Raw genomic sequence first — 540,146 nt, forward strand, 5'->3', positions numbered from 1 at the left:
TTGAATTTGCCATTACAAGTACGGTACATATAAATGAAGGACTGATCATGGTTTCTCTTTGAATCAATTATATACTGCTGTATGATTGTTTTACATGGAAATGCAACCTATCAGATTGCTGAATATGCAGCAACCAAGTGACTGTTCTAAAACTTTCAGTTTTACTTCATATTATATCCATCTTCAGTGCACTTGCTATCTGCATATATTGTCTCATGGTCAGCATGGCCGGATTATAGCTTGTGGGGGCCCTGGGGCGACTAAGTTGTGGGACCCTCATCAATAAAGTTGACAAAGACCCCCCACTACCACTATTAATAGTATAATAGTAGTAATTATATAGATATCTACATACTACAGATGTTACTTTGGGGAGCAGTGGGGCCAGCAGGGATGGTTGTCCTTTGGCAGCCAGGTGCCACCTTGCAGAGCCAGGATGCCGGCTGGAGCCCCCCATCACAGCCGCTGTCATTGCAATGGGCAGGGGGAGGGCAGAGCACACACAGGATAGGGCCAAGAACCGGGCATCGGTGCATTACTTGTCAGGACCCCAGTGGTCCTGATCTTCCTTCTTCTGGAGCCGCTTTTACCGGCCGTTTACAGAGCAGCAGCCTGGGTCGGGAAAGCAGGGAGCAAGGGCGAGAGACCCGAGCGCTGATCATATCCACACTGGCCGAGCCTGGGAAATAAGCCACCGAACTGGAAGGTAAGGAGGTGGGAGGGGAGGGCTTTTGCAGTTAGAGACAGAGAGACTGCAATGCTGCTGGGAGCTGGGCAGGCCTAGAAGTATGCATTGTGGGCAAGGTAGAAGCAATATGTGGGGGGCCCCAATGTGTGGGGGGCCCTGGAAGACCGCACTGTATGCCCTGCCTATAATTCAGCACTGAAATTCAGTCTGCTGTGTTTAAAAATCTGTAAATCAAGGCATCTAGCCTCTAGAAAGATTTCTTTAGCCAGTGTTTTTCTTGTTACCAGCTTTCCTGCAATCACCCAAGAAGCTCTAATAGCGGTTTTGTTCTGTATGACATAATTTTTCTAACCAGATCTGAAAACATATACTACTGTACATTTAATGCATGTGTATATTTAGGGGCTGAATTGAACACACATCTGTCATAATTATACCCGTATTGCATGTATATAAATGCGAATATTGAACCCTATGAAGAGTTGTATGTATACATCCAAACAGCTCAGGTCCATTATTCTTAGTTTCATAGCCAAAATCATTAATGATGTGCACTTTCACCATCCTTATCCTTGGTACACGAGATCCCCCTGAAACAGGAGAATCTTTTGCATACACTCAACTATGCATAAACCACAATTTCATCTATAGACCCTCAACAAGTCCTCAATTAACTTTGCCTATGCATGAATGCCCCTTTTCCACCCAGTTACTGTACCATCCAGCATTGGCTCCTTAGAGTAGACTTCATTCATATACATGTTACACTACGCTGCAGAATGCTTTAGCAACTACGTATTAATGACACAATTCTCTTAGCCAGGAACTGGATGAGCATGTGTATAGTAACCCCAGAGGTGGGCCTTCTGTATAATGAGGCAGTGGCTGTCTCATGTAGTACAATTGTGAAATTAAAAAATGTTGGGAATCAATTTATAAAATATTAATTTAGTTGCAATTTTGTGATTTATATTTAGTTGACTTTATCAGTAATTGATAACATGAGTCTTTTAGCATGTACACTACATGGTATGCAGTCATGAATTCGACATGGCTAAAATACTGACATTATAAAGGTTGAAATACAGAATATGTTGACATGAACAGAATGCTGACATCTGAAATGTCAAAAACCACAATGTCAACAGTTTTGATGTCGATATGGTTAAAATTATAACATTATAAAGGTTGACACCTGGAAAACGTTGACATATGACATGTTGGCATTGTGAAAATGTTGACATGTGCATTAGGGTTAGCGTTTGGGTTAGCATTAGGGTTAGGTTTAATGTTATGGACTTGCTGAACGCTGACATGGTCAATGTCGATATTATGAACATGTTCAGTGTCAAGATAATGACCATGTTGACACTGTCGTGTAGACCTAGTGAATGCCAACAAAATATACTACAGCCCACTTTACTACTATAAATATTGATGTACAGTAAGCTTGGGCAGGGATAAGATCAGTCAGTTTTCAGGCAGCAGGATGGTTAGGTCCTCACATTGGCATTCCTCTTGAACAGTGTTGCTGTAAATAATAAAAGCTATTTTTATTCCAGTTGAATGAAGGAACCTTGGATTTATGTTCCATGAGTACCTTATGGATGATCTTCTGTATATGGAGATTATTATTTATACAACTGTCCCATCTGAAAACAACTGACTAGTGTTAATCTTGAGTGTTATAGCGTTCTAGTGACATACTACTCCATAATGACACTGTGACATTGTACAGTACTACAAATGACCTCATCAAAGCACTATTGGCTACTAGTAAAAATTGTTGTTATCAGTTGGCCAATATAAAATCAAGCAACAGTATTTTTTTATCTTTAAAAGCAATCCAGAAAAAAAACAATATGCTTATTTTTATATGTTTTCCTTATTTATGGCAAAGGCTAGGCAGAGTCTCACATGTTCCTCCTGACAAATGGTAATGATAAAAGCTGTTCTTTTAAAATAGGCAAGTAATGATTTGCAACAAAAATGGCTAGTGATCTAAAATAATGAAATAATGTGCCGTGTATGCATGAGCATGGTGGGTGGCACATTCTGACGACATTTATGTTAAACTGGGAAAAAAAAAACAGTGAATGTATATGATGATGATTTCTCCATTCTGTGCCGGGTTTCACTGATGACTGTATATTTTATATTAACAACATAAAAAGTTCAGCAGCAGGTTGTCAAGAATATAAATAAAGATGGTAGCTGCCCGCTTTGAGTAATGTAGGAAGTGGGGTGAATTACTATGCAATTCAAAGTGGTTTGTGCAATTTCCCAACCAAATATAATTTATTCCTGTCATGTAATGGAATACAAAATTATTTGTTGTTTAGCTGTAGGACATGTTTCACTGGGATAGCAAATAAATAAGTGAAATAAAATAACATGATGCACTAGCTCGGTAAGGTGACTTCAGTAGAAAAGCACTTATGCATGACAGTAAGATGAACTAGTGTAAGAGAATACTATTTGTGGTGCATCTGGGAATAAAGAAAGGGAACTGAGTTCAGAGGTGAAAGTCATACATTCAAAAGTAATGTTTTTCTTTCATGTGAAAGTATTAACATACAGCTCAGAATGAATGATATGGTTTACAAACATGATTTCTTTATAAGATTGAAAAGTCATACTCAAAATGAGTACATACATATTATCTTTGCATGTTCTGAAAAAAAATGTACATGATGGTTTTTCCTTACATGAATACTAACTACAAGGATACATCTTGATAACGATACAAACCATATTACACATTTTATTTTTAAAAAGTATATACCTACCTTTCATAAAAAATTTGTAAAACTTATTCTTCAATCTCATTTGTTTCTTTGATACTCCTACATACTGCATGCAAATTAGTCTGAGGGGTCTACCTAACCACTTTACTGCCAAGACAGAAAGTTTTATTTTTTTAAACAGAAACCAAAAAGTGTAACATTCACTATAAACCTCTATTGTTTTTTACAACAAAATGTTACAGTATATTGTGTACAACCATTATTAGATCTACACTGTAGAAACCTCCAATTTTCACTTTTGCAGTCAGAAAAAAAAACATTTAATTAAATATTTGCAAAACCTGTGGTCTAAAATCAGAGCCCTAGTTTACTGTGTTAATTGCACACTCCTGGTTAGACCTCACTTTAACTTGTAGTAAATCAAAATTGTTGGTGGATATCATTTCTATTTTGCATATACTGTATTTACTTTAATAAAGCATTTCATACTTGATTAGATTTTTTTCTCTGCAGTTTCTGTGTTGGCTCTGTAATCAGAAAGAGAATTATGTTTGCACCAACTGTACCGCATTCAATATCTCCTAACACCATCCATACACCCAACCCTTTCTCTACAGTCCATCACCTACACAATATGTACTGTTGAAGCCAATACCATTACTTCCTTCAAGGAAGAATTGACAACATACTCTCACAGTCCATTAGACAAGATATATTTCAAATAACTTATCACACCTTTGTTCATGCTCAGTCCTATTCTTCCTAGAATGGGAAACAAGTGTCAAGTGAAAAAGGAAAAAGAGTCATCTTAAATTGATGAAAATGTCACAGTATAGATAGTTTCACCGAAGTAGGCTTATGTACATCAAATGTAAATAAACAGCATGTTAGTGGCATCTACTGAAAGATCAGGTAAGTATTTGATAGGGTGTAAGGTATGAATTATATCATAATGATCACTCTCATTGTGATTTATGCTCACATGATCACTTAGATCCACATGATAATAACAAGAGGTGGCAATCACTCAATAAACAATAAACTACTTACATATTGTACAGAATGATTGACATCTGTCTCCCTTTGTAAACATCCAAGCCTTTTAACTTTATTTGGAAGGTCCCATTCCTTTTCACTTTAGTGCACAGCCATCATCATGCCGCTGCTTAGAGAGGTTCTAGAGCTGACTTTTTATTTGGAACCTGTATACTTGTTAGAATGGACAAATAGAATCCAAGTGTGAGAGGTTTCTTGGTGCCCTTTGAGAGATGAGCAAAAGTTTTGAATCTGATTAATGTAATATTTATCTAATTCCACATTTGGATGAATAATTTGGCACATTTCTCCATTGGAATTTGGCCTTAAGTGTTCTGTGAGTTATTCTCCCTACCTATCATTTTCACTCCATATGGATTTATCTCTTATTATTCCCCATCCATGTCTTATAGCAGAGTAAATTGATATAATCAGTGTCCTATATTTTGCATAGTCTATTAATCAAACATAATGTACAAAGTAGAAGTACAGCTTGAATAATGCATCTCTGCAAACAGCCTGTTACTCCAAAAGTTTTTGTCCTTGTGAAATTCTACCACAACTTCACTAATCGTTTTGCTGCTCATTTTCGAAATGATCAACCACTTAGATTGTAAGCTCCTAGGAGCAGGGTCCTCCTCCCCACTGTCTCACAGCCTTTTTCTCTAGCACTTATATGATAGCCTTCACCTCCAGAGCTGTACTGTGCATGGAGAATTGTGTTGCTAATTGTTACTTGTGTTCTGTTTATATTTCGGTTACTGTATTGTAATGTAATGTTCCGTGCACCCTTTACTGTATGTACGGCGCTGCGGACCACTTGTGGAGCCCTATAAATAAAATATAATAATAATAACCACTTAGAAAATGTATTTCCCAGGACACTGCCAAAAATTAGTGACACCCATAAAGGAAGTAATTTATGAGTACAGGTTGAGTCTCCCATATCTGAAATGCTCGGGACCAGGAGTATTTCGGATTATTACGGTTTTCGGAATACCTGAGGGGGAGCACAGTGGGAGTCATGGGAGGCCTGGTGTGTGCTGTGGGTGGGTCTGGAAGGTGTCGCGCGGGTGCTGTGGATGTTGCGGTGGTCCGGCGGGTGGAGCAGGTGTCGTGAGGGGTCCGGCGAGTGAGGCGGAAGGGTCCAGCGGGTAAGGTGAAAGGGAGCAGCGGGTGCGGCGGGTGTCACTAGGGGACCGGCGGGTGATGCAGAAGGGTCCGGCGGCTGCCACTGGGGGTGCGGTGGGTGCTGCGGGGGGTGGCCTGGCATGTGGACCACGCCCACGCCGCTATTCATTGGCCACTATACTAGTCACATCATGATGTCAGGTCACGTCGTGACGTCACAGATGCCCTGAAATATTCCGGTTTTTTGAATATTTCGGTTTTTGGATTTTCGGATATGGGAGACTCAACCTGTACTTGGTATTGTACATGTGCACTTACAGTAGGTGGCTCACCCAGTGCATTACTCTCTGCTGCCAGAAGAGTACCCTACAAACCAGGGGCGTTTCTAGAGAGGAGGGGGCCCGTGTGCAGTCTCCGACACAGGCCCCCTCCTCTCTGTCCGGTGGCCGGCAGCGCACTGAGCTGTGCGCGGCCAGCGCCGGAGTTATAGACTCTGGGCACTAGAGTGCACCCAGAGTCTATAAAGTATGCACAGGTCACCAAGAAAATGATGGCGGCGGCCATTTTACCTGTACTGAGCATGTGCAAATGACAGGAAAATGGCCACGGTGGCCATTTTCCAGTAGTTTTTAGAGCACCGGACCCCCGCTCCGACGTGGGACTCCGGAGAGGTAAGTATGCTATGGGTGCAGCATGTGCGGCGCGGGGCCACCCTGCACCCATTATAGATATGCCCCTGCCACAAACAGAGGTGTGCCAACATCTGCAAAAAGGTGAAAAAAGAGTTATAAAGTACAAAAGCCATCTACCTACCAGTCTGCAATCAACCATTTAATCCTTCACAGTTGAGGCTTTTTTTACCTCTGTACTGATCCTATTTTGCCATTGATCATATTCCACCATCAATTGGAATGTCAATCAATCAATCATTCAATCAGTGTTTTTTTATTAACAATAGAAATTATTGTTTTGTTTTCTTTTTTCACAAGCTCTTGAATTTTGTGAATTTTCATAAAACAACATTAGATTGCTTATTCCTCCTGAAATGGCAACTAAAATCTACCTATAATGGACAGGAATGTACTGAACTGCCCAGATTGGTTAGAGCAATCAGAGCATTTCAATGTATTCTTACGGCATTTACCGGCAGTGAACAGTAATTTTCAACAGGTGGTATTAATGTGTCTATGTGGCTTTTCTTTGCCAAGATCCTGGGATGCCTACGTGGAATGAAATGGACCTTTTCCATATGAATCCAAGTAATAAGGTGGTGAACAAGGGTTTGTGGAGAAACGTTTATTTATTCACAGTGTGTGTGTCTGTGTGTGTTATGATTTTTAAATATATTTTACAAGTGCACTGCAGGTGCCAGTGGGCCCTGTATGCCAGTTCATGCTGACACTTGTTGTTTTTCAAGTGTGAGCACGCCCTGGCAGCCTTTTTAATTGGACATGACGTGGCTAGCTGGACATTTATTGTACCAGCAAAGAACAATTTTAATTGTAATATGAAACAATAATTATTAACCCCACACAAACCACCCAAGGAGTGTGGAGATTAGCTCATTTGCGGGCCCAACATGTCCACTCCCTACTACAGTGCCAACACCCCTAGCTGGTAAAGCCTAGTGCTTGCTAGTGGAAAAACTGGGTTATTCCACACTTTTTGTAGCACTAATAATTCCACTACTAGCCTAGATTAAAAGGTCTACTGATTATTATGGATAAAAAAAAACTTATTTTAACAAAATAATATATAGAAGTTTGTACAGAGTGTTTTGCACAAATATGACTGTCACACGCAATTCATTTCTTTTTGGGTGGTTTTGTTTTGGTGGGATTGCTAAATCTGGCAGTTTTTATACCTTTAATGGGTGAGAATTGGGATGATATTTCTGTTCTAAGTGTACTGTAGATGCTCTGCATTTTTGTGGCGACTTTCAGTTTAGGAAATAAAAAATATGAAATTCTGCTGGGATTTCAAACCCAATGTTTAGGAAATATCCCCCAATATTTCATGTGATTGTGGTTGCCATTGTATATACTCATATACTTAGCATGGTATATACTCATATACATGTACTTAGCTAGCAAACTGTAAATGAATTCACGCCAGATTGAAAAACAATATGTGTCTTATTACATTAACCTGAATGATGTATGTTAAAAATGTTTAGAATTATCACAGGATTGCAGTTTTAAATACTGCAATAAATAATAAGTCAAACATTTAAAAATATTTTTTTTAAAAAAGGCATTAATGTTTGTGTTCTAATTTTCTTCTTTACAGCAAGCCTATAATTTTAACCTGATTTTAAAACAAGTGGTAGTTACCATTAAACATAAAATGGAATAAAAAAAAAAAGTTCCTCATATATCTACACAATAGAAAATTGTTATTTGAAAAGATATATAAGTTAAATTACTAGTATGGAGAAAAGTAATGAGTGTCCATTCTTCTTTTAGTTGGCTCAGTACAAACCTTACCAGCTTTGTGTAATATAAAATCTGTAAAGTGGATATAAGGATGGTACTTTATGAGGGAAACAATAACACAGAAAACAATAAACTCATAAATTAAGTATTTATTCCAAGTACTTATGTAATGTCTGATTATGGACCGGGCAAATAATTGGTGCTACATGGAATAAACAATATTTGATGACTGCAAAATAGTGTAATAAAAATTACATGCTGATAGCATTTATACAAAGATACAACAACATAGTGAGGTATTATTATTTTGTTCAAAGTAGTTCAGTAAAAGGTTCCCGTAAATCAAGTAGAAGAACCTTAACTCCAGCTACTCCATCCCAAATAGAATCAAGGATCAGTACCACATGGATGAATGTGCTGTATTGAAATGAAGGGATAGAGAAAACATCAAAGAAAGCAATAAGAGATCAAATGTAAGGAGCTTTTAGATGTATTAAATCCTAAAGTTATGCAATTGTGCTAAATCAAGCAGACTTTGAGCAATTTATCAGTCTAGTCAAAACAGACCTGAGTTTTAATATCGCAATGCTTCAGGGGTGGGGTTGTAATCTGTTTCTTTTTGTAACTTTATTGTTACAATATAAAAATTCCAAGTCCTAAAAGCTTCTGATCATTGTCTGTTTCTATTTGTAATAATAAAAATTAATTACATTTCTCAAACTTACAATGTAAAGAACTTTGAAATATATTAGGAATAAAGCACCTAATTTACTATTAAACATAAGGATTTTAGAAATGACTGAAAAGTTCTGTGACAAATTAAAAGTTCTCTGATTAAATAAAAATTAAAAGTCACATGAGGTGATGGAACTACAACAATCATATGTAATCTGGCAAACCATGCTTTTATCCATCTGGATATGGCCACATCGATGTCAAGATCTGCAGCTTCCAGCCTAAAGCACTGCATTAATTACTGCCTGTCTGTGTGCAGTGTCAGATGCATGCTAATAAATGCCCCTGTCTGTGCACAGCTGCACAATGGTCTATTATTAAGGGAGACTTGCTCTGTTTGGGCCTTGTAGCTATTAAATTCCAGCCAGTCCATCACTCCATGCCGGTGATAGAAGTTTTTTCATACTTCCAGTTCCTGTCTCCTGCTTGCCAGTCGAGTTCCTGAGTCAGTCTCGCTGTGTTTCGTGTGTGCCGTTTACTCCATCCAGGCAGCTCCACCTGCATCCCATCCTAACGTGCTGCTTGTACCATCTGGGCAGCACGGAGCACTTTCTATCCCAGAAGCGTCTGTCACTATCCGGTGGACAGTGTCATCCCGGCGGCACTGGTAGCAGCTCTGCGTTCCAGGTGCGCAACTTAGCACACCATCGCCAGTGTCATCCCAGCGGCATTGGTAGCAACTCTGCGTTCCAGGTGTGCAATCTAGCACACCGTCGCCAGTGTCATCCCTGCGACACTGGTAGCCACTCTGCGTTCCAGGTATGCAAATTAGCACACTGTCGCCAGTGTCATCCCGGCGGCACTGGTAGCCACTCTGCGTTCCAGGTATGCAAATTAGCACACTGTCGCCAGTGTCATCCCGGCGGCACTGGTAGCAACTCTGCGTTCCAGGTGCGCAAATTAGCACACTGTCGCCAGTGTCATCCCGGCGGCACTGGTAGCAACTCTGCGTTCCAGGTGCGCTATTAAGCACACCGTCGCCAGTGTCATCCCGGCGGCACTGGTAGCAGCCCCACGTTCTGTTGCATACCTCACCTGAGTGTCATCAGCCCAAAGGCTGCAACGGTCCTGGGGCCCCAGGTCACAATCAGCCCTCAAGGCTGCTGCAACAGCCCAAAGGCTGCTTCACACCATTAGTCCCTTGGTCACGACTATAAAGGCCACAATCAGCCCCCAAGCTTGCTCCATCAGCTCCAAGGTTGCTTCACATCACCAGTCCATTGGCCATGACTATAAAGGCCACAATCAGCCCCCAAGGCTGCTCCTACAGCCCACAGGTTGCATCACACCTCTATCCCTCAGCACAACTAGTACTATACATTCCAGTCCTCAAGGCTGTCATCAGTTGGCTCTACATTTATACCATCGATTCCCTCCAGGAATCATAACAAATGATAGGCAAGTTATGTACTGTAGCACAATTACTGTGCTGTGTCATGAACAGACTATGGGACCCATTAATCATATGAAATGCACTTGTGATCGCTAGGATTCGCAATGCAAAATTTTTAAATATCGCATGAATGTATCAATAATTATTTGGGTGCCGGGACAGAGTTTGCGAGAAGCTCTGTCTCGGTGAATCATCTTTATGCACCTCTACATGTTGGTGATGACTTTCTCATTTGCGGTATTACACTGGGCATGCGCAGCAGCCAGAAAAGCCATACTGCTCTGAGACAACAGTGTCACACTGGGACCGGACAAAGACAGACTTGAGATCACAGCAGCATCAGGACATGCTCTGGTAAGTGGAAGAATATTTTTTTATATTTTATTTGTATTTAGCTGTCTTCAGGGATTGATGAAAAACTGATCTCTGCCGCTCTGATGGGTCTATTTACTAAGCAGTGTTAGGAGACAGAGTGAACAGTGATAAGGTGCCAGGCAATCAGCTCCTAACTGCCATGTTACAGGCTGTGTTTGAAAAATGACAGTTGGGAGCTGATTGGCTGGTGCCTTATCACTTTTCACTCTGGGCCTGATTCAGACCCGATAGCGAGCGTTCGCAAGCGGGTCGATGTTGGGCCAGTGCACATGCGCACGACGGACCCTGCTCCGTCGTGCGCATGCGTGAGACACGGATAGCGACGGGCAAGCCATGGCTATGGGTCTTGCTACAAAGGGGGCGTGTTGTCGATGGTGAGTGACAGCATGCCCCCTTTGGTGGGTGTGCCAGGGGCATGGCTGGCCAGACAGAGGCGTTCCCATGGGAACGCCTACTGTCTGGGGCCAGCCCCACTGACAACAAAAGTGATGTCAGTGGGCGTGCTTTTGGCTCTGATAGAGCCAAAAGTACTCCTGGGCTTGCGGCAGAGGAGACCCTACCACAAGGGTCTCGTCGCAAGCCCGATGGTCGCGATGGTCTTGACCATCGCGACCATCTTTTTGGCCACTCGCTATAGCTGTGTGTGGTCACCCACAGCTATGCAAGCGGCCAGGAGGCCGCTCTAAAAATCAGGAAGGACGGCCCTGATTCAGAGCGAGCGCTCTGTCAGAGCGTCCGGCTCTGAATCAGGGCCTCTGTCTCCTAACACTGCTTAGTAAATAGACCCCTGAGTCAGATACAGTACACTGCAATGGCTGTGCACTCACGGCAGGGGAGAGGGGGAGAATGGAGGAGGGATTTACAAACATCTCTCACCCTCTGTCTAGGACACAGCACCCAGGAGAACAGGGGAGGGATTTGCAAACAGGCCTTTTCCATCTACTGAATGGAAGGAAGAGGGAGGCGTCTAACTGTTTAGTGAGGCTCCCTCACTATGGAGGGAGGCGTCTAACTGTTTAGTGAGGCTCCCTCCGATATTATTTCACAATTTGCAACTGGTAAATCTGGCCTGATCACATTTACTATTAGAGGTAAGGGAAATGCAATCAGGATTCAAATCAGATGCCAATGTGAAAAGAGGGTAAAAACATCTGTTTTCACATTATTTTAGTAAAATAAATTATTGATAAATATGTCCCTATGTCACAAAATTTTTCTATTGATATAGCCAACCAGATGATTGCAACTGGTGTAGAAGTCTGAGTACCAGACATGGGAGTGAAGTAAGCAGCAGCTATAAAATATATTATATTTGGTGCCCTCTGACTCCAATATGTGTCTAATGTAACAATGTATTTAAATTATATTGTAATTATGTTAACAAATATCAGATTTCAAGGTACTTACATCTAGATTCCATCTTGTGTTTGATTAAATGTATACTTGAGCCATGCTAACATTTTGTTGAGGAACCTGAACAACAATAATATCTAAACATAGGTGAAAAACCAAAATGTTGAGAGGCATCTGCAAAACAAATTGTATGGATGGACGATTAAATAAAAACATACATTTCCAACAGTTAGGTTAGAAAACAAATGTACATATATTAGGCATGCTGGAAGAGATGGATTGTAGAGAAAGTACACATGTACACAGGCGACAGAAGATAAAAGTTCAGTCCTGGGGAATGATAGTACAGATTGAGATGGCTAAGAATGGATTGCAATTCTTTGTTGGTACAGGAATACTTGGTGGAAACCTGAGCTACAGTACCATGTTCTTTATTCAGTTTTTTTTATGGTAAACAATGTTTCATTTGAGAGCATTGTAGTTGTGAGAAGAAGGGTCCCAAGAAGGGGCTGAACTACGGGAGACAAAGGGGGCGCCTGCCACCAGGCTCCAGCTCTGAAGGGGGCACCTCCTCCATTGTCCACAACATATTCACCCCACTTAAGGCTGTAACTATGTACCTGGGTCAGGGCCGTTGAGAGCCTAGCCGGGCCCGGGAAATGGAGGGGGCATGGCCTAATTGCAGGAGGTGTGGCGACACCCCCTTGAAAAAAAAAAAGCTATAATGATTGGCACTGCACGCCAGGGAGGGGGGCACTGTAAGCCCCCTAGCCCAGTGCTTAGCAAGGGGTGGGTGCAATCAGTGTGATCACTCCCCCCAACAGCCATAGGAGACTGCTCCAGCTGCTGCAGCAGCCGCGAACAGTCTCACACAGTAGCCCAGTACAAGCTGTGTGCTGAGCTGCTGTGAGGGAGAGGGGGGGCCACGCTGGACCCGGGCCCCACCAGGCCCCTCTAGCAAGCCCGGGCCCGGGTAAACTATACCCACTCCCCCCCCCTCTCGGCGCCCATGCCTGGAGTGTACTGTCATGGCCCTTCACGGCACCTAAGATGCCCACATACACTAGTGGAGAGCTCCATGTCAGACCATCAGCTGCTACCTTCATCTATCCAGGGCTGCCATCAGAAATTGTGGGCCCGGGACTGACAAAATAGGCAGGGCCTCTCCACGCCCCCCCCCCTTCCCACGTTAACTTATTCATAAGAAAAAAACATAGTGTATAAGAATATAAAGGCTGCGCTAATTTGTGAAGGATCACAAATTTAAATGAGTTGATGGTAGTACTTTGGCTGGGTAGAACTACAAAACCTGTATAGGAATGTTACCAGCGCATGTCCCTGTGTGTAAAATAATCCATAACATAATTTTACTTTGTTCATTAAAAATGTATCAATAAGCAATGTAATTATTCTATAAATTGAGGTCTATTAATGGTATACAAGACAAACAACATTTAAAAAAAATATAATTAGTCGAAAATAAAAAAAAATTCTCTTTTCAAAGCATATATCACTTTTGTATGCAAGTTCCAATTTCTGTATTCCTTTTAAAAATCTCCCAGTCTAGCTAGCCATAGTTCCTAGTCCAAAGTATATGTGTCCAATTCAGGTATATACCTGCCACAGGTCCTCCTTGGCAGCTCTCCAAAATGCGGGATATAAACAAATGACACTATTGCCTTGCTCAAGCCCTCCTTCTGCTTCCTGTCCGTGCACCCTATCGCAAAAGGGTCGGATTGGTTTATGGTACCTGCGGTCTGGGCGTTGCTTCTGCAGTCCCGGATTGGTGGTATAGTATCAGCGGTGAGCAGCTGCGTCTACGGCGTAGGTAGGAAGCAGAGCTGGAGGCAGGCCCTGGGCCAGTCACTCTTGTGCAGGGACAGGGGCGGGGATGCCGGCAGGGGAATTAGTAGCGGGTAGCGCGCTGGAGCGGGAACCTGAGCCTGTCACTTTTAACTCAAGGGCCTTGTAGTATCGGGCGCCGGGCGGTAGGAGCGGGCGGGCCCCCGAGTGTCCGGGCCCGGGACTCCAGTCCCGACAGTCCCCCCCTGATGGCGGGCCTGCATCTATCTATAGCCTTTCTGCATGCAAAATGCTACATTACAGTGTCAGCAGCTGTGACGGGGGGTGGCACCAAATTATAACTTGCCTTCGGGCGTCTGGGATGAACTTACGCCACTGGTCCCAAGACTTATTGTATCTAGACTGTGGTAAATGGGCTAGGTTTAGGGATGAAGTAGGAGGAATGGGGACTGTTGATCATTGTTGAGGTTAACGGTGACAACATTTAGATTTATGGAAAAGAGAACGACAAGTTTGACAAGGGACTGACGACTTTAGTGAACTATCTGCAGAATAATTTGTTATTGTTGCAGCCTCAATATGTAGTGTCCAAGGGGAGCAACTGCATTGCATGAATCTATATATATGTTTATGTGTAAATGTCTACAAGAATATGTCAGTATTATTGTGTACACTGAATGGCTACGTTATTAGATACATTTACCTTATATTGTTCCCACATTTATCCTTAAAACAGCCAAAATGTATTGAAGCATGGGCTGCATGGTAATGCATAATGCATCCCAGAGACCACAGGTCATGTTGATTTCAGTGTGTACCATTGTTGTTACAAATTACCTTTTTCCTAAATCTGTGCAACAGATAACTCATCTCATCTAATTCCACAAATGATCTGTTGGATTGATATCTGGTAGTGGGTGAGGTCACTGATGCAACACCATGAAGGACATCCCTTTGGTATAGAACATTATCTTACTTAAAAAAAATATTTTCATTTATTGGACAACCCACTTTTGATGACGGTTTGATCAATATGGCATAATGTGAGAAATGCATGGCACCTCAATAGTCATAATTCTATTTATCTTCCCTATGTAGCAAACCCAGAGTTTCTATATGGTGGGGCTAACTTTCCCTTCAACTCTTGGGCCAGGGACAGTCTTGGGACTATTCGACACTTAACTAATATAAAAACCTTTACCTACAGTGCATAATTTAAGTTTTTACAGGCCCACCATTATACTTCAACATTTCTGGCCTCCTTATCAATCCAAGATGTGTTTAATATCTTGGACTTGGTATTTCAAAGTGAGACTGTTCTCTCCAAGGCTATTTCATATTTTTATACAACTCTGCATATACTGTACCGTTTTATGATAACTGTAGGTGTACAGGTATTCACCAATGATTCTTTCAATTTCCCCATTTAGATGAAAATACACTTATGACTCAATTGCTTTACACAAATAAAACCCTACCAGCAGCGATGTAAAAAAGAAATGTATTTTATAAAGGTTATCTATCTCCTTCCAGATGTAGTTTCATAGCTTTACAATGTCATTCATTCTATCCTAAATGTGCATGTCTGGACACATCACTCTACCACTATCTGAGGGATTGCTCGCTAATTAAATGTTTTGGGTGCAAATTAAAACCTTTGCTACTAATCACCTTCCTAATTATCTCCTGCTGACACCTGAATGGGCCATTCTTGGAGTTATGCCTCCAGGATTTAGATATACTTGGTGTAGTAGGAAGCTCCAGCTCCTTATCTCTGCTGCTGCAAAAAAAATGATTCTTATTGGATTCATCCCAACCCTTCCAGTGTATGCCTTTTCCAGGAGAAGCTGTTCTTCTTATTTAAGATGGATTGTTTGGATGCTTCCCTGTATAATGAGACTAAGGTTAAAAAAAGTTTTGAATTGTGAGAAAGCTATGTGGATTTGCTACCCACAGCCACACAACTGCAAGTTAAAACTTGCTTTCGACACATGGGTTGGTGTGAAACCAGGATGTTATTGGAAGATGACCCTATTCAAGTATAAGTGCTTTGATGTTTTCTGTGTGAGATGACTGCTGCTCCCTTGGCAACCACATTATTCCTCCACCTCCATTATTTCCCCTTTTTGTTTATTACTAGTTTATTTTTATTTCATTTTCTAATTTCTCTCGTATTCATGATAAAAAATAAAAATAAAACAAAAAGATGAAAATACAAGCAGAGACACAGAACAATGTTTTCTCTTTTGCTTTATTAATGTTGAACATATATAAATACTGTTCTTTGTCTTCAATATATATTGGGATTACAGTATAGGTTGAGTCTCCCATATCCAAATATTCAGAAATACGGAATATTCCAAAGTACGGAATATATAGTGACACTTTTGCTTGTTGATGGTTCAATGTACACAAACTTTGTTTAAGGCACAAAATTATTATAATCATTGTATAAAATTACCTTCAGGCTTTGTGTATAAGGTGTATATGAAACATAAATTAATTTCATGTATGTACACAAAGTTTGTTTGAGCCACAAAATTATTGAAAATATTGTATAACATGATCTGAGGCTGTGTGTATTAGGTCGATGTATATAAAACATAAATGCATTCTGTGTTTAGACTCGTGTCCCATTCCGAAGATATCTCATTATGGTATGCAAATATTCTAAAATATGGAATATTCTGATATCCAAAATACCCCTGGTCCGAAGCATTTTGGATATGGGAGACTGTATAAATTGTATTCAACTGGATCTTCTTTCTACCTTTTTTACTTTTCTATATGAATACTGTAATATGTTTGTTCTACCACTATCAACATTGATGACTGTCTTCTTGACTATCACCATATGCTTGTCGAAGCCGGATGATTGGCTGAGACAGAATCTGTTAAAATTAAAATCTGCACAATGCCATTTTGTGAATGGCAACAAGACGCCATTTTGCGAATGGCCGCCCAACACCATTTTAGCAAATCTCACACAATATCAGTACATATGGCAAAGTTATTATTTAGCATTGTGCGTCTCCTGCGCAATAGAACACTATTAAAAGTCCTTACCAAAACTATACGTACATTTATTAATACCCATAACAGGAGCAACCCTGCAAAACACGTACCACGGTGTACTCCACAAACACGTAAACACACAACACTAACTAGCATCTTTTCTTAATATCCTTACACTTACCTATTGCACACTTACATAGAAAGGTTCCCTAGCATTAAGGTTAACATTCAAGGTTATATTCATTATTAATTATGTTATGAATTGACTGTATTTAAGATCTAAGGTTTAGTACATGATAAGCAGACCGTGTTTGGTGCTATTCTGAACCACTGTTTATTTGCAGACTTCAAGTTCCATCGGCAAGGAAATCACAACATGCGTCTGTTAAGTATGAATCATAGAGAGATAGGCATTGAAATGTACTCTGTAATGTAATGTTTATTAGCCAGTTTAGACTTGTTCTTCGGCAGGAAAATGGACACAAAGAGCTGTTGGAGGCTGAACTATTACACTACAAACTGACCTATGAACTGCATCATAACAGAAGAACCAGGAAGAAGAACCAATGGGATTATGCCAGCTAGTTCTATTGTATTGCCTATCTCTGTAAGAGTACATAAGCAAGCACTCTGAATCTGATAGTTAGTCATCTTTCTTTCTGTTGATGGAGGTTTCATAGTTGATGCCGGAAATCTGGATCCAGAGCGCATGCATATGTATTTGACTGTACCTAGTGATTGTATAATTTGTTTGCGCTAATTGTATTTAGATCACACCATGTAACAATATGCTTTTTGGTGAATAATATCCTTTTGTGCTTTGGAACCACAATCAAAGTCTGGAAAGCAATTATTTCTTGTGTGACTTATAACTCTAAATAGCGACATTTAGGGTGTATAGATCAATAGGTATTTGTATGCTCAATAAAAACAAGTGAATAAATAAATAAATACATAAATACATTTGCAGATTGTTGCTATGCTTCAACATTATTCTGATTATTCTGATATCATGTGGAAGCTAAACTTCAATTTTGTATCAAAGTGCTCAATATGTGCTACAAAATCATATCCACATTACTATAATTTAACTTAATGGAATTCAACACAATACAGCCATGGGTAGTTTTCATCATATACTAATCATCATCCAATCAGTATTAAATGGCATGAATTCATCAAACCAGGCATCCCAAGGGCATCAGCAACTCAGATCTTAATAAACATACTGATCATGGTGTAACCAAAAGATATTGCCCTCCCTTTCAAACACTTACATGGGGACCAGGCCATGCAGATGCCAACACCCTTGGTGGCTTATCTCAGTCTTCTTCTTGCATAATGGCAGCAGCGAAGGGTCCTTCAGTGCTGAGGTCAGGCTATTGCTTAATTAAATTAGTTCTTGGAGTAAACCGACTACCTTCCAGACTATTCCCCATGCTGGGCTGCCAGACAGAAGGAGAAGGAGTGCCTTCAAAAGCAATGGTTATTGGCTGGCATAGGGATGTAGGAGCATGCAATGATGTTTCTGCTTGGGCCTTCTCTGGAGAACTTCAGCAGGGGTCTATCAGTTCTTAGCTTATCTCAACGTGTATGTCTCTCATCCTGTTTCTGTCACAGGGGTCTCCCTTGTTGGAAGGCATGCGCTCCAGCATCTGTAGGTAGAGCTGAGCTGGCAGTCACTAAGACTCTGTGCAGCTCAGGAGGAGTCCAAACTCTGAAATACCCTATACCACCACCAATACACAGAGGGGCTTTGGGGCTATCATCCGCCAGTGCACTCACCCAGCTCACACTCAGCACACTACAATGCCCATAATTACCCTAAAGTCCAGGCTGCAATATTCCTCACATTTTGCCTACTGCTTTTACACCTGTGATATCCCTGTGTCTTATGTTACTTGCTCTTCTGCCAGATTACAATAAATCTAAGAACTGATTAAGCATCTGGGGGACTAGCCACCACCAGCTCCAACACCTGCATTACATAACCTATACTGTCAGCATATTGGCCAATACAAGTATATCTAGGTTTGACTCTATATCTGGAGGACTACTGCCCCAAGCACAATCCGCTACACATAATTGTGACAGTACACTCTGCTATTACTATCTGCTGTCACCCTACAGGGGGAGATGCACTAAGTCTTGTAGAGTGATAAAGTGGAGAGAGATAAAGTACCAACTAATCAACTCCTAGCTGCCATTTTTCAAGCACAGCCTGTAAACTAAGTTAGGAGGTGATTGGTTGGTACTTTATCTCTCTCCACTGTATTAGTCTCCAAGGTTTAGAACATCTCTCCACACTCTGTAAAATCCATCTTTCTCAGCTGTCAGCCTCCCTCTCACAGCTAACAATTATCTTTATCAACTCTCAACCTGTCTCTCTCAGCATGTCAGTTATCTCTGTGTCTCTAGCTGCTTCGCTGGACTGTTTATCCTCCAGTGCTCTGCTTATCTTTTACAGCTGCCTCTCTCACAGCTGTTTCTCTCCCAGCTGTCTCTCCATGTCTCAGTCTGTCTCTGTCAGATTGTCTCTTTTTCTTACATCTCAGTCTGTCTCTCTCAGAGTCTCTCTCTCACATCACAGTCTCTCTCTCTCTCTCACAGCAACTGCCTCCCAGTTTGACTCTTTTAACCCTATTTCACTCTCAGCCTTGGTGATTCTCAGCAAGCATTAGCCAGGCATAGCTGGGCAAACATAGAGAAATTGATCAGTCATCAATCCTTCCCCAGACACAAGCAAAAAAATTAAACCTGATGGCTCTGTAATGGATTATAAGATCTGAAGGTCATCTTGCTTCAGCTCACTGTGCCCTCACAGCCTGTCACTGCCCCTGGTGGCCCTATTATGCTATCGGCCCACCAAGAAAAATCCTGGTGAGGTCTATGGACAATCTGCACCTTTCTCTGTAGGGCTATTTGTGTATGTGGAAAATATTTATTTTAAGGAATAACACATTCACTACTGTGAAAAATAAGTATATGGCAAGTAAAACTGAATTTTTGTAATCTGCATATGTACCTTGTGTCTTGTTTTTATGTTATAGTCTTAAAGTCTTAAACATTTATACAGTGAAGACTTTTATTGGTGATCTCTATCATGTTCTCCCAAAACTCCTACTATACTCAGGAGTGATCTTATCTATTCTGTTCATATCTTGAATGTAGCGCTACAGCATCTACTATTTAACTTGTATACACAGTCACTCTCAGAAGAAGTGGAAAAAACATGGTGTAACACATAGCATTGTATTTCAGTTTTTTTCAATTTAGTTATATATCTTATTTACTGATTGCTTATTTTTTATTTTGCTATAGTGTATGTCTGTGTTACCCCATGCCACTTATGGTTGATTAAATAATCCATTTGTACATTCTGTTACTTCTGTAATGCTGGGCATACACTGCCAGATAAAATGTCTGTCAGACCGACAGACATTTTATCTGGCTGCCTGCCAGCCGCAGATGTCGCCGGCATACACTGTGAGAGAAATCCCACAGTGTATAGCCCGACATCCGCGCTCCGCCCCCGGGGGAGGAGACATTTCCCTGTTCCTTCCGTATGCCGCACTGGGCATACACTCCCCGATGCGGCCGACAGTTTCCCGGGTAAATATCGCATCGGACGGGCATGCTGGACAATCCAGCATGCCCGACCGAACAATATTTAACCCTCGGTCGCCCGCATACACGCTGCAATTATCGCTGCGATCCGCCGATATCGGGCGGATCGTCCCGATAATTGCAGAGTGTATGGCCAGCATTAGTAATGTAGAATAATTAATTATTAAGATCTGCTCTCCAGGGTGGTCTGTCACTTGGGGGGGAGGTCGGCGCGGCCCAGCTCCCACTACGCATGTCAGAGTTTGGACAGACCACTGCTGATTATTATATAGATTAGTAGGTAATTATAACCTGAGATTATTGTACCATGTCACTTAAACCAGGCAATACTTGCTTCTAATGACTAATAATATTGTAACTGTAACTGTTAGATCATGTAGTATTTAAATATTAACTTTAAGCATTAGTTAGTTCTACAGTTATAATAATCAGACTTCCATGTAAATCATGTTATGTCTTTAAAAAAATAATTTTAAATGTGGGTTTAAGAGCAGCAAGGCTGGAATATGGTCCATTATTAATACAGTCATTATTTCATGTATTAAAGAATTTATTGCATTTTAGATGTTGCTCTGTGAAATATTTCTTGGCCTGGGCTTCCAGCATCTGATTACTCTAAACTCTAATTCTCAGAATTATTCTTGTTACAATAAAAATCACAACACATTCATTTCAGCATAGAAAATGTGTTAATAATCCTACAAGTTTAAGTAATGAAACACTAATGAATAGCATTTAATCAGTTGTTAGTTTATACTGTTGTTGCTACTGTGCAATGATCCAAACTATAATTTCATTTGATTAGCTGATGAAATGAGATTATTTTTAGAACACCATGATAAGAAGTAGGCAATAAAATGACAGGAAATAGGCACATGTATAGAGAAAACACTTTGCCAGGCCTGCAGGACAGACACTAAAGACAGTGCCTGGCTTTGCTCCACATTCGCCATCCTTTTCTCACTTTGAAGCATTGTATCTGACATGGATAAAAGGAAATTGGAAACATAGTTGACATCTGAATCTCATTAGATTTAGATACTGCACAGCGTGGAAGCACTAAAAGGACTAAATGCTCACTTATCTGGAAATAAGTAGACATTTCACATTTTAATTTGAGTTACATTTGCCCATTTCATATTTTATGAATAAATTGTGCCCTAGTCGTTTCCCCATGTGGAATTGGAGGCACTTTGAAATGTTGTATTGGATCTTACAGCCCTAGTTTTCTTCTGCATTTATTCATCCCGGGCAAAAATTTCAGGTAGCTTTGTAAGTTTTACAGAATATAAATACAGCTTTCCTTCTTTGTAACTTCATTCTTTCTACTTATTTGTTTTCAGCATATACAATTACAGTTACAGTATCAAGTACATTTTCAGAATTTTCAGTTTCATTTTGGCCACTCTACAAGTCAGCGGTACGTGATAACATTTACATTCTACAACAAGGATCCCTTGTCCCCCTCTTCTCATTGGATGGTATCAAAGTGCCACATACAGATGTAGCCACACTCATTGTTGCCGCGATGCATCTGCACGTGCGCATGCATCATGGTGTAGTGCAGCAATCGCCAGGCTGCAAGCACTCGCAGCCGGCGATTACACCATTAAAGTCTATGGTGTGTGCACGCATACACACACACGCCATAGACGCAGGCACACTAGTCGCGCCTTCCATGCTGCGATGTAAGCGGGATAGATGAGCGTGGCTACATCTGTAGCTTAGTAAATTTCACTGTATATGTCCCAGCTCTATATACTGTAGACCAGTGGTTCCCAAATTTTCTTGAATCACGGTGCCCTACAGTATCAGCATTTTTTTCATGGCCAAACGTTTCTTATTGAGAAATTCTTAAATGAAGTAAATTGTGCTTAGCTGTCATCCTTAGGGTCAGTTATACAGTGGTGGACAGGGTTGTGATTCTGTTTATCCATATATTTTATGATAGGCAAAGCCAGTACTGGAGGTTGCCAATCACATGGATTTGAATTGGTCCTTGACCACCAACCTGTGTCACCCCTGCAAGGGCCCCAAGGCACCCCAGGGTGTCACAGCACCCACTTTGGGAACCACCGCTGCAGACATAAATTTACATATATGCTACAGATTGTGGAATACTTCACAGACTGCAAGAGTGGGCCTACTGTACCAAGTGGTTGGCACTGGCTTCCCTGTGTCTAAATGAAAGTCCAGTTGTTAGCTGAGACTTAACAAGTAAAACATGAAGATTGCAGTGACACATCCACAATTTGCAGGTAAATTCCATTAAAAAAAATCAGTGCTGAAGAACTAGAACATGACACAAATATATGGGTATATGGGGAGAATTATCAAACCTACTACACAGGAAAAAAATGAGTGGTTGTCCTTAGCAGCCAATTGTACATTCTAGAAAATAATATGTAGAATCTATTGGCAATTCCTCCAACTTTTAAAAAGTTTGATACATCTGACCCATAGCAGGAAAATTCAGGATAGACAGTAAAGGTTCATTGTCAAAAAAAGATAAAGGTCAGGGCCACAAGCAGACGAGGATCATAAATGGCAGATCAAAACAACATGCGGTTTATCACACAGTGCTGTTTACTGAGAAAACATTTGAACCTGGTGCAAGTTGATATCAGGTGGCATGCAATAAATGTACTCCAATATGGAAATTATCCCTTTATATAGTAGGACTAATAATTTTTTCATGACTCTTAATGCTGAAAATGTTTCATTAAATTATTACAGATGAGACTTTTGTTCACTATGGCTTTGGTATGTGACTACATTGTCACATTTTATTTAATCAGATCAGACAATGTGTTTCAGTCACCTTTGAATGTGTAAAGTTTAGCAAGTGCTTTCAGGCTTGCATTTAATGTCAATATACTTTTAGCAATATGTTTTAAAAAGTAATTATTTTTAATCTTTAATTAAAAATTAAATAATACACCTTTCCAAAAGAAGCTTTTTCTACAAATTCAGATTTTTTTAATCACAAAAACAAAATGGATTTATCCATTTACTTCAAACTGACACAGTAATTATGTAGCCATTACAATCCAAATCACTGGTATTGTGCAGTTTTTACAAACCTTTACAAAACATGACAAACCACCCACAAGTTTAAACAAATTCTATGCTTTTTAAAAAGTTTAAAAAACAAGTAACCCTACAATGCTCTTGCTATATACAGTATGTTGTCTTGAACCAATATTGGAGAAATTGGAAGCTGCCAGCAAAAAATGTGTACGATTTCTCATCAATTAGAAAAATTAAATGAACAATATTTGCAGCAGTATCACTTTTTTGTACAGTATAGCAGAATAATTAATTCGTCATTAATTGAATCTTTAAAAACTTCATATTTATTCATTATATTTATTCACAAAACATTTATACATTGTTAAAAAATGTTTGTGTGTGTGTTTGCAGAAAAAAATATTATTACAACATCAAAATTAATAAAAAAGTATGCTATCAGGGGTGTAGGTTAATTACCGGCAGTCGGGATGCCCGGCACTCAGAATGTTGGCACCGGAATCCCGACACCATTCAGAATCCCGGTGCCTGCATCCCGGCTGCTGGCAACCTGATGGTAAGTAGTTGGGTTAGGGGGAGAGTTAGTGGTTAGGGTTAGGCACTAGAGGGAGGGTTAGGCTGCAGGGGGGAGGTTAGGTTTTGGCACTAGGGGGGAGACTTAGGTTTAGGCTGTGGGTTAGGGTTAGGGGTTGGGGTAAGGTTAGGATACTTATGACAGGTAATTGGGATTCTGACTGCTGGGATCCTGGGCGCCGACATCCCGTACCCAACCCTGCCATCATTATGCCATCATTCCTGAGAGTTCAAGGAGTATCAGCAGTCACAAGGGCATGGATATAGTATGCCGGTTGTCGGGATGCCGGCGCTCACAATGCTGGTGCTGGAATCCCAACACCAGTCAGAATCCAGGTGCCAGCATCCCGACTGCTGACATCCCGATGGTAAGTATTGGGGTTAGGGTTAGGCACTAGGGGGAGGGTTAGGGTTAGGCTACAGCAGGGAGGTTAGGTTTAGGCTGCGGGGGGGGTTAGGTTTCGTTGTAGGGGCAGGATTGGGGTACTTACCAGCAGGTGTCAGTATCCTAACACTGTCAGGATGCCGGTGTTGGGATTCTGACTGCTGGGATTCTGAGCGCCAGCATCTCATAGCCAACTTTTCACAAGATATAGTGATGGCCAATACTTAAATGCCTATTAACCCTTATTGGTGCTTGCAGATATATAAAACACGCCTCCAAAAACACCAATTACAGTTGTGGCTCTTTTTTAAAATTACTTTAAAAGAATCATGTAAAAAATAAAAATTCCCTTTTGTACATTTTGTAAACATTTGTAGAAATAATGTACTTTCAGTAGTCAGTTGCAGCATAACATACTGAGATTCAGGAGGGTGTAATACCACTTTCTGACCAACAGATGTTGCCTTTCCTTAACTACAAGACGTGCAGTATGTCTGAAATAGCCAATGTAGTGAAATGACACAATATATTTTAATAGTGTATGCTGCTTTTTTGTTTCCTTCTCCAATGTTGTGTGAAAATGTACATAAATATACTACTGTAGTTTGGTTGAACTTAAAGGTGTGACCCCACGTTTTTTTATTGTTATAATTATTATTAGTACTTTTATTATCTCTATATTAATGACAATAATAACAATAATCATTTATATTATTGTCCGATACAGTATACAGTGTGTTGTAGTGCATGTGTGACAATTTCTGAGTGACGGAGAATTTGCAGAAACTCTCCATAGGGATAAATGGGGACCTGCGACAATCCACAAAGCAATGTGCAACAATGTCTAACTGATGGTTGAACTCCTTGTGGACACTCCATAGGAATAAATGGGGCCACACTAATTGTTCAGTTTACGGCAGCTCCCACACTCTGACCAATTAGCGTGGCCCCATTCATTTTTATAGTGAGTGTCCCTCACTGCCCTCTCAGTTGTGGCAGGGTCCCAAAAGGGACAAGTTGTGTCATTTTATTTGTTTCTCTTCTTTTGCCAAGACCCCATGGAATGCCTACAGGGAAAGAAGAGGACCTTTCCTTTTGGATTGAGAGCAATAAAGGGGTAAATGTATGTGTCTGAGGGAGAGTCTTTATTTAATAAAATATTTTTCTCTATGGTATGTGTGTTGTCATTTATTATTTTTTACAGGTAAAAATAAATTCCCTGTGATTAACTAATGCACCTGTGTGCTCACCCAGACCAATGGCTATTGACAACCTCCAACTTTAGTCAGTTCTGTGAGCAACCCATGGCCTGAATAACGTGTTCCTACCCAGGATAGTTCTAGGCTCCAGGTTTTCTCCTTGTATCCTGTGATTGTGTTCTCTGTGACTCTATCTGCTACTTCATGGATTCTCACTATTTACCATCTGCCACTGTGTTCGATTACCTGTCAGCGCTGCAGCTTCCATGCTGCATACAGATCTGCTGTCCAACTGACGCTGTGTTCCATTACCTGTCAGCGACGCAACTCCTTCCCTGCATACAGACCTGCTCCAACAACTTCATCTCAGCCTGCAAGTATACTGTCTTCCATCTGCCACTGTGTATCATCACCTGTCAGCGTGGCAGCTTCCATACTGCATACCAAGTTACTGCTCCTCAGTGCAGAGCCCATGAGTACAGCCACGGTCTTCATTCCATCATACCACTGTGACAGTGCATGCAAGTTACCTATTGCGTACTATTGTCTTGGGCTGGTTCATAGAAGGGTGCTGGTTCCAGAGCTAGGGTTCAGTGTGCGGTCTGTACACTGAGGTGCCCAGTAAGCTGTATTACTTATTCTAACTCTCAGTTTCTGAGTTCCTCAATGGTTCGTTCCAGGTCTTGCGTCAGTGCAGTACCATAGTTACAGCTTCCTCAAGTTGTACTCCGATTACATATTCCTGGTATTGCTGGCATTCACAGGTCACTAGGCAAGGGGTCGCCCAGTGAACCTGGTCTGTTCACTCCAGTTCCAGTTCAGTATCCATGCATATCACATGTCTGTGGTTCCTACACTGTCACCAGTTTACCTAAACTCCTGGTTATACTCATGAGCAAGAGTTACATTAAGCCTCCTCATTTCATCTTCAGTCCAAGGATCCCGAACCAGATCTACAGAATACCCAGACCGTGACAAGCAATAATGGTATTGGCATTAGGGCTGATTGGACACAAGAGTGGGGCCTTCATGTTTTTTGAGTGCCCACTCTCCTGGGGAAACCAGTCCTGGTGCCAACTGGCTGGTGTTGGTGGAAAGATGATGGGGGGACCCCCACACTGTGGGTCTCCCCTCTTTGACTGGTCAAGCCTAGTGCTGGTAAAAGAATAATCAGTGAGGATACCACACAATTTATTCCTCAATATGTCTCATAAAAGCTTAGGCAAAAGTGCTAGGGTTGGCTAAGCTTAGAAGGAGTGACCCTACTTTTTTTGTTTGTTTGTTTTTTTATTATTATTATTTAATTTTTATTATTTATTTTCTTATATTTATTGTACATATGGTCCCAGCAAGCCTGCCAAGGCAGTATGGCACATGATGAACCACAAGTGCCAGCATACTCATCTATAGCCCACTGACACCTCTTCTAGAGCCCACTGGCACCTCATCTAGAGCCCACTGGTAGCAGTGATTTGCCAGCCAAGTGGCATCCCTCACCACTTCCCACCAGTCCCCAATCACAGTGCATAGATTACCCAGTGGCTGCAGAGAAAAGCTGCTCTACTCTGCAGCTGCCAGATATACACAGGAGCAGAGCAGCTACTTTCCATACATTACCCTGCTGGCTGCTCTTCTCTGCAGTCAGTGGGTATACACAGGAGCAGAGCGGATCCTTTCAGTTCATTACCCCAGCAGGAACCCTTCATGTTTTATCCCTAAAGGCAGCTCACCTCATTTACATCAAGTAGGAGCAGCACAGGTATCATCTTTGTATATTCATAATTTAATTGTGTGTATTATATTTATATCTTTACATTTTTTCAATCTGACTCAATACAAATTTGTGAATACTGCGGTTGAGAACAGTAGACCTGTCTGTCTCTTCCCATTTCAGGTTTATATTTGTAATGTCAAGAGTATTTACGTTACCTGGCAGCAACCATCTGATTTTTCCTTTGTTAAAGTTTGTGTTGATTATTTGATCAGCACAAGAGGTACAGTTTTTTTACAATAAGAAATGGCAATGACAGATTTTAGTGAACTGAAACTTTTACATTTGCCAACTATTCACTTTATTTTGTCACATAATAATTTTTCTTTAAGCATGAGTTTTTTTTCTACAAACTTTTGGAACTACAATGGGATCCAGGTTTGCTCTGAGCTAAGGTAGTACTGTAGCTTCATATATTTCATAGCCCAATATGTATATGGAACAGTGATATCTGGGTGAACCTTGTTCTCTAGGCATGCTACTGTGTACTTAGATAATTTATTCTTCATTTGAAAATGTGGTGTAGATTATATTAAGAACTTCACCACACATCTTAATCACATCTCACTTGGTTTGAATTTCACTTATAATGTTAATGTGATTAATATCCAGGATATCAGCATCCTTTTGGAAAGAGGTTCTATCCTTTCTTAGACCTACTCTATAGCCATTGATGTGAACACATTTTCACTTTCAAAGTAGCCACAGATGCAGCTAGCTATCCAAAATGGCCAATTAGAAAGATTGGACAGTAATTGTCAGCTAAAACGACATTTAACACACAAGTCACCTCACTTCTGCAGTGTTTTGAAGAGAAATCATATCCAAGAGACCTTGGAGCAAGCTTATTCAAAGTCATTAGACTTAAGTACTAAGTCTCTTGGTACTATACAGGCAAACAAGATAAAACCGAAAACCTTGGAAAATAATTATAATTAGTTCCAGTTTAGGTGTCAATTTTAGATCATAATCCAAAATATTATAATCGACAACTGTGATTCATTCTGAAGGACATTTGACTAATGCTCTGATGAATACAGTGAGATGCTCACTGAAGAGCTGAAGCCTAAAATTGAAACAAAATGCAGAGGACTGCTATTCAAGGGTGTTGTTTGCTGACAATGCATTTCAATGCACGTCCACACACCGCTGTTCATACTGTCAACACTCTCCAAAAACTTTGTTTTGAGGTGTTAAAGCATCTTCCCTATAGTCCTAATCTTGCCCCATCAGACTATATCCTGTTTGGTCCCCTAAAAGAAGCCCTCAAAGGACTAAGATTCACGTCTGATGAAGAGGTGAAGACAGCGGTGTATTCGTGGCTCACAGCTCAGTCTAAAACATTTTTTAATGAGGGAATTATGTCGAAAAATAATGCATTTGTCTTTTCTGAAAGTTGATAATTTTTGACTCACCCTCGTATAAAAGTTGTAAATTTATCTCAATCTGGGGGTTTGGAGATCGACACTCACTATGGGCCTGATTCAGAGGTGGACTCAGAGCAGTAGCAGCTGTCACTTCTTTTGCAGCCACTACTGCGAAATTATGCTAATGCTGTAGCCGATGGGCCATCTATTGAGATGCCCACCAGCTACAGCTCTAATACTCCATGGTGCACACCATTGACCGGCCATTGGTCGCATCATCGGACTACTGGGCAACCCTATGGTTGTCACATTCAATCAACAAAACATTCACAAATGCATCATCAGGTACATCTAAGGAAATCTGAGTCTTAATAAATAGTAAAACCACAGGGCTGGTATGTAGGATTATTTGCAATTGTACCCTGAATTATTTTGGGAACACAATTTAGGACTCAAAATATCATGGTCTCGAATACGGTATGAACATTTTATGAGGCACCCACTGAATATCCCGGTAGCATGATCTCTCCATGTTCAGCATAGGGATGTTTCTTCCTGCCTAAGATTTGTAGCTTTAGAAGAAAGGTAGCGAGAATAAGCAGCTGCTTCCATGGGAGACAGAATGGATCTATTAAATTAACTGTTGTAATCCTGCATGAATGAAAACATCTAGTTAATAACATTCTTTTAATGTTTGAATTATGAGATTCAAACAACTATGGGTAATGTAGATCAATGATATAGCAATTTGTTATGAGTATTGAACATTTGTATATACATAATTTTTGTATTACTGTAGCCTTAGATTCCAAACACTACTATTATTGCCAGTTTTGTTTTTTTGTTTTTTTTTACAAAGTATTTAATTCTTACAGGGCACTGTAGCTGCTAAGACTGCATATAAAGGGATGTAGTTATTATACCAACATGCGGCATCCCAGCTGAAGAAATCCTGGTGCCAGAATGTCACTACCCGACTAGAAGACTGGCGCTGGAATACTGACAGTAGGTGACATCCCGACGACGAAATCCCAATAGCCAGGATGCTGAACATCAGTATAGCAGGGCTGGTTAGGACTTAGCTGCGGAGGGGAGGGTTAGGTTTAGGCATCATGGGGGGGTTAGGGTAAGGGTGGTTAGGGTTAGATACCCCCAGGGGTGGGTTAGGGTTAGGCACCATTGGTGGGGTTAGGTTTATGCAATAAGGGGAGAGGGTTAGGTTTTGACACCAAAGGGGGAGGGTTAAGTTTAGGCACTACTGGAGAGGGTTAGGATGGGGTGGAGAGAGGGTTATTGTTAGGATGTAGAAACAGAGGGTTAGGGTTAGAGTGAGAAAGGGGGAGGGTAAGTATTCTTACCTGATCCTTGTCCGGATCTTGAGCATCGGGATGCTGCTGTTGATATATTGTCAGTAGGCATCCCGACTGCCGGGATTTCATACCCAATCCCATATAACTTGCCTGATAACCAATGGTACTGAGTACAACCTTTATCTAATGTAATGCTATGTAATTCTTACATCAGTGTCAGGATCAGGTAAGCTGTTGATGCCAGTGGGCTGAAGTGACAGTGTATATGATGTCACCATTTAAAACAGTGTTTGAAGGGGCAACAAGTTTGGCCATACAATATGAGGCTGATGCCAATTAGTGGAACATCTTGTAGTGTGCATGCTCAGAATATGGTGGCACATTAGTATGGGTAGTTCAGAGTTGTAAATATTTCGTATCTGCATCTACACCACTTCTAGTGTGAATGTGGACAGCACCATCACAAGGTTAAATGACGCCTGATTTCATGACAACATGCGGAGAGGTCTGCAGTACTGGTAAATGTAGCGCTGATTGGAGCAGCCTATGGATGTTATAATCAGCGGCACAGACTGCAGGGTGCCTGCCAGGGGCATTTAAGGGATGCTCTGGCTTTGCCACTAAAGTGATCCTGGCTGCAGGGGGCCATACCAGGCACTCTGTTAGCCAGAAGCAAGGGGCGTAGGGTGGCGGCACTGATCGCACACTCCTAGTTACAGCCCTGCATGTGAAAGCCAATAAACCAGCTCATGTACATGCTCCCTGGCACCTAACTGGTGTGGCAAGTGGTAAGACTATTCATCACTGCCAGCCAGTGTCACTCAGATGCCCCGGTGACTTTTTTTTAATATAATATTACCTTACGAAAGGGTTTTCTATCACTGCAGTAAGCAGCAATAAAAAGTTATTTTGGATGGGGTCTTAAGAAATAGACCCCATAGACCAGTGGTTCCCAAACCCTGGGGTACCTCAGGACACTTGCAGGGGTGCCTCAAGTAGGTGGTCCAGCATCAAATCACATTTATGGTCAATGTAATGTAAATATGTGGACAAACAGAAGCGCAAACCTGTCTTTCACTACATAACTGAACCTAAGGATGACAGGTAAGCACAATTTACTTCACTTTACTACTTCACTACATTTTTTTCTGAATCTCTCAATAACAAACTTTTGGCTTAGGGGTGCCATGAAAACAATTCTGATGCACTAGGGCGTCGCGATTCAAAAAAGTTTGGGAACCACTGCCATAGACTGAGTTAGCAAAAGTAGTATCAGAATGTAGGACATTGTTACAATAACTGAAAATAAAGTGATTCAGCAAATGGTCGATATCATAACAGAGAGCAGTATTATGTCATTTTAAATATTGTCTCAAGGACTGCCATCATCATTAAAATCATAGGGATTAAAGAAAGTGTACACCCCTGTGTAGCTTAGCATTTAGCTTATACTATGTTCAATACCAAGTACATTTCATACAATTAAAAGTGGCACCAAGCATGTTACACATCAATATTTCAGAAAAGACTGTCAGTCACTACTCTTTATAAATATTTTATTGTAATATTTATATCTTTTTGTTTCTTCTTCTGGGTATTTCTCTACATAGTGAAATTTAAGTTCTAGAATCTCTACAAACTCTACATTTTGTATCTGTACTAATTATTTAATTATGGTTTCCCTCTTGGATTCAGAAGATAACATATTACATTTTGTTAATAATGCATGTACAGTATAATGAGAAGGGAAAAGTCAATGTAAAGCAGAATATCATAATATATATAAATAATGACTGTGGGTTACAGTGCACTAGACTAAAATCTCAATCAAGAGAAAATGTGTTGCCCCAAAATTGGTTTTACTGACAAATAATAGTGTGTGTAACATTAGTAAAGAAGATACTACAATTGAATGACATTTTACAATGAACATTATATTAAGTATAATAGAGGTTATATCAGATACAGAAAATACAGTATTAATTGAATCAGTTTTTGCAATACAATTCCTCAATACAAATGATTCCAAGTTTGTTAAATTGAATGCATCAATTTATTAAGATCCGTTTGTAAGTTTAAAAAAGTGGCAGAAATAGCTCAAATGTACAATATTTTGGTCAATAATACAAAGTTTAGATACACAAAAGGGTCCACCCCATCAGTTCAGACTTTTGGAATGTAAATGTGTCACAATTCCCAAGAGCATCCTCTGTGCGTGTGCATGAAGTACTTGAAATGAGGTTAACACTGCTGCCAGATGTAATTAAATAAGATTTATTTAACATACAACTGTATACTGAGGAATCAGGAAGTGTTTAGGTTTTAACAGAACATTAACTGCAGTAATACTTGAATATGCAAATGCTAGGATATACAGATAGACAATCTCTGGAAATTGACAGAGTTCTGTTTGCTGATGCAGATAAACAGAGTTCTGAATATGTTTAATAACAAGAAGTTCCTGAACACTGTAAGAAGGTATACTGGGTGGACCGGTTGGAACCGGACTGGATACCAACAGCAGGAATAAGTGCAAAAGTCCAAGGTAGCGATACGATAAGTAGGTACTGAATCTTGTAGACTGATGATGTGAGGCAGACGTGGGAAATGCAGATAATAACAGAGTCCAGAGTAACTGATATGCAGTGATAAACCAACCCCTGGAAAGCTGGTGAAATGCAAATAATACTGTCAAAGTATTAATAATATCCCTGATAACTTACACAGGGAAGCACAAGGGGAAACTTGGATGCAGGGAGCCATGACCCAAAAGCAGCAGACAGACAGACAGAGAATAACTGGTAACCTCGAGCACAATCACGGTGGTTGACCTGATGATCTGGCCTTCATTACAAAACTGAGCAGAGATAAATAGCCAGTCCCCCAGGTGCAGCCCACAGCTGCCTGACTAGATGATCAGACTGCAAGTTTTCAGACTAGCTAGGGTTGAATGTGCTAGATAGAGCTCAAGCAGAGAGCGACATCAGGGGAGAAGGATTGTGACAAATTGTAAATAAGAATTGATTAGCGCAACAACATTGGAGTATCTATAATGCGTGCAAGATCTGCAGGACACATGGACCCCTGGGTCCAGGGGGATCCACACCTGCACCCATATAATTTTAGTTATCTCTCTGGAGTCCCACATCAACCTGTGCTGCAGAGAGTGGAAATCACTGGAAAAATGGAGTGGCAGCCTTTTTTCTGGAGATATGCTCATGCGCAGTAGAGAAGTTACAGGGAGCATGGTGTGGGTGCCTTGTTTCCCAATACCTACACATGCACAGTAGACACTGGCACAAAGCTAGAGCTTACTATGCTGCCAGAGTTTAGGGGCCTGCACAGAGCCTACACATACGCCCTCTCCTCTCTTAAACCTCCCCTGTGCAATGACTGCAGGTAATTTGTTTCAAAGAAAACAAAAACAAATGGCATTTAGAGTGCTATTACACATGTTGGACCGGGATGTAGTCTAGAACCTGACTGTCTAAATGCCGACCCCAACTTCCAGACTGCTTTATCCTGACTAGGGACGAATGACAGGCATCTAAATCTAGACGCCTGTCATTTTCCCGACGTCTTGAGACCGGCGCCCTGTATCCCAATCGAGCAGATGCCGGGTGCCGCAGTGGACAGCCGCAGGGGGGAGGGTTAGGTTTAGGGCTCCCAGGGGGGACTTAAAGTTAGGCACCCCCCCCGGGGGAATTAGGTTTAGGTAGTGGGGAAGGGGGGGATAGGTTTAGGCACTTAGAGGGGGGATTAGGGTTAGGCACAGGGGGGGAGGTTAGGGTTAGGCACCCCTAAGGAGGGTTAGGGGGGTTAGGTTAGGTTAGTAAATACTTACCTTTAGGACGATCGGGATTTCCTCCTTTGTCGGGCAGTCGTCGGGAATTGAACCACCGGCCATGCGGCCGGCGGTAATGCATATCACACCCGTTGGACCCTCTCAAACTAGTGGGCACCTTGGTTGCTTACCAATGTCTCCTTTGTGGCAAAGCATAAAGTCTAAAGTCCTGACATTGCTGAATTCCCTCTTCAGCCAGTTCACATAGCCACTCAGCATGGTTCCTTCATTAAATGTAAATCTGTCTGGAAGGTGCTTGATGAGTGGAATCTAAAATGTACAGTACAGACAGATTTAGAGTTGAGAGGAATTTCATACTCAAATTCCACGGTAAAAATAAGGCTGCTACATGCAGAAGTGGACAGTATTTTACCTTCACCAAAAAAAAACAACTGCATGTGCACCCTTTGCATTGTAACACGGCTTTCCTGGCACACATTTAGCTGGATTTTCTCCTAACTTTTACTTCCCAGTAGAGAACAAACATTGTGTTTATGGTAATCTAGGCTCCTGTTATCTAAAGCCGATCATCCCTCATAAGTTTCATGCAATTAGTATGACAACCTGTTGACAAATACCTGTATAGTTTCTTGTAATTCCTACTGGGATCAAACTGGTTAAAAAGATTTGTTGGTAGTGCTCAGGCTCATGTCCTACTGTACATCCCTAAAATTAGACTCACAATAACAGCTCATGAATTCTGGAGACAAGGACATTTTCATTAAAACATTCTCTTTTATTATTTCAAGTAGAAATAATTGTTTTGGATAACTGCAAAATACCTCCTTATTTTCTGCCTACGCAGATTTACATATTTAAAATCTATTAATGTAATGTCAAATGCCACTTAAATGATAATCACTTTACTAAAAAGTGCCTCTAGCAAGTGAAGTTACTTTTAATTGACTTTTGTATTAGACAGTACTTCTTTGTAATTTATCACATAAAAAATTAAACAATTAATTCTTGTTGTGGAACACTAATTAATTATTTAGTACTGGGTTAGTGAAAATGTGACACACATTAACCTTTGCTGGGGGCACAAACGTCCAGCTAATTTATAAACTGCTATGGGTTAAGCAGCATATAATATGATAAGTGTCATTTATTAGACAGTGACAGCTCAGTATGTCCCTATGGTATCTAGATATGTCTTTAATGTACATGTCATATATGAAGTGATTGCTGTCTCTTCACAGGGACCTCATGCTAGTGCTTGGGTGATGACTACAATTTCCTGACTATTATTATTATTTCTATTATTATTTTACCATTCTGAATTGTTTTTAAGTTTAACCATATACTTTACAAACTTTGCAGTTGAAATAAGAAATACTAAAATATTGAAAAACAGTCATTATAGATGTCATAGGTTTAAACTGCAATGAAGAACATGTAAACGTATTAATATAACAAAGGTTGTGTAGTTGTGTATGACTGACCTGAATAATATGACTTAACTTTACATCTATGTATATTTATCCTGTTCTATTTTGTTCCCTGGCTACAGGTTGTAATGTTGATGGGATGGGCTCCTATAATGTCACATACAGTGACTGACAGCTTTGTAGACTGAGAAGTGTACAGTACAAACACAAGTCCAGTTTAACAGGTATATAATAAATATGGCCTTCATTCAGAGGCGGCCGTACGGTCTACGACCGCACGGCCGCCTCGATGTTTGTCAAGTGCGCATGCGCACGAGGGAGCCGGCTCCAACGTGCGCATGCATGAGACCCGCTACGACCGACAGCGCCGGTCGTAGCGGGTCTCTTTCCAAAGGGGGCGAGCTGTCGATGTTGATTGACAGCTCGCCCCGTTTGGAAGGCGGGCCGGGGAGGTGGCAGCCCAAATGGAGGCGTTCCCATGGGAACGCCTACCGTTTGGGGGAGGCCCCACTGACATCACTAGTGATGTCAGTGGAGAGCTTCCGGTTCTGACAGAGCCAGAAGCTCTCCGGGGCTTACGACAAGTGAGACCCTACCCTAGGGTCTCGTCGTAAGCCCCGATGGTCGCGATGGTCTCTGACCATCGCGACCATCACCCTAGCGGTCGTTAGAGCTCTGGGTGTAAACCCACAGCCTAACGACCGAAACAGAGGTGGGCGGTCAGGATGCAAGCGGCCGCCCAGTTTCTGAGCGACCGCTTGCATCCTCCGACCGCCTCTGAATGAGGCTCTATGTGTGTGGACCCCCGTGATTGGTTTGGTTTTGGTAATAATGCATTATCGTATTTTGGTTTTGGTTTAGACAAAACCACCCTTAAGTGTTTTGGTTCGGATTCAGTTTTGGTTGGGTTTTGGTTACCTTAAAAATCAATACAAATTGATAAAACAGCTAAAATCATGTAATTTGGACCTGTTAACATGCAATCCAAAACCTGAGTTCGGTTTTTACTGTAAACCCGAGTTCCAAACTGACTGCTGAAACTAACCGGTACTCGGTTCGACTTGGAATCCCAAATAGATTCAGAACTAGGACTCAATTTAACTTGGAACCCCTAAGTTCAGGTGTGTTCGTATTTCAGGAAAACCGAACCGCACATCTCTAGTATATAAGCATTTTTTATGGTTCACACTGTCACTGTGAATAGGTTGGCAATGAAGTGATTGCTATCACTGCCAACAGTGCCTTTTTTGACATGGCGCATAAGCGGCAGTGTCACTTTCTTTAAAATATTGGAAGATGATGGAGGTTGCAGGACAGGGATCACAAATTCCCTCTCCTGTGAGAATGTCTCCATAGACACAAAGAAGTTAATAGCATCTGAAAAAGGCATTAACCTACTGGGTCAAGCTCCAAAAAGCTATGCTACTGTACATATATGCCAGACCGCAGTTCTCATTGATAATAATGAGGACTGCCATCTGTAGCACTAATTAGCATTTTGCAGGAGATTTATGTGATATCTCTTGCATTACTATAGGTTATTGTTACATAGCCAAGATACTTAAAATTACATGGAAACTGCAATTTCCAAATAATTTACTGCAAGTTAAAAGGGGCTTGACACGTATCCCCCTAGCTCTATAGAAAAGGAATTACTGGATTAATAAAAGGTAAAATGTTATTAAACTATACTTTTTAACATGTTAACAGTTTACTATAGTGCTGATTCAGAGATGGATGGATTTGCAAATACAGAAGGAGGTGTCAGAGGTGGTCACTTAAGAGGTCAGGAATCTGCATCCACCGGCACTGACCCAGACCTCATCCCTCATGGAAAATGGTGTCCTCTTCATCTAGTGAGCTCTTTTGCATAGCCACCACCCACTAGGACTTCAGCCGTCTTCTTTCTTCAGTAGCTCTTGCCATCGGTCTGCCATGGCACTGCCACACGCTGGCTTATATAAGCCAGCCAAGGGTGCGGGGCGATGACATCCTCATGGCAGCCACCTTGAATTTCAAAAATGCAGCTGAGTTGCCATTTTTTAAATTGACACTGCTGCCGAACTCTGCAGAATGGCTGGCAGGGACTGGATCTTCTCGGATCCAAGCCTGCCACTATGGCAGTTACCTCCACCAGATCCTTTCGCTTCCAACGCCCACACTGCCGCCAGGTCCCCGTCGCTGCTAGTGCCCGCTACCTCTGCTGGATCCCACCACTAACGGCTACTACCTCCGCCGGGTACTGCCACCACTAACACCCGCTACCTCCCAGCCATGTTTGTGCACCCAGTTGAAGCCACTGTACCCCCCCTGCAGGAGGAACCTACTGAGCATGCGCAGCAAGTTGAAATTCCATATCTATATAATGCGGCATTTGTGGGCTAATAGTTTAAAAACTGTAACTTTCTCAATTACCTGAACCCCAGCAGCACCTACACTGGAACAAGAGCTACCTAATAAAACAAACCACAAGGGCTAATTCGTCCTATGCCCTTAGTTACGCCTTCCCAAAAATCCCGCATAGACTAAAGTAGAAAAATTATCCTAACTGAAAGTGGCAGAAAAAAACGAGAGTTTAAACTTTAGATTTTCTTACCCAGAAATTTGGCATGAGCGACAGTTCTATCAATCCATGCCAAAAGGCTCTCTTCAAACCACGCTCGGCAAATTTGTATGGGATAATAAAAAACCCTGTATCCGTCGAGATATCCTTTTCAAACGCACATGGGAGGGAGGTTTGGGTCTACCCAATCTACGATGTTATTATAATGCTACCCGAATGAGTCAGCTGGCCTCCTGGCATTCTCCTCGACATATCAAGCGCTGGGTCGACCTGGAGAGTGACCTTGTAGATATCCACTCAATCTCATTCTTGCCATGGTTGCCTCGTAAACATAGACCTAAGCGTCCTCATTTCTATTTCCCACTATCAACTCAACACTTAGTAACTGGGATTCAACAAATAAAAAACTAAATCTTTCCTCGCACCCTTCCCCTTTAACACCCATCTGGAATAACCCCGCATTTCCCCCAGGACTCTCCACTGGCATGGCTCGCTCATGGATCTCGGCAGGCATTACAAGGTTCCACCATATAGTCGGGGCATTTTCCCCCCTGTCCTTTGCAGATATTCAACAAAAACATAGAATCCCTAATACTCTACACTACCAATACTTACAAATCCGCCATTTCGTGACCTCATCTTACTCGACCCGTCCCACACTCAATCCCTCACCCTTTGAAAGACTATGTATTTATAAATTTAACAACAAAGGAGCTATCTCATCTATATACCACACTATTTTGGCGTTGGAGTCTCCCCCACTTGAAACACACGAACGGGCCTGGGAATCATATTTAGGGTTGTCCCTTGGAGAGGAGACCTGGGATAATATCTGTTTAGCTATCTCAAAGTGTTCCATCAGTGTAGCCATAAGAGAAAACTCTTACAAAGTGTTCACCAGGTGGTACTTAGTACCAGAACGTCTTCACCAGATGTATCCTAACTTTTCTAACTTATGTTGGAGAGCTTGCGGTCATGTAGGTACATTTTTCCACACATGGTGGAATTGTCCACTGATCGTCCCATTTTGGAACATGGTTCGCACCTTACTCGCCCAACTCCTCAAAACCCGCATTTTCCCCACTCCTGTTAATCTTCTACTTTGTGCCCCGATCGATAATATCCCCAATACTTCCAATAAACTAGTTCTTCACATATCCTCAGCTGCTGAATATCAAATAGCCCGTAACTGGAAGGTTCCGAACACTCCCAGCCGACAAGAACTTGTGAACAGAATTTGGTTTGTAGCAAAAATGGAATATATAACTAGTTTGAGGAACAATACTGTCCAGAAATTCCAATCTACATGGAATCCTTGGTATTCTCATTAAAATGTACTCCTCCCGGTCTTGGCTAATGCTGCGGTGACCACTTCCACTCCTCTGACTCACTACCCCCCTCACCTTTTCCTCTACTCTACTTTATTTTTAATTTTATTCCCTATTTACCTTTTTTACCTTTTTTTTTTTTTTTTTTTTTTACTCACAATTGTACCCTCACGGTTAATTCTGTTAGCTATTTCTAATTATATTGTATACAATTGGCTACAGTTTTCTTTGCTGATTTAGAATGTTTTATAATGATTTCATATTACCGTCTATTGTATTTTCTCAATGTACTCTCAATTTTATCCAATAAACGAGTATAAAAAAAGCATATCGGTAGCGGCCATTTTTGTTGTTGTGTAACGTTTTTCCTTCCAACAACTTCTAACTATCCATTTCTAATACATCTTCCTTATATTTCTTCATTTTTTTGGCAACATACAGTAACCCTTTAATTTGAAGTGATGTTCCATATACTTAATCTGTTTTTTTACAGACCTCCTTCTTACTTGTTTCAGCCTCAAAAACTGACTTTTAGGTACACTGTTTATGCAGTTTTTGTGATGTTTGCTCATACTGGATATAAATTTATTTGCATCAGTTGGTTTGTTGTAACACTAAGTTTCAAGTTTGCCCTCATCTACTGTATGTACATTGTTAAATCCAAAAAAATATTTTCTTCTTGGCTGATGTTATAGCTCAATGAGATGTTTAAATTGTTGTTGTTCAGGTTTCTACAGAAACTGTCTAACTTTTCCCTGGTATCTGTCCAAAAGAAAATAATGTCATCAATAAAATGGTGCCATCTCAATAACTTTTCAACACTCCAAATTTGTTCCTCTTCCCAGTAGAAAATAAAGAGGTTTTCATAGCTTTTGGCAAATTTAGTGTCCATAGCAGTGCCCATGAGTTGATTGTAATACTGACCCTAAAAATAGAAATATTTGTTTTTTTAGTATAAATTCTATTCCTTGTAAGATAAAAATCCTTCTTGTCTTCTGTATAATCCATTTTGTCTAAATGCCATTTCACAGCTTGAATGCCTTCCTCATGTGGAATGTTTGTATATAATGCAGATAGAACCGCTGTGGCCACAATCATACCCTCCATCCATTGGATAGCTTTCATTTTGCTTAATGTATCTGTCGTGTCTTTCAAGTGAGATTTGGTTTTGGTGACTAGCAGTTGTAGTTGTACATATATACTATATATTCCGACAAATTGGCTGTGAGACTACCCACTCCTGCTACTATGTTTCTGCCTTGGGGTTTTTGGGCATCTTTGTGTATTTTAGGGAGTATATAAATCGTTGGTACTACTGGATTTGTAAAATTAAGAAACTCGAACTCCTGTTTACTGATGGTGCCCTTTCTGAAAAAAGTTTCTAAAAGCTTATACAGATTTGACTATATTCTTCCTGTTGGATCACTTTTTAGTTTGTATAGGTTTTTCCATCCTCCAATTGTCAGTTTATTTATTTTGTGTAATCTTCCCTGTTCATCATTACAACTCCTCCCCCTTTGTCACATGGTTTGATTATTATAATATTAACTTTTTGTAGTTCTTTTAAAGCCATCCGCTACTTCTTATAACCCAGCCCCTCCCCCGCTCTGCCCCCCAAATGCCACAGCATGTCAATCATGCTGTGGCTTGAGGGGGTCTGCAAGCATAATCACAGGACCCATTCTGTACATGCGCAGAATGGGTCCTGCACATGTGCAGACAAAGAAACATCTGAGATGTATGTTCATCATTGGATGAACGTACATCTCTGAATCAGGCCCTATGTTTTATGTATGTCTAAAATTTTGGAGGATTTAGTTGTCCATTACAAATACTATTTAATATGGATATAATCAATATAGCCCCTGATAATTACGTTTATAATTTGCTGCAAGCACCAGAGCAATTCAATATTGGTCCAGTGTGGTGACATTTGATCTGAGGATCAGCTGTCCTCACTAATCCTTTCAAGGCTACTTTAGTAGTCTGACTCAACAGTGCTACAGCCCATGTGTTCACGCATGCGCAACTTCCGTTGGAAGGAGCCGAGCAGTGGCAGAGGGTTTCAAACGGATCTCTCTTCACAACCGGGGCTCCTTCCCATAGGTCAGAAGCAGGGGTGCTGGAACTAATACAATCTGAAGGTGGCAAAGGTTCCCGCAGTCAAGCTCTTAAAGTATTTTCGGAACTTGATGAATTTAGGTAAATTTAGGTCCCCAAACTAGTGTATGAGGACAGTGGGCCAAATCAGCACTGAAAGGTAAGCAGGAGATATCCATGATATCTCCTGCATTACCTGTATAATGAATGACCTTGACAGTTCGTGCTCATTTTCACCTGCATTTGTAGAAAATAAGTGATGATGAATAGACCTCTTAGCGTTAGAAGCAAATTTAGTTAACAGCTATAAATTTGCAACCAGACAAGCCGTGTTCCACTGCTAAGTTTGCAAATGCTTTTTTTTTTGTATGCTGCAATAATGCTTTCTGCCTTTTTTGTATCACACAAATATTGGGCAGCTTTGTTTTCACACTGCAGTGTAAGGATCTTTTTATAAAGCAGTAATGAGCTCCTTTACCAAGAAGATAAACCCAGAGAAATGACAGATCACAACAATGGTAATCTAATTTGTATTGCTTTCGCCTATATGAGTATGGCAAAAGGCTTCTCGCTGATAGCTAGTGGCATCTCAGGGCATTACTTATAGCCTGCAATGGGGACCAACCCGGAAAAAAGCTATTACATTGGCATGGAACTTCATTATTTACAGTATGTACGGTGATACATAATGATAGTTATTGCCTCCCATTGCCCACCGATACTAAATAGAGCCCTTAGACTTGAGCTAGGACAAGGCTCCTTACTAACTTTAAATCTGTCTAGTCATTTTGAATTTGCACACCCTGCAGCGCAACATGGATTTGCCATAATGTCTTGGAAAACATTCTTTTGATCATGTTTCTCCACTTCACAAGGTCTAATTTGTAGCAGAACTATGAAAAGTGAAAATACAGTATATTTGGCATGAACAACTCTCCGTCAAAAATAACTATCCACCTTCTGCAAAATTGCTGACCTTGATATGTTATTCCCTTATGTGCATGAAGAAATAATCAACCAAGGTAATGCAACTTCTGGGTTGAATACTCCAACATTTTCACAATGTATTAGGTTTTAATGAACCAGAACTAGCTTTGTCTGCTGTTAATTCCATGCTGCATTTGATTGTACCTTATTCATATATCACATTGTGTCCTCCTCTGGGAGAATGTAGTGATGCTCAAAGAACATACATAAGAACATACATACTGACTGCAATGTTTTAAATGGATGTCTTTAAAATATAAAAAAAACTGCAGAAAATTATGTATGAACTAGCTCTATATAAAAAAATCATTTTAGTTTTATATTTTCTCTTCTTCTCCTTAAAGTATAAATACAGATGATCTCTGAGTAACCCAGAATTTCATCTACATGCCCATGGCATACTTATGCTATAAGTGAATACCCAGTTGTCTACACAGTTATACCCACTAAGCTGTAAGTGTAGTAACAGCTGAAAGTCATAAGACCCCGAATTGCCCATAGTTGCTCAAATTTGCATATATGTATGAAAGATCACAAACAAAATTTGCATGCAATTCAGGTCCTTAAATGTGGCTCAGTATGCAGCACCCATCATACCAATCATTTCCCTTTACAGATTTAACAGTGGCCTTTTTCTTTAGTATATTTGATTAAAATAAAAATAAGAAGAAAGAAAGAAAGAAAGAAAGAAAGAAAGAAAGAAAGAAAGAAAGAAAGAAAGAAAGAAAGAAAGAAAGAAAGAAAAAAAGAAAGAAAGATTTTGTGTATATCCCTATCATTATGAATTAATTAGCCCATGTTGTAAACCATGTTGGCAATTTGTCATACTGTATCCTATCAATAGACAATACAAAACTTCTTGGTTCAAAGGCTCTGTAGGAGCAGTGTATATAGCTGGAGCCAAAATAAATAGTAAGCAATTTAGAGGAATACTGCAGTAGCAATGTATGTAGCTGAAGAGATACAACAGCAAGGTGGAGCGACTCTGCAGCAATGGAGATTCCAGAATGGAGCTCTGAATCTAGCTGGAAGGGGAGAAGAATCAACTGGAGCCTTTTACAGCAATCCTCAGAGGGATAGATGATATTTAGGCAATGCTAATGCTGTAATGAACAGGAAAGGTTTAAATAGATCACCTATTAATAGATGATAGTTGGTTGGTTAAAGGCTCACATGTGATACAGAAGCCTAAATACAGGTTGGTTGGCTGGAGAAGGAGGTAAGTCCATGATGGCAGCACCATTGCTGCCACATAAAATGTTGAGCCCACTCCACTGCCCAGTCCCAACCAGAGGAAGCTGTCTCCTGGTGAACTGTACAGGAGAGAACAGGTGTGCCAGTCACTGTGAACCCAGTAAGAGAGGACTGTGGTTTGTCACAAGATCGAACACAATAGAACTGATGATAGCATGAGGAATTTAATCTCCTAATAACTAAATGCCCATACCTGATTGGTCAGGTAGAGGCACTTTATTTTGAAGAGATTAATTTCAGTCCATGATGTGTAATGATACCTTCAGATATCCTATTCTCATCAATACCAAACAGGAATACAGAAGAGGGGATTGTCTGAATCTCTATTCCAATCTTTTTTATTACCAGGAAAGAACAAATAAACCTTCCAATGGCTCCAGAGTCCAAGAAAGCAGAAACATCAATATCTCCTGTGGGGAGACAGAGTGTAACAGGTGGTAACACGTGAAAATTATTGCAAAGATGGAGAGTGACAAAGAGAGCCTAGAGTAGCTTTTCCAGGGCTGCCTAGGCTTAAACATATATATTGGGCAACTGGCAACCCTATATCCCAGGGCACCAGAAAATAGGCATAGTTTATCCCTCAAGCAGCTCTCCCATTCTTCTGGAGACAATTTAGATTGATCTAATTCTGTATTTCCCTTCAGCAAACCCACTGATGCAGTAATACGAGGAAATAGAATGACAAACTTAATCCCTTTCTTCAGTTCTCTCTCTGAAGTGGATATTATAATTATTAAACTTTATTAATAGGGCACCACATGTGGATTGCAGCTGCATACAGAGGGTAAACAATAAGACAGCATAGGGTAAGTACAATACAGTACAGTGGACAAGTAACAATTAGCACAACAAATCTCAACACAGCCACTGATGCAAGAGTTGCAATGGAAATATTCAGCAAAAGCTAATACCTGTAGCTATTGCCATGGGTGCATAAAACAGAGCTAGGCTGTAGGAGTGGTGTCCAGGGACAGAGAGCCCAAGAAAGAGGTGTAGAGTATACCTGGTGTGCAAGAGAAGTAGGTAATGAGAACAGGAGAGAGGAGGGCCCTGGTCTTGGAGCTTACAGTGTAAAGGGAAGGGGGAGATGAACGTAAGACATAAGGGGCCAAATGTAGAAGGGTGAGAGTTTAGAAAATGTGAGAGTTTAGCAGTAAACTCTCACACTATTACATTGTTCCAGTTGTATTTTCAAAATGGCAAAACATCTGGATGAGAGTTTAAATCGTGAGAGTTTTTCAAGTTTGAAAAACATGCCAGTTTGCATGTTCTCAGACTCTATTACATTGGCTGCATTTAAAAAGTGTGAGAGTGTATGAGGAACTAAGGGCAGGAGCAGGGGTATGAGAATTGGAGAGTGCAAGAGGATGAGCCACCCCAGGGCACCGCCATAGTAAGATACATACAAGTTTTATATACTATAGTGCAACTTTGGTTCATTTTTGGGGCGTGGGTCTCCCTGGATTGCCTTTGTTGATCTGTTTCAGGGCAACGCATTATAGCACATTTTTCTTTTATAACAAATTTTAACCCTTCACTGTTTGTTTATTATATATGTACCTCACTTTTTATTTTCATTCTTTATATGCAGCAGTAGCTGCTCCTAACTATCTCTTTCACACTGCACTTTTCTTACTATGGCGGTGCCCTGGGGTGGCTTAGCTGGGCTAGTTTGGGGGTGTCCTGCGCTCTGGATTTGAATTGTAGTATGTTAGGGACCTACCCTACAGAGGTTACCTGGATTTGGTGGGTAGGCCCATAACCTTGGCCAAGATTATGCTAAAAACCTCTATTGATTGCAAAATTGTATTGCATTTATATATTATTAATAATTTGGAGTTGTGCACCTGAGATTTGTCTGTTTTTGTGCCTGCAATTTGTCTCATCAGGTAGCACCTCCCATTATATATATATATATTCAGGGTGTGCAGTCCAGAAATCTTTCCCAATTTTCGAGATGTGAACTCATCTTTAATTATTTAATTCAAGCCCTGCCAGAATCCTGATCCACCTCACTCCACCTATTAAACTCTTTTATCTGAGTTTATCTAGAAATCAAAGTGCCCTAGTTAATATCTGCTGCCAGGATTTCTGACAGCCTTAGCAGTTTCCAGTCCTGGCTGTTGCTAGGCAGCAGGGAAGCTGTCAGTATTGTGGAAGCATTCAGCAGCAGCCAGTCTGTAATCAAGTTTTCAGTGTGTGTGCAGCTCAGCTGCAAATTAGTCTCAAATCAAGGAAGCTGGCTTGCATTTGCAATGGTGGGAAGGAACTTGGTGGCAATGGTGGGAAGGAACTTGAATAACCCTGCAGTTCCCACTATTGAAGTCTATGGCGGAAGCGTTTATTGGTCGAGAGAGCCAGGGAAGCACCTCTCCCAGCCAATGAACATTAAGCCAATACATTGTTTTAGGAAATTCAACAGCTGACCCATCATTTGGACGCTGTCCCCTCGGGCTCCACATACTATTTTTTTTTTTTTTTTTTTTACTAAGAAACTGGATACCTACAGGGACTGAAGAGGACCTGAACTAAGGGGTGGGAGAGTATGTTTTTGTTTTTCTTTACAGCTATTGGAGAATCTACTGGACAAAGGGACAGACCTGCACAAGGGACAAGGTAAGTATATATTTTGAGTGCTGGGAAATGCAAGTGAGTAAATGAGTGAGTATATGTATAATAAAATAATACAAGCTACGGTGTGTGTGTGTTTTGTCATTATTTTAAAATGTCTTTTGCATTGGGACTAGAGGTACCAGCGGGTCTTTAATGCCTCACATGCTGGTACTTGTGGTTCTCCAAGTACTGGCATGCGGGGGAGGCTTGCTTGGACCTCTAGTCCTCCTGTAAAAGACAATATTATCTTATATCTATATTTTTGCACAATCAACCCCGCATCAACCAGCCAGGAATGCAGGGATAAGCCCTGGACTTCAGCCCCTGCCTGTGATACCCTAGAGAGGAGGGAACCCTTTATTGGATTCCCAGCCTGGGCTGACTAGTGTGAAGTGCTGAATGCTTTGGGGGACACCGGTGAAGAGTGTCCCCTGGCTTCGGCATTTAAAAAAAAGAGCTTAGTGCTGGTTGATGAAAATATGACCCCTATGCCTTTTTTCCTCTGTATTTTCACAACCAAGACCAGCTCACAAACACGTGTTGGTTGTACTTTAGGGGGGAGGCCCCACATAATTTTTTCAGTTTTTTTCAACAATTGCATCCATTGTAACACAGAGAAGCCTGCAGGAATCTCATTCATCTGTGCTGGCTTCTGCTATACATGCTACTGCTAAGGCTAAACTTGCTAGCCTGAAGCAGGTTATTATTTTGCAAGGTTTTTTACTAGTTTTGAGCGAGTGTTAAACTCACACCTTATTATATTGTGCGAGTTCTATGTTTTACATGGGCAAACATCTGGATGTGACTTTAGACAAGATGAGGAGGGTTGATGCGAGTTTCATGCGAATTTGCATCTTCTTGCACTCTATTACTTCCAGTGAAAGAAAACGCGCATGTTTTTTGCTGCAAATTCGCACATTTTTCAAAGTCGCATTCTATTACATTTCCCCCCCTGGTCTTCAAGTTTTCTGTGAAACCTTAACCACTGCAGCAGGTGGAGACAAACAGTTCCAAGCAGAATATTGACAAGGTAGTTCTGAACAGCAAATAGACGCAGCTGTATGGTAATTCTTGCTTAATACCATGTAATATAATGGGTAAAAGCAGTAACAGATTGGGTCTGGTTCTAAGATCTGGCAGCACAGGTATCCAATATAGAGAGGCAGAAGCATAGGCAGGTCAAAGTCCAGTTCCAAGGGCTGTCCACACAGATATCCAATATACAGGGGCAAAGGCAGGTTAAAGCCTGATTAAAAGGTCTGACCACACAGATATCCAAAAGACAGGGGCAAATGTAGGTTAAAGTCTGGTTCTAAAGTCTGGCAGCACAGGTATACTGTCACGGTTTGGCCTAGGCTCGGCCATTACTAACCACAGTGCCGACTTCCACTGACTTCTCGTGTGGTCAAACATCAGGTGTAGTGACGAGTGACGCGCTGAGGATTATGCCTTAGGTACACTTTGACATCCATGTGTTGCTCCGTGATTGGTCAACGAGGTTGCCATCATGGGCGCAGCCATGACAGTCTTCATCTGACTGACCTTCCATCCAATGAAAGCTTGGTCATTGTCAGCTGACTATGCCCTCCAATGGACTGCTACCTTAGGGTATTTTACTGGGCTCTGGACAACAGGAAGTTGCCTGTGTAACATCGTTACTACTAGTGTTTGCTTGCTGTCACTTTGTTCCAGGTTCCCTTGCTATTCTACTCTTGAGTCATTTCTAGTTACTCTCCTGTGCCAGCGGTGTGTCTGATACCTTGCCCGCGTACTCTGTACATCCTCTGAGTACAACCACAGTGTCACTCTCCTGTGCCAGCGAAGCATCTGGATATCTTGCCTGCATACTCTGTACATCCTCTGAGTACAACCACAGTGTCACTCTCCTGTGCCAGCAGAGTGTCTGATACCTTGCCCACATACTCAGTACATCATAGTACAGAATCCTTACTAGTGATTTTTCAGAAGCACCCTCTCTTGGGTCTTATCGGTGTTATCTACCTCCATTTCCGACCTGTATCGGATACCTGACCAAAGGGCAGCGACCTGCTTGCTGGGTGCAGCTTAAATCCATATCCCACTTGGAGGGGTCACTGGTGAACACCTCCCAGCAGGTTAGACTCCACGCTTTTGGTCAGGTCTCGCCAACATCCGATACTTGTGGATGAGGAGGTCGTACATCTAGGCCCCTCGCCTCCGATTTCTTCCTCAACTCCGGACCTCAGCTTTCAGCTCAGTATATGTCAATTGTGACATATACAATATACAGTGGCAAAGGCACAGACAGGTAAAAGTCTTGTTCCAATGTCTGGCAACATAGCTTTGCCTTTTCCTCTATATATTGGATACCTAACAGGCTTACAGGGGTATTCAATATGGGAGCGATAACATCGTTTTTGCGTTAATATCGGAGGTATGACGTCATTATCGCAGGTTTTACTTTTACACCATATTCAATTTCAAAGACTTATCGCAGTTTTGAAAAGTCTTTGATAAAAAAAACGGGGATAACTTTTCACCATTGAATAGGTGTCGAAAAAAAGTGCAGAATTGGGGTTTAGGGGTGCAGGCTTAAAAAAAATAGCCTGCACCCCTGGGAATGACATTTAAAAAGGAACTGTGTCAAAAAAAGTAAAAGAAAAAAAAATAGGGACACCCCAAAAAATGAATGTAAAAATTGAGGTGAAAAAAAAATTGGGAAAAAATTGTTTAACAATAGGGAAATAGGTTCCGGGCTATTCTGCAAGTATGCGGCAGGTGTTTTGAAGAATAGAATTATAGCGGCAGGTGCACAAATGCAGAATTTTTAAAAACTTACTTTAGGGACTTAAAAATATGCTAGTACCCATTTTCATGTACCCCAAATTTGATGGGACCACTTAAAAAAACGAAAAAAAAATAACCTAAGTGCTCTTCTGCATCACTTCATCAATGTCGGGAAAAAAACACCTGCTGCGGCTATTTAAATCCCCGACTTTCAATTAAAGGCTAAAACGGGGGTACCCATGGTGTTCCCCCATGTTTTTAGAACTTTAAGGGGTCTTACAATTTTTTTAAGGAAAAATTCCTAACTTTACGCAAATCCAACTTCGAAGTTTCCCGTTTTCGTTAATTTTTATATATTTTAATTTTATATTGAATACAGGGTTAAGCGGGAGCGCGCCCGATACTTTAACGCAGGTAAAAACTCTGATATGAAACGTTAACTTCAACAGTGAAGTTAACGTTTCATATTGAATACCCCTCTTAGAGTCAGGAGGCCAGCGTCTGTAAGTAGACCAGTCACCTAACAATTTGTGTTAGGTGAGACACCCTTAAATAGTGCCTGGCAGATTGAAAGTTAGTGCCGCTCTGTGCCAGCTCTACAGTGCAATCACTTCTGGTTGTTGCATTACTCTTAATCAGCACTGCCCTAGTGGCAGTGAATCGTGCATGCAGAGTCCAAGGACAGCTTACAGTGAACAGATCACTGATGCTGACAAAATATGCTTTTCATCATAGGCAAATACACGTCTCACTCAGATGTGTCCATATACCTATCTTAAAAGCCATGAACTTTGTGACAAAGCTGCACCATGCATCCCACCACACACTTTGTTACAAAATATGCATCTTATTCGTATCACTAATGCAACAAAAGGTAAAATGAACGGGTACCCTAGATATTTGCGCTGGCATGCAGTTACTCTGTCCGAGTCAGATGCTAGCCTGGGTAGAAAGTAAAATACTGAGGACTGATATGAGTGAGCCATGCCACGCACCATTGTGCTTTATCTGTAATTTTTATACCAATTCTTGTGACAAAAGTACTATTTCTAAGTACCTAGGACACCATGGGAGTTATGTAATAGGTTCGTATTTTCAGCGAGTTCCCCCCTATATTTAAAGTGGCGACTAGTTATAAGGCTTGACTTAAAAGTAGTTGCCACTTTAAATTTAGCAGGGAACTCGCTGAAAACACAACGCTTCCTTAAATTTGGAACCTATTACATAATCCCCTATAGGCGACTTTGTATGATGCAAATAAGAAGTTACCTTTAACAAAGAGGATTTGCATCTATTGGTGGAGCATGTAAAAAATTGTGCCACGCATCTCATGCCATATGATGCAAAAAGGAAAAGTGTATGAGGACACATATGTATAGATGAAGCCAAGACTTTCTTTGTAGTATAAGTAAAATAAATTGTATTTATTGCTTGACTTTTAACTTCACAAATCTTACCCCCAAGAAAGCTTCTGTTCAGCCGACACATTCTCACAGCACTTTTAATAAACATAGATGTTTACATTCGTTACTAATTCGCTTTCTTTATAATATGAAATAGGTGATGTCCTCCAGTCACTCACCACTGCAAATTATATTAACTCTTATTACCTACCTGATGGACTTGCTATGTATAATTGTATGTCCTAGTCACAAGACTCTCTTTAATCTTACTGTTGCCCAGACCATTGTGAATACATATGCCATTGTTCAAGTACTCATGCCATACTGACTGATGCCTCATCTTTCATGAATTTTACCATTTTAATGAAGAGACAAGATAAAATAAGTTTAAAATTAGTCCACAGATAAAGATATTTATTTGGAAAATATAGTGGTAATATATATCCTTTCTTGTAAATGAAATGCTCTAGTCATGCAATTTAATAAAAGAATATATGTACTAAAACCAGAAAAATGATTGCTGAGAATGTTCTCACTGCTTTTTCCAGAGCATCACTTTTCTGTCAACTAAGTGAAGTATTGCTTCCGATCCCGAAATTATTGTCAAGAAATTTCCTTAAGGCACAAAATGATTGCTTTCTGCCAGTTATCTAAATAGTTGGCATGACATATGTGATGCCTATGCTTCCCAGCTTCATGCCACCCTGACAGTTGGCACCTATTATCACATTGCATCCAATATATCTTATGACACCATTCACCCAATTAATGTGAGATGTGGGCACTCAAATATTCCACATACTAAATACACTATAACATACAGTATACATGTATGAAGATTTTTTTCATGCACATTTTTGGAAAGTTAATGCATTACATAAAGAGTGAAATTAAATAATTCAGCAGAATTTTTTTAGACCCAGTCGATGTTTTTTTCTGATTTGAGATTATGGACTACATGTACCAATGTGGGGTTATTACAGCTTCTCCACTGGTATCACAAGGAGGGTGCGGGGGGTGAGGGCCGCACCGGGTGACACCATCTGAGGGGGTGACACCAAAATAGCAGAACTGCTCTGCTATTTTGGTGTCAGCCCCTCGGATGGTGTCACCGAGCAGCTGCAGCCACAGATGCAAGGGAGAGGCTATTGGCTGTCCAGTAGTTGCTGCTGCGCTGAGCTGGGAAAACTACTCAGCGTAGCAGCACAGCAGCCCCAAGCCTCTCCCCTGCCTATTGATTCAGAGGACGGTGGCGTGACCAAGAATGCAAAACATAAGTGGGCATGGCTTCACGGGACTAAGTCACGCCCTCTTCCTCCCGTGCGCGCACCTCCGCACCTAAATGAAGCATGACCGGCATTTACAAAATGGTAAAATGTCAAGCTTTTGTCACTTGCCCTGTAGCACATACAGATGTATCCCTATATACTTATAGTTTATGCACCACAAAGTGTGTGATGTATGGTAAGTCTTATATGTGCACCATGGCACAACAAAACGCAATTTGGCATATTAAGTCGCTACACAGTGTAATTCCAGTTTTCAGATAGCAGATGACATCTTACTGAAACTGTACTACACTTGCATTCAATTTGCTATTATTAAACAATTGATTTATAAGCCCACCCACAAAAATAAATGCTTTCTGCTACAGTGTTGCGGCTAATTCACAATACTTGTGAACAGTGTAAAACAATAGTATACTATTAGTGCGACAAATGTACAATTTCCTTCTACCACTACAAACTGCAGCTCTAATCAAGCTCTGTCACTAATTAAGTGGGACAAATACACACATGGTCACATAAATGAGTCTTATAATACTGTCTGCATTGTAACTTGTCAGAGTCTTGCCACACCAAACACAGAGCTTCCCCTAACACAGTCACACGATGTGCATCCATGCCACTGACACAATCCCATCTCTGCTACAAATTAATAAACCATTTCACACTGTCTACATGAATATGCTCATTAGAGTGTACAGGATTTATAAATAAGTTACAAGTGCAGGGAAGCAATCGGGAACCCGACTGCCTATATACCGGCAGCCGGCTTCCCGACTGTCTTGTCCCGGCAAGGGTGAAATGCCGGGCGTCTGGATGCAGACGCCCGCATTTCCCCCGACGCCGGGAGACCGGCGCCCGGCATCACGATCATAGTGATGCCGGGTGCCGCGAGCGGACAGCCGCAGGGGAGAGGGTTAGGTTTAGGGCTCCCGGGGGGGACTTAGGGTTAGGCACCCCCCCGGGATGGTTAGGGTTAGGCTAGGGGGAGGGAGGGTTAGGGTTAGGTACCCCCGGGGGGGACTTAGGGTTAGGCACCCCCTCCCCCGGGGGGGACTTAGGTTTAGGCAGCGGGGAAGGGGGTGGTTAGGGTTAGGCACTTGGGGGGGAAGTTAGGGTTAGGCACCCCTAAGGAGGGTTAGGGGGGTTAGGTTAGGTTAGTGGATACTTACCTATCCACGATCGGGATTTCCAGCGCTGTTGGGCGTCCGCTGCATCGCGCTCTGCTACTGTCGGGCTGCCGCTGACGGGAATTGAACCGCCGGCCATGCGGCCGACGGTATATCATACCCATTCCCAAGTGCAGGTTTCTGGTCGTTTTGCCATCATTTTTTAATTTATTTAATCTCCGAATTGCAAATCTGACAGGAAATAGCCCAAAAACACAAAATCGACCTGTAATAAATTTACCACCCATACTCAAAACAAAGGGGTACTTAATTTTTAATATCCCATTACATATTGTTTTACTATAAGGGACCATGATGTCCACTTATTGGTGCTGATTCTGAGTTGCATGCAAGTGACAATACGCCCAGATCTCGTGGGTTTTAGCATATTGTGCATATATCAAACAAAGAAATCAGCTTCTGCGCATGTGACAGATCAGGCACACTGCGTGTGGATACACGCAGAAGGAGATCGCTAGTGTATACGGATTGCTCAATGCACCACATTTTCCATGAAATGGTTGTTTCTGGGTAGTAACTAGGCCGTGACCATGCAGTTGCACAAGACTCTTCTGTCTCATGGGAGGTAAGCTAACTTCCTTGCCCAATCTTAGCATGCAGAGAGATAGGATATCTGTTTAGGCCGGATCTTTTGCACCCAGCATGGAGTTGATGAAAGCAGGGTTGTATCTAGGGATCCGAGCGCCCCTGACAAGGTAATGGACTGACGCCACCTCCCCCCATAATTTCAGGAAGTGCCCCCAGTAGTAGTCCCCTCTATGCAGTGCCCCCAGTAGTAGTCCCCTATATGCAGTGCCCCCAGCAGTAGTCCCCTCTATGCAGTGCCCCCAGTAGTAGTCCATCCTATGCAGTGCCCCAGTAGTAGTCCCCTCTATGCAGTGCCCCCAGTAGTAGTCCATCCTATGCAGTGCCCCCAGTAGTAGTCCCCCTTATGCATTGCTCCCAGTAGTAGTCCCCCCTATACAGTGCCCCCAATAGCGGCCACCCCCCCATAATGTGCCCACAGTAGCGTCCCCCTATTACAATGCCCCCAGTAGCAGCCGCCACCCTCATAACATGCCCCCAGTAGCGGCCACCCTCTATACAGTGCCCCCAGTAGTGGCCACCCCCTATACAGTGCCCCCTAGTAGTCACACTCCCCCCTGTGCTGTGCCAGAAAAAAAAACACACAGAAAAAAAAAAGCAACTTACCTGATCCCCGCTCCTGCTGACGTCTGCCACTGTCCACTCCTCTGGGCCCGCTCTCGCTCTGCACTATGGAATAGGAGAGACGTCATCACATCTCTCCCATTACCCGCTGCAGGGGGAGCCAGAAGGCGGAGCTCAAGAGTGAGCTCCTGATGGCTCCCTCCGCGGATGCAGTGGCCAATGAGAGCCTACCTGACTCTCATTGGCTGGCTGCTATAACAAATACACCACCACCGCTGGCAGCTGTGTGTGTTTGTTACTGTGTAGGGCAGACCGCTCTCACTGTGGTCTAGTGGGGACTAGTGGTGCTAGTTCAAGCCCCTGGGGTAGTCCACCCATTGGCTGCTGGTGGCACTGCCGGACGGCACCGCTCTTTTGGCCGGTGCCACTGACAAGTGCCATCCTGGTCAATGGGTAGATACACCCCTGCCACTCCTATGTGCCATGGACCTAATATAACATAAATATCCTGCTCAGCGTGTTAGTTGTGTGTAACACTTTCCACACAGATTTTTTTAAAACAACATTTTTTGCTTAGTACATGTTCTATACTGCCAAACACCCCCATTCCGGAACAGAGAGAGTGTGTGGGGGTTATACACAAGTCTGTGCCTGAGTGCTTGGTTTGGAGTCTACTTTACAGATAAGTGACATCAATAAATGACCAAGCTTAACTGACATGCTATGCTTTGCTATTAGAGCTCTTTTCCCAATATCAGTGACCCTTCAGTCTAGGGCAGGGGTTCCCAACCACGGTCCTCAAGGCACACTAACAGTCCAGGTTTTAAGGATAGCCACAGTTGAGCACAGGTGACTTAATTAGTACCTTAGTTATTTTGATTTAACCATCTGTGCTTAAGCATGGATATCACCAAAACCAGGGCTGTTAGTGTGCCTTGAGGACCGAGGTTGGGAATCACTGGTCTAGGGGGTCTATTTACTAAGCAGTGTTAGGAGACAGAGTGAAAAGTGATAAGTAAAGGTGCAAACACACAATGATTTTTTGAACGATTATCGATAACGTTATCATTTATCATTCAATCGTTGAAAAGATCGTTCACTTTCTGAGTTAAAACGATGAACGATTATCATTCATGCGCATTTACGTTTGTAGTTTGTAGTTTGTAGCTTGTAGTTCAGTCAGACTGACCAACTCAACGATTTTCTTTTTCCCTTGAAAAAATGAACGAAAATCGTTTACTAAAATCGTTCATTTACCAAATTGTTGTGTATGTATGTGCTTAAGTGATAAGGTGCCAGCCAATTAGCTTCCAACTGTCATTTTTCAAACAGCCTGTAAGATGACAGTTGGGAGCTGATTGGCTGGCACCTTATCACTTTCTTATCACTTTTCACTCTGTCTCCTAACACTGCTTAGTAAATAGACCCCTAAGGCATGGGAATGGGGCCAGGCTGCCACATGTAGGCAAGTTCAAATAGTAAATAAAGAAAGCAATATCAGGACCAGTGTGGAGCTGGGGCATGAAGGGCCCACTGGGAAAATACAATGGTTGAGGCCCATGAGTAGCACAGCTGATGGGATGTGGGTACATTCACATCACATACTGTATGAGCAGCACCCATCTATTATGGTGCATTCAGGTACCATGGATGGTGACATTGTCCTTGTAACCTATGGCTCTCCAGCTTGGCCTCTGACAGAACATGCTGTGCCTTGTAGTTCCCCAACACTAAAGAGCTAGATACATTGAAAAAACTAGCGTCATCGGCTGAAAGCCAACTACCTTGCAGCGTGTATTCTATCTGTAGGGGGACAGCGGAGCCCATCCACGTGGAAGCTGCCATCGCTATAGAAAGGACATGTGAAATGTAATCAGTCTGATATTTTGTCCTCCTACTATAATAAAAAGACACCCTGTAAGAAATGTTATATATATATATATATATATATATATATATATATATATATATATATGCGAGGGTTGTTCAAAAAGTAATGCCTAAATGCTCACAACTCAATTTTTATTTTAGATACAGATTTGAAAATTTGCAGTAAAATATTTTGAAGTCTTAGCAACAGAATGACTCTACTTAAAAAATTCACCATCTGCCCTCAAACATTTTCTCCACCTCTCAACCCAAGCTGTGAATCCACTTTGGAAAACATTCCAGTGGTTGGTGTTTGACCCAGGAACGTATGGCGTTTTTAACAACCTCTATATCTTCAAAATGTTGACCCCGGAGACAGTATTGGAGAGGGCCAAACAGATGAAATTCAGAAGGGGCCAAATCAGGACTGTATGGTGGATGTGGCATTATTGCCCACCCCATTTTGGCAATGTCCGCAGATGTTGCCATCGAAGTGTGAGGTCTGGCATTGTCATGGTGTAAGATGACATTTGACAGTGGAATTGTTGATCATTTTTTGCGGATGGCTTCTTTCAGCTGCTTAAGTGTAATAATTTATCGATCACTTGATTGATTGGTTTGGTTCCAAGTAATCGATGAGAATAACACCTCGGCAATCCCAGAAGAATGTGGCCATGACTTTGTTTATGGATCACTGTGATTTAAACTTTTTTGGCCTAGGTGAACTTTGGTGTTTCCATTGCTTTGATTGGGCCTTTGTTTCTGGGTCATAAAGGAATACCCAGGTCTCATCTCCTGTAATGACATTTTCCAAAAACGTCTCAGGGTTGGCTTCAAAGTTGGTCAAAAGGTCATTGCACACTTCCACCCTCTGGGTAATTGCTTTGGAACCCATTTAGCACACACTTTATGATATGATATCCCAAATCATCGATTAGTGTTTCTACAGTGCCATGGCTACATTCAAGTTCATCACTGATATCTCTGATGGCCACACAACATTTTTTCTGAATCATTACATCGACTTTGTGTCGGTTCTCTGCTGTCACTGCAGTTGATGGTCTGCGAGGTTTGTCGCACACAGGCGATTCTCCCGATTGAAAACGCTTCATCCACCTTCTGACATTGCTATAGTCAATTGTACGCTCACCATACACTTTTTCCAGTCTTCTGTGGATTTCTGTAGCACTGCAGCCTTCTTTTTCCAGAAATTCAATGACGGCTCTTTGTTTCATCTTGGATTCTATGGTATTTCTTGGACTACCTAAACAAAAATACATATATAGCTAGCAGACATATTAAACTACAAACTGACAAAGTCTCAAATAAATGTTGCATATTATTTCAGAGTTATGAGCATTTAGGCATTACATTTTGGACAACCCTCGTGTATATATATATATATAAGACCGTGGGATGGCACTCCTAAAGACTGGTATAACCACCATGGTGCACAGCAAAAAGAGGGTATGTGAAATCCGGACGAGTGGCGCTTACCTTGTTTTATATATATATATATATATATATATATATATATATATATGCAAAAACAGCGGCACTCACAGGACTTTGTAAAGAAGACTCCAGACTCCCATAGGTCAAGTTCAACGTTTCAGTCAAACGACTTTTATCAGGAACCATAGAACAATGAAAAGGTACATACCTATATACCAGCATACATCCCATAGTGACAAAACGTGTAGCCTGCCCAGCGACTCCCGCCTGATGAAATGACGGCATCAAAGCGAGACTCGCCTCCTCTGGATGATGCGGCCACCAGACGCCTTGTTGCCATAGTAATGCTCCATAGCATCGGAGTTTACTACGTGCAAGTGTCAGGCCGATCATGTGACCAACCCCTCAGCTGACCAGCTTACTGTGTGCCAGACGGGGTTGGTGACGGAGGATGTAGCGCATGCAGTAAATAGTAATTCAATGTAACATAGTGAACAGCGCTGCGAACCACAACAGCATGATTAGGTACAATGAAAGTAAACACAATGCATGCTACCCTGTGTTTTTGCATGTATACATTTTGGCCTGTTTTGACCATCAGAGGCACCCAGGCATTTGTATGTTATTTATCCTGTGGAGTGCTGGCTTTATTTCAATATATATATATATATATATATATATATACATCTCCAAAGGCCGGCACTCACTTGTAAATCACATATAATGTGTACTTGCCTATGTGCCCTCCCCGGGTGCTGGCAGCTCCCCGATAGTATAGACCAAAGGTAGAACAGGCAGCACTCACAGGACTCCAAAAAGACGTTTTAAGACTGTTTTTATTCCAACGTTTCAATCTCCTGTATTGGAGATTTTCCTCAGGGATACAATACATACAAACAAACACACATAAATAGGTACCTTAACACACCCAGGTGATTGATTATCTGTTGCAGCTGCCGGAGGGGGTGATCGTCATCCTCAAGCGCTGGTATACAAGCAGCGTGTCCAACCTGCGTCGCGTAGCGGTAACCATAGGAACCTAAAAAGCCGGCATCAGGGGATGATGTCAAGGGAGAACGAGCGTCTCCAAACACCCCTCCCACATAAACACCAGCTGGGTTACCATAGTGACATAACCCCGCACCACAATTTAAAAACAAAGATTCTGAAATTATCCACATAAATGGACAGCGTGAAGCATAGCTAAACAACAATTTAAATATCAAAACAGACTGAAAGGATTGTCATTAAATCGACAATATAGATATTATCACAAAAATAGAAATCAATATTTATCATTAAGGAAACTAAATATATGCTCACTAAAAAATTCAATCTTGCAACAGATCTTCAACCCCAACCAAAAGAACATATAAACATTGATGAAATGCAACATAAATGTATGCATACATATATATCATATTATGAGAACACATCTTCAGAGAAAACAGGAAAGGGACCAATTCTCGTTTAAACCAAATGGAGCTATACAATTAATTCGATGTATCCATTTCGCCGCTAGTCTCAAAAGAGACTTCTCCCTATCACCGCCTCTTATAGAAGGCGGTACTTGATCCACAATTTTGTAACTTAATGTTGCCAATGAATGCTTCATCTCACTAAAGTGGCGAGCAACTGGTTGATCAGACTCTCTACCACTCAAGGCCAATCTGATGGACGAGCGGTGTTGGGCCATCCTTTCACGGAACTGACAGATAGTTTTGCCAATATATATAAGTCCACAAGGACATCTAATGGCATAAATAACAAACGTGCTGGTACAGCCTAAGATATATTTAATAGCAATTCTACGACCAGAATGTGGATGTGTGATATAGTTTCCACGTTCCATATATCTACAGCCTAAGCACCTGTAGCAGCCCAGTTTTTTAGTTAAAAAGTTGCCTTATGTGGCTGCAGACTGGAAACCTGTAATATCGTTTTTTACCAATCGATCTTTTAGATTGGGCCCTCTACGATAGCCTTGCATAACTCTGGTATCCTTTAAACATTTTAGATTTGGATCGGAAGTAACAATTGGCCAATATTTTTTAATGGCTTGGTTGAATTTCTGGCTTGCTGTAGAAAAGGTATTCACAAAGATCATATTTTTTTGATTAACCCCTTCAGACTTTCGAGAGGAACGAAGAGAATCATCTCTTGTAATGGCCATTGCTTTATCCTTGGCTTTGTGTAAATATTTCAACAAATATCCTCTTTGGTGAAATTTATTCAGCATTAGCTCCATTTGTTTATCAGCTTCAGCATCATTGCTGGCTATTCTCCGTATTCTTAGAAAATAAAAATAGTTCCTCCTTAAGGTTAAACTCAAAAGTTCACAAAAAAGATGTATATTAGGTCCCGTATAATGTTCATTTGACAAAAGAAATTCCTGCATGGTAGACAAACCTTCTTGATGCGGAATACTCGTGTATAAATTGGCTACATCAATGGAGCATAGTAACAAAGAAGATGGTAAATTTTCTAATTGTTGTAACATCAAAATCAGAGAAGTAGAATATTTCAGAAATGTAGCTTCCATCTGTATAAGAGGCTGTAAATAATAGTCCAAATATTTTGAAATGGGATTAAATAATGACTCACGAGCTGAAATTATCGGTCTACCCAGGGGGGAGGCAAGATTTTTATGAACCTTGGGGAGTGTATATAACAGAGGAACAGTTGGAAAATCTTGTGTTAATGCCTTCCGTGTCTTTTCCGTAATGTGACCGTCACACACAGCGGTCATTAAAACATCATCTAGTTCCTTCTTGTAAATCGGAGTAGGGTCTTGAGGGAGCTGTTTGTACACCTGTATATCACCAAGTTGTTTATAAATCTCTGAGCAATATGCCGAGGTGTTCTGTAAAACAATTGCCCCGCCTTTATCAGCGGGGTGAATCACAATAGACTTGTCCTCGCTGAGAGATTTTATAGCTAAATGCTGACTCTTAGATAAATTAGGTATCACAGTCTCCATAGGATCCAGCATAGAGATGACATCATGGTCCACCATTCTGGAGAAACATCGGATGGATGGATTGGCAGACTGTGGCTCAAATGAGGACTTTTTATCGGTCCAATGTCCCTATTGGGAGAGTCATTCAATCTAGCCCCATAAAGTTCTTTAAGTTTCACATTTCTGTTAAACTTCCATGAGTCCACTTTCCAATCGAAACTATTAAATGTATTGGTTGGAACAAATGAAAGACCATGGTTCAAAAGTTCTTTCTCAGCTGTGGATAAGATATGGGATGACAGATTGATGACTAGATCCTCCTTTTGTAGGACCTTCTTCCTCTGGGTTTGTCCCCCACGTCGCGTATAATGCCTCTGCCTGTTCCTCGAGCCGCCCTGGTAGTTACCCCTAAAGGGGGTCTTTGTGTTGAGGTACCAGACATAATTTCATGATCACTTTGAGACGTATTATTGTCGCTCGAAAGGTCAGTGTCAAATCTGATGGATTTAGGGACTCTTTTAGTGTAAGTATTACAGTTTCTAGATGGTACATGACCTGTTGCCCAAGTGTATACACTCTGTTCCTCATAGTCGTGGTTTACTTTAAGCAATTTCTCCTTTTTATATTTAATCAAATCTTGTTTATATGATCCAATTTGTGTTCCCAATTTTTCCAACCATTTATTAGATTTATCGTTATTTAATTTATTTAGATGTGCCTCCTCAAAGACTTTGATTTTATCTCTCACGGACTTTAGCTCCCTGGATGATTCCTCTATAACTAGAAGGATTAAATCCAGGGAGCATTTATTTAAAATAGCAACCCATCGGCATCAAAAATCCACATTGTGTTGTCCTATTGTCGGCATATTACGAATTCTAAAGCCTCTTGGGATTTTTCTATCCCTGTGATAGTCGGACAATGTTACACCATGGAGGTGGAAATCCACCTCTCTTTTTTTTAATTTTCAAAAGAGAAAAATATAAATCATCCAAAGAATCTATGCCTGCTGTATCAGATAATGTGTCCTTGAAATATAAACTCTCTGCCTCTGAGTCAGAGAAACTCAGGATTTCACCTATAGGTAGTGCTAGATTCATAAAACCACTTCCTTCTGCCATGATAGCAATAGAATGAAAACAGATGAAGTGGTCACAATATACTTAGACTTAGCACAGATGTTTTATCCCAAAAAAAACAAGGGGTCATAGAGGAGCAGTGTAGTCTCAAATTATTGATATTGGTTAATATATCCACTAAAAAGTTCAAAATGAGGTAAATAGTCCTTAATAGATAAATTTCCAACAGGGCACGTAGTCCATAGTATGTCAAGCAAATGATTTGCAAATTAACATGTATGCGTATTGAACAAATCCTTGCATGCAGATAAATAAACACTGAGGTTTCCAATAATATTTCAAGGGTAGCCTTGCCATAAATCCAATCCTGAATTCATCATATATACATCTCCAAAGGCCGGCACTCACTTGTAAATCACATATAATGTGTACTTGCCTTGGTGCCCTCCCCGGGTGCTGGCAGCTCCCCGATAGTATAGACCAAAGGTAGAACAGGCGGCACTCACAGGACTCCAAAAAGACGTTTTAAGACTGTTTTTATTCCAACGTTTCAATCTCCTGTATTGGAGATTTTCCTCAGGGATACAATACATACAAACAAACACACATAAATAGGTACCTTAACACACCCAGGTGATTGATTATCTGTTGCAGCTGCCGGAGGGGGTGATCGTCATCCTCAAGCGCTGGTATACAAGCAGCGTGTCCAACCTGCGTCGCGTAGCGGTAACCATAGGAACTGCAAAGCCGGCATCAGGGGATGACGTCAAGGGAGAACGAGCGTCTCCAAAACACCCCTCCCACATAAACACCAGCTGGGTTACCATAGTGACATAACCCCGCACCACAATTTAAAAACAAAGATTCTGAAATTATCCACATAAATGGACAGCGTGAAGCATAGCTAAACAACAATTTAAATATCAAAACAGACTGAAAGAATTGTCATTAAATCAAATTTTTTAGTGAGCATATATTTAGTTTCCTTAATGATAAATATTGATTTCTATTTTTGTGATAATATCTATATTGTCGATTTAATGTGTTCTACCTTTGGTCTATATATATATATATATATAAATACAGTAAATTCAGTGCGCAAATCAATCAATCAATGAATGCACAAACACATATAATACTGTGAAGTTTTTTAGAATCCAATAAATAAATGGACTTTAGGAACAAAGTAAATCTGTGTCACAGATGTCAGATATAGCACAGGCCACAGGTACCACACAGGCCGGGGTCTTCCCCACATTAAAACCCGGATCCAAGCGGGTATTGGTTTATCTGGAATTGAGAGCAAGAAAGAAGGGACGCCACATAGTGCATGAAACTGTAAAACAGATTTTATTGCAGACAGCGGACATAAAACTCGTTCAATGAATATGCGTACCACAATCAGCGGTCAGATACCACCGCAAGCAATAAAAATGAAGAAGCCTGAATATCACCTGAATGTCTCCGGGGACTCCGTCGGCTATTCGATCAGTAATGGAAAGCAACGCCAAACCACGCCCCGTCTGCAATAAAATCTCTCAATTCCATATATATATATATATATATATATATATATATATATATATAGAAAACAAAAGGTGAGAACAAGCGCCTATATAGTGTAGCATTAAATAAAAAATATATAGCACACTCTCTCAGAAAATGGCATGCGTACCGTGATCACCCAGAACAATAAGTATTTGTTTGTGAATCCTTTATCAGATGTCGCCAGGTTGGTCCTCTTATGTACCCAAAAACCACTGGTAAAATGCTCCAGAACATAGGGTTAAAAAGAGAGAACACTTTCCATAGTGTAGTATATTTAAAAGAAATTTTAATCCAAAATGCACACACACACATAAAAATGAAGAATTACATTAATGAAAATTCAAGCAAGCTTATCTGATTGTAGCTGGCCACAGAGTCTAGGGGTACACCCACAGTCCTCAACGCGTTTCGTCCTTATTGCGATTATAGCTGGACTTCTTCAGGAGGATTTGTGAAGGAACCTCAAAAGCTGTCTTATATATCTTTAGAAATGATTGCTAGTGTCCATAAACAGTGTTTCCGGTGGGCGCCGCCATTTTGTTGAAGACCGCGCATGCGCGGGATTAGGTAAGATCTCGCGACTCCCCAGGTAGTATGGGACATCATGCGCAAAGTCTCGGCGCCATCTTGTGTTTACCCGCACATGCGCGGTAAGCACTTCGCCGGAGACAGAGCATTGTGATATAATAAAAAGAGCCATTACAGTGAATGGTGCTAGTGGGAGCTAAAATAATTATAACAAATCATGCCCTCATGTCTTTCTTTCTAGGGCTGATTGTGCTTATATATTTAACTCAGGTATTTATCACCTTTACCTAAGAGGCATTGTAGCTAATATAATGCTAAAAGGATGTCCCACCTTCAGTGGCCATTTTGTTGGAGTTCCTGCATGGATATAGACTGCCCTTAAGTTCAATAGTTGGCATAATTCATATATATATATATATATATATATATATATAGTTATGATTACAATTAAAAAATATATATATATAAGAATATATAGCAGCAAGACATTTTCTTAAAAAAACACACTTTTTCTTAAAAAGACACTAGCAGCAAAGAAATAGAAAAATAAAATTGATAATATAGACTAGAATGAGAATGTATATATTAGGGAGGATGTATATTAAGGAGGGAGGATACAATTAATATACAAAACAGATTATATATAAAAAACAAAAATCAGTGCATTGATGTTAAAAAGTACATGTCTTAAAACGGATTATAAATATGATGTTACTAAAATCCATATAATATATATAAGCTTGTTTTGCTAAAAACAGGAATTATAAAAATGGTGCAATCTCGTATGATTCATTAAGACCAAATGGAACCATAGTGTTTAAAGTAAAAACCCAAAACATTTCACGTTGTGACAATTTCTTTTCTCTGTCTCCTCCCCTATCCCCCAGTGAGATATATTCTATGGCTTTGTACTTCAAACCGGCGGGGTCTGCATTATGATATTTGCAGAAATGTTTAGGGACAGAGTGGTTATCAACCCTATTTTTGATTCCTCGTATATGTTCCTGGATTCTTAATTTTACGTTCCTTTTTGCCTTGCCCGCGTATTTCAAATGACATGGGCATTCAATCATGTATATAACCCAATTGCTCATGCAATTCATCAAACTCTTAATTTTAAAAGAAGATGTATTATCGTGATTGGAGAATTGGCTGTTATTGTTGTTTACAAACTTACAGGTATTACAATTAGTGCATTTAAAAAAAACTTTAGTTTGTCTAAACCATTGTGTGGGTTTGGTTTCTAATGGTTTCAAATTGCTGGGAGCAAGGCTATTTTTTAAGTTATTGGCTTCTCTAAAAGTCAATAATGGTTTGTCCGGAAGTGCTTTGCCAAGAATTGGATCAGTCTTTAAAATACTCCAGTGTTTGTTAAAAATTCTTGGTATTTCTTTCTCTTTACTATTATATTGAGTGACGAAAATGGGGTTACTATTTGCAGTGTTCTTAGGTTTATAGACTAGAAGATCTTCACGTTTTATGTTGGTCGCTCTTTCTGAGGCTTGGCATATAATTTCTTCTGGGTATTGTCTTTCCCGAAACCTATTAGAATAGATTCCCATTTGTTCTTTAAAAGTATCCATAGACGTACAATTCCTTCGTAGTCGACAGAATAATCTCCACAAGGCGGCACTCCATGTAAAAAACGACCAAATGTGACAAGATGCTGTCTGCAACGTTTCAGCGCCTTTTATTGGCGCTTTTTTCAAGCATAAACTACATACGGGAGGGCACCCGGCCCAGGACATTGTGGAACACGTGAGTGCCGGTGATCTGGACTTGTATATATGTATATATATATCTCTGCATAGCCCGGCACTCTGGACCCACCGCAGGGTAACTCGCTCCGGTGCCTTCCCAAGGAGGACAGCAGCCCCAACATACTACAACTGTGCAATAGGCGGCACTCGGAGACTTGTAATCCAGTAAAAAAAAGTAGTGTTTGTTTAATTTTTTCGGGGAATGTATCCCCGTCATGTGTATCCTGAGGACAGGGATATGTTCCCCGAAACGTTGAAATAAACACTACTTTTTTTACTGGATTACAAGTCTCCGAGTGCCGCCTATTGCAGAGTTGAGATGTATATATATTATATTGCAGTATAAATAGCACTCAATGGTCTTTACAATAACTGTAAATAAAGGCATTTAGGGTCTGATTCAGCAAGGAATGCAAATGTGCGCACACGCACTCGGCCGCTGCGTGTATATGCTAATCAGCGCCTAGCTCACGCACATGCACTGCATCTTATACGCATGCGCAGAGAGCAAACATTGGCCGGCTGCGTGCGGACGCAGCATTGCGTTCCTTGCTGAATCAATCCCTTAGTACAAAAGTTTCTGCAACGTTTCGAGGTTTAATTCCTCATCTTCAGACAGTATATACAAAATGAAAGCAGAGGCGTCACTAGGGTTGGTGTCACCCGGTGTGGTAGCTCATGGTGTCACCCCCCCCCCACATGGGCCTTGTATCACACCACACAGAATCCTTAGTACTGCTTTTGTACTGTCACTAAATGCAATGGCAATAGTAATAAAATAAACAGCTAACAAAACTAACATTGTACCTTTAAAATACAATATCACAGGTAAAACATTATAACATTTACATAAGTGTTATGCAAACTAAACTCAATGCCTAAATTATTTGACTCAACAGTTTCATGACTTACTGGCCACAAACTTAGACTATAAAATGGTTTTGCATTGCAATGAGGTTTTTCATGTGTTAGGCAGGATTCGGACGGGCAACATAGGGATGAAGACATTAAGAGAAACTCTCAAGAACAGCACGCCAAACCATATAAAATTTATTATATTCAGCAAAGTATATCACACAAAGTATTCATTTGCCTCGATAATTTAATTTGAAGTAATACCATAAAAAAAATATACAGGAACAAATACAAAAGCATTTTAGCACTTAATGAACATCTCCACAAAAATAATCAAAACTTTCCTTTCCTGGCCTTCACAGCTGCAAACTTGTGAATCACTTCATCAAAGTCAATGCCTTTTGCCATCTCACTTTCAACTGATAGAATTGCAAGGTCTGAAAGCCTTGACTGTTCCATGGTAGATCGCAAATAGTTCTTTATAAGTTTCAGCTTTGAAAAGCTCCTCTCACATGAAGCCACAGACACACAGATCGTCAAAAATAATTTTAGACTTTGTGAAAGGTTTGGTAGAGATTCTACAAAGTCCCATTCTGCTATGAATTTCAAAATATCTAATACTACCCAATCTTTGGCTTTTTTCAGATCAATCTTTGCTGCTTTCAGGTGCCTTCTTAGCCTTGGTATTTCAATTAAAAGAGCACTTTCAGATAACTCATCATAGAAAGTGGTCAATTTTGGAACGGACACCTTTAACTGTTCATCAGTGGCAGATATGAGACTCTTCGCTTGAACAGCTTCAAACATGGCTGCTATTTTCTGGATGGCTCTTGATCTGATCTGAAGTTCAGAATGAAAGCGATCAATGCACTCAAGCATCGCCCTCCTATTTTCTTCTTGAGAGAGTCCAGCATCACTTGTTTGTTCCCCTGCCAACCTCTTCTTGACCCTGGCTCTTCTCTGTACTGCAATTCCATATTCTTCTGACTTTGAAAGTGCCTGTTCAATTGCATGCTCCACTAGTTGACTGCGTTCATCATGTAAAAAAAGTTTAAGCGCCTTTAACTTTGTCACCACCTTGTCAAGAGTTAAGCCCTTTGTCTGCAGGTACTGCTGTGTTAGATTAACTTCCTGAAGTACATTACACCAGAAGTATAGGTAGCACAGAAAAGTGAAATCACAGACAGCAGGCAAAAGAGTTTGTGCTGCTCCCCTTGTGTCCAAATTTTCATGTAGATCGCAAAGAGCTTCGATCACCTCCAAAAACTTATCAAACTTCTCCTTAACTGGTGTAACAGCAGCATGATGAGCACTCCAGCGTGTTGTTGTCAGCCTTTTCACTGAGACTCCAGTATGTTCCATTAACACATCCCATCGATGGGTGGAAGCAGCAAAGAAAGAAAACATTCTTTCAAGAGTCCCAAAAAATGTCACACATGATGCATTTTCAGCAAAAGAGTGCTGACCACACAAATTAAGCGAATGGTCCACACATCCACTAAAAATAGCCTTCCTGTTCTTTTTTTAAGAATGGCTTGCACACCTCCATGGATTCCAGCCATAGTGGCAGCATTATCATAGCCTTGAGAGCGGCATATCATTATGTCCAGTCCATCATTTTCCAGTGTTTTAAGAATGTCAGACCTGGGGTCAGCAGCTGTTTTCCCCTTTAAAGGAAAAAATCCAAGAAATACCTCTTTTACTTCAACTTTCATATCATTGATTTTTACATATCTGATCACTTCAGACATCTGGTCAGTATGTGATATGTCAGGTGCGCTGTCAAACATGATCCCAAAACACTATGCACACTTTATGTCAATGACAAGCTTCTCCTTCACATGGTTTGCCAAGGCACGTATAAACTCATTCTGAGTGTTTGGTGCTAGATAAGAGAATGATACTTTAAGTTTACATGTGCTCTGTTTTAATCTCATAAGGTGCTCTTTCAGCACTGGATCATATTTTGACAGCATCTCAACCATCTCAAGAAAGTTCCCTTTATTTAATGAAGTTTCATCTTCCTTGTGGCCATGGAATGCTAGATTCTGCTTGGCAAGAAACATTGTTATATCAAGCAATCTGTGTGCAAGATGTCCCTCCACTTTTTCTTCTCCATTTCCATTAAAGAAATACTTTTGACATCAATAGTTTTGTGCAGCCTAAGTCCTGCTGCTAATGTTTTCCACTTTTCGAGGCAACATAGGTGCTCTTCGGATGTCTCATGGTTATATACTTTAGGGTTCAGTTTCCACCACATCTGAAACCCAGTCACAAATTTGGATGTCGTACTTGTAGTACTAACTGCAAACAGTCGGCAGCAAAAACAGTATAATTTGTTGCTGACAACTGAGTAAATCATCCAAGACCGTAGAATTTTCTCGCCATTTGGCACCATCTTGTATAACCACTCTTTTGAAAGCTGACGTATACCACCCTTTGCTTTTCCATCTGAATCTTGCCTTGCCACTGCACTGAAAGGACCATCTTTGTTCTGGAAATAAGTACTTCCCTTTTTGATGATTTCAACCCGAAAAAGTGATCTGGAACTGGTATTTCCCAGAAAGAAACATCATGGAAAATTTGCAAATCTTTCTCCATAACATCACTCATCTCCGTTGCAGTATCAAGGCTAGAGTCACTTTCAGCACTTTCTTCTGCTTCACATTCTTCCATTTCCACTCCTTGTTTTTCTGCTGTAAATTCTGCAATTTCCACTTCTTGCTCTTCTGTAGAATGCACGCAATCATCAGAAGAATTAATATTATCAATTGGAGACTGACACGGAGGAGCTGTGTCTTTTGATGAACCCTGGCCATCATCCTGTCTTTTGACAAATTGAAGCATTGATCCAGCTTGCGTTTTCAGTGCTTTTTTTCTTGTTTCTTTTGCCTTCCTTTGCTGGCATCCACTTGGCCTCTTTGCTTTATGTACACCATGCAGCATGATTGAATATCACTGCACAATATAAAAATCCATAATAGAATTTTTTTGCAAAATAAAATAAAAATATGTAAAATGTAAATCTATTGTAAATAGTACAGGCAAAGGAAGGAAAACCTTGGACCATGTGATTCTGCTGTTACCCTGCCAGGTTAATTCAGGGCCGGATTAAGCCCTTGGGGGGCCCGGGGCATTTAATACAGAGGGGCCCTCCCCCTCTTCTCAGCACTGCCCCCTGGCTTTGCCTGCTGTGTGCCTCCTCCCCCAAACACTTTCATGAGGCAGCAGCGCAGGCAGGTGCTACCTGCACTGGGGGCAGACTTGGAAACCTCCTCCAGGCTCCATCACCAGCAGCAGCGTGCCATTTTGTCATGTTGCTGCTGGGAGAGCTGCTGCTGGCAGCTGAGGCTGGAGAGGAGTAGAATCGTCCTTGGACCTGTGGCAAACACAGGAAGGGGAGGGTTCTTCCTATAAATTATATATATATATATATATATATATTTATATATACACACACACTGTACATGAAAAGTCATGCACACTGATTGCAGCTAAATAGATTATCTTTTACCTTGTAGCCAATCAGGTCGGTTTTGATGATATTGGAAATTCAGCAGCACATACCTCATTGAGAGACAGGAGAAGACTTATGGAACATATTGTAGGTAGCGCATAATGCTGCAGCCATTACCCTGGAGGGAAATCCGCCTCCCAGACAGACAGTGGAGCATGGTGCCCACACTACTCACCTCCTGAAGTCAATAGCAATGGCATTGTGTAATGTACAGTCTCCCACCGACACTGGCTGCTAACTTGCAGGGGCTGCTGCGTGCGAGTCACAGTCTCTGCAGGGTAGAAAGTTAAACAGAGGAACTGGCATCCGCAGTGGGTTGATAGTAGAATCTATCCAACCTAACCATCAGCGGTGCTCAGGAGCTCGCTGTGATTGGGAGCTGAGTGGAAGGCAGAAAAGTCACATCCAGCCCTGGTTACATGATAGATTCAAGTCAGAGAGCTCTGCTCTGAGGAGCTGCCGCCTGCCACACATGCGCAGCAGTGCCGATCAAGCACCGCAAGCAGCGCAGTGACAGTCCCCAGCCGGTGTGAAAAGGAGTGTGTCCCATCGGACAGCAGTGCAAGTACTCGCTCAAGGTACCTCTGAGTATGGCTGGGAAGGGGGCCCCCTAAGAAAGGGGGGCCCGGGGGTACTAGCCTCCTATGCCCCCCCCTTAATCCGGCTCTGGGTTAATTACAAGTGCAGAACACTGCATGGGGAAGTTAATTTAAATATTTAAATATACCTTGTTAGTCAATGAGAAAAGGTGTGTATTTTACCCCTAAGTCAATATTGAAATCAATGCAGGGTTCAAAAACATGCAAAATTTAGAAATTGCAAACAAAACATTTTGAAAAACAAAAAAAAGTAATGTTAATATACACATACAGATGTGTCCTCATACGCCAGGTCGCTTAAGAATCTTCTAGCATTGGGCATCTTCTTTGCTTGTTTCTAGCTAAAAATGCATCCTAGTTGCAACGTAATGTGACTAGGACGTAAAAGGAGGATTAATTTGATATATGATACTTGGGGCCATAACTAGGGTAGTGCGACCAGTGCCATGGCACAGGGCACCGCAGGGCTGGGGGCGCTACTCGGGCCTGTCAATTTTCTTGTTTATTATCATTCTCACTTGTAGCTTCCTCTTCTTTTATCCCCAGCATCTCCTGGCCTCCCCTATCTCTTCCTTGGCCTTTCCCCAGGAGGCCATGGCCCTTTTTCAGGTGCACTATTTTATGTACCCATTTAAAAAATGGGGGGCACCAATGCTCTCTTATGACACTTTTTTATCTGTGTGCAACTGAGTCTCTGAATCTGTATATAAAGTGCAGTAGTAGCAGCTGCAGCTTTCTTGCAATACAAGCTCTGATCTGTATACTGACACAATATACAAGTGTTATATATCAAATTAATCAACACAGTCTCCTTGTGCGAACTATAATAGTCACATTGCATTGTGACTGAGACTCATTTTTAGCAAACAAAGAGCCCCATATGCTGTACCCCCAGCAGTGCCCCTTACACAGTTCCCCCAGTAGCGCCCCTTATACTTTACCACCAGTAGCGCTCCTTATGCAGTGCCTCAGTAGTGACCCTTATTCAGTGTGCCCAGTATGCAGTGCCCCAGTAATGCCCCTTATGTTGTGCCCTCAGTAGTGCCTCTTATACAGTATCCCCAGTAGTGCATCTTATACAGTGCCCCTTATACAGTACCCCCAGAAGTATGCCTTATACAGTGCCCCCAGTAGCACCCCTTACGCAGTGGCCCAGCAATGCCCCTTGAGCTGTTCCCCCCATAGTGCCCTTATACAGTGCCCCCAGTATTGCATCTCTTATGCAGTGCCCCAGCAATGCCACCTTAAGCTGTGCCCCCAGTAGTGCCTCTTATGCAGTGCCCCAGCAATGCCCCTTAAGCTGTGCCACCAGTAGCGCCTCTTATGCAGTGCCCCAGCAATGCCCCTTAAGGTTTGCCCCCAGTATTGCCTTTCTTATGCAGTGGCAGTGCCCCCAGCAATGCCCTTTAAACTGTGCCCCCAGTAGTGCCCTTATACAGTGCCCCATGGTGCAGTAATGCCCTTATACAGTGTCCCATAGCCCCCAGTAATGCCCTTATATAGTGTCCCATTGCCCCCAGTAGTGCCCTTATACAGTGCCCCATGGCCCAGTAGTACCCTTGTACAGTGTCCCATGGCCCGCCAGTAGTGCCCTTATACAGTGTCTCATGGCCCAGTAGTGCCCTTATGCAGTGTCCCATGGCCCTGTAGCGCCCTTCCATATACAGTGTCCCATAGCCCACAGTAGTGCCCTTATACAGTGTCCCATAGCCCCCAGTAATGCCTTTATATAGTATCCGATTGCCCCCAGTAGTGCCCTTATACAGTGCCCCATGGCCCTGTAGTGCCCTTATACAGTGTCCCTTAGCCCCAGTAGTGCCCTTATACAGTGTCCCATAGCCCCCAGTAGTGCCCTTATACAGTGCCCCATAGCCCCCAGTAATGCCCTTATATAGTGTCCCATGGCCCCCAGTAGTGCCCTTATACAGTGCCCCAGCATGGAACTCCAATGGTGGCCCAGGCCCCCAGTAATCCCCCTTATACTGTGCCCCTCCCTGTGCAGTGACTCAGTACTTACCTCTGGGTGTGTCCGTGTGGGGTGCGCACTGTGCACTTAACTTGAGTCCTGGCTGGTTTTCTTGACACACAGTGCGCTAAGGCCCGTAGTCCCTCCTCCTTCTCCAGCAGGCTGAGCGGCTCCCAGAAGGACAAGTGTAGCCGGTGTGTGTGATGACGTCATCGCGGCCAGCAGCCAGAACCACACACAGGCACAGAGAGATCCTCTGTGCCTGTGTGTGGCTCTGGACGCCGGCCGCGGTGAGAGAATGTGCAGTGCAGGTCACCCCGGCGGCGGCGGGCAGACCAGAGGACCAGCAGGACGGATGTCACGCGGGTCTGCATATACAGTTAGTGTCTTCAGCAGCATAGTCTGTGGTGGTGCCGTGGGTGTGCGGCCCACAGGTGTGACGTGCTGCTCTTCTTGGTGTCACTCTCTTGAAGGGTGACACCTGCTGCGGGCTGCACCCCCCACACCCCCCTAGTGACGCCGCTGAATGTAAGCAACAATAATCTTACCTATATGTAGACACCCCGTGAGTGTTAGACACTGTTCAGCTGCCGGTGTCCTCGGCAGTGGCTGTCGGACTTCCGTCTGGGATCCAGCCCTGCCCCCGCACAGAAATAGTCCCGCTGTTACCATGGCTTCGTGGCATCAACATGGCAGTGACATATCCACCACCAAACAGTTTAAAATCTGGACAAATTAAAAAAATAATGATGTTAAATACTATAGTCACATCTTAACACATATGGATAAGCATCTTATTACCTATATTCTAGAGAAATTATTTCTATATCGAGTCCTAAAGTGACCCATTCAAACTTATAGCTATTCACAGTACAGAAACATCCTAATTGTAATTATTATCACAACATGATATTACAAATCGTATATAAGATGTTGCAGAGATGTTTTAATACTATTATGCTACCAATTAGCAAATATTCACCAAAGCATCTAGTTAAATACTGTATCTAAGTACAAAAAAACATCCAGTCCACGCGATTTCATTGTATCTAAGGTATAATTCCACTTAGTTTTCAGCTTGAGTATTGCCCCTTCTCTTGTCTTCTGGGACGTGGTCTATTATAATGTGTATAAAGCTGGAGAGACTATGGCCCTCAATCAGACCCGGACGCAAGTGGCCGTTCGTACGGTCAGCGTACGTAAAAAAATTTAAATTCAAGCACTCGCTCGTATTTTCGCTCGCAGCCAAACATCCTCCCCAAACTCAAGCGACCCCTCCTCTAACTAACGAGCGTGCCAAATAGCGAGCGTACATCTCCGAAGTGGCTTGAAGGGAACGCACGCACTAGTACTACCCGGAAGTTGGACTGTCAGATTTCGATTAACTGCTCGTTTATTCTGTCTACCTCCCTCAATCGTATCATGCCAATCAATATATCAATTCTCTAAATTGTTTTTTTTTTTTTTTAACACAATGTAATAAACTGTATTCCTGTCCGTGTTTGTGTTTACCCGCAGAATACGTACGGCTTAAACATTCGCTTTTATTTGTCAAAATACATGTTAGCCCCAATTAAATAATTGTTCTATTTGTTTTTCTACCCGCATATTTCCCGGAGTTCATTTCTTTATTTAAATTTGCTTACGCATGTCACTGCATCAAGCCTATCATAAGTCTCAAGAGATTTCTGGCCCTGTCGAACACATGACTCATACACTAACTAATAGAATTGGTCCTGTTAATTACCCAAATACATTAGCCAATCAAAAAATTTTGGGGCACTTTATTAAAAATGATTGTTAGTAAAAACACCATTGCCATCATGAGAGCCTCCGCATTCACCAGGCGCGAGCTGCTGGTGCTAACGGAGGTCATGGATAGGCGGATCACCAGCCAGCCTCCACCCATCACCAACCGCGTAAAGCGTTCCGCATATGCGGAGGTACGGGCCCGCCTGCGCTCCTTTGGCTCATGCCGCCAGATCGGGCAGCTGGAGCGCAGGTGGTCGGACCTGCAACGGCGGACGCCCCGCTTGCTGGCATGCTTTCGCATGCAGATCGCCGAAAGTAACTTTTATGGACTGTGGTTTTCATGTTTTTCTTTGTGGCCCTAACTGCGTGTGCATGTTTTCCCTTAATTTCATATTTATTCATTGTACTCATATCTGCATGGCCATGTTTTCCCTGTATTTCATATTTATTCATTGTACTCATATCTGCATGGCCATGTTTTCCCTGTATTTCATATTTATTCATTGTACTCATATCTGCATGGCCATGTTTTCCCTGTATTTCATATTTATTCATTGTACTCATATCTGCATGGCCATGTTTTCCCTGTATTTCATATTTATTCATTGTAATCATATCTGCATGGCCATGTTTTCCCTGTATTTCATATTTATTCATTGTACTCATATCTGCATGGCCATGTTTTCCCTGTATTTCATATTTATTCATTGTACTCATATCTGCATGGCCATGTTTTCCCTGTATTTCATATTTATTCATTGTACTCATATCTGCATGGCCATGTTTTCCCTGTATTTCATATTTATTCATTGTACTCATATCTGCATGGCCATGTTTTCCCTGTATTTCATATTTATTAATTGTACTCATATCTGCATGGCCATGTTTTCCCTGTATTTCATATTTATTCATTGTACTCATATCTGCATGGCCATGTTTTCCCTGTATTTCATATTTCTTCATTGTACTCATATCTGCATGGCCATGTTTTCCCTGTATTCCATATTTCTTCATTGTACTCATATCTGCATGGCCATGTTTTCCCTGTATTTCATACTTATTCATTGTACTCATATCTGCATGGTCCTTTTTTTGGGGGGGGGGATTCGAAAATGGTGTTTTTCGCGGATTTGTGTTGAAACTAACCACATTTTGTTTCACATCTTTTAGGGGCCCAGCGAAGACTACGCCGTCATCGTCCGGCCAGACGGCTCTCACGGCCACTCTCCCCAACCCCCAGCCAACACTCCACTACCACTAATTCCCCTATTCCCCACTCCTCCCCAGCCTTCCAAGACCCTGTGGCAGAAATTTCGGGGCTCCTTCCCCTCCATCCCAATTCCCCCTCTCCTCCAACCACCCCTCTTAGAATAACCCCCTCCCCGGAGTCGGTAATTACCCCGCCCCGATCTTTGGGGAATGGAGGCACCTCCGAGGAGGACAATGGAGGGCCTTCCGGAGCTGGCGTTGTATCTTCCGGTATGTTTTTCTTTGCGTTTTTTTATCGACACAAACTGTTTGTATGTAATCATGTGTGGTTCCTTTTTTGGGGGGTTTTGGCTACACTTTTGGGGATTTTGCCGATTGCCTTTACCTGTTACTGCTGATTTCAACATACACATATCACACCTGTCGGAATTTGTACATTGGCCTTGTATTTTTGGCCTACACCATTTTTGGTTGATGTGTTTTAATGGTGTAATTATGGTTTTTTTTATTGTTCAAATTTTTGATGGGTTTTGGTTTTGGCTTGTTTTTTAATGTGGTTTCAGTATTGTTTTATTAATCCCCACACTTTTCTCACCCACAGAGGAACAGAGGCGTCGGGCAGAATTATCCGCCTGTGTGGCCCGGATGCGCCACAATATAATCGGTGTGCTGGTGGTCCTTGACCATATGTCGGTCCTCCTTAGGGATTAGTTGTTTTTTTTTGGCCATTTTATAAATAAAGTGTTATTTTCTAAGTAACGTTCTGGCTCATTCGTTTTTTCTAAATCACAGATTGTTTACCCTGACATAAGTAGACTGTTCCTGCAAGGATTACCATTTTTTGACACTAAGATTGTGTGTTGTATTTTTATGTAAAACAGCCACAAGAAACACATAACAGTAACAATCTCATTTCCCTTTTTTGGTGTAGTCCCAATTAGATATTACTACATTTTACAGGTTCCTAGTTGGGGTGCAAGCTGCTTAGGCCAATCTTACGAAGCCAAATGATTGTACAGGCTTCCTTTTGGTGTTGGTTTGGACCCTGAAAACATATTACATTTTAGCTCAACTGGCAGTACTGGATTACCCCTTAGTCAAATGTAACGTGTGTGAACCTGGTTACACTTGCTTGTAACGTTCCAAAAAAGGTACAACATTTCACTCTCAAAACATTTATTCACAACATAACTGAAAAATCAAAGTGGTCACTCACAAACTAAACACACAGTGATAATCACAAATACAACACATACCAACAAAATTAAATAAAAAAACAACAAATCAAGAACTGGTTGACGAAGGACCATGCCAACATGATTCCACAAATATGGTGTTGCAATATGGGTTCCATAATATATCCCCAAAATGTCCACATACAGGTTTTGTAAGGGTAGCAGGAAGTAGTGAGCGTTGGAGTGCCAAAGATTATGTGAAAAAACAGAAGATGGAGAAAATAAAAATAAATAATTAGATGTTCTCAAACAAACCCTACCACATTAGGGATAAACACTGTTGTTTTGTCAATAATTACCTAAAAAATCTGGCCACCACATCATCGCGTATGGCCCCCCCACATACTGACCTCCGACCAACCTCGGGGGGGCCATCCTCAGGTAAGGCATCCTCTGGCTGCATTGGGACACCACTCCTTATGGCGATGTTGTGAAATATCCCACACAGGACCACAATTTTCAAAACCATATCCGGCAAATACATGAGCTCGCCACCAGAGCGGTGGAGGCATCTGAATCGGCCTTTTAAAAGGCCGATACAGCGCTCCACCACTTGCCTGGTGGCTGTAAGTGTGGAATTATACTCACTTTGTGGCCCTGGTGTGGGAGCCAAATAAGGAGTGAGCAGCCAGGGCGTGCAAGGGTAGCCACTGTCTCCTGTGAAAAAGAATAGTCAACATCAGGATCACTCTGTATGAAGCTTAACATTGTTATGTACTAAAGGTCTCCACTTACCCAGAAGCCACGCATCACCAGCTTGTAGGTTGGTTATTTTGTGCCATATCCCTGATTGTCGGATGACGAAGGAGTCATGTGCACTTCCTGGTAATTTTGCATTCAGGGATAGGATCTGGAGGGAGGCATCACATACCACCATTACATTGAGGGAGTGATAGTGTTTCCGGTTTCTAAAGATTGCCTCCAGCCGTACTGGAGGCTGAAGTGGTATGTGAGTACCATCCACAACCCCTATGATGTGTGGGAAGCCAGCTATTTGGTAAAAATTGGCCTGGGCCACACTAAGGGCACCCATATCCAAAGGCATTTGAATAAAATGATGGAGGTGCATGAAAAGGGCCTCCATCACTGCCCTCAGGATCCGGGAAAAGGAGGATTGTGATATGCCCGCCACTATTCCCACCGTTGTTTGGAATGATCCTGAGGCACAGAAATGTAACACCGCCATAAATTGCGTAAGTGGTGGTTTTGCTGTAGGACTGTCAATTTGCCGCTCAAGATCACTCTCTATTAATGAGAGAGTGTCTATGATGATTTTGGGAGGAAGACGGTAGCGTCTTAAAACCTCATCATCGGGCATTCCAAAAAGGGTGACACATGTTCGAAATATCTGGGGCCTTGCATGCCTACGATGCCTACGGCTGGGACGAGTTTGAGGTTGGTCGGCTTCCGGGAGCAGGGCCAGAACAATCCAACCCATATCAACCTGAAATGGCAAGATTGGAATGTCAGGCTTTTTAACCCCCAAAAAAATAAAAAATTTGACCTAGCTTGAAGATACCATCCATTGATGCTTACATGCCGGGGTATTGTCATGATATGTGGAAACTGGAAATAATCACAACATAAATATACATCATTTTATGCTGGCCAATTCTGTTTATAAAATTTAAGCAAGACAAAACATAAAAGGGGAGACACACACATTTGGCCAAAGAGCAAAACAACGTTGCGCACACTACGTCAAATTGAGGCCAAATGTAAGCAACAAATGCTACCGAGAAAACACAAAGAATTTTAAGGGATGAATAAGCATTTCACAAAGCGCTAATTAGTTCACAAATACAAGTCACAATAGTAAGTAGTAAAAATGCGCTAATTAGTTCGCAAATACAAGTCCCAATAGTAAGTAGTAAAAATGCGCTAATTAGTTTGCAAATACAAGTCACAATAGTAAGTAGTAAAAATGCGCTAATTAGTTCGCTAATACAAGTCACAATAGTAAGTAGTAAAAATGCGCTAATTAGTTCGCTAATACAAGTCACAATAGTAAGTAGTAAAAATGCGCTAATTAGTTCGCAAATAAAAGTCACAATAGTAAGTAGTAAAAATGTGCTAATTAGTTCGCAAATAAAAGTCACAATAGTAAGTAGTAAAAATGTGCTAATTAGTTCGCAAATACAAGTCACAATAGTAAGTAGTAAAAATGCGCTAATTAGTTTGCAAATAAAAGTCACAATAGTAAGTAGTAAAAATGCGCTAATTAGTTCGCAAATAAAAGTCACAATAGTAAGTAGTAAAAATGCGCTAATTAGTTCGCAAATACAAGTCACAATAGTAAGTAGTAAAAATGCGCTAATCAGTTTGCAAATACAAGTTATAAAAACGCACCTAAAAACAAAAACAAAAAATAAAAATTTCGGATTTGGAAAATCAAAGGTTACATGTGTAAGGCCAACCAAAGTTGCGTAAAGACAAACAAGAACATTTACAAAACAATTTAACAAATGAACTTACCAAGAGATAATATATAAGAATCCGGATCAAAAGGTCTTTGGGCCAGAGCCAAAAAAAAACCTAAGAGAGATGAAATGACGCCAAAAAACAGTTAGAAAAATCAAAAACAGAAGGAGACACAAATTGAACCAAAGTTTGACTTCCCAAAACTTACCAAAACTGGAAACGGCCAAAAAAAGTAGAAACGAAAAAAAGCGAACGGAACTAAATAAACGAATATATCCTAAAAAAAAACTTCCAAAAACGAAAACTCCTACACCAGCCAACAATCAACTCCAACCAACGTAACCTCCAACATTCCAAAAACGCCACCTCGACTCGAGACGCCCCAAGCCATAAATAGTGTTTAGTTTCCCGCACAAATTAAGGAAGGATCATAGGAACGCACAATCAATGATGCGGCCGAAAAATAAGGTCGCATGTATAAATACGTCACGAGCCAAAACAAACATTCTGGTGTATTTCTTGTTTGGAGCTCAGACATGGCTACAGACCAGGGAAACAATGGACAACAGTCTGGCTGTAAGTATTTCAGGCATTTTGACTCAATGATTAATTAGAAACATAATATTGTGCAAGTTGTGAAGTTGACAATTCTCCAAAATTACACAAATAGGTGAGGAGGATGACATGGAAGAGGCTGCTGGGCCCAGTATTCCGGGCAAAGCAGGGAAAAAGAAAAGGCAGCCACAATTCACAAGAAAGGAGATGGAGGTTTTAATTCAGAAGTGTGTGGACATCCTGCCACAGGCAGACAGGAATATGAGAGCAAGCCAGAAGTGGAGAATGTGGGAAGAGGTAGCCGTGGATGTCAATAGGGTGGGTGATTATGTCCGTCTAGCCCGGGATGTCAAACCAAAACCCATTTTAAACAAAAGGATAATGGTTCCAATTTCATCCCACAGATGGGCCGACTTCAAATATCGCCTGAAGCAAAAACTGGCGGACAGGGCTAGGCATGCAAGGGGGACAGGTGGGGGTCCCACCCCTGTGTCATTGGAGTTGACTGATTTAGAAGAGCTGGCACAGGGGTGTGTGCAGCCTGTGGAGGTGTTTGGCGTGTCCAACATGGATACGGACAGGCCAGACTTTGCGGCTCCTCATGCTGTCCCAGGTAAATATTGTGAGGTCACCAACTCTGAAATGTTATTGTGCCAATATGTAGATTCTAATGTGAGTCTTTTCTCATTTTTCCAACAGAGACACAGGCGGATGACTCTGCTTCAGAGGGGAGCCTTGGCCGCAGAATTTCTGCTGGCTCTGCAGGGGAGGAACCAGTACATCCGGCTGAGGACCCTGCAGAAGCCAGTCCAGGGCAATCCCCCTCGCAGGCAGTGTCCCTTCTCACAGAACTCTATTTTAAATCGGATTTCCATACGGAGATTCTGCAGAGGATGGACACCAGTCTGGTACGGGTGGCTGAGGCCCTGGAGCAAAATGCTGCGGCCAACGTGACCATTGGTCAGGCCCTGGCGGAAAATACCAGGGCCAACATCCGCATCGCCACTGCCCTGGAGCAGCTCGTTCGCCAGCACATGGTGGAGCCGACCTCCCTTCCTGCCGGAACATCAGGATCCTCCACCTCTTGCACAACATCAGCCAATCCTCCAAATGTGCCTAGCCCTGTGCCTAGTCCAGAGGCCACAATATCTGCCTCTGGACAGGCCAGCCCGATGACATTCCGGACCCGGTCTGGCGCCCTCCCTCCCCCTGCCAAACGGGCGAAAAAACGGTGACAGCATTGGCTACTTTTCCCACACTCCTTCTGTGCTTGCCTCATATTCCTTTCTGGCCAAAACTTCCCTCTCCTTTCTTGTGAATTGTTTTTCATTTTTGCATTTACGTTTACCAAAAAATTATTGTTTGCACAATTAATAAATATTGTGGAATGAACACTGCCAAAAATGTTTTTGTTAAATATGTGCATTTATTTTTTGGGGGATACCAATAAATTTACATCAAATGTACGACTTTGTATTCTGACATTATTGTAAAAATGGGTTACATTTAATCCGGGCCCACAAGCCAACAACGTTCAACCTAAAAAATTACACATTGGAAAAAAGGGTTCGTTAAGGAACGTTTAAAACATTACCTAAGGAGGAAAAATCACCTTGCAAACACAAAATGAGGCACCAAACCTAAACATGATGACATTATTGTTACAATAGTCCAAAAACAACACATTGCGGCCAAAATACACCCCCACAAATGTACGCTAATTGATTGTGTAATCCAGACATTAGCAGCTATGATTTCCACCTGCGTTCGGTTTTGTGCTATCCAAAAAAACTGCTTTCCAAACACATACCAAGCCGGTTTTCAATCCAACACTAATTGATTTTCTGACAAGCCGTGATTAATCGATGCAACATCGTGGAGTGCCGGGACGGAGGAGAAGGCCATCGCCAATGTGGTTGAGTTATCCAGCCCCTAAGCTGTGCGAGCATTTTGAAGGGAAAGAGGATCATCCAGTGATGTATGAGTTGGTACGAACACATTTGACGTTCGCATTTGTTAATGTATGTACGCCCAAAAAACGCCTCACCACGCCTGCTTTTTTCCATCTCCTCCCCCGTCAACACCCAAAAACGCCCTGTTCTGTCAATCACATTTGACATGTCACTTCCTGTACGCTATTTGACGAACGAGACAAAAAAAGCTCGCAATCTGCCGTACGCACATGCGCAGTGTAACACCGACGCATGCGCGGTTAGGCAACATCGGAACGCAACGAGCGTACTGCTGTTAACGAGTGGCTCTGAATCAGGGCCTATGACAAGACTCGGCAAAATGTCTCGCTACAGGCTGTTTTGACATTTTGCCACCCAATGCGGCTCCATTGGCCGATCCATGAAGGGCCATAATAGTAAGTAATAATATCAGTCGATTATCAATGATTTTTGTACAATATTATCGCACCTGTGATAATCGGATAAACTGAAGCAGGCGATAAGTTTTCACCATCTCAGAGGAAGTAAAAAATGCAATATCCCTATTTTTGCCTAAAAATGTGGGGATTTCTTTCAGAACCATTTGGACACCCCCTCAATGATAAATTACCCCAAAAGTTCTTTGTAATTTGTGTAATTTGGCCCAAAATGACCTGTCAAGTTTTGGGTGAAAAAAAATAATAATTGACAATGGGTTTAATGTTTTGGGTCTGGTATTTCAGGGCGTTGTATGGATGTAACAGATGTTTTAAAAATTGCTCGGGGCTCCAGCAGGTGTTTTTTGTAACTTTTTTTTTAAAAGTGTGCTTTACAACAGTAAAATATACTTGCACACAATTGACGTGCAGTTCCTGGAAAAAAATTAGCTTATCTATCATTTTTCAAAAATTTTTACATATACGCAAATGACAGCCAACAGATGCAAGTTAAGTACCCTAAATACTTTTATTACAGCCAATAATACACTTCTAAATTGCTTTCCTATGTACGATAGCCATTTTTTGGGGTACAGACCCATTTTCTAGATTGTCCTGACATTTTCACCTGTTTTCGGAGGAGAAATTATCGCACTTACCCGTTTTCACCTGTTTTTTGGTTAATAACGAGAGCGTACATGCCCAGAATTGACGATAATATTGAGCAAAAATCATCAAAATCGGCCAATATCGCTGCAAATATCACTCATAATTGAATACGACCCTATGGGGGTCATTTGGAGTCGGTCGCAAGTGCTAAGCGCTCGCAACCAACTCGATGTTGCCCCACTGGGCATGCGCACAACGTGGTGCGCATGCGCGAGACCCGCCTAGCGACGGACGCTCCGTCGCTAGGGGTCTCGCAGCAGATGGGCGAGCTCTCGATGGTGAGTGACAGCTCGCCCCGTTTGAGGCATTGTACTGAGGCATTCCCGCCGGAATGCTTGCCGTTTGGGGGCGGCCCCACTGACATCATTGCTGATGTCAGTGGGAAGCTTCCTGCTCGATCAGAACAGGAAGCTCCCTGGGGTTTACGAGTGCCCAGACCCAACCTTAGGGTCTGGTCGTAAGCCCCGATGGTCGCGATGGTCCTGACCCATCGCGACCATCACCCATGTCAGTCGCTAGAGCTGTGGGTGTTGACCCATAGCTTAGTGATCGACAAGGAGGCGGCAGTTCAGGATGCAAGCGGCCGCCCTGATTCAGTGCGCCCGCTTGCAACTAACGACCGCCTCTGAATGAGGTCCAATATGTGTAATCTCAGGGGCAGATTGGGAATTAAAAGTGGCCCTATGTGCGCCCCAAAAAAAGTGGACGTGGCCAGGGCCAACGCTACCACTAGGTAAACTTAGGCAGCTGCCTAAGAGCGCCAGCCCTGCAGGGCGGTAGTGTGGACCGCACATAAGTGCAGTCCACACTACACTAATAGGAACAAACACACAACCGCCGGCACCGGCAGCTGTGTGTTTGTTTTAGCAGCCAATGAAAGTCAGACAGACTCTCATCGGCTGCTGTGCCCATTGCCGGAGCCAGGCTGGAGCTCACTCATGAGCTCCATTTTCCGTCTCCCGCAGTGGCTGATGGGAGAGATGTCATGATGTCTCTCCCATCATGCAAAGCAGCCCGCAGGGACTGTTGAAGCCCGGGGGACAGAAGAGCGGATGCCGGAGCTGGGATTAAGGTAAGTGGACTTTTTTCTTTTATGTTTTTCTGGGATTACTGAAGGTGCTGGGGGGAGGCTACTACTGGGGGCACTGCTGGGGGGAGGCTACTACTGGGGGCACTGCTGGGGGGAGGCTACTACTAGGGGCATGATTACTACTGGGAGCACTGCTGGGGGGAGACTACTACTGGGGGAATTGCTGGGAGGAGGCTACTACTGGGGGCATGATTACTACTGGGGGTATTGCTGGGGGGGAGGCTACTACTGGGGGTACTGCTGGGGGAGACTACTACTGGGGGCACTGTACTAGGGGGTAGTACTGGGCGCACTGCATAGGGGGGGACTAGTACTGGGGGCACTATATAAGGGGCACTACACAGGGGGGACTACTAGTGGGGGCATTATATTAGGGGCACTGCATAGGGGAACCACTACCTGGGGCACTATATAAGGCGCACTGCATATGTGGGACTACTACTGGGGGCATTATATAAGGGGTACTGCATAGGGGGACCACTACTGGGAGCACTGCATAGGGGGCCACTACTGGGTGCACTGTATAAGGGGCACTGCATAGAGGGGACCACTGCTGGGGGCACTGTATAAGGGCTTGTTTAGCTATCCAGGGGTGTGCAAGGCTGAAGAAATGCCTAGTGTGCCAAGAAACCTTGCACTGGCCCTGTATGTGGCCTTGTGGCAAGAGGTGTGGCCTCATGTGAAATGCCATGCCTGCAAGTTACTACCCCATTTTCAACATGTTGAGGGCATGCCCACCGCTTGGGGAGGTGATTGGCAAACCCCCAGTCCCTCTCTTCAATGAATAAACACAGTGAGCATGTGAATGAGTATTTTCTTACCTACTGTATATGATTAATCTGCAATGGGCAACCTCTGAAGAAATTTATTCTTTCTGGACAGGCAGTGTTTTCAGTCTGTATTCTCTATTCATGGAGGAGATCACAGGGTCTAGAAGCCGCCTGTTTGTGTAGGAATAAAGCCAATGTTATCAACATGCAACAGTCCACCAACCATCCCCATGTCTCTCAAGCACCATTTACTCTGGGCCAGGGCCGGATTAACAATGAGGCGGGTGGAGCTGCAGCTCCAAGCCTCCCATTGAAAATAGGCCCACATGATACACTGACTGCAGTGCACCCAGGAAAAAAATAAAAAATTCTGTCATCACCAAAAGTCCTGCTCACTCAACTCAAGGCTGCCAGAAGTTTAGCTCATTCTCACCCTCATCCCCTCCCCTCAGCTGGTCGACCCAAAGCCCCACCCACCCCCGGGCAGTCAAAACTCTGCCTCCTGGACAGCCCTTCTTCTCCAAAGCTGTGTCCCCAAGTTGCCTAGCTCAGGAGGGAAGGCAGTCCAGCTTGTCCAGATCAAATTTCCACAAGCCAATGTTATGTCTGGCCTCTGTGCATATATATATATATATATATATATTGTGTATATATATATATATATATATATATAGTGTGTGTGTATGTTCATTTAGGTGAGTATAGGAGCTTATAGATATATATGTATGTGTATATAGAGATATAGAGAGAGAGGTATATATCCGGCACTCAATGCTTCCAAATAAAAGTACTTGGGGGTGCTCTCCGAAGCTGTCAACAAGCAGCTGACTTTACACATAGAAGTAATACAAAAATGTTGTATTGCTTGACAAAAGCGCAATAAAGTGATAAAGTGCTGAAATGTTGATAAAGTACCTAAGTGGTGTGTATACTTTTTTCAAGTACGGAGTGCTGCCGTTTATATACTTCTATGTGTAAAGCCAGCTGCTCGCTATATATATATATATATATATTTATATTTATCCTGCCTGGGATGTCACTCTGTGGTGCTTTTAGCATATACTGGTCTGTATCTTAGCAGTTTGTTGCATCAGTGGAGGGTGCTAGTAGCACCAGAGCAGACAGCATCACCCCAGGCAGGAAAGAGGAATTGCATAGGTTGTGAGAGGTGCAAGGTGCTAGAATGATCACCATATAACACACACAATAACACTTATACATACAGTATATACACACTAGCACGTACATGCTAAAAGTATACATACTTGAAAGTTTAAAGTAGCAGCTGTTTCGGGTTGCTAATAAGGATGAGAACCTCGCATCCTTACGCCTGACCCTGTCGCAACTCTCAGGTAGATAATGGATGCGGCCCATATTAGGGAGTTGGCTAGACCTAAGCCTGAGGCACGGAGTCTAATGTGCCGGCAGTATTCACCAGGGACCCTCGCAAGAAGTTACGGGCTTGGCTGTGTCCGACACACAGGTCGCAGCCCTCAGGATAGGTTCCCTTATACAGATGCTGGTAAACTCTGGATGGAGTGTAGCGGATATTCAGCGTAGTCGACAAGCCGGGTCAGGACCAAACAGACAATACGGTACCAGGGAGCAGACAAGGAGCAGGTCACAGGGAATAGCCGAGATCAGAACCAGATATAATGCAGTACCAAGGATCAGGCAGAATCGGAGTCACAGGCAAGCCAAAGGTCAGGAACATTTTCAGAGGATATACACAGGAATGCTGGAGTAAGCTTATAGAGCCTATACTCTGGCACTGGATTAATCACAGGGACTTCCTTAAATAGGTAAGTGTCCAACCAGCCTCAATTAGTACCATCTACTTCCTATGTCTGCCCCTTTAAATCTATAGCAGAGCAGCGCGCATGTCCCTATGGGAGGCACATCTGCCTGCACACAGAGCCACCAGGGGAGAGACATTGGGGAGCCACCAGGGGAGAGAGAGCGGTGAGTCGCCGGGGAGGAGACAGCAGAGGACAGCGGGTGCCGGGAATACACTGCCCACTGCCCGCACTCCAACGCCACCGGACCCGATAAGTGACAGCTGGTGTCCGGCGCACTGTGACATTACCCCCTCCTCCAAGGGTGGGCACTGAACACCTCACAAATGGTTTGTTGGGAAAACTTTGGTGGAACTTCTGAAGAATACGGGGCGCATGGGTATCTGAGGCCTTGACCCTGCAGCGCTCCTCAGGTCCATACCCCTTCCAGTCCACCAAGAACTGAAAAGCTCCTATAGAAACCCTGGAATCCAGGATCTGTGTCACTTCATACTCCTCCTACTCATCCACTGCAATCGCAGGAGGAGGACTGCCAGGTGCTGAAAAACAGTTAAGGACCAGGGGTTTTAGAAGGGACACATGAAATACATTGGGGATCCTAAGTGTATTAGGAAGCTTCAGACGGAATGCCACTGGATTAATCACCTGAAGAATCGGGAAGGGACCAATGTATCTGGGAGCAAATTTCATCATAGGAACTCTCAATCGCAGATGTTTGGTTGACAGTCAGACTTTATCACCAGGCCTTAATACTGGAACCTTCCTTCTTTTCCTATCTGCACATTTTTTATACCTTGAAGAGGCTTTGCACAGATTCTTCTTCAGCTCCTTTCAGACCTTAAGGAAGCGGCTTACTGTACCATGAACAGCTGGACACGATGCTGATAGAAGACCTGGTAGTTCTGGTAACATGGGATGCAACTCGTATATCACAAAAAATGGAGAGTGCCACGATGCTTCATGATACAAATTATTGTGGGTGAATTCAGCCCATGGTAACAGAGAGACCCAGTCATCTTGATTGGCTGAGACATATATCCGGATGAACTTCTCCAAATCTTGATTTATTCGCTTTGTCTGGCCATTACTCTGAGGATGGTAGGCCGAGGAGAAGCTCAACTTAATGCCAAAGTACCTGCATAATGCTCTCCAGAGTTTAGAAGTAAACTGTACCCCTCGGTCGGAAACAATGGACCTCATTCAGAGTCAATCGCTTGCTGCAAGTGATCACTCTGAATGAGGGCGGCCGCTTACTTTTTTAAGTGCCACCTCCTGGTCAATCGCTAGGCTGTGGGTTACCACCCACAGCTCTTGCAATCAACCAGGGTGATGCTCGCGATGGTCAAAATCATCGCGACCATCGGGGCTTGCGACGAGACCCTAAGGTTGCATAGTTCACAAGATAGTGCATAGTTCACATTATGCCACTCTGTAGTGAATCCAATTCATATTATAGCACATTGTAGTGCCCTAGTTCACATTATGCCACTCTGTAGTGAATCCAGTTCATATAATACCACATTGTAGTGCCCCTAGTTCACATTATACCACACTGTAGTGCATCCAATTCAAAGTATACCACTCTGTAATGCATCCAGTTCAGATTATAACACTGTAGTGCCCCTAGTTCACATTATACCATACTTTAGTGTCCCCTATTCCCCTTATATTTAATGTGCCAATTGTTCAGTATTTTTTTTTTATATGAACCAAAGCACAATACACAATAACTGTGCACAATTCAGCAGAGCTTTGGGCTGAAAAACAAGGAACATACATTGAAATATGCTTCCTGATGTCCTCTCACCTAAGGGTGCCAAAGAAACAAGACTCTTAGGTGTCCCAGCAGCTCTAAATCTCGAATGTAGGTCCATCACATATTTTTTAAAATAAGTAATTTAATTTAGAATAAACACATAAGTATACAGTGGTCTGTCCTATAATAGTAAGACATGTGACTGACACATAACCTTCTATTAATCATCTGTGAACTAGGTGGAGTGTAACATACCCCAGCTAGATTTAAACTCCTATAACTTTTTAAAAATACTATGCGCAAGTTGCGGTTTCATGTAGCTAGAGTTGCGATGTATCCAGGTTGCATAGTGATGGTGGTATAGTGTGGCAAGCGATAGCGTGGCGAGTACATATGTGTAAGGTGCATGTGGGCATCTCATACCCCACCTGCTTTGGCAGCTGCCTTGATGTCAGCCAAGAGTGATCTCAGTAAGACTGAGCTAACTAAGGGCCTGATTCAGACCTGGTCGCTATTTGCGGCCGTTCGCTATGCTAAAAGGGGCCGGATATTTAAATCATATGCTCACACTGCATCGCTTAAAGCCACCCACTAGGTGTTAGCAAGCGGCAGCACTATGCGATCGCACCTGTATAAAGACACCCCTTTGCCACTCGCAACACACGTAATCTCCGGCAGTTGTAGGCAGGCCCGCCATCAGGGGGGGACAGCCAGTACTCATGTACCGGGCCCAGCAGCTGAGGGGGCCCAGCAGCAGGCAGAGACAATTGATAAATTTTTGCACTAATACAAAGCAGTGCAAGCTATTAGTGCTGGCTGGAGTTATATGAATGACTCTTCACAGAGCTAAGCTGTGTGTGATGATCCACTCATTAATCAACTTAAGCCAGCGCTAGCAGCACACCAACTAGTGCTGTTAGAAGGCGGATTCCCCAGCACTGCAGACCTGTGATCAACGCTGGAGCCTGGACTGCCTGGAGGTCAAGTGTATTCTGTTTTGTCAGGCACACACAGGCAGCCCAGCAATAAGAATGTAACAGACATACCACAGTAAGTACTCCCTTGTCACTTCTTGTGTCTGTCAGCTCTATGGCCCTCATTCAGAGGCGCTCGCAAGAAGCGAGCGCTCGTTATGAATGAGGGCGGCCGCTTGTATTTTTAAGTGCGGCCTCCTGCTCACTAGCTAAGCTATGGGTTACCACCCACAGCTTTAGCGACCAACCAGGTTGATAGTCGCAATGGTCAAGACCATCGTGACCATCGGGGCTTGCGACAAGACCCTAAGGTTGGGTCTTGGCAATCACAAGCCCCAGGGAGCTTCCTGCTCTGATCGAGCAGGAAGCTCCCCACTGACATCACTGCTGATGTCAGTGTGGCCACCCACAAAATGGCAGGCGTTCCTTAAGGAACGCCTCCGTTTGTGAAACCACCCCCCCGCCATGCCAGCAAAACGGGCCGAGCTGTCGATCAACATCGACAGTCGGCCCTTTTGTAGTGAGCTCTGGAGCAAGAGAATTTCTCTCTTGCCCCGGGGCTTGCGCACGCGCAGTGTGGCTGCTGCACGTGCGTAGGGCCTCAACATCGACCCGGTTGCGAGTGCTCAGCGCTTGCGACCGGGCCTGAATAAGGACCTATGTTCCCTCCCTATCACCTTGATGTCTGTCTGTCTGTCCCTGTCTCTCTCCCCTGTCTGTACTGTATGTTTCTCTACATTATGTAGCTTAATATGTGTGCTTCTTCCCCTCCCCCCTCTTCCACCCCACCCCATGAGTGCTTCTGCCTCCCATTCCACATCCCATTTCCTCTTTCACACTCCCCATGTGTGCCTTTGCCCCCTTCTACCCCCATATGTGTCTGTGCCTGACACTACACTCCCCATGTGTGCCTCTGCCCCCTTCTACCCCTATGTGTCTGTGCCTGACACTACACTCCCCATGTGTGCCTCTGCCCCCTTCTACCCCTATGTGTCTGTGCCTGACACTACACTACCCATGTGTGGCTCTGTCCCCTTCTACCCCTATGTGTCTTTGCCTGGAACTACACTCCCCATATGTACCTTTGCCCCCTTCTACCCCTATGTGTCTCTGCCTGACACTACACTCCCCATGTGTGCCTCTTCCCCCTTTCTTCCCCTATATGTCTGTGCCTGACCCTACACTCCCCATATGTGCCTTTGCCCCCTTCTACCCCTATGTGTCTTTGCCTGGCACTACACTCCTCATGTGTGCTTCTGCCCCCTTCTACCCCCATGTGTGTCTCTGCCTGACACCACACTCCCCATGTGTACCTATGCACTCTTTCCATACCTTTTGAGTGCCTCTGCCTTTCATCCACTCCACTTATGTGCCTCTGACCCCCATCACTTGCTTTCCTCCTCCGTATCACAATCCAGGCCTGGTCAATTTGTGCCTCTCCAGCTGTTGTGAAACTACAAGTCCCAGCATAACTCCCACTGATCAGCTGATAAAGCATGCTGGGACTTGTAGTTTCACAACAGCTGGATAGTAGCAGGTTGTTCAGGCCTGCATTTTCCCATCTTTCCCCCCACCCCATCTGTTCTCCTCCTTTCTGCCCTCACCATTCACTTTCCTCTTATGCCTCACCTTTCTACCCCTCATCTTCTACTTCTCCACTCTTTGTCTTTCCATCCTAATCTTTTGAATGTACTACATAGAACCATGGCACCTTCCCCTGTTACCACCCACAAATGGCACAATCTGTCACTCAAAATAGCGGCCTGACTATGGGCTACGGGTGAACACTTTCCCATCACACTGACTGGTTCGCACACACGCATTGCGAATTATACGCATGCGAAGATTGAGAAAAATCGATCAATGCAAGCGAGCGCAGCATAGCATCCGGGTCTGAATCAGACCCTAAGTTTTTATAATTATTTCTAATTGTTCATAAGTTTAATTTTTACTAATGATTGTGATTCAAACATGTTCCAAATATCTTTTTCAAAAAAGTTGTTACTAGAAGACTTATAAGTTTAGTTTGCAAAAAAAAAAGTTTTATTTTTGTTTTAAAAGATTTTAAAAGATTAAAGTGTTTATTCCCTAAGCTACATTGCTCCGGGCTCTCCTGATCATTCAGTTATTATTTTCTTCACTTTTCGCTGCCCCGACGCCATCCACCTGTTTCTTCAGCACAGTGATCTCCTGTTGTAGCCCCTCTATATCCTGGTCTTTTTTCTTTAGCTTGGCCACCAATTTGCTAAACTGTTTTATCAGCTTATTGAGACCTTTTGTTGCTGCCTTAGTGATGGTTAGCTCATCCTCCATAACTTGCATCTTCTTGCTATTTTCGGATAGTAATGCTGCCAGCCTTCCCCTCTCTGCTTTCTCCTCCTGTAGGTGTTCTCTCAGCTCCTCTGCTTCTCTCCTGGATGTTTCCTCTGCCTCTCTCATGAGGGTGACCTGCTGGAGGTATTCTCTCCTGCTTTGCAGCATCTGGCTCAGGTCAGTTGTCTCTCTCTGAATGATCTACAAGTCATAAAAAAGTTGTGAATATAACCAAAGAGTGATGCTCATTTCTATAGAATATGGTTCTTTTACCTCTATTTTAAGCACAGTTACCTCCATCTGTTCTTTAGAAGTTATTAATACTGGAACATTACTTGTGTCCAAATGGCTCCTCATATAATTACCTGCATCTGCATGGCACTAAGGGGTGCTGCGTCAGTGCTGGGGCTCTTGGGTGGGTTGGGCGTCTCTCTTCTGAAAAAGTGTTGTAGTCTCTGGAAGATGGCACGGATAGAGGTCCAGAGCCGCCTCCAGCCATCCCTGGTGTTGGGTGTTTGGGCAAAGGGAGCGGATGATGGATGAGTCTGCAATACAGGCACAGAAAGAAGGGGAGGGAGAGAGGACAGATTAGTTATTATGGCCATACAATGAGAGCCATGGGAGAAGTGGCGGTATAGCCTGTCACTGTACACCGGGCCACTTCCACCTCCTGTATATCTATATCCTCACACTGACCAGGTCACTACACTACCCCTGGAGCAGGTGTGTTACATGTAGCTATGGTGATATCGGTGTAACATCTTCCAAAGGATCTCTCTCCGATAGTGGCCACTAGCTCATGTGCATTATTGGGAATATTGGTAAATAGGTCTCCTGGAGATAAATACACTGGCTGCCTATACTGTGTGCAGGGGATGGGCTCATTATCATTATCACTGACCTGATGTTCATCCTGATCCATTGTCGCTGTTTCATCCTTCTCCAGCTGCTGTTCCAGGATGGCGTTCCTCATGGTCACACTAAGAGATAATGTGCAGTTTTATTTTTTATTTTTTCTTAAGCTCACCTCCCAGTCAGCGCACAGGAGCGCCCATCACTTTCCCGCCCCATTTCTAATACCGTCTGTCCCATTGGTAGAAGCACCTTTGTGTATACACTCTGTGTAATGCATGCACTGTAGGGCTAGTCACAATGTTTTGTGCATGAGCATAATCGCTGAGCTACGGAACATCAGCAATACATTATCCTCTGACCCTCTTTACACCTAGATAAATGACTTACTACCAGAGTATATACAGTGTTATATAGTTACACCTAGATAAATGACTTACTACCAGAGTATATACAGTGTTACATAGTTACACCTAGATAAATGACTTACTACCAGAGTATATACAGTGTTACATAGTTACACCTAGTTAAATGACTTACTACCAGAGTATATACAGTGTTACATAGTTACACCTAGGCAAATGACTTACTACCAGAGTATATACAGTGTTACATAGTTACACCTAGATAAATGACTTACTACCAGAGTATATACAGTGTTACATAGTTACACCTAGATAAATGACTTACTACCAGAGTATATAGTTATACAGTGTTACATAGTTACACCTAGGCAAATGACTTACTACAAGAGTATATACAATGTTGCATAATTACACCTACACCAGTGGTTCCCAAACTGTGTGCCATGGCATCCTGGGGTCCCTCAGTGCACATGCAGGGGTATCTCGGAGTGGTGGTCCAGTACCAAATAAAAGAATTTTACTCAGTGTGATAGGTAAAATCAGTGCTAATGGCTGCCAATCAAAGAATATGTGGACAAAAAGAAGCACAGCCCTGTCACCCACCACATACTGTAACTGAACCTAAGGGTGACATAGAAGAAAAATTTACTTTATTTAAATTGTTCTGAATTTCTCAATAAGAAACTTTTGGCCGGGGTACCGTGGAAAATATGCCGATAATCTAGGGTGCTGTGGTTCAAAAAAGTTTGGGAACCGCTGACCTAGACAAATGATTACTACCAGAGTATATACAGTGTTACATGACAGAATATAAATACCATCTGAGTTGGTCACTGAGCACGGATATTATGCTATACAGCTGCTCTGCCTCCGTGCTGTGCTGCTGCCGGAGCTGGGCCAGTTCTTTTTGTAGGTCCTCATTGTCAGTCTGCAAGAAAAGAGAGATGGAAATTCTCAGTATGAACTTCCCAATGGCCCCTAATGTCCAACATAAGTCAGCACCATCCAGCCTGTCACACCTGTGGGATTGCAACATTAAACACTTAAGCTGGGTGTACACTGACAGATACATTGGCCGATCAATTGATCAGCCAATGTATTTGCTGCCAGTTGGGCAGTGTGTACCCGCGATATGTCGGCGAACGTCGGCATTCAACAACATATCGCATTGGCTGTGCTGCACAGCCGATGGACAGATATGTCTGCAAACATATCTGTCCATCGGCAGGTGTGTATATAAATCACATAACCTGTAAATGCTAGCAATTGGTTTTCCTACTTATAGTATGTTAGTGTCTCACTTTAATAATTTATGAACGATTATGCTCTTGCTACCTAAGCAGTTACTAGCTGTATACACCTAATGCAAGGACAGTGCATGACAGAAATCCACATCACTGTCATGTGACTAAGTGTCACCAGCTCATATATAACACCTATGACTTGCCACCACTGGGAACCAGCAATAATAATAATTATAAGTAATACATAACCCCTTAACTTAGTTAGATTTGGGCGCAGACACTTCCCAACATGAACACCTACTAAATTGGGACAAAATACCACTCTCTATGCCCAGAAATGCCCACTTTCAGCTGAGCTCTGCTCCTTCTAAGATCCATTGAAAAATTCTAAATGTGCTAGCAACAAAGTGCAACAAATAACAATAACAGCGCACTTAGGCCCTCATTCAGAGCCACTCGCAAACAGCAGTACGCTCGTTGCGTTCCGATGTTGACTAACCGCGCATGCGTCGGTGTTACACTGCGCATGTGCGTACGGCAGATTGCAAGCTTTTTTTCTCTCGTTCCTAAAATAGCGTACAGGAAGTGACATGTCAAATGTGATTGACAGAACAGGGCGTTTTTGGGTGTTGACGGGGGTGGAGATGGAAAAACGCAGGCGTGGCGAGGCGTTTTTGGGGCGTACATACATTAGCAGATGCGAACGTCAAATGTGTTCGGACCGTCACATACGTCACTGGAACATCCTCTTTCCCTTCAAAATGCTCGCACAGTTTAGGGTCTGGATTACTCGACCACATTGGCGATGGCCTTCTCCTCCGTCCCGGGACTCCATGATGTTGCAGCGATTAATCGCGGGTGGTCACAAAAGCAATTAGTGTTGTATTGAAAACCGGCTTGGTATGTGTTTGGAAAGCAGTTTATTGGGATAGCACAAAACCGTACGCAGGTGGAAATCATACCTGCTAATGTGAGGATTACACAATCAATTGGCGTACATTTTTTTGGGGTTTTTTTGGCCTCAATTTGTTGTTTATGGCCTATTGTGACAATAATGTCATCATGTTTTAATTAGCTCCCCTTTTTTTTTTTTATGTGGAATTTGCATCGTTATGTGTTTTTTTAAACGTTCCTTCAAGAGGCCTTTTTTGTATACAAATGAAATGGTTTTTTGTGTCCTTTTTTGCCTTTAGGGCCAGGATTAAATGTAACCCATTTGTACAATAATGTCACAATACAATGTCAGATTTTTTTCATAAATTTTTTGTTTAAACACAAACCAATTGGCATAATAAGTTGTTTTAATATAGTTTTGGGGTGGGTCAAAAGCCTTACTTTGAAATTTTTGAATTTCAGGTTGATCTGGGCGGATTGTTCTGGCCATGCTCCCGGAAGCCGACCAACCTCAATCTCATCCCAGGCGTAGGCATCGTAGGCATGCAAGGCCCCAGATATTTCGAACACGTGTCACCCTTTTTGAAATGCCCGATGATGAGGTTTTAAGACGCTACCGTCTACCTCCCAAAATCATCATAGACACTCTCTCATTAATAGAAAGTGATCTTGAGCGGCAAATTGACAGTCCAACAGCAATACCACCACTGACGCAATTTATGGCGGTGTTACATTTCTGTGCCTCAGGATCGTTTCAAACAACGGTGGGAATAGTGGCGGGCATCTCCCAATCCTCCTTTTCCCGGATCCTGAGGGCAGTGATGGAGGCACTTTTCAAGCACCTCCATCATTTTATTCAAATGCCTTTGGATATGGGTGCCCTTAGTGTGGCCAAGGCCAATTTTTACCAAATAGCTGGCTTCCCACACATCATAGGGGTTGTGGATGGTACTCACATACCACTTCAGCCTCCAGCACGGCTGGAGGCAATATTTAGAAACAGGAAACACTATCACTCCCTGAATGTAATGGTGGTATGTGATGCCTCCCTCCAGATCCTGTCCCTGAATGCTAAGTTACCAGGAAGTGCACATGACTCCTTCGTCATCCGGCAATCAGGGATATGGCAGAAATTATCCAACCTACAAGCTGGTGATGCGTGGCTTCTGGGTAAGTGGAGACCTTTAGTACATAACAATGTTAAGCTTGATACACAGTGTTCCTGATGTTGTCTCTTATTTTTCACAGGAGACAGTGGATACCCTTGCATGTCCTGGCTGCTCACTCCTTATTTGGCTCCCACACCAGGCCCACAAAGTGAGTATAATTCCGCACTTACAGCCACCAGGCAAGTGGTGGAGTGCTGTATCGGCCTTTTAAAAGGCCGATTCAGATGCCTCCACCGCTCTGGTGGCGAGCTCATGTATTTGCCGGATATGGTGTCGAAAATTGTGGTCCTGTGTGGGATATTTCACAACATCGCCATAAGGAGTGGTGTCCCAATGCAGCCAGAGGATGCCTTACCTGAGGATGGCCCCCCCGAGGTTGGTCGGAGGTCAGTATGTGGGGGGGCCATACGCGATGATGTGGTGGCCAGATTTTTTAGGTAAGTTTGACCCAAACTACAGTGTTTATACCTAATGTGTTTGTGTTTGTTTGCGAACATCTAATTTATTTATTTTTTTTTCACCATCTTCTGTTTGTTCACATAATCTTTGCCACTCCAACGCTCACTACTTCCTGCTACCCTTACCAAACCTGGATCTGGTGATTTTGTCCATATATTCTGGAACCCATATCGCAACGCCATGTTTGGGGAATCATGTTGGCATGGTCCTTCGTCAACCAGTTCTTGATTGTTTTTTTTAATTAAATATTTTATTTGTATGTGTTGTATTTGAGATTATCACTGTTTTTTTTTTTGGGACTGACCACTTTGATTTCTCATTTATGTTGTGAATAAATGTTTGGAGAGTGAAATGGTCTTCCTTTTTTTGGACGTTAACAGCAAGTGTAACCAGGTTAACACACCTTACATTTGACTAAGGGGTAATCCAGTACTGACACCAGTTGATGTAAATTGAAATATGTTTGCAGGTTCCCAACCCACACCAAAAGGAAGCCTGTCCAAACCTTTGGATTTTGAAGATTGGCCTAAGCAGCTTGCACACCAACTAGGAACCTGTAAAATGGCAAAATATCTAATTGACACTACACCCAAAAAGGGAAATGACATTGTTACTGTTATGTGTTTCTTGTGGCTGTTTAACATACAAATACAAAATACAATCTAACTTTTAAAAAAGGGAAATCCTTGCAGGAACAGTCTACTTATGTCAGGGAAAACTATTTTTGTTTTTGAAAAAAAGAATGAGCCAGAACGTATATTAGAACTACAAAATTTATTTACAAAACGAAAATAAACAAAAAAAACTACTGGCGAAGGATGCCAGACAGCCGGTCAAGGGCCACAAGAATGCCAATGACATGTTGGCGCATCTGGCCAACACAATCGTCCACCTCTTGTCCACGCCTCTGTTCCTCTGTGGGTGAGAAAAGTGTGTGGATTAATAAAACAATAGGGAATCCACATTAAAAAAACAAAAACACAACGAAATCACTCCTAAACCGAAAAAAGAAAAACCAAAACAAAAAGGGGGTGCTGCCAAAAATACAAGGCCTATGTACAAATTCACACAGGTGTGATATGTGTATGTTGAAATCAGCAGGAAGAGGTAAAGGCAAACTGCTAAATCACCAAAAGTAAACCAAACAAGCACGAATAAAGGCACGACACATGATTACATACAAACAGTTTGTGGTTAAAAAAAATGAGAAAGAAAAACATACCGGGAGCCAAAACGGGAGCTCCGGAAGTCCCTCCATGTTTCTCCTCGGAGGAGCCTTCATTCCCCAAAGAACGGGGAGGGGTAATGATGGACTCCGGGGAGGGGGTAATTGGAAGAGGGGTGGGTGGAGGAGAGGGGGAAGTGGGACGGAGGGGAAGGAGGCCCGACAGTTCCGGGAGAGGGTCTGGGAAGGCTGGGGAGGAGTGGGGTATAGGGGAAATATTTGGGGTGGAGTGTTGGCTGGGGGTTGGGGATAGTGGCCGGGAACGCCGTCTGGCCGGACGGTGACGGCGTAGTCTTGGCTGTCCTCCTAAAATATGTCAAACAAATTGAGGTTAGTTTCTGGGCAAATCCGGGGCCCAAATAAAAAAAAAAAAAACCAGCAACAAAAAACATGCAAAAAGGAGTAGAATGAAAAAAACAGAAATAGAGGGAAAACAAGCACACGCTGATATGAGGACAAATAATTAATAGGACAGACAGGAAAACATGCACACGCAGATATGAGGACAAATAATTAATAGGACAGACAGGAAAACATGCACACGCAGATATGAGGACAAATAATTAATAGGACAGACAGGAAAACATGCACACGCAGATATGAGGACAAATAATTAATAGGACAGACAGGAAAACATGCACACGCAGATATGAGGACAAATAATTAATAGGACAGACAGGAAAACATGCACACGCAGATATGAGGACAAATAATAAATAGGACAGACAGGAAAACATGCACACGCAGTTTGCCCCACAAACACAAACATGAAAACCACAATACATAACACTTACTTTCAAGGATCTGCATGCGAAAGCATGCCAGCAAGCGGGGCGTTCGCCGTTGCAGGTCTGACCACCTGCGCTCCAGCTGCCCGATGTTGCGGCGTGAACCCAACGACCGCAGGCGGGACCGTACCTCCGCATACGCGGAGCGCTTCTGCCGGTTGGTGATGGGTGGAGGCTGGCTGGTGATCCGCCTATCCATCACCTCCGTAAGCACCAGCAGCTCGCGCCTGGTGAATGCGGAGGCTCTCATGATGGCAATGGAGTTTTTCATACAAAACATTTTTGATAAAGTGTGCCAAAAATTTCTGATTGGCTAATGTATTTTGGAAATTAACAGGAGCAATTTTATTGGTTAGTGTATGAGTCATGTGTTCAACAGGGCCAGAAATCTCTGGAGAGTTATGATAGGCTTGATGCAGTGACATGCGTTTGCAAATTTAAATAAAGAAATGAACCCCGGAAAATATGCGGGGATCCACAGCAATAGAACAATTGTTTAATTGTGGTTCACATGTTTTTTGAACAATAAAAGCGAATGTTCCATCCGTACGTATTCTGCGGGTAAACACAAACACGGACAAGAGTAAAGTTTCTTGCATTGTGTTGAAAAAAAAAAAAAAATTAAGCTAATTGATACATTGATTGGCATGATACGATTGAGGGAGGTAGGCAGAATAAAGGAGCAGGTAATCGACATCTGACAAGGCCACTTCCGGTTTCACTTGTGCGTGCGTTCCCTTCAAGCCATTTCGGGGATGTACGCTCGCTATTTCACACGCTCGTTAGTTAGAGGAGGGGTCGCCTGAGTTTAGGGAGGAATTTTAGATGCAAACGAAAATACGAGCGAGCCATTGAATTTAAATAATTTTGTACGTACGCCTAACGTACGTGCGCTCGCTTGCGAGTGGGTCTGAATGAGGGCCTTACCTTTCTCCTGATGCATGGCCGGTCCATGGCTGCACCCTAACTACTCGCTCTACTCCCTACTCCCTCCTCCCCTACTACTATATACACTAAAATACTAATATACTAAACTAAAGATAATAAAAAATATAATAAAAAGAAAACTGAATAAAACTAACACTAAATAAACTACTATATATACTAATAAAATTATATACTGACTAAATATAACACTAAAACTATACTAAATAAATAAATGCCTAAAACTAACACTAAGAAAATGATAATAAAATAAAAACAAACGTAACTATCACTAACAATACTATAAATATACCACCAGCACCAGACAACACAACAGAATAACCTCTAGTGTTCTGCCCTGGGTTACCACTTATTGTGTAACAATAGGCCATTGTGGTGTCATCACACAGACATTAGCAGCAGCCATACAGGCAAATATTTGTATGAAATAAAGTATCTGACTATGATTAGAGGTACAGCAAAAAAGAAAGGGGGATAAGCAGGTGCACACTATAAGCACTAATAATGATCAAAATATCTATAATAGACTGTAATAATTAACATGGTTTTAAATGTAAGGTATCTTAGTACATGTTTGGCCAAAGATGTTTGCCCACCTGTCATGTCACAGTGAACCTTATATAGGTGGGTCCCTAACATCTCTAATACTGACACACTAATTAATTTATCTAGGTCTTACCTATCATAGGGCCCATTAGATTAGATGTGTGTACTGCAGAGCAAGGACCCACACCAATTAAAATCACCTGGGGCAGGTCTATTATAGATATTTTAATCATTTGTATTCTTAGTGCTTATAGTGTGCACCTGCTCCTCCCCCTTTCTTTTTTGCTGTAGCACTACAGGTCTCAGCATGGTAGCACCTATTATCATGTTTAATATTAGGATGTGCAGCCCAGCCCCTCCCTTTTCCTGTGTGTTTGTATTTAAGGTACATTCTGAAGGTGAGACCCCTTCTCTTGGTCTAGCACTCTTCCTAACTGCCCCAGATGACTTTGGGGTCTATGTACTAAGCAGTGATAAGAGACAGAGTGAAAAGTGATAAGGTGCCAGCCAATCAGCTCCCAACTGTCCTCTCACAGGCTGTGTTTGAAAAATGACAGTTGGGAGCTGACTGGCTGGCACCTTATCACAGACTTATCACTTTTCACTCTGTCTCTTATCACTGCTTAGTACATAGAACCCATAAGTTGGTATGGGTCCTTGCATTGCAGTACACACATCTAATGGGTCCTAATATAGGTAAGTCCTAGATAAATTAATTAGTGTGTCAGTATTAGAGATGTTAGGGACCCACCTATATAAGGGTCGCCATGATGTGGCAGGTGGGCAAACATCTTTGGCCAAACATGTGCTAAGAAACCTTACATTTAAACCATGTTAATTATTGCAGTCTATTATAGATATTTTGATCATTCGTATTCTTAGTGCTTATAGTGTGCAACTGCTCCTCACCCTTCTTTTTTGCTGTAGAACTACAGGTCTCAGCATGGTAGCACCTATTATCATGTTTAATATTAGGATGTGCAGCCCAGCCCCTCCCTTTTCCTATGATTAGAGGTAAGCAGGGACAGGATAGCATACCGCCTATCTGCCCTAAGTTACAAAGCCCAAAAGGGGTAATATTTCAACCAAATTGGTCAGTTTTGCAGATTAGGGAGGGCTTATTTTGTTCTAATGTCACATGTCTGAATGTTGTGCAATGGATCAGGCATTGTCAAGCACCATAGTAAAGTTATAGTAGGGGCCTGATGATGTTGCTCCAGCCTCTTAGGACACACACTGTGCCTCAGAGGGCCAAATCAGGTGCCTCTTCTCATCATGTGCATCACTGTACTGGCAGGGGCACATCTTCTGTCACCTGTGGAAAGACTCTGGGTCTCATTCAGACCCGCTCGCGAGCGCAGGACGCTCGCAAGCGGGTCAGTGGTACCCAAATGCGCATGCCAAGCTATCGCTCCTGGTCTCGCACCAAAGGGGGCGTGCTGTCGATGGTGAGTGACAGCACGCCCCCTTTGGTGGGCATGCCGGGGGCGTGGTTGCCAGCCGGAGGCGTTCCCATGGGTCCGATGGTCTGATAGAGCCAAAATCACTCCAGGGCTTGCGGCAGCGAGACCCTACTGCAGGGTCTCGTCGCAAGCCCGATGGTCGCGATGGTCTTGACCATCACGACCATCATCATGGACGCTCGCATAAGCTGTGGGTGGTAACCCACAGCTATGCGAGCGTCCAAAAGGCCGCTCCAAATTTAACTAGGACGGCCCTGATTCAGAGCGAGCACTCTGGTCAGAGCGTCTGGCTCTGAATCAGGGCCTCAGCCCACATCCGTACAGAAAAATAAATAGCTATAAGAGAGATGCACTATAAAGGCAGTGATAGCTGCCATACAGAGCAGTAACAAAGAGACAGAGTAACAACAGTGCAGCTGAGGCAGTTGCTTAGGGACCCCAACACATGGGAGATCAACACACATAGCTACATTACCAGTGTGGGGTGTATATGTGGCAAACTGTATGTAAACTGGGGATTCTGTGTGGGATAATGGAATCTTGGGGCACTACATTGTGTATAACACATTTGTGGTACTGGGAGTATTTACACATAATAACATCGCCAGTATATCTTACTGACAATTTTATCAGTAGGGGCCCACAAATATTAATCTGGACCTGCAATTACCAGCAATGCATCACTGCTGTGACTACAAGAACAGATAACCCCACATTTGGGCAGTAACATACACCACCAGGGGTGTATCTAGGGATCCAAGTGCCCCTGGAAAGGTAATGGACTGACGCCGCCCTCCCCCCATAATTTCAGAAAATGCCCCCAGTAGTAGTCACCTCTATGCAGTGCCCCCAGTAGTCATCACCTCTATGCAGTGCCCCCAGCAGTAGTCCACTCTATGCAGTGGCCCCAGCAGTAGTTCCCTCTATGCAATGCCCCCAGTAGTAGTCCATCCTATGCAATGCCCCCAGTACTAGTCCCCCTTATGCATTGCTCCCAGTAGCAGCCCCCCCAATATAATGCCCCCAGTAGCAGCTGCCACTCCCATAACCTGCCCCCAGTAGCGGCCTCCCCCTATGCAGTGCCACCAGTAGCAGCCACCCCCTATACAGTGCCCCCAGTAGCGCCCCCCTATACAGTGCCCCCTAGTAGTCACACTCCCCCCCCCTGTGCTGTTGCAGAAAAAAAAACACAGACAAAAAAAGCAACTTACCTGATCCCCGCTCCTGCTGACGTCTGCCATTGTCCACTCCTCTGGGCCCGCCCTCGCTCTGCACTATGGGGTGGGAGAGACATCATCACATCTCTCCCATTACCCGCTGCAGGGGGAGCCAGAAGGCGGAGCTCATGAGTGAGCTCCAGACGGCTCCCTTCGTGGACGCAGCAGCCAATGAGAGCCTGCCTGACTCTCATTGGCTGGCTGCTATAACAAACACACCGCCGCCACTGGCAGCTGTGTGTGTTTGTTACTGTGTAGGGCAGACCACTCTCACTGCAGTCTGCCCTACACTTGTGGGGCCCGGGGGACTAGCGGGGCTAGTTGAAGCCCCTGGGGTAGTCCACCCATTGACTGCTGGTGGCACTGCCGGACGACACCCCCCCTTTGGCCGGCACCCCTGGCGAGTGCCATCCTGGCCAATGGGTAGATACACCCCTGGATGTAAGTCCCGATACTAATGGTGACAGCTGCATATGTAAGAACAGTGGGCAGGAAAGGCTTCCACATGCAGTCACATGGATTTTTGGTATACAAAGGCGGAATGTCGCATTTGCATACACAAGTAAGCAGGCTGCCATGACTATCGGCCGCAGATTCATCAAACTTAGAATCAGGCCCATTATCTATATGGAGCAGGAGATCCTTTGTCTGCCATGTCCTAAATTTTTCCAGTGTATAATACTCCCTATTTAAATATATACTAGGGGTGTGCACCGGCCACTTTTCGTGTTTTGTGTTTTGGTTTTGGATCTGGATCTTTCTTCGTGTTTTGGATCTGGATTGGTTTTGCCAAAACCACCCTTCCGTGTTTTGGGTTCTGGGTTTTGTGTTTTGGATCTGTATTTTTTTGAAAAAAAGCATAAAAACAGCTAAAATCACAGAATTTGTAGGTTTTTCTGCTCCTATGCTATTATTAACCTCAATAACCTTAATTTCCACTCATTTCCAGTCTATTCTGAATACCTCACACCTCACAATAGTGTTTTTATGTCCAAAAGGTTGCACCGAGGTAGCTGGATGACTATACTAAGCGACACGAGTGGGCGGCACAAACACGTGACCCATCTAGGCGTGAAACTGCAGTGGCAGACAGGATGGCATTGAAAAACTAGGCCCCAAACTGTACATAATGCAAAGAAAAAAAAGAGGTGCAAGATGGAATTGTCCTTGGGCCCTCCCACCCACCCTTATGTTGTATAAACAGGACATGCACACTTTAACAAACCAATCATTTCAGCGCCAGGGTCTGCCACACAACTGTGGCTGAAATGATTGGTTCGTTTGGGCCCCCACAAAACAAGCTGGCAATTTATCTGTCCCTGCACAAATTGGCTCTACGGAGGCAAGATGTCATCCTCATCCTCCTCATCCACCGATTCCTCACCCTCTTCAGTGTGTACATCCTCATCCTCACAGAGTATTAATTCATCCCTGCTGGAACCACAGGTCCCTCTGTACGTTCTGGAGGCTGGTCTCCCTGGAAGAGTTGATAATTCATTTTATGAACATCATCTTCTCCACATTTTGTGGAAGCAACCTCCTACGCCTTTCGCTGACAAGGTTCCCGGCTGCACTAAACACTCTTTCGGAGTACACACTGGAGGGGGGGCAACTCAGGTAAAATAGAGCCAGTTTATACAGGGACCTCCAAATTGCTTCTTTTTCCTGCCAGTACAGGTACGGACTGTCTGACATGCCTACTTGGATGCTGTCACCGATGTAATCCTTTAACAGACAGACGCACGCTTGTCGCTGCTGCTTTGAGGATTCAAGTGCGGCTACAGCCCACACAATTCACAAAGACAGAAAAAAAAAAAGAATATTTTTATTGTTTGTGGAGCACACTTTGAGGGTTACACCACCCTTTAACAGACAGACGCACGCTTGTCGCTGCTGCTTTGAGGATGCAAGTGCGGCTACAGCCCACACAATTCACAAAGACAGAAAAAAGAAGAATATTTTTATTGTTTGTGTAGCACACTTTGAGGGTGTCACCACCCTTTAACAGACAGACGCACGCTTGTCGCTGCTGCTTTAAGGATGCAGGTGCGGCTACAGCCCACACATTTCACAAAGACCGAAAAAAAAAGAACAATATTTTAATTGTTTGTGTAGAACACTTTGAGGGTGTCACCACCCTTTAACAGACAGACGCACGCTTGTCGCTGCTGCTTTAAGGATGCAGGTGCTGCTACAGCCCACACAATTCACAAAGACAGAAAAAAGAAGAAGAATATTTTTATTGTTTGTGTAGCACACTTTGAGGGTGTCACCACCCTTTAACAGACAGACGCACGCTTGTCGCTGCTGCTTTGAGGATGCAAGTGCGGCTACATCGCACACAAGTCACAAACACATTAAAAAAATAGTTTTTTATTTTTTGGAGCACTTTGAGAGTTACACCACCCTTTAACAGACAGACGCACGCTTGTCGCTGCTGCTTTAAGGATGCAGGTGCGGCTACAGCCCACACATTTCACAAAGACCGAAAAAAAAAGAACAATATTTTAATTGTTTGTGTAGAACACTTTGAGGTGTCACCACCCTTTAAAAGACAGACGCACGCTTGTCGCTGCTGCTTTAAGGATGCAGGTGCGGCTACAGCCCACACAATTCACAAAGACAGAAAAAAGAAGAAGAATATTTTTATTGTTTGTGTAGCACACTTTGAGGGTGTCACCACCCTTTAACAGACAGACGCACGCTTGTCGCTGCTGCTTTGAGGATGCAAGTGCGGTTACATCGCACACAAGTCACAAACACATTAAAAAAATAGTTTTTTATTTTTTGGAGCACTTTGAGAGTTACACCACCCTTTAACAGACAGACGCACGCTTGTCGCTGCTGCTTTAAGGATGCAGGTGCGGCTACAGCCCACACATTTCACAAAGACCGAAAAAAAAAGAACAATATTTTAATTGTTTGTGTAGCACACTGTGAGGGTGTCACCACCCTTTAACAGACAGACGCACGCTTGTCACTGCTGCTTTAAGGATGCAGGTGCGGCTACAGCCCACACAATTCACAAAGACAGAAAAAAAAAGAACAATATTTTAATTGTTTGTGTAGCACACTTTGAGGGTGTCACCACCCTTTAACAGACAGACGCACGCTTGTCGCTGCTGCTTTGAGGATGCAGGTGGAATCTAGACGGGATTTGGAACCGAGGACACACTACCTCCATCAATTGTCTAAATCCCACTGCACTAATGTCGGATACCGGACGCACGTCTAACACCAACATAGCAGTCAAGGCCTCAGTTATACGTTTTGCTTCATGATGACTGCTGTCGTACTTCATCCTCATCGCTAGGGACTGTTGGAGGGTCAATTGTTTAGTAAAAGTAGTGATGTTCCTACTTCCTCTCTGGGATGATGAACAACTCCCAGCAGCAGCAACAGCACTAGGAGGAAGTGGTTCTTGATCTTTCCCTATTTTATTTTTATCGGAGAAAGTTTGGTCCTCCATTTATGTTATGTTGATATATATACGTGCGGCTAAAGCGCACACAAACACAGAAAATATTTTTTTACTTTTGCTGGAGAGTAGTGCACTTTGTGGGTTACACCACCCTTTAAGAAATGAGCCAGCCGGCTCTTTACTTATGGGACACAGGCGCACGCTTGGCGCTGCTCCTTTGTTGATGCACGTGCAGCCACAGTGCACACAAGTCACAAACACAGAAAATATATATTTTTTTGGTTTGGAGTGTACTTTGGGGGTTACAGAACCCTTTAACGGTCAAGCCAGCCGGCCCTTTACTTATGACACAGGCGCACGCTTGGCACTACTTTGTTGATGCACGTGCGGCTACTGCGCACACAATTCACAAACACAGAAAATAATTTTTTTTTTGGTTTGGACTGGAGTGTACTTTCGGGGGTTACAGCACCCTTTAACGGTCTAGCCAGCCGGCCCTTTACTTATGACACAGGCGCACGCTTGGCACTACTTTGTTGATGCACGTGCGGCTACTGCGCACACAATTCACACACACAGAAAATAATTTTTTTTCTGGTTTGGACTGGACTGTACTTTCGGGGGTTACAGCACACTTTAATGGTCAAGCCAGCCGGCCCTTTACTTATGACACAGGCGCACACTTGGCACTACTTTGTTGATGCACGTGCGGCTACTGTGCACACAATTCACAAACACAGAAAATAATTATTTTTTTGGTTTGGACTGGAGTGTACTTTGGGGGTTACAGCACCCTTTAACGGTCAAGCCAGCCGGCCCTTTACTTATGACACAGGCGCACGCTTGGCACTACTTTGTTGATGCACGTGCGGCTACTGCGCACACAATTCACAAACACAGAAAATAATTTTTTTTTTGGTTTGGACTGGAGTGTACTTTCGGGGGTTACAGCACCCTTAACGGTCAAGCCAGCCGGCCCTTTACTTATGACACAGGCGCACGCTTGGCACTACTTTGTTGATGCACGTGCGGCTACTGCGCACACAATTCACAAACACAGAAAATAATTTTTTTTTTGGTTTGGACTGGAGTGTACTTTGGGGGTTACAGCACCCTTTAACGGTCAAGCCAGCCGGCCCTTTACTTATGACACAGGCGCACGCTTGGCACTACTTTGTTGATGCACATGCGGCTACTGCGCACACAATTCACAAACACAGAAAATAATTTTTTTTTTGGTTTGGACTGGAGTGTACTTTCGGGGGTTACAGCACCCTTAACGGTCAAGCCAGCCGGCCCTTTACTTATGACACAGGCGCACGCTTGGCACTACTTTGTTGATGCACGTGCGGCTACTGCGCACACAATTCACAAACACAGAAAATAATTTTTTTTTTGGTTTGGACTGGAGTGTACTTTCGGGGGTTACAGCACCCTTAACGGTCAAGCCAGCCGGCCCTTTACTTATGACACAGGCGCACGCTTGGCACTACTTTGTTGATGCACGTGCGGCTACTGCGCACACAATTCACAAACGCAGAAAATATATTATTTTTTTAGCACTTGGGGGGAGCACCCCTGATGGACAGAGCACCCCCTGGACAACACTACAGCACCCCTTTAGGACTGGGACACTGCACAGGACTTTGGAGTGGACACAGCCCCTATGGAGAACTGACTGCACAACACAGTCCAGCCAGCCCCTATGGACTTTGAAGTAGTGGACACAGCCCCTATTAACAACAGCAGCACAGCACAACACAGCCAGCCCCTATGGACTTTGAAGTAGTGGACAACAGCAGCACTACACTACACTACACTACACAGCCCTAACTCCCACCCTCCCTCTTCACTGTCCACAGCCGAGTGAGAAAATGGCGCCGACGCGGGTACCTTATATAGGATCCAAAACCCGCGAGACTCGGAAGGCGGGATGATGACGTTTTGCCTCGATTTCAGATCCGAGTCAGGCGGGAAAAGTCGAGCCTGATTCGGATCGGACTCGGATCGGGGGGGCTCGGGAGGGTTCGGATTTCAGAAATCCGAACCCGCTCACCTCTAATATATACCTAATAAAAGTTACATTTTAATTCATAAACACTTATAAGGGTGCCCCTAAAAATGAGTTTTTCTTTATTCTTGATCCCTATCAAGAAACACCTTTTCAGATATTTGTAGGACCACCAACACTAAGGGTAAATGTAATCTTGTCAATTTTATTGTTTTTCAGATAAACATATTAACTGATCAGATCTTTCAGAGTCCTTTGCAAGAGTCATTACTCTTATACTGTATATATAATGTATGTGCTCTGAAAATTTTGTTTTTCTGGTTCTTAAATATCACCAGGTGGGTTCATAGTGCACCACTAGATTCTCTAATTAATTCCATAAAGACCCACTAACACTGCCAACTGGGGCACTCAGGTGACCAGCAGCACCCTAAGAAGTTTTGCTCATGATTTTATGGCACAGGTACCACTAGTGCCCAGCAGGGCTGGAATGGCCATCTGGCACAGTCCAGACTGGACTGAGACCTGGCCGAGCAGCTCTGCCTCTCGGTGCACTGCTAGGCTGGGTTACTGAGAGACAAGGGCGCATGATGAGGCCATGCCCTGATGCAGTGAGCCCACGCTCCAGTGCGGTGAAACCACTTCCTGAGCTCATGTGACTATGGCGCGTTGACAGAGATTAATACCAGGGCTGATCTGGAGCTGCAGTCCATCCCTGGTGGCCGGCCACATGTTGCTGGTCAATCCCAAAGCCTACATTCCCTAAAAAAGACTATAATAGCTTAACTCAGGATATGCACTTACTGCAGGTAATCAGAAGATTTAGAGATAAATTTATTAAGAATTGTGTCTGTCTGAGTTAGTATTCCCATGAGAGGTTCCCCTGATTTTCAGACATGGAGATTTACTAAATGCAAACACGGGAGTAAAGTTACAAACCTATCTGTAAAATATGGCTGAACATACTAATACACCTCAATACACCATCGACCAAACTCACAAGTACTTTCCATAGACAGGAATAGAACATAGGGATTTACCAAGAATCGTGTAGGCAAACACAATTGTAAATGGGGCAAACTCGGCCAAAATAGAAGTTTGAAAGTGATCTGTGCTTGCTTCTGTGTGTTGTAATGTAATAAAAGGGTTAAATTAAAAAGTAAATGGTGTGGGGCTCCCTCCCCCCACAAAAGCATAACCAGCTCTAGACCTCTGAGCCCAGTCTGGTAGAGGAACATCAGGGGAAAACTGATGTGGGGTTACCATAATTTTCATTTATCCAGCATCTGACTGAACCAACCGGATGGCTTACACTACAGCAGGGAGACACAGCATGGAGTCAGCCCAGGGCTTGTAATCCTCAGAAAGTGGGGACCCCCCCAACAAATGGGTTGCCCCCTTACTAACATTAAACTACAGTACAGCGCTAGATGAATGACAGGAAACCCACAATGTTTCCTACACTTCAGCTGATCTTAGCCAAGCAATGGACGGTTACTATGACAATGGCCGCTGATTGGCTAAGAGCAGTCAGACTCTTAATGAATCATGGCTAAGGTACAGGTCACCCACGAGGGTTAACAAGCATCGGGCTGAACCAACCGGGGCGCTTCCACTACAGCAGGGAGACACAGCATGGGGTACCCCTGCCATAATGTAAACAAGCCCGCAAACTGTTCAGCCCAGGGCTGGCAAACCTCAGAAAGTGATGACCCCAAAAAAATGTTTACCCATCAAATCCATCAACCATCTCTGGAATAAAAGCCCAGGGCTCTTCCCCGCATCCCTGGTGTCAATGGATGCAGCGGTAATGGTGTAAATAAAGGATTAATATTGTTTTTCACAGTGGGACTACAGGTACCAGCGTGCCTGCCCTGCGGTACTTGTAGAACTACAAGTGCCAGCAGGCTACTGTCATCAGTACACACACCGAATGTTTTAGTCTTTTATTACACATTCACTCACTCACACTCACACTCACCCCAATCACACTACATACTTACCTACTCCCTGGCGCAGGTTGCTCCTGTTCTCCAATAGGTATCCTCCTGAAAATAAAAAAAAACAGTTACCCAGGCACAAACAGTGCTATACTGTATCTACAGTACAGCACTAGCTGAATGACAGGAAACCTACAAGATTTCTTGCACTTCATCTGATCTTAGCCAATCAGTGGATGGTTACTATTACAATGGTCGCTTATTGGCTAAGAGCAGGTGAACAATCATGACTAAGGTACAGGAAACCCCTGGTGGGTGACTTGGCTAAGAGTCCGACTGCTCTTAGCCAGTCAGCGGTCATTGTCATAGTAACCATCTGCTAACTGGCTAAAATCAATTGAAGTGCAGGAAACCTTGTGTGCTTCTTGTCAATCATCTAATGCTATACTGTAGTTTAATTTGAGGGAGGGGGTAACCCATTTTTTGGGGGTCCTCACTTTCTGAGCCCTGGGCTGACCAGTTGGTTTACATTACGACAGGGGAATAACACACTGTCAGTCCTATTTATCAAAATCCACAATTTAATTGCGGTTATCCACTGATGATAATGCACGTCGGGACACTACTTGCGATACAGTTATGTCCCGGCAGTTACTCACTGCAGGCTTCTCACAGTATTTTTTATAAAATAATACAGTGAGATGTCTGCGTATGCGCCCGCCAGCTAGCGATATTCCCCCACTACCCCCTTGCCCCACCGCTTATACTTACCTGCCCTTTGAGCTCGCTCCTCTGGTCAGCTGGTTTCCAGGCTCCTACACTGTGACTTCGGTCAGCTGATGCTGTAAACTGAGATGCTGGGTTACAGCAAAGTGCAGTGTAGGACCTTTAGACCAGCTGACCGGAGCCCCAGAGGACCTCACCGGAGCACAAATCTCTGGTGTCTGGCATCCGGTAAGTGTTTGTTGGTTTTTAAATATTATTTTTTTCCAGTGATTAGCTTGTGGTCTATCCAGACCACACAGCTGATGACAGAGGCCAGCTCCCGTTTCTGCTCTGCCTGTCAGAGCGGAGCAGGAGTCGGGGGACTGAAGATGGCGTTATTATCACAGGGCTTTCCCACTTTTTTTACAATTTATTTTTAGTAAATCTCAGGCAGATCACATATCCCATTACAAGTATGTTAAATGCGATCTGCATACTAAAAATATGCGAATTAAGGGGCATAGGGGTCAATCAACTCCTAACTGCCATCTCACAAGCAGTGTTTGCAAAATGACAGTTGGGAGCTGATTGGCTGGCACCTTATCACTTTTCACTCTGTCTCCTAACACTGCTTAGTAAATAGACCCTATAGAGTAGTTTTCATGAAAACTATTCTATAGGGTATTCTATTAGAGCTGGAATCTCACTGGGGCTTGCGGCAGACGAGACCCTACCACAAGGGTCTCGTCGCAAGCCCAATGGTCGTGATGATCGCGACCATCACGACCATCATCTGACCGCTTGCTAAAGCTGTGGGTAGTCACCCACAGCTTAGAAAGCGGCCAGGAGGCTGGTTAAAAAAAAAAAAGCAGCCGCCGTGATTCAGAGCAAGCTCTCGCTTTTTGCGAGCGCCTCTGAATCAGGCCCACAGTTCTTAGTAAATATACCTCCTAGAGTCTGTCCAAATATGTATCCCTTTGTTCCCCACTAGGACTAGCCAGACTTACCAGAGCCACTTATAGCGGGGTGCCTTCTGCTAGATGAGGAAGTAGGGGGAGGAATCATTTTCACCTACAGTTGAAGCAAGCAAAATCTAGACAAGTGAAGTATCTAAAGATTGCCCTGCATTAGCCACACCATCCTGGGAATTAAGCTGATCTAAGGGGTGAGTTGGTCTAGGATAATATTGGTTTTTTTTTTTTTGTGGACATACAGTATTCAATAGTTTTTTGGAAGGCTATTTGGTTTGCATCCCTGACGGATCAATTAAACTGTTGTTCTATTCAGGCATGATAGCCGCCGGTGCTGGCATTTCTGCTCACACTCTCGGGAGGGTATGAGCAAAAACGTGCAATAAACTCATGGTTATGGCACCCAAACAGCAGTTTGCCCTAACCAGGACTTTAAATGGGCTTAGCCATTTTACATGGTTAAACCTGGTCTAATAGGGTACAATGACCGCGATAATTAATGGGCGCCCAAAACACCGGGCACCCATTAAGTTTCACTGCCCACAAAACAATTGAATCACCTCTTTTAAGTCTTAGAATGCATTGCTACTTTTTGGAACTGCAAAATATAGGACTACACAGTCACAAACACACCACCGCCGGTGTCGGGTAGTACACTTGTGCTACCCGGCGGCGGTATGCTTACTTTAGCAGCCAATGAGAGTCAGACAGACAGAGGGAGCCGGGCTGGAGCTCACTGATGAGTTCCACCTTCCGGCTCCCACAGTGGGTGATGGGAGAGATGTCATGACATCTTTCCCATAGTGCCAAGCGAGAGGACAAAGGAGCAGACGGTGGTGGGCGCAGGAACTGGGATTCAGGTAAGTAATCTGTGTGTGTCGTGTTATATATGTAAGTGGCACTGGGGGCACTGTATAGGGGGACCACTACTGGGGGCACTGTATAAGGGGACCACTACTGGGGGCACTGTATAAGGGGCACTGCATAGGGGGACCCACTACTGGAGGCACTACATAGGGGGCACTGTATTTGGAGCACTACTAGGGGTACTGTATAAGAGGCACTACATAGGGGGGCACTGTATATGGGGCACTGTATAAGCGGCACTACTAGGGGCACTGCATAGGGGGGGCACTACTGAGGGCACTGTATAAAGGGTACTACTGGGGGCATGGCATAGGGGGACCACTACTGGGGGAACTGTATAAGGGGCACTACTGAGGGCACTGTGTAAGGGGCACAGCATAGAGGGACCAGTACTGGGGGCACTACATAGGGGGACACTACTGAGGGCACTGCATAAGGAGCATTACTGGGAGCACTGTATAAGAGGTACTACTAGGGGCACTGCATAGGGGGACCACTACTGGGGTACTATATAGGGGGCACTGTATATGGGGCACTAATGGGGACACTGTACACAGGGAACTACTGGGGGCACTGCATAGGGGGACCACTACTGGGGGAACTGTATAAGAGGCACCACTGGGTCACTGTATAAGGGGCACTACTGGGGGGAGGGGAGTCATGCTGGCTGTATTTATTTGCCTGCTGCCTTCACATTTTTTAGTGATAGAGGTGTGTGTGTGTCTGTGTCTGTGTCAGTTAGTGTTTGTGTACCCCGTCACAGGCTGAGTGATATATTTTACCATAGTGGTCCTAAATCCTGCGTAAGCTGTTTCTATGTATGTATGTATGTATGTGTGTATATATATATATATATATATATATATATCTGTGAATATATATATATATATATATATATGTATATATTAGGGGTGAGCGGGTTCGGATTTCTGAAATCCGAACCCCCCCGAGCACCCCCGATCCGAGTCCGATCCGAGTCAGGCTCGACTTTTCCCGCCTGACTCGGATCTGAAATCGAGGCAAAACGTCATCATCCCGCCTTCCGAGTCTCGCGGGTTTTGGAACCTATATAAGGTACCCGCGTCGGCGCCATTTTCTCACTCGGCTGTGGACAGTGAAGAGGGAGGGTGGGAGTTAGGGCTGGCTGGGCTGTGTAGTGTAGTGTAGTGTAGTGCTGCTGTTGTCTACTACTTCAAAGTCCATATGGGCTGGCTGTGTTGTGCTGTGCTGCTGTTGTTAATAGGGGCTGTGTCCACTACTTCAAAGTCCATAGGGGCTGGCTGGACTGTGTTGTGCAGTCAGTTCTCCATAGGGGCTGTGTCCACTCCAAAGTCCTGTGCAGTGTCCCAGTCCTAAAGGGGTGCTGTAGTGTTGTCCAGGGGGTGCTCTGTCCATCAGGGGTGCTCCCCCCAAGTGCTAAAAAAATAATATTTTTTCTGTGTTTGTGAATTGTGTGCGCAGTAGCCGCACGTGCATCAACAAAGTAGTGCCAAGCGTGCGCCTGTGTCATAAGTAAAGGGCCGGCTGGCTTGACCGTTAAAGGGTGCTGTAACCCCCAAAGTACACTCCAGTCCAAACCAAAAAAAAAATTATTTTCTGTGTTTGTGAATTGTGTGCGCAGTAGCCGCACGTGCATCAACAAAGTAATGCCAAGCGTGCGCCTGTGTCATAAGTAAAGGACCGGCTGGCTTGACCGTTAAAGGGTGCTGTAACCCCCAAAGTACACTCCAGTCCAAACCAAAAAAAAAATTATTTTCTGTGTGTGTGAATTGTGTGCACAGTAGCCGCACGTGCATCAACAAAGTAGTGCCAAGCGTGCGCCTGTGTCATAAGTAAAGGGCCAGCTGGCTTGACCGTTATAGGGTGCTGTAACCCCCAAAGTAAACTCCAGTCCAAACCAAAAAAAAAATTATTTTCTGTGTTTGTGAATTGTGTGCGCAGTAGCCGCACGTGCATCAACAAAGTAGTGCCAAGCGTGCGCCTGTGTCATAAGTAAAGGGCCGGCTGGCTTGACCGTTAAAGGGTGCTGTAACCCCCAAAGTACACTCCAGTCCAAACCCAAAAAAAAATTATTTTCTGTGTTTGTGAATTGTGTGCGCAGTAGCCGCACGTGCATCAACAAAGTAGTGCCAAGCGTGCGCCTGTGTCATAAGTAAAGGGCCGGCTGGCTTGACCGTTAAAGGGTGCTGTAACCCCCAAAGTACACTCCAGTCCAAACCAAAAAAATATATATTTTCTGTGTTTGCGAATTGTGTGCGCAGTAGCCGCACGTGCATCAACAAAGTAGTGCCACGCGTGCGCCTGTGTCATAAGTAAAGGGCCAGCTGGCTTGACCGTTAAAGGGTGCTGTAACCCCCAAAGTACACTCCAGTCCAAACCAAAAAAAAATTTTTTTCTGTGTTTGTGAATTGTGTGCGCAGTAGCCGCACGTGCATCAACAAAGTAGTGCCAAGCGTGCGCCTGTGTCATAAGTAAAGGGCCGGCTGGCTTGACCGTTAAAGGGTGCTGTAACCCCCAAAGTACACTCCAGTCCAAACCAAAAAAATATATATTTTCTGTCTTTGTGAATTGTGTGTGCAGTAGCCGCACGTGCATCAACAAAGGAGCAGCGCCAAGCGTGCGCCTGTTTCCCATAAGTAAAGAGCCGGCTGGCTCATTTCTTAAAGGCTGGTGTAACCCACAAAGTGCACTACTCTCCAGCAAAAATAAAAAAATATTTTCTGTGTTTAGCCGCACGTATATATCAAATCGATATAACATAAATGGAGGACCAAACTTTCTCCGATAAAAATAAAATAGAGAAAGATCAAGAACCACTTCCTCCTAGTGCTGAAGCTGCTGCCACTAGTCATGACATAGACGATAACATGCCATCAACGTCGTCTGCCAAGGCCGATGCCCAATGTCATAATAGAGGGCACATACAATCCCAAATGACAAAGTTCAGGAAAATGACCTTGAAAAAAACATTTAAATCAGCTGAAGAGAAACGTAAACTTGCCAATATGCCATTTACGACACGGAGTGGCAAGGAATGGCTAAGGTCGATCCCTAGTATGTTCATGACTAGTGGTTCAGCTTCACATGATGATGGAAGCCCTCCTCCCACTAAAAAAATCAAAAGAGTTAAGCTGGCAAAAGCACATCGAAGAACTGTGCTTTCTAAGAAGATATCACAAATCCCCAAGGAGAGTCCAAGTGTGGTGGTGGTTGCGATGCCTGACCTTCCCAGCACTGGACGGGAAGAGGTGGCTCTTTCCACCATTTGCACGCCCCCTGCAAGTGCTGAAAGGAGCACCCACAGTCCACTTGCTGATATGCAAATTGAAGATGTCACTGTTGAAGTACAACAGGATGAGGATACTGGTGTAGCTGGCGCTGAGGAGGAAGTTGGCGAGGAGGATTCTGATGGTGATGGCAATATTTCTATCCAAATCCGGACAACAACTGTCTTGCCATATGTACCTTATGTAAAGGTGGAATAAGTAGGGGTAGGGACGTTAACCACCTAGGAACATCCTCCCCTATACGGCACCTGCAGCGCGTTCATAATAAGTTACTGTCAAGTTCAGAAACTTTGGCTAAGACCATAAGCAGTCCAGGGACACCTAAATCCCGTTGTCCTGTTGTATCCAAGTGCCTGCAAACCACACCGTCAACTCCTTCCTCGTCAATTTCCTCCTTAGTCAGGATCGGAAGTAGTCCTGCAGGACATGTCACTGGCATGACTGGCTCTCCTATCCGGGATTCCTCCGGAGGATCCTGCATTGCTACGCCTCCTGCTGCCGCTGCTGCTGGGAGTCGTTCATCATCCCAGAGAGGAAGTAGGAACACCACTACTTTTACTAAACAATTGACCCTCCAACAGTCCTTAGCGAGGAGGATGAAGTACGACAATAGTCATCCTGAAGCAAAACGTATAACTGAGGCCTTGACTGCTATGTTGGTGTTAGACGTGCGTCCGGTATCCGCCATTAGTGCAGCGGGATTTAGACAATTGCTGGAGGTATTGTGTCCCCGGTTCCAAATCCTGTCTAGATTCCACTTCACTAGGCAGGCGATACCGAGACTGTACAGAAACGTCAGAAAAAGTGTCCTCAGTGTCCTGAAAAATGCCGTTGTACCCAATGTCCACTTAACCACGGACATGTGGACAAGTGGAACAGGGCAGACTAAGGACTATATGACTGTGACAGTCCACTGGGTAGATGTATCACCTTACGCAGCAACAGCGGCAGTGTCACCAGTCGCAGCATCTCAGAAACGCCAGCTCGTTCCAAGGCAGGCTACGCTGTGTATCACCGGTTTCAGTAAGAGGCACACCGCCGACAACCTCTTAGAGAAACTGAAGGAAATCATCGCCCAGTGGCTTACCCCACTTAGACTCTCCTGGGGATTTGTGATATCTGACAACGCCACCAATATTGTGCGGGCATTACATCTGGGCAAATTCCAGCACATCCCATGTTTTGCTCACACAATAAACTTGGTGGTGCAGAATTTTCTGAAAAGCGACAGGGGCGTGCAGGAGACGCTTTGGGTGGCCCGAAAAATTTCAGGCCACTTTCGCCATTCAGCGACTGCGTGCCAAAGACTGGAGCGCCAGCAAACACTCTTGAACCTGCCCCGCCATCACCTGAAGCAAGAGGTTGTGACGCGGTGGAACTCAACCCTCTATATGCTTCAGAGGATGGAGGAGCAGCAAAAGGCCATTCAAGCCTATACATCCACCTATGACATAGGCAAAGGAGGGGGTATGCACCTGACTCAAGCGCAGTGGAGAATGATTTCCGTGTTGTGCAAGGTTCTCCAGCCCTTCGAACTTGCCACACGTGAAGTCAGTTCAGACACTGCCAGCTTGAGTCAGGTCATTCCCCTCATCAGGCTTTTGCAGAAGCAGCTGGAGAAAGTGAAGGAGGAGCTAAGATGGAGCGATTCCGCTCGGCATGTGGGACTTGTGGATGAAGCCCTTCATTCGCTTTGCCAGGATTCCAGGGTGGTCAATCTGTTGAAATCAGACCACTACATTTTGGCCACCGTGCTCGATCCTAGGTTTAAAGCCTATGTGGTGTCTCTCTTTCCGGCCGACACAAGCCTGCAGAGGTGCAAAGACCTGCTGGTGAACACACTGTCAGCTGAAGCGGAACGTGACACGTCAACAGCTCCTTCTTTATTTTCTCCCGCAACTGGGGCTGCCAGGAAAAAACTTAGGTATCCTAAGCAACCCGCTGGCGATGATGCAGGGCAGGCAGGACCAAGTTTGGACATCTGGTCCGGACTGAAGGACCTGGCAACAATTTCTGACATGTCTACTGTCACTGCATATGATACTGTCACCATTGACAGAATGGTGGAGGATTACATCGGTGACAGCATCCAAGTAGGCATGTCAGACAGTCCATACCTGTACTGGCAGGAAAAAGAGGCAATTTGGAGGCCCCTGTACAAACTGGCTCTATTTTACCTGAGTTGCTCCCCCCTCCAGTGTGTACTCCGAAAGAGTGTTTAGTGCAGCCGGGAACCTTGTCAGCGAAAGGCGTAGGAGGTTGCTTCCACAGAATGTGGAGAAGATGATGTTCATCAAAATGAATTATCAGCTCTTCCAGGGAGACCAGCCTCCAGAACGTACAGAGGGACCTGTGGTGGTGGATTCAAGTGGGGACGAGTTAATACTTTGTGAGGATGAGGATGTACACACTGAAGAGGGTGAGGAATCGGTGGATGAGGAGGATGAGGATGACATCTTGCCTCCGTAGAGCCAGTTTGTGCAGGTACACATTAATTGCCAGCTTGTTTTGTGGGGGCCCAAACGAACCAATCATTTCAGCCACAGTTGTGTGGCAGACCCTGGCGCTGAAATGATTGGTTTGTTAAAGTGTGCATGTCCTGTTTATACAACATAAGGGTGGGTGGGAGGGCCCAAGGACAATTCCATCTTGCACCTCTTTTTTTTCTTTGCATTATGTACAGTTTGGGGCCTAGTTTTTCAAACTGCCATCCTGTCTGCCACTGCAGTATCACGCCTAGATGGGTCACGTGTTTGTGCCGCCCACTCGTGTCGCTTAGCATAGTCATCCAGCTACCTCGGTGCAACCTTTTGGACATAAAAACACTATTGTGAGGTGTGAGGTGTTCAGAATAGACTGGAAATGAGTGGAAATTAAGGTTATTGAGGTTAATAATAGCATAGGAGCAGAAAAACCTACAAATTCTGTGATTTTAGCTGTTTTTATGCTTTTTTTCAAAAAAATACAGATCCAAAACACAAAACACGAAAAGTGGCCGGTGCACACCCCTAGTATATATATATATATATATATATATATATACAGTCAGGTCCATAATTATTGGGACATTGACAGAATTTTCATATTTTGGCCTCTATTCACCACCACAATGGCTTTGAAATGAAACAAACAAGATGTGCTTTAACTGCAGACTTTCAGATTTAATTTGAGGGTAATTACATCCAAATCAGGTGAACGGTGTAGGAATTACAACGGTTTCTATATGTGCCTCCCACTTTTTAAGGGACAAAAGTAATGGGACAAACTAAACAAGCCTAAATCTAACTTTCACTTTTTAATACTTTGTTGCAAATCCTTTGCAGGCAATTACAGCCTGAAGTCTGGAACGCATAGACATCACCAGACGCTGGGTTTCATCCCTGGTGATGCTCTGCCAGGCCTCTACTGCAAATGTCTTCAGTTCCTGCTTGTTCTTGTGGCATTTTCCCTTCAGTTTTGTCTTCATCAAGTGAAATGCATGCTCAATCGGATTCAGGTCAGGGGATTGACTTGGCCATTGCATAACATTCCACTTTATAGCCTTAAAAGCTCTTTGGTTGCTTTTGCAGTAAGCTTCGGGTCATTGTCCATCTGCACTGTGAAGCGCCGCCCAATGATTTCTGCAGCATTTGACTAAATATGAGCATATAATATTGCCCAAAACATTTCAGAATTCATTCTGCTGCTTTTGTCAGCAGTCATATCATCAATAAATACAAGGGAACCAGTTCCATTGGCAGCCATACATGCCCACGCCATGACACTACCACCACCATGCTTCAATGATGAGGTGGTATGTTTTGGATCATGAGCAGTTTCTTTCCTTCTGCATACTCTTCTCTTCTCATCACTCTGGTACAAGTTGATCTTTGTCTCATCTGTCCATAGGATGTTGTTCCAGAACTGTAATGGCTTTTTTAGATGTTGTTTGGCAAACTCTAATCTGGTCTTCCTGTTTTTGTGGCTCACCAATGGTTTGCATCTTGTGGTGAACCCTCTATATCCACTCTTGTGAAGTCTTCTCTTGATTGTTGACTTTGACACATATACATCTACCTCCTGGAGAGTGTTCTTGATTTGGCCAACTGTTGTGAAGGGGTTTTTCTTCACCAGCGAAATAATTCTTTTGTCATCCACCACAGTTGTTTTCCGTGGTCTTCCAGGTCTTTTGGTGTTGCTGAGCTCTCCGGTGCGTTCTTTCTTTTTAAGAATGTTCCAAACAGTTGATTTGGCCACACCTAATGTTTTTGCTATCTTTCTGATGGGTTTATTTTGATTTTTCAGCCTAATGATGGCTTGCTTCACTGATAGTGACAGCTCTTTGGATCTCATATTGAGAGTTGACAGCAACTGATTCTAAATGCAAATGTCATACCTAGAATCAACTCCAGACCTTTTACCTGCTTAATTGATAATGAAATAACAAGGGAATAGCCCACACCTGTCCATGAAATGGCTTTTGAGTTGATAGTCCCATTACTTTTGGCCCCTTAAAACGTGGGAGGCACATATTGAAACTGTTGTAATTCCTACACTGTTCACCCGATTTGGATGTAATTACCCTCAAATTAAATCTGAAAGTCTGCAGTTAAAGCACATCTTGTTTGTTTTATTTCAAAACCATTGTGGTGGTGAATAGAGGCTAAAATCTGAAAATTCTGTCAATGTCCCAATATTTATGGACCTGACTGTACATATATATTTATTTATTTATTTATTTATTTGTGGCAAGATGTTTTTTCATTGGTTCGGTAACCAATGATTTGGAAACCCCCTTTCAAAATCCTGCATTTGCCACTGACTGCGATTGCAATATCGATTATGCACGCAGTCTCACTGCGATTGTATGCTAATCCACTGCGATCGCTATGCTGTTGCAGCACAACATAAGGACGCCCACTTTACCTTACACACATCCGTAATTCTTAGCAAGACTGCGAAACCATTGGTAACATTGAGTACCATCGTAGCCTGACCTTACTCAGGAATTGTTAACCTCGTTACACACTGTGAGTACTCAAGCTGCATATGGCATCGCAGTGGATAATTAATACGGCGTTCAAACGCACTGGCATGCCTGTGTTTTGCCAACCACCCCTCCGTCACCTCCCACAAATGGTGCTTCCTGACAATCATTCTGTTATGGGTCTGCCTAGTCACTGCGATCGCAGTCTCGATCGCTGTGGCTGGTTTGCACACACGCACTACGATGCATATGCATGTGCAGAACGATCAGTAATGAATGGTATAGGAGTGAAGTAGCCTGGACATTGAGCAAGTACTCAAGGAAATTGGTGACTATAGTCCCTTCACAGTAGGTTGTTTAGTAGGTTCTTTGTGCTGTGACACCCCTGGGTATGTGTTTTAATATTATATAAAATAAAGTATATTTGTATGGTTGTTTGCCTTAATAGTTATTATCAATCCAGAGGGTGTGCATACTGTCAGTCAGTATGTAAAATTGCCTTTGGGTTGTCCAGCTAGCGCTGAGTGGGCAAATGAGCTACACATACTGTTAAGCTCGCCACACATCTAAAGTTTATCTGTCCAACCAGCCAACTAGTTGATTGGTTGGAATGAAAATCTGGTAACGCATGGGAGTAACTGATGATCAGCAATTTGCTTCCAAACACCGGAAAATGGACAAAAGCTGTTGTTTGAACAAATTGTTTAGATCAAACATTTAACAAACTTGTCTGAATGACCATTTTCATCTGTTTTCTGGCATTTAGGAGCAAATTGCTGATGATCAGTTACTCCCATACGTTTCCAGATTTTCATTCCAACCAATCAACTAGGTGGCTGGTTGGATGAAAGTTGGTCTAGTGTGTGGCCAGCTTTAGGGGTCTATTTACTAAGCAGTGTTAGGAGACAGAGTGAAAAGTGATAAGGTGCTAGCCAATCAGCTCCCAACTGTCATCTCACAGGCTGTGTTTGAAAAATGACAGTTGGGAGCTGATTGGCTGGCACCTTATCACTTTTCACTTTGCCTCCTAACACTGCTTAGTAAATAGACCCCTTAGTCTAGTATCCGTATCCCCTAATAAAGTAAAAGATGAAATGTGCAGTGTGACCTCTCATTTTAAGTTTTGACTAGGACTGTTGCATAACCTTTTGGCAAAAGTATGCAGCTGATAACTATAATTACAATATACCATTAATATTCTATGGAGCTGATTCAGAGTCGCTCGCTAGATACTCTTGCTCCCACGATGTGTATGTAAATTGCATTGGCACAGCCAGTATGTCTTAGAGAGCGATCACATAGTGTATGCAGACACCCACCAGCCTGTCTTAAGACGCCCACTTGTGCATGTCATGTCCAGGAAGTGTATGCAACCATCGGTACATCGGGTAACATCGGATGTGATCGCAGCGCTTGAGGTTGACCATACCCTGCTGCAAGCACTGTGAGAACTTTAGTGTAAAAACAAGCCAGGTGACGTGTACTATGATGCTGTCTTATAATTATGCACACCTCTAAAACGCAGCTGAGATGCTCAGGCACGCCTGTGTTTGCACCTCCACTCCCCCGTTTTACATGGTCAGCCCGTTACCACCTACAAATGGCTTCTCCTGTCACTCACTGTGCTGGGCTGTCTATGCGCAGCGAGCGAATGCATTGTGAACTTTCGCTAAGGTATGCGCACGCGCACTGTTATGCATACACATGCGCACAATACATACACAATGCATACCATCGCCAGCAGTGAGAGTATGCATATTAGCGAGTGGGTCTGAATGGGCTCCTATGTTCCAAGTGTTAACCATACTGTATATAATAATAATAATAATAATAATAATAATAATAATAATAATAATAATAATTAAAACATATTTTACCACACATAAGTGACCCTTGGGCCTTTGTATTATTATCTAAAGGCATAGGTGTATTTATAATAGAGATGAGCGGGTTCGGATTTACTCGGTTCTTTTCGCCTATTTACCGCAAGTTCGGATTAGTTCGGATTTATTTTATTGGCTATCCAAAACACGTGAAAGCCGATAGCCAATAAAATGCCATTTGAGATCCGAGTAAATCCGAGTAAAACCGAGTAAATCCGAACCCACTCATCTCTAATTTATAATGGATGCAGGGTGTGCGGTGCACACAAGCCTCTGGGTCCAGCGGGGCCACTTATTGCACACCCTGCACCCATAGTATACACCTTGTGCTGGCAAGCATGTCCCTCCACTGCGGCATCATCTTTGAGAAGGTAGCACCATGCAGTGAAAGCAAATACTCTGGCACAGAGTAGACTTACCCGGCAAAAGGTAAGATGCAGGGCTTTGGGGGGTGCTGCACAGAAAAAAGGGCCCGCTCGGGTGTTAATATTCCCATCTACGGGTGCATCCTTGTGTACTCTGCTAAATGTAAACCTGTTTTCTCCATACAAAATATTACCACACAGTGGGCTGTCAACCACCAGAGGGAGTACACTCTTCTTACTTTATTCAAAATAAGCAGGTTACAAATTTTAATTAAGCTAGTTACTATTTAGGTTAGATAACAATATATGGGTATAAATTAAGTCACCAGATATGAGTACTAATCCTTTTTCACATTTTTCAAAAGCATGCAATGTTTATTTTATTTTATCACTTAAGATATAGCATTAAAAAAACTGCGCTGGATAGAAACAGCCACCAATTGACACAGTATAATAATTTATTGTAACAATAAAGATATTTTGCTACACAGTAAAACCAACTGACTAGTCACTGCAAAAATGTATGTGTTCAGTCTAGAATATTCATAGAATCAGTGCTGCTGATCATATAATGAACTAGCATCTAAAAATAATAACACATAGGGCCAGTTTCAGACCCGTTCACTAGATGCGTACGCTCGCTCCCAGCGTATGCAAATTCGACTAAGTGACGGCATGGCAGGCGATTGCACGACAAGGGCATAAGCACGCCCTCTATGTCTTGGCGTGCGATCGCTTTGTGTATGTAGACGCCCATCAGAGTGTCTTAAGATGCCCACTAGCGCACGTCATTTCCAGGAAGTGTATACAACCATCGGTACATCGAGAATCATCGGAAGCAAATGCAGCACTTGTGGTTGACTATACCCTACCACAAGAACTGCGAGCACTTCAGTGTAAAATACAACCAAGTGACGTGTACAATGACGCATTTTTGCTAATTATGCACACCCATAAAACTCCGTTTTGATGCCCGGACACACCTGCATTTGCATCACCACTCCCCCGTTCACAAGCACCTTCCCCTGTTACCACCCACAAACGGCGCTATCTGTCACTCAAAGTAGCATCCAGTCTGTGTACTACAAGCGCACAATTCCCGATAGCAGTGACTGGTTCGCGCATGTGTATTTTGCCGCATACGCATGTGCAGACGGGTGACTATTGCCCATAGCGAGCGTCCGCAACTTAGCGAACGGGTCTTAATCAGGCCCATAAACCATACATGCAACATGACATATGAACCATATAAATGGTAGTAAATAAAAGTCCAGCTGGATATATAAATGAGGCAGATGCAATCTATAAGTATATAGCGGATAAGGAGAAAAGGAGGATCATGTAAAATGTAAATGGACTGCTTTATGTCCGTGTGTAACATACAAGAGTTACCTTCCTCTTAGTTTCATAGCACAAGCACCGGCTGCTTTAATAAATTCCTTCCAACACCAAAAGACTTTGGGCCTGATTCAGACCCACTCGCAAGCGGCTGTCCGCTCGCAAGTGGGTCGATGTTGTGCACTGCGCATGCGCACGACGGCGGGAGCTCCGTCGTGCGCATGCGCCAGACGCGACGAGCGAAGGACTTTCCTTCGCTCGTTGTGTCTGATCAAAGGGGGCGTGCTGTCGATGTTGATTGACAGCACGCCCCCTTTGGTGGGCGTGCCGGGGGCGTGCCTCCCAGACGGGGGCGTTCCCAAGGGAACGCCTACCGTTAGAAGCCGGCCCACTGACATCACTAGTGATGTCAGTGGGAGTGATTTTGGCTCTGATAGAGCCAAAATCACTCCGGGCCTTGCGGTTGAAAAACTCAACCGCAGGCTCCGGCTCGCAGTGGCGATGGTCGCGATGGTCAAGACCATCGCGCCCATCAAACTGCACGCTCATATAGGCTGTGGGTGGTCACCCTCAGCTATACGAGCGTCCAGGAGGACGCTCCATAATTATGGAGGACGGCCCTCATTCAGAGCGTGCGCTCTGCTCAGAGCGTACGGCTCTGAATGAGGGCCTTTGTTAGTGTATTGTTGTAGCGTTCTGCGGCAGCTCTCTGTGTTGGATCCATCCCAGACCTCAAATGTCCTGCGGCTCACTCTCACTGCTGGGTCCCGCCGGCTATAGTATTGTGACCAAGTGCAGTAGCAGTTAGCACTAGGGCGTACAGTGTGCCAGGATAAGCAGATACGCCGCGTCTTATTGAATCTCAAACCTCAATTCAGGGTGCTTGGTGAGAAGGAAAGGCTCTTGAGCTCAGTCTGGACAACGTGAAGGTAAGCAAGGCAGCAACTAGTTTCGTCCAACACTTTGAACTTTTTCAACCTAAGCTTAAGATATAGCATGCTACATAACCAATGGTCGCCTATTTGGTTTTATACCAAATTACACATATGGAAATTTAATGTGTGTGTTTTACTGTACACTGTATTTGTACTGTATATAGGATGAACACACACACTAACATCTCCAAATAAGCAGGGTACATGGTTTACACAAATTTCATATTCACCACTAGAAAGATATCCAGCTTGACACCGGCACACCAAAAATGCAGTAAAAAGGCACTTCATTTTACATCATAGAAGAATATATTCTTATAGAAGAATATAAGAGATTACTCATCTGAATCAGGCCCTGATTCAGAGCAGGACGCTCTGACAGAGCACTCGCTCTGAATCAGGGCCGGCCTTCTGAATTTAAGAGCGGCCTCCTGGCCGCTCGCATAACTGTGGGTAACCACCCACAGCAATAGCGAGCGGCCAAAATGATGGTCGCGATGGTCAAGACCATCGCGACCATCGGGCTTGCAACGAGACCCTTGCGGTAGGGTCTCGTTGCCGCAAGCCCTGGAGTGCTTTTGGCTCTATCAGATGTGATGTCAGTGGGGCCGGCCCCAGACGGTAGGCGTTCCCAGCATGCCCACCAAAGAGTGGTGTAACCCCCAAAGTGCAAACATTTTCTTCTGTGTTTGTGAATTGTGGGCCTGATTCAGAGCCAGACGCTCTTTCAGAGCGCTCGCTCTGAATCAGTGCCCTCCCTCTCTTTTTTTAGAGCGGCCTCCTGGCCGCACGCATAGCTGTGGGTGACCACCCACAGCTATAGCGAGCGGCCAAAAAGATGGTTGCGATGGTCAAGACCATCACGACCATCGGGTTTGCGATGTGACCCTTGAGCCTAATTCAGGTGTAGTGTAATTCACATTTTTACACTACACCTAACACTATCAACCCGCCACCCACCGCCCAGGGGTGGTGGGCATAGCCCCGGGCTATCATCCTAGGCCAGGGGTGCCCTGGAGAGGGCTTTATTGGGGGGTTCCCAACTCCCCATGGATCCCTGGCCTTTGCTGACTAACGGTCAGGGCTGATGCTGGGGCTGGGGGGCCCGGTGAAAGGGCACCCCTGGCTGTGGCATCATTCCCCTGTTAGAAAGGGTCCAGGGCTGGTTTTAAATATACGGGGTACTTCACGTCAATTTTTTTCTCCATATATTTAAAACCATATATTTAAAACCAGCTCTGTCCCTGGTGCCTGGTGCTGGTTCTTAAATTACAGTGGAACTCTACACATTTTGTTCCCTGTAATATTAAAAACCAGGACTAGCTGCCAAGTCCAAGGCTGGTTAGTGTTTTGGGGGGTGAACTCAAGTTGGTTTTTTTTTAAATGAACCCTATTTTAACCATTTACAGGAAGAAACATACACAAATCACAATGATTTGTGTATGTTTCTGGCCATCTCGCAGCTCATGGGGTTGAGAGTTTGAAAAGTGATTTTGACAGAGAGTTGCTCCTATCTCTCTGGAGCTTGTCATCCCAATTCTTGGTGTACAGTATGTTTTAGGTGAAAGTACTTCCGATTTGGCCCGATGGTGATTTGATTCGAGATTGCTATCTCACCCCAGTTTTACGAGTGAGATGAGAGAAATCTCTCTCTAACTCACCCGACTTTACATTTAGTAAATTTGCAAGCAGGAAAAAAATGAATAAATCACCTGAGATGGTCATCTCGACCTATCTTGATTCTTAGTAAGCTTACCACATATACTCACTTTGAGAAAGGTGTCCCCTCAAAAAACAAAAACAAACACTGAGAATACATAGCAATCTACAGTATAAAATGATACCACTTGTGCAGCGTACTCGTGACACATATAAAAAAAAAACACTTGTTAAAATCAGTATTACACATTCAAATAAAATGTTAAATAAAGCACCTTACTGTGGGCCTGATTCATTAAGGATCATTATTGCGATCACAGCTCTGTAATCACACACAGGTCTGCTGTAAAAATATGCTTATGATTGCTATCGCAATGCTATCACACTGCCAGCATAGAGACACCCACTACATCTTACTACCGCTATCTCACATCAGTAATAGTTTGCACACCTCCATAAACATCGGTAACATTGAGTACAATTGGCCCCTCATACAGAATTACAGAAGCCCTGACCTTAATCATTGCACGCACTAAGTACTCAAGCTGTGTATGCAATCGCTATGGCTAATTTATGCACGCCCATGCAACGGCATTCAAGCGGTCAGGCAAGCCTGCCATCACTAACCCTAAATGCTCACTACCTGTCAGTTACTCTGCGATGGCTCTGCATGGTCTCATTGATCTCAGGATCTGATTCAGACCCGTTTGCTAGCTGCGATCGCTCGCTCCGAGCGTATGGAAATTTGGCTAAGTGACATCAAGGCAGCAGTTCCAAGGGCAAATAATAAGCAATCACTTTTTGTTAGTAGACGCCCACCAGCCTGTCTAAAGATGCCCACTTGCGTACGTCATCTCCAGGAAGTGCATGAAACCATTGGTACATCGAACACCATCGGATGTGACCGCAGCGCTTGAAGTTGACTAGACCCTGCCGCAAGCACTGCAAGCACTTCAGTGTATATTTCTACCAAGTGACGTGTCCTGTGACGTGTCCTATGACGCTGGCTGTTAATTATACACACCTCTGAAACAGCGTTTAAACACTCAGGCACGCCTGCGTCCACAACTCCACTCCCCCATTACTACTGCCCTGCCCCTGTTACCACTCACAAATGGCCTCTCCTGTCACTCATTCCTCTGGGCTGTCTTTGCAGGGCAAGCGAGCGTATCCCGATCGTTCATACTAGTTTGCGCACGCGCACTGCGAACTATACGCATGCGCACATTTGCAAACTTCGCCAGCAACGAGCGATTACTTGCCAGCGAGCAGGTCTGAGTCATGTCCTCAGTGCAATCACAGTGTTGCCTTGGCGCGCGCACACTGCGATGCATGCGCAGTATGCAACAATCGCCCATCTGCGTACACTTTAGCAATAGCAATATGTAATGAATCAGGTCCTGTATTTTAAAAAAGGAGCACTAAGGTACAGGAAATGCAGGTAGTTGTTTTTCATAACAGAAAAACAATATTTTTATGATAACCTCATTTTTTTTCTTAAGATGACATTTCCTGTGTCTATATTTAGTAAATGATATACGGTAGCTGTATAGTTCAGAATTGTCAGTAGACATGTAAGTATGAGTCACTACACAATTTACTCAGCGATGTTCCTATGAGTCATCAGTGACTGACATACATTTCTCTTGTGAATGAAGTAGGAAAGAAATCATCGCCTACTGTGGTGAAATAGAGATACCAGCTGTCCAGGCACTAGGGTTTTTATAGACTTGGATCAGGGCATTGGGAGCTAACTTTGGTAGGTCAGTATACGCAGCTTGAGGCCTTGATTAAGGCCCTGATTTAGAGTTGAACGCAGAGCCGATGTTTACTCATTTGAGTGATGTTTTGCTACGACACATGCACGAAAAGATTAGAAATTCATTACTGCGCACGCACAAAATCAAGTGTCTAATGTCGTTTGCAATTGCATACGTCATCGCTAATACTAAAAAAGGGGTTTGCAATCCCTGGGCGTTTCAGGGTGGAGACTGGTGACCTAAAGTGATTGCAAAAAGGGGCCAATTCATGAGCCTGACATGGGAGTGTTATAGGCGTGTCTGCGAATGCTTCTGCGTTCTCAATCACAAATCCAGCATAAACGGAGGGATGAGATTAGTATTTGCATATTCCCGTAACCGCCATTGTTAGAGTGACTGTGAATACGGCTTTATTACCAAACAGCTCTGAATCAGGCCCTAAGGGGTAAATTTACTTTTACATTGGTTTTTGCATCGGTTTTTAAACCGGCAGAAACTGACAGCTATAGATGGCGTGTTTGTGCCTAAAAAATGTGTATTTACTATCCATCGGTTTTCAGCGTCATTGGTTTTCACATTTCTGATGAAAATAGACAACAAAACCGACCAGAAAAGATCACAAATAGACCAACACTTCCTGGTGGTTTTCTATGAGGTAAAACATACCACATGCGGAGAAGTTTGGTGAGTGTTACTGCGTCTTCGGGAAGCAGTTTTGTAATTTTCTGTATAGTTTTGTCTAGGGCCTGATTCATTAACGATCGCAACTGCAATCACGCACGCAGTCGGCTGATTGTTGCATTTTGCGCATGCATATGCATTGCAATGCGAATGCGCAAAGATCTCAGTCAGGGCCGGTTCTAGATATTGTGGAGCTCAGGGTGAAAGTTCCCAGTTGCCCCCCCCCCTATTTTATAGATGGTGTTCTCTATGTGCGGCGAAGCCCTGCACGCTTTTCCGGAAAGGGGGCGTGTCCTTGTGGAATACCCCCAATTCATCACACTTTGAGGGCGTGCCCAGTACTTATGGAGGTGCTGGGCTTCCCCCAAGCTCTTCCCTCACAGTGAATAATTGCCGTACGCAGAAATGCACCTTAAACAGTATGTCACACGCAGTAATGCCCTTTATATCACATTATACCACATGCAGTAATGCCCTTTATATCACATTATACCACATGCAGTAATGCCCTTTAGAACACATCATGCCACATGCAGTAATGTCCTTTATAACACATTATGTCACATGCAGTAATGCCCTTTATATCACATTATACTAGGGGTGAGCGGGTTCGGATTTCTGAAATCCAAACCCCCCCGAGCCCCCCCGATCCGAGGCAGATTCGAGTCAGGCTCGACTTTTCCCGCCTGACTCGGATCTGAAATCGAGGCAAAACGTCATCATCCCGCCTTCCGAGTCTCGCGGGTTTTGGATCCTATAGTGTAGTGTAGTGTAGTGCAGAGAAGTGTTGTGCTGTGCTGTGCTGCTGTTGTCCACTACTTCAAAGTCCATAGGGGCTGGCTGTGTTGTGCTGTGCTGCTGTTGTTAATAGGGGCTGTGTCCACTACTTCAAAGTCCATAGGGGCTGGCTGGACTGTGTTGTCCACTCCAAAGTCCTGTGCAGTGTCCCCAGTCCTAAAGGGGTGCTGTAGTGTTGTCCAGGGGGTGCTCTGTCCATCAGGGGTGCTCCCCCCAAATGCTAAAAAAATAATATATTTTCTGTGTTTGTGAATTGTGTGCGCAGTAGCCGCACGTGCACCAACAAAGTAGTGCCAAGCGTGCGCCTGTGTCATAAGTAAAGGGCCGGCTGGCTTGACCGTTAAAGGGTGCTGTAACCCCCAAAGTACACTCCAAACCAAAAAAATAATATTTTCTGTGTTTGTGAATTGTGTGCGCAGTAGCCGCACGTGCATCAACAAAGTAGTGCCAAGCGTGCGCCTGTGTCATAAGTAAAGGGCTGGCTGGCTTGACCATTAAAGGGTTTTGTAACTCCCAAAGTACACTCCAGTCCAAACCAAAAAAAAAATATTTTCTGTGTTAGTGAATTGTGTGCGCAGTAGCCGCACGTGCATCAACAAAGTAGTGCCAAGCGTGCGCCTGTGTCATAAGTAAAGGGCCAGCTGGCTTGACCGTTAAAGGGTGCTGTAACCCCCAAAGTACACTCCAAACCAAATAAAATATTTTTTCTGTGTTTGTGAATTGTGTGCGCAGTAGCCGCACGTGCATCAACAAAGTAGTGCCAAGCGTGCGCCTGTGTCATAAGTAAAGGGCCGGCTGGCTTGACCGTTAAAGGGTGCTGTAACCGCCAAAGTACACTCCAGTCCAAACCAAAAAAAAAATTATTTTCTGTGTTTGTGAATTGTGTGCGCAGTAGCCGCACGTGCATCAACAAAGTAGTGCCAAGCGTGCGCCTGTGTCATAAGTAAAGGGCCGGCTGGCTTGACCGTTAAAGGGTGCTGTAACCCCCAAAGTACACTCCAGTCCAAACCAAAAAAAAAATAATTTTCTGTGTTTGTGAATTGTGTGCGCAGTAGCCGCACGTGCATCAACAAAGTAGTGCCAAGCGTGCGCCTGTGTCATAAGTAAAGGGACGGCTGGCTTGACCGTTAAAGGGTGCTGTAACCTCCAAAGTACACTCCAGTCCAAACCAAAAAAAAAATTATTTTCTGTGTTTGTGAATTGTGTGCGCAGTAGCCGCACGTGCATCAACAAAGTAGTGCCAAGCGTGCGCCTGTGTCATAAGTAAAGGGCAGGCTGGCTTGACCGTTAAAGGGTGCTGTAACCCCCAAAGTACACTCCAAACCAAAAAAATTATTTTCTGTGTTTGTGAATTGTGTGCGCAGTAGCCGCACGTGCATCAACAAAGTAGTGCCAAGCGTGCGCCTGTGTCATAAGTAAAGGGCCGGCTGGCTTGACCGTTAAAGGGTGCTGTAACCCCCAAAGTACACTCCAGTCCAAACCAAAAAAAATATATATTTTCTGTGTTTGTGAATTGTGTGCGCAGTAGCCACACGTGCATCAACAAAGTAGTGCCAAGCGTGCGCCTGTGTCATAAGTAAAGGGCCGGCTGGCTTGACCGTTAAAGGGTGCTGTAACCCCCAAAGTACACTCCAATCCAAACCAAAAAAAAAAATATTTTCTGTGTTTGTGAATTGTGTGCGCAGTAGCCGCACGTGCATCAACAAAGTAGTGCCAAGCGTGCGCCTGTGTCATAAGTAAAGGGACGGCTGGCTTGACCGTTAAAGGGTGCTGTAACCTCCAAAGTACACTCCAGTCCAAACCAAAAAAAAAATTATTTTCTGTGTTTGTGAATTGTGTGCGCAGTAGCCGCACGTGCATCAACAAAGTAGTGCCAAGCGTGCGCCTGTGTCATAAGTAAAGGGCAGGCTGGCTTGACCATTAAAGGGTGCTGTAACCCCCAAAGTAAACTCCAAACCAAAAAAATTATTTTCTGTGTTTGTGAATTGTGTGCGCAGTAGCCGCACGTGCATCAACAAAGTAGTGCCAAGCGTGCGCCTGTGTCATAAGTAAAGGGCCGGCTGGCTTGACCATTAAAGGGTGCTGTAACCCCCAAAGTACACTCCAGTCCAAACCAAAAAAAATATATATTTTCTGTGTTTGTGAATTGTGTGCGCAGTAGCCACACGTGCATCAACAAAGTAGTGCCAAGCGTGCGCCTGTGTCATAAGTAAAGGGCCGGCTGGCTTGACCGTTAAAGGGTGCTGTAACCCCCAAAGTACACTCCAGTCCAAACCAAAAAAAAAAATATTTTCTGTGTTTGTGAATTGTGTGCGCAGTAGCCGCACGTGCATCAACAAAGTAGTGCCAAGCGTGCGCCTGTGTCATAAGTAAAGGGCCAGCTGGCTTGACCGTTAAAGGGTGCTGTAACCCCCAAAGTACACTCCAGTACAAACCAAAAAAAAAAATATTTTCTGTGTTTGTGAATTGTGTGCGCAGTAGCCGCACGTGCATCAACAAAGTAGTGCCAAGCGTGCGCCTGTGTCATAAGTAAAGAGCCGGCTGGCTTGACCGTTAAAGGGTGCTGTAACCCCCAAAGTACACTCCAGTCCAAACCAAAAAAAAAATTATTTTCTGTGTTTGTGAATTGTGTGCGCAGTAGCTGCACGTGCATCAATAAAGGAGCAGCGCCAAGCGTGCGCCTGTGTCCCATAAGTAAAGACCCGGCTGGCTCATTTCTTAAAGGCTGGTGTAACCCACAAAGTGCACTACTCTCCAGCAAAAATAAAAAATATTTTCTGTGTTTAGCCGCACGTATATATCAAATCGATATAACATAAATGGAGGACCAAACTTTCTCCGATAAAAATAAAATAGAGAAAGATCAAGAACCACTTCCTCCTAGTGCTGAAGCTGCTGCCACTAGTCATGACATAGACGATAACATGCCATCAACGTCGTCTGCCAAGGCCGATGCCCAATGTCATAATAGAGGGCACATACAATCCCAAATGACAAAGTTCAGGAAAATGACCTTGAAAAAAACATTTAAATCAGCTGAAGAGAAACGTAAACTTGCCAATATGCCATTTACGACACGGAGTGGCAAGGAACGGCTAAGGTCGATCCCTAGTATGTTCATGACTAGTGGTTCAGCTTCACATGACGATGGAAGCCCTCCTCCCACTAAAAAAATCAAAAGAGTTAAGCTGGCAAAAGCACAGCGAAGAACTGTGCTTTCTAAGAAGATATCACAAATCCCCAAGGAGAGTCCAAGTGTGGTGGTGGTTGCGATGCCTGACCTTCCCAGCACTGGATGGGAAGAGGTGGCTCTTTCCACCATTTGCACGCCCCCTGCAAGTGCTGAAAGGAGCACCCACAGTCCACTTGCTGATATGCAAATTGAAGATGTCACTGTTGAAGTACAACAGGATGAGGATACTGGTGTAGCTGGCGCTGAGGAGGAAGTTGGCGAGGAGGATTCTGATGATAATGTGGTTTGTTTCAATCAGGCTCCGGGGGAGACAGTTGTTGTCCGTGGGATGAAAAAGCCCATCACGGTCATGCCTGGGCAGAAGACCAAACATTCCACCTCTTTGGTCTGGCAATATTTCTATCCAAATCCGGACAACAACTGTCTTGCCATATGTACCTTATGTAAAGGTGGAATAAGTAGGGGTAGGGACGTTAACCACCTAGGAACATCCTCCCTTATACGGCACCTGCAGCGCGTTCATAATAAGTTACTGTCAAGTTCAGAAACTTTGGCTAAGACCATAAGCAGTCCAGGGACACCTAAATCCTGTTGTCCTGTTGTATCCAAGCGCCTGCAAACCACACCGTCAACTCCCTCCTCGTCAATTTCCTCCTTAGTCAGGATCGGAAGTAGTCCTGCAGGCCATGTCACTGGCATGACTGACTCTCCTATCGGGGATTCCTCCGGAGGATCCTGCATTGCTACGCCTCCTGCTGCTGCTGCTGCTGTTGCTGCTGCTGGGAGTCGTTCATCATCCCAGAGAGGAAGTAGGAACACCACTACTTTTACTAAACAATTGACCCTCCAACAGTCCTTAGCGAGGAGGATGAAGTACGACAGCAGTCATCCTGAAGCAAAACGTATAACTGAGGCCTTGACTGCTATGTTGGTGTTAGACGTGCGTCCAGTATCCGCCATTAGTGCAGTGGGATTTAGACAATTGATGGAGGTAGTGTGTCCCCGGTTCCAAATCCCGTCTAGATTCCACTTCACTAGGCAGGCGATACCGAGACTGTACAGAAACGTCAGAAAAAGTGTCCTCAGTGTCCTGAAAAATGCCGTTGTACCCAATGTCCACTTAACCACGGACATGTGGACAAGTGGAACAGGGCAGACTAAGGACTATATGACTGTGACAGCCCACTGGGTAGATGTATCACCTTTCGCAGCAACAGCGGCAGCGTCACCAGTCGCAGCATCTCAGAAACGCCAGCTCGTTCCAAGGCAGGCTACGCTGTGTATCACCGGTTTCAGTAAGAGGCACACCGCCGACAACCTCTTAGAGAAACTGAGGGAAATCATCGCCCAGTGGCTTACCCCACTTAGACTCTCCTGGGGATTTGTGATATCTGACAACGCCACCAATATTGTGCGGGCATTACATCTGGGCAAATTCCAGCACATCCCATGTTTTGCTCACACAGTAAACTTGGTGGTGCAGAATTTTCTGAAAAGTGACAGGGGCGTGCAGGAGACGCTTTGGGTGGCCCGAAAAATTTCTGTCCACTTTTGCCATTCAGCGACTGCGTGCCGAAGACTGGAGCGCCAGCAAACACTCTTGAACCTGCCCCACTATCACCTGAAGCAAGAGGTTGTGACGCGGTGGAACTCAACCCTCTATATGCTTCAGAGGATGGAGGAGCAGCAAAAGGCCATTCAAGCCTATACATCCACCTATGACATAGGCAAAGGAGGGGGTATGCACCTGACTCAAGCGCAGTGGAGAATGATTTCCGTGTTGTGCAAGGTTCTCCAGCCCTTCGAACTTGCCACACGTGAAGTCAGTTCAGACACTGCCAGCTTGAGTCAGGTCATTCCCCTCATCAGGCTTTTGCAGAAGCAGCTGGAGAAAGTGAAGGAGGAGCTAAGATGGAGCGATTCTGCTCGGCATGTGGGACTTGTGGATGAAGCCCTTCATTCGCTTTGCCAGGATTCCAGGGTGGTCAATCTGTTGAAATCAGACCACTACATTTTGGCCACCGTGCTCGATCCTAGGTTTAAAGCCTATGTGGTGTCTCTCTTTCCGGCCGACACAAGCCTGCAGAGGTGCAAAGACCTGCTGGTGAACACACTGTCAGCTGAAGCGGAACGTGACACGTCAACAGCTCCTTCTTCATTTTCTCCCGCAACTGGGGCTGCCAGGAAAAAACTTAGGTATCCTGAGCAACCCGCTGGCGGTGATGCAGGGCAGGCAGGACCAAGTTTGGACATCTGGTCCGGACTGAAGGACCTGGCAACAATTTCTGACATGTCTACTGTCACTGCATATGATACTGTCACCATTGACAGAATGGTGGAGGATTACATCAGTGACAGCATCCAAGTAGGCATGACAGACAGTCCATACCTGTACTGGCAGGAAAAAGAGGCAATTTGGAGGCCCCTGTACAAACTGGCTCTATTTTACCTGAGTTGCCCCCCCCTCCAGTATGTACTCTGAAAGAGTGTTTAGTGCAGCCGGGAACCTTGTCAGCGAAAGGCGTAGGAGGTTGCTTCCACAGAATGTGGAGAAGATGATGTTCATCAAAATGAATTATCAGCTCTTCCAGGGAGACCAGCCTCCAGAACGTACAGAGGGACCTGTGGTGGTGGATTCAAGTGGGGACGAGTTAATACTTTGTGAGGATGAGGATGTACACACTGAAGAGGGTGAGGAATCGGTGGATGAGGAGGATGAGGATGACATCTTGCCTCCGTAGAGCCAGTTTGTGCAGGGACACATTAATTGCCAGCTTGTTTTGTGGGGGCCCAAACGAACCAATCATTTCAGCCACAGTTGTGTGGCAGACCCTGGTGCTGAAATGATTGGTTTGTTAAAGTGTGCATGTCCTGTTTATACAACATAAGGGTGGGTGGGAGGGCCCAAGGACAATTCCATCTTGCACCTCTTTTTTTTCTTTGCATTATGTACAGTTTGGGGCCTAGTTTTTCAAACTGCCATCCTGTCTGCCACTGCAGTATCACGCCTAGATGGGTCACGTGTTTGTGCCGCCCACTCGTGTTGCTTAGCATAGGCATCCAGCTACCTCGGTGCAACCTTTTGGACATAAAAACACTATTGTGAAGTGTGAGGTGTTCAGAATAGACTGGAAATTAGTGGAAATTAAGGTTATTGAGGTTAATAATATCATAGGAGCAGAAAAACCTACAAATTCTGTGATTTTAGCTGTTTTTATGCTTTTTTTCAAAAAAATACAGATCCAAAACACAAAACCCAGAACCCAAAACACGGAAGGGTGGTTTTGGCAAAACCAATCCAGATCCAAAACACGAAGAAAGATCCAGATCCAAAACCAAAACACGAAAAGTGGCCGGTGCACACCCCTACATTATACCACAAGCAGTAATGCCCTTTATAACACATTATACCACACGCAGTAATGCCCTTTAGAACACATCATGCCACATGCATTAATGCCCTTTAGAGCACATCATGCCACATGCAGCAATGCCCTTTATAACACATTAAGTCACACACAGTAATGCCCTTTATATCACATTATACCACAAGCAGTAATTCTCTTTAGAACACATCATGCCACATGCAGTAATGCCCTTTATAACACATTATACCACAAGCAGTAATGCCCTTTATATCACATTACACCACAAGCAGTAATGCCCTTTATATCACATTATGTCACATGCAGTAATGCCCTTTATAACACATCAGGCCACATGCAGTAATGCCCTTCATATCACATTATGTCACACGCAGTAATGCCCTTTATATCACATTATACCACAAGCAGTAATGCCCTTTATATCACATTATGTCACACGCAGTAATGCCCTTTATATCACATTATACCACAAGCAGTAATGCCCTTTAGAACACATCATGCCACATGCAGTAATGTCCTTTATAACACATTATACCACAAGCAGTAATGCCCTTTAGAACACATCATGCCACATGCAGTAATGCCCTTTATATCACATTATACCACAAGCAGTAATGCCCTTTAGAACACATCATGCCACATGCAGTAATGCCCTTTATATCACATTATACCACAAGCAGTAATGCCCTTTAGAACACATCATGCCACATGCAGTAATGCCCTTTAGAACACATTATACCACAAGCAGTAATGTCCTTTATAGCACATTATACCACAAGCAGTAATGCCCTTTAGAACACATCATGCCACATGCAGTAATGCCCTTTATAACACATTATGTCACATGCAGTAATGCCCTTTATAACACATCATGCCACACGCAGTAATGCCCTTTATATCACATTATGTCACACGCAGTAATGCCCTTTATATCACATTATACCACAAGCAGTAATGCCCTTTATATCACATTATACCACAAGCAGTAATACCCTTTAGAACACATCATGCCACATGCAGTAATGCCCTTTATATCACATTATACCACAAGCAGTAAAACCCTTTAGAACACATCATGCCACATGCAGTAATGCCCTTTATAACACATTATGTCACACGCAGTAATGCCCTTTGTAGCACATTATACCACAAGCAGTAATGCCCTTTATATCACATTATACCACAAGCAGTAATGCCCTTTATATCACATTATACCACAAGCAGTAATGCCCTTTAGAACACATCATGCCACATGCAGTAATGTCCTTTATAACACATTATACCACAAGCAGTAATGCCCTTTATATCACATTATACCACAAGCAGTAATGCCCTTTATAACACATCATGCCACACGCAGTAATGCCCTTTATAGCACATTATACCACAAGCAGTAATGCCCTTTATAACACATTATGTCACACGCAGTAATGCCCTTTATAACACATCATGCCACACGCAGTAATGTCCTTTATAGCACATTATACCACAAGCAGTAATGCCCTTTATAACACATTATGTCACACGCAGTAATGCCCTTTATAACACATCATGCCACATGCAGTAATGCCCTTTATATTACATTATGAGACACGCAGTAATGCCCTTTATTTCACAATATACCACAAGCAGTAATGCCCTTTATAACACATCATGCCACACGCAGTAATGCCCTTTATAACACATCATGCCACATGCAGTAATGCTCTTTATAACACAATATACCACAAGCAGTAATGCCCTTTATAATACATCATGCCACACACAGTAATGCCCTTTATATCACATACCACAAGCAGTAATTCCCTTTTTAACACATTATGTCACACGCAGTAATGCCCTTTATATCGCATTATACCACAAGCAGTAATGCCCTGTATAACACATCATGCCACACGCAGTAATGCCCTTTATAACACATTATACCACAAGCAGTAATGCCCTTTATAACACATCATGCCACATGCAGTAATGCCCTTTATATCACATTATACCACAAGCAGTAATGCCCTTTATATCACATTATACCACAAGCAGTAATGCCCTTTATATCGCATTATACCACAAGCAGTAATGCCCTGTATAACACATCATGCCACACACAGTAATGCCCTTTATAACACAATATACCACAAGCAGTTATGCCCTTTATAACACATCATGCCACACGCAGTAATGCCATTTATAACACATTATGTTGCACGCAGTAATGTGCTTTATAACACATTATAACACAAGCAGTAATGCCCTTTAGAACACATCATGCCACATGCATAATGCCCTTTATATCACATTATACCACAAGCAGTAATGCCCTTTATAGCACATTATACCACAAGCAGTAATGCCCTTTAGAACACATCATGCCACATGCAGTAATGCCCTTTATAACACATTATGTCACATGCAGTAATGCCCTTTATAACACATCATGCCACACGCAGTAATGCCCTTTATATCACATTATGTCACACGCAGTAATGCCCTTTATATCACATTATACCACAAGCAGTAAAACCCTTTAGAACACATCATGCCACATGCAGTAATGCCCTTTATAACACATTATGTCACACGCAGTAATGCCCTTTGTAGCACATTATACCACAAGCAGTAATGCCCTTTATATCACATTATACCACAAGCAGTAATGCCCTTTATATCACATTATACCACAAGCAGTAATGCCCTTTAGAACACATCATGCCACATGCAGTAATGTCCTTTATAACACATTATACCACAAGCAGTAATGCCCTTTATATCACATTATACCACAAGCAGTAATGCCCTTTATAACACATCATGCCACACGCAGTAATGCCCTTTATAGCACATTATACCACAAGCAGTAATGCCCTTTATAACACATTATGTCACACGCAGTAATGCCCTTTATAACACATCATGCCACACGCAGTAATGTCCTTTATAGCACATTATACCACAAGCAGTAATGCCCTTTATAACACATTATGTCACACGCAGTAATGCCCTTTATAACACATCATGCCACATGCAGTAATGCCCTTTATATTACATTATGAGACACGCAGTAATGCCCTTTATTTCACAATATACCACAAGCAGTAATGCCCTTTATAACACATCATGCCACATGCAGTAATGCTCTTTATAACACAATATACCACAAGCAGTAATGCCCTTTATAATACATCATGCCACACACAGTAATGCCCTTTATATCACATACCACAAGCAGTAATTCCCTTTTTAACACATTATGTCACACGCAGTAATGCCCTTTATATCGCATTATACCACAAGCAGTAATGCCCTGTATAACACATCATGCCACACGCAGTAATGCCCTTTATAACACATTATACCACAAGCAGTAATGCCCTTTATAACACATCATGCCACATGCAGTAATGCCCTTTATATCACATTATACCACAAGCAGTAATGCCCTTTATATCACATTATACCACAAGCAGTAATGCCCTTTATATCGCATTATACCACAAGCAGTAATGCCCTGTATAACACATCATGCCACACACAGTAATGCCCTTTATAACACAATATACCACAAGCAGTTATGCCCTTTATAACACATCATGCCACACGCAGTAATGCCATTTATAACACATTATGTTGCACGCAGTAATGTGCTTTATAACACATTATAACACAAGCAGTAATGCCCTTTAGAACACATCATGCCACATGCATAATGCCCTTTATATCACATTATACCACAAGCAGTAATGCCCTTTATAGCACATTATACCACAAGCAGTAATGCCCTTTAGAACACATCATGCCACATGCAGTAATGCCCTTTATAACACATTATGTCACATGCAGTAATGCCCTTTATAACACATCATGCCACACGCAGTAATGCCCTTTATATCACATTATGTCACACGCAGTAATGCCCTTTATATCACATTATACCACAAGCAGTAATGCCCTTTATAACACATCATGCATCATGCAGTAATGCCCTGTAAAATTCATTATCCGCAATTCAAATTACGCCACACATTAGTCCCTTATTTATGTTATGACACACAGTAGTGCCCCTTTTGCACAAAGCCCAAATTAGTGCCCCTTATACACAATGCCCACAGTAGTAGTGTCTCTTATACAATGCCCACAGTAGTAGTGTCCCTTATACAATGCCCTCAGCAGTGGTGCCCTTTAAACAAAGTCCTTGGTAGTGGTGCCCCCTATGCAATGCCCCATTAGTAATGCCCCAAGTGGTAATGCCCCCTATAGTAGTGCCCCCAGTAGTAAATGCGCCCATTAGTAGTGCTCTCAGTGGTATTGTCCCCATTAGTAATGCCCCCATTGGTAGTGCCCCTAGTGGTAATGTCCCCTATAGTAGTGCCCCCATTAATAGTGGTCTGAGTGGTAATGCCCCCTATAGTATTGCCCCCATTAATAATGCCCTCTATAGTAGTGCCCCCAGTAGTAGTGCCCACAGTTGTAATGGCCCCTATAGTAGTGCCCTTCGTGATAGTGCCTCTAAAAAAAATACTGTTTTAAATACAAACACAATACTTACCTTAAGCCATGCTCCTGCATCCGCTGCCGTCCAGTCTGACCACTCCTCGGATCTATGGGAGAGACGTCATGACGTCTCTCCCATAGTGCTCACTGGGGGAGTTGGAAGCAGCTCCAGCTTTCGGCTGCCTCTGAAGGGAGATAGCTGGGTGTCCGCTGGTAACAAAATGTCAGTGGGCGCCTGGCAAATGGAGCCTCCAGTGTGGGGACATCCACTAAAAGAAATATAAGGACCGGCCCAGCTTTTTTTATCTTATGGGGACTCAGCAGCGCACTCTAGGGGCCGACGCTCCGGGCAACAGCCCTGTTAGCCCGCCCCTAAAACCGTCCCCGATCACAGTGATTACGCAGACCCATTGCAGAGTGATTGACAGGAACTGACCATTTGGGAGTGGTGACGGGGGGGGGGGTCAGTGAAACGTAGGCATGTCAGTGCGTTTGAACACCATTACAGGGGCGTGTATATAATTAGCCACAGCGATGCCATACACAGTTTGAATACTCACTGCGAGCAATTAAGTTATCAATTTCTAAGTAAGGTCAGGACTGCTGTAATTCTGCTTGAGGCACCAATGGTACTCGATGATACCAATGGTTTCACTATTTTGCTAAATATTATGGATGTGTGTAAGGGGATGTGAGTGCCCTTATGTTAGGCTGTGACTGCATTGCGATTGCAAACATTATCATATTTTCGCAGTGAGATTGTGTGCGATCACGGAGCTACAATCGCAGTAGCGATCCATTCTGAATGAGACCCTGAGTTGGAAGTTTGTATTATTTTTTGTCTGGTGTCAATCATACTTGCCAACTCTCCCTGATTGTCAGGGAGACTCCCTGAAATAGTAGCAATCTCCCTGACTCCCTGAAGAGTCTGGCAATCTCCCTGATTGCTCCTTACCCCCATTATGAAGCTATTATGTATTTTATTTAAAACAGAGATATATATACATGCAAAAGGGATCATTAGCATTGTTTCCCTGCATTGGTTATATAAAGCACAATGATCCCTATGGCTACATGAACTTCTGAAAAGTATCAGTGTGTTTTCATCAACATATAAGATCTTACTAACTGCTTTGGGGCTTGTTTACATGTGGATGTAAGTAAATTTTATTACACACCTCTCAGATGTAGCAGTACATGTCCACTTTACCACCGTGCTCATAGGTGCTGCTTTCACAATCTACCTGAAAAGCTATTTCAAAAGTAGGCATGTATGGTGTCAATTGTAGTTTCCGTCTTGTCAGGTTTATTTGTGTGTGCCTGTGCTGTGTTTGTGAGAAGTGTAGTGTTAGTGTAGTGTTTCTATTTAATTCTATTGTCTTTTCTGTCTTCCTTGCAGTGGCGTAACTAGGGGGGTCGAGTAGGACACGTACCCTGGGCGCCATCGTACCCTGGGCGCTGGCCGCGGTCCAGGACAGTGGTCTTTTGTCAGTGTAGTGCGGACCGCGTGGAGAGCCTGATTCAGCAAGGAAAGCAGTTGCTTATAAGCATGCAATCGGCCGATTGTTGCATTCTCTGCATGCGTATGCATCGCAGTTGTGTGCGCGCACAAGCCACTGCCAATGGGACAGCGATCGCAGAGGCTACACAGACCCATGATTGACAGAAAGTGAATGACAGAAAGTGCCATTTGTGGGTGGTGACGGTGGGGGTGCTCGGGCAAACACACGCGTGCCAGTGCGTTTCAATGGCGTTGCAGGAGCATACATAAATTAGCCAATGCGATACCATATGAGGCCTCATAGCGTGTGCTGAAGTAAGCAATTCCTGAGTGAGCTTTGACCTGCCTTAACTCTGCATATGGGTCCGATGGTACTCGATTGTACCAATGTTTTCGCAGTCTTCTAACCATTACGGATGTGCTTGTAGGTGAAGTGGGCATCCTTATGTAATGCTGCGGTGGCATTGCGATCGCTATGGATTTGCATACTATCGCAGTTGAACTGCGTGCGTACGCTATATTGCGATCCGTAGTGAATCAGGCCAGGAGCGCAGTCCAAACTACACAGTAACAAACACATCGCAGATGGTGCCGGGTAGTACATTCGTACTACCCGGTGGCAGTGTGTTTGTTTTAGCAGCCAATTTGAGTTAGACAGACTCTCATTGACTGCTGCGCCCACCGGCGGAGCTCATGAGCTCCGCCTTCTGGCTCCCGCAGTGGGTGATGGGAGAGACGTCATGACGTCTCTCCCATAGTGCCGAGCAGGAGGACGGAGGAGCAGATGGTGGGGGGTGCAAGAGCAGGGATTCAGGTAAGTGTTGGGGGGTTTTTTGTGTCTGTGTCTTTGTATTATATATGTAAGGGGCACTGCATAGGAGGGCCACCACTGGGGGCACTATATAAGGGGCACTACTGGGGACACTGCATAGGGGGGACTACTACTGGGGGAACTGCATAGGGGGGCACTACTGGGGGCACTGCATAGGTGGTACCACTACTGGGGGCACTGTATAAGGGTGACTACTACTGCAGGCACTGTATAAGGGGCTCTACTGGGGACACTGTATAATCAATACTACTGGGGGCACTGCATAGGGGGGACCACTACTGGGAGCACTGTATAAGAGGCACTGCATAGGGGGGGCTACTACTGGGGGCACTGTATAAGGGGCACTGCATAGAGGGGGCTACGACTGGCGGCACTTTATAAGTGCCACTTTATAAGGGGCACTACTGGGGCACTGTATAGGGGGCACTGCATAGGGTGGACCACTACTGGGGGCAATGTACAAGGGGCAATACTGGGGGCACTGTATAAGGGGCACTGCATAAGGGGCACTGTATAAGGGTGCACTACTGGGGGCACTGCATAAGGGGCACTGTATAAGGGTGCACTACTGGAGCCACTGTATAAGGGGCACTGCATAAGAGGCACTACTGGGGGCACTGTATAAGGGTGCACTATTGGGGGCACTGCATAAGGGACACTACTGGGTGCACTGTATGAGGGTGTACTAGTGGGGGCACTGTACAAGGGGCACTGCATACAGGGCACTTTATATGGGGGTACTGTATAAGGGGCACTACTGGGTGAACTGTATAAGGGTGCACTGTATCAGGGGATGTAGTCTTCTCGACATTGAAATCCCGGTGTATCTTTATATTTTACTGGGACATTAGTATAATCCTCGAGCACTGTGACTCCTAATAAAGGATTTAACTACACATATAAAAACCGACTAGTGTTATTTGTATTGCCTATCTAGAAATACCAGCAAAGTTTGTTAATTGCGCATTCACCTAATTTTACCAGGCACAGATTGTATTTGTTGTATTCAATATATATATTATATTATACTTATGGATAACATTTGGAATATTACAGATGAATAGATATGGATATAGTGATAGTAGGGACAGAGCACAGGTATAGTCTATAGATGTACTGAATAGAGTGCCGGACGCACAATGAACACAGTTTTTAATTACTGCAGATCTCAGAGTGGTAATATAGCAGAGGCAGGCTGGAGATGATATGCAAAAAAGTGCCTGTAGTACTTGTAGCAGCCTGTAGATGGTGTAGACACATAGATCACTGCAGTGGTTCCCAAACTGTGCACCACGGCACCCTGGCGTGCCCTCGGGACACTTGCAGGGGTGCCTCAGGTTGGTGGTCCAGCACCAAATCAAATTATTTATGGTCAATGTTATGTAAATATGTGGACAAACAGAAGTGCAAACCTGTCCCCATCACATAACTGAAATGTTTCTAAATCTTGGTTAACTCTTTCAGTCTGGCCATTGGACTGTGGGTGGTATGTTGAAGAAAATTTGAGTTTGATCTGAAGAGCCTTGTACAATGATCGCCAGAATTTGGCAAGAAACTGAACTCCATGGTCTGGTACAATTTCAACTGGGCACCCATAGAGTCTGAATATTTCTTTGATAAACAATTGAGCCAGTATTGGAGTTGATGGAAGCACTTGGAGAGGAATGAAGTGAGCCATTTTTTTAGAAGTTGACCTGAAGGAGCTTGTCCAGAGATTTTGTGCTGAGCATATTTAGAGCAGGAACTGTTTTACAGCCTGTGAAAGAGTGGCCACCAGTAAACCTAGAGAATAAATTCATGGGTCTTACCAAAACCTGCCTGTCCTGTGAATCTTGAGCAATGAGCCCACTGGAGCAATTGTTTGGAATGAAAGTTTTCTCCTTAGGAGGTGTGATAACTGGAATAGTAGCTGCAATACACAAAGAACTTATGATGGGATGTTTCTCGCATACTGAAGTACTTTCATTTTCCATCATACATCATGATAAGGCCTAACCTTTAGATTCTTAGAACCCGGACGGAATGTCATTGGATGTGAACTCTAGAAAAGGACAAAGCCCATTAAGCTTTACGTGGTTTCATACTGTACATTGAGCCAAGATATTATAAATTTTTATGGTATGTGTAAATATTAATATACTAATGAGTGCCTTCTAGAAAGTGTCTCCACTGTTCAAGTGCCAGTTTTATAGCAAGCCGTTCTTTGTCTCCAATAGCATAATTATGTTTTCGGGAGAAAAATTCATACGGATGCAACTGCCAATTTGTGAGAGAACCTCCCCAACTCTATAAGATGAAGCATCCACCTCAAGAATGAAGAGCAGGGAAATGTCTGGCTGGTTGAGAACGCGCAAAAATAATACACATGTGATATACAAATTTTTATTCAATTAAAAATAATATACTAGACACGCAATAATACACATATAAAATATTCATACAGGATATAGCGACATTTACATAAGTTGAGATGTTAAATATATTGAAAAAGTAATTATCTTAAATTTTAATCCACATACAGTATGTGCATAAGGATGTGTAAATAGGCTTCCGTTCCGGTAATTAATATACTTAAAAGTACAGTATTAAGACAGAGCTGATCAGGCTCTTATTTAAAACAAAGTTGCAAAAATTAGAAGAAAATAAGTAAAAATTAAAAATCACAGAAGTCCAACGATTCCTCTTAGTTAAGGTGCATACACACGTTAACGATTTTGTAACCAATGATTTTCTGTCAGATTTTCCCTTGAAAACTGAATGATTTTTTGAAGTGTAATGAACGATTTTTACAACGATGAATAAAAAATGTTCCTTCCCTTAATGAAAATCCTTATGTTGGTCAGTCTGAAATGAACTACAAACGGGAGCGCGCTTTAACGATTTTCGTTCATTGTTATAACTCAGGAACTGAACGATTTTTTGAACGATAACGACGTCGTTGTAGTTAAATCGTTCAAAAAATCGTTATGAGTGTATACACCTTTAGAAATAGAATTTGGCATTATTAACATAGTCTTCAAATTGGAGCTTTATTTTGAGCACAGAGCTGACACATGTGTAATCGATGTCTAATCAGGGCAACTCCTTTTGGTTACTGGGGATTCACTTAATAGAGTATAGTGACAGATAATTAATAGTATAAAATCTCCCCTTTACTTCTAGCTTCCTAGGGATGTTATATAATGTCAATATCCAATTCTCTTTGGACACCCACTAGTTATCCAACATATAGGAGAGCAAACACACTAGACCTCTCCCTATCCAAGCAGCGGGTTACGTCACCTTATCCACTGCGGAGGTTCTAGTTCTATGCTAACAGTCCTTATCACTAGGGTCACTTTTAGGATCATACTTGCCAACTCTCCCTGACTCCCTGAAGCATCTATCAATCTCCCTGATTGCAATTTACTCCCATTATGCAGGGCTGTCTTAACAGCAGTGCAGGCCCCTGGGCAAAGCAATGCACTGGTGCCCCTATTAAACAATCCTCTGCCGGAGATTGGACGCTATCGGTGGAGGCAGTGCTGGGGGAGGGGGGTTGTGTATGTTGGCTATCGGCAGAAAAACAGAAGTCATTTACAGGAAAAAAACATAAGTCACAGTCTGAACATGTACAGTACAACAAATTTCCTATGCAGTGCCCTCAGTAGTGCCCCTTATACGGTGCCCCCAGAAGTGTTCCTCTCTACGCAGTGCCCCCAGTAGTAGTCCCCCCTATGCAGTGCCCTCAGTAGTAATCCCCCTATGCAGTGTCCCCAGTAGTAGTCCCCCTATGCATTGCCCCCAGTAGTAGTCCCCCTTATGCAGTGCCCCCAGTAGTAGTCCTCCCTATGCAGTGGCCCCAGTAGTAGCCCCCCCTATGCAGTGTCCCCAGTAGTAATCCCCCTATGCTTTGCCCCCAGTAGTAGTCCCCCCTATACAGTGCACGCAGTAGTAGTCCCCCCTATGCAGTGGCCCCAGTAGTAATCCCCCTATTCATTGCCCCCAGTAGTAGTCCCCCCTATGCAGTGGCCCCAGTAGTAGTCCCCCTTATGCATTGCCCCCAGTAGTAATCCCCTTATGCATTGCCCCCAGTAGTAATCCCCCCGATGCAGTGCCGCCAGTAGTAGTCCCCCCCATACAGTGCCCCCAGTAGCGGCCACCCTCCCCCTATTCATTGCCCCCAGTAGTAGTCCCCCCTATGCAGTGGCCCCAGTAGTAGTCCCCCTTATGCATTGCCCCCAGTAGTAATCCCCTTATGCATTGCCCCCAGTAGTAATCCCCCCGATGCAGTGCCGCCAGTAGTAGTCCCCCCCATACAGTGCCCCCAGTAGCGGCCACCCTCCCCATACAGTGCCCCCAGTAGTACCCCCCTATACAGTGCCCCTAGTAGAGCCTTCCTCTATACAATACCCCAGTAGTGGCCACCATCCCCATACAGTGCCCCCAGAAGTGTCCCCCCTATATATTGTCCCCAGTAGCACTATAAGCACCTATGCTCTGCGAGTCCCCGTGCTCCCTTACACACACACACACAAAAAAGCAACTTACCTGATCCCCGCTCCTGCCAACGACCGCCGCTGTCCACTCCTCCAGGTGCGCTCTCGCTCTGCACTATGGTATGGGAGGGACGTCATGACGTCTCTCCCATCACCCGCTGTGGGAGGAGCTAGAAGGCGGAGCTCATGAGTGAGCTCCAGTCGACTCCCTCCGTGGACGACACAGCAGCAAATGAGAGTGTGTCTGACTCTCATTGGCTGCTATAACAAACACACAGCCACTGCTGGCAGCTGTGTGTTTGTAAACTGTGTAGGGCAGACCACTCTCACAGTGGTCTGCCCTACACTTGCAATGCACCAGCTGCACTGCCACTAGTTTACCCCCTGAGCCTGTACCCGCCTCTGCCTCCTCCCCATATAGGACTATCAGCGGTGGCAGCTATGCGATAGGGGGTAAGGGTGCTATCAGCCACGGGCCCTTGGAATCATGGGGCCCTTGGGCAACTGCCCATTTAGCCTATAGGTAGAGATGGCCCTGCCATTATGTAGCTATTATATACTTGGAAAAAAAGAAATAAGGTATATATACATTCATGGGATCATCAGTGCTATTTCCCTGCATTGGTTATAAGGTACAATTATGAATCAGTGTGTTTTCATCAGCAAGTAAATTTTACTGAGCAACAGCTGCTGCTTTGGGCGTGTCAGTTTTATGACACGCCTCTCAGATGTAGCAGTACACGCCCACTTTACCAACGCGCCCATAGGTTCTGCTTTCTGAAATGCTTTTTCAAAAGTAGGCAATTATGGGCGCACACCCACTTGCCAATTTCTATGTGCGAATGAACGATAATGATATCGTTATCGTTCAATCCCACATGAATCGTGCATGAATAAGGCACTTTACATTTCTGACATCAATCATCGGCCAAACATGCTGTACAACCTGACGATAACGTCAGGTTCAGCATGGCAAGGGATGATTGATGTGCCTACAGTGAAAGACTGAACGTTCAGTCTAGGCACAGCACAGACTGTGAAACGACTGCACGATTACAATGTTGTAATCGTGCAGTCGTTTTTTGGTCTGCTAATGGATGTGCCCCTTATGTTCTAGGAATCAGAATGGCAGTACTGTTTAGAAGCAGAATTATCATTACATTTTTGTGTCTTGGGCTATTGAAACCTAAAGGAAAACTAAGTAAAAAATCTTTATATGAAATAGTAGTCCGGATGACTGAGAAATTAATCCACCAGAGATCCAAGATACAACCACTAATAACTACAACCATCCACAGGCAACAACTGCATATGTATTACCACTATTTAAAATATAATTACTTATAATTATAAATATGATGCAGAAAACACATTTTAAAGGGAGAAATGAAAACTGGAAGTAATCTGCAAATTTGGCAAACTTTCTATTCAAAGTAGTTGGAAAATGTGCAAAAGGGTCACGCAGCTTAAGTATTGAATTAATTATAAATTAGTGTTATGAAGCTAATTGAATTAAATGATCTTAAACTTTGCTTTTAGCTATTAGTGCCCAGTTTTAATGAGTGTTTAGGGAACCAAATTTCCCTGTACCCTTTACTAAGGAACCAATCTCTAAGCTGATTATTTTGTATATATAATTCTCTTGCCTGCCCTAAAGTGAATTTCACTCAAATAGCAGGTCTGTTTATGTACTCTTAATCAATTTAATTGCCTGGGGATTTAATAAGTTTTGCTTTCTTTTCATCTCTGCTAAGAGATGCTCTGCTAAGAGTTCAATTTTCCTATTTCAAAATAGAACAAGTAGAAATATCAATGAAACAAGTGGATGTACACATGATTCTGTCACAGGAATATTGAATGCATTGCAAAACAATAGAACAGTGTACATTGGGCCTGATTCAGCAAGGAATGCACAGGAGAGAACACACGCACTCCTCCGCTGCGAGGATATGCTAATCAATGCATACGCACGGAGACAGCAGCACAAGATGCAGATCCCCAGCCGTATATTAAGCCGTCCATCTCCCTTTATCAGGAACCATCGACCACAGTTGCATAATAGTTGGTTGACCAGACCTCACGCAGGATTTTGGCAACTTCCTGTGTGCACGGAGTCTCATCACTGCGTCTGTCGCCGCACTGGCTTAATTATGGATGCCTCTAAAATGGCGTTCCAACGCACAGGCATGCCTGCATTCGCCCGACCACCCCCCTTCATCATCCACAAACGGCACTTCCTGTTAATCAATATCAGAAGGTGTCTGCGTGCACGTTGCATGTAGTCTGCGTATGCTTACCCGATCGCACTGGCTAGTTTGCACACGCACTGTGTAATGCATAAGCATGTACAGTACAAAAACATCGGCCAAGTGTGTGCATTCTCTACTTTGCGTTGCTTGCTGAATCAGGCCCATTGTGCAAAGCTAAAGGATGTGATTGACATTTTTTATATTATTGTGGCTGTATTTATTTGTTTACAGCCAATTGTCGGGACCAGATAGCATGTGAGCTAGTGCTGGAGGCAAATAGGCTGCACCATAGCAGTTGGTGACAACAAGTAACACCAGTGCTTTTTTTGTTGTGGTACTCAGGGTACACACAACTTTGTGGCCTAATTTTTAGTTCTTATCTCTAGTTCCAGAAACAGGAAAAAAAATCAATGAAATGATTTCAGGAATGAATAAAATAAACACCTGCACACTTATCCAGAGTGTGACAGCTACTATAAATCTTGTATCAACTTGTAACTTTAGGTGAGTACCGTCACCTGCGCTAATTAAAGTTGGGTACACACTATACAAACTGTCTTAAGATATATTGTTCCAACGCGGATTGGAATGCTATAACGTTTGGAATCGTATAGTGTGTACGCTCCATTGCATGTGCACAACGGTTGTTCATCGCATTGTCACATCTGCTTTGCTACACAGCAGATTGGACAATGCAATTAATGATGCCGTGCTGCTAAATGCAGCATGTCACGATATATCACGCATTCGTACACAGTATATTGTAGTGCGTACAGCTGGCGAGATATATCATTCCGTCGTGTTGTACTGTTGCTGTGTACACACATCGTATAGTATGTACCCAGCTTAACACTGTTAGAATAGTACAACAAATATGATATATTTGGCAGAGGACTCCCCCAGAGATTGTCCCTGTTACTGGGGTTGTGCCCAACCTATGATTAAGCTTCACTAACGAAACGCGCATCAGGACGCCGCAGGACAAGTGTTATTAGCCGTGACCTGTGAGCTATTTTAAATGTGTTGTCCGCTGTATATAACTATATGAATATACCGGAGATTGTCTCTGTGAATTGATCGGGACACGCCGCTGTAGTTAAGCCGCACTGTAGGTTTTATGAGTTACAGGCGATGTGATCCCATTGTATATACTCTCTCATATGAGCTCTAATTTATGCGATCCCAGCATACTTACCAGGACGCTGGAGTACACGTTTTGTGTGCCGCGACCTGTGTGGTATTTTGACATTGAATTACCTGCTGAACATGTTTTGAGGTGCTATGTATTAAAGATTACCTCCGTGAAACATTTGAGACACACCGCTGCATGAGAGCCGTACTTAAGGCTAATAAACTATATGTGGTGTGAAATTACTAAATATATAATTCTATATGTGAGAATATACTAATGTGGTAATATTAACAATGCTTTTTGTGGAATGAATGCAATACATTGCTAATAGAGCCACACTTGATGGCCAGTATTTAAGCTATATGCTGTGTAAATTCCAATACATTCATTATTATATGTGATTTAAATGTCAGGAGAAGGACGCAGCATAATATGCAGTGCCTGTCATAATGACTGCAATCATAGCAGCATAATGGATTCAGCCTGATACTATGCCACTATGTATCCAACAGGCAATTGATGTGTTGATGACCTTAGAAACCATTGTGTCAACCCTGTTGCTGAACAGAAACTCTAGATTGAATAAAATGGTACTGAGTTTCTTGTCTAGTAACAGGTTCATAATTTCTCAGGCTTTATTATTATTTGTCACCCATCTGTTTATATTTGGTGTGATAATAATGATGGTGTCCACTACCTGACACCCACAAATGAACAATTATTACATCACATTTAATATTTATTTTGGTATTGATTAATAGCATTTATTTAATTATCACATTAGATTCTAGAATATATCTCATACATCAGATAAAATTTTCTTTTTCTTTAAATGGGATACAAGGCTACCAGATAATCGATTATTTATCATTGATAATTATCAATAATTCATTTACATTGACTTTCTGTTTATGACATTATTCATAACAGAGTCTATATAGTCAAATAGTGATTATATGTTCCATTAGTGTGACAACACTGGTTTTTATCCACATTTTTTTATTAAAAAATGAAAATATAAAAAGAATATTTCGCTGAATTGGTCTTAATAATGAAATAAAAGTTATGTTTTACTTTATTATTTTTTCTAGCAGGGGTCATTTTTTGATTTAAGAATATTTCAAGATCGGTCCATAAGTGCCCCTTATTGGGAATATCTTTCTCTTTTTCTGTGTTTATCAATACTTATTTTTATTCCCGGGTGCACCTCCCCTACATAATATTATTGGATATATATGATTGATTGGGGAAGGACAATAGTTATATAAGGTCTGTGCGGACTTTCATGTGCTTCTCCTAAGAGTAGAGCAGGAGTCAGTGAAATCTGGCAAAGCACTAATAACACCATCTCCAGGTGGAATTACTATATTAACACAGGGCTCCCCCCGGTATTTATTTTACAATTGAATTTTGGTCAATTTGAAGCAGATCGCATTTCCCATTACAAGTATGCTCCCCCTGCATTTCCTTTACAAGTATGGGAAATGCGATCTGCTTACTAAAAATATGTTAATCTAAGGGTTTGGATTAGTTTTTCATGAAAACTGCTCCAAAAGCCCTTTAATATATTTATGTGATACTAAAATAACGTGGAAAGGGTGTGAAACCATCTGTTGTCACATTATTTTAGTAAAAATAATATTTATAGGGCCCGTAGACTAAAACGTTTCTTCTGAATGCACCTTTATGTGAGTAGCTGTCTCCAGGTGTCTAACACGATCACAAATTTTTCTACGTACTTGCTACTGCTTACTACTTTCTATTACTGATTGATATCTGAAATAAACATGAGGTTTATAGTGCCCATTGTAATACTACTGTGAATAACCATCAACTAAAACAAGATTACCTCATTCAGGGGTTTATTTACTAAGCTTTGTTATGAGATAAAGTGAACTAAGGGAAGGTACCAGCCAATCAGCTCCTAACTGTCATGTCATAGGTTTGAAAAATGGCAGTTAGGAGCTGATTGGGTGGTACTTAATCTCCGTTCACTTTATCTCCTAGTCCTAACAAAGCTTAGTAAATAGACCCCTCAGACAGGCCCATTCACAGTTTAAACTGCCATTTTTATTACAGATGGGCGTGGATCCCCATGTTTTCGTAAAACCACCCTCAAATGTTTTGGCAAAACCATCTAAGTGTTTTTGTTTTTGTTTGGTTTTTTATTTCTTTAAAATGATAAAAACTGCTAAATTTGTATCATTTGGACTTGGTTGGACATGGGTATATGCAATCCAAATCCGAGATTCGGTTTTTAAATCTGAGGACCAAATTTATAGCAGACCTGAACAGGGCCTCGGTTCTACGCGGAACCCCAAAAGGGATCCAAGCTGGGACTCGATTCGACTCAGAACCCTTAAGTTCAGATGTGTTTGTTTTTCAGGAAAAACAAACTGCACATCTCTAGTTTGTATGTCCAATTTTAAAAATATAGAACTCAAAGGTATTTAAAGGCCAAACTGCCCATAAAATTGCATGCTTTTAAACCTTGGTTTGAAAATGGCATCCTAATGTTTTTCAAATGGCATCTACACACAACTTTCATTAAAGAATGTGTTGTTTGCAAAAACACATATCAATATCAACCTGCCAGAAAAATAGCATATTTTGTTTTTACATTTATGTTGATGGAGACATTTTGTCTGTGTGAATATGTGCCCTGTGCCTGCCTCATCCCCTATACCCGTGAAGCTATGATGCCATACCTGGGCTGGGGCAACTGGCTTCAAAGACACTCTGGGCAGCTCCTCAGGCTGCAGGAGTGTCCCTTGGATGCCGCGGGCAGCCCTGCAGTAGCGCTATTGGCTCTGGGTTGCCGTTCCAGGCACCCTGCAAGCCACAGGCAGGTGCCATGGGTAAGCAACGGTGCCTGCACTCTGTGCGATGACTGCTTGCACATCCCTAGTTCCAGCCCTTACTGGAGTTACCAGTGAAAGTGAGGTGCAGGGAAGTCCCCGCATTTTTCATACACCAGGAGCCGCGTTCTGCTGGGTGAGTTCAGGATATGCAATGTGACAGCATGCTCACTGTCACTATTCCTGTCACTAAAGTCAGTGGCGTCACAAGGGGGGAACAGGGGGTGCGGGCCGCACACGGGTGTCACCCGCCGAGGGGTGACACCAAGGTGCAGACTGACACTTCCCCACAGTGACAGGAGCCGGATGCTCCACTGTAGTATTAAGTGCAGCACCCGGCTCCTGACACTGTGAGGGAGCCGGCACTGCAACACAATGCAGTTAGCACCCCCTGCACCCCCTCCCAGTAATATTAAAAAAATGGGGCGAGAGGGATCGGGCCGCGAGGCCACGCCCCTGTCCCGCGAGGCCACGCCACCTTTTTGTGGTGCACGCTGCTGCACCGCGCTCACAACGTCCCTCCCCGCACCAGGTGACACCGCAGGGAGGGACACCACTGACTAAACCTCACCCTGACTGTGACCCTCAATGTTGTCATCACTCAGTGACACCGTTTTTCTATGACACTCCTGAGGTTTTCCTACAGTTTGAGACTGGTATGTTTCTTAGGGGTTGTTGCTCATCATGTCGGCATTGACCATGTCGACATGTTCAGAATATCAAGAAGACAAGAAGAGAAAGAAAAGTCAGTGTAATTTCTGTGTACTCATATACCTATAATAGCAGCATACAAAATCAAATTGTATTTGGTATATTTAAAATTTCTTATGGTGTCATACTTTTTATAACAATAATACATTTTTACAAAAATTACATCTGTATATATTTATTCGTGCAAACATACACAAAAGTAAATTTCCATACAGGGTTAAAGCAAGCAAAGTATTAAAAGTTATAAATAAGAATGTGAAAGAAAAGAAAGTGTGTGATTTAAAATATTGGCTGTGCACTGTTGTTCCAAGTAATCAATTTGTTCCTAGTATCTAGGCTTTGCTTCAGTAAATAAGACCTCTATTTCATGTTCCTACTTTTGATGAACCACTTGAATATTCTGCAAATTATGTAACAGGGAGGAGGTGCCTAAATGGTTAGCATCCCTACCTATACTAACTTTGTCATCACAGAGGATACAAATGCCTTAACAAATGTTGTCTGCTTAGGGTAAAATAATTCCACACACAAGAGGTGAACTTTTTTGTCTTTTACCCATGCATGATAATGCACTTATCATAGGATAAGGTGGTACCACCAGTGGCATCACAAGGGGGGTGCTGGTTGTGCAGGCTGCACCTGGGTGTCACCCGCCGAGGGGTGATACCAAGGTGCAGACTCCCCCTCAGTGACAGGAGCCAGATGCTGCATTGTAGTATTAAGTACAGCACTCGGCTTCTGACACTGTGAAGGAGCCGGCACTGCACACAGGGCAGTCTGCACCTCCTGCACCCCCCCTGGGAGTTGGGACTATGGAGTTTGGGCCACGGGGCCCTGCCCCCTTCCCACATGACCACACCCCTGTCTGCAAGGCCACATCCCCTTTTAGGCGGCGCACGGCTATGCTGTGAGCACAGCATCCCTCCTCACACCAGGTGACACTGCAGGGAGGGACGCCACTGGGTACCACTGGTGACTATCTTACCTGGGCACAAGCAACATCATTCTCATTATCTTCTTCAACTTCATTGCATTCATTGTCATTTTCCTAATTAGTGACAGAGCCACATTTATCCCTCTTATCCTGTTAAGGTGCCTATACACGGTACGATATTTTAAATGATATTGCCGTTGTCGACCAATTGTAACGACAAATCATTTAAAATCTGCTGTGTGTATGCACAGTAATGATGACGATGTGCACTCCCGCTGGTCATGGTCTGTGATCTTTTGAACAAATACAGAAAAATCATGACCTGCCTTTCACGATGTGTCACACATCGTTCCGTGTGTACGCACGATGAACGATTTCATGGACGATGAACGACTTGTCATCACTTTTCCTGGCCACTCCCCTCCACCATTTTGTGCCAGACGCTGACAAGAGAGACAGCAGCGTTGGATTGTCTTGGTTTCCCTGATTCATTATGTGAGTAGACACACCAATGTTTATTTCTCAAAGCGCCAATGTCTTCATTTTGCCGACCAATGTTATGCCACTGCCCACCGTTATTCCACTGCCCACCAATGTTGATTACACTGCCAACCAATGTTATTATTTTCCAACCTCCACCAATGTTTATCTTGCCCACCAATGTTACACCACTGCCTACCAATATTGATTACACTGCCCACAATGTTATGCCACTGCCCACCAATGTTATTATTTTTCAATGCCAATGTTTACCTTGCCCACCAATGGTATGCCACTACCCCCCAATGTTATTCCACTGCCCACCAATGCTGATTACACTACCAACCAATGTTATTATTTTCCAATGCCCACCAATGTTTACCTTGTCCACCAATGTTATGCCACTGCCCACAATGTTATTCTTCTGCCCACCAATGTTGATTATACTGCCCACCAATGTTATGCCACTGCCCACCAATGTTAATTTCATTCACACAGAGGTCAGTTTTTTTTTTAGTGAGCTTTTTTTAAGAAACAAGACCTTTGTGTGAATTAATTTTTTATTTTCTCTCTTTATGTTTTCTTTTCCCTTATTAAACATTAAAATGCAATGCAAAACATTAAACACAATTATATGAATTTTAATGGATTAAAAAAACATAACAAACAATAAATAGGTCAACATTTTAACATTTTAAAACATTAGAACAGTAAAAAAAAATTTTAAAACAGTAAAAACATTAAAATAGCAAGTATATATAAAAACTTTTTTTCCTTTTTTTAACAGAGATATGGCAAGTGAAATGAAGTGGGAATTTCTAACAGGCTTCCTGGAATTTACCATGAGCATGTGGAAAGTCAAGTCCCGTGACTACAGCAACAAGCAAAAGAAGGCCTCAGCCATTCAGGAGCTTGTTGAATACGGAAGCGTGTCCTAAATGGGTACAGGACAAGATCCAGAATGTCCACACAGTCTATTTAAAAGAATATAAAAAGATGCAGGACTCGCGGGTTTCTGGAGCAGGGGCCAGGGCCGTAGAGAGCCTGGCCGAGCCCGGGTAAAGGAGGGGGCGTGGCCTAATTACGGGAGGCGTGGCCACACCCTCTTGAAAAAAAATAAAAACGTATCACTTTTTCAGCGCCGGGGAGGGGGGCGCTGTAAGCCCCCCAGCCCGGTGCTAAGCAGGGGGGATGCGCAATCAGTGTGATCGCTCCCCCCAACAGCCATAGGAGACTGCTCCGGCTGCTGCAGCAGCCATGAGCAGTCTCATACAGCAGCCCAGTGCAAGCTGTGTGCTGAGCTGCTGTGAGGGGGGGAAGCGAAGCCAGACCCGGGCCCCACCGGGACCCTCTAGCGAGCTCGGGCCCTGGTAAACTGTACCCGCCCCCCCCTCTCGGTGCCCATGGCAGGGGCACAGGACATCTACCACACTTCCTTATGGTACTAGGACCTTCTCCATTTCATCCATGAACAAGACCCTGAAAGACCATCCCAATGTCTGTTGGTGGAGAACGTGGCAGGAGAGGAAACAGAAGGAGTGGGTGACCCGTCTTCTTTGGATTGTGGTAAGTACAGACACACATACACACCATGCCAAATGTTTTTAAAGTACAAAACTGATAAAACAGTTCCCAATTGTCCGCAATGGTTCATTGGAGACAGTCTTCCTGCCATGGCACTGCCCCCACTCCATTAAAATAGGCCAGGTACTGCTCCCTGACCTCTTTAATCAGCACAGTCCACGTCATTTACAGAACTCCAGGTGCTGACACAGAGGGCAATTGAACTATCTCCTCTGGTCTGGGTTGTCTGGCATAGCTGTGCCTGATAGCTGTGCTCTCGTGGCTTCCCCATTTTTGGGCGTGCCCAGCACTCTCCGAGATGCTGGGCAGCCACCAGGCAGTACATACACAAGAGAACAGATGCCGTGCACATGTGCACAGCATCTGTTCTTCTCCTGCACACCCGCTGCTCTGCTATGCTATCATCACCACCAGAGGAGCACACACAGGGGGTTTCTGAGTTCCCAGAAGCCCCTCTGATGGATCAATTTTTTTCTGACCCAGGGAAGTGTCTGACTCCGTCTCTGCTATGAGAAAATTAAAAAGAAATACTGCGCTGGTGTGTCTCTGTCAGAAAATACCAATCAATTGTGTCAATATGAGATCACACATAAATTTATTAAGAATAGATACAAATACATACATATAACATTAGACAATAACAATGAATGAACCTCAAAGTGCCTAAAGGGTATAAGGCTGGTACATTGACATTAATAATTGTGTGTACCATAAAATTATCCAATGAAGGTAATAAAGTAACAATGTCCCATGTGTATACAATTAATAAACCCGGATTAATAGCCGTGATAATGAAGGAAATCCAGCACTTGATGAAATAGATGAATCATAAATTGAAACAGTACTGGCCCGCAAATAATAAAGGAAAAAAGGAGATCGGAATAGCACCTGTTCGAATGGTTATGACCCACTTGATATTAATAAATGGAGCCCCAGGCAGGGGATTTAACTCACGGAGCGTCTCTGGCTCAATGCTTCACATATAGTAGGTGAAGTGGCAGGCTGAGTCTCCTTCGAGTGCCTGCAGCGGTCTCACCCTCTCACTCTCTCACTCCGCCAGCGGAGGGGAAACGAGCGGCCTCCGTGCTGAGCCAAATTATGCAAGTCGGAAGTCTCCACGTGATCCGCCGCACCAGCAGCTGTGATGGCAATCAGGTTAGTGTGGAAGACAGCATCCGGTCTCAGTAATGGCTCAATAGTGGCTAGCAGGACTTGTGTTGTAAAAAATCCAAACGATCTCCAATACTTCCAATAGCAGGTATCAAGATGCTGGATATAGTAAATTCAACGAGGTAAGCAGCAACGCGTTTCGGCAATGGCCTTTATCAAGCTGGATAATTCCTCATCATATGGATACGGTTTAAATAGAAGAGTCATCTCTTTCATTGGTTAATCAAAATTAACCCTTTCAACCTATAACCATTTCATGCATCCTACTAGTTTCATTTAACCTTTTGTAACCACATCAGTTTATCGCAGCCTATAATTAGTTCAGATCATAATTAATATATTTATACATAAAATGAACATTCTGATACAAAAAATTTATTAATTAATAAAAATACAAATAGTTGATATCCTGACAAAAATATGACGGAGAATAAAAATATATTAATAATAATAAAAATATGTAAATAATCTTAAACCTAAAAATATTAATTCGTAAATTCATATTAATAGGATATTACTCCATGGATATTTATGGAACAATCATCCCTATATATCAAAAACATATATATATATATATATATATATATATATGTATGTATACACACCTGCATACATACATACATTTACTACCCATGTGTATAACTAGTGAAGAGATTAATTAACATATAATTTTATTGAAATCAATTAACATTAAGTCATTAGAATCAATTATATCTATCAACACCATAAATGACAACCTACAAGTTCAAAATAAATTAAATTGAATAAACACTGAATAGTGTACCTTGATATAAGAGAGTACATGAGCTACAAATTGAGGGAAGGTCCCACAAAAAACAACAACAACAACAATATCAGAGGAGAATCAACAAAGTGAGGACTACAGGTGCAAGGTATATTATATACCCCATTGACGCTGTAGATAAATACTGAATAGTGTACCTTGATATATAAAAGAACATAAGCTACAAAGTGAGGAAAGGTCCCACAAAAAACAACAACAACAACAGTATCAGAGGAGAATCAATAGAGTGAGGACTACAGGTGCAAGGCATATTATGTACCCCATTGACCACTCAGTACATATGGGGCACAAACAACCTGCACCCATGTCGTCACTCTATGAATTCCAAAGCTTCATTAAGTCCATCTGGTGCTAGTGTCTGTAGCTTAAAGATCCACCTCGATTCAGCGTGGCATAAATTTCTAAATCTATCACCTCCCCTAGGGGTCTTACATACACTTTCCACTCCCAAAAGTTTAAGACCACTAGGGTCTTTTGAATGAACCTCAAAGAAATGTTGAGAAACACTGTGTGTACATAATCCTTTCAAAATATTTAGTCTATGCTCCCTAAATCTTTCTTTAAGGGATCTCGTGGTCCGTCCTACATACTGTTTTTGACATGGACAACACAGAACATAGTTGATTCACAATTAATAAATTGTTTAATTTCATATTGGGTCCCCAAATTTGTGAATACAATAGTTTTCTTTCTGTTCTCAATGAACCCACATGTCAGGCATCTTGTATGGTTACATCTATAGCAACCAACTAGGCATTCTGGCAACCAAGTACTTCTAGTTGTATCTGTTTGTTTAGTACTTCTTAACATGCTGGGTGCAAGGAAACTTTTTAGATTCCTATTCTTTTTAAAAACCACCTGGGGTTTTGAATCAATTATTTGAGAAAGAATAGGATCATTATGTAATAACTTATAATTCCTATTAATATAGACTTCACTTTATTAGCCCCATTATTGAACTGGGTCACAAATAATAAAGCATGATATTTTTTATTATTATAAGTTCCAACCTTCTCTCTCTTTAATTCCAAATCAGACATTGCCAAGTTCCCATGACTATTGGCAATATCTGATTTAGTATCCTCTGCATGTTTCTTTGCCTTCTCCACCAATTCCTCAGGATACCCCCTTTCCAGAAAGCTAGCCTTTAGCCTATCTGCATAAAAACAAAAATCTATATCTTCAGTGCAGTTTCGACGGACCCTGCCCATTTGACTCTTGGGTATATTATTCACCCATGGGCGATAATGTCCGCTTTTATAATGCAGATTTGTATTGCAGTCTACTGTTTTTGAAAAAAATGTTGATTTAATCTTATTGTCTGACACAGATAAAGTGACATCCAAATAATCAACTGAAACTAAACTATATTGTGACGTAAAGTGTAGATTCATAGTGTTCTGATTAAGAAAATTTGTGAACTCTGTGCCTGAACTCTGATCCTCATCCCAAATCATAATCAAATCGTCAATATAGCGGCCATAGAACACCAGATTCGCTCCAGCCGGACCATTCAATATATATCGATCTTCGAATTGGCCCATATAGATATTCGCATAGCTCGGAGCGAATCTGGTGCCCATGGCCGTACCGTGAATTTGTAAATAATGGGTGGAGTCAAATATAAAATTATTATGTGTCAAAATAAATCGAATAGACTCAGTGATAAAAGCTCGTTGTTTCTCAGAAGTATCCACATCATTCACAAGAGTGTTTTGTATGGCTAAAATGCCAGTTTCATGAGGAATATTCGTATATAATGCCTGCACATCCAGGGTAAGAAAACTATAACCTGGACACCAGGTAATATGTTTTAGTTTCTCCAATAAATGTATGGCGTCCCAGATGTGGGACCTCTGAGAAACAACGTGCTTCTGCAAAAAGTGATCTACATAAAATGATAAATTACAAGTGAGTGACCCTATTCCCGAAATAATAGGTCGCCCTGGTGGGGAAATCAAAGATTTGTGAATTTTTGGTAAATAATAAAAAAACGGAATAACTGGGTAATTCGTGAATAAAAAACCAAATTCATCTTTATTGATAATCCCATCACCAAGTGCTTTCTCCAACAGTAGTCTCAATTCATTCTGAAAATTTGGAGTGGGGTCCTGATTAATCACACAATAAAAGGCCTGATCCTGAAGTTGTCTTAGGGATTCACTGATATAATCCACCCTATCCAGAACGACCACTCCACCACCCTTGTCTGCTGATTTAATTACCCGCGAATCCGGCTGTGTACAGGCGGGATTCGTCATGGCAGCATACTGACAGGCTCTTCTAGTGGCAGATTTTCTATACTACACACCGGCTCCCTGGAGGTGAGCGCTCAGGTACTTTTCATACTACACTTTCTTTAGCGCACTGAGTGGCTTTATTTAACAGAAACAAGTTTGTGACCCTGCAATACCGTTAGGGCAACAGAGCTCCACTTGTCCTGTACTAGCCATAGTGCAGCTACACTCATACTCTTTCTTCCTATCACTGCATATGCGATCTGGGTTTCCCACCACTCACCACTACCTTTGGTATATGACTGGCAGCAGCACAGATCGCAAACCTATGCTGTGTTATTTCATTACGATAACTATTGTCTCTATGAGTACTCTCATTGGGGTGCGCCTATTAGAGGTTCCTGCAATGTTTACACCAGGACCTTCTTTTTAACGCAGTCCAACAGCAGATACTCATTGTACTTATTCCCTACCCTGGGAGTACCTTTATAGTACGCTCACATGCCATTCAATGGTTATACAATGGCATGCAGCAGCTGCTATTTTGTAAACTCCACATAAAGGAGTAGCTTTACGTTTTCCTATAACCTTACTGTCTACAAGTACCTGGGTGGCATCACAGGCGACCTACGTGTGATCTGCCTCTCATTACAACCTGTGATTTACTTATATTCATTTTGATATTTGCAGGGTCAGCTATTATTTCATCTGACCCCCTTATCATTTTATTTCTCTGATTACTGTTCAGTGTTATTGTGCTGTGATATCTCACGTAACCTGTATTGAATATTGTATGGTTATTATCACATTCTTTTCTAGAAGATTTCCTTGTATGCTTCTGCCGTAATTCTGATTAGCCATTGTGCTATGACGACATTATGAGGTCATTGAACTAGTATATGTTTTATATAGGTCTCAATATTGTATGAGACAGAGAATTATAGACCTATTTGTAATATTTCACTTAGCTTCACATAAGTGTGATAAGTATTGTATTATATGTTGTCTTATGTTCTATGTATGTTCGTGTTCTGCTTGTGATAATTTATAGCTGTTATTCCAACAGTAATGCCAATAAGTAACAGGCTCAGACTTGTTTTTGGTATTTTAAAATATATCTAATAAAAGTTATTTTTTATATATTATTCTTATTATAACCTTTACATTCGAGTGCCCCCAACAAGAGAGTTTTCTTCTTCTCCCCCATACTACGTTTATCTATACTCTCATGGGGAGCACCTCCACACTTTACAATATTTTTGCTTGACACCTATACTAGGGTTTGATATTTATAATTGTGGATTTTCATTATTCTTTTGACTAATTATATCCAATATATTATATCCTGTGCTCAAACTATATCCCCCTATTCCCCCCTTCCCTGGTCATTTATGTTTAATTATGATGGAGTCATCATCCTGGAGCAACCTCAAAGTGGCTCTTTCCCCATGGGATAAGTTCAATTTACCCAGATCTGCATTGGGATGTTTAGAACATAAATTTTGAAAGTCTCTCAAGGTATTTTTATAGAATAACTGTATAGATGCACTTTTTTGAGATAGAGGGTAGAAATTGGATTTCTTTTTAAACTTAGTCCTATCTAATGATGACAGCTGTGGCTTAATGTCAAAAATCAGATCTTTCTGTACATTTCCTCCACTTTCTTCTTGTAATAATTCTAGAGTGGCCAAACAGGCTTGATCATCAACATCCAATATAATAGGACTTATGTCGTCACCTAATTTAGCTAATTGTTTATTAAAAAAATATCTCTCTGCACAGTGATCGAACATACCTATTAAGTTCTGTAAAAAGATTATACATATTTGGATTAGTACTAGCGGCATAATTCAGACCCTTAGAGAGTAGTTGTATTTCCATATATTAGTTAATTTCCTTTTTGAGAGATTAAAGACCCATGGTTCGTCATTTGACCCTGGGTCATCTTAGATCTTGCTCCTCCCAATCCTCTATTTCCTCTGGATCTCTTAATCTTTTTGGGGTCTTTACTTGCAGTGGTTGATACCGATTGTGATGTAATGGTATCCGCCACTCCCTCCCTCTTTTTTGAAAACCCCATATATGTTGAGGATGGGTGTTTTTTGGTCTTGCACCTAAATTGGATTTAGGGGAATCTATCCTACGATCGAACGTTCCAGTCTTAATATATTTCATAGATTGACCATCATGTTCCCTATTTTCTCCTTGTGTGGTGGAATTCCCTACATTATAGAGATTAGGGGGATTTCTATCATGATGTGTATTAGGTCTAGACCTCGATCTAGAATGAGACCATACAAATGTAGAAGAGGATTCTTCATTGTCCCTAAAAAGTTTTCTCTTTTTCTTCACTATTAATTCTTTTTCAGATTTCAAGATTTTAACATTCAACTCATCCTCTTTCTTTTTAAAATCTGGATCATTCTTAAATACCAGAAGATCTTTTTGTGTATGTTCAATCTCTTTCGTTATTTTTTCAATCTTTCTCCCTCTATAGCTAATTAATAATTGGATTAATGAAATAGAACATTTTTTAAGGGCTAGGTCCCATTCTTTTATTAGTTCCGGATCATCACTGATAGACAGATGTTTATTAACCTGTAGTCCCTTGGGGATCTTATTTAAATCTATATATTTTTGTAAAAAGATACTGTCCCACCAGTGTCTATTCTCTGCAAGTAACAGGGACTCTAACTCTAAAAAGCCTTGATTCATATCCAATTCAGCATTAGTCAAATTCTCATCTGTATCAAATATAGACAAATATTTCTCTCTTCTACTAGTCCTCTCATGGACCCAATTAAACTCCATCATATTCAATTTTCCAGAAACACACTATTCCAGGAGCAGCAATAAAAAGCACAATAAGAAGTATAAAAATTACTGGACCTGTGTGGATCTGTTAAATTGGAGACACCCTGCAGCAGTAAAAGAGGTATGCCAGACCTCTAAAACACAAGAAAATTAAAAAGAAATATTGCGCTGGTGTGTCTCTGTCAGAAAACACCAATCAACTGTGTCAATATGAGATCACACATAAATTTATTAAAAATAGATACAAATACATACATATAACATTAGACAATAACAATGAATGAACCTCAAAGTGCCTAAACTGTATAAGGCTGATACATTGACATTAATAATTGTGTGTACCATAAAATTATCCAATGAAGGTAATAAAGTAGCAATGTCCCATGTGTATAGAATTAATAAACCCGGATTAATAGCCGTGATAATGAAGGAAATCCAGCACTTGATGAAATAGATGAATCATAAATTGAAACAGTACTGGCCCGCAAATAATAAAGGAAAAAAGGAGATCGGAATAGCACCTGTTCGAATGGTTATGACCCACTTGATATTAATAAATGGAGCCCCAGGCAAGGGATTTAACTCACGGAGCGTCTCTGGCTCAATGCTTCACATATAGTAGGTGAAGTGGCAGACTGAGTCTCCTTCGAGTGCCTGCAGCGTTCTCACCCTCTCACTCTCTCCGCTGGTGGAGGGGAAACGAGCGGCCTCCGTGCTGAGCCAAACTATGCAAGTCGGAAGTCTCCACGTGATCCGCCGCACCAGCAGCTGTGATGGCAATCAGGTTAGTGTGGAAGACAGCATCCGGTCTCAGTAGTGGCTCAATAGTGGCTAGGAGGACTTGTGTTGTAAAAAATCCAAACGATCTCCAATACTTCCAATAGCAGGTATCAAGATGCTGGATATAGTAAATTCAATGAGGTAAGCAGCAACGCGTTTCGGCAATGGCCTTTATCTAGCTGGATAATTCCTCATCATATGGATACGGTTTAAGTAGAAGGATCATCTCTTTCATTGGTTAATCAAAATTAACCCTTTCAACCTATAACCATTTCATGCATCCTACTAGTTTCATTTAACCTTTTGTAACCACATCAGTTTATCGCAGCCTATAATTAGTTCAGATCATAATTAATATATTTATACATAAAATGAACATTCTGATACAAAAAATCAATTAATTAATAAAAATACAAATAGTTGATATTCTGACAAAAATATAACGGAGAATAAAAATATATTAATAATAATAAAAATATGTAAATAATCTTAAACCTAAAAATATTAATTCGTAAATTCATATTAATAGGATATTACTCCATGGATATTTATGGAACAATCCTCCCTATATATCAAAAACATATATATATATATATATATATATATATATATATATATGTATACATACCTGCATACATACATACATATACACATTTACTACTCATGTGTATAACTAATGAAGAGATTAATTAACATATAATTTTATTGAAATCAATTAACATTAAGTCATTAAAATCAATTATATCTATCAACACCATAAATGACAACCGACAAGTTCACTCTCTCCGCCGGCGGAGAGAGTGAGAGAGTGAGAACGCTGCAGGCACTCGAAGGAGACTCAGCCTGCCACTTCACCTACTATATGTGAAGCATTGAGCCAGAGACGCTCCGTGAGTTAAATCCCCTGCCTGGGGCTCCATTTATTAATATCAAGTGGGTCATAACCATTCGAACAGGTGCTATTCCGATCTCCCTTTTTCCTTTATTATTTGCGGGCCAGTACTGTTTCAATTTATGATTCATCTATTTCATCAAGTGCTGGATTTCCTTCATTATCACGGCTATTAATCCGGGTTTATTAATTGTATACACATGGGACATTGCTACTTTATTACCTTCATTGGATCATTTTATGGTACACACAATTATTAATGTCAATGTATCAGCCTTATACAGTTTAGGCACTTTGAGGTTCATTCAATGTTATTGTCTAATGTTATATGTATGTATTTGTATCTATTTTTAATAAATTTATGTGTGATCTCATATTGACACAATTGATTGGTGTTTTCTGACAGAGAAACACCAGCGCAGTATTTCTTTTTAATTTTCTTGTGTTTTAGAGGTCTGGCATACCTCTTTTACTGCTGCAGGGTGTCTCCAATTTAACAGATCCAAACAGGTCCAGTAATTTTTATCCATCTCTGCTATGGCCTGTGTTCAAATCACACAATGACTGATATCTCACAAGTTAAGAGTATGAATATGGTATAGGAGGTTTGGTCTTCAAATCATTTGATTGGAGTGTTCTGAAAGTATGTGGAAGTGTGGTGTGTGTGTGTGTGTGTGTGTGTGTGTGTGTGTGTGTGTGTGTGTGTGTGTGTGTGTGTGTGTGTGTGTGATTCTCACTCCTGCCACTGGTTCTTACCACAGCCCCCTGTTTTGCACCACAGGCCTCTGCATCTCACCACAACCCCCTGCTTCTCACTCCTGCCACCTGCATCTCATTAGTGTCACCATAACCCCCACTGCTGCCCTGCAGCTGGCTGGGGCCCAGCCACTGGGATGTGCTGGGAAGGGCAGAAGAATCATGGATGAGATATTTGTATTGCAGTTAATGTAAGCAAGATCAGCAGCATGTCTCCAGGGCTGGGGCTCCTGTGCATATTTCCGCATCCTGCATGCACACCCCTCCCCGGCTGTCGAACATGGCGATGAGCAATGTCCTCTTTGCACAATGTACCCTGGGCATCCTGTTTAGCTTCCTCGCCATTGTGCCCCTGTCCGAGAACAGTGCTGACTTCCATGTGAGGTGCCTCCTGTTCATTGAGGGCATGTAGCTAAACAGGAACATCACACTGGAGAGGGAGCACTTCACAGTGGAGTAGTGGTGGCTGGAGTCCGCCTGCAGGTTCAATGTAGAGATGGACATCAGAATTGAATCTGATGGTTACTAACCATTGATGTTTTTGTTCCGATGGTAGTGTTTTTACCATTTGATAGTGGCGGTCCGATGTTTGCCACAATCAAATGGAAATCATTTGATAGTGTTCTGATGGTTGTTTTTTGTTTTACATAATATCTGAAAGCTATGCCTCCCCTGGATCCTTCCTGACTACTGTATCTACATCAGGGAATTTTCATGGGTTCGTTGGAGGCTGTCTCTCACTCTCTGCCTCAGACATGACCCTGCTCTGTCCCTGTCTACCTACCCTCTCTAGGCTTCTGCTAAGCAACAGGGCACATTGCTATCTCTGATTGGCTCAGTTTCAGATGCTCACTTGCTGTTTCGGCACCATGGCCAGCTCTATTACAGCAGCTTTGTGCAAGTTTTTTCCGTGACTTACTTCACTAAACCCGTGACTGCTCGGCTCCCTTTTGTCATAGATGAATGGTTCATACACCTAAACTTTCCTCGACCATGGCTGTATAGCTGTATAGAATAGTGAAAACCCCATCAAAATCCATATAGTGGTTCAAGAGATTAGCCTGAATGAACAGGCAGACCCCCTAAACTGGGGACTGTATTTTATATATAGAGAGATATATGCAAGAGGGGTTTCTGTATATATGCGTATATGTGTGTATATATATATATATATATATATATATATATAGGGAGGATTCAATATATGTGTACATCTATATTATTATTATGCTTTATTTATATGGCGCCACAAGGGTTTCGCAGTGCCTTACACAGTACATAGACAAATAAGCACACAAGGAAACAGAAATTAACAGTACAAACAATACAGGACAGATACATGATTTATACATTGCTGCATAATACTTAGATAAGCAGCATAGTGTCTGTAACCAAGGGTTGGGTGCTGTTGTAAATTAGAGTATAATTAAGTGAAGGAAAAGCACATGAGGGAAGAGGGCCCTGCTTGTGAGAGCTTACATTCTAAAGGGGAGGGGGCAGACAAACATGGGTGACACAGATGGGCTGGATACAAGGGTCACAGTAATCTAACATCTATGGAAAGGTTAGTCTAAACTTAAGAGGAAAAAAAAAAAACAATGTGTACAGCAAACTTGCACCAAGCCTCATGATTTGGGGGCCACAGCCAAGGACCATTTGAGAGGTAATCTTGCTGCGTGGATTGGTAAGGTATAGTTGGAGTATATAAATATATGCAGACTGGCGGCACTAAGAACAGACAGGAAACAGTGGCTTAAAGATACAAACGTTCCAATGCATAAAGAGTATTTTGCTCACCATTCTGTCGATAAGCTAAACTACATGCCAACAGACAGACAACTCAATAACACTGCAACACCACAATTCACACTGTAATACCCCTTTGCTACTGCCACAAAAACTCAGGTTATTGCCGCATCTACCCAAGTCACAGCTCAGTGTAAAAGGGTCCCTGAAGAAAAACCCAGGTCGTGTGACACAACACAAATGCCAGTAGTGGAATGGAACAGGTATTGAACATACACTATGCAAACTGCAAGGGACAGGGGGTCTCATTCAGACCCGGTCGCAAGCGCTTGCAACCGGGTCGATGGTCCCCACAGAGCATGCGCACGACGGAGCCGGCTCCGTCATGTGCATGCGCGAGACCCAGCTAGCGACAGGCGCTCCGTCGCTAGGGGTCACGTAGCAGACCCATTTGATGGGCGGGCCGGGGGCGTGCCCGGCCAAACGGAGGCATTCCAGTCGGAATGCTTGCCGTTTGGGGGTGGCCCCACTGACATCATTGATGATGTCAGTGGGGAACTTCCTGCTCAAACAGAGCAGGAAGTTCCCTGGGGCTTACGAATGCCCAGACCCGACCTTAGGGTCTGGTCGTAAGCCCCGATGGTCGCGATGGTGATGACCATCACAACCATCACCCTGATCGCAAGCTAAGCTGTGGGTGGTAACCCACAGCTTAGCTAGTGACCTGGAGGCAGCAATTCAAAGCAAGAAGTGCCCGCCCTCATTCAGAGTGAGCGATTGCTTCTTGTGATCGACTCTGAATGAGGGCCAGTGTCACTCATACCTCCAACTTGAACATTTTGCACTACCAGGGAGTAGCGATACTGCCCGGCCAGGTATGCCTATCTCCTGGTGCTCCCCAATTCCCAGCAGAAGTGGGCGTTCCAGAGGTTGATTGATGCAATTTGCAATTTGAATTCATCATCCTAGCCCCACAACCACTGTACAATGCTGTGAATTGCAGCTATAAACAATAGGAGGCAGGCCACGATAAGGACAATGCAGTGCAACACCCCTGCCTGTCAGAGTGGGTTGCCCCACACAGGACTCTTCCTGAGTGGATTGGGTTTAAAGACAGTCAGCACACTATAGTATCCCATAAATAAAATAGGGGGTACTTTCACAAATAATTACATATTACAGCATTTTATGACTCCCTTCAATATCATTTCTGAAAACAATAACCTTCATTAAAGAAGAAAACTTTTGGGGCACAATCACCCCATTAGCTACATTACTAAACACTTCATTGCAGTGACATCACTTTAGAAGAAGGGCCATTGCTTATTGGTCGGTTGTTATAGCAACACCAAATGCATTGCTGTTAATTAGACAGTTCAATTTGGACGGATAATTCTGTACATAGAATGAAATAACTAAAATCATGACACTACAGTAGAATCATAACAATACTTTATCTCATGAACACGTTGCAGATGTTATCATCTCATGTACAAGCAGTATCAGACACTCCTCCTTTAGACGGCATGTTGTCTCCTCTACATCATACAAGCCGGCCTTGGCAGCTCAGTGCGCAGGCACAAGGATGATAATACGTGGTGTGTGAGGCTAGGGAAGAACAGACAGAGGGATGGGACCGGAACGAGGAGAGATCTGCAGCTAGCTGCACCGCTCAGCCGGCAAAGCAGGCAAACGGGAAAGGTAAAGAATCGCCTGTATAACGCGAATAGGATGACATATTTGGTATTTTGCTGATGCTATGGACCCATATGCAGTAAGGCACTCATCAGGAAAGGCATGCACAGCCGAATGCACACAGACCATGCATGGGCAAGCTGAGAACAAGAGAAATGATTAGCCCTCACATTCATATAATATTTTATTTAAATGGGTGAAAGAAACTACGTATGTGATAACTACAGAAAATTGCATGTATTTGAAACATACATTTAATATAATTTATATTTGCAGAAATACTCGGTAATGTTGGGGTATCTGGTACATTAAACGATAAAGTACATATTGCATGTTTATAAGTTATATGTACATACTTTGGGAAATCATCCTATTTTTTTATAGTACCATAAAACATGAATCCGTATATTAATCCGTATGGCTGCATGTAGCATGGAAACTCTGCCTCATTATACAGTTTGTCCTTAGTGAGCTTCGCACACTGAGGAAATTGTGGATGAGCAGATGGTGAGAAGCGGCGTCATGAGTTACGTGGTCTGAGGTTTGGAATCGATTTCAGCACCATGGAGAACGCTGTGTGGAGCAACAGGACGCCAGTGAAGGACACAGGGAAAAGGACATTTCCTCCCACACACTCACAGATGTGCTTAGTAGCAGCCGCTGTATACTGTAATCACTGTATTCATGCATTTATTGGATATGACTAGTAGCAGTGGCTTTCCGAGTATCCTTTATACGTTTAACAGCTGATGCTGATATTGTAGAATAAAATCTAGAATCCAGAGCTATAATCTGTAATATGTAGTTTATTCTACAGTATCACTTCCACCCAGAGGTGTGTTACTAATTATGTTATTAATAGTTAAGTGATATGTGATAAATAGCACAGTGATGTGTGATTAATAGTTCAGTGATAGTTTATATATATATATATATATATATATATATAATACATACTTGCATACATACACTCATACGTGTGTGCACACTCCATATTGATCCTATGAACTAGGAAAAACATACAGATGATTGTACTTCTATGCCAAATAAAAATGATTGTAAGTGCAATGCCGTTCTATGTGGATATTTTTATTCATGTCAGCCAGTGTATTTTTAAAATGTGTGTGGTGTGATTTGCACATAAATGGCAAAACCTGATGTCACAGAACCACATAGTATTGTAGAGAAAAATGTGATCTGGCAATTGTCATTTTTTTGCAAGGAATACTGATTTCTGTGCTAACCTTATTTGACTGCTTAATTTTGATGCTTATTAGCCTGCCCAGCTTACAGTTCCTAGTTGCTAAGGAGCAGAATGATTAGTAATAAACCTATATGGATAGTCGTATGACTGAATGCTGGGGGAGGAGTGACACAAATGCTAGTTTTCCTCCCACCACTTCCTCTTGGAAAGTCTGATTTTGACTCACTCTCTCAATCACCATCTGTCTGTCTCTCTCACTCACTTTCTCACTCTCGTTTGCACTTTCATCACTATTTCTAAATAACACAATATCATAACATTTTGTGAAGATATGTAATTTTACACAATGTTGTAGACAACAGTAAATAATCTCATGGGCACAGTTAGAGATTTTGTCAGCTGCTGATCCATACAGTGTAGTGTGCCATTGTAACAGAGCCACTTTGATAATGAAAAGGTCCAATAGAATATCATACAAGCTATACGGTTGCTTTCTGTTTTTCAAATTATCTACCATAATACATTTACAGTATATTCCAGCTATTGTCTGTGATATTAGATGAAGTGGAAATGTGATCAGGGTATGTTTTCAAATTACAGATTGGCTGCATCAGTTCATCTAGTTTTGCACCAAATTGTAAAATAAAAGTGGCATTGGTGACATACAGTAAGTGCAGTTAAAGAGAGTCCCCACTTGTAGACTCATAGCATTTTTAAAGGATTTTCCCCCCACTCAGAGGTAGTGTAAGCCATGCCTTATCTTATACCTTTCAGTTTGGTGGAAAAGCACATATCGACCTTGAGATACATAACAATGACATGCAATGCAGACAGTCCTCTTATGATTGCTTTAAGATAGAATACATTAAATAGTATGTCAGGATACAAACTTAACAGGTATACAGAATAAATTACCAGTAGGTTGGATCTTGTGGTAAAAATTTTTGACTATTTCCATCATGCTCCAGAGTTTCAACAAACCCACATATGTAGGTGCATCATCCTTTAACAGGAGGAGATCCCATAGGCAAGGAAGGAGGCATATACATTAAGATGTCTTATCTAACTAGTTTTCTTGATTTTTCTTTATACTAACTTTTTTTTTACCTATGACTTATTTTTAAAATAATATACATTCCCCTCTACAATACTTTGATGGAGGTCCCCATCTGTGCACAAAAGTGACAACGCTAATATAATTGTTATTTCTCACCCCTTTATGTTGAGTTCTTCTTTCCTATCTGTGAGCTACAGTATTGTTTTATTGGATTACTATTGCTGAGTTTTACAATTCTAGCATGTACAGTACTATATAATAAACAAATATCTGTATCCTGATTATTGCACATTACACTAACAATTTATGACTACTATTCTGCAATGGGCAATCGTAGGCCAAATACAGTAAGACCATGTTTAATGTAGTAGCCATGGATGCAGATGCATTTATTAGGAATTGTACCTCTTGTGGTGCTGGTGCAACTCTATAAAATGATGAGGGTGAGGATGAACAACAGCACTAGCTAGCTAGTTCTGATTGTCAGATATGGGATTGAGCTCTCCAGCTGATAGTACTTAAACCATTAGTGTAGCTGCTATAATTATATTCAAATTTCAGCCTTCAAATTGCATTTCTTAATTAATATTTCCATTTGGAACACTCCCATTTGATTTAAAAAGGGAAAACATATTTACTTAAATAAATTTGAAGTGGAAATATGTCCTTATGAAAATTATTTAACAACATGGTGCAGAGATGTTCTACCTGTGGGTCAGGGTGGCAAAAATGGTCCAGGAACCTCTTTCTGGCATAACCTTATTGGCAGATATGCAGTATATCCTATTCGGTATGGCCTCTTCAGGGCCCATAACAATGGTACACTGAAACCTGGGTCTCTCTCAGATCCATAGCAGACTGACAGACTGATGGAACATCAGATATAAAAAGACTGCGCAATGCTTACATGGTACATACTTGCCTTCTCTCTTCTCTCTACTAATGAACCTGTGGTAATTCTTCTAGACTAATGAGAGAGCTGGCTACCCTCCCACATCCTGCCCACTTCATTAAAGTAGTGGGTAGAGACGGAGCTTTATTATACGAATCATGACTCCATGGCCCAGCGTCATGGCAGTAGGTGGGTCCTTTGTGATGCAAATCACACCACCACACAACCTGTAAATTGACCGCTGGAAATCCACCTCAGAATCCCCTGAAGGAGAGGCCACAGATTCAGCAAGTAAGACATAGTAACACGGTGGCACAGTGGTTATCTTTGCTGCTTTACAGCACTGGGTTCATGAGTTAAATTTCTGACAGGGCCATATCAGTGTGGAGTTTGTATGTTTACCCTGTGTTTCACTGGCTACACTCCATAACACATACTGGTAGGTTAATTGGCTGCTGACTAAAAAGTTCTACTAGTTTGACATTTGGTAATACATAAATAAGCGATTATAATAAAATAATGCTTTAGTGTACACAAATGACACATAACACAAACCATTCAAATAGTTGGTATCATTTTCTAAATGTTACCTTATTTGTTGCTATAGGTTACAGCATATTTGTGCAATTTGCACTATTTTATTTACTACTACAGGTACTGTCAAAATGTTCAATAATGTATTGGGTTTTACATTTTGGGCTCAATGTACAGTTTAGCATACAGTAGACACATCATTTTGTACTGTGCATGCAAATAAAAAAATTGTATGCATCTGCCCCGTATATATTTTTGCTAATTTTGCAGACTTATTTTAAAAGATGGACCAGATGATGGAGGTGCATGGAAGCTGAAACCAAGTACATTAAGAGCACATGCAGACCACAACAAAAATGCATATGTACCTGTCAGTAGTTATAAGTGGCAATAAAGTAAATCTTCTTTTAAAGGAAAAGACAATGGAAGTTTTTATTTAATCAACCTTAATTAGTTCTTTAAAGTTGCATATGCATCTGTATTTAAATGTATCTAACATGGTAAATGCAAATTATGATTTTTCAATAACACTGTCCAAAAATATGTTTGTAATTTGGAGATTTGGAATCTCTTATGGTAATCCTTCACTAGTGAACTAAGGGCCTGATTCAGAGCCGGACGCTATTTGCGCTCGCTCGTTCAGAAAATAGGGGTGGCTATTCAAATGAACCGTTCGCTCTTTGCGGTCTGTTCACACCTCTATGTCTGAACGAGCGAACACAACTTGCGGTAATTTTTTTAAATAATACGCCCCCTGGCCGCTCGCATCCTACGTCATGTCCGCTATTTATTAGATTAATCGAGTACATCGACCAGGGTATGAACTGCTCGCTATTCTTGTGGTTGGTTTTTGCTACCACAATTTTGCGAGCAGTTCTGGCTATAAAATAACCGAGTGACGTGGTCAATGACGCTGCTGTATTATGCACACCCATAAAACGCCCGTTTTGACCATTAAGCAAGCCTGCGTTCGGATCTCCACTCCCCGTTTTCAAGCACCTTCCCCTGTTACCACCCACATACGCCTCCTCCTGTCACTCAAAATAGCAGGCATTCGCTATTTAGCGAACAAACGATTTTCGGCCGCACTGACTGGTTCGCGCATGCGTATTACGATCCATATGCATGCGCAGTTGGGCAAACATCGCTTGGAACGAACGAGCGGCCGCTTACGAGTGGCTCTGAATCAGGCCCTAAGCTTTGAAATGGCAACAATAAATAGTAAGAAACATTTAGTTTTTGTATGCAGTTAGCCCTGGGAGACAGCTAACAGATTCATGTAATTAAAACATATTTAAATAGTTAACTTTCTTCTTTATCCCGTTAATGTTTATTGTGCTGAAAGCGGCCCTTGAGGATACAGCTTCTATACTACAAACGTAGTGCTTAATTAAGCCATAGAAACATACTGTAGGGAGTTTAAATAAAAAATAATAAAAAAGTCAATGTTCTTTGGGCCTTATTCAGGTTGGATAACAAGGCTGCATTCGCACGCAGCTGGGCGATGTTTGTGCTCTGCGAATACTTGGGCATAGCAGTGCGCGAACCTTCTGCTGCGATCGGGAAGCGATCGCAGTGAGCATGCAGTCTCATCGCATAGTGATTGACATGAAGTGACCGTTTGGGGGTGGAGAGGGAGGGTTGTCGGAGGAACATAGATGTGCCTGTGCATTTGAACGCAGTTACAGGGGAGTGCATAATTAAAATTAAGCCCCTGCGATAGCATACACTGGCAGAGGTCTAGATGGTGACAGGAAGTTTTGCAGTTTGTGCGGGAGATCATGGTCAACCACAACTCTGCGATTGGCTGCCGGTTCACGAGCTGTGATTGGCTTGCGGCCAGCGCCATAGTTGAAATGCAGTTGGCGATGTATAGCTAGTCTTTCTGCCATCCCTGGCTGCCGCTGCCACCTGGGCCCGCATATCTTCTACCTGTGCCAGCAAAAGAAAGAAAGGTACTCCTTGACCTTGCCATGTGCTCCCCCCTAGTCCAGCCTCTCCTTCCCTGCCCCTGCTCCAGCCAACCTTCCATGCCCTATGCCTCGCCCCCGTATTCCAGCCAGCCTTCCAAGTCTCTCCATAGTACAGCGAGCCTTCCCTTCCTAGTCGTCCCCCCCCCCCCCGGCCCAGCCAGCCTTCTCTGCCCTGTGCCTTCTCCCCCTAGTACAGCCAGCTTCCACCCCCCCACCAAGTCCAGCCAGTGTTCCCTGCCCCCCCCCCAAGTCCAGGCAGCATTCCCTGTCCCCCCCAGTCAAGCCAGCATTCCCTGTCCCCCACAATCCAGCCTGCCTTTCCTGTCATCATCCCCCCCAGTCCATCTAGCCTTCCATGCCCTGTCCCACCTCCCCCCTGGTCCAGCCAAAATAGCACATACTGTATCTGCAAAGTTATTTCTCCATAATACTGTAATGCTACACTGTGATTATATGAATATAAATGTGGGTATTTATTACACAAGCAACATAGCAATGGCAAGAACAAGATTACATATATAGAAATATACTGTATTAAAACATTGTGTCTATAAATCAGGGAATCTCAAAACTCTTACACGCTGGTAGGTGTATTCCAGTTAATGGGAAGTATTCATACTGAGTATCTCCCAATACTAAGATCCTATTTCTGAGGTGGAAGAAAGGCAAAAAGAGCAAGTAACTGAGCACCTTGGCAAAGCCATGTTGCACTGCAGGTGGGACAGATTTAAAATGTGCAGAGAGATCTTGATTTGAGAGTATATAAATCTAATACAGCATAGAAAATAAATGCCATAATGCCAGGTGCAATAATACTAGATTTTGTGGAATGAACTTGAATAATAGTACTCTAGCCATCAGTTCTAGTCACCTCTTAGAAAAACCAGATAGTTTTCCAGAGAGCATTTATGGTGGGAGCAGTTTGGGGTTTCCAGACAGCAGCAAGGAGACAGGTAGCAGCACTCATAATGTGCTGTATAAGCTTGTTGGGGTACTTCGGAATGTCTGCAAGTGGTAGGGATAAAAGGAAGTGTTTGAGATAGAACATTAACACCAATGGATGTAATGTGAGACTGGACCTCAGACCAGAACATCTGCAGGACTGGCCAGTTCTACCAAATAGGGAGAAAAATGCTTGCCATTTGGCAGTTCCCCTAACAAATAGAAGAACAAATATATTTTAAGCAGCTTGGTAGATAGTAGATGTAAGCAAAAAAGAAGCTTATATGTAGGCTTTTAATTGCAGATGAAGATTTTGCAACCGCTTACCAAATAACATCAAATTATTCAGGTCCAGTTCCTCATCCATGACAGATACTTACTACACTCTCATCTTTTATTCCTAAAGCCCTTGCATCCCAGTAAGTTTCATAAACAGCTTTTTATTAATAAAACTTTAGTTGATCAATCTATGAATTTCTTGTTAACAAAAATTTAATCAAATGAGAATATCGATATGGTTGTTTTTTCCTAGTGGGTACCTTCTAATTTGTTCTTTATTGTAACTAATTGACAGGAGGCAAAAATGAAGGCAACTAACCAGTTAAGGCAAAAAATAGAGCACAACATTTCTGTTAAACCATATAAGCAGTAAGAACGAGCAGTAAGATTCATTAGAACACACTTTATATTTATTAAAGAAGAATCCATTACATAACCATTCTGCTCATTTGCAACTTCTACCTGTATTACCGGTTTTCCTATACTAAGATACTATTTAATAAACAACCATTGTTGAGCTACAGTATCTATGAAATACAGACATGCGGTCATTGTGTTTAAGTGCTTTCTACTGCCAGACCTCATTATTAGAGAATTATGATACGCTGTCCATTGTCCACAGTAAGAAATGAGATACAACTAACTATTAAAATGTGCATGCAGTCAGGTTTATTTGTGAATCACTCATCCTAATACGATTGCAAGTCTACTCATAATATGATAGAAAATCTGGCCATGTGCTTCAATACAAAAGACGAGACAAATTGATAAAAAAGGAAAATAACCTAAAAAAAATATGTCTCATACTGATAGAGAATTTTCCATATTGATCATGAACATACAATATGGCTAAATTATCAGGGCTCTGCATCTTAAAGTTTTCCAGTGCTAGTTAATATCAGCTGAAGCCTTATAACGTATTAGTGGTGCAGGGGCCGGTGCAAGGTGTCTGGGCGCCCTAGGCAAAATTTCACCAACCTCCCCTGCTCCCTCCAATTCATAATATGCCATGCATCAGTTTCCCCAGTTAAATAACTTGCCACACAGCAGTGTCCCAAATTCATAATATACCATATAGAATATTAGGCTCAGCAGAGCACCAAAATCATAATGTACCTCATAACACTGCCACAAATACATAATATAATACATATAAAGAGTCACATTCGGCTCTGTCAGATAGTAAAAAGGAAGGTCTCTTACATCTGTATTAATCCAAAATGAAGAACAAGTCCAGAGTGATACCTATTAGAATTTATTCTGTTCTACTTTTAGATGAATCTTTTCTTCTCTTCTTTCTATAATATTGCTCACAAAGGATGTAAAAGAACAGGAAATAGTGCAAATATTGTTTGGTAAAAATAAACAACAATTTATTAAAGTATTGCACTCACATTCCAAATAAAACAACAGGCGTATACCATCGCCAATATGATACACACTTGGGTCAGTTATGTATGGGATACCGATGAATTCCTAGTTGGAAAAAGGTGGGGGGTATTACAGGGTTTCCAGATACCTGCAACCTCCTCACGATGGACACGGTTCCCCAAATCACAGCGATCCCAAAGTGTCATGTCCCACTTGCTTAACGCGTTTCAGATCCACCGATCCTTCATAATAAATTGTTGTTTATTTTTACCAAACAATATTTGAACTATTTCCTGTTCTTTTACATCCTTTGTGAGCAATATTATAGAAAGAAGAGAAGAAAAGATTAATCTAAAAGTGGAACAGAATAAATACTAATATGAATCACTCTGGACTTGTTGTTCATTTTGGATTAATACAGATGTAAGAGACCTTCCATTTTACTATCTAACAGCGCCGAATGTGACTCTTTATATGTATTATGTGTTCTATATGAGAGATTAGTAAGGAGCTTCTCGAGATTTCATTGGCTGCAGTCTGTTTGCACAGATTCAGAATTTGTTTGTGCGTATAGTTATAACAAATTCATAATATGCCACACAGCTGTGCCACAAATTCATTATATGTCACTCAGCCATGAATTAAGCCATTCATTTTTTTTCTTTGTGCACTCAGTGGCGCCCTCTAGTGGCCAGCGCCCTTAGGCAGATGCCTAAGGTTGCCTAACGGTAGTACTGGCCTTGCGTGGTGCTCTACATAGCAGATGTGAGACTTATGCCATGCTTTTTGTGGAAAGAAGCCAGAGTTAATTTTGTAATGAATTATCCTTCCAATAAGGAGCAACAAAACATATTTATCTATGCACACAGGGAATTTTATGCTCAGGTGGGTGTACACCTGCTTGTTTTATGCGTACATAAAAGCCATAAGTCTAGGTCTGTTTGCAGATTTGGTACCAGCACAGCCTTATGCTTGGAAAGGGTGAGGGATATGTGACATTCAGCTGTCATATATCGGGACTTCTTGCCCTTCAAAGGCAAAAGTGGCCATGGCCTCGTGCCTGCTAGGCCACATCCCCTGGTGTGTGCCGTTTTGGGGTCATGACCACATATAATACTCCAGTTTCTCATCACGCTGCGGGCGAGCCCAGCACTCCTGCAACTGCTGGGCAATGCCCAGCCTCTCCCGGCACTGAATGGATGGCACGCTCAGGTTGAAAGAAGCGATTAAATTTAGGTACGTTTGTAAAGTTGCTTGTATGAGGCAGGATGGCTGTGCATACACAGGAATTAGCACCTACAGTGCATGAGTATTGCTTATTTAAGGGCTAATGTAGGGTTAGATGCATTGTCCATCAAAAACGCACGTGCAATATGGGCCACAAAATGCGTAGATTGCAGAGCATCTCTGCAAGGGTAGCATATGTGCCAGTTTTACACTAGGAGGAAATAGTACAGTAAATGTGCCAGGTTAACACTAGCTTAAAAAAGTAGTGTACCTGATTTGCAGTTGGAGCTGTGACTTGCCAGCATTAGTATTAAATGCTAAAGTTACAATAACTAATTTGTACACAATATAGTACTTTAATTAAGTATCATATTCATAAGACAATCTATCTGTGTCTGGACCATGTAAAATACAATTAAATACAGACTTAAAAACAAAATAAAAGCGTTCAAATAAATGCAAACATCCATTGTGTTACCCATTAAAAATTCAAGTGGTGATCTTCTTCCCTGCCAAAAGTAGAATGCAAAAAGACCTAAATTAAATACTGCAAATAGACTGCATAAGCCACACTAAGGGGTATATATACTAAAGTGCGGGTTTTCAGAAGCAGAGATGTTGCCCATAGTAACCAATCAGATTCTACTTAACATTTATCTAGCACCTTTTAGAAGATAATAGCTAGAATCTGATTGGTTGCTATGGGCAACTTCTGCATTTCTGAAAACACTCACTTTAGTAAATATATCCCTAATAATGTTAATAGAAATAGTGACCGGGAACACCACCTGATTTTTGGGAGCTTCCCGTCTGTTCCAGGAGAGTAGACAAGTATGGCATGCACAGTACAGAAATGCATATTTTAAGCAAGAAAGGGAAGCATAAATCATAACATTACATCAGACCCTTAATACTTCATTATTTCACCATGGTTACATAAATACAAGTATGTGGACAGTCTAATAATCTCAGTTATGAAATATTTCCTAAATATGTGTAATTTCAGATCATAAGGATGAGTTCATGTGCTGACATCTGTGGGTCCAAGCAATCACAAAGTACTCCTGAAGGAGGGTACCATCGCTATGGAGTTCGGTCCTACCTGCACCAATTCTATGAGGACTGTACAGCTTCAATATGGGAATATGATGATGATTTTCAGATACAGAGATCGCCCAGTAGGTGGAGCTCTATTTTCTGGAAGGTAAATAAACCTTATTTCCTACCAAACCCTTATTTAAAAAATATGGTAGACCTTTTCTTTAATGTAATTTACAACACAGTACTTTTTACTGCTGGCATAGCACCAGTGGTCACAGGGTCACAGTGCAATGGAGCCCCTTACCACTATAGGTGTGTGCAACTTAATTATCCCCAACTGTCATTCATTGACTGCCATGAAATAGGATAATTTTATTTCAAATATGCACATTCTGTAATAGATAACAATGAAAATCGAGCGCTAAGTGTCTAAGAGGTCTATTTATCAAGCAGTGAAAAGTGTGGGGAAGTGAACCAGTGGAGGAGTTGCCCATAGTAACCAATCAGCTTTCAAGTAGCATTTATCAAGTACAAACAGGGTAGATGGTGGGTCTCTTAGTGCACAACCTAGAGCAGCTTAATCACTGTAAAAAGGGGTATACCTTACCCCAGGGTGGAAAATGCAAAATTGGAATTTAAAGTGACACTGGCGCTAAAGGTAGACGCGAATTATATTTTATTCTATAAAATATTTCATGAGTAACATAGTGTATACAAGATAAACTCATATATCACACAGTAAAAAATTGCATAGAACACATTTAAATAAAACTACAATAAAAATAAAGTGCATGTTGTATAGCAGCAATATTAACACTAATTAAAGTGCATATGAGTATAAAGCTGCAACGTACATAGGGTGATGAATACAATTGTTCCAATATGTTAATCATGGGACTCTAGTACCATGGGAAAATACAATTACTGTGTTCTGATCGTTCTTTTAGGATAAAAAAAACACAATAGTCCATACCATATGTAGGAGGTGAGTGTCTCTTTGGGTAAGGAAACAGGGGTTCCGGACAGCACCCTGGTCCAGACACTCACAGGCTCAGAAGTTGGTGATGTCCTGCACACCAGCGCCTAGTACAGTCTATAAAATAATAGGTAGGAGCTGATTGGTTGCTGTGGGCAACTTCTCCACTGGTTCACTTCTCCACACTTTTCACTGCTTGATAAATAGACCCCTAGGTGTTATTATAAAATGTTACTATTAGTTACACATTACACATGCATCCTTTAAAACGTAAAAATATTGTTAAAACTGCCTTTAATTGCGGCGAGATTTATAAAACATATTAAAACCACATCTTTGATGTTTATAGCCTGCCTGGTATTCCGTATACCTAGGTGTGACATCACTGCTCTGGAATTGTTCCTTAGGGGTCTATTTACTAAGCTGTGTTAGGAGATAAAGAGAACAGCTATAAGGTACCACCCAATCAGCTCCTAACTGTCATTTTTCAAACAGCCTGTGAGATGGCAGTTAGGAGCTGATTGGCTGCTACCTTACCTCCGTTCACTTTATCTCCTAACACAGCTTAGTAAATAGACCCCTTAGTGTTATAGTCAGCTCACTGTTCCTGTGTTCTACGCGTTTCATACCTTCAAGGTACTTTATTAAGAAGAATGTGGTTGTAATATGTTTTATATATCTTACCACAATTAAAAGCAGTTTTAAAAATATTTTTACGTTTCAAAGGATGCATGTGCAATGCGTAACTAATAGTAACATTTTATATTAACACTTAGACACGCTCAGTTTTCATTGTTATCTATTGTGAATTTACTTTGAGCTGCTCTACACTGCATAGCGTGAGTCTATCCCTGTTTTTTCCCCTTAGTCTTATGCACATTATGTAATAATAATAATAATAATAATAATAATAAAAACAATTAAAAAACGTTCAGTCTTCTTGAACTGGAAAGAGATAGGAAGCCTGATGAAGTGTTTATTATGTGTCTAATCAGTGTGTAATGTATGTGTCTACTCTTTACAGTAATTATTTTGGGGTATTGTCTGTATTTTGTGTGTGTAATGTATGTCTATAGTGGGTATGAGTCACAGCCATACAATATTTGCCTACTATTCCAAAATTTCTGAGAGACTTTTGAATTTGGGCGAGTTCTCTCGGATCACAGGAGAGTAGACAACCCTTCTACATTTGGAGAAGGGGCAGAGTAACCGATGAAGTGATTCTCTATGAATTACGATATTAATTTGCAAGGGGGAGGGCAGGGCTGTGGTAATGTAATCTGCCATGATGCACCTCAGCCCCTTCCTACCTAGACCTCCCCGCATCTCCCAGAGGCTTGGTAGAAAAAGGTGGTAAGTATGATACAATTTGTGAATGTGTATTCTGTGTGGTATTGTATTTGTGTATAAAACATGTTTTAAAAGTGTGTATGTGTGGAATCTACTAATGTGTGTAATGTGTGTAAAATGTGTTCATAATATGCCTATACCTGACCCTATATAGTGTAACTGTCATGTCTCATATTCCCACCATGACACTCATCGTTAGGGATCGTCTCATTCAGTCAGGGTGAAGGGGAAGTTCCACATGTTGAAATGTTGTTTTTTTCTTTGTGGGAGGAGGGAGAGGGCAGTTGGTCTATTTCCCAAGCCAAGTCTTCTGAAATGGGGCCCCTATGTACCCAATGCTCTATTTTCAAGTAAGCAAAGGCAAAATTGGGAAAGGATGGACAAATACTATCACCACTGCTCCAGAGGACCAGTTTGGGTCAGTAAGGGTAAGTAGTGTCTGAATCATGGAAGAGTGACAGAAGACTAAATTATTGTATCTCCTATGTCTCCATACACTATGTGGGAGCATATGGAACTATATGGGCATATTGGGCATTGGCTGTGAGGGGGCATATTGGCTATCTTAGCATTTTCACTGTTCAGTCATTTTGGCTACATAAGTATATAAGCTTTGTGGCTTGATGCATGTAAGGCTATATTGGGGCACTTTGGCTAATATGGGCATATTGTTGCATGTGAAGCTAGAAGAAGGTATAGACTATGTGGTGGAATATTGGCTATATGAGAGTTCATGGTCAGCGCATGCACTGTGAAGTCTTATTCACTTCCTCACTACACATGCAGAGAGGAGGCGCTATTGCATATGCACTGCTTCCCCTTACCTCTGTGCTAGATCCATAGGAAACTGCACCTGCCAACCTACCCACAACAGGCAGGCTTGTAGGGCTCCCCAGTCGTAGCATGCAGGACACCCTACTGTCATGCTTATAAAGCTCCCACATCCTGGATGCTATATGGAAACAGTTGCATTACCATGCACATAAAATGTGTACAGTGTCATCCAATATAATTTTATAACTTTGCATGCATGCTAAATACTGACATCTACAGTATGTGGCAAACTATGCATGTCAGGTACTGTGCATATCTCATAACATATAATATTCATTTTTGCTGTAATAGCATGCTGATTTAAAATTTCTGCAAAGTATCTTGCATGTCATACTAATGCTTTACCTTTGTCATTTGCAGTGCACTACTTTTCATCCTTACCCTAAGGGTATATTAATATTACAATTTGCCACACCAAGTAAATTTTTACCTCTTACATTTTAATTCTTACTCAGCCTTACTGCTTTCCCAAAAATCTCACATATATAACAATTCAAGTTGACAGGTCTGTCTGTATATATTTATTTTTTTGTATGTTTGGCATGTGGTATATATTTTACTACGTTTAATCCCCCTATTATGCGTTGGGTGTTTTTAATTGAGCATGTGTTTGCTTTCTGAAGGACTATAGTGTGCTTACAGGGATGTAGTCAATATAACGACGGCCGGGAAGCCGTCTGACTAAATCCCGGTGTCGAAAAACCCGACAGACAGCTTCCTGAATGAAGGTATGCCAGCTACTGTTAGCTCTTAGCCGCAGGGAGGGGAGGATTAGGTTTAGACACCCCTGGGGGGACTTAGGGTTATGCAACCCCGGGGAGGTTTAGGGTTAGGCTTTGGAGAGGGGGGGTTAGGCTTTGGAGAGGGGGGTTAGGGTTAGGCACCACTGGAGGGAGGTCAGGGTTAGGGAGATGCATTTATTTGATGTAATCTTTACAGTACTAAAAGGCCACCCACCTGAATCTTGCTTCTCTAGCTTAAGAAGTGGATGAGGACTTGTTTGACGTGACCATACTATGCCCCAGTTGATTGATGAATCACATCATGTGCTGCAGGAGACAAGGTCATGATGGTGCAGATTTACATATCTGCAAGGAACCCAGGGAGCGGTGGTCCAAAGAGTAGGTAAATAAGGCTTAAGTTTAATTTAAGTTCTATTAAAAAAGTACATTTTCTAACTTTTAAAAAATGCCAAGCAGGCAAAACATCCAGGGCCAAATGTAACAGGGTGAGAGAACAAATCAACAAGGCAAACTCGCATGTTTTTCAGACTCAAAAAACTCTCACGATTTAAAACGTCATCCAGATAATTTCCCATTTTAAAGATAAAATTCGACCAATGTGAGAGTTTACTGCTAAACTCTCACATTTTCTAAATTCTCACCCTATTACATTTGGCACCCAGACTATTTAATATAACAATTTACACTATTATGCTTTCTTCTTTCGTTAGGCTTATTTCAGGCATAGGACTGTATGTGGCTAGTTATATTCAGCTGACAATAGGCCTGATTCAGAGTTGTTCCCAATGTCGATGTTTTCACAGCTGAGCGATAATCAGCAATCTGCACGTGACTAAGCTAGCATAGGGTACATTACCATAGTCGCTCACAGCGACTATTTATTCGCAGTTTGGGGGAGGCAACAGGGAGTAGAGGCAAAGAACGGAGGCTTGTCTTGACCGTTTCAGGAAATATGGCTCCGGAGTTTCAGTTAGCATGGCCATTCTGTGGGAACATAGGCTTACTAAGGACTGTAACCCGCGAATCATCTGCAACCGATGCTGTGCATTATATGCAGATGCTGCAACATCAGGTGCTCAGATTTGCAAAGCCACAAGTGGGCATCTCAGTACGTCTCCTGGTGGCTGCAATATTTGCATATTTTCGTATTGCAGCTGCATACACATAAACAGCAGCAACGGCATTAGCTTACAACACTGCATCAGGCCGTATGTGCATCACTACAGTACAAGGCTAGCAGGGGTAACAGCTGCTGTGGTACCTAGCAGTTGTATGGTCCTGGCAAGTCACTTCAGCTGCTGAACTCCATGTAGCTGGCAGCCTTGCCACTTCGGGGCCCTGCTGACTGCAGAGACTGTAATAGAGGTAAGCTTAATGAGCACCCAGCAGGGGAAATCGCAGGATTTCTAAAGGGGGGTTTTCAAATGATTGACTTCAAAGCAAGTATGGCCAGTCCATGAAGAGGGCACCATCAGCACTTAACTAGCTATAATATACGTCATACGAAGTATAGTGTATGTAATAATTCTGACATATACAGGACCTGCAAACACAATAAGCCATTATATGCGGAAGTAGGGCCATCCTGTCTGAGATGAATATTTTTATTTCCGATGTGGGCACCATTCCAGATCCTTTGAGCAAGTTCAGGAATCTGAGGGAGCAGCAAAAGAATCTTGCACTACCCTGGACATATATGTACAGATTGGTCTCCTTATGCCCTGCATAGTGTAAGAATATGCAGTAAAAAATAAAAGTGACCCTATAGATGGTCTATATCAGTGGACCCCTTTCAACAGAACAGGTTGTGCTAATTATGTAATTTGTGACCCGGGGGCCCGTGTGGCCCGCACCCATTATAGATGCACCACTGGACTCCAATATCGCTTAGAGGCAAGGGAAACTAGTATGTTCCCTTCGGCTCTGAGAAGAAAGTATAGCAGTAGTACAGTCAAGGGGGTCGACTCAAGCATACAAAGAGAGGGGTGGAGAGGGTGTCATGAGGAATTTTGTGGGCCCTTTAAAAATGTTTCTTTTGGACCTAAGTATTTGATTTTGCTCCTGCTACTGACATGTAATTGCTGTGGTGGCTGCTGCTGGCTTGCTGTGGGGAGGATGTACATAGTGGGCAATGAATGTGAAAGAAAAACAATTATACTTTTTTGTGTCAAATATTCAGAGCACACTGAGTTGTCACTTTCTTAGTAACATCTCCTTTACATAGTAGCGGGTTACATTACTATTGTGACATTTAAACATTATTATGCTACTCTTACCAAGGGGCCACATGAGTGCACTCACCACAGCATCATCACTCCCACCCTGCATTGTTAACAGTCTTCTTGGTGGATGCCTGAGCTTATGGATCCAAATTGTAATTCATATTTGAATGTGTACTCTGTATTTCCATGTGCTAAATAGGGCACTAAGAGGAAAAATATCATCTATTATATCTTATGTCCATGATGAAATAAATGTTACTGTAATCGCAATATACTGTAACCACCATCTTGTTGTTGCTGAATCACGTAATGTTCACCATACAGTATCTTCTTCCCTACATTTCTTAGGATACAAATGTACAGTATGGGGCATATTCAGGTGAGGGCAAGGTTTAGCGAGGTAAAAAACCTCACACCATATTTTGGATTACCGCAGGTATGCATGCTCCCTATACCCAAGGTATCCAATTAAAAAAGAGCGGTCAGCTCTGAAAACCCGCGACGCATTAAAAAAAAAGAAAAATATATACTCACCGGTTCGGGGTTCTCCGGTGGTCTCCGCGGCTCCCGGTGGCCTCCCCTTCGTCTTGTCACTGGGGAGGGGGCTGCTGGGTGGCGCGAGGGCTGCTGGGAGATGTAGTTCTCCCAGTGCCGGCTACAGAGGGGGAATACACTTACACGGGGGGGTCACACACACCAGGGGTTACTCACACACACAATCATGCACACACACTCATCCATACACACTTACAAACACTTACACTCACCGCTTAGGAAGATGAGTAATTAAGGACTAATTAAGCTAATTGGAAACTTCCAATTGCATAATTAGTCATTAGGAGGGGTTCTTCCGGGGTCCCAGAGCATACCCGACCATTTTTCCTAAAAATATGTATTTTAGGAAAAATTTGTCGTGCTCTGGAGGTGCTAAAAAAAATCTCCCAGTGCTCAAAAACTGAAAAAACCTGCACCTAATTGAACAGCAAAAATCCCACACCTGCAGGAAAAACCCCACAGATGCGGGATTTTTGCTATGCTCGCTCCTGATTGAATAACCCTAACTGTTTATTTTTTCCAAGCTCTGATTTGGGTCTGTGTCTTCCTTAGAACACTTTACCACCATTTTTGTTTAGCTTTTGTTGCCAGGAGTGAAACTGAAATGAGTTGTCAGCAACCACCTTTAACTCTGCTGTCATGATAACCTCTGTCAGCCTTTTTATTTAATTGTTTGTTTAATTCTGTTGGTTTGATATTATTTAGGAGGAGGACCATTGTATATACATATGAACCCAGCCATAACTGACATCCCCTCATTAGTGTTTCTAACCAGTCATGTGCGTTCAGGTGAGGCAGGTTAGCAGAGCCTTTCCTGTAATATTTAGGTATACTCCAAAGTTTTAACTATAAAAATAAGAAAAAATTCAAGAAAATATTATAAAGATCTTCTTTGTATTACTCTAATCATTTTTATAGTCAAAACTCTGGAGTAAAAAGTGTATGGCAGGTGAGGCACTGCCTCCCCTGTCTACCTCTTCCGCACATCCCTGATCAAAACACACAAAATGTCCAGCACTATATACTGCTGCACCTTTGTATAATGCCCACATGAACCCTCAGGTTCATACTGTATATGTATGTGTAAATCTTGCTCTGATACTAGCCACTGCCTCCCCAGGCATTTACCTCATCGCACGTCACTGTTTCTAACTGTATTAGACTTACTGTATGCTAATATGTCCAGTTCTGTGCTTAAACTACAGTAGGGTTGAACCAAATCCATGTTACAGCTCAACTGAATATAAAATCCTAATACAAAACATTTAGCTAAAACTAAATTCAAACCCTAATCTGCAAAATGGGCGTGGTACAGTATAATAGATCGACAATATTTAGATCAACAGTCAATAGGTCAACACCAGACAGTCGACAGGTAATAAGTTGACAGGATCAAACGGTCAACATACAAATGATCGACAACTTTTTTCCTTTTTTTAAAATTTAACCCTAATCCTAACTCTCCCCATAGTGATTAACCCTAACCCTCCCACTGGTGCCTAACCCTAACCCTCCCCCTAGTGCCTAAATCTAACCTATTCCTAACCCTCCCCATGGGCCTAATCATCCCCTCCGGCAGCCTAACCTTAACCCTCCCCCTAGTGCCTAACCCTTACCCTAACCCTCCCCATAGTGCCTAACCATCCCCTCCGGCAGCCTAACCGTAACCTTCCCCCAAGTGCCTAACCCTTACCCTAACCTTAAAAATTGTGAAAAACCATGATTAACCATATGTCGACTATTTGTGTGTCAACCATTTCATTGTGGCGACCTTTTAACCATGTCGACCTTTTGCACTGTTGATCATTTGCCCATCAATCTTTTGTTCCTGTTGACCTTTTGACCATATCGACTGATTACCTGTCGACCATCTGGTGCTGCCCTATTAAATGTCAATCTAAATATTGTCAATCTTCCGTCCGGATAACCTGCAAAATAAAATAAATAAGAAAGACCTGGAAATTGCAAGTTGCAATGATAACATAACAGATCTGAGTAAAATCAGTATTTGGAATAGATGTTTAGACTTGGCCAAACCCTGGGGGGCAGTTACTGTATGGAGTCAAGACCTTGGAGACAGGTGTACAGTTTAAGCTTTATTACACCCAATGGAGGAACACAAAGCACAGCAACACAGGAGCAGCGAGGAGAATGAAGAATGGGAAAGAATGGACTATATACTGTACAGTATAAACAATATCCACACAGGCAGAGGATAACCACTAGGGTTCAAAATATGACACTATTCCTTTCTTCCTTTTAATACTCTACTCTCTGCTGGGATTGTAGGGCCATATGAAAGGCATAGGCACCCTCGGTGTTAGGTGGAACTATCCCATGATTTGGGAGACGATAACCCCTTCCTCACATATGACAAACACTCACCCTGCCACACATACTTACAATCCTTAAAATTCAGCCAGAATCTGCATTGGGTCATGGATTTACCTTTTTTGACGTTACATGTATTGTTTGCACCTCTCAGACACACACACCATACTTTAGGACCATACCTGCCTACTCTCCTGGAATGTCATGAAGATTGACAAATTTGGGGGAATTCTCCTGCGCTCCTATGAGAGTAGATGATACAATTCACAGCACCTGGCACCTACCACCTGGAAGAAACCATTAAAAATCTAACAAAAGTCAACACGTACAGACACGCATACCTAGTATAGCCTATAATAGCTTTGATTGCATTGATTTAATTGACAGATCAGTGAATTACATGGTAAGGACTAAATAAAGTGTCCACTTAATAGTAAGTGTGGATTTGTACATGTTAACTGTTTAATTGTAAGAATTGAACTGTAAGTCAGATTCACAGAAGCAGTTTTTGTATATAAAGGTGTACTTATTTCATGTGCAGTATATTGTTTCCTAATGGACCCACCAGCACTCTGGGTTACTGGATGAGGCTCTGCATACAGCACCTTGCTAAAGTCTAGGTTGGCCTCACCATACTGTAAAAATGTTTTTTTCTTATTAACATTGAATCTGTCTGGAGTTTTTGCATCACAGACATGTATTTCTGTTCTGATGACAAAATTCCTTTCATACTGTATGTTACAGTATAATGTGTCCCTTATATGCATTTAGCGTAATATTCTATATATATAGTTTATATTAAATTGAGTACATGTTTAAAGGACATACTTAGGGGCATATTCATGATGTTAATTATTGGGGTCCGAATGGACCCCAATAATTAACATTCTAACTCACCGCGGATTCCGGAGCAATTCATCATTGCTCCAGCGCAGTGACAGCTGTTGCAAAATCAGCTGACCTTGCGAGTAGCTTCACTGCTCCTTTTCGGAGCAGTGAAAGCAGTGCGCATGTGTGACCTACGGGCCACGCATGAGCACAAGAACCCTGATGTCCCATGGAAGGAACCGGACAGGGGCGGAGGGTTTCCGAAAGGATCCCTCTTCACAACCCGGAGCTCCTTTCCATAGGGAAGGAGCAGGTTGCGATCCACAAGCGGGAGCATTCGCCATCTGAAGATGGCGAATGCTCCCGCAGTCAAGCTTTGAAAATATTGTATTTTTGGAGCTTGATTAATTCTGTCCCCATACTAGTGTATAGGGACAGCGGGACATTACGCATAGGAAGGTAAGTAGGAGATATCTGTGATATCTCCTGCTTTACCTTATTGATGAATGCCCCGATAACTAAGTTTTACAATTGCAGGTGAAAATGCTAATTTTAACCTGCTTTTGTAAAAATTAAGTGATGATGAGTAGGCCCCATAGTCACAATAAAAAAATCTAAGATGAGCACACAGAGTAAAGTACATTGATTATTTTTATGTAATGCCTGTACAAACTTACTATTATAAATTACTACAAAATGAGAAACAGCAATGCTAAAGGTAGAGATTGCTCATTTAACCATACCACCCAAACTTCCTGATTAAAAAATCAATACAAAATATTGCACTCCGCAATCTGCGTAACACATGAAGCCATCACCCTTATTTTGAATGCCAAAAATGGAAACTATTGTACACTATTGCTCACTTGTGTTAAAGTGTTTCAAATAACTGTGACACAGATATAAGTCTAAAGCCACAGGGATGATATTAGAATGTAAGGTCTGGCCACACAGGTCCATATAAGAGTTGTCCACACACAAGAGAATGGATGGCCACAGCACATTCCTAACTATCAGATTCATTCCTTCCATTACAAATCAATAAATATGAACACATGCCCAAACTAAAGAATCGAAGAGTAGAATGTGACAGTCTTGCTTACATGATAACTGTTACATTCCTACATTAGAGATTCCCTAAAACGGGACACTGCCACGCCTCCTCTGATGTGTCACATTAGTGATATGTCCACATCGCAATGGTGTCGCTATGAATCGCGGCGTCCCAAAAACTCCTCTCCTTTAGAAACACCCTTGAATTGCCTCATGCGCCAGTGTCAAGTGTATTATTTTGTAATACATTTTAACAATACTTATTTGATGGTAAGGTGCATATGTATTAAAGTCAGAATTTAAGTTACATTTCTCCTGTAGACTCATGTGAAGAACTATATTCCTACATGTCATGAAAACAAGTGCACAGAGCATGACATTTATATTATCTGTTTCTCTTCCTTTCCAATTTTGTTTTCAAACGTGGTTGGAGTCAATACACAGGTATACTTTGCATCTATTTACAATCCTCCAAAGAGCACGTAATCCTGCCTGCATTTCACAGTGCAATTAGCTCATCAAGCCAGGCACAAGCTGTTACTGTACTTCCTATTCACTGTAAATGAATGAAATAGAGATGGAATGCATTTACAAATGAATGTTTGAATGCGCTCTTCTACATATGCTCTTCATTATTGAAATAACTTATACTGTTTAATTGACCATGCCATCTTTCCTTACAGGTCGGACTCATATCTGGCATTGTGCTCATGCTGACAGGTATAACTGTACTTGCTGTTGGGTTTCTGGTGTCACCTAAAATTGAAGCCTTTGGAGAAGATGATTTTGTTGTTGTGGATAGTCATGCTGTCCAATTTAATGGAGCACTTGATATTTGTAAATTATCAGGTGCGATTATGTTTTGCATTGGGGGAACTACATTGGCAGCATGTCTTTTAATGTCTGCTTTTGCTAAAAGTTACTCCAAAGAAGAAAAGTACCTTCAACAAAAATTTAAAGAGAGAATAGCAGACCTTAAGGCTCATGTGCACCCTGTGATGAAGGCCCCAGCTCCTGGAGAATCGAAGATACCTGTCACTCTGTCCAAAGTTCAAAATGTCCAACCTTCATCTGAAACCTGACATTTACCCATCATTGTAAATGTAATGAAATTGAAAAGGTCAGCTTTTGTGAGTGTCACAGTAAAAAGTCTTACTTTGCAGTACAGTCTAACTGTACGTGGCTGGAAAATATACAAATAGGCCAATAATAGCAACACGTGAAAAGACCCTCAGTTTTTGTGTGTTATTGTGGGAAGCTTACCGTACGTAATGGTAAACCTTCTGATTTGAACACAACTGGTAACATTCACTATATCCCATCAAAAGACCCCAGTGATAGGAGCAAACAACTATTTGTGTTGTGGTTTTCTTCTCACTCTCGCTTTGAAAATGTATTTTAAGTATATATATATAAATATATATATATATTTATGATCTTGGGAAGAGATGTCTGGAGTTCTTGGACACATTAATTTTAACAAACACACAATTCAGTTTCTTTGTCACTTGTTTCTGCTTGTTTTATTGTCAGTTCGCATTGTGTGCAGTATTGTACCATGCTGTTTAGTTTCAATGGATAGTACACCCTTTAGTAACCTTCTACTGCAAACACTTTCCACTAGACTATCATTAATGTTATTAATATTAATATTCAGTAACTAAACAAGCGAGCTGGGCATTGTGCCGTCTATCCATGGCACACACAGTGGTGGGAATGTATATGGATATCAACAAAAATGTTGAGTGTTTGGCCACAGAAAGGGGACAAAAGCATAGCCTCTAACAGTAATAGTAGAAAACAAACATAACAAAGAATTCATACAGGTACCGCCATTGCATTAGCAACATTCTTACAAACATTCCCGATGCATGCTATGTTAGGGTACAGATTCCATAGAAGTTCAATTAAAACATAATTTTCTCCTAGAGAATACTATATTTGGTAAACAAACCTTAGTGTTCTGTGTTTACTTCATCAAGAAAGATGGCTTTGTAAGGTCTAATGTTCATTAGGAAGCAATGAAGTACAGTAATCAAGCATAAAGGTAATTTATGTTGAGAGTATCTCATTAGTGGCAATTCTCCTACCAGAGGTCAGGGAAGAAATGTTTTTACTATACATTTTTTGAAAAGGCAAAAAATTAAGCCTTATAAATCACAATTATGCAGCAACATAACAAAATTCGAAAAGAAAGCCTACACAAATACAGCTATAATGTGTGTGATTTGTCCAATAAATATTTCTGCTCTTTTACCCATTTTAAAACGCACACTACTTTTGTATCATTGTTATCACTTTTCATGTAACCTAAGCAGATGTTATACTCTTCATTGTGCACTGATCTGCAAAAACATTTGAAGCACGTTGCCCTTTGACTCCTGTACATGTCTAAGTGGTGAAAAAGGAGGCATCAAAAACAGCTAATGCACTGTTAATGTCTCGAGTTTGAACACTGCCGTGATAGCAGTTCTGCATTGCTCGGCTAAAAATGTTCTTTCATTCTACTACTCATAGCTCCCACAAGGGCAAAGTGACCTTAAATTATATTTATTATGCTGTAACTGATTTTCCAGAACAAAAAATTAAGAACAGGAATAAGCAAAAAGAAATATATTTAAATACTACAAACTATAGTTCCTGAGTATTGATGATCTGCCTTTAATCCTTATTTATCTGTTGTCCAAGAAATTATTTTATACATATCCCAAGTCATCAAAATGGGACATAAGAGGCCATCTATTGATTTACAGATATGAAAGTAATGGGATCTAGTCAAAATCCCAACAGTTGAGATGCCGGCGTTTAGAATGACGGCGCCGGAATCCCGACACCTGTCAGAATCCTGGCACGGCATCCTGATGGTAGGGGAGGAGGGGGTGGTTAGGGGTTAGGGTTAGGCACTAGGGGGGTTAGGGTTAGGCACTAAGGGGGAGGGGTAGGTTTAGGGTGCGGGGAGGGGGAGGTTAGGTTTAAACACCAGGGTGGGAGGGTTAATGGTAGGGAGTGGTGGAGGGTTAGGATACTGACCGACAAGTGTCGGTATCATAAACCTGTTGGGATCCCAAGCATCGACATCCCGTACCCAACCCAAAAATAAGTCAGTTCAGCAAACATCTTCTAACCTTGAAAACTTGATGAAAGTCTAATTCTGTTATGATACATATCTCATTAGTGCCAAAAAAAGCCAACTTGGTCTGCACACAGGGATAATAAGAAGTCAAAGGATGTAATTTTTTGTTTAAACATAGTGAATTCACAGTCTCTTTCCCAGGTGGTCATTAATAACGGGCAGGTTCGATGACAACAGTAATGTCATTTGTCAATGCCATACATCGTAATCACTATCATTTAAGAAGGAAAAAATATGGCTCCTCAAAATGCTGAAAGGATTTTTTCAGCTCTTTTAGTTAATGAAACGTTGTTTGGCATTTGCATAGTAATTTCAACAAATAATGCTTCCCGCTAATGAGTATCATGCACAGTGCAGCATGACCTGACAACGGAAAGACCCAGGTCTACAGTATCTTTAGTGTGCAATGCTATAATATAATTGTTTTATGCAACATCCTGCAGTTGGTATATATTTTTTGTATTATTTAAAAAGCTGTCCAACTCTTATTACAATATTATGTACAGAGCCGTAACTAGACTTTTTGGTGCCCCGTGCCAGAGAGAGCATTGGCGACCCCCCCCCATTTTTTAAATAGGGACATGAAAGAGTGCACCTGAAAAAGGGCCATGGCCTCATGGGGAAGGGTCAGGGAAGAGATAGGGGAGGCCAGGAGATGCTGGGGGTAAATGAAGAGGAAGCTACAAGTGAGAATGATAATAAACAGGAAACTTGGCAGGCCCAAACAGCGTCCCCTGCCCTGTGTGCCCTGTGCCAAGGCACTGGTTGCACTACCCTAGTTACGGCCCTGATTATGTACGAAACATATACTGTATTTATGTCTTTAAAAATGCTAAGTAATGTATACTGATAGCGATGTCATTCATTTCTGTTTTGGGACTAGGTACAACTTTAGCAAATTAAAATATATTGTAAAGGGGTTCTACACAAAAATGTGTACTTCTGATGAGCAGCACATCATGACGTATATATAAACATATGGGTTTATGTAACCCACATTCGTAGGGATCAGGGAGTCCATTTCAAATTAAAAGCAAGCAGAGAGCTAGCTAAACAATAGCAATGCACTGTGAGACAAGCTGCATTATCATTGGAATGTGGGTAGACTAGGGTGGTGCGTAATTGTACCATACTATGCATTCCATCCAGACAGTAATAAATATATTCTGACCCTAGTAACAGGCCCATACATCTGCGCCTGATTGCCACAATTCCCCAATCCCTCGACGCCTGGATCTGGGCATTGGGGAAATCCAACATGCTGGTTTCCCCTGATTTGCCGATCCCGACCAAAAAATTATCAGGATAGTCAAATCGTGGTATTTTAAATGCAGAATTTCCCTGATTCCTCCTACGGATAGCCAGTCGTCAATGCCTATAGATCTGCGGCTTTGATCTCCGATCACCGGATCGTATCGTCATCGGGGAATTGTGGCGTTGGTGTATGGCCTTCTTCACATTCATTGATTTAAATATATATACACATACAGTATATAAATATATAAACAGAAAAATAGAAGTTACTGTTAACAGTAATTTAATTAATCTGAGTCAGCAACTCAGAATGTGGACAGACTTCCTCTAAATATGGCAACTTGCAAAAACAACCTAAAATATTTTTAGAATAAACAGCTGTTCTAAAATTAAAGAAAGGAAAGGCAGCACAATTTGTTTCCTTGCTACATCATATCAATTCAGTAAATATATTTTTAAGTTTAGCTGCTCTTTTAAGGGATTTTCATGAAATGTTCATATCATTTATTTGAAATGTGATTTTAAATGATACTTTAGCAAGTAAGGGTCTATTTACTAACAAATTGCAAAATCTTAAACACGCAGTGAGCCGTAACAACTAATTAGACACTGACTTTTGTTACCTAACTTGCCCTTGAGCAATAAAAGCTAGTTGCTAATTGGTTGCTATGTATTACAGCCAATTTGCATATTATTAATAAATAGCATATACTGTCTACTCAGCAAAAACATCTGCCAATCTGGCTCCATTAATATCCATGCAGATCACAAATTTGTTTTCTACATTGTGGAAAATGGAGACGGGTGTGGAATATATAGCAGCAAATAATAATATGCAAACGTTTAAATCCTTATGTATATTCCTGAAAACACATGTTGTCATATGTGAATTATGTGTATAAGAATAAGTAATAATATATGTTTTTGTACCGATCTTTGACTTCTCCTTAGCACTGGTAAAGTAAGGTCGGCAAATACTGTAATGCTTATGTTTACCAATCAACAAGAGAAATATATAAATGTAACTCTTCTATTTTTTTAAAGCCAGTGACAAATGCTTTCACAAAATATTTGTTTATTCCTTATACGATCACACTTAATTTTTCTTGAATTGAGAGAGAAGCTAATCAGGATATATGTTATCATTTTGTCTCCACTCATATACTTCAAGCTTCTATTGAATACAGATATGCATTTCTTCTTTCTAACATAGGGCTTGATTCACTACCATTTGCAACTGCAATTACGCATGCAATCGGCCGATTGTTTTATTCTGCACATGCGCACGCATCGCAGTGCGTGCGCGTTGCGCGTGAACCAGCCACTGCAATCGCTGTGACTACACAGACCCATTGCAGAGTGCTTGACAGGAAGTGCCATTTGTGGGTGGTGACGGGGGGTGGCCAACGAAACGCAGGCATGCCAGTGCGTTTGAACGCCGTTGGAGGGTTCGTGCATAAATTAGCCACTGCGATTCTCTACGCAGCCTGAGGTCTCATAGTGTGCGATGGAGTTAGCAATTCCTGAGTAAGGTCAGAGCTTGTGCAAGTGTGCATGACGATGTGATTGTACTCTATTGTACCGATGGTTTCACAGTCTTGCTAAACATTATGGATGTGTGTAAGGTAAAGTGGACGTCCTTATGTAGTACTGCGATGGCATTGCGATCGCAATGGATTAGCATACTATCGCAGTTAAACTGCGTGCGTAATCGCTATTGCATTCGCAGTTACGATCCGTACTGAATCAAGTCCTTAATTCAGCACTGCTTTAAATTTGTGTTTTCCTGCACAACTTGGTTATTTCTTAGTACATCAGCTCTTGTCATTCTTGCTAGTTCAGAAAATAGGCCACACAGCAGAAGGAGCTGGTCACATACAGTTGTCCTTCAAGCAACACAAGATATAATTACCAATTGACAATATCAGTTGTAAAAGGAGAGAGCTACAGTAGATTGTTGTTGTTAACATTAATAACAAAGACAATATGAAAACCAAATTAAATGTAAAAAAAATAATTATCAGGTTGTAAAATGGCCTCAATGCAAGTCTGCCAGGACCAGCATATGATTCCTTGGCCGTATAAAGAGTGAAAGTCATCTTAAATGTTTTGCTGTTGAGTTTCACATAAGCAGTCATGTTCATTTTTCACTGTCTGAAAATAAAAGATCATTGAGCAAAGAGAAACTGTTTGAAATGTGTCAAATCACTATATAAAGTATTGACCTGAGGCCTTTTCTTCGTGTTTATCTCCAGACAAAGATATTATTCTCAGAATTTGTTTCTCCTTCAAATCATTATCTCCTTTTCAAATAGTATTTCTGTATCTTACACACACACAGTGGGGTAGATGTATCATAGCGGCACACATCATGCTGTTATAATGATTCCAGATTTGCCTCTTTACTGAGGCGAAGCAGACAGCACTACCGATGAGATGTGTTAACATCTCATCTGCCGGGGTGCGGGTGTGAAAACTCCCCCTCTGGTGATCCCTGCCTGAGCACACAGTGCATCAACCTACTGCTGTTGTGCTATGTCTCCGTTCCTGACCAGCTCCACTGGGCATGCATGAGATCTCGCAAGCATCGCATGCAACCTGGAGCCGGCAGCTGGGCAGCAGGGTGATAGGGCAACGACAGCTACAGTTGTCAGAACGGTCAGTACCGCTGAACTTTCATACAGTGCCCTGTACATCGGTGCCCCTGTCATTTAACACCAAACCCCACAATAATACATGGGGGAGAAGTGGTATCAGCGTACATAAAATGCGCCTATACCACTTCTTCCCCATATCGCCCATTCATACATCTCCCCCAGTGTCACAGATCTCCAATGTCATGTAATGGCAAAAAAGGAGGGGAGTATTTTACAGTGAACAGTAGAGATTGCTCACTATGGGGCTGATGCAGAGTTGTATGCAAATTCGTCATGCGGATGGATCTTGTAATTTTTAGTACTGCACATGCTCCATAGCTGAGCGTACGCATCTACCAGTGATTCTGAGTTGTACACATCTCAGTCACACCTATACTTGCGGATGGATGGGCATAACTGGGTGGCACCAGGGTGTTCACATGTCTTCTACGTTTAGTGAGGGTGTGTCGTGGTCTGAGTCTGGGACAGTGCCAACAGTGCCGAAAGTGTGCGGCTTAAAATGCACAGTCAATTTGTAATTCAGAGACCTCTCTTTAACTCAGACCCCACTGCTAGTTTCTAAGTCATGAAATCACTACAGTAGCTAAGTCTGGGATGTACTGTGTGTCACTCCCGACTGGCTCCACTGGGCATGCACAGTACTATGAGACTCCATAAGCCACAGAATTGCACAACTAGTATTTAAGTAATGAAATCAGTACAGTACAGTGTATGAGCGCAGCAGCCGCGACAGCGCCAAATGTGCCAACAGTGCCACAAGTGTGCAGCATAAAATGCAGTCAGTTTCGCTACCCAGACCTCACTACCACAGTAGTTTCTCTGCAATACTCTACTCTACATTACTGTTCTGTTGTACTGTATTTAGTGCCTTAATGTAGTTTTAATCAGTGGAGCACTGGCCACCCAGGGGTGAAGCTGTGTATTGCATGCCGTGGATATTGTCAAGTCTCACTGTGCCTTAACGCGCCACACCGCGCTAATCTCATGCCGCGACTTACAGGCCTATATGGTGCGCTATGAGCAACAATGTAACTGGATGCATCTGTAGATGGAATATGCAGTACTCCATCTGATTTCTGAAGGATGTCTTGCAGGTGTTTATAATGATGACTGCTTTTTGACCAGGCATGAAGATATGGGAGGTGGGGTCACATAGATATGTATAACTTGGCAATAGGCATCGGAACAAGGGGGCGGCTCACCCCAAAAAAACTTTTGAGAGGCACCAGTGGAGCTGTTTTTTATAGCAATAGGTTGCACAGCCCCTGCACTGCATAGAGGAGGAGGAGGTGTAATGTGCACAATTTAAGTTAAAAGACCGCGCATTGTACCTCTTCCTCCGTGCAGTGCAGGGGCTGTGGCGGTGCAGCCTATTGCTATAATGTGCACAGTCCGTGCCTCATGCCTACTCCTCGCCGATGGTCCCACCCTATCCTTCTTCCGTGGTGCCAGCCTCCTTCTCCTTCATGCTACCGACCAGCAACAGGAGGGAGAGGGAGGGGTGGGGGCGCTGAAATTAAATCTCTTGCTCCTCCCAACATAAAATCATTGTGACGCCCCTGTCCTTGGGATATAAAAATGCACACTTATTTGAATCACCCCCTTCAAGTTTAGTAAGAAAGTGCAAGTGATTATAATTATAATTTGTTTGTATGCTACCAATATCAGCTGCCGAGCTGTTTCAATTAAGAAAAAAAAGTGAGCACAATAATAACAAACATTTGCATGCTCACTACAGCTTACAATCTAAAGAGGACAACACAAACCTGTACTGATTTTATAAAGTGTCCCAACCACATGTATAATTTGTCTGTCTTATCCCAACAAGTATTGTTTTATAGCAAATATACAAGCTTACATTAACTGACTATGCAATGTTACTGATTTACTAGGTAGTGATATTATTTCTTCATGTCCAGCCGCATTCCAAATCCTAATTGCAACTGTGTTTTTCAGAGTTTTATGATGTCACTGTATATTTTATTTATTTATTAACAGTTTCTTATATAGCGCAGCATATTCCATTGCGCTTTACAATTGGAAACATAAATAGAACAAAACTGGGTTGTAAGTAACACACAGCTATATAGCTAGGAAGGCCCTGCTCGTAAAGTTACAATCTATAGGGATTAAACAGACATTTACAGATACCCTAAAGCTTAATGTAAGGAATATCTACAAATCTGTCCCCAATGTGTGAAAGCTATAAGAAGAAACTTAATCAGATTTGTAACTCCCTTATAATGTGATAAAACCTTCACTGACATTTTTCCATAACATTTAAAATATTGCACCAGGTCCAGTCCAATATCAATTCCAGTAAGTACAGCACTGGTTTATTAAAAAATGGAACTCTGAAGACAAGATCAGAGGACATAATAATTGGAACCTTAGGCAGTCAACAACATACCTGGTGAAGGTCACTGCTTGATTAACAATGCCACCTACAGCTCCTATCAATAGTGTGTTATCACATGGATGGCCTGCTTATTATATGACTCATGCTTTGCTTGCTGTGATGTTGAAAAAAATCACTCTTTTTTTCCACACGTATTTCCTATATTTATGTGGTATAAAGGCACAGTAAGATTGGAGAAAGAAGTACACACTGAACTGTGATAGTGTTTTCATCACTCTGTAATGAGATCAAAATATATGTGAATGCCAAGATCATCAAGAAATCCGCAGGCTTCAAAATGAGAGTGAAATACCACAGTGTCAGTGTGGGAGTTATGAAGTCAAATCATGTTTTGATTAGAGATTGTGTAGAAAGGATTTCTCCTGCTATGGCAATATATAAGGGACAAAATAATCAGGAGATATACTTCTGCCTGAGCAATACACTGCATTACTTGGCCATAGAGTACAGTAATGATGGAGTATTGTCACGGTCTGTCCAGATAAAAGAGAAATAAGTTTATAGATCAAAGTGTTATGCTAATTGCATGTATTCAGTAATTGCATGTATGTGATTTCTCATGTACCTTTTTTCAATTTAAAATTTCTAGAAGCAATAGTCAACCATTTGTTTCAGCGGTGGCTAAATGATGGAAATTATGCAAATACTGTATAGAAAGAATTGTGTCTTGTAAAATGACATTGTTCTCAATGTAAGGTTTTAAGGTTTGTTATGACTTCCCTATTGATAGCATGTGGGTCAGATGTGGCTTGTAATTGGGCCTTCAGGCGGCATTCTCACAGCTGGTGTACTTCTTGAGTGACAGAAAAGCCCATCCAATATTTCCCTTTACTGTTATGTGTCACAATAGGAGCTGCACAATGCCTCACTTTTCTGACTACTGTGACACTAGCCTTTCTCCTTGGACATCTGCAGAACATGCTTCAAATGCACATTGTAATATATTGAAGAGAGCATCTTATTCTACTCCATGTGGAAACATAAAATAATGAAGTCTTACAGCCTGATAGGAAAGTGCCATGCAATATTGAAGGTGTAATAACCTTTATTAGTTTATGACTGAAGACTAATGATATTAACACACAAATCTACTTCTCCTCCCCAGACCTCTTCCTTCCACTCTTCCTTACATCTTCAACTGCCTTTTTTCCATCTTATACTGGATGTCACAGCACTTTCTCAAATTCAAGATATCTAAAAAATGACACAACACCATGTGACAGTTTCTTTCCCATCTCTCTTACTGTTGCCAAAGTTTTCTCTCCTGTCCTTTAAGTTCACTGCACTCAACTCCTCCCTCTCCCTTATCACCCACATTCATGCTATCTCTCATTCCTGCAACTTCCACCTAGGAAACATCTGACCCTTCCTCAATTTTAAATCTGTGAAATCTCTTATTCATGCCTTTGTCATCACCTGCCTGGACGACTGTGGATCCTATTCTCTGGTCTTCCTTTGTACCACCCTTCTTACATCTATAAGATATACATTGGTTTGTTGCTTCTAACCCTTAACAACATTGTCTAACTTACTTAACTTAAACTAATAAATAACGACACAGACAACAAGAGCTTGGCTAAAAGGTCACAGCTTTTATTTATAATTAATTAACCTAACCAGGGTGGCAAAGAGATGCTGCAGGCTCAGTTCCAGCTTTCACTTCGCTCAAATACTCGGGGAATGACTGAAACGTCCCCCATCTAGATGCACTAACGCTGCGAGGGTCCCACTTCCCTCCTGGGCCAATCTGAGACGCTTCCGTACAAAAGCACCTGGGTCCCCCCGCACGGAGAAGGACAAATTCGCCAGGTTCATCGAGGGCAAGTGCCCCCACAAAGTTATCTTGCACCACATAAAGCCACTGAGCTGCAGCGTACTTATGCCATGCTGCGCCTCTCCTAAATTGGGAAAAGAAAAGGCTAGTGTGACACAACAAAAACCAATAACGGGTGGGATGGTGGGTTTCAAAGATCCAGTAAAAGAGGCTGTCTACATGCAAACAAGCCAATATATACTGATCATCTGACCACTCCCTCAAGCAATATCATTGGTTCTACCAACCAGCTGACAAGACAGCACCAAAAACTGCCCAGCAACAAGGCTGTCATAAACAGCCATACAGCAAAAAACACCAGTATTATTACATATTCTCAAGTTTATCCAGCTTTTGCCTACTATAAGATATACATTGGTTTATTGCTTCTAACCCTTAACAACCTTGTCTAACTTACTTGAGTTAAACTAGTAAATAATGACACAGACAACAAGAGCTTGGCTAAAAAGTCACAGCTTTTATTTATAATTAATTAATTTATTAACCTAACCAGGGTTGCAAAGAGACCCTGCAGGCTCAATTCCAGCTTTCACTTCGCTCAAATACTTGGGGAACAACTGAATCGTCCCCCCTCTAGACTCACTAATGCTGCAAGGGTCCCACTGGGCCAATCCGAGATGCATCCATACAAAAGCGCCCCGGTCCCCGCGCATGGAGGAAAAATTTGCCAGGTTCATTGAGGCAAGTGCCCCCACAAAGTTATCTTGCGCCACATAAAGCCACTGAGCTGCAGCATACTCCCGCCAAAGCCAGACTCCAAAGGAAACTGGCCCACCACCCAACATGACCTAGTCCCAGAACAACAAATCCTTAATAAGCACACAGACCCAAGCCATCTGTCAGGATGGAAAATACAGAGTTAAATCACCAACTAAAAGCTACGACTCACAACCAAGCCACCCAGCGACACAGCATGACTGGCTTCTGATACATTCACCTTCCTCCTCGCCCTATCCAATGCACCATGCTTACGCACTGCTCTCCAAGTCAAACTAGGTACCATTACAGATCACACAATCCTCCCATCCGGCCTTTATCCCAACAAAAGCCTCTCACCACGAACGATCAACTCCACACCTTTCAGTTGCACCATGTCATTGCTCCTGACAGGCAACATCCCCTAGTCAGGCACACCCTATTTAGCCACCGAGGACACAAGCAAATCAAGCACGAAACTCTACACCAAACCTCGCATACCCTTCTACTACCTGTTGCCCACCAAACAACAAAACCGCCGCGTAGCCAGACCATGCCGCTCCACCCCAAAAAATGTAGGCGTAGCCCACAAGCCAAACCAGACTGTTATCCGCTGCAAACCCAGTGAGTAACAAAAAGTTCCGTACCATGAGTACCTCACCAAACCCAACCATCCCGACACAACTTTGAGAAGAACACATAGCAACTAACTAGAAGGGATGCATAAGAGGGGAAACAAGTAACCCGAGTGAAGAGGAAAAACTAAAAAACCTACCCGTGAACCAAATTGGGTCAGATCAAGGTTCCTGGGAGGAAAAATGTAAAAATCCCTTCACTGTCACAACGTATAAGTCTCATAGGCAGATGACTTTCAACGCCCCATACTCTGCATGTACGCGGAAGATGCCCCCGCAATTGCTGCGCCAATAGCTGCCCCAATTTGAAGAAATGAGCACCATAAGTTGAAGCATACAAACCTAACCCAACCAAACCCCATCCAAAACAGCAGCGAACTGAAATTTGGTTAACAGGGTTAGCTCGGCATGTAAACCACCATTGTGCCCTAACAGCAAGGCGTCACCTCTATAATGCACCGCAAAGCGTACCGGGCAAATAAACCGCAGGATGTTGAGAAAAGAAAACTATCTACCCCAAACTGTTTGGTCTCTTCCGACCACCGAAGCTTGCAAAGCACCGCTGATCTTCTAAAAACAATGGGCCTGATTCAGAGCTGGACGCTCTGACCAGAGCGCTCGCTCTGAATCAGGGCCCACCTCCATAAATATGGAGCGTCCTCCTGGACGCTCGTATAGCTGTGGGTCACCACCCACAGCCTATACGAGCGTGCAGGATGATGGTCGCGAAGGTCTTGACCATCGCGACCATCGCCAGTACGAGCAGAAGCCTGCGGTTGAGTTTCTCAACCGCAAGGCCAGGAGTGATTTTCAGAGCCAAAATCACTCCCACTGACATCACTAGTGATGTCAGTGGGGCCGGCTTCTGACGGTAGGCGTTCCCTTGGGAACGCCTCCGTCTGGCAGGCACGCCCCCGGCACGCCCACCAAAGGGGGCGTGCTGTCAATCAACATCGACAGCACGCCCCCTTTGATTAGACACTACGAGCGAAGGAAAGTCCTTCGCTCGTCGCGTCTCGCGCATGCGCACGACGGAGCTCCCTCCGACGTGTGCTTGCGCAGTGCACACCATCGACTCACTTGCCAGCGGACAGCCGCTCGCGAGTGGGTCTGAATCAGGCCCAATATCTTTAAACAAAAGCCCTGACTTATTCACCAACTCAGATCCCATCTCACTGAACAAGATCATACAGTGAATCCCACAAAACAACACCCTAGTACCGATTAATATTCGATTATATATGAGAGTCTAAATGGGAAAAGAATGAATACATAATACATAATCCATATAGTAATTATATATTAACTACATCAAGAATATATGGTACATGTGTATACAGAAAAATATCGAATCAATATGCAGATACTTGTAATGGTATGAAATGATATGAATAATAGCTTTAAGAAAAATATAAATATATATTCTGATTAATATTATCCAGATACTGATCAACAGAAAAGTGACAATATATAGCCCTACTCAATCAGCTAAAATAAACTAAACAGTAAGGGGACAAATAGGGATGTTTTATCAAAACGATCGTGGATAACACGTACGAAGAGATCCATATAGTGTGGATACCAAAAATATGGTGGCTGGCTATAAAGAGACACATTTCTGAGCTCATATATTATAAATAATCACCAGCAAAATGGTTGCCGGAGACAGCGCATGTGCTATATAGATATGGGGACTCCAATGCACACTATAGCGCCAGGAACATTATTAGTACAAGCCAGCTGTGACACACTCGCAAACCCGGAAGTGCTGGTAAAGCGAACACCGTCGATCAGGACATGACTAATTGCTAACCATATATAAAGGACAAATGGAGAAGGGTGGGCACCCTTGAAAGAGTCCACACCATTGGATGAAACGCATTGGGCCATGCCCCTGATAGACAGGATCTATTAAGAGACTTCATGTGCGCTTAGTGCACTTTGGAACTTTTCTATAGTTCTGTTATGTCCTTTAATTAGGGTGATTTTTAATACCAGACTCTGTTGAGTCATAGTGTAGTACTTGCAGCAATAAATATATTTTATCAGACTGGAGTCTGTAGTTATATTATATAGCAACATTTATTGCACACCTGTACAAATATCCTCATCACTACCTGTGCGAGCACTGGGACTAGGAGAACCAGCAGGAACAAAACACCAATGTGGTAAGTACATGCCATTCTTACCTACCTTCATTATCGTCCCTGATACTGTGCCAATGTATTGTATTTGAGGTGGAGAGAAGAAAGAGGAGGTTCACGTTATTCTCAGGTTGCAATACCAGCACACCCATCCTACAGACACCACGGGATTCATATTCTGGGACTGTCCAATAATCTTTTCTCCATATGAGCTCAGTAGGATTTTGGACATAATTACAGACATTTCCTGATCAGGGACAAGGATTATATACAGACTTTACAGCTATCTTTCAAAGAACACCCTACCTACAGATTTAAAATATGAATTTCATGTGTATAACAATCACAGGACAGTACACGCCTAAGATTAACTGAGACACACATAAGAAACTACATAACAAATTATATCAATACCAACAAGACCCTAGGATTGTCCCAAAGCGCACCACTATTATTTTATTATTTCATATCTCCAAAGAGGTCAGGATACCTCTACCAGTGGAGAAGCTAGGGACATTCCCCAGATAGGACCAAGAGCGCTGTAATTCTTTGCCTGACTATGAAGATACCTTATTGGCAACCACTAACTCTCTCAACCTAAACACCCCAAAAAATGCAGCCAAAAAGGGCAAATGAAAAAGAGAGGCCTCAAAACCTGTCAGAAGCCACCTGACCCATAACCACAAGCAACGCCTTCAAAAGCTGCACGTCAATAGGCCGCCAGGAGATGATGCGAGTGGGGAACCCCTTCACCCAACTTGTAATAGCTCAGCAAAAATAAATGACTGGGTTGGGTCATGAATACCTGCAATCTTACAATAGAATGAGATCCCCGCTAGTGCCGCCACCACAGGGGCCTTGTACTGACCCTGCTACTAATGGTTCCAAACAAAGGAGTAAAGCAAATATTCAAAGACTTAACCATCATAGATGGCTGAACACCATAAACCCGTAAAACCTGCCAAGCAGATGCTTACATCCGGAGTGTCATTGGGACGAGAGACCGCAGCGCCAAACTGAATGTTCAAAATCTAAAAATCTGATACCTAAACGCACAAAACTAAATGATGCAGCAAACGCAAAATGAAAAGCAAAGACGAGCTTTGGTTGTTGATGGCATTAACTAAACCCAATTTTGTTGCACCAGAAATTAACTAGTCGAAAACTCAGTCGCACGGACCAGAGTTCTATGGCCACGACAATTGGGAACAGCTCCAACAGCAACAAATTACTCGTAAGACCTACCTCGCACCAAACCCAGGACCAAGGAGCCGCGCAGAAATCCCCATAAAAAAGGATCCAAAAACCCGGATGAGCCAGCCACATTGGTGAAAAGTTTCCGCGACAAATTGCCACTGAAGGCCAAGGTCAAATGCGTCTGCCATTAAATTGAACCAGAAACCTGGCCCAACTACAGAGTGCGTCATTACTCTCCGCCGACAAGTGAACAATGTGATGAGGCTGGCTCTCCCTGGCAGTGGCTCGAACCACTTCCTGGAGACAACTCGATCAGTGGGAATGATATAGAAAGCAAAGTTAAAGGAGCCAATCAACTAACTAACCCACGCTCACTCTAACTATGTCAACTGTTAAGCAACACGCAATGTGAGCAAGCAACTTACAAACCTAGTCACTTGGCAAACGACCACAACCTGCTATCGCGACTATCTCGATCCCCAAAATGAAAAACAGGAAACATGACCTGTCATGTGTAACTGGAACCTCCCAAAACACGAAAAAGGTGCCTGCACAGAAAAGAGGAGGTCCGAACAAACGTCAATCATTCCTGAACCTATGAAGAGAAAGTTGACCAGATAATGTGCTACACCAACCTGTCCAGTGCCGGCATGAACACACCATTGCAAAAGAAACTGAATTTCTCGAAATAGGCACAGGAAACCGCACAGCTCGTAGACAAGCATTTATTTACCAAAAACATCTGATACCCCTTGAAACCCCATGAATTGCACGGCCTCTGAGTGCAAGACAACAAACGAAAAGCCAACCCAGAATCAAACGTAACCAGCAAGGCGCCGTAACCCAAACTGCACACTAAAACCAAACACTCATCAAAATGGAGAAACTGCTCTGAAGGACCTACGGGGATGGCATAATTAACGGAACTCCAAAATGTATAGGATAAATGCTGCACTAATCGAAACTAGCCCGCCACCTGCGTGGGAACCACCCCACCGGAGAAATAAAGAGATCCTACAAGGGGGAACGAGGAAAAGGAACCTCCATCCGCCCCTGCAACACATCTGCCCCAACCTTGGCCCGCAAAACCTCAGTAATAAAACCTTGACAGAACACAAGCTACGGGGTGTCCTGACAAGCACAGGCTATACCAACGTTCAACGAAAGCAGAATGAAAAACCCTGCAACAGCAACAAAAATTCTACCTACCAGGTTAGCTATAACCACAGAGAATAAGCAGCCAAACAAAATAGCAACTGAGCATTAACTAGCTCCCTTGGAGCTGACCCCTAAGTTGGGAGCTAAACCCTCCGATTCACGTCAGCAATCCTTGGCCAGGAGCTCACCTCCGCAGAGGCGGCAGGAGAAGCTAAATGACAGCCCAACCAGCGTCGTAGCTAGACGGCAGTGCGCCCTGTGCAGCACTGCCGTCCCTCTCCACCCCCTCCTCCCCCCCCTGAGCTCTTACCCTAACTTCCGAAAGGAGGAGGGAGGGCGGGATCTTGCGCCGATTTTCAGTGACCACTGTCTGGCGCGCACCACTGCCGGAGGTCTCTATCTGCAGACCTCCGGCACAGAGAAGTATGTGGCCGGTGCCGCTGGAGGATGGCGCCCGGTGCACATGACCCCTCAGCCCCCCCCTAGTTACGGCCCTGGCCCAACCCCCGAGAGCATTGGGAATCATAACAGGTGAAACACCTGCCTTCCGCCACCTCCGTCAAACCAGGCTTACCAGCAGAAGAGGTTCTGCGGGGCGGCCCCATAACCAAGGGGGGGTCGACGCTGCTGCGACACCTCTAACCAAACCTAAACATCTTTAACCCACAAAAGGCATAACCACCCTACCGTCATGGTTCCACCCGAACTGGGCATCAAACTCACCACATGACAAATTTCTGGACCAGACAAACATGTTAAGCACCAAACAGATGTATTAATAAAATACCCATGCTCTTCAGCCCTCTCACCAAATAGCACACAGCGAAGATGAGCATGCCCTTCAACCAATTATTATAGTCACAAAATTGCATCTCACCCACGACACTCACCTTCATAGCATGATTCCACCCTAATACATCTCATCAGTGAGCAAGAAAAATCCATAAATTACCTCTGCGGATCTTTACTGGCTGTAGCGCAAAACACGCAGAAATGCTGTATTCGCACAATGTACAGTATCCTTGTTTCCTAACCCCTATAACCTACATCATCAGCCGTCCTAGAATTATCCCCTGACCTCTTGGCTAAATGCTGCGCAACCCTCCTGTCAATCTTACGCGGGCGCTCCAGGCAAATGGAATATGAGAGGCAGAACTGGAGTCATAGCAAAAATTGTGAAACAATACATACTCACCAGAACCAGGTGGTCCCAGAACCTTCTCTTCAATGTTTTCACGCGGTGGAGCCGCCGGCTTGACCGCCAGGGCCGCCTCGATGCACACAGGATCATCAGCTGCATGAGCCACAAGTCTTCTCCCAAAACTTATCCCACAACCACGGAATCCTGCAACGACAGGAGACAGGTAAGGAAAAAGAAAAGACGAAAGGAGGCACTGCTGCGGGAGCAGAGAGGTATGGGGGAGTGTGTGGCCGGGAAATGGGTGGTAGAGCTGGAACGCCACACCCAGGTTGCGTGGGCAAACCAAGTGTAAACCAGGAGCTGCCAGTAGAGGTGTGACCTAAGGGATAATGCACCCAAAGGGATGGGGGACAATTGTGAAGGAGGAATTCAGTGGTAATGGAGTGGGGTAAGAAAAAAGGGCGGGGAGTGAGGAGCAAAATGATGAGAGGAAAAAAAATGATAAATGGGGGGTATGGTGAACTGGGGTGCAAACTCGGAGCTCCCTGGCACCTGACCAGGAAGGTCCAGACACAGGAACCCCTTGTGCAAGATTACCAGTGAAGTAGACACAGGCAGCCGAGTAACAGGGCGAGGCATGCAGAAAACTGCATTGCCCACTGACACTGTGGCAATTAACCTGAATACAAGGGGGCCTTTTGGCCATTCAGGGGATGGCAGCCTGACTGTCCTGACAAGACAGCGCTGAAGGAGTACCGCCGAAAATGGCCACCAGGATATTAAGATGGCCAACCACAGCTAAGGGGGGCCAGTGTTGCATGATCCAGGGGCTGCGTGACAGCGGTAACTGCCGGAGGGGGAAAGGTGAGTATTGCAGAGTGACCAGCAGGAGCCGCGGAAGCGGGTGCTCCCGCTGGTGCAGCGGAGGCAAGCGTGCTGCCGGGGCCTGCACAGGCAGGAGACCCCGCAGCACAGGGGAAGCCCAAGCAGGAGGGGGGTAGCCCTTGCAGTAGCCGCGTATAACGTGTGGGCAAACTAAGCCTGCAGGCAGAGGGGGGCAGAAAAGCATGGACGGGGTATAGTGGGATAAAGGATGGCATCAGTGGAAAAGAAATACAAAATGGGGGAGCAAGGAATGGCACATGAAACTGGGAACACAAAGTTAGAGAGAATATACAAAAGGAGCAAAGCTGCTCAGCCTGATCCTGTTTCAAAGATACATGCAAACAAGCCAATATATACTGATCATCTGACCACTCCCTCAAGCAATATCATTAGCTCTACCAACCAGCTGACAAGACAGCACCAAAAACTGCTCAGCAACAAGGCTGTCATAAGCAGCCATACAGCAAAAAACACCAGTATTCTTACATATTCTCAAGCTTATCCAGCTTTCGCCTACTATTCTCAGTGCTACTGCTCATATAATCTTCCTACTGTATCTCATCACTCTGTTTCGGTCCCTCCTGCAACTCATTCACTGGCTCCTCTTCCGCTACATCCAGTTTAAGCTACAGTACTCTTTATAACATTAAAGTACTTCATCTCTCCTAATCCACCACCTTCTCCTCCTCCTTCTCCTCCCACATCTCTGGCCTCCTCTCAATCCACACTACTTATCAGACAGTCTACCAAGCTGCATTTCAAATGTGCCCTGAAAATGCATCTTTTTATTGAATTCACCACCATTTTTTTTACTCATGCCCTCTGCCCTCCCTTATCATCTCTTCCCAGTACACCACTCATCCTCTACTCTTTACTCATGAGCAGGACCTTCCACCATCTTTTTCTCTCCCTGCATTACCGGTGTCCAGTGTGCTGCCACTAACGGTTAGCAAATATGTTCTGTCTATCCTTCCCAGGACACTAAGGCACTGATTCAGAGGCACTCGCTATTTGCGAGCGCTCGCTCTGAATCACCGGCCTCCAGGCCACTTGCTAAACTGCGGGTGACCACCCACAGCTTTAGCGGGCGGCCTGGCAACAGTCGCGATTATCGCAACCATTGGGCTTGCGACGAGACCCTTGTGGTAAGGTCTCGTCCACCGCAAGCCCCAGTGAACTTCCTGCTCTAATAGAGCAGGAAGTTCACTACTGACATAACTGGTGATGTCAGTAGAGCCGCCCACAAATGGCAGGCGTTCCTTCAGGAACGCCTCCGTTTGTCCAGCCACTCCCCCTGCACGCCTACAAAACGGGGCGAGCTGTCAATCACAATTGACAGCCACCCCGTCTTGTAGTGAGACCCGCAGCAAGTGAAAATTCACTCGCTATGGGGCTCGCGAGTGCGCACTGCCCAGCCGTCGACCTGCTTACGAGCGATATGCCTTCGCAAACGGGTCTTAATCAGGCCCTAAGCCATTGAGTGCTATTGTTTTTAACTAACAGTAACACTCACTTTGTTGTCTTGTCATTTCACTGGTTGATTTATCCCTACTGTCTGTTTCAACCATATATGAATAGTTTATTGAATAATAGTATCACAACTAGAGACATAGGCCCTCATTCAGAGCCGCACGTTAACAACAGTACGCTCGTTGCGTTCCGATGTTGACTAACCGCGCATGCGTCGGTGTTACACTGCGCATGTGCGTACGGCAGATTGCGTTTTTTTTTTCTCTCGTTCCTAAAATAGCGTACAGGAAGTGACATGTCAAATGTGATTGACAGAACAGGGCGTTTTTGGGTGTTGACGGGGGTGGAGATGAAAAAACGCAGGCGTGGCGAGGCGTTTTTGGGGCGTACATACATTAGCAGATGCGAACGTCAAATGTGTTCGGACCGTCTCATACGTCACTGGAACATCCGCTTTCCCTTCAAAATGCTCGCACAGCTTAGGGTCAGGATTACTCGACCACATTGGCGATGGCCTTCTCCTCCGTCCCGGGACTCAACGATGGTGCTGCGATTAATCGCGGCTGGTCAGTAAAGTAATTAGTGTTGGATTGAAAACCGGCTTGGTATGTGTTTGGAAAGCAGTTTATTGGGATAGCACAAAAGCGTACGCAGGTGGAAATCAGAGCTGCTAATGTCATGATTACACAATCAATTAGCGTACATTTTGGGAGTTTTATTTTGGCCACAATTTGTTGGTTATGGCCTATTGTAACAATAATGTCATCATGTTTTATAGCTCCCCTTTTTTTTGGTTTACTGTGGAATTTGCATCGCTATGTGATTTTTTAAACGTTCCTTAAAGAGGCCTTTTTTTTTTTTTTTAAGAGGGTCAGTTTTTGCCTTTAGGGCCAGGATTAAATGTAACCCATTTGTACAATAATGTCACAATACAATGTCAGTTTTTTGTTTTAAATTTATTGTTTAAACACAAACAAATTGGCCTAATATTTTTTGGCCTTTTTTTTGTGGCAAAGATATTTGTTAAAAAAAAAAAAAAAGCCATAACTGGTAACATAAACGTAAATACCAAATTTTAAAAAATTTCACAAGAAAGGAGAGGGAAGTTTTGACCAGAAAGGAATATGAGCCAAGCACAGAAGGAGTGTGGGAAAAGTCGCCATTGCTGTCACCGTTTTCTCGCCCGTTTGGCTGGGTGAGGGTGGGCGCCAGACCGGGTCCGGGATGCCATCGGGCTGGCCTGTCCAGAGGCAGATGTTGTGGCCTCTGGACTAGGCACAGGGCTAGGCACATTTGGAGGATTGGCTGATGTTGTGCCAGAGGTGGAGGATCCGGATGTTCCGGCAGGAAGGGAGGTCGGCTCCACCATGTGCTGGCGAACGAGCTGCTCCAGGGCATCGGCGATGCGGATGTTGGCCCTGGTATTTTCCGCCAGGGCCTGAGCAATGGTCACGTTGGCCGCAGCATTTTGCTCCAGGGCCTCAGCCACCCGTATCAGACTGGCGTCCATCCTCTGCAGAATCTCCGTATGGAAATCCGATTTAAAATTGAGTTCTGTGAGGAGGCCCACTGCCTGCGAGGGGGCACGCCCTGGACTGGCTTCTGCAGGGTCCTCAGCCGGATGTACTGGTTCCTCCCCTGCAGAGCCAGCAGAAATTCTGCGGCCAAGGCTCCCCTCTGGAGCAGACTCATCCGCCTCTGTCTCTGTTAGGAAAAATGCGCAAAGACTCACATTAGAATCTACATATTGGCACAATAGCATTTCAGAGTTGGTGACATCACAAGACTTACCTTGGCTAACATGAGGAGCCGCAAAGTCGGGCATGTCCGTATCCATGTTGGACACGCCAAACACCTCCACAGCCTGCACACACCCCTGTGCCAGCTCTTCTAAGTCTGTCAACTCCAATGACACAGGGGTGGGACCCCCACCTGTCCCCCTTGCATGCCTAGCCCTGTCGGCAAGTTTTTGCTTGAGACGATATTTGAAGTCTGCCCATCTGTGGAATGAAATTGGAACCATTATCCTTTGTTTTACAATGGGGTTTGTTTATAGGATGGGAAAGTGTTTACTTACCGCCGTTTGACATCCCGGGCTAGACGGACATAATCACCCACCCTATTGACAGCAACGGCGACCTCCTCCCACATTCTCCACTTCTGGCTTTGGCTCATATTCCTGGCTGCCTGGGGCAGGATGTCAACGCACTTCTGGATCAAAACCTCCATCTCCTTGCTTGTGAAATGTGGCTGCCTTTTTTTTTTGGCAGCTTTGGCGGGTTGACTGGGGCCAGCAGTCTCTTCCATGTCATCCTCCTCACCTATTTGGGTAAATATGCAGATTTAGCCACTTCACAACTTGCACAATATTATGTTTTAAAAGAATCATTGAGACAAAATGCATGAAGGCCTTACCGCCGGATTTTTGGCCATTGTTTCCCTGGTCTGAAGCCATGTCTCTGCTTCCAGAATGAAATCAACCAGAAATTAAATGTGATTTCGTGACGTATTTATACATGCGTCCTTAGTTTGCGGCCGCATCATTGATTGTGCGTCCCTATGATTCATCCTTAATTTGTGCGGGAAAATAAACACTATTTATGGCTTGGTGTGTGTGGAGTCGAGGTTGCGTTGTTGGATTGTTGGCGGTTAAGTTGGTTGGATTTGGTTGTTTGCGGTTGGAGGATTTGGCGGAGTTTTTTTTTTTTTGTTTTGCTACAGTTGTTTTGGTTGTCCGTTCGCATTTTTTTGGTTTATTTTTTTCCATCGTTTCCTGATTTGGTAAGTTTTGTGCAGTCTAATTTGTGGCCAATTGGTGTCTACTTCTGGTTTTTGGTTTTATATATTTTTTTTTACACTAATTTCATCTATTTTAGTTTGTTTTGGCTTTCGGACCCAAAGACCTTTTTGTTGGAAATCTTATATATTTGAGTTTGGTAAGTCCATTATTTTTCTTGCATTTGCGAACTAATTAACGCATTTTTGACTGTTGGTGTAGTGACTTGCATTTGCGAACTAATTAACGCATTTTTGACTGTTGGTGTAGTGACTTGCATTTGCGAACTAATTAACGCATTTTTGACTGTTGGTGTAGTGACTTGCATTTGCGAACTAAATAACGCATTTTTGACTGTTGGTGTAGTGACTTGCATTTGCGAACTAATTAACGCATTTTTGACTGTTGGTGTAGTGACTTGCATTTGCGAACTAATTAACGCATTTTTCGAGGCTTATTCATCATGTAAACCAGTTTTGCTTTTCCCTTTTCCATTTTTGGGGTCCATTTGACCCCTATTTGACGTACGGTGTGCAATGTCGTTTTCATCGATGGCCAAATGTGTGTTTCGCCTATTTTATGTGTTGGCTTGCACCAATTTGACAAACATAAAATCACCCTCTAAATTTTTGATGTCTCATTTTTGGCTTTTTTACAGTTTATACGTATCATGACAATACCCCGGCATGTAAGCAGCTATGGATGGTATCATAAAGCTAAGTTGTTTTATGTTACTTTTGGGGTGGCTCAAAAGCCTTACATTGTAAACTTTGAATTTCAGGTAGATCTGGGGCGAATTGTTCTGGCCCTGCTCCCGGAAGACGACCAACCTCAAACTCGTACCAGGCGTAGGCATCGTAGGCATGCAAGGCCCCAGATATTTCGAACACGTGTCACCCTTTTTGGAATGCCCGATGATAAGGTTTTAAGACGCTACCGTCTACCTCCCAAAATCATCATAGACACTCTCTCATTAATAGAAAGTGATCTGGAGCGGCAAATTGACAGTCCAACAGTAATACCACCACTGACGCAATTTATGGCGGTGTTACATTTCTGTGCCTCAGGATCGTTTCAAACAACGGTGGGAATAGTGGCGGGCATCTCCCAATCCTCCTTTTCCCGGATCCTGATGGCAGTGATGGAGGCACTTTTCAAGCACCTCCATCATTTTATTAAAATGCCTTTGGATATGGGTGCCCTTAGTGTGGCCAAGGCCAATTTTTACCAAATAGCTGGCTTCCCACACATCATAGGGGTTGTGGATGGTACTCACATACCACTTCAGCCTCCAGCACGGCTGGAGGCAATATTTAGAAACAGGAAACACTATCACTCCCTGAATGTAATGGTGGTATGTGATGCCTCCCTCCAGATCCTGTCCCTGAATGCTAAATTACCAGGAAGTGCTCATGACTCCTTTGTCATCCGGCAATCAGGGATATGGCAGAAATTAACCAACCTACAAGCTGGTGATGCGTGGCTTCTGGGTAAGTGGAGACCTTTAGTACATAACAATGTTAAGCTTGATACACAGTGTTCCTGATGTTGTCTATTTTTTTTATAATTCCGCACTTACAGCCACCAGGCAAGTGGTGGAGCGCTGTATCGGCCTTTTAAAAGGCCGATTCAGATGCCTCCACCGCTCTGGTGGCGAGCTCATGTATGTGCCGGATATGGTGTCTAAAATTGTGGTCCTGTGTGGGATATTTCACAACATTGCCATAAGGAGTGGTGTCCCAATGCAGCCAGAGGATGCCTTACCTGAGGATGGCCCCCCCGAGGTTGGTCGGAGGTCAGTATGTGGGGGGGCCATACGCGATGATGTGGTGGCCAGATTTTTTAGGTAAGTTGTAACAAAACTACAGTGTTTATACCTAATGTGTTTGTGTGCGAACATCTAATTTTGTGTTTTTTTTCGCACCATCTTCTGTTTGTTCACATAATCTTTGGCACTCCAACGCTCACTACTTCCTGCTACCCTTACCAAACCTGGATCTGGTCCTTTTGGGCATATATTCTGGAACCCATATCGCAACGCCATGTTTGTGGAATCATGTTGCCATGGTCCTTCGTCAACCAGTTCTTGATTTTTAGTTTTTATTTAATTATTTCTTGGTATGTGTTGTATTTGAATTTATCACTGTGTTCTTTTTTTGGGAGTGACCACTTTGTTTTCTCTGTTATGTTGTGAATAAATGTTTGGAGAGTGAAATGGTCTTCCTTTTTTGGGACGTTAACAGCAAGTGTAACCAGGTTAACACAAGTTACATTTGACTAAGGGGTAATCCAGTACTGACGCCAGTTGAGCTAAACTGAAATATGTTTTCAGCTTCCCAAACCACACCAAAAGGAAGCCTGGCCCAACATTGGGATTTGTAAGATTGGCCTAAGCAGCTTGCGCACCAACTAGGAACCTGTAAAATGTAGAAATATGTAATTGACACTACAGCCAAAAAGGGAAATGACATTGTTACTGTTATGTGTTTCTTGTGTCTGTTTGACATACAAAGACAAAACACAATCTAACTTTTAAAAAAGGGAAATCCTTGCAGGAACAGTCTACTTATGTCATGCTAAACTATCTTGGTTTTGGATGTAAAAAATGAGCCAGAACGTATATTTGTCTGAAAAAATTTATTTGGAAACGTTAACAAAAATAAAAAAACTACTGGCGAAGGAGGCCAGACAGCCGGTCGAGGCCCACCAGAATGCCAATTACATGTTGGCGCATCTGGCCCACACAATCCGCCACCTCTTGCCGACGCCTCTGTTCCTCTGTGGGTGAGAAAAGTGTGTGGGTTAATACAACAATAGGGAATCCACATTAAAAAAAAAAAAAAAACAACGAAATCACTCCTAAACCTAAAAAAAAAAAAAAAAAAAAGGGGGGGCTGCCAAAAATACAAGGCCTATGTACAAATTCCCACAGGTGTGATATGTGTATGTTGAAATCACCAGGAAGAGGTAAAGGCAAACTGCAAAATCACCAAAAGTCAAGCCACAAAAACACGAAGAAAGGCACGACACATGATTACATACAAACAGTTTGTGCTTTAAAAAAAAACAAAATAAAAACATACCGGGAGCCAAAACGGGAGCTCCGGAAATGCCTCCATGATCCTCCTCGGAGGATCCGTCATTCCCCAAAGAATGGGGAGGAGTTATGATGGACTCCGGGGAGGGGGTAATTGGAAGAGGGGTGGGTGGAGGAGAGGGGGAAGTGGGACGGAGGGGAAGGAGGCCCGACATTTCCGGGAGAGGGTCTGGGAAGGATGGGGAGGAGTGGGGAATAGGGGAAAGATTTGGGGTGGAGTGTTGGCTGGGGGTTGGGGATAGTGTCCGGGAACGCCGTCTGGACGGACGGTGACGGCGGAGTCTTGGCTGTCCCCCTAAAATATGTCAACGAAATTGCGGTTAGTTTATGGACAAATCCGGGGACCAAAACTAAAAAAAAAAAAAAACCAAAAAAATAAGCCAAATAGGAGTAGAATGAATAAATCAGAAAGAGAGGGAAAACATGCACACGCAGATATGAGTACAAATAATAAATAGGACAGACAGGAAAACATGCACACGCAGATATGAGTACAAATAAGAAATAGGACAGACAGGAAAACATGCACACGCAGATATGAGTACAAATAATAAATAGGACAGACAGGAAAACATGCACACGCAGATATGAGTACAAATAAGAAATAGGACAGACAGGAAAACATGCACACGCAGATATGAGTACAAATAAGAAATAGGACAGACAGGAAAACATGCACACGCAGATATGAGTACAAATAAGAAATAGGACAGACAGGAAAACATGCACACGCAGATATGAGTACAAATAAGAAATAGGACAGACAGGAAAACATGCACACGCAGATATGAGTACAAATAAGAAATAGGACAGAGAGGAAAACATGCACACGCAGTTTGACCCACAAACACAAACATTAAAACCACAATACATAACACTTACTTTCCAGGATCTGCATGCGAAAGCATGCCAGCAAGCGGGGCGTTCGCCGTTGCAGGTCGGACCACCTGCGCTCCAGCTGCCCGATGTTGCGGCGTGAGCCGAAGGACCGCAGGCGGGACCGTGCCTCCGCATACGCGGAGCGCTTCTGCCGGTTGGTCATGGGTTGAGGTTGGCTGGTGATCCGGCGATCCATGACCTCCGTAAGCACCAGCAGCTCGCGCCTGGTGAATGCGGAGGCTCTCATGATGGCAATGGTGTTTTTCTTAAAAAACATTTTTGATAAAGTGTGTAAAAATTTTCTGATTGGCTAATGTATTTTGGAAATTAACAGGAGCAATTTTATTGGTTAGTGTATGAGTCATGTGTTCGACAGGGCCAGAAATCTCTGGAGAGTTATGATAGGCTTGATGCAGTGACATGCGTAAGCAAATTTAAATAAAGAAATGAACCCAGAGAAATATGCGGGGATCCACAGCAATAGAACAATTGTTTAATTGTGGTTCACATGTTTTTTGAACAATAAAAGCGAATGTTTCATCCGTACGTATTCTGCGGGTAAACACAAACACGGACAAGAGTAAAGTTTCTTGCATTGTGTTGAAAAAAAACAAACAATTAAGCTAATTGATACATTGATTGGCATGATACGATTGATGGAGGTAGGCAGAATAAAGGAGCAGGTAATCGACATCTGACAAGGCCACTTCCTGTTTATACTTGTGCGTGCGTTCCTTTCAAGCCATTTCGGGGATGTACGCTCGCTATTTCGTACGCTTGTTAGTTAGAGGAGGGGTCGTCAGAGTTTAGGGAGGAATTTTAGATGCGAACGAAAATACGAGCGAGCCATTGAATTTAAATATTTTTGTACGTACGCCTAACGTACGTGCGCCCGCTTGCGAGTGGGTCTGAATGAGGGCCTTAGACAGAATAATAGTATCACAACTATAGATGTAGACAGAATAATAGTATCACAAATGAAACATACATATCGAATAAATGTAAATGGATAAAGAAAACAATATTTTATACCAGCATGAAAAAGACCAAAACTGTCATTCTTACAAGGAAGAGAGTTGTATAAATACATGTAACATATATTAGAATTTATGCCATTTATGTGCAGAGTATACATTTCTCACAACTTTTCCAGGGGTGCATATGACTTTAGAACAAAAAAGACTGAACTGCATGCAGTGGCTCATAGCTCCTCAAGAACTTTAATCATATGAATAATGGCATTGACTTGTTTAACCAGTAAACCCACCAAATGTGTGCAATCAGGTTTACCCAGTTCTTTCTTCAGAGGCATGGCATTTTAAGAGAGTTAGTGACTAAGGACCCGATTCTGAAACAGATGCAAGTAGAAATGCGGATGAATCTCCTGAATGTCTGAAAATAGCACATACACTGTAGAAAGCGACTGCCCACTGCACACATCAAACATACGCACATGGATGGAGATTGAAAGAGTGAACGGATTGATCCATCCATTGACAGACCATTCTTTTCATGAAATAGGTGTTTCTGGTCAGTAACCACCTGAATGCAAGGAACTGATCCATCTTGTGGAAGTATCATGGTAGTGTCATGGATGTGCAAGCTGACTTCCATGCAGATGGGATGCTTATTTTAGATGGATTAATAACTATGATTTTTCCCTAAAACAGATTTTGAACAAAATGGATGTGAGGATATGGGAAAATAACCTATTCATGTGTATTCTGGTAGAATGTTTATTTTATTAATAAAAGTTAAAAAATATTCTGACCTACAAATAATGTAACAAAGAACCATTTTACAATGCTTCTTACAAGTCCTTTCACTTTCTTCTTCTTTTACCTTCAAAGCTTAATTTGGTAATAATTCTTCAATACACTACCTGTGGATCTTCTCTGTGCAACCTCCAACAATAGTCTCCCATAATTTTGATGTTCCATCTTTCCTGGTACAGTTGTTACATCTCCTTTATATCTTGGTGGAAACTTTATGGTTATTCCTAATGGCTCTAAGGTTTTCAGGAAAGTTTTCCATGTGATCATTCAGAAAGTGCACTTTCAAACTTATCAACATCCTAATTAATTTTTCTAGCATTCCAAGCCTCCCTTTCAACAGTTAATTTTTTTTTCAAACTCATTGGGGGAGATGTATGGGTTTGGCAGCAAACGACAGGGGCGCTATGCATCCCTGTCATTATCGGCGCTGCTATCTACAAGATAGCAGCGCCGATAGCCTGGGCAATGTATGAATGGTCAGCTTGCCTGACCATTCCACCCGCTGCAGCTATCGCTATCGACAGCTACAGCCTGGTGATACCCTATTCCCACAGCAACATTGTGATTGGTTGCTATAGGCAACATCTCCACTTCTAAAAACTCTAACTTTAGTAAATATACCCCTAATAATGGTGTACTTTAACAGTAAATTTTTCAAAAGAAACTAAATTCCGTAAGCAAAGGGGCTACAATTAATATAATACTAGGTCTATATGTATGAATAGACAAATAAATGGATAGTAAAATACAATTTTCATACAATGGAAAAATGGTACGTAATGGAGTTATTTCTTAGTATTTTTTTTTTATTTTTACTGAAATCAGCACCCAAAAAATGATGGAACAAATTTCTCAAATAATTTTTCCATCGCATACCTGTGTAATATTCTAACTGAGCTGACATGCAGGTCCAATGACAGCAGAAGAAGTACAAATCCAGATCTTGGCCCCCTTTTACATGGCTTGAGCAGCAGAATTATGCAATTAGTGAAGGGATTTTGTTGCACATACAGATGTGACCACATACAGTACACAGAGAAGTAGCATGGAAACATGGCACCCGGAGAAAATGCATGTCATAGCGCCCCCTTTTCCCTGTACTGAACTGTGCCAGTGGGGTATGGCCAGCCTGTGGGGGAATACTGAAGTGAAGAGGCTAACAGTGGCAGTATCACGCTGGGTTTTGAGGTCCCATTGGGGGAATAGAATGCTTTGGTGATGCTCTATCTGACATTAAGTGGTAGCTCCTTTGGCACTGCTTTATCTATGTATAGCACCTAGGATCTCACTTTTAGCTCCTTTGAATCATCGTTATTAGTCAATAGAGGAGTTTGTATTATATATTCTGATCATTTAACTTAAATTGACAGAATACATGTGCTAGAGTGAAATTCCTCAGGGTGCACAGCTTATTACTGCAATTACTGCCCCAAGCAGCTATCACTGGAGTGGGAACACCTATGGGAAGCTCCATTCTCAGCTATGCTCCTACTTTGCAAGTATACATTGCACCTATATTAATGTGAGTACTACTTGCCATGTCATGTTCTTTCTACCATTATTATTATTATTTCAGGTCTCCTAATATTTTACTTTCAAATAGACCTTCAAATAACACTGTATGGTCAAGCCAAAACACCTTCATTACTTTAAATAGCAAAACAGTGACTCTTTTTAAACTCATACCTTATATGTGAAGTTTAGGATTTTACCTCAGATGTGTAACTATTATGTCCATTGAAGCACAATGAATGAATGAATGAATGAATGAATGAAGAGAGAAGGAGGGAGGGGATCAAAGAGGTGAGGGGAGAGGAAAGTGCTGATCAGAGAGCGGAAACAACAGAGGTCAATAAGAAAGGAGAGGGGAGGGGCAAAGAGCTGAGAGGGGAATGTAATCAACCTGGCAGGAAAGGGGAGGTGACAGTAGATGATCACAGAGGCGGGAGACGAGACAATCTGGGCAGTTGAGGGAACATGAAATGTTGAAACGGATCTCAGATCTGTAACTTATTTAGGATATAGAGCAAACAAACCGAGATAAAACTAACAGGTGGCCGTCATACTGTGCAGCGCACCATGAATTCTGGAACCCTGGATGGTGCCCTCCGTCCATTTTGGCGCCCAGAGCACTTGCTTCACTGTAACCACCCTCACTACACCCCTATCCTCAAATTGGGCCAAATAGCCCTTATATATGGTCAGGGGCGGACTTCACCCGGACTTTTCCAGATGGGCCGGACCATGTTGGGGGTCACTAAAATCTAATTTTTTTGTTTTATTTATTTTTTAAAAACAGTGTCCCAGCCAGCTAATCGGAAGGCGGCCAAGCCTCCAACCAGTTCAGCAGCCTCTCAGTGGTGTGGTTGCCTGAGACTGATGGCACAACAGTCCTACCCAACTGGGCTGCATTGCACCTCACCGCTACACCACGCCACTGTCAACCTGGCTCCTGGACCATCCTCAGCTCCTGCCTCCCAGATCCCAGCAGCAGCAGCCGAAGCTGAAGTGCTGCTGCTCTGGAGGCTGCTGTGGCTTTGGACGCTGCTCCACAGAGTGTACGGGGGCATGGAACAACCCCAGGTAAGTGCTCCCATCCTTGTGTCTCCCCCTTACTCATCCCAGTATCCCTCAAACCCCCACCATCTCAATGTCCCCCTTCCCCATCCCAGTGTATCCCCCTTCCCTCCACAAACAGCCCCCTTCTCACTGCCTCACCTCTTAAAAAAACCAAGCCAGCTCAGTAACAGTGCCCACCCCATTGAGCCTAGTTTCCCCTTCCCATCCAGGCCAGTACACCCCATCTCACTGTCCCTTCATCTAGCCCCCTCCCCCATCCAGGCCAGTGTTCTCCCTTTCTGTGAACAATGCAGCTACCACTTTAAATTAGGGGGGTGCACCGGCCACTTTTCGTGATTTGTGTTTTGGTTTTGGATCTAGATCTTTCTTTGCATTTTGGATCTGGATTGGTTTTGCCAAAAGCCACCCTTCCGTGTTTTGGGTCCGGGTTCTGGGTTTTATGTTTTCGATCTGCATTTTTTTTTAAAAAAAGCATAAAAACAGCTAAAATCACAGAATTTGTGGGTTTTTCTGCTCCTATGCTATTATTAACCTCAATAACCTTAATTTCCACTCATTTCCAGTCTATTCTGAACACCTCACAATAGTGTTTTTATGTCCAAAAGGTTGCACCGAGGTAGCTGGATGACTATGCTAAGCGACATGAGTGGGCAGCACAAACACGTGGCCCATCTAGGACTGACACTGCAGTGGCAGACAGGATGGCAGTTTGAAAAACTAGGCCCCAAACAGTACATAATGCAAAGAAATAAAAGAGGTGTAAGATGGAATTGTCCTTGGGCCCTCTCACCCACCCTTATGTTGTATAGACAGGACATGCACACTTTAACAAACCAATCATTTCAGCGCCAGGGTCTGCCACACAACTGTGGCTGAAATGATTGGTTCGTTTGGGCCCCCACAAAACAAGCTGGCAATTAATCTGTCCCTGCACAAACTGGCTCTACGGAGGCAAGATGTCGTCCTCATCCTCCTCATCCACCGATTCCTCACTCTCCTCAGTGTTGTGTACATCCTCATCCTCACAGAGTATTAATTCGTCCCCCCTGGAATCCACCACCACAGGTCCCTCTGTACGTTCTGGAGGCTGGTCTCCCTTGAAGAGTTGATAATTAATTTTTATGAACATCATCTTCTCCACATTTTGTGGAAGCAACCTCCTACGCCTTTCGCTGACAAGGTTCCCGGCTGCACAAAACACTCTTTCGGAGTACACACTGGAGGGGGGGCAACTCAGGTAAAATAGAGCCAGTTTGTACAGGGCCTCCAAATTGCCTCTTTTCCTGCCAGTACAGGTACGGACTGTCTGAAATGCCTACTTGGATGCTGTCACCGATGTAATCCTCCACCATTCTGTCAATGGTGACAGTATCATATGCAGTGACAGTAGACATGTCAGAAATTGTTGGCACGTCCTTCAGTCCGGACCAGATGTCCAAACCGGCCCTTGACTTATGACACAGGCGCACGCTTGGCGCTGCTGCTGTGTTGATGCACGTGCGGCTACTGCGCATACATTTTGCACACAAATACAGAAAAAAAATAATTGTTTATTTTTTGTGGAGTGCACTTTGGGGGTTACACCACCCTTTAACAGACTTATGGGACACAGGCGCACGCTTGGCACTGCTCCTTTGTTGATGCACGTACAGTGCACACAGGGCCTGATTCAGACCCGCTCGCGAGTGCTGAGCGCTCGCAAGCGGGTCGATGTTGGCCAAGTGCGCATGCGCACGAGGTACCGGCTCCATCATGCGCATGCGCAAGGCCCGCATAGCGATGGGCAAGCCATCGCTATGGGTCTCGCTACAAAGGGGGCGTGCTGTCGATGTTGAGTGACAGCACTCCCCCTTTGGTGGGCGTGCCGGGGGCGTTGCTGTCCAGACGGAGGCGTTCCCATGGGAACGCCTACCATCTGGGGCTGGCCCCACTGACATCACAAATGATGTCAGTGGGACTGCTTTTGGCTCTGATAGAGCCAAAAGAACTCCAGGGCTTGCGGCAGACGAGACCCTACCACAAGGGTCTCGTCGCAAGCCCGATGGTCGCGATGGTCTTGACCATCGTGACCAACTTTTTGGCCGCTCGCTATAGCTGTGGGTGGTCACCCACAGCTATGCGAGCGGCCAGGAGGCCGCTCTAAAAAAAGAGAGGGAGGGCACTGATTCAGAGCGAGTGCTCTGAAAGAGCGTCCGGCTCTGAATCAGGCCCACAATTCACAAACACAGAAGAAAATGTTTTATTTTTTGTGGAGCGCACTTTGAGGGTTACACCACCCTTTAACAGACAGACGCACGCTTGTCGCTGCTGCTTTGAGGATGCAGGTGTGGCTACAGCCCACACAATTCACAAAGACAGAAAAGAAAAGAAGAATTTTTTTTTTTTTTGGAGTGCACTTTGAGGGTTACACCACCCTTTAACAGACAGATGCACGCTTGTCACTGCTGCTTTGAGGATGCAGGTGCGGCTACAGCTCACACAATTCACAAAGACAGAAAAGAAAAGAAGAATTTTTTTTTTTTTTGGAGTGCACTTTGGGGGTTACAGCACCCTTTAACGGACAAGCCATCCGGCCCTTTACTTATGACACAGGTGCATGCTTGACGCTGCTCCTTTGTTGATGCACGTGCAGCCACAGTGCACACAATTCACAAACACAGAAAATAATTCCTCCACCAATCTGTCAGTGGTGATAGTATCATATACAGTGACAGTAGACATGGCAGAAATTGACATTGTTGGCACATCCTTCAGTCCGGACCAGATGTCCAAACCGGCCCTTGACTTATGACATAGGCGCACGATTGGCGCTGCTGCTGTGTTGATGCACGTGCGGCTACTGCGCATACATTTCGCACACAAACAGAAAAAAAAAGAATTGTTTATTTTTTGTGGAGTTCACTTTGGGGGTTACACCACCCTTTAACAGACTTATGGGACAAAGGCGCACGCTTGGCGCTGCTCCTTTGTTGATGCACATGCAGCCACAGTGCACACAATTCACAAACACAGAAAATATTTTTTTATTTTGTTTGGAGTGCACTTTGGGGGTTACACCACCCTTTAATAGACGAGCCAGCCGGCCCTTTACTTATGACACAGGCGCACGCTTGGCGCTACTTTGTTGATGCACCTGCGGCCACAGTGCACACAATTCACAAACACAGAAAATATTTTTTTATTCTGTTTGGAGTGCACTTTGGGGGTTACAGCTTGACGTTACTTTGTTGATGCACGTGCGGCTACTGCGCACACAATTCACACTTCACAATTCACACTCTGGGGGAGCACCCCTGATGCACAGATCACCCCCTGGACAACACTACAGCACCCCTCTATGACTACAGCCTTTATGGGACACTGCACAACACAGTCCAGCCAGCCCCTATAGACTTTGGAGTGGACACAGCCCCTATGACTGCAACTGACTGCACAACACAGCCTAGTCAGCCCCTATGGACTGAGTGGTCACAGCCCCTATGGACAACAGCAGCACAACACAGCCCAGCCAGCCCTAGCTCCCACCCTCCCTCTTCACTGTCCACAGCCGGAGTGAGAAATGGCACCGACGCGGGGACCTTTTATAGAATCCAAAACCCGCGAGATCCAGAAGGCGGGATGATGACGTTTTGCCTCGATTTCAGTTCCGAGTCAGGTGGGAAAAGTCGAGCCTGATTTGGATACGATTCGGATCGAGGGGGCTCAGATTTCAGAAATCCGAACCCGCTCATCCCTACTTTAAATCCCCCCATCATTAGGACCACTGGGTTGGGTACAGGATGACAGTGCTCAGGAGCCCGGCGGTCAAAATCCCGATGCAGTCATCCCAACAGGGTTAGGATATCGACACCTGTTGGTCAGTATCATAAATCCCCCCTTTCCTTACCCTTAACCCACCGTTTCTGGTGCATAAACCTAACCTCCCGCCTAGTGCCTAACCTAACCTCCCCCTACCCGCACCCTAAAACTAACCTTCCCCCTTTGTGCCTAACCTAACCACTAAACCTCCCCCTAACCCCACTACTTACATTCAGGATTCCAGCAGCCGGGATTCTGACAGGTGTGGGGATTCCGGCGGGGGCATTTTGACCGCTGGAATGCTCGAGGTCGGTATTATGACCTCATCTCGGACCGCTGGTAAAATTAGAAGAAAAGGCTGGGGGACAGTAAACTTCAATAAAACACCAATTGTAGAAACCATAATATTGATACAAATGGTACCAAATTAGCAAATATATTTTATTAATATAATATTGTTAGATCAGAAAAACTCACATTTTGCCCTGCCCCAAAACTTCTGTTACTATGTATTATCTGGTGAACCTCTAATGCATGGTGATGACGTTGGCTTTATTCTAGGCAATCAGGCGGCTTCCGGACCATGTGATCTCCTGCATGAATAGTGAATACCGACACTGCCTGTCCAGGAAGGATCAATTTCTTCAGAGGTTCCCCATTGCAGAGAAACCAAAAGGTGTATTTTTATTTAGTACACACAAAAAATAGTATAGATTTTTTTTTTTTAGACATTTTGCTCTACTTGGTCTAGGCCCTTGACTTGCATGACAGGCAGCTTACTGACGTCTGTCATAGGAAGCAATGTGGCCCGCGAAGGATCTCTTAACATCGCAAGATGAGACCATCCTTGTCTTGTGAGACAGATCTCCCCTTGTGTTGAAGGTAGGCTGGGAAGCCCCCTGTCACCCACTGAATAGATACTGTGCACATGTGCAGGGTGTCTATTCACTGAAGACAGAGAGACTGGGGACATGCCCAGCAGCTCCTGGAGTGCTGGGCATGCCCCAAGTGTGACGGAAACAAAGGGAGTGGCTCGCAGCCACGGTATTTCACATGACACGTCCCTTCTCATAAGGACACGCCCCTTTTTTGGCGCGCACCAAAGTCCTTGTGTTGCTCTTTCAGTTAGCCAACGTGGGCCACTTTCTGAAATTTTTACAGGACCACTTTAAATTCCCAATCCGCCCCTGTATATGATAAACAAGTTATAGGCAACCTGATACACTTCAAGGCTGTATGGGGAAACCCTCTAACTGTAAATAGGGCTGTATATTAACCTTGAGTTTAGAAATAAGTTGAAACAATATATGTAATATATGTAACAACATATCAGCTGTCATTCTAAACAAGTGTTTCAAGGAACTGCATTACAAACATATCTAATAATAAAGCACAAAAGATTTGGGTCTGCAATGCTTGGAGGGCTGCATCGAAAACTAGTGCTGTCTGTTGTCCATCACTGAACTAAACCAATATTCATGAGAATACAGCATGTCCATGTACTGGCAGGGTTGCAAAGAGGTAAGAGGGCAAACAAATATAATATAATTGAGTCTGTGCATGCTAGAGAGGAGCAACCATGTCCATTTCAGCATTGGTGGGTAGCATTTGGATGGAGCCATAAAATTCCCAATGCGGAATGGTGACAACTAAACATTGTGGTCCTGTCCCCTCATTGTACAGGGGTCCAACATTTCTAATGGTTAACGGTCTGCCCCATTTTTTATTCATTCAGAATCCTCCCTCACCACCCACTCCCTATCCACACACCCCCACCCCGTTAGCAACATCACTGTACCATATTGATTTGATACAATATACTGTTTGAACCATATTCCTTGCTCTCTTTTCCTTGCTCATTACAACACACATATGCATCTATACCTCAAACACTCGCTACACTACAACAATTTGCATGGTAAACACAGGTGCAGTGCTTTGTTACACCCTATACACACACAAACAAACACACACACACACATTTTTGCTATTTCTAATGGTGGCCATGTTCACTGGGAACCAGAGACTCATGAATGGTTGATCAAGAAACATCTGAGCTATGGTTCTAGTCAACATACAGATTGCATTCCCATGAACACTGACTCTAGAGCGAACATTCTGTATTATTTGAAAGATCATGAAACTATTTTAGAAGTCATTTTGTCACCATGTAGATCCTAAAATCATCAGAAAAAGTTGAATTAATCTGTCTGATGATATAAAAATGTATTGATTTTGTTTATCTCCATCACATTTTGTTGTATAATATCCGAATACTTTTGATGATTTGTGATAAGCTGAAGTCACAGTTCTTAAAAGTGATTCCAAGAATATCAAACGTTTTAACATCGGAACAAAATGCCTGGCGTGTTTATGTGAAAGGTGCACTTTATGTCTGTAATTCCTGAGATAAAATTGTAGGAATTAGATGTAACAGTCTTACATTGCTTCAATTAATATTTAACAAAATAGGATTGTTTGTGTTGGCACTGTAAGAGGCTATTTGATATTTTAAGTGAATACGAAATATTTACCCCAGTTACTGATTACATATAAGGACTCACAACATGACCTAATTTCTTTTTTGCTGTACAGTATTTCTTTAAATACTCCTCTTTTATAAATACATTATGTAAGCCTCAGTGATAAAATGCCTAGACATTATAATACAACTATATAACTCTGAACATAAAATACACTGTATTTCACTTTATCTATCTTAATGTACCAGATTATTTTTTGGGTCAATTTAAGAGAGACAATTGTGTACTTATTGATAAAACATAAGAATAATATTTGTAATTTCCAGTGATGAAAACACAAGTTTAATTCAATATAAATTCAATAGGTCTATTGATGTTTCATTTGGATCCTGTTTGAGAGGTCTCTTGATTAGATGGATTAAAATAAAGCACATAAAATATGATTTAAAGCAAATAGCTGTTTATTTGTGACACAAATATGCTTTTTTTCTAATAATTGCTTACATTCTGTTGCATATATCAGTTTGCAGTTTTAGAATCTCTTTGCGGAATGTATGGAAAAATAACAACCTATATTATGTGTTACACAAGGTTATAATACACCAGCTCTACAGAGTAATGCAATTTGTAAATATGTATGATATATAAATATAAATATATATATATATATATATATATATATGTATATATATATATAAATATATATATATATATATACACACACAGTTTATGAATAAATATATGCATATATATATATATATATATATATATATATACACACAGATATATATATATAGATATGTATAGATAGATATATATTGCTGTTTTGCTTTCAATTCATTGTTGCTACACCAGTAATTCCTATAGAAAACATACTTGGATGCATGCCCCTAGCAAATAGAGGAATAATCTGTAAATTGTGCATGCCTAAAAACTATTCATATCCCTCGAGCTCTCAGCCATTAACAAAATGGGTCAGATTATATCCGCCCAGATGGATGCAAATTGTTTCCTTTGTATTCACATTGAGGTCCCTGAATTATCTGTCCAACTGCATTATCTCCATTTTATCATGAGTGCTGTAGTTTCTAACTTTCAGCAAACTTATCTAATAATTAAATGTTTCTTTTAAGATCTAATATCACTCAAGTCTGTTTGATAAGTCCAACATTTGTGTTGCTTAGACAGCAGTGTGTGTGGAGGGATTACTGTTTAATGAGTATGACATTTTACACTTTACAAGGACACGCTAAGTAAATGTTAGTGCATTTCAAGCTGGTAATCACAGTAAACCCGCAGAATGGGACACAGGTCATTATTTCTAAATTGTTGTCGATATTCCCCTGTGTATGTGTTCAGTAGCAGACATCACTGTCTATTAAACAGAGCCCATAAAATCTTTATATGTGCAGTGTAAATTACTGTGAATGATGGCCACATGGTACTAGATAATGCACACTGCAGTAATATTTGAGATGTTTTGCAATTAGCTCTAGACTTGTGTGCAAGAACAACTATAAAGAATGAATCTAGCAAGACCACCAGAAACAGGAGTTAATGTATGTACAGATGTGTCATTGCAGTAGTTGTGCCAAATAGCCCTTCTTGGTGCGCCAAGCCCCATGCAACTCGGCTTGTGTAGAGTTTTCTTTTTGCATTTGTGTGTGACTGAGTTTGAATCTATATACGTAGTTTTATAATGCAGTGGCCGTGGCTTTTTTTCATGCCATGTTTCGTTGTACTGATCCAAACTCAGTCGTACACAATTGTCGCATATCAAATGAATCAGTACTGCCTCATGAAGCAGTTTTCTAACATCGCATTGCAACTAACAGGGGTATTCAATATGGAGCGAAAAGTCATTTTTTGCGATAATTTCGCACCGATGACGTAATTTTCGCTGGTTTTGGTTTTACACCGTATTCAATTTCAAAGACTTTTCGCAGGTTTGAAAAGTCTTTGAAAAAAAACGGGGATAACTTTTCACCACTGAATAGGTGGCGAAAAAAAGTGCAGAATTGGGGTTTAGGGGTGCAGGCTTAAAAAAAATAGCCTGCACCCCTGGGAATGTCATTTTAAAATAAACAGTGTAAAAAAAAAAAAAATAGGGACACCCAAAAAAAAATTATTTTAAATTTGGGGTGAAAAAAAAAAATGGGAATAAAAGTGTTTAAAAATAGGGAAATAGGTTCAGGGCTATTCTGCAAGTATGCGGCAGGTGGTTTCTAGAATAGGCTATTAGCGGCATGTGCATATTTGCAGAATTTTCAAATAAAGACTTTAGGGACTTAAAAATATACTAGTACCCATTTTCATGCACCCCAAATTTAACCTAAGTGCTCTTCTGCATCACTTCTTCAATGTTAGGAAAAAAACACCTGCAGCCGCTATTTAAATCCCCGACTTTCATTTGCAGGCTAAAACGGGGGTACCCATAGTGATACCCCATGTTTTTACAGTTTTAGAGGGGTCCTACAATTTATTCCAGAAACATTTCGTATTTTTTCGCAGATCCCACTTCGCAGGTCCCGTTTTCGTAGCTTTTATATTGATTACAGGGATAAAGCAGGCGCGCCCCCGATACTTTATCCCTGGAAAATCTCCGATGTGGAGCGAAAAGTCCAGCACGGACTTTTCGCTCCCATATTGAATACCCCTCTAAGACGCACATTCCAGCAAAAGATGCATCAAAGATGCAATGCCGCTTGGCGTATTGAGGCTAGGTGTAGGAAGACACATCTATAGTAACATCTCTCAAAGAAATGTTTGCTATTGCACTGTGCCATTATAAGTATGTCATATAAAATATAAATAAGCTTAAAATTAGATATTTATTAAATCAGGTGCACAGGCAACTATGAAAAAGGTTGAGAGGGTAAAGTTATGCCCAAGATGATGTGGCACAGCTTCTTCAGAGGGAACCAGGATTCACACCTGCCCCCCACGCTTGGCCACATCCATCTCTAGTGCTGATCTCTTGGTGGCTCTGGCATTTGGTTTCCCAATGGTTTAGAAAATGAGAGGAATCATCAGACCAGTAGCTGCAGGTTACAGCACCATTTTAGTTATACAATTAAATGATCACAAGATTTAATAAAAAACCCTAATAGGGAAATGTATTAAATCTTCTAAAGAGGACAAGTGGATGTGTTAATTATAGCAACCAATCAGATTCTAGCTGTAATTTTATAGAATGCAATAGATAAGTGATAGCTAGGATCAGGGGCGGATCTAGACCCTTGCTTTATGGACGCAGTGTGAGGATAGATCGATAGATCGATAGATATGTATATATATATATATATATATATATATATATATATATACACATACAGTATATATCTATAGATATATACACACATATATATATAAACACACGCACACATACATATATATATATACATATATATATATATATATATATATTTATATATAGATAGATAGATAGATATATAAAGATTTATATTTTTATATATATATAAAACTTCCAATGGGTAGCACTCCCGTCTAATGATACTGATACTGCCAGGTGCCCTCCTAGGAATCCCTCAGTGAGGATCCAACATACTGTAATATGTACTGAAGGCGGCAGTCCGATCAAAAATACCAACACACAGCTGGTAAGAGCTTTCTAACCAGCTGTGTGTTGGTATGTTTGTTCGGAGGGCTGGCTTCAGTGCATTGTGTATCTATATCTATCTATATGTATATATATATAAATATATAATATATATATATATATATATATATATATATATATAAATAATGGTAGATGACCGGCACTCCATATAAAATAAACCTTAAACCTGGGTGCCCTCCCGGGAATTATTCAGACTCCAACAGTACAAAACTTCCAACACATGGCGGCAACGTTTTAGATGTATATTCACATCTATCGTCTATCCTGACGATAGATGTGAAAATACATCTAAGACTATGATGATACAGTTGGTGTTTGTTTGAACTTTTTTAAAATCCGGGGAGTGCTGCCCTATGTTGGAAGTTTTATATATATATATATATATATATATATATATATGTACTTTATATACACACATATATATGTATATGCACACTTATGGATATATATATAGTATATCCATGATGACAGCATGCCCCCGTACTCCACCAGTTATCAATCTCAGTCCCTCCTCCCACACTTATACCCCAGCAACTTACTTGTCCCTGTTACCAGGGCTGTGGAGACTGAGAGCTGGCTCGGGTTTGAGGGGAGGGGGTGTGGCCTAATCATGGGAGGCGTGGCCACACCCGCTTAGGGGGGAAATAAACACCATTTTCGCAGCATGTCCCCAGGCCCCGAGCTGTGATTGAGGTAATCTGAGCAGATCACTCAATCCATTTTTAGCAGTGTGTTACGGGGGCGATCTCCTTGATCGCCCCCCCTGGATCCGCCACTGGCTAGGATCTGACTGGTTGTTATGGACAGCACTGCCATATCCTTTTTAGAAGGTTTGAGAATTCTCCCTCTAAATAACTTCTATAAGGACTTACAGGTGAAAACAATAAACAGTAAGTCTATACAGTAGAATGGAGAAAAATAGTGCAATGCTTATGGGATCAGCTCTTAATGTAATATGGCTTAACAAAATACATTTCCAAGTTATAATTACAAAACATCTGACAGTATAAAAAGTACCCTAATAAATAGATAGGAACAACATTCTTGATAAAAAATAAACCACTTTAGAAACAGTGCATATGTTTGTGTGTTTAATATAAGGGAATGTACACATATACACACTACAAACATATACATACTCCTCCATGCAGTAGTTTTGTAATGATACAATAAACCTGCAGATTCAAGTATCAAGGTAGCATTGTAGTAGGTCATGTCTTCCATAGGTCAGGCAACAGCAACATATTCCTTCTTCTCACTGTCACTTGGGGTGGAAATCTTCTCTAGAAGTCTTGAAGAAGTTGGTCTTGGGAGTGAATATTCAGCCTAAGGAAAAAAAAATCACAATATGAAGAAATTAAAGTTAAGTAATAAAATAAGCAGACATAATCAAATACAATAAAAAACAAAAACTATTCAGCATGGGGCTCAGCCATGTAGGGCAGGTTAACAAATGATACCCAGGGTCTTAAATAATAATGATTGTTGCTACTCAAAATACTAATGATTGACCCTATTCAAAGTACTAATGATCATTGGGCCTGATTCAGACCCACTCGCAAGCGGCTGTCCGCTCGCAAGTGGGTCGATGTTCTGCACTGAGCATGCGCACGACGGAGGGAGCTCCGTTGTGCGCATGCGCCAGACGCGACGAGCGAAGGAAAGTCCTTCGCTCGTTGTGTCTGATCAAAGGGGGCGTGCTGTCGATGTTGATTGACAGCACGCCCCCTTTGGTGGGCGTGCCTCCCTGACCGGGGCGTTCCTAAGGGAACGCCTCCCGTCAGAAGCCGGCCCACTGACATCACTAGTGATGTCAATGGGAGTGATTTTGGCTCTGATAGAGCCAAAATCACTCCGGGCCTTGCGGTTGAAAACCTCAACCGCAGGCTCCGGCTCGCAGTTCGATGGTCGCGATGGTCAAGACCATCGCGGCCATCAAACTGCACGCTCGTATAGGCTGTGGGTGGTGACCCACAGCTATACGAGCGTCCAGGAGGACGCTCCATAATTATGGAGGACGGCTCTCATTCAGAGCGTGCGCTCTGCTCAGAGCGTACGGCTCTGAATGAGGGCTATTGTTTCCTTTCAAAATAATAATAATAATGGCTGCCCCAGTTCTAAAGAATAATAATGATTGCCCCCATTCAAAATACTAATGATAATTTCTTCTGTTCAAAATACTACGGATGATCACCGCTATTCAAATTAATAATATTGGCTAATATAAGTTCATTAAAGGAACAATAATTGTGATTGGCTGAATGGTGCAATATATCGCTCTTTATGGTCTGTTCATTCAAAGGGTTTATTTTTTTTGTTTTTTTTACATTTCTCCTTATGTATTACAAGATTCCTGTTGAGTTACATCAGATCAAGAAAGAAGCATTATTGGTAAGTATATAATAGGCTACCAATATATAATTTATCAGTGTGGAGCCAACAATTCATTATTTTGAACAGGGGCAATCATGTTTAAATGAATAGTGGCAATATTAGCATTTTGAATGGGGATAATCAGTATTTAAGAAAAGAGACATTTATTAATTTGCAACAAGTGCACCAAGGGCAATCATAAGGTAAATGCTGTGTTATGGGGCCTATCCATTAGCAGATCTTTCTAAAAGACAAAAGATTTATCTTTTGAAAATTCCTGGGGCTGCTGTGACAGATACCTGTCATGTACATGACAGATTTTTGCAAACGACGAACGACGAACGATATTGCATGACATCATTCTGGGAGTGGATTTTTTTCTCTGTTTCTATTAATTTTCATTAAAAAATCGTTCGTCGTTTACTGCGACAGATATTTCTAATATCTGTCAGCGATAAATGAAAATTGACCAACATGTTGGAGAGACAAAAGACCCAATTTGTCTGCCGCGGGAGTGCGCATTTTTATCATTCAGAGCCTATCCATTAGCAGATAAATTGAACGACTGAATGATAAATCGTTCATCGTTCAAATATATCTGCTAATGGATAGGCCCCTTTAGAGTTACTAAGAATAACTCCACGTAAAAAATGACGTCTCCCAATAAAAATTTGCCTTCCTTACCAACAGCTGTAGCTATGGAAACAATGCATTTCACTGATTGTTTCCGTGGTTACAGATATTGCAAGGAAAGATAAGTAGTCACAATATATTTGTCAAATAGCAGCATCAGTATGTTCTGAAATTTCAAAAAGGCAGGAGTTCTCTTAAAGGAGTTATCCCAGTAAATTTTAGTAAGCAGAATAATGAAGTTAAAAATTCAAAGCAATTTTGTGTTAAAGTTGTTTACACTTGGTTCTGGAGCATGGGTCATATGAAAACACGCAAGATATCTCTCCATGAGCCCCAGTGTCCCTGGCATGTGAGCACAAGGTAATGTGGTCTTGACCTCTGTCTCGTCAAAATGGTCCTCCTCCAGGAACACAGTCTTACTCATTACATTCTAGTTATCTCTATTTTACTTTCTTGTCCTTATTCCACTCATCCCACTAGTTTTACAATTGTACTTATTTTTTATATTTCACAATCATAGTACTGCAGAAGAGTAATTGGGGCAAAATCATCAAATGCTAGATGTATTAATTATCTGACATTCAATTCTCCTGTTGCATCCTGCTGTATCTAATTAATGTGTTAATATAATGCACCAGTACAAAATATTATTCAAAGTTGGGAAAATGAATAGTTATTTCTGAAACATGGACTATAAAATATATAAGTATGTAATTAGATAATATCTTTTTTCTCTCCAACATGATGTATACGAATACTGGGTTTTATATCATATCCCCAAAATTGCTCTTTATCTAAAAGGACTTCATTATGTCCTAAGTTTTAAGATCTATCACATATTTGAATAATATGCATACAAGCACAAAGTAAATTTAATTAAAGATACAGTATATTGTATTAGGATATTAGAATTTGCCAATTTATTTTTATTTATTTTTTAATTGCATGAAAGCCACATGTATGTGTAACTATCAAATGGCTCCAAAAACATGGGGCCTGATTCAGAGCCGTTCGCTATTTGCGGTCGTTCGTTTAAAAACAAGGGGTGGCTATTCAAATGAACCGTACGCACATTGCAGTCTGTTCACACCTCTAAGTCTGAACGAGCGAGCAAAACATACGCTCGTTTATTTGTTAAAAACGCCCCCTGGCCGCTCGCACCATACGTCATGTCCGCTATTTATTAGATTAATCGAGTACATCGACCAGTGTATGAACTGCTCGCTATTCTTGTGGTTGGTGTTTGCTACCACAAATTTGCGAGCAGTTCTGGCTCTAAAATAACCCTGTGACGTGGTCACTGACGCTGCTGTTTTAAATATACACACCCATAAAACGCCCGTTTTGACCTTTAAACACGCCTGCGTTCGGATCTCCACTCCCCATTTTCAAGCACCTTCCCCTGTTACCACCCACATACGCCTCATTCTGTCACTCAAAATAGCAGGCACTCGCTATATAGCGTACAAACGATTTTCGGCCGCACTGACTGGTTCGCGCATGCGTACTAAAAACCGTACGCATGCGCAGATGTGCAAACATCGCTCGGAACGAGCGTACTGCCGCTAACGAGCGGCTCTGAATGAGGGCCATGGTTCCTAAGTTTAATATAAAATGATCCATGGTATATACTTGGCAACGTGTAAAGCTTTCTTAGCTTTGCATGGTATTCTGAACTGAGGCAGAGCAATGAAGTAATACGCATCAAGCACCAACACTGGTCTACCAAAGAGGCCACTAATGGGTGAGGAGTTGCTAGACTTCCATGAGGATCCATCACTCTGCCAAAGAGACCACCCATGGGTTGTAAATTTTCCGGGCCTCCATGATGGTCTATCACTCTGCCAAAGAGGCCAGTGATGGGTGAGAAGTTGCTAAGGATTCCATGAGGATCCATCACTCTGTCAAAGAGGCCACTAATGGGTGAGAAGTTGCTTAGGCTTCCATGAGGATCCATCACTCTGCTAAAGAGGTCACTGATGGGTGGGAATTTGCTAAGGCTTCCATGAGGATCCATCACTCTGCCAAATAAGCCACTAATGAGTGAGAAGTTGCTTAGGCTTCCATGAGGATCCATCACTCTGCCAAAGAGGTCACTGATGGGTGAGAATTTGCCTAAGCTTCCATGAGGATCCATCACTCTATTAAAGAGGCTACTAATGGGTGGAGTGTATGTAGAGAGATGTATCTATTGTATCTAATATATAGTAGGTGCAAGTACACGCTGATGATGATGACATATAGTAAACCAAGCGCATACTGTATGTTGATGATACAGAAGCATCAGCCCCAATGTCTGCTACAAATAGCTGCTTGTTACCGAATGAACACCGGTCAGGAATTTTAAAACAAAAACTTTAACATGGAAAGTCCTTCTGACTGGTCAAAGACAGCTCATACGTACTTCACACACATTAGGAGTATACCTACCTTACAATTAGCTCTCTTTTAGAAAAAAATAATGATATTTTTACATACACTGAGTCAAAGGATTGACTCAGTGTATGTAAAAAAAGCAACTAGTTCCTTTTCAGTTATTGCAAGGAAACATGGCATGAAGGAAACATGGCATGCAATGGACAGAGCAACAATTGTAAATGTAGGGTAGGACTAACTGGAATATCTCTTTTACTGACAGTTTTATAAAAATGTGCCACCATTCATTATATGTGATTTTAATATGTATCAACAAATGAAATAATAGCATTGATGGCAAATCATGTCTGTGTACCCCCGTGAGGCCTAAACATATGGTGAATGCTATTCTAAAGCCAGGTACACACTATGCGATCGATTGAAACGATCTATCTTTCTGACGCGGATCGGAACAACAGACCCTGCGGATCGCAGAGTGTCTATGGACTATCTGCGCGATACTGCGGTTGCATGCGATATAGTCCGGAAGGCCGTGCTGCACAGCCAACCTGATGATAACGCATGCGGCACCATTGCAGATAATGATGGATCGTTCCGTCCCTCATTACATCACTCAATGAGTACCCGCAGTATAAGTTTAGTACTTAAGAGTTGCCAATCTCTTTTTTTTTTCTTTTTACTATCACAGGGCGGTATCCAATTTGGCCCGAACGTAGTTCGGGCGCTAATGGATAGCCGCGTCAGCAAAAAACGGGGATTGAGTGCGGTCAGCGCTACACATTTGCACAGGACCGGCGCTAGGCTTCCAGCGCCGGTCCTGTGCTGCACGCCTGAGCCCGTTCCCTCCCCCTGAGCGCTTGCCCAATAGCGCCAGGAGGCGGGCTCAGGCTGTGCATAACACACGCATCGCCGCCAGCGCTGGCGGCGATGCGTGTGTTAAACAGTAGCCAATGAGAGTCAGATAGACTGTCATTGACTGCTGCAGCACCCACTGCAAGAGCCGGACTTCCATCCGCCTCCTGCAGTGGGTAATGGGACTGACGTCATGACGTCAGTCCCATAATGCTGAGCGCGCCAGCCCGGGCGGACTGGAGGGCGGGAGCGGCATCGCGGACAGGAGCAGCGTGGAATCAGGTAAGTATATTTTATATATATTTATTTATTTTTAAACCTATCTGCACAACGGGGAGAGGGGTTGGCTACTACTGGGGGGGACATCTACTGGGGGTGCCATTGGGAGGACCTCTACTGGGGGGGGCTACTCTACTGGGGACAACTACTTGCGGGGGGGGGGACTACCACTGGGGGCATTCTAAAAGGGGCCTAGTATTACTAGAGGCACTGCACTCGGGGGACCACTACTGGGGGCAATAATAGGAAGGGCCACTACAGGGACCACTGGATAGGGGGGGGGGTCACAACTGGGAGCCTGCATCAGGGGGACCACTACTGGGGGCACTGCATGGGAGGGGGGGACACTACTGCTGGGGGCACTATATAAGGGGCTTACTGCTAGGGGCACTGCGGGGACCACTACAGGGGGCACTAGATAGGGGGGATCACTACAGGGTGCCTGCATAAGGGGACCACTACTGGGAAAACTGCATGGGGGAGACTACTGCTGGGGGCACTATATAAAAGGGCACTGCATAAGGGGATACCGCTACTGGGCACACTGCATTGTGGGGACTGCTACTGGGGGCACTGCATAAGGGGGAACACTACGTGGGGCACTGCATTTGGGGGGGCCACTACTGGGGGTACTGAGTAAGGGGAACTAATTGGGGGCTGTATAAGAGGGACCACTACTGGAGATACTGTATAAGGGGCACTACTATGGGCCTGCATGAGAGGGACCACAACTGCATACTGGGGGTACTGTATAAGGGGTACTACTGGGGTTAAGGTGCATATGGATAGAAATGTTGTTTGAAAATAAAGGGGTGTGTCATGTTGATACGCCCCATTTTTAAGTGACCACGCCCATTTTTTGCCACGCGTGCCTTCGCCGCACGCACATGGGGGGGGGCTCCCTTTTCAAATTTGCCCTGGGCTCCAAATACCCTAGTTACGCCACTGCCTATCCTTCACCATTTAGGTGGTGAAAAAATGGCACATATCATGGATTATTTTTCGGGACACATCAGGTCCGAAAAATATCCACGATAAGTGATGGCGTCGGGCGGCACTTCTGGGCTAATAGGATATCCCTGCTGCGATCAATTAGCAGCACTACTTTAGCGCTGCTAATTGGATACCCTTCCACAGACTATTTCTTACTGTTTGGTTGTAGTACTCTTTTCTCACAGTTGCAACCATCATTGTGACTAGCATTGAGGTTCAAACAGAGGGGGTCATTCAGACCCGTTCGCGAGCAAAGGATGCTCGCAAACGGGTCGATGTTGCCCCACTGCGCATGCGCACGATGGAGGGAGCTCCGTCGTGCGCATGCGCGAGACCCGGATAGCGACGGGCTCTCCATCGCTCCGGGTCTCGCACCAAAGGGGGCGTGCTGTCGATGTTGATTGACAGCACGCCCCCTTTGGTGGGCGTGCCGGGGACGTGACTGCCAGACGGAGGCGTTCCCATGGGAACGCCTACCGTCGGAGTCCGGCCCCACTGACATCAGTAATGATGTCAGTGGGAGTGATTTTGGCTCTGATAGAGCCAAAATCACTCCTGGGCTTGCGGAAGCGAGACCCTACCGCAGGGTCTCGTCGCAGCCCGATGGTCGCGATGGTCTTTGACCATCGCGACCATCTTTTTGGCCGCTCGCATAAGCTGTGGGTGGTCATCCACAGCTATGCGAGGGGCCAGTAGGCCGCTCCAAATTTAGCTGGGACAGCCCTGATTCAGAGCGAGCGCTCTGGTCAGAGCGTTCAGCTCTGAATCAGGCCTAGTATTTGAAATGCACCTTCCTCTTAGTCGGTATGACTGATTCAAATATTTTATTTCTCGAAAAATAACACCCCTTAATTATATCAGAACTTAACAAGAACTTGTTAGAGGGGAAATGATTCCAAGCTGTGATTATCTCGGAAGTAATCCCCATGTTACAGTATTAAAATGAATTATAAACCCAAAATGTGTACATGAGGCTCTTACTTTCCGCTTATTTCCTGCAGAACTTCTAATCTGAGCTCTAGGTAAGGTTCAATTATGTCACAACAAGCACCTCAGTAGCACATTAGCATGGCTGCCAGCAGATGCAAGGGGCATGCTAATTCACCTTCATGAATATTGGATACTGGCCTACCAATTGTGTCTTGTCATTGAAATGTGCATATAAGATAAAAAAAACTATTCAGTTTTGTTACAAAAGGATACGTAAAACTGTCTAGGTGTGTTTGTTCAAATATCTAATTTGTGGGTGTGCAGTGAACATTGTTACTATAATTTATTGAGTATCATAAAAATAAAACACAATAAATATCCTGAGTAAATAGCTCATTATTTCATCCTTGCAGCTGTCTTTTGGTGCCACGTTCTAATAGACTCTTTATTTAACTCTGTTTAATAAATGAGTTAATATAATTAAAATATACAACCAAACTCAGACAAATATACATTTCTTTTGCACTTGTGACACCTACTGGCTCATAGCGATGTCACATTTTACTATTATTTACTTTTATTTTGTCTCTTTGTTTTACACTATGGGTGAAAGATTCCATACACAACTTAGATGTTGCGCTTCAAGTAACGACTCCTGTACTTTAAGTACTTTTTCCTAAAATTTCACTGGTCCTGTTGGGTCCTCCTTAATGCTGGGTACACACTAGACGATATATAGTTTGTACAGCCGATGAACGATATATCGTACTGACCACCTGCAAGTGTGTACACACAATATATCTGTGAACAACGTCTTTCATAGATAAATTGCATCGGCCATGCCGCACAGCAGATGCAATATATCATACAGATATATCGATCACATCTTATTGTGTGCACAGAGGATCAAACAACTGCACAATATGTTTGCCGTTGGAAACATTGAAAGTAACATCACAACTGTGCGGGAATATTCTGTCCAGATATATAGTGCGGCCGATTGGTAAGTGTGTATGCGCAGTATGGTTTTGTGCATCCTTGCCAAAATCGTAACATCGGTAGGTTGTTAGATCCATCTTTCAAGTGTGTACCCCACATAATTCTCTGATCTCCGCTACAGTGGAAGAAGCCGTTACAATAATGCAGGTTATGTCCCTTCTTTATGGACTTCTCATTTGTATAAATGGGACATGTATGACGGGGATGATCGACAACGCTAGTGCCTATTCTAGACCAGTAAGCAGCGGTATCAGTGAGCAGTGCTGCATTACTGGAGTCTATGGGGAGTGGGCACTGCTTCACAGCTAAGCAGAACTGTGCCTTTTACAGTACCATAGCTTGATAAAAAGAAATTATTGTAATTGCCTGTATCGGAAATTATGGTTCATTTCCAAAACATGAGAAGAACTCATGGATAGGGTTAAGGATATGTTTTTCCAAATAAATATCCTCTGCTCTTTTGCCTAAATAGACATTTTCTCCAGTGCCTTATTTACAGAATAATATACACTATACTATAAATTTACCAGATAGACTGAAAAATCAAAGACGCTTGATGCATATTTCAAAGTCACTGATTGCAAACTGATTACATTTGAAATGTATGCCTCCTAACACAGCCCTGTTGTAGGTATTTATAACATTTGTCCCAGATTATTCACATGATCTGATAAATGTAACCTACAGCAAACCCCTCCCCGCCCGCTGGACACTGCAGCCCACGGGTGGCACAGTGCCAGAAAAGCAGGACTATTCCACTGAAATCGGGACAGTTGGGAGGTATGCCAGTAGTTTATCTTCCTCTGAATCAGGCCTTCTTTGCATTAAAGTAGTACAGGGCTGAATGTATTTACTACAGTACAGTGTCTCAAACTTAGGGCCTGATTCAGACCCGCTCGTGAGCGCTTCGCGCTCTCAAGTGGGTCGATGTTGCCCAAGTGCGCATGCGCACGATGGAGGCGGCTCCATCGTGCGCATGCGCAAGACCCGAATAACGACGGCCAAGCCGTCGTTATGGGTCTCGCATCAAAGGGGGCGTGCTGTCGATGGTGGAACGCCTACCGTCTGGGGCTGGCCCCACTGACATCACTAGTGATGTCAGTGGGAGTGCTTTTGGCTCTGATAGAGCCAATACCACTCCAGGGCTTGCGGCAGCGAGACCCTACCGCAAGGGTCTCGTCGCAAGCCCGATGGTCGCGATGGTCGCGATGGTCTTGACCATCGCGACCATCATTTTGGCCGCTCGCTATAGCTGTGGGTGGTCACCCATAGCTATGCGAGCGGCCAGGAGGCCGCTCCAACAGGTAGGAGGGACGGCCCTGATTCAGAGCGAGCGCTCTGCCAGAGCGTCCGGCTCTGAATCAGGGCCTTAGTCCACAAGACCACTAACAGTTCACATTTTCCAGATCTCCTAGCTGGCACATAGGTGTATTTATTACAAGAAGTGTAGGGTTGGCTGTCTGCATGATGCCATTGCCCAGGGCACAGGGCCCTGGGGCAGTGGCGTCACAAGGGGGGTGCGGGCCGCACCTGGGTGTCACCTACCCAGGGGTGACACCAAAGTGCCGACTCCTCCTCAGTGACAGGAGCCGGGTCCTGACACAGTGAGGGAGCCGACACTGCACACATACTGTCCACATATCCGGGACCCATGAAATGACTAAAATGTGGGTTCAAGCTGCAAGGCCATGCTCCCTAGCCAGGAGACCATGCCTCCTAAAAACGGGGTGGTGTCCAGAACCCCCGTTCATGTGCAATTATATCTGCAATTATTCCCCCATATTCATGTGCAATTATATCTGTTGTTATATGTGTTTATACTCAGTGCATTTTATTATTATATTTTCCATGATACCTGCCGGTACATGGTAATTTGCATTTACTACCTACCTATTTGCACTTTTGCTATCTACCACTATATGCACTTTATTCTCCAAGATATTTCCAATTGCATGTTTTTGATATATTGCTGCTATACTATATACACTTTTGAAAAGCTACGGTTTATGCAGCTTAGAAACTAAGGTTTTTCTTTTTAATTGTTACTGTGTTTTTAATAAATTGATTTGGACAAAGACCAATAGAAACCATTTTAGTGTATTCTTCCATCAGCACTAGTGTCACTAAACCCAAACTTCTATACTTCACTTCCCGGGTTCAGGGATACCCCTAGTTAGTGACTACCAGCTGCTCTTGGAGGTGTGCTCAGGGATTTACCACCCATATTTATTTATATAAAAAACGCAACCTTTTGTCTGTATCGACCATTTAACCCTGTCCACTTAAATACATGTCTACAGAATGATGGTTGGCCTAATGACAATATTCACCTTTATATTGTCAACCTATTATACCACATCTGGCTCACCAATATGCATCATTTCCTAGTGAATTGGTTCAGCGTACAAAATGGATATATCACTGTATGTAGGCAACATGCACACACAGGGGCAGAACTATGGGAGACAATGGAGGCGCCTACCGCCGGGCTCCAGCTATGAAGGGGGCACCTCCTCCACTGTCCACAACATATTCACCCCACTTAGGGCTGTAACTGTGTACCCGGAGTGTACAGTCACAGCCGCCCAATACATGGCACCCCTTCCCGGCACCTGAGAAGCCACCATACACTAGTGGAGAGCTCCATGTCAGACCATCAGCTGCTGCCTTCGTCTTTCTATAGTCTGTCTGCATGAGAATTGCTACATTACAGTGTCAGAGGCTGTGATGGGGGGCACCAAATTATAACTTGCCTCCGGGCGTCTGGGATGAACTTACGCCACTGTGCACACACAATATGCCTCAGAAAGGAATTCTATGAGTTTAGTTACCGATACCTTGTTATTTATATTGCCACAGTTAATATATAATGGAGTTAATTGGCAATAAAGTTACAGAAATGAAAAAAAAATTTCCACTAATGTATCCTGTCTGTTAGATAGTGTATCATTTTTGGCCATTTTTTATAGATTTACCTGGCTTCGGTCATCTGTGTTTCCATTAGGTTCTTCATCATCTTCTTCTTTCACAAAAATATCACCATTAATTTTCACCAAGCATTCACCATTTGTTTCTACTGAATTCAAATGTTGATCTTCTTCTGGATGTTCAGCTTCATCATCATTAATCACATCTTCTGAATAACTGTTCATCTTCTGATGATTTGTTCCCACTTCATGACTTACCATGCTATGCTCCTCGTTTTCACTTGTTTCATCTTCGTTGGTATGATCTGGTGGGCTGTTATCCTGCTCACCTTCATCTTCCTCCACTCCTCCTTCTTCCTCATCATCATCATCTTTACCATCATGAACTGCATTGTTCATTATTTCCTCCTCAACCGTTTCTGCTACTCTCTGCAACAACAAATAAACCACAAACTCAACAATTACGTGGCGATGAGATACTTAGTAATTACACACATATGTTGATGTATAATAAATGGATCACACCACCTTCAATGTCACTACTGTCTTTAAATTAAATACTGATGTATAATCACTGTGCTTGAGTACATTTGTTTCAGAAAAAAATTGATGTGGTATTCTTTTCTGTTTTACAATATTTTTACATGTAATGTGGGGTACACATTAGGCAATATGGTGGGCGATTTGTCTTCCACATCACATAGGACCTGATTCAGACCTGCTCGCTAGATACGGCCGCTCGCTCCCAGCGTATGGAAATTCAGCTAAGTGACGTTAAGGCATCCGCTCGCACAGAAAGACATAAGCACGCCCAATATGTTTCGGCGAGCGATCACTTTGTGTTTATAGATGCCCACCAGCCTGTCTTTAGCCGCCAACTTGCGTACGTCATCTCAAGTATATACAAGCATCGAAACATCGGGAACCATTGTATCTGACCGCAGCGCTTGTGGTTTACTGTACCCTACCGCAAGTACTGCGAGCAGTTCAGTGTAAAAATCAACCAGGTGACGTGTACTGTGACGCTGCCTGTTAATTATGCACGCCTCTGAAACGACGTTGAAACGACGTTGGCACGCCTGCGTCCGCAACTCCACTCCCCTTTACTACTGCCCTGCCCCTGTTACAACCCACAAACGGCCTCTCCTGTTACTAATTCCACTGGACAGTCATGGCAGGGGAGCGAGCACATTCCGATCGCTCGTACTAGTTTGCGAACGTGCACTGCGAACTACACGCATGCGCACATTAGCAAACATCATCTGCAACGAGCGGCCGCTTGCTAGCGAGCGGCTCTGAATCAGGCCCATAGTGTGTACAGGTATGCTCAATCGCTCAATCACGTTTGTCGTTCACGCATCATCACATCTGATGTGCTGCACGTCAAGACGCCAAGATGTCATGGACGATGTGGTGCACATAGTGCAGTGTGTTAGGGTTAGGGTTAGGCACTAGGCAGCGGGTTAGGGCTAGGCTGCAGGACGGGAGGGTTAAGGTTATGCTGCGGGAATGGTGGGTTAGGGTAAGGGGGAGGGTTAGGGGTAAGGGTTAGGGTTACTTACCACATACTGTCAGGATTCTAACTGTCAGGATGCTGCTGTCGGTATTCTGACTGTCGGCATCCTGACTGGCAGGATCCTGTACCCAACCCCCCAGTATGATGGTCAAGATAATAAACAGCACAAAAAGTTTAACATTTCATTTATTTTAGCTTTCCAATAAAAAGAACCATTTGTTTTTCATGGAAAGAGATTTACCAAGAATATATGGTGTATTAAACTACAAAAGAGACCGAAAAAATAAACTCACAATATGTCTGTAAATCTTTTTCAAAATGCTATTTTTTCTTGGAAAAAATAATGTCAGTTTAGAAAATGTAAAAGGATCATATAGCATTACATACAATATTGGGTCAAATAAAAAATGTGTTGCCATAAAACATGACAACATGAAGATAGGAAAGACAGAAGGGAGGGACATAAAGAAACCAAGCGAGACAGGGGAAACCAAATAGAAGAGGAAGATTTATGATTGGCCTCAATCTACAAAGCATTCACATCTCCTTTTTATATTTTAAAGCAAGTGATTTGTATTAAACATACTTTACATTTAACTTAATTAAGATTGAGATCTGATCCTCAACTTACAAAAGGCTGTTGTGGCACCAATTACTTTCTTTACACATTTACGTCATGGCATAGTACATTGCTGAGGATATTGTTGTTTTATAGTCACACTATGGTAAGGTAGGTCAGTTCACTGCCCTACATTACTTTTTAGGTTTGGTGCCTCTATAAGTATAATTTTCTGAAAATGTGCCTGACATTTTATCTTTCAAACAAAAAATATAATTTTCAGTAAGACTAAGGTCTATTTATATAGGAGGTACTTTGCCAAGCATATACAGTATAACTAACACATGCATCAGAGCAAATCTACAGAAAGTGACACGAAGCTTTCAACAAAAGTGCGCGTCTTTCACCCTCTCATACAAAAACCAACTGCCATGGTTTTTGTTTTTCCAAGATAGTGTATAAAAGAAAAAACAACAATCTCAAGTAGGAGGTGGTTAAAAGAAAAAGTACATTGAAAACATTTATAGAAAATTGCACGGCTGCGGTTTTGTGCCTTGTAATTTATAATGAAAACCGGTATGAAGTGTGGGCTACATTTTATATAAAAGATGAGAACTCTTCTTAGTGAAAACTTGTATTTGGATCAGAAGTCTGTTTGCATACATTATAAGGAATGTAGTCAGAATGTAGACATTTAACATACTGACATTCAGTAATTAAACTGTGTCGAAGCTGGATTACTGGCTGAGACAAGATCAGTTTAAAATTGAATCGCAGCGACACCATCTTGCGACTGGCCGCAAGACGCCATTTTGCGAAATGGCCGCCTAAGCGCCATTTTAGATAAACTCACATTTTAGTACATGTGGCGATAATACCATTAGCATCATGCGAATGCATCTGTGACCATTACCATAGGTTACGGCGATTCACTAAAAGCCTATTTCATTACTTTACGTATTATAAGGGATATATTCCAGAAATGGCTTTGCAGTATTACATTAAGCAAGTGGCCAGGTGACAACTGGCTTGTGTAGATAAGCTTCCTGCATAGTGTTTGCCCACAACGGGTGGTCTGGCTAGAATAAATAAGCAAGCTTCCTGCAATGACACAGGAAAGGTGGTAGGGCCTGCTGACAGGACATGTAGAACTATCTGGCCCAGCATGCTAAAATGTTAGAGACAAATGCACTAATCTTCATACACACATTAACTAGCGTCCTTATACCAAACCCTGAACACCCACACATTTCATATTCACTCATAAGGTTCAATAAGCATCAAATGTATGATTTAAGTTGGTTTAGTTAGTTTAAATGCTGAGAAATAAAGGTTTTTGATAACTAAGGTATTATACATGATAAGCAAGGTGTGTTTGGTCTTGTTCTGATGCATACGTTTTTTACAGCATTCCGGTATTATCGGTGGAGAGATCGCATCATGCAAACTCAAGTTATGGATCGCAGAACCTACAAGCAACAAAATGTTTAAACTGTTGGAATGTACAGAAGGCGTTACTAGAAAGATTTCCCTGCTGTTAGAGGCAGGGAGAGTCAATTTGAACCAGCCTGTTAAATGTACTGTAACATATGCTTCTCCTCTGGGAACCAAAGATATCAGCAAGAAACTTTCCCTTTGTCCTGTATTAGTCTGAGGGGGATAAATATGTGTCCTTGTATACTGGTTTTTTAGTCCATGCTGAAGGTTGTATGAACTGAGGGTCTCTAGTCTGAGGTCTATCTCTGGGTCCGGAGGCGCAGCGTATGTATACTGTACTTGGGTCTGTAATATTTCCTTTTACGCCTAAATTGTGTATGTATCAATTGCGTGTAACTGACTGTACTTTTACCTGAATAATACTTGTGCGTTGGAACCACAGATTCCACTCCTGTCTATATTTGCGGTCAGACTGCATACGCAAATTAGCGTTATTCTTAGAGGTTTATAGGAAGGATATTTAGAAGGTATAGGCAGGGGTATATAAAGGTTCTGATCCATTTTCGTTAGTTGGGGGCTCGTAAAGAAGTCACTTACCTGCTCACACGGTACATACGGTCATCGATATTTCAGCAAAGGGTGGAGTGGCCACATGCAGGGTTTTGCCTGCAACCGCTTTGTGCTGAAAGATCGCTATCCGTCTCCGTGTGAACTAAGGAAGCTGACTAGAATCCAGGGACAAGAGAGGAAAAAGTTTGTTTTCCTCTGTTGATAGAACCTTGCGTTTAGAGGGGTGCCGCAGTATTGAGTACGCGGCTAAAACGCATTTTTGCATACGCAGTTAAAAAGTCATTATACGGTTGTGTGGTAGTCGCATAATTGTGTATGCGGCTGGTCGCACAATAGCGGATACACACTTCCGGTTCTGCTGCCACGTGTTTGAACAAAGCCATTGAGGTTTACATTTTTTTTTTATTACCAATATCTGGGTTAAAGGTGTATTTTTCTGCGCAGGAAAAAAGTGTGTAACAGTGAATACTTGTTGAACAAAGTTAAGGGTATCGTATGATCCTTAAGGGCTAGGTGCAAGGGTTAGCCTAGCTGCTCGGTAAGCAGCTTTACCGTTCTATACACAGTAGCAGGTGTACATGTTGTCTTTGTTGTATAGAGGTGCGTGAGAGTGGCCGACATATAAACTCTCATAGGTCTGGAAGTTACCTTACTAAAGCTTATCCGGGTGTGGAAGTTGCCTGTTTCAAATCTTATCCAGGTGTGGAAGTTGCCTTACTAAATCTTATCCAGGTGTGTGGGCGCCGCCGACTTAAAATCGTCCACAGGTAAGTTAAAGTATCTTGATTGTCTTTCACCAGTTTAAATTTTTATTGAAAAGCGTAGGAGTTGTCTCAGAATGGGAGCCACGCAAACAGTAGAGATGTTAGGCAATGATGTGCTGCTAATGGAGGCTCCGATTGGATCGGCCCGTCGTATTATGCATACTAAGTACGGTACTTATGCAATAAGGTATTGTGATTTATGGTTTAATATGACGAGGAAGAGTGTTAGACCGTTTCCCAGAATTGGTAGTTTTGACAAAAGTGTGTTAGACAATGTCCAGGATCACATCAGTATGGTGCGATCCCGAGAGAAAAAGATTAAGTATTTTGAATGTTTAAAACTATGGCAGCATGAAGGGGAGGCTTGGCTTAAGAATGTGCAAACAACACAAACTAGCGTTGCGAGCGCATTGCCAGAAAATACGTCCGAGACGCTGAGTTGCAATATGGGCGAGCCGCAAATTGGCGCGCATGTGCGGCAAGGTAGCGTCGTGGAGAGTATTGCCAGCAGTTCACACTCACCTCCCCCACCTTATGTGGATGGAGGTGCAAGTACAGTTACCAAAAATACCCATAAAAATTTAACAAGTAATTTGTACCCCCTCTTAAGTAACCATAAAGAAAATGTTTATGATGTAGATGATGAGCCTATTGTAATGTCTGCCATTTCCCATGCTGTGCAAATGATAGATGCTGCATCACCACAATCACGGGTGGTGCCGCCATCTCCATCGGTAACAGCAAGGGAAGTGTTAATACACTCTGCACCCATTGAGGAAGTTGTTAATACCATACGTAGCAGCAGCAGATTAAACCCCCAGCCAGGTAACCAGGTCAGAGGTAGCAACGCTGCCGGTCTGCATCCCATTCGGACAATAACTGTTCCGAATGGAAATGCGGATGCAAACGGTGTAGTGCCCACGAGGGAAGTAGTAATGCATTGTCCATGGACAAGGGCAGAACTAAATTCCATCATAAATGTTTTCCCTGATAAAAAAAGGAATTAGCCAAATGTCAAAGATTTTTGAGAAATTTGGGTAGTTCTCATGAGCCCACTAATAAAGATTGGCGTGTGGTGTTAAGGGCCTGTCTACCACGCAATACCGACGTGACAAAATTTATCACGGATTGTGTATTGGATGGCGACGTTCCCTTAACAGACCAAGTAAACCAAGGTAACATTTCCCGCATTGTGACTCAATTGGGTGTATATTTTCCAGTAGTAGTTAACAGGAACAAAATCTTCACAATCAAACAAAAGGAGAGTGAAACTGCAGAAGACTATTGCGACAGGGCTCTGCAGGCTATTGCCCAGTACACTGGGATAGAAGATATTAAAGATAGCATTCACCACAGGGGAATGATAGTCACGATATTGATGGACGGTTTAAAAGAGAATTTTAAAACTCGGGTTCAGACCTCACAGCCTGGCTGGATGGGACTTACAATAGATAACCTCATAGAGTCTGCCATAGAACATGACAAAAACATCTCAAAAAAGAGGGAGACCCAGAGCGAAAAATTAATGGCTGTCAGTATACAAGCTCTGGAGGGAATGACGGTAACATCACAGCCAACAGACACGCTTGCACTTGCACACACACTCATGTCAGAACAAGCTGCTCTCACTAACCCCACTCAACAACAAACACAACTCTATCCCACTAACCCAATGCAACCACAGGTCCCAGGACAGGATATCCACCTACTTCTTATCCCCCACAATACCCTTACCCTCCCTATCCTTACCCATATCCACCATATCCACCACCTTTACCCTCTGCTCAAACTTCACAACAACACATGCTTTCACCTGAATCACGTACATGTTTTAATTGCAAACAAACAGGACACTTAAGTAGAAACTGCACAGTAAAAAGAGTATGGACCCCACATCAGGGCAAACCTAGATATCCCCATAAGGGATATGCACAGAGGCCAGCAAATGTTCAGCAAGCACCAGCTACATTTGTAGCCGTAAATGCTTTATTGGAGAATGGTAGCCAACGCTAGGGGTCAGGTCATACCTGTAGTCTACAGATAGTCAGGTTAACGGGAAGTACTAGGGAAGAACCGGTCTTGATGGTTGATGTAGCTGGTACTGAAAATCCTTTTCTTGTAGACACAGGGGCGACCAAGTCAGTGATGAAATCTCACGTTAATTTACAGGTGACCAACGAGACAATACCAACAATGGGTGTGACAGGTAAAGTGGAACGTTATCCTTTAACAAAGTCAGCAGAGGTTAGTATTGGGCCGTTGCATACCAGACATTCTTTTCTCCTGGCTGCCGCAGCTCCTACTAACCTGCTGGGCAGAGACTTGTTATGTAAAATGGGATGTGTCATATATTGCACCCCTGATGGTGTATATTTGGATATCCCAGAGAGAATGGTATAAGAGGGGCGGGATATGTTAGACACTCCTCAAAGGATAATGTATTACTCTACCATTTTAAAAGAAAATCCATCACAAGTAGATGAAATGTTGTCCCAAATTCCAGATTCCCTTTGGACAAAAGATGGACAGGACACTGGATTAATGGCAAACGTAAGCCCAGTAATGGTAAACTTAAAAGGCGGTAGGCAAGCTCCAAAAATTCCCCAGTACCCACTAAAACAGGAAGTAGAACTAGGGGTGTTTCCAATAATTGAGCGATTATTGCAACAGGGAATTTTAGTTCGTACAGCTAGTATAGCCAACAGTCCCATCTTTCCAGTAAAGAAGAGTGGTGGGAGGGGTTATAGACTGGTGCAAGACCTTAGAGGTGTTAATAAGGTAGTAGAGAGACAATTCCCTGTAGTGCCAAATCCAGCTGTCATCCTGATGCAGATCACACCAAATGCAACCCATTTCACTGTCATTGACCTCTGTTCTGCTTTCTTCTCTGTGCCTCTCCATCCTGACTGTTGGTATCTATTCGCATTCACATACAGAGGTGTGCAATATACATGGACACGATTGACCCAAGGTTTCATAGACAGCCCCAGTATTTTCTCCCAGGCATTGCATGACTGTTTACAAGCTTTTCAACCTGCCAATGGATCGGTTCTAATTCAGTATGTGGACGATTTATTGCTATGTTCTGACTCTTTTATGTCATGTGTGAATGATACTAAACTTTTGTTACTTCATCTCTCGCATACAGGACACAAAGTGGCTAAGGACAAGTTATAGCCGTGCCAGCCCAGAGTAAAATATATGGGACACTGCCTAACCCAGGGGTTACGACATCTCACAAATGATAGAATCCAGGCCATACAAAACATGACACTGCCGCAGAATCAACAGCAAATTCGTACCTTCTTGAGAATGTGTGGATATTGCCGAATGTGGATCCCAGGATTTTCTATTTTGGCCTTGCCTTTACAGGAACTAGTCTCTTTCTCAAAGCCCGATCGCGTCATACACACTGAGGAATCAGAACAGGCTTTTCTTAATCTTAAGGATAGTCTGACAAAAGCTCCTGCATTGGGAATACCCGATTATGAAAAACCATTTCATTTATATTGTACGGAAGCCGATGGTTGTGCTGCAGGTGTCCTTACACAAAAACATGGTGATGCCAGTAGGCCCGTAGTATACTACAGTGCCCAATTGGACATGGTAGCAAGATCACTCCCCACCTGTTTGAGAAGTGTAGCAGCCACCGCTTTATTGGTGAGTAAAAGTGAGGACATAGTATTGGGCCATGATATGATTGTCTACACTCCCCATGCTGTATCTGCTCTGTTGAACTCAGCTCAAACCAGACACGTCTCCTCGGCTAGGTTCACCAAAGGGGACTTAGCACTAATCGCTCCTGCAAATATTACTGTCAAACGTTGCAGTACGCTGAATCCAGCAACATACCTACCATATGTACAACATTATGTACAAAGCGTGGAAGGAGAAGAGTTGCTGGCGGGAGGTGAGTTCGGCAGACATGATGATACTGACGACTGTATATCAAATACATGATGATACTCACGACATATCTGAATCAGACCTTTACTGCTAGACCTGACATACATGACACACCTTTAGAGAATGTGGATGTAACTTTCTATACGGATGGGAGTTGTCACAGACAAACAGACACAGGTGAATTATGTACAGGTTATGCTGTTGTAAATGACACAGACATCATGGAAGCTAAACCTCTCGGTCCTCCTCACTCAGCCCAGGTGGCAGAGTTAGTAGCACTGACTAGAGCATGTGAACTGGCAGCAGGCAAATCTGTTAACATTTACACTGACTCGAGGTAGGCGTTCGGGGTGGTGCACGATTTTGGGGCTCTATGGCATCTGAGAAATTTAATGACAGCAGCAGGCACACCAGTTACACATTCCCGACACATAAAGCATCTCTTAGAAGCAATCCAACTGCCCAAAGCAGTGGCAGTAATTAAATGCAAAGCCCACACATGTGAGGATGACCCGGTGTCACTGGGCAACAACACAGCCGATGAAGCTGCAAAATGGGCAGCAGGGTCAAAAATGTCTTCCCCAATTGAAACAATTATGTCATTCCAAACCATTGATATGCTGAAATTAATTGAGATGCAAAATTTGTGTTCAATTCTGGAAAAATCCATTTGGAAGTCCAAGGGGTGTGGGCAAGAGTCCTCTGGGCTCTGGAGGGACGGACATGGTAAGCCAGTAGCCCCCAAGGCATATTACCCCAGCCTGGCTGAGGCAGCACACGGTCTAACTCACCTGGGCAAACAGGGTATGTGCAAGTTGGTGAGGGCATACTGGTGTGCACCAGGTTTTTCTTCACAAGCAGAGAAGATAGCAATGTCCTCTCTGACCTGCTTGAGAAAGAACATAGGGAAAGCGATCCCTACCGAACCGTCCCACATTCCACCGACTGATGGACCTTTCCAGGTGATACAAATTGATTTCATCCAATTACCACCCTGCAGGAACCTTAAGTATGTATTAGTGTGCACAGACGTATTTTCCATTTGGGTTGAGGCCTACCCAGCGGCCACTAATACTGCTGCACTTACTGCCAAGAAAATAGTTCAGGAATTTGTATGCAGGTACGGTATCCCTAGAATCATCGAGAGTGATAGGGGTACCCATTTCACAGGTGATGTTTTTCAAAATATGTGTAAGCTGATGGGTATTAATAGCCGACTTCATACCCACTACCGACCGCAATCCAGTGCCAAGGTGGAGAGAATGAACGGGACTATTAAAAATAAATTAAGTAAAATTATGGCAGAAACTGGACTAGGATGGCCAGATGCGTTACCTTTGGTCCTACATAGCATAAGGACCACTCCTAGACCCCCTCTGAATCTGTCCCCATTTGAAATACTATTCGGCAGACAACCTCATTAGATTATAAGTCCCCAGGAAGACTTGAATGTTAACAACGAGGTAACTGTAAAGTATCTTATATCAATGAGTAGGCAGTTAAAGCAACAGCAGCAGAAACTGAAATTGTTGTCTAATGATATGCCTGAAACTAACTGTCATGATGTTGAACCAGGAGAATATGTAATGATCAGAGATTTCTTGCGTTCAGGTTGTTTGACTGATCGGTGGGACGGTCCATACCAGGTGCTGCTGACTAGTACTACATCTTTGAAGGTGGCCGAGAGAGATACCTGGGTCCATTCCACTCACTGCAAAAAGGTCAATCAACCGGTGGAGAAACAAGGCGGAGACAAGGCTGATAGGGTGGACCTGTCGCTCGCGAGCTTGTTCCGGGAGGATTGAAAAGGTCGTAGTGAGATACCTGAACCGAGAGAAATTTTTGCAGGACCTGTTGTTAAAATGGACGGGCCTGCTGTGTTCATTCTCATATTCTCTTTTAGAGTGTTCACCATCCTGGTCGGTTCTGGAATATCCAGTTTCTATGATGGGGGACCGATTGAGGAAACGGGAGCTGATGGCAGTGCTGATGGAGTGGAGAAAGGAGGAGTGCAATGCCAATCAGGGGAGTGTCTTTCCAATCTTAGTACTGTTATTGTTAAAAGAGCTGTCATTCCGGATACTCGGGGAAGGTGTGGAGGGTTATCGTCTGAAGATTCCTGTATTTGTGAGGTTTGTGGGTCCCTAGTTGATGAGAACTGTATCCAACGGTGCCAACCTAAATATAATCCGTACCGGGGTGGGTATCCTCTAGAGGATTATCATAGCATGGTAGGCAAAGTGTTAAATCAAACTGATTGCTGGGTGTGTTCACATGTGCCACAGGGACAGCATAATGTAGGGTTGGTGCCATTTCCGCTGAATACCACGGAAATTTTAGAATTACAAAAAGGGAAAACATTGGATGGAAAATTTCTCTCATCCAAACCACCTCATTTCAAACTCTATCAATTCCAAATAGATAGATCACTTTCGTGTTTAAACATAACCAACCCCAATAAACCCGGAGGTTGGGAAGTGACGGGGAATAATCAGACGATGACCTTCTCACAAAGAGCTGATAATGAGTCCATAAACTATGATCTGTTACGCTCAATCAAGTGGGAAACATTTTAGGTACCGGTATACATTGAGTTCCACCAAAGAAATGATTGGTAAAGTACCAGATGGTTATTGTGCTAAAATAATACAACCAGAAACTTGCATATACCAGATGGAAGAGCCTGAGATAGGATTGTTTGCAAGAGAAATGCGTTTAATGATAATGATGCATACCATTCCTTATGTTCTCCCTGATAATGTATATTTTATATGTGGAAGAAAAGCGTATAAATGGCTCTCCCCGAGTTCCGAAGGTTTGTGTTATCTGGGAAGAGTAGTCCCAGTAGTTATGACCCTCACACATGTTGAAATGTTGGGAATACATAAAAACACACCGTCACCATATCTTCACACACAATATGAACACAGAGGCAAGAGAAATATGATACCTGGTGATATGCATAAAGCCGCTCAGTTAATCAGTGAGACAACTGGCTTCCAAGTTTTAGTCGCCCTGGATCCCACCAGAATTGCTAGGGGTACATTAAATTTTAGATATATCCAGGAACTTGCTAAATTAATAGATAATATCACCGAGATGTACGATGACACATTGAGGTACACAGGGAGAGAATTGCAAGCGTACAAGAAAGAACTAGTGCAACACAGGCTAGTGTTGAATTATTTAACTGCTGTTACTGGAGGGTATCGCGTAACGTTAGCCACCCAATTTGGAGTAAAATGTTGCACTTATGTCACCAATGATACCAGCGACCCTAAGGAGGTGATAGACCAGAAGATGGATGAGATTCTGCAGCTAAAGTGGGAATTTCGTAAGAATCATAACGCATCAGTGGCTGAAGCAGGGGAAAAGATAGAAGGATGGGTGTCATGGCTGAACCCAGTGAAATGGTTCTCAGGTCTAGGGGAATGGGTCCAGGAAGTGATCGCCAGCATAGGCAAATTCTTGATCCTTATACTGATTGTCATCATAGTAATTGGCATATGCGTCCGGTGTGTTCCTATTGTGTTGAAGTGTGGAAAATGTAAAAACAGAGTGAAACGAAAGAATGAAACTATGATGGTGGTCAGAAATGATAATATGTATAATGAGGTACATACAGAACTGCATTACAACCCTGAGCTAGGAAGTACCATCATTAAAATGTATAATATTTAGACATGCATAGAATATATTATTGAAATGTTATTTATAGAACACCTCAGATAATGTAAAGTCTCAAATTCTCCTTCAAGACTGCTGTTATAAGACTAGTGCATTCCCACACCTGTCACATGATCTTCCAAGATCCGCGGTGTGCGTATAATAGTAGTTTTATGTCCCCACCTAGAGACACATTATTGATGGATTAAGAACCACCTTGTGCTATCCCATAATAACACTAAATAATATGTAAATGTAAGCCTAAATCAAATTTTAATAGCAGAGTGTAATAGCATGTTGTTCGCTATCAAAGGGTGGACTGTCAAAGCTGGATTACTGGCTGAGACAAGATCAGTTTAAAATTGAATCGCAGCAACACCATCTTGTGACTGGCCGCAAGACGCCATTTTGCGAAATGGCCGCCTAAGCGCCATTTTAGATAAACTCACATTTTAGTACATGTGGCGATAATACCATTAGCATCATGCGAATGCATCTGTGACCATTACCATAGGTTACGGCGATTCACTAAAAGCCTATTTCATTACTTTACGTATTATAAGGGATATATTCCAGAAATGGCTTTGCAGTATTACATTAAGCAAGTGGCCAGGTGACAACTGGCTTGTGTAGATAAGCTTCCTGCATAGTGTTTGCCCACAACGGGTGGTCTGGCTAGAATAAATAAGCAAGCTTCCTGCAATGACACAGGAAAGGTGGTAGGGCTGCTGACAGGACATGTAGACAAATGCACTCATCTTCATACACACATTAACTAGCGTCCTTATACCAAACCCTGAACACCCACACATTTCATATTCACTCATAAGGTTCAATAAGCATCAAATGTATGATTCAAGTTGGTTTAGTTAGTTTAAATGCTGAGAAATAAAGGTTTTTGATAACTAAGGTATTATACAAGATAAGCAAGGTGTGTTTGGTCTTGTTCTGATGCGTACGTTTTTTACAGCATTCCGGTATTATCGGTGGAGAGATCGCATCATGCAAACTCAAGTTATGGATCGCAGAACCTACAAGCAACAAAATGTTTAAACTGTTGGAATGTACAGAAGGCGTTACTAGAAAGATTTCCCTGCTGTTAGAGGCAGGGAGAGTCAATTTGAACCAGCCTGTTAAATGTACTGTAACATATGCTTCTCCTCTGGGAACCAATGATATCAGCAAGAAACTTTCCCTTTGTCCTGTATTAGTCTGAGGGGGATAAATATGTGTGCTTGTATACTGGTTTTTTAGTCCATGCTGAAGGTTGTATGAACTGAGGGTCTCTAGTCTGAGGTCTATCTCTGGGTCCGGAGGCGCAGCGTATGTATACTGTACTTGGGTCTGTAATATTTCCTTTTACGCCTAAATTGTGTATGTATCAATTGCGTGTAACTGACTGTACTTTTACCTGAATAATACTTGTGCGTTGGAACCACAGATTCCACTCCTGTCTTTATTTGCGGTCAGACTGCGTACGCAAATTAGCGTTATTCTTAGAGGTTTATAGGAAGGATATTTAGAAGGTATAGGCAGGGGTATATAAAGATTATGATCCAGTTTCGTTAACTGCAATTAGGGTTAGGTTAGAGTTTGAAGGCAGCCTACGCCTGCCCTTATTCATACTTGCCAACTCTCCCGGAAGTTGTGGGAGGCTCATGATGTTTTGGGTAGCCCCCCGCACATCCAGGAAGAGTGACCGCATCTCCCGCATCCCACCCACTTCCTAATGTAGTGGCAGAACGGGGGAGATAAAAATGGGAATAACAGGTCCGTATGGAAAGGCCAGGGCTAAAATGATGTAAAAATGCGTAATTTAGCCTCAGATCTATTCACTGACCTATGAATCGTGGCATTTTGTCACAACAGGCCTAATGACATCAGAGTCCGACCTCGCACTCCTAAGTAGCAAGATGCATCTCTTCTCTGGGCTTCTCCAGGAGAGATGAAAAAAGTAGGTAGGTATGCTGTAATTGCAGCTTACATCTAACCCTATTTAATGTTATGACATTCTAAGGGGTAAATTTACCAAGAATCGAGATAGGTCAAGATGACCATCTCGGGTGATTTCAGAGCAATGTGCCAGAAAGAGCATTGGCACTCCCCTCATTTTTCAAAGGGACATAATGCACCCAAAAAAAGGGCCATGGCTTCATGGGGAAGGGCCAGAAAAGAGATAGGAGAGGCCAAGGGATGCAGGGGATGAAATAAGATGAAGCTACAAGCAAGAATGACAATAAAAAGAAATCAGACAGGCCCAAAGAGTGCCCCCTGACCTGTGGTGTCCTGTGCGATGGCACCGGCCGCACCACCCTAGCTACGGCCCTGGGTGATTTATTCATTTTTTCCTGCTTGCAAATTTACTAAAGGCTGGGAAGCCTAGTGCCGGTCCTGTGTAAATGTGTAGCACTGACCGCACTCACTGCGGTCGGCATTACACTCGGCAACTAGGACGGGCCGGCATCATGGCCGGCGGCACCCCCCGCACCGCCGGTCCCACGGCCCCCAGGGCACGTGCCCTGCTGGCCCTGCCCTAGTTACGCCACTGCAAAAGACTCATTCACATGCGCGCAGCTTCTGTTCACTGGCGGGAGAGACTGGTAGCATGCCCCCAGAGTGAAGAAAACAGGGGGGATTGGCTCGCAGGCATTTCATTTCATGTGAGGCCACGTCCCCTTTTTCGGGTACACACAGATGTCCCATTCTCCACTACAATAAAACGTGCACAGTGTACAATATAGCGCAGCTCCTCTATTAGGTTCATATATGTGTGTAAATCTGGCTCTGATACTAGCCAGTGCCTCCCCAGCCACTGACCTCACCGCACATCACTGATCATACCCAACCCGAGCAGCAGACATGCATGCACATGGATGCACATAATTTGCAAGGTAGATCGTTTTATTGCAGATTTTCGATTTTTACTTTGTGATTTCTTATTGACACACTTATTGGACTTATTTATTTTCACTATATTTACTATCCATTTGTTTATTTCGGTTTGAATGTTATGTGTTATGTTTGAAGAATTTTATACTTATTCTAGATTTTTTCAATGTATATCCGTATTGTGGGCCTGATTCAGAGATGGAAAGAACTGCAGAGCCGCACACAAGCAGCTGTGCAATTCCGTCCATCTAAAATGCAAATGCAGCAGGTGGTGTCTGTAGGAAATAGGCTGCATCTGCAATCCCAGCGCTGCAACCGAGGTTGCAGCCTCGGATCATCAAGGCGACCATCGGTCGCGATGGTTGCCCTTTGGCAAGGCTGTGGTAGCTGAAGCTTAATGCAGCCTGACCGGGTCCTGGCAGCTTGTGAGGCCAGGGGTCCACCGGCGCAAACCCTGACCTCGTCTTTCCCAGAAAACTGGGGTGTTACGCACCCATTACCAGGAACATTGACCAGGAAAGCCCCCACTCCGCCTCCCAAACGGCGCAGCCTGTCAATCAGATGGAGAGCTGCACATGTGAGGTACACATACAGTGCATGCACAGTCCTCTAACAATCAGAGATGTGCACTAACCATGGGGTCAGCAAACATATCTGAATTAGGACCTGTGTATTGTGTTATTCCTATCTGCATCTACTTATTTGTCTTGAAATGTAATCAGTACCTAATCACTTTGTACTGCATAAGGAAATATGTACAATTTCACATTAGAATGTGTGGACATTTTCAACTCATATCTTCTACTTAGAAATTCCCAGTGAGTCCCTGCCCTAGAGTTAGTTATTTATAAAAGAGAAAATGAAATAATTAGTCATGGTCAGAGAATGATGAGGGCCAGCTTCAAACATAGCTTTCTTTTTGGATGTTGCATGCATTATTGGTATTCCCTTTAATGTCTGGCTGGCACTTCCTAAACTGTGTGACCCTGTACTAATTTGCTTACTTGAAAATCATCTCACAGAGCGTTAATTGTACGGCAACATACTGAATGTAATGCAAGTTAACGAGCTAATTACAACAGAAACTGGAACGGCTATCTGCTGCTATATTGCCAACCAGAAAACATGACATCATGTCTTAGCATTATCTTTTAACCCTTTGGAGTGCACCATGTGGACATCCATAATAAGCAAGCAGCTATAATAATCACAATAATTATGTTAGACCATGGCATTTACACATGACATGGGCAGTGACCAAAATGAATTAAGATTGCCCTTATCCAGTTAGAAGTTTAATAGTACTTCATTGGAAAGTACTTCCAGTAATGTTAGCAGAGAAACAAATGTGTAATAAAATGTCATCCATTCCCTACACATCAGGGGCGTATCTATAATGGTTGTAGGCTGTGCGGCCCGCACCGCACACCCTGCACCCATATTATCTAATACTTACCTCTCCGAGGTCCTGCGTCGGGTGTCTCAGCCCTGCACTAAACGCTGGAAAATGGCCACTGCAGCCATTAGTCCAGTGTTTTGCGCCTGCGCAGTGAGGAAATCGCAGGGAAAATGGCGGCTGCACCATTTTCCCGGTGATCTGCGCATGCGCAATAGACTCTGGGCACAGACTAGTGCCCAGAGTCTACTGATGCTGCGGTCACCAGTCAGTCTGCTGCCGGCCGCCGGGGAGAGAGGAGGGGGCACCGGATGGGGAATGCACACAGGCCCCCCCCTTCTCTTAATACGCCCCTGCTACAAAATGTACATGGAAACTTGATTGCTCACACCCATAAATAAATACATATGGCGCTCACACCCATATAAATGAATCCCTGCCACTTATTACAGTTATTAATGAGATGCAACATGCACAGACTAAACACAGCACTACAAGTAAGTATACATAGCTACAAGGAATCATAATGAATTTAGAGCACCGACTGTTTTTCTATTTTATTTACTGTAAAATCCCGGAGGAAAATTTAACAACTCCAGGTGTCATATGTGGTGCGATAGTGAATTCAAAAAAGGGTGCCTTCAAAGCACTCAATGGTCCAATTAGTGCAGCATACATAATCATAAATTCAGGAGGTATTTGAAAAAAAGCTATAAGACGTGTACCAGGGGAGTTATAAAGATCAGCTTAGTTGTAATCTTACCGATTCTAGATACCTACTTTGAACACAGCAGTCGCTCCTAAGGCTATACTTATAAAAGGTTACCTAGAGCAAAGTAACCTTATGCAAATTGTCCTGTAAAAATAGTAAGATTTACTAATTTATAACTCTTAAAAAAATGGCCTCGAAATGCTTTGAATGTTTCAAATTAAAAGCACTCATCTGCATTTCAACTTTAATTAGCTGCTGGAATATGAGGTTTAAAATGAGTCCTTTATAGCTTTACAGCCTCAGCTGAGAGTGTTGAACGGGCAAACAATTTGTATTATTTTTCTTTTTCTCATTACCAGTTGATGGCTTAAAAGCTCTATGGCAAATTACCTGATCAACCGGAACCTCCACTTTCGTGTTTTCATCTTCCTGAACTTCTGATGCCCCCCACATTTCTGATCTGTCTTCACCAGCTTTGAAAATGCCATCCTCTGCACACAAAAAGCAACAGAAGGAATAATGTTACTGAAATATGGCTCAATTCTGGCCCTCTGTGGTGGAAAAACACAACTACATGTGCTGTACTGACGACTCAGCAAAATAAATAGTTGTGTGTCCATTTCTCTCCTTATACTGTGATCTAAACAATATGCACATGAACATTTTATAAACACTTTGTAACTTGCAGGATGTAAAAATCATTAAATACTCAGCTGAAAATGTATGTATCAAGTACAGTGATTGAAATACACAAATGGCAACAATATAATACTACACAAAAGGGTTTTTTTTTTTAATTTTTGCAAATGCCAACAAATAGAGACACTCTTTTTTGGGGGGCACACTTGAGTCTATGTATATATATTATAGTGTTTAGGTGTATAGGTTATACGTTTTAAAATACAAAACTGTATTATATCATATATTTAAAATAAAGGTGGGAGGAACTAAACCCTATAAGTGAGTAAACAGTGTTCCTCACTGTGTTTACCACATATAAATATATAGACAAATACAAAAAAAATGTTAAAATATATATAGAGTTGATAATTACTGATTTCTTAGTTTATAATGATTATTGCTAATCTGCAAATAGGTTATTAATTAAGTCAATACTAAAAATTGCTGGTTCAGGATATTACCAGGACGCTTTATGAATAACTACTTGAATGATTATCTTAAGAGCTAACTTGTACAGGATTTTCTCCACTTTTGTGTTAATGATCTAATTCTGTAAGTTAGTCAACTAAGGAAAAACTCTTGTGACACACAAATTTAATTGTAAATTCATATGTAACATTAGATTATCTTGCTGAGTTTTTAGGGCCTCTATATGGTCTCACTCTATCTCACCTGAGTGGGTTATTGAAGGCTGATAGTACATTGTGTTGTCTCACTCAAGAGATTACAGATCACAATTTGTTTTGAGAGAAAAGCTCAACAGTCACACTTTAAGTAAAAGAACATTTATAGTTATAATTATGCCAAAGAAGAAGCAGATCTTAAAAGGTAATTATTACTTTGTTTTTCTTTTCATATTTGTTTTTTAATACATTTTAACCACCACAAATTGAAGAAAGGAGGCTGTCATTATGCATGATACTTAACCGTTCAGTAAGCTGCCGGGGCCTGTGAAGCTACGTATAAAGACGCAGTCGCTGGCCGCAACACACCCACAAAATGACTGCAACACTCCCATTTGGCTAGCCACCTCCCTTTATCACCCATAAACACACTGTCCAAAAACTCACTATGACCGCCATCTGCCATCCAACGTGACACATGTGCAGTGTGACTCAGATGCATGCACAGTACAGAACACATAGGCCAAGTGTGCAAACACCAGCGTAGCTTCCCCTAAATCAGGCCCAACTTATCTATGGTGCTTGTCTGACCCAAAAACAGAGCACTGGGGCCTACATACATTGTCACATTTTATTTACTCATTGTACGCTGTGGGTGTGCACACGCCTACACACTAGTACCGGCCATACATTATGCAATTATCAACCTGATCCGCAGAAATCTTCCAACATGCCGATCATTGCACTGCCATGGCCAACAGCCCGACATTTCTCCTGTTCCTTCACAGGAGAGGAATGGGGAAATGTTTCCTCCCTAGGGGAGGAACACAGATAAAGTGGCCATATACACTGTGACATATCTCACAGACATCTGATGGGCTCAGGCATCTCAGATAAATGTCCTTCAGTCTAACACACATTTTATCTGACAATGTATGCCCAGCATAAGGGCCTCATTCTGAGATGCAGACAATCCACTTCTTGCAGTCAGTCCCATGAGAAGATCTACCTGTATTCAGAAATGGACGGATCTTTGTAACCACATTTCCCACAGCCTTCCGCTTGTGAGAGGAGCCACCAACCCTAGTATCAATATTTGCTCCAGGCTTACCTTAGTGCAGGAGATCTGACATAATCTGAAGGATCTCTGCATAAGCTTGCTATGATATGATGCAATTCTGTGTACAAATTTATTCTACATGCAAAGGCCTCATTATTATTACCCCATTGCCATCCAGTTATGCCCACCCAGTTGAAAGTGAGTAGTAACAGAGATGTGTATGACTCAGAGTCACTTGTACATATTTAATGATGCATATACAGCCCACAATGCATGCACAGTTTGCCTGCAACTCAGAGTTTTTGTCCTTGTCTTTTTCGCAGGATAATCAGTATATCAGCACCGAAAATAGGACCATGCTAACTTTTTAGTGGTCAATTCAAAATAACCTCAAGTATCTTTCCCCAAGTTAATTTCTCTCCTTGACCGCAGATACTTTTGGGGGTATAGTAAATCAAATGTGAATCAGATTCTCCAAACATCATCATGACTGGTTTTACTTCTGCAGTCTATCTTCCACCTAAATATTATAACAAATGCTTGATGTACTTTGGAAATGTAAGGTGAAGCGGGTGCAGGTACACTGCTCCGTGCAGCTTTCACTTCCCTGTTGCCTGGCTGCCATGACGCTTCTGTGTGGCTGGGCAGATGATGTCATCAACTGCTAAGGGGCTCAACTTTTAGGGAAGTCATTAATTGGATACCTGCACCCTTATAGTGCGAGCCTGCATCCAATATTTTATAGCTGCTAGTAGCCTGGCTCTTGTTGCTGCTAAATTTGTGTCTGTTCTGCTAATTATTTTTACCTTTGCCTGAAAACTGACTATTTTTGGTTTGCTGTCTGCCCTGAGTTTTGCCCGTTACTTGACTATTTTTGGATTACCGCCTGCCTTGACCTCTGCTTTCTACCTAATATTCTTAGATGTTACCTGACTCTTTTATTCTGTCTTGTATACTTCTTGTCTCAAATATCTCCTCTGACTATCTCAAATATCTCCTCTGACTATGCTCCTGTTACTAAGCGTATAAGTCGTGGGGAAAACTTAGTACCTACAGCACAAGTAGCTCTAAGAAAACAGGGCACTGCAATAGGGGAACACCATGATTATCATGTTCCACTGACTTACTCAGTATTATTGGTGGAGGACATTACAGTTTTTAACTTTTGGTCTCTCAAAGCACAATTGGGGAGATTAATATACAAATGCACAAAACACATTTACAAAGCATAACAAAAGACTGTTGTGAAGTATCAGTATAGTATTTTAAATTGGACACAAATGTGGAACAATGGATTGCTCCATGTAGAGTTCAGTATTACAGATATCTTGACAATACAGGAAAGAATGAGGTCACTGTAGAAGCACAGAGATTACTCTGGAGCAGATTAATACATTAATTGGTAATTCCAGAAAACATGGCAAAATATACTATACCACATCTTGGGAGCAACATTTTCAACACTATTTTTTGAAGGGTGTCAGTAACACCATAATGGCTCAACCACGCAACCAATTTACTAAATAAATCACTTTTATAGAACTGGAAAATTGGAATTTTAATGAAAAGGCTTAGTAGGACACAGGACAATAAATCAGCTTCATAGTAGTAGGTCCAGCATTATTCCAGGACAATTAATAAAATAAAACAATGGTCAAGGTAGTGGACAATAAAAAAAGAAAAAACAAACATTTGCTCAGTGTGTTGGTCCCAAATGACAGCACTACCATATCAAATATTAATGGGGACATAGGCATCAGCTCTGTGGGTGCTTGGGTTGCCACTACCACTAATGATGTTTATGGATGCTATTTTCAATCAGATTGGTGGGTGGGAGTAACTTGCGCAACCCCAATAATTAAAAAAGTTCTTATAGAAGTATAGAAGCATGGACAGTCGTTTATGAGCTGTCAATCACTGCTAGTTTTACTATTGTTCGAGGTCTATTAGTAGAGATCAGATTGGAAAATAGCACTTGAAAGATAGCTGAACACTCCCTCACATCACTATGAATAGGAGAGTCCTCCCTAATAATCAAAATTCAATGTGTTGCAGGAAAATGCACAGTGTCAAATATTTCCCATTGGGAATGAAAATGACCCATGCTCAAAAGAGATTCAAAACTTTAGGACACATTATGGAATAATTGGCACCTACTGTACCAAATAGAACTAGAGTATGATAATGCTGCATTAGATGTGGTTTGTCAGTGTGTGATTGTGACATCATTGATTTATTTTGACACGTTTTGCATCACTGAAATATGTCTCCAGCTCTTACATAAAACAAATAGTAAAAACACCAACCCGTTCTGGATGTACTAAACAAAATAGTAACAATCATAAACTCTGTAAGCAAATCCATTCAGAAAAAAACATTGGTTCCTCTCAGCAGGAAACACAAAGTTTGAATTAAGTACAGTATCTGGTAAAATATATTGATTAAAGCAGATTGATACATCAAAAAAAAAATGTAACTCGCTCAACTGGAGAAAATATAATATCTGACAAGACTAAAGCGGCAAATATGAATATAAATTGAACACGCACTATGACTAGACAGCCTTAATTATTTCCTTGGTCTCAACACACATGCATATGCATGCAAACATGTCTTACACAATCAATGACAGAACAATTTATCACAGATAACAGTACAACATATGGTGAAAATGGTGTCTAGCTGAATTAGAAAAATATTGTGCTGTTTCTAGTTTTTAGTAGTCAGCCTCAAATATCAGCAGCAATTAAAACACCCCAGTATGACTTTCTGCTGTTTCCATTTATATGTAAAAATAAAAAAAATGTAGAGGGCCTTGAGCTAAATGTTATATTGCAATATATCTGAGCCAGTCTCCCCTTTGTAATCTAAACACGTGCAAGTCCTTTGGTATCCTGGATAATATATTCATGCGCCTTTGTAGTTAGGTAGCTGAATACAATAAAGTTGGAGGAACTATTGTGTTTTGTAAAAAAAAAAAAAATGTACATTCAGGCATTACATCATCTTTATCTGAATTTCTGAGAACACAGCAACTGTACCTAATCCTTTTTATAAAAGGGAGTAAAATATTTCTATAGTATGAATACAACCATCTGCAGAAACAGGAATATCATGACTGGTCCACAGCAATTCTGTTCTATGTTTCTTTTATATCTTTTATTTCACAACAAATGCTCCAGGCTGTAATTATATCATGTGTGATTTCATTGTATATACACATAGCTGACAACATTTTCCAAGGACACTTCACTGCTGTGCCGATGCATCCACCCAACTCTGACTACAGTGTCTCAGTGGACAATGGAACATTGCAATCCCTATCATGTAATGTTTGCAGAATGTGATAATGGTCTACTTATTACATTTTAAATACTCCCTTATAAAACATAAAGAGTAAGACTATATGGTAAGAATTGAATTTAACATTTAGAACAATGGGAAATATTAAATATTAAAAAACATCAACAAATCTTTAAAATCTGGGACTGTCTCTGGAAAGGACAGCTGGCAATATTGTATAAATTGCATTAATCAAATATAACTGTATACACATATATGGTTTACAATAAGGATAATCCTTAAGGACTATTGTGACCTGATAATGACAGCTGTAATGGGGTATATTATGTTACCAGTCAAAGTGGTATATAAGAATCGTGTCTGTCCAAGTTAGCATTCCTGTGAGAGGATCCCCTGATTTTCAGACATGTAGATTTACCAAATACAAACACAGGAGTTATAAATCTATACACCTCAATACACCATTGGCCAAGCTTGCAAGTACTTTCCATAGACAGAAATAGAATACGGGAATTTATCAAGAATCGTGCAAGCTAACATGATCGTAAATGGAGCAAAATAGAAATTCTGTGCTTCTGTGTTTTTAAAGCAGAGGTTCCCGAATGCGGTCCTCAAGGCACCTCAAAGGTTCAGGTTTGAGAGATATCCATAGTTGAGCACAGGTGCTTAAATCAAATTGACTGAGGTACTAATTAAGTCACCTGTGGTCAAGCATAGATATCCTTCAAACCTGGACTGTTAGGGTACCTTGAGGACAGAGTTTGGGAACCTCTGTTATAATGTAATAAAAGGGTTAAGTTAAATAAAAAATAAAAAAACAACAACATGGCCCCCCCCAACCCTAAAAGCATAACCAGTGAGCGTGGTCTGGTAGAGGAAAATCGAGGGAAAAGCCCAACACTGGCCTGAACCAGCTGGGGGCTTACCTACAGCAGGAAGACACACAATGTGGGATTCACCTCCCGTAATGTAAACCAGCCCCAAACTGGTCAACCCAGTGTAGTCAACATTTGGAAAGTGTGGACACAAACCCCCGCCCCCCCAAAAAATGTGGTTCCTCCTCCCAACCAATAATCAGCCCTGGGCTCTTCCTTGCGCCTCGGGAGGCACTTCATCTGTTCTTACTATGACAGCGGTTACTATGACAATGGACACTGACTGGCTAAGAGCTGCCAGACTCTTAGCCAATCATGGCTAAGGTACAGGAAATGCACGTGGGTTAAGATCAGCAGAAGTGCAGGAAACCTTGTGGGTTCCCTGTCATTCAGTTGGCGCTATTCTGTATAGCGCTGTTTGTGGTTCAGGTCACTAGTTTTTTTTCTTTTCAGAAGACCGGATACCTACTGGAGAAGAGGACAGACCTGTGCCAGGGAGTAGGTAAGTATGTATTATGAGTGCGAGTGCGGGTGACTGAGTGAGTGTGTGAGTGATTGTGTAATAATACACTAAAACCTTCATTGTGTGTCTTGTCATTTTTGGGATATTTTTTCCACAGTGAGGGTACCGGTATCAGTGGCATGCTGGCACTTGTAGTAGTCCAAAGAAATTGTATATCCGCACAGACAAAAAATATCTAATATATTGTGTAAGTCCTTCCTTATTCCTATATAAAAGTTAAACTGAAGGAGGCACCCAGGAATATAAGTAATTAGCAAAAGAAAAAGACAGCGGACAGTATTCCTATATAGGTGCACCCACAAGACTAAACTCTTCCATAACAAGTTGTTTATCTCCAGTACTGTGTAAAAAATTTAGACAGTGTGGAAAAAAATGCTGCAAAGTAAGAATGCTTTCAAAAATAGAAGTGTTAGTTTATTTTTTATCAATTAACAAAATGCTATTAAGTGAATGAACAGAAAAGAAATCTAAATCAAATCAATATTTGGTGTGACCACCCTTTGCAATCAAACAGCATAAATTCTTCAATACTTCTAGGTACACTTGTACACAGTTTTTGAAGGAACTCGGCAGGGAGGTTGTTCCAAACATCTTGGAGAACTAACCACAGATCTTCTGTGAGTGTAGGCTTGAAATCCTAAGAATGCTTTCAAAACTGTTAATAGTTTATCTTTTAGAAATTAACAAATTGCAAAGTGAATAAACAGAGGAGAAATCTAAATCAAATCAATATTTGGTGTGACCAAGGGAGGTTGATCCAAACATCTTGGAGAACTTCTGTGGATGTAGGCTTGCTCATATTCTTCTGTCTCTTCATGTAATCCCAAACAGACTCGATGATGTTGAGCTAAGGGCTCTGTGGGGGCCATATCAGGACTTCCAGGACTCCTTGTCCTTCTTTACGCTGAAGATAGTTCTTAATGACATTGGCTGTATGTTTGGGGTCATTATCCTGCTGTAGAATAAATTTGGAGCCAATCAGACGCCTCCCTGATGGTATTGCATGATGGATAAGTACCTGTCAGCATTGGGGTCACCATTGATCCTGACCAAATCCCCAACTCCATTTGCTGAAATGCAGCCCCAAACTTGAAAGGAATCTCCACCATGCTCACTGTTGCCTGTAGATACTTATTATTGTACCGCTCTCCAGCGTTTTGACAAGCAAATTGCCTTCTGTTACAGCCAAATATTTAAAATGTTGACTCATCAGTCCAGAGCACCTGCTGCCATTTTCCTGCACCTCAGTTCCTATATTTTCATGCATAGTTGAGTCACTTGGCCTTGTTTTCACATTGAAGGTATGGCTTTTGGCTGCAATTCTTCCATGAAGACCACTTCTGGCCAGACTTCTTCGAACAGTAGATGGTTATAACTGGGTCCCACTGCTTTCTGCCAGTTCTGAGCCAAAACTCTTTAGTTCATTAAAAGTATACACTTTAGTTAAGGGTCAATATTTATAGAATGAAGGGAGTGATGCACATTTTCCTCTAGAATCTGGTATGTGAGAGATCATATTATACACTATCTTGTGATTAAGTCAAAGGACACCAACTATATGACCATGACAAATTTTGCAAGTGATTCAATTATTTAGCCTGGAGAAAGTTTATTCCATTCAGGTCATCTTCTAATAATCACATAATATAATAAGTGCTATAAATTATATTAACAACATATGGGGGTAAATTTACTAAAGGTCAATTTGCCATTTTGAGTGATTTGAGGTGCGATTTTCATTCGATTTGAATTCGATTTTGGTTTTGAGTATTTACTAAAGGCCAAATCACATGTAAAATCGGACTTCAAATCGACTTTGGACTCAAATCGTCCTTAAATCGACCATCGGAAAAACATTGATACTTTTATATAGCCCAACACACAAAACCCTTATTTACTATCATTCGATTTGAAATCATCCTCAAAATCGGACTTCAAATCACTCTTCAAATCCCCAATACAATAGACCTGCTTCATGCTTTCGATTTGAGCATGAGCAGGTCTGATTGACACAGATACATGCAGACATCAGTGAGATGCCTGCATGTATCTTACTGCAAAAAGCAATTAAAGAGTTAAATTAAGAAAAAAATTGATGTGAGGTCACCCCCCAAAACACAACCAGCCCCGGACTTTGCCAACCCTGTTCTGGTTGACTAAGTTGACTAAAAATGGCGTAGGGTCTCCCTGTACTTCCTACAACCAGCACTGGGTTATGGGAAGCAGAGCTGGTTCTGTATTTACAGGGAAACATTTGCGTAGGGTTCCCCTGTAAGATCCAGAACCAGCCCTGGATCCTTTATAACGGGGGATTGATGCCACAGCCAGGGGAGCCCTATCACCCGGCCCCCCAGCCGCAGCATCAGCCCTGGCCGTTAGTCAGCCCAGGCCAGGGATCCCTGGGGAGTTGGAGAAAAAAAAGGGGTCTCCCTCTCCAAGGCACCCCTAGCCTGGGCTGATAGCCCGGGGTTATCCCCGCCACCCCTGGACGGTGGGTGGCGGGTTGATTGTGTAGGTGTGGTGTAAAAATAGATATAATAAACATTGTCTTTCCAGTAGAACTGCAGGTCCCAGCAAGCCTCCCCCGCATGCTGGTACTTGGAGAACCACAAGTACCAGCATGCTGGGCATTAAGGGCCCACTGGGACTTGTAGTTCACCTGTAAAGAAATGTCCCAAGAAAAACACATATACCTTACAAAGTATAACTTTGATACATACATACACTCACTCACACAATACTCACCTATCTTATCTCCAGTGGTCCCCTTCTCCAGTAGGTATCCATGGGTTAAAATAATAAAACGGAAAACCGAACCCTCTCTTTTCACACACACCTACACAATCAACCCACCGACCATGGGTGGCGGGGATAGCCCCGGGCTATCAGCTTAGGCTAGGGGTGCCCTAGAGAGGGAGACCCCTTTTTTTGAAGGGGTCTCTAACTCCCCAGGTCCCTGGCCTGGACTGACTAACGGTCAGGGCTCATGCTGCGGCTGGGGGGCCCGGTGATAGGGCTCCCCTGGCTATGGCATCAGTCCCCCGTTAGAAAGGGTCCAGGGCTGGTTCTGGATCTTACAGGGGAACCCTACGCAAATTTTTCCCTGTAAATCCAGAACCAGATCTGCTTCCCATGGAGACCCTACATCATTTTTTCCCTGTACTTAGTCAACCAGAACTGGGTTTCAGTAGTCCGGGGCTGGTTCTGATTTAGGGGGTGACCTCACATTTTAGTTTTTTTTAAAATTTAACTCTTTACATGACTTTTTACAGGCAGATACATGCAGGCATCTCACTGTATCTGTGTGACAACGAACTGCTCATGCTGAAAGTGAAAGCATGAAGCAGTTCGTCAGTTCGTTGTGTCGGGGATTTGCAGTTCGTTTTGAAGGGTGATTTGCCGTTCGATTTGGACATGACCTTGCCAAATCGAACAGCAAATCACTCTTCAAAACCGACTCAAATCTAATTTGTTTTGCAAATCGCAAAACAAATCGACTCATAGTAAATGCAGTGAAAAAACGGTTTTCATTGCATGCGATTTGAGTCGATTTGAGAAGTGCTAAATCACTCTGCAAATCGTGCTGCAAATCGACCAATAGTAAATTTACCCCATAGTCTTTATTCAGTGATACATATATCATTCTCATTCTATGTTTGTCTATGATCCAATGCAAGTTATATTTTACTTACATTTGGACCTTTGGTTCTCATTGAATTCCAGATATATAAACAATTACAAAATGTTATTGAAGAGTTTAGTCCTGTGAGTGCCCCTATATAGGAATACTGACCCCTTTCTTTTTCTTTTACTTGTAGTAGTCCTGCTGTGAAAAACAATATTAAGCCTTTTTTTACACCATTACCCCTGCAGCCACTCCTCCAAGGATGCAGGGAATAGCCCTGGTTAATGCTCGGGAGGGGGTTACCTCATTTTGTGGGGGGTACCATTTTCCGAGAATTGCCAGCCCTGGGCTGACCAGTTTGGGACTGGTTTACATTACGGCAGGGGGACCCCACATTGTGTGTCTCCCTGCTGTAGTGTAAGACCCCCGGCTGGTTCAACCCAGTGCTGGTTAAAGGAAAATAGGGGGAACCCCACATCAGTTTTCCTCCCGATTTTCCACTACCAGACCAGGTTCAGAGATCCAGGGCTTGTTACACTTGTTTTTGGAAGGGCGGAAGGGGGGGTACGCCATTTTTTTAAAATGAACCCTTTCATGACTTTATTACACTCAGAAGACTGCTCAGATCACAGTGATCTATGCATCGTTTCTGTTAAACACGCTGTCGACAGGCAGGTCTATTGTTTTTAGTCCAAAACTCACTCGTGTCCATGCAATGCCAAGCATGTTTAATATGGGGCCAGACAAGATTCTTAGTAAATATACCACAACATGTCTACATTCATTAGGTTTATATGATGATGTTGACATGGTCATTATGTCAACATTACACATGTCGATGTGTTCATAATGTTTATTCAGCATGTCAACACTGATGTAATGTTGACATTGTTGTAATGCTGACAGTGTCCTTTTACTGTCACTCTATCCCTAACACTAATCCACAAGTCGACATTTTCACATAATCCTAACCCTACTGCCGATTTTAACAATATCAACATTTTATATGTACCATTCTGTCCATGTCGTCGTTTTCCATGTGTCGACATATATGATGTCAACATTTTAACCATGTAGACATCATAACTGTCGACATCAGAATGAACTTACCGACTATCTCGACTATATACCCTGGACTGAAATAACTGGCTGTTGTTTTGAACTACACTACATGTCAGGCAGAAACTACGGTTTTTGCGCTATTTACAGTGGGCCCCGCTGCTCAACTTGAAGGTCTGCTATCCTATTTAATAAACTATTTACCATCAATTTCTAAAATGTTTGTATTGTACAAGTACTCAATTTACTCATTATTTTATTTAACAGTAATATACCTAGGTACCTATTTATCATTTAATATTTGCAGCATATCTTCAAAAACACCATTTTTCAGGGGATACCCGCAAATATTAATTATCACCTCAATGTACCATGGAGAGATCCATATCTGCCTCGTCCCTCCATTTCCAACAGCAGCTGCAGCTCCCCCATAAGTTTCTATGGGAGCTGCAAAGCTGTCAGATTTACCATATGGGCTACATTTCTCAAAACTTACTGGGAGAGGGTCCCCCCCAGCAATGGCTGTCGCACATGAGTGGTTAGTGAACCACTGATGCGCAATAGCACTGCAAGGGTCCCGACAGAGGAATGAAGTGACTGCTAATGCAATCACCATTCCAAACACATTGCAGGGACGGGCCTGACCCTGCGTGTGAATTTTGATACATTCGAGTGGTATATAATTTTTATTTTTTAATTGCCACAAATAGTGTTGATAAGAAATTACAATTATTGGATCTAAAGTTCCATATATATAATAAATATGCCCCCTAATGTCCCCTAATGTGTACTGGTAAAGAAGCTAAAAAGAACATTACTAACTAAACTAAGCTATGGTTCACAAAGCTGATTCACACACATACAAAGGGACCCATTAAAGAGCAGGTCAAGATGCCCTGCCCTAGGCAACAATAATTAAATAACCATCCTGTAAACTATAGATGCCGTAATGTGAAAATGTAAATTAGTATTGCCCTATTATACATAAATATTATTGAGAGCAGATGTGTGCTGGATAAATGTCCCAGACTCCCTGCCCCCACTACCACCAAATGTGCAGTGATACAAGAAATGACAGCAACATGGTTTAATTATAATGTACAGTACATTCTATTTGTAATAATGGTCATTTTGCTCTCTCATATCTTGAGCCATCCTAAACTGTTCTGTGAAACTATAGTTTTTATCTAAGGCATTTTATTTTACTCTCTGAAATCATGCAAGATATCAGATGCAGAGATAAGCTTAAACTAAACAATGTGTGTACCCAGTGATGTGACTGACGACCCCCTCTCCGCTCAGCGGTGTAACAATAGCCCCCGCAGACCCCGCGGTGGCTTGGGGGTGTGGTGGCTTGGGGGGAGTGATGGCTTGGGGGCAGTGTTTATGTAGATTCCATGTGGTCTAGCAGTCCGCATAGAATCTGCTGAAAATGTCCCTCCAAAAATGGCCACTGCCTAGGAGATCACAGATGCTAGAGGTTCTACTTAACCTCTAGCATCTGTCAGGGAAGCACAGTGTGCATAGCGTTACCCGGGTGTGCTGGGGCCGCTGGGAGAAGATGCAGAAACCCCTGACAATGAGCATGAGACCCCTGGCAACAAGCAGGTAATTTAAAAGTAATTAGAAGCCTTACTGTGGGGCATAAAATGGTGTCAGGGGCATAACTGTATTTGGCATAATGTGTAAAGGGCATTACAGTGTGTGGCATAATGTGTAATGGACATTACGGTGTTTTGCATTATGTGTACGGGACATTATGGTGTGTGGCATTATGTGTAAGGTGTATTAGTATAAGGAGAAAACATGACAAATCATGTAAATTGTTTTATCTGGCGGCCGGTACATATTAGATATTCCGGTGCCTGACCACCCAATATGTCGGCGTCTGCCGCATCCCGCTGCATGGGGTCGTCAGCCGCATCATTAGGTTGAGCTGCATGTGGGTCCAACCTGACGATACGGCTGACGACCCCTCGAGAGCACAACTGCCCAACATAGGGCCGTATTCAATTTGAGGCGTTAAGTCCGGATTCTAGGTAATTTACCACCGATGACGTCATTATCGCCTGTTTTAGTTTTCCTCAGTATTCAATTTGAAAGACTTTCCACCTAGGCGTTAAGTCAATGCAATGCAATAGGCGGTAAAGTATCGCCTATGAATGCCAGGCGTTAAAAAGTGCAGAATTGGGGTTTTGGGGTGCAACAATTTGGGAACCCCCGTGCAGCCTTCAGACAGTCCCCCAAAGGTAATCTGTGCCAAAAAAAAAAAAAAAAAATTAAGGGTACCCCAAAAATTGACTTTGAAAAAGGGGGGGGGGGGGAGTTGGGGTACAAACTTAAAAAACAGCGAACTTTACTCTGGTGGGGTCCCCAAGTATGCCCCAAGTGTTTTTTTTGATTGCAGGTGTTTGCGGCAGGAGGGTTTTTCACGATTTTTTAAAGTCACTTTAGCAACTTTAAAATATGCTGAATCCCATTTTCAAGTACCCCAAATTTGATGCCCATAGTTGTTTTGCCCTAAAAAAACTTCTAAATGCTCTTCTGCATCACCTTATTCAAAGCCGCTTTTATGCACCTGCCGCGGCTATTAGAAACCCCGACTTCCTTCAGTAGTTAAAATGGGGGTACCCATAGTGATCCCTCATGTCTACACATCTTTAGGGGGGTCCCTAGAATATTTCCCGAAAATTCCCGTTTTTTTTAACCTGTATAAAAAATTAGTAAAAATTGTGTTGCCACACATACTCATAGCTCCCGAATGCCAGCTGACGGCACATGCACGGAGCTGGCACTCCCGAGAGCCAATCAGCGGCCGTGCTGACTGTAGAGCGGCTGCTGATTGGCTCCGGGTACTGACAGTTCCCACGTGGGCGACTCACACCAAATGGGAACTGTCAGTACCCGGAGCCAATCAGCGGCCGCTCTACAGTCAGTGCAGCCGCTGATTGGCGCTCTGGGCTGCCAGCTCCGTGGATGTGCCGTCAGCTGGCATTCGGGAGCTGTGAGTATGTGTGGCAACACACATACTCATAGCTGTTGTGTGGATCATGTATTTGTTTTTCTTTTTTGCCAAGTACGTGGATTACTGCGGAGACCAGCGCAAGGATATAGGTGAGTATGATTTTTTATTTGCAGGGCCATGTTTTTGGGATATTCTACGTGGAGAAGGGGACAGATTCATCTTGTATAGGTAAGTATGTGTGAATGAGTAGGTGTGTGTAATAAAGTTATACTGTCACGGTGTGTGTGTTTTGTCTTTTTTTAACTATTTATTTTACAGTGAAAATACAGGTGCCGCATGTCTGCTGGCACTTGTAGTTCCACAAGTGCAAAATGGCAGGCATGCTGGCACTTGTAGGTCCACTGTAAAGTACAATAGTGTTACATTATTTGGCCCCCCTATTACCCCCATACCCACCGCTCCAGGGGTATGGGTATGAGCCCCAGGCTTCAGCGTAAGCCTGTGGTGCTCGGGAGAGGGGGGACCCTTTTTTGGGGGTACCCGACTCCCCCGAGATCACCGGCTTGCGCTGCCCGACTTGGGGTGTAATGCTTTGGACCTGGAGCCCCGGTGATTGGGTCTCGGGGCTGTGGCATTACACCCCGGTCGGTTGGGTCTGGTGCTGGTCTTAAATATAGGGGGTACCCCACGTCTTTTTTGCCCCCTATGTTTAAAACCAGCACATTTTTTTCCCCGTATTTTTGGAAACCTCCACTGGCTGGCAAACCTGGGGCTGGTTTGGCTTTTGGGGGGGGACCTTATGTCATTTTTTTTTTACATTTTTACAAATTTTTTTTACAGCTTAAAAAAAATGGGAATTTTCGGGAAATATTCTAGGGACCCCCCTAAAGATGTGTAGACATGGGGGATCACTATGGGTACCCCCATTTTTAACTACTGAAGGAAGTCGGGGTTTCTAATAGCCGTGGCAGGGAAAAAGACCTGGCAAAGCTATTTAAAAACCCGACTTTCTTTTGCAGACAAAAACAGGGGTGCCCATAGTGATCCCCCATGTCTGGACATTTTTAGGGGTGTCCCAGGCATAGTTCCTGAAAATTCCCATTTTTTTTCGTAAATGGGGTCAAGGGTCATTTTTCAAAAACAGGGATAATTTTTTAATTAACAACAGCAAGTGAAATAAAGTTTAGATTTGGGGTTTAGGGGTGCAGGCTTATAAAAATTAGCCTGTACTTTTGGGAATGCTCCCTTAAAATGAAATGTTGCAAAAAAAAAAAAAATCGGGACACCCCAAAAAAAAAAAAAATAATTTTGGGGTGACAAAAAAAAAATTTCAAACAAAAAGCCAATCTAACTAAATTAATACTGGTGGGGTCCCCAAGTATGTGGCAGGTGTTTTTTTTATTGCGCAGAGTAGCGGCAGGTGTATTTTTGCAAAATTTTTAAAATTACCTTTAGGGGCTTAAAAAATATGCTAGTACCCTAATTCATGTACCCCAAATTTGATGGGACCACTTTTAAAAACAAACAAAAAAGCTAAATGCTTTTCTGCATCACTTCTTCAATGTCAGGAAAAAAAACATCAGCCGCGGCAATTTAAAAACCCCCGACTTTCTTCTGCAGGCAAAAACGGGGGTACCCATAGTGATCCCCGAGGTCTTGACATCTTTAGGGGGGTCCTACAATTATGTCCCAAAAATTCCCGTTTGTTTTTGCCGATCCAAGTATCGCCAGGTCCCGTTTTCGCCTACTTTCAAATTGAATACAGGGATAAGCGGGCACGCGCGCGATACTTTAACGCCTGGAAAACAGGCGAAGCCAGCGTTAAGTCCGGGTCGCGTTAAGTTAATGCGGCTCGGCTCAAATTGAATACGGGCCATAGTGGGTACACATTTGACGATTTGAATGATTTCTTGTTCTGATCCGTCAGAATCAGGCAAATCATTAAAATTTCGCTAAGTGTGTACCCAGCTTTAATACAAGACTTTTCTAGTGTATGTAATTTTTATACATCAAAAGCCAAAATCACTGTGATTTATTTTCCCAGGATATTATTATTATTATTATTATTATTATTATTATTATTATTAATCATAATAATAATAATAATACAAAACTAGCCGTTAAAATGGTTCATTATGAATTTGGGAACAAAACTCATTTATATTCAATAAATGAACAATGAAATAGATAGCAAAGTGCATTTCTTTTCATAGGGCTTTTAGTCGAATAGGTGGAAAACTGGAATAGGAAAACTGTCAAGAGAGCTCATTATTTCATGGTACCATCACCAAAATCCTTTTGTACACTCTGATAAACAAGAAAATTACATGCATTCATTGAATAGAAAATGAGTTGTAAATTCAAATAACTAGTACAAAATCAATATATTTTAAATAATTAAGCATGACAATTAATACCTTTTGCCCGAGCTTCCTTCCTCACCATTGGCAACTATAAAAAATGTATTGCTGAACAAATTATAACATTACACACAGCCATTTAATGCATTTCAAATCTAAAACTGATTGAAGTTTAGCAGTAGGGATAAAAATATCATTGTAATAATGGCCTGTTCTGAATATTTTATGGAAATCAGAGCCATTTATTAACTGTAAGCTCTGTATGTAAGCAAGAAAGTTAATGCGACCATAAACATTTTTAATGTGATTTACCACGGAGGCTGCCTCATAAAAATGCAAAATCAAATTAAAAATAAAATGTAAAAATCTTTGCCTCATTAAATCCCATGGATTGCTGTGAGGGATGGAGCAGGACACATAAGTTTATGATTTGCTGTCGATAATATAATTTGCTGGAAAGAAAAAAGAAAGGCAAAATGCTGATGATATTAAGGAAGGTATATTTCAATAAAAAAATTAAGAAGACAAATAACAATCTCAGTTTAATAAAAAATCTATAACGTCAGTAGTATCTGCCATGACTAATGCTTCTACATAAAAATGCAAACTAATTTCCACTGTTTTCATTTACAGGCCTTTTGTAACTTGTGCGGATATTAGTTATTAGTGCAACAAACTCATAATCCTCACGGTTAGCTCGTAGCTCTACTGCATGACAAACTTATTATATATAGTACTGTAGGTGATGTTGCACTGTAATCTACAGTATATGTGCGTTATACAATAGCATTTGTAGAAGGAAGATCGTGGAGAAAAATGATCTGAATAGATTAACTATTCAGACATTGTTCCTGGTATCTGGCAGATATTGCTAATTTATGGAACCTGATATTTATACATACTGCAAGAGATGTCTCTAGTAAATAGAGTGTCTTTAATCACCGCTATCGATTTCTGGTTTTAAAAAAAAACAGCTTTTCTAAATATTAGTTAGATAACGGAAACATATCCAGCTAATATTACCAGAAATAAAACTTTCTTACCATATAATTAGAGGTTGATATGGCATATGCACAGTGGCGGGCTGGGCCGAGGGGCAGGGTGCCATGTGCCCCCCGGGCCGCAGCATCATGCGGGCCGCGGTGCACACTGTGTCACTGTGACACAGACTGCACCACGTGTGTAGCGCTGACCGGACGGAGATGGGTCAGCGCTACACAGCACAAACACACAGCCGCCGGTGCTGGCAGCTGTGTGTTTGCTTTAGCAGCTGATGAGAGTCAGACTCTCTGCTGCTCCCACTGCCAGAGCCGTACATCTTCCGGCTCCCGCAGTGGGTAATGGGAGTGACGAGTCACTCCCATAATGCAAAGCGGCGGACGGAGGAGCTGATCTCGGCGGCAGGACCAGGAGCGGGTGTCAGGTAAGTGTGTTTTTTTTATTTTTTTATTATGTCTCTACTGCGGGGGGGGATACTGGGAGCACTACAAGGGGGGAACTACTGGGAGCACTACAGGGGGGGAATACTACTGGGGGCACTACAAGGGGGGGACTCCTGGGAGCACTACAAGGGGGGGAATACTACTGGGGGCACTACAAGGGGGGGACTACTGGGAGCACTACAAGGGGGGGGACTACTGGGAGCACTACAGGGGGGAATACTACTGGGGGCACTACAAGGGGGGGACTCCTGGGAGCACTACAGGGGGGGAATACTACTGGGGGCACTACAAGGGGGGGAATACTACTGGGGGCACTACAAGGGGGGGACTCCTGGGAGCACTACAGGGGGGGACTCCTGGGAGCACTACAGGGGGGGGAATACTACTGGGGGCACTACAAGGGGGGGATACTACTACTGGGGGCACTACAAGGGGGGACTACTACTACTGGGGGCACTACAAGGGGGGGACTACTACTACTGGGGGCACTACAAGGGGGGGGACTACTACTACTGGGGGCACTACAAGGGGGGGACTACTACTACTGGGGGCACTACAAGGGGGGGACTACTACTACTGGGGGCACTACAAGGGCAGGACTACTACTACTGGGGGCACTACAAGGGGGGACTACTACTAGGGGCACTACAAGGGGAGGGGACTACTACTAGGGGCATTGCATAGGGGGAGGGGACTACTACTAGGGGCACTACATAGGGGGGAGGGGACTACCACTGGGGGCACTGCATCGAGGGACCACTGCTGGGGGCTCTATATAAAAGGCAATAGTGGGGGTACTGCATAGGGGGAAGATTACAACTGGAGACACTATTTAAGGGGCACTGCATAAGGGTTACCACTACTGGGGGCACTATATAAGGGGCTTACTACTGGGGGCACAAGGGGCACTGCATAGGGGGGATCACTACTGGGGGCACTACTCGAGGCCTGCATAAGGGTGTCCTCCTGTGGCACAGGGTGGCACTGCATATGGGCACTACGACAGGGGGCTGCCCCTAATCTTTATTTTTACCTTACATTAATCCCATATGGACCCGCCTCCTCCCTAGAACACTTGAGGGGGGGGGGCGCCGTAGCACGCACGTTCTTTCGGGCACTCTGGCTACACGCTACTCCTCTGCCAGGGCCGCCTGCATGCATTTGCCCCTCAGGCTAAAAGTTGCCAGCCAGCCCCTGCATATGCACTTCTTTAAGACCACAGTGCTTTTGCCTTCAGATATACTGTATCACACATGACAAGTGGTAGGACATATGTGTGGAGATGTGTCCCAAAAAGGTGAAGGTGGCCGTTGTTGGAGAGGTCTAAGGACTGGAGCTTTGACCATGACGTTGAGCCCCTATGAGGAAGAAGACCTTAACTGGACGTCGCTGAAGATACAATTAGATCCATCCTGGGAGAAGAGTACATCTCAAGTAGTCAGCAATGCTGAAGCCCCAGTTTTTAAGTGGTCCATAGAATCTGAAATCATTCACTACTGTCCAACCACAGGCCAAGGGGAGATGTATCAAACCTTTAAAAGAGATAAAGTGGAGAAGTTGCCAACAACAACCAATCAGCTTCTGTCATACAGACTGGGCTAAATAAATGAAAGAAGCTAATTATTTGGTATAGGAAACTCCTGCACTTTATCTCTCTCAAAGGTTTGCTATATCAACCCTAGAGTGATCTAATACACCTATGGGTGTTTAAGAAAAAGAATAAAGCCAAATATTATCGGTGCTATGTCTTACTCCCTTATTCCTAGGGGCACTTTTGTGCCAAGGTGGAAGGAGTGGACATGAGTGATCATTGGTTGTAAAAGCAAGTGGAAACATTGCTGTAAGTGAACCACAATATTTGCAGGGCAATTCAATTTGGAGCGAAAAGTCAGTTTTTGCGATAATTTCGCACCGATTACATCATTTTTGCTGGTTTTGGTTTTATACCGTATTCAATTTCAAAGACTTTTCGCAGGTTCAAAAAGTCTTTGAAAAATAACGGGTATAACTTTTCACCACTGAATAGGTGGCGAAAAAAAGTGCAGAATTGGGGTTTAGGGGTGCAGGCTTAAAAAAAATAGCCTGCATCCCTGGGAATGTCATATTAAAATAAACTGTGTCAAAAAAAGTTTTAAAAAAAAATAGGGACACCCCAAAAAAATTATTGAAAATTTGGGGTGAAAAAAAAAAATGGGAAAAAACTGTTTAAAAATATGGAAATAGGTTCAGGGCTATTCTGCAAGTATGCGGCAGGTGTATTCTAGAATAGGCTATTAGCAGCAGGTGCATATTTGCTGAATTTTTAAATAAAGACTTTAGGGACTTAAAAATACGCTAGTACTCATTTTCATGTACCCCAGATTGGATGGGACCACTTAAAAAAATGAAAAAAAACAAAAACCTAAGTGCTCTTCTGCAACACTTCTTCAATGTCGGGAAAAAAACACCTGAAGCTATTTAAATCCCCGACTTTCATTTGCAGGCTAAAACGGGGGTACCCATAGTGATCCCCCATGTTTTTACAGTTTTTGGGGGGGTCCTACAATTTATTCCAGGTAAATTTCGTTTTTTTTCACGATCCTACTTCGCCGGGTCCCGTTTTCACGCGCTCAATACTTTATCCCAGGAAAATCTCCGATGTGGAGCGAAAAGTCCATCACGGACTTTTCGCTCCCATATTGAATACCGCTCTTAGTGTGGATTTCACCAGGATTTTTAGCAACAAGATATTTGAAATCACTAAAATGCCATTTACCAAAGTGAGAAACATACGTCTCCAGCGCATATGCCTTTTACAGTCCAAGCTAACAGCATTTGCAAGGATGCTAACTTTAGCATATTCTGAGTTGAGCTGATTCCTTACTGATTGCATGCTAGACACATGAATGCACCTAGTTATACAATCACATGAAACAATTACATTTCAATGTATGTGACTGGATTATTTCATGTGACAATGAAGAGGTTTTTCTGTATTTACCAAGAGGCAACAGGTTTTAGTTCTCCTTAGCCAAAGGAAGATGGGGGGAACCATGCACTCACTGGGATGCCTTTTGTACACTTAAAATTATATTGGAAAGTGCATTTCTAAGAACATTTAAAGCCTATAAATAAATAGTATACAAAAGTGAAGCATATAATAAAGACAACCCCTATGTCCCTTCACTTATGAGCACTTTTCAATACAGGGGACATAAACCATACCTGTCCACTTTTGAAAATTACTTTAAAGGAGATTGCAGATGGCTGTAGAATGCAGCGTTCCGTTGTGGGGGTCGTGGTCTGCTCCACCCAAAGGGCATGTCTAGCTCCACCTATGGGCGTATATATTCCTAAAAGCTGACACTCTAGCTCCCCCACTGTCATTAATATATATCTGCCCTGCCACATTAATATTAATAGATCCCCACACTAATAGATCCCCCCAAACACACATTTACATTAATAGATTCACACACACATTCACATTAATAGATTCCTGCACACATTTACATTAATAGATTCCCTCCATACACATAGATTCCTACTCACACACAGTCTCACACACATCACCTGAATAGATTCACACACACACAGTCTCACACACATACATCACATGAATAGATTCCCACAGTCACACACACATCACATTAATAGATTCCCCCACACACAGTCACACTCATCACATGAATAGATTCCCACACACACACACAGTCACACACTCACACACACATCACATCCCACACACACACAGTCTCACACATATACATCACATGAATAGATTCCCACAGTCACACACACATCACATGAATAGATTCCCCCACACACACACACAGTCACACAGTCACACACACACATCACATGAATAGATTCACACACACAAACACACATTAATTGATGACCACACACATTAATAGATTACCACACACACATCACATTAATAGATTACCACACACACATTAATAGATGCCCACACACACATTAATAGATGCCCACACACACACATCACAATAGACACACACACACACATTAATAGATGCCCACACACACATTAATAGATGCACACACACACTCACACATTAATAGATACACACACACATTAAGATGCCCACACACACACACATTAACAGATGCACACACACACACACACACACACACATTAATAGATCTCCCTCCCACCCCTCTTGTCCCCCATGGCACTGACAGGAGTAGATGTGGCAGGAGCTACAGTCTCACAGTCTCATGCAGCTCCTCTGTCTCCGTCTTTATTCCTCCGGTGTTGGCTCCTTCCCCCCTCCATCCTCTGTTATCACTGGCTGGCCAGGGAATGTTGGGACCATCAGTCTCTCCCAGCAGTCTGTGTGCAGGGGAAGGCATGCCCAGGAGACCAGTAGCAGCCACACTTCTGACTCCCTGCACCCGGTGAGTACGCCCCTGCGTCTTGACACAGTGAAGCTCATGCCCGCCCCTTTGCCCCCAGCCTACTTTGCGGGGTGGCGGGAGCTCCCACCTTAATTCGGGAGACTCCCGCGAAATGCGGGAGGGTAGGCAACTCTGACGTAAACCGATGAATAAAACAGAAAAATAGAATGAATGAAGGTGTATAGGCCAAATTATGAAGCAATGTTTTACTGTTTCCACAATGCACATTTTGCAGTCAGACCCGCATATCAGCATCAGTAAGAGCAGACTAATTTGCGGAAGGCGGGGTGCAGTACCCAGAATCAGTGGGCGTGCAGCTACAAATGCACTAAACTCTGCATGCTTACCTTTAGACTTTCATAAATGAGTTTTATTGTAAAATTTATGGGAACAGCCTACTCTGTCTAATCCCTGTGTGGCCACCTACCTTTATTTAGACACACAGTCTGCTACCTACACTTGCTTATCTGCGACAAGTGCTATCAGTGCACCTCTTTTCTCTCTATATGGTGATAAAACCCAAACCTCCCACTTACAGCTGTGATCAGAGGAGAGCTGTGATTGCCAGGTGCCAGTTTGTTTCTGCATGGTGAACATACTGCATGATACACTGTGAGATCATTTTGTGAGAGGGCGTCTGCATCCTAGAAGCTGGAAATCATCCTGGTCTCTGAAGAAGCTACCTTTGTGTCTCCCAGACCAACACTACAGAATGTCACTGTATATAACCGTTTTTCTTGTGTATCTTGTTTTTTAGTGTATGTGTGTATATGAGGCAGGGTATGTGTGTGGCTTAAATAACATATATATATAGTGCCTTGCAAAAGTATTCACCCCCCTTGGGTTTTTACCTTTTTTTGTTACATTACAACCTGTAATTTATTTATTTTTTTAATCTGAATTTTATGTGATGGATCTGCACAAAATAGTCTCATTTGGTGAAGTGAAATGAGAAAAATATATATAAAAACGAATCTTTATAAATAAAATTCTGAAAATTGGCATGTGCATATGTAATCACCCCCTTTGCTATGAAACCCCTCAAAAGTTCTGGTGCAACCAATTACCATCAGAAGTCACATAATTAGTGAAATTAAATCCACCTGTGTGAAATCTAAGTGTCACATGATCTCTCAGTATAAACACACCTTTTCTGAAAGGCCCCAGAACACCACTAAGAGGCATCACACCATGAAGACCAAAGAGTTCTCCAAACAAGTCAGGGAAATAGTTGTTGAGAAGTACAATTTTGGGTTGGGTTATAAAAAAATATCCAAATCTTTGATGATCCCCCGAAGCACCATCAAAAACATTATCATCAAATGGAAAGAACATTGTACCACAACAAATCTGCCAAGAGAGAGCCACTCACCAAAACTCACAGACCAGGCAAGGAGGGTATTAATCAGAGAGGCAGCACAGAGACCAAAAGGTAACCCTGAAGGAGCTGCAGAGTTCTACAACAGAGACTGTTGTATCTGTGCAAGTGACCACAATAAGCCGTACACTCCATAGCAGGGCCGGCTCCAGGGGTCGGAGCACCCTGTGCCGGCCCCCTCCAGCGTGCCCTCGCTTCATGCGTGGCCGAAAATGGGGGCATGGCCTAATTACCATAGGTCACGTCCCCTACGTATCCCCTTCCAAATATCGTCAGGCTGGGGGGGAGCCTCACTAGCTGGGCTTCCCCCAACCCTCTCCCGTCACTGAATGGATGCTGCACGCATCAGCTGCAGCAGTGGGGGGTCCCCAACCTCCCGATTTAACCACCCGCGGGCCACTTCGGCCCACGGGTGGAACAGCGGGACAGTAATGTCCCACTGAAATCAGAATGTTGGGGAGGGGTGCGCCCTCTATGGGTGGCACCCCTGTGCGACTGCTCAGGTCGAACACCCCTAGAGCCGGCCCTGCTCCATAGAGCTGGGCTTTATGGAAGAGTGGTCAGAAAAAAAGCCATTACTTAGTGATAAAACTAAGAAGACACAATTTGAGTTTGCCATAAGGCATGTGGGCGACTCCCCAAATGTATGGAGAAAGGTGCTCTGGTCAGATGAGTCTAAAATTTTACTTTTCGGCCACCAACGAATGTCTGGCGCAAACCCAACACATCCCATCACCCCAAGAGCCCCATCCCCACAGTGAAACATGGTGGTGGCAGCATCATGCTGTGGGGATGTTTTTCAGCAGCAGGGACTGGGAAACTGTCACGGCTGCCGACACTTAAGACTCCTGGAAGGAGTCAGGCCTACTGGGCACTATAAACTGAGGTGGTTTTTTGGAATGACCTGTTCATGGAATCTCAGTAACACAGATAAAAGTAAATAGAATTTATTCACAGGCAAAATATATAGCAACGTTTCACATAAAGTCTCAATAACACAGAAGTTCAGATATGCAGTAATCAATATAGGAGTAAACCCCTATATGTAAATAAAGTCTCTGATACTCATGTGGTAGAGAACCCCGAGTCCAATATGAGGCCAAGACCTCAGGATGGTATAATGGACCTTACTAGGGTTGAGCCCTGTAGTGTGATGAAAATCCGGAAAAGGGTTGAGCCCTGCAATGTAGTGAAGATCCGGAGCAGAGTTGAGCCCTGCGATGTAGTGGAGATCCGGGACAGGGTCGAGCCCTGCAATGCGGTGAAGGTCCAGAGCAGGGTTGAGCTCTGCAGCGTGACGAGGATCCGGAGCGGGGTTGAGCCCCACGATATAGTGAGGGTCCAAAGCAGGGTTGAGCCCTGCGGAATGATGGGGATCAGGATCGGGATTCAGCCCCGTGATGCATTAAGGGCCCGGCGACGATAAATGTAACGGTGCAGTTGACAACTGTAGTAAAGGTGAGTTCAATGTCCACGGAAGTAGAAGACAACAGGCAGAGTACATAGTCCAACAGGGGATGCAACCACAGTGATGGAGCAGGATAACAATACTTAGGCAATGGCAATGCTGTGCTCTGTAGTGCGGCTCGTAACCAGTATCAGAAGGTTAACTGGAACATGGGCAGAGATATAGCAAAGTCCACAGCAAACCACAGGCACAGCAGGGATCTGGCAGGAGTCCAAGAAAGACCTGAAAGTAACGTTGCACAGACACTGAGACACAGTTAGTAACAGGCTTTATACTATAGGTCTGTGATCCATAGGAAGTTCAGAACATGTCACCCAAATGGAATCAGGTGTGAAATAATAAGCAATCAGAAACCCACAACCTGACAGCACCTTTGAGACAGATGATCATTTTAACTCTCTATCCCCTGTATGTGGAGAACACCAGCAACCAGGGTAGCTCCTCCAACGACCACAATGGAACTTTGGCAAATGTAGTTTATCTTTACGTACTGAAATAGTCACAGTCCTGACAGAAACTGAGTAGAGGGAAAGATGGATGGTGCTAAATACAGGGATATTCTTGAGCAAAACCTGTTTCAGTCTGCCTGTGATTTGAGACTGGGACGGAGGTTCACCTTCCAGCAGGACAATGACCCGAAGCATACTGCTAAAGCAACGCTCGAGTGGTTTAAGGGAAAACATTTAAATGTGTTGGAATGGCCTAGTCAAAGCCCATATCTCAATGCAATTGAGAATCTGTGGTCAGACTTGAAGATTGCTGTTCACAAGAGGAAACCATCCAACATGAAGGAGCTGGAGCAGTTTTGCCTTGAGGAATGGGCAAAAATCCCAGGGGCAAGATGTGGCAAGCTCAGTGGAAACAGCCGGAGATTACGGGCTGAGAAACGCGTTAGGTTTATTTACCCCCACACGCTGGTGCACCCGGGACTATCATCTACATCCCACTGAATCTTCAGCTGACCGCGGCTCCACCACAGGATGAGACTGCCGATTTCCTAGCCAGCACGCAGCATGCACTACAGCAGTCTGTGAACTCCACCGCTGCACCACAGTCGGCGTCTCTTTACACATGTCAGGCACTGAGGATTCTTTTGCTGGATGCTTTTAGGAGAGGCCTCTCCCACGATCTATGCTGGAAAGCAGCAATACGGTACCAGTTTATTGGTTACACAGAGACTGTGTTAGTCACGATTTAGTGGTTTCAGCAATATATCCCCAGACGTGACTCATATTAATGTTCACTCCCACTACAAATTGATTTTAATTTCGTGGAATAAGCCCATCATTCGGTGGCTGTGCACACTGATTTTATTTTTTATTATTTAAGTCAAATTCAACAGACTTTTTGATTCATTTCCATACAATCCTGGATAAAGAGACAAAAAGATAAAAAGAAAAAACTCACATATCTATACTAACATTTATTCATTGGGAAATATCCCCGTTTTTTTATGCATACCAATTTTTTTGTCTGTTTTTCTGTGGCCATAGTGGTTCCTTTCATATTTTTTGATTTCATTTATTTTTATTTATTTTTTATTTCCTTTTGTCATCTATAGATTTGATTGAAGGTCTATTCAATATGTGAATTTTATTATATGTATTTTTGTGATTTCATATAATCTACAGGGAGCCTGTCCTTCACGTTTGCTGTGGGGCCGGCAATGTATGCCCCTGGCTGGAATGTTGGCTTTCTAAAACTTTTCAATGCAATGTCCTTGTAACTATCAGACGCACACAATGAGCATAGAAGGAAGTATAAGCACAACATGTACTGTATGGCTTTTGAGGCACAACATAATTTCTTCAGGCATTTCCTTGTTTGTCCACTTAACCCATTTCCATGCTTTAATCTCTAGTGAAATGCTTGGGTCTATGGTCACTAGCTGATGCACATACTTAATTGGTTGTGACTGAAAAAAAAAATGACACATGATAGAAAGTGAATGTTCCGGCATCAACATGCACAGTCCCCTCCAGCAACTTGTAACCTTTCCCTGCCTCTTGCATCAAACATAGATGATATAGCGCCACACTGAAATGGCCACTGCAGACTTTAATTCAGTTATCTGCAGGAAATAAAGTAGAACAATATTTTTTATGAACAGCGAGGTGCCCTAAATCATCAGCTACTACATGCAATATTCTGGTAATGTTTTAGGGGGATTTCTGGAAATATATATTGGCTTGCTGAGTATGCATAACTTTCAGTGACACATTACAATCAGTAAAAATAGAGCTGCAATATAAATGGAGAGCAATTTAATATTACTGTAAAATGAACTGTGGTTTCAATGAGCATTTTTCACTGCAAAATTAAAGAGTGCTCTTAAGTTCCATTAAGCAATCCAAAAGAAATCCTTTTAGAATTCAAAGAAGGTCCTGCTATCATTTATCATGGCAGGCCAGGCATGTGTGTGCTGTATGTGACCCACGGCATAGCAGCAGCAATTTACATTTTCAAATTAACAGGCTATTATAGGAAGAAAAGCAGAGGCAGCAACTTGGAGGACATCATTTATCAAGCACACTTAGGGGTATAATGCAGAATTGAATGTACGCCCGTTGTGGAGCGTAACTTGCGTGTTTTTTGCAATGAGTATGCTCCAGAACCAGGCATGCACAAGTACAGGTAAGGCATAATTGTACACAATTCAGTCACTAGTGGATATAAGACTGAATTGCCTATGACTATGCATCGCCAATATTCATCTCCACTTGTGACTAAAGGGGAGTAACTGGGCCATACTTGTCGACTTTCAGGTCGGCGATCCACGGAGCGTCACACAGCCAACTGGGTGGTGTGTGGGATATGATGGCGTGATTGCGGAATCATGCCTCAGCCCCCACTGCTATACAATGCAGCAATTACTGGCATTATAAAGCAGGGGACGTGGTCACAATCACGCGTTTCAGTGTGAATTACATCATCAAGCAGCCCAGACCTCCATCTTCACTCAGGAATATATTCCGCAGCGATTTACAGAGGATAGTTGGCCATTCACATCAGTCCCTGCCCCAGTGGAGCTTACAATCTATATTCCCTATCACACACATACACACTAGGGTTAATTTGTGTGGGGAGCCAATTAACCTACCAGTATATTTTTGGAGTGTGTGAGGAAACCCACGCAAGCACAGGGAGAATATAAAAACTCCAAACAGGTAAGGCCATGGTGGGAATCGAAACCCACGACCTCACTGCTGTGAGGCAGTAATGCCAACCATTACACCGTCTGTGCTGCACATTGATGCACATCCTACTTTGCATCAATTGACCAAAGAAATCTACATTGAGGGAGCATTGTTTTCAAACCTGCCCGATCCACCTGACCATCGTTCAGTCAACTGACTGGGAATGGAGACCTCCTTGTGTAGTGTATAGAGGCATTCTGATTATCGGACAGCCGTTACTGTTCTCATCCCTGTCATCTGTACTGTTGTCAGCTTTATGCAAGATATAAATAAAGCAGTATTTCAGGAAAAAAAGAAACTGTAAATACAGTAGCTACTTATGGGGTAAGTCCCAAATTTTAAGTAGGCAGAGCTTTGAAAGGATTTTTTACTTTTTCTAACATACACAATTTTATAATATATGCAAAAAATCACCCCAAGAATCTAAATGGAAACCCATTAAAAAAAAATAATGAATCATTTTTGGTTTGTGCTCCTGTATTATCGTCAAATAGGTAACTTGTGCAAAGCATTCTGCTCTGCCGTCCAATTTTTTCCTGCTTTGTAAATGACCCTATTCGACATTAATTTATTAACTAAACTTACAGAATTCAGCAAATGTCCCTATATTCTACATGGCAAATGATTTTCACAAGTAAGTAACTCTATTACAGCTGAATGTAACGCCCCATTTCAATATATATCATTAGTGGCATTCTTGATGTTGCTACTTACTGGACTAGAACAGATCAAATCACATCAGAGAACTGAGGACTGATGTTGATTTATGGTAAGAAAATACTCATTACTAATGTTCTGAGAGTGAAGGTTTCTTGTTTACACCACATTGAGCTTACAGTATTTATAGGATGAGCTGCTTTCCCTATGAACAATATACACAGTTTTATCAGACTGATTTAGAATACAGAATGTGCATTTGCCTCCTTCATACCTCCTCTATACAGACAAATAGATTTCCCTAACAATATACACTGAATGCAATAGCAACATTTTATCTTTTATCTTTATTTCCTTTCCATGACACCAATTTTGATCCCAAAAAAGCAAATTTTAAAAGCAATGGTGGTAGACAATTTATGTTACAGCAATAATCATCCAATAAAGCTCCAAATCCGTGCTACTCAGAATAACTTGTGCATACACAAAGATAGGTATGCATGCTGCATACGCAGAATGCAAAAAAAAAAAACAACTCTCCTCAATCCGCCAGCATTCAGAGCTACATGCAACTCTCAATCAGACCATAAATGTGCAGAAATACTTCATGTTTCAGATTATACCCTGCAGAGGGTACAATTTATACAATTTACAAGTACTTCCTAAACAAAACACACACAGACACACACACCGGAAAATGCTGCATCCCACTCAGGACCTGCTCCAGTCTGGCCTGTGCAGAGTCCACAGACACTAAATGAGTTTCCAGTAGTATCAGGGGCGAGTTGGGATGGAAAACCAGCCCGGTAAATTTATAGAAGCAGCCCTAATAGGGGTGGGGGTCTGTTGATGGGGCAGGGTATGTCAAGGGGACGGTATCTCTCTTCATAGGGCCTGATTCTGAGTTGGACACAGTTGCAGCCTTCCTTGCATTTTTTGCTGCAGTGGCATCTGCGAGTTTATGCTAATGCAGCTACTATGCCCTTCCCTGGTGTACATCTGTGCTTCCAAATATGCAAGGACTGCCCACTTTCAGTGTCTACAGACGCTGCAATCATGCTACATGTATGTGCATCATCATCAGTCGCACCATTGAAACTTTCACCAGCCTTATGCTAGGAGCAGATCATCTGAGTATGGCCTCCAATGTGAGTAATTCAGCATCTTTATATGCAACCATTTTCAGCAACACTAATACCCCTTTTACACCACAGCAAAAACCTGAGTTTTTGCTGGGTCTACCCAGGTCGCAGCCCAGTGTAAAAGGGTCCCTGAAAAATAACCCGGGTCAAGTGACTCGGCAATCCAACCCAGGTACCTACCAGGTCGGACCCAGGATGGACCTGGGTAATGATGCAGTGTAAATGGCGCAAACCGGGTTATCCGACCTGGGTCATGCCTAAAATGAGCTGATTGGTGGCTGTGGAGCAGTCACCTCCCACCTCTCACTTATGATGTCACAAGTGTAGCAGGGCAGACCCAGGATCAATGTGAATGGGGCTGACCTGAGAATCACCCAAATAGATGGAGCTGTGTAAACGGTGTCTGACCTGGGTTGGAACCATGTCTGAAGCCCAGGTAGGACCCGGGTTTTTGGTTGAAAAGAGGTATTAGTTACATCTCAGTCTGATTAGCCAACCCCCTTTGACCACCCAGTACAACATTTTTAATACACTTTGTGGTGTGTGCGTTTGAATTTGTACTGCAACTCTGTATGATCACCATCGGGATGTATGCGCAGTGCAACTCAGATGCAAGTGCAGATGAAAAACATAGCACAAGAAGAAAATAAAACACATTAGCCCCCACAGGAAAAAAAGAACACACATTGGCCTCAATAGGAAAAAAAACACAATGGCCCCCGACAGGAAAAAATAAAAAACAATGGCCCCCACTGCAAAAAAACAAACACAATGGCTCCACAGGGAAAAAAAAAACACATTAGCCCCAAAGAAAAAATAAATAAAACATACATAATTGCCCCATCCACTCACAGAAGACTGACCTTTCTGTAGTACTAGCTGACATGCTTGGCTCCACCCTCGAAAGCGATGTGTATTCGGCTGTTTAGCTCCTGGCACAAGAGCTGTCGGGAGGTATAGTTTATTGTGATCACTGAGGTGCCCAGGCTGGCAACAGTACGAACACAGTTGCTGCAGCAAGAATCGGTGGAATGGGTATGAAATACCGGTGGCTGAACAGAATCAGATCCCGACCCCGGAAACCTGACAGATGAAGATCCCAATGGAGGGTGGAAAGCACCCTATCCCCCCCCCACTTCCCCTCCCTAACCATCCCTTGGTGGTGCCTAAACGTAACCCTAACCTCCCCCCTGGTGGTGTCTAACCAGGGGCGTATCTATAATGGGTGCAGGGTGTGCAGGGCACATGGGCCCCCGGGTCCAGGGGGGCCCCGCACACCCTGCACCCATATTATCTAAAACTTACCTGTCCGTGGTCCCGCTTCGGGTGTCAGCGCTGCACAGAACCGCGGCCAAATCTCTGGCTTTCTGCGCATGCGCAGTAGACTCTGGGCACGCTCTAGTGCCCAGAGTCTACTGCTTCTGCGGTGGCCGGCCAGCCACATCAGTCGGCTGCCGGCCGCCGGGGAGAGAGGTGGGGGGCCCTGCACGGAAAATGCACACGGACCCCCTCCTCTCTTAAGACGCCCCTGTGTCTAACCTTAACCCCCCTTCCAGCACCCTACACCTAACCGTCCCGGGGGGGTGCCTAACCCTAACCTCCCCCCAATGGTGCCTAACCCCCTGTCCCCACAGCCTAACCCTCCCGGGAGGGTGCCTAACCTGAACTTTTCCTCGGGGGTGCCTAAACCTAACACCCCCTTTCCCCGGGGAAATGGACAATACTTACCCGTCCGGGAGATCAGTATTGCGGCGGTTCAGTATGCAGACACAAGTATCCTGTTCTCCTTCAGGATATAGGTGTGGGCATTATGCCGGGATCCCGTCCGCCGGCAATATAACTACATCCCGAATCGGCCAGACCCAATTGCCTTGTGGGCCACAACTGCGGTGATTTATACTTTATGGGCTTGGGGAGCAGATAGTGTATGTCCTTTGGGGTGGTAGTGTATGTTCAAGACACATTGGGGCAGGGTGTGTAGTTTATATCCATGGGTTTGGGGGTGACCTGTATGTATCGGGGCCAGGGGGTAGGGTGTTTAATTTATGTCACTGGGGCTGAGGAGGGAGGTAGGGCAGGTAGTGTATGTCCCTGTGGCTAAGGGGTGTAGAGTGGGCTGAGAGAGGTCAAGTGGGCAGTGTATGTCCCTGGGGCCAACGGGGGCAGGCCGGGTAGGTGTGGATTGAAAGATCTACAGTAATATTTTAAAGTGGCAGTCATTTTAAAGGCATAACCAGGCTGGTATCAGTTTAGTGTTAGCAATGAACTCACTAACAATGTACACTGGATCTAACTACGGAGACTTATTCAGATTCTTCACCGCCCTCTGTTTTCATTAATTAACTTGTGTTTGTGGTATGGATTTCGTGATTAATGAATGGGATAATAATTTCTATTCCTAAAGACTAAACAATGAGTGCAGAGTCTCTGCCTGTAGCTAAATAATGGGCCACTGAGAGCACAGTGTTACCAAGGGGTCTATTTATCGAGATAACCATATATGAAGCCTTATCATATCATATTGATTTTACAGAATGTTATGGACAGTAGACTTTCCCTTGCCACGGGAGCATCTGAAATCACAGCCGCCTAGCGAAGCGCTTAAGTATTGTGGCATGAAAATGACTGCGATATTTGATATTTGGTTGCAGTATGCCAGTGTTTTTGCCTCCTAGAATTGAATAGAGAATAAATTACAACCAGCACATCCTTTGGTATAATGCAAAAAGGGAATTGTATATGTCAAAAAGTGCAAAGAAGAAGGTAATATAAATGCAGGAATGAGTTAAAAAAAGACATACATTAATGAGGTAGTATGGGTGGTCATATTTATCCTGCACCAGTCTTTGAGCACATAAATAAGTATATACACACACACACACAGACAGACAACACGAACACACAAAGATACACATACACACACACACATACAAAAAAATACATATGTATACATACAAATATATTAAGAAAGAAAGGTTTAAGAAAAAAGGTTTAAGAAGACATGCGCCTTATAGTGTAGTATTATAACAAAATAATACCCGGTGCTCGTAAAAATAAATGTGCGTACCAAAAAGAAAATCTTTAAAGCTTATCTGAGGTCCAGAAATAAGTGGTCCACACTGGATGGGTTAAATGGGATGTAGGGCCTGATTCAGACCCACTCGCGAGCGGCTGTCCGCTCACAAGTGGGTCGATGTTATGGACTGAGCATGCGCACGACGGAGGGAGCTCCGTCGTGCGCATGCGCCAGACGCGACGAGTCCTTCGCTCATTGTGTCCGATCAAAGGGGGCGTGCTGTCAATGTTGATTGACAGCACGCCCCCTTTGGTGGGCGTGCCAGGGGCGTGCCTCCCTGACGGGGGCGTTCCCACGGGAACGCCTCCCGTCAAAAGGAGTGGGAGTGATTTTGGCTCTGATAGAGCCAAAATCACTCCGGAGCTTGCGGTTGAAAACCTCAACCGCAGGCTCCGGCTCGCAAATTCGATGGTCGCGATGGTCACGACCATCACAATGCACGCTCGTATAGCCTGTGGGTGGTGACAGCTATACGAGCGTCCAGGAGGACGCTCCATGAAAATGGAGCCCAGCCCTCATTCAGAGCGTGCGCTCTGCTCAGAGCGTATGGCTCTGAATGAGGGCCGTAATCCTCTGGATCACCTTTTAAAAGCTTATACATGCTCAGGAAGAGAGAGTATATATAGTGTAGTATTTCCTTAAAATCAGTAAAGTGATTATATATAGAGGCTGCGTACCAGATAATGCTAATTTAATAGCCTGTAGTTTGTCATCCTCCACGTATCTCCTAGTACCCTTTTTCAGTCCCTCTCTGGAATGTATATGTTCAGTGTATGCGAGCCTCCATGTGCCTCATTATATGTTTAAACATTATATATATATATATATATATATATATATATATATATATATATATATATATATATATATACATATACAGCCTGATTTATACAGCCCTCAGAAAAATATAATAAACATACAAATAAAATATGCTTTCTCTCTCTCTCTCCATATAAACAGCAAATGTTCTATAAGAGACAGCAGATGGTCAGTACATAATTAGTGGGTACATCTCTTGCCAGAACCGGCCCTAGGCATAAGCAAACTAGGCAAGTGCCTAGGGCAGTTGTTCCCAAACTTTTTTGAATCACAGCACACTATGGGTATCAGCATTGTTTTCACGACACCCCTAAATTTAAGTTTGTTATTGAGAAATTCAGAAAAAAATGACGTAGTAAAGTGAAGTTATTGTGCTTAACTGTCATCCTTAGGTTCAGTTATGTGGTGGTGGACAGGTATGCACTTCTGTTTGCCCACATATTTACATTACACTGACCATAAATAATTAGATTTGGTGCTGGACCACCAACCTGAGGCACCCCTGCAAGTTTCCCGAGGCACCCCAAGGTATCACGGCGCACAGTTTGGGAACCACTGGCCTAGGGCATTTGGAATGCCTAGGTGCATGCCTAGGGCCAAATCCAGCGGAGGTTTGGGGCATGCCGGGGGGATCTGCTGGATGTGGCTGGCTGGGAGACTCTCTGCTCTGGCAGTCGCGGCTACCTTACCAGCGGATACTGCGATCGGAGATCTCAGCTCCGATAGGGCAGCTCAAACTGGTCATGGAGCAGAGATGGTCAGTGGGGTCAGTGGGTAACAAAAAAATGGCTGCTGAAGAAGGGCTGCTGCACATGCCCAGCTGCAACTCCTCCTGCCTTGGGCCTTTGTGGAGTCCAGCAGGCAGAGCGCTTGGATTGACTGCTCTCCATGCAGCCTGTCAGTGCCAGCCACCCCCACAAAGTGCAGCTCTGGGTAGATGCACTACACAGCCAGCCAGGTGATGGGTGCTGTGCTGGGTGAGGGCTTTTGGGTGCTGTGCTGTACTTGAAGAACAGTGCTGGATGAGGGGTACTGTGCTGGGAGAGGGATGCTGTGCTGGGTGATTGGTGCAGTGCTGGGAAAGGGGTGCTGTGAGAAGGGTGATGGGTGCTGTGCTTGGAAAGGGGGGCTGGATGAGGGATGCTGTGCTGGGAGAGGGCTGCTGGATGAGGAGTGGTGGCTGCTATGCTGGGACAGGGGTGTGGGATGAGGGGTGCTGTGCTGGGAGAGGGGTGATAGATGAGGGGTGCTGTGCTTGAAGAGGAGTGCTGGATGAGGGGTGCTGTGCTGGGAGAGGAGTGCTCTGTGCTGGTTAAGGAGTGATGGGTGATGTGCTGTGAGAGGGGTGCTGTGCAGTGATGGGAGAGGGGTGCTATGCTGGGTGAAGGGTGATGGGGACTTTGCAGTGAGAGTAGAGGAGTTCAGTGAGGGAAAAGCCTGGCATGCTGTGAGGGGAAAGCAGTAGTCTTAATCTACATTAAATTAATTTATATTTAAATTGGTTGGGTTTGTAAGGACATATTAAAGCACTCATTGGAGTGCAAATTTTCATATTGAATGCAACATTAAGCTTAATGGTGGAATTATCTGATACAGGGCACCAGCCAAAATCTTGCCTAGGGCACCACATTGGTTAGGGCCAGCTCTGTCTTTGGCATACAAACAAATCACCAGGCATATTGTTGTCACTGCCAACGTTTCAGGGCTCCCATGCCCTTTCATCAGGACTGCATTATATAGATCAGCAAGTAAACTATACACATATATTTTTGGCACTAAATTAGCCTCTGCTAAAGTATCCAAGGACTGTTAACCTAAAAACAGAGGAGAAAGCAGGAAGCTTGCCTCATCTGGAAGCTTTTCTCCGATTACTTTTCAATTTTCAGGCAGAACACCATCCAGATATGGTGAAAATGTTTCTGTACATTTTGCAGAAAATAAAGCTTTCCATATCTATATGAATATCAAGCCTGTCCCTGACCTATTTGTTAAGAGAGGTCTTGCGATACATGTAGGAAGAGTGACAACCGTGGAAACACTCTTTATGAATAACATGAATTAGAGAAAAACCCTTATAACACAGCACATAGTTGATAAAGAGGTTTTCACTGCTCTATAAATAGACCCCCAAGAACACGGTGACTGGGATAATAACTAGTATTCTAATTACTAAATGTTTTGGTGCCAAATCTCTACTTGTATCAAAATAATTCTACTGATTGACATGATCATTGAGTCTTTTTGCTCGGAGGCGGTGGAGTATATCTTGTTGAAATGTAGGCCGTTCTATCTGCTTAGAGAATTCACGGCAGTTATAATAATGCCCGTTTATATCCCCCCACAGGCAAATAGGGGCTGTGCGTCATACTTATTATACAACGCCGTGGCCAAATTGCTATCAGTGTATATGGAAGGGGCGTTTGTTGTGGCCGGGGACTTTAATGAAGTGGACTTAAAATCTGTACTACCTAAATTTTATAAGAATATTGTAGTGCCGACTAGTGGAGCGAATGTCCTGGGTCAAGTTTATATGAACTTTAAGCTTGGATATGAGACTGTGTGCGCCAATATAGGAAAATCTGACCATGTGTCTTTTTCTTGTTCCTACGTATGTACCTATTGTTAGGTGTACTAAACTGACTAGGAAAAACATTCAGGTTTGGCCTGATATGGCTGTTGAGCGCTTGCAGGACAGCTTGGAATTAAAAAATTGGGATTTCTTTTTAGAGGAATCAGTGGTTAATGGCTCAGTTGATTTGAACTTTTTTACCTCTATGGTTATAGGGTATATAAACTGCTGTGTGGAGAGTGTAATGACTAGGAGAAGCTATAAGGTATTCCCAATTGAGAAATCTTGGCTCAATGGGGAAGTCCGTTCCTTACTTAAGATTACGAGATAGGACCTTCAGGTCTGGCAATCAGGACAGGTATCGTGCTGCTAGGGCAGATCTTCGTGGGGGAATTAGACGGCCTAATGTGGCCTATTCAGCAAAAATGGAAGAGAATGTCAACTTAAATAGTGATCCAATGAGTATGTGGCAATGCTTGCAAAGGCTTACTGATTATAAAGTCAAATCAATTGATGCTAGGGGTTAATTTACCAAGATTCGAGTTTGGTCGAGTTTTTTAGTTTTTAAACTCACTTTGCTTCACCAAAACTCGGGTGACTTTTTCCTTATCAAACTCACAAATTTACTAAGAAGTGAGTTTAGCTGAAAGTGAGTTTTTCGATGGTGAAGCAGATTGAGTTTTTTCTTCCAAATTGCAAGTTTAGAGGAGAGTTTAGAGGTGAGTTTACGGTGAGCTGAAGGAGAGTTTAGGTGAGATTACTCACCAGAGATTGCAGTGTTTTCTCTCTTCCAAGCAGCCTGCACATATTAGTGAGATATGTTTAAGCTGCTTCTGTGTTTAGACCTTTAAAAAAACGGGTTAATTTTTTTTTAAAAATGACATAAGGTCCCCCCCCTAAAGCTTAACAAACCCCAGACTTGCCAGCCTGTCCTGGTACCTAAAATTATGAGGAACAAAACGAGTAGGGTTCCACCGTAAATTAGGTACCAGCACCAGGCTGCAGGGCCAGTCCTGGTTTTAATTAAAAGTGGTAAAAAATTTGCGTAATGGGGTACACCTAAAATTAAAACCAGCACTGGACACCCTTTCTAGCGGGGGGCTGATGCCACAGCCAGGGGTGCCCTTTCACCGGGCCCCCCAGCCGCAGCATCAGCCTTGACTGCTAGTCAGCCCAGGTCAGGGATCCCTGGGCAGTTGGGGACCTCTCCAATAAAAGGGGGCAGATTTGGCCTGCCAGATTTAGACAGACAATAACATTTAATGCAAAACAAGTCTGATTTGCATTTGCTATTATTGCCTTTTTCCGTACTGTTGGCCCCTTAAAAAGTGGGAGGTACATATAGAAACCGTTGTAATTCCTACAGAGTTCACCTGATTTGGATGTAATTACCCTCAAATTAAATCTGAAAGTCTGCAGTTAAATCACATCTTGTTTGTTTCATTTCAAAGCCATTGTGGTGGTGAATAGAGGCCAAAAATATTCTGTCAATGTCCCAATATTTATGGACCTGACTATATATATATATATATATATATATATATATATATTTTGTTATTGGGTAAAGTGTTGGCAAGATGTCATACTGCAATCACTTTCCGTACTGTTAGAACATATATACCATTCCCCTGGCTTGGAGAGGAAATGAAGATGATTAGTCATCAGTCCGCAGACCGCGTGTGTGATGAGATGTGCAATATACAGCCTACATCAGTTTGCAAGAAATACATCAGATGGACATATCACTGTTATGTCAGAATAATACATGACTATTAAAGAAGAAAGGGTTCTGGCACTTTCATATAGAAATTACATTTAATCTTTTCTTATGTGGTGTACAAAGTATGCCTCATTCAGCAGTACTATGCCTGCTGTCTTTCATTGCCCTCTGTTAAAGCAATCATAACAAATACAATGATTCTCGTACTGCTTTTGGTAAAGGACGGAGAGCAAAATTTCTATATCTGTGCTGTAGCTCACACGTTATTCCTGCTAAAGGACTGCATGCTGGTAGAGAAAAATGCATAACATCTTAACTATCACAGGTTGTGTACAGTGCAGGTTAATAAAAAGAAAAGCGTTCCGAAACGTCAAGTCAGAATTATTTCTGCTGCTAGTTCATAGCGTAGTCTATCACAGCATTCCATCCAAAAAGCAGACATGCCTAATAGTGCCAGGCTTTAATTAAGCGCATACAATAGAAAACAATGGGCCTGATTCAGAGCCGTTCGCTATTTGCGGTCGTTCGTTCAAAAACAAGGGGTGGCTATTCAAATGATCCGTTCGCAAATTGCAGTCTGTTCACACCTCTAAGTCTGAACGAGCGAGCAAAACATACGCTCGTTTATTTGTTAAAAACGCCCCCTGGCCGCTCGCACCATACGTCATGTCCGCTATTTATTAGATTAATCGAGTACATCGACCAGCGTATGAACTGCTCGCTATTCTTGTGGTTGGTTTTTGCTACCACAATCTTGCGAGCAGTTCTGGCTATAAAATAACCCAGTGACGTGGTCAATGACGCTGCTGTATTAATTATGCACACCCATAAAACGCCCGTTTTGACCTTTAAGCACGCCTGCGTTCTGATCTCCACTCCCCGTTTTCAAGCACCTTCCCCTGTTACCACCCACATACGCCTCATTCTGTCACTCAAAATAGCAGGCATTCGCTATATTGCGAGCACATGAATTTCGGCCGCACTGACTGGTTCGCGCATGCGTATAACGATCCGTACGCATGCGCAGATGTGCGAACATCGCTCGGAACGAGCGTACTGCCGCTAGCAAGTGGCTCTGAATGAGGGCCAATATCATGATAACATCACTTAAAGAGACATTTGTTCACCCTTCTGGGCATAGGCCTGTTGGTAAATGAAATAGTTCTCTTTATTTTTCACTGAGACAAGTTATAAAGTAAGAGATAACAGAAGTGTGCTTCTACAAACAAAAAGTGTACGTATCAAGGCAAGTATAGCTGCTGAGCCTGCAAGAATTACATTGGATGGTACTTTACAGTTTGATCTATCCTCCCAGCCAAGGCTGCTTGATTGAGATAAGTCAATTGTTATTTTATTAAGGATATTGGATGGAAAAAATGAGCAGGTGGAGTTAGGGGGAGATGCAAGAAGGGGTGGTAAGTGTCAAATGTGCTATAACCAGCGCTATTTGACACTTAGGGGTAAATTTACTAAGATTCGGGTTTGGTTGAGTTAGCAATCTCTGGAGAGTTTGGGCATTTTTTGCACTCGCAAATTTACTAATGACAAACTCGGGAGAGAAATTTCCTTTGCTACGGGAAAATACTGGAGAGTTAGCAAACTCTCTTCACTTTACCATCGGCGAAACTCGAGTAACTTTTCACTAGTGAAGATAGGATTCGGGCATTTATCAAGATGAGAGATTATAAACTATGAGAATGGACAACACTCCTGTAAAAATTTGTGAAATCAATTCACCTGCCTGTGAGCTGCGAGTTTGGCAGAAATATACACAGATCATATGTATGTTTCTGCCTGTATATAGTAAAAAAAATGGTTACATTTTAAAAAAAATTGACGTAGGGTCCTGGGGTTTCAGGAGAGGGGGTACCCCTTCTTGAGGGGGTCCCCACCTCCAATGAGATCCACGGCTTGGGCTGACCAACTTGGGGTGCAAATGCTTTGGCCATGGAGACCTGGAGATGGGGTCTCCTGGCTGTGGCATTACACCCCGGTGGGTTTAGGTCCGGTGCTGGTTTTAAATATAGGGGGACCCCTACGCATTTATTTTCCCCCTATATTTAAAACCAGGACAGGCCCTGCAGCCAGGTGCTGGTTCCTAAATTACGGGGGAACCCTACATGTTTGTTCCCCATAATTTTAGGAACCAGGACTGGCTGTGCAGTCTGGGGCTAATTATGCCTTTGGGGGGGGACCCTATGTAATTTTTTTTTTTTTACATTTAACCTGTTTTTTACAGCTACAACACACAAGCAGCCTTCACATATCTCACTGATATGTGCAGGCTGCTTGCACAGGAGAGTTTTGCAGAGAGAGAACACTGCAATAAGGGGCGACTAATCTCCTTCAAAACTTGCTACTCGGGGGAGATATCTCAATCTGCTTCACCATCGGCCAACTCACTCTCAGCTAAACTCCCTTCTTTGTAAATTTGTGAGCTTCAGGAGCCTCAAATCACCCGAGTTTCGGCGATGCTAATCGAGTTGAAAAAAAAAAAAAACTTGATCAAACTAGATTTTTAGTAAATTTACCCCTTACAATGAACATCGGTATGTATGACAGGAGATAACATAGATTAAATCACTATTTTCTACGTTATACCAAACTTCTATCGATTTCACAGAAAATCATTCAGATGTTATTAAAAAACATAAAGCACACTTTTGTGGCTTATCATTTTTTCACTCATCGGCAGGACAGCCTGCTGGTATGTGTTCAAACATGCAGAGGCTTCTGTGGGATTCCGGCTGTGCACCCGATCTTGTGTTTGCTCATTATTTGCAAGATCTAGCACATGTGCAGTGGGGCTGGCCAGGAGGTAAGACACAGTGCACTAGGCTGATGCGCTGTAAGTCTTGTACGAATCCCACCATAGTGGGCACTTATCTCTACCTTAGCTACTATAATACAGCGTGCTTTTTTATAATGTAAAAATAAAGAACAAGAAAGGCACGGTAATTCTATTTACTTTCTATATGTAATTGTCTAATATAAATATCAGGAGATGAAGGTATTGTGACTTTTTTGAAGAAGAACTTTATCTACAGACGTGTCCTCATACACTGCTGCGCAAGTTGTGGCAAATAGCCCCTCACAACACACCAGCTTCCCGTGCAACTCAGACACACCGAGTGTCATTCTCGCTGAAAATGTGCGCCTTATTTGCATAAATAAAACAACTGGAAGCAACAAAACAACTTTGTTAGATTACACTGATTAATTTGATGGGCGACATTTACATTTAGCTGTGTGTGGATAAGTGGGACTCTTTGTAAGACGTGCTACAATGGAGCAGCCGTGGCATTTTTGTCATGCCAAGTAACAATGTGCTTCATCTGCAACTTTGTACGTGTTTAAAACTAATACATGTGCAGTAAAGGTCACAGCCTAGTGTATCTTGTAGACTTAGGGGCATAGTCAATTGGATGTGAGAATAGCAAAAAACCCGCACCTGTGAGGTTTTTCCTGCAGGTGCGGGTTTTTTGCTATTCAAATAAGTGCAAATTTTTCTTTGATTATGCACCCGAAGGTTTTAATTCTCGCACCTCCCGAGCAAGTGTGAAAAATCACTGGGACTTGTTCTGGCACGCGGGCGAAATCCCCCCTGTGGACTAATTAAGCAATTGGAAGTTTCCAATTAGCTTAATTAGTCAGTAATTACTCACCTTCCGAAGTGCAGTCTTCTTCATCCAGCGTTGGGTCCCGGACTACTGCAGCAGCGGTGAGTATGTCAGTGTGTTTGAGTGTGTATGAGTGAGTATGAGTGATTGTGTGTGTGCATGAGTGTGTGTTTGTGACCCCCGGTGTGTGTGTGTATCACCCCCCATTGTATGTGTGGCCTCAAGGGATGGACGCTTGGAGAACTACATCTCCCAACAGCCATTGCCCCTCCTACCTGCCCCTGGAGCATCCCAGCAGCCCCTGGGACTCCCAGCAGCCCCCTCTCCAGTAAGAAGATAGAGGGGAGACCACCGGGAGCCGCGCAGACCACCCGAGACCCCCGGCCAGGTAAGTGAAGAATTGTATTTAATTTTTTACGCGGCGCTGGGTTATCAGAGCTGAAAACCGAGCGACCACTTTTAAATGGATACTGAGGGTATCGGGAGCGCCCATACCCACGGTATTCCAAAATTGGCACAAGGTATTTTACCTCGCTAAACCTTGCGCCCAATTGAATCTGCCCTTTAGAGTGGTGTTTTGCTTCATCTGCAATGCTAATAAGATACAAAATGTAAAGAAAAATACGGTGAGCTACACCTCTCAGAGAATCTCAGTTGTGCCGGGCGCATCGTGCCGTATGACTTATAGATGCTAGGTGTATAAGGACACATCTGTTGCTTCTGCCAAGGTGTAATTAAGTTTCCTGACAGAGTAACATTATAATTTTGTCTTTTCATAATTGTGTTCAAACCCCCGTAGTCCCACCTCTACTTAGCGTTAATTTAAAGGGCAGTCAGACAATAGCTGATTGGCCAGAGACACAAAAATATAAAAGGCCCATGCAATAATGTGGGCAGCAAAAAAAGCTAAAATATACCAAAATTTACAAGAATCTACATTAGGGAATGAAACACATGGTGAAATTTATGATGCAATGCAAATTCCGACAACTGGCTACACGTGTTGCTATTTGTGTAGTACATCAGCCTGATGAAAGAAAAGAAAACTAAACAAAAACTGTCATTCCATATTTTGAAATGTAGACATCCATGCAAGCTCAATCCAAAAAGCCCTAAGCATCATTTTGTAAAAAATAGCAACAGTCCCGAATAAAAGAGGGCACTCAATCTGTCAGTGGGAGTCACAAGTCAGTGTCTAGCAGAGAGTATGTGGGCCGCTGCCTTGCACATTCTAGTTGCATCCCTTGTCAATGGTGTGCTACTGACAATACATTATTAAACTGGTAAATAGAGGAAAGGATCTGACACCTCTTTATATTGCTGTCAATTCATCGCCACCCGCTTGCTGGGAATAGAACACCAGTGACATCTATTTTGTTAAATATAAGACCTGAACAGAAAAGTGCAGTAAGCTATATTGGTATCTAATACTGCACACTAGCGGGACTTGTGACTTAGAAAAAAACACTAGACAATGATCACATTTTAGATTTTCATACAGTGCAGTTATTCGCTGCATAGACTGAGTGTATAGATTCTAAGGGGTAAATTTACTAAGAATCGAGATGGTCCCGATTTGTAAAGAGATTAATCTCGCTGGAACTCACTTTTATCTCTCTTTTACTCTACATGTAGCGGCCGCTCATTGGCTGGGACCCACGTGGCACCAGCCAATGAGCGGTCGCTACATGTAAAGCGTGCCGCTGATTGGCTAGCGGCCCATGAGATATTACAGATGATTTTGGTCATCTGTCATTTCGCGAGTTGTACGTATATGTAACAGCATATACTTACACCTGTTCGGCTTGGTTCGGGTAAATAATTTTTTTTGTTTTAACAAGACCCTGGATGCTACAGAGAGCAGCGCCAGGATGGAGGTGCATATACAATCTTTTTTGCAGGTCATTCCACACGGATATCTACAGGTAAGTATGTCTGATTGATGTATGTGTGTAATAAACTTGTACTATCTAAGGTGTGTGTTATATCTTTATTTAACTATTTATTTTACAGTGGAGGTACGGGTGCCGGCTGCCTGCTGGCACTTGTAGTTCCACAAGTGCCAATGGGCAGGCATGCTGGCACCTGTAGTTCCACTGCAAAATACAATAGTTTACTTTGATTTTACACATTATTACCCCTGTACCCACAGCCCAGGGATGCGGGGAAGAGCCCCGGGCTTCAGACCAAGCCTGGGGTTTTGGGAGAGGGGGGAACCCTTTTTTGGGGGGTCCCCACCTTCCCTGAGATCCTCGGCTTGGCCTGACCGACTTGGGATGAGAATGCTTTGGCCCTGGAGACCCGGTAATATGGTCTCCTGGCTGTGGCATTACACCTCGGTCGGTTTGGGTCCGGTGCTGGTTTTCAATATAGGGGGACCCCTACGCAATTTTTTCCCCCTATATTTAAAACCAGGACTGGCGCTGAAGCCTGGTGCTAGTACCTAAATTACGGTGGAACCCTACTCGTTTTGTTCCCTGTAATTTTAGATACCAGGACAGGCTGACAAGTCTGGGGCTGGTTAGGCTTTTGGGTGGGGGACCCTATGTCATTTTTTGAAAAAATTAACCCTATTTTGTAAATTTACAGCAAGAAACATACACAAATCGATCGAGATATCTCACACGAGATGGACATTAGTAAATTTGCAAGCAGGAAAAAAAGGACTAAATCAACCGAGATTGTCATCTCGAGCAATCTCGATTGTTAGTAAATTTACCCCTAAGTGTTAAATTTATTAAAGTCGATTTTAATCAATTAAAAATTTATCTAAATAGATCAACATCAATGTGATTCAGGGGCTAAATCACACATTTACTAACAGATTTTTATATTGATTGTAAAGTTATAGTAAATTTGCGATTTAGCCCCTGAAACACAACATTGATTTAGGTCAATTTGAAATCTATTAATATCGGCCTTTAGTAAATTTACTACTAAGTGTAAAGATCAAAGTGTAATAAGATTTTCATTGCATAATTTAGAGTTATACTGAGATCATATTAACTATATTTACACCAGGCAAAGAGGGACTGCAAAGTGACTGCTGTCAATATGCACATTTTTGTTAGCCATACTCAGTGCTTAAAGTGGTCCTAGAGAAGTGGTGGAACTCACAGCCCTTCGTGGTGCTTTCCAATAAAGGGATAGGGTTCGCTGCAAAAAGGGGTGTGGTCTCAAAAGAAAGGGGCGTGGTAACACAATAGTATTTAAAATTATGCCACACAGTAGCACAATCTTGATTCACATTATACCAGCAGTAGTGTCCTTTATTCATGTATAACACACAGCAGTGCCCCTTTTACACAATATGTGCCTCTTATACACAATGCCCACAGTAGTAGTGTTCCTTATACAATGCCCGCAGCAGTAGTGCCCATTAAACATAATGCCAACTGTAGTGGTGCCCTTTATGCAATGCCCCACAGTAGTGGTAGTGCCCCTTATACAGTGCCCTCAGTAGCGGTGCCCCTTATGCAGTGTCCACAGTGGTAGTGCCCCTTATGCAGAGCCCACATGTCACAATTGGTGCCTGCGAGTTACCTGTCTCAGGTGGTGATCGGGTTTCAACGGAGGCCGGCATGACTGGAATCACAGATAATGTAGATAGCTCTATTATAAGACTTGTGTAGCAGTGAAAACTGCCTTTGATGATAAATGACAGGAACTGGAGGGACCGGACTGGGACCGGCAGGAAGACTTGTTGAATTGAACTGATGAACTAAGAACTTGACTCTGGACTGGAACAACGTGGATAGAACTGATGAGCTTGGAACTTGACTCTGGACTGGAATGTGACAATGGCTGAAAGGAAGTCAGGTAATGTGGAGATGAGGGCTAAACAGGGTAATCTGGAAATGCTGTAACAAGGTTGGAACTCAGGTGCAGGCTGGATAGGATAATTGGGAAAAACAGGTTTCAGGAAGGAATGGGTAGGTTTGGGAATTTTAGGTTCAGGGAGGGAGTAAGTAGGTAAAAGGGGCAGGAGTTGATCCACAGCAGGAAGCAAGGCAGGGTGACACGATGCAGGTTTACAGAGTGCCAGGGACCAACCAGGAGTAGGACTAACAGCAGAGCACAGGCCAGGTATGCTGTAACAGGACGTCTGGATGCCAGGTATTACTGTAGCAGGTTTTCGGGATGCACCAGGGGTTGCTGTCAGCAGGCTTACTGGATTGCCAGGTTTGGCTGTAACAGGTTTTCTGGAAGCACCGGGGGTTGCTGCCAGCAGATTTACTGAATTGCCAGGTACAGCTGAAACAGGTTTTCTGGATAGCGCCAGGGATTGCTGTAGCAGGTTTCAGGGATATACTAGAACACAGAAACAGCATGAACCATACACCACGGGAAGACGAGATGTTCAGGCCTAGAATGCTCTCAGGAGTGGATATATATACCATGGGTCTGGCAGCAATTGGTGGATACGATCAGGTGGTCTGGTAGTAGCATTCTGAGTGGTGGAAGGCACAACATGCAGAGGGAGTATTCATCTCTGCAGCTCTGAGAATCAGAACCACACCTGTGATTCCAATCAGGGCTAGCAGTGCTCACAGACAGAGGAGAGGCCAGGTGCAATAATCAGAGCAAATCCTCCAGGCAAATTACACACACAGAGCCATGGGGGAGCTGACAGGGGTAAGTCCCAAGGCAAAAAGGTGACAACTAGACAGGGTCGTGACACCACAGTGGTAGTGCCCCTTATGCAGAGCCCTCCTTATGCAATAGTAATATCCCCTGAGTAATGTCCCAGTAGTAGTTCCCCCTGAGTAATGCCCCCAGTAGTAGTGCCCCTTGAGTAATGCCCCAGTAGTAGTGCCCCCTGAGTAATGCCCCAGGTAGTAGTGCCCCATAAGTAATGCCCCCAGTAGTAGTGCACCCTGTAGTAGTAACCCGAATATACTGTACATATATACAGTACTGTGCAAAAGTTTTATGCCGGCCATACATTGGTTGGAATGAAAATCTGGTAATGTATGGGAACAAATCACAATCAGCAATTTGCTCCCAAACACCAGAAAACAGACGAAAGCTGTTATTCAGACAAGTTTTTTTTTTTTTTTTTTTTTTAATCAAACAGATTTAACCAACTTCCCTGAACAATCTTTTTCAAGTTTTCTGGTGTTTGGGAGCAAATTGCTGATTGTCATTTGCTCCCATACATTACCGTATTTTAATTCCAACTAACCAAATAGTTGGATGGTTGGAGGAAAGTTGGTCTGGTGTATGTCAGCTTTAGGCATGTGTGGAAAAAATGCTGCAAAGTAAGAATGCTTTCAAAACTGTTAATAGTTTATCTTTTAGAAATTAACAAATTGCAAAGTGAATAAACAGAGGAGAAATCTAAATCAAATCAATATTTGGTGTGACCACACTTTGCCTTAAAATCAGCATCAATTCTTCTAGGTACACTTGCACACACTTTTTGAAGGAACTCGGCAGGGAGGTTGATCCAAACATCTTGGAGAACTTCTGTGGATGTAGGCTTGCTCATATTCTTCTGTCTCTTCATGTAATCCCAGACAGACTTGATGATGTTGAGATCAGGGCTCTGTGGGGGCCATATCATCACTTCCAGGTTCTTCTTTATGCTGAAGATAGTTCTTAATGACATTGGCTGTGTTTGGGGTCGTTGTCCTGCTGCAGAATAAATTTGGAGCCAATTAGACACCACCCTGATGGTATTGCATGATTGAAAAGTACCTGCCTGTATTTCTCAGCATTGAGGACAACATTAATCCTGACCAAATCCCCAACTCCATTTGCTGGAATGCAGCCCCAAACTTGCAAGGAACCTCCACCATGCTTCACTGTTGCCTGTAGATATTCATTATTGTACCTCTCTTCAGTACTTCGACAAACAAACTGCCTTCTGTTACAGCCAAATATTTTAAATTTTGACTCATCAGTCCAGAGCACCTGCTGTCCTTTTTCTGGCAGTTCCTATTTTTTTGTGCATAGTTGTATCACTTGGCATTGTGTCCATGTCAAAAGGTATGGATTTTTGGCTGCAATTCTTCCATGAAGACCACTTCTGGCCAGACTTCTCTGAACAGTATATTAGTATACCTGCATCCCACTGGTTTCTGCCAGTTCTGATTTAGAAGGGAAGTAAGCATGATGTGTCTTTCATCTGGTGCACTAAGTGTCCATGGCCGAACACTGCGCCTACGGTCCTCACCGTTGCCTGTTTATTTGTGCTTCTTCAGAAGAGCTTGAAAAGCAAATCTTGAAACCCCAGTCTGCTTTGAAATCTTTGCCTGGGAGAGATCTTGCTGATGCAGTATAACTACCTTGTGTCTTGTTGTTGTGCTCAGTCTTGCCATGGTATATGACCTGTGATGTGAAACTGTCTTCCACAATCTCACCTTTGTAGCAGAGTTTGGCTGTTCCTCACCCAGTTTTAAGCCTCCTACACAGCTGTTTCTGTTTCACTTAATGACTGTGATTCAACCTACATATGACAATGATGATATCATTATCACCTGTTTGGTAGGATTGGTTAATCATACACCTGACTATAATCCTACAAAATCCCTGACTTTGTGCAAGTGTACCTAGAAGAATTGATGCTGCTTTGAAGGCAAAGGATGGTCACACCAAATATTGATTTTAGATTTCTCTTATGTTCATTTACTTTGCATTTTGTTAATTGATAAAAATAAACTTTGTAACACTTCTATTTTTGAAAGTATTCTCATTTTGCTGATTTTTTTCCACACCTACTTAAAACTTTTGCACAGTATTGTATATATATATAATTTAGATAGATAATGTATTTTAACACAAGTTGAGGATTATTGTTAGTGTAATATAATCTCATACATCATGTGACTACTAAACCCTCCTTTCTGTGATCTTTCCTTCATTTTAAAAAGAAAAAACAGAGTGAACAAGCCAAGTATATTGTGCCTGCAGCTCTAAAGTAGAAATATGCAGCACAAGGTTGAAACAGATTAAATAAGTAGTATTTCTAAAGCCTGACATATGATGTTTGAGCAGTATATGATGTGATGACCTTTTATATGTCAAACTCGTTATTTATGGGGTTTTTTTGTTCTTTCTTTTATCTGACAACATTGCTAACCTTACATCTTCTTGAAATCCATCTATCCCTGCTCTTGAGTTCCATGGAGCACAACAGTACTATATAGTAACTTAGTAAGCCATCTCCTAAACTTGCTCTCTGTCAGTATAAATAGAGAGCCTGCTGGCCCTCTTTGTGTATTAAGTATGAATGACCGCCAGACTTTAGCCCGGCGGTTCAAGTCCCGACTGCTGAAGCCCGATGGTTGGAAATCCCGACACCGCAGGTAAGTCTGCTATCCCTTCCCCTCTCCCCCCTAACCCTCCCTTAGGGGTGCCTAACCCTAACCTCCCCTGGTGCTTAACCCTAACCCCCCTCCCCGCACCCTAAATCTAACCCTCCCAGGGTGGTGCCTAACCCTAACCTCCTCAAGTGCCTAAACCTATCCCCACCCCACTTTCCCTAGCCTAACCTTAACCTTCCCCGGGGGGTGCCTAACCCTAAGTCCCCCCGGGGCTGTGCAGAACCAAACCCCCCCCCCCATCCCCAGCTAAGTGTATACTTAGCCCGGCTGAGGACGATCGGTCCGGCGTCCTCTCGGGGGTTCCTTCGGGATTAACATTAGCGTCGGTATTTCGACGCCTATGTTAAATCCCTTGCTGGGATTTCCTTGTCAGGATTGAGACCAGCGGCCGCATCCCCTCTTTGCAGCTAGACAAGCTTTACTACATGATTCTGAAACTACTCAGAGACATTGTAGCCTCATAGCAAAAAGTATCTTTACAAGTTTGGTAGTTACCAATTAGGTATACATATTGAATGAGTAGCGAATGGAAAATCCTGAAATATGGTCATTCAGGATTGGAAAACATTACTGTACATTACAGAATATAACTTAAACATTGTTTATTATTTACAACAAATATTATATTGCCTTGGTAAAAGACAACTAAGCATTTAATGGGAATTTATAGTTATATTCAGGGAGAACTGGGGCTACTGAGCAGCCCTGGCAGTCCCAATGTGTGCGCACCAGCAAAAGGGGCATGGTCTCACCTCAAAAGGGGCATGGTCTCACCTCACGGGGGCATGCTGCGAGGCACGGGGGCCTGGCCTCCTGTTTTGCAGTATCCCGGCTGAGCAGAACGCCGGGAGACGGAGCTGCTCTATCAGGGTTTGACAGAAGTGCCAGGTGGGCAGTCCGGCCCTGGGTATATTCATGAGGATAAGAAAAGTTATTTTTCTTGCGTCATCACTGCATAAAGGACTTATTTCAGCTTATCTCAATTTAACAGAAGGTTTACACCAGGGAAATCAGAAATTCTCCTGTGCAAGCCTATGTTAGGTATGACACAGCTGTGACACTGTACCGTAGCGCTCCGCATACAGTTACACCCGCAGTTGCACACCACTGTGTGAATAAGATGCATTTGAAGGTAAAAAGTCACACGAAAATATGCTTGGCGCTACCAAGTCACGCCACGGCATGGCACGACTAGAAGGGCTGTTTAACGTGCAAAGAGGCTAGATGTATGTGGACACATCTCTACATAGGTATTGTATTTATATCAATGTACATCACATTTACTGTATTCATAGCTTCTCTCCCAACTTTTTACCCTGCGAATACAGGATTACCATGCCAAGAAAATTGGACTTTTTGGGCTATGTGTAAGCGCTACTTCCTTATACTGATTATTATTCCACTGTTTTTCTAGACTGTCTGTTTTCATGTTATGATTAGATCATATTTCAAATGTGAAGCTTTTTCATTTCATCGATCTTGCATAAGAGCCGCCATACTGTTTTAATCTTGGAATCATTTTCCTATATTACAGACTTGCAGTTATCATCTCTGTATTGTTCTCTAGCAGTCTGTCTCTTCTCTTTTCACTGTTAGTCATATTTATTTTTTATGGTATATTAAATTTGCCATTTTGCAATACTCAATCTAAAGTTGCTCTCAAGGCTCTAGACCGGGAGAAATCATGTCTCATTTATCCCACTGACCATTGGCAATGAGCACTAACTGGTATAAGGTGGCATGGGTGAGCTGAGGATTGGACCCATACAGCTGCATTATGCTGGGTAAATATTTAGCAAATTAAGGAATTGCCTTAAGATGGGCAAAGCCCCATTAATTTCTAGTTATAACATTGTTTGTAAGGGCAAACTCACAGCATAAATCAGCATAAATCATTTACCATCTGCTACAAAGGGAAATGTAATAATGCAACTGGGGATGACACTGGATGGCAATATCCAGTTGTACCATTTGTTATGTTAACCACTAACTGATAAGGAGAGCAGAACAAGGAATATCTTAATGATATCTGCATGGGATGGATACTGTTATATTAGTGAAAAGCAAGTTGGGAGAAGTACAACGATTTAGGTAATAACTCACCGTGGACAATTATTATTACTCTTCCAGATTGCAACTCTGCCTCTACTGGGAAGTGAGTCAGAAGATGCATCCAGAACTCTGGAGTGTGATTATTCTCCACAGCTATTGGCTAATTGGAGCTCTCATTCTTTTTCCTTCTCCAAGGAACACATTTTTTATTTATTATTATTATTGAAGAGCTATGATGTGTCTTCTGGGATGAGCTGGCACATTCTGAATAAACCAAGCAGATTTTTTAAAGACAGATCCAAACAGTGACAAATTGATTCTATCAAAGTATTTTCCAAGACTGGTGTTTAAGCCAAACATAAATCTGAGCCAAAATTAGAATTCTGGACTCCTGTAATTACACCCGCCCTGGGGACAAGCTTTTGTTTGAGCAGAACACCTGTAAAATGGAGCCTAAATAAACTGGGAAAAGATAAAAATTGGATAGTGACAATCTGTATTTAACCACTTTAGCCATTTAATTATTAAGATAGATTAAAAATAAAGGTGTAATTAAGCTAAAGCAGTTCTTTTCTAGAAAACATTGATTTACAAGAGTAATGTTCTCTTTTTTTCATAGACTGAACTCATTATTCAGATAGAAAAATGTGACCAGGGGTGGCCCCCATTTAAAACATTATGTTATGCCCACAGACCATCAGACAGCAGTGTCGGACTGGGGCATGAAGGGCCCACCAGGAAAATGCAGTGTAGGGGCCCATGCTAAAGGGGTATGGCCAGCCACTAGAGGGGGTGTAGCTAGCTACCACAGACACTTGGCTAACCAATAGGGAAATCTTTGTATAGTTTCTATAGAAAGGACCCAAGCACCCACGTTGATCAGTGGTATTACTCAACCAGGTAACTGACCATCTAATAGAGTAACAATGTATGATTTGAGGTCTGGAACCTGAAACCTAGAGGACAGGGGTGGGCCCTCAGGCAGTGGGGTCCACCGGGGATTTTCCCTGTACCCCTGTGGGCCAGTCCAACCCTGTCAGACAGCATAGAGTAGTGTTATGTTTAGCACATCTACTGTAGCCCAAGATATTTTCAGGAGTTTCTATATTCACAGATCTTTAGTTCCATGGGTTCCTTGGATATGACACAGAATTGTGCTGTGGATACATTTAAAGCTAGTGCTCAGAGCATAGATGATCTGTGTTGTATCCAAGATTAATAGGAATAAATAAGACTGTAGGTATTGGGGTGAAAAGCACAAAAGGAAATCAGAACCAAAGTAATATTTTAGTAGCAGTTAGATAAAGATTGTACAAGTAAATACATTTGTACAAGTTAATAAGTTGTTTGAAGGTGGAGAATCCATTTAATATGATTCAACCACAATATAGTGGATATATACTAATTCATATAACATTTCCAAAAATATTATTGTGGTAAAAGATAAAATTGCAATGGCATTGGACTGAATCATAAAAACAAGACACATAGCTGACTGGACATTCATTACAGGTATAAAAGTATAAATAGTAATAAAAAAAAGTCGGATCCTTCTAAAATATATTCTAGTCAATAAATATATATGGAGATCTCTTCCCTGAACACAGTGTGTAAAAGCATTTGAGGGACTAACCTGGCACATAAGTCATCAACTGAATAACCATGAATTTGAAAAATCTATGTTTAGAAAAATATTAAAAATCAAGTTATATTTTTTGAAATTGCAGCCATCTAGTTCAGTCGTTCCTGTGTAGTGGATGTGTATATAACACACATAATTCCCCAAGCAAAATTTGTTTGATGGCTGAAGAGAGCTATAAGTACACTTTCATAAGTACTTTCCAATACTGGGATCATTTGCAGGTCACATCAACATTTCAATCATTTCTGCACCATTTCTATTGCAGATGAAATAGCACACGCATGCAAAGTTCTACGTTTGTCACTGATGTGGGTTATGAACACAAAGTTAAAGGAGAAATCACACACTGGATTACCAAAGTGCTTTGGATTACTTGCAAAGCACAAGGATAAATACACACAGAGTAGCTATCAAGGCTCATCTGCATTTATGCATTAATCCACATCTTCATTGACTGTTACTTTGGAAATTTCTATATGCAGAAAATTGCTACTAAACATGTGATACTAAAGAGATAATTTCATACAAGCTGTTGTGACAAGCATCAAAGATTTATGGGAACAAGGATGTAAATATTTATAGGAATAAACAATGTATTCAACTACATTTATTGTTTGTTTTCACCATAAATTGAGTAGAAAAAGCCTATAAATCTAAAAATGTATTTCATACTCACATAACAAGAAGAATGGAGGATGAGAGCTTCTAAACAATATTTGTATTTTATAATATTACACATTATAAACTCATACATTAATTATACAGATGTGTCCTCATACACCTAGCCTTAATACTCTGTGTGACGCGAGATATCTGTCGTGAGTGAGACGCGCTGTAGCGTAGTGACTTTTACTTTAAATTTGCGTCTTAGTTGCACCGCAGACGCAGCGAAACCCCACTCTACCTGTATCAGAGATGCTCAGCTGCCACTTTAATTGCACAAGAATTATTTTTAAACATGTACAAAGTTGCAGATGAAGAACAATAAAATGGCGTGAAAACGCCGTGGCCGCTGCATCGTAGCACTTCGCATACAGACTCATTCGCACACAGATGTACGTGTTACATTTCAAATTAATCAGTGCAGTCTGTCTTATCCCATTGCGACTAATGTGCACATTCCAGTGAAAAAGAGGCTCAGGGCAAGCTGAGCCGCACGGGACGGGCTGTTTGGCAATAGTGTATAAGGACACATCTGTAGTCAGACATTACAAAAATAAGTATACACACAACACTTACTATAAACATGTACATGGGGCGGATCAAGAGACGGGAGGGCCCATGTACAGCCTCTGGTCAATGTAAAATGTAAAGGTAAGTATTCTGAATGGGGACAGAGTGTGCAGTGCATGGCACACCCTGCATCCATTATGGATACGCCCATGTCCTGTACATTCTACACATACAGTATACTGGGGCATACTATGTGCAAATATTCTACACACTGATGGAGAGATGAATATGTGCCTATTTGTGTAGCCTATCTTAAGTAAATTTGCACTGCGCATGCACAGAAAATGACGCAACTCATATGCATTCTGGTCACCTATAGACATACAACTGGAGTGGGAAGGGGCATTCTCAAGTAAGCAAAGCTGGGAAGGATGAAACACAAAAATGCTTCTTATTCAGACCAGCACATAAGTGCATAGATACTTGTTAGGAGGTGTATATTATGAACCTAGTATAGTGTAAGGTGTAAGCACATGCTTATATTGATGTTTGGAAAGAAACCAGAGACATATGTCACCCAAGTAGAGGTGGGTGCATAGCGAGATGCGTACAGTGCTAATACAGATGCTGGGCATACACTATACAATTTTTTTGCTGATCTGACAGATATCGGCGGATCGCCCCGATAATTGTACTGTGTGTGCGGCCGAGGCTAAAATATCGATCTGTCGGTCATGCCAGTTCATCCTGCATGCCGTCCGATGCTATATCTTGTAAGTTAAATGTCGGCCGCATCAGGCAGTGTATGCCCAGCCACGGCCAACCAACAGACATTTCACAGGGAAGGAACAGGGAAATGTCTCTACTCTTGTGGAGGAGCGAAGATATCGGGTCAAATACATTGTGAGATATCTCACAATGTATGCTTATGATATCGGCAGGGTGTCAGGCTGCCAGGGGTTCTGGACTATAGATAGACAGTAAAAAGATTAACAATGTCTAGATAACACGCTGGCACCTGTAGTTCCACTGTCAAAAATAATAGTTTATATCTATTTTCACCACTATTGCTCCCGAACCAACAGCCCAGGGGTGCGGGGAAGAGCCCCGTGCTTCATAGTAAGCCTGGGGTGCTCAGGAGAGGGGGACCCCTTTATTGAAGTGGTCCACACTTCCCCTGAGATCCCCAGCTTGGGCTAACCACCTTGGGGTGATAATACTTTGGCCTGGGAGTCCCGGTGAAAAGGTCCCCTAGCTGTGGCATTACACCCCGGCCAGATTTGAGCCCAGCGCTGGTTTTAAAAATAGGGGGACCCCTAAGCAAATATTTCCCCTCTACTTTTAAAACCAGGACTAGCTCAGCAGCCCAGTGCTGATTCCTAAAATATGGGGGAACCCTACTTGTTTTTTTCCCCGTATTTTAAGGAACCAGGACTGGATGAGCAGCCCGGTGCTGGTTATGCTTCTTTTTTTTTTTTTTGGGGGGGGGGGGAAGCTACATCATTTTTTTTAAACATTTAACCCTTTTTTTATATTATAAACACACAAGCAGCCTTCACATATCTCAGTGATATGTGCAGGCTGCTTGTTCGGGAGACTTTGGCTGCGGTCAGACACTTGCAAATCAGGTGAGAAATCTCTCTGACAGACAATTGGAAAACCCGATCTCAGCTTCTTGGTTAATTTGAGAGTTTCAGAAGCCTCAAATCCCCAGAGTTTCAGAGATGCAAATCAAGTTTGAGAAAAAAAAAACTCGGTCAGACATGATTTACCCCTTACAATCACCAATAGTGTTTGTTATATATTTTAGCAGATTTGTATGATAAAGGAAGAACCGTGCCAGGCATTCCAAATTGTAGGTGCTGAATCTAATTTGATTCCAGTCCTAATATGTAATTTGTTTTACTTTATGGTAGTTAAACAGATAAACTCTCATTCTGCCAGTGCTCAATCTTGAACTGTAACATGATCCACTTGGTTATTATTGTCCAGGCATTACTTACTTAATTACAGATCCCTTCTTCCCAGAAGAAAAGGCTCTGCTCCTGTACACATTACTGCCACAACAGGTAATGAATTAGTTGATGCGTGTAATCACACTCCTCATCAATCAGCTAATTCAGCCCAGGTTACTGCAATAGGAAATTAGGTGGGAATTTTGGAAGAAATAGCTCTCATTCCTTAAATGCTTGATGGATTGCCAGTATCCCAATTTAACCACTTACTACAATTATGCAATGACCCGGAATAATGTTGTAAACAGAATCAAATTATAAAGCAGAGGGTTATGGATAGAGGTTACTTACATGAATCGTTAGTAAAAATATGAAAATTCCTACTCTATGGGATCAGACAAAAATCACCTACTGTAGTAACTGACCCTTGATGTTGTTTTAATTTTCAAAGCTCCCCGCATGTTGTTTACAGAAATAAAAATTCTTTGAAATACATTTAGTGAACTCTGTTATAAAACCTGATGTTGTAAGCCCTGCCAAGGATGCCGCTGTACCTCCCCAACGCAAGCCAGACCCCCACGCAGTGAAAAAATCCCATATCCGAAATGCTCCTGGTCCTGAGCATTTTGGATATGGGAAACTCTCCACCTGTGCATATATACATATATGTGTGTGTATTTATATATATATATATATATATATATATATATATATATATATACACACACAGTACCAGTCAAAAGTTTGGACACACCTTCTCATTCAATGGTTTTTGTTTATTTCAATTATTTTCATCATAGTAGATTAATACTGAAGACATCAAAACTATGAAAGTACACATATGGAATTATGTTGTAAACAAAAAAGTGTTAAGCAAATCAAAATATGTTTTATATTTTAGATTCCTCAAAGTAGCCCCCTTTTGCTTGGATGACAGCTTTGCACACTCTTGGCATTCTCTCAATCAGCTTCATGAGGTAGTCTCCTGAAATAGTTTTGAATTAACAGGTGTGATTTGTCTAGAGTCAATCTGTGGAATTACTTGCCTTCTTAATGTGTTTGAGACCATGAGTTGTGTTGTGCAGAGGTAGGGTTAGTATACAGTGGACACTACTATTTGACTACTGTTGTAATCCATATTATGGCACCAACCACTGAACTCAGTAAAGAGAAACGACAGTCCATCATTACTTTAAGACATGAAGGTCAGTCGATACAGAAATTTTCAAGAACTTTGAATGTATCCTCAAGTGCAGTTTCACCATGGTAACCACGGAACTCCCAATAGCCAGTGACGCTGTGTGAGCAATATGTTGTATAGTCGGCACTAACGGCGACTTAAAGAACGAGCATTTGAGTTATTCTTTTAGTCGCCGTGAGTGCCGACTAAACATACTGCTTTAATATTCCTCTCCCTGCAAGGGGAGGTAAAGAGGAGGGCACTGGGCGCCAGTATTCATCATATTGAATGCAGCATGGCCACTGCTGTCGCTCCCGGGATCGGCAAGTGTTTACGCACTTGCCGATGCCAACACTCCACCAGGTCCCATCACTAACGAGGTTGGTACACACACCTTTAGACAAAATAAAAATAGTTGCCCATAGTTCATTTGAATACTAGTATAATGGACCCATATGCACGGTCGGGATGTAGTTATGAGACCGGTGGCTGCGATGCCGCCGGTCTCAGCCCTGACAGGGGAAGCCCGACAAGGGAATTAAGATAAGTGTTGAAAAACAGACACTTATCTTAATCCTGACACTGGAACACAGAAGGACGGCAGCTGAACGCTGTAAGTCCGGGGCGCCCTCAGTGTTAGCCACGAAGGGAAGGGGGGATAGGTTTAGGTAACGTAGCGGGGTTATCATTAGGTTTTGGTCAGAGGTTTGGGTTAGGCACCCCTAAGGGGGAGAGTTAGGGTTAGGTTTAGGCACGAAGGGGGGAGACTTAGGTTTAGGCACTAATAGGGAGAATTAGCATGCAGGGTGGGGAGGGTTAGGGTTAGGCTACAGGAAGGGTGAGTTAAGGGGAGGAGGGGGGAGTAAGTATACTTACCCGACCCCTGTTGGGATACCAACCATCGGGATGCTGCTGTCTGTATTTTTACAGGAGGCATCCCGACAGCCGTCATTACATACCGATTCCTGCTGGGTCACCTCAGTCTCCGGCCCTCACTCTGGCCAGCCCCACCCCATCTGTCCTGTCCCCATCACCACCCCGCTCTCCATCAGTGCTGCGTCCCAACCACCCCTTCTTCGCTCAGTCGCCACTCATCCCAAAACCAACCTCACATGTGTAGCTCTGTCCTGACACCCACATTCTGTTTCTTTATCCTACTCTCTCCGGAGTCTGTCCCAAAAAACAATGGGCCTGATTCAGAAAGGATCGCAACTGCGATTATGCATGCAATAGGCCGATTGTTGCGTACTGTGTATGCATAAGCATCACAGTGCACGTTCGCAAAGACTCCACTGCGATCAGGACTGCGATCGCAATGGCTACACAGACCCATTGTAGAGTGATCGACATGAAGTACCGTTTGGAGGTGGTGACGGGGGGGAATGAGATCATCTCCAAGCGGAAGCTCCACATGTGATGGCGATTGTGTCATCGGTTCAGCCCGTCTGGCTGTATGGGTTCGCAGTAGGGTCGCGTCCGGAGTGAACGCGTGAACATAATCCCGGGTGCGACCTGGCATTCTAATGGAAAAGAGGTATAAGCTAGGGGCACCGGGCAGACCTAACAATCTCTGCAAATCCCTAGGGAACCCCTGCGGCCCTTATCCAGCTAGTGTCAAAGTGTTGTATATTGCACAACACAGAACTCTTACCAATATGATAATCCGTACATAGCATAGTTACCACTGTTGTTTTAGAGCCTGATTCTGAGTTGTGAGCAAAGCAAAAAAGACCAAGTAACTGTGGGCCTGATTCAGCAAGGATCGCAATTGCAAAGCTGCACGCAGGCAGCTTTGCAATGCGATCCTTGCAATAATGCAAATGCAGCAGGAGGTATATGACACCCCCTACTCTACTGCATTTGCGATCCCAGCACTGCAACGGAGGTCGCAGGCTGGGATCACCATCACGACCATCGGTGGTCGATGGGCGCAATGGTGGATGGCGCCAGGCGGCCGGCTAGCTGAGTAAGCCTCAGCTTACTCAGGCTGGCTGGCTTCCGAGCCCAGCAGACAGTGTATTGTATGTCTCTGAAGTCGTTTCCGGGAATGTCAGCCGACCCCGCCCTCGCACCGCCCCTTAAATGTCTCTGCCTGTCAAATGGGCAGAGACATTCAAGGGCTAGCGTGCGATAAAGCAAGACCCATTCTGCACACTTGCAGAATGGGTCCTGTGCACGTGCAGATTCTCGATAGTCAGGAATCTGCGTTCAGCAGTGCACGCAACTGAATTAGCCCCTGTGCACATGGACAAAGCATGTTGCTAGACAAGAGGTTCAAATACATTTTTTGCATGCAGGGTAAATACTGGTTGATTTTGCATGTAGCCCACAAATGTTGGACAGCATTATTTTTACACAGTAATTTAGATTTGAATTTGGACATAGCCCTTTCAAATCTAAATCTCTGCACATTTTAAATCTGTCCCACCTGCAGTGTAACATGGTTTGCCAAGCTGCACAGTTACTTTTTTGCTTTACTCCCAACTCAGAATCAAATCCTTAGATGGATCAACCATCTACAAAGTTTTAAAAGCACCATGAAACACCATGGCAAATGCCAATTGAAGCAAATGAACCTCATACTCAGACGCTGCAATATTAGAAACTGTCACCAGCAACGGAAGTAAAAGATCACCATCAAAGATGACCAAGCTCAATACTTTAGAGTCCTACTGCTACTACCACTGTCACTGCTGTTAACTGTTACCAAATAAACCCACCATCCTGTTTAAGGACATCTGTGTGGACTAACATCAACTGTAGTTCACATTCTGCTGACACTTACTGTAACCTAACAGGTTCTACCAATAGGTTACGGGCCCAGTATCATGAGTGTGAAGAATACTGAGAAGTCCTTCATTTATATCAAGACAGAAAATTCACAATGCAGTAGCCAGCATGAGCTTGGTAAAACTGCGAGGCTCAGAGAATTACACCACATGGAAACTCGCCATAGAGATGCAGCTAAAGCAAGAAAAGTTGAGGAAGATCACAAATGATTCAGGTGACAATCCAAAGCCTGATGAAGTGGATAGAGCCATGGAAACCATTGGCCTGACATGTGTATGCAATAATTCACAGAAAAGTGTCAACACATGACATGTGGATAGCCCTGCAGGCAGCGTATGAGGATAAAGGACTGATGAGGCAGACAAACCTGCAGTGTACACTGTATGGTACCAAACTGAGAGCATGCATACAGTAGACATGAATGAGTACATTGACAAGACGTTGTCCTTATCTCAGCAACTAACATCTAGCAGTTGAGACAAATGCTTTTCTGCTTTACTCAAGGATACTAAGACCAAAAGGCTGAAGTACAATTGTTTCATATGTCACAAAGTAGGACATATAGCCTTTGAAAGCAGATTGAAAGACTCAAGTGGATCGCAAAAGAAGCCTGAAAACAGAAAAAAGTCTGCTTTAAATGTCACAGTCACAGGAAGGATTGCTGGTACATGGATTCAGAAGTCTCAATTCACTTCAGCTGCAATCAAGAATGTTTTACATCATTGAGCACATGCAGTGTCATCAGTGAGGTCGGTGACACCCAGTGCAACAAATAGGGGCCAAGGCCTCACAGCACACCCTGTTAAATCTCTCTGGGTGCATGCCCAGCACTTGTTGAAATAACAATACAGTGCAGTGCCCAGCTCTTGGTCACTCGGGAGGAGCCCAAAATTTGGTGACACCCACTTGGAGGGCAACACCCACTGTGGTCTGCACCCCACGCACATATCAGTAAAAAGAGGGACTGTAATAGTAACAGTAACCCAGTGCCAGCAACAATATATCCTAGACATGAAGGATTGTTATACGATGCCGGCCTCTGATTCGAGCCAGTCTATGTAGCTGTGGCATAGGCGACTAGGCTACCTCGGGCATGATAATGTCCAAAAACTCCTTGATGGAATGGTGACAGAAATAGGTATGAACAATTCAGACAGATCAACATGTGAGATCTGTTAGGGACTGTGTTTGTTGTGGACCCAGGTGGAAACAGGAGCAGACACCAGAACAGGTTTAAACTAGGGGTGAGCGGGTTCGGTTTTACTCTGATCTTTTTATTGGCTATCGCCGAACACGTGTTTTGGATAGCGAATAAAATCGAGCCGAATTTGCGGTAAAGTGGCGATAAGAACCGAGTAAAACCGAACCCGCTCACCCCTAGTTTAAACTGAAAGGTGGGTTGTTTAATGTGAATGTTGGTAGACATTAACAATAAGATAAACTATAGTCTAGTAATAAACAAACTGAGATATGTGGCTGAAGGGAACTGTAGTGAATTGGAGTAAACAAATGTCCAGATCAGTGACAAGAGATGAATCCAGATAGACTGTGAGAGTGAAGTGGATATCCTGGTGTGCCGAATAGTGGCTGAAGGGGATATCCGGTAATGCTGTGATGATGGCTGAAAGGGAAATCCAGAAATGCTGTGATGATGGCTGAAAGGGAAATCCGGAAATGCTGTGATGATGGCCGAAAGGGAAATATGGAAATGCTGTGATAATGGGTGCGCAGGAATAGGTTAACTGAGGAGACAGATTCAGGCAGGAGTGGGTCTGTTGGAAGGTGCAGGGCTGATCTCCAGAGGAGAGCAAGGCAAGGCAGAGTGGTGCAGGCTATGCAGGGAGCCAGAGGCCGACAAGGAGCTAAGGTAAGCACTGGAGCACAAGTCTAGGGTACAGGAGCGCAGAGAACTCTCTCTCACAGCTACGCTGTGAACACATTGCACTGGAAACTATAGGGAGCTCCAAACACCCTTAAGTACCCAGTAGCAGAACGTGATAGGCCAGAGAGAGCAGGTGACCTACAGACGATTGGCCAAAGACAACATGGTGGCACCCAGACACCTGTGACGCATAGACGCCGCTAGACCTACCCTTGCCAGGATGGCCCAATGCTGGCAGACCTCTGCGTACAGCCAGTGCTGTACGCAGAGCTCCCCCGACAGAAGGACCGTGCCACAATGCCCTCACCGGCAAAGACTGCAAGCCTCCACGCCGCTAAACCCTGGGCGTGACAAGATTTGTACAATGGGTAAGCAAACCAGTTGTGCCTTTATTTAGTCAGCAACCAGAGCTGAGGCACCACTAGCATTGATGCATATAGACATGTGTGGGCCAATGGAGGTAGAACCAATAAGTGGATAATGCTATTTCCTGACATTCATCAACAACTTCACAAGAATGACACACGATTATTTCATTAAAGATAAAAGTTAAGTAATAAAGAAAATTGACAATGGCGGGGAATATGAGAACAAAAGTGTAGTCTTCATCTTGAAGTAATATGGCATAAAGCACCAGCTAACCACTGCATACACGCCAGAACAGAATGGTGTCAGTGAGCGGGCCAATTGCACAATTGTGGAGAGAGCGCTGATTATGCTGAGTTAAAGAAGCATGATCTAGAACAGTGGTGTCAAACTCGGGCCCTCTAGTGGCTGTGGGACTACATATACCAGCATGCACTGCCACAGTTTAGCATGCCCTAATAGCAAAACTGTGGCAGTGCCTGCTGGGATCTGTAGTTCCACTGCAGCTGGAGGGCCCGAGTTTGACACCACTGATCTAGAAGAAAACCAAGCATTAATCATCTCCAAGTCTTTGAGTGCAGAGCATATGCACACATCCCTAAGGAGAGGAGGCGTAAACTGAATCCCAAATCAGTTGAGTATATCACACTTGGATACTGCCAAGATGGTAAAGGATACAGACTATGGGAGATTACAAACAAAAAGCTTATAAAATATAGTGCCACCTAAGGAGAAGCTGGAACAAGATCCACAGCACAAGTTTCTTATGAAAATGCCGACGGCTGGAACCGTGTCTGAGTTAGAGACTACCAATGTGAATATCCAATTACAGAGCAGGATTTCTATGAGATGCAATAAAGGAAACACCCATAGAGATATTATGAAGAGTTTGCAAATATCGCTTTCTGTGAACCCCAAAATATCCAAGAGGCAAAGTCAAGCAAAAAGGAGGAATATAAATCAGAAATCGATATAGAACTGGGATCATTGGATGGCAGCGATACATGGATTGTTAACAGGCCGGGCCACAGCCAGACAGTCTAGAACAAGTGGATCTTTTGTAAAAAGCTAAATACAGACGTAATTATTGCCTGTTATAAAGCTCGCTTGTGGCTAAAGGATATACAAAAAAAACGGTATTAACTACGAGGAAATCTCACCTGTTGCAAACACCATAGACAGTCCAATCACATTGCTATTAGACATCACTTTATCTATGAATTAGTGGAGAAAAGGTCTATCAGAGTAACCTATGTAGCAAGCAAAGATAATGCCACTGATATGCTAACGAAGGAACTGACATCACAATTGCAAAATGTGTTTCTGAGAACGTGTGGACTGGAATATATATCAATGTTAATATGTTTCACTGTTTGTTGTTTACTGTATAACCCTGAATGTCTTTGGTTACAGGTGGACTTTGCTAATGCTGGCCATACACGCTACAATTATCGGGACGATCCGCCCGATATCGGCGGATCGCCGCGATAATTGTAGCGTGTGGGGGGGCGACCGAGGGTTAAATATTGCTCGGTCGGGCATGCTGGATTGTCCAGCATGCCCGTCCGATTTGTGATATTTAGCGGGTAAACTGTCGGCCGCATCGGGCAGTGTATGCCCAGCGCAGCCGACAGACAGACATTTCCTGTGTTCCTTCCTACGGAAGGAACAGGGAAATGTCTCCTAACCCGGGGGCCGAGCGCGGATGTTGGGCTATACACTGTGAGATTTCTCTCACAGTGTATGCCGGCAACTTCTGCGGCTGGCAGGCTGCCAGATAAAATGTCTGTCGGTCTGACAGGCATTTTATCTGGTAGTGTATGCCCAACATAACAAATGCTTAAGTAATGTGTAATTTTTTCATGTGACTGCAGACATCCTTGAGCAGGGGGCAGGGGGTGTTGGAGAGGAATGTGCTACTGCTCTGTCTTCTCCCATACAATGAGGAACCAGCGGATGACATCACTGCCATGCTAGTCAGCATATGCAAACTCTGTTCATGCCACTGTATAGAGTGCCAAACTTATTCATGGACGTGCAGTATTTAGCTCTCCTGTAGAGACCTGCTGCTGTTACCACTAACTACCACCATTACTTGTTACCGTTGTTAACCCTTAGCATACTGCTACTACCACTGTCAGCAATCTTAACTCTGTGTGCACCGCTGTTACCAAATAAACCCACCATCTAATCATTAAGGACATCTGTGTGGGCTAACAATCATTTCACATTCCGCTGACACCTATTGTAACCAAACACTTTCTATCAACAGGTTACACCAATTGATAAGTTAGCTATACACTAGTGCCACAAACAGAATTGCATTGAAATGGAGCTATAAAGTCAAAGAGAAAGAGTTAAACATCACTACAATAGACTAGAATTGTAAAATAGCTATAATCAGAGCTGGAGAAACATGAGGAAAGCATGGGGAAGCCTAGGTAAGAAGGAATGTGGCAGTTGGGTCGTTTTTGCACATTGTATGTATTTTATATACATTCTTTAGGATTTGTTATATATCCTGCCCTGGTAAAAGCATCTGCCTATTCCTATGACAAAACATTAGCATTAATAAAGATACATATATAATTGCAAATGACTAGTGCCAAACTATCTGTTTTGCTTATCAGTATGAAGTGTTATCAGCCATCCATGGTTCCAGCACCTGGAGAACAAGTGCATAAGGTGAGCCTCGTTGCAGATATGAGCTGGGCATTTATGCTTTAAAGACACTAATTTTGTGGCAGTAACAGATCAACTTTAAAAATTAATCACGTTATAAAAATATTAATTGGAACCATGTTCAACACAAACTGTTAGTCGTTTTGGAGGTTTCAGCTTTGGTAACTGTAGAGAGCAATAACATAAATCACAATGAAATATAACATACTTTCCATGTCTAAAATCTTCCTCAATTTGCTGAACAATATAATGAAGAAGTGAGATGTAATCCCCTTAATATTCGGAGCTAATAGAGCACATATTTTGCCATTGATATGACATGTGAAGGTGGCGAACACCGGTGATTAATTAGAGTAATTAGTGATAAAGCTATAGAAGTAGCTGATGGTTGCAGTATCATAGTTATGCATCACTGATTACACCTTTGTTGTCCAAGGTTCACAAAGCTGCATTGTAACATCCCATGAATGTCTGTTCAGTTCAAGTACAGGGGTTATTCCATATTCACAAAATAATCACAAAATATGAAACGTAGTATCTAGACTGGTTTATGCAATGTTAAATTCTTAGTAAATACAATGGAAATGTCAACATTAAAAATACGGTGATATAATGCAGGTATATTGTAAATGAAAATAAATTGCTTTATTCAATCACTTTATCAATACCATTTCCTGTCTATCAAAAATATTTTCACTCACCTTCAGCCTTTCCATTCCTATCTTATTGTGTGCTTTCCTATTAGCCACAACAGTTTGCAGTAGGTTTGTATGGGAGGGGGGCAGAAGTATTTGGGGGAATGGTTAGAGATGCTAATACACTCTGCAAAACGATTGTTTCTCTCAGTTACGGGGAGGCTGATATATTTAAATGATTCAACAATAGTGGTTTGTACACAAGGGTATTCAAATTAGATTTTCAACACACTTTGTTAACAACTGCTTATCGCCCTTAAAAAGTTTACTATCCAAAAATGAATGGTAGAAAATAGGCCAGCATGCAGATGTTTTGCGGCAATTTCATTGTCTAAAATGTTCACATATATTAATGCATGGTACATATTACAATATAATGTAGTTCTATGAGTACCGCCCGCTCCTACCACCATACACACTACCTCCAGAATTTAAAAGTGGGTGGGCTGCTGCTACCGCCTGCCAGCCCACACCTGCTCCAACCTGAGAGCCCGTTCCCCCCTCCGACGGACCAATTCAATTCCCCTCTTCAGTATCGCAATGTGGTGGACCAATGCAGCAAGCCCCGCCCTTGTACGCCCGTGAATCACGTCATCAAGGAGGGGGCCTAATGATGCAAGGTGCCTGCAGGCTGCCACCATTACAAGGCTGCTGTTGCTTCAGAATCAGAAGTGTAAGTTACAAGTATGTACTGTATGTGTTATTGTGTATGTATGTGTCTGTATGTGTTAGTGTGTATATACTGTATGTGTTGGTGTGTATGTGCAAGTGTGTATGTATGTGTTAGTGTGTATGTGCTAGTAGTGTTTGTATATGTGTATGTATGTTAGTGTGTATACATATTAGTGTATATGTGTATGCATGTGGTAGTGTGTATGTATCTGCTAGTGTGCATATATGTGTATGTATGTGCTAGTGTGTATATATGTTAATGTGTATATGTGTTAGTGTGCCTATACTGTTTATGTGTTAGTGTGTGTACACTGTAAATGTATGTATTTATGTGTTAATGTGGGGATGTAGTCGGCGTCCCGGCGTGCGGGATGCCGATGGTCTTAATACCGGTGCCGAAATCCTGACAGGTCGGGATCCTGGCACAAGTATCCCTACCATCGGCATTCCGAAGGTACGTATTGGGGTGCAGGGGAATGGTAGCGTTAGCTAGTGGGGTTAGGCACTAGGGGGAGGGTTAGGGTTAGGCATCGAGAAGGGAGGATTAGGATGCAGGGAGGGGCAGGGTAGGTTAGGTTTAGGCACTAGGTGGTAGGTTAGGTTTAGGCACTGGGGAGGGGGTGTTAGGTTTAAGGTGCGGGGAGAGTGGGTTGGGTTTAGGCACTACGGGGGGGTGGGTTAGGCACTGCAGAGGGTGGGTTAGGTTTAGGGTAGGAGTTAGAAAACTACCTATCATAGCATCCTATGGGTGTCAGCATTCAGGCTGTTGGGATGCCAATGTCGGTATTACGACCAGTGGCATCCCGACAGCCGGGATTTTATACCCAACCCTTTAATGTGTATATATGTGTGTTATATATAATATATACATGTTTGCTATATACTGTATATATTATATATATATATGTGTGTGTGTGTGTATATGCTGTATATTAGAACCCCCTCCCCAGAAAATCCATAGTTTGCCCCTGCTCTTGTTCAATAATTTTTTTTTTCCTTTCGGGTCAGCGTGTGACTTCATGACGTCACTCCATGGAAGGAAGAGGTCAGAGGAGCCGCGGCGTGTGAGGCGCAGCGCCAGCCAGACCTAGAGGAGAAGAAGCCAGAAGAAAGGAGTATTCTTCAAGGCGATAATGTAAGTCATGATTAATGAGATGTAGCAGGGGGAGGGGGGCCCAGGGGCCCTGCCAATTTTGTCAGTCCAGGGCCCCAATATTTCTGATGGTAGCCCTGCAGGGAGCATTAGAGGACATGGTTTGATCAGGCATTGTGTTTTTCATGTGTTCAGAACCTAAAATACCTGAAAAGCAAATAACAATGGGCCTGATTCACCGATGTAGGCAATGCCAATAATTAGGCAGTTGAGCGATCAGTGGTTGTGCATGTGTCTGAGTTGCACTATGCATGCGTCTGAGTTACACTATGCATGCATCTGAGTTGCCCTATGCATGCGTCTCAGTTGCCCTATGCATGCGTCTGTTGCACTATGCATGCGTCTCAGTTGCCCTATGCATGTGTCTCAGTTGCCCTATGCATGCGTCTCAGTTGCCCTATGCATGCGTCTCAGTTGTCCTATGCATGCATCTCAGTTGCACTATGCATGCGTCTCAGTTGCCCTATGCATGCGTCTCAGTTGCCCTATGCATGCGTCTAAGTTGCCCTATGCATGCGTCTGAGTTGCACTATGCATGCGTCTGAGTTGCACTATGCATGCGTCTGAGTTGCACTATGCATGCGTCTGAGTTGCACTATGCATGCGTCTAAGTTGCACTATGCATGCGTCTGAGTTGCACTATGCATGCGTAGTGCAATTTTCGTTGTCACTTGCTGTGAGGATTTATTTGCAAAGTAAATGAATGGCAGGGATCGTTTGTGGTTGGTAACGGGGAAATGGCAATTTAAACGCAGGCGTGTCACAACCGTTTTCAGGGTGTGTCTCAGCCTGCGACTGTGATCCCATATGCAGTCAAAATGGCTCCTGTGCTGAGTACAAATATGCAGCTGCGGCATCATTACCGTACATCTCTGAATTAGGCCAACTTCCCCTCAGCAGAGCCGTAACTAGACTTTTTGGTGCCCCCTCCTCCCTATTTTTTAAATAGGGACATAAGATAGTGCACCTTAAATAGAGCCATGGCCTCATGGGGAAGGGCCAGGGAAGAAATAGGGGATGCTGGGGATAAAAGAAGAGGAAGCTACAAGTGAAAATGATAATAAACAGGAAAAGTGACAGGCCCAAACAGCGCCCCCTGCCCTGCGGTGCCCTGTGCCATGGCACTGGTCGCACTACCTAGTTACGGCCCTATACTTGAGCAGATCTGGTCACACAGCAAGTTTGCTTTACAGCACTAAGCTTTCCAGCTACAATGAAAATGTGGTAAAAGTTAGACATAAGTGCTTCTGAAGATGGAAAAATGTCCGTGTGACATCACCCAATCTGTTCTTGATTTAGAATGTGAAAAGTTCTTCTTCACTAAAACTGCAATTTAAACAAAATTTCTGTAGCATTATAATTTCACTGGAACTGTTTTTGAGTTATGACAAGGGATCATGAGGTGTCAATCCTACAGAAGGATAGATTCTAAATCCCAATTATTATCTATAGATTCTGGTGTAAAAATCTTTTACCTCATTAACAAAACATCCATGAAGAAAGCCAGACCCACTTATGAATAATAAAGTTTTATCTTTCAAAATGTACATATCTGCCACTACACGTATGTAATCCACCAGGACTTTCTAAATCCCAGATGAAGTGATGAACTTTCACTTTTCTATATGAAATAGCTAAAACAGAAATGATAATGATAATGTTATTTATATAGCGCTTTTCTCCTAAAGAACTCAAAGTGCTTTACATTTGCCTTTACAGCACAAAATACAAAACAAGCTTAACAACGGACATTAGTGAAATGCTTGGGTGTATAGGTGAGTCTTAAGTCTATTTCTGAAAGAGTGGAGGCCTCTCGAATTGTGCGGGGAAGTGATTTCCATAGAGTCGGAGCCACAAAGCTGAAAGCTTGACCCCCAGACGAATTCCAGGAGATTCTAGGTACTGTTAATAGTCCATCATCTATGGATTGCAGTAATCGAATGGGACAGTAAGGAATCAGAAGCTGCTTCAGGTACCTTGGGCCCTGGTCATGTAGGGCTTTGTAAGTTAGTAATCCAATCTTGAAAAACAATTCGCCATCTGACAGGCAGTCAGTGAAGGGAGTAGAGAATGGGTGTTATGTGGCTGGAATGGGGCTGGTTGGTTAGTAGCCTGGCAGCTGCATTTTGTACCATCTGCAAGCGGTGCAATTCTTTTGTTGGGAGACCAAGATAGAGGGCATTGCAGTAGTCTAGGTGTGATGATATAAATGCATGTATGACTTTAGGCAGATCTTTTGAGTGAATTAAGGGCCTGATTCAGCTTTGGGAATAGAGTGAGAAAGAGCACGTAATTGTGAACCAGGACAAACCATATTGCAATGTATGGGGTGCAAATACATACATTTTATTTTGCATGTAGGGTAAATACTGGCTGCTTTTGCATGTAGCCCACAAATACTGCACAGATTTGTTTTGACACTGCAATTTAGATGTCAGTTTGGACACACTCCTCCCAAAACTAAATCTCTCTGCACATTTTACATCTACCCTACCTGCAGTGCAGCATGGTTTCAGCAAGATGATCAGTTAAGTGCTGTTTCTCACTCTATTCCCAAAGCTGAATCAGGCCCTAATTGCTTTATTCTGGCTATGTTCCTCAGATGAAAGAATAAGGATTTGATTGTGGCTGATGCCTGATGTTTAAGTGTCAAGCCACTATCCAGGACAACACCAAGATTCCGCACAAGTTCAGTGTTTGGTAACTCTGAGCCCCCAAGTGTAAGTCCTGTTGGTTGGCTATGCTCTAGCCTTGTCCTGTGACCGATCATAAGGACCTCTGTTTTATCAGGGTTCAGTTGCAGCCAACTGGCACTCATCCACTCCTGGAGCTCAGCTAGGCAGCCATTTAGGGTTGCAATGGGGTTCTTAGTACCGGGAGCAAAGGACATGTACAGTTGTGTATCATCTGTATAGCAGTGGTGGACCAGGCCACGACGTCTGATTATTTCACCCAATTGTAGATGTATACTGCAAAAAGCATGGGAGCTAGTATAGAACCATGTGGGACACCACATGGAAGTGGCACTGGTGATGAAGAGTTTACTCCAGAAGAAACTCTCTTTGACCTGTCAGTGAGAAATGATTTGAACCAGCTAAGGACTGGGCCATCCAGTCCACAGAAATTTTTCAGGTACTTAATTAGAATCCCATGGTCCACGGTATCAAATGATGCAGAGAGATCCAGGAGGATTAAGATTGAACAATCACCTCTGTCTCTTGCCATCAGAAGCTCATTTAGCACACATACCAGGGCTGTTTCAGTGCTATGTCTTCTCCTGAATCCTGACTGGAATGGATCATAAATATCATGGGTAGACAGGCGGGTTTCCAGTTGTATTGCCACCCAGTGTCGGACTGGGACATGAAGGGCCCAACAGGGAAATGCAATGATAAGGGCCCGTACTTAAGGGGTGTGGTCATCCACCAGAGGTGGAGTGGCCAGCCATCACAGATGTTTGGCTAACAATTAGGCAAATCTAGGTGAACTTTCTATAGAAGCGAACAAAGCACCATGTTGATCAAAGGTGCAGCTCCACTAGGTAACTGACTACCTAATAGAGTAACAATGTATAATACAGAGGAGGGTGGTCGGCCCTCAGGCACTGATGTAATAAAATTTAATGTTATACATGAGGGTACAATGTATGGTGTTGTGTTCATTTGGATACCAGAGCGTCTGTTTATTCAGAAAATCATTCACAAATTACCCACTGCATGCTGCCATATTTTTGTAAGATTCCACCCCAGGCAGCACCACAACCCCCCCCCCACACACACACACACAAACACACTCTACCACTCTGAGAATTATCATCATCACAGGCCTCAGACAGCAGACGCTGAGGTTAATATTTCAGATTTAGGTTCTGTTTTCACATTGACAATTTATTTATTTTACACTTAGGAATTGACATCCCTTCCATGAATTTGGGGAATAAGTGGTGCTCTGATCTATTAATACTCTGAGAATTGTGTTTACAAAGTGACCAAAGGGGCTACTGATCCAACTTCAAATAATCCAAGACATTGTACATTACATTATCCCAGCAATTAGATCAGGGATGTAATAGTCACTCTTTCATTATATTTTAGTGGATAATATTAAATATTACCATCACTGAGTTACATAGTGTTTATTTATAAAAATGTCCAGGAGTAATGTTAGGCAGCACCAACTATTCACTATTGATTAATTAAACAATTGCCAATAAATCATTCAAAAGTGGAATTATTCATTTTACAGTATGGATCCCTAAACTCCAACCATCTGAATTATCCATATTCATCTTCTGAGTCCGCTATACAAATAATTTGCGGATTCTGGGTTTATCTATCTCCCTCTCTCTTTTAAGTGAGATTTGCAAAACATTAATATAACAGGGAACTCTATCCCTGTACAAAATTCCATTCCCCTCTTGTTACTGTGACTTGTACCTCTGTACAGGGGTGTAACTAGGTATTTCAAGGCCCCATAGCAAAAGTTTGTAAGGACCCCTATGTATCACCCAATGGTGAAAAATGTATATAACACATGTAAGTTTGACAAAGAAGGTGGGCCCCGCTCAGCTCTGGGCCCCATAGCAGCTGCACCTATGGTAGATAAGCCATTGCCTCTGTAGATGATGGTTGCTATGCCCTATTTGACTTTGGGTAGATCTGATACAGATATATTGCATTATCCTCACTCAGGGGCGTATCTACTCCTTGGCCAGGACGGCACTCGCCGGGGGTGCAATCCAAGGGGGGCGCCGCCCGGCGGTGCCACCTGCAGCCAGGAGGTAGAATCAAGATGGGACTTCCAGCACTAGAGTCCTGTGTATGCCCCTGGCTCCTAGCTGTCTAGGGCCAGGCACCCAGGTACATAAAACTAAAAGTTTGGGGGGGGGGTGGGTTGAGACAAGGCACGCGTGACATCATCACATCACACGTGCTGCATTGCTGCATGAGGAGCCAGCAGAGACAGCCAGAAAATACAGAAGATGGAAAGTATTTGTGGGCTGCAGGAACTGGATGTGGGGGGCCAGGGGCTGGAGCTGTGGATACAGAAGGGGAATGGCTGGTGAGACAGAGAGAGGATGGCTGGAGATACAGAAGGGGGATGGCTGGGGAGACAGAATGGGTGCTGCCTAAAGGTGCTGGTTGATGAAACATGGGGGACTGGTTGGGGGGACAGAGTGTAATTATTAAAAATATGGGGGGAGGGATGCGCCAGTCCATTACTTTGCCAGGGGCGCTCGGATGCCTAGATACACCCCTGTCCTCACTATCTCACTTATACAATGTTACCCTGTTATAATGTGGTCCTACAAACAGGCAAATTCTAGTCCATGCACAGTTATTTTGTGGCTTAATCCAGCAATTCTTACTTAATGTAGTGTCAGTAACAGGAGTTGTTCTCTCTCTTGCAAAAAACTTCTGATACTGGAAGATAGAATTTCATGATAAGTCTAATTTTAGTGGCAAAGCTCTGCAGCAGTTGCACCGTGCAAGGGCTGCCTGGGGTTCTGCAATGTGCTGCTGCTGTCTGTGTGAATGGGTGCCCAGAAAATATTCCAAATAAACACAGCTTGGTTCAACTTGGGTGGGCAGTCTTACCAATAGGCTACTTTCCCAAACAAATGGGGTGAGCAGCAGGACCCCATTAGCTGGTACCAGAGAGACATGTGGTGAGAACTTCCAGATATTACTTTATTTTATTGGTTATGCAATGAAATTGGAATTAATGTTGATGGGCTGGGAATAGGAGGACTGTTTATCATAGACAATTTGTTTTCCAGTGCTAAGTCAATATAAAATAACAAACTTCCATCAATTATTTAATATTTTTAAACTATGAATAAGGGACAGAGAGCAGGCTGCGGAAGGCTGAGTGGTGGGACTACAGATTCCCCCTTCCCCTCTGTTGCCAAAGCTGTCAGGATGAGCTACATCTACAGCAACAGCAGACACTTACCTCAAAGGCCACCCATAGAAGCTGCCTACAAGAGGTCCATCAATGCTGCAGCGGACGACTTCTCCATAGAGGAGGAAGGTGGCTCTGCAGGACCCCGCTGACAGTGCGTGACGTCACCGGCACAGTTGTGCTGGTCCAGACAGTGCAGAGACTGCCGCCTGCGGGACACACTAACCCGCCGACAGCCGCACACACTAACCGCTGAAAGCACCCAGTCCACTGGAAACCAAGCCGCCGGTGACCAGTGCTAGGCCACGCCCTCCTGTAATAGAGGGCGTGGCTATGAGAGGAGGAAGGTGGCTCTGCAGATCCCCGCTGACAGCTCGTGACGTCACCGGCACCACTGATTACAGAATATGGAATCAGTTGTGCTGGTCCAGACAGTGCAGACACCTGCCACACACACTATACTGCCGAGCAGCGCATACACTAACCCACCGACCGCCGAATGCACCCACTGGAAACCAAGCCGCCGGTGACCAGCGCTAGGCCACACCCTCCTGTGATAGAGGGCGTGGCTATGAAGCAGCGGGGCCCACCGGGGAATTCCCCGAATCCCCGGTGGCCCAGTCCGAGCCTGTTGCCACCACTTTCTCAATGACCTTTCCTAGAAAAGGAAGGTTTGATACCGGTCTGTAGTTGGTCATGCAGTCAGAGTCTACATTAGTTTTTTTAAGAAGTGGTCTAACAATTGCTTCCTTTAGCGGTTCTGGAAAAATTCCTGTCTGCAAAGAGCATTGAACTATTTTTGCAATTACAGGGCCAAACAAGTACATACACCCAATGAGAAGTTTGGTTGATGCAGGGTCCAGATCACAGGTGGTGGGTCGCAAAATAATAATTTTAGCAATGTCTTTTACATCCATTATGTCAAAGCTGTCCCATGAAGACAGATGGCTTACCTTGGCAGGCTTGGTAGTTTGGCACTCCTTTGATGGCACTGTGGGGATTCCAGCCCAGATGGAGGATACTTTATCTGAAAAGAATTTTGCAAACTCATTGCATCTTAACTGGGAGAGGGTTTCATCAAGCTGCAGGCATGCTGGTTTGCAAAGCATCTCCACTATACAGAAAAGCTGAGCTGGTCTATTGTTTGCTGCCTTGATCTCATTTGAAAGGAACTCTGGGCCTGATTCAGAGCCGGACGCTCTGACCAGAGCGCTCTCTCTGAATCAGGGCCCTCCTACATGAAAATTTAGCGTCCTCTTGGACGCTCGCATAGCTGTGGGTGACCACTCACAGCTTATGCGAGCGTCCATGATGATGGTCGTGATGGTCAAGACATCGTGACCATCGGGCTTGCGACAGAGACCCTGCGGTAGGGTCTCGCTGCCGCAAGCCCTGGAGTGATTTTGGCTCTATCAGAGCCAAAATCACTCCCACTGACATCACTACTGATGTCAGTGGGGCCGGCTTCAGACTGTAGGCGTTCCCATGGGAACGCCTCCGTCTGGCAGCCACGCCCCCGGCACGCCCACCAAAGGGGGCGTGCTGTCAATCAACATCGACAGCACGCCCCCTTTGGTGAGAGACCCGGAGCGACGGCTACCCCGTCGCTAGCCGGGTCTCGCGCATGCGCACGACGGAACTCCCTCCGTCGTGCGCATGCGCAGTGGGGTAACATCGACCCGCTTGCGAGCGTCCTGCACTCGTGAGCGGGTCTGAGTGACCCCCACTGTTTTCTTACAGATGATTGTTGATTGATATTCTCCGATATGTTTGATTAGTGTTACCTTATCCTCTACCAGGTTCGTCTTCCTCCATCGTCTTTCAAGTCTACAACCCCTTTTCTTGAGTTCACTAACACTACTGTCAAACCAAGGAGCCTGACAGTGTGGTAAGCGGGGTCGTATATGCACAGGGGCGATAATATCCATTGCAGCTGTCACATCCCTGTTATAGTAATGGACTAGGGAAGTAGGATCTTCACAGGCTCCCATTACTGCTGAGAGATCCAGGTTTGCTGCAAGAGCCTGGGGGGGTCATGCCTCTCCTTGGACGATACGAAGTACTATATGTTATATCATATGTTTCATGTCATCTAACGGATGCCCATATGTGTGATATAAATTGTCCTCACTTTATTAGTAAACAACAAACACCACATAGTGTTTAAATAACCATTTTGTAAGTAATTTAGGGCTGGATTGTTCAAAAACATCAGAAGCAGAAATTGTATAGCATCTGTATTTGCAGGTAAAGTTGTATTTTTGAATTTCCCTACAATGCGCCCAACGCCTGACTTCTCACTTACTACTCCCTCTTCTATGATTGTTATTACATTACATGTACTGGGGCAGGGGCGGCAAGAACCAGCATTGGGCAAGAAGTGGTGACCCCATATCTCACAATGATAAGCTGGGTAAATATAGACATTTATCATGAAATGTAATAATTCATTGTTTATATGCCTAGAGGGTGAGTCTGTTGATTCCAAACAATCAGGTTAGGAAACAATATAAAAAAAAGCGTGTCTACTGTATGTATGTATATATATATATATATATATAAATACAGTAAATTCAGTGCGCAAATCAATCAATCAGTGCATAAACACATATAATACTGTGAAAAGTTTTTTAGAATCCAATAAATAGATGGATTTTTGGAACAAAGTAAATCTGTGTCACAGACGCCAGATATAGCACAGGCCACAGGTACCACACAGGCCGGCGTCTTCCCCACGTTAAAACCCGGATCCAAGCGGGTATTGGTTTATCTGGAATTGAGAGCAAGAAAGAAGGGGCGCCACATAGTGCATGAAACTATAAAACAGATTTTATTGCAGACAGCGGACATAAAACTCGTTCAATGAATATGCGTACCACAATCAGCGGTCAGATACCATCGCAAGTAATAAAAATGAAGAAGCCTGAATATCACCCGAACGTCTCCGGGGACTCCGTCGGCTATTCGACCAGTAATGGAAAGCAACGCCAAACCACGCCCCAACGCGTTTCATCATCGACTTCGTCAGGAGGCTGGTTTGGCGTGAATAACAGGCATGCTCTTATACTAGTCATCCCATCTACTTCCACAAGTGTTTTATAATTAGATACTTAAACTAATCAGTATTGGAAACACTATAGGGAAATATAACTTTGAATACTTTGCAACCTAATGGGTTAAATGAGGGATATGATATCACACCTTTTTTAAGAGACTAATTGCCCTGCTGTTGTAGATCTATTGCTTATCTTTTGCTGTTTATCTCTTGTTTTTTATTCCATATTCCTTTATATCCCAGTATTTCTTATTTTAATTTTAACTCATGAATTTTATCTCATGCATTTTGCACATATTTATTGTACTATTATGTTTGTATTTTTAAGGAAAAGCATTTCATTATGTTTACAATTTATTTTTTGTATTTTTTACATTTATTTAAATTCTGACTTTTTAATTTATTATGTTTAATTATAAATGTTATGCAATATGCAATGTATGCATTAGGATTTAAAGTACCCACATTGTAACATCTGCTACTATTTCCCTATAGTGTTTCCAATACTGATTAGTTTAAGTATCTAATTATAAATTATAAATTAATAAAACACTTGTGGAAGTAGATGGGATGACTAGTATAAGAGCATGCCTGTTATTCACGCCAAACCAGCCTCCTGACGAAGTCGATGACGAAACGCGTTGGGGCGTGGTTTGGCGTTGCTTTCCATTACTGGTCGAATAGCCGACGGAGTCCCCGGAGACGTTCGGGTGATATTCAGGCTTCTTCATTTTTATTACTTGCGATGGTATCTGACCGCTGACTGTGGTACGCATATTCATTGAACGAGTTTTATGTCCGCTGTCTGCAATAAAATCTGTTTTATAGTTTCATGCACTATGTGGCGCCCCTTCTTTCTTGCTCTCAATTCCAGATATATATATATATATATATATATATATATATATTTTACATGTACTCCCAAAGGTGTAAATAAACATCAGATGCAGTTAGCATTATTTTCATTTGGGGCTGGGTCGCCATCAGGGGGGGACTGCCAGGACTGGTATCCTGGGCCCGAACAGAGAGGGGGGTCCGCCCGTAATCCATCCTGCTGCTCACAATAAAGCGCAAGACGTCATGACCTCACGCCATGCCGCTGAAAGAGAGGAGCCACAATGTGTGAGGAGCAACAAGAAGTAAGTGCTGGCTGTAACTGGTGACAAGAGTTGGCCAAAGCAGGGTTGGGCACACAAGAAGGGGGGCTGGCAGGAGAACCAGGAGGGGGTATGGCAGGAAACACAGAAGGGGGACTGGCTGAACAGATAGAAGGGGGGATGGCTAAAGAAACAGAAGGGGGCTTGCTGTGGAGACAGAAGGGAGCTGGCTGGAACTGGAGAGACACTGCAGGGCTGGAGTTGCAGAAACACGGGAAAGGGGACTGTCTATTTTGACAGTTCCGGACCCCACAATTTCTGATGGCAGCCCTGATTTTGGGTGCAAGCTATATTAATATTTAGGGCTCCAAACCTTACATTTATTAATTTATTCATATTGAACCTTATTTGCCATGTTGCCCTAGAAGGCATCTTGTAGATACACTACTAAACTACATATTGAGCTCAACATAGTCTATGGTGTTCATTTAGTACTGGAAAAATATTAGAGTGCTCATAAGATAAAGAGAGTGCTTCTTGCAAGTCACAGAGAGTAGCATTTGTGCCAACTGTACCAGTGTATCAGGGGCGCAATAACACCCGAGGGGCCCGTGTGCAGAGGACCCCATCCTCTAAGCAGTACCCCCTTCCTCCTCAGGCCACATATACTTACCTATTGCCGGCAAGCAGGTCCTCCTCCGCCGCGGCACCATCTTACCAGTGATATTCGGAAAGATGGTGTATGCGCACAAGAGAGCCAAGACTCTGCCATATTACCAGAGTCTTTGCTTTCACTGCGCAGCGCCATTTTCCAGAAGATGTCACTGGAAAGATGGTGCCGCGAAGGAGGGACCTGCTTCCCGGCACAAGGTAAGTATAACTCTGGGTGCAGGGTGTGCCGTGCAGGGCCCCCTGGACCCATTGTAAATGTGCCTATGCAGTATGTGTATGTAAGTCTGAGTGAGGCGCAGCTTACGCAAATGTTAGGTGTATGTGTTAGTACTCATACAAAAGTAGCATTACAATATTTAAAACTCAACTAATTATTTTAAATAAAACATGATTTATTAACTTATTATAGTTTTTACAAGTAGGATAATGAGCAGTGGCGTATTTATAATGAGTGCAGGGTGTGCACCAATGAGGCCTTAGAGGACAGGCATTTATCTCACCTATAAAATGGGAGTGATCTCTAGCCATGGTGCTTGAAATGACCACCTCTAAAAATAATGTACATTTTGAAATGGAAAATATTATATTATTATTATTATTATTATTATTATTATCATTATTATTGTTGTGGTAACCAGGGGCATCAGAATGATTTTATGTTGGGGGGGGCACATAAAATCGTTCCGGTGCCCTCTCTTTTCTCCTCCTCCTTACCTAAGCGGCGACCGCGGACTCTCAGGAGCTGTGCTTTATAGTAATAGGCTGTGCAGCCCCTGCACCGCACGGAGTAGGAAGTGTAATGTGCGGTGTTTTAACTTAAAAGCTGCACAGCCCTGACAGTCTGCGGCCACCGTGCCTTTCAAATGTTTTGGGGGGGGGCAGGCCAGCCGCCCCCTTGAAGTACCGACACCCATGGTGGTGATTAGTTCTGAATATTGGTGGAGTATTATGTATTTGTTCTTGATATCTAATATTTCTGCATTACATGCAAACTGTTTTAGATATTTAATATTTCTATGTACAGCAGTTCAAAAAACATCTGAACCTCATGGCTAGCACTGACTTAGAACATTACTTACTCATAGTAAGCATTTCTATATGCTCTCTGAATATGGTCTTTCAGCCAGTGTTTAACTAATACAACAACTGATTAATAGATACAGTCTGGTCAAAGACATTTGCAAAACTGTAAGAGAAAAAAGACTAAAGACCTTGAGGTTTAGCATATTTAAACAGTCTAGAGTCTAAGCATAAGGCTTTCTCTGTATGAAAGAGATTACATTGTCCCAGGAGTGTTTTGTAAGTAGCATCTAATATACTGTCCTTGAGAAAAGGATTTATGACTGTGCAAGTCCACAGACCAGTTGGCATTCTTTTTACAGTACCTGCAAGTTGTATCCCACAGAGATTCATTCAATATGTTATGTTATTGAGTCAAACGGAGAACTGGCAAACATGGGATCAACTAAAGTGGTTGTCTGCTTTCAGCTTCAATGTACATGTCCATATGGTAATTCCACTAAGGGCCTGATTCATTACGGATCGCAACTGCGATTGCAATAGCGATAGTATGCTAATCCACTGCGATCGCTATGCCGTTACAGCACTACATAAGGATGCCAACTTTACCTTAGACACATCCGAAATTTTTAGCAAGACTGCAAAACCATTGTTAGGATCTGGTACCATCGCATCCTCATGCAAACTTGCACAAGCTCTGACCTTACCCAGAAATTGCTAACCTCGTCACACACAGTGAGTAGACACGCTGTGCATGGCATTGCAGTGGATAATTTATGCACGCCCATGCAACGGCGTTCAGACATACTGCCACGCCTGCATTTCTCCGACCACCCCCCGTCACCACCCCCAAACGGCACTTCCTGTCAATCACTCTGCGATCTGTCTGCGTAGTCACTGTGATCGCAGTCCTGATCGCAGTGCCTGGTTTGCGCACTGCAATGCACACGCATGCGCAGAACGCAACAATCGGCCGATAGCGTGTGTAGTCGCAGTTGCGATTGGTAGTGAATCAGGCCCTAAATACCTTGCTTTATCTTTGTGGCTTGCTTTTGTGCTTTTTGGACATGTATATCAACTACACATGGTTATATTTGTGGCCCTTGGACCGAAAATAGAGCAGCTTTGTTTGTTTGTTTTAGCTCTCAAGGTTTAATTCTAAATACTATTGTACTGATCATAAAAAGTTTCTGAGAGTCTTTTATGAACCAGAAAATAATTAGTACTTCATTTTGTGCAAAACCACCTACTTGTCCATCTTGCACTTAAGTACAGGTACTCACCCACATTGTAGTGTAATCAGTACTGTACATTTAAAGAACTGCAGACCAGATGGGAATTCACATACTGTACTGGAGTAAAAAGCCAGACACCATAGTTGTGCTTATAATCACCTAAGAAACCCCTTTATTCATTTAATATCTTCTTTTGCCCTCTAAAATACTTCTTATACTAGCCCGTGATATGTCATAGGGGGATGTAGTCAGCATCCCGAAAGTGAGGATGCCAGCGGTCACAATACCGACAGTGCAGTAGCATCACAAGGCAGTGCGGGCCGCAACCCGGGTATCACCCGCCAAGGGATGACACCAAAGTGCCGATTCCTCATCAGTGACAGAAGCCGGGTGTTACACTGTAGCATTACGTACAGCACTTATCTCCTGACACAGTGAGGGAGCCGGCACTTTGAAACAGACTTGTACCTGGGGGCAGCCCGCATCCCTGGAGTGACTAAAACGGGGGTTTGGTCCGTGAAGCCACTCCCCATTTACTGTGAAGCCACACCCCATGTCCAGCAAGGGCACGCCCCCTTTTGCAGGCGAGCAGCCTCGCCATGCAAAACAACATTCCCCCCAACATTCCCCCTACCCCTACCCGCACCTGGTGTCACCTCAATGAGGGACGCCACTGCAACAGCGGCATCTCAACTGTCAGAATACCGTCAGATTGCGGAGGTGTTAGGGTTAGGGGGTGGTTTAGGGTTAGGGTCCGGGCACTAGGGGGAGGTTTAGCGTTAGGTTGCAGCAGGGAAGTGTTAGGTTTAGGCTGCTGGACAGGAGGTTTAGGGCTAGGCTGCGGGAGGGGTGGGTTAAGGTTTGGAGGGGGTTGGGATAAGGGTTATAATACTTACAGATATCTTTCGGGATTCTGACTGTAGGGATGATGCTGTCATGTATTCTGACCCAGCACGTCATAGGGAACCTATTTTTATTGAATATTTGAACGTTCTTATTACATTGGAAGAAATGCACTTATAAATTAGAATTTCAATATAAGGTGTGTGTGGAAGCGGAAAAGGACATGCCATGTAAGGTGGAGTCTGTGTGTGCCTAACATGTATCAAACACACACCCCTGCCAGGCTTGTAAGCAGAGCTTATTAGAGAGAGGCACAGAAGCAAGTCGGTAAGATAAAGCAATGTATGCAATGAAAGTGGCAGGAGGTAATGTACAATACATTTAAACATTCACAAGGTGGACAGTCCCCTTAAAGTTGTATTCATTTATATCATTATAATATAATAAAATATATCACAGTAAGGAAAGAATATCAATTGCTGAGAAAACTGCAACTGTTAGTATATATTAGTCAACAACTGCCAAAGTCTACTCACAGAAAACTGTCAAGGGCCAGGATGTAAATATATAATGTGAAGGTTGGTAGAGGGGGAGTACTTTTACACAAGACAGCACCAAGACGGCTAAGCTCCTCCAATGAATTGATAAGGAAATCTAATATATAAATAAAATAAATATTTTCTCCCCCAGATCATGTATCAATAATTAATATTAAACATGCGCAGCTGCAGTCTGGGCTGGGGCTGCTGCTCTGAGTGGCTGAGAGAGTCTGTCAGAAGACACAAAGAACCTCCTGGTGTCTTCGAATATCGATGCCCATCCCTACATAGGCCTGAGGGTCTGCATTCAATGTCGGACGCAGCGGAACGATCTTTTTCTTCTGTGCATGCGCAAAGCTGCAATGCGCAGGTGCAGCGATTGGTTAGCAACGACAAGCCCTAGTGAGCCACTGCAAGTTCGTATGCAGCTGCAGAGGCCCTGGCGTCTTAGGTGAGACAGACATTCTGAGACAGCAAAGGATTGCTCAGAGGTTCGATGTGTGACCAATGTTTCAGATGTTTTCGCTTTTGTACATAAGAGGCGAATGTGAGACGCTGGCAGTGAACATTTCTGTGCACAAGACAAGGGATGAGTCTTTTGCATATTTTCACAAGTTCTCTCCGTACGGGATCATAGCAGTGATTGGCATTGCATGCATCTCTGAACTGTGCAGGAAGCCTGAAATTACAGTATGCTCTACTGTATATAGCAGTAAGTTAAATAAATGTAGCACACAGATCAGCTATAAACAGTGGCCAGGTCACTGAATATCTCCTTTTGTAATTATAACATAGCTATTACTAATTCCCTCATTGCAAATACTTGTATCACTCATTTATGATGTTTCTATAATAAGCTGAGAATATATCTCCACAACTCTACCTCACAGTCAGTAAGTTTTGCTAATTGGATTGTAGATGCTTTTGAATTATTAAGTGACAGTAATGATAAATAGGGATGCATTTTCTCTGTTGTGCAGTGTCTCTAACAGTGCTATATCCAAAAAACACTACATCTGCTGCGCACATTTACAGATTATATATTCTTACATTGAATAGTGGTTAGTGAAAACATGAGTGACTCATGACTCATGAAAAAAAGATTGTTTAGCAGAGGCAGAATGAAACATACACTAGGAAATACTAAAGCAATTGGCCCCTGCTCAATATATATTCAACAGTCCCAACAGTCGCTGGGCCGACTGTACATCATCCTCTACCTCCTCAGGTCTTATGCGTTTGAATAAGCCAAGTGTAGGTGACCCTCTTTTAGGTGAATTCTCACAGCCAAATGATGACATGACAGTTGTCCCTTGCATGTTCATCACGAAAACATTGATAGTAATTTATTAAAAGTAATATTGAGGAGACCTGTGTATAGTGATCAGTGTTTATCAGGTGTGTGATATGGGATGTAGTTACAATCCCGGCGGTCAATATGCCGGTGTTCAGAATGCCGGTGCCGGACTTCTGACAGCAGTCGGAATCCCGACGCCAGAACCCGACCACCAGCTGCATCCCGACTGCTGGCATCCCGTACCCAACCCGTGTGATATCGGGTTTGATCTGTATGTAGCGATCAGTTTGTATCATGCAGGTTATATTAGTGTGACCTGTGTATAGTTATCAGTGTGTATCAGGTGTGTGATATCAGTGTGACCTCTGTATAGTGATCAGTGCGTATAAGGTGTGAAATGTTAAATGAAAATGAACATATGTAATATACTGCATGCATAAATGGGATGAATAAAGCATAAGCTTTCTAAAATAATTAGCAATGTATGTAATGGTAACTGATCATGTAGACAATACTTGACTTCATATACATTTGTGAATACAAATGACAAATGTTTAACACTGGTAGAAAAAAAAGAAGAAACCATCAGCGCTAAGACATGGCAAAACTAAAGACAGAAGTCATATTTATATCTATGTTATATATTGTTTATGCCTTCATATACTAACATCAGGGCTCCACATCGTAACCGCTATGAGACAAAAGAAATGTTGTCAGTTGTAAATGTGGTATACAGTACAGTAGAAGAAATATTTTACATTAGCACAAATCAATTTACATGAAAATAGCAATGTAGATATTTGCCACATGCTCACACACTTGGCCACAATTTGGTGTGGTATATGTTGTCACCATTCACCACGTTGACATTCATTATGTCAGCATGAGGATGTCCACATGGTTATAATATTGATATGCAGCATGTCGTCATTATGTAGACACTGATAAAATGTCGACATGACTAGAATTTCGACATGCTCTAGTGTTGAATTACCTGGGACGGAGGGTCCGATGGCCCAAGCGGTGTCTTCCGAGTCCGACAGTGATGTCCTGACGTCTTCCAGCTCATTATGCTGCACTTCTGGCCGTAAATACATCCCTAACCGGGTTGGGTAGGGGATGCCGATGCTCGCAATATGCCAGCATCCCTACAGGGTTAAGATACCAACACCTGTCGGGTAAGTATCCTACCCCTAACCCTCCCTCCCCACACCCTAAACCAACCCCCCCCCCTAGTGCCTAAACCTAATCCTCCCCTACTGGTGCCTAAATCTAACACTCTGCTCCCAGTGCCTAACCCTAACCCTCCCCCTAGTGCCTACCGCTAACACTAACCCTCACGCTAACCCCACTACTTACTGTCAGGATGCTGGTGTTGGGATTCTGACTGATGTTGGGATTCTGGTGCCTGCATTCTGAGAGCGGGCATCCCCGGATTTCAACTACATAACCCTTAACCATCCCCTTAGTGTCTAACCCTATCCTCCCCTCCTTCACGCTAACCCTAATACCCCCCTCCCAGCCTCAACCCTAACCCTCCTCTCCCATAACTTAACCCTAACCCTCAGCTGCAGTAGCCGAACCCTAACCCTATGCTCCTTGAAGAATGTTGACACTTCACGTGTTGGGATCTGCTAAGTACTGGCTACACAACAGCCCTAATTACTCCTGACCATATATTAAATGGAAAAATGAATGTATGGTAGTAAAAGTGTACTTATAATAATACATATGGAAATTGTACATTTATTATTTACTGCTACATAACATTGTGTACAGAAGTGTATCCAGATCTCACTATTACTTAACAAAGTACTTTTGGAACAATGTACATATAACTGTATATATAGCAGGATAATACTTACTGTATCAACTTATGAGAGTTATGTGATATGGCCTCATATTTATGTGATATAGTTATGAATATTACAGGTTTAGATGGACCAAACAAATTGCACATATTCAACTCACATATGTGAACCAGGCTTATTTCATGAAATAGTTAGTAAGAATCAAATAAAGTAAAGAGAGCAGTAAGGAGGTCATAATGAAAGGATAAACTACAGAACACCTAACTCTGGGGATAGATATACATGCAAAGGAAGCTGAAAGTACGGAAGCCAAAATGAAGATATGGAGGTCTGGGAGCTCCTGCATATGACATCACCTAAGCCACAGGGAGAGGTAGATAAGAAAGTGCTGTACTCCTGACAGCCATAATCATCACCATATCCTTCTAGTCTCTGCTGCAGGAAGGTGCTTGTATCAGGATGCTAACTCCAATGCCTGCAAATTCTCTAAAATCCTCTCTCGGGAACACAAATAAGAAACATAATAAAAGGCTGAACTCTGTATAGCTCCAAGGCCTCCCATCAGTGTGAGCGTATAAGTAACACAGAGGTTGAATTATTATGGTATCAGGCACATTGATAATCCACTAAATGCTTTGTGATACACTTACAATACAGTGTGTTTCGTGCATTTAAATGTTACTTTGGATTTTCTTTATAACACTGGTTACACAGATACAGTATCCTGTGTAACCAGTGCTATAAAACCCAAAAATTCCAAAGAAACATATTTTCTGTTTTTTCAATTTGGACTCATTAGAGGTCACTTACATAAGCACTCCTGATGCACAGCATAAACCTCCTTACACGTGGCCTAGCACACCTTGAGGTGCACGTCTACCTCTTAGGATATGTCTGTGCACATTAGAAGTGAGGACGTGGAAAAGTCTGAAGTAGTGCACTGTGCACAGTTATACCGTCTACCACTTTGGTACCACTACTTTCGACTAAAATACTGTTTGCTCCAGCAAACACTGATGGCATGAAGAAATCATGTGTAAAGTCTCATCAGAGCTGTCTTTATTACACAATGCAAATGTGTGTGTGCTAAACGTTTGTGACATTGTTTAAGGCATTCCTCCCAACATTATGTAAATAGGAATTGGGAAATACACCCACGCACGCACCTCCCTGTATGCCTTCTGTACTCACCACACACCCCCACACACACACACACACTCTTTTTCTTCTGTACTCCCCCCCCCACACCTATTTTAAAAATGAATGACATATTTATTTTTATTAATAATGCACCCTCTCCACTTGTGTATCGCATTACAAAATTCTCTCTCTTAGAAAAATGATATCTTGTTTCAGGATTTAGTAATATTGCCGGTGGACGGGATGCCGGGTGTCATTATACCAACGCCCGAATCCCGCAGCACGGCAATATGCCGACGCCGATATCCTGAAGGTGAACAGGATACCGACATCGGCAGTTCGAACCGCTGAAATCCTGATCGTCCAGACAGGTAAGTAACTAGCTCTCTCTCTGGGAAGGGGGGAGATTAGGGTTAGGCTCTCCCCGGAAGGCTTAGGTTTAGGGTGCGGGAAGGGGGAGGTTATGGTTAGGCACCCCCTAGGGAAGTTAGCGTTAGGCACCACCAAGGGAGGGTTTGGGTTAAGCGGGGGAAGGGGGAGGTTAGGATATTTACCCACCACTGTCAGGATTCTACACCATGCGGGCTTCCACTGTCGGGAGTTCAGCCGCTGGCATATCATACCGATTCCCTTGTTTCTGTACTGCTCTGCTCTGCTGCTTCTAGATTTGTCTTCACTAGGAATGCTGCTCCTCTGCAAACCACCATCATCTTGCCTCAAAACTGTATGCTGCACAGGGGTTATCTATCTATAGCTGATACGGTACATTCAGCTGGCACTCCTTAGAACACTTGGCTAGGGTGCACTGGCCCACTGCACTTGCTTCCACTTCAACCATTAAATCATGAAGAACAAGTGCACTATCACCAGCATAGCCTTAGTGCAGGGAGTTGCACATTTCTCCATTAAGACTCTGAGTCCCAGGCAAAATGTCTGTAGTTGCAGGCAGTCGTGGAAACCTGCTCTACTACCTTATGCTAATGCGGGAATCCGTAGGACTAATGCAAGGATCCTTGCATCTGCAAGCAGATTTGCCCACCGATTTTACACCAACCGTCGCAATCGTCATCATTAGCATCGGCACTTCCATCAGACCCATGCTAGGTGCAAAAGATATAGCTTCCCTGTTAAATATGCGCGACTTAAAATTGCACAGAGCTTTGGATACAATCCCATGGCACTCCCACAAGTCAGGGCGGTTCTGCATGCTCGCATTGTCACTGCCCAGTTCCTTACCCGAAAACCCTTATTTCACTGAAATACAGATCCAGACAAGTTTTGTCTCACTCAGAATGGTACAAACATATGCAAGAATGTGTAAATACGCTGCTGTGCATGAGCTGTACGCTAAAACTGCGTGCGTGCGAAGAGATCCTTCTGATTCAGAATCAGGCCCTTTGTTTCTGCTTTATTTCTGCTTCAGTTAATGCCATAGTGTGTGTTTACTGCTCAATTCAAAGCATCTGTCACAGTGTCTGAGCACTGCTGTCATCTAATAGGGAATAAAATAACTACCAGATCAATGAAACACAACTAGATATTGAGATCAGGAAGAAAAGCTACAGTGATAACAACTGCATTATTACAGTACAATGTAGGAGCAATTATTCCAGCTGTCAAACTGCTATCACCGCTCATAAGTAACATCTTTATTCATGGCAGGAGCATGACATTCATCTGCACTTAGGAGAACAGAAAACCAGCTAAGTGTGTATTGGACAATTTAGAAGCTGTTTTGAGCCACATGAGTACAATGTCTTCACAAAGGATCCTCATGGTCCAAAATAACTGCCAATTGTTGTGTCATTTCCCCCACAGACACTTGTCCCTGCGTGAAAATGCAGTTTGAAGTGTTGTGGATACATCTGTAAAAGCTGAGTATCACTCTGGCATCATCTTATTTTATTTTTGATAGAGTTCTCCTTGTTGTGATCACTGCATTATCTGTAGAGGACACATGAAAGTACCTGAAAGCTACTGTAGGCTAAATATATACATTATTGAAAGCAGACACTGAATCAGATGCATAGCTAAACAGTACTGGATCTAATGGCTATTTTTATAAACAAAAAAATAAATCTGTATGACCATAGTACATATACTGTACAAATAAATGTGAATTGTAATACAGATTCTGTATTTTGCATGGGCATATACACTCCAAGATACTCCATAATTATGCTGTGTTCATTCACACTGGTCCACAGATAACTGATGTATCCATTGCCATCCCCAATACTGTAACACTCATTTTTAGCATTTGCTGGCTGTGCTCTATAAGCATTATTTTTCTCCTGGATACACTGGTAGGGTCCTTCATATTACATACTGCTCCGTCTTCAGACACCCTAAACTGTCAGACCCACCATGGTCTCTTTAAATTCTCTATTCAATCTAAAAATATGCTGAATGTAGCAGGACTCCAGTTTACAAGACTGTAAAAAGTTAGGTCTGTCTCTACATCAAATTTACAATTTACATGCCCCCATTAATATTAACAACATTTCTTAGATTTGATGTCTCTGCATAGCATATAGCCAAAGGTATGCATTTATTTTATTCCCTTGCTTAATATAGTAACATATCTCTAGAAACTGCACCAAAGCATATGAGACAAGCATCTCATCTGATGCTCAAATAGATGTAAAAATGTAATTCACATCCAACTTTATCTATTGCTGCCATATCTCACATTGTATCTTGGGTGCCAAGTGAAAATAGGATCTGTTTCCCTGAAGAAATAGCTCATTGCTTTTTCTATCTTCATTACTTGCTTATAGTATTATATTGATGTTGCACTGCCATCTAGTGATAGATGCTAGGTATCTTCCATACTGTCACTGTAGCATTTTGTTACAACTCCAAATGAGCATTTTGTAACAACTCATTACATTGTGTACAATTTTACAATACCTAATGTATTTCACCCACCTTTAATATGTGCTTTTAATTTTTTATATAGATATATATATATATATATATATATTAAACAAATAGCGCAATGAATTAGCAAAGTGTCAAAAACAGTGAAACAAAAATAACTGATTATATGTGTATATATGAAAAAATACAAGAATAAAGTCTTAATTTGTGAATACTCTCCCTCCTAATTTGTGGTGGCTTCTGGATTCTTTAATTATGATTATATTAAATAAAGCAACAGAAATAATGGTGAAAAATTATATTTAAATGCAACCTACTTGCAGCAGTAAGGATAAAAAGTTATGGGAGTAAGATAATAAAAGAAAAAAATAGAAGATAAAAGCAGAGGAGGCTCCTGGCGCTTGGGGAGCGGGTCCGCAGAGTTAAGCAGCGTGCACACAGTGAAGGAAGCAACAAAGAGAGAGTGAGAGAGAGAGAGAGAGAGAGAGAGAGAGAGAGAGAGAAAGAGCAGGTTGCTACATCCAGATTACGTACCTAAAGATAGATTAGCTGAAAGAGGGGAAAAGATCCCACTACTGTACAGCCAGGGGTGTAGCGAGGGTGGTTCCAGTGGAGCATGAGCTCCGGGCGCTAAAAAATGGATAGAGAGCGCCATCCAGGGTTCCGAAATTCATGGGGCGCTGCACAGTATGACGGCCGCCTGTTAGTTTTATCTCGGTTTGTTTGCTCTATAGCCTAAATAACTTACGGATCTGAGATCCATTTTAACATTTCATCTCTCCTCTGATCATCTTCTGTCACCTCCCCTTTCCTGCCAGATTGATTACATTCCCTTTTCACCTCTTTAATTCCCTCCCCTCTACCCTGTGATTGGCTCTTTGCCCCCCCCTCCCCTTCTCCTTTCTTATTGGCCTCTGTCACCTCCCCTCTCTGATCAGCACTTTCCTCTCCCCTCTCCTCCTTCTCTCCTCATTCATTCATTGTGCTTCAATGGACTTAATAGTTACACATTTGAGGTAAAATCCTAACCTTCAATTATAATGTATTTAAAAATTGTCACTGCTTTGCTATTTAAAGTAATGGAGGTGTCCCAGGAATGGCCATACAGTGTTATTTGTAGGTCTATTTGAAAGTAAAATATTGAAAGTAAAATATTAGGAGGCCTGAAATAATAATTACGGTGCTAGACAGAACATGACATAATAAGTAGTACTCACATTAATATACACTGTAGGTGCAATGTACAGTAAGTTTGCAAATTAGGAGCATATTTTAGAAGGGAACTTCCCATAGGTATTATTATAGAACAATTACAGTTCCTAGAATATACAGAAATCAGTTACTGATTTAGGCAACGGTTGTAAACTGCAAGAAGTGAGCCCCTGGATGAAGAGATGGAGTTGTTAGAAAGCTGTCATCTATGTGTGACTGCGGAATCACTGCCCCAGCCAATAATCTGTTATGTAATCTGATATAACACTGCTGTGATCAATTACTGTGCAGGTGAGGCAAGGAGATTGTGCTTTTAAAATCAAGCATTTGTCATCTGCTAAATAATTATGCATGCACCCACTAGGATTTGTGCAGGAGGAGATGGCATTGTGTAACTGTCTGATATACTGCAGCCATTAAGAGATGTGCTGGATGAGAAATACCGTAGATTAAATAAAATATGTTAGTTTTGTGTTCTGATATGGTTTGGCACACTACTCTGTACCACCTTCGCACTGTACTGGAATTTTTTTTTTGCTGGTTTTTATGTGTAAAATACTACCTAGGCAGCGCTTACACATCTGTAGGTTCAATATCTTCTCCGGTTGTTGTCCAGACACATAAAATGGACATCGGTAACCAGCATGACAGGTGCTTCTTGAGTTACAGTGGAGATACCACTAACAAAAATGTATGGGAATCGGTATTTAATGCCGGCAGCTGAATAGCCGCCGATTTAAATACCGACAGCGGATCCCCCACAGACCTAATTTCCGTCTGGGGCTGGTAAGTAACCTAACCCTTTCCCCCCCTAACCCTAACCTTCTCTTAGTGGTGCCTATCCCTAACCTCCCCCCTACGTGCCTAACCTCCCCCCGTTAGTGCCTAAACCTAACCCCCACTCCCCGCACCCTAACCCTCCCGAGGGTGTGCCTAACCCTAACCCCCCCTTTCCCTACCCTAACCCTCCCAGGGGGTGCATAAACCCAAGTGCCCCCGGGGGTCCCTAAATCTAACCCTCCCCCTACCCCACGGCTAGGCGCTAAGACACCTGGCTTACCTTCGTTCGGTATGCCAGGTGATGGTATTTTGTAGTGGGGCTAATGATAGGCGTTGGGATTTCGATGTCTATCTTTAGTCCCCTGTTGGGCTGTCAGAGTCGGGATAGCGCCCGCCGGTATCCTGACTGTATCCCCATGTATGCACCTGTGGACTCTTATTATTCCTATCGCCTATCATCCAATGCACAGAATTGTGACAGGTTCCCTATTCACAGGATTCATAATTTGTCTACTGTGAAAGACACTGACCAGCACATTATTAAGAGGGTCAAATGTGGGGCAAGAGGGCAGGGCTGGTGGAACTACCACTAAGAAAATCTAGGGCACCAAGATATAGGTGGACTTAAAACACTGAATGACTGACTTAATGTCACTGATTCAGTGTTTTTACTTACTATGTGGTGCCCTCACACTGAACAATGGCACTGAGTTATGATATCAGAGCCCAGCACCACACTAACAGTCTGAGGGGTAGAAGATTTCGAGAGGCTCTATAGTGACTGAATTTGCTGCTGCCCAAGGGATTGAAGGCATTGTGGCCCCTGTGCAATTGCCCCATTTACACTGGTAGAACATGGCCCAGATTGTTTAGAGGCAAAGTTAGTTGAATCATTCTGGCAACTATAATAAAGTAAAAATAATGGTTTCAGGATGATTTTGAAATTTTTACTGAAAAGACAAGTGACTGAAAAATAATAAACATTTCAAAGCAAGAACTGCTGGCAATGGCTAGAGCAGTGAGTTAATATGTCATAAAGTTCATTAGCCACTTAACTGGCTAATTGTCGTTCCCCCCAACTGCTCGTAAATTGACTGATTTTTTTTAGTTTAGTTACATTTAGAATGTATTTTTAAAAAATGTTTTATTGAAAAACAATATTCCTGGGGAATATGTCTTGCCCCCTTTCCATCTCCATAGGCTACCGTTGTAATTGTACCTCCCACCCCCGAGCGTTAACAGATCCCCCAGGGGCAATGGTTCCCCACCCACTAGTGGTAATAGATCCCCAGTGGCAGAGCCTTCCACCCACCAGTGAACATGAAAACCCGCCCTGTAAGTAACCGCCCCATGTTTCACATACTGTACAGGGTCCAGTCTTCTGGGGTAAACAGTTGTACTTGTCATGCAGCAGCCAAGTAGTAGTACACCAGTCCAGGGCCTTGGAACAAGTAATTGCATCTAGTTTTATTAGCAGCACAAAAATAAGCAAAACATAAAAGTAAATCTTGGCCCGTTAGGCTCTAACTAAACATATTGATTCCCCCTCTAAAGTGGATGCAACTAACATTCCTCTCACAAACCGAAGTCTTAGCACAGCAATTACATTCTCTCAACAGGCCGCTGACCTGTTCTCCAGGCAGTGAGAGACAGTCTACAGAGACTGACACGCCCTTTATCAGCCTCTCACAGGTAGCCTGGCAATTATATATATATATATATATCCCACCTGGTCCCCAGCACTCCTGTCACATCACCCGGAATCCTCGCTCTGGTGCCTTCCTAGAGGGTATGCGTACCCAAATTATATCCAGAGAAGACAAGGCGGCACTCAGACATTATCAAATGGTGAAAACTCCACACTTGGTGTTTATTAAAAAGTCTACGTTTCAGGGAACGTATCCACTTCCTCAGGACAGAAAATACACAGTGTCACAATCAAACATTTAAATAGTGTAAGAAACTTACCCAGGACCAAGGAAACCCACTGTAAACCACCAATAACATAAAATCAACAAACCGCTGTGTATATAACACATCATTATTATAAGTGTCCTGTATATACATAAATATATCCGATACAAACAAAATAAAACAGGGGGGTGGCAATTGGTCTGGGATGCCTAATGGAGTGGTTGGGGACCCGGACGGACCTCATGGCAGAGTGCACAACTTCTAGAAGATAATAGCTAGAATCTGATTAGTTGCTATGGGCAACATCTTAACTTCTTAAAAACTCTCACTTTAGTAAATATACCCCCTGATCTCTGTTTGCTTTGGGAATGTGTAAGAGAGTTTGTATAAATAAAAAAATTGGGGGGCCACACTCCATACAGGTAATGCCCCCTCAATGTAGCTATGGGCAACATCTCCACTTCTAAAAATCCGCACTTCAGTAAATATACCTCTTAGTATCATAAATATACCTATCAAGTGACAGCACAATTTCCCTTATTTTACAACTACACAGTACATGCACTACAACTTCTAAGAAGGAGATGTTACCAATCAGATTCTAGGGGGTATATTTACTATATTTACTGGCAATCAAGTACATTCTATAAAATGATAGCTAGAATCTGATTGGTTGAGCAACACATAATTTTTTTCCTTTTATTAGTCTCCTAATTTGGAGTGCTAAATGTATTCATGTTTGTATACAACTGTATTATGATCACATCCAGTGGTCAAGTTGTATTGTGTCTTATATGAGGCTTGGTACATCATATAAATAAAGGCATATGCCAAAGTAACATGTATTTTGGGGCAAAAATTGGTGGCTGTAATTCCAACAACATAATGTGTCTGATCAAACTGCTGGAACTCATGTGAACATATGAACTAGATGAAAATGTAATTTTTCTATCCTCATATCTACCAGGTAACGTATGTGAACAGTTAATTACTTGCTTAATTAAACAATTTATCATCTGGTTATGCATCATAAAAATAGATTCACTGCAATAACATATGTGAAATTTATTGAATTTTAATTAAAAGCTTTAAATGGGGTCACTGATACTCTGTATAATGAATGTATGACCCATCACAGACGTAAGGAGACAACTGTCAATGTCAACACTAACACCCTGAAAAAAAGGAAAAGGTCAAACAAGATTTTAAGAGAAAATAAAGGTCATCTGTCTAGTAATATTATACAAGTCTATCTCGATTTGCTTGTGCATTAGTATTATAGAGAACTTAATACCTACACATAGTGAGCAGTCATTTTTAGGGCCTTATAAATATTTATGAGGATCCAATCTATCAAATCCATTAGGAACCAGAAAAATGAGTGAGACATCTCTTGGCCAGGCATACATCAGGCACTTTTTACAGGCTACCTAGATCCATCTTGACCACTTTATAAGAGTCAAATTATTTGTTTTGATAGAGAGTCAATATGCCTAACTTACCATGCACTTATATTCAGATTCTTAACCAATATTTCAGACAGTTGACACTTTCAGACCTGAATCTAGAAAACAAGGGAGCTGAAAGGAAGGAAAGCAATGGTTTATGGGCAGAATCTCTAGTTTCAATAGTGCTATTGAATGGAAGTATTGGATGAGACTAATATTTGACTTTTATTATCGAATTTATGGGAATAAAGAAGGTAAGATCCGACATTGTGTGCCGTACAAGAACATACCTAAAATAAATTGTCTTTCACCTGTCACTGTGCCATTGCCTTTTCTATCTTCCATGAATGCACCATCTTGGGGACATATCACATGAAAGATGGTGCTGCCTTTGGTAGGAGCCTAGCATTTGTACACCAAAAGGACAAGCACAAAAAAGTTTACTAACATGTGTATGATGCAGCGGTTTTCAACCGCTGTGCCGTGGCACACTAGTGTGCCACGAGCAGTTGTCAAGTGTGCAGCGGGGTCAGCGCGGTCAGAGCCGGCAGTCAGAGCTGCCGGTCAGGACCACCTTTACAGTACTGCGGACCGGGCAGCGCTGAGCTCTTCTGGAAGGTCCAGGCGCGCCCAGGCCACGACCTACACAGATGTGGCGGCATGATATCACAGGTAACGCATGCCGCATTGCCCGCCAGCCCACTCTGTAAGCCCCACCTGCTAGTCAGCCAGTCTGCCAGCCCCCATGCCAGCACACTGCTGACAGCTCTGCACCATGTGCACCCCCAGCCGATGAGGGACAGGTAGGGGCAGAAAAATGTAAATACATTTTTTATGTGGGAGCCACTGTGATATGTTTTTGGGGGGAGCAATGTGGGTTTTTTGTTTTGTTTGGGGGCCAGTGAATGGTTTTATTTTTTGTGGGGAGCAATGTGGTTTTGAGGCCAATGCATGTGTGTTTTATTCCTGCGGGGGCCAATGTATGTGTGTTTTATTCCTGTGGAGGCCAGTGTATGTATGTTTTATTCCTGTGGGGGCCAATATATGTGTGTTTTGTTCCTGTGGAGGCCAATGTAGTGTGTTTTATTCCTGTGGAGGCCAATTTAGTGTGTTTTGTTCCTGTGTAGACCAATGTAGTGTGTTTTGTTCCTGTGTAGGCCAATGTAGTGTGTTTTGTTCCTGTGTAGACCAATGTATGTGTTTTATTCCTGTGTAGGCCAATATAGTGTGTTTTGTTCCTGTGTAGGCCAATGTAGTGTGTTTTATTCCTATGGAGACCAATGTAGTGTGTTTTGTTCCTGTGGAGGCCAATGTAGTGTGTTTTGTTCCTGTGTAGGCCAATGTAGTGTGTTTTGTTCCTGTGGAGGCCAATGTAGTGTGTTTTGTTCCTGTGGAGGCCAATGTAGTGTGTTTTGTTCCTGTGTAGACCAATGTAGTGTGTTTTGTTCCTGTGTAGGCCAATGTAGTGTGTTTTGTTCCTGTGTAGGCCAATGTAGTGTGTTTTGTTCCTGTGTAGGCCAATGTAGTGTGTTTTGTTCCTGTGTAGGCCAATGTAGTGTGTTTTGTTCCTGTGTAGACCAATGTATGTGTGTTTTATTCCTGTGGAGACCAATGTAGTGTGTTTTGTTCCTGTGTAGGCCAATGTAGTGTGTTTTGTTCCTGTGTAGGCCAATGTAGTGTATTTTGTTCCTGTGTAGACCAATGTATGTGTGTTTTATTCCTATGTTGACCAATGTAGTGTGTTTTGTTCCTGTGGAGGCCAATGTAGTGTGTTTTGTTCCTGTGGAGGCCAATGTAGTGTGTTTTGTTCCTGTGTAGACCAATGTAGTGTGTTTTGTTCCTGTGTAGGCCAATGTAGTGTGTTTTGTTCCTGTGGAGGCCAATGTAGTGTGTTTTGTTCCTGTGGAGGCCAATGTAGTGTGTTTTGTTCCTGTGTAGGCCAATGTAGTGTGTTTTATTCCTGTGGAGACCAATGTAGTGTGTTTTGTTCCTGTGGAGGCCAATGTAGTGTGTTTTGTTCCTGTGTAGGCCAATGTAGTGTGTTTTGTTCCTGTGTAGACCAATGTAGTGTGTTTTATTCCTGTGTAGGCCAATATAGTGTGTTTTGTTCCCGTGTAGACCAATGTATGTGTGTTTTATTCCTGTGGACGCCAATGTAGTGTGTTTTGTTCCTGTGTAGGCCAATGTAGTGTGTTTTATTCCTGTGGAGGCCAATGTAGTGTGTTTTGTTCCTGTGGAGGCCAATGTAGTGTGTTTTATTTCTGTGGAGGCCAATGTGTGTGTCTTTTCATAGGTCGCGCACGCCACATCGCCGTATGGTGTGCCTTGGCAATTTTAAAATCTTGCATAGTGTGCCTCGAGTTAAAAAAGCTTGAAAATCACTGGTCTGATGTATCTTAAGCTGCGTCAAACTTAAAAGTAGTATTTGAGCCTGGTGTATGCCAGGCATACAAGTGTGAAATCTATTGATAACAGAGATGTGGCTTTGCAGTGTTCATAGCAAACTTAATATTTGGAGGTAGAAATGACACATAAGTAATGCAAATAGACAGCTGCAATTTGACTTACTGTAATATAGCCGCAATACTAGTGAATTAAGAAGGATCATCTGGAGAGACCAATACACAAAAAGCCAATCAGAAGAGGCTAACTAGTACGGCTGATGGCCATCACTGTAAGGCGGCCCATACACGGTAAGATTTTTTACACAATGTGCACGATTTAGATCAATCGCAACGATCAATCGTGCATATCGTGTGTGGTTTGGCATGCTGTATGACGGCAATGCGCGTCCCCGCCGTTGTACATCGGCATCGGAGATCTTATGGAAACACCATAAGATCCGCGATCCGTCATGCTGTTAAATAGGTAAACGAAGCACCTTGTAAAGATGCATCGTTTACCATTCGCGGCAGCATGAGATGCATCGGGCTGAATTATTTGAAAACGTACCGAGGTGTCGTACATTTTCAAATTGCCCCGTGTATGGCCCGCATAACTTTGCACCAGCATTGGCAAGAGATATGCTATCTAAGAGGTGTTTATGGGTATGTATCCACTTGTAATTAATACGTATGTTGCATTTGCATGGAACTGTCCTATTATGCTCATTTTGCCTGCCCCTGCCTGACCCCACACAAAGAATTTGCTCAATCTGGGGTCTAGTTACTAAGCAGTGTTAGGAGACACAGTGAAAAGTGCCAGCCAATCCGCTCCTAACTGCCATCTCACAGGCTTTTGAAAAATGACAGTTGGGAGCTAATTGGCTGGTACCTTATCACTTTTCACTGTCTCCTAACACTGCTTAGTAACTAGACCCCTTTATCCCAAATATACCACAGCAGACTTAAACACATTTGGATTTGCAAGTGTAGGCCAAATTCCAAGGTATATCCCATTTCTTCAGCTTTTTTATTTGTACACTCTTTATTTTTGATCAGACACAAGTTATAAGTACAAACAGCGTTAAATCAATAGAGACTTAGGGGTCTATTTATCAAGCAGTGAAAAGTGTGGAGAAGTGAACCAGTGGAGAAGTTGCCCATAGCAACCAATCAGCTCCTACCTATTATTTTATAGACTGTACTGGATAAATGCTACTTGAAAGCTGATTGGTTGCTATGAGCAACTTCTTCACTGGTTCACTACTCCACACTTTTCACTGCTTAATAAATAGACCCCTAAATACACAGGCCTGCTTTTGCATATGAGAACAAACACAAATTTATAAACAAACAAATAAACAATAAAGAAAATTGGTGGGAAGAAAAAAAGGGGGTGTAAGAGGAAGGAGGTCATGGACAGAACACAAGTTAAAAAAAAGGAGGGATAGGTTAGGGGCTACAGGGGAATCTAATTACACAGAGGGCATGCGTTCCAGTCCCTCCTGAAAAAGCAAGGATGTGCAAACAAAGTATTTCAAAGAGAAGGAGTGGGTGATAAACGTCAGGGGGAGGGAGTTGGCAAAATGTCTGACCTTGAAACACTCAAATAGTTTCAATCCCAGCAGTGGATACTTTTGTTGAAGAGGGTCCATATCATACTTGCCTACCCTCCCGATTTGGTCGGGAGCCTCCTGATAATCGGGTGCCGCTCCCGACCTCCCGGGAAGGCAGGCAAGTCTCCCGGCAGCTGCTGACCCCTCCTGCCCCCCACCGCTATTACAAGAAAATCACAAGCAGCGGGGGGCCTGTGATGCGATTCACGCCGAATCGCGTCATTTTGGCTCCGCCCCCTGCTTCACACTGCCCCGTTTGCTGGCCACGCCCCCCCAGTCAAGCCGATCTGGCTGCTCCCTCCCGGAAGTCGGCAAGTATGGTCCATATATGGCAGTTAAGAGATGTAATTTAGGTGAGCACACGTCCTATACTTTTTAAAGCAAATCAAAGAGTAGGTAGCACAGTGAGGCTAATAGGATTGCAAGGTTTGGGAATTCCCCAAGTGAGCTGTGGGATGTGATGCAATAGCTTTAGTTTCAATATCTCCCCAAGGGGTCTATTTACTAAGCAGTGTTAGGAGACATTTTTCAAACACAGCCTGTGAGATGACAGTTGGGAGCTGATTGGCTGGCACCTTATCACTTTCTTATCACTTTTCACTCTCTCCTAACACTGCTTAGTAAATATCTCCGCAAGCGTTCATACCTAGAGGAGCAAAGGCTGCTGCAATTTGTTCTAAATGTGTAGCCCAGTAGTAAAGTATGGAGTAAAGAAACTCGCTATCTCCAGCTGGGATAAGCTTTTTAAGGATTATTTTTGGGGGTTTTACATTAAAAATTTAGAGAATTTGGTATATTTATCCTCTGATGGAAAATATAATCTTATTTACAGTATTACATAACTAACTTACTGTAAGTGAAGACAGGCCTTGAGGAAGCTATTACAATGCTGCATCTTTCCTCCTATTGTTGCAGAGCTCCATGGCCCAACCATCACTAAGTTGCATGTGTGTAAAATAAATAAATGCATTCAATCAGTATTTAGCAATGATTATTGTTTTTCGTTTATTCCGATGGACATGCGTTCCATAATGCACTTACTACCATTATGTAATTAGTATGTCGACATTCAGAATGTTAACACCAGAACGTCATCATGGTTATTATGTCACCAGTCACAATGTCAACAGTGCATGTCAATGTAACCCTAGGCCAGAACTTATGTCATTCTGTAACAAATCCAGTGCACATATTCAGAAGAATAGATGTTTGAGACTTGGGGGAAAAAAGATGTAGTATTTAACATCAGCAGAATAAAATTGCAGTACTGTAGAAACACGTCAAACAGTAGCAGCAGTAGAGCTTAATGCTATAAAAAAAGCTTTTCTACGATAAAATGAAATGTTACCCTATATGAGCTTTCACCACTGGATATAAGACACTGAAAAATGATAAGAGGAACATCATACACTACATATACAGATGTGACCTCATATGCCTATCTTTGCCATATGAAGTGCGATGCCTGGTACGACACTCGGTGCGATTTAGACGCTCCGCCACAGTCAGCGATTCCCATGCTTGAGTACTTTTTCATGAATTTTGCAACTTAATTCACTAATGGAGCACTAAGTTGCTAATCGTGTATTCATAGGCGTGCGCTGACGTCAGCACAGGGGGTGTCCCTTTGGCACTTCCCCCTCTGCCGGGTTATGGACTACCCTGTCTCCTCTCTTTCCGGGACATACACCTCACCTGGCCGTCCAGGTGAGTAGTCTATGTCCCGTTAGGAGGTGTGAACGGGGTTGTCCATAACCCAGCAGAGAAGGAAGTGCCGAAGGGATACCCCCTGTGCCGACGTCAGCGCACGCCTATGAGTGTACTAAATACTGTACTTAGGGGCCCATTTATTATTAAATATTTGCGGCTTATTCCCCAAAAACACCCGTTTTCAGGGGGTAACCGCAAATATTTAGTATCACCCCCATGTATGCAGGAGGGACCGCAGCAGATATCTCCAATACCTCCTGGGATCCCTCCATTCCCGTCAGCAGCCACAGCCCCCATAGGTTTCTATGGAGAATGCAATGCTGCCAGATTTACCAACTTCCGGAATGCAAAGTATTGGCACCCTCAGCTAACGCCATCTTCAAATGGCCAGTTCTTCGCATAATTATCTGGGTTCCCCCAGAACCCTCCCCGGCAATGGCAGTCACACATGTGCAGTCATCAGGACTCCTGTCCCTGCGTGTGCTGGATAATACATTCCAGCGCTATGATCGCATCTTGCATTCGGATCATAGGCGGTTATATCATGTTCAGATCGCATTGCAAATGCAATCATTAAGAAATGGGCCCCTAAGTGTTAGTATCTTTTGCCTTTTTACCCACATTATGCACTTTTTAGAATTTTTTATTGCAAAGGTGTTGGTATAAACTAAGTAGCAGATTAACACACAGATTTTAAGAAAAAGATGCACGGTGCGGCTAAGTCACAAAGTCCATGGCGTGCCACATGGGCAGAGCCGGCCCTAGGCATAGGCATTCTAAGCAAATGCCTAGGGCGACTGGAATGCCCTAGGGGCATTCCAGGGCTCTGCCGCTTCCCCTTCTCTCTGCAATGCTGGCCCCCCTCCGCAATGCTGCCCCCCCCCCTCAGTGCTGGATTAAGGGAGGAGCGCTTGTGGTAAGTACCCCCGGGCTCCCCCGCCACAGATCGGATCTCTTACTGATCCGATCTGCAGCGCGGCGCACGCGCACCACGCTGACAGCTATGACAGCCGTCACGGCCGCCAGCGCCGCAGAGAAGTGCTGGGCAGCTGAGCGACGACTCAGCTGTCGAATAGCATGTGAAGCTGCTCAGTGACTGGCTGGTGCACAGGCTGCAGGGAAGGAGGAGGCGGGAGGGAGGAAGGACACAGCCACAGCCCAGCCTCAACATGGAGGAACCTGCAGAGTCTGGCAGGTAGGAAAAGTAAAACAGTCAGTACAGTTATTTTTTAATTAATTCAATTTGAATCAGAAGGCACTGGGTCCTATGTGTATATATTAGGGGTGTGCACCGGCCACTTTTCGTGTTTTGGTTTTGGATCTGGATCTTTCTTCGTGTTTTGGATCTGGATTGGTTTTGCCAAAACCACCCTTCCGTTTTTTGGGTTCTGGGTTTTGTGTTTTGGATCTGGATTTTTTCTTAAAAAATAAAAAAAAACGCTAAAATCACATAAAATGGGCCTTTTTTTGTTCCTACGCTATTAATAACCCCAATAACATTAATTTCCACTCATTTCCACTCTATTCTGAACACCTCACACCTCACAATATTGTTTTTAGGCCAAAAGGTTGCACCGAGGTAGCTGGATGACTATGCTAAGCGACACAAGTGGGCGGCACAAACACGTGGACCATCTAGGAGTGGCACTGCAGTGGCAGACAGGAAGCCAATCAGCGTTATGGTGCCCATTTGCATGTAGCACGAACCCGGGAGATCCGTGCTACATGCATCTGTGTGATTGGCACAGAGCAATGACAGGTCCGTGAGACCCGTCTGTGCTGCTGTGGTAAAAAAAAAAAAAAAAACCTGTGTAAAAAAAGAAAAAAATGGCGTGCACCCCCCCAAAAAAGAGCAACCAGCCCCGGGCATTAGTAACCCAGTGCTGGGTGTGCTTAAATACAGGGGACAAAAGACGTAGGGGTCCCCTGTACTTAAGCACAACCAGCACCGGGCTAGTCAGAACCAGCGCTGGTTGCCAAAATACGGGGGACAAACGACGTAGGGGTCCCCCGTATTCTGCGCAACCAGCTCTGGGCTCTGATCCGGTCCTGGTTCTGGAAATACAGGGGAAAAAAAATAGTACGGTTCCCCTGTATGTTCCAGAACCAGCACTGGACTTTTTCTAGCGGGGGGCTGATGCCACAGCCAGGGGAAACCCCGCTGCTAAGCGTTCATTGGCTGAGAGAGGTCATCTCCCGTCTCTCAGCCAATGAACTGCTCCCTCCATTGTAGTCAATGGTGGGAGCCGCAGGGTAAACTTTAATAACCTTGCGGCTCCCACCATTGACTACAATGGAGGGAGCCGTTCATTGGCTGAGAGACGGGAGATGACCTCTCTCAGCCAATGAACGCTTAGCAGCGGGGTTTCCATGGTGATACCCCGCCGCTAAGCTCTCATTCGGAAAGTACCGTTCTATAGAACGGTACTAAGTTCGTGGATCGCGTTTTCGTTTTTTTTTTTTGCCTAGTCCGGGGATGCCTACTTTGGAACGAAGAGGACAGAACCTCGCATAGGAGATGGTGAGTATGTTTTTTTTCACAGGTCCCCTATGGATACTTTACCGGACAAGTGGACCGATGCTACAGGTTACATAGGTGAGTATGTGTACATGTGTGTGTGTGTGTGTATGTATGTTTAATAAACTTATACTGTCACGGTGTGTGTGTCCTGTGTTTTTTTTAAACATTTTTTTACAGGTGAACTACAGGTACTAGTGGGCCCTTAATGCCCTGCATGCTGGTACTTGTGGTTCTCCAAGTACCAGCATGCGGGGCAGGCTTGCTGGGACTTGCAGTTCTACTTGTAAAGACAATGTTTGATATTCTTTATTTACACCACACCACACAATCAACCCGCCACCCACCGCCACCAGGGGTGGCGGGGATAGCCCCGGGCTATCAGCCTGGGCCTGGGGTGCCCTGGAGAGGGTGACCCCTTTATTGGGGGGGTCCCCAGCTCTCCAGGGATCCCCGGCCTGGGCTGACTAGCGGTCAGGGCTGATGCTGCGGCTGCGGGGCCCGGTGAAAGGGCTCCCCTGGCTGTGGCATCAGCCCCCCGCTAGAAAAAGTCCAGTGCTGGTTCTGGAACATACAGGGGAACCCTACTAATTTTTATCCCCTGTATTTCCAGAACCAGGACCGGATCAGAGCCCAGAGCTGGTTGCGCAGAATACGGGGGAACCCTACGTCGTTTGTCCCCCGTATTTTGGCAACCAGCGCTGGTTCTGACTAGCCCGGTGCTGGTTGTGCTTAAGTACAGGGGACCCCTATGTCGTTTGTCCCCTGTATTTAAGCACACCCAGCAATGGGTCACTAATGCCCGGGGCTGGTTGCTCTTTTTTGGGGGGGGGGCACGCCATTTTTTTCTTTTTTTACACAGGTTTTTTTTTTTTTTTTACCACAGCAGCACAGACGGGTCTCACGGACCCTTCAGTGCTCTGTGACAATGACACAGATGCAAGTAGCATGGATCTCCTGGTCCGTGCATGCATCTGTGTCATTGAAATACACAGCAGCACAGACGGGTCTCACTGATCCATCTGTGCTCTGTGTCACTGTCAGTCACACAGATGCATGTAGCACGGATCTCACGAGTCCGTGCTACATGCAAATGAGCACCATAATGCTGATTGGCTGAGAGCCGTGACAGACGGCTCTGTCAGCCAATCAGCACTTTGCCCATTAAAGGCAAAGGCATTTTTTTTAAAATGGCCGCTCGAGGCAAAACCTCGAGATCCGACAGCAGATCTCGAGGTTTTGCCTCGGGAGAGGGATCCGGGGCAGACAGGGAGATCCGAGCTTGGGCTCAGATCGCCCCGGATCCTCGAAGTTCGGGTGGGTTAGGTTCTCAGGGAACCGAACCCGCTCATCCCTAGTATATATATATATATATATATATATATATGTGTGTGTGTGTGTATTATATATATATATATATATATATATATGTATGTGTCTATATATAAATATATATATTTTATATGTATGTATATGTGTAATATATATATATATATATGTGTGTGTGTATGTGTGTATATATGTGTCTAATAATATTATATTACATTAATAATATTAATAATATTATATTATAATATTATTAATAATAATATGTACACACACATATATATATGTATAGCTGCAGTAAATGGCATCACAGTGTCTCCAGTGGAAGAAGTTACTATTTGTTACCAACGCTTTCAGGCACCTGCCTGTTATCAAGGATAATAAACAGTAACTTATATCACTGGAGACGCTAAGTGCCGCCATTCACTGCAACTTGTTGTTGGTGCTACATGCTCCTCGGAGGGCGTGTGAACAAATAGAATAGTTATTGACATGAGTGCCAGGGACTTGGACATTTTGATATATATATATATATATATATATATTTATTTCTTTATTTAAGAATTCTCTATGTCGTGGCTTGCTACTTACTTCTAACCCTCGCCAGTCACTCTGCATTGGTGTCTTCTGGTTATTTTTTTATTTTGTCTTTACTCTTCAATAATGCCCAGCACTTCCTTGATTCAAATTATGCAGCATGCCCAGGTGCCTTTACTATAAAATGAAAGTAAGGTGTAAAATTGGATGGCACTCATTGGAACCCCCAGTTAAAAGAGGACACACTCTAAAACACTGATGCAAGTAGCTGAGTCAGCGTTCTTATTGCTGGGGGTTCCTCAGTGCCATCTGATTTTGCACACACACACACACACACACATATATATATATATATATATATATATATACATATATATATACATTGAGATCGGTATGTTATGGTACTATAAGAACCCAAACCTCCACCCCCCACAACCCTAAACCTCCCTTGGTGGTGCCTAACCCTAACTTTCCCCAGTGGTGCCTAACCCTAATCCCCCCTTCCCACACCCTAAACCTATCCCTCCTGGGGGGGTGCCTACCCCTATCCTCCCCCCCAGTGGTGCCTAACCCTAACCCTCCCTTCCCGTAGCCTAACCATAATCCTCCCTGGGGGTTGCCTATCCCCAATCTCCCCCCGGGGGTGTCTAAACCTAACCGCCCCGGGGAAACTAACATACTTACCCAGGTCTGGATGTTCGGGAGTCCTGCGTTCTGGATGCCAACACCAGCATACTGATCTCCTTCGGAATATCGGTGTCGGCATTATGCTGGGCGGCGGGATTCTGGCGTCGGTATATCGACGGCCGACATCCCTTCTGCCGCCAATATAACTACATCTGCGTATAAACACTTAGATTGCTGGTGGGATTATCTGCTAGGGGGCACCAGTCAATATTTTGCCTTGGGCACCAAATTGGCTAGGCCGGCTCTGCACATGGGGCTATTTGGAGTGATTTGAGCATAGGTGAGTGTGGCCATATCTGTTCACACAAATCTAGGTCTAAATTTATAATCAGACATAATACAAAAGTATATTTAGCCAACTTCTGACAACTCTTATTAATATTCATGGGCGTTCGAAATGGGGGGGCAAGGGAGGGCTCTCACTCCCCAAACATTTCAAATGAGCGGCGGCCGTGGACTGTCAGGGGCTGTGCTTTATAGTAATAGGCTGCACAGTGCACAGCCCCTACACCACATGGAGGCAGAGGTGTAATGTGCCGGTCTTTAAGTTAAAACACTGCACATTACACTTCCTCCTCCGTGAGGTGCACGGGCTGTGCAGCCCGTGACCGCCGCTTAGGTAAGGGTAGTGGATAGATCACCTTCCATAGCCTTAGGCAAGAGAGAGGGGAGGGGAAGAGAGGGGAAAGGGAGGGCAGAGGCAGAACTATTTCATGTTGCTCCCCCCCCCCAAACATAAAATCGTTCTGGCTCCCCTGTTAATATTATTAAATACTTTCGCTTCTCAGAAATAATGTAATGGAAACCAAACATATAGAATTTGTGAAAAAAAAAAATAACATACTCACATACTGTCAGGAACAATTACAAAGTGAAAAGAGAAGAGACATTGAGGGGTGCAGATTTAGGACCTCAATCAGGCCCGCTCGCAAGCGCCTGAGTGCTCGCAAACGGGTCGATGTTTGGCTGTGTGCAATTGCAGTGGCCGCACTGCGCGTGCGCAAGCCCCGGAGCGAGAGAGAAATTCTCTCGCTCCGGAGTTCACTACAAAAGGGGCGGCTGTCGATGTTGATCGACAGCTCGCCCCGTTTTGTAGGCGTGGTAGGGGGGTGGTTTCACAAACGGAGCCGTTCCCAAGCGAACGCTTGCCGTTTGTGGGCGGCCCCACTGACATCACCAGTGATGTCAGTGGGAGAGCTTCCGGCTCTATTAGAGCCGAAAGCTCTCTGGGGCTTGCGGCAGACGAGACCCTACCTCAAGGGTCTCATCGCAAGCCCCGATAGTCGCGATGGTCTCGATCATCGCGACCATCAACCTGATCACTCGATAAGGCTGTGGGTGGTAACCCACAGCCTAGCGAGCGGCCAGGAGGCCGTATCATTTTTGACATGCGGCCGCCCTCATTCAGAGCGAGCGCTCGCATTTTACGAGCGGCTCTGAATGAGGTCCTTAGTGTTATGAATACTCCCATGTGCACTGCAACAGACACTACAAAAATGACTTCTAGTAGATGGAATAAAATGTTTAGGCTGACAATATATATCAGGGATATGTAAGGTTACAACACAAGAGCTTAAGTAGATAAAATATACTAACAAAGAAGAAATGTGAGTTCTAAAAAATGGCTTTGAATTTATTCAGGTGTCCAGAGAGACAGCTGCGAACAAACAAACTCAATTTCTTACAATTGTAGACGTAAGCGCTAGAACTTAAAATGATTAACAAATACTATTTTACCCTTGTGACCAACACAAAACACTTTATTCTTTATAATTATTCATTCTGATATTAAAGGAGATAGCATTTTTTTTTTTGTCATAGGATATTGGCCCTCATTCAGAGCCACTCGCTAGCGGCAGTACGCTCGTTCCGAGCGATGTTCGCACATCTGCGCATGGGTACGGATCGTTATACGCATGCGCGAACCAGTCAGTGCGGCCGAAATTCATGTGCTCGCAATATAGCGAATGCCTGCTATTTTGAGTGACAGAATGAGGCGTATGTGGGTGGTAACAGGGGAAGGTGCTTGAAAATGGGGAGTGGAGATCCGAACGCAGGCGTGCTTAAAGGTCAAAACGGGCGTTTTATGGGTGTGCATAATTAATACAGCAGCGTCATTGACCACGTCACTGGGTTATTTTATAGCCAGAACTGCTCGCAAGATTGTGGTAGCAAAAACCAACCACAAGAATAGCGAGCAGTTCATACGCTGGTCAATGTACTCGATTAATCTAATAAATAGCGGACAAGACGTATGGTGCGTGCGGCCAGGGGGCGTTTTTAACAAATAAACGAGCGTATGTTTTGCTCGCTCATTCAGACTTAGAGGTGTGAACAGACTGCAATTTGCGAACTGATCATTTGAATAGCCACCCCTTGTTTTTGAACGAACGACCGCAAATAGCGAACGGCTCTGAATCAGGCCCATTGTTCTTTAAAGAATAAGATTATTTTTTTTAAAAGTATATAAAATAGCATCATACCGCAAAATAATTAAATAATCAAATGGTAAAAGTATAGAAATAAAGCTAGGCCATTAGACAAGCAGTCTTTTTATTTTGTTTTTTGTTTTATATTTATTATAGCTGAAATGGCTCCAGGCAGCAGTCACTTTCTTTTATTTGTGTCAAACTCACATTGTACACAGACTAATTGCCCAACACAGTAAAGAGTTTCGGTAACAAGTCAGTGTGCTAATGAGCAGGGTTTATTTTTTATTGTTATTTTCTGCCTACTGCAATTAAAGTTTTAAAGCAGGTTTGTCTCCATGTGATTTAATCACGCCCTTTAGAGATACTCGTCGTGTCTAAGGTAGAGCTTCAGGGACCGATGATACACCATAAAATGTAGTGCCTTTAATTAGTCAGAAAGAAATAAAATATCTAAACAAACAAACAACAACAACAAAAAAACCATTCAGTTGATGCAAAATTTGAAAAGTTTTTTTTTGTTGGAAGGGGAGCGTATTGCTCTGTGGCACTTCGTTACAAGCCGGGCACTTTCGGAGATGCGTCACTGCTAAATCCCAAGTGCACTACTGAGAATGTGCAGTGTCTCTGCAAGACTTCTGTCTGTTCTCCATAGTAAGAGGGGGATACATTATTTGTATCTAGGTTAGTGATCCTTTAAGGAAATTGATTGATGCTGTCAAACTGCACAAAAATGTTTTAATTTGAAATATGTATAACAATAAAGAGTTGTAATCCTATTTAATATTCAATTCCCTACCATTTTCCAAATGATTGAGCAGTCCTGAATGGTGATGACCTACCCCTAGTCCTAAATGAATGACAACTTGGTTGGAAGAAATGGGACTTGTTGCTATGCAGTAATTACATGATAATCTACAACAACCAATTGAATAATTGCTTTACTTTCTAAACTGCACTATAAAATAGTTCTTAAAAATGAATTAGTTGCAGTGGGTTACAGGAACTGCCTATTGTGCATTAGTTTACATATCATGGGGTCATCTACAGTATAAAAAACAACCATTTTAGTTTTATATTTAATATTACTCTGTGTCAAACTGGACTTTTCACAATTTTTAATTATATTTACATTCTTGAAAGCTGCATTGTATCTAAAAATGTAGTTTATAGTAGATGGAATACAAAAGGCATTAGAGTACTTGGCAAGCCTACAGACCAGTGGGCAGCCCAGTTTTAGTAGATGCCACATAAGAAAACATACCAGTAAAAAACACCATTACGAATCTTTATCATGAATATTAATACACAGTTTAAACATTTAAGGGTCAATCCAGTATGGAAATGATGTAATTCAACGGAGTTAATTACTCACCAGTCTCATGGTAGATGATGTTGTTGTTCATTTTTCTTGTCTGTATCACTCGGAGAGGTTTAGTAATTATTTGAGACTCTGTCGTTTTCTTTCCCTTCGGTGGTTGAGGAGATATGAGATTATCTACAGCATCAGTGGAACCTCCAGTAGATTTAGTGTGTCGTTCATGTCTCTGTTAGCAAAACCACAGCATTACTATAGAATGTTTATATACTGGTATTGTCAGACACATACATACGCCTGTTTATACAAAAAATATCAGGCTCAATGAGTAAAGCAGCAAGTGATAATCACTGAACATCAACAACCTAAACTGTTGCATCATTTAATATGTAATGTATCATGTAATTTACAGAGCAAAACTGATGTAACCAAAACAGACACATTTTTATAATGACCATATTTGGAAAATACATGCCATATACATGCTAGAGAAGTCCATTACAGAATGCAAAGAGATTGAATAAACCAAACATTCAAAAAAAATTGTCGTATAGATCCCGACCGCTAATCTAGAAGTAATAGTACAATCTCAGCAGGAGGCAGGGGATCCAATCGCCGCCTAAAATACCTGGAGCGCTGTCACTAGATAATGAATGCAAGCTGCTAGGAGAACTCTTACTGGTGCCTGGAGTTAATTGGAAAAAAGTAACTATATGGCATCAGATTTTAATGGAGGCTACAAGCTATTGACATGGGCATGCTGGATAAGAATGTACATGGGGCTATACTGTATGCTGCTAAGAAGCAATGGAGCACCATACAACATAGTATAGTTCCTTCAATCATCTTTTTGTTACCTATTAAGTGCTTATTAATACAAATAAATGATCACATTTTAGTATTACCATATTATTACTATTATTATTACTACTATGTGTTTTGCCAGCTACAATATGACTTTTGTCCACTTTTGGTTGATTTATATGCTGCTATGCTCTGAATAAACACTAGAAGATTTTAAGATGATATGGTGAGTGCATCCCTCGTTTGTTCTACATTGCAGATATATATATATATATATATATATATATATATACACAAGCATTCCCTTTATACACTTACTTTCAGTTACTGCCCTGTATATGTGCTGGTTATAAAATGCTCAGCTAATGTCTTGTTTACAGTACACTGCAAACTGGTATTTAAGTGCCTTTATTCCCCAATGTGTAACCTACAGTTCCTAGGGAGCTGAAATGCCTAAAGGGAATGTGTACTTGCAGCTGTGGTGTAAGTTTCCCTAGTAGCAGAAAACATCACATCTCTAGTCTTAACTACAACGACCTTCCTAATTACCTCCCATTATTTGGTGGATAAAACAAGTCCCTGGGATATTGCAGTTCCTCTGGTAACCATATAAATAAATACATTCCAGAAGATTATCTAGACTGAGAAACTAAAATCAGACCTTGCAATCAAATAAGGTCAATGGAACGTGTACTGGCACAATTACAATTTCAGTCACTGTAACTTGTGTACACACGGTGGTCCTTCATGGTTTATCTAAGATGAAAAGAATTATAACACTATTATTAAGGCTATGTGATTTCATTATACTAATACATAATGGTCATTGTATGTGCCGTTCATTTTGCAGTTTAGCAATCAGGGTTATCAGATTACTTAGACTACTCTATGATATCTATGACATAATAGGGACATTTTAAATACAATGGCCCTCATTCAGAGCCGTACGCTCTGAGCAGAGCGCACGCTCTGAATGAGGGCCGGGCTCCATTTTCATGGAGCGTCCTCCTGGACGCTCGTATAGCTGTGGGTCACCACCCACAGGCTATACGAGCGTGCATTGTGATGGTCGCGATGGTCGAGACCATCGCGACCATCGAATTTGCGAGCCGGAGCCTGCGGTTGAGGTTTTCAACCGCAAGCTCCGGAGTGATTTTGGCTCTATCAGAGCCAAAATCACTCCCACTGACATCACTAGTGATGTCAGTGGGCCGGCTTCTGACGGGAGGCGTTCCCGTGGGAACGCCCCCGTCAGGGAGGCACGCCCCCGGCACGCCCACCAAAGGGGGCGTGCTGTCAATCAACATTGACAGCACGCCCCCTTTGATCGGACACAACGAGCGAAGGACTTTCCTTCGCTCGTCGCGTCTGGCGCATGCGCACGACGGAGCTCCCTCCGTCGTGCGCATGCTCAGTCCATAACATCGACCCACTTGCGAGCGGACAGCCGCTCGCGAGTGGGTCTGAATCAGGCCCAATGTTTGTAATGATCAATGTAATTGCTTTTAATTGACTTAACCCAGAGTAACACAATAATTATGTGCTTTGTTTATTATGAAACATAGGTAAAGACAATATTTTCAAATAATATTATTGCAAAGTATATAATGTATAGAGGGCCTGATTCAGAGCTGGACGCTATTTGCGCTCGCTCGTTCAGAAAAAGGGGCCAGCTATTTAAATTGAGCGCTCGCTCTTTGTGGTCTGTTGACGCCTCTATGTCTGAGCGAGCGAACGAAACATGCACTCGCTAGTTTGTAAAGACGCCCCCTGGCCGTTCGCATCATACGTCATCTCCGCTATTTATTAGATTAATCGAGTACATCGAAAGGCGTCTGAACTGCTCGCAGTGCTTGTGGTTGGGTTTTCCTACCGCAATCATGCAAACAGTTCAGGCTAAGAGACAACCAAGTGACGTGGCCGATGACGCTACTTTGTTAAGTATGCACACCCTTAAAACGCCCATTTTGACCGTTTGGCACGCCTGCGTTCGGATCACCACTCCCCGTTTTCAAGCACCTTCCCCTGTTACCACCCACAAACGCCTCATCCTGTCACTCAAATTAGCAGGCACTCGCTATTTTGAGAACACACGATTTCCGACTGCACTGACTGGTTGGCGCATGCGCATTATGACCCATACGCATGCGCAGATGTGCGAACATCGCTCGGAACGAACGAGCGGCCGCTTACGAGCGGTTCTGAATCAGGCCCAGATTTCCTACAGTAAACTTTTTTTTAAAGTGTACTAAAATGCAAATTCACATGCGTAGCAACATGTACCATCATTAGAAACATAAAAGCTAATGGTTCCTTGTTGTCAGAGTCTGTATTTGTTGTGGACCCTGGGTGGAAGCAGGAGCAGATACAGGTTTAAACTGAAAGGTGGGTTGTTTAATGTGACTGTTAGAAGACATGAATAATGATGAACTAAAGTCCAGTAATAAGCAAGCTGATATATGTGGCTGAAGGGAGCTTTAGTAAATGGGAGTAACGAATGTCCAGATCAGTGACAGAGATGAATCCAGATAAACTGTGAGAGTGAAGTGGGATTTCTGGTTTGCTGAATAGTGGCTGAAGGGGATATCCAGTTATGAGGTGATGCAGGCTGAAATGGAAATCCGGAAATGCTGTGATGGGTTGACTGAGGAAACAAGTTCAGGCAGGAGTGAGTCTGGTGGAAGGTGCAGGGCTGATCTCAGCAGTAAGCAAGGCAGAGTGGTGCGGGCTATGCAGGGAGCCAGAGGCCGACAAGGAGCTGGAGCTAGCACCGGAACACAAGTCTAGGTCTCAGGAGCGTAGAGAAGTCTCTCTCACAGCTACGCTGTGAACGCGTTGCACTGACAACTACAGGGAGCTCCAAACACCCTTAAGTACCCAGTAGCAGAACGTGATAGGCCAGAGAGAACAGGTGACCTACAGACAATTAGCCTGCTATGTCACATGGCCAAAGACAACATGGCGGTGCCCAGACACCTGTGACACAGAGATGACGCTAGACTTACCCATGCCAGGACCTCTGCGTACAGCCAATGCCAGTCTCCACATGCTAGCTCCCCCAACAGAAGGACCGCGCCACAGTGCCCTCACCGGTAAGGACCGCAAACCTCTACGCCGCGAAACCCTGGTCATGACAGTACCCCCCTCCTTATGGGTGGCCTCAGGATACCTTCCAGGCTTTTCAGGATGAGCCAAGTGGAATTTGCTGATGAGTTTGGGAGCGTGGATGTCCTCAGCTCTGGTCCAACAACGCTCTTCCAGACCATACCGTCTCCAATCAAGCAGGTATTGCAGATGACCATGACGGATACAAGAACCCAGAATCTGAGACACCTCAAATTCCACCCCTTTTTCAGTTTGGATCCTGTGGGGAACAGGGAGAATGCTGAGAAATTTATTCAGAACCAATGGCCTGAGGAGAGATATATGAAATGAATTAGGAATTTTCAAATAATACGGGAGCTGAAGATGATAGGAGACTGGATTGATTATTTCTGTAATGGAGTATGGTCCAATAAACCAGGGGGCGAACTTCATGGATGGTACCCTGAGGCGAAGGTTGCGGGTAGAAAGCCATACTTGATCCCCGGCCCGCATCTGAGGAACTTTTCTTCATTTCCTATCAGCCTGGTCCTTGTACCGCACAGAAGTTTTCATGAGAGCATCTCGCACCTGAGCCCAAACTGAAGCAAAGTTCTGTATAGTGGCATCCACAGCTGGTACATCAAAGGCGGGTAAACTTCGGAACTCAGGGACCCTGGGATGAAGACCATACACAATGAAGAAAGGAGTTTGGTTCATAGAAGAATGGTATGATGCGTTGTGCGCAAATTCAGCACAGGGAAGGGACTCAGACCAGTTGTCCTGAGATGGTGACATAAAGATTCTCATGAAAGTCTCGAAGTCCTGGATCACCCTCTCAGTGGACCCATTACTTTGAGGGTGATAGGCTGTGGAAAAGTTAAGTTTCACTTGTAGGACAGAGCAGAGAGCTCTCCAGAATTTTGCCATGAATTGGACACCCCGGTCTGAGACAATTTCTGAAGGGAGTCCATGAAGGCGAAATATATGGTGGACAAACAAGTGAGCCAAATTGGGTACCGAGGGTAACTTCTCTAGCGGAATGTAATGTACCATCTTGGAGAAACGATCCACTACAACCCAGATGGTGGCATATCCATTAGAATTTGGCAGGTCTGTCACAAAATCCATGGACAGATGTGTCCACGGACGAGATGGTATGGGAAGGGGCACCAATTCACCAGCTGGAGACTGTCGAGGAGACTTATGCTGGGCACACTGGGTACAAGATGAGATAAACTCGGTTACCTCAGTTTTCATCGATGGCCACCAGTAGGTTCTCTCTAGGAACTCCAAAGTCTTACGAATGCCTGAATGACCAGCAAAACGAGATGAGTGGGCCCACGTCAGCAACGGTTTCCTCAACTCCGGGGCCACAAAGATCTTTCCAACAGGTGGTTGCAGTTGTATAGTGGCGAACACCTTTGACTCTAGCACGGGTGTATTCCGCAGAGTTTCTGGACCACTATCAGTAGACAGTGACTGTGACAAGGCATCAGCCTTCTGATTGAGAGCCCCAGAGCGATACGACAGGGTAAAATGAAAACGGGCAAAAAATATCGCCCACCGGGCAAAGCGAGGACTTACACATTGAATATTTTTCAGAAAAAGAAGATTCCTGTGGTCTGTAAAAACGGTAAAAGGGAACTTAGCGCCCTCTAGGAGGTACCGCCATTCCTCTAAGGCCAGTTTAACAGCTAATAGCTCCTGTTCGCCTATGGCATAATTTCTTTGAGTAGAAACCACACGGGTGAATCCGGTTATCCTCAAAACGCTGGGACAAGACAGCTCCCACTGCCTCAGACAAAGCATCCACCTCCAGAAAAAAGGGCCTATTGGTATCCAGTTGTCTCAAACCTGGAGCTGTTATAAAGGCTTGCTTGAGAAGTTGAAAAGTTGTCTCCGCCTCTGGGGGCCACAGAGCAGGGTTGGCACCTTTACGAGTTAGGGATGTGATTGGAGCCATCAAAAGAAGAGAATCCCTTGATAAAAACACGATAGTAATTTGAGAAACCAAGAAGTCTCTGGATGGCTTTCAAAGACGTGGGTCGGGACCAATCGAGTATTGCTTGGACTTTTTTGGGGTCCATTTCTAAACCCAATCCTGAAATTATATATCCAAGAAATGGAATACTTGGTACACCAAACAGACATTTTTCCAATTTACAATACAGTTGGTTCTTCCTCAGACGAGACAAGACTTCTTTTATATGATTATGGTGTTCCTCAGGAGAAGACGAAAAAATCAAAATGTCTTCTAAGTAGACAACAACTGAGACATATAAGAGATCCCTAAAAATCTCATTGACAAATCCTTGAATAACAGCAGGTGCATTACACAGCCCAAAAGGCATGACCAAGTATTCAAAGTGACCGTCCCTCGTGATGAATGCTGTTTTCCACTCTTCACCTGCTCGCATACGGATGAGGTTGTATGCACCTTGGAGATCTAATTTAGAAAATATAGTGGATCCCTTGACTCTGTCAAATAATTCGATGATCAATGGTAGAGGCTATCTGTTTTTTACTGTGATATCATTCAGGCCTCTATAATCTATACACGGCCTCAGGTCTCCATCTTTTTTAGAAACAAAGAAGAATCCCGCTCCAGCAGGTGATGAAGATGGTCGGATAAATCCCTTTTTTAAGTTCTCTCGGATGTATTCTGACATGGTGTCGGTTTCTGGTAGGGACAGCGGATAAGTCCGACCACGGGGAGGCGTCTTCCCAGGCAACAAGTCGATAGGACAATCCCATTCTCTATGAGTGGGTAATATGTTGGCTAGTTTTTCAGAGAAAACATCGGTAAACGATTGATATTCTTTGGGTATAGATGGGGCCTCTGACGTTTGAATTTTCCTCACAGGTCGAATCTTCAGAAGACAAGACCCCTGGCATTCCTCACTGCATGACAGAACCTGCATAGTGTTCCAATCTATTCTGGGATTGTGTTTACGCAGCCACGGGTATCCGAGTATAATCTCATGGGAAGCCTTGGGTATGACTAAGAAGCTGATAAGTTCAACATGGAGGGCTCCAATACGAACTCCAATAGATTGGGTTCTTTTAGACACAGTTCCATTAGAAATAGGTCTACCATCGATAGAGGTCAAGGAGATAGCAGGCTCCAAGGTGATGCAAGGAATTTGTAATTTATCTGCCAAATGAGCGGACATGAAATTTTCTGCTGCCCCCGAATCCAGGAGGGCAGATACGAATGCAGGACTAGACTTAATGTCTAGAGCTATGGACAAGACAGAGTTATTTTGCTTTGGGGACGGTAGTATTACTTCTAACTGAGTGTCCCCGGGACTAGTTAGGAATGGGCGTTTCCCAACTTGCAGTTACAGGAAGCCACCAGGTGACTCATGTCTCCACAGTATAGAAAAAGGTTCTATTGAATGCGTCTCTGTCGTTCTTCTTTAGGAAGATGGGTATGATAAACCTGCATGGGTTCTTCATCTGTAAGCGAGGGAGGAGAACGGGTAGGGGGAGGTTGAGGATGAGGCCTAAAACGAGCTGTTCTGTGCTTCTCAGCTTGGCGCTCTCTAAAGTGTATGTCAACCTTGTTGCTGAGGGAAATTAGATCATTAAGACTAGAGGGTAAATCATGAGTGGCTAGGTCATTCTTTATACGATCCGATAGTCCGTGCCAGAAGGCCGATGTTAAGGCTTCTTCGTTCCATCTGAGCTCTGATGCCAACGTCTGGAACTGAATGATGTACTGACTGACAGGATGGATACCTTGTTTCAGATTCATAATACTGAATAAAGCAGAAGTGGTTCTTCCAGGCTCATCAAAAATCCTCCTGAATGATGTTAAGATCGCTCCCAGAGTGGAGAAACACAATCTAAGGCTGAGCCGGACAGCAGCGACACAATATAGGCCACTTTGGTTTTAGGAGTAGGGAAATTGGAGGGTTGCAAAGTAAAATGTACATCACACTGGTTTAGAAATCCACGACACAAACTTGCCAGGTGTAGGTAAATACAACTGAGGAGAAGCTCCAGAGGCAGATACCAGGGAAGTGAAAGCAGCAGTAACTGCAGGCATACTTGGGGAAGCTAGTATAGCTTGTAAATTATCCTGATGGCGTGCCATTTCTTGCACATACTGTGCTAATTGCTGTTGCATGGTTCCCAATCCTTCCAGGCGAGAAGCCATGCCGTGAATTAAATCTGTTCTGGACTCCTGTCCAGTAGCCGAATCCATTTGGTCAGTGCAAACTGTCAGAGTCTGTATTTGTTGTGGACCCAGGGTGGAAGCAGGAGCAGACACAGGCAGGGGCTGGCTGGCAACTTTCAACCTGGGGGGCAAACACAAGCAAGTGGCCCCGGCTTTTAGCACTGTCTAGACCACCTTCTCTCTCACATGCCCAACTGTTCAATTGCATGGTCCACCTACCCTCAAAATGCTATATGACCCACATGACCCCAGGTACCCCCTTACATGCCCCCTCTACAGCCGGCTATTTCCCACCTGTTTGCCCGAGCATCTACCACTCTCCAGCGCCATGTTCGTAACATGCCCCCAAGTTCCAAAAATGTCTGACATGCTACACTTCGTGTACTGAATAACCGTTAGCATCTGCTCCCCAGCAGCGTTATCCCCACATGCCCCCTGTTGCCACAATTGCTCATAGTGTCTATCTGTTTCACCCCCAGCAGTATCTGCAGCACATGCCCCCTGTGGCCAAAATGCTCCCAGCTGTGCCCCCCAACAGCATGTTTCAGATATGTCCCATGCCCTAAATGCCCCATTAGCATTTTCCCTACATGCTTCCTTGTGACCCAAATTTTCTGACATGCCCCATCCACATTAGTCACTTTGTGACCCTAATGCCCCCATCTTCTGCCATCCCCCAGCTGCATGCTCCCCACATGCCTCCTGTGTGCCCCCCACCTCTCCCTGACATGTTCCATTTGCCTATCAGCTTCTTACCTTCATTGTGATGAACTTGCAAGCAGCCAGCTGCCCGCAAAAACTATGCTACTGCAAGACCTGGGGACACTGTAACATGGATCGGTCACATGGGCTGATCATATGATCAGAACTCATAACAACATCAGGGGATATATTTCCTGCTGGTGATCCATCCTTTACCAGCCCCATAGGATCCGGCACCCGACCTGCTGCATCATCGCATCCCTCACTGTCCTCCTGTGACCAGGGCCGGCAACAGAAATCCTGGGGTCAGGCACACTCATTTTTTGGGGGCCCCCTATCCCCTCCCAGTATGTATATGCAGGTCAGCTATTGGCTCATCCCCTGTGTTTCAATCTCTCAGTTTAATCATCCCCCAGCCCCTCTGTCTCTCATCTTAACCATTCCGCAGCCCCTGTCCATATAATCATTACCCTGCCCTTCAGTTTAATCATCACCCAGCCCAGTCTCATTTCCCAGTCCCTTTGTGTCTCAGGGCCTGATTCAGAGCCGGACGCTATTTGCGCTCACTCGTTCAGAAAAAGGGGCCGGATATTTAATTGAGCGCTCGATCTTTGCGGTCCGTTGACGCCTCTATGTCTGAGCGAGCGAACGAAACATGTGCTCGCTATTTTGTAAAGACGCCCCCTGGCCGTTCGCATCATACGTCATCTCCGCTATTTATTAGATTGATCGAGTACATAGAAAGGCATCTGAACTGCTCGCAGTGCTTGTGGTAGGATTTTCCTACCGCAATCATGCGAACAGTTCAGGCTAAGAAACAACCAAGTGACGTGGTCGATGACGCTGCTTTGTTAATTAGGCACACATTTAAAATGCCCGTTTTGACAGTTTGGCACGCCTGCGTTCGGATCACCACTCCCCGTTTTCAAGCACCTTCCCCTGTTACCACCCACAAACGCCTCATCCTGTCACTCAAATTAGCAGGCACTCGCTATTTTGCGAGCGCTCGATTTCCGACCGCAATGACTGGTTGGCGCATGCGCATTATGACTCATACGCATGCGCAGATGTGCGAACATCACTCGGAGCTTACAAGCGGCTCTGAATCAGGCCCTCAGTCCAATTCCCTAAGCTCCATCTCCCCACCCCATCATGTGCATACCTCCATCTCCCCCCCATCATGTGCATACCTCCATCTCCCCACTATCATGTGCATACCTCCATATCCCCCCATCATGTGCATATCTCCATATCCCCCCCATCATGTGCATACCTCCATCTCCCCACCCCATCATGTGCATACCTCCATCTCCCCACCCCATCATCTGCATACCTCCATCTCCCCACCCCATCATCTGCATACCTCCATCTCCCCACCCCATCATCTGCATACCTCCATCTCCCCCCCATCATCTGCATACCTCCATCTCCCCCCCATCATCTGCATACCTCCATCTCCCCCCATCATCTGCATACCTCCATCTCCCCACATCATCTGCATACCTCCATCTCCCCCCCATCAACTGCATACCTCCATCTCCCCCCCATCAACTGCATACCTCCACCTCCCCCCCTCCATTAACTGCATACCTCCACCGCCCGCAATTCTCTAGCCCAGCCCACACTTACCAGATGTGGCTGGCTGGCAACTTTCAGCCTGGGGGGCAAACACAAGCCAGTGGCCCCGACTTTTCTTTCAGCATATTGTGAAGCATTTAGAAGCTTGGCCCTGGAAGGGTAATGTCTGAACGCACCATCACGGAAAACCCCGCCCCCACCCTCCCACTGGCGTTACTGGATACACACATACGTGCAATATTAGTGACCAGAAATTATAATTATCGGGAATAGGAACCGATAATTAATATAACTGCTGCTTTGGGGCACCATGTTAATGCATATATAAATACAAACATTATATATACTCCTCACACAGCTCCACCCCTACAGCTCTCGCCCCTCATTCAGATCTTTCCTCTCATATAGCTCTCCCCTCCTCACACAGATCCCACCCTCTTATAGCTCTCCCTCACACACAGACCCACCACATCACATCTCTCTCCACTTACTCATATCCCCCCATACAGCTCTCTGCCCACTCACTCAGCTTCCCCGATAACACACACAGCCTCCACCTCTCAGACCCCCCACACACAGCTCTACTCACTCAGGACCCCCACAGCATTCCACCCCCCCCCCCCCCTCACATGGCGCTTCACCCACACATAGATCCCCGGGCCCCGGCCCCTAACACAGAACACACAGGGGGAGATCACCTGCTGATCCTGCATTACATTGAGAGATCAGTGCATTGGGTGTGGGTGAGGCAGGAGCAGCGAGTGCCACTCTGCCCACACCCAGGGGTGTATCTAGGGGTCAGAGCACCCCTGACAAAGAGGATGGCGCCCCCTCCCCCCCCATTATAGTCTAAATACAGTGCATTACAAAAATAAAGGTTTGTAGCCTCATGGGGACATGGTGTGGCCACAAATTAGTGCCAATTCAAATTATGCCACACAGTAGTTAACCTCATTCACATTACCACACTGTAGTCCCCTTAATCACGTTATGAGGCTACCACACAGTAGTATCCCTTATTCATGTTACACCACTTATTCACCATATGCCACACAGTTGTATCCCTTATAGAACTATTTACCTCCCAATGCATGGGTGCAGCTAGAACATGGTAGGGTAGTAGGTATTACACAGAGCAGAGTCTTTGCCTCACTTTTTGTTTTTTTATAGAATAGCATCCACCTATTTAGCTATGTAGTTATTATGCTAGGACTACAGATGCCACATAATGCTAAACTACACAGACATACAGCAGAATATACTGAAAGTGTGTCTGTGTGTGCAGAGAACGTGCTGTATTAGGGAGGGCATTAGCAGAGAAAAGAGCAAAAACAGACACACTCTCACTCACTGGCCACGTCCCCTACAGAAACAAATTGTCACACAGCAGCCAATTAGCACATCAGGTCTAGTGCATTACACACTTCACTTCTGCCAGGACTAGAGCCTAATTAAGGCTCCGAGGGGCCCCGGGGCACTTAAGACAAGGGGAAGGGGGCCCCTATGGACTAAAATAAAGTAACTGCAGTCCTTGGCAGTCAGCCCCTGGGTGGGAACAGACAGCCCCGCCAGCCCTCCACCAGGTGTCTGGAACCTGTATATTATATCTTAAGAATATATATATATATATATATATATATATATATATTCCTAAAGCACATACATTAACCTCCCAGGATACAAATTCAAGTAAGGGAAAGGGGGGGGGGTTGGACAAAGACAGATGGGGAAACAGAGGGGAGGTTTAGGACATAGCACAGGACCACAAACAGGGGCACAGATGCCCATAAACCCCAGGGAGGACAGAGACAGAGGGTGAGAATAATACACACTGGGAGAGGGGTTTACTAACACTACTAACACTTACCTACCTATTCAATGACAGCAGCACTGGGAGGAGGTGGAGTAGAAATCCAGGAAGTGCTAAACTAGGCAGCTGCTGCAAAGATCCTGACAGCATGCAGCCACATGAATCCCATGGGGCGTGGCTAGCTGACTCGCAGGCAGCTGGTGCCTGGAAGGAATGTTTACATTTTCATTACATTTTCATTGCAATTCTTCTGTCCTCTGGCCCGGAAAGTGAAGCACCCAGCTAGCCAGCAGAGGAGAGGTCAGGGGGAGTGGCATGCGCGAGTTATGCATACTTGCCTACTTTTGAAAAAGAATTTCAGGGAGATTGTGAAAGCAGCACCTATGAGCGCGTGTTACAGTGGGTGTGTACTGATAAATCTGAGAGGCGTGTCCTAAACCTGACTTACATCCAAATGTAAACCAGCCCAAAAGCAGTTAGTAAGATCTGTTTGTTGATGAAAACACACTAATACTTTTCAGAAATTCATAGGGATCATTGTGCCTTATAATAACCAATGCAAGGAAATTGCACTAATGATCTCATTGGAATGTATATATCTCTGTTTTTTAATATAACAGCTTCATAATGGGGGTAAGGATGAAATGAGGGAGATTGCTACACTCTTCAGGGAGACAGGGAGATTGCTACTATTTCAGGGAGTCTCCCTGACAATGAGGGAGAGTTGGCAAGTATGGAGTTATGTGACGCCCACCAGAAGAGCTGTGGCTGTGCAAGTTGGTATATTTCTGTTCCCCCTGGAAAAAAAAATGCAGTGACCACATATTCCCTCTATGGGAACAAGTAGTATGTCCTGTCCATCATCTCCTCTCTCAGTGCGGATGCCGTGGCCAGTGCATATTAGGTTTTTTTTTTGTTTTGTTTTTTAAGGCATCTGCACTTGCCGCCGGCAGCGATTGACAGATGGGCCCCAGGTGGTCCCCTAACCCCAGCCCGTACCCTCCATTCTTCTGGCAGATAGCCTGCACATAGTCAGCAGCACATACCTCCGGGGGCTGGAGCAATGGAGGAGGGAGCCTCCATTGTATACCGTAGTTCTGCCCCTGACCGCACCGCCCGGCCTTACACACGCAGAGGGAGAAGGCAGAGCTGAACAGCCTCCAGGCAGCTTCAGGATTCAGCACACTTTGTAAATGCTGCGGGTGGTGGGGTGCACCCCCTAGCCACACTCCGTAGTTTCCCCAGTGCATGTCAGTGTCTGCCAGCCCCTTCACTACTTGCACTGCTGCTGCCTTACAGTGACAGCCGGGAGGCAGGCATAGGAACCTCCCCGGCTGTCCCTGATATATTCTTACAGAGCGCAGCGGCGGCCCCTAGTGCTGGACAATTGTACCGGCTCGGGGGGCAGATGGCACCCTGCCCCCCGGCCCAGCCCACCACTGATCAGTAATGAGGTGCAGGCTGAAATGGAAAGCCGGAAATGCTGTGATGGGTTGACTGAGGAAACAGGTTCAGGCAGGAGTGAGTCTGGTGGAAGGTGCAGGGCTGATCTCAGCAGTAAGCAAGGCAGAGTGGTGCGAGCTATGCAGGGAGCCAGAGGCCGACAAAGAGCTGGAGCTAGCACCGGAACACAAGTCTAGGTCTCAGGAGCGTAGAGAAGTCTCTCTCACAGCTACACTGTGAACACGTTGCACTGACAACTAAAGGGAGCTCCAAACACCCTTAAGTACCCAGTAGCAGAACGTGATAGGCCAGAGAGAACAGGTGACCTACAGATGATTAGCCTGCTATGTCACATGGCCAAAGACAACATGGCGGCGCCCAGACACCTGTGACACAGAGATGCCGCTAGACTTACCCTTGCCAGGACCTCTGCGTACAGCCAATGCCTGTCTCCACATGTCAGCTCCCCCGACAGAAGGACCGCGCCACAGTGCCCTCACCAGTAAGGACCGCAAACCTCCACGCCACGAAACCCTGGTCGTGACACTTATAAAATATTTTCTTTGTTTTATTTTTAAGTTCTTAAATCTTTTTTTTACTGGACTACGCTGGAGATTTGGCACAGGAAGGTTCTCTGTTCTCTGTTCTTGGAGGATTGAGTTTAATAGCTGTTGGTGGACTACAATAACATTCCAGAAAGAGGACCAAGGGCTTGTTTGGTGCTATGCATTATCAGCCGCTGCTTTCTATGGTGATCAGCCTGAGAAAAGCTTGTTCCAGAGCAGTTGGTTTTGCAGATTTATGAACCTCCAGTCCGTTTTACAATACTACAGATGTGTCCTCATACACTTAGCCTCAATACATCAAGTGGCGCGGGATGCCTGGCGGAAGTGAGATGCCAAGTGTCTTTTTCACCGATTCATGAGACTGCACTGATTCATTTCATTATACGAAACACAACGAAACATGGCGTGAAAAAAACCCATGATAGCTGTATCGTAGCACTTTGTATACAGATTCTGATATACAAGTGTCGCACATCAAATGAATCAGTGCAGTTTTGATTAAGATGCATTTTCTGGCGAAAAAACGCTTGGCGCAAGTACAGTCGCACAGGAGCTGGCACTGAGTAGGGCTGTTTGGCTCAACTGCAGCAATAGTATATGAGGACACATCTATAAATTTTGGATCCTTACTGTTAATAACATAAAGGGGCCTATTCATCATCACTTAATTTATACAAAAGCAGGTGATAAATAAAGTTATCACCTAATTTTGTTAAATTTAACTGTCAGCCTCATTCATCAATCATGTAACACAGGATATATCAGAGATATCTCCTAATTACAATTGCGCCTCGATAATTTCCACAATCCCCATATTTTGGTATGGGGATGTGGAAATTGTGTAATTCATCAAGTTCCGAAAAAGTTTTTTTTCCTGAACTTGACTGAGAAATTGTATGCCACCCTGAGATGGAGTACAGCATCCAAGAGTCTTCACAGGCTGCTGTTTACAGGGCAGCCTGTGAAGAAATACATGCCAGCCACAGCAGAGGGATCTATTAAGATCCCTCTCTGCTGTGTGTGCACTGCAGTGAGAGTGTGACGGAGGGGGGGAGAGGATGCGGCGGCCGGAGGTGATTGGCAGAGGGGGGTCATTCCCTCCCGGCCAGCCAAAAAGACAGCAGACACCTGACAGCCTGGCAGACCCGACGGGGGACATCCAGGGCTCCAGAAATTACCAGTGGGGGAGCTCCGGCTGCAAAAATCACCAGGGTAGGGTGAGTGAGCGGGGGGGAGAGAGAATCAGAGTCAGACAGTGGCGCCAGGTTACGGGGAAAGGGGGTCAGACACTGGCAGCCATTGGATAGCAGACCGGCGGCTGTGCAGGAGAAGGGGGGGCGGGACTGACACCCGTCAGCGGGACCAGGGGGCAGAGAGGACCTGGCAGCTTTTGGTGGGATCACCACAGAAGGACCTGACAGCGAGGACCCAGCAGCGGTAGGTGGATGAGACCTGGGGCAGAAAGGACCTGGAAGTCAGTAGGGGTGGACAGTGGACAATATCAGCGTATAGAGGACCCGGCAGCGAGGTGTGAACAGGACTGGCCAGCGCAGGGGGGAGACAGTACATAGGAGAGATGCCAGAAGGGTGCAGAGACAGCGCAGTTGAATGGGGAAAATCTATCACTTTTCCAAAAAGATGTCTTCGCAGAAATAGCATCTTTTCGGAAGTGAGTCTTTAGTAATGCAAGGATGATGAATTGGACTAAACTTAACATTGAACTCATGGCGAGTTCAAACTAAAGTATCACACATGAAATGTTTATCATGATGAATAGACCCCCAAGTCAGTAAAGTCCAGTGGAGCGCATGGAGGGCATTTGAGCTTATCGCAATGCCCTTATGGTTAGGGGCTGGGGGCTATTTTATATGTGACTCAGCTCACTCTCTGCACACAGTGCTAGTTTACCTACAAAATAAAATGGATACTGACATTTTGCTGATCCATGAACCTTCTCTTCAATTTTGGGAATGTGCAGCACAGATGGTGTAATGGTTAGCGTTACTACCTCACAGCACTGAGGTCGTTGGTTCGATTCCCACTATGGCCCTAACTGTGTGGAGTTTCTATATTCTCCCTGTACTTGCGTGGGTTTACTCCGGGTGCTCCGGTTTCCTCCCACACTCCAAAAATATACTGGTAGGTCAATTGGCTCCCCACAAAATTGACAAAAGTGTGTATATTTGTGAGCATGTGATAGGGAATATAGATTGTAAGCTCCACTGGGGCAGGGACTGATGTGAATGGTAAGATATTCTCTGTAAAGCGCTGCGGAATATGTGTGCGCTATATAAATAACTGGTAATAAATAAATAAATTTTGATTAAAAGGTCAAATAAAGCAAGGGAGTTGTTCCTGCTATATTAGGTTGCTTTTTGCAGCCGTATTGATACCTAATATTGAAGAGAAATGGTTTGCAACATGAGCAAAAATTAGAAATAAGGTTCTGGGACGTGAGTCTGGCTAAAAACAGACGTATATGCTGCAGTTGAGAACAGGAAAACCTGCATGTGGGCGTAAAATAAATACACTAGTGTGCGCTTATTCCTAGAGTAACTTACGCCCAATGTGCAACTAACGTTGCATCAATCCCTGGATGTGGCATGTGGATTTCTCACTTATTTTATCTATTAAGCCAGAGAAGGTTTACATAGGCATTTACATATCTTCTGTAGTATGTAACATTATGCAATATTTACAAAACTTATAGGAAGCGATAACATCTTATTATCCCTAAACTAATATTATTCATTTCTTTCACAAACATATCAGTAGCACAAATAATCTCTAGTTAATAACATAATACACAATCACACCTAAAACTACAAGGCCTGCATGTATTGTGTAGATATATCACTTCTATATTAAACACAAATTCAGGCTGATGTTTGTTTTATTTATGAAGAACAGTGATGATGACTTATTAAGATGTGCAACCAACTGCAGGGAGCTCTGTTGACTACGCGCTCTCCATGCTGACTCACAACATTGGTAATGCCCACCTGCAGCAGTAATAGTCTAGTTTTGTCCAGTCGTTTCTAACCATGCTCTTTGTTTAGTTATGTCATGTGTGTCATTGAAAAAATATTAATAGCTAAGTCACCCCCCTCCCCCAAATAGATTATGCCTTCTAGATGGCATTGTTTTTTGTTTGTTTCTTTGTAATAAAATTATTGAGAATAAAAGATGAAGGAGGAGAAACCAGTATTTTAAATTAGACTAAAATGTTTAAAACAAAGTGTTATTTTAATATTTGTTAAATTTAGAACAATTTTAAATTGAAAGTATTCCCAAGGGCAATTTTCCTAATGTTGTGCTTTCTGGTGATAGCAGATAGGTGGGGTCCCTCCCTTGGGACTCTTATCATTAGCTTGACATGTTGTTTTACTACTGTTAATGTAATGTTTCTTGGATAACAAGAATAAAATAGATGGTGGCACCTGATTGGATGGTAGTATTCCAGGTGGGTACACACTAGACAATATGTCGTCCGATCCCCCGGATTGGAGCGACATATCAGATATAGCATCTAGTGTGTTTCCATAATATGCGCGCTCCCGTGGGCCTTTAACAACATTGCCCTTTGGCCCTGCTGCAGCACTGACAGGGGATGTCACTAATGATGTCATGCTGCAGAATACAGCATTACATGTCCCTCTCCCCAGTCGGATGCACTTGCCGATGCGGGTCCCATCGCCAGCGATATCGCGCTGGGTACACATTGGCTGATGTTAGAGCCGACCCTATGCATTGGCATTATAAGCAAATGCCTAGGGGCGACTCAGAATGCTAGGGGCATTCCAGGGCTCTGCTCCCAGCCTCCCACCTCTACAGCGATGCTGGTGCTGCTACCCGCACCCGTGCTCCCTCCCAGCACCCACGCTCCCTCCCAGTGCGCTGCCACGATCGGAGCTCTCCGATTGGGCAGCACAGCGGATGGCAGGCCGGTCATGTCACTTGTGACCGGGATCCGCATCCGCCCGGCCCTTAGTCAGAATGAGCTTCTGCATAGAAGCTCATTCTGTTTACAGGAGAAACCAAGATGGCCACGGGAGGGCATGCTGCACATGCCCTGCTGCTGCCACACCTCCCATGGGCCTTTGCGGAGCAGAGCCGTGAGTAACAAATCACGGCAGCTCCGCCTCCATCTAATAGATGCCTAGGCTCCCAGCCAGCCATTGCGAAGAATCACTGCAGCATAGTTGCCTACCCTCCTGCATTCCGCGGGAGTCTCCCGCTATAAGCTGGGAACTCCCGCTACCCCGGAAAGTATAACGGATCCCCCGATTTTCCCCACTGTGCTGTTACAATTCCGCACTGCGCATGCGCTAATTGGTTGAGCCTGGACTTGAGGACGTCATGACGCGGCCACCACGGGGTTGTGGGTAGCAGTGGCTGCTCAGCCCCAGCATGCAGTCTAATTGATGCCTTCCTCCGGGGCCGCTCAGAGCGGAGAATGTCTGATGGCACTAGAGGCGGCAGCATCCTCTCCTCCTCCCCGGTGGCCTCCCCCAGCATACAGACTCACAGTCACTGCCTTCCGCGGAGCGGAGTATGCCTGATGCAGTGACAGGAAGCGGCAGCGTCCTCTCCTTCTTCCCGGGCGGCTTCATCCAGCATGCAGTGTCACAGTCACTGTCTTCTGCCTTCCCCGGAGTGGAATTTGTCTGATGGCAGTGACTGGAAGCGGAAGCGTCCTCTCCTCCCCGGCAGCTGGCCCAAGTCCAAGAAGACCAAGTGACTACAAACACAATGCACTATCCCACCTGCCCACCACCTTAGTAAAAATAAATGTAAGTAGAGAGAGACATTTTGGTGCAGAATGTATCTGTAGGAATTTGCAGTTGGAGTTGCTCACCCTGCATTTCCCTGTAATTCCTTCCAGTCATTACATACAATGTTGACCACAAAATGTTATATCCCATTTTTTCTTTGCATATTAACACTGGTTCCCTGAGTGCTTTCATAGTACTCCTTTTCACTGCTTCTATGTCTAATATATGTATTGGCTCCCTTGCCTGATATATTATTGCCATCAAGTCCTCTAGTGGAAAACTTTCTCCAATTATGTAGATCCTGACACTGGTGCACACTTGGAACCCTTACTACTGTCCCTATAGTCCACTAGGCTTTCACTGCAAGACAAACCCCTGAGTGGCAATAGATATGCCCATACGTGGAGCTAGAAATGCCTTTTTCGTGGAACTGGCCACGTCCCCTCAGCAGCCTTAGAATCTCCCTGAAACTAGTTTTCAAAAGTAGGCAAATATGCACTGCAGGCCACAGGTAAGACCCTGTAATAACAACACACAGCACAGCATCATTAAATTTAGCTGTGCTCTGCCACAGCGCCAGCAGCATAATTAAAAAAAAAAAGGAGGCAGCCTTTTTCACTCTCTCACTCCGACTCTAGCTATATTAGAGTGGTTTTGTCAGTGCTGCGTCTGACAGTTACTGACTATGAGAGGAGGTGGTGTAATCTCATCTGTATGTTATATACTGTATGTGTGTATGTATATATATATATATATATATATGTATATAATATATATACATACACACATATATATAATATATGTGTGTGTGTATTTATATATATATATATTACATATAGATATATATAGATAGATGTGTATATATTTATATATGCATACATCTATATATATGTGTGTATGTGTATATATATGTGTGTATACATTATATACATATACAGTCAGGTGCATAAATATTGGGACATTGACAGAATTATCATATTTTGGCCTCTATTCACCACCACAATGGCTTTGAAATGAAACAAACAAGATGTGCTTTAACTGCAGACTTCAGATTTAATTTGAGGGTAATTACATCCAAATTAGGTGAACGGTGTAGAAATTACAACAGTTTCTATATGTGCCTCCCACTTTTTAAGGGGCCAAAAGTAATGGGACTATCAACTCAAAAGCTATTTCATGGACAGGTGTTGGCTATTCCCTCGTTATTTCATTTTCAATTAAGCAGGTAAAAGGTCTCGAGTTGTCTGGAGTGCATATGGAATCAGTTGCTGTCGACTCTCAATATGAGATCCAAAGAGCTGTCACTATCAGTGAAGCAAGCTATCATTGGGCTGAAAAATCAAAACAAACCCATCAGAGAGATAGCAAAAACATTAGGTGTGGCCAAATCAACTGTTTGGAACATTCTTAAAAAGAAAGAACGCACCGGAGAGCTCAGCAACACCAAAAGACCTGGGAAGACCACGGAAAACAACTGTGGTGGATGACAGAAGAATTATTTCCCTGGTGAAGAAAAACCCCTTCACAACAGTTGGCCAAATCAAGAACACTCTCCAGGAGGTAGGTGTATATGTGTCTAAGTCAACAATCAAGAGAAGACTTCACAAGAGTGAATATAGAGGGTTCACCACAAGATGTAAACCATTGGTGAGCCTCAAAAACAGGAAGACCAGATTAGAGTTTGCCAAACAACATCTAAAAAAGCCATTACAGTTCTGGAACAACATCCTATGGACAGATGAGACAAAGATCAACTTGTACCAGAGTGATGGGAAGAGAAGAGTATGGAAAAGGAAAGGAACTGCTCATGATCCAAAACATACCACCTCATCAATGAAGCATGGTGGTGGTAGTGTCATGGCGTGGGCATGTATGGCTGCCAATGGAACTGGTTCCCTTGTATTTATTGATGATGTGACTGCTGACAAAAGCAGCAGAATGAATTCTGAAGTGTTTCGGGCAATATTATATGCTCATATTCAGTCAAATGCTTCAGAACTCATTGGACGGCGCTTCACAGTGCAGATGGACAATGACCCAAAGCATACTGCAAAAGCAACCAAAGAGTTTTTTAAGACTAAAAAGTGGAATGTTATGCAATGGCCAAGTCAATCCCCTGACCTGAGAGCCTGATTCAGAGCCGCTCGTAAGCGGCCGCTCGTTCGCTCCGAGCGATGTTCGCACATCTGCGCATGCGTATGGGTCGTAATGTGCATGCGCCAACCAGTCATTGCGGGCGGAAATCGAGCGCTCGCAAAATAGCGAGTGCCTGCTAATTTGAGTGACAGGATGAGGCGTTTGTGGGTGGTAACAGGGGAAGGTGCTTGAAAACGGGGAGTGGAGATCCGAACGCAGGCGTGCCAAATGGTCAAAACGGGCGTTTTAAGGGTGTGCATAATTAACAATCGGCCACGTCACTTGGTTGTCTCTTAGCCTGAACTGTTTTCATGATTGCGGTAGGAAAATCCAACCACAAGCACTGCGAGCAGTTCAGACGCCTTTCGATGTACTCGATTAATCTAATAAATAGCGGAGATGAAGTATGATGCGAGCGGCCAGGGGGCGTCTTTACAAAATAGCGAGCGCATGTTTCGTTCGCTCGCTCAGACATAGAGGCGTCAACAGACCGCAAAGTGCGAGCGCTCAATTTAAATAGCCGGCCACTTTTTCTGAACGAGCGAGCGCAAATAGCGTCCGGCTCTGAATCAGGCCCTGAATCCGATTGAGCATGCATTTCACTTGGTGAAGACAAAACTGAAGGGAAAATGCCCCAAGAACAAGCAGGAACTGAAGACATTTGCATTAAAGGCCTGGCAGAGCATCACCAGGGATGAAATCCAGCATCTGGTGATGTCTATGCATTCCAGACTTCAGGCTGTAATTGCCTGCAAAGGATTTGCAACAAAGTATTAAAAAGTAAAAGTTAGATTTAGGATTGTTTAGTTTGTCCCATAACTTTTACATTATCAGTTGTAATTCCTACACCGTTCACCTGATTTGGATGTAATTACCCTCAAATTAAATCTGAAAGTCTGCAGTTAAAGCACATCTTGTTTGTTTCATTTCAAAGCCATTGTGGTGGTGAATAGAGGCCAATATATGAAAATTCTGTCAATGTCCCAATATTTATGCACCTGACTGTATATATATATATATATATATATATATATATATATATATATATACACATATAGTGCTCCAGATACTTTAATAAAACACACACCGCTATACCATGGCTAATGACAATTTTTTTGCTTTCTCACTCCAAATCTGGGTGTGTTAGATGCGTTAAAAAAATGAATGTGTAGCTGGCTAGCTGGGAGAAAGGTGGGCACCCATGACTGGGGCTGGGGGCAAAGAGTGGTTTTAAACCAATGTGTTATATTTGGCGTCCGCGGAAAAACAAAAAGATTGGTGGTGGAATTATCTGCTAGGGGGCACCAGTCAAAATTTTGCCTAGGGCACCAAATTGGCTAGGGCCGGCTCTGGCTGATGTGTACCCAGCTTCACTGTCCAATCCGTTGCCCCCAATCCACAAAACAGTTGCATGACAGCTCGTGTCAGAAACAGAAACAAATCAATGGTCTGAATGTGAAGGGTGGGTTCCTCAAATGAAAAGCAGTATATGAGACAAAAATATTGTATGAGATGAGTTTGGTTTTGGCTCGGATCTTCCAGTCAAGTTCGGATCTCAGAACGAGGCAAAATGTCATCTTTCACAGACATCTGTACTGATCTGAGTCAAAACCGAACTGCTCATCTCTAATTTGTGATCGGACCTACCAATTTAAATGTATTATTTTAAACCAGATTATGTTTGCCCTAATGAACCTAAACTTTTTTTTTTCACAGATCACATTTCTAAATCATTTTTGCAATATTTGGTTTCATTTTTAATTAAGCATCTATTTTAAGAATTTTGCTTTTCTGTTGTATACAAGGTAAAGAGCAACTGGTCTATAATTTAGAAGTTTTTTTATATGTGTAAAATAGCTATGTTGCAACCACTGTTATTTATTAAAAATAAATATATCAGTCCTTAAATTTAACCCAGTCATAGGCCTAAAGTTGAAACTAGGTATAGATATAATTGTAACACTAATTGTATCAATCAATTGGCTCTAAAGCTGGGTACACATTATGCGATATGTAGATGATATTTCGTCCGATCTGGTGATTGGCCAGTGTGTACGCACTACTAACGACCAAGCGCGCTCCAATTTGGTCGTCAGTCGCATTGACAGATCGTCCCTACATGCAGCTCAATCTGACAATCCGGCTGACGACCTCATGTGGCGGGATGCACCTGGTGCCGACATATCGGGCAATCGGGCACTGGATCGTGTAATGTGTACCGGCCGCCCGATATATCGGCCCGTTGGCCGTGCAGTCATCCATCGCATTGCTGGGTTCACACATAGTTAATTGTGTACCCAGCTTTAGATGCATGCTTCCAAGAGTATAGTTACAGTTAGTAATGTGTCTGTCTTTTTTACCCAGTCATGTTTTTTACTTGTTTGTTTATATTTGGAAAGCACAACAGAATATGCTGGCACTATATACTGTAAATAAATGTTAACAATATTAATAATCAGGAAATTGTTCAGTATACTGAACCTGTGTTCACAAAAGACAAGCTGCCTCGTCACCTTTTCATGTGCTTCCATTACTCTCACCCCTCCGCAAGTTGAATGAAGACCGAACCATAACACACAAGACTGACGAAACCAGAAGTGACATCATAATTGTTTCCTGATTAGCCCTGTTTCCTGATTAGTCCTATAAAGTCTGAACTGCCCCACAAGACAGAATCCCCTTGATGAAGTCCAAAGAGTCACGAAACGCGTTGGTGCTGAAACTTACCTGCCATGATGAACTTTACTCTATAAGATCCAAGATAAGCTTTTTTATAACTATTTATATATCTTATCTGGTCATCGATATATTTTTTATAATATTGAATTTTTATTGTCAATATTAATTATACCACATCATGCTTTTTATCTACTTTTATTTTTTCTCTTTTTGAATTGAATCAGTTATCTTTGATTTTATTTTTCTTATGTCTTAAAATAAATCTATATTTTTATATACATTTAGTCGCCATTTCATTGGGAACCCTTATCTAGCATTAGCACTAAGTACTTTAATGCAAACTGAATTAAGTTTGGAACATCTCTAGAATATATGATTAATTGAGACCATAATCACTGCACAAGCATTCAGCCCTTTCAATTAACTGTTATTTTTGTGAACAGTTTACTTATTTCTCATACCTTTATTCTACCAGTTGCACAGTCACTTAGCACTTTATTCCAAATATATGAATTTAGATAAATATTCACGTTTTATTTTATTTTTTCATTAAACTTATTTATACACTCATGTACACGTTTTAGGTGCTACTTTCCAAGTTCACTGTTTTACTATGTAGATTAGTACAACTCACCTGTCTTAGTAAGATAGTGGGATAGTCGGAAACCATCAAGGGAGAGCTTGATGTGTGTATGTGTTCTAGCATCAGCAGTGGCATGCAAGTTGATTGCACAAATCGAGCTCTAAATCTCTTGTGTAGGCCCTAGTCTTACTATTATAATAAACAACTCACTTGGTTACTTAATTAAATATTTTACTTACATTCTCATTAGACTTTCGGTACCCATGTATCGGAGGCAAGGAGGAGGCTTTGGAACTAATGAATTTATATTTAAATGGAGAGATGACAAAAAGAAAAACAAATAAGATAATTGAAAGAAACAGACTGAACTTTTAATAATGTAATAATAGCAGACAAGAAAAAACTAAAGTAGGAAATTGCACATTGTTGTGTAATTACAGCAATCAACTAAGGAAGATTGAATTATTGTTACATACAGTCATTTGATGTTTCTATAGCTGCAAGGTAAAATAATTTTAGCTCATTAATTATAATATACAATATAATATTGGTTACAAAGTATATTCAATAATAATTATTTCCATTAGTATATTTCTTATGGAAAGGAAAAATATACCAGTATATAGGAAGGACTAATATTGTTTTAATATTTAGATTTAATATAATTAATTACAAAACTACACAATTAAAATATTTTTTTTTACAATGCGCCCCTTGCAAATCACACATTTAAGCTAACATATAGTAAAATATAACATGCAGAAAAGATTTGTACACAGTACAAGGACAAGTACATCACAGTATGGTAGTGCACAGTATTGCTCTATTGAACAGGTAAAAATTACAAATAACAAGGAAATAGAGGCTTACAAACAGTACTTGAGGCATTTAAATGAATGCTTGAATTATTCATATAGAAACTAGGATCATGCTTTGGTAGAGTCAGTACATTATCAAGAGACCATGGGAAACAGCTGCACTAATAACTAGAGATGAGCAGTTTGGTTCTACTCGATTATGTTAGGATCTGAAAAATTGCATTTTATTGTCTTTTTGGCTATCTGGCACTCGCGTGTTTTGGATAGCCAATAGGATAAATGTGAACTTGCGCTAATTTGGCGAAAATAACCAAGTGGAGGTGTAAATGATGTGGAACAGGCATGTGGTGGTGTAAATGAGGTTGGACAGGTATGTGGTGGTGTAAATGAGGTTGGACAGGTATGTGGAGGTGTAAATGATGTGGGACAGGTATGTGGTGGTGTAAATGAGGTTGGACAGGTATCTGGAGGTGTAAATGATATGGGACAGATATGTGGAGGTGTAAATGATGTGGAACAGGCATGTGGTGGTGTAAATGCTGTGGGACAGGTATGTGGAGGTTGAAATTATGCAGTATGGGTATGTGGATGTGGAAATGAGGTGGGACAGGTATGTGTGGAGGTGTAAATGATGTGGAACAGGTATGTGGTGGTGTAAATGAGGTTGGACAGGTATGTGGAGGTGTAAATGATATGGGACAGATATGTGGAGGTGTAAATGATGTGGAACAGGCATGTGGTGGTGTAAATGCTGTGGGACAGGTATGTGGAGGTGTAAATGATGTGGGACAGATATGTGGAGGTGTAAATGATGTGGGACAGGTATGTGGAGGTGTAAATGATGTGGGACATGTATGTGGAGGTGTAAATGATGTGGGACAGGTATGTGGTGGTGTAAATGAGGTTGGACAGGTATGTGGAGGTGTAAATGAGGTTGGACAGGTATGTGGAGGTGTAAATGATGTGGGACAGGTATGTGGAGGTGTAAATGATGTGGGACATGTATGTGGAGGTGTAAATGATGTGGGACAGGTATGTGGTGGTGTAAATGAGGTTGGACAGGTATGTGGAGGTGTAAATGAGGTTGGACAGGTATGTGGAGGTGTAAATGAGGTTGGACAGGTATGTGGAGGTGTAAATGATATGGGACAGATATGTGGAGGTGTAAATGATGTGGAACAGGCATGTGGTGGTGTAAATGCTGTGGGACAGGTATGTGGAGGTTGAAATTATGTAGTATGGGTATGTGGATGTGGAAATGAGGTGGGACAGGTATGTGTGGAGGTGTAAATGATGTGGGACAGGTAGATGGAGGTGTAAATGATGTGGGACAGGTATGTGGCGGTGCAAATGATACAGCTATGTGGAGGTTTAAAAGCCTCCACTACTTTTCTTATGGACACTAACATCATTTTATATGGCCCTGCTATCTCAGTTGTCACTTTTTGGGGGTCAAGGATGCTTTCCCCACTTTTTTATGCACTTCTCCCAGGTTGCATTTTGTAGAAAGGACAGATACAACCTCACCGAGACTACTGCAAATTGGCATTTCTAATTGAATCTTGTATTTCTCGGGTCAGCGCATTCATGCGATGTATGCAAATTTCATGATACAAACTCGGTCCTAATTAAATTGACCCCCTAAGAGACATTACTTTTGTGACAATATTTAAACAATATATATAGTTACAGTCAGTGTTGGATTTTACCTAGGGTAAAATCCACCACCTCAGTAAAATCCACCACCTGCAGGCACTGCCTAGGCTAGCAGCAGTGGTAGCGACTTCTCATTCAGGAAGTCCCAGGGGGAGGTGTTTCCTCCCCCTGGGACTTTCAGTCCGGACTGCAATAGCTGAGAGAGGGCTTCCCATGGGAAGCTATTCCCCTGCTATAACGGGAGCCCTATCTGGCTCATAAGGACTGCAGCTAATGCAGCCCCTAAAAGCCAGCCTGTCTGCTAGCCTAGCAGCAAGCCCGTACTTAAGCCATGCCCCCTGATTTAGGCCATGCCCCCGCGACCGCAGGACTTAAGCCCCGCATCCCGGTGACATCGCCTGTCAATCACCAGGGTGGCAAGGGAGGAGAGGGAGGATGTGCAATGCAGCCCCCCAGGCAGACAGGTAAGGAGCCGCTGCTGGTTACAGTAGTTGTTGTTCTTTTGAAACAGTAACTTGTAAGGTTATATTGTTTAAATGGTCCTATATTGTAACAGACATTTTAATAAAGTCTCTACTTTGGAAATGTCTCATACATTCCCCCATACACTTGAAATCAAGTCCCTTTTTTCCGTCCCTTACATCTTTTCTTTCATTCAGTTCTGATGCACAGAAATGTATGAACAACTATAAAGAAGTTGGCACCTACACTGTATCTTTGGACATATGCTAGTGATTTCAATTAGATCAGTGGATCTCATCTCTAAGTGAGTGCTAGTCAGTCACCAAGCTGATCTATATTTCAGTGATGCCAGAGGAAGGAAGAGATGTTCCTACTGAGAAGCGGGTCGTTCTAAAATCTCATTACTGCATCATTAGTCATATGTTTGTGGTTGCTATGGAAATTACATGACACTGAGCAAACTGTAATTCTTTAATAGCAATTTTAATCATAACTCAAATGATAAATTAACAAATTGATCTTTTTTTCTTGCAGGAAACTCCATAAATGTCACTTTGTTTGCTTTTGGTTGCAAAGTCAATAAAGCATTATATCTCCATTGCTTCAAGCTCAGTTAAACTAAAGTTCATTAAGATTCTGAATTCTACAAAAATAAACAAAATTATGGCAGCTCTAGAAAAATGTCAAATACGAGAGTCATTGGTATAGGCATATAGATTGAAACAGTATTTTATGGCCTCGGGTAGCCTTTGTGACACCTAGACCCAAAGTCCTACAGTGAACCAGGGATGCAATAAAATTATCTGTAACACAACGTATACAGCAGATGTGACATTGGATTAAGCTTACCCATGTGTTCTTCTCACTGAAGACTTTGAGAATAACAAATCACCATATGGCAACTTTTTGAACTTGTCCCTGCCAACTGCAACATAAAACTGTCCATTCTCTAATTCAGAGCCATCTTGAACAGGCGATCCTTCTAATGTGTACAATCTAATCAGAAATAAAAATTTATAAAATTAGTTTTTGTTTGTATTCATTAAATCAAAGGTAACATTGTTTTTATTAAATATTTCAAAGCACATATGGTGAAAATGGCAGGCAAGGTGCAGTATCAGCTAACAAGCATTGAGTAATTAGTTTTGTTCTAATGAGTGTAAGTTAGTCAACAACATCAAATTTATAATTTGATGTTATAGATGTGGCCATCTGCAGTTTTGAACTTTGGTAATAAATTGTCCCCAATGACTTAAACAATTTCCAAACTTCTACAATTTTTTTAAATTTAGAAGATAAACAGCATAAATAGAAGGGCTTCTCACCACAAAATAAAAATTGCAATATATAGAGAGAATTTTCTATTTTTAAATTCTATTATCTTATACTGAAGGTGTTTTTAGATATCTTACAAAAACAAAAAAAAGTTTCATAATACTCATAATCAATAAATGTTTTATGATAGTTTATTCCTATTTGTCTGATTATTTTGAATGTCTATGATAGAGGTTTATCACCATTTTTACACTGGTGCCAAGGTTAGGTCGGGCAGTCAATGTTTAAATCCACTGTTCTGTTATGAATTAAGTTATACTCTATCAGGGGCAAATTCATGATTTCTAGAGGAAGGTTTCCAAATGCTTGTTTTTAGAGCAAGTGTGGTCAGCCCATGATGTGGGCATTATTAGCTCTAAACCAGCTATAGGCTGCCTCATAGAAAGTACAGTGTACATAATAAAATCCAATATAAACGGTTGAAATCTCTGCCAAAAAAACAGGAGCAGCTCACGCTGTAAGTGGTATCACTAGTCCTCCAGTCGTCTTAAAATATAGGCACACAAATACGTTGTCTGAACAAGAAATTTATAAAACTAAATCCTAGGCTTCCTGTATTCTATATACTTCAAAAGACCCACAAAGATATCAAAAACCACCAAGGACACCCTATAGTGGCTGGAACAGAATCCGTTACATCGAAGCTATAACAATATGTAGATCACCTCACCTACAATTAGAAGTAACTTAAATTAAAACTTATCTTAAAGATACAGTGGATGTAATTCAAAAAATTTATAAAATAAAATGGAAAGATTATATTTAAGTCATGGCAGACGTTACCTCTCTTTACACGATTATTAATCATGATATAGGGTTAGAGGCAGTATATCATTTTCTAAAAGAAAGCATTAAATTTATTTTAGAGAACAAATTATTTTGGTTTAAAGATACATTTTATATACAAAAGAGGGGTACTGCAATGGGGACATGTTTTGCCCCAGCATACACTAACATGTTTATGGGTTTATGGGAAGACATATGGAGTAATAATGCAATTTCAGAAAATATAATAGATTGAGTAAGATATATAGATCATATTTTGTTTATATGGCTGGGTACAGTGAAAGATCTTGCAGAATTTTTTGAGTCCCTTAACCAGAGCTCTTAGAACACTAACTTTTAACATAAGCCAAGAAGATATTATTTTTTTGGACCATACGCTCTGTAGTGTCGAAGTTGAATAATTGAGTGAGACAAGTTCAGTTTAAAATTTAATCGCAGCGACGCCATCTTGCGAATGGCCGCAATACTCCATTTTGGAAATGAGATCGCAAGACACCATTTTGTGTGGTCAGCATTAATTCAAGTTATAACCCAGGAGCTAAGAACAGATGGCAATGTTTTAGTTAACCTACCAAGGGCAACGGGAAAAACCAGCTTTTTAAGTAGAAGTAAATAAGAAGAGACAATGGGTATTTTTACATACAAATGGGAATCCCTGGATGCAGATAAAGTATAGTTGTGGCAATTGTAATATAATATCTACACAATTGGATTTGCCTGAATCCTAGACAAGATGGCTCCAAATCCCACAGTTTGAGGTGATAATACATTTGCACTTCACACAAGAGTCTGTGAGAACAAAAGAGGTTTTGTTTTCCTTTGAACACAGCAGGTGGGGGCCTGCTGACAGAGGGCATGTAGAATTACAACCCTCAGCCATCCACACTGCTGGATGTTCACTTCGTGTATGAGAGATTATGCACTTAAATCTCACCCATTAATAACTAGCGTCCTTATATCAAACCCCGAATACCCACACACTACATATTCGCACATAAGGTTCCATAAGCATCAAAATGTATGATTCAAGTTGGTTAAGTTAGTTTAAATGCTAAGAAATAGAGGTTTTTGATATCTAAGGTATTATACATGATAAGCAAGGTATGTTTGGTCTCGTTCTGATGCGTACGCTTTTTACAGAATCCCGGTGTTATCGGTGGAGAGATCGCATCATGCAAACTCAAGTTACGGATCGCAGAACTTATAAGCAACAAAATGTTTTAGTTGATGGAATGTTACAGGAGGCGTTACCAGAAAGACCCCGGCTGTTAGAGGCAGGGAAAGTCTATTTGAAACAACCTTTTAAATGTGTCATTACATATGCTCCTCCTCTGGGAACCAATGAGATCAGCAGGAAGTTTCCCCTTTGTCCTGTTTCAGTCTGGGGGGGAATAAATACATGTGTCCAAACACTGGTTTGCGAGTTCATGCTGAATTTTGGGTGAACTGAGGATATCTAGTCAGAAGTCTATCTCTGGGTCCGGAGGAGCAGCGTATGTATAACCGTACTTGGTCTGTATTATTTCCTTTTTACGCCTAAATTATGTATGTATAGATTGCGTGTAACTGACTGTACTTTTACCTGAATAATACTTGTGCATTGGAAACACAGATTCCACTCCTGTCTTTATTTGCGGTTAAACTGCGTACGCAATTAGCGTTCTGTTTAGAGGTTTTAGGCAGGGTTTTGTCTTAGAGGTTCTAGGCAGGTGAATCTTAGAGGTTTATAGGCAGATTTTGTCTTAGAGGTTCTAGGCAGGTGAATCTTAGAGGTTTATAGGCAGGAATGTATTAAAAGGTTTATTAACAAATTTAACAGTGGGGGCTCATCGGTTTATCACACTATCTGATACACGATAACACTCCGTCAGTCCTCTCTCAGCAAAAGGGTGGAGGCGCCTTTTGAAAGACGCATTAGTCTTTCATTACCACAGTGTTGCTGAGAGCGTACTGCTGGTTATTGTGTAGAGGAAGCGCTGATTAGAATCCAGGGACAAGAGAGGAAAAAGTTTGTTTTCCTCTGTTGATAGAACCTTGTGTTTAGAGGGGTGCCGCAGTATTGAGTATGCGGCTGAGATGCATTTCTGCGTACGCAGTTAAAAAGTCATTATACGCTTGTGTGGTAGTCGCATAATTGTGTATGCGGCCGGTCGCACAATAAGCGTATACGCACTTCCGGTTCTGCTGCCACGTGTGTGAACAAAGCCATTAAGGTTTACATTTTTTTCTATCTACCAATATCCGGGTTAAACGTTTATTTTCTGCGCAGAGAAAAAGTGTGTAACAGTGAGTATGTGTTGGACAGTTAAGGGTATCATATGATCCTTAAGGGCTAGGTGCAAGGGTTAGCCTAGCCGCTCGGTAAGCAGCTTACCGTTCAGTACACAGAGCAGGTGTATGGTTTGTTATTTTTGTTAGGGACCGGCTCTCAGTGTGACTGCAGTGTTCAATAAAATTTGAGCATTGTAGTTGAGCCGCACTAGGTGTGATTGTGAGCTGAGAGATAATAGGTGAGCATGGCGCATCTAGAAATTTCGTCCGTAGGTGAGCGTGGCGCATCTAGAAATTTCGTCCGTAGGTGAGCGTGGCGCATCTAGAAATTTCGTCCGTAGGTGAGCGTGGCGCATCTAGAAATTTCGTCCGTAGGTAAGTGAAAGTATCTTGATTGTCTTTCACCAGTTTACATTTTTATTGAAAAGCGTAGGAGTTGTCTCAAAATGGGAGCCACGCAAACGATAGAAATGTTAAGCAATGATGTGCTGCTAATGGAGGCTCCAATTGGATCAGCCCGTCGTATTATGCATACTAAGTACGGTACTTATGCAATAAGGTATTGTGATATATGGTTTAATATGACGAGAAAGAGTGTTAGACCGTTTCCCAGACTTGGTAGTTTTGATAAAAATGTGTTAGACAATGTCCAGGATCACATCAGTATGGTGCGATCCCGAGAGAAAAAGATTAAGTATTTTGAATGTTTAAAAATATGGCAGCATGAAGGGGATGCTTGGCTTAAAAATGTGCAAACGACGCAAACTAGCGTTGCGAACGCATTGCCAGAAAATATATCCACGACGCTGAGATGCAATACGGACGAGCCGCAAATTGGCGCGCACGTGCGGCAAAGTAGCGTCGTGGAGAGTATTGCCAGCAGTTCACGCTCACCTCCCCCACCTTATGTGGATGGAGGTGCAAGTACGGTTACCAAAAATACCAATAAAAATGTAACAAGCAACTTGTACCCTCTCTTAAGCAACCATAAAGAAAGTGTTTATGATATGGATGATGAGCCTATTGTAATGTCTGCCATTTCCCATGCTGTGCAAATGATAGATGCTGCATCACCACAATCACGGGTGGTGCCGCCATCTCCATCGGTAACAGCAAGGGAAGTGTTAACACACTCTGCACCCATAGAGGAAGTTGTTAATACCATACGTAGCAGCAGCAGATTAAACCCCCAGCCAGGTAACCAGGTCAGAGGTAGCAACGCTGCCGGTCTGCATCCCATTCGGACAATAACTGTTCCGAATGGAAATGCAGATGCAAACGGTGTAGTGCCCACGAGGGAAGTAGTAATGCATTGTCCATGGACAAGAGCAGAACTGAATTCCATCATAAATGATTTCCCCAATCCCAAAAAGGAACTAGCCAAATGTCAAAGATTTGTGAGAAATTTGGGTAGTTCTCATGAGCCCACTAATAAAGATTGGCGTGTAGTGTTAAGGGCCTGCCTGCCACACAATACCGACGTGACAAAATTTATCATGGACTGTGTATTGGATGGAGACGTTCCCTTAACAGACCAAGTAAACCAAGGTAACATTTCCCGCATTGTAACTCAATTGGGTGTATATTTTCCAGTAGTAGTTAACTGGAACAAAATCTTCACAATTAAGCAAAAGGAGAGTGAAACTGCAGAAGACTATTGCGACCGGGCTCTGCAGGCTATCACCCAGTACACTGGGATAGAAGATATTAAAGATAGCACTCACCACAGGGGAATGATAGTCACGGTACTCATGGACGGTCTGAAAGACGATTTAAAGATTCGGGTTCAGACCTCACAACCTGGCTGGAGGGGACTTACAATAGATAACCTCATAGAGTCTGCCATAGAACATGATAAAAACATCTCCAAAAAGCGAAAAACTAATGGCTGTCAGTGTACAAGCTCTGGAAGGAATGACAATAACATCACAGCCAACCGACACACCTGCACCCACACATACACCTGCACCTGAACAATTACACGTCCTCATCAATCCCACACCACAGCAAACACATCCTTACCCCACATATCATACACAACCACAGGTCCCATACTCATATCCCCCGCAATATCCTTACCCTCCCTATCCTTACCCATACCCACTACCTTTCCCTCTTGCTCAAATCCCACAACAATCTTTTCATCCACCCCGTTCAAAATAATGTTTTAACTGTCACCAAGTGGGACACATAAGTAAGTACTGCAAAGCAAAGAACACCACGCAGGAACACGAGTTTCCCATGAGTTCATAGGTAACCCCAGTATCTTCTCCCAGGCCTTATATGACTGTTTATAATTTTTTTCAACCTATCAATGGATCTGTTCTAATGTAAAATGTGGATGATTTATTGTTGTATTTTGGGTCATGTTTAAATGATATTAAACTGTTGTGCTTTATCTCCCACTCATAGGACACAAGGTTGCTAAGGATAAACGGCAGCCATGCCAGGCTGAGGTCGACTACTCGGAAAACTATCCAACCCAGCGGCACAGGCATTATTTAGAGCAGTAGCTATTAATAACAATATTTAATTGCAGGAACCTGTATGCAGATACTATATCCCTAGAATTATTAAAAGTGATAGGGGGACTTATTTTACAGGTGACGTTTTCAAGAACATGCGTAAGATGATGGGTAACAACACTAAGATTATCCCAGACTGTCTTTTCCTTTATTTGCCCCCCTTTGAGATACTGTCCAAACAGGCAGCCTCATGTGAAAAATTGATAATGAGGTTACTGTGCAGGGTCTCACGAAGATGAATGAGAATAACCGAAATTGGAAGTGTTATTAACTAACATGTCTAATGCAACCTGTCATGATGTCAAATCTGGAAGAATTTGTTATGATCCAAAATTTTTTTAGCTCAGGTTGTTTGACTGATCGGTGGAAAGGTCCGTATCTGACGATACAGCATCCTCAAAGGGTGGCCAGGGAAGATACGTGGATCCATTCCGCTCACTATAGGGAGGTTAACCAACCGGTGGAGATACAAGGCAGAGACAAGGCCGATAACGTGGACCTGTCAATTGCGAGCTTGTGCCGGAAGGATTAAAAAGGTGATGGTGAGATATCTGAGCTAAAGAAATGTGTAGATCAGTGCTTCAAGCAATGGAGTGGTCTGCTGTGGTCATCCTAGTTCTTTTTTTTTCCAGAGTTTTATTTTTTTTTTTGTCATGATGATCTGTTTGGGGATGCTCGGTGTCTGTGATGGGGGACCAATAAAGGAGATGTGAGCTGATGGCGGAGCTGATGGAGTGGAGTCAGGAGGAGGAGTGCTATACCAAATCAGGGGAGTGCCGGTCCAATTTCAGTACAGTAAATTGTTGTGAAAATGTGAATAATAATAATAAGGAAGAACTGTATTTCAATCCTGAGTTATGATGTAGTGTATAACAATGTAGCCTGAGTTTGAGTGGTCGTGCATGGATATAACGTTTATGTTGTTTTAAGTCATCTTAGGTAATGCAGTCCCAACCCCTTCCAAGGCACTCCTTATAGGATAGGTGCATCCCCACATCTTTCCCGCGGTGTGCGTATAAGGGCAGTTTTATGTCCCTCCCGGAGACGCATTATCTGAATGGTTCAAATGACCATACTGTGTCATACCATAATAACATTGAACGGTATATTCTCATGCATGGCTAAACAGATTCAAATAGCAGATTGTGATAGCATGTTGTTTGCTATCAAAGGGTGGACTGTCGAAGTTGAATAATTGAGTGAGACAAGTTCAGTTTAAAATTTAATCGCAGCGACGCCATCTTGCGAATGGCCGCAATACTCCCTTTTGGAAATTAGATCGCAAGACACCATTTTGTGTGGTCAGCATTAATTCAAGTTATAACCCAGGAGCTAAGAACAGATGGCAATGTTTTTGTTAACCTACCAAGGGCAAAGGGAAAAACCAGCTTTCTAAGTAGAAGTAAATAAGAAGAGACAATGGGTATTTTTACATACAAATTGGGAATCCCTGGATGCAGATAAAGTATAGTTGTGGCAATTGTAATATAATATCTACACAATTGGATTTGCCTGAATCCTAGACAAGATGGCTCGAAATCCCACAGTTTGAGGTGATAATACATTTGCACTTCACACAAGAGTCTGTGAGAACAAAAGAGGTTTTGTTTTCCTTTGAACACAGCAGGTGGGGGCCTGCTGACAGAGGGCATGTAGAATTACAACCCTCAGCCATCCACACTGCTGGATGTTCACTTCATGTATGAGAGATTATGCACTTAAATCTCACCCATTAATAACTAGCGTCCTTATATCAAACCCCGAATACCCACACACTACATATTCGCACATAAGGTTCCATAAGCATCAAAATGTATGATTCAAGTTGGTTAAGTTAGTTTAAATGCTAAGAAATAGAGGTTTTTGATATCTAAGGTATTATACATGATAAGCAAGGTATGTTTGGTCTCGTTCTGATGCGTACGCTTTTTACAGAATCCCGGTGTTATCGGTGGAGAGATCGCATCATGCAAACTCAAGTTACGGATCGCAGAACTTATAAGCAACAAAATGTTTTAGTTGATGGAATGTTACAGGAGGCGTTACCAGAAAGACCCCGGCTGTTAGAGGCAGGGAAAGTCTATTTGAAACAACCTGTTAAATGTGTCGTTACATATGCTCCTCCTCTGGGAACCAATGAGATCAGCAGGAAGTTTCCCCTTTGTCCTGTTTCAGTCTGGGGGGGAATAAATACATGTGTCCAAACACTGGTTTGCGAGTTCATGCTGAATTTTGGGTGAACTGAGGATATCTAGTCAGAAGTCTATCTCTGGGTCCGGAGGCGCAGCGTATGTATAACCGTACTTGGTCTGTATTATTTCCTTTTTACGCCTAAATTATGTATGTATAGATTGCGTGTAACTGACTGTACTTTTACCTGAATAATACTTGTGCGTTGGAAACACAGATTCCACTCCTGTCTTTATTTGCGGTTAAAATGCGTACGCAATTAGCGTTCTGTTTAGAGGTTTTAGGCAGGGTTTTGTCTTAGAGGTTCTAGGCAGGTGAATCTTAGAGGTTTATAGGCAGGTTTTGTCTTAGAGGTTCTAGGCAGGTGAATCTTAGAGGTTTATAGGCAGGAATGTATTAAAAGGTTTATTAACAAATTTAACAGTAGCAAAGACAATTCCTTACAAATGAGGAATTACTACATACCTACAGATAGCAATTCCTACATTAATACCAATATCAATCAATCATTATCCATCACGCTTAAACATGTTACAAGAGGCCAGATTAGATGGATCCGTAAAAATTGCTCCAATGTTGAAATCTTCCAACATCAAGTAGGTGAACTTAACAATAACTTTATAGCAAAAGGCTATTCCCTGCTATTGTTGACACAATTATAGAGGACATTACAATATAATAGAGAAGAATTACTGAACTACAATAAATGTGCAGAAAAAAAGAAAGAAATTTGTGTGCATTTTATATAGAAGTTTACCGGCCAGTATAGGCAAATAGTGCACATAATACAGAAAAAACTGGTATATTCTAACTCAAGCTCCAATAAAAAAAAAAGATTACCTGATAAACCCCAATTTGTGTATAGAAGAGCAGACAATTTAAAAAAAAAAACTGGTAAAGAGTGCGATACAAGAAAGGTGGACAGGAAGAATTAAGACTACAGGTTTTCATAGATAATAAATACCATTAAAGAATGTATTACTTGCAGTACTAAAAACTGCATATATTTAGTGGAGTGTAAATGTGGTCTACCATATATTGGTAGAACCTCTAGAATACTTAAAGAAAGATGGACGAAACACCTCAGAAATATTAAGAAAGATTTTTTTTTTTTTTTTTTAATATTTTAATTTATTGCCATGGTTTGAAATTTTACCAGATGAAATAGTATTTTTTTTATATATGTTACAGTTTTTGTATATTTGGATGTTTTGTATTCCCATTTTTATTATACAGTATGTATTCCTATGTTAATCAAATCAAACAGTAAGGGCTAGATATGCCATTATAAAAGATGGCCCACCCAGGAGGAATCATTAGAGTCACACATGGGCTGGACATTTCTATAGCTACATAAATTGAGTGCTCCCTTATCCACCAGCTACTAAAATAATTAGCATTAGAGAGAATCACATTATGTGGCAGGTTCAATCAGTGACATGGCTGGGGAGGCACACATGTATAAAAACACAGTTTTTATAATCAAAACTCTGGAGCATGACAGGGAGTATGATAGGGGGGAGACTCTGCCTCCCCTGCCTACCCTGACTGCGCGTCCCTGGATTCAATTAAACCCTGTGTCTAATTGTCAGCCAGGACCTATGCAATCAGGTGCTGCATTCTAATGCGTTAAGTCCCAGAGGATGCACTTAAAGTGTATTTATACTTGCAGACTCATGAAACCCATAGATTCCCATGGGGCAAACGCAGGATTTTTACAGGGGGCTTTCCACACACACACATATATATTGCATACATGCCTACCCTCCCGATTTGGCCGGGAGCCTCCCGGAAGTCGGGAGCCAATCCCGGCCCCCGAAAAGGCAGGCAAGCCCCCCCCCTGCACTAACAAGAGAAACCCTGCAGCGTCATTTTGGCCCCACCTCATGCTTCACTATGATGGTAATCTCTGCATTGTGTAGCGTGGGCAGGGCAAAAATTATGCGAGTGCGTGGTCACTCCCCTTGCCACGCCCACAAATGTCAGTAAGATGTCCAGCCCTGCCCCCTTGTGCCAGCCACACCCCCTGCCATGCCGATCTGGATGCTCCCTCCCTGAAAAGGCAACAAGAATGTCGGCAACCCTGATATACTGTATATATATAATACATACACACACATACACATATATATATATACACACACATATATGTCACACATTCCTTACACACACACCTACTGTATGTCACATATATATTACTCACACACTTACCTTGCAGCAGCTGCGGGTTGTAGACCTGATAAGGATGAGACCTGGCAGGTCTCCACCTAGCGACAAAATCGGGAGCGGGCGAAACCGAATAATGCGATTCTAATGGAATCACATCATATTAGCTCCGTCTCCTCCCGACTGATCCGCGAATCACAGAATTTTGTCACGAGGGGGCGGGGCCTAAGAAGATGGTGCCTGCTCTACAGTCTGTTAGGGGGGGTTTCTGGGTACTCAGAAACCCCCCCTGCGTGCGCTAGTGCATAGATTCCAGCACTTAATGCAGAATCTATGGGTTAGCACATTGTACTTGTGTGTTTGCCATACAGGAAATATGCAGAATAACTGAGTAGCTTCGGGCGGTAAACCCGGATCTTTATCCATGCAGTAAACATCACGGGTAATTGAATCTGCCCCTATAAGTAGTGTTAAACCTTTATTATTTCTCGTTGACGGTGGCTAAAATGAATATGCAGAGGGTTATCTCGCGGCATCTAAAGCTGGAAAGCAGCTACTACTTCCGCTCAAACAGATCTCGGCAGCCCACACACTCATACGCCGTCATCTAGAATACCGGCGTATGTGCAGTATGTTGCAAACACCAAGAAGCCGAGCCAGGCAGGAACAAAAAAAAATTCTGTATGATTCCATTATTATGGATAACAGACATCTGTATGTTATCCAAGCATTCCGTTAGACACTGAATGAAGTGCAACATTATTCACCATACATAAAATATTAAATAAGGTAAAATCTGAGGGCATTTCAGGTGCCTTTCATTACAGATGAATGCAGCAATAGTTCATCTAGAGATGTGTTAAAAAGCTGGCTGTTACTGTATTAGTCCCTGTTTAAATTTGATTGTAATACTGCAAAAAAAACTATTTATTATACAGTAATATATCATTTGAACTCTACTATGACCCTTAACTTAACTCAAAATACAGATCTCTTAGTGCAAAAAATAAAAATATGTAAAGAATTTAGTTTGCTTGAATCTACCCAAGCATGCCTAGCTGATCTAATATTAGCTAACTAATTATTCCACATTTCCACATTCATCATTAACATATATATGACTTTCAACATACTTCACAGTGTAGAAAGGTGCTTGTCTAGATGCAAATTAGAGTGACTATGAGATACACGCACCTGTGCACAGCTCCACTCCGGAGTTTCACTTTGTCAGTAACCATGGCAAGAACAAGCTCCCACTGATCCAGTATTTTCCTGGGTATCAGCAAACGCACCACTGGGTTCATGATATCTCCATTAGCAATTAGGCTGTCAGATGAAAAGAAAAACTGGGTGAAATTGGACTTCCTTCAGACGATACAGAAAGATGACATGTTTGCCTCAAGAAATGAGTCTACTCACAACACAGTACATGGCTCCTGCAGGTTTTTTCGAAAACGTGCCGATACATTGATTCGGCTGTGAGACACAGGTTTCACCTGTAAAATACCACCAATAACAAAATATTACAATGATGTTACAGATGCCATTTTTTCATGGCTCAATGTCCAGATGGGCATTAGAATCGCATTGACAAGATATTCTAGAAGCATCTATTGAGTGTTTCTGGACATACCCAAATAGGACCCAAGCATCTACGGTTCCAATTCCCCGTTCTACCGAGCCGACCTGATCCAACTTGATCCGAACAGATCCACCGGCCGATCAAGGAAATTGAATATGCAAAAAAAATGCTCACTCGCCGAATTCCGACTACTTTTGGGTCTGGCCGGGGAGTCGAGATTTTTCAACATGTTGAAAATGCCCAATTCACAAACCCCACCGTTGGCAGAACAGGGAATTGCGGCAGTCAGTCGCAGATGTAGGGGCCCCATAAAACTTTTTTAAACAAGTTGCTCCTACGAAATAAATATGATATACTAGATAATTTTTACATAGTGGTCTATGTGCCAGGTTTTGCAATTATTCAAAGCAATGAATCATGAGTACATCATATAGTAACATGTTTCTGGATGTGAGCAAAATGGTCAGGGACAAACTAGTACTCACATATCAACCAGAGACACAATTAATCAAATAATTTACCAGTGATCTGCCAATTGGCCTAGTGTTATGTAAAACAAGGTAGGGTATCTCTGATTGTCCACGTATAGAGGTCACTTGCCTATAAACAGTGTTGACCTTACACACACCAAAGTGAGTGATCTCTTGCACCTATGTAACATTATGTGAGTGGGAAGGGTTATTCTGTCTTACTAAGGGGGAGATCAAGTCAATTTCCTAAAGAGGACAAGAAATGGTATTGCCCATAGCAACCAATCAGCTTCTAGCTATGATTTATCTATTACATTCTATAAAATTCTAGCTATAGTAGCACCTGTTTGGTTGCTATGGGCAGTACCCTCACTTGTCTTTTTTAGAAAGTCTGACAAATCTCCTCCTAATTGCTATGACATGAGATTACAAGTCCAGTCTATTTGTTCCTACATATTCACGTGATTTATACAATAGGATGCAAATGGCAAAAAGTTCAACCTAGTGAAGAGCAAAACAAAATAAGGTAAGTACATTGTGAGCCCGCAGGGAATACTACAATGTGACAAATGCAAGAGTTGGCTAAAATAATCTGCTCAGTGGAACATAGTTATCATTCATTTACAGTTAAGTGAAAGTTACAGTATTAGTTATGAGAATGGCTGCCCTACAAGGGACTTAAACTAGGCGTCAAAATACTGACACCTATCTTAATCCTGACGCCGGAACACAGAAGGACAGCAGCCCGAACGAGATAAGTCCGGGGCGCCCTTAGTGTTAGCCGCGGGGGGAGGGAGAGTTAGGTTTAGGTAGCGTAGCGGAGATAGCGTTAGGTTTTGGGCACCCCTAGGGGGGAGAGTTAGGGTTAGGCACCTCTGGGACGGGGGGTAGGGTTAGGCACTAAGGGGGGAAGGTTAGGTTTAAGCAAGAAGGGGGGTTTCAGCACTAACGGGGAGGTTTAGGGTTAGGGTGAGGGGTGGGGAGGGTTGGGGTTAGGCTACAAGAAGGGAGGGTTAGGGGGAGAAGGGGGGAGGATAAGTATACTTACCCGACCCCTGTCGTGATACCAACCATTGGGTTGCCGCTGTCGGTATTTTGACAAAAGGCATCACGACAGCCGGCATTACATACCGATTCCTGTTTGTCTCCCCAACAACCAGCCGCCTTACACTAAGGAGAGGGTGCAGTGAGATAACACTAAAGCCTGGGAGTATTCTTCACTCTTCAGCATCAGTACTGTAGTGTCAGTGGTCTGGAAAGAGCTGAAAGTGCTGGAATAATGGCAGAATTCACCTCTGGAAGACAGAGCACTGTCCAATGCATTTCTCAAATAATCAGAATAATTCCTTAATTAATAACTAAAATGTTTATCCACAGTTAAACAAGTACACTATAAAGCAATGCAACATAATCAGTTAAATGTGCATTTAATATATCTATTTCAATTTTATATATTTTAATGCAAATTTATAATTTTAACATTATTTTTTATTAAAACCAAGGTGTAAATTTATATGTACTGTAAATATATTAAAGTCATATTGGTTGAATCAGGCCTGGGACTAATTATTTCATATCATATGTTAACAGATGAGCAGTCCTTATGGAAGCCACTAATAATTAAATAAATTGGCTAATAGCTATGACTTACTAAACAATATGAATTCAAATCTGCTCAATCTGTACAATTATATAATCTCCATCTGTTTGCTAATTTATATCAATCCAATATCAGTTTAATTGAACTGATATCTCTACTTGTCTATATCTATATAATAAAGATGACCTCTGATTAAAAATAGGTAATCGTGCTGGTTGTCCATGCTTGCATGTCAAACCTTGCGTATATGGTATGCCACTGTCACTGGTCACCTGCCGGGCATGCCTCCATCCAGTCACCTGCGGAGAGTCATCAGCCAGGTGAGTGCACGCTGTAACTAATGTGCACCCCTTGTTGATGGCGCTCATCTGGTGACTGGATGAAAGCATAGTGGAGGAGGACTGGAAGTGAAGGTAAGTGGAAGAGAAACAGAGGGGAGACAGAGGCTGAGAATGTAGGAGAGAAATACGCTGGGAGGGCAGGTGACAAAGATGTTGAGGGGTCAGCCGAGAAAGATACTGAGAGGGCAGGCAAAAAAGATGTTTAGGAGGTAGGAAAGACATTGAGGGGGCAAGTAAAAAAAAGGCTGAGGGAGGAGGCGAGAAAGAGGCTGAGGGGGCAGGAAAGAAAGACTGAGGGGGCAGGAGAGAAAGAGGTTTAGGGGGCAGGAAAGAAAGACTGAGGGGGCAGGAGAGAAAGGGGTTTAGGTAGCATGTGAGAAAGAGGCTGAGGGGACAGGCAAGAAATAAGCTTAGGGGATAGGAGAGAAAGATGATGAGGGAGCAGGTGAGAAAGGGGGAACAGGCGACAAGGTGGCTTAGGGGGCAGGAAAGAAAGATGCTAAGGAGGCAGGAAAGAAAGAGGCTGAGGGGGCAAGAGAGAAAGAAGCTGAGGGGGCAAGAGAGAAAGGGGTTTAGGTGGCATGTGAGAAAGAGGCTGAGGGGACAGACAAGAAATAAGCTTAGGGGATAGGAGAGAAAGATGATGAGGGAGCAGGTGAGAAAGGGGGAACAGGTGACAAGGTGGCTTAGGGGGCAGGAAAGAAAGATGCTAAGGGGGCAGGAAAGAAAGAGGCTGAGGGGGCAAGAGAGAAAGAAGCTGAGGGGGCAAGAGAGAAAGAAGCTGAGGGGGCAGGCAAGAAATAGGCTTAGGGGGTAGGAAAGAAAGATGATGAGGGAGCAGGTGAGAAAGGGGGAACAGGCGAGAAGGTGGCTTAGGGGGCAGGAAAGAAAGATGTTGAGGGGGCAGGAGAGAAAGAGACTTAGTGGTTAAAAGAGAAAGGCTGAAGGGGCAGATGAGAAAGAGGCTGAGGAGGTAGGAGAGAAAGAGGCTGAGGGAGCAGGCGAGAAGGTGGCTTAGGGGGCAGGAAAGAAAGATGTTGAGGGGGCAGGAGAGAAAGAGACTTAGTGGTTAAAAGAGAAAGGCTGAGGGGGCAGATGAGAAAAAGGCTGAGGAGGTAGGAGAGAAAGAGGCTGAGGGAGCAGGGGAGAAGGAGGCTTAGGGGGGGCAGGAAAGAAAGATGCTGAGGGGGCAGGAGCGAAAGAGACTTATGGGGCAAGAGAAAAAGTCTGAGGGGGCAAAAGAGAAAGAGCCTGAGAGGGCAGATGATAAAGAGGCTGAGGATGTAGGAGAGAAAGAGGCTGAGGGGACAGGCGGGCAAGAGAGGTGCAGACACAGGGAAAGGGATACACAGGAGGGATTAGAGGGGGAAAACAAGACAATACAGAGAACAACCACTAGTATATATTATTTCTGTGACCTTCAGGCCATTAAACTCTTTACAGAAAGACTTAGGAGAGCAAATTTAGATGCTCTAATTCTGATGCTCATGTGAGCAAAATATGTCTTCACTAAATAGGTTGTAGAAGAATGTACATTTTTAAATGTGTCCTCATGTGTAATAAATAATAGAACACAATGAAATGTTGTTTTAAAGAGGATAAAGTAAATGCAAGTTTGTTCTTATAAAACTGATGTTAGCATTTCAACACTTGTGGTGCAGGAAATAGAAAATGTTGCTGGATGTTTGGTGAATGAGATGCAAAATACAAAAAAAATAAAAAACACTTTTGGGGGCATATTCAAATTTGCATGATGGCCGGGCAGTGCATCTGGAACGGTTGTGCCAAGCCATTTCGTGGCTAGTAACACTGCTAATATTCCATTGCTCCAAACAGAGGTGTGTGGCAGCACATCACACTAAACTGGTCATTGGTCACAGTGGGGGATATTTAACAACATTGTTATGTTGGGACAGTGGCTTTGATAAGAGCTCCTCCAGGTGAAGTGAAAAAAGTATATTGATAGGTTATGCTATCACTTAACTCAGGGATGGGGAACCTGCTGCCCAGGGGCCGTTATAAGGCCCTCGGAATCATTTGGTCTGGCCCTCTGAGTTTTTTTCTGCTAACCTCATCTGGCTAACAGGGTGCCTAGAATGGCACACTGTAGGCAGAATCTATGTAGCAGTGCCGCCTATTTAGGGCACTTCAGATGCTCACATTGCTGCCCTAACAGCTCCCTGGAGCATAAAGGGATGCTCTGGGCATTGCTGTAATCATTGGTGATGGTGGCCCCGTCCCCACGTGACATCATGTGGAGGAGGCATGGCCTGCACCAGGCCCGCTAATACAGTAGTTTTATATATATAAAATGGCCCTTGGCAGGAAGGTTTCCCACCCCTAACTTAACTGATGAGTTTGGACCCTGCTTACCTACTAAATGCAAGTGTAGGCTGCCAGGCAAGTGGGGGGGATCGGAAGACCCAAAATAATTGCAATAAAGTAGCCTTAAGGCTATGATGCGGTAAAATTCTGGAAAGCTTGCTTTTCAAAGCTTGATAAATTGAAGACCACGGTCCCCATTGACAGTTAAGTGGACTGCAGTATAATGAGTTACTTATCTGAACGTAGGCAATATCTTCTGTGTTCAGACTTTAGTAAATTGCACAAATATTTAAATCATGTTAAAAATTGCTGTTTTCGCATGACTTAAGAGGCTGGAAAGCTTAATGAATAGACCCCTGAGTGCAGAGCCGTAACTAGACTTTTTTTGCACCCTGGGCCAGAAAGAGCATTATTCAAATAGGGGCTTAAAACATGCACCTGTACGATGATGAAGGGCAGGGGCAGAACTATGGGAGACAATGGAGGCGCCTGCCGCCGGGCTCCAGCTCTGATGGGGCAACTCCTCCATTGTCCACAACATATTCATCCCATTTAGGGCTGTAACTATGTACCTGGAGTGTACAGTCATGGCCGCCCAATACATGGCACCTATTCCCGGCACCTGAGAAGCCATCATACACTAGTGGAGAGCTCCATGTCAGACCATCAGCTGCTGCCTTTGTCTATCTATAGCCTGTCTGCATGCACATTGCTACATTACAGTGTCAGCGGCTGTGACGGGGCGGGGCACCAAATTATAACTTGCCTCGGGCGTCTGGGATGAATTTACGCCACTGATGAAGGGGTACCAATCCCATTGTACTACTGTTATCCAGGTGTCACTGCCAAATACAGCGTGAATCTAATAGCTGCAGTGATGATACACAATATTTATGCAGTATAACTCACCAGCTCTAGATGTAGGAGTGCACTGGTGAAGCTGCACCTGCAGCAGGATTGTCCATCAGAACAGCCATGCACTAGCCTTGAGCTGGCAGTGTAGATCACCGACTGAAGATGTAGAAAGAGCTCTACTTGTGGTGTATAAGCAGCAAATAACAGCAGCTGTGAAATCCGTGTATGTACCCTGCGCCACCAGCTGAACTCACCGGCAAAGGTACTCGAGATATGCTGGTAACACCAGGGTTGAGAATCAGTGGCTGTGTTCAGGGATGCCATCAGAACTTGTGGGACAGATAGCTCCATCTGTAAGGTATCTGACTGCCATGTGAGAGGTGATAGGTTTGAGTCCCGGGGCCAAGTATTACTGTATTTTGAAATGTGTGTGTTCAAAAAAAGAGGATGTGACTGGGATGCTTGGGGATGTGGCCAGATGGAGGGGGAGTCGGGCAGGGAGGAGATAAGGGCAGCAAAAAGAAGAGGAAGCTACAAGTGACAATGATTATTAACAGAAAATTGACAGGCCTGAACAGCGCCCCCTGCTGTGCGGTGCCCTGTGCCATGGCATAGGGTCACACCACCCTAGTAACGGCCCTGCCTGAGTGTACAATCGTGTTGCCAGTCAAACCATTATGTGTTATCATACCTCCCAACATTAAGGAATCCTGGGGAGGGACATGTCACGCGCGCCAGAAAAGGGTGCGGGGCTGCTGTAAAAGGGGGTGGAGTTTATGGAAAACGGGACTGGGCCTTGCGGCTTTCCCTGTTTACGTCACTTTGGGGGCAGCCCCCAAGCTCTCCGTACACAAATGAACAGATGCCGTGGACGTGCACGGCATCTGTTCTCCTCCTGCACACCCGCAGCTCTGCTATGCTGTGCTCCCCCCACCGCAGGACACTGCGGCCGCGGGTGGGACAGCGGGACAGTCCCAGAAATATGGGACTGTCCCAGTGGATGTGGGACAGTTGGGAGGTATGTGTTATTGCGTATATATGTCAGTGCATGTATACAGTGTATGTGTGTGTGAGTGTGTATGTATGTGTTATTGTGTATATGTGTTATAGTTGCTTGCTTGCCTACCATCCCGCATTCCTCGGGAGCCTCCCACATTCCGCGGGGAGTCTACCACTATAAGCTGGGAGCTCCTACTACCCCGGAAAGCATGTGGGAATCCCCCGGTTTTCCCATTGCCCCGTCTAAACTCAAAAGTTGAACTGCGCATGCTTAGGTTGGTTGGGGGGCGGGACCTGGAGTCAAGGTCATTAAGACGCATAACATCATTTCGCCGGCCACCGCGAGTTGTGGGTAGCGGTGTTCGTCTAGACCCAATCCAGCTCAAAGTCTCAGTCACTGCGTTACATGGAGGAATATGTCCCCCGCACCTGGCTCCTTATCTAAGCATTCGGGCTGGCCCGGCAGCCTGGAAGCACTTGTTGCACCTGTGCAACCCCATCATTTAAACCTCTCCTCAGTGTCGGACTCTGTGGGCAGTCGCGTTTACTCTAAACCCCGCCCTCTACCACGGGAGGACAGGACCCAGTAATGTGGCCAGATCTAATCAGGGCTGACCCCAGCAATTGGTTGCCATCCGGGGATCAAGAGTGCGGCGCCACTTCCTGCACAGCAGCTCCCCAACGCAGTGACAGTGTGTGAGCTACTGTATCCAGCCACCCATGTTATCCATTTAAACTGGGACACTCCTGAAATACACAGGTTCTGTGGCTAATTAAAACCAGGTGAAATGCAGACTTTAAGTCAGCCAGCCAAAGAACCTGTGTACTTCATGAGTGTCCCAGTTTTAAGGGATAAATATTTCCTTTAGATGGGTACGCACTATATAATACATCGTACAATATATCGCCCTAAACCTAACCCACCTGCAGCCTAACCCTAACCCTTTCCTCCTAGTGCCTAACCTTAACTCCCCCCCTAACCCCACTACTTACTGTTGCCATGCCGGTCAGGATGCTGGCGACGGGAATCTAATGTCGGGATTTTGTCGCCAGCATTATGAACGCCGAAATTTAATCTACATCCTCTTAGAACATAGGGTTTATTTGTCACTGCTTTTTATCTCTAATACATAAATTTCATACACAAATCTGCTCTAACATGCTGCTTTTAGTACTATACATTTAAACTTCCACTGCAGGACTTACCCCTGAGTGGCAATAGATACCCATAGATGGAGGTAGACACGCCCCTTAGGTGGAGCTGGTCACGCCCCCTCGATGTATATGTAAATGGCTAGGTTGAGGATTTTGGGGGGAACAGGGATGGTAGAATGAAGTTTTGCCTAGGACGCCTAGAAACCTTGCACCGGCCCTGGGCACATTCAGTGAAATCTTAATATTTGCAGGTATCCCACAAATATTATTTGACACATAGGCCCCATATAGAATTAAATAACAGTATTATAAAATAAAGGCTTATAAGATTTCTAAGAGCACGTCTCACGGTCCATGAAGATAATAATTCTTCTACAGTTTAGAACATTAAAGAAAATGTCTGATTACCTGTTAATAGTAATACCCATGCCACCTTTTTTAAAACATTTAACCATAGAACTGTTTTTGCAGTTCCCAGGATATTATCGTATTATACTATTATACACAATTCTGCATTACCTGTTTTTCAATGTACATTTTAGACATATATATATATAAATACTTAACCAACGTTTCGGGGCACAGTCGTCCCTTTGTCAAGAAGTATCTGTTCCCCGAAACATTGGTTATGTACTCGGTGTGAATACACGATTCTAAAATTGAAAAAGCCTCCGAGTGCCGCTGCCTGTTTGTATCAACTTTTTACATACTTATTCCAGAGGGCACCAGAGCCAACTACAATATATGAGAAGAGTGCCGGTCCGTTTCTGACATTATATATATATAATCATATCTGCCATGCTTCTATCAATGGTGCATTGCAGAAGAAAATACTTATAGATATCCATCTACCACCATTACGACTTTAGTTCATGCAGATCCTATGATTAGGGATAATTACAAATATGTCCTATAAGTTTGCTTAATTCAAAATGATAGCAATCAGAAAATAATTTTGGTGATTTTGAATAAACTGATTTGGCCAATGGTGAAATATGTAAATAAGGATTCATAACAATCAATATAGTTAAACATCCAGTCTAATAATGCATGGTACATATTAGAAAAAGGCTATCCCTAATTATAGGAAATATTTGTATATTATTGCATTGCCAATTCTAAAGCGTTTATACTTACATCCTCTGTTGGTGACTATTGACAAATAATAAAATAAAGATTTCTATTAGTATACTCAACATTTCATTATCATCTTTACACTACAAAATAACCATACCTGTCCGGCATTAACCATAACACTGTTAAACATTATAATGAATCTTAAAGTGTTTATCATGGAAGTTGATGGAACAGTTTTTTTCTGTTAAGATAAAATGCATAGTTCTGAATACATAAATAATTCTTCTAAGTTACGAAGGGGGAAACAAAAACAAAATCTTCAGTATATGATCACTAAACTAATGTCAATTAATTAAATTGTACTTGCAAACGTCGGGAATAAGAGGTAAGCACAAGCACTGAAAAAAAATAATAATAATTATAAACACAAACTTTCTAGTGCAACATTTACAATAATTAGACCCCTAACCACTGTGCTGCAGAGAATGAGTGAAATCCATCCTCCACATATACTTAAAACTGCAGAGGAGAAGATCCACTTGTTCTCCCCGAATACAGGAAAATAAATGACCTTACCCCCACCAGTCCTGAGGGATGGGTGTCCAGGGCGTCAAATCAGAAAGGGATGACGTCACATTATGCGTATGCACAACATCAATTTTGTGAAAAAAATATATAGAAATAATTGGAGTAGAACAGAGTAGGAATTAAACCAATCAGCTTCTGTCATTTTTTCAAACACAGCCTGTAACATGACAGTTAGGAGCTGATTGGTTGGTACTTTATCTCTCTCCACTTTATCTCTGTCCAAGGTTTGATATATGTCCCCCTTTAAGGGGTCTAAGTACTAAGCCTTGGAATGAGATAAAGTGGATGGAAATAAAGTACCAGCCAATCAGCTCCTAACTGTCATGTTACAGGCTGTGTTTGAAAAATTAAAGTTAGGAGCTGATTGGTTGGTACTTTTATCTCCATCCACGGGCCTTATATCTCCCTCACCATAGTACGTAGAAAGATGGAGGCACTCTCATTTGAAAGATGGGACTGTCCACATAGACAATATTGCCTGGTGATCAGTGTGATCACCAGGGATTAACCACTATATTACAGCAAAATCATGGAGACCAGGGATTGCTGAAAGATCTCAACCAGTCTTGGTTCCATAACTTTAGAGATCAACTCGATGTGCTGTTCCGGAACATGACATAGCGATCTGCCAGCATCGCCAGTTTTCCCTTGCACTCCATAGAGATGCGAGGGGAAACTTGCGATGTCGGCACTACCGTAAGTATCTGATGTGTGCACAACTGGGTGCGGCATATCAAGCGGAATTTAATTCCCCCCATTGTCTGGTGATGACTTATGATTACCAGTCAATATTGCACTGCACTACGGATATACACATTTTCCATATAAGGACAGACAGGCACAATGTGCCCTATCATCACCATGATGACAACTGCAACCGTGGGGGGCACTCACTTTTTAAAAAGGGAGCCCCTTTTATTAAATATTGAATTTTTTTTTTTTAATTGAGTGTTATTTATTGAATTTTTACATTTTACACACAACACATACATACAAAATTATAAGAAGGCACAGCACTTACAACAGCATAGAATCGCATAATATAGAAAAATAAAAATATTAGAATAGTAATAAACAGTGATGTTGTGAACATACATTGAAAGGACATGTTACCCAATGTTGGGAGATCTCATGGCTAAAACCGAGACCAACATACAGTACATCTAACCAAAATTATAACAACATACTAGGAATAAATCCAATAATATAAGTTATAAAACAAAAATAGAAAAAAAATATCTGAAAAAGTGTGCAAACACCCATGGCCCATGGCACTAACAAAGCAGAGAATTACGAATAATAATAAGGCGAGGGCCCGAAGGCGCCATTCTAGCCCATGCCACTCAACCTGGGTCCAGGATACATCAAAAAATACCAGTGGCACACAGGAGGGTCACAACTAGAAATGATACCCTAAAGTAACTCCGGGAACATGTGGGAAAGGTCTAATAACCCACCCCAAAAAGGGTTACAATATTTGAGGCAAACATACAGCCTCAGGGTACATATATAACCTAAAACCTAATACACCTAGTATTGTATAACTAATGTACCATAAACAAAAAAATCAAATAAACCCAATATAGAAAAAACATACATAACAACTGAACTAAATATTGAAGAAATTGTTTGGAAATCACCAGTGATTACCTGACAGAGGGGGAAATTTATCAAACCTTCTATAGCGTGAAGTGGACGAATGGAGATGCTTCCCATTGCATCCAATTAGCTTCTAGCTACAATTTATCAAGTATAGTCTATAAAATGATAGGTAGAAGCTAGGGGTGTGCACCGGCCACTTTTCGTGTTTTGTGTTTTGGTTTTGGATCTGGATCTTTCTTCGTGTTTTGGATCTGGATTGGTTTTGCCAAAACCACCCTTCCGTGTTTTGGGTTCTGGGTTTTGTGTTTTGGATCTGTATTTTTTTGAAAAAAAGCATAAAAACAGCTAAAATCACAGAATTTGTAGGTTTTTCTGCTCCTATGCTATTATTAACCTCAATAACCTTAATTTCCACTCATTTCCAGTCTATTCTGAACACCTCACACCTCACAATAGTGTTTTTATGTCCAAAAGGTTGCACCGAGGTAGCTGGATGACTATGCTAAGCGACACGAGTGGGCGGCACAAACACGTGACCCATCTAGGCGTGATACTGCAGTGGCAGACAGGATGGCAGTTTGAAAAACTAGGCCCCAAACTGTACATAATGCAAAGAAAAAAAAGAGGTGCAAGATGGAATTGTCCTTGGGCCCTCCAACCCACCCTTATGTTGTATAAACAGGACATGCACACTTTAACAAACCAATCAGTTCAGCGCCAGGGTCTGCCACACGACTGTGGCTGAAATGATTGGTTCGTTTGGGCCCCCACAAAACAAGCTGGCAATTAATCTGTCCCTGCACAAACTGGCTCTACGGAGGCAAGATGTCATCCTCATCCTCCTCATCCACCGATTCCTCATCCTCACAAAGTATTAACTCGTCCCCACTTGAATCCACCACCACAGGTCCCTCTGTACGTTCTGGAGGCTGGTCTCCCTGGAAGAGCTGATAATTCATTTTGATGAACATCATCTTCTCCACATTCTGTGGAAGCAACCTCCTACGCCTTTCGCTGACAAGGTTCCCGGCTGCACTAAACACTCTTTCGGAGTACACACTGGAGGGGGGGCAACTCAGGTAAAATAGAGCCAGTTTGTACAGGGGCCTCCAAATTGCCTCTTTTTCCTGCCAGTACAGGTATGGACTGTCTGACATGCCTACGTGGATGCTATCACCGATGTAATCCTCCACCATTCTGTCAATGGTGACAGTATCATATGCAGTGACAGTAGACATGTCAGAAATTGTTGCCAGGTCCTTCAGTCCGGACCAGATGTCCAAACTTGGTCCTGCCTGCCCTGCATCACCGCCAGCGGGTTGCTTAGGATACCTAAGTTTTTTCCTGGCAGCCCCAGTTGCGGGAGAAAATGAAGAAGGAGCTGTTGACGTGTCACGTTCAGCTTCAGCTGACAGTGTGTTCACCAGCAGGTCTTTGCACCTCTGCAGGCTTGTGTCGGCCGGAAAGAGAGACACCACATAGGCTTTAAACCTAGGATCGAGCACGGTGGCCAAAATGTAGTGGTCTGATTTCAACAGATTGACCACCCTGGAATCCTGGCAAAGCGAATGAAGGGCTTCATCCACAAGTCCCACATGCCGAGCGGAATCGCTCCGTCTTAGCTCCTCCTTCACTTTCTCCAGCTGCTTCTGCAAAAGCCTGATGAGGGGAATGACCTGACTCAAGCTGGCAGTGTTTGAACTGACTTCACATGTGGCAAGTTCGAAGGGCTGGAGAACCTTGCACAACATGGAAATCATTCTCCACTGCGCTTGAGTCAGGTGCATACCCCCTCCTTTGCCTATGTCATAGGTGGATGTATAGGCTTGAATGGCCTTTTGCTGCTCCTCCATCCTCTGAAGCATATAGAGGGTTGAGTTCCACCGCGTCACAACCTCTTGCTTCAGGTGATGGCGGGGCAGGTTCAAGAGTGTTTGCTGGCGCTCCAGTCTTCGGCACGCAGTCGCTGAATGGCGAAAGTGGCCAGAAATTTTTCGGGCCACCCAAAGCGTCTCCTGCACGCCCCTGTCGCTTTTCAGAAAATTCTGCACCACCAAGTTTATTGTGTGAGCAAAACATGGGACGTGCTGGAATTTGCCCAGATGTAATGCCCGCACAATATTGGTGGCATTGTCAGATATCACAAATCCCCAGGAGAGTCTAAGTGGGGTAAGCCACTGGGCGATGATTTCCCTCAGTTTCTCTAAGAGGTTGTCGGCGGTGTGCCTCTTACTGAAACCGGTGATACACAGCGTAGCCTGCCTTGGAACGAGCTGGCATTTCTGAGATGCTGCGACTGGTGACGCTGCTGCTGTTGCTGCGTAAGGTGATACATCTACCCAGTGGGCTGTCACAGTAGTCCTTAGTCTGCCCTGTTCCACTTGACCACATGTCCGTGGTTAAGTGGACATTGTGTACAACGGCATTTTTCAGGACACTGAGGACACTTTTTCTGATGTTTCTGTACAGTCTCGGTATCGCCTGCCTAGTGAAGTGGAATCTAGATGGGATTTGGAACCGGGGACACACTACCTCCATCAATTGTCTAAATCCCACTGCACTAATGGCGGATACCGGACGCACGTCTAACACCAACATAGCAGTCAAGGCCTCAGTTATACGTTTTGCTTCAGGATGACTGCTGTCGTACTTCATCCTCCTCGCTATGGACTGTTGGAGGGTCAATTGTTTAGTAAAAGTAGTGGTGTTCCTACTTCCTCTCTGGGATGATGAACGACTCCCAGCAGCAGCAACAGCAGCAGCGGCAGCAGGAGGCGTAGCAATGCAGGATCCTCCGGAGGAATCCGGGATAGGAGAGTCAGTCATGCCAGTGACATGGCCTGCAGGACTACTTCCGATCCTGACTAAGGAGGAAATTGACGAGGAGGGAGTTGACGGTGTGGTTTGCAGGCGCTTGGATACAACAGGACAACAGGATTTAGGTGTCCCTGGACTGCTTACGGTCTTAGCCAAAGTTTCTGAACTTGACAGTAACTTATTATGAACGCGCTGCAGGTGCCGTATAAGGGAGGATGTTCCTAGGTGGTTAACGTCCCTACCCCTACTTATTCCACCTTTAAATAAGGTACATATGGCAAGACAGTTGTTGTCCGGATTTGGATAGAAATATTGCCAGACCAAAGAGGTGGAATGTTTGGTCTTCTGCCCAGGCATGACCGTGATGGGCTTTTTCATCCCACGGACAACAACTGTCTCCCCCGGAGCCTGATTTAAACAAACCACATCACCATCAGAATCCTCCTCGCCAACTTCCTCCTCAGCGCCAGCTACACCAGTATCCTCATCCTGTTGTACTTCAACAGTGACATCTTCAATTTGCATATCAGCAAGTGGACTGTGGGTGCTCCTTTCAGCACTTGCAGGGGGCGTGCAAATGGTGGAAAGAGCCACCTCTTCCCGTCCACTGCTGGGAAGGTCAGGCATCGCAACCACCACCACACTTGGGCTCTCCTTGGGGATTTGTGATATCTTCTTAGAAAGCACAGTTCTTCGCTGTGCTTTTGCCAGCTTAACTCTTTTGATTTTTTTAGTGGGAGGAGGGCTTCCATCATCATGTGAAGCTGAACCACTAGTCATGAACATACTAGGGATCGACCTTAGCCGTTCCTTGCCACTCCGTGTCGTAAATGGCATATTGGCAAGTTTACGTTTCTCTTCAGCTGATTTAAATGTTTTTTTCAAGGTCATTTTCCTGAACTTTGTCATTTGGGATTGTATGTGCCCTCTATTATGACATTGGGCATCGGCCTTGGCAGACGACGTTGATGGCATGTTATCGTCTATGTCATGACTAGTGGCAGCAGCTTCAGCACTAGGAGGAAGTGGTTCTTGATCTTTCTCTATTTTATTTTTATCGGAGAAAGTTTGGTCCTCCATTTATGTTATATCGATTTGATATATACGTGCGGATAAACACAGAAAATATTTTTTTATTTTTGCTGGAGAGTAGTGCACTTTGTGGGTTACACCAGCCTTTAAGAAATGAGCCAGCCGGCTCTTTACTTATGGGACACAGGCGCACGCTTGGCGCTGCTCCTTTGTTGATGCACGTGCGGCTACTGCGCACACAATTCACAAACACAGAATATATATATATTTTTGGTTTGGAGTGTACTTTGGGGGTTACAGCACCCTTTAACGGTCAAGCCAGCCGGCCCTTTACTTATGACACAGGCGCACGCTTGGCACTACTTTGTTGATGCACGTGCGGCTACTGCGCACACAATTCACAAACACACAAAATAATTTTTTTTTTGGTTTGGACTGGAGTGTACTTTGGGGGTTACAGCACCCTTTAACGGTCAAGCCAGCCGGCCCTTTACTTATGACACAGGCGCACGCTTGGCACTACTTTGTTGATGCACGTGCGGCTACTGCGCACACAATTCACAAACACAGAAAATATATATTTTTTTGGTTTGGAGTGTACTTTGGGGGTTACAGCACCCTTTAACGGTCAAGCCAGCCGGCCCTTTACTTATGACACAGGCGCACGCTTGGCACTACTTTGTTGATGCACGTGCGGCTACTGCGCACACAATTCACAAACACACAAAAAATATTATTTTTTTAGCACTTGGGGGGAGCACCCCTGATGGACAGAGCACCCCTGGACAACACTACAGCACCCCTTTAGGACTGGGACACTGCACAGGACTTTGGAGTGGACACAGCCCCTATGGAGAACTGACTGCACAACACAGTCCAGCCAGCCCCTATGGACTTTGAAGTAGTGGACACAGCCCCTATTAACAACAGCAGCACAGCACAACACAGCCAGCCCCTATGGACTTTGAAGTAGTGGACAACAGCAGCACAGCGCAGCACAGCACAGCACAACACTACTCTGCACTACACTACACTACACTACACAGCCCAGCCAGCCCTAACTCCCACCCTCCTTCTTCACTGTCCACAGCCGAGTGAGAAAATGGCGCCGACGCGGGTACCTTATATAGGTTCCAAAACCCGCGAGACTCGGAAGGCGGGATGATGACGTTTTGCCTCGATTTCAGATCCGAGTCAGGCGGGAAAAGTCGAGCCTGACTCGGATCTGACTCGGATCGGGGGGCTCGGGGGGGTTCGGATTTCAGAAATCCGAACCCGCTCACCCCTAGTAGAAACTGATTGGTTGGTATGGGCAACTTCTCCAATGTTTAGATTTAGGTTGTGGTACATAACTCCTAATATGACTCTCTGGATTGGGTATGAAATCCCAGCGGCTGTATAGCTGCCGGGTGAAATGCCAACGCTGGAAGGCCGAAGCCGCAGACTCCAGACGGGGCAGGTAAATAGGCTAGCCCTACCCCCCCCAAAACTGTAACCCTCCCTTGGGGGTGCCTAGCCCTAATACTCCCGGAGTGGTGCCTTACCCCAAATCCCCCCAGGGGGGCCTAAACCTAACCGCCCCTCCCGCACCCTAAACCTAACCATCCGGGAAGGGGGGGGCGTGCCTAACCCTCCCCCTTCCCCAAATAATTCTAACCCTCCCTGGGGGATGCCTAGCCCTAAGTCCCCCCGGGGGGGTGCCTAAACCTAATCCTCCCCACCCTGCGGCTAACTTCTAACATTCCCCGCTTACCTTCGTTCGGGAAGCCATCTGTCAGGATTCCAGCATCAGGCTAAAGATAGGCATTGGTATTTAGACACCTATCTTTAGTCCCAACTCAGGATTTAGATGCCAGGATTTTGTCAGACGGCTTCCCAAGCGTCGGTACATATGTTTCAGTAATGACAACTGCACATGTCGGGACACCCATATTTGAAAGAGGGGAGTCCCCAGGCTATATAATCCTGCACTATGGAAAAATTACATTCTCAATATATGGTCTTGAACACTGAATTTGTTCTATCTCACCCGTACTGGCCAGAACACTTATGGAGATACCCTTATATGAAAGAGAGAAGTCCCCTCTTTCAGACAATGTGCTCCAATAGTAGTTATTGGGGCCTATTCATCAACACTAAAATAACGGTTTTAAGGACAGTAATTAAAGGTTTTTTTAGTATTCATTAACACACTTAACACAGGAGATATCACTGATATCTCTTGGTTAAGTCCGTCTGTGTTAATTTCCACACTCCCTATACATTAGTATGGGGATGTAGAAATTAGGCTATTCATCAAATTCCGAAAATTAAGTATTTTAAGAATTTGATGGCGTTACTATACGCCACTCTCAGGTGGCGTACAGCGGGTTATACTTACCTCCTCGGCTCCCTCCGTCGCTCCCTGGTCCCTCCTCCGGCTCCGGCTGCTGCTCTGACTGTGTTCTCCCGGCAGACCACAGTACAGTTAAAAAAAACGAAACAATAACGTTTATAATAAAATAAAATAAAAATACTCAAATGGGAGGTCAGGGTCCGCGGCTGCAGCCTGTAACAGACAGCCAGGAAGGTGGGATAGGGGAGCGGAGGGGGGAGGGGGGTTGGGGGACACACAGAATTACCGCAGCTGTAATCAGTGCTGCGCATGCACCACTTTTGCAAATGTAACGGCGCATGCGCAGCCTGATTAACCCTAGGCAAAACTTCCTATGAAACCATGAAAAGAATATTGTATAATTCATTGAGAAATTGTTATTTTTTTTTAAATATTTTAATAAGTTTAGAACATATTTTATAATAAATACTTAAATATGCACATCGTTCCCATTTATGGTTTGGAAAATTAGATAACTGAGGTGGCGGAAGCACTGCATCATAATCTGTTTATGTGCCAAACATTTCACATGGAAAAGTTGTTTTTAATAATATTGTGATTATATGTCCACACTTTTCTTATGTGAGATTCTATTACTGTATGTTACATGCCCCGCTTTCTCAAGTTCTTCAAAATACTGTTGTATCATTATGATCACTGTATTAATTCTTACATGTTGTAAGCGATATACTGTACTTGTCAAGTACTTTGTCTGATGCATATGATTCAATAAAAACAATTTAAAAAAATACGCCTTGGGGGTGTCTCGTACCCACCTTCCCCCACTGTGTCCATAGGCCCCATTACAAAATTACCTTGCACCCCCCAGTGTCAATTAATTCTCTAGCAGCAGATCCCCATTAGCATTACTCCCCTAGTGATGATATATCCCAATGGAACAAACTTACCCACCCACAAGTGTTCATAAGCCCACCTGCATCGGCAACCCCCCTCCATGTGTCACTAAATAAATGTATAACTGTCTTCCCCTAGTGTAAATAAAAAAATTTTGGGAGTAGAACCCCTCTCCCACTCCCCTCAGTGGCAAAGGATGACCCTCTGTTACCAACCCCCCTTCCCTCCCACCCAGCAATGCACCTTCCTTCTAAAACAGAGCGCAGTGGAGCGTGTGTCTGGGAGGACTGATCATCAGTAATCTAATTTCCTAACCCCTACAAGGTCTAAATACAAAATATCAATTCATTATTTACACTTTAGCCAATCAAACAAATCAGTTCTAATTGGATAGTTGATGACAGACCTCCAGGCTGTTGGAGAAGAGCGCTCTGGGCTGTCTCCTCTGAGCTGCCGGAACCCCGCACTGCCAGAGTCGAATCACAGCCAAACCTCTAACCTGGCCAGCATGAATGCGCTACTGGCAACAGCGGTGGAACTTCCGGAGACAATGGAGTCACATGCCGCAGGGCGCCAGCCCTGAAAAGGGGCACCTGACTCCATTGTCACCCGGCCATCCCGGGCACTTCTGAGGTGGAGCTGCATGGAGAAGGAGCGCGGCGCTCCACCTCCATGATTTGCTGCTGCCGGAGGTCGCAAACGTCACGTAGCATGTGACCGCCGCGACCCGCCTGAGCACCCGACACGCATTCAGGGGGTGTTTCTGAGTAAACAGAAACCCCCCCTGCCCTCCGATCAGTAACAAACACATCGCCAGTGGCGCCACCAGTGATGTGTTTGTTTTAGCAGCCAATGAGAGTCAGATAGACTCTCATTAGCCTATTTATCCACGGAGGGAGCCGTGAGCTCATGAGCTCCGCCTTCCGGCTCCCGCAGTGGTGATGGGAGAGACGTCATGACGTTTCTCCCATAGTTCCGCGTTGGAGAGGACAGAGGAGCAGACGTGGTGGGCGCAGTAACTGGGATTCAGGTAAGTAAGGGGCACTGCATAGAGGGGACCAACTGCTGGGGACATTACATAATGGGGCACTGCATAGGGGGGGACACTACTGGGGGCACTGCATAATGGGGCACTGCATAGGGGGACCAACTACTGGGGGCATTACATAACGGGGCACTGTATAGGGGGGACCAACTAATGGAGGTCACTACATAACGGGGCACTGCATAGGGGGGGACCAACTACTGGGGGCATTACATAATGGGGCACTGTATAAGGGGAATTGCATAGGAAGGGCCACTACTGAGGGCACTGCATGGGGAACCACTACTGGGGGCACTGCTGGAGGCACTTCATAGGGGGACCACTACTGAAGGCACTGTATAAAGGGCAATACTAGAGGCACTGAATAGGGGGACCATTACTGAGGGAACTGTATAAAGGGCACTACTAGAGGCACTGCATAGGGGGACCATTACTGGGGGGCACTGTATAAGGGGCACTGCATAGGGGGACCACTACTGAGGGCACTGTATACAGGGCACTACTAGAAGCACTGCATAGGGGGATCACTACTGAGGGCACTGTATAAAGGGCACTACTAGAGGCACTGCATAGGGGGACCATTACTGGGGGGCACTGTATAAGGGGCACTGCATAGGGGGACCACTACTGGGGGAACTGCATAGGGGACCACTACTGGGGGCACTGCATAGGGGGACCACTACTGTGGCACTGCATAGGGGGATCACTACTGGGGGCTCTGCATAGGGGGACCATTACTGGAGGGCACTACATAGGTGGGCACTGAATAAAGGGCCTGCATAAGGGGACCACTACGGTGGGCACTGTATAAAGGAACTGCATAGGGAAGTGGTGGCAGCTGGGGCTGGCATAGGTGCTGGGGAGTTGGTAAATTTTAATTTGGGGGGGGCACCAACATTTATCTTGCCTCCGGGCACTTGGGATGAAGTTACGCCACTGGCTACTGCGCATGTGTGGAGTGTCCGCAAGTCTTCCAGCTCTGTCCTTTATGAGAGAAGGATGTGCCACTGAGTGTCTCCTGAACGAAAACTGTGAGAGAGACTGCAAATACAGCTGTGTCACCACAGTTACACTACATACTCCACTGCTATCAGAATGTTATTGTTATGTTAAAGGCAAAACCAAGTTACATTTTTCCCAAAGTATCAAGAATAACCCCCGGTGAGAACCTTTGTATTTGTACCGTCTCTTTGTGTCTTTCTTGTTTTCTGGGTGGACAGTGGGTATTTCGCTCCGGTGCAAGGTCGAGATTTCATCTGGTGCCAGTGGCGTAACTACTGCCCCCGCAGCCCCCGCGGTGGCTTGGATGCGCCGGGTAGCTTGGGGGCGACGGAGGCAGTGGTTACGCCACTGCAACTGTGAGCGCTGGCCTCTGAAGTGATCGGAGGCTAAGGAAGCCTCCGATCACTTCAGAGGCCAGCGTTCCCAGTAATGCAGTGTGCGGTGACGTCATGACGTCACCCGCGACCTGGGGAACCTGCGCAGCCGCGTCTCCTGGATCTATTTAGATCCAGTCGTGTGGCAGCGGGAGAGACAGCCCGGATGACAGCGTGCAGAGTCAGGTAAGTACGGGTGGGGGAGAGGTTTGGAGAGGCCACAACTACAGGGGGCACCACTTGAGGGGCACAACTACAGCGAGCACTACTAAAAGGGGCACAACTACAGGGGCACTACTAAAAGGGGCACAACTACAGAGGGCACTACTAGAAGGGGCACTACTTGAAGGGGCACAACTACAGGGGGCACTACTAGAAGGGGCACTATTAGAAGGGGCACAACTACAGGGGGCACTACTAAAAGGGGCACAACTACAGGGGGCACTACTAAAAGGGACACAACTACAGGGGGCACTACTAAAAGAGGCATAACTACAGGGGGCACTACTAAAAGGGGCACAACTATGGGGGCACTACTAAAAGATGCACAACCACAGAGGGCACTACTAAAAGGGGCACTATTAGAAGGGGCACAACTACAGGGGGCACTACAAAAAGTGGCACAACTACAGGGGGCACTACTAAAAGGGGGCACTGCATATGGGCACAACTACAGGGGGCACTACTTTAATGGGCACAATTACAGGGGGCCCTGCATAATGGGCACTACTACAGGGGGCATTGTATAAGGGGCACTAGTATAGGGGGCATTGCATATGGGGCACAACTACAGGGGGCACTACTTTAATGGGCACAACCACAGGGGGCCCTTCATAATGGGCACTACTACAGGGGGCATTGCATAAGGGGCACTTTTACAGGGGGCATTGCGTAAGGGGCACTAGTATAGGGGACATTGCATTTTGGGGAACAACTACGGGGGGCACTGTATAAGGGGCATTAACTTGATACACGCAGTTTACAGGTTATAAACTATGTTCCCAATAATCTGGTTCTACACGGACATAAAAACTGTGCAACCTGTTTTGAGCTGAGGTGACAGACTGGCAGGAGCAGAGAGGAGGGTGGGTGAAGTAGATCTGTCAGGGTGGGATGTAATGGGCATTACTGTTTGGCATAATGTGTATTTGACATTACTGTGTGCACAATGTGCTATTAGGGACATTACTGTGTGGCATAATGTGTAAGGGGCATTACTGTGTGGCATAATGTGTTGTATTTGGCATTACTGTATGGCATAATGTGTTGTATGTGGCATTACAGTGTGGCATAATGTGAAATAGGGGCATTACAGCATGGCATAAATTTGTTATAAGGGCATTACTGTATGTCATTATGTGTTATACGTGGCATTATTGTGTGGCATGTGTAAGGGGCACTGCTGTGTGGTATAATGTGTTGTAATGGGCATTCCAGTGTGGCATAATGTGTTGTAAGGGGCATTCCGGTGTGGCACACTGTGTTATAAGTGGCATTACTTAGTATGTCATAATGTGTAAGGCACGTTACTGTATCATGTAACCACACACCTTAAACATCGTCTTTGGGTGTGTTTGATCTTTGGGAGGGGGGTGCCTGAAACTTTTTTGGCATGGGGGAGCAAAATTTATAGTTACGCCATTGTCTGGTGCGTAAGTACCCAGATGTGAAACTCGGGATCTGAGGCCAAAGGTGCCAGGGATGATTTCCATTTAATCCTGAAATCCCTATTTTGTATAGTTTCAGGCCGGTAGGCCATTGCATTTGACACAGGGGTGAGATAGCACTCACTCACTGTTCTTCTGTGTCCGGCCTGCATATCAGGGCTGTCTGTTACACATACGGTTGAAGTTGAGAGGGTGCGTCGCATAGTAGGCTGCTGACTACACCTGCACGGAAGCAGATTTACACCTCTCCCACATCCCTCTAACACTTACACACTAAGAATTAAGTTGTTCATGTATTAAGATAACTATTAATTTAATCTCAAAGACAGAAAACAGAAAATATAACAGAGAACCAGCACACAATGAAAGTAAGTGGACATTTTGTTTGTTATTAAATATTAAAGTCATAAACATCTTGACAACCCGTAAGTTACAAACACTCTTGTATAGAAAGAAAAGACATTTTGATACTGTATTACTCATTTTGCAGATATGAAAGTTAAATGCATGAATTCACAGTTATGTCTGAGAATCAGGATAAATGTTGTAGCTACAATTGGCAGCTATCACTGTGAGGTGCCAGATCTGATAATTAATCTATGGAATGTGCAAAGTAAAAAAAAGTAGCCATTCTTAAAATGAAAGTCATAGTTAATAATTAATCTACCAATGTTAAAAACAAACTTAACTTTGTTTTCCCAGAACTCTTATGGAGGTCGACAATGCGTTATTTGCTTATAACTATGATGATGTAGTTTAGTGAGACTACGGGAATGCCGTGACCTGAGGTCAGTAATGTGTGGGCATCGGTATGATTGTACATACAGGAAATGTGTCTGCATGATTTCGAGTTACTGTTTAAGCCTGAAAGCCAAGTGGGGCACCATCAGTCATTTGTGTTCAAAGACTTAGTTAAAATACGAAAGCTAACACTTTCTAATCCGAAACATGCCTGGTAGCACAGAGAGAGAACATTGCAGCTTTTGTTCAAACATAGACGTTTTAGATGAGCAATTGCAATTTATTGTATATAGTGAAATTTCCACCCATTACAACCCTAAGTAGTGTGTACTTTTTAAAATTTTGACTGGTCTGTATAACAGTGACTAGAATCATGTTAAACCCTATAATGTCCAACACAGCGGTGCAAATATGGCAGCACGACGTACCATTAAGAAATTTGTGGCCGGTACGCTACCCCATTACTGTGGGCGGGACACAGTTTGCTGAACAAACTGCACAGAGAGGAGGCAAGGCCGGAACAGCAGCAGCCGCCTGTACTCAACACAAAAAAAATTTTTGTCTACAGATGTAGCAGTGTCGGACACCCGCAAGGGGGGGAGGGGTTATCGAGACACTGGAGGAATCAGCCGGGGCAGTGAGGGGGAGACATGACACGGGGAGAAGATGCAGCCAGTGAGAGGAGAGATGCGATGAGCAAGTGCCGGCAGGAGCAGGGAGAGTGGAGAAACCGGGGACAGGTTACGGGCAGGGGCGCTCAGAGAGAGGAGACATTGGGGGAGAGGAGGGAGTCAGAGGCGGCGGGTTGGGAGAGGGGAGATAATGGGCAGAGGCAGCCGGCTGGGAACGGAGACAGCACAGATAAATGGGAAAAGTATCACTTTCTGAAAGGTTGACTCCGCAAAAAGAGCAGCTTTTCGGAAGTGATACTTTTGTTAGAGAGGCATGATGAATGCCTACAAAACATTCTTTTAAACTCGCAGCGAGTTTAAAACATAATTAGCACTAGTGATAATTATGTAATGATGAATAGGCCCCTTCAATTCTGGATTATAACCTCCGGGAACAAGTCCGGCTAAGTAAAGTACCCTAGATTACAAATAACTGACTTTTCATATATTCATTCATTATTCCTTTGAACTCAGGGCCTGATTCAGAGGCGCTCGCAAAAAGCGAGTGCTCTGAATCAGGGCGGGTGCTGTTTTTTTTAGTTGCGGCCTCCTGGCCACTCACATAGCTGTGGGTTACCACCCACAGCTATTGCGAGCGGCCAGGATGATGGTCGCGATGGTCAAGACCATCGCGACCATCGGGCTTGCGACGAGACCCTTGTGGTAGGATCTCATGGCCGCAAGCCCCAGAGAGGATCTGGCTCTAATAGAGCCAGAGGCTCTCTCACTGACATCACTGGGGCCGCCCACAAACGGCAGGCGTTCGCCTGGGAACGCCTCCATTTGTGAAGCCACCCCCCAGCCACGCCTACAAAACGGGGCGAGCTGTCAATCAACATCGACAGCCGCCCCTTTTGTAGTGAGCCATGGAGCGAGTGCTTTTTGTGCTCGCTCTGAGGCTCGTGCATGTGCAGGGTGCACGCCGCGCGTGCGCTCTGGGCCACCATCAACCCTGTTTGCGAGCCTCAGTGTGGGACCATTGCTAATTAAGGACAACCTTGAGATTTCATATCAGCCGGTAATTCCACCATTTTCTCTTTGTGGGACATTTACCATTCAAAGACTCATGTGTGGTGCTTGGATTTTATTCATACTATATTTGATGCCTATTTGGTGTAAATACATGCATGCCTTTTCAGGATTCATCCGTTGTTGTTTGAATATATGCTTACAACTCATTTTATTGTAATTGTTTTATTTTTATTATTTTTCATGTGATTTGTAGAATTAAATGTTTACACACTTTTCTGAAGTGCTGCCTTTATCTTTTGTTACACATTTCGTGCAGATTAAATACCTCTGTTCTGCAGCTGCTTGGGGCAGCAACTTGTCACAGCGCCCTTTACTATATTTATTTATAGTCTTTTTGCCATTGCATATAAAAACATGCTGATGATAGATAGACAGATAGATATACTAGCTACCTGCCCTAGCTTTGCATGGGAGCAATTTCATCTTGCCACAGTCCCCGGCATCTCATAACAACCTACACCATGTCACCTCAGTCCCCTGCATCTCATCACAACCTCCTGCTTTTCACTCCTGCCCCCTTCATCTCCCCAGTGTCACCACAAACCCTACTGCTGCTGCCCTGCAGCTGGCTGAGGCCCAGCCGCTGGGATGTGCAGGGAAGGGCAGGAGGATCATTGATGAGAGATTTATACCATAACCATTATCAGCAGCATGTCCCCGAGGGTGGGGCACCTGTGCATATTTCCGTAGCCTCCATATGCACCCTTCCCCAGCTGCAGAACATGGCAATTAGCAATGTCCTGTTTGCACAATGTACCCTGTATTTCCTTGGCTTCCTCTTGAGCTTCCTCGCTGTGGTGCCCCTGTAGTGTTTTTTCACTACTTCCATTGTTCTTGATAAAAGTCGTGTAGACTGAAACGATGATACTGTACTGTCTGGAACCTTCATTTAAAGGATCTGTGAGTGTTAAAAATTAATTTATTGTTTCATAGTTACAATAACCACCACAAACCACCTTCAGTACCTTCATGTATGATCATTAGCACTGATCATGATACAAATTGGTATTGAATCCAGCTAGTGACGGTTTTAACTATGGAACAATAAATCAGTTTTTCATGTTTTCATTTGTGGTATAACCATCTGAACTTCCAAATCCTCGGCTATCCAACTTGTTCCTCCCTGATCAAATTAGTGTCATAATAATGTGAGTACAAGCTTTCACACTACATTAATTTCCCATGATATGGTTGATTGAACACTGTAATGCTTTTTTGTGCTCTCCACTAAACTTGGATATAAAAAGCCAATAAGCACACATATCTGGTCAAAATTAGTTAAATAAATGCTTGGGGATATTTACAGGGTTGGACTGAATATGTGAACATCCAAAAGGGCATAATTAGGCATAATTAGAAGTACAATCTGTGTTATTTCCTTATCCATTTCATACAAAGTAAAATAACGATATAGATATATATATATATATATATATATATATATATATATATAATTATACATATATTCTACTACACTGTAAGAAAACCTCTGTTTATCAGATAAAAAGAATCTCTACGTTGATGTAAGATACTTATATTTTACGTATCTTTTTAGTAGTTGCCGTTATGGACTTTTTATGGTCTGCATGAAACGTTACCATGCATGATCATGGGACTGTATTTGCATTACTTAAAGTCGAGTTGGGTACAGGAGGGCCCGGTGGTCGGGATGCCGGCGGTCAGAATACAGGCAGCGGCATCCCGATAGTCAGAATCCCGACCCAATTAGGTAACTGTCCTAACCCTAATTAACCTTTCCTGCAGCCTAACCCGCACCCCTTGCAGCCTAATCCTAACTATCCCCCCCGCATCCTAACCCTAACCCTGGTGGCTAATTCTAGCCCCTAACCATTAACCTCCCTTTAACCCTAATACTTACAGTCGGGATTCTGGTGCCAGGATTCTGACTGCTGTTGGGACTCTGGCACCGGTATACTGAGCGCCCGACCAGCGGGTTGGTAACCACATCCCGTTAAAGTCATATACTGGTACTCCAAGCCTGACAGCCAAATGACCATTATAGGTTTTGCTTCCTGAACTGTGTACAGTTGTCTTATTGGTTAATGTCGCTGACATTTCCTATATTCCTGACCATTATTCTTTGCTGTCTGCCCTGCCTGACTTAAATAGTTTCCCTGCTGAATTTGAACCACTTTAGGATGTTTCTCTATGACTCAGTCTATCTGAATTCTCTTGCCCTTTCACTTGTCACTAAGTAACCATACTTGTCAGCGTCTATACTAGTAATGTGCACCAGACCTGTGGGCAACATTCAATTCTGGTAAAGGTGAAGGCCACAACTAGCTTGCCTATAGCAGCTGAGCTACTGGTGTTGCTGGTGGCCAGTACAGTATAACAGTCCCATACATTTATATCTTGTAACTCAGTCTAGCTTTTCCCAGACCAATATCAAGTTCTGACCCAGGTCATCCAGAATCTTTCAGACTTACTTCTCAAAATTTTGATGGGGGGACTCGGGACTTTGCGCATACGCCAAAGGTGCCCACATGAAAATGGGTTCATGGCTGCTCGACACGCCCCCATTGCACATCTTGTCCAGTGCTTCTCCAGCTGATGGGCTGCCGCCAGCCTCTTTCTATGGTGTTCAGAAGACACACACATGTGCATGGCATCCTTTCACCTCTGGTGTGCGGTGTGGGCCCCCCTGTACCCAGGGTCCTGCTTGCACCTCACACCCTGCACCCATTATAGATACGCCAGTGCTTACGTCACCTAAGAAATGTTACAAAAATCAAGGAATACTGCTTGTTGTAAACCTGTTCAAGGTTCAATACACCATTTGTTATTGAATCTGCGACTTTATGCTAATGTTAGTATTAGTCCTTCCTCTGTCGCAACCATCAGAAGCTCCATACAACAGAAGGGGAGATGTATCCAGCCTTGGAGAGAGATCTCTCTGATGCGGCCAATCAGAAGCACCTAGTGGGCAGCTGCTTAAAGATAATCTTCCAGCAGCCATCAGTCTCAGAGGGACCTCACGGCCCCTCTGCACATTCGACTCCTCCCCCAGTATCCTCCCTCGGCCGGCCAGGGAAATGCAGTGAAAGGAGCACCCTGCACCAGTGTATACCCACCCTGGTGGCTGCAGAGAGGAGCAATATGTAGAAATGTACAGTCGCGATGGATGTTAAATAGATATTCTTTAACTAATTCAACCAAAGAAAACTGGCCATTTCTGAGCTGTTTTTTGGAAAAAATATTAGCCAGTTAAGTGGTTAAGGGGCCCATTTATCAAAGTATATTTGAGGTATAATCCCTGGGGGGTTTACCGCAAATATTAAGTATCCCCCAGATGTATTAAGGAGGGACCGCAGCCGGTATCTCCGATACCTGCTGTGATCCCTCTATTACCGCTGGCAGACGCCTCCCCCATAGATGTTGCCAAATTTACCAATATCCGGAATGTGATACATTCCAGATATTGGCCACCGCAGCTAACGTCATCTGAAGATGGCGTTAGCCGCTGTAGCCTATGGGCTACACTGTGCATAATTAGCCGGTGGAGGGATCCACGGGAACCCTCCCCGGCAATGGCAGCCGTGCATGTGCAGTCCGCGGGACTGCACATGCGCAGCACCCCCTGCACTGGCCGTCAGCTCTCCGGAGACATCGCAAGGACGGCTCCTTTCGGAGTCCGTGTCCCTGCATGCCCCGGATGATACATCCGGACACTATGAACCCATTTAGCAATGCGATCATGGGCGCTACTGACATGCCCTGATCGCATTGCAAAAAAGGCCTAAATGCTAGTCATACACACTACGCTATAGCAATTACTGTAGCAACCAATATTGGACATTTGGTTGATATTGAAATGTGTATGGACCAAAAATGACTAATGCTCCATTTTGATAGGATTACTATTGCACATAAATGCAAATAGCAGATTATCATACTTTAGTTTAGCTGGCTCCTCATATCCACTGACCAATGTGTGCTTGGTAACAGGCCCAATAATGGGATGGGTTTGATATACTGGCGGCTGAATAGCCGCCGGGTGAAATACCAATGCCGGAAGCCTGATGAGCCGAGATCCCAACAGGAGAAGTTAATTAGGCTACACCTACCCCTGTCCCCCCCTAACCCTAACCCTCCCTTGGTGGTGCCTAACCCTAAAACTCCCAGGATGGTGCCTAACCCTAAAACTCTCCGGGGTGGTGCATAACCCTAAGTCGCCCCTGGGGGTGCCTAAACCCAACCACCCCTCCCCGCACCCTAAACCTAGCCCTCCCAGGGGGTCCCTAACTCCCCCTACCCTCAACCTAACCTTCCCTTGGTGGTGCCTAACTCTAAAACCCTCTGGGGTGGTGCATACCCCTAAGTCCCCCCTGTGGGTGCCTCAACCTAGCCCTCCCGGGGGATCCCTAACCCTAACTCCCCCTACCCTCAACCTAACCCTAACACTCCCGGGAGGGTGCTTGACCCTAATCCCCCCCGGGGGTTCCTAAATCTAACCCTCCCCCTACACGGCTAACGCTTACCTTCGTTCAGGATGGCGGCTGTCGGGCTTTCAGTGTCAGGCTAAAGATAGGCGTCGGTATTTGGACGCCTATCTTTAATCCCATATCGGGCTTTCTACGTCGGGATTCCGATGGCAAGGATCATCCTGGCCGTCGGTATATTAACTACATCCCCCAATAATACCACCTATATATGTTTTGCCAAACTTATTAAAAAAGGAAATACAAAAATGTGTAAGGTGTACATCATTAGCATAATTACAAATAATGTGGATTACTTTTACACTGAAATTACATGTGAACATTTTGGAATGGTGAAATACATTTAGTTCATTCATTTGTACAATATGGTACTATTTTTACACACTACAGAGCAGTAGTAGTTAGATGGCTTGTTGTGTTAATTATGTTACTAGGCTACAGTCAACCAAAACATAACAGTTTTAACCAGGCTACCTGTTGCCTTAGAGCTTTTGTGAGAAAAGAGTGTAGTGTGTTGTGGTATTGCGTAATTATGATTAACTTTGGCTGCTTGCTAATTAAATATAAAGGAGGCATCCACTGTTCTGTGTTTTTTCTTTTTATTATTATCCCAATAATTATAATAAGGCAATGTACAAACATTAAGGTTAATTTGAATTTAGTGCAAAAGAGCAGTGCAATGCAGTTTTCTGACTTCATGCACTTACTTTTGCCTAATGCACCTGTATAGTATATGCCAGGGTGCAGAGTTTTGCATTGGCCGCTGGGAGAAGGTCGGCAGTTTTGGCTCTATTCATAAAGATTCATATGTGGATATGAAATCTTGCCACTTCTATCGCCTATTTCCTTTGCAAAAATCACATAATTTTTTAAGTTATTCAGGAACACAGACTCCCTCCAGCAATCTGAAACATAAAAAAAAAACAGGTCCTCAGCGATTCCTGTTCTTCTTTCTGCAACCTGCTTCACAGTACTGCGATTTAATGTGTTCAGTACTGTGTATGCTCAGTAGAACAGTTCACTGTACTGGCAGAGAACTGTTGGCTCAATTGTAGGGGTGGCCATCAGAGCCAGATTTAGACCTCAGGAGGCCCTAGGCAAGATACCGCTTTGCGGCCCCCTCCTTCAAACAATCCATAGCACTATATTTTCACTCCGCTTTTACTATCCATGTGGACTTGGAGTGGGAATAGTAACCTGTGGCGAGCGAAGCAAGCCTGCGAGGGTACACTCTAGGCCCCATGTTCTAAACCTTGCTCCCCCCCCTTGTTGTCACGGGTCACAGATCCTGCAGCCCACTTCATTTTAGACCTAAACTCCCCTCACACAGACCCCCTCCCCTCAAAGCACAGACCCCCCTCCCCTAAAGCACAGACCCATCTACCCTCACAGCCCAGACCCCCCACCCATCACAGCACAGACCTCAGACCTCCCCTCACAGACCCCTCTCAGCATGAACCCTCACAGCAGAGATCCACCCTTTCCTTTCAGCGCAGACCCCCCTGCCCTCACAGACCCCTCTTACCATATACTGTAGACTCCCTCTCCTCACAGAATAGACCCCTCTCAGCATAGACCCTCATAGCACAGACCTACCCTTCCCTTTCAGCACAGACCCCTCTTAGCATATGGATTCTCTCTCCTCGCAGAACAGAAATTTCTCAGCTTAGACCCCCCCCCACCGTTCAGCGCCTTTCTCCCCACGCCGCCAGCTCCAGCAAACTTACCTGTCCATCATACCGCAGACCTGCATGGTTCATCGAGTAGCTCCAGCAGTCCAGCCTCCTTAATAGCGGCACAGTGGGGGACCAAGTAAGTAACAGTGAGTCACTGTCACTGACTGCCAGTGGCGCCCTCCTCACCATGGCGATCCATTCATCACGGGCAGCATCCCCATCCTGCCTAACGATAGGTCCGGCCCTGGCTTTCAACTACGCCTCCTCCTCCCCCAGGGGCAGGGTCTTGGACGTGTTGCTACAACTACACTTGCTGTATGTTTGTCCTTGACTCCTCTCTCCCCGGCTGGTGCTAGTAGCAGGTGACATCACAGACAGTGCAGGAGGTTCTCCAGGACCGAATTTTGAGCCGGGCCCCTTGGGACCCGCTGAGCCCTAGGCAGCCACATAGGTTGCATACCGGTAAATTCAGCCCTGGTGGCCATCGACCATCAATGGTTTACAACCACATCACAGCCAGCGGCACTCCCAGGCCATAACACACTCATTGATCGGACTACTTTTGTATTAATTTCTAGTCACCTCCCAGGAGTGCTCATCACTTTGCACAGCATTTCTGATACTGTCTATCCCGATCACAACAGCACCTTTGTGCGTACACTCTGGGGACTATTCAATTAGGTGCGAGTTGGGACCTGTGAGCCGTTCTCATGACAAACTCGCACCACAAATTCCATTTGCAATCAAGTACAAACTCTCATTGCTTTTTCAGGGGAAATTTGCTTTTTTTGTGTGTGCAACCCCCTGAGAAAGTGAATGATAGGGATAATCTTTACTTTAAAGGTAAAAAAGTAAAAACACAATGCAGAACCTATGGAAAAACCCCTAATGAATAATCATGCACTTGGAGGGGTTTAAATAGCATAATTTGGCCGATTAAGTTTTCAGGTGACTATCTCCAAAAAGCTAAATAATGGGTTAAATGATGTGGGACTGATACTGTATGTGGAGGTGGAACAGGTACATGGAGGTGTAAATTATGTGGGACAGGTACATGAAGGTGTAAATGATGTGGGACAGGTATGTGTGGAGGTGTAAATGATGTAGGACTGGTATGTGGAGGTGTAAATGATGTGGGACAGGTATGTTTGGAGGTGTAAATGATGTAGGACTAGTATGTGGAGGTGTATATGATGTAGGACAGGTATGTGGAGGTGTAAATGATGTGGGACAGGTATGTGTGGAGGTGTAAATGATGTAGGACTAGTATGTGGAGATGTAAATGATGTAGGACTAGTATGTGGAGGTGTAAATGATGTAGGACATGTATGTGGAGGTGTAATTGATGTGGGACAGGTATATGGAGGTGTAAATGATTTGAGACTGATATGTGGTGGTGTAAATGATGTGGGACAGGTACGTGGAGGTGTAAATTATTTGGGACAGGTATATGAAGGTGTAAATGATGTGGGACAGGTACATGGAGGTGTAAATTATTTGGGACAGGTACATGAAGGTGTAAATTATGTGAGACAGGTACATGAAGGTGTAATTGATGTGGTGCAGGAATGTAGGGTGTAAATTAGGAATGAGCGGTTCGGAAAGTGTGGAATCCAAACCGCTCCGAACAGCGGGCATCCGAGTCCACCCGAGCCGCTGCTAGGGTGTTCCCGCCTGACTCGGATCCCACTTCGAGGCCGAATGTTATCCTCCCGTTCGTCGGAATTCTCGCGAGACTTGGATGACGTTCGGCCTCTATATAAGGTGCCGCGCCCGGGACTCGGCGCCATTTGTTGATCAGCACGCACGCTGCGCAGAACTCTGCAAAGTTGTCAAAAGACTCCAGAGACTCCATTGGCTGTGCTGTTAAGTGATTGTAGGGTAGGGGGAAGACTGCACGCTAATGTATACTGTGCTACTCTGCTTAACGTGGCTGTAGTAGCCTGTGGCCAGACTCCATTGGCTGTGCTGATGTATGCTGCTGATTAAAGTACTGCCCATCTGCTCCAGAGTAAAAAAATAATAATATATTTTTTTTAAGTATAAAAAATTTTTTTTTTAAATTAATATAAGTTAAAATTATTTTTTTTTGTATGGGTGCTGTATCCCACTGTGTACTGTTACTGTATACAAGCACCGTGACTCTTTGGGCAGTAGCCATCTGTGTGTATAAGCACCGTGACTCCTTGGGTAGTGTATAATGTGAAGAAATGTTAGGAGAAAAGAATGGGGCTGCAAGCAGACTTCAGCCAAGCTACACCAAGAAGACCTATCCCTCTAGGTCTGTTGGAAAATCAAATAGCATACGGTAGGTGTGAATTAAGGTCTCTGTTTGTGTAACAAGGGAAATGTTCAAGGAAAAATACTCATCTTCTGACGTTTTAGATAGTGGTTTTCCTTGTATTGTTGTGATTCTACTTGATGTCTTTCTTAATGTTCATCCAACCTGGGTAGTTCATACATATATAAAAATGAACATAATAAAAAATGCGTTGTTTCTTCCATATAGAAAAAACTATCTATTTATTAAGACAGATACTTCAGGGGAGAATGTAAACTCTATTGTGCCCCTGGGGAGTAGGCGTATAAGATGCATAGATATTATTCACTCCAAGAGGAAAGGAGCGATTAGATACAGTATATCCACCACTGGTGGTACAGGACGCACCTCACTTACACACAGAAGGTGCGAGCCCAAGCCTGTGACGGAGGAAATGCTCATATATAACCTAAGGAATCTTCTAAGTGTCAAAAATCACACACCTGACTTACATACTGTAGATAAGGTGCAGGTGAAAGTTTGTAAAGGTTTCTTTGTACTCTTATAGGTAGTATTTCTAAAACAGAGGAAAGGACTTCATGTAAAGCCTCATTTACATATGTACATAAACCCAATGAATTATATACATATCTAATGGTGGGGCATCTGCGCATGCACAGGACTTGTTCTGCACATGTGCAATTTGGGTCCTGCCATCACGGTCACAGTGGCTATGAGCCACAGTCCGATTGGCAGGCTGCGACCATTTGGGAATGTTGCCTCCATTTTGTGGGGGCTGCCCACGGTCTACATCTGATACAGACTTCCTGTACCTGGCAGAGGGGTTAGGACAGCCAGGCTGAGTAAGCTTCGACTTACGTAGCCTGGTCAAGGGCAGCGATGGTGATGCAAAGCAGCGTACTCGGATCACAGATGCATACTCAGAATAGTGGGGAGCGATTAAGGAAATACTGCTTTATTAGTAAAATAATCTTTTACTAATTGATTATTTGTTATTTTTTGTTTTGTTGTTGTTTATTGAATCCAAAACTGCATTACACATGCATGATCTGGCAATGGTAGGTCACGCATGTGCAGAAGAGACCTCTAGTGACAGGCGATGCAATCATTTCTTACTGCTGCCAGCAAGACTCAATAAAGACATGAGTATCCAGTTATTCAATAACCACTATTCCTATCACATTATTTTTTACCTGGAAAAGAATAGACTTAGCTAATGGTGGTGCTCACTAGAGTTAGAGTCACTGGTGAGAAAAAGCAAGGAGAGGTTCACGGAGGAGAACAAGCCCCGGTGAAACGCGCTTCGGCAGGACAGGTGCCCGTGGCTGCGCAGCACGGGACACCCCAACACCAAGTTTGTATTTTATGCATGCATACCTTTAAGCTTACACATTGAGGTGTAGCTCCGTGTTGACGGCATGCTGCTGCATTGTGCACACGTGAATTTACTATTTACTCTCAGTAGCCGTGTGAAGTACATTCAACACTATATGCACAGGCACTTCCCCCTTCTTTTACTTGCTGTTATTATATGTTTGCAGAACTCTGCAGGGATTACATTGAAAAAGCACTTGCACTTTATAATATCATCGTACTGTCACACAGAAGCTCATGCATTAGAGCTAACTAATTTCTATGTATTTTTATGATAATTAATAAGCTCGTATTATACCATACTTGCCTACTTTTGAAAAAGCATTCCAGGGAGATTGTGAAAGCAGCAACTATGAGCGTGTTGGTAAAGTGGGCGTGTACTGTTACATCTGAGAGGCGTGTACTGCTACATCTGAGGGGAGTGTACTGCTACATCTGAGAGGCGTGTACTGTTACATCTGAGGGGCGTGTACTGCTACATCTGAGGGGCGTGTACTGCTACATCTGAGGGGCGTGTACTGCTACATCTGAGGGGCGTGTACTGTTACATCTGAGAGGCGTGTACTGCTACATCTGAGGGGCGTGTACTGCTACATCTGAGGGGCGTGTACTGCTACATCTGAGGGGCGTGTACTGCTACATCTGAGAGGCGTGTACTGTTACATCTGAGGGGCGTGTACTGTTACATCTGAGGGGCGTGTACTGCTACATCTGAGAGGCGTGTACTGCTACATCTGAGGGGCGTGTACTGTTACATCTGAGGGGCGTGTACTGCTACATCTAAGGGGCGTGTACTGCTACATCTGAGAGGCGTGTACTGCTACATCTGAGGGGCGTGTACTGTTACATCTGAGGGGCGTGTACTGCTACATCTGAGGGGCGTGTACTGCTACATCTGAGAGGCGTGTACTGCTACATCTGAGGGGCGTGTACTGTTACATCTGAGGGGCGTGTACTGCTACATCTGAGAGGCGTGTACTGCTACATCTGAGGGGCGTGTACTGCTACATCTGAGAGGCGTGTACTGCTACATCTGAGGGGCGTGTACTGCTACATCTGAGAGGCGTGTACTGCTACATCTGAGAGGTGTGTACTGCTACATCTGAGGGGTGTGTACTGCTACATCTGAGGGGCGTGTATTGCTACATCTGAGGGGCGTGTACTGCTACATCTGAGAGGCGTGTACTGCTACATCTGAGGGGCGTGTACTGTTACATCTGAGGGGCGTGTACTGCTACATCTGAGAGGCGTGTACTGCTACATCTGAGGGGCGTGTACTGCTACATCTGAGAGGCGTGTACTGCTACATCTGAGGGGCGTGTACTGTTACATCTGAGAGGCGTGTACTGCTACATCTGAGAGGCGTGTACTGCTACATCTGAGGGGCGTGTACTGCTACATCTGAGAGGCGTGTACTGCTACATCTGAGGGGCGTGTACTGCTACATCTGAGGGGCGTGTACTGCTACATCTGAGGGGCGTGTACTGCTACATCTGAGGGGCGTGTACTGCTACATCTGAGGGGTGTGTACTGTTACATCTGAGGGGCGTGTACTGCTACATCTGAGGGGCGTGTACTGCTACATCTGAGAGGCGTGTACTGCTACATCTGAGGGGCGTGTACTGCTACATCTGAGAGGCGTGTACTGCTACATCTGAGGAGCGTGTACTGCTACATCTGAGGGGCGTGTACTGCTACATCTGAGGGGCGTGTACTGCTACATCTGAGGGGCGTGTACTGCTACATCTGAGAGGCGTGTACTGCTACATCTGAGAGGCGTGTACTGCTACATCTGAGAGGCGTGTACTGCTACATCTGAGGGGCGTGTACTGCTACATCTGAGGGGCGTGTACTGCTACATCTGAGAGGCGTGTCATAAAACTGATTTATATCCAAATGTAAACGAGACCCAAAGCAGTTAGTGTGTTTTCATCAACATATAGATCTTACTGATACTGAAAATACATGTAGCCATAGGGATCATTCTGCCTTATACCCAATGCAGAGAAATTATACTAATGATCCCATTTGAAAGTATATATCTCTGGTTTTTTTTATATATGTAACAGCTTCATAATGGGAGTGAGATGCAATCAGGGAGATTGCCAGACTCTTCAGGGAGATTGCTGCTATTTCAGGGAATCTCTCTGACAATCAGGGAGAGTTGGCAAGTATGTATTATATGCATTAAATAGCTTTTTTGGTAACATCAGGTTTATCTCATGAATTGGATTACTTGTGATCACTTAATTTAATTTATGCACAGGCACTTTATTTCTTGCTGTTAATGCTGGGGATACACTATACAATAATCTGTCAGATATTTGTCCAATCTGGCTGGTTGGAATGAAAAGCTGGTAATGAATGGGAGCAAATGAGATTCGACCATATGGTCCAAAAACACATGAAATTGACAAAACGATTGTTCATATTGGTTAAATATGTTTGATTTAACTAAGTTGTCTAAACAACCATTTTTGTCTGTTTTCCAGTGTTCATGAGCAAATGGTCAATTATCATTTGCTCCCATACACTACCAGGTTTTCATTCCAACCAGCCAGATTGGACAGATATCTGACAGATAATTGTATAGTGTATCCCCAGCATTAGTGAAGCTGTTGTGATATGGTGTGCAAATAGATTGGATGCCACAATCAGCACATGTAGTTTATAAAAACCCTGTATTATCATGTTGCTATTAGATACAATATCCTTGAATTGTTATGATACTTATGTGTGCCCCTCATATGGATATTGGGGTTTTAGGAGGTTATCCGGAATTTTCTACAGTCTAGCATTAATTCTATGGGGCCTATTCATCAACACTAAAATAACGGTTTTAAGGACATTTTCTTTAATCACCGTTATATTAGTATTCATTAACACAGGAGATATCACTGATATCTCCTGGTTAAGTCCGCCTGCGTTAATTTCCACCCTCCCCAGTACATTAGTATGGGGATGTAGAATTTAGGCTATTCATCAAATTCCGAAAATTATTTATTTTCGGAATTTGATGGTGTTACTATACGCCACTCTCAGGTGGCGTATAGCGGGTGACACTTACCTGCTTTCAGCGTGAGCAGGTCCTCCTCGGCTCGTTACGTCACTCCCTCGTCCCCCCTCCGGCTCCTGCTCCGACTGTGTTCTCCTGGCAGAACACAGTAAAGTTTAAAAGAAATTATCATTATTATTTTTTTAAAAAAAACTTTAGTTTTCTCCTCTTCAGACGGGAAGTCGGGGTCCGCGGCTGCAGCGGCCAGTAGGTGGGGGACAGGGAGGTGATCAGAGGGGAGGAGGGGAACAGTTGAAACAGAATTACCACAGCTGTAGGCAGTGCTGAGCATGCGCCGATTTTGTGAACGCAACGGCGCATGCTCAGCACTGATTACAGCCGCGGTAAGGTAGTGTAGATAGGGAAAAGTATCTATTTCCTAAAAAGCTGTCATCGCAAAAATGACAGCTTTTCGGAATAGATACTTATGGAGAGGGGGAATGATGAATTCCTCCGGTAATTAGGTAGAACTCCATGAGAGTTCTAAACCTAATTACCTCCATCGATTTCTTAGTTATGATGAATAGGCCCCTATATCTCTAATTGAGTGGCAACTATCTCAGGTAAGTAATACACTCATTGGATGTCCAATGCGTAACAGTAAGACATCCAAAAGCAGAAGCAGATACAAAAACCTGAGTAACGTGACAGTCACTCTGTTGTTTCTAAGGGTAAACTGCTCTCAATCATTCCTTCACCCCTCATAGATGGCCGTGTGACCAAGTGAGGTGTAGTAGAGTTGAGAGTAGCAGTTCTGTCTCCCTGTCCATCTTGATACTTCTCTTTTACAAGTAATCTAATTGTTTAATGTGCAATATTGAATATACAAACTGGGTACATCGCATATGATGCTATTGAAGCTTGCAATATGAAATTAATGTCACATAATATTTTGCCTTATGATCATGGCTTAGGAGGTACTTATGCCTCATACCTCTAAGGATTCGTTTTTTCTAAATTTCCGTTATCAAAGACCTTTGTATATGTTTTGGTATGTTTGTTTATTGGATGTCATAAGGAATCTATTTTAAGTTAATAATATTAAAGGTTATGTTTTAAATTATTTTCATTTCTCAATTACAAGAGTGCTCACAACACAGAGTTCTTTCCTCTCCTTGCTTTTTCTCACCATCCATAAGATAAATAATAAATAGGCCCCTTAGGATTTAGGGCCTGATTCAGCATGGATCTCAATTGCAACCGCGTACACAGATCGGCCAATTGTTGCGTACTGCGCATTCATATGCACTGCATTGTGCGTTTGCCATGAGCGTTTGGGGGTGGTGACAAGGGAGTGGTTTGAGAAACACAGGCGTGCATGTCCGTTTGAACACCGTTGCATGGGCGTACATAAATTAGCCACTGCGATTGCCTATGCAGCTTGAGTACTCACTGCATGTGACAAGATTTGCAGTTTCTGAGACAGGTCAGACATGCTGTAATTGTGTATGAAGGGAGGTATTACGCATGTGAGAATGCAGCAGTGGGCGTCTCTATGCTGGCTGAGTGGTGGCCGACATTAACATATTTTCGCAGCTGCATTGCTTGCGACTACGGCGCTGCGATCACAAATGCAATAGAAATAAGTCATGTGGCCCTTAGTCCACATGATTTGTTACCGCATTTGTCCAAGCAATGCCTCACACTTTTCTGGGTAAAAATAGTACACTCCTGTATTATTCTTCTTAACAAAAAAATAAATAGGTATCACATTGGATAGACTATTGTCTATGGAAAAGCTCTTTCACAATAGACTACTACTCTACTAAATTAACTGCTACACTTTATTATACAAACTATGTCAAACGTTCTGCCATGTCAAGTGTTCTGATGAGTTAAGGAACAACTCCAAGGCACAGCAAGAAACAGGAAAGGAAGAAGGTATCTCAGCCATAATAGAGCAATAGAGCAACATATACTTTGAATTCACCAAACCATAATTAACTAATCCAGTGAACCGTAACTCTTCTCCAATATCCTTTACGGTGAATGGACAGTTCACCCATTGTTGTAAGTCAATGATCACCGACCAGTCCTGTTATTTACTTAAGTGTAATATAATGCTGCAGATTTTATTTTACAATGGCATACAAAAAAGCCTGCCAAATGGAACATGCTCCTAATATTCATTACAAGAATATATTATCAAAGGGCCTTGACCGAGATGTACGTAAACCTGATGGTTTATGCACAACTCGGATGTTTAATGATTGGCGCAGGTGCAGAATCTGTACTGCACATATGATGATCCCTGACTGCGATGGTGGTCGCAGTCCCCCTAAACCGCAGCATGATTGAAATGCTACGGCCGTTTGAAGACGGGTAAGGGACGGTGACAGCCATTGTTTTTGAAAACGGGGCTGTGTCTGCCCCATTTTCAAGGTGTGCCAAGGCAATGGACTGCATCTCCCGATGTAGATTTCCTGGCCCTGGCAGCGTGAAAACGCCGGCCATCCTACGCAACCTGAGAGTTACTCAGACAGTTGATATGTTCGCAGATGATCCCATGATGCGTTCTCGGACGCTGCAGCGTATAACAGAAGCTTGTGGGAAGCGTTAATTAACACAATGCAGCATTAGCATATTTACACACAGCAGCTGCGTCCTTGGATGACTGCATCCACCCTCTGAATCAGGCCCAATGTCTGTAACCAAATAAGAAAGACAAAATAGATTCCACTAGCTTAAGAATTTAGCAACACAGTAATCAGGTTATCTGTACTATATTCTGTTCTATATTACTGTATAAATGTCCCATATTTTTGCCGATTTTTCCTGCAGGTCTTCAGTTTTATTTAAGCACTTTTGAAGTACTTTTTCCTTTGCAAAATGTTCACTGTACTTCCGGGTTCTGGCCCAAATGCACATCAGGCCACACATGTATGGAGCACAATCCCTGTGATGGGCATCATTATGAACAGGGCCAGCCCACCGTGGAGGGATCAGAAGATCTCTCTCCAGCCAGGTGCCCCCATAAAGGTCAGCAGATTAATGCCATATTCAGGTTATGTCAGCTAATGGAGACAAGCTCTAAAAAAAACAAAATTTTTGAAGCTTAAGCCCAGTAAACTATGGGGACTGCTGCCATGAGCGCTTTTGATCAGAAAACATTATTAATATGTTCAATATCTCCAACTGTCTACCCATCACAAATAGCTGTGTACTTAGGGCCTGATTCAGAGCCGGACGCTATTTGCGCTCGCTCGTTCTGAAAAAGGGGCTGGCTATTTAAATTGAGCGCTCGCTCTTTGCGGTCTGTTGACGCCTCTATGTCTGAGCGAGCGAACAAAACATGCACTCGCTATTTTGTAAAGACGCCCCTTGGCCGCTCGCATCATACGTCATCTCCGCTATTTATTAGATTAATCGAGTACATCGAAAGGCGTATGAACTGCTCGCTATTCTTGTGGTAGCATTTTCCTACCGCAATCATGCGAACAGTTCAGGCTAAAAGACAACCAAGTGACGTGGTCGATGACGCTGCTTTGTTAATTATGCACTCCCATTAAACGCCCGTTTTGACCGTTTGGCACGCCTGCGTTCGGATCTCCACTCCCCGTTTTCAAGCACCTTACCCTGTTACCACCCACAAACGCCTCATTCTGTCACTCAAATTAGCAGGCATTCGCTATTTTGCGAGCACACGATTTCCGACCACACTGACTGGTTGGCGCATGCGCATTACAACCCATACGCATGCACAGATGTGCGAACATCGCTCGGAGCGAACGAGCGGCTCTGAATTTAGGCCCTTAATTCTGTCATAAACATGCAGAAACTACCAGAATTCATTTTATAAACAAGTCCCTGAATCATTGATCCCTGTGGAGAGATGCCAGCGCAGCAAATGGAACTACAGTATGTTCTGCTTTCTCTGGTCCCTGTGGCGTAATCCATCCTTCCTGTATACATATAGGGCCTGGTTCAGAGATGTACGATAACCCGATGGTTAGTGCACATTTCCGATGTTTGGAGGATTGCGCATGCGCAGCAGGTGTACTGCGCATGTGTTGCCCCCTCGCAGTGTGTCCCGGCCGCAGCCTGATTGCCAGGTTGCGGTGTTTGGTAGGTGGAGTGGGGGCATTCCCTGGCATCGTTCCCATAAACAGGGGCGTGTCGCCCCCATTTTCCGGGTGGGATGAGGCCAGGGTCTGTGTGGGTGCACACAGACTTCCTGGTCTCGCAAGCTGACAGGACCCGGCCAGGCTGCGGGAAGGTTTAGCTCCTGCAGCCTGGCCAATGGAACATCGACAGCAATTGCGACCGATGGTCGCGACTGTTTTCGATGGTGACCCCAGCCTGTGACCTGGGTCGCAGCGCTGGGCTCATGCAAATGCAGTAAGGAGGTGTGTGACACTTCCTTCTGCATTTGCATTTTAAATGGACGGAAATGCACAAGCTTGTGTACAGCTGTGCAATTCCATCCATCTCTGAATTAGGCCCACAGTCAATCACATACCTCCCAAGTCTTCAGATTTAGGTGGGACGTTCCCATTTTGAGGGGTCTGTTCATCCTCCCGATCACGCTGGAAAGCATACTTACCAACTCTCCATCATTGTCAGAGAAACTCCAAGAAATAGTAGCAATCTCCCTGTCTCCCCGAACAGTCTGACAATCTCCCTGCTGGCACCTTACCCCCATTATGAAATTGTTATATTAAAAAAAAAGATATATACATTCAAATGGGATCATTAGTATCATTTCCCTGCATTGGTTATAAGGCACAATGAACCCTATGGCTATATGCATTTTCTGAAAAGTATCAATGTGTTTTCATAAACAAATAGATCTTACTAACTGCTTTTGGGCTCTTTTACATTTGGATGTAAGTCAGGTTTATGACACGCCCCTCAGATATAGCAGAACACGCCCCTCAGATGTAACAGTACACGCCCACTTTACCTCCACGCTCATAGGTGCTGCTTTCACAATCTCCCTGAAAAGCTTTTTCAAAAGTAGGCAAGTATGTGGAAGGTTGGGAGGTACCTTTCAATACTGCTCTACATAGCAGAGCCAGTGGTGAACAGGTGCAACGCCATGGTGTGCGCAGCAGTTAAAGGATGCTTACAGAGGCCGGGAATGAGTCCAGTGCACCGGAAGTGCTGAAACCCAGAGGGAGGGTGTCCAGCACATGATGCTAAATTCCTCAAACTAAAAAGTTGTATCCCTATTGCTAACTCAGCTGGCTCATGAATTCCTAAGTAAAACATTTGCATAATGGACTGTAGATAATAGTTGCAGCATAGAGTCTGCATGACTTTAACTAGTTTTTTCTACAGCTTCCATTATCTGAAAAAGCTATTTTTTAGAGGCACAATGATTATAAAGTTAGACTGCATGAGTGCTATGTTTGTCATGACATTCTCACTTATATTTGTAAAATAAAAATAATTGGGGCTATTCATTAAACAGGTAATGCGGGAGATATCACTGATATCTGCTGCTTACTGTACTTTGCAACCCGATACTGTCCACAGTCCCCATACACTAGTATGGGGACCTTCATTCATCAAGCTCCATAAGCTTTTAGTTTTACAGCAGGACCTACTCCATCTTCAGATGATATTAGTTCCTGAAGCCTATCTCCTTCCTATGGGAAGGAGATCCTGGTTGCCAAGGAATTCCCTCTGCCCATGCTGGCCCTCTGTGTGCGAATGTGTGAAAGTCTCAGGTCTCCCATGCCCAATAACACTGGCGGTCGGATACCAAACCATCGGGGGGCAGATGGGGCAGATTAATGAATATGCCCCAAACACATACTTGCCTACTCTCCCAATACGACCGGGAGCCTCCCAAAAATCGGGTGGCGCTACCGCCCCCCCCCCCGAAAAGCAGGTACCCCCCCCCGTAACTCCCACACAAACCCCCACAGCCTAAATGCCCCCCTGCTCAGCTCTTAATGCCGGGTAATATCCCCGGCCGTGCCCCCCTATGCCGCCCGGAGGGGACAGCCAGAATGTCGGCATGCATGCCCCAAACAGTGTTTTCATATTCATAATTAACACTAATGTGATGTAGTTTGATGGAGAGGAGCATATCTATCAAATAAAATTTGCGGGATATCCCTCGAAAACATCCATGTTAGGGGATACCCGCAAATTGTAAGTATCCCCAGGATGTATGAATGAAGGAACATTCGCAGATATCTGTCCTCCATTTTTATTGCACGTGCAGGAATGGCTGATATCAGAGCTCCTGTTTGTGCATGTGAGTTTTGTTATATGTTGGTGATCATTCATTTCTCATTGCCATAATAAGTGGTTACATTAAATTATGATTATAGGGACCAAGCCCTCACAATTAATAAATATGCCCCATAACCATTTCGATGTGTTCTATGGGTCTCATTCAGACCCGCTCGCAAGCACAGGACGCTCGCAATTGGGTCGATGGTACCCAAATGCGCATGCGCACGACGGAGGCTGCTCCGTCATGCGCATGCGCGAGACCCGGCGAGTGACGGGGAAGCCGTCGCTTGGGGTCTCGCACCAAAGGGGGCGTGCTGTCGATGGTGAGTGATAGCGCGTCCCCTTTGGTGGGCGTGCCGGGGCGTGGCTGCCCAGACGGAGGCGTTCCCATGGGAACGCCTACCGTCTGGGTCCGGCCCCACTGACATCACTAGTGATGTCAGTGGGAGTGATTTTGGCTCTGATAGAGCCAAAATCACTCCAGGGCTTGCGGCAGCGAGACCCTACCACAGGGTCTCGTCGCAAGCCCGATGGTCGCGATGGTCTTGACCATCGCGACCATCATCATGGACGCTCGCATAAGCTGGACGCTCGCATATTCCTAAATATATCTACACAAGACTAGAAGTAGATGTTATAGGGCAGATACATCAATGTAACTTATCTATATCACAAGTAGATATCCTATAAGCTCGTGGACAGTCCTCAGCATTGTGTAGTGATTGTTGCCATCTCCTAATTCCCACTGGCCTAATTGCCTTGAAGTTTGAACAACAATCTAATGCTTTATGTACACAGCTACCTTTGGGGATAGTTTGAAATTGTTGTGCCAAAAATAATTGTGTTTGTTCACCAACTATGCCAGGTGTATTCCTCATGGTCAAGTTGTGACTAATGTCTATGGAGAAGACTCTGGAGAAACTCATGTAAACACTATGGGCCTGATTCAGAGCCGCTCGCAAAAAGCGAGCGCTCACTCTGAATCAGGGCGGCCGCATGTTTTTTTAAATCCGGCCTCCTGGCCGCTCGCACAGCTGTGGGTGACCACCCATAGCTTTTGCGAGCAGCCAGGTGATGGTCGCGATGCTCGCGACCATCGCGACAAACGGGCTTGCAACGAGATCCTTGTGGTAGGGTCTTTTTCCCACAAGCCCCTGTGAGCTTCCGGCTCTAATAGAGCCGGAAGCTCACCACTGACATCACTCGTGATGTCAGTGGGGCTGTCGCCAAACGGCAGGTGTTCCTTTGGGAACGCCTACGTTTGGCAAGCCCCCCTGACCCGCCTACCAAACAGGGTGAGCTGTCGATCAACATCGACAGCCGTACCCTTTGGATGCGAGCGCCGGAGCGAGTGATTTCCCACTCGCTTCAGAGCTCGCGCGTGCGCACTGCCTAACAATAGACCCACTTGCGAGCGCATAGCGCTTGCGAGCAGGTCTGATTCAGGCCCTATATTTGTCCAACCCCAAAACCCCTTTTACAATAGACAGACATGAGCAATTTTGATATCGTAAGAACAGCCCATATATACATTTTAATAGCACACACGAGATTTAAAATGTGCAAAGAGATTTAGGGGTATATTTACTTAGTGTCATGTCTGTAATCCCAATGGTTTAGTGGTGGTTTACTGGCGGGATTGCATCTTGCAGATTTACTAAGCTCAAACCCATTACAAAACAGCAGATAAACCACAATATAGAATGGAATAGAACATTGAATGACAATGTTTTTAACATTAACATTTAACATAAAAAAGGAAACTCCAGATTTATTATGTGGCAGGTTTCAAACAACACAAATGCGCCAAAATAAATGACCTGCCTTTGAAATTTGCAGGTTTGCAAGCACTACACAGATCCCTAAGATCTGTGCAGACTTGTAAAGTGTTTGTTTTGCCAAGATTCAGGGATGCTACTTGGAACGAAGAGGACGTGATTCTTTTGATTAGTGAGTAATAAAGTGGTGATCGAGTGGTGAGGGCATGTATTTATTCAATAAAATATTACAAAATTCAGTGTGTATCTTGGCTCTTGTTTAATATTTTTTTTACAGGTGTACTAAAGATGCCAGCGGGTCCTTGATGCCCGAGTATGTGGGGACTTTAGGTTCTCCAAGTGCCATCATGCCTTGGCCAGTAGTCCACCTGAAAAGCACAATATTAATATTAATCAATAGTTATTTTCATACCCAGGGGTATGGAGAAGCCTAATCTTCACATTTCTTGAGAAACAAACTTGTTGCCAAAGAGCAAGCATTCTTGCCTACTCTCCTGAAAGTTGCCAGAGGCTCCCGATTTTTTTGGGTAGCCCCCCATACCCACAAAAGAGCAGACAGAATGGGGAGAGTTTACGGGAAATTTGCGGGTCCCTGGGGAGGGGGCGGGGCTAAATGACGCAAATCGTGTCATTTAGCCCTGCCCACTCATTGCAAACCCACAAATCGCCTAATGATGGCTTCAGTCTGGCCCCGCCCCCAACCTCCTCTCCGGGCTGTTCCCAGAGAGGATTTGTAAAAAGTCGGTAGGTATGCTTTTAAGGCATCATCCTGGACTAATAAGGCTTCACGGCAAGTATTTCACTATTTTATACGTGTCTCTTGCTGGTGTCCTTGCGTGCTTCCCATAGATAATGGTACTCTTACCCCAGATGTGGCTGTAGGAAAGGTCTTAATGGCAGTTCACCTTTAATATCAAGACAGCAGATCCCTCAGGAAAATATCTAAAACATAGCCAGTACTTTGGCGCAGGGCCCCAAAATTCACAATGGAGTGTGGCCTATCCTTCACATGCTATGCCACATCCCGTGAATGCCAGTCCCTGCGCTGCTCTAGGGGATGTGGTCAAACCACTTTGAGGGGTGGGGCTGTGCCTCCCTGGCAAGCCTGTGCGCAATACTAGCCTCTAGAACATCCTGGCTTGGATCATTTTAACCCTACCCCACACTCAGCGCTACTGCTAGCCAGAGGACAGTGCATTGTCTGAGTAATAATAGCCCAGGTGCCATATTAAAAGAGTTTAAATAAATGTCAGAAAAGCAGAAGAAATATAACGTCACAATCTCACTATCTTAAGAAGGAAAACCAATAAACACACATGCCCCCAAAACAACAGCATCATTATTATGAAGTTACCACTCCCTCATGCATCATTACCGCACTACCACTCCCAGCATACAGCATCACTACTCTATTATACACAGCATGAACTCAGGGCCGCTGAGAGTGTCCACGGACCAGGTACTGGGGGGGAGTGACCAAATACAGAGAGGCGTGGCCACACCCCTTAAAAAAAAAAAAAGCAAACATCGGTGACAGGGGGCACAAGCAGTTGCACAGTGTTTTACATTGGTATAACATACTATACCTTGTATAGGAGGCAATACAATGCACTCTATGGGGGTTATGTAATAGGTCCAGAGTTTAAGGAACCGGTGTGTTTTCAGTGAGTTGCCACTAAATTTATAGCGGCGATTAGTTATAAACCAAAACCAGCCTTATAACTAATTGTTGCTTTAAATTTAGCAGCGACCTCACTGAAAACACACCGGTTCCTTACACTCAGGAACTACTGCATAACCCCCTTTATCATACAGGGGACACAATAATGCTATCTGTACTATGCAGATGACACTAGCAAGGCCTGCGGATGCCCGGCCTAGGCTAATACACATGTAGGTCCCCCTGTAACACCACTAAACACAGAGCACAGTACGTATGCTGACTCAGGAAATCACCATTCATACTACACATGTGCAGGTAACGAAGGTTATTCAATTGACAAATTTAATCTTGGCATCTAAAAAAGACTCTAAAGATAATTGCATGCAGCTCTCCAACCAACACTGATGGCGCTCTAGCACAATGTATTAAAGTAAAAGTTTTAGCAGTAAGTTACATCAGCACAGCTATCTGGTAGTTACTTTAAGAACTTTATCCTGGGGAATGGTGGGAACACTACTTCAGTATGGCAGGATAACTATCAATCTTCTTAAATTAAGTTCTGCGGCTGCCTCAAGCACAGAATGAATAAGGTCTTAATTTAATTCTCCATTTGACACCGGTGTGGTATCAGCCCACAATTCCTGATGCCAGAGGCGGAGTAAGGGGACATTCCAACCCTAGGTACAATATTAATGGACGCACTCATCCCCATAGGCAAACACAAGGGGGTTTCTGGTTGCCTGGAATCCCCCCTCCCTAGCCCACACCATGATGACCATAATAGAAATAGCATATAATTCTAAAGTTGCAAGTTTTTAAGATGCCCTCAGTGTCACAAATGAAATAATTAGCACCACCTGTTGATCTTTTAAAATGTGTAAGCCAGTAATGAATATACTTGTGCACCAACTTGGAGACCTGGTAAGCATGCACTGTTAGGGAAGCACTGATATAGACCATCTATAGGGTCAGTATAATAATACACTATCCAGTACATAAGGAGACCAATCTGTACATAATCTCCAGGACAGTGCAAGGTTCTTTTTCTGATTAAACCCCTCCCCACCCCCACCACCCATAAGATCCAGGACGTGCTCAAATGAACTGGAATGGAGCCTACTTCAGCATATAATGGCAAACTGTGATTGCTGGTCCTGTATATGTCAGAATTATTACATACACTATACTTTGTATGACATATATTATAGCTGGTTAAGTGCTGATTATGCCCTCTTCATTGACTGGCCACACTTGCTTTAAAATCAAGCATTTGGAAACCCCTCTCTAGAAATCCTGCGTTTCCCACTGCCCCCACCCCCAACTTTGCCCCCCTAAAGCTACCTGTTTTTTTTCCCCTTCTGCAGGCTAAGAACTCTTCTGGGCTAAGGACTGCACATGTCAACCCTCCCAGACACTCCCTAATATGAACCTTATCTTTCAAGCTCCTGGAGTACTATGATTCATTATGGGGGCCTGTAGTATTTGTTCCAAATAGCTGTGCTGCCCCCAGGTAGTGGTGCCCCTAGGCACATGCCTCAAGTGCCTAGTGGGAAATCCAGCACTGCCTGGCTGCCTTGGCTGCAGCCTAATCAGTCTAATGGTTAATCAGGCACTGGGCACTAGAATGTTTTCTGTATTGTACAGAGGTTACTAGAATTGTGTTGGTATTGTGCAGTCGTCACTAGAATGTTCTATTTATTTTACAGGGGTCATTAGATTTGTTACTGTATATATTTTAATAGCTTGCTCTCTGTATTATACAGGAATCATTAGATTGATCTCTGTTTTGTACTGGGGGTCACTAAATGTTTTCTGTATTGTACTGATGTCACTATTATGTTATCTGCACTTCTCAAGTGTCACTAGAACTCTCTATATTGTATAGTTGACAATAAGGCATACTGTATATTGTTATGACACATAGGATGCATGTCCCATTTCACTTTGCTCTGCCTTTAAATGGGTCATTACAATTGTGCAAACAGAATTGACAGTGATTTTAAAGAGGAAATGTCTGGAGGTTGAATTCTCTAGCTATTTCATGACAAAATCAATTCTTTATATTATTAATAAAAACGAAAAACAGAAACAACAACCAATATTTAAGCAGAATACTAAGTAGACTTGATGTGTCAATGTTTTTACATAGTAAACATAACAATTGTAACAGTATCCACAGAGAATGCTGTAACTATATCCTAAAGACATTAACAATAAAAGGATTGTATTACTTTGTCACAGTGTGGTATGTGTGTTCCTCGGTTACAGAGTGAAGTTTAGGAATGAAGCGAGGACATCAGAAGACAAAACAATGTAAAGGGTCTACATCTAGAAGAAGTTATGTTAGCTGAATAAAGTGTTTCACCACGTAAAACCAACCCTGCACCTAGCAGGAAAATCCCTTACAATTAGACTCAAATTACTTTATTACTAATGCCTGACACTATTTTGCTAAAAATAAATATATTTTTCAACATTTCGAATGACTAAATTGGTACAGTTACAATTATATTAAATTAATTAAAGTAAATATGTGGACTTTGCTAGTGTGTGTATGTGTGTACATGTGGCAGTGGATATAGATTGTAAGCTTCATTGGGACAGGGACTGATGTGAATGGCCAAATATTCTCTGTAAAGTACTGCGGAATATGTGTGGCCGCCATATAAATAACTGGTAATAGGAACACCGCTCAAATATTTATTATATCATGCATTCAAATCTGTACTACGATTCTGTATTTACAAAATCAGGAAGCATGCACTATGCGATTCAGGCGCATGTGCAGAAGAAAAAACATCGGCCATGAATATCGGAATAGCGTCCAACTCAGAATCAGGCCCTACTGTATATGTGACCATCTGCTGCAGTAAAATAGCTGGAGATACTGTAACAACTACAGATTTACCATATGCCGATGTTTAGGGTTTAGTCCAATGCCAGGCTTTCAGTGTCGGGATTCTGGCGGTCGGCATTTCGACCACCGGCATCCTGACTATATCTCGATGTTTACTCCAACAGCGAACAATAAAACTTATACCTTTGTTCAAATTTATATCAACTGACAACAGACAGCAACTGTACCATGCTTATAGGCTGGTACTATGTAAAACTGAAAATTCACTTTTCGCTTGATTTTTATAAATGTAACATTATTTCAGAATGTTTGTTAACCAGGGTCCACCATTCCAACTATTTAGGTGAGTCCCCCAATGTCTGCTGAGATCGAATGTAGCTTGACTTATACACAATACCTGCATAAGAAGAGCCCATCTAGACAGGAGCAAGGAATGCATCCATGGATCCCAATGGGGGACTCTATCCTCCTCTAGTTCTCTATGTACTGACACAATCCACGCTCGCTGCTGATTCCTATGATGGCCTTCCCTCTCCAAATAGCAGCTAGCCTGGAATTGCCAAGTGCCCAGAAATGGTACCCTTGTTTAGGAGGCAAAAAGCCTGCCCAATATCTTTCTAAGAATTATGATGCACAATATATAATATTACAACTGTGGGACTCACACACTACAGTATGCTACAAAGAGCCAGTTTCACTTTACCATATCATTCTTTAAAACCGTAAGCAATGACTGAGAAATAGGAGTACAAACAACAACCAAACTAACTAGCTATTTAAATAAGATAAATGGCCTAGGAGCCTTTTAGGCCTAAAGGTTCCCTATTACGTAAAGCCAGGTACACACAATAAGATTATCTGTCCAATCTGGCTGCTTGGAACAAAAATCTGGTAATGTATGGAAGAAAATGACAATCGACTATTTATTCCCAAATAGCAAAAAACTGATAGAAAAGGTTGTTCAGACAAATTGGTTAAATGAAACGGATTTAACACTGTTATCCAGTGTTTGGGTCAAATAGTCGATTGTCATTTGCTCCCATACATTACCAGATTTTCCAATCAGCCAGACTGGACAGAAAACCTATATAGGGCCGTATTCTATTAGGTGCGAAAAGCCGTTTTCTGCGGAAAAGTATCACGAGTGACATCATTTCGCCATGTGCAAAGTTTCCTCCGTAATCAATTCAGGAGACTTTTTTGCCGGTGAGGAAACTCAATGCAATGGAACCGCCGAAAAAGTTTTGCCTATGAATAGGTGTCGGAAAAAAGTGCAGAATTGGGGTTTTGGGGTGTAAACCTCGGAAAACCCTCTGCACCCTTGGGACAGTCCCTCAAAGGTAAACAGCATCAAAAAAAGTTTAAAATATACTTTAGATCACCCCACAAAAGTACTTTCATTTTGGGGGTGAAAAAGTCCAAAGTTGGGGTACAAACTTAAAAACTAGCGAAATAGACTCCAGGGGGGTCCCCAAGTATGCCCCAGGTGTTTTTAAGTTTGCAGGTGGATGCGGCAGGTGAATTTTTTACATTTTTAAAAGTTCACTTTAGCACTTTAAAAATATGCTAGCACCCATTTTCATGTACCCCAAATTTCCTGGGAGTACTTATTTTCACCAAAAAACACTGCTAAATGCTATTCTTTACCACTTCTGCAAAGACGCTAAATAGCAGCTATTGAGATCATTTAAGTACCTCAAATACCTTCAGCAGACCTATTTGGGGGTATCTATAGTGATCCCCAATGTCAGTGCATCTTTTGGTGGGTGTCAGGCTGATTTCCCCAAATCTGACTGGACCTTTCGTATATGTTACAGTTTCGCCGTGTCCTGTTTTTGCTGATTTGTAATTGAATACGGATATAAGTGGGGACGCGCGTGATACTTTTTCGCATGGAAAACCAGTGATGTCGACGAAAAGTCCGGCATGCGAAAAGTACGGGACTTTTCAAGTCTAATTGAATATGCCCCATTGTGGGTACCTAGATAAGAGAACAACTGTACCCAATCAACCAACCTTGACTAGTGACATGACTGCCACAGACTACAATGTACCTTTCATAAACATGCTCGTAACTTTTAGTGCATCTACATCAAATCACCTATTTTATCAAATCTGATGCATTGCCAGTCTCTATGCAGGATTAATATAAGCACAAAATACTGTAATAATATTTAGAATATTTAACAAAAATTATAAATACAGAAAATAAAATGATATTACCTGACTTAAAGGATCCAGTGTCTTCTTCTTATTCTCCCCTATATGTTGGTAGCTAGATCATGCAAAAAAAAAAAAAGACTATATATTATTTAACCACTTAACTGGTAACAAAAAATTCCAAAAAACGGCTCTGAAATTGTTTTTTCTTATGACTGAATTAGGTCAAGAACATTTATTTTATACTTATACATCACAATTTTGTAAACATTTAACATACAACGATTTTTAGTATATCAGTTATCAATATTTAAGGCTATCGACAACACCACGACCATCACGACTTTGCTTTCTGCAGCAGCTGCTCTCCTAAGCAGCTGCCAAGTACACACTGGGGGGCTGCAGGGGCATTAAATTACATTTCACCGGTGGCTGCTCCTCTCCGCAGCTGCCAGTTGGGGGGGTCCTGTCGTGATGACCAATTAGCAGTGATCGGCAGTACGGCAGTCACTTGGGGAGAGTGCAGGGATGCTGAGGGGCCGGGAGGTCCCTCTGCTATTAGCGGTTGCTGGAAGATTGTCTTCCTGCAGCCGCCCACTGTGCGTTTCTGACAGATTGCATTGTTTTCATATATGTCAGTTAAAGCACTGCCTAGTGTGGTCACAAACGATGCAACCATGCCAGGCAAGAGGTTAAACATTGTTGAATATGCCATATTTCTGTAACATTACCTCAAATAGAAGTTTATCCAAAGTGTAAAATGCAAATTGGTATCTAAGGGCTCAAACCTATTAGTTGTGAGTTGGGTCCTGAGAGCTGCACTATCCATGAACTCACACTGCAGATTACATTTGCACTCCAATTCCAAACTCATTGATTTTCAGAGGAAATTTTGCGGTTTTTAATGTGCACCCCCCTTAGCGGTGAAAAGGTAGGAAAATCTTTCATTTAAGGTAAAAATGTTGGGATACGGTGCATAACCTCTAGGACACTACTCCAAATGAAGAATCATGCAGTTGGAGGGGTTTAAATAGCATAATTTGGCCAATAAAGGCATGTCAGTTTTCAGGTGAATACCGCCAAAAAGCTCAATAACTGGGTTAAATGATGTGGGGGAGGCGTATTAATAATGGGTGCAGGGTGTGCGGTCCACACCGCACACCCTGCACCCATTTTTAGTAATACTTACCTTTCCACAGATTCCGGTGTCCTGCTCTGCAGCGCTGGACCAGCGCTCCAGAGCAGCAAAAAGTCACAGGGAAAATGGCGGCAGACATTTTCCCGGTGATTCACGCATTCACAGAAAAGATGTCCCCGGGAAAAAGGCCAGAGACCTAAGCATGCACAGTAGATATTGGCATGAAGCCAGAATCTACTGTGCTGAGAGAGAGGAGGGGCAAAAATGGAGGCTGCTCTCTTAAAACGCCCCTGGATGTGGGACAGGTATGTGGTGGTATAAATTATGTGGGACAGATATGTGGAGGTGTAAATAATGTGGGACAGGTGTGTGGAGGTGTAAATGAGGTTGGATCGGTATGTGGAGGTGTAAATGATGTGGGACAGATATGTGGAGGTGTAAATGATGTGGGACAGGTATGTGGAGGTGTAAATTATGTGGGACAGGTATGCGGAGGTGTAAATGATGTGGGACAGGTATGCGGAGGTGTAAATGATGTGGGACAGGTATGCGGAGGTGTAAATGATGTGGGACAGGTATGTGGAGGTGTAAATTATGTGGGACAGGTATGCGGAGGTGTAAATGATGTGGGACATGTATGCAGAGGTGTAAATTATGTGGGACAAGTATGCAGGGGTGCCGAGAGGGGGGGGGGAGCGGGTAGATTACCGGGGCCCGGGCTTCCTGAGGGGCACGGCGGGGGCCCGGGTCCGGCCCTGCTCCCCCTCCCTCACAGCAGCCCAGCACACAGCGTGTGCTGAGCAGCAGTGGAGACTGCTCGTGGCTGCTGAGCAGCAGCCACAGCAGTCTCCTATGCCTGTGGGGGGGAGCGATCACACTGATCGCGCCCCCCTGGCTTTGAGCAGGACTGAGGGGGCCCAGAGCGCCCCTCTCAGTAGCGCACAGCACCGCTTCTCGGCGCTGCAATTTTTTTGGGGGGGAAGGGGGCGTGGCCACACCACCCGCGGTAAGGCCACGGCCACTATTACCCGGGCCCGCCGCGGCTCTCAGCGGGCCTGCAAGTATGTGGAGGTGTAAATGATGTGAGACAGGTACGTGGAGGTGTATTGATGGGAGAGGGGTTTTTGAACTTGCAGATGAGAAGTAAAAGTGTTTATTCCAACTTTTTACAAACTTTTATGAAAACACTGAAGCTGGCTACACACCTAAAGATGTTGTGTCCAACCATCCAACTAGTTGATTGGTTGGAATGAAAATCTGGTAAGTTATGAAAGCAAATGACAATCAGCAATTTGCTCCTAAACGCCGATAAAATGGACAAAAACTGTTGTTTGAACAAATTGTTTAGATCACACATTTAACAAACTTGTCTGACGACCATTTTCTGGCATTTAGGAGCAAATTGCTGATCATCATTTACTCCCATATGTTACCAGATTTTCATTCCAACCAATCAACTAGTTGGATGATTGGACAGGAAATCTTTAGGTGTGTACTATACATACATTTTTCTGTAGCCCAAAATGCTGGAAAAACTGTAATTTGCTGAAAACACTTGCTGGCATTTTTACACCAAAAAAGTGCAAAAAGCATCCATTTGTCACCTTTTAAGAACCTCCAGTGCTTTCCTTATGACTACTAACAGCTTTCTATATGGTCCTGCTATCGCAGTTGTCACTTTTTTGGTGTCCAGGATGGTTTTCCCACTTTTCATAAACTTCTCCCAGGTCGCTTTTAGTAGAAAAGTCAAAGACCCGCGCTGCAACTAATTGCATTTCGATTGGATCTCACATGTACCCGTTGCGCACATACTGTACATGCGATATATGCTAGTTTCATAAAACAAACTTGTATTCGCAAACCCGCACCTAATAGTATTGAGCCTTAAATGTTTTTAAACTGTGACAGAAGATAAAATTACTTGTTATATGATAAGTTTCCACTTATACATAGTATCAAATATCCACCTCAAATAATGTTATTACAATGTAACATTTTTCGTGTAGAAATTAGCCATTGCGATTTTCTTTGCAGCATGAGAACTCAGCGGGAGGAGGGGAGGGGAGATTGAGGTGACCCAGCATAATAATGTGCATGATAATAGCTCATCAGGGCAGACAAATATAGTGCAGCAGGTCAAATGAGATGACAGATCCGACAAGTTTTTAAACAATATTTGGCCCTGGGTGCTGCATACACACTGCAATAATCTGACCAAGCACCCAAAAATCAGCTATTCATGCCAATTATTACATAGTGTACAGCTAGCTTAAGATATTTTGTTTTAAAAAAAAAAAAAAACACAAACAATTGCTTTAACAATGTTTATAAATGGGCTTTCCATTAAAAGTTTATAAAGGATAGCTTATGTTATACCACATTACTGTGAACAGAATTAAACGCTTTTATACCGGACACACATAAATACATTCTGAAGAGGTGCTTTGTGTGGTCAGATCTGAGGAGTGGATACTTTAGGTAGTTGCATGGAATTGAAAAGGTTTCTATTTAGATCAATATTTGTTTAAACATTAAATTAGCTATTGACTATGTCAGTATGCAATTATTGTTTCATAAGGCAAACAACTTATAGGCTTATGCTGGGTACACACTATGTGATATATCGTTCTTACAACCGACGAGCGATATATCATTCATTGTGAACCGGTTTCTGCGTACTCACAATATATCTCTGAATGACATAGTTCACAGATATATTGTGTCGGGCATGCAGATACAGATGTGCCACATGCATCTTAATTCTTTGCACGTTAAACAGCACGTTACACAGCCCTACTAGTCACGCCATGCCGTGGCAAGACACGGTAGCGCCAAGCGTATTTTTGTGTGACATTTTTACCTTCAAATGCATCTTACTCAAAAAGTGATGCGAAAAGTATGCACAGGCATCTTCTGCTGATTAAAATGATATATGGCATGCCTATATTGTGTGTATGCTCACCAAATCGGTCACTCGGAGTCGGTTGGTAGGGCGGTCAGTCGGCTGCTGGGTCAGCCAGGTTTGTTCCCAACTTTATGGTAAGAGTTGTGAGCAAGGGCGTAGAGAGCCGTTCTGGGCCTGAGGAAGAAGGCGTGGCCTTATCGAGGGAGGCGTGGCCATGCCCCATTAGGATAAAAAAATAAAAGTCCTTTTTGCAGTGCTGCGCACTGGGGAGAGGGGAGCTTTGAGCCCCTCAGCCCAGCGCAAAGCCAGGGGCGGCGCAATCAGTGTGATCCCTTCCCATTGCAGCACAACACACAAAAGCGTGTGCTGTGCTGCTGTGAGGTAAGAGGGAGGGGGGGCGGCGGCAGACCTGGGCCCCCACCGAGCCCTTCCAACGACCCCAAGGCCGGGTAATTAGTACCTGCCGCCCCCCCTTTCGACGCCCCAGGATGGGAGTTGAATATAAGTAGTATAAAACCTGTTTCCTTTTAATATAGTCAACTATTGCAAAAGTGTAAAGCATAAACGGTTAAGTCTAACTGGTGAAGTAAAAATCTTCTAGATCACTGAACACTTTGAGTGGCAGGATGAATTTGGAGTTTAATTGCAAAGAACAGGGTATCCCAGAATTACCTGGGTTGATTGAGCTCAACCCTTATGTAGTGCCCAATTATTAGTAATGTGTATCAGAAAAAGTTAAAGCTTATGTATTGAATAATAATTCATTTTAATGGAGCAACTGCTTATTAATGTCCGCATGGGCTTAACTGTTCAAAATTGAGTCAGTTAGTATAACTCATCTCCCACATAGTGGGTACACATGATTCTGCCTTAGTTTTAACATTTAATATTTATTTATTATTTGTTGTATATGCCTATCACTTATTGTTGTATCATTTGATTCCTGTATCATACATCACAATCTGTTACAGTAAAGTGAATCTTGTATCCAATACATAAAATGTAACTTTTTCTGATACACATTACTAATAATTGGGCACTACATAAGGGTTGAGCTCAATCAACCCAGGTAATTCTGGGATACCCTGTTCTTTGCATTTATAGTTACAGAAGGGGACAAACCTCTGAGATTTGAAGCTCACACGCACATGACCTCGCGCAAGTGTCAATATATAGTTTACATGAATTTGGAGTTTGAAATACACTATTTGCTACTTAATGCTATACATTGGAGCAGACTCAATTACCCGCCGGGTTTATGTATTGTAAATATATTGTCTTCAGGCTCAGCAGTATTCTCCAGCAGCTCAAGAGGCAGGGCAGGTGGGCAGAGGAGATAGAGAGCCTTATTCTTAGATGGACGGTAATGCGATCGCAGCTGTGATTCTGTATGCATCGCAGCTGCGAAAATATGCTAATGGTTTCAAAGATCACCCGAGCATACGTACTCCGACTCATGCATATGTCGTCGCTTACCTGCGTAAAAATCGGTAACATTGAAACACATTGAGTAGCCATCTCGCCCTTGCGGAAGGTCTGACCACTCGCAAACACTGCAGCTCTCCTCGCACGCTGAGAGCTCTCATGCTGAAAATACATTGGCTAATTTATGCAAGTCCACGGAACGGCGTTCATACGGTCAGACACGCCTACGTTTTTGTGAGCATTCCCTCCTTTGCCACCCCCAAATGCTGACTACCTGTCACTCACTTTGCAAGTGGATCCTCTGTGCAAAAGTAATCGCAAAGCAATCACGGAGCGTGCGCATTGTGACTTAGACGCATGCGCACTTATACATGTGCTCATTAAATAATTGCAGCAATAAGAATTTAAGTTTCCCCGAATGTATAATAAAGGGACTAGGGCCCTGATAGGAGCCTATCCCAGTGATGTGTAAGAAGTAAAATAGTAGAGATGTGCAGGCTTGGATCGTTTTTCCCACCAAGTTCAGATTTTTCCTGCCAAAATCGGGTCTCAGAAAGGGGCAAAACGTCATCTTTCATGGACAAACATCATCTTTCATGGAGACGATGTTTGTCCATGAAAGATGACATTTTGCCTCTTTCTGAGACCCGATTTTTGGCAGGAAAAATCTGAATTTGGTGGAAAAATCCTAAACGAACCGAGCCTGCACATCTCTATAAAATAGGGTGGGCATCGAAGATTAATCTACTGAAAGAATTGATCTCCATGTCTGATACATTACAATTTTTTTAGCATTTATTTATTTATATAAATATATATTTATTTGATCGATCCTGGAATCATGGTGTATTGACAAAAACAATATAGAAATCACAATGGTGGTGGTGATGCTTTAGGGATTGCCAGTCTGAGCTCCCGTATCGAACTTCATATGAGATTTCTGATTGGCCAGCCCTAATAATCACTGATGTGATCATTTTACTTCCGGCCCGCGTTTGGACCCTGGCCACACTACAGCACATAAGTGGTTATCATTAGATCATATATATGCTGCAGTCACCCCTTCTTAAATCACTTACATTTTGCGAGAATCTTCTAAAAACTGCTCTTTTTTCCCACAAAATAATTTTAGTAAATATGCCCTCCAAATACTGAAAAGATAACTAAATATCGGGAGCACGACTGCAGCGAGCATCATAATATACTGCCAATATTTGTGTCATTGTGGTAATTCTTTAGCATTATGCTCAATTAGATAAATAAATTGTCCAGCTACTCAAAGCATGATTATTAAGTGCTTTTTGTGTCAATTTCATCACACTTAAGGCACACATCCACTTAAAGACATGAAAACGATTGCACGATTACAACATTGCAATCGTGCAGTCGTTTGTCACTCTGTGATGTGCCTACACTATAGATAGGCCAGGGGTGTATGTATAAAAGGTGCAGGGGGGCACCACACACCCTGCACCCATAATATACTTACCTCTCCGGAGTCCCACGTCGGCGCGGGGATCCGGCGCTGTAAAATTATCTGAAAAATGGCCGCGGGCGCCATTTTCCCATCGTTTGTGCTTGCGCAGTACAGGGAAAATGGCCGCCGTGGCCATTTTCCCAGTGACCTGCGCTATAGACTCTAGGCACACTCTAGTGCCCAGAGCCTATAACTCCGGTGCTGGCCGCGCACAGCTCAGTGCGCTGCCGGCTGCCGAACGTAGAGGAGTGGGCCGTGACGGAGTCTGCGCACGGGCGCCGTCCTCACTAGAAATGCCCCTGGTGTAGGCACATCAATCATCTGCAAACATTCTGAACCTGTAGTTATCCTCATGTTGTCCAGCATGTTTGCCCGCGCATCGCTGGTCATTTCAGAAATTGTTTTAAACGATGTGCAAACGATTTGCATTCGATTATTGAATGATTGCCAGATGAAGATATCGTTATCGTTCAATCGCTCAATTTAATCGTCTAGTGGATGTGTGCCTTTAGGGGTACATTTACTATAGTGCAGGTTTTTATAAGTGGAAATAAAAGCAACCAATCAGATTCTAGCTATAATTTTCTAGAAGGTGCTAGATAAATAAGTAGAATCTGATTGGTTGCTATGGGCAACATTTCCACTTCTAAAAACTCTCACTTTAGTAAATATAACCCTTAGTATGCAAACAAAAATTAGGACAAAGCACGTTATGCTTCCCGCCAGCTTATGCCTTACTTTCTTATTACTAAAATATATTCAGGGATTGTTTAAAATACTTTAGAAATAAAAAGTTTTGTGGACACAGGAACAAGTGTTATGAGCATATGACATTCTAATTTTACTTTAAGGGAGCTTAATAATAATTGATAACACTCAAGTATTGTGGCAAATTGTAATGTGTCAACAAAATGTAATATTAAGAATAATTGAGTCTAGATACAGTAGGTGTACTTAGAAATAACCTAATCCTTCTTAATCCATTCATCCTTAAACAGAAAATATTCATTTGTAAATTATGGCAAATTGACACAAAACACTAAGCAACGCATAAGCAATCAGATGGCATCATAACATAGGGAAGTCTCTATTTGTGCTATACTGCAAATGTTTTGGTATTGTAACTAAAGAGTCTATTCATTTCTACAAAAGCAGGTGAAAATGAAAATTTTTACCTGCTTTTGTAGAAATTAAGTTTTGGGCCCATTCATCAAAAAGGTAATGCAGGAGATATCACAGATACTGTATCTCCTGCTTACCTTTCTCTTCTATGTGGTCTGCTGTCTCCATACACTGGTATGGGGACCTAAATTCATCAAGCTCCGAAAATACAATTTTGATCTTCAGATGGCGTTTGCTCCCACACACCCGCTCCTTCCCTATGGGAAGGAGTCTCGGGTTGTGAAGAGGGATCCTTTCGGATTCCTCCGCCCCTGTCAGGCTCCTTCCACCAGACGCTGGGGCTTTGTGCACATGCATGAACTCTAGTTCACGCCGGCGCACTAGCACAACCGAGTCAAAATCGACAAAGCTAAGCAGAGCCGTAACTAGACATTTTGGTGCCCTGTGCCAGAAAGAGCTTTGGTGCCCCCCACCCCACATTGTAAACAGGGACAGTGCGCGCCTCAGGCACACGGGCCAAAATAAAGGGCATGGTCTCATAGAGGAAGGGTGTGGCCACACTATAGTACCCCCAATTCACATTACACCACACGGTAGTACCCCTTATTTACATTACACTACATACCTGTAGTAGTGTCCCTTATACGCATTACGCTAAATTGTAGAAGTGCCCCTTACACATTACGCCCCAGTAATAATGCCCCTTATGCCACATAGTACAATTCTCCCATTACACCACACAGTTCAAATACCTTCCCATTACACATTACACCACACAGTGCAAATACCTCCCCATTACACATTACACCGCACAGTACAACTCCCCCCCTCCCTCTTTACACATGATGCCACACAGTGCAACTTCCATCCTCTCTCTTACACGTGATGCCACACAGTACAACTTCCATCCTCTCCCTTACATATTATGTCACACAGCACAACTTCCACCCTCTCCCTTACACATTATGCCACACAGTACAACTTCCACCCTCTCCCTTACACATTATGCCACACAGTACAACTCCCCCCTCTCCTTACACATTATGCCACACAGTACTACTCCCCCCTTACACATTATGCCACACAGTACATCCCCCCTCTCCCTTACACATTATGCCACAGAGTACAACTCCCCCCTCTCCCTTACACATTATGCCACATAGTACATCCCACCTTCTCTCTTACACATTATACCACACAGTACAACTCCCCCCCTTCTCCCTTACACATTATTCCACACAGTACATCCCCCCTCTCCCTTACACATTATGCCACATAGTACATCCCACCTTCTCCCTTACACATTATACCACACAGTACAACCCCCCCCCTTCTCCCTTACACATTATTCCACACAGTACAACCCCCCCTCTCCCTTACACATTATGCCACGAAGGACAACCCCCCTCTCCCTTAAAATTATTCCACACAGCACAACCCCCCCTTCTCCCATATACATTATTCCACACAGTACAACCCCCTCTCCCTTACACATTATGCCATACAGTACATCTCTCCCCTCTCCCTTACACATTATGCCACATAGTACATCCCCCCTCTCCCTTACACATTATGCCACACAGTACAACTCCCCCCTCTCCCTTACACATTATGCCACATAGTACATCCCACCTTCTCCCTTACACATTATACCACACAGTACAACTCCCCCCCTTCTCCCTTACATATTATTCCACACAGTACATCCCCCCTTCTCCCTTACACATTATGCCACATAGTACATCCCACCTTCTCCCTTACACATTATACCACACAGTACAACTCCCTCCCTTCTCCCTTACACATTATTCCACACAGTACAACCCCCCCTCTCCCTTACACATTATGCCACACAGTACAACTCCCCCCTCTCCTTACACATTATGCCACACAGTACAATCCCTCCCTTCTCCCTTACACATGACAAATTTATATTGCTAAATGGGCCCCTATATCTCTTGCTACAATGTGTCTACAAATCTCATTGATCACCTAAAGTAGCCCACACTTGCCGACTTTCGCTCAATGCCAGGGAGACTCCATGTTTGCATAAACTATGGGGTAGATTTGCTAACCAGCAGGTTATCAAAGCTGCCGATTATCAGCAACTTTGAGGGACAGATTTAGGGGCATATTCAATTAGGTGCGAAAAGTACTTTTTGCATGCTGGACTCTTTGCCGACATCGCTGGTTTTCCATGCGAAAAAGTATCGCGAGCGTCCCCGCTTATCCCCGTATTCAATTAGAAAACGGCACCCAGCGAAACGCAAACAGGCGAAAAGTGCTGTCAGATTTGGGGAAATCAGCCTGACACCCTCCAAAAGATGCACTGACATTGGAGATCACTATAGATACCCCCGAATAGGCCTGCTGAAGGTATTTGGGGTACTTAAATGATCTCAATAGCTGCTAGTTAGCGTCTTTGCACAAGTGGTGAAGAATAGCATTTAGCACTTTTTTTTGTTGAAAATAACTAGTCCCAGCAAATTTGGGGTACATGAAAATCGGTGCCAGCATGGTTAAAAAATTTGAAAAACGCACCCTCAGCGAGCACCTGCAATCAAAAATAAACCTCCCCTATACTTGCAGACTCCCCCAAAGTCTATTTCGCTACTTTTTAAGTTTGTACCCCAACTTTGTACTTTTTCACCCCCATTTTCTAAGTAAATTTTTGGGGTGTTCTTTTCAATTCTTTAGGATTTTTTTATGCAGTTTACCTTTGGGGACCTGTGGTTTCCCCACCTTTGCATCCCAAAACCGCAATTCTGCACTTTTTTTCGACAGCTATTCATAGGTGAAACTTTTCCGCCGGGTACACTGCATTGTGTTTCCGCACCGGCGAAAAGTCGCCACAATTAAATACGGGGATAAGTTTTCGCCTGGTGAAATGACGTCACCGGCAATACTTTTTCGCAGAAACTGAGTTTTCGCACCTAATTGAATACCCCCTTTAAAATTGCAATAGAAATATATTGTAAGCAAACCTGATTTAGCCTTAAATTTTTATGCCATTTTAAATCTATTGGTCAATGCTGATGATAATTGGCAGCTTTGAAAACCTGCTGGTTAGTAAATATCCCCCAGTTAGTTCAGTTAGTAGCATATGTGGCAAATACTAATTTCTACATCATTAATATAATAGATGGCTGGATATAGAGATTTATGACATATTTAGATATTTAGTGATTGTTTATACAGTATATCTAAGTTACTGTAGATGCTCATTAGAACTCAGAGTGTATTTGTATACTCAATTCAGGGTCATAAATACATATAAATGTAGAATAGTGGCGCATGAACAGTTTTGAAATCCCCTTTCACACATGATTACATTAGTTTAAAACAGTAATAAAGATACATTAAGTACTAAGTAGTGTTAAGAAAAAAGCTGAAATTAATAAAGGGGATAAGCCTAAAGTGATAATAGGTAGTAATTTAGTTAAAAATGTTTCTATTCTTCCTACCAGCATTTCAAACTGGACCTGCAACCCTGACAACAGTAGGTGATGGGTGATTTTTTGGAAGTACAGATGTGTCCTTATACACACGCTCCAAATAGCCCCTCCTTATACACTGTGGCTCCAAATATCCCCTCTCGGCATGCCAGGTCCCATGCAACTTGTCTTATTTGCTCAAAATGTGCATAATTAAAATAACTACAGGATGCTCAAAAAGTTATGCAACCGTACAGGGAAACGCATGTACTTGTTTTCTTCTTTTCCAGGTGGTGAAGGACATTGAAAACCGGAACTGTTAACAGAGGAAAAGTTGACGAAGTGTGAGCTGCATATGTTGTGAGTCCCTGGAAGTCCATGGGACGCCTTTCAAGTTAATCAGGGCTCTCCGTCGGCAGTGCACCATACTCGCCTACCCTTCCGGAAGTCGCGGGAGGCTCCCGATTTTTCGAGTAACCCCCCGCACCCCCAGCAGGGTAGGCACTTCTCCCGCATTGTGCCCACTTTCTAGTGAAATGGGCAGACTGGGGAGAATATTACGGGGGCGGGGCCCAATAACGCGATTCTATGAAAATGAATGAGTACTATGCTTGAGTACTCAAATTTAGCATCTTAGGGGCCCATTTATTAATGATCGCATTTTGCAATGCGCATGCAGTACCGCCCATGATCGCATTGCAAAATGCGATCATAGTGGCCGAATGTATGATCCGCCACATGCATCCTGCGATGTAGCCGTAGGCTGCTGCGCATGCACAGACCCGCGGACTGCACATGACCGGCGCCCATTGCCGGCGGAGGGATCTGAGAGATCCCTCCACCGGCTGCCATGCGGTAAGTCTCCATAGGCTGCAGCGGCTAACGCTATCGCATTCTGGATATTGGTACATTTGGCAGCATCACATCCCCCATAGAAACCTATGGGGGAGGCGGCTGGCAGCGGCAATGGAGGGATTGCTGCATTTCCCTCCTTCATACATCCGGGGGATACTTAGTATTAGAGGTAAACCCCCGAAAACAGGTGTTTTCGGGGAATTTACCTCAAATTCCCTTTGATATATGGGCCCCTTAGTGTACTAAGTAGCTAATAGTGACCTAAGGACCTGATTTACTACTACGGATCGCTATTGCGATCGCAGCTGCAATTGTGCACGGAGGTCTGCTGCGAAAATATGCAATTGCAAAGCCGTTGCACAGCCAACATATAGACGCCCACTGCCTCCCACTCCCTCTATCTCACTTGCAGTCCTGCGCATACATCGGTAACATCGAGCAACATCGGCCTTTCACACAGAATTACAACAGGTCTGACCTTACTCAGAAATTGCTGACCTCATCGCACACAGTGAGTACACAAGCTGCATATGTCGTCGCAGTGGCTAATTTATGCACGCCCATGCAACAGCGTTCAAACGGATAGGAACGCCTGCTTTTCTCCGACCGCTCCCCCGTCACTAGCCCCAAATGCTGACGTCCCGTCACTCACTCTGCGGTGGCTTTCTTTCTGCGTGAGTGATCACAGAGCGATAGCTATGTAACTCACGCACACGCACTGCGATGCATACGCATGCACAGTACGCACCATCGACCGATCTGCGTACGCTGTTGTAGTTGCGATCCGTGATGAATCAGGCCTTAAGTACTTAGGATTAGTGTTTTTGTTGCAAAGGAATTGGTATAAAGTAGCAGATTAAAAATAACTAAGCATGTCACAAGTCGCAGAGAACTTCCGTCTTTTTACCCAGTTTACCTACGTTTTCTGAATTTTGCATCTTAATTTGCTAATATTGTACTAAGTATATAAATCCTATATTTTTTAAGCAAAATCTATGGCACGCCAAATGGGGCTATTTGGAGTGATATGAGGATAGGTGTATGTGGACACATCTGTATAACACTAGTTTTAACAAACCACTATACTGTATAATACATGCTTGTCTGCTCTCCTAGAAACTCCAGGAGACTCACAAATATCAGGGACAACCCTCCTGTATCCCATAAATCTCTGCAGGGAAGTGGGCAGGGCCATGATGACATGACACACCCGGAATCGCACCGTCTTTGCAAGGCAAAATGGTGAGAGATGCGGCATTTGGCAGCGAGGGTGCCACACACACCTCAGTTTATTCTAGGTAGGATCTCACCTTCCAGGAGGGGAATTCCACCAACTCGGCAACTATGCACTAATATTACCAGCATGACAGTAATTTATATATACATAATAACAGGACCTGATTCAGATTTGTACACAAATGCCAATGTTTATGCAGACTGAGCGATCATTAGCCATTGCGCATGCGTGTAATTAGCCACTGTGCATGCGCAGCGATTGTATTGCTATTATGCTCGCACAGAGGATTCATTCACAAAATGAGGGACAAGTAGTCAGCATTTGGGGTATATAATGGGGGGTGGCCAGAGAAATGCAGGTGTGTCAGGACCGTTTAAACACAGTTTTCTGGGTATCCATAAATTACCCATTGCGTTTTTACTTGCAGCAGAAGAGTCCACTTTATCAGGGCCATAACTAGCTATGGGAGGCTGGTGCCGCCGCACAGAGGGCCTGATTCAGATCCGCTCGCAAGCGGGTCGATGTTGCCCAAGTGCGCATGCGCACGACGGAGGCAGCTCCGTCGTGCGCATGCAAGAGACCCGAATAACGACGTTATGGGTCTCGCACCAAAGGGGTCATGCTGTCGATGGTGATTGACAGCATGCCCCCTTTGGTGGGCGTGCCGGGGGCGTGGCTGCCCAGATGGAGGCATTCCCATGGGAACGCCTACCGTCTGGGGCCGGCCCCACTGACATCACAAGTGATGTCAGTGGGAGTGCTTTTGGCTCTGATAGAGCCAAAAGCACTCCAGGTCTTGCGGCAGCGAGACCCTACCGCAAGGGTCTCGTCACAAGCCCGATCACGACCATCATTTTGGCCGCTCGCTATAGCTGTGGGTGGTCACCCACAGCTATGCGAGCGGCCAGGAGGCCGCTCCAAAAAGGAGGAGGGACGGCCCTGATTCAGAGCGAGCGCTCTGTCAGAGCGTCCGGCTCTGAATCAGGGCCAGAGCTCTGTGGGTGGCACCGCAGTCCATCCACGGTCCCTGTACCTGGCTAGCAGAGTGTCTGGAATGGCTCAGTGCTGCCCGGAGTGTGTTTCGGACACTTCAAACGGCAGACCGGCCTGAGAATGCTTCGGGCGCCGAGACCGGGTACTGTAACTTGAAAGTTATGGCGCTGCTCTGCGTGTCTGGAGATCCCACTATGACTGTGGCAGCTTAGACTTACTGAGAAGGCTGATGGCTGCCTGATCTGCGTCCTATGTTTTCAGTTGAGTGCGTGAGCGGCAGATGTGAGATACTTTCAGTAGGCGTCTCTATACATTGAATAGTGGGTGAGTCACTAGCATATTTTCGCAAATGCGATACGTGAAAGATCGCAACTGCAAATAGATTAGCGTCCATCTCTGAATCAGGCCCCAAGTTAACGTAATATTTTTTAATTTTATGGATGGAGCTTTGGGCCTGATTCAGACCCACTCGCAAGCGGCTGTCGATGTTGTGCACTGCGCATGCGCACGACGGCGGGAGCTCCGTCGTGCGCATGTGCCAGACGCGACGAGCTAAGGACTTTCCTTCGCTCGTTGTGTCTGATCAAAGGGGGCGTGCTGTCGATGTTGACTGACAGCACGCCCCCTTTGGAGGGCATGCCGGGGGCGTGCCTCCCTGACGGGGGCGTTCCCAAGGGAACGCCTACCGTCAGGAGGTGGGCCCACTGACATCACTAGTGATGTCAGTGGGAGTGATTTTGGCTCTGATAGAGCCAAAATCACTCTGGGCCTTGCGGTTGAAAAACTCAACCGCAGGCTCCGGCTCGCAGTGGCGATGGTCAAGACCATCGCGGCCATCAAACTGCACGCTCGTATAGGCTGTGGGTGGTGACCCACAGCTATACGAGCGTCCAGGAGGACGCTCCATAATTATGGAGGGCGGCCCTCATTCAGAGCCTGCGCTCTGCTCAGAGCGTACGGGTCTGAATGAGGGCCTTTAGCTCTTATGTCTTTAGAACTAAAAGGGTAACTGCTAATAATTGATAAGTATGGTCCTCATTTTAGAGATCAGCCATTAACCATTCTTATAACTGTATATTAAGATCAAACTCATTTATTTAGCCAGCACTTCTGAGTTGACACCAAAACGTATGTATGTATAGAAAATTTTGCACCAAATATAGCAAAATAACATTTTCTGCTAGCAGCTATGTACTAAAGTTGTGTCCACAGCATGCATACGCCAGCATTGACAAATACCTCTGTAAGCACATTTGCTTGGTAAAAACACTTTGAGGCTGCCCTATTCAAATATTGGCAATGCAAGACTTTAAATCACCATGTTCATGGGTGTTAAGTTTTGTGAGTAAAGCATTCTTTAGAGTTACTGACCCTTTGTGAGGTTATCTGTTAACTTTAGATGTCTCTGTGCATTTTGGGGCTAATAATTAACATTGTCAGAGAGGAGGGTAAAACACTTTTACTACTAGGAAACTTTCATATCTTAAATTCATTTGAAAACAGACTTATGAATACTTTCATCATATGTAAACATTGGCCCTCATTCAGAGCCACTCGCTAGCGGCAGTACGCTCGTTCCGAGCGATGTTCGCACATCTGCGCATGCGTACGGTTTTTAGTACGCATGCGCGATCCAGTCAGTGCGGTCGAAAATCGTTGGTACGCAATATAGCGAGGGCCTGCTATTTTGAGCGACAGAATGAGGCATATGTGGGTGGTAACAGGGGAAGGTGCTTGAAAACGGGGAGTGGTGATCCGAACGCAGGCGTGCTTAAAGGTCAAAACGGGCGTTTTAAGGGAGTGCATAATTAATACAGCAGCGTCATTGACCACGTCACTTGTTTTTTTTTAACTCAGAACTGCTCGCAAAATAGCGGTTGAAAACACCAACCACAAGAATAGCGAGCAGTTCATACGCTGTACGATGTACTCGATTAATCTAATAAATAGCGGACATGACATATGGTGCGTGCGGCCAGGGGGCGTTTTTATCAAAAAAACGAGCGTATGTTTTGCTCGCTCGTTCAGATTTAGAGGTGGGAACAGACTGCAATTTGCGAACGGATCATTTGAATAGCCACCCCTTGTTTTTGAACGAACGACCACAAATAGCGAACGGCTCTGAATCAGGCCCATTGTGTGCTATCACAAAATTGAAAATATATTTCTGTTACACAGTATAAATAATAGTTACAGTTGATTTTTAAATCTTCAAATTTCACATCTTTTCTCTAGAATAAAAAATTATTTGCAGTTTTACAAAGCTGTCTCTCACCGCACACTCAGCCTACCTTTAATACACTATCTTGCTGAGCTGGGCAATTATGGGAGTGGCCAAATTAAATGTATATTCACCACAATGGAAACAGATGGAAAAATACATCCAGCCAATTCAGACAGGGGACGGGATGTACTATGTATCACATTTTGGATGTGGTACATCCCGCCACTTATCGGGTACGTACCGTGGTTAATAATGCTGGTATGTACTTAGAATTGTGATTAAAATCACAAAGGACAGCTCTTCTGAAAAGAGCTGTCCTTTGTAATCAGAAGACTTGCGGGTTTATTACCCAGGAGTCCTTCTATGCATGTGCCGGATGGCGAGCATACCGAGGGGGACATTAGGAGGGTTCCGATTGGATCCCTCTCAGGAAAGAATGTGAAGAGAAGCGTATAGGCTTCTGTTAGGCAACGCAATCTGGATCGGTATGAAATACCACCGGACGCATGTCCGGATGGTTCAAATCCCAATACCAGAAGACCGGCGGTGAAGATTCCGACAGGTAAGTATTTAAATTATTACTAACCTAACCCCCCCCTAACCCTAACCCTCCCTTGGGAGTGCCTAACCCTAACCTCCCCCCAAGTACCTAACCCTAACCCCCCCTGTAAGTGCCTAAACTTAACCCCCCTTCCCCACAGCCTACACCTAAGTCTCCCGGGGGGGTGCCTAACCCTAACCTCCCCCCGGGCAGGGGCAGAACTATGGGGGACAATGGAGGCGCCTGCCGCCGGGCTCCAGCTCTGAAGGGGCACCTCCTCCATTGTCCACAACATATTCACCCCACTTAGGGCTGTAACTATGCACCCAGAGTGTACCGTAATGGCTGCCCAATACATGGCACCTCTTCCCAGCACGTGAGAAGCCACCATACACTAGTGGAGAGCTCTGTATTATACCATCAGCTGCTGCCTTCCTCTATCTATAGCCTGTCTGCATGCAATTGCTACATTAGCGGCTGTGACGGGGGGGGAGGCACCAAATTATAACTTGTCTCCGGGCGTCTGGGATGAACTTACGCCACTGTCCCCGAGGGTGCCTAACTATAAACCCCCCTTACCCTAGCCTAACCCTAACCCTACCGGGGGGTGCCTAACCCTAAGTCCCCCTCGAGAGCCCCTAACCTAAACGGTTCTCCGCGCCTGGCTTACCTTCATTCGGTATGCCAGGCGTCGGGATTTCGACGCCTGTCATTAGACCCCTGCCGGGATTAGACAGTCGGGAAGCCGGCGGTCGGCATTTTGACTGTCGGCTTCCTGACTGCATCCCATGCAATCTATGAGTGGCAGTTTCCACAGTTTGGGCCGCATTTTCCCTTTAGTACATCGCGCCCAGGAGTCATTCCAGTTGTGAAATCTGGATTGTTCTACCTTTCAAATCTTTATCACACAACTTTAGTTCTTTAGCAAATGAACAACAAAGCCGTATTATTCCAAAGAACATTATTAATTAAATAAATTGTGTTCTTTGCTTTTAAATAAAGCTACATAGGTTCTAAATTAGTGTGTAAATCTATCACACTCACTTGATGTTATTTGTCTGTAGTTGTGCATGCACGCCCACTGTGATAATGTAACTATTTTCAGCACAATGGAAAGTGACAAGCTATTGGGGCTGAGTGAGGAAAGCAAGATGTAACAGTTCTGTCATGTACAGGGATTATTTATTCCAGTAAAATAACATGATAACAATGACAGGTAAGGGCACTTCTATATAATCATAATTTAATGCATCGCATGTTTTAGAAGACAATTTGTAAAGGATATTAGTGATGTCAGTATAATTATACAGAGCCCTTGAAGATCTAGATTATAAAATTTGGTTATTCACTAAGTGCACAGAAAGAGTACTCTTCATTTTTCCCAAATTATACAATAGGTGGGGATGTGCTTACACAGCATAAACTAAGGATAGCAAAGAACAGTTTATGAACAACACACCTGCCAATCCAACTCCTTTTCGCAGTGTAATAATGATCTAGTTCTGTGGTTTCCAAATTGGGTGCCGTAGGGCACTTGCAGGGGTTCCACTGGTTGTCTTCCAGGTGTTAGACAGGGTTGTGCTTTTCCTTGTCTATATATTTTATAATTATAATAAATAATTATTTATGGTCAATGTGATAGGTAAACCAGTGCTAGTTGCTGCCAATCATAAAATATGTAGCCAAGCAGAAACACAACCCTGTAAAACAATACATAACTGAACCTAAGGATGACAGGTAGGTACACTTTACTTAATTTAATACTTTTTTTTTTTTTAATTCTCAATAAGAAACTTTTAGCCTTGGGGTACTGTAAAAAAAAAAATACTTATACTCTAGGGCGCTGTGATTTAAATAATATTGGGAACCTTTGGTGTAGACCATTATTCGGGATGCGGTCTATATCCTCACTGCAGAGATTCCGGCGCTTAGAATACTCGGTGCCGGAATCCTGACACTTGTCAGAATCCTGGCCCCGGCATCCCGACCGCCGGAATGTAAATAGTGGTATTGAGGGGAGGATTAGTGTTAGGGTTAGGCACTAGGGGGAGGGTTAGGGTTAGGCACTAAGGGAGGAGGTTTAGGGTGCGGGGAGGGGGATGTTAGGTTTAGGCCCTAGGGGGGAGGTTAGGGGTAGGCAGCGGGGAGGTTGGGGTCAGAATAGGAAGAGGGGGAGGGTTAGAATACTAACCAACAACTGTCGGTATTCTAACCCTGTCGGGATGTCGGCATCGGGATTCAGACCGCTTGGTGCAGTTTAATGAAGGGGGTGGAACGAGATATAGGGGTCTATTTACTAAGCAGTGTTAGGAGACAGAGTTAAAAGTGGTAAGAAAGTGATAAAGTGCCAGCCAATCAGCTGCCAACAGTCATCTCACAGGCTGTGTTTGAAAAATGACAGTTGGGAGCTGATTGGCTGGCACCTTAACACTTTTCATTCTGTCTCCTAACACTGCTTAGTAAATAGACCCCATATAGTTCTGTCATTCATTAAATTGCACAGTGTGTACGGGCAATCACAGATGGCCCGGGATGAGGGAAATTCGTCCAGACCGTTGTCCCGACTGCCTGTTGTTTTAGGCTGTACCCATCCTTAATGTGCGCAGCCCAACAAAGTGACAGATTTTCAGCATCACATCGCTAGGAACCAAATATGCCTCAGGGTACTGCAACAAATGCTTGTACACAAAGAGGAGACATTTCATACAGAGGGAAAGAAAACTAACTAATGGCTTCACTCTTCATTTGACTAGCAAAATCAACTAAATTGTATTGGTGCCTTTACACAATGCATTTGGAATATTGTGGTAAAATGAATTAAAACAAATTGACATTTTGTCCATAAGGAAGAAATCACACTTTCACCATAAATACACACACAAAGACAACAGCCTAGGTACAGTATGTGATGTTATTACTTTAGCATTGAATACATATTATACTGTATCTCCATGCACAATAACACTGGGAACGCTGACACATATTCAGTCATGTAGTTAGGTAAAAAAAAACAACAAAGTCGTTTTTGTTGTCACATAAAAAACATTGAACTAACCATACATACCGGTCTACTACATAGTTCATACCATAGCGAAGAACATACTATTAACATCTAATATTATTATACAACATTATGAATATTTGTTTTACCAGAACCAGAATACTTTGTGACAATTAATATATCTGCTTAGTTGTGGTATTATTCCTGTATGCTGTGATATATGGCACCGTGAGTGAGCATTACTGTACACTAATATGGTCTTGTACTTTGAGGGGGTTCTGATATATTAAATATACTTAAATATTTTACTACTCTGTGTGTACAGGTATCCTGTAACACTTCATAACCGGTCTTTGCATAGTGCATGTCAGTTGTTGCTGCCCATTACCACTGGGTGAAATACCCTATAGAAGACCCCTACAAAAAAAAAGAGTGGGATCATTTATATTTACTGTAGTACTTACTCCAACTTTTTGAAACTTTCCCTTCCGGCTGCCACATAGTATTCTCCAGGCTGTAGTTCGTCCAAAGAAGTGACCCTGTGCCCATATCTGGGAGTGTAAATGTTCCTTACTGCTCCGAAGGGGGCTTGTACCCCACCTGTCACATCCTTCAGGAAGACATCAAATGTGCCCACTCGCTTCTCATGGATCAGCATGCGGCGGCCGCGGTAGAAGGGGTCTCCGTTCCTGTAAACGTGCACGGTTTTGACAGCGGGTTGTTGGGCGAGGGGGGCTAGTGATCGCCCCCCGCTGCCTGCGGCTGCTGCTGGCTGCATACTATGAATGGGGAAGCTGCCTGCGTCCACTGAGTGACAGAGCAGCCGGGCTCAGCTTAGGTGTCTGTTCTCTGTTGTCCTCTGCAAGGTATAATTACCCCCTCGGTGTGCTGAGCATGCTAACTAGGAGCCCGAACCCCCACAACAAATGCCACGAATGTAAACGGTATGCACAACAAGGAACAACAGTACGTGGTGACTCCTCTTCTAGATATGTGGCTGCTGCAATCACTTATACACCAATCTGTCCATTGTATCAGCACCTCCTCGTCTGTTACCACTGGTGTGACAGCTCACACACCTCTCTCTGCGCTGCTGTCTCTGTTATCAGGGTGATGCCTGCAAGTGGCAGTGAGACACCTGCTGCTGCTGCTGCCCCGTGTGCCCGCCCTGCTGTCCTCCTCCAGCCCGCAGGCCACACCTGCTAACTGTTCCGTACACTGGCACCTGCTTCTGCTTCCATCTATAATGCAGGAGCTCCAGCACCAGGAATAATGTACCCTCCTCCCAGCGCCAGGCTAGCTGGAATCTCAGTGCAATGCCACTTCATCAGATCTATTCATGTATTATTATAACGGAATAAACTCATTTATGTTATTGATGCAGCACAGGGCAGCCATGGCAACCAACAAACACTGTCACGTGACGTACAGCTTTCCTTGCCACGTGCCTGGGCTGCCTGCATCCATCGCTACATGATCTATAAGCCAGCCCTCATATTTTGGCAGAACTTAAGATATGTCATTGTATTAGTTTTTCCTTTTCAGACATTTGCGCTTTTTATTATGGTTTCCAGTGGCAAACGCAGGATTTCTAGAGGGGGGTTTCCAAATGTTTGATTTTAGAGTGCAGCCAGTCCATGAAGAGGGCAGAATTTTTAGAATGTAAGCTCTTATGAGCAGGGCCCTCTACCCTCTTGTACTTCTACCTACTTTAGGTTCATCTACTTCTTACTCACCACTAGGGCACCTAACACTTGGTTGCTTATGCTCTGTTGCTTATCTGGGTGTTATGGTCACTAATGTAGCAATATATATTATCCATGTCCTGGTCCTGTATTGTATTGTTCTGTAAGTCGCTTGTCTACAACTTGTTTATGTGCTTTGTAAGGCGCTGCAGAACATTTGTGACGCCATATAAATAAATGATAATAATAATAATTAGTACTTAACCAGCTATAATAAGCGTCATAAAAAGTGTATTGTGTGTCATAATTCCAGCATATAGAGGACCAGCGACCACAGTAAGCCATTATATGCGGCAGTAGGGCCATACTGTCTGAGCAGAATGTATTTATTTTAGATGTGGGCACCATTCCAGACTATTGGAGCAAGTCCGGGAACCTGGAGGAGCAGCAGAGGAACCTAGTACTGCCCTGGACATATATATATACATATTGGGCTCTATAGCAGTACATCCCTAAGTGTATGTTTTCCAGATCTCCTAGTTGGTGCACAGGTTATTTATTACTGGCTGATACCTGTTAAAAGATCCACAGATGGTACTAATTATTTCATTTGTGATACTGAGAAGAACATGCAGCAATGATAAAATTATATTATATTACTATTTCTATTGTGGTCATGGGGAGGCGGGTTTTCAGGCAGACGGAAACCCCCCTGCGTTAGCCTATGGTTTCATCAACTAAAAAGCACAAATAGCTTATAAGAATCATTAGCGACAATTTATACTGTACATTTGCTTTTCACGGTCTAATTTACACTAGGTAAGTCTTTGCTGATTGGTTGTAATAGGTTGCTATACACTTCCACCTTGTTAATAAATAACCCTCATGTCAGTAACTTTCCTGACCAAAAATGAGATTATTATTTATACAGTGATATTTAATTATTACCAGTTTTTTATTTAGCACACACATATACCGCAGCGCTTTACCAGTGGCATAACTAGGGTCTTTGGCGCCCAGAGCAAGATGAAAAATGGCATCCCCTAACTGTGTGCGCAAACCCAAAAAAAGTCTGTGTCCACTGAAAAATGGGGGCATCAACATGACACGCCACCGTTTCTCATCACTCTGGGTACATTCTATTCCATATGTACCTTAAATCCCCCCAGTAGTAGTGCTCCTTATGCAATGCCCACTATAGTGCCCCATATGCGGTGCCCCCAGTAGTGCTCTTTAAACAGAGTCCCCAGTATTGTACCTTATACAGTGCCCCCAGTAGTGCCCCTTATGCAGCACCCCCAGTAGTAGTGCCCCTTACACATAAAAGACACAGACACACACACAACACTACACTTACCTCAATCCCCACTCCTGCGCCCGCCGCCGTCCTACTGCTCCTCCCGTTCCTCACGCTCGGCATTATGGGAGAGATGTCATGACGTTTCTCCCTTCACCCACTGCGGGAGGCAGAAGGCGGAGCTCAGGCGTGAACACCAGTCTCATGCTGCCACTGCAGAGAAGGAGCTGCCAGATGCCTGCTGGTAAAATCTCAGCGGCCAAATGGAATAGGCAGCCGCGGCGCTTCTCCAGCCTGGTGCCGGCCCTGTGTGCAGCAGCCAATAAGAATCTGCCTGACACTTTTTGGCTGCTGCTGTGACCTGGACGGCAGCAAATATCAGCGGCAAGGAGATCCGTGTATGTACCCTGCGCCGGCAGCTGAACTCACTGGCAAAGGTACTCGAGGTGTGCTGGTAACAACTGGGTTGGGAATTGGTGGCTGTGTCCAGGGATGCTATCAGAAATTGTGAGGCAGATAGCTCCATGTGTGAGGTGTCTGACTGCCATGTGAGAAGTGAGAGGTTTGAGTCCCCTGGTATGACAGTATTTTAAGATGTGTGCGTTAAATAAAAGAGGATGTGGGAGGTGGCCAGATGGAGAGGGAGTTGGCCAGGGAAGAGATAGGGGCGGCCAAGAGATGTCGGGGATAAAAGGAAAGGAAGCTACAAGTGAGAATCGTTCTAAATAAAAAAATTGACAGGTCCGAGCAGCGCCCCCTGCCCTGCGGTGTCCTGTCCCGTGGCACATGTCACACCACCCTAGTTACGGCCCTGACTGACCAGTTCAGTTAGGGTTGGGATTAGGGTTAGCCTTTGGATACTTACAGAAAATTGATAGCATTTTCACCATCGGAATTCTGCTGCTGGCATTCCGACCGTCGAGATTTTGACCGTAGCGATTGCCGTACCCAACCCGACAAAAAACACAGTAAGATATGTGGGGGAAGAATAATTAATTGAGCCTGCTTATAAATTGTTGGTTTTTTTTCAAGAGTATCTATTGATCACCGAAGAACAGAACTTATATTTATACGTATATATATATATATATATATTTTTTTTTTTTTTTTTTTTAAGTCGGAATTAAACATACAGTATTGTGAATCAATTGATAGTTAGGAGGTATTAATCAACAAAAAGGAGGATTGGCATGGGGTACTTATTACTTTTATTTTCTATCCATGTTTGCAAAATCATGCATACTAATAATTGATATGCTACTATCTCTCCCTAATTAAGTCCAAATTTTGGCCCAACATAACAAATACATTGAACAGACCCAGATGAAAGCATTTAGTTGATGCGTTAAATGTCGACAGTTTAGTTATCATGTTGTTGTAAACAGATGTGGTATTAACGTCCAAAACCTTGGCAGTACATATTAGAGGTTAAATTAACACAAATTCAGATTACTGACAGCAATAAGAATAGTGGATTTTGTGCAAGCCGACAAATGTTATGTATTCATTTTTAATAATGCATATCAATTGGTAACGTGCTAGTATACTGGCATACATTTGTCATTGTCACTGTACCGAATATGCATTTATTTGCTATTTTTTAGCCCTATCAGCTATTTGCACAAGAAAAGTGTACAATAAAATAAAGATTAAATGTATGTTACTGTTAAAAAGTCTGGGCCTCATTTGAATACAAAAAAAACCCAATATGTATATTAATCATAATGTAGGCAATGCATGAGTTCTTCATTTTATTGCCATATGTATAGCATTAAATAGTGGTAAAGAGAAATTAATCAAGATGAAGGGGAGAAGGAGGAGCATTGGAATTACAAGGAGTGGGCATTTATCTAGAAAAAAAATATATTGGTGCCAATAGTGTCTTATATATTTATTTATTAATATTTAAATAGCACACACATATTCCACAGCACTTTACAGAGAATATTTCAGTCATTCACAAAGCGACGTGAATAGTGCCGGCCAGGGCCGGATTAACAATGGGGCAGGTGGAGCTGCAGCTCCAGGCCCTCCCATGAAAATAGGCCCACACCACCAAGGAGGATCCGCTGGAGACAGGAACAATTTTTTTTTCCTGTCGGAACAAGCGGCCGGCCGACGTCCTGCCCTTCCACACCACCCGGGAAATCCTAGTCCTGGCTGCCTTACAAAAATGTATAGAGCGGCGGAGTAGAAGGCTCTGCTTCACAATCCCTGCCTGCGCCGCGTAGTGTGCCTCAGCTCCTCCTCTCCTCTTTGCAATGTGATGTCACGCTGCGTGACGTCACATAAGCGCCGCCGCGACGGGTCTCATGGATGTGTGCTGCCATTGACACAATGGTGGAATAAGGAGGAGACGCACCGCACCTGACACCAACAGCACCTGACCTTCCTGTCAGTGCAGTGCCAGTGGGGAGAAGACCCTTGGAAGCCGAAGGTGTAAGCTTGGAAGAGGAGCCGAGGCAGAGGAACAGACAAGAGAGAAGAAGGTAAGTGAACTATGGGGGAGGGGAGTGCAGAGAGGGGGGAGGGGAGGAAGCAGATGGGTGCAGAGATGGGGGAGGAACACCATAATGGAAACAGAGAGGGGTTCATACTAATGGATACAGAGGGAGGAAGGACATAATGCAGACAGATAGGGGGACATAATGATAAACACAGAAGGGGGCATAGTAATGGATACTGGGAGGCACATGAAAATGATTACGGGGGTGGCACATACTAATGGACAGGTAAGGCATTATAAAGAACATAGAGGGGGAACATAATTATGGACATGAGGGGGGTGGTACATAGTAATGGACACAGAGGGGGAAAGGACATAATAATGCACACAGATGGGGACATAATAGATACAGGGGGGCATAATAATGGACACAGGGGACACACATAATAACGGATACAGAGGAGGTGAAGCACATATTAATGGACACTGGGGGGGCATAATAAAGAACACAGGAGGGAACATAATAATGAACACAGAGGGGGGTTGGGGCATACTAATGGCCACAGAGGGGGAAGGACATAATAATGCACACAGATGGGAGGCATAATAACGGACACAGGGGGATGGCACATACTAATGTACACAGATGGGGGAATAATAAATAACAGAGGGGACATAATAATGGACACAGGGGGGCATAATAATGGACACAGAGGAGGATGGCACATACTAATGAACATAGAGGGGGAATAATAAATAATATAGGGGTGGACATAATAATGGACACAGGGAGGCATAATAATGGACACGGGGTGATGGCACATACTAATGGACACAGAAGGGGGAATAACACAGAGGGGGAACATAATGGATATAGGGGGAGGGCATAATAATAGACACAGAGGGGGTATGGCACATGCAAATGGACACAGATTGGGGGCATAATAATGGACACAGGTAGCACAACACGGGACATACAGATGAGGGGGTAGCACAACACAGGACATACAGATGAGGGGGTAGCACAACACAGGACATACAGATGAATGGGAAGCACAACACAGAACATACAGATGAGGGGGTAGTACAACACAGGACAAACAGATGAGGAGGTAGCACAACACAGAACATACAGATGAGGGGGTAGCACAACACAGGACATACAGATGAGGGGGTAGCACAACACAGGACATACAGATGAGGGGGTAGCACAACACAGAACATACAGATGAGGGGGTAGCACAACACAGGACATACAGAGGAGGGGGTAGCACAACACAGGACATACAGAGGAGGGGGTAGCACAACACAGAACATACAGATGAGGGGGTAGCACAACACAGGACATACAGATGAGGGGGTAGCACAACACAGGACATACAGATGAGGGTTTAGCACAACACAGGACATACAGATGAGGGGGTAGCACAACACAGGACATACAGATGAGGGGGTAGCACAACACAGAACATACAGATGAGGGGGTAGCACAACACAGAACATACAGATGAGGGAGTAGCACAACACAGGACATACAGGTAAGGTGGGAAGCTTAGTGCAACACATACAGGTATGGGAGGTGGGGGCAAATAATACAGAACATAAAGACCTAGAGGGGTACAAGCAGACATATCAAAGGACAGAGGACAACACAAAGAAAAAAGTTAAGGATGGAAAGAATAATCTAAATAAAATGTACATTATGACTGCAATAGTAATATTAGAATAAAGGCTGTCTATCCTATATAAACTCTGAGAAGGAAAATTGGGGCTTACATTTTGTGAACCACCTCTAAAACCACCTGTATCCCAGGTCAGTGATAGAAAAACAGCTTCTGCGGGAAGAGGTGTGAATAACAACGGGCCCACTGAGAGGTAGGACAATTTCATTTAAGAAATGAGAATGTTATAAAAAAATTTTTTGGTGTTTTTCTTTTTATGGCAGACTTTGAAAACAGTATTTCTGTCTGTAATGTGGTGAGGGAATGATGTGAGTGAGGGGTATTTGTGTGTCTGTAATGTGGTGAGGGAATGATGTGAGTGAGGGGTATTTGTGTCTGTAATGTGGTGAGGGAATGATGTGAGTGAGGGGTATATGTGTGTCTGTAATGTGGTGAGGGAATGATGTGAGTGAGGGGTATTTGTGTGTCTGTAATGTGAGGGAATGATGTGAGTGAGGGGTATTTGTGTGTCTGTAATGTGGTGAGGGAATGATGTGAGTGAGGGGTATTTGTGTGTCTGTAATGTGGTGAGGGAATGATGTGAGTGAGGGGTATATGTGTGTCTGTAATGTGGTGAGGGAATGATGTGAGTGAGGGGTATTTGTGTGTCTGTAATGTGGTGAGGGAATGATGTGAGTGAGGGGTATTTGTGTGTCTGTAATGTGGTGAGGGAATGATGTGAGTGAGGGGTATTTGTGTCTGTAATGTGGTGAGGGAATGATGTGAGTGAGGGGTATATGTGTGTCTGTAATGTGGTGAGGGAATGATGTGAGTGAGGGGTATTTGTGTCTGTAATGTGGTGAGGGAATGCTGTGAGTGAGGGGTATATGTGTGCCTGTAATGTGGTGAGGGAATGATGTGAGTGAGGGGTATTTGTGTCTGTAATGTGGTGAGGGAATGATGTGAGTGAGGGGTATATGTGTGCCTGTAATGTGGTGAGGGAATGATGTGAGTGAGGGGTATTTGTGTCTGTAATGTGGTGAGGGAATGATGTGAGTGAGGGGTATATGTGTGCCTGTAATGTGGTGAGGGAATGATGTGAGTGAGGGGTATTTGTGTCTGTAATGTGGTGAGGGAATGATGTGAGTGAGGGGCATATGTGTGCCTGTAATGTGGTGAGGGAATGATGTGAGTGAGGAGTATTTGTGTCTGTAATGTGGTGAGGGAATGATGTGAGTGAGGGGTATATGTGTGTCTGTAATGTGGTGAGGGTATGATGTGAGTGAGGGGTATTTGTGAGTCTGTTATGAGAGGTATATCAGTGTGTCAGCATCGGGGTCAGGGAGTGGTGGTGAGAGGGATCACAGATGGTGAAATATGGGGTCAGTGAGCGATAGTGAATGATGGGTACTTCAGTGTTTGCGGGATGGTCTCCCGCAAGAGGTAGTGGGTAAGAGGTTTGGTGTTTATAGCATTGATTGATGGGCAAAATGTATTCAGTGGGTGGTGGGCAAGGTAGTGTAGTACAGGCAGCAATAATTACACCTGTGCCTACAGAAAGGTTGTGTGAGAGGTGACAACTATCGGCCTACCAAAATGTATGTGGTGGGGGCACAAATATATATGCAAAGTGGGGAGGGTCATTGGGGTGGTTGAAGGTAGGCGCTAGACCACTCCACAACATACTGGCCACGCCCCCCGCATCGTTGGTCACACCCCTGCGGCAGCATACAATAGGCCCTTCATAAATTTCAGCTCCAGGCCCATCTGGACCTTAATCTGGCACTGGTGCCGGCAAGGTGTACCCAAAGCTATAAAATTGTGTCCCCTGTGCCCGGCACTTAGTCAGGAGATGCCAGTTAGCGCACCTTCAGCTGGGTGTTTAGTCATGCTAACTGGCGTTTTCCGACTTAAGTGCCAGCCGCGATGTTGTTAGCGCTGTGCTAAGCTGAAAAACAGCATCACGGCCAGCACTTTAGTTGGATTTCTGCTCGCACCCTCGGACAGTTAACAGCGCAGTGAATTGAATAGTGCCGGGAACTCCTTTCTGGGGCTATTCAGCATCGCGCTGAATTGAATCGCCCCCTATGTTCCCTATCACATGAACACACAAATACTAGGATAATTTTTGTCAGAAACCAATTAACATCACAGTCGGCTATAATTAAGAAGTGCAGCTTTTGCAAGTCGCTGCTTCTCAGCGGGTTGCAGATGAAAATTTAACTCACATTAAGGCTGGGTACACACTTAACGATATTTCAAATGATTTGCCCGATTCCAACGGATCAGAACAACAAAACGTTCATGTACCTACTATGTCGGGCATTGTGCGCTCCCGCAGGGTCATCAGCATTGTCAGGTCGGCCCTACATGCAGCTCGAACTGATGATGCGACTGATAGCCCCATGCAGTGGGATGCAGCAAGGGCCGACATATCGGGCACCACATCATCTAATGTGTTTCGGCCGCCCGATATGTCGGTGGGGAGAGTCGTTAGTTGCACCGCTGGGTACACACATTGTTTAGTGTGTACCCAGCTTTAGAATGAAGCACACCGAATGTGAGTGGTGCTTTACATTTTTAGCTCCAACTCACCGACAATCAGCGAAAATCCTTAAATTTAGCTCAGTATGTTTTTTTAATGTGGGAGGAAACTGGAGCACCCCTGAGGAAACCCATGCAAACACAGTGAGAACATACAAACCCCACACAGATGGACCATGACTGGTGCTGTGAAACAGTAATTCTAAACACTAACCAATCCGTGCTGTCCAATCTGTACAATATTTTTGACTTTAAGAGCTCTGTATTTTTTCCAGACAACTGTAATACATTTTTAGAGATGTTAAAAGGTTCAATCGTTCACTGATTAGCAACACTGCAGCTTTAGCTCATTGGCATAAGAAGTTTTACATTTACTAAGGTTTGTAAGCAGACTAATTTCATGCCAAAATCATGTGGAAATGGTGTTACCAGTACAAGCCTACAAGACATACTAGCCTACCCTCCCGATTCGGCCGAGAGCCTCCCGAAAATCGGGTGCTGCTCTCGGCTCCCTGGAAAGACACAACGCCGTTAATCTCTGCATTATGAAGAGGGGGCGAGGCCATGATGACTTGGTCACTCCCCAAGCTCCGCCCCCTTTTGAAAAACAAATTATAAATGTGTTCCGCCATCATTATTACAGTATATTATGCTAGATACAGGTATCAGCAAGATAACACCTCATTTTAGAAAAGTCAGTGCCAGTCCGTGCAACATTGTTCTGCAGTGATGTGCGGCACTCACACAGTGATAACATGCCTTAGAAAAGAATAGTTGGGGGTATGTAGTCAAGAAGCCGGCAGTCGAAATCCCAACCGCCGGCTTCCCGACTGTGGAATCCCGGCATGGGACTAATAGGCGTCGATATCCCGACGCCTATCATTATCCACCCGCCGGGGGGAAGGTTAGGTTTAGGGGCTCCCGGGAGTGACTTAGGGTTAGGCACCCCCCCCAGAAGGGTTAGGTTAGGGGAAGGGGGGTTAGGCCCCTCCTGGGGGAGGTTAGGGTTAGGCACCCCCCGAGAGGGTTAGGTTTAGGCACCCCTGGGGGGAGGTTAGGGTTAGGCACTAGGGGTGGAGGGTAGGGCTAGGCACCCTTAAGGGAGGGTTAGGGGGGGGAGAAGGGTAGGGATAGCGTACTTACCTGCCCTGTCGGGATGTGCACTTTTCGGGCTTCCAACGTTGGGATTTCATCCGCTAGGCTGATGTCCAGCGGTCATTCATACCCATCCCCAGTTCGGTGTGAAGGGCACTGTATAAAACCATCACTGAACTACAAGTCTCAGCCCAAATAGAGGTGTATCTGGATTACAAACTGTGTGTTTTATGCAGCACACTAGCGGCAATGTCAGCACTGTTGTGCTACTGAGAGCTTGTACAACATGTCGCTAATCAGTACACATCAGTAAGTGCCTTCACTGCGGCACTTGAACTTGCATGTTTTTTTAGACTTAAAAAACTCTCAAGATTTAAAATCTCATTCAGATGTTTTCCCATTTTGAAGATAAAACTCAACCAATGTGAGAGATTACTGCTAAACTCTCACATTTTCTAAACTCTCACCCTATTACATTTGGCCCTCTGTCTTGAAATCAACTAAAAAAAAAAGTGAAATCAGTTTAATCCAGTAGGTTATCTAGTTTTTACAATGTTTTTAAAATGGAGATGTGTCGCTGCTGTTGGGGGGGTGGGAGGAGGTCAGGTTCTCTGGGTCTCATTCAGACCCGCTCGCGAGCGCAGAATGCTCGCAAGCGGGTCGATGGTACCCAAATGCGCATGCGCACGACGGAGGGAAAAAATTGTTTAACAATAGGGAAATAGGTTCAGGGCTATTCTGCAAGTATGCGGCAGATGTTTTCTAGAATAGAATTATAGCGGCAGGTGCACAAATGCAGAATTTTTAAAAACTTACTTTAGGGACTTAAAATTATGCTAGTACCCATTTTCATGTACCCCAAATTTGATGGGACCACTTAAAAAAACGAAAAAAATAACCTAAGTGCTCTTCTGCATCACTTATTCAATGTCGGGAAAAAAACACCTGCTGCGGCTATTTAAATCCCCGACTTTCAATGAAAGGCTAAAATGGGGGTACCCATAGTGATCCCCCATGTTTTTACAACTTTAGGGGGGTCTTACAATTATTTTAAGGAAAAATTCGTAACTTTACGCAAATCCAACTTCGGAGTTTCCCGTTTTCGTAAATTTTATATTGAATACGGGGATAAGCGGGAGCGCGCCCGATACTTTAACGCAGGTGAAAACTCCGATATGAAATGTTAACTTCGACAGTGAAGTTAACGTTTCATATTGAATACCCCTCAAAGTCTTTTGGAAAAAAACAAGGTATAATATGTGTGGGTACTGGGTAATAAAATCAGTGATATTAGTATTGGAAAGTGACAAGCACTAATGTCAGAAAATGGCCTCAGCACAGAGGTGAGAAAACTGGCAGCAGCGAAGGGGTTAATATTCCTTTGACAAATGTGAAGATATAACCATTTGGATACTAATTTTATTTCACAGTCCAATTAACATTTGAGTTTTTAACATGTATATATATATCTTTTACCAACAAGAATTTGCACTTTGTAACAGTTTCTGGAGTGACTTCAAAACACATAAAGATCTGTCCAGCAGACCAAAGGACTTCTCTAGATTACAGCATATGTGCCCCCCACTGAGTTTAATAACAGATGGTTAATCATTAAAAGGGACATGATTATAACCTGACATTCCCCTGTAATGTGCAGTCTGTGTTAGCAATTTAGAAAAATTATTAAAATATTCATTCTTGTAGTCTAGTTCATATAATGTCTGTTTACATATTATAAAATCTACATGTTATTATAGTCAAAGTTTTATTAAAATGATGGAAACCAATAAATACTTAACTGAGCAACAAGGTGTGTTATTTAATAACGATGTTCAATAACCCATAACATTTGAGTAGACATTCAGATAAAGCTCACACCCCTTCTGGCACGTGATAAAATATAGCTACACACACATATAAGCGTAAAAAGCACAATTTTTCTATGCTTGATTCTTTTGAGTAATGTACACTCATTTTACTTACAAATCTGCAAAGTGTCTGGGAGGAAATTATGAAAATAATGAAAAAACTAAACGACCAAAATAACACAGTCTGTGGGCGAGATGTATTATTGTTTTAACGCAGCCTTAAACAGCGCTTACCGCAATGATGGCGTGTATCGCGTATGTATTAATAAAGTTTTCGGAAAAAAAACTTGTTGTCATCGCAAGCATGAAATCCCGCTGGAATATCGCGACGTTTCGTTCTGCCATTGTCAGACGTGGAGGCTTCCGGGAGGTTGTGTGTATCATCAGAGATAGCGCTTATTAAACAACGCCTCATTTTGGTCGCGATATTTTCTGCATAATATTAATTTTGAGGTGTTATTTGTACTAATTTAATGCCCCTGCTCCTAGCACACTACACAGCACTGCACCCACTACCAGCACACACTACACTACACTGCACCCGTTCCCAGCACACACTACACTACACTGTACCCGCTCCCAGCACACACTACACTACACTGCACCCGCTCCCAGCACACACTACACTACACTGCACCCGCTCCCAGTACACACTACACTACACTACACTGCACCAGCTCCCAGCACACACTACACTACACTGCACCTGCTCCCAGCACACACAACACTACATTGCACCCGCTCCCAGCACACACTACACTACTCTGCACCCACTCCCAGCACAAACTACACTACACTGCACCCGTTCCCAGCACACACTACACTACTCTGTACCCGCTCCCAGCACACACTACACTACACTGCACCCGCTCCCAGCACACACTACACTACACTGCACCCGCTCCCAGCACACACTACACTACACTGCACCTGCTCCCAGCACACACTACACTACACTGCACCCGCTCCCAGCACACACTACACTACTCTGTACCCGCTTCCAGCACACACTACACTACACTGCACCCACTCCCAGCACACACTACACTACAGTGCACCCGCTCCCAGCACACACTACACTACACTGCTCACGTTCCCAGCACACACTACACTACACTGCACCCGCTCCCAGCACACACTACACTACACTGCACCCGTTCCCAGCACACACTACACTACTCTGTACCCGCTCCCAGCACACACTACACTACACTGCACCCGCTCCCAGCACACACTACACTACACTGCACCCGCTCCCAGCACACACTACACTACACTGCACCCGCTCCCAGCACACACTACACTACACTGCACTCGCTTCCAGCACACACTACACTACACTGCACCCGCTCCCAGCACATACTACACTACACTGCACCCGCTCCCAGCACACACTACACTACAGTGCACTCGCTCCCAGCACACACTACACTACACTGCTCACGTTCCCAGCACACACTACACTACTCTGTACCCGCTCCCAGCACCAGTGGCGTAACTAGGGCAGGGCGAGCGGGGTGCGTGCACTGGGCGCCGTGGGACCGGCGGCGTGGTGGGCGCCGCCGGCCACGGTACTGGCCCGCCCTAGTTAGCCAGTGTAGCGCCGACCGCAGTGAGTGCGGTCAGCACTACACATTTACACAGGACCGGCGCTAGGCTTCCAGCATCGGTCCTGTGCTGCACAGCTGAGCCCCTTCCCTGCCCCCGAGCGCTTGCCCAATAGCGCCAGGAGGAGGGTGGCAGGCGGGCTCAAACTGTGCATAACACACACATTGCCGCCAGCACTGGTGGTGATGTGTGTGTGAATCAGCAGCCAATGAGAATCAGATAGACTCTCATTGGCTGCTGCTGCTGCACACACATCACTGCCGAGCGGCAGCAATGTGTGTGTGAATCAGCAGCCAATGAGAGTCAGATAGACTCTCATTGACTGCTGCGCGCCCACTGCAAGAGCCGGGCTTCCGTCCGGCTCCTGCAGTAGTAATGGGAGAGACGTCATGATGTCATGACCTCTCTCCCATAATGCAGAGCGGCCCGGCCCGGGAGGATGGACGTGCGGACGGCGGCGGGAGCAGGAGCGTGGATACAGGTATTTTTATTTTTTTGAATTTTAGTGTGTATTTCGGGGGGGTGCGCTCTATTACAAAGAAGGGGACTACTACTGGGGGCACTACAGGGGGGGATACTACTGTGGGCACTGCTTCAGGTGGGGGAGACCAGTACTGGGGACTACTACTGGGTGGGGGATACTACTGGGGGCACTGCTTCGGGGGGGGAGGGACCACTACCGGGGGGATACTACTGGGTGGGGGACCACTACTAGGGACAACTACTGGGGGGGATACTACTGGGGCACTGCCTCGGGGGGGACCACTACTGGGGGGGATACTACTGAGGGCACTGCTTCAAGGGGGGACCACTACTGGGGGGGATACTACTGTGGGCACTGCATCATGGGGAGCCACTACTGGGGACTATCACTGGGGGGGGGATACTACTGTAGGCACTGCATTGTTGGGGACCACTACTGGGGACACTGCATCAAGGGGGACTCCTACTGGGGGAACTATATAAAGGGCACTGTATAGGAGGGACTACTACTGGGGGCACTATATAAGGGGCTCACTACTGGGGGCACTGCACAGGGGGGTCCACTACAGGGGGCACTGAAAAGGGAGAACCACTACAGGGGGCACTGCATAAGGGGGACAACTACTGGGGGCACTGTATAAGAGGCACTGTATATGGGGGATCACTACTGGGGGCCTGCATATGAGGGATCACTACTGGGGGCACTGTATAAGGGGAACTAATGGGGGGCTGCATAAGGGGGACCACTACAGGGGGCACTGTGTAAGGGGCACTGCATATGGGGGACCATTACTGGGGGCCTGTATAAGGGGAACTAATTGGGGCCTGCATAAGGGGGACCACTACTAGGTGCACTGCATAGGGGGGGGACTGTATAAGGGGCACTGCATTAAGGTGCAAATGGAAAGAAATGTTCCCAGTGACAAGAAAGGGGTGTGTGTGATGTTGACATGCCCCATTTTTCAGTGGCCACGCCCATTTTTCACCGCGTGCACGCATAGGTGGGGGGGCTCCATTTTCAAATTTGCCCTGGGCTCCAAATACCCTAGTTACGCCACTGCCCAGCACACACTACACTGCACCCACTCCCAGCACACACTACACTATACTGCACCTGCTCCCAGTACATACTATACTACTGCGAATGCCAACGTGAAAAGACAACGGTGCGCATACGACATTGCATTGACATCCTGTCATCGCAACGGTAAATCCTTGTTAAAATAATAATACATTACAGCGAAGTTCTAGACATGGATTAACCTTTTCGCTGCGAACTATATGCGGAAAAAATAAACTTTTTTAGCGATCAATAATAGATCTCACCCTCCATATCAAACACAGTTTTAAAAATAATAATTATAATAGGAATTATAATAATTGTATTTATATAGAGCTTTTCTCCTAGTAGGGGGTATATTAGCTAGACTCTGATTGGTTGCTATGGGCAACATCTCCACTTCTAAAAACCCTCACTTTAGTAAATATACCCCTAGGACTCAACAAACTTAGGGCATTATTCAGAGCAGCTTTGCAATACCATCCAACAAGCAGGAGGTGTCTGAAGGAAACAGACAACTCTATGCTGCATCTGAGAGATCCAAATGCAGCATCCGTAAACACAGCCTTGGATTACTATCGCAACCAATGGTTGCCCCAGTCTGGCCTGTTCCTGGCCACTGGCAAGGCCAGGAAATCTGCGCAGACCCTGGCTTCATCCCACCTGTAAAACGTAGGCGACACGTCCCCATTTCCGGAAACACTAGCCAGGAACGCCCACGCTCCGCCTCCCAAATGCTGCAGCCTGTCATTCAGGATGCGGCTGGGAGACACTGCGAGCAGACCCACAAATGGAGGGATGCACATGCACAGTACACATCTTGTGCATACCTAGTCCTCCAGCAATCAGAGATGTGCACTAACCAGAAAAGTGCTAAATATTTGCTTTTTGTTGTTTAAAGGGGCATTAATGAAATGTTTCAGTAAACAGGCGTCTTGGGTCTGTTTTTGAGGGTTGGGTACAATTGGTCGACAGTTAACATGCTCAGCATGTCAACAGTGACCATGTTGACAATCATCATGTCTACATGGATGATATGTCGACATGATGAACTGCCAACAAATGGTCCCTGTTGGTGTCTTACCTTTTCCCGGGTGCTGCAGCAGCTCCAGTGTCTTTTTCTGGTTCCCAGCGGGCACGTGTGGATCAGTTCAGTATTTCTCAACAGTGGAGTTTCCATATTTTTCCCACTATCCCTTATCCTAATCCTATCCCTAACCCCCCTTAGTGCCTCACCCTAAACCACACACCCCACCTGCCACAGCCTAAACCTAAACTCCCCACCCAGCATAACCCTAACCCCACCCGCCACAGCTGACACCTAAACCTAACAATCGGCATTCTCAGACTGTCGACATTTCAATGTCGACATTGTGTACATGTCAACATTCTGAGGATGTATACATGGTGCCTGCTGACAGTTTCACCCATGTCAACATTGTACTGTCAATATTATGAATGTCGACACGGTTACTGTAGACCTTCTGACTGAGGGCCTGATTCAGAGCCGCACGCTTTTTGCGCTCGCTCGGTCACAAAAAGGGGCCGGCTATTTAAATTGAGCGCTCGCTCTTTGCGGTCTGTTGACGCCTCTATGTCTGAGCGAGCGAACGAAACATGCGCTCGCTATTTTGTAAAAACGCACCCTTGTTGCTCGCATCCTACGTCATTTCCGCTATTTATTTGATTAATCGAATACATCGAAAGGCATCTGAACTGCTCGCAGTGCTTGTGGTAGGTTTATCCTACCGCAATCATGCGAACAGTTCAGGCTAAGAGACAACCAAGTGACGTGGTCGATGACGCTGCTTTGTTAATTATGCACACCCTTAAAACGCCCGTTTTGACCGTTTGGCACGCCTGTGTTCGGATCTCCACTCCCCGTTTTCAAGCACCTTCCCCTGTTACCACCCACAAACGCCTCATCCTGTCACTCAAATTAGCAGGCACTCGCTATTTGGCGAGCGTTCGATTTCCGATCGCACTGACTGGTTGGCGCATGCGCATTATGACCCATACGCATGTGCAGTTGTGCGTACATCGCTCGGAGCGAACGAGCGGCCACTTACGAGCGGCTCTGAATCAGGCCCTGAATACGGTTTTTGAAGATCTCTAGAGTGTAGACTTGCGAACTGAGGGCCTGATTCACTACTGTACGCAACTGAGAATACGCACGCAATGTGCAGATTGTTTTGTACTGCGCATGCATACGCAGTGCGTGTGTGCGAACCAGCTGCTGCGATGGGGACTGCAGTGACTACACAGACCCATCGCAGAGTGATTGACAGGAAGTGCCATTTGTGGGTGGCGACGGGGGAAGTTGTTGGGGAAAAGCAGTCGTGCCAGTTCGCACGCCGTTGCAGCAGCACGCATAAATTATCCACTGCTATGCCATACACAGTTTGAGGTCTCATAGCGTGCATGGTTGTTAGCAATTTCTGAGTAAGGTCAGAGCTCGTGCAAGTGTGCACAGAGTGTCCAGCAGTGGTGAGGGAGTGGAGAAGAGATCAAGAAGATCATCAGGAAGAAGAGACGCCACAGAAGGGAGAAGACCCAGCAGGAAGAAGATAGAAGACGACGGAAAACAAAAGAGGTTAAAATATGCTAGAAATAAGGAAGAAGATGCCGGGTCAAGCCTGAAGACTCCTAAATGCCTAAATCCTGGTGGCAAGGTGGATCTTGCAAAAGAGATTATACCGGCCCCCTTACTGTCCAGGTCAACTCTAGTGAGAGTTAAACAGGTCGATTTTAATTAATTTAAAATCAATCAAAATTTAATCAACATCAATGTTGTGTTTCTGGGGTTAAATTGAGGAGTGGCATTGCCCCCTGCTGGGAAGGTCCAGCTCAGAGAGTGCCATTCCCTTATACACTGGTCCACCAGGGGTACAGGTCGGGGACTAGTCCCGAGGGCATCGCAGGTAGGGCACTAAGCCCATACTGATACAGTTAGGTCAGCATCAGGGGATGTAGTCTGGATGCCGACGGTCTAAAAGCCGACCGCCGGCTTCCAGACTTTCTAATCCCGGCGTGGTACTAATGACAGGTGTCGAAAACTCAACACCTGTCATTAACCGTATGCCGGAAGACCGACGCCCAGCATACCAAACGAAGGTAAGCCGGGCGCGGACAGCCGTGGGGGGGGAGGGTTAGGTTTAGGGCACCTGGGGGGACTTAGGGTTAGGCACCCCCCCGGAAGGGTTAGGTTTAGGCTGCGGGGAAGCGGGGGTTAGGTTTAGGCACTTAGATGGGGGAATTAGGGTTAGGCAACCTTAAGAGAGGGTTAGGGGGGGAATTAGGTTAGCGATACTTACCTTTTGGGACGATCGGGATCTTCACCCTTGTCGGGCTGCCGCTGTCAGGATTTGAACCGCCAGCCATGCAGCCAACGGTAATACCTACTACACCCAGCATTAGGACCATGGGCACAATAGTAGGTTGGGCAGTAGGCCTGTAGGCATAAGATAGGGCCAGGAAGAAAGACGCCAGAGGGACTTCTGAGTCATAGACCCGGAAGTCCCTCATTTGCAAAGGATAGCTCTTACCGAGAGAGCTGTCCTTTGTGATTTTCTACATGCATACCGCAGGGCCGGCTCTAAGGGTGTTCGACCAGTACGGTCGAACAGGGGCTCCACCCAAAGAGGGCGCATCCCTCCCCAATATCCTGATTTCAGCGGGACAGTACTGTCCCGCTCCTCCACCCGTGGGCCGAAGTGGCCAGTGGGCGGTCAATTCGGGAGGTTGGGGACCCCCACCGCCGCAGCTGTGCGGCGGTTGCGGAACCCGGAGTCTGAATGGATGCTGCACGCATGCACGCTGTATCCATTCAGTGACAGGAGAGGGCTGGGGGAAGCCCAGCTAGGGAGGCTCCCCCCCTGCCTGACGTTATTTGGAGGCAGGCACGCCCCCAAATACCATCACGTAGGGGGCGTGGTCTATGATAATTAGGTCACACCTCCATTTTCGGTCAACGATGTTGGGGTGCACTGTAGAAAGCCGGCACAGGGTGCTCCAACCCTTGGAGCCAGCCCTGGCATACCGGTGTAATTAATGCCAGCATGTATGTGAAGAGTGGCGGGATGCATCGCATGCAAATTGTGATGCGTCATGCATCCCACCATGGAGTGAGCTACAGATGTGTCCACATGCATCTTACTTCTTTGCACGTTAAACAGCCCTTCTAGTCACGCCATGCCGTGGCGTGGCGAGACTCGGTACTGCAAGCACCTTTTGTGATATGCAGCATGCCTATATTCTGTGTGCAACTGTGGGTGTATCTTCATGTGAAATGCTGCGTTATAGTGTCACAGCCACTGACACTGTAATGCAGCATTTTGCGTGCAGATACAACCGCAGTCACACATAGAACATAGGCATGCCACATAAAATTTTAATCAGCAGAAGCTGCCTGTGCGTCCTATTTGCATCGCTTTGCAAATAAGATGCATTTGAAGGTAAAAACTCGCACGAAAAGATGCATGGTGCTACCGAATCGCACAGCGCTCACATGTTATTTTTAACGCGACTTGTAGTGCACAAAGGTAAGATGTATGTGGACACATCTGTACAAAAAAATGTATATAACAATTGGCTTAAATCCACGCTACTTAACCATTGGTGTGGTTCTGTCTCTTTAAGCCAGTACACATCACCCAATGTCCATCTGCGTTTCCCTCACATGCCACCCTCTGCCATCCTGCTTTACCCTCACACCCCACACTCTGCCCTCCTACTTTTCCCCACCTTCTGCCCATCAACTTTTCTTTAATGCTATGGGGTAAAGGGCAGTGAGGACTGTATATGGATGCAGGGCAGTGATGACAAAACAGGATGCAAGGCAGTGAAGAAATGATATGGTAGATCATGCCAGTGATACTGGGATATGAGGTGTGCAGGGCAGGGATAACAGGGTATTGGGATGCAGGACAGTAATAACAAGATATGGGAGTATAGGGTAGCAATGGAAGGATATAGGGGTTCAGGGCAGCGATGGCAGGATATGGGAGATCATATCTATAATGACAGGACATGGGGTGTGCAGCACATTGACGACAGGACATGGGAGATGCATAACATGATGACAGGAGATGGGGAGTGCAGAACGGGATGACAGGACATTGGGTCACACATTAGTGACACCAATTCATAATATGCCACACAGCAGAAGCCAAAATTCATACTGTGCCTCATAACACTGCCCCCAATTCATAATATGTCATACATCTGTGCCACAAATTAATTATATGCCACACAGCTGTATCCCCAATTCATAATTATACTACACATCAATGCCTCCAATACATAATATGCCACGCGTTTGTGGCCCTAATACATAATATGCAACACATTGTGGCCCCAATACATAATATGCCACACATTTGTGGCCCTAATACATAATATGCCACATGTTTGTGGCCCAAATACATAATATGCCACACGTTTGTGGCCCAAATACATAATATGCCACACGTTTGTGCCTCCAATACATAATATGCCACACGTTTGTGGCCCTAATACATAATATGCCACACGTTTGTGGCCTTATACATAATATGCCACACGTTTGTGCCTCCAATGCATAATATGCCACATGTTTGTGGCCCTAATACATAACATGCCACACATTTGTGCCTCCAATACATAATATGCCACACGTTTGTGGCCCTAATACACAATATGCCACACGTTTGTGGCCCTAATACATAATATACCACACGTTTGTGCCTCCTATACATAATATGCCACACGTTTGTGGCCCTAATACATAATATGCCACACGTTTGTGGCTCCAATACATAATATGCCACACGTTTGTGGCCCTAATACATAATATGCACACGTTTGTTCCTCCAATACATAATATGCCACGCGTTTGTGGCCCTAATACATAATATGCCACACATTTGTGGCCTTAATACATAATATGCCACATGTTTGTGGCCCTATTACATAATATGCCACACGTTTGTGGCCCTAATACATAATATGCCACAAGTTTGTGCCTCCAATACATAATATGCCACACGTTTGTGGCCCTAATACATAATATGCCACACGTTTGTGGTCCTAGGCCCTGATTCAGAGCCGGACGCAAGTCGCTGCTCGTTCGCTCCGAGCGATGTTTGCCCAACTGCGCATGCGTACGGATCATTATACGCATGCGCGAACAACTCAGTGCGGCCGAAATTCATGTGCTCGCAAAATAGCGAATGCCTGATAATTTGAGTGACAGAAAGAGGCGTATGTGGGTGGTAACAGGGGAAGGTGCTTGAAAACGGGGAGTGGAGATCCGATCGCAGGCGTGCTTAAAGGTCAAAACGGGCGTTTTATGGGTGTGCATATTTAAAACAGCAGCGTCATTGACCACGTCACTGGGTTATTTTAGAGCCAGAACTGCTCGCAAAATTGTGGTAGCAAACACCAGCCCCAAGAATAGCGAGCAGTTCATACCCTGGTCGATGTACTCGATTAATCTAATAAATAGCGGACATGACGTAGGATGCGAGCGGCCAGGGGGCGTATTTTTTCAAAAAACGAACGCAAGTTTTGTTCGCTCGTTCAGACATAGAGGCGTGAACAGACCGCAAACAGCGAACGGTTCATTTGAATAGCCACCCCTTGTTTTAGAACGAACGACCGCAAATAGCGAGTGGCTCTGAATGAGGGCCCTAGTACATAATATGCCACACATTTGTGGCCCTAATACATAATATGCCACAAGTTTGTGCCTCCAATCCTTAATATGCCACACATTTGTGGTCCTAGTATATAATATGCCACACGTTTGTGCCTCCAATACATATGTCATACATCTGTGCCACAAATTAATTATATGCCACACAGCTGTATCCCCAATTCATAATTATACTACACATCAATGCCTCCAATACATAATATGCCACACAAATTTTATCCCAATACATACTATGCCACACATTTCTGCCCCAATACATAATATGCCACAAATTTGTGTCCCAGTACATAATATGCCAGACGTTTGTGGCCCCAATATATAATATGCCACACGTTTGTGGCCCTAATACATAATATGCCACACGTTTGTGCCTCCAATACATAATATGCCACACGTCTGTGCCTCCAATACATATGCCATACAGCTGTGCAGCAAATTTATTGTATATTGTGAATCTCACATGTAATATTTACCATGTGTATTTTATAATCTCACCCCTACCCCTCACTTTCTCTACCATATAACCTGACCATGGCTTGGCCAGGCCTACTACTAGTCTATAAATACCATCATAGTAACCAGAAACCTTGCATTAGAAGAAAAGTCATTACATCAGATTTATCAGACCAGAGATTACTACAGTTACCTTTTTTTGCTGGATTTAGTACAGGTGCTCCAACCACTTGTCCTGTATGCTCCAAGCATGACACTTCATCTACCACTGAGGAGCTAAGTGCAGGTGGGGAGGTTATACAGGCAGGTACTATGATGATATGCATCATTATGACATCACTTACCCTTAACATTCCAGATCAAACCGGAAATCAGTCACTGCAGTATATTGATGATCTATCCAAAATATACTCTATTGTGTTAGATCTGCACCCAAAGAAAACCTCTTTGTTTTGAGTCTTTTCCTTTTATAAAAACAAATAAAAAATTCCATAGTGTGTTTTCCAGTGTCATCTATAGTGTGCTGTGGTATCCCCCCATCATCTGCACCAAAGCCGGATTATCCACAAGGCGGTAGAGGTGGCTGCCTAGGGCCCGGAGAGCCCTAGGGGGGCCGCTTCTCACCACCAGCAGAATGTATTTTAAATTAACTATGGCACCATATGGCAGCCTTGTGGGAGGGCGCAGGTGAGAGGTGTGTTACTGATCACCCAATGAATTATGTTGACACCATGGTGATTGGTGCCAGTATGTGGAGGCATGCTGTGGGTGGAGCGAGAACGGCAAGTGCTGACAGGGAGTTGGGGCGGGCGCTACCAGTGATGGATTGCCCTGCCCGCCCCTCATCTTTTTCCCCAATGCTGCTGCCTATTAGCATGGTGGGACAGGCTAAACAACTCAAAACTGATGGGGGGGCACCAACGGAGGGGTCCCCATTCAGCACTCACAAGTAAGTGGCCGCATTCTGCAATGGAGCACCCTGATCTCTATTCCCATATGTGGCGCAGCTCTTCCTGTGCACAGGATGCGCCCCCTGTGCTGAGCTGCTTTTCTTTGTGCTCTGTCCTGCTTCCTCCTGTGTATGTCTCCCTGTCACTCCCCCCAAGGTCTAGTGTGTATATCACCATGCACCCCCGACCCCAGTTTGAGTATCACTATGTCCCCCCCTGATTCCAGTATATGTGTCACCATATGCCCTCAGGACCCAGTATGAATTGAATGTCACCATGTCCCCCCCCCAGGGGCATAGCGAGGGTGGTTCCAGTGGAGCTCACCTGCTGCTGAGCTGAGCCTGAAGCACATAAAGAGTTCAGTGCCTCCAGACAGGGGGCATGGTGTGGGTGGAGCGGCGTGTGTGTGAATGGAGGGGAGCCATGTTAAGGGGAAGAGCTTTGTGTGTATGAGTGTGTGGTGGTCATCTGTGTGAGGAAGGGAGGTGTGTGTGTGTGTGTGTGTGTGTGTGTGTGTGTGTGTGTGTGAGAGACAGAGAAGGGGGGATCTGAGTGAGGGGAGAGAGAGGTGTGTGTGGGGATCTCAGTGATTGGGGAAAGTTGTGTGTGTGAGCAGGTGACTGAGTGAGTGGGGAAAGCTGTGTGAGGCATGGTCATGCAGTCAGGGTCTGCCTCTCCTGTCATACTCCTGAGATTTGATATAAAAATTATTAGAATAATACAAAGAAGATATTTAGAACTTATAAGGCGTCCATAAATTTATTGCAATTAAAAACAATATAAAACAACATACAACTAACTTATACTAAAATAAAGACACGGACACAGACTGCTTTGGTTAAAAGGTCATAACTTGCTTTTATTGAAGGTTTGACCCTGAGCTTTTCATTTACTTTTGGGAGGCAAAGAAGGATGCTACAAACACTCAGCTCCAGCCATATGTTACATAACCAATATTAGGGAGCTACTGAAACCCCCCCCCCTGTGGTCATTGTAATCCAAGCATTACATAACCAATATTAGAGAGCGACTGAAATGCCCCCCCCTGTGGTTATTGTAAGCTGAGCGTTATATAACCAATATTAGGGAGCGACTGAAACGCCCCCCCTGTGGTCATTGTAAGCTGAGCTGTGAAGACTCACAACCCCTATAATAGTGCACAGTATGAGCGTGTCCGTAGAGACGAACGACCAAAGTCCTCCCGCAGAGGTAGCCCATACTATGACCCTTCAAAGGAAATGTGCTCCACAGCTTTTTCTTACACCTTACGTGGCCACTGGTTTGTAGCACCTTCCCGCCAACGCCAGGTTCAAAGAACCGCAGCCTGCCACCCAAACCAAAACACTAGCCCGCATCCAAAAGAAACAACAGCACCCAAAAACACACCTACCATAACTCTGACAAATGCACCCCATCAGAGCGGGAAACTTGAGTTGTTCCAGCCCCAAACTTGGGTGCCACCAGACCCGGAAGCAAAACGAGAAACAGTCCTATTAAACTTCCGGCGAGCTGTATCCAAGGCCAAAAGGTCTCTAGAAACTGTTCATACATGGTGAGGGACAATATCCGACCACACCAAGCACACCTGAGAGAGGGCCATCCTTTTTACCATCCCATGCTCCTCAGCCCAAGAAATAAATGAATGGCCCACAAGCCACACTTGCTCAGAAGACACAGGCAACGCTGTAAAAGAACAACCAGAACTAAAACACTGCAGTAATAGAACATATATAAGAAAAGGATAGAGAGATAATATAGATGGAGAATGTTAGTAGCAATACCCAAGCGAAGTAGAAAATCTAAAAAAACGCCCGGAAGCCATGATTAATAAGCCAATTGCATTTCGGCCCTTGTTGGAGGAAAAATTAATAAATCTCTTCACACCCCCAAAACTGGCTGGTAAACAACGTTTCTTGGTGGAAAGAACACAACTTAAAGCTTATCACATCTAAAATATGACTGAAAGATGGATGACCTCCATCTACCAATAGCTTGAATGACATATGGAGGTAACCCGCTACCCACTGCGCAAGCAGCTGCGCCAATAGGGAAAGCGTGAGTACCATACTGTGTAGCATGAAAATCCAACTGTCCCAAACAGCGCTTACACACAGCAGCAAACTGGAACTTAGCCCCAGGGGAGGAGTCCGCATGCAATAACCATTACGGGCCGGCTGACGGGCGTAGACCCTCATAACCAGCCAAGCACAAAGAGCAAAACTCAGTAATAGTAAAAGGTTCTATGGTAACCCAATGCCCGCGCCCTAACTAATCAGTATTAGAATGGGGTATTTTGCACAGGATAGTTCTAGCCTAAAGTACCACATGCTTAAGTAATAGATTGAAATATGCTAAAGTATGACCGTGCAAATGAAGTCAGAAAAAGAAATTAATGAAATCACCCCTACCAGACGTAGCAGCAGTGCCACATCAATGGGGCGGCAAGAATCACCCACCAGGGGGTTTTCTTTAGCCCAACCCTAAAGGGCCTTAGCACAAATGACTGTGGGGTTGTGAAAGCCATGGCCGTCTCAGATCGGCCCCTCTAATAATGACCCCACACAAACCCAACCAAGTGCTGATCTAAACACTTACCAGCAGAAGGATACCTACCAGATAAGTGTCCCAGTCGCGCCATGCTGCATCGCAAAGCAGACGGATCCAGGGACCTCTGAGCCAGGCCGACTAACCCAATTAGACAATCTGCCATACAGAAGACAGACAAGTCTTCCCAATCGAATTAGCCTCAGGGGCCAACATCCGAAACCAAAGTGAAATGGGGCAGGGAATCCCTATCCCACTTTCAATGACCGGCACGTGTCGCTCCCTAAAAACAATAATCGCATGCCAACACTTCAAAACCAAGAACCTCAACAGATGCAGCGCCATAGGAGAAGAAAAATGTAGATTATTAACAGCGTGCACCACTCTCAGCTTGCCACACCAAAAATTATATTCCATTTAGACAATTTATCATCCCACAAATCCACAGCCACTATAACTGGAAAAATCCCAATAACCGCAGGCTGGCCCGAAACCACATAATTTCCATGACACAGGCCATGGAGCAGTGCACTAGTCCCATCAAAAGAACGCTCCGAAGTCAGTTGAACCAACAGCTTCGGTGAACAAATGTAACTCAGCATTGTCAACCGGCTGCTAGGGCCAAATCAACTCCAAAATTGAAATTCCCCAAAATGAAGCCAAAACCTGAAGTCATTCAGGATTTTCCTGTAAAGTCAGACACAGAAAAGCGGATTGGAGACCCCCGCAATAGCACACTTTATCCTACTGCAAACACCCACCCCATCCGTATAATCCAGCAAGCAAAATAAATTAACAGAGGACCGCCTGCACCTGACGCAACCATAACCTGCCGATAAGTCAAACAACACTGAATCTGCACTAGCAACCGCTGCACCTTATCAGCCGGAAACTGGCAGCACCAGCAAATGCATCCGCTCTAATTTCAAGGTAAGACAAGCAGGAAATCAGGCCTTCCGCCTAGTCCAAGGCAACTGCAACACCAAGCACCCGAAAAAAGGAGGCCTGCACAGAAAGCAAAAACCTCACCACAAATTGCTGATGAGCCAGTGAACAAAATCATCCAACTAATGCACTATTCCTGCATGGCCCAAACTAAACTTTTCAAATATATGCACACGAGGTAGCGCAGCCCATGGAAAGCACCTGTCAACAAAAATGGACCGTCCAATTTAAAACCCATAAAACATAGGGACTGAGGGCCCTATATCAATAGCTCTAAAACTCAGCCCCCAGGACCCCACACAGGTCACGCCCTCCAGGTCATCCCGGAGTACACAGGTGCATACATCACTCACTGGCAAAATGGTTCCACAGGTGGAGCTAATTATTTCAATTGCATTACTGTGAGGAGACCTGGAAAACATGCACTGCCCGGGATCCCATGGACCAAGCCCGATAACGTGAGCCCTATATCAATGCGAGCGCCACATCGAACAACTGGTAGTGAAATTGGCAAAGCAAGTGAGGGATTGCATCGTTCACAGAGCCCCCATGAGGACACGACAAATGCTGAATCAAATGATATTTACTCTGTACCTGCTTCAGCATGACACAGAGATGGGAAATGTACATGTACGGCAAAGGTGGAAAGGTAAAGGCCTGGACATATGGCCCAAAGCCACTTCAGCGAAACACTCTCTGTCATGCCACATGGGGAAGCTCTCTGGCCGAACACAAATTCAGGAGGAGGGGCAACCACATGCAATGCGCTAGCTACCGGTAACGCGCACTAAAAACCCTCCAGCAAACTTGGGGGATCTGCTCCAGCTCCTTCATGTTGGATGGTTTCCGCTTGTGAACAGCAATCTTCATGTCTGACCACAGATTCTCAATTGGATTGAGATCTGGGCTTTGACTAGGCCATTCCAACACATTTAAATGTTTCCCCTTATACCACTCGAGTGTTGCTTTAGCAGTATGCTTTGGGTCATTGTCCTGCTGGAAGGTGAACCTCCGTCCCAGTCTCAAATCACAGGCAGATAAACAGGTTTTGCTCAAGAATATCCCTGTATTTAGCACCATCCATCTTTCCCTCGACTCGAATCAGTTTCCCAGTCCCTGCTGCTGAAAAACATCCCCACAGCATGATGCTACCACCATGTTTCCCTGTGGGGATGGTGTTCTTGGGGTGATGGGATGTGTTGGGTTTGCGCCAGACATAGCATTTTCCTTGGTGGTTGAAAGTTCAATTTTAGTCTCATCTGACCAGAGCACCTTCCTCCATACATTTGGGGAGTCGCCCACATGCCTTTTGGCAAACTCAAATCGTGTTTTCTTAGTTTTATCACTAAGTAATGGCTTTTTTTCTGGCCACGCTTCCATAAAGCCCAGCTCTATGGCGTGTACAGCTTATTGTGGTCACATGCACAGATACACCAGTCTCTGCTGTGGAACTCTGCAGCTCCTTCAGGGTTACCTTTGGTCTCTGCGCTGCCTCTCTGATTAATGCCCTCCTTGCATAGTCTGTGAGTTTTGGTGGGCGGCCCTCTCTTGGCAGGTTTGTTGTGGTACCAAGTTCTTTCCATTGGAAGATGATGAATTTGATGGTGCTCCGGGGGATCATCAAAGATTTGGATATTTTTTTATAACTTAACCCAGAATTGTACTACTCAACAACTTTGTCCCTGACTTGTTTTTGAGAACTCTTTGGTCTTCATGGTGTGATGCCTCTTGCTTAGTGGTGTTACAGCCTCTGGGTCTTTTCAGAAAAGGTGTGTTTATACTGACAGATCATGTGACACTTAGATTTCACACAGGTGGACTTCATTTCACTAATTATGTGACTTCTGAAGGTAATTGGTTGCACCAGAACTTTTGAGGGGCTTCATAACAAAGGGGGTGATTACATATGCACATGCCAATTTACAGAATTTTATTTAGAAAGATTCTTTTTTATATATTTTTTCTCATTTCACTTCATCAAAGTAAACTATTTTGTGCAGATCCATCACATAAATTTCAGATGAAAAAAATAAATAACAGATTGTAATGTAACAAAGAAAAGGAAAAAGCCAAGGGGGGTGAATACTTTTGCAAGGCACTATATATCTATATCTATCTTTCTACTTCAGGGTCCATAGGGTATCCACAGGATACCGTGGGGTTATAGGTGTGACGTCAGTCATCGGGCACCAAAGAGTTAAGCTTTTCAGCCTCCCAGGATGCACTAGGGTCCCCCTCCTATACCCCGCCCCCGAGCCAAGGCACCTCAGTTTAGTTTGGTGCCCGGCCGGAGTCGGGTGCACCTGTCGGAGTGGGGGCTAGAAGAGCCCCTGAAGCTTTCTTCTATGCAGCTGTGGCTGCACATCTGGATGTACAGCATGGACAGTCAGTCCTGACGTCCATGCTGTCTTCCCTACACCCCCACCAGTACCAGAATGCTGGTACCGATCCGGGGATGCTGGTGAGCATCTGGGGTCACAGCTAGCGGTGACCCCAGATGTTCCGGACCATGGCCGGATTCAAGGGGGACAAAGGTAAGCAGCGGGGTCCCGCGGTGGGGCCCCGCTGGTCACATGGTCCTAAGTCCCCAGGCAGGGGGCTCCCTGGGGACTGGCTGCAGTGTGGAGCCAGGCGACCAACCTGCGCTTCCACTACCCCCTGGGACAGCGGACCGCAGCAGAGCGGTAGCGCTGCGGCGTCCCAGGGGTTAAATGCATGCCAGGGGAGCGCGCCTTCCCGGTCTCACAGCAGGCGCCTCCCCCGCTGCACACAGCCCTCTCTGCACGCTGCCGACTGGTCCTGTGGCAGCGCTCCTCACCCAGGCCAGCCTCCTCTCTGCTCCTTGGCGGCCATCTTCTCTGAACGCATAGTGAACGCTGCTGGAAGCCTGGACGGAAGCATCGTGGTCTGGGTCCCCCCGCATACCTCTCCTCCGATTTGGGTCAGGTTTGTGTATGCTGCGCTGTGTCCTACCAGGCCCTGTGTCTGTGTAGTTGAGTGATCAGCGCTGTTAGTGCAGGAATTGATATTTCTTTGCATTGTATGTGACTGTGCTAGCGCTGCTGCCTGTAACTTTTCTTCTAACTGTCAGCTTTATTACTGTCCCTGTTCTTTCTGCTAAGCCCTTGCAGTGCGGTGCTGCAGGGTGGTCTCTCGCCTATTTAATATATAATTGGTGAGAGGGGTCACATACGTGGTGCCATCATGTCTGAAAGTGATTTTCCCCTCCGGCTACAGTGTACTACGTGTAAAGTACCGTTAGCGGAGGGGGAGGGTAGCGCGGAGGGCCTCTGTCGGCAGTGTTTGTCCATGGCGCGGCCTCTTACGGTTACAGCACCGGTACAGGAGCCGCCCTGGGCTTGTTTCGCTCAGGCGCTTACAGCCTTAGTGGGCCAGTTAGCTCCGCAGCCCGCGTTTACACCGATGGGTTTGTCCCAGCAGTCAGTGGTGTCGTCACCCATGCAGGGTTTCCCACGACAATTGGTGGTACCCCACAGTCTCCCTATTTCCCCGCTCCCGGTTTCTCAGGAGCCAGCGTGGGTTAACTCCCTGACGAGTTCTGTACAGCACTTGTCGGATGTGTTGCAAGGAGAGTCTGTGATGCGGCCACATAAACGGCCGGTGGCGTCTCTGTCGGCTCCTTATGAGGATGACGAGGGGACGTCTGATGATGGGGAGATTCTGGATCCTTACGATCAGGAACCCCTCCATACTAAGGACGCTGATGCTAAGTCCAAAGTATATATTCCTGGACTTATTCGGGCGGTCCGCACAGCCTTGGTGATTGAGGACGAAGTTCCCCCAGCGGCTAAATCTAAGTATGCCTTTTTCAAGGATGTGAAGGGCGATGCCACAGTCTTTCCTCTTTTGGGTCAGTTAGTGGACCATTTAGAGGAGGCGTGGAAACAGCCTGGCAAAAGATACCAGCCGCAGAGGCGCCTGGCGGTGGCTTATCCGTTCGCGGATAATTATTTTGCAAAGTGGGAATCCCCTCCACAAATGGATTCTCACGTGACCCGTCTTGTCCGTAGTGCCACATTGCCGATGCCATCCATGTCCTCCCTTAATGATGCTACGGACCGCAAGGTGGAGATCTGCCTGAAGTCCGCTTATTCCCTTGCGGGGGGGGGCAGCACGGCCGGCTATGGCCATTTGCTGGGTTGCCAGAGCGATGGAGCGCTGGGCGGATTCATTAGAGGCATCTTTTGATTCCGACTGTCCGGCCGAACAGGCGGAGTTGATTAGTAATCTCCGTGATTCGGCCACTTATATCAACGAGGCGGCCTTAGACATTAGTACTCTGGTGTCTAGAATTTCTTCAGCAGCGGTGGCTGCTCGTCGCACCTTGTGGCTGCGATCCTGGAAGGCGGACGCAGATTCCAAAAAGGGTCTGGAGGCGTTGCCATTTACCGGAGAAGTTCTCTTCGGTCCGGATCTGGATAAGATTGTGGCCACACTGGCGGCAGCCAAATCGGCTTGTCTCCCGTCGGCCGCTGCTCCTTCTGGTTCTGGACCATCGTCCTTTCGGTCATCTAGGGCCCAGGGCAGGCCCAAACCACAGTCGTTTCCTCGACAGGCTGGCCCTAAGAATCGGCCAAGCCCCGGAAGCAGGCATGGAGTACCAGACGTCCGGCCCCCAAGCCAGATGACAAGCCTGCGGCCTGACGGTCCGGGCCTCCCTTTGGGGGATCCCAAGATGGGAGGCCGCCTGCTGCAGTTCGCCCAGTGTTGGTCGGCCACTACGACAGACACTTGGGTTCTCGAGGTGGTCTCCCACGGGTACGCCCTCTCCTTCCGGCACAGACCCCCGGTTCGATTCTTCACCATGGGTCTACCATCAGACCGGAACAAGGCTATGGAGCTGCGGAAGGTATTGCACACTATGCTCCAGGCTGGAGTTATAGTGCCTGTTCCATTCTCCCAGAGGGGCCAGGGTTTCTATTCAAATCTTTTTTTGGTACAGAAACCCAATGGGTCATATCGTCCGATTCTCAACCTCAAAGCTCTCAACAGGTCTTTGCGGGTTCCAAAGTTTCGGATGGAGACCCTACGGTCCATCATTCTGGCACTGGAACCTGGGGCTACATGGTGTCATTGGACATACAGGACGCTTACCTGCATGTCCCTATTCTTTTGCGCCATCAACAGTTCCTCAGGTTTGCAATCCGCAGCGACCACTTCCAGTTTCGGGCATTACCTTTTGGCCTGGCGACAGCACCACGTGTTTTCACCAAGGTGATGGCGGTCATGGCGGCTTCTCTGCGGCTGCAGGGAGTCCGCATGTTGCCGTACTTGGACGACCTTTTATTGGTGGCAGGATCTCCAGAGCTCCTTCTACGCCACTTGGACCTGACCATTGCACTACTGCAACAGCACGGCTGGATAATTAACTGGCAGAAGTCCACTCTAATCCCGTCTCGGAGGATTCTGCACCTCGGAGCCTTATTGGACTCGGAACAGCAGAGGATCTTCGTGACGGAGGAAAAGATCTCTGCTTTACAGTCGAGGGTGCGCAGTTGTCTGCTCAGCCGCCGGGTGTCTCTACACTCGGCGATGAGGTTACTGGGCTCCATGGTGTCGGTGTTCGACATGGTGGAATATGCCCAGTTTCACTCCAGACCTCTGCAGCACCTGATTCTCTCCAAGTGGAACGGGCTGCCTCAGTCTCTGAAGTCCCAGACGATTGTGATCACCCCGGAGGTTCGCCTGTCCCTTGCCTGGTGGTTACAGACGACCCATCTCAGCGGGGGACGTCCATTCTGGGTTCCAAATTGGGTCCTGTTGACAACGGACGCCAGTCTTCGGGGCTGGGGAGCAGTTTCGGGTCCACACTTGTTCCAGGGCAGGTGGACGCCGACAGAAGCGGAGCTTCCAATCAATATCTTGGAACTCCGTGCGGTCTTCAATGCTCTCCAGCAGGCACATCAGGTTCTCCAGGGTCGTCCGGTACAGGTCCAGTCGGACAACGCTACCACCGTGGCCTACATAAACAGGCAAGGAGGAACCCGAAGTCGGGCAGCTCTCGTGGAGGTCTCTCGGATCCTGGTATGGGCGGAGCGCAATCTTCCGGCCATATCAGCGGTCTTCATCCTGGCAGTGCTAAATTGGGAGGCGGACTTTCTAAGTCGCCAGGACGTTCATCCGGGGGAATGGTCCCTGCACCCGGACGTTTTTCAACTGCTGGTGGACAGATGGGGTCTTCCAGAGATCGACCTCATGGCGTCCCGGCACAACAACAAGTTGCCGGTGTACGGGTCTCGCACAAGAGACGAAGGGGCATCTCTGGTGGATGCTCTGTCCGTCCGGTGGACGTTCCGATTCGCATACCTGTTCCCTCCGGTCTCCCTTCTTCCACGGGTAAGCCGGAAATTCAAACAGGAAGGAGGGACGCTCCTGTTGATAGCTCCCGCGTGGCCCAGACGGCACTGGTTCTCAGACCTTCAGGGTCTGTCCGTGGACAGTCCTCTGCGGTTACCGCTACGACCGGACCTTCTGTCACAGGGTCCTTGTCTTCACCCGGACCTGACTCGGCTGTCTTTGACGACGTGGCTGTTGAGACGGCCATGCTGAGGTCCCGGGGGTTTTCCAGCTCTGTGGTGCGGTACATGCTGCGAGCTCGGAAACCGGCTTCAGCGAGGATATACCATCGCGTGTGGCATACGTTCTTCCAGTGGTGTCGACCGAGAGGTTATGCACCGCGGGAGTTTCGTCTGTCTCGGATTCTCGCCTTCCTGCAAGCGGGACTAGATCATGGGCTTCGCCTTGCTTCTTTGAAGGTACAGGTTTCGGCCCTGTCTGTCTGGTTTCACCGTAGGATTGCTACAATCCCGGATGTGCACACCTTTATGCAAGGTGTTCTCCGCATTCAGCCGGCCCTTTGTTCCACCTGTGGCGCCTTGGGATTTGGCTGTGGTCCTGAGGGCTCTCCAAGGACCGCCGTTTGAACCACTGGGCTCAGTGGATCTTAAATGGCTAACAGCTAAGACTGTTTTCCTTCTGGCTATTGCTTCGGCCAGAAGTGTTTCTAATTTAGGGGCTCTTTCTTGTAGACCCCCTTTCTTGGTTTTTCATGGGAACAGGGCAGTGCTCCGCACTCGGCCCGAGTTTCTTCCCAAGGTTGTTTCCCAGTTTCATGTTAACGAGGAAATCGTTGTTCCGGCCTTTAACTCACCGGGTCTTTCCGTGGGTGAGGCCTCTTTGGATGTTGTGCGGGCATTAAGGACTTATGTTGACCGCACTTCTTCGTTTAGGAAGTCGGACGCTTTGTTTGTCCTCTATGGCTTCCGTAAAAAGGGTTGGCCTGCCTCAAAGCAGACTTTGGCAGCCTGGATCCGTATGGCTATTTCTGAAGCTTATCTTCATGAAGGCCTACCGGTTCCTCCTTCTCTGAAGGCTCATTCCACTAGGTCTGTGGGTCCTTCGTGGGCAGCTCGACGTGGTGCCTCTGCAGTTCAGATCTGCAAGGCTGCTACGTGGTCCTCTGTCCATACCTTCGTGAGGTATTACAGGTTTGACACCTTCGCCTCTCAGGATGCTTCCTTCGGGCGGCGGATTCTCCTTTCAGCACAGGAGCGTCCCCACCCTTAAAGGATACTGCTTTGGGACATCCCCAAGGTATCCTGTGGATACCCTATGGACCCTGAAGTAGAAAATATGAGATATGGTAAGAACTTACCCTTGTTATCTCTATTTCTACGAAGTCCATAGGGTTCCACAGGACTCCCGCCCTGTCGCACCTGTGCTGCAGATGGGCTTTGCTCTGGTCACCGGTTTTTCCGTCTCCCTCTGGTGAGAATGTGATTCTTGTGTGTGTCCAGATCTTTTTTCTCTCTCTTCCTTCTCCTCCTCCGGCCTATGGCTTGGTAACTAACTGAGGTGCCTTGGCTCGTGGGCGGGGTATAGGAGGGGGACCTAGTGCATCCTGGGAGGCTGAAAAGCTTAACTCTTTGGTGCCTGATGACTGACGTCACACCTATAACCCCAAGGTATCTTGTGGAACCCTATGGACATCGTAGAAATAGAGATAACAAGGGTAAGTTCTTACCATATCTCATATTATATCTACACAAATGTAAGGACCCCCTATGTACAAAGGAATCAGGCGGCACTCAACGGACTTCAAAAAAGCAATTCGTGTTTATTTTCCAAACTCAATCAACGTTTCAAGACCTCAGGGGTCTTTTCATCAGGATATACATATATATATCTATATATTTGTATGTATATAACAACCCTTGCAAATCCTGTGCTTGCCCCTGACTTTATAAAGATTTGCTCTTACATTCCTACCTGGTAAGTGAGTTTAAATAAACTGAGGATCGTTACACTGCAAATCTCCTTTAAAATGGCTGCTGTAAAAGAAGACTTAAGACAGATACACAGTTCCCCTCTATTAGCGGTTTGGATTCGGAATGACATCGCTGACTCTACGTGAGCGGTTCCGGTTATGCAGCTGCCCATGTGTGTGAGTCCCGTGTATGGGGAGAAGTGCAGCCTGTACAGAGCGGAAGAAGAGGGTAATGCTTCAGCCTGTATGGGGTAATAAGCAGCCGCTATGGAGGCAGCTGTCAGTGTGTTACACAGCCTCTCAGTAGCCGGCGGCGGCAGCAGCAGTTGGAGAAGGCGGCTCTGCTGTGTACTGGGGCAGGCAAGGACTTTCAGCTTACTCCCCGGTCAAAGACTTCATAAGAGGTGGATTACTTGTATGCCCAGACATGTGCACCGGAGACCAGGGATCTTACCACACTGCAGTGAGTAAATATGCAGATTCCTGTAATAAAAGTGTTACTGTGACTTGTGTCATTAATGTGGATTCTATTATAAAACGCCACTGGAGGATGGCAATGAATATTCATGACGGGTTACTTTTTTTCGTTCAGGCACCTATTTAGTAAAGTAGACTGAACAACCTCTGTTATTTTCTATGTTTTATTTATGAAAATGTATTGTTCTCTATTTCTGTACTTTCATTAATGGACATACCATAGACTTAAGTCATGATGGAGGTAAATGTAATGCTGGGAAGTGTAGATAACAATGTTGACCTAAGTTTTTTCCATGAAGAGGAAAGTACACATTGTATAACTGTATGAATTAACTCCAGGTGAAAGCCTGAGCCCTCTGTGCCCAGGGTTCTTCCGTTTCTTATACAGCCCCAACCTAAAAATCGGGGTGGGAAAGATTTCATTTTGTGATTGACTTTACCTCCATTTAGAACTCGTTAGCGTAATAGATTTGATGTTCCTTATTACAGACTTCCCAGGGGCATGCCTACAACTTCAGCAGAGCAGTGACTCCCATCAGACACTCTACACTATTTGCGCAAAGTTTTGAACTAATGAATTGTTGTGATGCGATGGCTAGTAGCCATCGCCTCACCGGATTTGATGCTTGGCTTCCGATGTCTATCCCCAGAAGTCACAAGCTGTAAATATGAAGCTTAGTATTGCTAGCCACACACACCCATCTGCAGCATCACACAGGTACAGCTGAACACCAGAATTCCCATGGAAAGTCTCCAGTGTGGGCAGATTGCTGCTGCAGGGAATGCTAAAGTACAAAATTTTCCTGTCTTTTGGGTCTACATGCTTTCATGGGTCTCAGTAATGCCATAGGTTTTCAGTACATTGCTAGGCTGTTAACAATCCATATGTCCTACCACATGTACACTTTTGTGGGAGGAAAGCAAAGCACATGGAGTAAACCCACAGAAACACGGGGAGAACATACGAACTCCACACATATAGGGCCTTGGGAAGCAAACCCACAACATCAGTGCTCTGAGGCAGTAATGCTCACCAGTAGGCCACCCGTGCTGCCCAAGTGGCCATAATGTGATTGTCCAACATTAAAAATGTTTGTTTATCTGAGACTTGCAGTGAACAACACTGCTTAACTATAGCATTCCCACTAGGCTGTTTCAGCGGGGTGCAGCGCCCTGCCCTATTTCTGAAGGGCAGAAAGAACCCTGCCCTCCAGAACGGCGCCCCCCTGAAACAGCCTGCGGGTTCTATCCACCACCCTTGGGCTGCAGTGTCCCGTGTGGGGAAACAGCAGAGCAGAGGTCACCGCCGGTGAATGGATGCATCCCCATTCACAGTGACCGCGGCGCTTGGGGGCTGCCCGGAATGTACGTAAGTGCCGGGCGCGCCCCCAAGAGTGATGAAAAGGGGATGCGTCGTAAAGACACACCCCCTTTTCATTGGCCACACCCTCTTTCGGGTGCGGAGGCAGAATTGCTCTAGGTCTGGCACCCTGCCTGCCACCGGACCTAGAGTGAACACTATATAACTATATTATTTGACTATGTGATCTGGTGATGGTCATATGAATTCTGGAACTGTCCATAATAGGTCACTGAGGGGAAGATGTATTCTAGCGGCATGCCTCTTTACTGAGAGGAAGCAGAGCAGGAAGTGATCCTTGCCAGAGCCCACAGCACATCAGCCTAGTGCTGATGCGCTGTTTCTCATCTCCCGGCCAGATCCACTGGGCATGCGCGCGATCTCGCAAGCATCGCTGCAACCAGGGACAGTGCTGTCCCTGCCGTGATGTTAAGGCAACGACAGTTGCAGCTGTAGAAATCGATAGCTGCAGCTGTCGGAATGGTCAGTGCCACTGACCATTCATACATTGTCTAGCATATTGTGCGCTACCTTGCAGATAGCGCCAATAATTACAGGGGCGCTATATTATTTACCACCCGACTCCACATTAATATATGGGGAAGAAGTGGTATTGGTGCACCTAAGGTGTGGTGATGCCACTAAACTCCATAATGCCAGATAATACATATCCCCATGATTTCCAGTCACCATGACAAAAATATTAGAAATCAAACCTTCAAGGTGCGTGTATACGTAACGTTTTTTTGAACGATTTAACTATAACAACGTCGTTATCGTTCATAAAATCGTTCAGTTTCTGAGTTATAACGATGAACGAAAATCGCTCAAGCGCGCTCCCGTTTCTAGTTCATTTCAGACTGTCCAACAGAACGATTTTCATTAAGGGAAGGAACATTTTTCGTTCATCGTTGTAAAAATCGTTCATTACACTTTAAAAAATCGTTCACTTTTCAGGGGAAAATCTGACAGATAATCGTTGGTTACAAAATCGTTACGTGTGTATGCACCTTAAGAGCACAACCTTTTCTCCTTAATAGGTGATGTTCCATTTTCTCAGAAAAGAGAATCCCAGTGCTGGGAAGACCTTAGCCACCCATGAACCCCTCAGTGTGCAGTTAATTGGCTTGTGTTGTAGCCAGCTGTTTGACAAGAGGGGGAGCTAAACTGGAAAAAGTCAGCGCCCCAGCGATTCAGCATTTAGGATTTGTTACGGGCTTCCGCGACCACTGCAGAGATGGAGTGCCTTTCACACATATATCAGTGGTTGCAAGTCAGTGACTACTCTACCCAGGCGTGATCACTTGACCTAAACCATAACCTGCATTCATAGGCCAGCCAATTGGTGGCTTCTGCTCTCTACCTGGATTTATCAAAATAAAGTGCTGCAGCTCAGCCAGGCACAAGCGCCAAGATTGAAATTAAGGTAGTTCTAGACCAAGAGGAGCCCAGGATGAAAAATCCCTTTGGTGCCCCCCTTAAAAAAAAAAAAAAAAAAATCATTACTGTTTTTTTGTGTGAACTAAATAAAGACACCTTACCTATATGGTGTTTCTCTGCAACAGGAAACCTATGAAGAAATTGGTACTTCCTAGGCATACAGAGTATTCAGTCTGTATTCACTAGATCCCATGGTCCAGAAGATGTATGCTTATGTAGCAATATAACCAATGTCTTAATCGTACGACAGAAGTTAAACCAGACTCGTGCACCCTGTGTCCTGTCCCGTGTCCCCTCCTTCAGCCTGTGTCACCTCCTGTCCAGTGTCCCCTCCTTCCTCCTGTGTCTCTCCAGCCTGTGCCACCTGCCCCGTGTCCCCTCATGTGTCTCTCCAGCCTCATGTACCCTGTGTCACCTCCTGCATCCTTATTTCGCTTTATAGCCATTTACATGCTTATTGCAGTGCATATGGGGCAACAAAATATTTATGCACCTTGACACCCATTCTATTCTTGCTAATGCCCAGCCTCTAACCTAAATCACTAATGTTCCTGACCGGTTCCTATAGTTGAGCACTTGTGTTTTTATCCATGTGTTGCAGAATAGTTAACGTCAGCTTCTACTCGTGTTTTTCTTGTGAGTGAACAAAATCATTACAAAGTCCTATCCAATATATTTACAATACATTTTTAGCTAATGTACGCAAACTGTGTTCAAAGCTGCCTTACAGCATAGTTAGTTGCAGCTTGTTATTGGTTCCCTAGCTTTTACAACTCCAAAAATTTAATTGTTTGCTTTATATGGTCATTTATATTATGTTCATTGTGAAAGTTGCACCAATAACGTCTATGGTTATCTGCTTCAGTGCTGAGTTCCCCTCACAGCCCCCGTTGAAAGTTGGGATTTGTTTGTGTGAGCCGGCAATTCACACATCCTATGTAAGAGTTTGCCACATGTGATCGGTCCTTTCGCTCATATACCTCTTCTGCCTACATTTTAGTGGTGAACAGTATTGACTTGAAGGATCTGTATTACAGAACCAACAGAGCGAAAACAATCTATAGCTGTTCTTGTAGTAGGGATTTAGTCCTGGAGAGTGGTTACTGTTATGCGTGCCGTCTGCTAACAGCCTCCTTCTATGCTGCCATTTTAAAGTGACAAACTACATTGATTTGAAGGAGCTTTATTTCAGAGTCGACTATGCCGAAAACATTAACCATCGTGCCAGGCAGTAACATGCACTTTTCATTAATGGAATTAAATATTGTAAAGTAGAAAATAATATATGCCTATAGCAGAGTACTAAAATATGTCACACTTTTTCCCAATTTTGCAGGTTCCGTATATCGCCATACACAGACTGAAACTTCCCAAGCCACACTAGCTAGCGTTTCTCCAGTATTTTCTGTGGTAAGTTGTCTTGTTAGTATCTTAACTTGGTGGATCCAACAATTATTTCATGTTTGTAACTATGGATTTTACTGGTCAGTACTTTAATTCCAAGGACATAGGGCCTGATTCAGAGACTGACACTAATGCAAATGCACGCTGCGCAAAATATGCTAATGGTTGCAAAGCTTACCCGAGCATAAGGACACCCACTGCTGTCTTCTTATATGCGTACAACATCTCTTACATGCGTCAATATCGGTAACATTGATGCACATCGCGTAGCCATCATGCCCATGCGATTAAAACAATAGAACTAGGCGCAATATACTGTAATAGAGACTATATAGACATTAAAATAGCAGCCACCCAGTTAGTATATCTGAAATTACACTAAAAAGATAATAAGAAACCATTAAATGTGCCACAATGACATATCAAGGGGGCACTTACAAATAAATAAATGAGCACATATAATCAAAAAGATTTTATTATAAAAATTATAAACATAAATATCAAACTAGCATTTGATTACTTAAGAGCATTGCAGAACATGTATACCAAAAATCCACTGAAGAAATCGTAGTACCAAATGTCATTATTGGCAAGCAGTATCAATCTTATGCAGAAATCAATGTGTAATCAACCCTCACCATGTGATACACATGAAGGAGTATAATTAGTGAGGATTACAATCCCGTAAAGTAAGATAGTCAATAGCAATATAGGGTTAAGAATGTCCCGGATTTGTAGTGTCCCGGTATATAATCCCAGCTATTTTCCCACAAGACACTAGGGTATTGCTGGTCCGGTGTTTACCTTGTTCCGGCTGCGACTATTGCTCCAAGCATATTGTCTGATAACAGGTGTAAATCCCCACAGGTTATTCGTCTTACTCGGGCTGCAGTTACTTGGCTCCGGACAGCAATAATATGAGACACTGTCTCGTCCGGTCAACTTGCAGCGCAGTATGTACTCACTTAGATGGTGTAGAAGGAATTAAGGTTGAATAAGATTCCAATGATAAGTGTTCAGTGGAAGGTATACAGCAGTGGTAGCTGCCGCAGCCTTGGGAGCGCCTCTGACATGCAGAGCTGCGCATGGACTCGCAGTGGCTAATTTATGCACGCCCATGTAACGGCGTTCAAACGCACACACGCCTGCATTTATCAGACCACCCCTAAACGCTGACAACCTGTCGCACTCGATGCGATGGATTCCTCTGTGCGTCCGTAGTTGCAGTGCGATCGCTGCGTACACGCAATGCGGCTTATACGCATGGGCGATGGCAAACAATTGCTTGATCTGCGTGCGTAATGGCCTCTGTGTCCAGCTCTGATGTAATTTACAGTGGCAGTATTCATCACCACCCGATGACTGAAGGACAGGTAGGCTGTGACTACTTTAGCTGTTGCTACATGGATAAAACTCTGATTTCCAATGTAATCTGATGACTTTCTGAAATGTACCCTTAACCACTGATGCATTTTTTGGATTTATTTTTGTTAAAGCTTTGGCATTGACATGCATTTTTGTTAGCATATTTCTAGCATTAAATATATAATTTTACGCAATTCCAATACATTTACCCATGGTAAAAACAAGAAATAGAACAAGTAGTTTTCAAAAAAACATGGTATAAGATAAAACATCAATGTGTATGGTGACCCATGAATATCTAGTATCAGTATACCAGTTTACAAGCATTTAACCTGCTGGAAAAAGCCTCGTAAAATGTATTTAAGAAACGCCAATGGCTGAGTCTTTAGGTTATAACATTGTCATTTCTTATTACAGATGAAATTTGACAAAGCAGGAAACATAACGTCATTTGGTAAGTACCAGGATATGAGTTTGATTTACATATTTGTAGGGGCCAATTCAGCATGAGATTCCGATGTGATGTGCAGATGTGTGGCCATTACGGTAATGAAATCTTGCTTGTTTTGTGAGCTAAAACCAGCAGGATTTCCCTGTTTAGATATCATGCAATATACACTCTTTGCAGCAGATTGAATCTTGCCCTTACTATGTAAGTTTTGGATGCTAAAAACCAAGAGCAAGGACGATGGGCGATTCCATGGTAACTTGCGTTACACAGTGACATAGCAAACACTTAGCCATCCCTGTACACAATTATTTTTTTAATGCATGACCTGTCTTTTCTCAGTAAATTTCACATAAATTCATTTTGCTGTTGATAGCCGTGCATATACTTACTATGTCATTTTGTAACGTGAGTTACCAAGGAATGACCCTGATGCACTCATCAATGCAGATAAAGATCTCCTTATTGAATATAACTCAATGATAAAACCGTGTTACCCCACCGAGACCAGATGAAGCTCCTGTGAACAGCCATTTCAAAGGATCGCATCAGTTGTTTCACCAGTTAATTATATCTAACAGTAGTTTTAATTATCTATTATTCATTCATTGTTAAGCAATGCTCACCTCCACAGTACATGTGTGCCTACTACTATCTTCTTAACATGTATGTATATTCTAGATGTGTATGAGAACCAGTGCTCAGTAATGGCCTTAATCAGAGTATGTCTGAAACGCAATATATATGTGTGTGTGTGTAATATATATATATATAATTAATTTTTTTAATATAGTAACAAATGCATTACATGTCTCTAAAGACTGTGATTTGCTTATTATGTTTGGGGTTTGTTATTTATTTTTTGCAGAGAGAAAAAAAACCGAGTTATATCAAGAGTTAGGGCTCCAAGCACGTGATCTGAGGTTTCAGCATCTAGTCAGCATCAACTCTAGGAACAACAAGATCATTTTAAGAATGGAGGTAATAATATCATATGGAATCTAAGACTTTGTAATAGCATATACCTTAACGGTCAGAAGTAGGAAACCTATTCAGAAATGGAAATGCTATCACTTTTAATATGTATTCTTTGTTAGCAGTCTGTATTTTTCACCATCTGTATCTCATCAGCCTGTATTTGTCTCTGATAATTATGTGGCAGAAACATTGCAGGAGATGAGGTCAGATTTAATATTTTGTAGTTTCTCAACCTTCTCTATACAGATATCATTGCTGTAGTGTCTTCTGTAGCGTTCCCGCTAGGCTGTTTTAGCGGGGTGCCATGCCCTGCACAATTTCAAAAGGGCAGAATGCGCCCTGCCCCTTTTGGCGGCGCCCCACTTAAACAGCCTGTGGGTAAAACTGCAGTGTAACGATTACCACTGGTGGATGAATGCCAGGCGCATGCGTCCAGCATCTAGTTACAGAGAAGGGAGAGCTTGGGGGGCAGCCCAAGAGTGATGAAATGGGGGTACGTCTTAAAGACATTTATCCTTTTCTCATGGCCAAGCCCTCTTTTTGGGGGCGCTTGCGCACCGGAGTGCCCTTGTTCTAGAGTGAACACTATTCTGTGTGTGTTTCAGTAATAAAGAGAATTACATCTCTTTGCCGACTTCTATTATTTTGTTACTGAAGCACAAGGATTTGGGTTTGTTATGTAAGTAAGGCAGTCCTGAACATAGACAAATGACCTAGAAAAGTCGGCTGTAGAAAACATTAGTGAGTCTGAGAAACTTCTGTTTTATGTAGAAGCAAATTGACTCTTAAATACAGCATAGCTTGGGGATCATTTTGTCAGCATTACAACCGTACTTTGCTTTACTTGTCTCCACTCCGTAAGCTCCCCAAAGGGAGATGCAGGTGCACAGTGTTGGTGTGACGCAAATTGCGTCATCGTACCACCTATTTCCCTTGGAAATGGGAGGGATGCGGGAGTGTGACCTGCACTCCCGGGAGTTCATGGGAACTTCCCGAAATATAAGTCTCCTGGACATTCTAGGAGAGTAGGCAAGCATGATTTCACTTTGATTTAGGGATGTGCAGGCTCGGATAGGTTCGAGTTTGCACGTGGAGTTCGGATTTTTCCCTCCAAAAAAACGGAACTCAGAACGAGGCAAAACGTCATCTTACATGGACGAACATCATCATTCCTGGACAAAAGACCAGGAATGATGATGTTCGTCCATGTAAGATGACGTTTTGCCTCGTTCTGAGTTCCGTTTTTTTGGAGGGAAAAATCCGAACTCCACGTGCAAACTCGAACCTATCCGAGCCTGCACATCCCTACTTTGATTATTATTTTTTTTTTCATCAGACTTCAGAAACTAACACTGGATAGGAGATAATGGCATTTATTTCTACAGTGGTTATTATACTTCAGCTGAAAATACTTGCCTTAGAAAACATAGGATTTCTTTTGTAGTTAAAGTATTTATTTTATATTTACTTTTACAAGTTAGCTTAATTTGTCTACAAAGAAGTAATCATTATTTTGTTTTGTTATTATTATTGTGTTGCAGTTCCTAAAAGCAGTTATAACACCGGAGTATCTTCTGATGTTGGATTATCGGAACCTCCACCTAGAGCAGTGGTTCCTCCGGGAACTCGCCCCTCAGCTAGCAGGAGAGGGACAGCTAGTTACGTACGCCTTGCCTTTTGAATTCAGAGCCTTGGAAGCAATCCTGCAGCATCGAGTGAGAGGAGACAATATTGTTCCTGAGAGTTTTTTGCTGATCCATCAGTATAGATCTCAAATATGGTGACTCTAAAGCTGGGTACATACTAGTCGATATACTGTTTGTTCGATCAACAAGTGATATATTGAGTGCATAGGTGGATGTGTACACCTGATATGTCCGTGAACGGACACCACAACTGGGCGGGCAAATTTAAATGCTTCCCAGTTGTAATTTCAGACCAAACACATTGAGCGGCCGATTTGTATGTGTTGATGGCTTACAAATCGGCGTAGACCGATCAGTCGTCTGTGTGTACCCAGCATTATTGTGTTAATGTTTTAGAAAGGATCCCTTCTGTGAAACACAGATGGCTAGTGTTTCATTTGTTATTGATGCGTTTAAAATGTTTTTAATCAATTAAAACTCCTGGGAGTATATTTACTAAAGCAGAAAGTGGAGGTGTTACCCATAGGAACCAATCAGATTCTAGCTATCATTTCTCTATTGAATCCTAGATACTGGCTGCTATGGGTAACACCTCCACTTGTTTGCTTTAGTAAATCTAGCCCCTAGTCCAGGGGTCTTCAACCTTTTAAGACAGTGTGGGCCACATAAAAAAAATCAATGAAGCCCAATGGCCACTAAGCTATAATGCGTAATTTAGACTCTGCCCCCTCCTCACACAATTATGTCCCATAACTGCTCCCTCCTACAATTTTAATTAGATCCCAGAATGAACCCCCACTCCTCCCACAATTATAATTATGCCTCATAACTGTCCCTCCTCTTCATTAATTATGTCAGATAACTGCCCCCCCTTATACAGTGCACCCAGTAGTTCCCCTTATGCAGTGCCCCCAGTAGTGATTCCCCCTCCCTATGCAGTGCCCCAGTACTGATTCCCCCCCTATGCAGTGCTCCCAGTAGTGATTCCCCCTATGCGGTGCCCCTTATATAATGCCCCCAGTAGTAGTCCCCCCTATACAGTGCTTCCAGTAGTGGTCCCTCCAAAGCAGTGGTCCCCACTATGCAGGGCCCCCAGTAGTAGTCCAGCCCCCCCCGTTCCCCCCATGCAGTGCCCCCAGTAGTGGTCCCCCCTATGCAGTGCCTCCAATAGTAGTTCCCCCCCCCCCCCCTCCCCATGCTTCAGCCCGGTTCCTGCAGTGACTGTCTGACTCTCATTGGCTGCCAAAACAAACACAACGGTGGTGTGTTTGTTTCTGTGCAGTGTGTACTGCACTCACTGCGGTCCACACTACACTAACCATCGGCGGGGGACTGGCCCTGCCCATGCCCTAGTCTATTCCCCTACATGTGTGATAATTCAGTGCTACCTATAGTATTCTACTGTAACAGTAATTCCCAAGAGTAAGTAGTGACCCAAAAACAATAAAAGTACTAAGATGAGGCTCCTTTTATAAAATAAACTTGTACTAGGTGGTTAAACTTTCCAGCAATACATCAGTGTATTGTACATGAAGTGACCTCTCTAGGTTAATGTAAGTTTAGCACAATGTAACTTCTTTATCACATGATTGTGTCATTGATGTATCAGTTTGTCATGACAAACTATACTCGGAGAAGATTCTCAGAAGAAAACTGATTCCTGACTAAAACATAGAAACCTGTTTGTAATTGTTTTAGCTGTCCTGAGAAACCAAATCTAATGATGAATTTGGGTTTTGTATGTTTGTTTTGTAATTTTTGTTGTTCAATAGTAATATCTTTATGTAGATTGGCACTCTTCAAGGCAGACTTCAGTTTTTGCAACCTCATATCTTGGAAACGTTGGAAGCGCTGGTGGATCCCAAACTCTTGTCCATAGACAGAAGTAAATTGCATATTCTGCTGCAGAGTGGAAAAAGGTAAATCCTTTATCTGAGACAAAAGGTTTTCTATACTCATCTCCTAGGCTAGATAATAGTGCCAGGGACAAGATATCAGTCATTTTTCAGGCTTGATGAGTCAAAATATGACCATGATCAAAGCATTGTTTCTTATTTTATTTTTGTATTTTAGTCTTTCAGAGTTAGAAACAGATATTAAAGTTTTCAAGGAGGCCATCCTGGAGATACTTGATGAAGATGAACTAATTGAGGAGCTGTGTCTGACCAAGGTTGCTGCTCCTCAAGTGCTGTACGTATTTAGGAGTTGAATATTTTGAAATAGATTTTGCATTATATGCGTATGCTGTTTTTTTATTTTTTTTGTAAATGGGAATTAAGGGCATTACTACACCAGAAACTGACAGCAGATGAATCTTTCATAAGGTTCATACAGGCAGCAAATAGAATAAGACCAGTATTTCAACATCTTTTATCACCATTGGGGATTACTCTTAGATATTTCTACAAAAGTTTAGTTTGAACCCCCAGTAGGAAATATCCCATGAATTTCTTGCATTGAAGATGGTCTTTGTAGTAGTGGTGGTTTCATCGTCACAACTAGATACTTGGCTGCAAGCACTGTGTTCCGAGGAATCTTTTCTGAGTGCTTTTCAGGTACTTAGGACAGTCCTTTTTTTGCCTGAACTGGTATCGGAGTTTAATTGAAATGACCAAACATATCACCATATGAATTTGGTTAGTGCATTATGCAGTTCCTTGTTTTGGACTGAAGGATATAGAAAACATTTTTTTTTTTTTTTTTTCTAACTCAACTGAAATGGAGGATTTACCCTTTCATCTTTGCTGGCATAAGGGTTATCAAGAAAACATAATTAACTCATTTGTGAGATTCAAATGATTTTGCTTATCAAACCCCAGTACTGTTTTCTTCACAATAGTTTTGCCACATGGTGGCACTGTTCTGATTTTTAAAAAACTTTTGCATTGAAAATGGTAATTTGGTAAGTTCCAATCATATTAATGTGTTAGTTAAAGTGACTCATTTGCTATCCTATGTCATTGCTGTCACATTGCCCAGCCTCAATTTCAGGGATACAGAAGGCAACGGGCCACTTTGTCTTGGTCTTACTTTCCCCCTCGCACTATCTGTCTGTGAAGCCACAATATCATAACTCCAGGGGCTATATTTACTAAAGTGTAAGTATTTAAAAGTGGAGATGTTGCCGATAACAACCAATCAGATTCTATCTATTCTCTTCTAGAAGGTGCTAGATAAATGTTAAGTAGAATCTGATTGGTTGCTATGGGCATTTCACTTCTAAAATCTCACACTCTAGTAAATATACCCCTTAATCTCTGATATCTCCCCTATTCTGCTTTGGTGTATAACTTATCTTTCTCCTCCAAATATGTTTTCTATGTTTTTTGTATAGCCGATGATAGTCTAAGTTTTCAATACTTTCATATTTTGATTTATGTATGCAGTGAAGAGAGCAATTCCAGGATAGATCATGGGGAGGAGATGGAGCTCCTGCTGGAAAACTATTACAGACAAGCAGAAGACCTTGCCAACATTGCTAGAGAGCTGCGAGTGCTGATAGATGACTCGGAAAGTGTTATTTTCATTAACCTGGACAGGTTGGTTTTTACACTTAGGCCCGTATTCAATTTCAGGCGAAAACTCCAGACTTTTCGCCTCCTTTGCCTGTTTTCCAGGCGGAAAAGTATCGCGCGTGTGCCCGCTATTCCCCGTATTCAATTTCAAAGTAGGCGAAACTTTGATCCACGAAAAAAAACGTGAATTTTCGGGAAATAATCCTAGGACCCCCTTAAAGATGTCCAGACATGGGGGATCACTATGGGTACCCACGTTTTTGCCTGCAGAAGAGTCGGGTTATTAAATAGCCGCAGCAGGTGCATAAATATGGCTTGGAAGAAGGTGATGCAGAAGAGCATTTAGAAGTTTTTCTGGGGAAAAATAGCTATGCCCATCAAATGTGGGGTACATGAAAATGGGTGCAAGCATATTTTTAAGTCCCTTAAATGATTTTTTAAAATTCTGCAAAAATGCACCTGCAGCTACTCCCGCAATGAAGACAACACCTGCCACATATTAGGGAACCTCTATGGACTCCATTGCGCTAAGTTAGAAGTGTGATCCCTATTTTTTTTTTTTACCCCAAAAGTTTTTGGGGTGTCCCTATTTTTTCATTTTTATTTTTTTAACAGATTCATTTTGGGGACCATTCCAGGGGTGCAGGCTATTTTTTTTTTTTTTTTTTTTTAAAAGCCTGCACCCCTAAACCCCAATTCTGCACACTTTTTCGCTTGCTAAAGGCAAGTGAAAAATGATCCCCGTTTTTTTACATTGACTTTTCGCACAGGCGAAAAGTCATTGAAATTGAATACGGGGATTTTGGAAATAGGTGAAAATTACGTCCCATCTTGAATATGGCCCATAGTTCGTGCCCAGGATGTAATTAATTTACTGGAACAACACATGTTGTGTATGTAGTAGAGTATTATTGCTGAGCATTGTATTTATTTTCCAGCCATCGTAATGTGATGATGAGGCTCAACTTGCAGCTTACCATGGGAACCTTCTCGCTCTCTCTCTTTGGTCTCATTGGAGTGGCTTTTGGGATGAATTTGGAGTCCACTTTTGAAGAGGTGGTTGTAGAAACTGTTTTTCCTTTGTCTGTTGATTTTTAGCATATTTAAACTGAATTATTTCCTTTCAAAGGGTTTGCAAAAAACATGTTCTGTGTACTTTGTCATAGTTTTAAAAATGCTGGCCATATAATGATGCATGGGATTACCATGCTGATAGCAAAATAATAAGAGGTATAATAACCAGTTTGTTTGGTAGGTTAGTATGTTTTGTCATAGATTACCCTATGACAAGGAATGGGTATGTAATGCTGGCTGTCGGGATACCTCCTGTCAAAATACCGACAGCAGCATCCCAATGGTTGGTATACCCTAACACTCCCTTCTTGTAGCCTAACCCTCCCCGTTGGTGCCTAAACCTGTTCCCCCCCACTCCTTTATACCTAAACACCCCCCAGTGGTGTCTAACTCCACTATGCTACCTAACACTCCTCCCCTTCCCCCTTGCGACTAACACCAACGGTGCCGTGGTCTTACCTCGTTTGGCCTGGCGTCCTTCTGTGTTCCGGCGACTGGATTAAGATAGGCATCTGTATTTTGACGCCTATCTTAAGTCCATTGTCTGAATTGAGACCGGCAGCATCGTAATAACTACATCCCCTATGACAAAACATACTATAGAAGAATATGACTTTTTTTACCCTTTTTATAATTATATTTTTTTTAATCTTAGGACCCCCAAGTATTCTGGTTTATTACAGGAGTAATGTTTCTAGGAAGTGGCCTAATCTGGAGACGTTTGCTTTCTTTTCTTGGGAGACATCTAGAGCCGTCAAAGCCACCCTCGGTATGTTGTACATAATGTTAGCTCTTTTATCCAGTCATACACATTTTAAAAACTCTGACTTCAAGCCTAATATGATAATTCTATATATAACTCCATAAGTTTATATGCCTACATTTAGTTTTTAGTACATTTTAATTTTTTTTTACATATTTAAAGCTCTGTCTTCTGAGTAATGAAATTTACTTTTAAGACTTTCTAAACCTACAATATGACTTTTTGGCTCCCGTTCCATGTGAAAGGTAGTTTTTGTAATATTCACAGTATGTGTTACAGTAGATATGCTGGAAATATATTTATGTATAGTAACTTCCTGGAACACTGGTATATACTGTAGATTTATAATTAAAAGTAGCTGACTCTTTTTTTTAAATGTAATGCAAGTGGTGTGTCTATTAGTGTTCATTCTGTGGTGGCATGGTCACTAGAAAAGGGGGCGTGTCCTTGAGACCCAACCCCTTTCATCACTGTAGGGGGCGTGTCCAGCACTCACGTTGATGCTGGGCAGCCCCCAAGCTCTCACCGCAGTGTGAATAGATGCCGTGCGCCGGTGATTGTTTCACCGGCGAGTGGGGGCGGCTGTTTTAGCAGAGCGCTTCCATAAGGGCAGGGCACATTTCAGTGACTTCAAATCAGGTAGGGCGCGGTGCCCTGCCCTGCCCTGCTGAAACGGCTTAGTGGGAACAGTTTATCTCAATGTTTTAGATAGTTCAGAACTATTGCAATATTCCATTTTTAATGTTTTCTTAAAGAATAATTATGCTGTGCTTTATTGATGTCTGATATGCAGACAGGTTATTTTTTTGTTTTGGTGTGGTTTTATTTAATTAATATGTTGTACTTTCACAGCTGTTCCCTGATTCACCAATCAGTTTTCCACAGCTCATTGCTCGTTTGGGCCAGTGGATTGCTTTGCACAAGCTTGCACAGCAACTGTCTTGACATCTATGCATTGTAGGGGTTTCTCGCTCTACTGTAGCAGGTTTTGCGTTAAAGTCAGTCCAAACTTGTGTATCAAACCAATCAAGCTGTGTTTATTTTGACATACAATAAAAAACAAAAATCTTCCCACCAGCGCTGTCCAATGGGGTTTAGTAAAACGTTATCACATCCCTTGTGTTATTTGAAGAAAAGAGTGTCTTCGTCCTCCTTTCTGTCATTTTTTCTTGGTATAGATCTGGCTCCAATCACCACCGGTAAAATTTTCTTTCATTCCCAATTGTCTCAGGTCAAGTAATTAACAACAGCGCCATGTATGTACCCAAAACAAAGGAGAAATAGATATAGCCTAATACGTTTAATATAATTTAAAACATCATGAAATAACATAAAAAGGATAACGCAAATGTGAGATTTTATTTTAGCCATTTATGTTATTTCATTATGTTTTAAATTTATATTAACCGTGTTACGTTATATCCATTTCTCCTTTGTTTTGGTTGCTTTCTTTTCTCCAAATAACACAAGGGGTGTGATAACAACATGTTTTCCTGAAACCTAATAGGCAGCGCTAGCGGGAAGACTTTTTTTTGTTTTTTATTCTATGTGTATAGGAGAAGTCTAATAAGCTGCTGTATTATGCACACCTAGAGAATCTATGTATATTGTTGATATATTATGTGTGTGTTTGGCGTTTAGTGCAACTTGACAAAAACAATCCATCCAGCAATAATAACAAAATGCATGCTTAATGGTGCATACACACGGTCAGATTTTTCTTCAGATCTGAACGATAACTATTTAAAAAATCGTTCATATATGACGTGCGCAACAATAAACGATGCGCGTTCCCGTTTGTCAGATAACGATATCTGACATCTGATGTGTTTGCAGTAAGTTTTGTATGATTTCCATTCATTTTAATACAGGCTGAAATCGTTTGCAAGTCGTTCAATCGTTCATCTGACATATCCGTGTGTATGCACCTTAAAGGGGCCTATCCATTAGCAGATAAATTTGAACGCTATATCGTTCAGTCGTTCAATTTATCTGTCATGGATAGGCCCTGAACGATGACAGATGCGCACTCCCGCGGCCGACAAATTGTGTCTTTCGTCTCTCCGACATGTTGCTCAATTATCGCTTATAGCTGCCAGATATTAGAAATATCTGTCAGTTTATAAGCGGTAAACGACGAACGATATTTTTAATGAAAATTAATAGAAACATTAAAAAAAATTCACTCCCAGAATGATGTCACGCAATATCGTTCGTCATTTGCAAAAATCTGTCACGTACATGACAGATATCTGTCACCGCAGCCCCAGGAATTTTCAAGGGATAATCTTTTGTCTTTCATCGTAGAGAAAGATCTGCTAATGGACAGGCCCCTTAACACAAGGCCCTGAGTGCTAAACACCTCCTCCTTAAAGGAAAAACTATACACAGACGCACTCTGAAACAATTCACTTCTTGCTTAAACACACAAGATAACATCCTGAGAAAAGTACACCTCTCCTTCCATACTATACTAAGCACCTAGGGCCACTGAGATTTCCGTCGGGACCGGTGCTGGGGAGCATGGCCATTGGAGGGGTGTTGCTCCGTCCCCTAGCTCAGTAAGTATCTATGGTGCATGCCGACATTAACGAGCGCCGAGCACATCAGCAGGATGGCGATGGCACTGCATCATTGGGGGGGCATGGTTACGCCTCCTTGCACTCCTGGGCCCCCTGATGGGCGTGCCCCTACAGACACCACCTCAGAGTATGAAAGCAAAGATGGCAAATGTACAGACGCCTCATCAAGTTCCAACATGGAGAGTTTGTGCAGTGCCAACTACAAGGTCTGTTGGTGGTAGCTATTAAAGCCAGGTTACCATAGTAAGAGTAGACAACTGTGTAAATATGGTATATTAAAAACAGTGCCCACATGTGTCCATGTAAAAATGTTTTTGGAAGTAAAATGCAGATATATGGTATATGAGCCAAGTGACAGGATTAGTCTTCACTTTTGACAAACACAAAGATGGCAAATGTATGGCCTTTAGTGCAGCTGGAAGTTGATCAGGCACGCAGATCAATAGGCTATTCTACAGCATGGTGGTAAAATGAGTCTCAGCAGATTATAGAAGACATTAGTCTTGTTTTCTGAAATCAGGTTGCGGTAGATTCATGTACATTTTACAAATGCAATGGAAAATGCGTATGTATTCTTCACGGCGGGGACCCTATAATAAATGATATGGTCACTTATTGGATTGCTCTACTCTCCTACGTGTGACTTCCCCATCATCCAGTTACACCCATCTAGTGCCTTGCTTACAACTGCCCATATTTGCAATGCTGGCTTGTGTTCACCTCTACTTCAGCCCCTTTATTGGAAATGGAGACACATGTTGTAGCTTCCACAGAAATGTGTTTCCATCATGTTGTAATTATTCAAATTCATAAAGTCAACTTCCACTGATCGGTTTCTCCCTCAGCACATCCTTATTGTACTTTCTTCACTTGGAAGCACGGTTCTAACATTTGTTTTATTTTTGTTTCACTAGATTTTAAAGAGGACATTTCCTGTTAATGGAAGAACGGAAGCAGCAAATGGGCATAAGGTGTAATCTTCCAGTTCAGAGTACCATGGACATTACACATAACTACATGGACTAGTGGTAAAAACCTGTTACAGTAATGTTTCACCATCAGAAGTTTGCACACTGAGGGTGGTGCGGACTGTGACAACACTTTAGTCATGTTGGATGTGTGGAGATAGACAGACAGCTCAGGCATTATTATACTTGGACTACTGCCCCTGACATACCCATGGGGTCCTCATTTACAGGGTCTCCTCTGATAGGACTTTGGGACTATATACTTTTTTAACATCCCTCTACCTGTTTTGTAGAAAATTAAAAGCAAAGGAGAAATTAAGTTCTGTCTCAGCTGAACAATTAGGGGTCAGACATGTCACGGAAACATCTGGTTACTAATATTACAGTGTGTATTTCAAAGTGTCTAATAAGCTTACATTATGCAAGGAAACAGCTGTTCTTTGTGTAATTCATGCTTAATAAGCACTTAGGTGTTAATAATGTGTGTGTGTGTGTATGTGTGTATATATATATTTTATATTACACACACACACACACACACACACAGTGCATCTTGAAAGTATTCACAACGCCTCACTTTTTCCATATTTTGTTATGTTACAGCCTTTATTCCAAAATGGAATAATTTCATTTTTGTCCTCAAAATTCTACACACAATACCCCATAATCACAACGTGTAAAAAAAAATATATATATTTTTTAGATTTTTGCAAATTGAATTAAAAAAAACAAAGAAGATCACATGTACATAAGTATTCGCAACCTTTGCTCAATACTTTGTTGATGCACCTTTGGCAGCAATTACAGCCTCAAGTCTTTTTGAATATGATGCCACAAGCTTGGCACACCTATCTTTGGGCAGTTTCACCCATTTCTCTTTGCAGCACCTCTCAAGCTCCATCAGGTTGGATGGGAAGCGTCGGTGCTCAGGCATTTTCAGATCTCACCAGAGATGTTCAATTGGATTCAAGTCTGGGCTCTGGCTGGGCCACTCAAGGACTTTCACAGAGTTGTCCTGAAGCTACTCCTTTGATATCTTGGCTGTGTGCTTAGGTTCGTTGTCCTACTGAAAAATGAACCGTCACCCCAGTCTGAGATCAAGAGCGCTCTGGAGCAGGTTTTCATTCAGGATGTCTCTGTACATTTTGCTGCATTCATCTTTCCCTCTATCGTGACTAGTCTCCCAGTTCCTGCCG

At 43.6% G+C, this 540,146-nt stretch overlaps 3 protein-coding genes and 1 pseudogene across 5 annotated transcripts in view; 2 read left to right on the forward strand and 2 right to left on the reverse strand.

The window, feature by feature from the left end:
- Positions 1-67,329: 67,329 nt before the first annotated feature.
- On the reverse strand, positions 67,330-68,845 carry LOC148519901 (zinc finger MYM-type protein 1-like; annotated as a pseudogene).
- Positions 68,846-170,253: 101,408 nt separating this feature from the next.
- NRSN1 (neurensin 1) lies at positions 170,254-194,628 on the forward strand. The gene is made up of 3 exons (XM_088475858.1): positions 170,254-170,367; positions 180,847-181,044; positions 192,457-194,628. Exons 2-3 carry the CDS (start codon positions 180,856-180,858, stop codon positions 192,853-192,855), a joined length of 588 nt encoding a protein of 195 aa, XP_088331984.1. The 5' UTR covers positions 170,254-170,367; positions 180,847-180,855; the 3' UTR covers positions 192,856-194,628.
- Positions 194,629-233,167: 38,539 nt separating this feature from the next.
- DCDC2 (doublecortin domain containing 2) lies at positions 233,168-486,413 on the reverse strand. 3 transcript variants are annotated; one of them, XM_088475856.1, is made up of 11 exons: positions 485,775-486,413; positions 465,022-465,073; positions 421,723-421,737; positions 412,678-412,754; positions 412,453-412,584; positions 400,835-400,981; positions 397,289-397,343; positions 372,764-372,935; positions 263,592-263,692; positions 246,045-246,215; positions 233,168-234,750 (listed from the first exon to the last, which is right to left on the reverse strand). In XM_088475856.1, exons 1-11 carry the CDS (start codon positions 486,086-486,088, stop codon positions 234,652-234,654), a joined length of 1,335 nt encoding a protein of 444 aa, XP_088331982.1. In that variant the 5' UTR covers positions 486,089-486,413; the 3' UTR covers positions 233,168-234,651. The 3 variants fall into 3 exon arrangements, with proteins under 3 accessions (XP_088331982.1, XP_088331980.1, XP_088331981.1); XM_088475854.1 differs by having other exon boundaries at positions 245,835-246,215; XM_088475855.1 differs by lacking the exon at positions 421,723-421,737 and having other exon boundaries at positions 245,835-246,215.
- A 34,673-nt stretch (positions 486,414-521,086) lies between these two features.
- Positions 521,087-540,146, forward strand: part of MRS2 (magnesium transporter MRS2) — a 20,312-nt gene continuing 1,252 nt past the window's right edge. Inside the window, exons 1-11 of the mRNA XM_088475857.1 lie at positions 521,087-521,393; positions 525,544-525,617; positions 527,394-527,430; positions 528,293-528,405; positions 529,944-530,117; positions 531,837-531,967; positions 532,122-532,238; positions 533,435-533,587; positions 534,502-534,619; positions 535,293-535,406; positions 538,897-540,146. The exon at positions 538,897-540,146 is cut by the window's right edge and continues 1,252 nt beyond it. Coding sequence (XP_088331983.1) covers positions 521,198-521,393; positions 525,544-525,617; positions 527,394-527,430; positions 528,293-528,405; positions 529,944-530,117; positions 531,837-531,967; positions 532,122-532,238; positions 533,435-533,587; positions 534,502-534,619; positions 535,293-535,406; positions 538,897-538,959 — 1,290 coding nt within the window. The 5' untranslated portion in view covers positions 521,087-521,197 and the 3' untranslated portion in view covers positions 538,960-540,146. The remainder of the gene's footprint in view (positions 521,394-525,543; positions 525,618-527,393; positions 527,431-528,292; positions 528,406-529,943; positions 530,118-531,836; positions 531,968-532,121; positions 532,239-533,434; positions 533,588-534,501; positions 534,620-535,292; positions 535,407-538,896) is intronic.

This window comes from Taudactylus pleione, unplaced genomic scaffold, assembly GCF_031769625.1.
Source record: "Taudactylus pleione unplaced genomic scaffold, aTauple2 ptg000179l, whole genome shotgun sequence".
NCBI classification, from domain to species: domain Eukaryota; kingdom Metazoa; phylum Chordata; class Amphibia; order Anura; family Myobatrachidae; genus Taudactylus; species Taudactylus pleione.

Excerpts from the sequence above, each read along its gene's own strand:
- NRSN1 (XM_088475858.1), top strand. The coding sequence starts at position 180,856 with ATGAGTTCATGTGCTGACATCTGTGGGTCCAAGCAATCACAAAGTACT. Across the intron at positions 181,045-192,456 it reads GGAGCTCTATTTTCTGGAAG|GTCGGACTCATATCTGGCAT; the intron begins GTAAATAAACCT and ends CTTTCCTTACAG.
- DCDC2 (XM_088475854.1), bottom strand. The coding sequence starts at position 486,088 with ATGCAGCCAGCAGCAGCCGCAGGCAGCGGGGGGCGATCACTAGCCCCC. Across the intron at positions 465,074-485,774 it reads GAAAGTTTCAAAAAGTTGGA|CTACCAACATATAGGGGAGA; the intron begins GTAAGTACTACA and ends TGCATGATCTAG. Across the intron at positions 246,216-263,591 it reads TGGAGGTTCCGGTTGATCAG|AGAGTAGCAGAAACGGTTGA; the intron begins GTAATTTGCCAT and ends TTGTTGTTGCAG.